The following is a 576,716-nucleotide window of genomic DNA, read 5'->3' as shown; positions in this document are numbered from 1 at the left end:
CTTCAGATCCAATATAGCAACTAGAAACGAAAGTTTGTGAAAGCATTATAGAGCAACTGAAAAAGTTGAAAGAGTCAGTTGAAGGAATAATTCCTATTAACCAAATGAAAGGAGTTTGAATATGAAACCCCTTTCATATTGATTAGAAAAAATCAGTGACATAAACCTAGTGAAGGATGAGCTAACTGGTTTCTGCGATAACCAGAAACTCTGAATTGATTTCCAATCGATGTTACAAAATTTTTGGTGTACCCTTTGCGAAGCATATTCAATTCTTACTAAACTTCTTACAAGGCTTTAATTCTGTTAATAACATTTCTGTGAACCAGGATTCTTAAACAAATCCAAAGTATGAAATAAACTGGAGGCTGAACATGTGTGGTTATCTCTTTCAAAAAATGTAGCAAGAAGAAAATTGTTGGTTGACAAGAAAAAGAATCAAGGGTCACACTAATTTATTTGACTGTGTTCTTCTAAACATTTAACAACTTTATATTACTAAAAAAATGTTATGTACCAAAAGTTACCTTTATGAAAAATTAATCTGTTTATTTATTTTCTTGTATGCATATGCATGGCAACCTCTAGAATTTACTTCCTTTCATATTGAGTGTGGGAAGGTTTACTAAAAGTAAAGGAGGTACGGAGAGGGAAAAAAATGGTTGTGAACCCCTGCAATTTTTGATAGAAGTGCCAGATTGCTTTCTTAATATTTACATTTTGTAAAGTGCCTGATTTTACAGAGATTATGGTATTTTGTTACAGTTCAATCATCATATACAATATGTAGCTTGAGTGCTGTTATGCACTGGGAGAAGTAACGTCAGCATTGGATACAAATGCTACTTTTCCAGTCTGGAGAGGAGGGAAGTCCACAAAGGAGAGAACAGATGGGCTAGAATACTTCCTTCATGCTCAGTCATTGTCAGTGAGACGGGCGATCTTAAAAAATATTCCATGATACAGTTAAAAATTGTAAAGCCCAAGATGTGGCTACAAGTCAACACTACTGTGCAAACATTGCCATTTAACCAGAGATCTCTCAAACAGAGATTTCTGATTAAATTGGCAGGCAGAGCATGATCTAGCTTAAAAGTAGGAATGATTAGCAGTCAAGGATATTTGAGACTCTTTATAGCTCGAAAAAAGTAAAAGTCAACAAATAATATTAAGTAAAGCTTTAAAAAAGTCCAACGAAGAAAGTGATCATACCAAAAGACAGTGCAACATCAGATTTCTATAGGAAGGAAATCTGGACATCACACACTAGGAGAGAATTATGAGCACACAAAGTAGGTTTTGTTTGTTATGTTATTTGGTTTTTAGGAGCATTAGCAACTAAGGCCATATTGCTCTGGGATATGCGGTGGTCATTCCCTGAGCGTTCCGCATCCTCCGTATTTGGTAGTGACGGGGTCGAACCCCGGTCTAATCAAGAAGCATGCGCTACACACACACACACTGCTGCTCCTTCCCATCTGGCTATGGAGGCACCCACATGGTAGGACTGTAGAAGTAGTAGTGTATTACAAGGGGCAATACTGTAACTTAAACAAGAAGGATAGCTACCTTATTACGGAGAACAAAAATTCAGAGAAAAAATGCAAGTTAACAACTGAAGTGACCCTTGAAATACTAAAAAATTATAACAAACAACATAAAGCCAGACAAGGTAAACTTTTCAGAAACTGACTGAGATTGTGTAAACTAAAGAATGGGCTAAAACCATTAATGATAAAGTGAAGTGATCTATTTCCAAAATGAATGATGCAAATGATGTCCACATTGGTATCAGAAATGAGAATCAGTTATAAAGATCAAGTAAAAGAGTTATCTTCCTTCAAGTGGGGCTTGTAAAGGCAGTTTCCCTGGTTAACTCAGTGAGGGCTGCACATCCAAAACAAGGTAAGGTGGCCATTAGCATTAGCATTAGTAGAGGCATATGATGCAAGAAAGCAAGCTTATTCAGCATCAGCCAAAAAAAAAAAAAAAACAAAAAAAAAAAAACCAACCACTACTCCCATTTCACCCCTCCGTTCATTCGAAATACCTGTCCAGCTGAGCCTTAAATTTATTTAGGCTATCAACTTCAACAACAAGTGATGGGAGTCTATTCCACAAACCAACTGCCCGCTGGCTAAAGGCAAATTTCCGCACATCTATCCGACATCCGTCCTTCCTCAATTTGAATTTATGCCCTCTCAGGTGATTATTCTGAGCAAGAGGAAGAATCCCATCGGCATTGAGCATGCTCAAGCCATTCAAAGCCTTATACACCTCTATCAGATCACCTCGCCGATGCCTAGTCTCCAGGCTCTGTAATTTGCAAAACTTAAGCCTTTCTTCGTAAGAGCAACCCTTTGTTCCATTCACTAATCTTGTTGCCCTTCTCTGTACTCGTTCGAGCAGCTCTACATCCTTCTTGAAATGAGGCCTCCAGACCTGTATACAGTACTCAAGGTGTGGCCTGACCAATGCCTTATACAAGGGAATAATCACATCCTTATCCCTGCTAGAAAAATTCCTGTATATCATTGACAAGACACCATGAGCTACTCTTGCAGCTCGTCTGCACTGCTCAGAGAACTTCATATCTGCCTGCACGATTACCCCCAGGTCCTTTTCATTCTCTACCACTGTCAGCGTAGTACCACAGAGTTGATACATTGATCTGGGGTTACTGTTTCCCATATGTAGTACTTTACATTTGTCAATGTTAAACTTCATTTGCCACCTCTCAGCCCATCTGCTCAACCTTTCAGATCCTGTTGCAGCAGCATAGTATCAGTAGTGTCCTTAACAACCCTGCCAACCTTGGTATCGTCTGCAAACTTGGACATTAAGCCTGATACACCATCATCAATATCATTTATAAATACAGAAAACAACAATGGACCCAACACTGAACCCTGAGGAACTCCACTAATAACATTAGTCCACGTTGAGCAGTGTCCATTGATTACCACTCTCATTAAATGTAAAGATAGAGTGACATCAATACAAAAATTCTAAATGATGTATTTAGACTAAGATGCATTTAGGGCTAAAGCCTCAAGCAAATTTAGACTTCATACACCATCATGCATCTCTCATATTGTGGAGTTATACTTCATAACTGTTTTGCCATCATTGCATCACTTGGGTACCTACCCACCCACTCACCGAAGAAGGGCCAAATAGCCTGAAACGGTGCCGTCTGGGTGGTGGTACCTATCTGAGAATAAGTAACATTAGTTTTCTCCTTAGGTGAAGTGTTACTTATTCGAAGTAGTTCAGTATCATGGCAACTCGTTGTGAAGGTATTCACAATATGAGATATAACTTAAAACAATGCCGCCTTACAAATATTCTGTTTATTCAGAAATGGCTGTGTATTAATAATGCTATTGTACTTAATATATACAGTCTAAATTTGCTCGCAGCTTGAGGCTTTAGCCATAAATGCATCTTAGTTAATTATGTGTTTATTAAACTTGTGTTATTTATTAAAATTTAATAATCGAAACACTTATGTACAATGATAGTCAACAACAAAAAAAAAAAAAAAAGTGAGAAGGCAGCCAGTTACAGCAGATTTAATTTTGCCAAATTATTAAAACTTCCCAAATGGACCTCAGCAAACAGGATACTGACCTAATGGTGTCCACTTTATCAAAGGTTTTTGCTTGTCTCGTGATGACCCCCCCCCCAGCAGATCTTGTAATCTCCAACACTTCACTTTTCAGGCTGCTGCACATACCAATTGAAACAATACAAGGATCCCTTACACTTCTAACTGTAGCTGTTGTTAAGTTTTTACTGTCCACCCAAGCAAGCAGTCCTCCAACCCACCTAACACTATCTCCTATTTTGCGATATTTTCTCAACATTGCCCTGTATTTATTAAGTAACCTGCAGATTCCTATTCTTAATATATGCGTACAACATCAACTTTCATGCCCTTAAAAGATGATAGCCTCTACATCATCAACTTTTGCCCCAGGCAGACATATCCTGGTCACATTCCACCTATCCCATTTTACAAACACATTTCCTGCTTCCCTAAAACAATATAGCCACCAACACCAGCCACCTCCTGTGGCATCAGTGCACTCTACTGTGGAGGATCTCACTGTGTTCTGTGTTGCACGAGTTTAGAGAATCATCAATGGTCTGGGCAGTTGCGTGCTAGAAGGGGTCCCTCTTTTTAATTTCTTCGAGGATATCAATCCTGTTCACCAAGCCCTCGTATAAGACCCATCAAAATGCTGACTTAGTGCCTAAGATCCTTACACACTACACTACACAACAAAACATAGAAAGACATCTCGCTTCAAAGTATTATGTCCACTATATATGACTCAGCAAAAGAGGCCACAATTAGCCCAACAAATATTGCTATGATTAACATGAGAACCACCATTGACTGTTCTCTTCTGAGCCAAAGCATTCCCTCTAATTTGAGTTTTTTTTTGCTTTGCTGATTTTATTTGAGGCACGATTCTAGTTGGAATTTAATTTCAAATTATCAAACAAACCAAGAGAGGTAAGAGTATGTTAAGTAACATGTTATTTCCAGATGTTGTTACTTAGTGCATGCAATACTATTACATTTCTCAATAATGCTGAATTTCTTATTTCTTAGCTTAAAAAAAATTGCCAATCTACATGAGTAGAACCTTCTAGCTATAATATGGTAAGTTTTGTGCTAATAGGAAAGTGTGCTTTTGTGCAATTAGCGTTTAATGTGTTTTTATATGTGTCTTGTGATTTTTTTAGCTCAGTAAGATGATGTACATTAAAGAACAGCAAAGTTGCGTCAAATTTTGTCATAAACTTGGAGAAAACAGTTTTGGAGACCTACAAAATGCTGAAATAAGTGATGATGCTATTTTTAACACAGAAATTTTTCAAATGGTATGGAATTCACATTTCCAAGTGGACAAATTTCATTTGAGGATTTTGACCATTCAAGTCAGACAGATGAAAATGTTGAAAACATGCATGAAGTCATCCATGAGGATAAACAGCATATAATAAATGATATTTGTGACATTCATTGCCTATTGTATGGTATATGCTAATGTATTTTAACTGAAAATTTAAACACGAGGTGGGCTGCTAATATGTGTGCCCCATTTGCTGTGACAAGCAGAAACCTAGAAGTATAGGCTGGAAAGGGCAGAAACTTCCTATCCAAGGTCATCATAACAGGAAATGAAAGCTGTGCTAATGAGTATGACTCAGAAACAAAGCAAGAGTCCTTCAAGTGAAAAAGTTCATCATTTACATGTTAATAAAAAGGCAAGCCAGATTGGCTTTAGCATCACAAGAATTCAACAGTTCATGTCTTTGTCATTTCAACATTTTTTTTAGCCATGAACAAAATAGCAATCCCACACCTCCCTATTCTTCCAACATGGACCCTGTGACTTGTTTCTGTTCCCAAAAATGAAAATCTAATAAAAGGAATGAAGATTCGAAGGCACTGCAGAGATTCAAGCTTAATTGCAGAAAGTGTTAAAGAGCATTACAAAATAGGTGTTCCAAAGATGTTTCAAACAGTGGGAGAAGTACTGGGATTAATGTATGAACTCTGGAAGGGAGTACTGAAGGGAACAATGCCAACATGTAACTACATAAGTCTAAATTTTTTTTATTGTCCCAGTCTAGAAACTTTTGGGTCAGACCTTATATAGCTAACATGAAATGGATAAGAATTGGGTATGCAGGATAATTAAATGTTAAATATTCTTACCTGATAAAATCCCAATTTAAAGCCTAGTACCTGACTAAGAGTTGAAGAATTACATAGAAAAGATTTAAGTAGAGGAACATAAAATTCTGCTAGTTCCAACCGGCATTCGAAAGACTCAAGTATAACATCAAGTACCCTATTTGGATCTAGGTTAAAGCACCCTAGAAATAAAGAAATAAATTAATCAAAGGATGGTTATCATCTCTGATAAGATAATAAAATAGTTACGAACCAATCATATTACAGAACTTACATTCATTTAAAATATAACCTTAGTTAATACATCCTTCCACTATGTAAATAAGAGAAGGCATTAATCTACATGAAATGAAAAATTTAATTTTTGTTACAATTTGTAAATGGTAAAACCTCCCCTATCAATAATAACACTAAAATATAAATTTCTTGATCCTTCATCTACCATCAGGATAAAATATCAGGAATTCTTAAAACACATTAAATAATCAGAGTTTACAGGGGTTTTTCTTTGCCAGAAAAGAGACTTAAGATGTTCAGTCTGACAGTAATGACAAGCAAACCTACTTGTGAGTTGTGCCCTCCTCACTCACCAGTGCAATGACACATTCATCTTATTCTGGGATTTTTGATGCATTTAAGTGTATTATGGGTCGGATGTATAAAATCATTTGCCAATCTGCACATTATGTGAGCTGAAAAGCTCAGAATAACTTATGGGGAGAGGCAACTTTCTCCCTAAGGTCAGTTAACTGCAGCCCCAAATTAACAAACTTTTAAAAATTCTTCCTCTGGTCTGATTAAAATTTTAACCTCTCAAACACAAATGACAAATCCATTAAACTTTCATGGAGGGGTGGGAGGGGGACAAAAAAAACTGCTTTTGTACTGCCTGGCGATACAGTAGTCCAATTTTCTCATCGAATGAATCCTTCGTTTGAGGAAAAACAGGCCTTTTGCATCAACTGCTACTAATATACTAAAATATTGTGATAGTATTTGATCAAACTGCCATCTTTCAAAAATATAGTAAAAATGCCATTAGCAGTAAGAGGTTTCTTTTGATAATCAGGATTTCAACCCCTTCAGAAAAAACACAGACTTAATCAAAAGACACATCCATTACTAGATATTTTGAACAAAATGGTAATGAAATGAATAACAAAATCACTGCAGTGTAGTATGTCAAAAATAATCCATTCAGTAAATCAGATAGGAACTCCCAAAGATTGTTTAAGAAGAATCTTAAGAAATCAACCAAGAAATTAACAAAATATTCTAAATAGTAAGTTAGGAATCACTATAACAGTTTGTAAACTAAGTAATTTGTATATGTATATTTCTCCATGGTTCTCTTTGAGGGTATGCTATGCTGTAAAAAGATAACCAAATACACATTAAAATAAGCTTTGGCCCCTGGTGAGATTATATATGTAAAATGGCAAAATTACACTAAACCCTGTGAAGTGACTCCCTTTCTAGGAGTTTTTATACACAGAAATCAAACAAAAGTAAAAATCCAATATTACACAACCTCATTAAAATGAGGACATTGCAACCTGTGACACCATTGTTCGAGATCTCCTAAAACAGAACAAATTTCGGAAAATTAAGTGCTAATGCCCCCCCCCCCATTAATGAGAGGAATGGAAGGGAATATTAACAATATTTAAACAAAAAAGGAAACAACTGAAGGCCAGAGTCTCATCTGCAGCCACAGTGCAAATAGATTAGCCGCATAAAATAACAGTGACCAACAAGCCATGTTTCAGACAAAAAAAAAAAAAAAAGAACTACTTAAATATCTAGAAAAATGAGATGAAATGAAAATGGAGGTAAATCATTGAACTGAAATACGACTACTAACTATATTAATTATAAAAAAGGAAACTTAACTGCTGGTTTGAGAAATGATGCAAAGTGAGATGTTTTAAAGGCTACTGATGGTGAAACTAATGGAGAAGATGCAAGACATCATGGTTGTTCTACTAAAAAATTACTTAATTTCAAATAGTCATATTTAAAATAGAGTATCACATGTGTGAGATAAGATTCCTGTCCATAAAGTCTAATACAAATATATACCAAGATATTTATTGGTATATATTTATGTGATCACAAGAAAATTCCCTAAGCACTGGGAAAACTGATGTTTGAACAGTGTTTCAAAATTAACATATTTTAACACAATCATTATTGTGATTTTGTTATAAAATAAATGCAAATGGCATAGAAACATACTTGCAATCTGACAACAGCAAATCACACTGCATTTATGACTGACTGCAGCAATGTGCAATGAAATCAACACATTAAAAAAAAAAAAAAAAAAAAAACCATTTCACTCATCCATTCTTTCCAAGTTTGTTCACTTCTTCCTTGAATTTGTTTAAGCTCTCAACTTCCACAATGACAGATGGAAATTTGTTCCAGCAAGCAACTACCAGTTGTCTACAGGCAAATTCCTGCATGTCTATTCAACAACTGTCTTTTTCTCAATTTCAGTTTATGGCCCCTCAGGTTTGTAATCTGAGCAAGAGGAAGAATCCCATCAGCATTGAGCTTGCTCAATTTTCAAGGCCTTACACACCTCAATCAGATTACTTCTCAGGTGCCTAGTCTCCAAGCGCTGTGATTTGCAGGACTTAAGCCTGTATTCATAAGAGCACCCCTTTGTTCCCTTCACCAGTGTTGTTGCCCTTCTCTGTACTCATTCTAGCAACTCTACATCCTTCTTAAAATGAGGCTTCCAGACCTGTATGCAATACTCAAGGTGTGACTTGACCATTGCCTTATACAAGAGGATAATCACCTCCTTATCCCTGCTCGCAGAATTCCTGTATATCATTGATAAGACCCCCATGACCTGCTCTGGCAGCCTGTCTGCACTCTCAGAAAACTTCATATCTGACTGCACAATTACCCTCAGGTCTCTCCATTTCATTCTCCACTTCCATGAGTGTAACACCACACAGTTGGTATATTTCTGTGGTACATTTCAAAGGGGTGTCACCCTTTGATCCACCTTAGTGAATTGGAGATGTATTTGCATGTATGCCATGTGACCTTGTCAATCACTGTATTGGCCATGTGGCTTTGTACACATTTTTATGGTGTCTTTTTTCTATATATAGTTTTTTCCATGTGTAGTAACTTGACTCTCAGTGGATGGATTTTCGTGAAGTTTTATATTTTGCTGTTTTAATTTTGCATTTTTTGAGCTTTCCACAATTAAATCTGACCAATTGAAATCTGACAATTATTTTTTTATTTTATTATTTATTATTTATTTTTTTCATACATATCATCACACAGGTTATCCATATACTGTTGTAGCTGAAGCACTGAATATTAAGTTTGTTACTGCACAAGACTTGGATGAATGAATGAATGGGCAGTGGTGGATGTGCATGACGAAGTATTCTTGGTTTATACATAAAATTCTTTTAAAATAAATTATGAAATATTACAATTTGACACTGCGTATATGAACATTTCATTTTCTTTCATGTATATATCTTTTATGATGCTTTCATATTTTTCAGATTACATTGGAAAAATTTCCCGAATAGTCTGTTTTTATTTTTTAAATAACACAGTTGCTTCTGAATTTAAAATGCATTTTATTAAAATTGATTTTATTTTTCATTTGTAGAACAAAGTGCAAAATAAAAACAAACAAAAATAACAAAAATTAGTGCAGGGTGGAATTTATAATTTGCAAAAGAACTAAATGAAAAACTAAAAACATGACTGAAAAATTAAAATTAAAAATAGGAAAACGCCAGTCACATCAAAATGAGTATCTGAATTCATCATAATCTATTTGAAAAATGGCAAAATGGTTGGTCCCTTTACCAGTGGTTTCCAAACTTTGTTACTACACCCCCTTTTACAAAAAATCTAATCTTGGTGCCCCCCCCACCTTCATTTCATAAAATAATGGACACATTTTTAAATGGTAAAAAATGTATTAATACAAAAAATGAAAAACACATAACTGACAGAATAATAACAAGGTTTTACTATATATATTCATTTTTAAATTAATTTGTTTTTAATGCGATGGATGTGCTTGTTTATTAGCACAAAGTTTATCAAATTTAAGTGTCATAGAGTTGTGCTACTCGTAGCTCTTTTTCTACTACTAAACGGGCTTGATAATTGGATTTCATTGCAGCTAATGCAGAAAATCCCATTTTGCATAAATATGATGTTACGAATGGCAGCAGTACCTGAATTGCTTTGCTTGACAAAGTATTATATTCTTAACTTCGATTCAACCAAAATTAAACTAGGGTTTCACTGAATTTTTGTTTCAATGAAGTATCGCATGATAATTCTATCAATTTTTTCTTTTCAATAGTTGTCAATCCAAATTCATCATCTTGTTCATCGACAAATGGATTTTGTATCCACGCGAACTTTGTAAAATCAAGATCTTTGAAATAATGTGAAAAGTGCATTAGCAAACCATCCAAGTGTTCAGTAAATAGATTTTTGTTTGCTTCAATATTAACTCTGGCGCAGAAATCATTTAAAGGTGGAAACATGTCAAACTTATTTTCTTGTAAATTTGATTTCCATAAGCTCCAATTTTTTATGAATGCTTTCACTTTGTCTTTTTGAATCAGTGAATGCACTTTTGGTCCTTGCACTGATTTATTCAAAACACTCAATTTTCCAAAAATTTCAACCAAATAGGCAAGTTTAACAATAAAGTTATCATTCCTAAATAAATTTGCCTCTTCATTATGATTTTCATCAAGAAAAATTGCAATCTCTTCTTGAGTTCAAACACTCTTTGAATCACTTTTGCATAAGGCAGCCAGCACACTTCACAATAGTATAGAAGTAAGGTATAATTAGCTTCCATATCTCCACACAGCTTTGCAAACAACCTAACTTTTAAAGGACTGTTTTTTTATATAGTTTATAACTTTCTTAACTTTTGTAAAAATGTTGTTAAGTTACTTGCTCATATTTTTTGACACAAGAGCTGCTCTGTGAAGCATGCAGTGTGTCCAAATAACTTCGGGTGCTTTCTTCTTAACTAATGCTTGAAGACCTGCCTTGTGTCCTGACATTGACTGTGCTCCTTCAGTACAGAGTCCAATGCAGTTATTCCATTTTATGACGTTCTCATCAAAAAAGCATCAATTATATTAAAAATTTCATTGGAAGTGGCCTTTCCAGGAATGGGGTTGCAAAAAAATATATCTACTATTATATTAGTTTCTGCAATATATCGAACATATACAATTAAATGAGCATCTTTAGCTACATCAGTTGCCTCATCTACTTGTATGGCGAATTTCGAAGTACGCAGTCGGGAAACTAATTGATCACAAAGATCTTCAGATATATCATCGATTCTTCTGCCAACTGTATTATCAGCAAGTGGTATTTGTCGCAACTGCTTCGCATATGATTCGCTGAACATTATTTTAACTATATCAATAGCTGCTGGCAAAACTAGAGTTTCTCCTATTGTGTGTGGTTTTTACATTTAGCGATTCTGTAAGAAACTTGGTATGACGCTAGCAATGCATTTGATGGAACGGACATTTTTAGTTTGAACGTTTGCTTTTGTTTATTAAACTTGTCTAATTTTCTTTGAAAAAATTCTATGGGCTTACCAGCGTATTCAGAATGCATACGTTTTATGGTGCCGTTTTAATCTGCCTGATCTCATACTATCTGAAGCCAAAACTTTCGTACAAAACAAACACATTGGTTTTTCACAGCCATCTATAATAATACTTGTTAATCCTAATGATAAATAGGATGAATCGTATTTTCTTGTCTTGGGGGGAGTTCTACCTCCTTGTTCCCTGTTGCTTGTATTCCCACTCCCTTTACTTGTATCAGCATCTTCATTTATTAGTGGATTTTCTCTTGTAACCAGTTAAAAAATTTATCCATTCATCTAAAAATATTAGAATTAAATTTATATTCTCAAAAAATACAACTTCTAAATTACTAATGATTATTATCAGTAAGTAATCATGCCAAAAAACAATAAAAAATACAATCGCACACTGCTGAAACACTTCTATTGACACTTTAGCTACGAGTGACATTTGAATTTGAGGTTATTGTTTTGATCATTACTGCGACTAGCAGTTCTAGCGGCTGTTTTATAAACTATGCACTTGCAAATTGCAAAAAAGTGGTGTCATCCAATTTCCGAAACAATGGGTTTCCAATAAAAAAAATTTTAAAAAAATCAATCTTTACTGTAGTTACAAAAACCATATTTTCAACCATGCAGTTAATGCTATACTATGCAATCTACCTATATATGTCATACATAGTACGCACTAAATTATACAGGGTGTTTCAGTTAAACGTTTCAGAACTTCTAAGAGGGGTAGGGTACATCCTGACAACTCGAAATCATATAGCAATGTGGGGTCGGAAATGCTTTCCTGAAGCGGTGTTGTACACAGAAGCACCATAAAGAAAAGAGACCGTAAGTGAGAAATCGTTTTAATAATACATGAAAAGAAGCAAAAAGGTACATGGATTAAAGTAAGTGTTCGAAGTTTCTTCCACGGGCTACAATGCACGCCTCACATCTCCAACGCATGGACATCCGAACATTCTGGAATACTCCAGGCGAATTTCGAATTTCTTCGGCAGCTACTGCGATTCTTGCAACCAGCTCCTCAGCATTGTCAACAGGGGTGTCATAAACTAGCGATTTCATATGACCCCAGAAATAAAAATCAAGACATGATAGGTCGGGTGACCGAGCAGGCCAACGCACGGGACCACCACGTCCCGTGCGTTGGCCTGGGAGATCACCTCATCGGACCTTACCTGTTACCGTGTCGTCTAACCGGACCTATCTACTTTATCTTTCTGCAGCAAGTATTGCCACAACTTTTGAGAGATGAACAGATTTCTGCATCGACGCAACAGACAATGTGGTTCCAACACGATGGAGCCCCTGCCCATTATAGCGGAGATGTCCGTAACTACCTGGATGTCACATTTGGTCAACAGTGGATCGGACGTGGTGGTCCTGTGCGTTGGCCTGCTCGGTCACCCGACCTATCATGTCTTGATTTTTATTTCTGGGATCATATGAAATCGCTAGTTTATGACACCCCTGTTGACAATGCTGAGGAGCTGGTTGCAAGAATCGCAGTAGCTGCCGAAGAAATTCGAAATTCGCCTGGAGTATTCCAGAATGTTCGGATGTCCATGCGTCGGAGATGTGAGGCGTGCATTGTAGCCCGTGGAAGAAACTTCAAACACTTACTTTAATCCATGTACCTTTTGCTTCTTTTCATGTATTATTAAAACGATTTCTCACTTACGGTCTCTTTTCTTTATGGTGCTTCTGTGTACAACACCGCTTCAGGAAAGCATTTCCGACCCCACATTGCTATATGATTTCGAGTTGTCAGGATGTACCCTACCCCTCTTAGAAGTTCTGAAACGTTTAACTGAAACACCCTGTATATATATTACATTACATCATATCAATCATAATTCATCAATCCATTTCAGCAAAATATATACAGTAAACCCCCGCTATTTGCGGTATCTGTATTCGCGGTTTCGCAATCGCCGATTTAATACAAAATGAAACCTTAAAAAAATGTGAATTTTAAAGCGCCGTGAATATTTTCTGCCATAAAAAAACATGGGCGTGGCTAAAATTATCTTTCCCAGTCAAAACAGCGCTCAGTGGGTGGAGGGAGAGGGGTGACAAAATCGCGAGCGTGGATGTTTCTCGCTAATCCTTGTTCAGTGTGTGTTATGCGCTTGTCATGGAAGGTTTCGTCGTTTGCTTTTAATTTATATGCTTATAAATTGAATAAATTTATAAATTGATATGCTTACAAAAATGATAAATCTACCACTTTGTAGTGTAAAACAGACTTTTTCGAGTGTGTTAACGGAACAAAGTGACTTTATTGTGGACAAGTTCTTTCTAACCCCTACAAAAATATGGCTACGAATAACAAGAGAAATGTGAATCAAAGAAGGTGATGACATTAGCGAATAAAATTGAGTTATTAGATAAAATTTCTAATGGTGAAAGTGTCTCCTCAGTGGCAAAACATTATAAAATCAATGAGTCAACGGTACGATCAATCAAGAAATTGGAAGAAAAAAATCGCCGTAGTGCCCGTGAAAACGCGCTAATTGCTTCAAAAATTTGCTCTGTAACTCATGATGTTAAATTAGAAAAAATGGAAAAGGCTTTAAATCTGTGGATAGAAGACCGAACTCAAAATAAAATTCCATTAAGTTCACTCATCATTCGTGAAAAGGCAAAACTCCTTTATCAACACTTTAGCGAAACTGGTGATAGCACTGGCAGGATAAGTTTTTTTAGCTAGCAAAGACGCTGGTTTGAAAGATTTGTTTGAAATTTCTAATAAATATTTCATTTAATATTAAACTGTTTCTTATTTTCATTTCGATGCCATATGCTTGCATTTCAATATGTACATAGTCATATTATGAAGGTACATATAATACATACATAGACAAAATTTTAGACTAGTTTTTCTTATATATTTCATACTTTGAAACGGAACCCCTTTATTACTATGGGAGCCATAACTCAGTATTCGCGTTTTTGGTATTCGCGACATTTCTCAGGAACGTAACCCCCGCGAATAGCAGGGGTTTACTGTATATGTTTTTTTTCCAAATACATGTTTATATCGAAGTTAGAGTGAGATAGGTGGCGGTAAATGCTTTAAAAAATAGGTTGTAAAATTTTAATGTTATGTTATGAAAGTTTATTTATATGTATATATTTTTTTATTTAAAAATGTTATGTTATGAAAATATGTTAAGCTTTTCGCACCTCCTTTTGCACTCGTCCACGCCTCCCTGGGAAGGCATGGCTCCCAGTTTAGAAATCACTGCCCAATTCTCTGTGTAACATATCACTTGCTGTCCATCAGTTTTTGTCCAACAAAAACATTCAGGTCATGCTACAACCACCTTTTGCATCCATTGTGACTTTTGCTATTCCCACAATTAAAGCAGGACAAAAAATGATGTTGAGCCAGTTCAAGAGATCCAATTAAAGACAAGAGATCGCCTCAAAGAAGACTCCCTTTAATGTGTTGATTGGTGGCAGACATGATGAACAACACAGGAGTATGACGGTGTAATTGCAGAAGGAAATTATATCGAATAATATTTAATAATGTAAATATTTATCAATAAATAAAATTCTTTTTTTTTTTTTTTTTCCCCAGTATTCATCAAGTCTTGCAGTGTAATGTGTAATGTTTCACAAACATCTGTGGTAATGCCACAGATGTTTGTGAAAATGCCTCTAAATGTTATGAGAACACATTAATTATTTTATGGGAATCTGTTGAAAATTTATAACTTGCATTTATGGATTTTTTCAGTTTAAATTAAAACTGTAACAGTGAAATGATAGGCATCGTGGGAGATATCATTGTTCTATTTAATCATTTACCACATTTGCAGCATCTGGTGATTAGGCACCTGTGAGGTGATCTGGTTGAGGTGTCTAAGACTTTGTGAATAGTTTGAGCAGGCTCGATTCTGATGAGATTTCCTCCTTTCGGAAATTTGCTTTTAGCCAGCAGGTGGTTGTTTGTTGGAAAAGACTTTCATCTGACATTGCGGAAGTTGAAAGGTTAAATAGATTCAAGAAAGAACTGGACAAACTTTTTCCGCAAATGGATAGTTGAAATGGAAGAATTAGAAGGGTTTTTTTTTGGCTGATGCTGTATAAGCTTGCTTTCTTGCATCATGTGCCTCTACTAATGCTAATGATATGAGTGAATTGGGAAATGAATACTATATGTTGTTGCTGCAACAGCAGACTACAGACTTTATCACAGAATAGTTTATATATATATATATATACAGTAAACCCCCGCTATTCGCGGGGATTATGTTCCTGAGAAATGTCGCGAATACTGAGTTATGGCTCCCATAATAATAAAGGGGTTCCGTTCCAAAGTATGAAATATATAAGAAAAACTAGTCTAAAATTTTGTCTAGGTATGTATTATATGTACCTTCATAATATGACTACGTAGTTGTTTGTTTGTTTGTTAGTTATTTGGATTTTAGGAGCATTAGCAACTAAGGCCATATTGCTCCGGGATATGCGGTGATCATTCTCTGACCTTTCCACATCCTCCGTATTTGGTGGTGACGGGCTCAAACTCCGGTCTAATCAAGAAGTGTGTGCTACGCTCTGCTGCTCCTTCCCACCTGGCTACGGAGGCGCCTATGACTACGTGCATAGACAGTACATAGTGAAATGCAAGCATAAGGTATCGAAATGAAAAGAAACAATTTAATATTAAATGTAATATTTATTAGAAATTTCAAACAAATCTTTCAAACCAGCACCTTTGCTAGCAAAAAAACTTATCCTACCAGTGCTATCACCAGTTTTGCTAAAGTGTTGATAAAGGAGTTTTGCCTTTTCACGAATGATGATTGAACTTAATGGAATTTTATTTTGAGTTCGGTCTTCTATCCACAGATTTAAAGCTTTTTCCATTTTTTTCTAATTTAACATCACGAGTTACAGAGAAAATTTTTTAAGCAATTAGCGCATTTTCACGGACGCTACGGCAGATTTTTTCTTCTGATTTTTTGATTGATCGTACCATTGCCACTGAAGAGACACTTTCACCATTAGAAATTTTGTCTAATAACTCAATTTTATTCGCTAATGTCATCACCTTCTTTGATATTTTCACATTTCCCTTGTTATTCGTAGCCATATTTTTGTACGGGTAAAAAAGAACTTGTCCCCAATAAAGGCACTTTCTTCCGTTAACACACTCGAAAAAGTCTGTTTCACACTGCAAAACGGTAGATTTATCACTTTTGTAAGCATATCAATTAATAAATTGATAAATTTATTCAATTTATAAGCATATAAATTAAAAGCAAACGACCAAACCTTCCATGACAAGCACATAACACATACTGAACAAGGATTAGCGAGAAACATCCACGCTTCCAATTTTGTCACCACCCCCCCACCCACTGAATGCTGTTTTGACCGGGAAAGATAATTTTAGCCACGCCCATGTTTTTTTATGGTGGAAAATATTCACGGCGCTTTAAAATTCACATTTTTTAGAAAGTTTCATTTTATATTAAATCAGCGATCGCGAATACAGATACCATGAATAGCAGGGGTTTACTGTGTGTGTGTGTATGTGTATGTGTATGTGTATATATATATATAACAAAAAGAAGTGCTAATTTTAGAGAAAATCAAGAACTTTATTTAATTTTGTCAAAAATAATTTTTCTTGTTATTGTACAGCAGAGAGAAAAACCACTGTATTAATTGAGTAGTAGGTTAAGCAACCATAATATAAAAAGTTTTAATAACAATAGTCTTATTGCTCACTACTTTCAGGCTACCAGTGTTTATAAACATTGGTTTATTTGGTTACATTTGGTTTACCACATATTTTAAATACAAAATTATGACTGAGGTGTAAATTAACAGAATGAATAACCTACCAATTAATGACTTGATAACTTCCAGCATGTAAACACTATTTACTTTGCCACCAACTTCCTGATTTAGTTCTGCTATTAATTTAGCATATCCTTCGCTCTCTTCACGGAAGAGATTAAACTTGTGCTGTTTGTAGCTAGAAATAAAATTTGAAATAAACAATGTACTATAATCCAAAGGATATTACAATCTGTTAAAATTAAGATACACTGAAAGCTTATGATAATCAAATAGCACAATTACCTTGAAGTAATTCAATAACAGTTAATACAATGGAACCTTAATGCTAATGAAAAGGTGGGGATACCAGTTAATCAAAAAATTTATCCCCAAGAAATTCATTATTTGTATACAGTGTAGTGCAAATATATACATAATCAATATATATGCAGAATAAATTAATTTATTCATAAGAAATTCACAATTTATATGAACAGATATATATATATTAACAACTAACTAAAGAGACCAATGCATATAACCTAATGTTTTTTTAAAAACAAGAACAGAAGATAAAATTAACTTACAATAAATAATCTGATATTGACTCCCCCCCCCCTGTTGAAATTGCTTTTAGATCTAATTTTAATACAGAAAAATCTTGTTAATGAGAACTCAGTTTATATGAAATTCTTGTTTGTACAACGCACGTATAATTCCCTTGTGAAAGGATGGGCTTTCTTATGTAAATATATTCATTTGTTACCAAATTCATTTAATATATATTACAAAGTCCAGTTTTACCATAAATAAGGTAATTTTGTATGGTTAATACAAAGCTTGGCACAGATGTCCTACTACTACTTGTCTTTAAATAATTTCAAAGTCTATTTATATTAAACCTCAAACTGTTATGGTGACAAATTGTAAACAGAGAATAACAACTGGAATTTAAACTGAAAATTATACAAAAGTTGACAAGCTAGAACAAAACAAACTAAAACAGTATGTATGAGAATACATTTCTTTATCTAATCTATCTACAACATTGAACAAACAGAAAAACCTGAAGTGAATGACACTGTGCAAGCAATAAAAAATAGGAAACAAATTCATCATACAAAACACTAGAAGTTTGAAACAAATGCTGGTGGCATCCTTCCTCTTGCCCAATCTACACAAGAGGACAAATTCAAATTGAGGAAGGACTGTTGCAGGATAAAGTTTTCCTTTCAGAAAACTTTTGCTGTTTAAGCAAAAGTCTGCTTTTAGCCAGCAGGCAATTGATTATTTGAACAGACTTCCATATGGTTTTGTGAAATATGTATTCTAATAATTTTAAGAAAGAACTAGAGAAACTATTACAGGGAATGAACAGGTGGTGTGGGAGGTGTCTTTTTTTTTCTTTGCTGATCCTTATAAGCACGCTTCATTGTTGATATTCAACAAGTATCAAGTCCAATTTTGTTAGAAAAGGCTAAATTTCCAGGTCAAGTAACATGAAATTTGAGACAATCTACAGATTTAAGGACAGTTATTCCTCTCCTTAAATCTGTTGCATTTGAAGTTCTAATCCCATTCTCTAATTTCAAGTTCTTAAAGCCAAAGATGTAAAACTGAAAATAAATCAGTTTTGCAAAATTTCTGTGGCAAGTCTGGATCAGTTGACAAAGAAAAGGGAACAAACTTGTTGTGATCTGTACAGTCCATTCTTTAAAAATACAAAGCAAAAGATATTTTTAATTTTGATGAGAGGGATATATTTTACAATTTGCTACCAAGCAAAATACACTGCACACTGTGTTCATATTTTTTTCATCAAGCCAAGATTTTTTAAAGGAGTTACCCATCTTCAATGCCATTATGAAGCCAACCAAACTGTTAACTTGCAGTTAAATTTTTCAGTCTTGTTTATTGAGAGTGGACAGGTCTTAATGGGGGGAGGGGGGGGGGGCATTTTGATGATTCTAATTCACAACACAGCCCATCCTATTGAGGCACTTAAGTCAACAAATATATGGCTCTTGTTTTTACCTCCCAATACCAACAATTCTATGCGGCCACTGGATCAAGGAATTATTTATAATTCCAAGGGATAAGAGCACATATAAAGCTACTTGCCCAATTGATAAGGTATTTAAGCCACAACACAAGAGGGAAGATAAAAACAATGAAGTTTTTGTTACCAGGGATGAAAGTGAAGAAGCACACACTCTGTATTCTAAAAAAGCCCAAAATGTATTGGACATAATAGAAGATATTGGCCTGCAGTAACACTGATAAAGAAACTACTGCATTTAATTTTATTAACACTGTAGTCCTCCTTTTACTTTGTAGTGCTAATTACATACATATTCTATTTTTATTTAAATTATGCTGTTTCTGGTCTCTTAGTTTTTATTTTCTTATAAATAAAATCTAAACTAAATATGTATTATTCTAATTATTTTTAGACAAAGTTTTTTTTTTATTTTTACTATTTTATTATTTATTTTAATTGGATACATAAAAAAAAAAAAAGCATGGATCTAACATTCTTGGTTTACCTCATTACTACAAAACATGAAAAGTTAGGTCCTTTGAATTTTGCATTAATGATACTCTTCCATATAATAGAATTAATTTTCAGCAAATAAACAGTAAATGTTAATATGACACCCAGCATTTCTAAAAATGAGAGCATGGTGTCCATCTTCAAAAGAACCATAATCACAATATTTCCTCTCCACCCAGAACAACACTCTGCATTACTATTATCACTTTCCACAGAATTTTCAACTTCAGCCAAAGTAGAACATTTCTTTATAATTTACTTGTCATAATCCCATCATCTTTTGATAGTTACAATTTCTGTTTGCACTACACATCAAACAACTGATTCAGATTTGATTCATCCACATTTTGGAAATCAGAAACATCTTTCACTATTTGAAGGCAGCTTTTAACATGGCTTCCCTTTCCACTTCCATATCTTCATGTTGTGTCATGTTTTTGTTTATATTTTTTCCCATGGCCACTCATTAGCATTAGTAGAAGGATATGATGCAAGAAAGCAAGCTTATTTAGCATCAGCCAAAAAAAGTAACACTTCCTGTTTCACCCATCCATTCACTCCAAAAGTTTGTCTAGTTCACCTTGAATTTATTTAAGCTGTTAACTTCAAAAAACAGATGGAAGATTATTCCAGCAATCAACCACCCGCTGGCTAAAGGCAAATTTCTATACATCTATTCCAGAACCGTCTTTCCTCAATTTGAATTATGCTGATTCAGGTGCAGAATCTGAGCAAGAGGAAGAATCAAATCAGCATTGAGCTTGCTCAAATCTTACAAGGCCTTATACACCTCAGATCACCTTGCAAATGCCTAGTCTCCAGAAGCTGCAATTTGCAGAACTTAAGCACACCTTCGTAACAGCAACCCTTTGTTCCACTCGTTAATCTCGCTGCTTTTCTCTGTGCTCGTTCTAGTAGTTCAACATCTTTCCTAAAATGAGGCCTCCAGACCTGTATGCAGTACTCAAGGTGTGACATGACCATTGCCTTATTCATGGGGATAATCAAATCCTTATCTCTGCTAGAAAAATTCCTATATATCATTACAAGACCCCATGAGCTACCGTTGCAGCCTGTCTGCACTACTGAGAAAACTTCATATCTGACTGCACAATTACCCCTAGGTCTGTTTCATTCTCCACTACCCTGAGTAAGTACCGCACAGTTGGTTTGTTACTCTGGGATTACTGATACGCATATGCAGTACTTTCATTTGTCAATGTAAAACTTCAGTTGCCATCTCTCAACCCATCCGCTCAACTGTTCTAGATTCTGTTGCAGTAGCGTACCGTCTTTGCTGTCATTAACAATCCTACCAACCTTCCTGTCAACTGCAAACTTGAACTCAAGTCTAAACCTTGAACAGTATTTCTTAGTTGATATGAAAAGCCAAGTAGCTTCCAAGGTTAAAATTCCTTGAATGCTTCCAATTTAGAATTTGCTGTTCGTAACATCATCAGTTGGTTCCATTATACAGAATTTAAAAACTGTCCGAGACCACTGTAGTCATCTTTTCGGAAGCAAAAATCCTTCCCTTTACCCCGATAGCAATTATATCTTTAAGTAAATCCCACATCAGTACACTGTGATCACTTCCACCTAGCAGTTCCATTATCTGCAAATTCTTTATACACAAATGATCACTGCTTATAATCAGATCAAGAGTATTGCTCCCTCTCAAACATGCTGCTGTAGAAAACAATCATCCAATAAATCCACAAAAGTCTTGCTAGTGTGTGAGTGACTAAACCACAAGTTCTGGGAAGTTAAAATCTCCATTTATAAGACCATCTGATTTACTGGCCCGCTCTATTTCTCTGTATACAGCCAGGGCTTGCATAATGCGAGTTCGATTAACATGTTTTTCAGTTACCGCTATTTGAAAAAATTATACCACTTTTAACAATAGAAATTTCCAGTTAATGCGATCTTTTTTTATGTGATAGTTGAAAAGGATTTGAATGGCATGCTAAGCTTACCGTACACAAGACGGGCGATAAACAAGTGTTTGCCCACTGCCTGACTCAGTGTGTTCCATCAGCCATCGGAAGAAGTGTTACTTGTTTGTCTCCCACTAATAAAGTCACTTGCAGACTTGCATTTATAAATTTTAATTTTTAAATGTGAAAAAAAAAAAAAATAAATAAATAATAATAATAATTTTTTAAATGAGCCAGATGGAAATGTTCCTGCAAAGGAGATAAAACGGTAAAAGAACTAGATGAAATATTTGAGGTTCTCTGCAATATTTATTTTGCCAGAGCCTAGAGAAGATTGTTGTCGGCTATCGGAAATTGATTGATGGAAAAAAGAAAGCAAACACTGTTCAAACAACTCTGTTCAAATATTTCCGTAACAAATAGTTTCTTCACTGTGTATTTTATGCCAGAGCTTTCCAAACTTTCTTGGTTCACGGCACCCTTAGAGTCTCAGTATTTTTTTCACGCCACCCCTTGGCCAAAAGAAATACCTAACAGTTCCATTTATTTAGTAGTTATGTCCAAACAACTTAATAAGTAATGTTGAAACTGTGAACAACCTCGAGCTAGTAGTTTGCACGGTGTCCAAGAGTATCGTTGGACACTGCTATGTCAGGTATCGCTGTTTCCCTCGAAAATTTAAAATATTCCATGGTGCACAGTTCGAGAACCGCTGTTTTATGCAATAAATATTTAATTCTATAATTATTTTCATTACATTTTACATGTAATTATATTTAAAAGATATTTTTAAAATTCTTCATGGACATTCTTGACGGTCAGATACCAATTATAATTTTTCCTATTGATTATTACATTCGATTAACACATTTCCATTTTGCATGATGTGCTCGCAGGACGAATTAATTGCGGTCAGCCAGTAGCTGTTCGTTGTACTCATCAGAGTCATTAGGCCTATAACACACTCCTACTCTCAACTTTGGTTTGTTTGTTTGTTTGTTATTTGGTTTTTAGGAGCATTAGCAACTAAGGCCATATTGCTCCGGGGATATGCGGTGGTCATTCCCTGACTTTTCCGCATCCTCTGTATTTGGTGGTCACGGGCTCGAACCCCGGTCTAATCAAGAAGCGGGTGCTACACACTGCTGCTCCTGCCCAACTGGTTACGGAGGTGCCCTCAACTTTGGTTTCCCAGTGCTTATGTCACACCAAACTGACTCAACTGCCCTGTCCACCCATGTCAAATGGATGCACTTAGATTTTGTGTTTCTTAACTAGCAGCATGCCCCCTCCTCCTTTTCTATCCTGTCTATCCTTTCTGTACACATTGTACTTTCCAAATTGCAATTCTGCATTCCTAATCACTGTGTGACACCACATCTCTAATATCCCAACAATATCTGTCCTTTGATGTCTTCACCAGCACCTCAAATTCATCAAATTTATTTACTATACTCCTTGCATTGGTGTACATGCAACTGTTCTTATTCTTGGTTACTCTATTTTATCCAGTTTATTTACTTGTTTCATGATGATTCCCAGTAGTTCCTGAATTCCTCTGCACTTACTTTCTTGGCTGCTGCTCATTCCAAAAGAAGTAGTGCAAGCATCACTTTCACTTCTGCCGCGTCTACTGTTAATCTATTAGTCTGTGATTCCTCCCCTAAGATAACAGTTTTCCGATCCACCTAACACCTGAGAAAAATTCTACCCCATGAGCCTTTGCACAATTTCTCCAAGGCCGAATTGATTGACAAGGCTCTCATCATATGCTCCCTCTTATTGTGTTTGGGCAGAACTGCACACACTTTCAAATTTAACCCTAACTCGCAACTTTTTTTTTTTTTTTTTCAAAGTTGACCTTTACTTGTTAAGTAAGTCTGTAGATCTTCTACTCTTAATGTCATTAGTGCCAATGTCTACAACAATTTCACCCTTTGTGCCCTAAAATATATCTGCTCTACAACTTCATCAACATTTGCCCCTGGTAGACGTACCCTGGTCCTATTCCCACCTATCCTTGCACAACATATTACCCATTTCCCTGACAATAGTCACTGACAATGACTAGCTATTGTGGGTCTACTGCATTCTGCCTTGAAAAATGTTGCTTTGTTGTCTGATGCACAAGAGTGCTTTGGCATTTCAGTTGGACAACTGAGACCTTGATGAGTCCCCCATTTTAATTCCTTCGAAGGCATCTACCCTTGTCTTCAAAGTCTCATAAGTCTTCAACGTCAATCAGAATGCTGAATTGGCACTACTTTCTTGACACTCTCTGCAGTAGTAGTAGTGGTAGTAATGGCAAATGATGCAAGAAATCAAGCTTATCCATCATAGGCAAAAAAAAAAAAAAAAAACACCCTACACAGTTCATCCATCCATGCCATCCAAGAATTTGTCTAGTTCTTCCTTGAATTTATTCAACCCATCCACTTCCACAACAATAGATGGCAGCCTCTTCCAACAATCAACCACCTGCTGGCAAAAACCAAACTTCCACACATCTATCCTGCAACTTAATTTATGCCCCATTATGTGAAAGAATGCCATTAGAATTCAGCTTACTCCATCCATTCAAGGCTTTAAACACCTCAACCAGATCTACGTGCAGGTGCCTAGTGTCAAGACTCTTCAATTTGCAGAACTGAAGCCTTTCTATGTTTATAATACTTAAAACGCCACCTTTCACTCATCAAGGCACACCGAAAGGCAATCATGTCAACTTGTATGAAGTAATGCTCACTTACGATGCTGCAGTGAATGTATCTTTCTCTTCCTTGATTGTCAACGTTGGATGAGATATAGGTTCTACTCTTCAATCCAAAAGAAAAAGTCAGCCCAATGGAAGCAAACTGATTCACCCTTCAAAAAAGTTCCATGTTTCTGCAAGTGCAGAGAACATGATGGTTGCTGTTTTCTCAGATATAGATGAAATATTCCTTGCATATTGTGTACTGTTCCCAAAGGCACTACAGTGAGAGGAAACTCATACGAAGAAAATGTTCCTCTGAGCACTTCAGAAAAAATATCCACAGACTGAATCACATTCATTTCTATCAGGATGATGCTTCATTCACACCATCATTCTGGAAATGTGCAAAAAATCTTTAAAGAATACAACATTTACGTTATCAGACATCCCCATACTTGTGAGAACTTGCACATAGTGACGTTTGGTTGTTACTAACAATGAAGGATGCTCTCTTTGGCAGATTTTCTATATGGCAAGCAGCTGCTTCTGCCATTTACTACTGGGCCTAATGCACCTCCAAATAAAGCTTTGCCACGGCCTTGCCGCTTCACAGCTTAAAAGAACAGGTGTGAAAAATGTGTGTGCCACTTCTAGGAGAATATGCTGTAAAGTGAGGCAAGTGTCACCTCTGTATCTTGTGCATGTTATGAGAAATAATGTAGACCTTATAGCTTTAACGTATTTGCCTATGCCATTATGATTACCTTTTTTTTTTTCACTCAATGTATGACCTTGGATTAACAACCAATGAAATCGACTTCATCCTCACTAACAGAAGATATATAGTGAATGACTGAACAATGTAAATGTTGGAAGTGATCACAGAATAGTAAGGTGCACACTTAATATACATGTAAGAAAAGAAAGGAAAAAAATAATACAAATTTACTCGAGTAAATAATACAAAGGTCTTTGAGATAACAGATGAGGAGAAAAAGCAGTATGTACTGTAACTTAAGAACAAGTTTGAGCTTCTGCAGACTGCTCAGGACCAAGATATTGACGAGGAATATTACAATTTTCTGAAAGTGATAAAGCTCAAGAAACCTATAGGGAAAGAGAAATCCAAAGAAGAAAAAATTAGTCAAGAAACACTTGTCATGATGAACCAAAGACAACAAATAAAGAGCAAGATAAACACTGACAAGGAGAAAATGAAAAAAGCCAAATGACACTTATCTGGGACAAGTTATTAGCTGTAATAATGATAAATGGCTGAAAGTCAAGAGAAGAATAAATTTTGGATGGATAGCATTCAGGAAATATAGTCACATACTGAAGAGCAATATCCCAGTTTGTCTGAAACGTAAAATAATGAACCAATGTATACTCCCCACCATGACTTATGGAAGTGAAACTTGGGCACTCACCAAAAGAATGGAAGAGAAGCTGAGAACTACACGGCGAAGAATGGAACGAATCATATTGGGAATCAGACTGTTAGATAAGAAGAGAAACACATGGATTAGGCAACAAACTCAAGTAAAGGACATTCTTATCAAAACTAAAGAACTAAAATGGTCTTCGGCAGGGCACATAGCTTGAAGACATGATGACAGATGGACTAAGAAAATAACAGAACGGTATCCAAGAGGAGCTAGAAGAAAACCTGGAAGACAAAGGCGGAGATGGATAGATGAAATTCATGAGTTTGTGGGTAGTAAATTGATGGCCAGTGCCCAGAACAGAAGGAAGTGGAAAGTTGCTGGAGAGGCCTTCATCCCACAGTGGATTGAAAATGGCTGATGATGAAGGAGAAAATTGAGTATACTGAGTTATGCAAAGCCAATAGAAAGAGACTCAGAGAGGACATAAGAAGATTTAACACAAGAAAAGTAGAACCAGCATTAAGTGAAAACAAAGGACTTAAATCAGCAGCAATGAGCAGTAATATAGAAAGACAAATGATACTGAAACTGAAGAATGAGGTGTACTTAAAAATAGCAAAGAAGGCATGATTCAAATAGCAGAAGACTACTATAGAGAATTATACAAGGAGCAAGGGAATAATGCCAGCAGTGGGGAAGATGGATCACAAATTAGTAGCACATACGACATACCTGATATTCTTCCTGATGAGGTAGAATATGCGCTGAAGAGAAAATGAAGAATCAGAAAGCCCCAGAGGAAGAAGAAGTTACTGTAGAGTTGCTGAAATTAGGAGGAAGAGACATGACACAAAAAGTGGCAAGGCTCTTCACAAAGTGCATTAGAAAAGATGTGATGCCTAAGCAGTGGAATAATGCAATCATAGTTTTGCTGCATAAGAAAGGAGATAAATAAGAAATTGGAAATTATAGACCAATTAGCCTGTTATCCCACATCTACAAGTTGTTCACAAGGGTCATTACTAACAGATTAGAAAGAATACTTGATGAGAATCAACCGAAAGAGCAAGCTGTGCTTTCCAGTGCCCAAAACACCATTATGCCTGGCATTTGACTCCATGCAGCATAAGGCAATGTTTCGGGCATTGGAAAGACAAAGCATAGATACCCCATGTATTATGATTTTGAAGAAAATATATGAGAACACTACCTCCTTTATTAGACTAGACAAAGACAGTAGGAAATTTAAAACTGAGAAAGGAGTTCAACAAGGAGACACAATAACTCCGAAGTTGTTTACTGCTGCCCTTGAGGAAGCTTTCAGAAGATTAGACTGGTTGCAAAGAGGAGTCAATGTGAATGGAGAGTACCTAAACCATTTACGATTTGCAGATGGCACTGTGGTCATAAGTCACGATCCCAAAGAATTAGAGGAAAATCTTAATCAGTTATGCACAGTTAGTTAGTAAAGATGGATATGGCTAAAACAAAAGTAATGATGAACCAGTATGCCACAGAAAGGGATATAATGATTGAAGGAGCAGTAATTGAAAAGGTGAAGTCATATACTTATCTGGTACAGGTCATCAGCTGTAATAATTATAAATGGCTGGAAGTCAAGAGAAGAATAAATTTTGGATGGATAGCATTCAGGAAATATAGTCACATTATGAGGAGCAATATCCCAATTTGTCTGAAATGTAAAATAATGAACCAATGTATAATACCCACCATGACTTGTGGAAGTGAAACTTGGGCACTCACTAAAAGAATGGGAGAGAAGCTGAGAACTACACAGCGAAGAATGGAACAAATTATATTGGAAATCAGACTGTTAGGTAAGAGAAACACATGGATTAGGCAGCAAACTCAAGTAAAGGACATCCTTATCAAAACAAACTAAAATGGTCTTGGGCAGGACACATAGCTCGAAGACATGATGACAGATTGACTAAGAAAATAACAGAATGGTACCCAAGAGGAGCTAGAAGAAAACCTGGAAGACAACGACGAAGGTGGATAGATGAAATTCACGAGTTTGTAGGTAGTAAATGGATGGCCATTGCACAAAACAGAAGGAACTGGAAAATTGCTGGAGAGGCCATCACATCCTGCAGTGGATTGAAAATGGTTGATGATGATGACCTGGAACTGTTTATTAATGTTGTGCAACAAGTGTTTTTGTAGGAAGCGCTTTACAAAACAAGCACAATTTGTCAGCATTATAAAATTGTTCATGGGTGAAATAATGGCTTCCTATTGTGTGCTGAAAATCTGCAGTAATTAAGTTTGCTGCTGAATAGTCTCCATTTAATTTTTCCATGGTTCCAATTGTATGCCAAATTTTGAAATTCATTAATCAGCCTTGTGAAAGATAAACTGTTCAGTAATTTTTAGTTGTTTGGTATTCTTTAAAAGCAGGAGACCTGAAACTGGACTACCTTCTGCATGTTTCTGCTGAAGCACTGATAAACTGAAGAATCCAGGTGAAGAAACAACTATTTCAAGGATTTCCCTTTCAGAAATTTTATGAAATGTATCCCACAATTAACTAGGTTTTTTTCTTACAAATATCCAGAAATCTCAACAAATAAATTAGAGCTCAGTCGTCTATACTTTACAAACCAAGTTCGTTCAATATATCTGTGAAGAATATTCATTATGCATGTGAAAGTTTTGTATATAAATGCTCGTAAACACAACATGGGGATGGCATTACCCACTTTGCATTCGTCCAGCAATTTCAATGTGGTGTCAAATGTTAAAACAACATGTTTCCAAGCTGGCAATTTATAACAAAGCAATCAATTCAGAAAATGACTAACACTTTACTTCTGTTTCAACAAACAATTACACGAGTTGCAGGGAGAAGTTAACATTGTGGAGCTATGGTATAATTTATAAATACGAATACATGCTGTAATCGCTATTTTGTAAAGAAGTGGGACACTATTTCAACACAGTCCAACTTGGTTATAACAAATACTATAAGACAAATACTATAAGCTGTTATTCATAATACCTGTGAACATAAAAACATGTATGTATTATATATCAGCGTAATAAGTAAAACTGAATAAACGTAAATTATGTACTGTTGAAAAATATCAGAGATAATCCTTATTTAGCTGCATATTCAACAGAATGCTTCCATATTTTTGAAACATTATGGTTTCTATGATATTACAATTAGTATGTTTTTTCTTTCACTTTCAAATTTAAAAGTTGCATCAGATATGTCATGAAACTACCCCAGGGGCTCACATCTGGTATGGGCTTGGCACACCCAGGGTTCTGAGCTGGATATCATCATTCTTCTCTTTCTTGGTGATTCCCTTCTACTTTTGACTCTCTCTCTCTCTCTCTCTCTCTCTCTCTCTCTCTCTCTCTCTCAGGGTAACTAGGAATTTTTTTTTGGCTTGTGCAGCATAAGCCTCAGGCTTCCTTGCACCATAATATAGCTAATAATAATAACACTAGTTTTGTCTGCATTGTAGATGTCTTCTTCCTTATAACCTTCTTTCATTCTATGCAAACATTTTTCATCTATTCACTTGGGCAGGACACAAACAATGTTATGTCAATTTTTTTAAGATGATCAAGCCATTCATTCTCGTGCATTGTTTTGCAATTATTTCTACCTGTACCTTTAAAGTGGAACCACTAATTGGGAAACCAGCATTTCACTATGCTTTCAATCACTGTAGATGCTTGATTAACGTCATCTAAGTCACATTTCCTTGTTTGTAGTGAGGTTGTTTTCAAGGGAAGATAAAATCATTTTTGTTTTTCCATAAGGCTGAAACTGTAGATGATGAAAAATGAAATTTTTTTTCACATTAACCATTTTTTTTTTTTTTTTTTTTTTACCATTTTCTAACTCTCAAATGATTTCACCTCTTTTCATGAATAGACAGACATGTTAATCACTAACAGGCAAAATCTCTACTATTTCTGTCACCAACACCATTAAATGTTATATGGTATGCCTGATTCCCGCTAAATGGTTATTGAACCCAGTGGTTTTCACTGTTCCTCATACTGCTGAAAAGGATGTCATGTGCTGTTGTTTACAAATATTTGACTGAACTGCAACTCAAAATTATGGTAGCTGGTTCCATTCTCAGGAACAAATTTTTACTTCTGAAAATTTCCTGCATGCAATTAATATTTTGTTGATGTACTTTATTTCAACTCTAAATGAGGAGGTTAGGGAGAAACTGAACCTACAGTAATTATGCTAAGATAAGTCCTATTTATTAAATTTAATAGTCTAAATTGAGAAAATACACAGCAGAAAGAGGACACAACAGCTCAGTCGTCTATACTTTACAAACCAAGTTCGTTCAATATATCTGTGAAGAATATTCATTATGCATGTGAAAGTTTTGTATATAAATGCTCGTAAACACAACATGGGGATGGCATTTTTTCACTACAGCTGTGAGCTCATTATGTCCATACTCGTTATAACCAAACATGACCGCAGTTTGTGAAATAATACTACTCTATATTATGTTTATCTGTCTTTACTGTCTGGGAACATTTTTGTCCCTCCAGAAAAACAGAAATCTTCATCTTACACTCTTTAAACAATTATCCACCAGTTTATTTAAAGTTACTAATATCATTTTTAATCAAATAACATCACTAAGAAGGTTAATCCATTATTCATTAAAAACTCAAAGGCACTGTTGTGACTGTTTTGGAAAAATTTGGTTCCATTTCAGACAAGAGGTAGCCTTAACTGGTAACCTTGTATCGAGCATGAATAAAAGTCTCAATTTGAAAATTAACAGAACAAACTTATCTACAAAAATATCCAAACGTCTCAAATGTTTCTTTGTTCATTTCACAAATATATGTGACCTCAATTCCAATCTCAATTATATCCATTTCCACTTAGTCTGCAAAACCCCATGTACTCTTTCTGAGAGAATCCCAATTATCAGTTGATTCAACCACTACCCATCTCAGTTGTCCAAATTATTCGCTGTATGATTCTTTTCACTTCAAAGGAGGTACTTGTGCATATGTCTACTCTGATATTCCTCTTTTCCTTTGTCAGATTACTGTTTCAAATCTTCTGACTTCAAACATTTACTCACATCGTACAGTGAAATTATTCTTATGAGGATGAAATCCTTTATTCCACACTCCACCTTAAAATCTCATTTTAAACCTTGGTTTTCCAATAAATGTATTAAGGCTGTTCAAGAGAAAAATGTTGCTTATCAAAATCATATTGTATCCAAATTTTCAGGTTCATTTTCTGCCTACAACAAAGCTCATAACAATTGTAAAGCACTTATGAATCAGTCCAAACTAGATTTCAAAGCAGAAAACTTTGCTGCTTGCCTAAATAGTAGTCGAGCAGTCTGGTCTCTTGCCAAAGCTATTGGCCACAACTTTCGCCCATCTCTATTCTCACCTCTGTCAAAACCAGATGGTTCTATTGCCACTTCAACAAAAGATAAGGTGACCTGCAAGCACCTACTTTTCATCTTACTCAGTGGTTTTGAACCTTTTTTTGATAACAGTGCCCCTTAAGTAATTTATTTTATTCTGTGGCACCCCTACTCAAATTTCTGCCTGTTTGATCTGATTCTGTGTGAATATGTACACACACACACACACACACACACACACACACACACACACACACACACACACACACACACACACACACACACACACACACACACACTTTATATGTGTATATATATTTGGTATAATATAAAACATTATACCAAAGAGTTAAAACCAAATGAATAGCGGAAAGATAAAAATAAACTGTGTGTGTGTGTGTGTGTGTGTGTGTGTGTGTGTGTGTGTGTGTGTACAAATACACACAGAAATAATATTAAATATAATATGAAAAAATATATATGTTATATGATAGTTATTATAATAATAATTATAAACAAAATTACAATTCATAATACAAATTATATATACTTATATAATAATTTTATTCTTTATATAGGAGTACTAAATACACATCTAATCTTTTTGCTCATCTATAATTGATTTATAGATGAGCAAAAAATTAAAAACATACTGTACAATGGAAGATATTTAAACACTTGGTTTATAACTTTGCAATGAGATATTTGTGCCTGGTGTGATTCACAGATCTTTTTAATATTAGGCAGAATATTGCAGAGACATACTCTCATTTCTTCCTCAATCATTTGTAGTCTTAAACCCTTGTGAGTTTTTATAATGGTAAGCACAGAAAACTGAACTCACATAAGTAAGATGTAGAAAATTGCAACAGAATTACCACAGCTTTTTTTGCAATATGAGGATATTCATTCTTCATCTCTATCCAGAATTCGATAGATACTTCTTTATGTTTTAATTTCAAATTGCCATCATTGTGTATTTCAATTAACTCCTCCTGATCTACGACACTGAGCTCAGAATGGCTTGAAACTGATGCAATGAATGGGTTCCTCAACCAGTCATAGTCTTCGGGATGTAAGTTTGGAAAATAGTAGTGAATGTTTTTTTCCCAGTGCTACAAGATGCACAGAAATCAATGGTATTATTTCTTTATTCTTAGTTGTAGCAACATGTGGAAACATATCTACATTGCTTCCCTTCACCATGGTGATCCACAATCTTAACTTATCGCTCAGAGCTTGGATTCTCTCAGTTGAAGATAAGATATTTTCAACTTTGCCATGAATACTGGAATTAACTTTGTTTAAAGTTTCATAGATATCAAGTAAATAAGAATTTGGTATACCAATTATCATCTGCAAGTAACATGCAAAATTCTTCTTGCTTCCTTGCACACTATGGCTAATAATAATAATAATCTAGCATTAGTCAAGAACGATTTACCTCCTTAGCCATTTTATCTATCGAATCCGAAATAGCCAAACAACTAAATTATGATGATATTATCAACAAATTTGCTATAAAACATGTAAGAAAATGAAACAAAAATCACATATTGTGACCTTATTCGATTAAGTCGCACACCAAATTGTATTTTATAAGTCATCAATATCATTTATTGATTTATTAAAGATTTTTTTGTGATTGAAATGTTAAGTTTATTAAAAGAATTTAATTATTTATCATTTTCATGTAATCCTTACTAAACCAATTTGTGCAATGTAATAAATATCAAAATGCAATAAATTATTTTGTTGAACGAATTTGTATCAAGGCCCCGCAAATCAACTTTGCACCAGGCCTCGCTTTTGTTCGGGCCGGCCCTGCCCTACTAGAAAAATTGCTGTATATCATTGACAACACACCATGAGCTACTCTTGCAGACCATCTGCACTGCTCAAAAAACTTCATATCTGCCTGCACAATTATCCCCATGTCCTTTTCATTCTCTACCACTGTCAGTGTAGTAACCACAGAGGTGATACATTACTCTGGGGTTACTGCTTTCCATAAGTAGAACTTTACATTTGTCAAGGTTAAACTTCATTTGCCACCTCTCAGCCCATCTTCTCAACTTTTCTAGATCCTGTTGTAACAGGATACTGTAATTAGTGTCCTTAACAACCCTGCCAAACTTCGTATTGTCTGAAAACGAAAGTTTGAAGACAATACGAAGGACATGAAGCCTGATATACCAATTGGACATTAAGCCTGATATACCATCATCAATATCATTTATAAATACAGAAAACAATGGACCCAACACTGAACCCTGAGGAACTCCACTAATAACATTACTCCACGTAGAGCAGTGTCCGTTGATTACAACTCTCTGTCTTCTCCCACTCAACCATCCCTTTATCCATAGCGGCAATTTGCCTCCAATGCCACACTGCTCCAATTTGTGCAGCAGTCTTCCATGCGCAACAGTATCAAAAGCCTTTCTAAGATCCAAATATATGATATCAAAGTTATTCCCTGCAACCAGTTCCTTTGTGACCACATCACAGTATTCAATCAAATTGGTCAGGCAAGACTTTCCCTTAACAAAACTGTGTCCGAGCTATAACTGTAGTCTTGTCTAGATGATCCTGCAGTGCTTCTTTAACCAGTGACCCCCTTAATTTTCCGGGAACAGAAGTTAAACTCACAGGTCTATAATTACTTGTTGCCCTTTGATCCCCCTTTGTGAATTAGGATCACATTTGCAAATTCCCAGTCCATGGGTACCTCCCCCTGAGTACAAGGAAGCTCTCATAATTATGGCTAACGGTTTGCTTACATCCTTTGGTGCCTCCTTTAGTATAACTAGATAGACCCCATCCACCCTGGGTGGCTTGTTTATGTTTATTTTCAACAATTTCTCCTTCACTTTCTTCTCAGTTATTACAAAATTATCTAACTCTCTGCCAGAGATAAATTCACCTCTGGCATTCCACTCCCTGAATAACTCTTCATGTGTGAATGTTGATGCAAAATATTCATTTAGATTGTTAGCTACCTGAGCAGGATCATCAACAGCTGAACCATCAATATCCAGTGGACCAATCTGATTCATCCCTTTCCTTCTAGAGTTTACATAGGTAAAGAACTCTTTGCTGTTTTTCTTTGCATCCTTTGCCAAATATTTCTCATAATCTGTCTTTGCCTGCCTAAACTCCTTTGTGACTTGGTTACAGACCAGCTTATATCTATCATAGGCTTCCATGTCACCCAATAATTTATGTATCCCATGCATTTTTCTTCTCAGCCACATGTCTCATTAGTTCATTTGACATCCATTTAGGCCTAAACCTTGAACAATATTTCTTAGTTGGTATGCAAGATTAATTCTTTGAATGCCTCCCATTTTGAATTTGTTGTTAGTATATCCTTCACCCCCACCATATAGAATTTAAATTCTGTCTCAGACCACCACAGTCGCCTTACGAAAGCAAAAGCCCTTCCCTTTACCCCTGATAGTAGTTACCTCTGAGTAAATCCCACTTCAGGATACAATGATCACTGCCACCTAGTGGTTCCTTTATCTGCAGATTCTTAATACATGAAGAATCACTACTGATAATCAGATCGAGAATATTATTCCCTCCAGTTGTCTTTCGAACATGCTGATGTAGAAAACAATCATCCAATTAATCCACAAAAGCCTTGCTAGTGTGTGAGTGACCAACCACAAATTCCAGTCAATATCCGGGAAATTAAAATCCCCCATTATAAGACTCTCTGATTTACTGGCCCACTATTTCCCTGGAGAGTTTTTTATTATACTCATCAGTCATTAGGCCCTACTTTCAATTTTGATCTCCCAGTGCTTATGTCACACCAAACTGACTCAACACTGCTATCCAGCGATGTCGACTGGCTGCACTGCCTTGGAATTTATGTGTTTCTTAACTAATAGCATAACCTCTCCTCCCTTCCCATCCTTCCTGTACACATTGTACTCCCCAAATTTCAGTTCTGCATTCCTTATATCTGTGTGACACCATGTCTCTAATATTCCAACAATATCTGCTTTTGATGTTTCGACCAACACCTCAAATTCATCAAATTTATTTACCAAACTCCTAGCATTGGTGTATACACGCAAGTATACACCAATGCACCTGTTCCAATTCTTAGCTACCCTAACACAACCCATGTGTTTACTTGTACTGTAACGACTCCCAGCAGTCTCTGAAATACGCTGCATCTTGTTGTTTTCCAGGCTGCTGCTCATTCCAATAGAAGCAGTGCACAATCACTTTCACCTCTGCCAGTGGCTACTGTTAATCTATTAGTCCTTGTATCCCCCAAGCAAGCTGTTTTCTGACCCGGCTAACACTGCCTCAATAGCATCAGCAAATATTCTTGCACCCTTTCTATTTAAGTGTATCCCGTTCCTGTAGCAGCAGTCTCTCCTGTTAACAAGTACAGACCAGGCTGAAAAAAATTCTACCCCTTGAGCCTTGCACAATCTTTCCAGGGCCGAATTGGTCGACAAGACTCTCGTCATATACTCCCTTCTATCATGTCTGGGCATAATTGCAGAGACTTTCAAATTCAATCCTAATTCACGGCTTTTTTTTCAACTGTACTTGTTAAGTAATTCCACCAGTCTCCTACTCTTAATATTATTATAGCAAAGAATAATTTTGATATCATATATTTGGATCTTAGAAAGGCTTTTGATACTGTTTCATATGGAAGACTGTTGCACAAATTGGAGCAGTGTGGCATTGGAGGCAAATTACTGCTATGGATAAAGGGATGGTCGAGTGGGAGAAGACAGAGTGGTAACCAATGGACACTGCTCTTCGTGGAGTCCCCCAGGGTTCAGTGTTGGATCCAATGTTGTTTTCTGTATTTATTAATGATATTGATGAAAGTATATCAGGCTTAATGTCTAAGTTTTCAGATGATACAAGGCTGGCAGGGTTGTTAATGACACTAATGACAGTACACTACTCTAACAGAACTAGAAAAGTTGAGCAGAAGGGCTGAGAGGTGGCAACTGAAGTTTAATTAACATTGACAAATATAAAGTACTGCATATGGGTAGCAGTAACCCCAAAGTAATGTATAAACTGTGTGGTACTTCACTCAGGGTGGTAGAGAATGAAACAGACCTGGGGGTAACTGTGCAGGCAGATATGAAGTTTTCTGAGCAGTGCAGATGGTCTGCAAGTGTAGCTCATGGTGTCTTGTCAATGATATACAGGAAATTTTCTAGTTGGGAAAAGGAGGTGATTATTCCCTTGTATAAGACAATGGTCAGGCCACACTTTGAATACTACAGGTCTGTAGTCCTCATTTTAGGAAGGATATGAACGATTACTGGGAAGGGCAACAAGATTAGTGAATGGAACAAAGGGTTGCCCGTACGAAGAAATGCTTCAAGTTCTGCAAATTGCAGTGTCTGGAGATTAGGCACCAACAAGGTGATCTGATGGAGGTGTATAAGGCTTTGAATGGTTCGAACATGCTCAGTGGTGATGGGATTCTTCTTCTAGTCCAGTTTAATCACCTAAGGGGACATAACAAAATTCAAATTGTGAGGAAAGACAGTTGTACAATAGATGTGCAAAAATTTGCCTTCAGCCAGCAGGTGGTTGATTTCTGGAACAAACTTCCACCTGTTGTTGTTGTAGAAGTGGACACATTAAATAAATGCATGGTAGAAGTGATTAGATACATGAAATGGGAAGGAGTTTTTTTTTTTTGGCTGATGCTGTATAAGCTTGCTTTCTTGCATCACATGCCTCTACTAATGCTGTTCTTCATATGTCTATTGATTTGCACTCCACTAAAGCGGTTACTGTTTCTACACAAGTTTAATGTATTTTTTTTAGGTTCGGTCTCTAGATCTGAATGCAGTATTCCAAATGTGGTCTAAATGATTATCCTTTATAGAGGGATAAAGTACAGGGAAGGGCAACAAGATTACTGAATGGAACAAAGGGGTGCTCTTATGAAAAAATGCCTAGGTTCTGCAAATTAGTGTCTGGAGACTAGGAACCTGCAAGGTGATCTGATTGAGGTGTAAAAAGCCTTGAATCGTTTGAGCATGCTCAATGCTAATAGGATTCTTCCTCTTGCTCCGAATAATCACCTGACAGGGCATAAATTCAAATTGAGGAGAGACAGTTTTAGGACAGATGTGCGGAAGTTTGCCTTTAGCCAGCAGGTGGTTGATTGCTGGAACAAACTTCCATCTGTCGTTGTAGAAGTTGATAGCTTAAATAGATTCAAGGCAGAACTGGACAAACATTTGGAGCAAGTGAATGGGTGAAATGAGAAGGGTGTGTGTGTGTGTGTGTTTTTTTTTTTTTTTTGGCTGATGCTACATAAGCTTGCTTTCCTGCATCATGTGCCCTTGCTAATGCTAAATGTTGACTTGTTTGTGCTTAAATTGCTTTGTTTGAAGAATTAACTTTGATGTAATCTTTACATTTCATTAAACTAATCAGTTAAGCATAATTTACATAAATTTGTGTTTCTTTCCTATTTCAGAACTTAATTTTTTCTTCTATATATTGTTCATAAATGATAAATAAAAAAAATTTCTGTATATATTCCAGGATGACCACATAAGATCAGAGAGAGAGAGAGAGAGAGAGAGAGAGAGAGAGAGAGAGAGAGAGAGAGAGAGAGAGAGTATTTAGTAAGTAGTCACGTGGGCTCAAACCACAGTCACCCAAACATATGTACTTTTATACCCTTACACTTCACCACATGGCTGGCAGCATATTGGATCATTTTGTGATTTTTTGATTTGTAATTGTTTGGGACTATATCTTCTTCTTTAATGCTGCTGAATGGCGTTTGCGACTTCGTTTTGATATTGTTCTCTGTCTAGCGCTGCGTGTAGAATTTGTGCTGTTGTCATGTGAAGCCAGGTGTTGATGTTATCCAGCCATGCCATTTTCGGTCTGCCTGGGCGTTTCTTGCCTTCGATCTTTCCCTCCAGGATGAGTGGTAGTAGTGATATTTTTGTTGGTTATTTTCATCAGCCCAATGAATATAGGTGGTTTTATTTTCTATATTACTGACTTAATACGTGATCACCCCTGCTTTACAGTGAGCTGTTTAAGTGCAGAAGTTTTCTAGTGCAGAAGCAGTGGTGCCAAATCACTTTAAAAAATTAAATTAAAAATTAAAATATTAAATGTAGTTTTAATTAGAAAAGTAAAATCAAGGAAAAAAAATTTTGTAATGGCATTTTATGGAAAACAGACCAGGGAAAACAGACCAATTTCACTAGCTTCAATTACCTTAGCTTTTAATGAAAGAACAGACTTTTACTTATTTGAAACCGCACTTACATCAACGGTTCCCACCGGTGGTTCGCCAAAGTGTTCCAGGATTCCACACCAAAAATTCTGTAACGGCATTTGCTTAAATTTACATAGGTCTATTTTTGTAAACTACAAAATAGTTTAATATTAATTTATGCAGTTTGGTTCAAAATTTATATTTAGTTGTGGTTTGGATCACATGCTCTTACATAGAGAGCATGTGTGAAAGGAGGTTAGTGGGGAGGGGGAAGGATTGATTGAGTTCGAATGTGCCTATATGTATCGAATGGTTCAGCTGTGGTAAAAGGGGCATAAACTTTTATAACTAATAATAAACAAATATAGAATAAAGTAAAATAAAATTAAATATAAAGTAAAGACCTGCCAACAAAAGAAATCGCATCTCCCACTATTCCTAATATATATATATATATATATATATATATATATACTATCATTGAATTATATTAATTAAAGTTAAATTATAATGAAATAAAGAAATAAATAATTAAGCATTCATTAGAGGCAGCAACATGCAATTCCTCCATATGAATCTGAAATACATCCAATATGTTAAATTAAATAAGCCAGTAGTATGGCAAAAACTGTAGAGCGAAAATTAACATAAAAATAACCCAAATAAACAATCGAACGAAAAGAAAGAATAGATATAAATAGTAGCCCGTAAACCCTTGTATAATTTCGAACTTTTAATCCAATTAAAACTATACAAAATTTAGACCAATGCCAATTATTTATTAATTTAGCGGTACCCCCCAGAGGTACCAGTTCCGAAAGACGTGAAATATCACCAAAAGAGGGTTAAAGGAACTACCAGACAATAACAAAATCAAAATAAATTAAAATAAAATAGACTGACCATCATGCCCCATATCGACAGAAGACCACGAGGCCAATAATGGTCATGGAATCGCTGCATTTCAATCGCTATACAAATCGTCGCCAAGGTGAAAAGATCGAAGTACCAATTCACCCTCCCTCTCCGATCGATCCACCAATGCAGAGGATTTGTACGGCGGTGGTCCTTATGCAGCGAAAAATAAAATATAAAACAGACAGCACTCTAGAGCAGAGCCACACCACTGACGTACTGTAAGCTGAATCAGCTTATATAGAAGAAAAAAGGAAAATAGATGGCGGCACAGGCGTTGCTAAATTAGCATATCGATCCATTACTGTTGAATTATATTAAATTTGACAAAAATTAAATTATGATAAAATAAATAAATAAGCATTCATTAGAGGCAGCATCTTGCAATTCCTCCATATGAAGCCGAAATACATACTATCATTGAATTATATTAATTAAAGTTAAATTATAATGAAATAAATAAATAAATAATTAAGCATTCATTAGAGGCAGCGACATGCAATTCCTCCATTTGAAGCTGAAATACATCCAATATGTTAAATTAAATAAGCCAGTAGTATGGCAAAAACTGTAGAGGCAAAAACATACTACTGGCTTATTTCGAACTTTTATAACAAATCCTCTGCATTGGTGGATCGATCGGAGGAGGGAGGGAGGGTGAATTGGTACTTCGATCTTTTCACCATGGCAGAGGATTTAAAAGAGAGAGGAAGCCCAGGATAGGGAGGGATGGAGGAAAAGAATTAAGGATGGAAATGCTGACCCCACATAAACGTGAGAAGAAGGCGAAGATAAAGAGGATTTAATTTTTAATTAGTAAAGTAATAAAAGGTAAATTTCTGTTTAATATATCTTTACTTTTATAGCCTGTGGATAATATTCCTCCTATTTTCGCTAATTAGAATCGCTGTTTAATAGAATTAAAATTCAATTCACAAACGTTATCACAATGACCGGCGTTTACTGCACATCGTATAGTGAACAGTACTTTACTATGTTGAGTTCGTCGTAACGTGATTTGATTGTTGTTGTTTTTATTTGGTTTTTAGGAGCATTAGCAACTAAGGCCATATTGCTCCCGGGATATATGGTGGTCATTCCCCGACCTTTCTGTATCCTCCGTATTTGGTGGTCAAGGGCTCGAACCCCGGTCTAATCAAGAAGATTGTGCTACGCACTACTGCTCCTGCCCACCTGGCTACGGAGGCGCCTGATATGATTGTAAAGTGAACCAATTGTAAAGGTACATTGTATTTTTAACTATTTACGTGAAACTTCAGATAATTGGGGCAGCCAATTAATCAGGCCAAAATGCACTATGTGTACCAAATAACCAGATGTGTACCAAATAACCAGAATGGACTGTATTTAATTGGATGGAGGGGGACCTGAATTGAGATTTCAGATCTTTTTTTTTTCTGGTGCAGTTTACTGGAAATACTCTTGACAGCCAAATCTGCACAGTATTCTCACTGTTATGAACAAAACTAGGACTCATTAATTCTAACAAGGTGGAAGAACTACAAGGTCAAGATAAAAGTGTTTTTGTTTAAATTGTGGTTTCCAGGGTCTCCCCCCCCCCCATATGCTACTGTAGCATCTGAAAAGGCATAATGTCAAGTCAGCAAGTGTATGTAGGTAGGTATGTAAGTATGTGCATTGCTATGTTGATTGCCGACACCTGACAACTTTGCAACCAGGGGGCAGGGTCACCTGGTCCCCTGCCTCCCAAACCTAGCCACAAGGAGGCACACCAGGGACTGCTTTTAAATGAAACTCTTACTGGAGCTATATCAGGCAAGTCCGGGAGCCACAAGGTGTTTAGGGAAAGGAAGCGGGAAGTTCCCTGAAACAGAAGAGAAAGTAAAAAGGGATGAAAAATAATAATAATAATGAAAAGTAAATACAAAGTATTTTATGAAAAGGAAATGGGTAATAGAATGATAACTATGGGAGCAGGCGGGAGGGAAGGGTGTTGTTGTTGTTGTTTTTTGTTATTCGGTTTTTAGGAGCATTAACAACTAAGGCCATATTGCTCTGGGGATATGCGGTGGTCATTCCCTGACCTTTCCGCATCCTCCATATTTGGTGGCTCAAGGGCTCAAATCCCGGTCTAACCAAGAAGCGTGTGCTACGCACTGCTGCTCCTGCCCACCTGGCTAGGGAGGCGCCGGGGTGAACAGAGATAGAAAGTAGAGGAAGAAAGAAAAAGGTAACCCCTAGAAGAATGAGTAAGAGTCATATTTTGTCATACCTCTTAATGAATGACAACATAATAGCTTCATACACCACACAACTGCAATGAAATTTCTGCATATTAAAGACGACAATGATATTGCACATTTCAACTTTGCAATGTAGCCTAGCACACCTGATTACCAATTTATTAATGAAAAAAAAAAATAATAATATATATATATATATATATATATATATATAGGGTGTCTCAAAAATATTGGTACAAGGTTTAGGGGAGGTAGTTAACATCCAAAGGAATGTGTATCGCATAGGAACCCATAACCAGAAACGTCACCATAAGTCGGTAGACGGCGCGGTAGTTAGCGCACGAAGAGCATGCATCGATATACGAATTGTGAGCTGGCAGACAAGCACCTACTGTATGGATTAGCGGAGGGCAATGGACGAGCCGCTCAATGAATTTATGGAGAACACTTCCCAGACAGACATATACCGGACTACCGTTTGTTTGTGCGTGTGCTTCAAAATTTGTGCGATTATGGGTCAATTAGAGGTAACAGGAGTAGTGCGGGCAGACCACAATCAACGCGAACTCCCGCCATGGAACAAAGTGTGTTGAACGCCGCCCAGAATAATCCTACTACCAGCACACGTGCTGTTGCCTCTGCCTTAGGAGTGTCTTGTTTCAATGTACAGCGTGTCTAGCATGATGATTCCTTACACCCCTTTCATCTTCAAAGGCTAGTTACTGCTACCCCAAGATCATCCTGCACGTGTGGCTTTTGTGCAGTGGTTTCTCCAAGAAAGTGTTCAAGACTTGAATTTTCGGGCCTATGTTTTGTTCACGGATGAGGCTTATTTCACTCGGGAAGGCTTATTCAATCAGCACAATGCTCATGTGTGGGCTCACAACAACCCTAACAGTGTGCACACCCCCATGCAGCACAACATTGCTTCACAATAAATGTGTGGGCAAGTATGGTCGGTGACTGCTTAGTCGACCCATACCTGTTACCATCCCGCATGAACTCCGCTAAATATCGGATCTTTCTTGATCATGTTCTACCAGGGTTACTTGACGATGTTCCAGCAAATGTGAGACGCAACGTTTGGTTTCAACATGAAGGGGCGCCTGCCAATTATGGAAGGTGTGTTTGTGACCATTTGAACAGGCGTTTTGGGCGTCGATGGATATTCCGGGGTGGACCCATTGCCTGGTCCCCACGCTCACCTGATTTATTGAGCCTTGATTTCTTCCTGTGGAGGCCCTCAAATCTATTGTGTATGAATTGCCTGTGGAGATGGAAATGGATCTCGGGCGAGACCCATCTGTGCTGCTGCTACTGTCAAAGAAACTGCAGGTGTGTTCGACCGTGTCTGCCAATCCATGCTGTGTCGGTGTCGCGCATGCATCACGTCTCATGGTGGAACCTTCGAGCATCTGTTGTAACATCATGAAATGCATCCATCTCGTACTCTATTGTTAATATCATGTCAAATAAATGTTTAGCACTAATTACTGTCTTGTGCCATTTCTTCTTCTTGTGCCTCTGCTACTACTTTTCCCGTGACGTTTCCGGTTATGGGCTCCTATGCGATTCACATTCCTTTAGATGTTATCAACCTCCCCCAAATGTTTGTACCAATATTTTTGAGACACCCTGTATATACAGCAGGCCCCCGTTATAATGCGGTTCGCTTTATGCTGATTCGCTATAACGTTGTTCTTATATTATAACCCATATCTGACTATAACGCTCTTTTGCAAATTGCATCTTTGGCATATTTAACGAAATCGTTTCAAATGATGGAGTCGATAGCTTGAAAATGAATACCAAAACAGCATTAAAACGTTTCCCTTGCCAACTTGAGAAATTTTCCCACGCTCAGTGAAATTTTCTCGCATGCTAAATTAATTGCAGTACAGTGACTTGTTACGTAGTTCCAAGATCAACGTTTTAAAAAATGATCAAGTATGTTGCTTGTAATATTTGCGTTATATGCATTTATCCAAAGTCTAGTCATCACTCAGTACAGTAGTAGTGGCATGCGATGCAAGAAAGCAAGTGTATGAGCTCATGCAGCATCAGCCAAAAAAAAAAAAAAAAAAAATCCACACCATTCCCTCCAAATGCCTATCCAGTTCCTCCTTAAATTTATTTAAGGAGGAACTGGATAGGCATCTGGAGGGAATGAAGCTAACAGGTCTGTAATTACTCATATCATCCTTTGATCCCCTTTGTGAATTGGGGATACATTTGCACATCTCCAGTCCGTGGGGACCTCCCCTGAATCCAAGGATGCTCTCATAATTATAGCTAAGGGTTTGCTTAGTTGCTTTGCCACTTCCTTTAATATAACTGGATAGATCCCATCCACCCCAGGTGCTTTTCATATGTTTAACTTCAACAATTTCTCCTCCACTTTGCTTTCAGTTATTACAAAATCATTAAGTATCCTGCTACAATTTGATAACCTTCTGCCATTTTCAAACCTTAATAATTCCTCATGTGTGAATGCAGATGCAAAATACTCATTCAGTTTGTTTTCTATCTGAGCAGGATCATCAACAGTCGAACCATCAATGTCAAGTGGACCAATCAGATTCATCCCCTTCCTTTTAGAGTTTATATAAGTAAAGAAATCCTTGTGTTTTTTTAGCATCTTTTGCCAAGGATTTCTCATAATCTGCCTTCGCCTGCCTAACCTCCTTTGTGACCTGATTACAGACTAGCTTATATCTGCCATAGGCTTCTGAGTCGCTTGATAATTTATATGCATCCCATGCATTTTTCTTCTCTGTTACGAGTCTCATTAGTTCATTTGATAACCATTTGGGCCTAAACCTTAAATAATATTTCTTAATAGGTATGAAACTTTTAGTAGCATCGACAATTAATTCCTTGAATGCTTCACACTTAGAATTTACTGTTGGTAACATCGTCAGTTGATCCCACTGTACAGAATTTAAAAACTGTCAGAGTCCACTGTACTCACCTTTACGGAAGCAAAATTCCTTTCCTTTACCCCTGATGGTAATTAAATCTTTAAGTAAATCCCACATCAGTACACTGTGATCACTGCCACCCAGTGGTTCCTTTATATGCAAATTCTTAATACACGAATGATCACTGCTGTTAACCAGATCAAGAGTATTACTTTCTCTGGTTGCCTCTCGAACACTGCTGCAGAAAACAATCGTACAATAAATCCACAAAAGTCTGACTAGTGTGTGAGTGACCAACCCACAAGTTCCAGTCAATATCTTGGAAGTTAAAATCCCCTATCATAAGACATTCCGATTTACTAGCCCACTCTATTTCTCTGTACAATTGTTCATTGTACTCATTCGAGTCATTAGGCCTATAACACACTCCTACTCTTATTTTGCTTTCAAAATGCTTATGTCACACCAAACTGACTCAACAGTGCACTATATCAACTGAATGCACTTCTTTTGATTTTATGTTTTTCTTAATTAACAGCATAACACCTCCTCCCTTTCTATCCTGTCTATCCTTTCTGTACACATTGTACTCCCCAAATTCCAGTTCAGTATTCCTTATATCTGTGTGACACCACATCTCTGCTATCCTAACAATATCCGCCTTTGATGTCTTGACCAACACTTCAAATTCAGTATTAGACATCATGCGTAAAGGACAGTTTACTTGAACATTGTATCGTAATTAATGCAACCAATGCAGTTACATTTTCGAAGAGCTAATAATGGCCGATAACAGTGAAAAAGCAACAACATCTAGGCTCAGTATGAAGACTATAAATGTAAGAAAAAGACTGAATTTAAAAATTAAATTAGACGTTTTGAAGCGAATCGATTCGGTGACAAGCGGATGTATGCCATAATTTAGGACTTGCAAGTTTAACTGTAAAAAAAATTATAAAAAAAATAAATAATTAATTTTAGCAGCAGGAAAGATAGCTGTTCCACTGCAAGCAGGGAAGGATCGGTTGATTTTAACTTTCCCCACTTTAACAACCGATCCTTCCCTGCTTTGACTTTCAAAGCGGGGAAGGATCGGTTGACTTTATTGTTGAGTGGTAATGGGTTGCGGGGGATTTAAAATTAATACCCCTTTCAGTTTATTTGGAAGAGGGTCAAAGTTCAACCCAAAATCGACACATTTTTCATGATTAAATTCATCAATTAAATTAAATCAATTTAGATCAATTAAATTCATGATTTTAACTGGAATTTTTAAGTTCAATTTTGATATGTAAGTACTTATCACTTAATTATAGACGTATGTAATGCAGAATATTTTATATGTACAAATATTTGAATATTAAATATTTTGACCGCTATTTGTGATCTTTTCACTACCATTTATTATTGATTAGGAAATATCCTATGGCACCAACCGCAACTTATAAATACATATGTTACCTTATGGGAATGCGGCGCTCGCTTAGTGCGGATTCACTTAGCACTCTGATTTTCTGGAACGAATTATCAGTGTTAAACGGGGGTTACCTGTGTGTGTGTATATATATATACACACAGGTAATCCCCATTAATTATGGGCCGATATATTGAGAGGGTTACCTCTCAATAAAGTCCCTTTCAATATATCCACTAACCCATAATTAACACAATTTATAATTTTGCCCTATAATATTTCAATTTATGTTTTTTAGTTCATTACATTTTATGTTACTACCATTACTACTTTTATCTCATTTTGCTTTACTTTCACCTTATATTGCACATATAATGTACTTCTAGGTCTTGCCACAGCGCCGGCATTGGCCTTTGCACATTACTTGGGCTATTTTGATGCACAAGTCATTCTCAGACTGCACCTTAACTCACTCAACTTGTTACCTCATTGCTAATCCGATATTTTTACACTACCATAGTCTACTCTATCAACCTTTTAACATATCTAGAAAATATCAAATTAATACAGACCGATGTAATGCACAATCTTTCACATAGATAGCATGCGTTCTGATTTTATTAATAACCTTAAGTTATCTATGATTTTAAAATTTACAAATAATTCTTAGCCTAATATATATATATATATATATATATATTTATATATATTGATATATACATACACACAGGGTGTCTCAAAAATATTGGTACAAACGTTTAGGGGAGGTAGGTAACACCTAAAGGAATGTGAATTGCTTAGGAACCCATAACCGGAAACGCCACTGTAAGTCGGTACACGGCGCTGTTCATCAGTTCGCGAGAGGGAAAATTTCTGGTTTACTCATTCAAGCAGTAGTCGCCGTATGAATAGTATGCTTTGATATACGAACTGTGAGCTGGCAGACATGCACCTCGTGTATGGATTAGCAGAGGGCAATGGACGAGCAGCTCAACAAAGCCTCAAGATCATCCTGCATGTGTGGCTTTTGCACAGTGATTATCTCCAAGAAAGTGTTTTCAAGAATTAATTTTCCAGGCTATGTTTTAGTCACGGATGAGGCTTATTTCACTCGGGAAGGCATTATTCAATCAGCACAATGCTCGTGTGTGGGCTCACGACAACCCACATGGTGTGCACCCCTATGCGGCACAACATCGCTTCGCAATAAATGTGTGGGCAGGTATGGTCGGTGACTGCTTAGTCGGCCCATACCTGTTACCATCCCGCATGAACTCCGCTAAATATTGGATCTTTCTTGAACAAGTTCTACCAGGGTTACTTGACAATGTTCCCACAAATGTGAGATGCAACATTTGGTTTCAACATGACGGGGCACCTGTCCATTATGGAAGGTGTGTTCGTGACCATTTGAACAGGCGTTTTGGGCGTTGATGGATTGGCCATGGTGGACTCGTTGCCTGGCCACCTGATTTAACGCTCACCTGATTTATCGAGCCTTGATATTTTTTTTCTGTGGGGGCCCTCAAATCTATCGTGTGTGAATCGCCTGTGGAGACGAAAATGGATCTCGTGGTGATCCATTCATCTGCGCTGCTGCTACTGTCAAAGGAACTCCAGGTGTTTTCGACCTTGTCTGCTAATCCATGCTGCATCGGTGTCACGCATGCATCGCGTCTCATGGTGGAACCTTCAAGCATCTGTTGTAACATCATGAAATGCATCCATCTCGTACTCCATTGTTAATATTATGTCAAATAAATGTTTGCCACTAATTACTGTCTTGTGTCATTTCTGCTTCTTGTGCCTCCGCTACTACTTTCCCGTGACGTTTCCGGTTATGGGTTCTTATACGATTCACATTCCTTTAGAACTTTTGTACCAATATTTTTGAGACACCCTGTATATGCAATTTAAAAAAAAAAAATCAAATTTTCATCTAGTGAAAAAAAAAAAAAAAAAGACGGAGAAACTGTGACCAACTATATTATGATAGCAAGATTAAAGAATAAAATCAAGTAAAAAGACATTCTCCAAAATAAATCCAGAGAGGTGGTAGAAATGCATGTGAATAGACATGAACATAATAATAGGCACTTTATGCATATACTGTATATGCAAATACACTGAAAAACAATAAAATACAATCTGCATTTTTCAAGAAAACTAATCCTTTATTAACAGCGATACACTGCCAATTTCACTGCTGCAGTGTATAAAATGTATAAACAAATAATAACAACCATATGTTCTCACTATGGTGCTACAAGACATACTGTAGTAATAATACCATATTACAGTGTTAATGATGAGAATGTGAAGTATCAAATATTATTATGACTGGGAAAAATTCCAAGGAAATCACAGATACATGTAAAATAAACTTTATGATGTTCTCTGTTAAGCTGGCTGGATAGCTCCCATATAAAAGAATTCACAAAATCGCATGAAAGATTTTATAAAAGATTTTATAAAAATTAACATGCTCGCTATACTGATGCATGTAAGCATCAAATGGCACTAGAAGTGATGTGTCATTATGCATAAGAGAGGTGTCACTCTTTAGCTGTTGTTGTTGTTATTTGGTTTTTAGGAGCATTAGCAACTAAGGCCATATTGCTCCGGGGATATGCGGCGGTCATTTTTTGACCTTCCGCATCCTCCGTATTTGATGGTCACGGGCTCGAACCCCAGTCTAATCAAAAAGCGTGTGCTACGCACTGCTGCTCCTGTCCACCTGGCTACAGAGGCGCCTCATTCTTTAGCAGTCAATAAGGATACTGTAAAAGTAAAAGCAAATTAACAAACAATCGATAACTGCACATTGACTGAATTCTTTGCTATTTGCAGAAATTCCTGGCTTTTGTTTATAGACCTGGCACAGAGTTTTATTTGTTCTTTGCTTGTGTTGAGGTTACTTTATGTACATAAAATAAATGCTTGATAAAATTTTGTTAAATAAAAAGCTTGTTAGGATAAATATTTGCTTTTTAGCAATGAATTCCAGACTTCTACTTTTAAATTATTTAAGAATTTTCAGAACAATGAAGATTTTGGAACGTCATTGTTCCTCAGCATTCTGAAAGTTATAGCACAATGATAAACTCTCTCAAATATACAGCGGTGAATGTGTTAAACCAACTAACTGATATACTTTAAATACAATTATCCACTTACAACAATCTAGTCTTAATTTTGATAAACTTCGTCTGGGTGTTCTTTCGGCTTTTAATTATTCCAGCATCTCCAGTAGTTTCAAAATCTAATCGCTCTTTTATAATATATTCAGGGACAAGTTTCTGAAAGTAGATATCAGAAATGCAGATTTTCAAACATAAAGAGGGACCAACACTGAAAGTTTAATTGAGAAAATTAAATCACAAATATCAATTTTAAAGAAAAATTGAAATATTTAAAAAATGATAAAAAATAATGAAAGGATAAAGTCAATCTATAACTTCTAATTTCTAAGTACATCTTGGCTTACCAGTTTATTAAAGACAAAAAAATACTTTGAAGGAACAAAGAAGCAAGAGTTTTCAATACAGGATATTACTCAGTTCTTGGTCAATAAAATAAAGACAGGTTTTTTTTTTTTTTCTTTTTTTACTATCAGTAATAAGAGACTTCCAACACTGTATGTAACTGCAACTTCTGAGTCACGGCCCCGGGAAAACACAAACAAATAAAACAATTACACATGAACACAGTACATAAACTACAATTCAATGATGCAAAGAGGATAGCAAAAGTGAACCAGCAGCATCAAATCCAACTACTAACCTCTCTCTCTCTCTCTCTCTCTCTGCAATGCAAGGAATCGGCAATTAGTGCAAATATAAAAAATACAGCCAATGAAAATGACGTAATTTTCAAACTGTCTTTAAACCTAGAACATTTTACCTTCTATCATAATGAAAATTGTCAGAACAGTGGTGCTGAAACTGTCTTTGGTTGAGAGAGAGCAGGAAAACTTTCCCTTGTTAAGAATGTGCAGCCAGCAGCATATGAGAGTTATAGTTAACTCCAGACTTCCCAATATTCTCTATTAACAAAAGTATAAACAAACACTGATTCCAAGTTGTCTTATTTAGTACAAAAATAAAGCCTAGTATTCTATGCTATAATTAAAAAAATTTCAAAACTTTAAAAAAAATAACTTCTAATTTAAAGAATTTAAAGAATTATTTTATTTATTTTTTATTTTTTTTTTCTGAAATATCCTGGGAAAAATTCATTTAAACTAGAAGCTGATTATGATTAGTGAAAGTAAAGTTTACTGTAGATTTGGATTGCTAAGATAGCAATACAGTTGAAAAACTTTTAAAAATTTACTTTTTTATTTCTTCTTTGTATTGAATGATCCTCAGAAAACCATATTCTATGGTACACTTTCTTTGCTACATTTATTACTTTTCTTAAAATGTTTTCCCCAACAAAAACCCCCAAACACAAGAGGTATTATAACCTATAGTACTCAGTACCGTGCTTGGGTTGGAGGTTGAGAAGATGAAAGAAGATATTTGTTAGCATTAGACTTGAACTTCTGTAGCCTGTAATTTTCAGGAAATACGTATGAAGGAAGGTTGTTCCAGAAAACGGCAGTTGAATGAATAAACGAGGAAGATGAAAAGTTGGTTCTGTGAGTTTCAAGTTGGGCAGTAAGTGGATGTTGGCTGGTAGTGTCGTGTGTTCAGACTGTTTTGAAAGAGAGAAAGCAGGGGAATTACAGAAGTCAATTCAGAAGAACACTGCCCGTGGAAGTATCTGTAGAAAAGGCATGCAGCACAAACAGTACGTCTATGAGACAGCAAGTGGAGAGACGCTGTTAGAGAGGAGTCATTAATTAACCTAACTGCTGTCATTTTCTGAATGGAATCTAGAAGCCTGAGAGAGGTTTTGGGGCCACGCCCCAGATGTGGGAACAATATTCCATGATAGGGCAGATATGCAATCTGTACAGAGTGAACAGCTGTTTGGAGGAAAAGTAACGCCGAGAGCGAAAGAGAAAACCAAGTTTTTTAGATGCAGAGGAAGCAATATTTGTAATGTGCTTGTGTCAAGAGAGATTAGAAGTCGGAGTAATCCTCAAAAGAGATATATCATTTTGCCTAGAAATCGGAGTGTCACTAAAGATAAGCATAGGAGCAGAATTGTTTTTGCGAGATATAAGACAAGACTGAATTTCAGAAGGATTGAAATCTACTAAGTTGTCTTTGCCAAACTGGAGATCAGCATTTAAAGAATTGGTAGCGGATATTCGAGAAGTTGAAGCTAATTGGGCAGGGAAGTTTCTCAAAATGGAAAGTGGAATGCAATGTGCTATCATCAGCAAAACTATGGATAGGATATCCAGTCAATGGAAGAAGGTCATTAATATATAAGAGGAAAAGAGTGGGAGAAAGAACTGAACCTTGGGGGACACCAGCTTTAGTGGAGAAGTTAGAAGACAGAGAGACATCTACCATCAACCTCAGTGAGCGATCAGAGAGAAAACTGGATAACCAATTACAAAAAACAGTTGGAAAACCATAAGATGGAAGCTTATTTAGAAGACCTTTATGCCAAACATGATCGAAAGCCTTTGAGATGTCAAGAGCCACTGCTTGTATTTCACCAAACTTTTCCATTGAATTTGTCCATAAATGAGAAACATAAGCCAGAATACACCAGTGGACCAACACTGACGGAATCCATACTGATGACCTTTGATCAGATGGAAGGTTTCTAGGTAGTTGGTGGTTAATTGATTTCTCCGTTATTTTAGAAAGAGTAGAAGTAATTGCAATAGGATGATAATTGGATGGGAGGGATTTGTCACCCTTTTTACGAACTGGCTGGATATGAGCAAATTTCCAAGCAGATGGAAAAACACCTTTGGAATAAAAACGTGAAAAGAGACCGCAACGAACAGGAGTAAGTTCAGGAGCACAGGTTTTGAGAACAAGCAGAGAAATATATCATTTATCAGTTGATCTGGAGCTTCCTTTGCATCAAATTCTTCAAAATTTTTCTGACATCCTTTTGAAAGGAGCACGCTAGCTATGGTGGAAGGTGTTTTACCAAGATCATTAATACATGAGTTGGAAGAAAAATGCGATGCTAGCAGGTCAGCTTTATCCTTGGCTGAAGTGACAACAGAACCATCTGGTTTTAACAGATTTGGGAGCAGAGACGGGCAAAAGTTGCAGCCAATAGCTTTGGCAAGAGACCAGAATGCTCAGCTACCATTAGGGAAAGAAGCAAGTTTTCTACTCCTATCTGTTTAAAATCTAGTTTGGACTTATTAATAACTGCTTTACAATTGTTGCAAGCTTTGGTGTAGGCAGAAAATGAAACTGAAGAATTTGAAACAAGTCAATTACAATATGCCACATTCTTCTCTTGAATAGCCTTAGCACATTTATTGGAAAACCAAGGTTTAGATAAAGGACCAGATTTTAAAGTGGAGTGTGGAATAAACAATTCCATTCCTACAAGAATAATTTCACTAACACAATCTGAACAAACATTGACGTCAAAAAATTTTGAAACAGTAATCAGACCAAGGAAAAGAAAAAAAAGAAATCTTGCAGGTCATCCCATTTTGCATTCTTGGAATTCCAAACAATATGAGGTTGGGAATAGCCATGAGACAGAGGCTCCATTGGAGAAGAGACAATCACCAAGTTGTGATCTGAGGTGCCTAAAGGACCACTCACTTCAACCATGTACTTAGGTTGTTTGTGAGAAAAAGATCAAGCATGTTGGCTGTATGGTTAAGAATGTCCAGTATCCTTGTAGACAATCTGTGCAAGGTCATTATTAATTGCAAAAGCCTCAGCATCTCGACCAGCTGGGTTGGTGTGATTTTAATTTTTAATTTTAATTCTAGTTGGTGTGACTAGAAAATGGAAGCCAGCTGGAGTTGTGAACATTAAAATCACCAAGGAAAATTACATCACTGTTAGGAAAGTTGAACTGGAGAAAGTCAAGTTGCAAAGAGAGGAAGTCAAAGAGCTCCAAGTGATTAGTGGAGTTGTGAGAACGGTAGAGACAACAGATGAATTTGACACAATGAGGCAGAGAGACTAAACCAGAGAAGATTCCAAATTACCAAGTCTCTGACAGGTAATATCGTAACAGACATATGCACAAGTACCACCTTTGAGGTGAAAGGAATCGTACAGCAAATGATTTGGGCAACTGAGATGAGCAGTAGTTGAATCAACCGATAAGTAAAATTCTGTCAGAAAAGGAACATGGGATTTGGCAGACTGCAAGTGGAAATGGACGTCGTTGAGATTAGAATTGAGACCACGTACATTTGTGAAATGAAATAGGAAGTGTTTGGGAGGTTTAGATCTTTTTGCAGATGAGCTTACTCTATTAGTTTAACAATTCATGGTGTATTCAATAGTAAGAAAAAGTGCCATATGAAGTAATGAAAATTTTGGATATGTTGTACACATGGTAAGAATATACCCAGATCCTTGACATAACGTGGCCTCTGCAATGCCCCAGCGAACACACTACTCAGACTCCCTCCAGTCACTAACTGGCAGAGCAGAAATAGCAAGATTATACACTGGCTGATCTGGAAGCCTCCTAAAGAGTTACCAATAGGTTCGGTCCGGTGTACTAACTAGCAACCAGCCTGCAAACACCATTTTAGAGCTGTACCCTTGAAATTTAACGAAGACAGGATTTCGCTATGATGTTCATCATAACCTCCAAGTCATCAGTCATAACGCATGACATGGGGAAGCATTGACGGGAACTTAGCTCTGGAGACTAAACATGGGTTCCACCACTTCAAGCTTTCAATAAACAAATTGGTGGTATTGCACCGGTTGACAAGTCGTCTACTCTCTAGTATTGCCTGGTAGCACAGATGGGCAGCATTCCTCCATATGGTGTAGGTGCCACACCTAGACCCCTGCTTATGTTGGTTCACACCTGGGTGGTCACCCACAGTGTGTTTGTGCATGGAGGTTATACCCAGGATTACTAACAGTCCCACCGTCATGAAGGTGCAAGCAGAGGATCTGGCCATCACAGACCATCTGCACTTCACCGAAATTGGGTCCACTTGACTTGAATGTCACCCGAATATCAGTTCCATCAGCGTTTTAGACTCCCGGGTAGCAAGTACAGCTTGTCAGGCATGTCTGAGAGAATGTCTGTGACAACCTCTAGGACCAACTTGGACTTCAAAAGGTAATGACTTCATGTATACTAAGAGATTTGAAAATTGCCTCAGTGATGCATGGTTTTGAAATCCAGCAAGGAAATGCTAAGAATCAAAACTAAAAAGTTTTCCCATTTGATTTTCAACCCTCTAAATTTCTAAAACATAATAAAATTTTGAGGAATTTTTTTAATTACCGTATTTGACAGCATATGAGATGCATGGGCATATATAAGATAGACCCCCATTTTAGAAAGGAAAATTAAGGAAAAAAGTTTCAGTGTATTTAGGCATTTAATATTTATTGTAATGTGTATAGAAGAAAAAAGTGCATCCTAAACATGTGATCAGAACAGCAAGAAAAATACTAATACTGTATAATAATACATTTAACTATTATTCTTAATTTACCAATACAGCAATTTAAAAGAGAAATAAAAGTATCTTGGCTACATTAGAAAATATTTTATATGATGCAAGCTACCACTAGAATTGAAAATGAAAAAAAAACAGCAAGGAAATGGTAAAAAACATCAGTGTTCTGCAAAAGGAAAGTTCAGGCATTTTGAAAACCAAAAAAATCATTGCCTTCAAATCCCAAAAACTCTTCCTCGCTAATGTTGGTATCACTATCTTCAAATAACGCAGTGATTTCAGTGCCATCAAGGGCACTACTAATTCCAGTCTTCTTTACTTTATAATTATTTTATCACTTATATTTCTCCAAGATTCCTTAACCCATTCACAAACCTATGCAATGGTGGACCTCTTCATTCTTCCTGTGGGTGTGAGGTTATGATCGGGTTGTCCCATTCATTTGTTCCACTGATCTCTCATATTTTGCCTAAATCACTTGTTTATGGAGACAACCATAAAATTACAACACAACATCCAAAGGTTGCAACTGGCTTGTCAAGTCCACCAGAAATGATACTAGCTCTGTATTCAATTCCCTCACGCTCTTTTTAATGACTTCAGTTCCATGGGCTTTGAACTGGTCCCAAATGAGAAGAGATGGTTTCCTTAAGAGATCAGCAGGATGCCTTGTCCATATTTTTGGGACCATAAATTCATTCCAGATTCATCCATCCATCCTTCTGGATGAACATGAACAAATACACCTTCTGGAATTTTTTTCTTAGGTGGAGTTTTTCTTTTAAATATTAAAAATGGTAGTAGTTTTGTGCCATCAGCACACCAGGCCAAAACTACTGTATAATGTGTTTTCTCATGCTCGGTGGTTTTTATTGACACCATTTTAGACACTTTGATATTCACAGTTTTGTTGAATGGTGCATCAAAAGTTAGTGGGACCTCGTCAATATTTCCTGTTTGGCCAAGTTCGTTTTTGTGCCTTTATTATAAATTTATGGAATTCCAGTATTTTTTCTTCATAATCTGCTAGTAACAACCTGTCTGCTCACCCTGATGCTGATGAGAAAGGGCTGACTTCCACATATAGGATGCAGGGTGATTTTTCAAGGCATTTTTTCAGAAAAAAAGTACATCTTATATGCCATCAAATACAGTAATTTCTTTTTTTCAAGATAAGCTGGCAATCTTCAGGGGGATTGCAATAAGTGGCAAAAATTAGCTCTATCTGTTGTAAATTACAGTCATTTTTTGAAAAGGCAATGAACTGGGCATTCTATGCTTCTTAACTGAAAAGGTAACCATGAAGCACAATTCCTGTTTACTTATTCAACTTTCATTGTTATATAACAGAAAAGAAGGAGCTGGGTTGCTCCTCCTGTTTCTCAACTATGTTTCCAATGGAGGAAGAAATGAAATTTTGTACATCATGAACACATGAAAAAAAAGTGGAGGAATGGCATCCTCCTATTTTAATTTTCATCTAGACCACTGACAACTTTGATTCTTAATTTTTTTCCAGTTTAATGAAGCATCTGGGATGCCGAGCAATTTGCAATAAAAGCAGTATGCTATAAAAGATTTGCAAAGTTTTCTGCCTTCTAGAAATGTAATCTCCGTTGCTTAATTATATGCTGAAGTGGTGTCTGTTAAAATTCTTTTTGATTCATCTTTAAAAATTTTTAAATTAATTCAGTTCCTATTCATGTGATCCACTTCTATTACTTATGATTTCCTTATTGAATTCCAATCAGAATTGGCTGGAACTGGCTTTTCCAAATCTCATTTTGTTGTCTCACATACATGTACATCTTTATGCAAATCTGTTGAACACATTTCTTGGTTAAACTTTTTCTAAATCAGTAGGTGGGCTGCATTTCTTAACTGTTTTCAGAGTATCAATATTAACATCCAATACTCTGAAATATTAATATTAGTATTACATGAATTAGTATTGTTTTACTATCATAGTCATTGTTTTGTAAGTATGATGATGGTGCAAATATAAATGAGAATTTTATCATTAATGATTTATTAATAGACAGAGACAAAAAGGATGCAAAGCAACCATGGTGACATCACTGGGCAGAGGAGTAACTATCAGCTATAGCAAGTGGTAAGACTAGTTAAATCAGTATTCAATGTCACATTAGAAAGAGGACTTGTGTTCCAATGCACAGCACATTGTTACAAAGATTTCGTTGAATGAAAATGTGAAAGCAGGCAAAGTTTTTATGATACTTAAAGCTTAAATATGGTAATTGGAATTTATCACAATCAAAAGTGTATAAGTAGTAAAAAGAATCAAGAAAGATCACGAAAATATGGCAACTCAAGTGCATATTAGACAACCAAGAACTTCTATGATTTCTGAATGAAAAATGTGCCATCTTCATTGAGTTTTCTGTAGAGCAGAAAACTATTAATTAATGAAAATTGCAACTGCAAGTTATTGTAGGAAAATGTATACATGCAAAACTGCCAAAACTATTGAGGTCAGCAGTATAAAGGCATCTGCCAAGACAATGACAGGCCTCACTCTCAATGAATAGGAATACATATAGGATCCTCACAGTATTCAATGAAAATGAATACTGTGAGGATCCTACATGTTTGAATTCTGAAATTGTTGAGCTCAAATCTGAGATTTTAACAATGTATTGTTTTATTGATATTTAATGAAATGTCGACCATTTATTAGCAAACCTATTCTTCTCTTCAAACATGTTTGTTTTCTCTGTGACCATGTTATTCCACATATGGTTAATCTCATTGTGAATATACTTATGGGGCAGAACAGTGGCGTCCAACCTAAAGCCACAAATAATTTTTATGTGGCCTGCGAAGAAAGTAAACTAACACAGCATTTTAGAGAGTTGAGCCACTGTGTTTACAGGCATGTAAGTGTTGAGCTTGACTATACTTCTATCAAACGTGTACATGTAGTCCAGTGCAGTCATATACAGTAAGTGCTCGACTTATGGATTTGTAGATATGTGGTTGCATTCCTTATGACTAGCCACGGCATCCATTAAGCGCTACTTTAAATATAATAGATTGCATTAGTGTCTACTAAAGTGAATTGATAGCATTGGCACTTTGTTTTCACCTTAACCACTTAAGTGTAAGTAAGTTGTATCTTGCGAGCTTATACTTATTGTAAACAAAATAAATATAAACCCTAAATATATCTATGAAAAGAAAAAATGGCAAGAAAAGTAATCATAGTGATAAGAGGCACATTATAACTATGGAGACTAAAGTCGAAATCATTAAACAACGTGAAAACGGCAAGAAATTTGTGGACATTACATGTGTTTTTGAAATGAATGAATTGACTGTTAGAACCATTATAAAAGATAAAGTTCGGATTACACAGGATGTAAAAAGTTCTGTGCCAATGCAATAAATGATCATATCCAAAAGAAGAGGCTTATTAATAGAAGAAAGGGAAAAATTGTTGATGATCTGGATAGAAGACATGAAACAACAACGAATGCCAATGTCTTATGCTCATACAAGAAAAAAACTTCAGTCTTTTTTAAGAATTAAAGTATAAACGTGGTGAGAACGTTGCTAGAGGAACATTCATTGCAAGCCATGGATGGTTTCAAAGATTTAAAGGCCATGCTAAACTACACAACATCAAAGTTACAGGTGAGGCTGCTAGTGCAGACATAGTAGCAACTACAGAGTTCCCCAAGACTGGCAGAAATCATCAAAAAAGAGGATTACCTACCATAACAGATCTTCAATGTAGACAAGACTGGTTTATATTGGAAAAAAATACTAGATCATTCTTACATATTACAAGAAGAAAAAACTATGCCAGGATTTAAAATATCAAGGACAGATTAAACCTTCTTTTTGGTGGAAATGCTGCGGAGGTTGTAAAATAAAACCACTGTTAGTTTACCATAGCAAAATCCAAGAGCCTTCAAAAATATTTCGAAGGCATCGCTACCTCTTGTGTGGAAGTCCAATCACAAAGCATGGATGACACAAGAAATTTTTTTAGGACTGGTTTCTCCATCATTTTATGCAAGGAGTTAAAAAATATTGCCAGCGAAACAACCTACCATTTAAGATATTACTGCTGGTTGATAATGCACCTGGTCACCACAACAACTATGTGTGACTATAATGAAAACATAAAAGTTATATTTTTGCCTGCAAATACAACTTCCCTCATTCAACCCATGGATCAGGGTCAAATATAGACATTCAAAACGTATTAACTACAAACAACATTTAGATGGGCAGTAAGGGCCACTGAAGGACAGAATGCCAGCTCACTGAAGCAGTTCTGGAAAGAATGACATTTACAAAGCTGTTAAAAACATCAATGCTGCCTGGAGTGAAATTACAGTATCAGCCATGAATGCCATCTGGAAGAAATTCACCCTCCCCACGACCCAGTTTGTTCAATATGCTTCGGGAAGTGAAGAAAATGAAGATGTAATTAGAGAGTTTGTGAAAATGACCAGAACATTGGAATTAAATTTAGAGAGAAATTACTTTATTGAATTGTTGAAAAGTCATAGAAAGGAATTAGGCAATGAAGACTTATTGAAAATAAGTCTTCACTGCTTAATGAAGACAAAAATGATGACAAGGAAGACATAAGAAGTTGAACCATCAAAACAATTTACTAAGGAAATGGCAAAATGCTTTAAAATGATCGACAAAGCTAGCTTTGTCGATCATTTTAAGCTAGCTGGCTTAAAAGCTCAGGATCCAGACACTGAACAGTTTGAAACACTGATTGCGGCAGTGCATGATACAACTGCATGTACAAACTGATTTACAACGAGGTAAAAAAAGAGCTACAGTGCAGACATCATTGGACAAGTATTTCAAGACCCCATCAATATCTCCAGAGTTTGAGAACGTATTAAATGATTAGTATAGAATGGGTATCTTCGGCTAAATTATATATGTTTTATATTTATGTACTCGATAGGATATCGAATAAAATTTTATTTTCAGAAAGTTTCCATAAATAGAAGTTGATTTGCTTGAATTTTCCTTTCAAATGAATATACAATTAAAAACAGATCGTATTTAAGCACTATTCAACTTGCACAGTTTTTCAACTTGTGTGGAAATCGCTGGAATGAATTAAAAGCGTACGTCGAGGACTTACTGTATATGCTAATACAGTTATGTACTTATCAGTCCTTTCATATAAAACCTACTATTTTGATATAATTTGTTCATTGTATTGAATTATTATTAATTTGTATTGAATTAAAAAATCATGAGCGCCTCCGTAGCCAGGTGGGCAGGAGCAGCAGTGCGTAGCACATGCTTCTCGATTAGAGCGGGGTTCGAGCCCGTGCCCACCAAATACGGAGGATGCGGAAAGGTCAGGAAATGACCACCGCATATCCCCGGAGCAATATGGCCTTAGTTGCTAATGCTCCTAAAAACCAAATAACAAACAACAAACATTAAAAAATCATCTTCAAAAATGTTCTGAAAAATCAATTTGGAATGTTGTGGTTTAATCAAAGGTAGACTGAAGACTATTTCTTCATTGAGTACTATAAAAAAGCAGTATTTGGTGTGTCAGGAGACAGTCTCAGTTTCTAAAAAATATAATTTAAAACGACACTATGATTTCAATCATAAATCTTATGATTAATATAAAGAAGTGTTGCAAAAAGAAGTGTTCAAACTTACAAAACATATTAGGAAAACAACAAAACATACTGAAAACATATCAGTCAAGAAATTTATCTGCTTTAAAGTACCAAGTTATCAAGTTTCACATCATTTAAAGGTGATCAAACCTTTAAAATAAACCGTTCAGTGATGGTGAATCAGTTAAGCATTGTTTGTTAAAAGTTGTGGAAGACTTTTTTCCAGAGAAACAAACAATGATACAAGGCATTAGTTTGTCTCGACAAACAATTATGTGAAGAGTAGATATTGGAAAGAATTTGTTCAAACAAAACAAAACAATTGAAATATTTTAGTGTGGAACTGGATGACAGTGCTGATGAAAATGACACAGCACAACTCCTTATCTCCATACATGGAATTAATGATAATTTTGTACCAGTTGAAGCTCTAGCTGATCTACAAGAGTATCCACAGAACAACTACAGGTGAAAATCTTTTTGAAAAATTTTGTCAGTCTATTGAAAAGTTGGGAATTAAATTTCACTATCAGTTGTGACCCTGGCAGGAGTCACAACTGACAATGAAAAAAATATGACTAGTAAAAACAGCAGGATTATGGGTAGGATAATCATGAAAATGATAGATATCAGAGCTGAACCTCCAACTCAAATACACTGCATTGTGCAGTAAGAAGATTTCTGTGGTAAAGTATTAAATCTCCAACACGTTATGAATGTGGTTATTTCAAATGCAAATTTTATAAGATCACATGGTCTTATTCACCACATGTTTCAACAGTTTCTTTCAGAAATTGAAGCTGAATACAAAGATGTAATTTTACATAGTGCAGTGACATGGTTTAGTTGTAGCAAAGTGTTATATTGTTTCTTTAAACTGTATCATGAAATTGATATTTTTAAACAGAAAAGGGGAAACCAATAAAACGATCTACAGAGTATGCACGGAACAACTACAAGTGAAAAATCTTTTTGAAAATTTTTGTCAATCTATTGAAAAGTTAGGATTAAATATTAAAACCCTGGCAGGAGTCACAACTGACAATGAAAAAAATATTACTAGTAAAAACAGCGGGCTTATGGGTAGAATAACCATGAAAATTTTAGATATCGGAGCTGAACCTCCGACTGAATACACTGCCATTGTGCATCAAAAAGATCTCTGTGGCAAAGTATTGAATCTCCAACACATTATGAATGTGGTTCTTTCAAATGCAAATTTTATAAGGTCACATGGCCTTATTCACCACGTTTCAAAAGTTTCTTTCAGAAATTGAAGATGAATACGAAGATGTAATTTTACATAGTGCAGCGACATGGCTTAGTTGTAGCAAAGTGTTATATCATTTCTTTAAACTTTAAACTGTGTCAAGAAATTGATATTTTTATGACAGAAAAAGGAAAACCAATAAAACAACTATCAAATATGGAGTGGCTGTTTGATCTTGCAATTCTTATATACATTTCTAGTCATTTAAATGCTCATAATTTAAAACTAAAAGGGAAAGAAAAATTGGTTTGTGATTTGTATGGTGAGAAATCATTTCAGAATAAATTCTTATTGTTTTAAATCCCAAACTGAGCAAGACAATTTAGTTCACTTTGAATGTTGTACTGAACTAAAAGAAACACATATTTACAAAGAATCATTGTCTCTCGTTATTACAATTACTTTTTGACGAGTTTGAAAGTCGATTTGCTGATATAAGATCCCATGAAAAAGGGCTGTTTGAGAATCCATTTACTTCTATGGCTGAAAACTACAATCCAGCTTGTAACTTGAAATTATTGATCTTCAAGCCAAAACTTTGTTCAAAAATAAGTATATGGACTGCTAAAATAAACTACTTTAATTCTATAGGGCTCTCCCTTCTGAAGATATTCTGCTAATAAAAGAAAATGCCACAAAAATGGCTACTTTGTTAGGATCAATGTGTTTGCAAGCAAATTTTTTTATGCATGAAATCAAATAAATATTTAAAAAGAAACAATAACAGATGAGCATCTTCAAACCATATTGAGAATTGGCGTCACAAATTTTCAACCAAATTTGAAAATTATCTAACAATTTTTTTACCAAACAATTATCTAAAAATATCCAACTTCAATCAACTCACTAAATGTAAAGTTTTGTTTTGTAAATGTCATTGTATGTATTGTATTTAATAAAATTGTCAAATATTTTTAATTTAAGGTATATCATTATATTTATTTATTCACACTGATATTGAAAAGCAGTGATCCTTTTCAGGTTGTAAATTTTCTAAAGTGAGCAGTTACAAGCAAAAGTAAGGTTTTAAAAAAAAAAAAAGTAAAGTAATTTTTTTAAAAAACAAGTCATGTCTTTATATAATTTTAATAAAATCTAAAAAATAAATCATTGACAGATATTTTGCACATAAAAGGTATTGGGAAATTGCATTTTTTTATATACAGGATCTCCTCAACTTACGTAATACTCGACTTACGAAACTTCGACTTTCCGTAAGTTTTTGTTGGGCGGTGCAAACTTTAAAAAATCGCAGAAACGTATTTTGCATCATGTAGGAATAAATGGAGGTATCGTGAAAATATCGTAATGTGAACCAATAACACATTATTTTTATTATTATTATTTTATTTTATTTTTTTTTTTTTTGTAATTCCAAGAAATTTTCAATTTCCAAGTCCTTGGAAATTGAAAATTTCGCTATATAACTAAGTTATTTATCTCTCTAAAAGGTAATTTTTATAATGGAAATTGCATTCCCTTTCATTGTTATCATATGTTCTGTTATAAGACTCAATTTTAAACGCCTTTGTGATATTTTTCTAAAGGACGTTTTGGGAGGTCATGACCAAAACACAATATGCACTTTCTGGTTTATTGGACTTTTCTGTTAGTGCATCTGATTATAAATGGGTAGTAAACGCAATCATGCTGCATTTGCGATAATACCGATAACTGCAATTGTGTGGGTAATTACACTATTATGGTGAAATGTGTTCCCTTCACTAAAATCTTCAATCATATAAAAAACAAATTTTCAGAATCTTCTTTTCATTCCTATTTACTTACTACAATGGTCACGGGAAAGCGTCCAACAGAAAGTGCAAGTGGTGGTAGTGCCAGGAAACAAAACAAAATTGATTTAGAAATGAAAATGATTAAGAAGTACGAAGCAGGACAAAGTTTGTCATCGACTGAAAGGGAATTAGGTCTCACTGCTTCAACAGTGAATACTATTTTAAAGGACAGTGCGCATGTAAAAGAACTGGTCAAAGGATCAAAGCACTTAAGATCACCAATGATCACAAAATGGTGTTCAGGTGCTATATCGAAGATGGAACAGCTGTTAATAATATGGATGGAAAATCAGATTCAGAAGAGAGTGTCCCTGAGTCTAATGACCATTCAAGCAAAAGCAACAAGTATTTATGAAGATATTAAGGATAAGTAAGGCGAACTCCAACCCAGGTTCGTGGTGAGCAATGGGTGGTTTAATAGGTTCAAGCATTGCGCTGGTTTCCACAATGTTAAAGTATTTTGTTTCATTTTAGTTTTGAATATTAGGTGGCTTGGTACACAGGGTACCTTCTAAAGACAATGTGAAACTATAATTGTGATGCTATTTTAAAGTTTAAGACCGTAGTTTTACACTTGGAGGATACATAAGAGCAGCCTATATGGCTACAAAATGTGAAGGAATGAGCTGCATGAAGGACAACTGCAGGTTGGACAACCCTGCAAATAACAAAAATTCAAAAACACCAGACATTTTAAAGCAGATATCTCCATTTGAGTAATCTTGTAGTTATGGTTCTAAAACAGCTTCTGGAAGAATGGTCTGAATAGCAATACAAATACCTTAAAGAAGTTCTAGGAAATCTAAACTAAACTAAAAGATAATCCAGTGACTATAAAAGAAATCTGCAAAACACATACTTACTTTGTTGCAAGCATTCAATAGCCAAATGAAACGTTCTCTAAGATCCCGATTTTCAGAACACTGTGTTTCTATATCTGCAAAGGTAGTAAAGGCTGTTAATATTTCAACTTAAATATAGTTGATCTTTTCACCACTACTGTCATTAACAAGTATAATTATATTCTACCAGAATCAAATTACGTTAATAATATATTGTTGATCACACACCAAAACCACGCATCTGCAAAAAGACAGTTTTGAGAAAAAAGCATTTAAAGATTCTTTGACCTTGGAAAAAGTTTTTAAGTTATTTAAGTAAAAGTTTTATAAGTACCTTCCAAAGACACTGTTTTTAATCCATATTGGTAATTTAAAATTGGCATTATGTAGGGGCTTATAAAAGCACTTTCGCAGTTTTGGCATTGTGAAGTTTGAAAGTTTGTCAGATCCATAAAAATTGAAAATATGGGGGGGGGCGCAGATTTTTAACACATTTTTGTTGGTCAGAAATGAATAATTTATTAATAAAACAAGATTAGAATAACGTATACATATAAATAAATGAAAAATATATTAATAACAGGTTTAATTACAATACCATACAAATAAAAAATTAAATTAATTTTCAATATCTTCACATTCAGATTCTTCACTTAAATCCGGTGCTGGTAATATCCCTTATTTCTACTGATGCTTTTAATTTTAAATAGAATTTGTGATACATCTTTAGGCTTTGCTTGAGATATACAAAGTTTCTCATTATAGACTTTGGGAAGATTAGGTTGCTCATTGCTGGATCTTCCTTAAGGTCTTTTTAGGTTTACTGTTATAAATTCACCTTTGTAGTTTGTTTTGTAAAACAATGTGACATGCCTGCCCTGCCCTGTCCTTTTTGGAATTCAAGGCAGCAGACTTTTCTTCAAGGAACAGTGCCTTTATATTGTTTGGCGAGAAAAGTAAAATCGCAGAAGTTATTGCATTGCATGATATTTACACAGAATGGTGTAGGTTTTAATCTTGTGCCTCTAATTATTTGGGCACATCCCTCAGGGAAATATATGGGTACATACTTGGCTTTTCTCTCAAGTTTAGAGTGCACTGAGTCACATTCCATTTCTGAATGGCCTGGCCCAAAAAAAGGGTCTAACAGTTTTTAAACTGGGGATAATTTTTAAAAAGCACATGGACTTTGAAGCCATAAGTGATGAGTCTCTATCATCATCAGAGGGTACATGATTTTTATCGTCGTCTGAAACTTCAAAGTCATTCAAGGGATCGGAATCTTCCTTTTCCAAATCAGATTCTATTTGAAGTGAGGAACGCATTGCAAGAATTATTCGCATTCTTGTACTCATTATTCTAAATTTTATTTTTAGCCGCAAAAATGAAACATTACAAAGGACAACTAAAAAGTAATACCGATTGGAAAACTGAGACAAATGAAGCCATACATGTAACAGCATGCACGAGCTGGCCTCCCTCCACCCTACTGTACATGCCAAAAATACTAAAGTGATACTTTCGAGAATTGCTATGTCAGTATTTACCATGCCAAACTAACAAAAGTGCCACATTCATGAATCTGCATGGTGAGAAGTTTTTTTTTCACAGATATGTGAAAATGCATGTAAAATTTTCAACCACATGGTCTTGGAATACACATATGCATCTTTGGCAGGATGTAGTTGACAAAGAAACAACCTCAAGAATGCATTTAGGTAAAAAGTACAAAATTTGCACATTTGTGGTTTTGGCATGGTGCAGACGGTATATGAAATAGTTCTAGGACAAAGAATTATGTGAAAATACCACTAAATAAAGGTCAATATAAAGTTCAGTAATAATTAATCATTAAACATTATTGGACAACTTCCTTGGGAATCATTATTTACATTTTATGCATAAACACTATTAAACAATATCTTTGGGTATCAATATTAAGCACAAATTGGAGCAGAATGGTATTAAGGGTAAGTTGCTACAATGGATAAAAGGATGGTTAAGTGGGAAAAGACAGAGGGTGGTAATCAATGGGTGCTTCTCTTCGTGGATTAATGTTATTAGTGGAGTCCCACAGGGTTCAGTGTTGGGTCCATTGTTGTTTTGTATATTTATCAATGATATTGATGAAGGTATAGCAGGCTTAATGTCGAAGTTTGCAGATGATACAAAGGTTGGCAGGGTTGTTAATGACAGTAATGGCAGTGTGCTACTGCAACAGGATCTAGATAATTTGGGCAGATGGGCTAAGAAGTGGCAACTGAAGTTTAACCTTGACAAATGCAAAGTACTGCACATGGGTAGAAGTAACCCCAGAGAAACGTACCAACTGTGTGGTACTACACTTAAGGTGGTAGAAAATGAAAAAGACCTGGGAGTAATTGTGCAGTCAGATATGAAGTTTTCTGAGCAATGCAGACAGGCTGCCAGGGCAGGTCATGGGGTATTGTCAATGATATACAGGAATTTTTCTAGCAGGGAAAAGGAGGTGATTGTTCCTCTGTATAAGGCAATGGTCAGGCCACGCCTTGAGTACTGCGTACAGGTCAGGAGGCCTCATTTTAGGAAGAATGTAGATTTGCTTGAGCATGTACAGAGAAGGGCAACTTTGTGAGGGGAATGAAGGGATCCTCTTACCAAGAGAGGCTTAAGTTCTGCAAATTGCAGTGGCTGAAGACTAGGCACCTGTGCGGTGATCTGATTGAGGTGTAAAAGGCCTTGAATGGGTTGAGCCTGCAGAATTCTGATGGGATCCTTCCACTTGTTCAGATTACGAACCTAAGGGGGCATAAATTCAAATTAAGAAAGGACAGATGTAGAATAGATGTGCGGAAATTTGCCATTTCCAGCGGGTGGTTAATTGCTGAAACAAACTTCCATCTGTCGTTGTGGAAATTGATAGGTTGAATAAATTTAAGGAGGAACTGGACAGGCATTTGGAGGGAATGGTGTGATTTTTTTTTTTTTTTGGCTGATGCTGCATAAGCTCATACACTTGCTTTCTTGCATCATATGCCACTACTACTACTACTACTACTACAACACTGCACTGTACATGCAGATTTATAATACAAGGCTCTTGAATACAGATGAATGATAAACATTCAAGCTGTGATATGGTTTGCTAGGGAGTGAGCCACAACAGAACTTGTCATATGCTTATGACAATGACAGATGAGATCAAAAAGCTACTGCTGGGAAGGCAGACCAGGCTGTGGCTCTTCACTGGCTGCTGGGACTAATGCATTCTCCTTCTCAGCAAAGATGCATCCACAACTGCATATTTGCATACCTGATATAAACAAAAACAGTGACTAACAGAAAACTGAAATGTGTTTGGTGTGCTGATAAGTCCACACAACATAAACATAGTAATCATTTATGCTAAAAATTTTCAAATTGCACCATAAATCCAATGCCCAGTACTATTCTTGAGTTAATATTTTTCACCAGAGCATTACTTAAGTATTATGCTAACCAGTATTATTAGCATAATAATACAGGGTTGCAGATATTTATACATTGGCATCTCGTATAACACTAACAGTATTCTTTTACCCAGTATTATTAATATAATACAGATGATATAATAAAAATACCATAATAAAAGATTCCACTGTATAAATATTTGTTATTTTAGAGGTTCTGAAAACCAAACTAGGAGTAGATAGCATATAATACAGAGAAGTTATTACTTCTCAAAAATGTTTAAGATTTAAATTATATTTAATTAAAATGATTTATTAATAACGATGCAGAATTCCACCCCCCCCTCCAAATTCAGAAGACTGAATTGGGGGAAAAAAGTTCTTGCGACAATGAAGCATGCTGATATAACACCACAAAGAAAATAGCATTTACACACACACACCTAACCATCTAATGTCAGGTTACACTACATATGAACTTAACTGCAGTACACTAACACACAGTGAGCTATTATGTTTCCACTGTAAGCTTTTCTCCATTAATTTTTACATTTCATAATTACATTTTATCCCCTTGAGGGTGCTACTAGCTCTATGGTTCCAATTTTGCCTCTCTCTCTCTCTCTCTAGTATTGCATGTGGTTGATTATTGATTTATTTTGGTAATTATGGCACATGGGCGCTAAAGCCATGATGTGGAAACATGCAGCTAGTTTCTTTTGGAAACAAGTTCTTATTTTCTTACAAGCTATTTGATTTTCTTTTAATTTCAATTTATTTTTATTTTACTTTTAGTATTCTTTTATTCTGCTTCCCTGTTGGATCAACAGTAGTGTATATATATATATATATATATATATATATATATGCTAGCAATAATGGCCTACTTATTTGTCATCAACTTGGCCATATTTAAAACCATAATTCAAAACCTTATTCTCCATTGTTTATCATTAGCCCTTGCATATAATTCATTACAGTACCAGAGGGGCCTGCATACTGCTGTCTTCCCTCTCAATTTCAGTGGTTGGCCCTTGAAAATGTCATTAAAATTCAGGCAGAACATGATGTAGCCAAGTGGTCAGGAACAAAAATGCAATAAAACAAACTCTTTGAGTGGACCGTAGTTCTAGCCCATGACTGCTAAATACAATTAATGATCGAATTTGTGATTTATTGTATACTCCGTGGCGTGCTACAGAATAAACAAGAAAACAAACATATGCCTTGTACACAGTTAGCTCTCGTCATCATTCAGTCTTTCAACTTATATACATACCAACAGCATATTTACTTCGCTTATGGAGCTTAATTTTTTTTATGAAAACCCCAAACGAGAGGTATTAGAACCTATAATACTTAGTACTGTGCTTGGGTTGTAATTACCTATTGAAACATCATTATATTCAACTAACAAAATACTTAACATGTGTATGTGTTGCTAAATGGGGGGAGGGGGGAAGCATCATTATAACATCATTATATTCAACTAACAAAATACTTAACATGTGTATGTGTTGCTAAATGGGGGGAAGGGGAAGAATAGCCCAGAGAGAGAATTTTTCTGGGGGATTTACAATAAAATAAGCTAACTGGTTGTCAGTTATGAAATATAACATTAGCTCCAATTAAAAAATATTGCATTATTTGCTTAATTAACTTTTGATTAATTACAATGATGTTAAGACCAACTTAAAAATAAGAGATAAACATCACTGGCACCAAACTCAGGATACTAATAAATAAATAAGCCAAAAGATCGCTTCCTTATGAAAGCCAATGACAAATGAAATTAACACTGATTACTGAAAGAGAATACCAAGTTATGAAATAACTTGGTATTCTCTTTGTGCAGTTATGAAATACAACATTAGCTCCAATTAAAAAATATTGCATTATTTGCTTAATTAACTTTTGATTAATTACAATGATGTTAAGACCAACTTAAAAATAAGAGATAAACATCACTGGCACCAAACTCAGGATACTAATAAATAAATAAGCCAAAAGATCGCTTCCTTATGAAAGCCAATGACAAATGAAATTAACACTGATTACTGAAAGAATACCTGACCTCTACTAGATAAAACAGTAATAAAATAACTAATGAACTTCGCTGTTTAACCTTAATTCCATTACCATTTCCTCATACATGCAATAAATTCACTGCTTAACCTTAAATAAAGACAAAACAGTTAACAGCTGCCATCCATCAAGGCTTACTGAAAACAGAATGCCACTTACTGTAACATTAGTGATAAACATAAATCATCTGGATATCCAAAAATAGATCTGAATCAAAAGAATTTGCAAACATGCAGACCATGGAAATGACATAAAAAATAATAAAAAAATTAGCTAATTTGCTATTAATGAACCCGAGATAAGAAAAAATAATGTTGAACAAGAAAAGTCGGAAATAAAATGACTATGCTATCAAAATATAAATATAAAATTACTATGCTATGGAAAGGACCTGGGAGTAATTGTGCAGTCAGATATGAAGTTTTTTTGAGCAGTGCAGACAGGCTGCCAGAACAGGTCATGGGATCTTTTCAATGACATACAGGAATTTTGCTAGCAGAGATAAGGAGGTGATTATCCCCTTGTATAAGGCAATGGTCAGGCCACACCTTGAGTACAGCATACAGGTCTGGAAGCCTCATTTTAGGAAGGATGTACAGTTGCCGGAACGAGTACAGAGAAGAGCAATGAAATTGGTGAATGGAACAAGGGGTTGCTCTTACGAAGAAAGGCTTAAGTTCTGCAAATTGCAACATCTGAAGTCTAGGAACCTACGAGGTGATCTGATTGGGTTGTATAAGGCTTTGAATGGTTTGAGCAGGCTCAATGCTGATGGGATTCTTCCTCTTGCTCAGATTACTCACCTGAGAGGATATAAATTCAAATTGAGGAAAGATAATTGTAGAATAGATGTGCGGAAATTTGCCTTTAGCCAGCGGGTGGTTGATAGCTGGAACAAACTTCAACTACCATCTGTCGTAGCGGAGGTCAAAAACTTAAATGCAAGTCAAAGGAAGGTTTAAATTCAAAGGTCAAAGCAGAACTAGACAAGCATTAGGAGTGAATGGATAGGTGAAAATAGGAAGGGTTTTGTTTTTTTTTTTTTTTTTGGCTGATGCTATGTAAGCTTGCTTTATTGCATCATATGCCTCTACTAATGCTGATGCTAAAAGCAGACATAATGCCTAAAAAGAGAAAATGAATATTTTTTCTTATCTTGCCATGCAGAACATACTAATTTATAAAAACATGTTTCCGTGGACTTGTTTGGAAGACCATGATGTACAGAAAAAACAGACGTGACAACTGGAATTTACCCATTTTCACTGTATGAGGTTCAATACCTACAACCTCCAACAGAAAGAAAGACAAAAAACCAATGAACCAGCTCATTACATCATACATTCCGGAAATCAGCAGTACTATAGCAAAAACCTATAACAAACCTCAGTCTATACAGGAAACCAATGCCTAAACCAGAAGCTTTCCAAGAATCAACATCAACCATCCACCCCCAAAGCCCAATATACTATATCTAGTGCTCCTGAAACTCAATCTACATCAGAAAATCACACAGAAGACTATAGAAAAGAATATAGGAACACAAAAAAGACAACGATCATGGCAGAATCCACAAATCCAAAACGGCTGCCCACACCCTTTCCTGTTGAGGCACTTGGAACTTCACACGAACATCTTAATACTTTCAAAAGATTCAAACTACTCCAGAAGAACACTTAAGCAAGCCTACTTCATAATTTGTTTCAGAATCTCTGCAATAAACAGAAACAAAGAGCAACCTTTCACAGTGTTTATTACAATCTATTCCAAGCAGAAATTCTGGGAAGGTCACAAGAAAAAGATTCCAACAACTAAATCCATAGATGTAGTCTCTTTAACCTCATCACCAGCATACCTAGAAGTAAATATTCCGTAGTAATCTTAATTTGATCATATCCCTCTATCCAGAACACTCACTGAACTTGAATAACTCAAAGACTACATAAGCCTTTGACCCGATTGCTTTTACAATAGGTTTTATTTAGCAGTAAAATTGAGGGGGGAAAAACAATTTACGGTAAAATTTTACAAAATATTTAACTGATTTTCGAAATCTGTTATTTTTTATTCCATTACGAAACTGTTGTGCAACAGTTAGTTGTAGTTTTGTTATAGTTTTGGCAAAATATTATAAAAACATGTTTCCGTTGTAATTTTTTTAAAGGACAATATAGTCATATGTGTAAAAGATTTTTTATTTATTTTTATTTATTTATTTATTTATTTATTGTACAATGCAGTTCCAGCTAGCTTTCCTAGCAACCCTGCAATCTATTTACAATGCTGAACCACTAATAATGTTAAGGTACAATTATCTCAGGTTCCCTCGTAGAGGGTCAATTGATTTTCAATGTGATGTTCATATCACAATGCAATACCATGAAGGTATCTGACACTATAAAGTCCCAACGTAAGGTTGCGATGATCTCTGAGGATCCAAGTGACACTTGTAGGTCTACTATGGAGATTAAAAATGAGAAGTCCAATCCAAGAAGTATGTCTAAACCAGAAATTATGATCATAATGAACAAGTCAACTCATCCCAACATTACAGCAGTTAACAATAAACCACAATCAGTGTCCACATACAGTCCTTGGAATCACAGGGCATCCATCGAAGAAGTAACCACAATGTAATCCAACAGGTTCATCATAGTGGTCTAACTCAACACTGGAGCCCCAATTTCTCCAATACAAGACTGTCTGAAAAGCATCAGCAGTCTCCTCAACAACTATTCTCAATCACCTGTTAGTGGAAGAGGCATCTGGAGGATGTATCATGAGGTTCAATAGAAGCCATGGTGTTCATAGGGTAGACTTCCATCTATAATCAGGAGAGTACGACTCATCCTGTGCCCACCCTGTGTACTATAATAATATTCTGTTCTAAGGTAGCACATCATGACCTTTTCAAGCCCTTTTTAACTGCCATTCAGTATCTGGCTTATGCTCCTCCAACTGCAACAAGATCCTCTTTCTTCTGGACTTCAAAATGTTGAAGTGTGTAAAAATCTTCTTTTGTACTAACTAACAGTTCTTCACATTCAGGAGTAAGAGAGTGGAGATTAGGGGCTTCTTCAATTAATTGACCCCTCAAGTCACAATACTCAACCAATTCATAAAAAAGATGGTTCCAATCTTCTCTGAATCCACAAGTACATAGATTATGCTCAGTGATTCCAACTTCTCTTAACTTTGCAAAAACAGAACTACAAAGTCCTGATGCCCAGTCAAAATATAAGTTGTATGGAGATTGGGATTAAACCAAGACCTTTGCCCACTGAGTTGTATTATGCTAACAGTCTCGTAATTCTTTGTCACTGTTTTGTGCCATAGACTGCTGCGTACCAATATGTTGCATGTTTCTAAGTCCGCTCTTACGTTTATTCCACTGATACATTATTACATAAGAGGTAATCTGTCCGTTAAATTGTATAAGTTTTCACACCTTTTCATATCCCAGACACTTTTTTATCTCTAACCAAATGGTTCGATCTATTCCCTATTGATATAGAATTCGCACATGAGGACAGTTTGTGGATATTAGGACAGATATGGCATATGAATGTCCATTCTTAGTGCAATTCAAGCAGACTGGTTCACAACGTCAACATGTTTTTGAAGTGTGCCCAAATGACTGACAATTGTAACAGATGGTTATGAGATGAAATAGATTTACTCTGTAGGACATCATTCCTATGTATATCTGTCCTTGATGCAATAAATAGTTATAGACGTGCCCTGCATTACCAATTTCTACCTATTTTAACTTTATTAATGATGTTGAAGCAGATTAAAATTTTGCTTTCGATTTCCATCTTTGTCATCTTTGTGTAGCTTAAATTGCATGTGTAGAGATCACTCATGAAATCATCCTTACTTATGTCCTCTTCCACATTATAGACTATTAATTTTGGGCCTGGTCTTCTTGGTTTTGAAAAGAGAACTCCCAGTGCTTAATTCTCATTCTGTTTTATACAATCAATGGTGTCTTCATTTTCTAATTCTAAAATGATAGATACCTCTTTCTCCACCGTTTTCCTCACCTTGTGCATTCTTACGACTTCAGCATACCTGTCAAAGCTCTGCTGACAGCTTTCTGAACATCATTACCTGTTTTAAGGTGAGAATCATCCTTAGCCTTAATAACAAGAGCATAGCAAATTACCCTCTGTTCCTCAACAGATCATTATTTTCCACAGTATTGTCTTTTGAACTTGTCACAGGATTCTTTTTAATAGTATTGCTCCCAAGCCAAGACCCTTGACTGCATTACCATAAAGGATGTTATTCCTTCGTAAACCTGCAGTTTCACCTTGTTCCACTGATCACACTCTCTGTAATTCTCTTATATGAGTTTAATATTCCTCAATCATTTGCTCCAAACATGATATTTTTTCCTTTAGGCACTCATTATGTACTCCCGATTCAATTGTCATGTTTTCAAGTTCACCCCACCTTGAAAGGATTTCTGTTATAGCCATACAATTTATTCCATTTCCTTTATCAAATAGAAATTGTTGTATGCTATTGCGGGGCATTCCAGGACTTCGGCCACAAAGCATAAACAAATTTGGCCATGTTTAACAGCAGGAACCTTCAATTTTTTTCTGCTTCACCTCTATGCGATCACAAGGTTCCCAGTTTGTGTGTTCACCTGTTACTCCTTCCATAATATCGTTTGACCCTAAAATATTTTCATCTGGTTCAAATTCAGATACAAAGACATGTTCAGTACCAACAATGCAAGTAGAACCTAAAAGTGGGAATATTATGCCTTCTAGTGAGAGTTGTTCCCCAACAACAAGGTGTTTCCAATTTACTATCTCATGATATGCAACTCTACACCTTGCATGTTTCATATCCATTTTGGCATTCCATTGTACTCACTCTAATGCCAACAACTCACTTGTATGAAACAGTTTCAGTCTTACCATACTTCTAGTGTTCATTTTTTCACAGTGCAGGTCATTTGCCTTGGAATGAGTATTTTCTAAAATATTCCATTTAGTTATTTCTCTATTTGTGCCCTGCCTAAAAGTTAACCACTTGTGATCACAAGCACAATCTGCAGCAGAAAGGGGACATCCCCAGACGCAACATCCTCATCCTACCCACCATTGTCAATCTTTTCAATTTCAGGAGCAGCTGTTACTTGATTCTTCAAGTCACCCTTCTGCCAGCCATCCTTTTTCCTCAAACTCTTTTTCTTGGTCACCTGTACTTTTTTTTGAAGCACCAGTTTAATAATTTCTACAAGTAGAGCTGATGTTCCAAATTCTTTTTCCACGCTACTATCTGGATGCATGGACAAAATTTCCGAGTGAATCCAAGCAACCCCTGTATTCCCTCCATGCGTTTCGTTTGGCATCATATCATCACAACCATCGTCATTATCATCTTTGTTGAGCACAGCATCTACAATGTCACTCCCTGTAAGAAGACCACTAGTTAATAAGTTGTCAACGACTCGTACAAATTCATTGACATTATCTGTATTAAAATGTACAACGTTGTTACTTAGCAACCATTCGGATAATGGCAAGTTGTCTTCTTTATTTCCATCTTCTTCATCTACAACTGAAATGTCATTTGCATTTAATTTTGATTTCTTGAAGCAATTCAATATGGTTGTCGAAGTAACGTTGTTCCACACATTATTCAATAAATTTATAGCATCCAATATTGATCCAGACTCGGTAAGTTTCTGTTCTCTTTGGCTGATCAGAGGTAGAACTAGAAATCTTTTATAAAATCCTTTCAAACTCTTGATTACACCTATGTTCATTGGTTGTAAAATTGAGTCATATAGGGAGACAGAAACACTAGCTTAATGTTGGACAAATTTTGAATCTGCAGTTGTGCAGGACAGTTATCAATTTACAATAAAATATTTTTCTTCTTTTTGAATAGCTCTTTATTTCAATCATTTACGTATTCCTGAAAAATATCTGAAGTCACCCAAGCTTTCTTGTTTGCAGTATAATCCACAGGAAGTTTCCTTGCGTTTTTGAAACACTGAGGTTTTAATGATTTTCCGATAACAAACAGTTTTTTTTTTTTATCAGTTCTGTCATATTTGCACATACGAGCACCATCAAGTGAGCCTTGGATTTTTTTTCAACAATACATTTTTCCCATTTGAATTTAAATGTATTCTCAAGTGTCAAATTAAAAAAAATTCTGTTTTGTTGGCATTGTAGTACTAGTAGTAATAATAGTAACATGTAATATAAAATAGTAGTAGTAGCATGATGTGAGAAAGCAAGCATATGAACTTATGTAGCATCAGACAAAAAAAAAAACAAAAAACCCCAATTTCACACATCCATTTCCTCTAAAAGTTTGTCCAATTCCTCCTTGAATTTATTTAAGCTATCAACTTCCACAACGACAGACGGAAGTTTGTTCCAGCAATTAACAACCCGCTGGCTAAAAGCAAATTTCCACACAACTATTCTACAACTGCCATTCCTCAATTTGAATTTATGCTCCTTCAGGTTCATAAACTGAGCAAGCAGAAAAATCCCATCAGAATTCAGCATGCTCAACCCATTCAAGGCCTTATACACCTCGCAGGTGCAAGGCGATCTGCAAGGTGTATATCAGATCACCTCGCAGGTTCCTAGTCTCCAGCCGCTAAAATTTGCAGAACTTAAGCCTTTCTTGGTAAGAGAACCCCTTTGTTCCTCGCACCAATCTCGTTGCCCTTCTCTGTACACGCTCAAGCAACTCAACATCCTTTCTAAAATGAGGCCTCCAGACCTGTATGCAGCACTCAAGGAGTTCCTGACCATTGCCTTATACAAAGGAATAATCACCTCCTTTTCCCTGCTAAAAAAATTCCTGTATATCATTGACAATACCCCATGACCTGCTCTGGCAGCCTATCTGCATCAGAAAACTTCATATCCGACTGCACAATCACTAACAGGTCTTTTTTATTTTCTACCACCCTAAGTACATTCCTCTGCAGTTACTTTTATCCAAATGCAGTACTTAGCATTTGTCAATGTTAAACTTCAGTTGCCACTTCTCGGCCCATCTGTTCAAATTCTCTAAGTCCTGTTGCAGTAGCACAACTGTTGTAGATGTCTTCATCATTGAAATCTTTCTTTATTTCTACCCAAAGATGGTCAATTCATTCATTTGCCATTATTGGATCTGCAGATCCGAGATTCTCCACTAATTTTTGCATAAATGATGTTATGTCAGATTTTAAATAGATTCAGCCAACCGTTGTTACATACAAAATTGTCGCATCCAAATTGTTTAGCAAATTTTTCTGTCTGAGCCTTCAAGATTGGACTGTCTATTAAAAATCCAGCGCTTCTTTGTGTGGTGAACCACTGAAGCAATGCTCCTTCAACGTTTGTAACCTCGCACTTTCAAAATTTTTTTTTTCGGTTATGTTCTTTTTCAGTGCCGATATGTAAACATCTTTATTCTTTCACAATGTCGATACACTTGAAGGGGACAAAGAAAACTTTTACACACTTCAAAATGTTTTGCACCATGTTCTATCTCACGAAAAATTTTGGCTTTTTCATGAATCGAGAGACACTTTCTTTGGTTAGTAGACATGTTTCTGAAGGAAAGGGTTGGTTTCTAACTGATTTTACTTTAAAATGAAAAAATGATCTTCATACAAAGTTCTTAGGAGCCCGAAATGCATACAACATTCTTAGAACGTCCCGTTTCCAAAATTCTTTGAAGTCTCAAAATAAATTTATGGTTCAGTTAATACAAGACAATCCATAAAAAAGGTAATGTGACAAGCGGAACGCCAATGCACTATTGTATAGCCCTGTCCTCGGAAGGACAAGGTCATAAACTGCCCACTAATCTGATGCAGGTGGTCATAACACTAAGTTGCCCTTTTCATTTTTGTCTATTTCAGGAATTGGGTTTTTTTGACCACCCGAGCAATTAAGAATGTTTGCATAGTTACCAAAATTTGTTCGGTGTATCCATGTAGTAAGTTCATTATAACAGTGAGCAAATATGCGTAAATTAAAATCATTATGGCTTTTTGCTCGTTACAGCCATGATCTCATTATTTCCGTGTTCGCTACATCGAAGTTCAACTGTATATTGTAAAATATTGTAATTAAGACTCATAACAATTTTGAATGTGATCAAAATTACTGATAAAGGAATTATTTTGTAACCCAACACTGAAATCAAGCAACTGTAAACTCATCAGTAACTTTTACAACTTTAATTCATTAATTATGTAACATAATTAGATTATTAATTCAATTTTGCAAAACTTTCTAGAAACTGTACCTCAAACCAATGTTCTAACCCCACAGGCTTGAAGAATATAATAAGTTTCTGAAACATAGCCAATACTGTTTGGCATTGAGTGTTTTAATCATTCAAATTGTAGCATTTTAATAAATTACTTAAATCTACCAAGTGATATAATCATGTAGTCTCAATTAATTATTTCAATGATGTACAGTCACATAGATCCTCGCTTCCAATTAATTAGCCAATCTTAGATGAAATGTTTTGTAGTTCTGAAGTAGTGTAATGACTGTTTGCAGTACATATGAAAAATTTCCATAAAATAAAGCATTACAATAAATTATAATAAAACTGGAAATTACATTAGTTCTCGCCAAGTAAATGCAAAACTTATTTACTAAAACTTTCAAAAACTACAATGGCTATAACAACTCACCTAAAAGAAGAAGAATATCAGCAAAAATAGAAGGAATTTCTTCGTGGAGATGCTGAAAAAAAAGTGATAAAATTTGTTACTAAAAGTTAAAATATGCCATGATAAATTTACTGTACAAACTAGCAATTCTTTGATCTATGTGAAATAATTTTTGTATACAGGTTGGTTTTTAAAAATAAATATCAGTTTATACTCTGGACAGTCAAAGCTAGAAGAGCTTGCAAGTTCATTGTAACTGTTTTTGAAGCTGACATAACAGCACAACAGCTAACAATAGGCTGTGCACTTTGTGGCAGTACAGGCTCGATCTTGCAACATGTGAATTTGCATGTGGACATGCTACCCCGATTTCCTTATTCGATGCAAAATTATTTTTTGTAATTAGATTATTTTAATTTTAAAAACTACTCACTTTGGTCACCTGTGGTTAGAATATCGCATATTGTCATAGGTGAAATCTGGAACAGACAGCATCTAAACCAGTTGTACAAACCTTTTTCGGCCCCAGACTCCTTTTTCATTCCGAGCTTTATCCATGGACCCCCTTTAGATTCTATTAGTAAATAGCTTAGTTTCCACTGATGCCAAAATTTTGGCTCCTAGCATTATCAGCAACCCCTCCCCCCCAAATGAAATATTTTGTTTTGTTCAACAGAGTAATAAAAACATTATGATCATATAAACAAAAACCTTCCTTACCTATCATCAGAATTTGCCTTTGTATACTTCAAAATATGCAAATTTAAAAAATAAAAATTAAAAATCTATCCACCTGTCTATATGCAGTTCGTTAAATACACAACTGCTTATATATTTTCAGAAATGTAAGATCGGGGGAAATTCTAACAATTTGTCTGTAAAATCAGTGTAATGGAAAGTTTCTATCTTTTTTGCTACATAACTAACATATGGTCCATATAAGCATATAGCTGCAACTTTTGATTTTGTAAAGCTAGAGATCAGGCATTTGTAAGCATGAGAAAAAATGGGAGGCTTTTGGGACCAAAACAGGTAAAAAACAGAGTTTATTTCAAATAACCATTCATTCCAAAAAAAAAAATAGATTTCTTGGGAAAAGTAGGAGAGTTATCAGAGTCCACACTGCATTAGAAATAAAATTTTTCACTGGCAAAATATGTATTTTACATTAAATACAGCCATAGGATTACTTACCTACAGTATGCTTATAAGCATTATCATATCTAAAATTTTTCTGTCTGCAGATTTCTGTTTGGATATTCTGTTAGACATCAACAGATTGTGATTGGTTCAAGTAAGATACTGCTGCAGGATTAGTTCTCTTCAGAAATGTGAATCAAAGTTTCGTTCAGCAGTATCTGCAAGCTTCACCACAATGAGAAGATCTGAGTAGTTTTTGTAACCTGGCTGAATATTTTCTCTTACTCATAAGCTCTACTCATACTGAAACTCCTGCTATTAGGAACTGTTAGAATGCCCAGCATGACTTGGGATAATTTGTTATATTTTTATATTTCAAGTATTTTGTGTACTTTCTTAGTTCCCCAATGAAAGACTCCTCTTTCATCACATCCTCTGGTAGTTTCTCACTGGAACTGACAGAACTGATACTGCAAAACATCTCCAGTTTTATCTATTTTTTTATATTTAACAACACCAATAAACAAAATACCACAAAAAAGTCAAATTTGAAAATAACAGTGCAAATTGGTGAAATTTATACTATCCAGTGTTTATATTAAACATCATTTTCAAATGGGAAAATGTGCACGATGTAGTCATATATAACCATAAAGTGCTTCCTTGCTGAACAAAAGAACAATCTTCTCTTCTTGTTTTACTCTCCATAACCTTGACAAAATAAATGCCTGTAACTAAATTGGAATCAACTTTCTGGTTTAGTCTGCTATAATAATCAACTTCCAAAATGAAAGCGGAAGATTTGAAAACCATTGGTAAAATACATTTACACAAAATATTCTTCAGCATATCTAGGAGCAATGAACTCAGCACATGTACGTGAGGTATGTTGGAGTGAAACACTATTTCTGGATTTTCAAACATTAGCATAAAATTTAAAAGAAACAAGAAAACCACTTTATTCAAACCACAACGAGGGAACATAAAGAAACTTGCTGCACGAGTGAGGATAACTTGCCTAGAATTATCAGCTTGCTTTTCCTGTTTAGGACTGCTTTCATCAGAAGTTTGCAATTCAGAAATTCATTTTCTTGGAGCAGTCACTAATTTGTCTTCTTTTGAATTATGAACTGGATTTAGACATGTGAGTGACACTCACTAGCGATTGCTTGTTGTAATTTTCAATTTGGTAACTCCGAAAGGTGTTCATGTGGCTTTTCTTGCCACTTCTTTAAACAGGTATGTCAAAAGTCACTACTGTTCAACGAGTCTAGTTGCATTTAACCTAGAACAGCCAACCGGCAGCCCCCAAGGCAGAATGCGCTGGTCTCAAAGGAACTAGTAGTTGTTGGTGACTCTATTGTCAGGGAAACTGGAAACATGCTTTGTAAAAAGGATAGGTGGAACAGGACCAGGGTATGTCTGCCAGGGGCAAAGGTTGATGACGTTGTAGAGCAGATATCATCTTTTAAGGGCACAAAAGGTGATATAGTTATACACGTTAGCACTAATGATATTAAGAGTAGGAGACCGGTGGAATTACTTAACAAGTACAGGTCACTGTTGAAAAAAAGCCGTGAATTAGGGTTGAATTTGAAAGTGTCTGCAATTCTGCCCAGACACAATAAAAGGGAATATATGATGAGAGCCCTGTCGATCAATTCGGCCCTGGAAAGATTGTGCAAGGCTCAAGGGGTAGAATTTTTTTCAGCCTAGTCTGTACTTGTTAACAGGAGAGACTGCTTCTACAGGGATGGGATACACTTAAATAGAAAGGGTGCAAGAATGTTTGCTGATACTATCGAGGCAGTGTTAAGTGGGTCGGAAAACTGCTAGATTGGGGGTTTACAAGGACTAATAGATTAACAGTAGCCACTGGCAGAGGTGAAAGTGATTCTTGCACTGCTTCTATTGGAATGAGCCGCAGCCTGGAAAATAGGATGCAGGATATTTCAGAGACTGCTGGGAATCATTGGGGTACAAATAAACACATGGGTTGTGTTAGGGTAGCTAAGAAAAAGAACAGGTGCATATATACTTGCGTGTACACCAATGCTAGGAGTTTAGTAAATAAATTTGATGAATTTGAGGTATTGCTCAAAACATCAAAGGCAGATATTGTGGGGATTTCAGAGACGTGGTGTCACACAGATATAAGGAATGCAGAACTGGAATTTGGAGAGTACAATGTCTACAGAAAGGATAGACAGGATAGGAAGGGAGGAGGGGTTATACTATTAGTTAAGAAATACATAAAATCCAAGGAAGTGAAGCCAGTCGACATTGCTGGACAGTGCAGTGTTGAGTCAGTTTGGTGTGACATAAGCATTGGGAGATCAAAATTGAGAGTAGGGGTGTGTTATAGGCCTAATGAATCTGATGCATATAATAAGAAACTGTACAGGGAAATAGAGTGGGCCAGTAAATCAGAGAGTCTTATAATGGGGGATTTTAATTTCCCAGATATTGACTGGAATTTGGAGTCTGGTCACTCACACACTAGCAAGGCTTTTGTGGATTTATTGGATGATTGTTTTCTACATCAGCATGTTCGGGAGGCAACTAGAGGGAGTAATACTCTTAATTTGATTATCAGTAGTGATTCTTCATGCATTAAGAATCTGCAGGTAAATGAACCACTAGGTGGCAGTGATCACAGTGTGCTGAAGTGGGATTTACTCAAAGAGGTATCTACCATTAGGGGTAAAGGGAAGGGTTTTTGCTTTCGTAAAGGCGACTACGATGGACTGAGACAGTATTTAAATTCTATACAGTGGGACCAACTGATGATGTTACCAACAGCAAATTCAAAATGGGAAGCATTCAAAGAACTTATCTTGGAAGCTACTAGGCTTTACATACCAACTAAGAAATATTGTTCAAGGTTTAGGCCTAAGTGGATGTCAGATGAACTAATGAGACATATAGCAGAGAAGAAAAATGCATGGGATAAATACAAATTAACACGTAACACAGAAGCATATGATAGATACAAGTTGATCTGTAACCAAGTTACAAAGCAGGTTAGGCAGGCAAAGGCAGATTACGAGAAATCTTTGGCAAGGGATGCAAAGAAAAACAGCAAAGAGTTCTTTACTTATGTAAACTCTAGAAGGAAGGGGATGAATCAGATTGGTCCACTTGATATCGATGGGTCAACTGTTGATGATCCTGCTCAGGTAGCTAACAAACTAAATGAATATTTTGCATCGATATTCACACATGAGGAGTTATTTAGCGAGGGGAATGCCAGAGGTGTATTCAACTCTGGCAGTAAGCTAGAGAATCTTGTAATAATTGAGAGTAAAGTGGAGGAGAAATTGTTGAAGATAAATACAAGAAAGGCACCTGGGGTGGATGGGATCTATCCAATTATATTAAAGGAGGCAGCAAAGGAAGTAAGCAAACCCTTAGCCATAATTATGAGAGCTTTCTTGGACTCAGGGGAAGTACCCATGGACTGGAGATGTGCAAATGTGACCCCAAAGGAGGATCAAAGGGTGACACACGTAATTATAGACCTGTTAGTTTAAATTCTGTTCCAGGAAAATTAATGGGGACACTGGTTAAAGAAGCACTGCAGGATCATCTAGACAAGACTTCAGTTATAGCTCAGACACAGCATGGTTTTGTTAAGAGGAAGTCTTGCCTGACAAATTTGATTGGATACTATGATGAAGTCACAAAAGAACTGGATGCAGGGAATAACTTTGATATTATATATTTGGATCTCAGAAAGGCTTTTGATACTGTTGCACAAATTGGAGCAGTGTGGCATTGGAGGCAAATTGCTGCTATGGATAAAGGGGTGGTTGAGGGGGAGAAGACAGAGAGTGGTAATCAATGGACACTGCTCATCGTGGACTAATGTTATTAGTGGAGTCCCTCAGGGCTCAGTGTTGGGTCCATTATTGTTTTCTGTATTTATAAATGATATTGATGATGGTATATCAAGCTTAATGTCCAAGTTTGCAGACGATACAAAGGTTGGCAGGGTTGTCAAGGACACTACTGACACTATGCTGCTGCAACAGGATCTGGACAGGTTGAGCAGATGGGCTGAGAGATGGTAAATGAAGACAGTGGTAGAGAATGAAAGGGACCTGGGGGGTGGTTGTGCAGGCAGATATGAAGTTTTCTGAGCAGTGCAGACGGGCTGCAAGAGTAGCTCATGGTGTATTGTCGATGATATATAGGAATTTTTCTAGCAGGGATAAGGAGGTGATTATTCCCTTGTATAAGGCAATGGTCAGGCTACACCTAGAGTACTGTATACAGGTCTGGAGGCCTCATTTCAAGAAGGATGTAGAGATGCTCGAACGAGTACAGAGAAGGGCAACAAGATTGGTGAATGGAACAAAGGGGTGCTCTTACGAAGAAAGGCTTAAGTTTTGCAAATTACAGTGTCTGGGGACTAGGCACCAGCAAGGTTCTTTTTTTTTTTTGCACCTCCCAAGGTTTTTGCATTTTGTACTCTAATCGAAGCCCGAGGCGGGATCCGAACCCGCAACCTTTGGGTTGCCAGGCAGGCACTTTACCCACCTGGCTAGCCTAGTCGGCACCAGCGAGGTGATCGGATAGAGGTGTATAAAGCCTTGAATGGTTTGAGCATGCTCAATGCTGATGGGATTCTTCCTCTTACTCAGAATAATCACCTGAGAGGGCATAAATTCAAATTGAGGAAAGACAGATGTAGGATAGACGTGAGGAAATTTGCCTTTAGCCAGCAGGTGATTGGTTTGTGGAATAGTCTTCCATCCCTTGTCGTGGAAGTTGATAGCGTAAATAAGTTTAAGGCTCAGCTGGACAGGTATTTCGAACGAACAGAGGGGTGAAGTGGAAGTGGTTATTTTGTATTTATTTATTATTTTTTTTTTTGGCTGATGCTGCATAAGCTTGCTTTCTTGCATCAAATGCCTCTACTAATGCTAAAAAACACACATATTTCAAAATATTTTAATTCATTGACAAGCATCAGTTGAAATTTAAACAATTTCAACTGATGTTTACACCTGAAGTGGCATCGATATTTTCTTTCCATTTCATTTTCTCTCCAGATAGTAAGAAATCTAATAATTATTTATACACTGGAATATGTACTTAGCCAAAGCTTAATAAAAAGTTGGCACTCACCTCAATAATCCGTAATTTTTATTGATGAATTATGAAACGGTGGTGTGGGAAATCTTTGATTGAAACTAAAATCGGAAGTTAAGAATCGCAATAAAGAAAGTGCAATTTTAAAAAAAAATTAGCCCTGAGGAGGGGGAGATACACCACATCATCTTCTAGTTGTCAATTACAATACTGTATAAATAAAATATCTTAAAATTAAAAAAACGGAATAAGGCCAATAGTTGTGAACGATGGACTTTCGATAGATTCATCTTCAGTTGGCATTAAAATGAAGAGCAGAAGGTTGCTGTAGATCTTAAGTACCCGAAATGTTTTGCTGGATGCATGGTAATTTATTTCGCGTGAGATTCCAAATGGAAGACAAAGGAAACCGGAAGTTTTGTCTTTAAGACATCAAGATCGGTGTTGAGACGGTACCATTCTATTATGAGGGTTTCATATAGGAGTTTATAGTTTGAAGTTAATTTGATAATGGTTATTGTGGCATCAACTAAGGGGTTATGGTTATGAGTGTGTACGTGCTGAGACAGTTCAGCATTTCCTTCTTGTGGTGCACCTCGTCTAGCAATTTGGCAATGGTAAGGAAGGACAAAGTGAATGTTGGACGAATTGGATTTTTTTAAAACTGAGTTATTAGAAACATTGAAATTACTAATCTTACCTTTAACAGTTGAAATAATTTGTTGGATTAGTTTGATGGGATATTTTTCAGCTGTGAATTTTTCGGTAAGATATTTTAGCTCAAAAACTAAATCATCCTGTGATTGACAGTATTTAAAAGCATTAAAAACTGTTATAGAGAATCGATTTTTACACTAAGGAGTTAGCGTGAAAGAAAATGTAGATATTGGCCTGTATTTGTTTTTTCCCTATAGATTTTCGTCTTTAGCCTGTTATTTTGTTTATATATGGTTAAGTCAATAAAATTAATTGTGTTATTAGTTTCTAGTTCTAAGGTGTGTTTTAATCTGGGGTATACTGAATTAAATCTGGTAAAAAGATTGTTGTGGTGTTTTGGCCTCCGATTATTAGCACATCATCTGCATAATAGATGTAAAGTTTAATATTTGCCGGAAATGGTTAAAAAGTTTGATTTTCGACCATGGCAAGGTATATTTCAGATATTTCACACACGCCTACTACCACGTCAGTAGTTTCCAAACACAACAAGGAAATACTGAACTGTCTCAGCACGTACACACTCATAACCACAACCCCTCAGTTGATGCTGCAATAACAATTATCAAATTAAATTCAAACTATAAACTCCTTCTATACGAAATCCTCATAATAGAATGGTACCGTCTGAACACCGAACTTTTGGCTTTTTGTGAGAACTTTCACACTATTATCTAACAGTCTTAACAGCTAACCACGGCACCATTGCCAGACAATTAGAGAGAACAGCAACAAGGACACTTGCTGTTTGCGAACAATTCTTGCTGTTTGACTAGGCTGGGAAATCCCCCCCCCCCCCATTAATTTCCTAGCACTGCCACCACTTGCAATTTCCTTTGATTGTTTTCCTTTCATCATTGTAAGAGTAAAGAGAAGATTCTGAAAATTTGTGTTTTATATGATTGAAGATTTCAATGAAGGGGAAACACATTTCACCATAATAACGTAAAACCCTCGGAATTCCAGCTATCGATATTATCACAAATGCAATAAGATCGAGTTTATTACCTGTTTATAGTAGTTTGCACTGACAGAAAAGCCCAATAAATCAGAAAGTGCAAATTGTTTTTGTTTTATGGTAGTGATCTCCAGAAAGGTGCTTTAGAAAAATATCACCAAGGCATTCAAAAGTGATTCTTATAATGGAAAATATGATAATGATGAAAGCATAGTGCACTCTCCATCCAGACAACATTGCCCTTCTTCTATTTAGTGTTTGCAAACATGTCAGCCATGTGTTTTCTTTTTGCATCCTTTAGTTAAAAGTGATTTTTGTGTTACGCTTATTTGATATAAATTTATATAAAACTAATACAATTTACATTATAAAAATGATCTTTTAGAGAGATAAATAGCTTTGATATACAGCTAGGCCTAGCATAATGTGAGTTCGATTAACGCGATATTCAGTTAACGCTATTTGAAAAATGATACCACTTTTCACTTTACACGATGCAAATTTCCAGTTAACGCGATCTTTTGTTTTTTATGCGATAGTTGAAAAAGATTTGAATCACGCGTTAAGCTTACCGCGAGTCATACGGTCAATAACGTTTGCTTGCTGCCCGCCTCATCAACCATCGGAAGAAGACGTGTTTGTCTCCTGCTAATAAAGTCAATGCAGACTTGCATTTAAAAATTCAAATTTTTATCGCATAGAACCTCAAACAAAAGGTTTGATGTTCTCTGCGATATTTATTTCGCCAGGGCCCAAAGAAGATTGTTGTCGGCTACCGGAAATTGATTGATGAAAAGAGAAATTCAACACTGTTCAAATATTTCTGCAACAGTAATTTCTTCATTGTGCATTTTATGTCAAAGGTTCCCAAAGTTTCTCAGTTCACGGTGCCTTTAATGTCTCAGTAATTTTTTCAAGGCACACCCAGACCAAAAGAAATACCTAACAGTTTTGTTCAGTAGTTAGGTCCAAACAACTTAATAAGAAATGCTGAAACTGTGAACTACCTCGAGCTAGTAGTTTGCACGGTGTCCAACAGATGTCGAGTATCACTGTGTTTCCCTCGAAAATTTAAAATATTTCGCAGCGCACAGTTTAAGCTACGCTGTTTTATGCAATAAACATTTAATTCCATAATTATTTTCATTATCTTTTACATTACATACAGTTAAAAAGTTATTTAAAAGGTATTTTTAAAATTCTTTATGGACATTCCAGAAGGTCAAGGACCAATTATAATTTTTCCTATTGGTTATGATATTCGATTAACGCGTTTCCGTTTTGCGTGATGCGCCCGCAGGATGAATTAATCGCGTTAATCAAGGCCCACCTGTATAGCGAAATTTTCAACTTTTGCCTTGGAACGAATTACCAAAAAAATAAATAAATAATAAATAATAATTTATTATTGGTTTCACATTACAATATTTTCATAACATCTCCATTTATTCCTATGGGATGCAAGATATGTTTCCATATTTTTTTCAGTTTGCAAAACTTATGTAAAGTCAAGGAGTGCCTGTACTGAAATTACAGTGACAAACATTCCACAACTCGGCACAACATTGGCAGTCTGTGCCCATATTATCAGTTCCGTTGGCACATTTTATGCCATTTACCTATATTGTAGACTAACAGTCGATATAGATTTTGCAACAGAGTACCTACACATGGTCCAAAACACCCTCGCAGGACAAAGAATCATCGCGAGCTCTGACATTAACTGCCATTCACCTGTCTGGCACAGCATAACACCTGACCAGCAAGCAAGGCTATAGTGGAGGGTATATGCAGGTATACACCATACCCTCTGGATTTTTTTAGGTGAATAGCATATACCTTCTGGACACACACACACACACACACACACACACACACACACACACACACACACACACACACACACACACACATGTGTACATGCCGTATACTCTCTGGAATTAGATTAATAAGCACAGTATATTCTCTGCATACGAAATAATCACAGAACTTTTACGACTACAGCACTGCCTGCAAGGCAGCAGGAATGGACAAAAACTTGAAGAGTTCCTTGCAAATTCTATCTACGCAGTTAAAAACCATCCATTCAACCTCTCTACTTACTGCAACACCCTCTGGGAGTCAACCATAGATGTAACCTTAACAAGAAACATTGAGGCACATGTCACCGACTGGGAAGTACAAAATGCAAGAACAATAACCTATCAAATAACCAGATCCATGACAAGAAACAATAACCCAAAACATAGGCTAAACAGGTCTGCTATAGACAAAACAGAATGGGAACCGTATAAGGAGCAGCTGACTAATAATACGGAACAACTACATATTGATCTTGCCAGAGAGGAAGGGTGAAGTGGCAGCCTGGACCCGGACCAACTCCAGCAAAGAATCACAAAAATTATCACCAACGCTGCAGAGGCGGCAATGAAAAGGAAAACCCCTGCTACTGGGGCAATGCCATGGTGGACACAGGAGCTGGAGAGAATAAGGAGGGAAGTACACAGGAGAAGGAAAGAATATCAGAGGGCCCGTAGAACCTGGCCAGTGGCGGAAATAAATGCACTGCAACGGAGGTACATAGAAATCAAAAAGGAATATACTGATAAGATCAGGAAAAATAAGGAGTGCCTCACTGACATTACAGGAAACAGTGAGCCCTGGGGAGTAGTGTATAAAATCGCCACAAATAAACTCACCAGGGTAGAGGTCACAACTGCAACCAGGACACCATAAGGAGACCTAACAACAACGTGGAAAGATTCAATTGAAAAAATATTAAATAAAATCTTTTTGGAACCAACAATAGACTTAACAACAGACCAGTTAGCTATATGCCAGGCCAACAATGACTACACAGCGCAACAAAATGAGCCACCATTCACCACTGATGAGCTACATGCTGTGGCAGCACAAATGAGAAATAAAAAATGTCCTGGTCCCAATCTAATTGAACTGGAACTTATAAAGAAAGCAGTTGACTACATCCTGGGACCAATACTGGAATTATACAACACTTGTCTGCAAGCTGGACATTTCCCTGAGGCCTGGAAGACAGCTAATCTCAAATTAATACCGAAAAATCCAACCAAGCAAAACCAGAACACCCCAACTCATACTAACCAATATCACTACTATCAACCCTAAGCAAACTGCATGAAAGATTACCACATCAAGGGATTGTAAACCATTAACAATGCAGCAAACCTCAGTTGCAGTACAGTTTGGATTTAAGCCTGGCTTATCAACTATCAACACTATCCGGAACCTACTGGAAAATGCAGGACAAAGCAACAAAAAATACTTCCTTGTTATTATTGTGCTTTTTGCTGGGGCATTCACCTCCATATGGTGGCCAAGCATCCTCGGCAGACTCTGTAAAGCAACAATTATGATGAATCTTTAATCTTTATAATGCCATCAAATTGTATCGCTCAGACAGAAAGGTGGAAATTGTGACTCCTTTCCAGAAGTTAATCAGACATGTCCACAGGGGCTGTCCACGGGATCTGTCTTCGGGCCACTCCTGTGGAACATGGTACAGTGGACCCCTGCTTTACGATGGGTTCACTATACGATCAAATCACTTTAAAATGGATTCTCCATAATAAAATATCTTTCACTATATGATAATTAGTAAGCACGGGTTAATGTCATCACATTTGCGAATTGGATGTTAATTATATTTTAATTAATTCTATTAAAAAATAGGAATGAAGAGAACATTCTGAAAATTTATTTTTGTTTTTCATACGATTTCAGTGAAGGGAAAACACATTTCACCATAATACTGTAAGGTAAAAACCCACAGAATTCCAGTTATCGGTATTATTGTAAATGCAATAAGATAGAGTTTACTACCCGTTTATAATAGCTTGCACTAACAGAAAAGCTCAATAAACTGGAAAGTGCAAATTGTTTTTATTGTTTTATGGTTTTGACCTCCAGAAACGAGCTTTAGAAAAATATCACAAATGCGTTCAAAATTCATTCTTATAACAAAATATAGCAATAAACGTTGAAAGTGTAGTGCATTTTAATGATTTGAGCGGCTGATTCTATTAACCAGTGATCACTGGTGTCTACTTATTTCGCTCTACAATGGCTTACGATTGTCTCCGACTATACCATGTGGTCCTTTGTCTCAGCCAATAGCAGCATTTGTAAATGTGTTGGGCACGCGTTTTGTTTTCGTATCCTTTAGTTCAAGTGTTTTTTTTTTTGTGCTTACTTTCCATAAATTTACTGTATTGAATTCTTGAACATACAACATTGCATAATATGGTCCCTAAAGAGTGCAGTAAGAAGAAATTTTCAATTAAAATTGAACAAGAAATAGTGAAAAAATATGATGGTGCTAAAATTAGTTCATTGGTGTGCGAATAGGGTTTTTCACAATCAACCATTTCTACCATAGTGAAACAAAAAGAAAACCTTAAAAAAAGTTATGAATCTAACACAGTCCAAAAAAGCAGAGCACTGATTGTAGAAATGGAAAGGCTTTTGTTGCTGTGGATAAAAGAAACACAAATGAAGGGTGATACAGTTCATGGACATTTGTCAACGTGTAAAGCAGATTTTTGAGGACTTAAAAGACTAAAACACCTTCGGCTAGTGATATGCAATATGGGGACTTTAAAGTCAGCAAAGGGTCCGATATTAAAAGTGTCATAAGGCATGGAGAGACTTGCAGTGCTGATCAGGAAGTAGCTGAAAACTTTAAGATGGAGTTTCAAGAACTCAATGAGTTCTTGGAGTTTCAAGAACTCATTGAGTGGTGATTTTAAACTTAAGCCAATGTTGGTTTACCACTCAGAAACTCACAGAGTGTTTAAACAGCAAAAGGTCATCAAAAGCAAGTTGGGTATCTTTTGGCGGTGTAACAAGAAGGCCTGGGTGACAAGACACCTCTTCAATGAATGGGCATTTGAGTGTTTTGTCCTTCAGCCAAAGGTTACTTAGGAAAAAAAACAAACTTCCTTTAAAGGCACTGTTAATTTTGGATAATGCTCCAAGTCATGATCCTCAACCTGCCTGATCTCTGGAGGAGCAATTTAACTTCGTTACTATCAAATTTCTCCCACCAAATACCACCCCTCTGCTTCAGCCAATGGATCAGCAAGTGATTGCCAACTTTAAAAAAATTTACACAAAAAAGATGCTTGCGAAGTACTTTGAAGAGACTTCAGGAGACAGAGCCATCACCTTAAAGGAATTCTGGAAGACCGGGTTTAACATCTTAGACTGTGTACAAATGATTGTCAGTTCTTGGAATGAAGTTTCAGCTCGGTGCCTCAGTGCAGAGAAGAACTTATGGCCTTTAGTCATCCATGATTTTGAAGGATTTGAAGCTGAAGGTATTCTAGAGCAGGAAATTATCACTCTTGGTAGGTACTTGGCTCTAGAGATTGATCCAGCAGATGTGGAGGAGTTAATTGCAGACCAATGTGGCAGATGTGGAGGAGTTAATTGCAGACCTGGAGCTCCTCTTAACTCTCTTCCGGAAGGGAGTTAAGGGAGTTAAAAGAGGAGCTCCAGGAATTAGAGCAGATGGGCGAGCATGACAGTGGAGATGAGGAACATGAGGAGGTTGACTGTGTAGCAATGACTCAAGAAATTAAGGACATGTTTGCTGCGTGAAATATTGTGAAGAGGACAGTAAGAAAAAACCCAGATTTTGAAACCACTGAATTGGTGACCTGCAAATTTGAAGATCAGGTGTTAAGTTATTTCAAGAACCTTCAGAGAAAGCGGCAAAACAAACCTTTGGACAGTTTTTATACCATAAAAGTTGGCAAGAGGCAGCGATCGGAAAGAACACCAGATCCTGAAGGTTGTCCTGATATCTTGATGGTAAAAGATTCTCTTCCAGCTCCATCACCACACCACCATTGACACAGCTTTTCCAATGGAAGTTAAATGAAAATTACGATTTTTGTTTTTTTCATGTTAATAATTATCAATTATCATTTGAAACAACATTTTTTTAGTGGGGGGAAGGGAATAAGTAAAAATGTGTGGTGCCATCAGCATTTTTTATCTTTTTTTTCTTTCTTTTTAATTTGTATCATGCTCTACTGTTTATTCTGGTGTATAAGATGCACAATTTTAGGGAGAATTATTTTTAGATAAAAGATGCATGGTATATACTGGAAAATATGGTGTTCAGTATTCTATATAAAACTAACACAATTTCTGTTATAAAAATCACCTTTTACAGAGATAAATAGCTTAGTTATATAGCGAAAATTTCAACTTCCGAGGATTTGGAACAAATTATCAAAAAACAGTGTGTCGTTGGGTTCACATTATGACATTTTCACAATATGATGGTGTCTCTGGAACAAATTAATATTGTAAAGCGGGGGTCCACTGTATTTAACGAATCCCTTGCCATGGACCTGATGGATGTCTGCTCACAGGCATTTGCAGACTCAAGAGTGTGCCTTGAGGAGCTGGCTAACCACACCATACAGCTGCTCCAAAACTGGACAAAGCTCCACTCACTCAGGATATCACCAAGCAAAACCTGACCAGTTCTCCTTAACATCAGAAGAACCCCCCCCCCCCCCGTGTGTCGTTGGGTTCACATTATGATATTTTCACAATATGATGGTGTCTCTGGAACGAATTAATATTGTAAAGCGAGGGTCCACTGTATTTGACGAATCCCTTGCCATGGACCTCATGGATGTCTGCTCACAGGCATTTGCAGACTCAAGAGTGTCTTGAGGAGCTGGCTAACCACGCCATACAGCTGTTCCAAAACTAGACAAAGCTCCACTCACTCAGGATATCACCAAGCAAAACCTGACCAGTTTCCTTAACATCAGAAGAGCCCCCCCTTTACCCATCCATGCAATGAGGATGCAAGTCACAACTATGCATGTACCGACCATAGGAAGGCACCATTTATTAAAACACAGAGGAAGAATACAAGGCACTGAGCTGCTTTGCCCACGACCTATTCACTAGAAGGTGAGATGATGTGCATAGGCCTCAACTTTAAATGTACTGTCTAGTACATAAGATACAGCATCCGCTGGAAGTAGTGAAATGCCAGGCCAGTGCAATCCAATGACATCAAGACAAAAACAATGTCACAAGAAAAATATCTCACTCACTAAAAGTTAGCAGGCCAGCAGAAAATCACACCCTGATGGAGCCAGAAAAAAAAAATAATAATAATTTTAAAATAATGATAAATAAAAAAATAATAAAAAAACAGCAGGATATATGAAAATAAGTAGAAGACTATATAAAGTGAAAGATGAAGACAGTGTTGCATTGTAGATAAGGTACCAGCATAGACTATAACAGGAAAAAGTTCTTCAAAGCTAGAAGCTAATTGATAATAACCATTTGTCCATTAGCAGAAAAGCTAGTCAAGTTGATGAATTAAACAAATGTCTGATGACAAGTAGTTAAAGAAGAAATCAGTAAAGTAACGGAAAAATTCAAGTAGCACTAAAGAAATAGTAATTTTTAAGATACGTTTTGGTTGAAAGTAATTTTGGTTGAATTTCTGATCAAAAACATTCTGCAGAGAAAAACAGTAATACAAAAGGACTGAAAGGAAATAAAATTAAGAAAATGAAACAAAAAATAAATAACATAAGAAGAAGAATGGCAGAATAGGTGGATATTTTGCCTTTTTCAATAGACATTCATCTATCCTAACACCTTGCAAGTTACATGTTCCAACATCTGTTTTATCTCAGTGCTAAGATATATTTGTGGGTCAGCTGTTAACTTGAAATTCAACAGAGAAACTTTTATGTATGTATGTAATAACAAAAATCCTGGAAAGCAAAGTGTAAATCTAGTAGTAAGGTTCTTGCAAGGCTGGGGTTAGAGCTATGCAATAAACATGGAATAAAGCTAAGAGAAAAGAATGCTGTACTGAGTATAACTACGGTTGTAGCATGATAAGTGAGGATATCTTGCAGAACAAGTTGCGGCAGGAATGTTAATTGCTTTGTAAAGTACATGGAAAGTTTCTCGTTAATCCATGGTCTTCCTTTGCTATTCTTAACAAAGAAGCAAAATTTTTAACTCTCTAACTGAAAGATTTGATTATGTTATGAAAAAGAGGACTCATCATTAATTACTTTTAAGTACTTGGTAGTTCTGACAAGAGGAAGAGTTCAATTATTCAGTTTGATTACACTGTTCAACAAAAAAATTCTTTGAATTTGTTTCCTTTCTTAAAATAAGCAAACTTTACTAATTTTAAGTCAAGGAAAACGAATATGACTTTAAATAAATATTAATTTAATTTTTTTTTAAATTTAAATTTAATAATTTTTTATTAGCTCTAGATTTTGAGATACAGTACTTTCACTATTGTCTAAGAATATAGTAATTTCAGTAGTAAGTAGAGTACTTACACCAAAAGTACTCCTGGTAATCTTAATAATTTTATAGGTCATAGCTTTTATTTTCTGAAGTACATATTTTGCATGGTAATTAATATTAAGATGGTCATCAAAATAAATTCCTAAGTATTTATGCTGCCGAGTACTCCTAATAATTTCTCCATTCAACTTAATAACAGGTGGTCTATTCACATTAAGAGAGCCTTTAGCAACATTTGTTTTGTTTTATTAGTCGAGATTGAAGTTTGTGTTTGACACCAGATATCCAAGTCTTCTAGAACTTCATATGCTCTGCACTCTAGCTCCCAGCGGGAATTACCAAAAATCAGAATAGCAAGGTCGTCTGCGTAAGCTATCTGAAGGATGTTGTCTCGATCAACCGAGAGCCACCCATCAAGGACCATGTTCCAGCACACAGGGCCAAGAACAGAGCCCTGAGGGCAGCCCCTAGAAACAGATCTGGAGACAGCAGAATCCTGAGGAAAGTGTGATGCTGCGAGAATTGAAGTAATTCAAAAGGAGACGGTAAATAGGAACAGAAACCGCTGCCTCTCTGGACCTCGCCAGGATACTTGGCCACCAAACAGTGCTGAATGCCCCTTGGAAATCAACAAAGAGACCGAGGACATATTTAGAATTGGAATTTTGAACAGAACTCAAAACCTGACAAATAGCATCAGCAGAAGACCTTCCACATGTAAAGCCAAATTGAAGTGGGGAACTTAGGTTTCTGTCTAAATAGTAATTTAGAAGACGAGAAACAATTAATTTTTCCAAGACTTTGCCAAGGATGGGCAGCAGTGCAATGGGCCTGTAAGAGGTCGGATCATTGGAGGGTTTGTCAAAGGACTTAAGCAGAAGTTTAAGTTTAGCCTGTTTCCAAGCCAGTGGGAATAATCCTGAAGATAGACAAGCATTCAAAAGATTTAATATAATTAATGGGCAATTTTTCCACAATCTTTTAAGTACAGAAACCTCAAGGAGATCCTGTCCAGAACATTTACCATCCCTTAAGGTTGAGATAGCAGATTCCAACTCAGTATCCATAAAAGGAGCTTCGGTTCGGGGCCCTTGGTAAGATAAATGATCTAATCTCATTGTAGTTTGGATGGTGTTTTCACAGGAGGCAGTGTCCTCATGGAGCAAGCCGTCCAGAATAGCATTTATGGACAAACTCCAGTCCAGGGTTTCATTACCATTTACAATAATAGAAGAAAGAACATCGCCGGGATGAACCTTGTCAGTAACAAGCTTGTAGGGTAATCCCCACGGATCTTCATTTATGTTATGCTGAACAAACCTTGCCCAGGCAAGTTTCTTCTCTTGGAAAATGGTATTGAAATAACTCCTTCTATTGGATTTATACAACTCACCAAGTCTGTCAATCTCATCTCTGGGCCTGTTAGCTCTCTTTGCTCTCTGAAAATTACTACGAGCATTTTGTAAGTTTCTTCTGAGAATTGTGAGATTTGGGGTCCACCATGAAACACTATTGATTTTTCATTTTTTCTTTTTTAGAGTGGACTCACAGACAGTGATTAGAATCTCTTTAACCATAGAAACCTGCATATCAGCAGGAAGCGAGCCAAATTGGATGATTATTTCTTCTGAAGTAAGCTCATATACCTTTACATCTTTGATGTAAAGGTACATGAGCTTACTTCAGAAGAAATAATCCAATCAATGTGTTTTGTCTTAAACCGCAGGAAGTCAAAACAGCACCTAATAACACTACGATTGTTGCTTAAACTGATCATAAAAGTGATGACATTGTGGTCGCTCGAGCACCACGAAGTATAGCTAAGCCAGTTGGAAATGTCATAACCAAGAGCAGAGTTTGAAAGGGTAATGTCAATATAAGATTGACCCAGAGAAGAAACAAAAGTAGGCGGATGGCCTGGGGTATTCCACAGAGTGAGGTTATTGGACTGAATAAGCTCCTCCAAAAGCTCACCTTTAGAGTCTGTAGTAGGGCTATTCCAAAGCTGGGAGTGAGCATTAGCATCCATCATAAAAATGACGAGATAACCAGATAAACGAATCAAAATGTCTGCCATGTAATTTAGAAATGGCTCTATGGCCTGCCAAGCCTGACTACATTGAGCGTATAGAGAAACCACAAATTTTTCCAAAACAACCTTCCAAGCATGCACATGCGGCATGTGTGGTGCAAAGACTAGAAATTTTTGTTACAGTAATGAGGGGAGTCAGCATGTGGACATCATCATAATTACACTCATTGGAGCGTTTCCCAAGCAAAGGCTCAACAACGCAATTTAACTATTTACATCGACCTATTTGGCCTTCCAAGCCGCAAGGACTCGCCCTACTGCTCGGAAGTTCACCATCCCTAGCCCCGTGGAGGCAGGTCGCTACTACCCTTATAATTTGCACCATATTTCAATCTCTCTAAGTGTATAGAATTCAGATTGCTTTGATCTAAACCACAATCTAGAAAACTATGTCACTTTAGAAGTAAAAAGAAAATTTTTATACATCAATTTAGAGGTCAAAAGTACCATGTACAAAATATACAAAATAAGCAACGACAAGCAGTTGCAATATAAAACTAACATCCGCAAGCATGCGGGAATAAAATGAACCCATCGGTTCAAGTAGTGCCCTGAGCACTACGAATAGTATTTACATTTTTAAGATACACTATGAAAACTTTATATATACTTTCATTCTCAAAGAGCTTCTGCATCTCATGGGGAGAGGATACCCCTAACTGGCTAAGTAGCCTTTGCCTTGGTATGTCAATACAGTTGACATTGAAAAATTACATGCTGGCTATCCTCAATCTGCCCGCAATGATAGCGATCACTGTCTGCTAGGCCCAGTTGATTTAGCTGCAACCGAAGTCCGTGTCCAGTGACAACCATAGCCTGAAAAACTCCAAGCTTAGGCCACCTGTGTATCTGTTCTAACCTCGAAATGTCAGGCATCATCTCGTACATCACTCTGCCCTTTGAGGACGTGGTTCAACGCTCTTGCCAAAGTCGATGGACTTCCAGCGAAATTCACTTGCTCTCAACCTTCAAGTCGGGTCTGCCATAAGTTCTTCCCACATCAGGGCAACAACAGACATCCATCAATTCCATAGGTAAGTTATTCTTGGTTCGGTATCTTAGGAGTCTCTCCAGGATCAACAGATCGACTGGCTCTGCACTTGCTATAATCTGTAGGGCTTCTGTGGAGACAGTGCGGCAAGCTCTGGTCACACCTAACAATGCAAACCATTGAGCAGCCATCAAGTGGCGCCTCACTAAGCATCTGTCTATTGCCTGACCCCAGGCTCCATAGGCATAAGTAATAATAGGAACAAAGAGGCACTTGTAAAGTATATCCAAGTTCCTTCCTTTTATACCCCAGTCTGCTCGGGTGATTCTCCTGAGCTTCCCATACAGCTTCTTGATTTTGTCCCTCATGTACTTCGCATGAGGAATAAAGCTCAGTCTCTGATCCAGATCAACTCCCAGATACTTTATCACTGGTGCAAAACCCAAGGAAAGCCCACCAAGGCCTACTGTGGGATGTCTATTTGGACTAAAAAGTCCCTTTAGCATCATGCACTGCGACTTCGTCGGTGATATCATTAACTTATGAACCGAAACCCAGGTCTGGATCTTGTTCAGTGCCCCAGTTCTAATCAGGCGTCACCGCACACAAGTACGGCAACATAGTCTGCGTAAGCTACAATCTCCACACCATTCCAGTCTTGGTTTAATAACTCTTCCAAGACGAAGTTCCACATAAAAGGGCCTATAATGGAGCCCTGCGGATCCCCTCTGGAGACCGCGTGATATACTTTCTCGAAGCGGTTATAGACCACCACTCTTCGGTCCTGAAAGTAGCTACGCAACACACGGTAGATATCACTTGGACAGTCCACAAGTCTCAATCGGCATAAGATGCTTTCCCACCAGAGGTGGTCAAAAGCTCCCTTAAAATCAAGGAAAATGCCCAGGACATATTTGCTCTCAGAGCTACGAACCAGCGAGAGCAGTTTCACCACGGCGTCCTCAGCTGAACGGCCCAATCTGAAATCGAACTGCCGATCTGACTCCTGGTGTTTGTCTCTGTACACTGCGTTCAAGCGACTCATAATGAGTCTCTCAAACGTCTTTCCCAGAACAGATAGCAAAGCAATTGGCCTATAAGAAGACAGGTCCGTCCTTTCACGATCGTCTCCCTTCAGGAGTACGACGAGTCTGGCTTCTTTCCAACTCTGTGGAAACGTGCACTCTTCAAGGCACTTCAACAACAACGTCAGGATATTGTCTGAAAAATTCCTTCAGGATCTCGGCTGAAATATTGTCAGTGCCAGGAACCCTACGATTTCGCATACTTCTCACGGCCTGCTCAAGTTCAGACATAGTAAACACCCCAATGGATGTAGCAGAACTACAGTAGTTCTGGTTAGCTAAACACAGAGCAATCTGGTCTGCAGTCTCCCCATCGACGTTGTCAACGGGAAAAAGCATACGAAGAACCGTAAGCATCGTCTCGTTCCAGATCTGAGTCTCGCTCAGTCCCCCCGAGAACAGTGTGCTGGGCCTGTTCAAGTCGAACCTTCTCCATCACTAACCGGTACGGCAGTCCCCAAGGGTTCAAGTTGCCTTTCTCAGAGACAAAATCCTGCCAAGCCTTGCGCTTGCAGTCTCGAATCGCCTTGATATAGTTCCTTTTTGCCATTGCATAACACTCCCGGTAGCTGGCTAGGTTTAAGTAGACCGAACGTCTGGCTCTCTGAAATTCTGCGAGTCTGATTGACAAGGCGCCTAAGTCTGCTCAACTCCCCACACCACCAGGGGTCAGCATGTGAACAGCATGGCCCCTAGAAGAATGGAAGGAAAAGCATTGCCATTGTGGAGCAAAACAGCTTTTAAACTTAGCTTTGATGAGTCTATGAATAGGCTCCAGTCCTGTGGGTTGTGCTCCACATTCAAAGCTGTCATCAAACTATTGACATCACAGCAGGCAACAAGGTTATTTTCACTTTTAAAATATGGAGTCAAAGCATTCTGCCTGCTCCTGTACACTGACATTTGGTTGCAGAAGATTCCACTGTTGCAGCCTTGATCCCAGAAGCTCTGCTTTATATTTCAATAGATCTAGGTCTCAAATTAAATCACCTTGTTAACTAAGTGATCTAATTTGAGTCACAGACACAGAATCACCTTGAGTGATTCTGCGTCTGTGTTCACACGGCGACTCAGGTTCTGGCACAAAATCAAGATCCTGTGAAGCTGAAGGCCCAGGTTGACCATCATTCCTCACACTGTTCCCCCATCTTCATCAGACTCCAAAGTGTACTCTTTTGGAGGGTGAGGTACAGGCAGATCATCCCCATGCACCACTGGTTGGATAGCTGACAGGATGTTGGGGTATTCCACAGTCCACTTCCTCTTTTTCAATATGCCATGCAGAAATAACAGTCATTTACACGATTTGAAGGCTCCCTCCAAATCATTGGGATGGCAAAAGCCATCCACAGAGATTTACAGCACATGTGTTGCAACAAATATGAGGTGCTCAGGGCTTGTCTTCATCTCCTACCTTACAGCCAACATAATGGTAGTAGGCTATCTTCACAGTGTTTGTTCCTAAGTGGAAAATGTCACATCCTCACACACACAACAAAAATTGTTAACACATTTACATGGCATCCTGGCATTTTACATAATTTGTCCATAAACCTGAAAAAAAAAAAAAAAAAAAAAGAAATGAACATCACTTGCAAGGTAAATGATACACAGAAATAAAAAACAAAAAAAAAAAAAAAAAAACATGGTGTATCGGTTCCTGTTTCAGTGTTACCAACCTGTCTATTCTCTAGACTCAAAAATTCCCTACTATTCATCAATATTCCCCTAAATCATAAGAGGGGCTATATATCGTACAGTGGCCTCCGTAGCCGAGTAATCAGATCGGGAGTGCAGTAACACACGCTCTTTGAGTAGACAGGGGTTCAAGCCCCTGACTGCTAAATACGGTCAATCGGCCAACCCACACAGGACCAGCATGGCAGATTATGGTCCATTTCCCTCAACATGAATTGTTGAGGAGGCTTTCATCCTGCAGTGGGATGAAATCCCATTGCAGGATGAAATTGATAATGGCTGCAGTTTACCTTTTTTTTTTTTTTTTTTTTTTTTTATTGTGGAACTGAGAACTAAATAAGAGTTTTAAATGTTATATTTGTTTTTCTCATGCTGAAATTAAGAAGAATTGACTATTTTCAAGCCAGAAACATTTTTGGCATTGACCAGTGCTCTGGTTGTCTGTTGTAACTAAGTCTGTTTGAATATAATAATTTTAGTCTTGCTCAAAAAAATCTTTAATCTATGTTGACTAGTGAAGGACTGTAATTACACAAGCAACAGACTGTACTTGTTAACAGGAGAGATTGCTTCTACAGGGATGGGATACACTTAAATAGAAAGGGTGCAAGAATTTTTGCTGATGCTGTCGAGGCAGAGTTAGGTGGGTCGGAAAACTGCTAGTCAGGGGGGATACAAGGACTAATAGATTAACAGTAGCCACTGGCAGAGGTGGAAGTGATTCTTGCACTGCTTCTATTGAAATGAGCAGAAGCCTGAAAAACAAGATGCAGGATATTTCAGAGACTGCTGGGAGTCATTGCGGTACAAGTAAACACATGGGTTGTGTTAGGGTAGCCAAGAATAGAAACAGGTGCATGTATACCTGCGTGTACACCAATGCTAGGAGTTTGGTAAATAAATTTGATGAATTTGAGGTATTGCTCAAAACATCAAAGGCAGATATTGTTGGGATATCAGAGACGTGGTGTCACACAGATATAAAGAATGCGGAACTGGAATTTGGGGAATACAATGTGTATAGAAAGGATAGACAGGACAGGAGGGGAGGAGGGGTTATGCTATTAGTTAAGAAACACATAAAGTCCAAGGAAGTGAAGCCAGTCGACATCGATGGACAGGGCAGTGCCGAGTCAGTTTGGTGTGACATAAGCATAGGGAAATCAAAACTGAGAGTAGGAGTGTGCTTAATGACTCTGATGAGTATAATAAGATATTGTACAGGGAAATAGAGTGGGCCAGTAAATCAGAGAGTCTTATAATGGGGGATTTTAATTTCCCAGATATTGACTGGAATTTGTGGATTGGTCACTCGCACACTAGCAAGGCTTTTGTGGATTTATTGGATGATTGTTTTCTACATCAGCATGTTCGTGAGGCAAAAAGAGGGAGCAATACTCTTGATCTGATTATCAGTAGTGATTCTTCATGCATTAAGAATCTGCAGATAAATGAACCACTAGGTGGCAGTGATCACAGTGTGTTGAAGTGGGATTTACTCAAGGAGGTAACTACCATCAGAGGTAAAGGGAAGGGTTTTTGTTTTCGTAAAGGCGACTATGATGGTCTGAGACAGTATTTAAATTCTATACAGTGGGACCAACTGATGATATTACCAATAGCAAACTCAAAATGGGAAGCATTCAAGGAACTAATCTTGGAGGCTACCAGGCTTTACATACCAACAAAGAAATATTGTTCAAGGTTTAGGCCTAAATGGTTGTCAGATGAACTAATGAGACATGTGGCAGAGAAGAAAAATGCATGGGATACATACAAATTAATGGGTGACATGGAAGCCTATGATAGATATAAGTTGGTCTGTAACCAAGTCACAAAGGAGATTAGGCAGGCAAAGGCAGACTACGAAAAATCCTTGGCAAAGGATGCAGAGAAAAACAAAAAAGAGTTCTTTACCTATTTAAACTCAAGAAGGAAAGGGATGAATCAGATTGGTCCACTGTATATTGATGGTTCAACAGTTGAGGATCCTGCTCAGGTGGCTAACAATCTAAACGAGTATTTTGCATCTACATTCACGCATGAGGAGTTATTCAGGAAGGAGAATGATGTAGGTAAAGTAAACATTGGCAGTGAGCTGGATGATTTTGTAATAACTGAGAGGAAAGTGGAGGAGAGATTGTTGAGGATAAACATAAAAAAGGCACCTGGGGTGGATGTGATCTATCCAGTTATATTAAAGGGGCAGCAAAGGAAGTAAGCAAACCCCTAGCCATAATTATGAGAACTTCTTTGGACTCAGGGAAGGTACCCATAGACTGGAGATGTGCAAATGTAACCCCAATTCACAAAGGAGGATCAAAGGCTGACACAAGTAATTATAGACCTGTTAGTTTAACTTCTGTTCCAGGTAAATTAATGGAGGCACTGGTTAAAGAAGCACTGCAGGATCATCTAGACAAGAATTCAGTTATAGCTCAGACGCAGCATGGTTTTGTTAAGGGCAGGTCTTGCCTGACCAATTTGATTGGATACTATGATGTAGTCACAAAAGAACTGGATGCAGGGAATAACTTTGATATTATATATTTGGATCTTAGAAAGGATTTTGATACTGTTGCACATGGAAGACTGCTGCACAAATTGGAGCAGTGTGGCATTGGAGGCAAATTGCTGCTATGGATAAGGGGATGGTTGAGTGGCAGAAGACAGAGTGGTAATCAATGGACACTGCTCAACGTGGACTAATGTGATTAGTGGTCTGATTCAATGGTTCAGTGTTGGGTCCGTTGTTGTTTTCGGTGTTTATGAATGATATTGATGATGGGATATCAAGTTTAATGTCCAAGTTTGCTGGGTTGTTAAGGACACCACTGACGCTATGCTGCTGCAACCGGATCTGGAATGGTTGAACAGATGGGCTGAGAGGTGGCAAATGAAGTTTAACATTGACAAATGTAAAGTACTACATATGGGAAACAGTAACCCCAGAGCAACATATCAACTCTGCGGTACTACACTGACAGTGGTGGAGAATGAAGAGGACCTGGGGGTAATTGTGTAGGCAGATATGAAGTTCTCTGAGCAGTGCAGACGAGCTGCAAGAGTAGCTCATGGTGTCTTGTCAATGATATATAGGAATTTTTCTAGCAGGGATAAGGAGGTGATTATTCCCTTGTATAAGGCAATGGTTAGGCCACATCTTGAGTACTGTATACAGGTCTGGAGGCCTCATTTCAAGAAGGATGTAGAGCTGCTGGAACGGGTACAGAGAAGGGCAACAAGATTAGTGAATGGAACAAAGGGTTGCTCTTACGAAGAAAGGCTTAAGTTTTGCAAATTACAGAGTCTGGAGACTAGGCACCGGCGAGGTGATCTGATAGAGGTGTATAAGGCTTTGAATGGTTTGAGCATGCTCAATGCCAATGGGATTCTTCATCTTGCTCGGGATAATCAGCTCAGAGGGCATAAATTCAAATTGAGGAAGGACAGATGTCGGATAGATGTGCGGAAATTTGCCTTTGGCCAGCGGGCGGTTGGTTGGTGGAACCGACTTCCATCTCTTGTTGTTGAAGTGAATAGCCGAAACAAATTTAAGGCTCAACTGGACAGGTATTTCGAGCGAACGGAGGGGTGAAATGGGAGTGGTTTGTTTTTTTTTTTTTTTTGGCTGATGCTGAATAAGCTTTTTTTCTTGCATCATATGCCTCTACTAATGCTAATGCTAACAGTAAGTAGCAGTGGTGCCAAAAAAATAAAAAACACTACACACTTCTTCAATCCATACCCTCCAAGAATTTGTCTAGTTCTTCCTTGAATTTATTCAAACCATTCACTTCCACAACAGATGGATGCCTGTTCCAACAATAAATCATCCACTGGCTGAAGGCAAACTTCCACATCTATCCTGAAAATATCCATCTTCTTCCTGAAACTACACCCAGTCGTGTGTAGTTTCAGGAAGAGGAAGAATGCCATTAACATTTAGCTTATGCAATCCAAGGCCTTAAAGACCTCAATCAGATCTCCTCGCAGGTGCCTAGTCTAGACCTGTAATTCGCTGAGGCTTTTCTAGGTAAGAGCATCCATTTGTTCCCTTTAACAATCTAGTTGCCCTTCTCTGCACCCATTCCAGATCTACATCTTTCCTAAAGTGAGGCCTGAAGACCTGTATAGTACTCAAGATGCGGCCTAACCATGGCCTTGTACATCTCTGCTAGCAAATTTTCTATATAACATCAATGACAAATCCCCATGAGCTGTCCTGGCAGCATAATTCTTTGAATACCAATGGGAATTCAAAGAATTATGTCCATAAACCTGGAAAAAAAAAAGAAAAAAAAAAAAAAAGAAGAAATGAACATCATTTGCAAGGTAAATGATACACAGAAATAAAAAAAAAAACAAAAAAAACATGGTGTATCGGTTCCTGTTTCAGTGTTACCAACCTGTCTATTCTCTAGACTCATAATGGGTATTTAGCATTAGCAAAGGGCACATGTTGCAAAAAAGCAAGCTTATATAGCAGGAGTTGCCAACTTAATTTGTGATGCAATCTAGTTTTTTCCTTCAAAATGTGCCGCGATCTACAATCTAAAAAATTTCATTGCACAAGATGCACAAATCGAGGGATAACTAGATTTGAAATTCGTTGTGATCGACCAAAATTAAATCTGTGATCGACTTGTTAGCCACCCCTGTTATATAGTATCAGCCCAAAAAAAAAAAAAAAAAAAAAAAAAACACCCCCCTTCACATTTCACCCATTTACTTGCTGCATGTTTGCACTGCTCAGAGAATTTCATATCTGACTGCACAATTACCACCAGGACTTTTTCATTTTCCACTACCACGAGTGTAGTACCACACAGTTGATAAGTTACTCTTAGAGGAAACTTGATTGAGGTGTTTAAGGCTCTGAGAGGCATAAGTAAAATGAATGAGGATGAAATTTTCAGTTATAAATGATTCTAGAACTAAGAGTCATGACTTGAAGTTACAGGGGGGGAGATTTTAGACTGGATTGTAGGAAGTTTTATTTTAGCCAACAAGTTAAAAATTACTGGAATAAGTTACCTACATGGGTGGTAGAGGCTGACAGTTGGGGGAAATGCAAAGGTCAGCTGGATAATTACCTATGGGAGGAGAGAAATGCATAGGTTGTCTATTTCCTTTTCTCTTTTCAATTTTTTTTTTATTATTATTATTATTTAATTTTATTTATTTTTTATTTTATTTTATTTTTTTGGCTGGTGCATAGGCCATAGGCTTACTTGCACCATGTGGCCATTACTAATGCTATTACTCTGGGGTTACTGCTACCCATATGCAGTACCTTGCATTTGTCAATGTTGAACTTCAACTGCCATTTCTCAGCCCATCGATCCAATTTTCCTAGATCTTGTTGCGGTAACTCACCCTGATGACTGTCATTAACCACCCTGCCAACCTTTGTATCATATGCTAACTTAAACATTAAGCCTGATATATCCTTCATGAATATCATTAATATCATTAAATTGAAAACAACAATGGGGACAGCATTGAACCCTGGGGAACTAATAGTATTAGTTCAGGAAGAAGAGTATCCATTGTTAACCACTCTGTCTTCTTCCACTTAACCATTCCTTTATTCATACCAGCAACTTGCCCTTAATGCCACATTGCTGCAGATCTGTATGGAAGTATTTTATGTGCAACAGTATCAAATCCTTCCTGAAATCCAACTATATCAAAATTATTTTTTGCATCCAGCTCCTTGGTCACAATATCATAGTAACCTATCAGATTGGTTAGACAAGACTGCCCCTTAACAAATCCATGTTGTGACTGCATTCTAAATTTTTTTTTTTTTTTTTTTGGCTGGTGCAGCATAAGCCTCAGGCTTCCTTGCACCACAGGGCTAATAATAATAATAATAATAATAATAAATCAGACCTTGAATTATCAATTAAGAGGATAAGCTCATCTGCATAAGCAACTGCATAAGATTACCGCTAGGTGGCGGAGATGACAGCAGTGTAATATTTGTGCTCCGTCTATTTGTTTATTTTTACTTAACAATTAGTCATTTACTAGATATGATTTATACCGATAGAAAGCATATGACTCCCTCCATCTGAATATTCCAACAGAAGAAGAAATTAATGCTCAGGTAAAGTTTTATTAATGATTTTCTGCATGTTTATCACTTGCTATTTCATCCTCGTTCACCTGCAAGTGTCCCTCAAGGTCACACACCCTGCTGCGCTAAAGAATTAGGCACTACCGCCTAGAGCTAAAGTCAGAAAGAGCTTTCCTACAACAGCCAACCCTCCCTGGAGGATTAAAGAATTCAGTTCACTATTACAATTTACCCTTCAGCATGGAAAAACAACCAACGGATTCAACGGAACTGACGTGCAGCGTTTGTATGACAGCAAATAAATACACGATCAAATGTTCACGGTGCAGCATCATAATTGGAAGTTGCTGTTCGCAAGTGGAGTGCGTTTAAATCAGAAACGACGCAAGAAGTTTCTATGCACAAGTTGTAAGTCCACAAATGAAAATGATAGAACGGAACAACTGAATAAAACAAGTGAAGCGCCACAAGGTATCATAGACACTAGTGACTCAGAAAATGAAGACCCCTCCTCACAGTCCGCTAGGAAGCTAAATCACTCCTTAGCTCAAATCTTAGGCTGTGACACATGCCCAGAAGAATGTGAACACAAGAAAACAAGTGACGACCCCCAGGATATTTGTAACATTTCAGACCACACTATAGAAGCGAGCTGTATTGCATTTCAGACAGAAGATAAAAACGAAGCGAAGCACAACCAATTAGCCAACGACATACGGAGGCAGGGAGACTTACTAGAAGAACTCCTTCTCCCCATTTTCAAAACTCTCCAGGACATCCAAAAGGAAAATCACGAACTAAGAGAGCAAAACATTAAACTAATTGCCAGTCAGAAAGTAATGGATAAGAAACTAGACACCGTCCTAACACAGCTACAACGTATTAACAGACGACATAATCAGACAGCTGAAAACTTACGAGCTGGCCCTGCTACCCATCCTAAAGAATCAAATAAAGAGCATGATACTCGTCTCAGGACTACCCTCCCAGGCGAAATAAAAACAGTATTGCACAAAGCTGTTCCTCGCAGAGAACAGATACGCTCTGAAATTGTAGAAAGTACTGAAAACTACTTCCCGAACAAAAGAAATCCAGACTGCAGAACGGAAAACAGAGCAGTGACAACAGTCGCTAGCACTGCGTTACCCACAAGCCAACCCTGCATAGATACGAATCGCTGTTCCAACTTAGAGCCATATGCACCGAAACAACCTACCTACGCACAGATGGTTACTCTCCCATCAAAATCGGCTGACCAAAGTTCTACTAAAAGAGAAAGCCACCTGCTACCTACCAATCAGCAACATGATGCAACGCGACCAAACGGAGATCCTAGGCATAAAATCCCTGTTTCCTCGCCGAGGTTACCCACAGGATATCGTCCTTGTCTTGCCGAAAAGTACATCACTTCGGTTCAAACGAGAGGGAAAATATTTGTGTCGCGAATCAACCCCAATATTACTCCTGGTGTCATCAGAGAAATGTGTGTTGAGGGAATTGGTATCGATGTTGAGGTACGTCAAGTACGAACCAGACACCCTGCCTACTCCTCCTTCATCTCTTGCCCCATTAATTGTGAAGCCCAACTACTGAACAGAAACATATGGCCCAGTGGCACCCTTGTTAAAAGATACAGAGAGCAATCGACAAGGCCCACAACTAGTGCAGTGAACACCCTGGCAAAACAATAGCAATTAATGAACACCTCGCCAGTCTTCAAAGAAGATACAAAAGTCTCCATTTTCCTACAAAATGTTCGCAGCATATCCAATAAACTCCACACCTTGCAGAGCCTTCTAATCAATTCAGAACACTCATTTATCTGTCTGACAGAAACATGGCTCCAAAATAATAAGCAGCTGAACGCTCTGGCAGACAATTTAGGCTACAAGTGCATCGGTAGAGGGAGAGAAATCAAAAGGGGCGGAGGAGTAATGATGCTATATAAAACCGACTTCCAGATTGGGAAAGAACAAAGCTCTAATTCAGATAACTTCGAAGCTGTTATCGCCACATTCTCTGGTGAGAACAGCAAGGTACAGCTTTGTCTTATCTACATGCCACCAGAACATATGAGAGAGATCAGAAATGAGTTCTTTACCTGGCTGGTATCAAACTTAGACGTAAATATTGAGACAATCATCTTAGGAGATCTGAATATGCCGTTACCGAGGAATAAAGATGCAAAAGCAGAGCTAGACGCCACAGTAGAAGCACTCGGAATGAAACAATTAACAACACCTGCGACAAGAGGATTACAGTGCTTGGATTTAATTTATTACAACGCGCAAGATGTTAACTTAATAGACAACTCCTTACAGTTTTCCTCCGACCACTCTGCGCTTTCAATGGAAGTTGCTCTTCGAAGACAGATTGCCGATCAGAACTGCGACACACATCAGAGTAATGAATCAAATTTGATATTTTCCACAAAATATATCAAATGCGAGGTCATATTGCAATGCTTAGCGCAATATAACTTTCAAAGTCTACATAAGATGTCCACTGAAGAAGCTAGATGAGATTTCGAGGTTACTCTTGCAGATCGCCCGTCTAGGAGCAGCAAAAGTATTAAAGATCTCCGACAGAGCGAACTCTTGGTTCACTCCACAAGTAAAAGTTATGTTTAAAAAGAAGCAAAAGCTCTACCGAAAGTGGAAAAGAACTGGGCACCCGACTGATCGGACTATGTACAAACGCGAAAGGGCACAGTTCATTCGACTGAAAAAACAAGCATACTTTGAGGTTATGAAGGAAAAATTAAAAAAGGGAAAGAGAATAGTTAGCGAGAAAAACAACAAAAAAGAAATGACGGACCAGCTGTTTAAAGAGTGGACAGAAGTCACATTCGGAAAACCTTTGAATGAAAAGCAGAAAAATTGTGAGGAAAACATCCGCGAGATGCAGAAAATGATTGAAAAACTGACGGATCCCACTGGCACTAACCAAACTAGAGCTAGAAACATATTACGTGAAATTAATATCAGCAGGGAAAACTTAAAGGAGGCTATTAACTCGCTCCCCAGTAAAGCAATGATCGGGCCGGACCAGTTCCCGCTATTCATGATAAAAATATGTAGCGCTTACATAATCGAACCGCTCCACCACCTCTTCCAGCGAATACTAAGTGAGGGGGTTATCCCAGAAAAATGGAAGAGATATTACATAAAACCAATTCCAAAAATAAGCAATCCTAAAACCAGTAAAGATTTCAGGCCCATCGCAATCGGATGCTCTCTGCAAAAAATATTTGAAAAAGCAATCCTGAGCACCATCAATCAGCACTGCTTTGGGGACAGGCCAGAATACTTACATTCTGTGCTTCCTCGAAGGTCGACTATTACTAATTTAATGGAGACTCTACTCCGAATACAGCTAGCTTTAAACAATAAACAACAGTTGGACATCGTTTTTCTGGATGTTGCAGCAGCCTTCAACAACGTCTCAATCCCAGCTATAACAGTAATCCTCAAGGAGTATTTCCTCATTTCAGGAAGCACTTTAAGCATTCTCACTAACACCCTTCAAGAAAGACAAATTATCGCAATAAATGGGAAACAAACAGCATCTTACTGTATCTCCAGGGGAGTACCTCAAGGGGGCGTATTGTCCGCCACCTTCTTTGCAATAGCACTAGCCCCATTTTTAGCTCAAAACTGTGAACAATTTATTACATATGCTGACGATTTGAAATTTTTTGTAACATCTAAAGAACAAGAAACTGCACCCCATCTATCAGAGGAAGCAAACAAGGCAATCAAGAAGCTTGAAGAATATCTGCACTACATTGGCCTGAAACTTAATGAAAAGAAAACTGCCCAAATGACCTTCACCAACAAAAAGAAGAAAAATGAAATTACAATTTTTGTGAACAATACCAGAATCCAAAATTCCCCCGCACATGTTGACCTCGGCCTTAAGTGGGATGAAGGATTAAACTTCATACCTCACTTCGAACACATTAGGAAAAAGACATACGCAGCACTGTGGAGCACTATACAAGAACTCACCGGTCTCCGAAGCCTTCATCTTATAATTCAATACATCCTTAAATGCGTTACACCGATTCCGTTGTACGCATCGACTATCTGGTCATCAGCCCCTGAGTGCAACATCAAGGCCTTCTTAGGAGTAGAATACTGGCTCCTGAGATGGCTAAACAAGATTGCCGGGAAACCGTTTACCATCTCAAGAGCGGTCTTGTCTGCCAATCTGGACATCACACCCTGGAAGTATATCATCACAACCAGAAACATCTTAACTCTGGCAAAGCTACTAACGGAGAGAATAGATTCGCCGAAAGTGGGAAACGTGATCACTCGCCCCCGGATGATACGACCGAGAATAAAGAGGGAAGAACCAAGTCTCAAGTGCCAACTGACTCAATTGGACTCTCTGGGGAGATTTTTCCCAGCAAATACTGTTAATTATTTTAATAATTTAAATATAGATCCAGAGCAACTATGTACAGACAAAATGTATAGGACAGAAATCTTTGGTAATGTGTATCGGCAAGTATAAATATAATAAGAAGACTAATTTAATAATTTATATAATAATATTTAGCATTTAACAACCATTTGCAATTAATTAAATCAACTTAACAATTAATTCATTAACCACATATTCTGTGTTTTTGCATCTCCAAATTTTGTAAATAAGTTCATGTAAACATGCTTGTAAATACTATAATGTAACCACACCCTCTAGCCACGTGCTGTCTATGGGTGTCTCGAAAGAGAAATAAACAGATAATAATAATAACTGACCATACATTTTGTAGTTGGTTCATCTTGAGCAGTCATTCATCCAATATGAGGTTACACAGAAGGGGGAGATCCAAAACTGACACCTGGGAGCGACCTCAAGAATAGATATATGCATTGTCTGACTTTTGATGGAAACTGTAATAGAATTATAGGCAAAATAATTTCTAACTAGCTGATAAAGATCAACAGTGCTGTCATAGTCGCCTGAGGACACTTTTCCACCATGTCAAATGCAGCCTCAAATTCTCTGGGGTTACTGCTACCCATATGCAGTACCTTGCATTTGTCAATGTTGAACTTCAACTGCCATTTCTCAGCCCATCGATCCAATTTTCCTAGATCTTGTTGCAGTAACTCACCCTGATGACTGTCATTAACCACCATGCCAACCTTTGTATCATATGCTAACTTAGACATATTTGAAGGTAGAGGGCATCTTCTATAAGATGCATCTTCGCAACAAAGTCAATGCCAAAAACCAAACTGAAGGTATAGTCTCAAAAGAAAGATTTAGATTATCAGGAAGTATGAGTGGTTCTCCCCCCTTGTTTCAGTGCCTAGGCTACCCCACCAACCATAGAACCCAAACAGACATGCAATACATGGCAACAGTAATTGTGCTCAGGAGTGGAAAGCAAGATCTACCCAAACACCACAGATACACCACCAGCCTGAATCCTGTCATTTAGGACATGAGAAGAGGATATCGCATTGTCATGGTTGACCCATACAAGCAAACCCACTAGCCAATTAATCCTTGGAGAGCCATCCCACGATCTCCTGTCTTATCAAATCAAGGGCCAAAGAGATGCATTTAAGCTGTGTCCCCCCCAACTCCCTTTCCATATTTCCAGAGGTCACAACAAAAGGAAAACAGCCTTAGCATTCTTATGGCATCATAGGAATGTAGCATGTTTGCCTAGCCTGGAACCCTGACTGTGGGCAATGGATCCCAGCTATGTTAATTTGGAGAACCTCCAGCATCACTGAGTGATCCCGCCTCACCACATACAGGTGCCCATGTCGAAGCTCTGTGAAGAAGGCTCAAAGAGTTAACTGGAATACAAGGATTGTAAAGTTAAATTTAAATTAGTAATTATTAAACTTAAATTCAAAGCCAGCTACCTGTCTTCATTTCAATATTACAAGCATATCTATCAGCCTTAGTATTCTTTAGTATTTCATGACAGTTATCATGAAATACTGCAAGAAAGCAAAATAATGAATGAGCTTAAACTTTGGAAGACAGGCAATTCCACTGACTGGAAATTCCATTTTTACACAGGAAACTGATGTTAACCAGAACTAAACTAGAGTCTCATGCACTTGCTTCCAGCTTAATATATAATATATTATTAATAAATTTAATTGTAATAAAAAGTTCATGATTAATATGATTCACTGGCAACAATTTATATAAGTATGTACAATCATATATATTATACAATTTACAGTGCAGTTGTGATTTACCCAGTCTTATTTTGTATGATTTTGAAATAATGCACCCTTATAATAAGTAATAATAATTACTGTGTTGAGGTTGACAAGTTGAAATTAAAAACACCGTCTACTTTCAACACAGTAATTTCTATAATTTTGTGTAAGTAATTTCGTGGGAGAATAGAAACATTAGATTGGATAGACACCATCAATCGCATTTTAGATGCTCTCTTTTTTGATGATAAGCCTGTGGAAGATCTCCGCAGTCACAAACTTACAAGACAACTAAATGTGAAATATTACAATAATACAACCTCACTACCATTTTCACCTTCTGAAGTCAACTCAGCAGTTGAAAAAATAAGCCCCAACAAATGTCCAGGGGAAGGCTTTACTGAAGGTACATGCATAATTAAACTGCATCAAAAATTCCCACATATTTTGGTTAAACTATTATCAATTACGCTTAAGATCTTTCCCTACAGTCTGAAAATCTGTCATTATAAAAATTCTCCTCAAACCTGACAAACCGAATGAAAACCCCCATTCTTTTAGATCTATTTCACCTCTAAATCTCTTAGGAAAAGTTTTTGAGGCACTTTAGTCTTACCATATGTATTAGTTTACTGACTGAAATAATTTCTACTCTGAAAATCAATTTGACTTTTGTCCTGGAGTTGGTACTAGAGATGCTTTGTTTCACTTTATGAAACTCATTTACACACAACACAAATACTCCGTAGCCATACTTTCAACTCCCTTTCGTGGGAGAATGCCCTCGAATGTCTTAGATCTTTAAACTGCCTTCTTGACTTATATAGCACTTTGAGAAGTTATTTTTCAAACAGACACATTTCTGTTGCTTCCAAACTTCCAGGCTGCTTACAGACAAATTAACTGTGGTTGCCCACAAGGTTCTATACTTGGTCCACTAATCTGGAATCTGGCTTTAAATCAGTGGCTGCTTAAACAACACAATTATTATCAATCAATGGCATATGCAGATGATCTCGTCCTTTTTTGCTATGCGAACTTCAGGACTCAGAGAGAAACTCAAGCTAATGACATCTTACAGGACTAATCAGAATGCGATAGAGCTAAAAAACTAAAACTTTCAACACACAAAAAACTTCTATGACAGCATTTAAAGGTTCTTTATCCACAAACAGACCTCCCTTAATTAAACTTAATGGTTCCAGTATGCTTTATGTCACTAAAACCAAATATATATATATATTAAATAAATTGTATTAATTATAGATAGCCATCTGACATTCTATCCTCATTTATCCCTTTTACGAAATAAATTGAAAAAATTTGCTGGTATAATAACCAGAAATCACTCACCATGTCTGGGACCTCACAAAACAACCACTCTCTACAAGGCTGTCATTCTGTCTATTGACACATGCAACTGCAGCCTGGTTTACTCAGATGGCTTTCCACTTTCAAGAATAAACTTCCACATAACAATGCAGTTTTCTTTTACTTTTATCAAAAACTTATAGAACTGTCTTGACTCCTGCCTTACAAGTATTGTCTGGTTCCGTGCTCCTTGACTTATCCTTAGTTTTTCGAGGATTTTGATATTTCATTAAAAAAGAATATCCCTCAATCCCTCTTGACTTTGACTATTCAAATTGATCAATCTAAAGATCTTAAAACAAAAAAAATCAGGGTCTTCAATATCCTTATGTCGAAGTAGCAACAATGTTGGACTGACACCCCTAAGAGTCAGGTCACTAAATCTTTTATCAGTGATATAAAATTTGTAATTAAAAGTACATTGAAATAGTTTTCGTCAAAACTATATTTTGGTTTCTTTCTTACAGGGCATGGCTCTATAAATGTGAAATTGGCTCAATTTAATCTTTCTGGTTCTGATCTTTGTTTTTGTGATGAGATCAAGACTTCTGAGTACATTTTATTTTCATCTCTATTTAAGATGATTTTCATCAAACCCTTTTTTCTATCACCTGCATAATTTTACGAAATCAGGAATCTGTGTTTTTTTAAAACAAGACTAATTTTATTGCCTTTCAAAATTTTTGCTTCTTCCACTTACAGGATTTCCAATAGTGGTTCTGACATCCAATAAAGAAACAGTCTTATCCTTTATTTTATTTTTATTCCTTTTTTTATATTTTATTCTTTTTTCATTTTATTTATTTTGTATTATTATTTTGTTTCGCTGATGCCCTGGCTTTGGGTCTCTGGGTACAGGATTTATTGATGGTACCCACTGGCATAGTACTACCTCCAGTGGGTACCTTTAGGGTGGACAATGGTTTTAGTGCCAGAGGTCCACCACATTTCACACTTAGTTGTGGCCCAACTCTCCGTGGTGAAGACAGACATTGGACAGGCTTTCAAGATGATCACCTTCCTGGTGGCTAAGTGACCATAAACAAATAAACAACACACACACACACACACACACACACACACACACACACACACACACACACACACACACACACACACACACACACACCGGGGCTTTTACAGAGTTCTGTACTCATCACAGTGTACCAAGGTGGAGTTAAATTGACGTTCAGGTGGGCCCTACACAAGATACTATACGTGTCAATATGTCTACATGGCACTGACCCCTGACAAATAGGTAATCATGCACAGCAGTGCATTTTTATTATTTTTCTTACAAATTATAGTTAAACAGGCACAATAATTAATTCTGCATAATTAGATAAATTTTCATATTAACCTACCACAATATCCACAAAAGTCATGACTGCTGATTCTGGACGAACTGTTCCTTGCACAACATTGCAACAAACATCATAAAGAATGTTTTTCAGATCTTAAAAAAAAAATATATATATATATATACACACACACACACACATTATCTTTTAATATATATATTCTACATTAAACAAAAGAATAAAAAATATAAAAAACTACAATATCATTTCCACTGATATTTTAATATTGTAATACACAAAATTAAACTTAACACAGTATTGCTAGGATTGCATCATGGCAATTAGTTATTAAAATAAATTTTAATCTTAGTTATAAATACAGCAAACTGTAAATTAAGGATATTTAAAAAAAAAAACTCTTCAAATTAAGGAAAATTAAAAAAATTACAATCCAGAAATATTGAGAAAGCCAGCATTTGAAACAACAATCACATTTGTCTTTAAGACATGCAAAAAAGAGTGCCATTTCTTTCTTTATAAAATGCTTGCAGGACTGCCTTATCCTTTAATGTGTTTTTGTAGCCAGCAGGATTTTAAACTGCATTGATAATGTAATGGTCTTCTTAATTCCCACAGAAAAACTAACCTGCCTTTTCAACAAGTTGCCCAAGTACTGTAATACTTTCGAATAGATGGCCTCTCCAAAATGTTATCAGCCATTTATTTATTTGTTGTTATTATGGGGGTTTGACGGCACAAAAGCTGCTTTGGCTATAATGTGCCTCGCTGATTTATAAGGTGCTATGACAGCCTGTTTCGGGGCTTACTGGCTACTTCAGATGCAGATGGCCTCAAGTGACACCAACACAAAACAGTTGTCATTATTATTAGTGCTGGCAAGTAATACAAGGAAGCAAGTTTATATTGAATAAACAAAAAAAAAAAAAAAGAAGCGTGTGCTACGCTGTTTGTTTGTTAGTTTGTTATTTGGTTTTTAGGAGCATTAGCAACTAAGGCCATATTGCTCCGGGATATGCGGTGGTCATTTCCTGACCTTGCCACATCCTCCGTATTTGGTGGTGACGGGCTCAAACCCCGGTCTAATCAAGAAGCGTGTGATACACACTGCTGCTCCTTCCCACCTGGCTACGGAGGCACCTGTGTACTTAATAGTATTTCAATTTTATGATTTTAGCCTTTTTTTTTTTTTTTTTTTTTGCAAGAACATGTGCAATTTATAGTAAACAAACACCTATATATTTAACTTCGATCAGCACGGTTTCGCATAGCACGTATTTTTTTGGCACGAATTAACCGCACTATGTGAGGTATTCCTGTATAAGTATATACCAACATATTATTTGTATTAATATGCTTGTATAAACTACAATACACTTAATATTAAACACAATTTATTTGTCTGTAATTTTAAAACCATAGATTTAATACTGAACAAAATTTATTTCTCCATAATTAAAAAAAAAATTTAATAATAAATATAATTTCAATTACTGTATTTCCCCATGTATAAGACGCACCTTAATTTTGGGGCCCGAAATTTGAAAAAAAATGTATTACATAAAGTTATTGAACTCAAGTTTTATTCATCATAAAATTCATACAACTCATCACTGTCAAAACTCCCATCCATTAGCTTGTCCTCATCTGTGTCTGATGACAAATCACTGTCTTCATATATTGCCTCGTCCTCAGTTCCATCTATGGCATTTGAAATGCCACACTTCCTAAATGACTTGACAACGATCTCAATCTTGATATTATCCCAGGATCTTTTCACCCTGGTACAAACTTTTCCTATAGTTGGTTTCTTCACTCTTCCTGCTGATGTCAAATTGACCCCAGAAGACTTCATCCATTGGTTCCATTCGTCTCTCATGGCAGCTTTGAAGGGTTTGTTAATGTTGATATCAAGTGGTTGGAGCTGGGATGTCAAGCCTCCAGCGGCAAGTTTTGTTTTTTTTGCTCTGCAGCAATCTTCTTTGTATTTTTTGTTGTGTGCCCTGAACTGATCAAGCACCAATAGGGCAGGTTTGCGTAAGAGCCCACCTGGTCTCCTGCTCCAAACTTTCTCAAACCAGATCTTCATCCTGTCCTGATCCATCCAACCCTTGTCATGAATGTGGACAATCACTCCTCAAGGAATGTCTTCTTTTGGCATTGTTTTGCATTTGAAAATCAGCATAGGAGGCAGCTTGGTTCCTCGGCACAACAAGCTAGAACAACTGTATAATGGCTCTTTTCATGTCCACTTGTCTTAATAGTTACAGTTTTCACCCCTTCTTATCAATAGTTCTGTTACATCAAATTGAAGGGGGACTTTGTCCATATTTGCAATCTGTCCCAACTCAAACTGATGTATCTTCCGACATTGAATGACAAAACGATGAAATTCAAGGATCTTCTGCTCATAGCTTTCAGGCATCTTTTGGGCAAGTCTGGTGCGTGTACGCATGCTTAGTCCATTCCGTTTCGTGAACCCGAAGCACTAATCGTGTCCTCCTTTGAAATCAGTAACTTCTTTTTCATCAGCAATTCTTCTTGCCTTATGCTGAACCATCTTTGTGGACACAGAAATTCCAATTGCCCTTTGCTCCTCAATCCATATCTTCAATTCCCTCTCTAAATCAGGCCATTTTGCTGACTTGCCTCTAATGGCCTTCTTCTGCTGTGGCGTTTTCAGTAGGGTTTCTTCTTCCCATAGCCAGTCTCGGATTGTTTTCTCAGTTGGAGGAGGACCAAACTTACGTTCAGCAGCACGATTTCCATTCACTTTTGCAAACTGGATCACTTTTAATTTGAATTCAGCACTGTACAAAAATCTTTTCTAAGCCATTTCTGGGCAGAACGTGGCAAAATGTAACCTAATATACCAATAACAAGCGCGAAAAATCGGGAAACGCAAGTAAAAAAAATCTACAACCACTGTATAAGACAAACCCAGTTTTCAGACCCCAAATTTTTCGAAAAAAGGTACGTCTTATACATGGGGAAATACGGTAGTCTTCATTTATAAATCTTAAAATTGATGACAGATTTAAAGATTTCACTTTGATATTTCTTAAATTTCCCCTTAAAACACTCAACACGTTAAAAGTCTCATTACTTGCCTCAGTTCCTTCAAAAAAAAAAAAAAATTGACTAATGTGTCCATTGCACATTGAGCTTGTCAGATTGTCAGCACTGATTTTGATTCACTTTCAATTGTCGTCATATCATCATCACAATCATTGTCTTTACCATCGTTGTTATCGTCTTTGTTGAGCACAGCATCTACAATGCCACTCTCTGTAGGAAGACCACTAGTTAATAAGTTGTCATCAACACATACAAATTCATCGATGTTATCTGTATTAAGACCTACAACGTTGTTAGACAGAAACCATTCAGATAATGGTAAGTTGTTTTCTTCGTTTCCATCTTCTTCATCTACAATTGAAATTTCATTTGAATTTAATTTCAATTTGGAATGCACATGAATAACAACACCACATCAAATGATATCAAAATTTCTTCTTCTTCAATGTTCTGATCCTGGGCAAACTGTATAAATTCCTCACTATTTTTCACTATCCAGCTAGTCTGGCTCCCAAAACAGGAGAAACTAAACCCGCCAAAAATCTAGAAAGGGCATGAGTCGAGCTGCCCACCCGATGATTTAATGAGCAGGGCTTGGTCGCACTGCTTTACCTCAGGGGATAGGGAGGAAGAAATTAAACAGGTCATGGCCAACCTTGTGAGATGTGGATACCCCCGGAACGTTATTGAAGGTTGTTGTTGTTGTGGGTGTGGTACTCAGAGGGAGGAGGGGTTACTTGGCTCCATTGCATACATTCCCTACTATCCAGGCATTCGCAACCAATAGCCCACATCTTACGGTCGTACCAAATGCGTTATGTGCAGCTTCCAGGTCAGAAGCTTCACACGGTGATGGCGGCAGTTAAAGTCCCTGTTGTGGGAGCTGACAACAGTGGGGTTGTCTACAAAATTCAGTGTCCGGATTGTGGGCAGAGATGCCAGACGTCCCGCAATGCGCGGGACAGTCGCCTACAAAAGTGATTTGTCCTGTGCCCCGCATAAACATTTAAATGTCCCGCAGGTAAAAAATTAACAGATGACTGTAAAATAATAAAATAATGCCATTGAAAGTGATGGACGCTGTTATGAAATGTATTTCTTTCCTAATATGTATGAATTTCGGACATTGGTGGGTGAGTTGCACGCTAATGCTCACAGGATGCGTTAGATGTCTGGGAATCCCTTGAGCCGCTCGGGGATTTTTAGACATAAGCGTCTGCGTAAATAGTGCAATCAACGATGTCAGTGCTGTCTGGTAGTCTAAGCTAGGTGTATCTCGAGTGTGTGTTTATCTTTCATTATAAAAAGAATAAAAATTATTTTAACATCTGTCTAATCAGTTCAGCTGCTGTAGGAATTGTTACCTATATAAGGTAAATTTCATTTAATTTTTGTTTGAATTTGTCTTATTAAATTAAAATTAACGGGTTGTATATTTAAAATATCAATTTATTCTAGCCTTCAAAATGTCAGATGGTGAGAGTAGTTTGAAAATTCCGGAAAAGAAAAGAAGACTGTTGGTTCACTATAATGCAGATTGGCAAAAAAAGTATAGTTGGATTAGTCGTGGTAGAGACGATCACAGTGCAAAATGCTCTACATGCAACAATTTCATTTTCACAATTAGTCACGGTAGTGAAAACAAAGTAAGTAGACATTTGCAATCTAAAAACCACATTGCAAATGTTCAAGCAATAGCAACTACATCAAAAATTTCTAAGTTTTTTATACCAAAGCAAAGCCAGGCTCATGAAGAAGCATCGTTTTGTTACCATTCTGTTATGCATTCTCAGAGTTATGTCTCAGCTGGTTGTGCTAGCTCAATTTTTAAAAAAATGTTTCCTGACTCTGGAATTGCAGCAAAATATTCTTGTGGGAAACAAAAGTTTCTGCCATTATTACAAAAATTCTTGGAAAGCACTCAAAAAATTACATATTGAAACAACTGTAGAATAATAAGCACGGACGCTTCTAATAAAGGAAACATAAAAACTTTTCCTTTGGTTGTGAGATATTTTGACCAAAACCATGGTGTAAAAACTGGTTTGATATCATTCATTTGGTTAGAAGCACAAGATACTGAAACTAGTGCTTTTTTTGTAAAAAAAATAGGTGCCAGTACTCATTCTTTGCTATCAAGAAAAATTCTGTGCTGGCACGGGTGACATGGCTCGCACGCAGTGGGTGTCAGCCATGCCAGCTGCTTCCATCTATTAAGGATCACGTGACACTGGGCGGAGTCAGCACCCGTCAATCACGGCCGTATCGCTAGCAGTTGGTACGCTATATCCGATACTGAATCTCGACCATTAATTTTATTAACACACATTTTATTAAGCATAAATTTATTATACAAGTATATTAAAAATAAGTCAAAGGTGAGTCTTATTTAATAAATAAAAAATAATAAGTAAAATGTAAAAATACGGTAAGTACCAAGTAAAAAAATAAGTAAAAATAATTTCATAATGAAGTTTTGGTTGAGATTCAGAAACGGGTACCCCTTCCAGACTGCTAACGATACGGCCGTGATTGACGGGTGCTGACTCCGCCCATTGTCACGTGATCTCCTCAATAGATGGAAGCAGTTGGCATGGCTGTAAAAAAGGTGCCGGTACGACATACCGTTGCGTACCGTCACAAAAAAAGCCCTGACTGAAACTATTTCAAATGCTCTCATCCAACAGCTTACATTTAATGAATATCAGAACCGCCAATATTAATTCTGGCAAGAAAAATAGCACTTTCGTAGCATTAAAAAAATTTAATGAAAATATATTACCTGCTGGTTGCAATTTGCACATTCTGCATAACACTGCTAAGGGAGCTTGCAATTGTTTGAGTACTGATATAGAATCTATTGTTATTAAAATATTTAATGAATTTAGCTCTTCAACAAAAAAGACAACTGAACTAAAAGACTTGACTTTCTGTCGAATGGACAGAAACAGAATGGAATGAAATGTTACGGCATATAACAACAAGGTGGCTGACTACTTTACCGGCTATTGAGCGACTATTGACCAATTTTGCACCTATTAAATCGTATTTTATGAGCAAGAATAACATAGCACCTATATTGAGACATTTTTTTGAACATGAGCTTCATGAGGCATATGTAAAATTTGTAAAGAATGTATGTTTAATATTTCAACCAGCGCTAAAAAAACTCCAAGGTAGTAATGTTACGATTGTTGAAGTATATTCAATTATGAATAATGTAAGGCAGTCCTTGATTGCGCATAAGAATGAATGTTATTATGGAGCAAATGTTCATGAAATTATCCAAAATTGTGATAGCCTAGATGCTTCAAAACGGTTTAAAATGGAAGCAAATAATTTATTTGATATGGCTATAAAATATATAGAGAAATGGTTTAATTTCAATGACCACAAACATAAAATTCTCTCTAACTTATCTTTGCATAGCATACCAGCATTTCATGAAAACGTAGAAATCACTAATGCATTTAAAATAGAATTAGATCAAGATTTGCTGTTTGAAGAATATATCTTCTTAAAAAGATTTATGGCAAATATAACGGATACTGAAAGGCAATTACCGTGTGATCAAAGATGGGTTTGTTTTTTTAAAAAAAATTCTTCTCCACAATTTTTAAAAATTATCAAATACATTTTCTCTATTCCGCATGCAAATGCAACATCTGAAAGGATTTTCAGTCTAATGACGAGTGCTTGATGTAAAGATAGAAATAGGTTGATTCTAAAAAATTTGGAGGCCGAGTTGATGATAAAACAGAATTTCGGAATGAATTGTTCGGAATTCCAATTTTTTTTAAAAAATCAAGTTTAGTCATTCTTAATGAAGTGAAATCAAGTGATAAATATTGAATAATTTTTAGGATTACAGTGGTACCTTGGATTACGAGTAACTTGGTATGCGAGTGTTTTGCAAGACGAGCAAAAATTTTTAATAAATTTTAACTTGATAAACGAGCGAGGTCTTGCAATACGAGTACAGTCAGACCTCGTATAACACGTGTTTACACTACACGAATTCGATCATACACGATTTATAAATAGGGGAACGATATCTTATATAACACGAACCGAATTCGCTTATGCACAATTAGCCTTTGTGTTTACAAGAAATGGCAGTCGAACGCAGAATCACCCCCAACCGAACGCAACCCGATAGGAATGAAGAGAAGATTTTGAAAATGTATTTATGGTTTTTTATATCAGTGAAGGGGAAACACATTTCACCATAATAACGTAAAAACCAACACAATTCCAGCTATCGGTATAATCGCAAAAGCAATTAGATCGAGTTTACTACCAGTTTATAACAGATTCACTCGCAGAAACGCAACAGGAAATTGTTTTTATTGTTTTATGGTAGTAACCCCTAGAAATGTGCTTTAGTAAAATGTGAGGTGTTAATAGAGTTGTCTCTGCCTTTACGGTGTTGTTTATTCAGTTGCTACACGCGCAGCTTTGTTTATGTGTATCAAGCGTGCCTCCTCGTTTTGTAATTGTGCTTTATTCCCTAAAAATTAGTAAAATAATTAAAAGGTGTGAAAAGGAAGCATCCTGGCGAAGACACTGCAGATTCAGAGAGAAAAAAAAAAGCAATATCGATAAACAGAGGCAGACTGGGTCAAAAATTCTTACCCGGGAAAATTTATAGTGGCCTCATACTATGGTTTATGGCCAAAATCACACCGGCCTCCGGCCCACCGGGCTACACGCGTGCAGCTTTGTTTATGTGTATCAAGCGTGCCTCCTCGTTTTGTAATAGTGCGAGCGATGAATCTGATTTCCGTGAAATCCTCAAAAGGAGGCAAAAGCAAGTGTCATTGGAAAGATTCCTTGTTAAAGTCGCACAAAAAGATAGCAGTGATTCCGTTAGAGACAGTGAAAGTCGTCCTACCCAATAATTAATAAATTCGATTGCTTTATGTATATTAAATTTAAATATTAAAAATATAAAAAGGTATGTATTTTGTATTAATCATTTTTACAGTATATGAATATTTTTGAGTTTTGGAACAAATCATCTAGGTTTCCATTATTTCTTATGGGGAAATTCGCTTTGATATACGAGTGCTTTGGATTACGAGCACGTTTCTGGAACGAATTATGCTCGCAAACCAAGGTACCACTGTATAGTATAAATAAAAATTTAACTCTATTTTTGTTGTTTTTTTTATTAGATACATTTTTAAATGGCCAAAATGAAGTTTAGAAATTAAAAATGATATGTCAAAATTGTTAATTGTGAAAAAATTTTCTTGAGAAAAATTGCCGCAATTTTTTTCATTTTTGTCCCGCGAGATCTAATTTGAAATCTGGCAGCCTGATTCTGGAGGATGTTATGTAGGTGAGACTAAGCGCAGATTACACGACAGATTGGGGGGAACATAGCAGGGCACTTAGATTGGCTAATTCTCGGGGTTTTCCATGGCAGAACATGCCTGGGAAACTGGGCATGGGATAACAGCTGAAGGAGCTGTAATTACAGATAAGGTATTCCAGAAACCGCTGGAGAGCGGTTTCTGGAACCGGAAGTGGCTGGAGAGCCTAAGGATTTGTTCCTTGGGTGATCATAGCCTGAATAGGGATAAGGGTTGTAGGATTAATGTAATGTATGAGACCATTATCCTGGATAGGGATGAGCGTTTTAAGATCATACAGCCCCAAGCCACTTCCGGTGCTGATATACAGGAAACAGAGCATGCGCAGATACCATAGTATGCCCTGGTCTGTTGGGAAGGCTTAGTACTTTACAATGAATTGTTGATGCAGCACTACTTTTGTTTAGAAAGGTAGCAGATGCTGCTGAAAGCTTCAGTTTTAGAATAGTGAGGGTTTAACGCTTTTAATGTATAATATTTTTATTATTTTAATATATTCATATGATTTATTGTATTTTAAATTATATTATATTTTACAGTTGATTTTATGTATTTTATTTATTTATTTTATTTGTAATGTTTATAAAGTTATAATTGGTCAGAGTTGGCGGCATCAAATATGGATAGATTTCCTGACCACAGAGGCCTTTTTAGTGAAGTGTATTATTAAATATACCCAACAGAAATAACTTACAGTTTGTGAATATATATATATATATATATATTATTTATAATTTTTATTTATATAACATATATAATATTATAAATGTAGTGTGCCGCAAAATTTTACTGTCTTTAAAAGTGTGCCACAACAACGAAAAGGTTGAGAAACACTAGATTAGTGTATCTAGTTTTGGGACAAAATATCACCTTATCAGCAAAGATATAGATTTTTTAAGACTGAGTTTTAATTAGTAAAAGCCTATATAGCCATATAATAGCGCCATCATTACAGAAAGACTTGGTGACCAACTCCAGTATTTTTCACCAGAAAACTTTATGAACAAGCTAAAGAATAAATCGATAATGCTAGGAAAGGTTAGTGGAACAAGGAGAAGAGATCGGCAAAGAACACGCTGGCTTAACACCATCAAGAGTGACACTGGCATGAACATGAAGGACTTGGAAGAAGCTATTGAAGACTGAACAGCATGGAGGAAGCTCGCCCATAAAGTCTTTGAAAGTCGACTGAATAGATGAAAGCAACTGAACTGGTCAAATTACTGGAAAGAGTGGGTAAAGAGAGACTCTGTGTGTGTGTGTGTGTGTGTGTGTGTGTGTGTGTGTGTGTGTGTGTGTGTGTGTGTGTGTGTGTGTGTGTGTGTGTGTGTGTGTGTGTGTGTGTGTGTGTGTGTGTGTGTGTGTGTTTTAATGGCTGTTGCTGTATAAAAATAAAGTGCAGTCATTATCAACCCACTGCAGGATGGAAGCCTCCTCAACAATTCATGCTGAGGGAAATAGACCATAATCTGCCATACTGGTCCAGGGCTGTTGCTGTATAAGTTTACTTAATTTGTATAATTTTGCAAATACTAATATATAAATTACTTCATTCGAAGAAAACAAGAAAACTGAAAATGAAATGGCTGTCACCAAAAAAATTAAGTTATTGTAAAACTCCCTCTCGCTCATATCTCTGGAACAGAGTGCAAGTCTAAGAAAAGGGTTTGCATTTAAAATATGACTCGGTAAAATGACTTTTTTTTTTTTCCAAATTTTTAGCTTTATCTTAGGAACCACTGGGCTAATTACTAAATATTTCATGTTTTACTATTACTTCAACAACACTTACAATAAATATTAACTGAGTTACATTAATGTATTATAACTGCTCTTTGCTGAATCATGGTCCTTTCTCTTTTGTAGAGGCAATTATTATACAGGTTTATTCCCTCCAACAATAAATGATTATGGGTATAAATTTACTCTTGAGAGACAGAGAGAGAAAGTAGGTGGCCACATACACTAAGGATTTTTATTTCTTCAATATTTTTAGCACCAGTAAGTCAAAAGTTATGCTGGTTGGTTATTTAACTTGATGGCAAACTGGAATCTAAGACCAAGTCCATGGTAAAATTAAATTAAAAAACATTGAACTCAGACAAAATGATTATGAAAGATGTAATGTAAAATAGAACATGTTATCAGCAATTAACATAAAACTGTTTAAATCTAGTGATAGTGATTTAACTTTTTTTTTTTTTTTTAGGCATTCATTAACAAAAAATGGGCAGTCTATTAGCATGCATCATAATTTTAAAGGGGATATCACAAGTGCATAATGGGGGATTATCAACGTTTTGCAAAAAGGAATGAGTAAGAAACTGTCCTGCATTCAAGCCTACTCAGAAACACTTCTTCCCTTTGTAATTTCCATAAAGTAGGGTACCATACTTTTATTATAAGCTTGATATGATGTGGCTTATTCCTCTACTACCTGTGCCACATTGGCAAGTGGATCAGATTAATTGCTGTAATCAAGATATGGTACCTTTGGGCTGATGTCTCCTATGAGTTTTACATGTTTGGCAACCTCAACCAAGTCCTTTCCACTTAAAACCATAGTAGTTTAGTTAACTAACTTGGCTAACCTCCAACATTAATTTCTGAGAGAGAGAAACCTTTAATGAATCTGACACAAGACTAGAGTAAATAATAATGACTTATTTATTCCTGTTAGTGCTTGCAAAGAACTTTGGGTCTAACATACAGTCAAAAGTCATGATGAGTGAAATTTTCTATTATTATTGCTCCAACTGATCCTATGTGACTTACTGTCCAAAAACCAGAAAAATTCAAAAAACAAGTCAACTCCAAATACCAAGGCTATGGTTTGTAACTGTGCACCTACACCATTATATTAAAGTGATCATATGTACTGGATTAACCATTACATTAAAGTGATCATATGTACTGGTTTCAGAACATATCTGGTGCAAATGTGAAGTTTTACTTGGACCCAAAAGACTAAGTAAAACAACATAATAGTGCCAGTTCTGCCATACGAAAATGCAAAAACTCAATAAATAGCCATCTATAATGACAGGCAACAATGCAGAATAACAAATCAGATGGTAATTGTAATTCTGCAATATTTATTCAGATTTATAAAATCTTTATCTATAAATATATATAAAACGTTCTACAATGAATAATTTAAAAAGAAGGAAAGTACATATAACAATGAATTTTGTCAGCTATTCTGTGCCATAGTGCAGATCCCTTTGCTCACACTCAGCAGCCAATAGCCAATTGGCTAAGTTGCTTAACTTAAGAATGAGTGAAGTTAAGTAATTTAAAGAGGCCTAAAAATATGAAATGCCATTTGATATTTATAGAACGAAATGTTCTACAGGTTCATTATGGCAGTTGGTCTAATTAACTGCTAAAGTTAATATAATCGTTAATATAATCAAGCCTACTTGATATAATCAAGGTTGCTTGCAAATGCAACTTCAGATATGTTAGTTTTTTTCATTTAAAATGTTTTCAGAATCAATAAACAAAGTTTCAAGGTTTCTTTTTTGCTTACACTTTTTCCGTGGGGTTTGATTTTTCACTTTCAAAATCAGATACTTCATTATAATGCAGTCAGGTTAAAGCAAAGTATCCCAGTTTTGGAGTTACAAAAATTCTGGTCACTTTACATGAAATGTTCTAGAAAAGTAATTCTTACCCTTGGTAGGACTCCAATAAGCAGTACTACTATTCTGCGCACTTTGAACTAAACTGCGACATATTTTAACACTACAAAGTCAGGAGGGAAAAAAAGAAAGAAAAAATATTAGTTGTTTATTAAAGAAACAGAAAATAACACTTTCTTAAATTAATATATATATATTAATGACTTCATCATTCATATATGACAAAAAAAGGTGTTTTGTGGCTGATATACATAATGAAAATAAATTCTAATAAGCAAAAAAATGTAGCAGGTAGGAAGGGGTAGGATTTTAAATCAGAGGAATCAAACCCAGAGTGGCTTGCCGGATGTACCCTCTTAACAGGACAACCCTAATACAGCACTGCTGAGAGGAAATATACTAAATATTTTAGTATTAGTCACTGACTGTTGCAATATAATCAAGCTTGCATAAGAGTTATCCACTCAATTACAAATGAAGCATGCAATTTTCTCTCTCTCTCTCTCTCTCTCTTTCTCTCTCTCTCTCTCATTCTACTAAAAATTTCATATTTTCCCCACTTTTCCTCTTCATTTCTGGCATTAGCATGAAGAGCCCTTCAATTCTGATAAAATAAAATAAAATCCCACGATAGGAGGGAGTATATGATGAGAGCCTTGTCGATCAATTTGGCCCTGGAAAGATTGTGCAAGGCTCAAGGGGTAGAATTTTTTTCAGCCTGGACTGTACTTGTTAACAGGAGAGATTGCTTCTACAGGGATGGGATACACTTAAATAGAAAGGGTGCAAGAATATTTGCTGATGCTATCGAAGCAGTGTTAGGTGGGTCGGAAAACTGCTAGCTTGGGGGGAGACATAGACCAATACATTGACAGTAGCCATTGGCAGAGGTGAAAGAGATTCTCACACTACTTCTATTAGAATGAGCAGAAGCCTGAAAAACAAGATGCATGATATTTCAGAGACTGCTGAGAGCCATTGCGGTACAAGTAAACACATGGGTTGTGTTAGAGTAGCTAAGAATAGAAACAGGTGCAGGTATACTTGCGTGTACACCAATGCTAGGAGTTTAGTAAACAAATTTGATGAATATGAGGTATTGCTCAAAACATCAAAGGCAGATGTTGTTGGGATATCAGAGATGTGGTGTCACACAGATATAAGGGATGCAGAACTGGAATTTGGGGAGTAAAACATCTACAGAAAGGATAGACAGGATAGGAAGGGGGGAGGGGTTATGATATTAGTTAAGAAACACATAAAAACCAAGGAAGTGAAGCCAGTCGACATCGCTGGACAGTGCAGTGTTGAGTCAGGTTGGTGTGACATAAGCATTGGGAGATCAAAATTGAGAGTAGGAGTGTGCTATAGGCCTAATGACTCTGATGAGTATAATAAGAAACTGTACAGGGAAATAGAGTGGGTCAGTAAATCAGAGAGTCTTATAATGGGAGATTTTAATTTCCCAGATATTGACTGGAATTTGGGGGCTGGTTACTCACACACTAGCAGGGCTTTTGTGGATTTATTGGATGATTGTTTTCTACATCAGCATGTTCGGGAGGCAACTAGAGGGAGTAATACTCTTGATTTGATTATCAGCAGTGATTCTTCATGCATTAAGAATCTGCAGATAAATGAACCACTAGGTGGCAGTGATCACAGTGTGCTGAAGTGGGATTTACTCAAAGAGGTAACTACCATTAGGGGTAAAGGGAAGGGTTATTGCTTCCGTAAAGGCGACTACAATGGACTGAGACAGTATTTAAATTCTATACAGTGGGACCAACTGATGATGTTACCAACAGCAAATTTAAAATGGGAAGCATTCAAAGACCTTATCTTGGAAGCTACTAGGCTTTACATACCAACTAAGAAATATTGTTCAAGGTTTAGGCCAAAATGGATGTCAGATGAACTAATGAGGCATATGGCAGAGAAGAAAAATGCTTTGTTTGTTTGTTTTTGGTTTTTTATTGGCGCATTGGGAAGAAGAAAAATGAATGGGATACTTACAAATTAACACATGACACAGAAGCCTATGATAGATACAAGTTGATATGCAACCAAGTTACCAAGGAGGTTAGGCAGGCGAAGGCAGATTACGAGAAATCCTTGGCAAGGGATGCAAAGAAAAACAGCAAAGAGTTCTTTACTTATGTAAACTCTAGAAGGAAGGGGATGAATCAGATTGGTCCACTTGATATTGATGGGTCAACTGTTGATGATCCTGCTCAGGTAGCTAACAAACTAAATGAATATTTTGCATCGACATTCACACATGAGGAGTTATTCAGCGAGGGGAATGCCAGAGGTGTATTCAACTCTAGCAGTAAGCTACAGAATCTTGAAATAACTGGGAGTAAAGTGGAGGAGAAATTGTTGAAGATAAACACAAGAAAGGCACCCGGGGTGGATGGGATCTATCCAGTTATATTAAAGGAGGCAGCAAAGGAAGTAAGCAAACCCTTAGCCATAATTATGAGAGCTTCCTTGGACTCAGGGGAGGTACCCATAGACTGGAAATGTGCAAATGTGACCCCAATTCACAAAGGAGGATCAAAGGCTGACACTAGTAATTATAGACCTGTGAGCTTAACTTCTGTTCCAGGAAAATTAATGGAGGCACTGTTAAAGAAGCACTGCAGGATCATTTAGACAAGACTTCAGTTATAGCTCGGACACATCATGGTTTTGTTAAGGGGAAGTCTTGCCTGACCAATTTGATTGGATACTATGATGCAGTCACAAAAGAACTGGATGCAGGGAATAACTTTGATATTATATACTTGGATCTTAGAAAGGCTTTTGATACTGTTGCACATGGAAGACTGCTACACAAATTGGAGCAGTGTGACATTGGAGGCAAATTGCTGCTATGGATAAAGGGGTGGTTGAGGGGGAGAAGACAGAGAGTGGTAATCAATGGACACTGCTCATCGTGGACTAATGTTATTAGTGGAGTCCCTCAGGGCTCAGTGTTGGGTCCATTATTGTTTTCTGTATTTATAAATGATATTGATGATGGTATATCAAGCTTAATGTCCAAGTTTGCAGACGATACAAAGGTTGGCAGGGTTGTCAAGGACACTACTGACACTATGTTGTTGCAACAGGATCTGGACAGGTTGAGCAGATGGGCTGAGAGGTGGCAAATGAAGTTTAACATTGACAAATGTAAAGTACTACACATGGGAAACAGCAACCCCAGAGCAACGTATCAACTCTGTGGTACTACACTGACAGTGGTAGAGAATGAAAGGGACTTGGGGGTGGTTGTGCAGGCAGATATGAAGTTCTCTGAGCAGTGCAGACGGGCTGCAAGAGTAGCTCATGGAGTATTGTCAATGATATACAGGAATTTTTCCAGCAGGGATAAGGAGGTGATTATTCCCTTGTATAAGGCAATGGTCAGGCCACACCTAGAGTACTGTATACAGATCTGGAGGCCTCATTTCAAGAAGGATGTAGAGCTGCTGGAACGAGTACAGAGAAGGGCAACAAGATTAGTGAATGGAACAAAGGGGTGCTCTTACGAAGAAAGGCTTAAGTTTTGCAAATTACAGTGTCTGGAGACTAGACACCAGCGAGGTGATCTGATAGAGGTGTATAAAGCCTTGAATGGTTTGAGTAATCACCTGAGAGGGCATAAATTCAAATTGAGGAAAGACAGATGTAGGATAGACGTGCAGATGAATAATCACCTGAGAGGGCATAAATTCAAATTGAGGAAAGACAGATGTAGGATAGATGTGCAGAAATTTGCCTTTAGCCAGCGGGTGGTTGGTTGATGGAACAGACTTCCATCTCTTGTCGTGGAGGTTGATAGCCTAAATAAGTTTAAGGCTCAGCTGGACAGGTATTTTGAATGAACAGAGGGGTGAAGTGGAAGTGGGTTTTTTTTTTTTTTTTTGGCTGATGCTGCATAAGCTTGCTTTCTTGCATCAAATGCCTCTACTAATGCTAATGCAAGGTTTGACAATTAAGTTCCAGAACGGAGTAAATTTAACGGAGTCAATTGCAAGTAGAGATAGGGACGTGATAATCCCATTATATAAGGCTTATGTTAGACCACACTTGGAATACTGTGTTCAAGTATGGAGACCGCACCTAAAGAAAGACATCGAGCTTCTTGAAAGGGTGCAAAGACGGGTAACTCGCCTGGTGAGATCGGCAAAAGGGCATCCTTATGAAGAAAGACTTCGAATATGTGGGTTGCAGAGTTTGGAAACTAGACACCTTAGAGGAGATTTGATTGAGGTGTTTAAGGCTCTGAGAGGCATCAGTAAAATGAATGAGGACAAAATTTTCAAGATTATAAATGATGTTAGAACTAGGGGACATAAATTCAAGTTACGGGGGGAAATGTTTAGATTGGACTGCAGGAAGTTTTATTTTAGCCAGAGAGTTATAAATTACTGGAATAAGTTGCCTTCATGGGTGGTAGAGGCCGACAGTTTGGGGAAATTCAAAGGTCATCTGGATAGTACTTTCGGGTAAGGGAAGCGCATAGGATGATAGGTTTAATTTCCTTTTTTTTTTTTTTTTTTTTACTAATTATTATTATTTAGTTATTTATTTTATTTTTTATTTTTTTTTTTGTTTTTATCATTGTTTTGTTTGGATTTTTTTTTTTGGCTGGTGCAGCATAAGCCATAGGCTTTCTTGCACCATGCGGCCGTTACTAATACTAACCTGCTAATAAGAAAGTTCCTCCCCAAACATTGTGAACTCCCTATAGTGAGTTTGCAATAGGGGCAGGCTCTCCAGAATAAGTTTTTCTACATTTTAAAATTTTGTATAACTTTGTACATGCTGTTTAACTATTAATTTTTTTTTTATTTTTACTTGACCATCAACTAAGTAAAATTATTGTTTGAACAATTTTACTTTACGCATGAGAAATTTTCATTTCTGATTAAATTCTGGTTCCATATTTGAATAAAACCAAGTTTAAAAAAAAAAAAAGGGGGGGCAGAATGGAAAAAAATAAATTAATTATATATGAAAAAATCAAAAAAATCTAATGGTTACTTTTTTTTAAGCATATCCTTTACATCTATTTATATTTATGTATCACTTAATTTTCTAGTATGTTAATTTTCACAAAAAATGGCATAAAATGATTTTCATAATATTATTGCCCCTTTTTGAAATAATTTCCAAAAATATTGCTTAACCTACACACTCCCCAGAACCACACATGAAATACAAATTACTTTACTTTGTAGAGTAATTACCTTATGCAGTTATATACTTATAAGATGAGAGCTTAGAGAAGAACAGCAGTTATCAGACACTCTGTCTAAAACACTGATGGATCCAATATCCTTCTATTTTAGAAGATTTAGAAGTACAGTTGGCCTGCCTCCCTAAAATCCACTCATGCACACCTTGTTGGTAAGCCGTTATGTCACTTTGGTGGCAACAAACATGTAGTGGCTCTCTACAAGAGTGGAAGCATAGGGGGCAAAGAATCTCTGGATACGACCAGGCTGCCAGGCACGGAAACTGAACTTGGCCTGTTACAATGTAAGATTGCTCATTGGTGAAGATAAGATATTAGAGCTGCAAAAGGAATTAGAAAATGTGAATTGGAATATCATCAGCTTAACTGAAACAAAAAGAAATGAATCAAGTTTATTAAGTGGACATCTGCCGTACACCAATGGAAATTTCTATCCAATACAGATATTAAAAACAACATTTTGGAATTCAAAAGTACATTACCAAGGGTGTCAAGACTACTACTCAGGATTTTTAAGATGTACAAACTAAAGGATATAATGATATATGCATCAGCGTCAAGCAATGATGATGAAGAGGTTGAAGAAATGTACAATGAAACTGATAAGACTTCTAGATGAACAGAAAACTTACTACGCGTTCATTATGTGAAACTTCAATGCTAAGGTTGAAAAGAGACAAAACAGCACAGAAATGGGAACTATAAGAAATTTTGGAACAGGTGAAGAAATTAATGACTTTTGGAATTTGCAGAACCTTGAGGAATGTCAGTAATGAACACTTTTTCAAGAAGAGGGTAAACAGAAAGTGGACATTGAAGAGCCCAAATGGATTTAACAACCAATGAAATTGACTTCATTCTCACTAACAGAAGATATATTGTTAATGATGTTACTGTTCTGCACAAGGTAAATGTTGGAAGTGATCAAAGAATAGTAAGATGATGCACACTTGTTACAGATGTAAGAAAAGAAAGGAAAAAACCGACTCAAATAAATAATATGAAGGTCTTTGAGATAACAGAAGAGGAGAAAAAGTGGTATGTACTGTAACTTAGGAACAAGTTTGGGCTTCTGCAGACCTTTCAGAACCATGATATCAATAAGAAATAAAACAACTTTCTGAAGTGTAATAAAGCCCAAGAAAACTATAGTTACAAAAAAAAAAAAAAAAAAAATTAAAAGAAAAAAAAAATAGTCAAGAAACACTTTAGCATTAGCATTAGTAGAGGCATTTGATGCAAGAAAGCAAGCTTATGCAGCATCAGCCAAAAAAAAAAATAAAATAAATAAATAAATAAATAAAAAATAACCACTTCCACTTCACCCCTCTATTCGAAAAACCTGTTCAGCTGAGCCTTAAACTTATTCAGGATATCAACCACCACGACAAGGGATGTAAGTCTGTTCCACCAACCAACTACCCGCTGGCTAAAGGCAAATTTCGGCACGTCTATCCTACATCTGTCATTCCTCAATTTGAATTTATGCCCTCTCAGGTGATTATTCTGAGCAAGAGGAAGAATCCCATCAGCATTGAGCATGCTCAAACCATTCAAGGCTTTATACACCTCTATCAGATCACCTCGCTGGTGCCTAGTCTCCAGACACTGTAATTTGCAAAACTTAAGCCTTTCTTCATAAGAGCACCCCTTTGTTCCATTCACCAATCTTGTTGCCCTTCTCTGTACTTGTTCCAGCATCTCTACACCCTTCTTAAAATGAGGCCTCCAGACCTGTATACAGTACTCTAGGTGTCGTCTGACCATTGTCTTATACAAGGGAATAATCACCTCCTTATCCCTGCTAGAAAAATTCCTATATATCATCGACAATACACCATGAGCTACTCTTGCATCCCGTCTGCACTGCTCAGAAAACTTCATTTCTGCCTGCACAACCACCCCTAGGTCCCTTTCATTCTCTACCACTGGCAGTGTAGTACCACAGAGTTGATACGTTGCTCTGGGGTTGCTGTTTCCCATATGTAGTACTTTACATTTGTCAATGTTAAACTTCATTTGCCACCTCTCAGCCCATCCGCTCAACCTTTCCAGATCCTCTTGCAGTAGCATAGTGTCAGTAGTGTCCTTGACAACCCTGCCAACCTTCGTATCGTCTGCAAACTTGGACATTAAGCTTGATATACCATCATCAATATCATTTATAAATACAGAAAACAATAATGGACCCAATACTGAACCCTGAGGGACTCCACTAATAACATTAGTCCACGATGAGCAGTGTCCATTGATTACCACTCTCTGTCTTCTCCCCCTCAACCACCCCTTTATCCATAGCAGCAATTTGCCTCCAATGCCACACTGCTCCAATTTGTGCAGCAGTCTTCCATGTGCAACAGTATCAAAAGCCTTTCTAAAATCCAAGTATATAATATCAAAGTTATTCCCTGCATCCAGTTCTTTCGTGACTGCATCATAGTATCCAATCAAATTGGTCAGGCAAGACTTCCCCTTAACAAAAAGCCATGCTGTGTCTGAGGACTTTTTTGTATTTATCTTCAACAATTTCTCCTCCACTTTACTCTCAGTTATTACAAGATTCTCTAGCTTACTGCCAGAGTTGAATACACCTGTGGCATTCCCCTCGCTGAATAACTCCTCATGTGTGAATGTCGATGCAAAATATTCATTTAGTTTGTTAGCTACCTGAGCAGGATCATCAACAGTTGACCCATCGATATCAAGTGGACCAATCTGATTCATCACCTTCCTTCTAGAGTTTACATAAGTAAAGAACTCTTTGTTGTTTTTCTTTGCATCCCTTGCCAAAGATTTCTCGTAATCCGCCTTCGCCTGCCTAACCTCCTTTGTAACTTGGTTACAGATCAACTTGTATCTATCATAGGCTTCTGTGTCACGTGTTAATTTGTATGTATCCCATGTATTTTTCTTCTCTGCCATATGTCTCATTAGTTCATCTGACATCCACTTAGGCCTAAACCTTGAACAATATTTCTTAGTTGGTATGTAAAGCCTAGTAGCTTCCAAGATAAGTTCTTTGAATGCTTCACATTTTGAATTTGCTGTTGGTAACATCATCAGTTGGTCCCACTGTATAGAATTTAAATACTGTCTCAGTCCATCGTAGTCGCCTTTACGAAAGCAATAACCCTTCCCTTTACCCCTAATGGTAGTTACCTCTTTGAGTAAATCCCACTTCAGCACACTGTGATCACTGCCACCTTGTGGTTCCTGTATCTGCAGATTCTTAATGCATGAAGAATCACTACTGATAATCAAATCAAGAGTATTACTCCCTCTAGTTGCCTCCCGAACATGCTGATGTAGAAAACAATCATCCAACAAATCCACAAAAGCCTTGCTAGTGTGTGAGTGACCAGCCCCCAAATTCCAGTCAATATCTGGAAAATTAAAATCCCCCATTATAAGACTCTCTGATTTACTGGCCCACTCTATTTCCCTGTACAATTTCTTATTATACTCATCAGAGTCATTAGGCCTATAGCACACTCCTACTCTCAATTTTGATCTCCCAATGCTTATGTCACACCAAACTGACTCGACACTGCTCTGTCCAATGTTGACTGGCTTCACTTCCTTGGATTTTATGTATTTCTTATCTAATAGCATAACCCCTCCTCCCTTCCTATCCTGTCTATCCCTTCTGTAGACATTGTACTCCCCAAATTCCAGTTCTGCATTCCTTATATCTGTGTGACACCACGTCTCTGAAATCCCCACAATATCTGCCTTTGATGTTTTGAGATACCTCAAATTCATCAAATTTATTTACTAAACTCCTAGCATTGGTGTACACGCAAGTATACATGCACCTGTTCTTTTTCTTAGCTACCCTAACAAAACCCATGTGTTTACTTGTACCCCAATGATTCCCAGCAGTCTCTGAAATATCTTATTTTCAGGCTGCGGCTCATTCCAAGAGAAGCAGTGCAAGAATCACTTTCACCTCTGCCAATGCCTACTGTTAATCTATTAGTCCTTATATCCCCCCCCAATCTAGCAGTTTTCCGACCCACCTAACACTACCTCGATAGCATCAGCAAACATCCTTGCACCCTTTCTATTTAAGTGTATCCCATCTCTGTAGAAGCAGTCTCTCCTGTTAACAAGGGAATTTGGGGAGTACAATGTGTACAGAAATGATAGACAGGATAGGAAGGGAGGAGTTATGCTATTAGTTAAGAAACACAAAATCTAAGGAAGTGCATCCAATTGACATGGGTGGATAGTGCAGTGTTGGGTCAGTTTGGTGTGAGATAAGCACTGGGAAAGCAACAGTACTGTTAGCAATGGTTGCACTGTGAAAGCAATAGTATTTTTAGCAAAGTTAGCAATAGCACTGATCGTTCGAAAAATTAATTTATCTGCTTTTACCATAGTGATTCTATAGAGCTTCTGAAAGGTAACAGAGCTTCTGCAGGACGTCGATCATTAGTGTTAAATGGTTAAGAAATTCCAGATTTAATAATCCGGAATATTTAACTTCTGATTCAAAATGATTGCACAAAGCGGGATAATTCCTCCAACTCGCAATTGCCATCCGCAAACTACAAGCTGCTCTTTGTGGCCCGAACACACAACCCATCTTTATAGTTTCCACATAAAGTTCTTTAGTAATCATTCCTAATTTGAGCTGGTTTTTTGGAGATTGGTAGGTGGTAGATGACTTTCATCAACCAGTGAAACCCCACCACTTTGCTTATTGGAGGCTTGAAGTGGTGAAACCCATGTTTAGTCTCTAGAGCAAAGTTTCCGGCATCCCCCTCCCCCCATACTTCTCCTTCAACCCATACTTTTTTAACCCAAGCACAGTACTAAGTACTATAGGTTCTAATACCTCTCGTGTTTGGGGTTCACATAAAAAAAAAAAAAACTTTTTTTTTTTTTTTTTTTTAAATTATTGCCTGCATGCCATTTAGAACATTTTCTACAAAGTGAAAGCCTCAACGAAGTTTCAAAATCTGCCAACATTTCATCTTTGTCAAGTTTATATATCATAGATGCCTCAATCCCCCACCCACCTTTACGTTGCTACCGTCACCAGTTCTTTGAATATTGTGCAAAATGTCGGAATCACTCGGATATTCAGCTACTATGACCAAGTAAACAGAGACGGGAGAAATTTGAAGGCATGGATCACACACTTCTCTGAAAAACATATGCCCGTTTGTCAGAGTAAAGGGGAACCACAACACAGGTTGACCAGAGGCTATAATCCGTGTCGAGAATCTTAATCCACTGACTGGCTATGGAAAGCATATTGACTAGCGCGACTTCTTGGTATGTGACTGCTTAGAATTCATAGACACCACTAACATTGTTTGTTTGTTTGTTTGGTTTGGTGTTATTGGCGCATTAGCATCTAAGGCTATAATGCGCCCCACTAACATTGTGAAATGGTAATCCCTTTCACCCTTAATTTGCACTTTCTAATTACCTAAATTGCCTGCAAGAGAGAATAATGCATACACAGTTCTCTCCTCTAATCTGTTCGTTACATGGAAATTTTCTTCGTTCGACGGAAACCATTTTAAATGTATTTACCAAGGGGAAATTAAAAAAAAATTCTCTATAAAGAAGTTGGTTAAACAGAAGTGCAATTGTAATTAAATCAAAAATGAAGCAATGAAGCAAAAATGAAGCGATGAAGCGATTACGCCATTAAAATACTGGGGATGGGGCCCCGCTCTTCCCACCATAGCTTCGGCTCTGGATACTCAATAATTGAATAGGTACATTTCTCTGGGGTTACTGCTACCCATATGCAGTGCTTTGCTTTTGTCAATGTTAAACTTCAGTTGCCACTTCTCAGCCCATCTACACAACTTTACCAGATCCTGTTGCAGCAGCATACTGTCATTACTGTTATTAACAACCCTGCCAACCTTTGTATCATCTGCAAACTTTAACATTAAGCTTGATATACCTCCATCAATATCATTGATAAATATACAAAACAATAATGGGCCCAACACAGAACCCCGAGGGACATCACTAATAACATTAGTCCACATAGAGCAATGTTTGTGGACCTTTCTGGAACATGACATGACACAGCCAAGGGAGCTGTGTCATGTCCTGTTCCAAAAGCCAAAGGTCTTTGTGTGTGTTTGATGCAATGGGTGTGTGAAGAAATTAGGTGCCAACAATTCAGATGGGCCTTTATAAGAGTTTGAAGAGTTGGGTAGATGTCCTCAAAGGAATTAAAATGAGAGCAAATAAAGCCCTCAGCTGCCCAACTTAATGCAAGAGCTCATAACTTGCATCAGGCAACAGCAGCAATCTCCAAGGTGGAATCAACTAGTCCTAGAAAAGGTAGTTATTGTTGGTGACTCTGTTGTCAGGGAAATGAGAATGTTGTGCAAGGATAGGCAGAACAGGACCAGGGTATGTCTGCCAGGGGCAAAAGTAGATGATGTTATAGAGCAGATATCATCTTTTAAGGGCATAAAAGGTGATACTGTTGTACAACTTGGCACTAATGGTATTAAGAGTAGATCTGAGGTCTTGACAAGCACAAGGCAATGTTGGGAAAAAGTATCAAGTTAGGACTGAATTTGAAAATGTTTGCAATTCTGCCCAGAGACAATTGGAGGGAGTATATGTTGAAACCCTTGTCAATCAATCCAGCCAGCCCTGGAGAGAATGTGAGGCTCATGGAGTAAAATTTTTCTTAGTGTGATCTGTGCTTGTTAACAATAGACTGTTTTACAGGGATGGGATACACTTAAAAGAATGGGTGCAAGAATATTTGCTGATGCTATCGAGGAAGTGATAGGTGGGTCGGAAAACTACTAGCTTGGGAGACTACACAGAATAATAAACTAAGCAGCAAGCAGAGATGAAAGTGGTTCTTGCACTGCTATTACAGGAACATGCAGCAGCCTATAAAGCAAAGTGTGGGTGATTTCAGGCCCTGCTGTGGTTCATCATGAAACAAATAAATACATGGACTCTTTAAGGTAACTAAGAGTAAGAACATGTGTAAGAACATGAACTTGGAGCATTGTAAATAAATTTTATGAATTTGAAGTACTGATTCAGTCATCAAATGCAGACAGTGTACAGATAGCAGAACCATGGTGTCACAAAGACCTAAGTGATACTGAATTTGAATATGGAGAATGCAATATATACAGGAAGAACAGGAGGAGGTGGAGGGTTATCCTTTTGATTAAGAAGCATATTAAATCTAGAGTAAGTGCATATGCTGGATGCAGTGAATGTGTGTGACAAGTGCAACATTCAGTCAGTCTGGTGTGATATAAGCACTGGGAAAACAAAACTGAGAGTAGGAGTCTATTATAGGCCTAATGACCGTGATGAATATACAGGTGACTCCCGCTTAATGCTGATAATTCGTTTCCGGAAAAACAGAGCGCTGAGTGAATCTGTGCTAAGATAGCACCCGCATTCCCATAAGATAATATGTATTTGTGAGTTGTGCTTGGTGCCATAGGATATTTCCTAATCAATAATAAACAGTAGTGAAAAGATGCACAAATGTCGGTCAAAATATTTAATATTCAAATATTTGTACATATAAAATATTCTGCATTACATACGTATACTGTATAATTATGTGGTAACTTCTTATATATCAAAATTAAACTTAAAATTCCAATTAAAATCATGAATTTAATTGATCTAATTGATTTAATTTAATTGATGAATTTAATCATGAAAATGTATCTATTTTGGGTTGTACTTTGGCCCTCTTCCTGGTAAACTAAAAGGGGTTTTAATTTTAAATCCCCCGCCGTGTTACCACCCAACAATAAATTCAACCGATCCTTTGACACTTTGAAACCTGGCATGTTTTTTCTTCTTTCAATATGAAACTTCTTTTAGGCATTTGTTTCCAAAAATGTCCTGGTTCATCTACGTTAAAAACTTGTTGAGAAGTATAACACATAATACCCCTCCTCAATAATTTTAACAAGTTCTTTTTTGAAAGTTTCGGCTCCTTGATCTGCACTTGTGGCTTCTCCTTGGGTTTTAAATCTATTCAACCCAGCCTTACTAGTTTTAAATGGTTTTCACATTTTTTTTTAGGCAAGTTTACTTCAGATCATCATATTGGCTAATCTCTCTCTCTCTCTCTCTCTCTCTCTCTCTCTCTCTCTCTCTCTCTCTCTCTCTCTCTCTCTCTCTCTCTCTTCTATTTATTATTTTTTTAATATTATTTAACTTAACTGAATTCTGCATTGGATATTATCTTCAATAAAATTAGTTAAAGTCTCTCCATTTCAATCCTAATAGCCGGCCTAGCCCTAGTTGCTTGCAGTGGAACAGCTGTCTTTCCCGCTGCTAAAATTAATTCTTTATTTTTTATAATTGTTCTTACAGTTAACCTTGCTAGTCCTAAATTACGGCACACATCCACTTGTCGTTGACTGGAATCGATTCACTTCAAAACATCTAATTTAATTTTTAAATTCAGTCTTTTTTTAACATTTATAGTCTTCATACTGCATCCAGACGTTGCTTTTTAATTCTTATCTGCCATTATTAACTCTTCGAAAATGTAACTGCATTGATTGCGACTCAACATTCGAGTAAACTGTCTGTTGTGCACTACGTCTAATACTGTACTGAGTGACGACAGACTTCGGATAAATGGCGCACTATAGCCATAGCTAACAATTCGCCTATTAAGTCCCTAAACCAACAACAACTTCGGATAAATGCATATAATGCAAGCAATATACTTGATCATTTTTTAAAATGTTGATCTGGGATCTACGTAATAAGTCACTGTACTGCAATTAAATTAGCGTGCGAGAAAATTTCTCAAGTCGGAGTGGGAAACGTTTTAATGCTGTTTTGCTATTCATTTTCAAGCTATCGACTCCATCAAATAAAAAGATTTCGTTAAATATGCCAAAAATGGAATCTGTAAAAGAGCGTTATAGTGATTTGTGACAGTGTTATAATGCGGTTCGCTTTACGCTGATTCGCTATAACGCTGTTCTTATAATATAAGAACAGCGTTATAGCGAATCAGCGTAAAGCGAACCGCATTATAATGAGGGCCTGCTGTACCAAACAGCTATACAGATTGGTTGGTTGGTTTTGATTTTATTGGCGCATTAGCTACTAAGGCTATAATGCACCAAGAAGCTATACAGAGAAATAGAGTAGGTCAGTAAATCAGAATATCTTATAATGGGGGATTTTAACTTTCCAGATGGTGAATGGAATTTGTGGGTTCATCACTCACACACTAGCAAGACTTTTGTAGTTTTCTTGGATGACTGTTTTCTACATCAGAATTAGAGAAGCAAAACTTTTCATCTGCTTATTAGCAGTGATTCGTCAAGCATTAAGAACCTGCAGGTAAAAGACCCACTGACTGGCAGTGATCACAGTGTACAACATGGAATTTAATTAAAGACAAAACTACCATCAAGGGAAAATGGAAAGGTTTTTGTAAGCGTGACTACAGTGGACTCAGTTTCTAAATTCTATGCAGTGAAACCAACTGATGATGTTACCAACAGCAAATTGCAAATGGTGGGCATTCAGGGAAGTAACATAAAAGCAACTAGACTTTTCATATCAACTAAAAAATACTATTCAAGGCTTAGACCTAAATGAATGCAAGATGAATCGATTAGACTTGTGGTAGAGAAGAAAAATGCATGAGGTGCATATAAATTATCAGGTAATACAGAAGTGTATGGTATATAAATTAATCTGTAATGACGTCACAAATGAGGTTAAGCAAGCTAAGGCAGATTATGAGAAGTCTTTTCTTTGCATTCTGGCACAGAATGCAAAGAAAAGCAAGAAAGACTTCCATGCTTATATTAACAGCAGAAGTAAGGGATTGAATCACATTGGGAGGCACCTTCAAGGCCTTATAATGGATTAGCTGTTGATGACCCTGCCCAGGTTGCTGACAAATTAAATAATATCAAAACTGAATGATATCATTCAGTCAAACCTGGTTATAACAAGCATGGAAATAATGAGATCACGGCTGTAATGAGCAAAAAGATATAATGATTTTAATTTACGTGTATTCCCATACAATCACTCACTGTTATGAACGTACTACACAGGATATACCAAACTATACAAACATTCTTAATTGCCTCTACTAATTAGCATTAGTAGAGGCATACGATGCAAGAAAGCAAGGTTATGCAACATCAGCCAAAAAAAACCCCTCCCACTTCACCCCTCCATTCATTCAAAATGCCTCTCCAGCTCAGCCTTAAATTTATTTAGGCTATTAACTTCCACAGCAAAAGACGGAAGTCTGTTCCACCAATCAATCACCCGCTGCCTAAATGCAAACTTCCACACATCCATTCTACATCTGTCTTTCCGCAATTTGAAACTGTGCCCCCTCAGGCTATTAGTCTGAGCAACAGAAAGAATTCCATCAGCATTCAGCTTGCTCAACCTATTCAAGGCCTTATTGTTTGTTATTTGGTTTTTAGGAGCATTAGCAACTAAGGCAATATTGCTCCGGGATATGCGGTGGTCACTGCCTGACCTTTCCGCATCCTCCATATTTGATAGTGACGGGCTCGAACCCAGGTCTAATCAAGAAGCATGTGCTATGCACTGTTGCTCCTTCCCACCTGGCTATGGAGGCACCTTCAAGGCCTTATACACATCAATCAAATCACCCCGCAGGTGCCTACTCTCCAGGTGCTGTAATTTGCAGAACATCAGCCTTTCTTGGTAAGAGCACCCCTTTGTTCTCCTCACTAATCTTGTTGCCCTTCTTTGTACTCGTTCTAGCAACTCTACATCCTTCCCAAAATGAGGCCTCCAGACCTGTACACAGTACTCTAGGTGCGGCCGGACCAATGCCCTGTATAACGGGATAATCACCTCCCTGTCCCTGCTAGCAAAATTCCTATATATCATTGACAAGACTCCATGACCTGCCCTGGCAGCCTGTCTGCACTGCCCAGCGACTTCATATTTGACTGCACAATTACCCCCAGGTCTTTTTCACTTTCTACTTCCCTGAATGGTTGCTACGTAACAACGCAGTACATTTTAATACAGATAACATCGATGAATTTGTACGAGTCGATTACAACTTATTAACTAGCGGTCTTCCTACAGAGAGTGACATTGTAGCTGCTGTGCTCAACAAAGACATAAAGATGATGATTGTGATGATGTTATGATGCCAAATGAAATTGAATCAAAATCAGTGCCAACAATTTCACATGCTCAAGGTGCAATGGACACAGTCAATTTTTTTGAAGGAACTGAGGCAAAGTTTCCCCTTAAAACACTCAATGTGTTAACATTGAGTGTTTTAAGGGGAAACTTAAGAAATATCAAAGCGAAATCTTGAAAACATCAGTTTTAAGATTCTTAATAAAGAGTAATTGAAACATGTTTATTATTAAATAGTTTTATTTTTAATTACAGAGAAATAAATTGTGTTTAGTATCAAGTGTATGGTTTTAAAATTACGGACAAATTGGAAAAGAATAATATACTTATATTATTCTTTTCTCTCTAATATTTCTTTTGTTTTTTGAATACAGAGAAACTTCCCTTTAACGGACAGCCATGGGGAACGAGAATGTGTCCATTAAAGAGAAGTGTCCGCTAACAAGAAGTCTGAGGGAGAAAAAAAAAGAAAGAAAGAAAAATCGTTAAACGTTTAATGTAAAATTAAATTAAAATATATACAGATTTTGAACAATATTTTTGTAAATAATATACAATTACATACACAAGAGATAAAGAAAAATTGTTAAACGTTTAATGTAAAATTAAATTATATACAGATTTTGCACAATATTTTTGTAAATAATATACATACAATAGTGCTATGCATATTATGACTTTATCTTAAGGAAAATACATACAGTAATCACTTATTTTCTTCTGCACCTTCTTCCGGCTGATAATTTTGTTTTCAACATTTGCTTGGAGTGAAGAAACCATCGAACGTCCTTAAGTATCTTCTTCAGCGGCGAAAAACATTTTTAAATGATTGATTTGTATGTGCGCTTCTTCTATTTTCAACTGTGGTTCTTCATTAATATGTTCTTCGACAGAATGACCTCCTTCCATTTCTTCATCCTCATGAGGAACTTCTTGAAAAATATCGATGATAATGTCGTTGATATCTAGAGCACCATCTTCTGTAGTTAGCTTCGAGTCTATATCTTTGTAGCCAGGGTCACTTGTAGCGGAAGAATCGTACATTATCAATAGATGTTGAAGTTCTTGTTCTTCTTGGTGCTCCACATTGCTGTTCACAACTTCAATTTTTGCGTTTGAGAAGCCAGACTTTACAAAATAGTTCACGACAGTTTGTTTTCTAATTGCGTTTACTGAAGAGGAAATCCACTGAATCGCATCTAGGATGCTGACTTGCTTTGCAAGGTCACTCGCACATGTTACATCGTTCATGTTTGCAATGAGATGTCTTAAAATACGTTTTCTGTAGTGAAGTTTAAAATTTTTTATTATCCCTTGATCCAAGGGCTGACAATCTGCAGATGTGTTTGGTGGCAGAAAAACAATTTGAATGTTGGACAATTCAATGTGCAGGTGAGATGCAGCATTATCCATGAAAAGAATAATTTTTCTCTTTTGACGAATCATGTTTTGGTTTAAATGACTTATCCATTCGCTCATGATATCTCGTGTCATCCACGCTTTTTTATTAGACTTCCAGTCAACATTCAAAAGATTCAACTTTATGCCCTTGAAACAACGAGGATTTTGTGGTTTTCCTATAACAAGAGGTTGTTCAAAGTCTCCCAGCATATATGCACACAATAGTACAGTCAAGCGTTCCTTAGAAATTTTTCCACCCTGGCACTTTTCGTTTTTTAGACCCATTGTTTTTTCAGGAAGAGCTTTAAAAAACAACCCTGTTTCGTCACAGTTGTAAATATCCTTAGCTTCGAAATCACGACATAAATCTCCCCATTTGACGGTCCACTCTGTTACAACCCCAGTATCAACAGATCCACCTTCACCACTTACGGTTTTGCAAGAAATTTTATGCAGAGTTTTAAACTTGTCTAGCCATCCCACAGAAGCTTTGAACTCATTTACTCCCATAGATTTCGCAATCTCCAAAGCCCTGATAATAGGCCCATTAATGGGAATTTTTTTAGCACATGCACGACAAAACCACTCATACGTAACATCGTCAATTTGAAGTCCAACAGTTTTCGGGAATGATTTTTGAACCTGATCATTTCCGTGTTGCCAAAATTGTTTGAGCAGTTCATTTTTTTTCGTTAGGATGTCGCTTACCTGCGTCTTCCCGGTTTTGAATTTTGCAGCGAAATTGCGAACGCTATTTTTTTGCCGATCATACGCATTAATGAGTTTGACTTTATCTTTTAAAATTAAATGTTTACGAGAAGACATTGTGCACTTCACATGACACTGAACAAAACTGAAAACTCAAACTCAAAAGACGAAAGGCCGACAAAATTTCCCCCCCTCCCTGCACACACCGAATTCATCAGAAGTTTTACGTGTGCCTTAAAATTCTTGAAAAAGGGTTTAGAACCGCGACATAAACCTTAATAAAATTCAGAGAATCGGAAATAGAAAATAAACACACGATTGAGGCAATATGTGGAAGAAACATTCCTAGAAAAAGGGCCGTGAGCTCGCCCGCTCTCCGTTATGGGGAGATCAAATTAAGTGCTAATCTAAACGAAACAGTGCAGATTGCCTGTCCGCGTCCGTTACAGAGAATGTCTGCTAGACAGAAGCTGAAAACACGTTAAAACCAATAGAGGAGAGTTGGGGAATTTGAAAATGTCCGTTGTAGAGAGATATGGGAAACAGCAACCCCAGAGCAACGTATCAACTCTGTGGTACTACACTGACAGTGGTAGAGAATGAAAGGGACCTGGGGGTGGTGGTGCAGGCAGATATGAAGTTCTCTGAGCAGTGCAGACGAGCTGCAAGAGTAGCTCATGGTGTATTGTCAATGATATATAGGAATTTTTCTAGCAGGGATAAGGAGGTGATTATTCCCTTGTATAAGGCAATGGTCAGGCCACACCTAGAGTACTGTATACAGGCCTGGAGGCCTCATTTCAGGAAGGATGTAGAGCTGCTGGAACGAGTACAGAGAAGGGCAACTAGATTGGTGAATGGGACAAAGGGGTTCTCTTACGAAGAAAGGCTTAAGTTTTGCAAATTACAGTGTCTGGAAACTAGGCACCAGCGGGGTGATCTGATAGAGGTGTACAAAGCCTTGAATGGTTTGAGCATGCTCAATGCTGATGGGATTCTTCCTCTAGCTCAGAAAAATCACCTGAGAGGGCATAAATTCAAATTGAGGAAAGACAGATGTAGGATAGATGTGCGGAAATTTGCCTTTAGCCAGCGGGTGGTTGGTGGGTGGAACAGACTTCCATCCCTTGTCGTGGAAGTTGATAGCCTAAATAAGTTTAAGGCTCAGCTGGACAGGTATTTCGAACGAACAGAGGGGTGAAGTGGAAGTGGTTATTTTTATTTATTTATGTTACTTTTTTTTTTTTTTCTTTTTTTTTTTTTGGCTGATGCTGCATAAGCTTGCTTTCTTGCATCAAATGCCTCTACTAATGCTAATGCTAATGCTAATGTCTGTTAAAGAGAGGTGTCCGTTAGGAGAAGTTTCACTGTATATCTTTTTATCAAGTTATTGAGAATTTAAAAAAATAGGAGGTAGATTTAATGCATCACTGATATAAAGTGTTCATTGTTTAATGGCCCCAGGGGTCTCCCTATCTCTGCTATCACTGATATAGCAAGTAATGGTTATAATGAGGAAATTTTGTCAGTCCCCTGATGCTCGCTATAACCAACTTCGACTGTACTTGGATTTCAGGAATGCTTTTGATACTGTTGCATACAAAGAACTACTGTACAAACTGGAGCAATGTGGAATTAATAGCAATTTACTGCTATGGATAAAGGAATGGTTAAGTGGAAGAAGCCAGTGAGTGGCTACCAATCGGCACTGCTCTTCACAGACTAATGTTATTAGTGGAGTCCCCCAGGGATCAGTGCTGGGGCAATTGTTGTTTTCAATATTTATTAATGATATTGATGAACAACATAGCCGAGGGGTCAGGAGTGTGAGTGCAGTGGCATGCACTCTTTGAGTGGACCGGGGTTCAAGCCTGTGACTAATATCTGTATGTGCGCTTGTGACTAATATCTGTTTGCATTGATGATGGGTGACCAAATAAAACCAAGAACGTCAGGCCTGGTCAGCCAGCTTGTAAAAACTTTCCATCCATGTCGCTGATCCCTAACAGGAACAAAAAGCATGGATAATTTATTTATATTTTTCTTTTATGAAGGTACGTCAGGCTTAATGTCTAAGTTCACAGATGATACAAAGGTTGGCAGGGAGGTTAATGACAGTAATGATGGTATTCTACTGCAACAAGACCTTGAAAAATTAGGTCAACAGGCTGAGAAATGAGAGTTGAACTTTAACATTGATGTAAGATACTGTACAGGGATAACAATCCCAGAGTAACTTATCAACTGTGTAGCACTACACTCAGGGTAGTAGAAAATGAAAGAAACCTAGAGGTAATTATGCAGTCAGATATAAATTCTCTGAGAAGTGCAGACAGGCTACCAGGCCAGCTAGTGAGGTTTTGTCAATGATATACAGAAACCTTGCTAACAGGGATAAGGAGGTGATTATCTACTTGTAGAAGGCCATGGTTAGACTACATCTTGAGTACGATATACAAGTCTGGAGGTCCCAGTTTAGGAATGATGTAGATGGGTGCAGAGAACAACCAGATTGGTGAAGGGAACAAAAGAGTGCTCTTACCTACAAAGGCTTCATTTATGCAATTTGCAATGTCGGAAGACTGAGAAATGGACTGAGAAATGGCACACCAGCAGGGAGATCTGATTGAGATGCTTAACGCTGAATGGATTGAGTAAGCTAAACATTAATTGCATTCTTCCTTTTCCTAAGACTACACATGTGATAGTACATACATTGTAGAAGTAGATGGTTTGAATAAATTCATGGAGGGTATGGATGGGAGGTGTGTGGTTTTTTTTTTTTTGGTTTTTTTTTTTTTTTATGATTGTGTATACGCATGCTTTCTTGCATCATTTCTCACTACTACTAAAAGTGACATAAGTAAATACAGACCAGTTGGCTTCACTTCTAATGAGAGAAAATGATGATATCACTGATTCAGGAAGTAATTCAGGACCACCTAGACAGCAATGCAATTATACTGAAGTCATAGCATGGATTTGTTAAGAAGCAATCTTGTCTGACCAATCTGATTGGATATTTTGTTTCAGAAACAAAGAAACTGGATGCAAAGTAATTTTGATATCATGAACTTGGATTTCATATATCTTTTTATACTGTTGCACGTAAAAGACTGCTGTATAAACTGCAGCAGTGTGGGCAAGTTGCTGCTATGGATAAAGGGATGGTTCAGTGGGAGAAAACAGAGACTGGTTATTAATGGACACTGCTCTTCTTGGACTAATGTTATGAGTGAAGTCCCATAGGTTTCAGTGCTGGGCACACTGTTGTTTTCTGTGTATATTAGTGATACAGATGACAGTATACCAGGCTTAATGTCTAAGTTTCCAGATGATACAAAGGTTGGCAGTATGGTTAATGAGTAATGAAGGTATGCATGCTGCTGTAAAAAGTCCTAGAAAAATTAGGCAGATAGAGTGAGAAATGGCAAATGAAGTTTAACATTGACAAATGCATGGTACTGCAGATTGTTAGCAGTTATCACAGATTAACATAATATCAACCTTGTGGAACTCTATATTTGAGGCAGTGGAATGAAAAAGCCCTGGGGGTAATTATGCAGTCATATGAAATTCTCTGAGCAGTGCAGACATACTGCTATGACAACTCATTGGTTTTTTTGTCAATAATATACAGAAACTTTGCCAGCAGGGATAAGGAGGTGATTAGCCCCCTTGTATAAGCTGCATCTTGAGTGCTATATACAGGTCTGGAAGCCTCACTTTAGGATAGATTTAGATCTGCTGGAATGGGTGCAGATGACAATTGGGTGAAAGGAACAAAAGAACGAACTGAAGCCTTACCTAGAAAGGCTTCAGTTCTGCAATCTGCAGCATCTGGAGACTAGGTTTATTGGTATAAAATCCTCCTAGGCCATATTGTGCTTGTTCATGATTAACTCATGACTAAAACTCTCCCTATCACGGTTATCAGAGAAATTATATAAATTTATGCTTTCAAATATTGACACATTTCTTCAAAATTTGCATCAATGCCATGAATGTGATGAAGTTAAAGGTTCCTGCAAGTTGGATAGAGAACCAAAACTGGATTTACTTGAGTGTTAAGAACGTTCTATGAGAATATACTTGATTATCATTGCTGGGATTGGCAGAAGGAAAACTGAAGACGGTTCTCTTCGACAAGCAAATATAGATAAGTTCGATGGGAATTAGTGATTCAGAGTTTTGCCAGAATCACTTCTTCTCACCTACTTCTGAAACTAGAAGCCCACAGGTGCAGTTCTTTGTTTGTATCTGCAGGTATTCGTTATTGATTTGAGTTTGACATAGGTGAGACCAATGATTCTTACATGCTGTTTTAACGAAGGATTTATAGTCAGTGTAGGCCACTTTTTCGTTGACAGGAAAATTATGTTTGCATGTTTAGTAGTATGATCGGCATTGTTCTTTGTCAATGTGACAAGAGATCCAGCAGAAGGCAACCAACTGGTTGGATGTCTCATACTGATATAATCAAAATTTGTTTCAGGATGGGATGGGAGGGATAAATACTAGACTGAATGGCAATGACTGCAATTAAGGAATCTGTACATATCAGGGCTTGCTTTGCATACTGGTTACTAATATTAGTATTAGTTACTAATACTAATATTAGTATTAGTTACTAATACTAATATTAGTATTAGTAACGGCCGCATGGTGCAAGAAAGCCTATGGCTTATGCTGCACCAGCCAAAAAAAAAAAAAAAAAAATCCGAACAAAATGATAAAAACAAAAAAAAAATAAAATAAAATAAATAACTAAATAATAATAATTAGTAAAAAAAAAAAAAAAAAAAAGGAAATTAAACCTATCATCCTATGCGCTTCCCTTACCCGAAAGTACTATCCAGATGACCTTTGAATTTCCCCAAACTGTCGGCCTCTACCACCCATGAAGGCAACTTATTCCAGTAATTTATAACTCGCTGGCTAAAATAAAACTTCCTGCAGTCCAATCTAAACATTTCCCCCCGTAACTTGAATTTATGTCCCCTAGTTCTAACATCATTTATAATCTTGAAAATTTTGTCCTCATTCATTTTACTGATGCCTCTCAGAGCCTTAAACACCTCAATCAAATCTCCTCTAAGGTGTCTAGTTTCCAAACTCTGCAAACCACATATTCGAACTCTTTCTTCATAAGGATGCCCTTTTGCCGATCTCACCAGGCGAGTTACCTGTCTTTGCACCCTTTCAAGAAGCTCGATGTCTTTCTTTAGGTGTGGTCTCCATACTTGAACACAGTATTCCAAGTGTGGTCTAACATAAGCCTTATATAATGGGATTATCACGTCTCTATCTCTACTCCAAAAGTTCGATAGATCATCGATAGGACACCATGGGCCTTCCTTGCAACCTGTTTACAATGCTCAGAGAATTTCATGTCTGACCGTATCGTAACACCCAAGTCCCTTTCCTCCAGTACTGGGTTTAGTTGAACTCCACCAAGTGAATAAGTTTTTTTGGGATTACTGTTTCCCAGGTGTAATACCTTACACTTTGTTGGATTAAAGCACAGCTGCCATTTTTCTGACCATTCCTAAAGTCAATCTAGTTCTCTCTGAAGAAGCTCAGCTTGACAGTGACCATTAACTACTCTACCAATTTTAACATTATCTGCAAATTTAGACATCACGCCCTCTATCCCTTCATCAATGTCGTTTATGAAAATTAAAAACAACAGTGGTCCTAATACTGATCCTTGGGGAACCCCATTTCTTACATCAACCCAATCTGAGGAACAGCCATTTATCACAACCCTCTGCCTCCTGCCCTGAAGCCATCCTTCTATCCATCTAAGGATTTTCCCAGTGATTCCAACCTGTTCCAGCTTATAAAGCAATCGCTCATGTGGGACTGAGTCAAAAGCTTTGCTGAAATCTAAATAAACAATGTCGAAATTATTCCCTAAATCCAGCTCGTGAGTGACCCTTTCGAAATAGCGAACCAGATTTGTTAAACATGATTTTCCCTTTACAAAACCATGCTGAGTATCCTTGAGAATTTCAGTTCTGTCCAAATGATCCTGAATTCCACCCTCAATCATTGGCTCCATGATTTTCGCAACTACTGAAGTCAGACTGGCAGGTCGATAATTTCCAACTTCACTTTTAGAGCCACCCTTATGTATGAGAGATACATTTGCACTTTTCCAATCCAAGGGAATCTCCCCAGAGTCTAGTGATGCTCGCATAATTAGCCTCAATATTATCGAAGACAAGTTTTATTGCATACAATTCTGTGGTACAGATATTTTATTTATTAGAATGAGATATAACTACTAGGAAGGTATAAAAAACTGCTGCAGCAACTCCAGCTGTATCTGTTTTGAAGCTATCAATATTGATTATGTCGTTTCTCGGAGTTTTTTTTTTTTTTTTTTTTTTTTGTCGTTTCTCAGAGTTTTCCAAAGTATGTGCTTCATGTAGTTGCTGAAAGTTGCTATTTGTTGGGAGCATTTTCCTCAACTCAGAAATAAATTGTCAAAAAGAGGTTAGAATTGAGTCCAGTAAGGTTCAGGAGTAGTAACATCTTGGATATATATATATATATATATATATATTTATTTTTTTTTTTTAATGAAAATTCCAAACACGAGAGGTATTAGAACCTATAGAACTTAGTACCGTGCATGGGTTGAAAGTTGAGAAGATGAAAGAAGATATTTGTTGACAATGGACTTGAACTTCTGAAGACTGTAATTTTCAGGAAATACGTATGAAGGAAGGTTGTTCCAGAAAACAGCAGTTGAATGAATAAACGAGGAAGATGAAAAGTTGGTTCTGTGAGTTTGAAGTTTTTTTTTTTTTTCATAAAAAAAAAAAAAATATATATACAGTAATACCCCGAAGTTACGCGATAGGTGGGTCCGACGAAAATCGCGTAAGTCGAATTCGCGTAAGTCGGGGTACAACTTTGCATATAAATACATATAAGTTTTGCTTAATTGGGACCAAGGACTAACAAAAACACTAGTTTAGAAGAAAAATATTAATAAAATTGCAGTTCTTTATACATATTAATACAAAATATGTATTAAAAAAACAAATGACTTACGTTAAAAAGTTATTTCGATGTCGATGGCTTCATAAAATCTAACAAATTCGTCTGACAACACAGCGCGTTCTTTTTTTCACGCAGAATTTCTTCGTAGCAAGCTAATAATTTTTTTATTCCTTGCTTTGTAGCTATAACGCGTTCTTCGTTGGAGTCTGTTTTCTAAAATTTTTAAGCCCTTTACAATTGAGCCCTTTTCAATTTTCAACCTGTCAAGTTTGCAATTGTCATGTGCTTTTCGCCGTTGCTTCATTTAGGCCTGTAGCACGTGCAATATCACAGTTCTTTCATTTCGCTCAAAGCGTTTCACAATTTCATATTTTTTTCTCTATCGACAGAGGCGGACTGGCAATAAGCCTTACCGGGGAAACCCCGGTGGGCCAGTGTGATTTTGGCCATAAACCATAGTATGAGGCCACTATAAATTTTCCCGGGTAAGAATTTTTGACCCAGTCCGCCTCTGTTTATCGATAATTGCTTTTCTTTTTCTCTCTGAATCTGCAGTGTCTTCACCAGGACGCTTCCTTTTCATTTTTAGGGAATAAAGCACAATTACAAAACGAGGAGGCACGCTTGATACGCATAAACAAAGCTGCACGCATGTAGCAACTGAATAAACAACACCATAAAGGCAGAGATACACTATTAACACCTCACATTTCTAGGGGTTACTACCATAAAACAATAAAAATCCAGTCGCGTTTCTGCTAGTGGAATCTGTTATAAACTGGTAGTAAACTCGATCTAATTGCATTTGCGATTATACCGATAGCTGGAATTGTGTTGGTTTTTACGTTATTATGGTGAAAGTGTGTTTCCCCTTCACTGATATAAAAAACATAAAAGCAGCAAAGTTGAATTTTGCTCATCTTTCGCTCTCATTCTCCGCCGTCGCACCGTATATCGATAACATATGAAAAACGACCTTGAAGATAGTGGGCGGCAGCGTTGCCAAACGAAAAAATCAGGAACCGCGTAACTCCGAGTTCGCGTAAGTCGGGGTAGCGTAAGTCGGGGTATTACTGTATATATATACAGGGTGATTCACTACCAGTGCGACAAACTTGCAGGAGGTGTAGGAGGCACAAAGACGAATTGGAATCACATAGCATTGCAGGGTCCGAAATGCCTTCATCATGCAGTAGAGGACGTTGAACGGGAGGTCGCGTGAACAGCGATCCCGCTAGAAGTCAGCATTTGCGAACCGTTTCTGTTGAAGAAACCAAGTAGCAAAAGTCCTCCAGAGTGGATAATCCACAGGCTCCAATGATTGGACGCGTTGCAGATGGTATGAACTCATTTGGTTTGTTGACAGTATCCTCCATTCAGTGGATTGGGAAATACCCAATCGTTGGCCTATCGCTCGCGTACTCTTACTCGGATTCATGGTACCTCCTCGTGAAACAACCAGTCTCACATAACCTTCTGTGCACACGTGCGAAAATCGTATGATGAGGAGCACGCCTTTGTGGGAAACGTTCCTGGTACAAGCGCAGAGCGGCGCGCCCGTTACAGTCTGTAGCTCCATACGCAAGGTGCATGTCGGACAGTTGAAAGTTTGAATTCTCGTCCATCCTACTGCCTCGGGAACCGGTTCGCAAATGCTGACTTCCAGCGGGATCGCTGTTCACGCGACCTCCCATTTAACGTCCTCTACCGCATGACGAAGGCATTTCAGACCCTGCAATGCTATGTGAATCCGATTCGTCTTTGTGCCCCCTACACCTCCTGCAAGTTTGTCGCACTGGTAGTGAATCACCCTGTATATATATCCAAGATGTTACTACTCCTGAACCTTACTGGACTCAATTCTAACCTCTTTTTGACAATTTATTTCTGAGTTGAGGAAAATGCTCCCAACAAATAGCAACTTTCAGCAACTACACGAAGCACATACTTTGGAAAACTCTGAGAAACGACAAAAAAAAACTCCAAGAAATGACATAATCAATATTGAGATTGATTATGCCGTTTCCACAAGAGATATATCATCTTGCCTAGAAATAGAGTCACAAAGATAAGCAGAGGGGCAGAAAAATCCTTTTTATGAGATAAGACTGAATTTTAGAAGGATTGAAATCTACTAAGTTATCTTTTCCCCACTGGAGAATTACATGGAGATTGGCAATTAAGGAATTGGTGGCAGATAATTGAGAAGTTGAAGCTGACTGAGCAGGGCTAGGTTTCTCAAACAGGAAAATGGAATGCAATGTGCTATCATCAGCAAAACTATGGATAGAATTTCCAATCAATGGAATAAGGTCATTAATATATAAGAGGAAAAGAGTGGGGGAAAGAACTGAACCTTGGGGACACTGGCATTAGTGGAGAAGTTAGAAGACAGAGTGTTTACTACCATCAGTGAGCAGTCAGAAAAAACTGGATAACCAATTATGAAAAACAGTTGGCAAACCATAAGATGGAAGCTTGTTTGGAAGATCTTTAGGCCAAACACGATCGAAAGCCTTTGAGATGTCAAGTGCAACTGCTTGTGTTTCACCGAACTTTTCCACTGAATTCCATAAATGGGTAACTAAACCCAGAACATCACCAGTGGACCGACACTAATAGAATCCATATTGGCGATTGTTGATCAGACGGAAGGTTTCTAGGTAGTTCAAGAGTTGGTGGTTAATTGATTTCTCCATTACTTTAGAAAGAGTCGAAGTAATTACAATGGGATGATAACTGGATGGGAGGGATATGTCACCCTTTTTAGGAACTGGCTGAATATAAGCAAATTTCCAAGCAGAAGGAAAAATACATTTGGAATAAGAAAATGAAAAAAGGCAGCAAAAACACAGGAGTACTTCATTAGGTTTTAACAACAAGTGAAGAAATACCATCAGGACTTGGAGCTTTGATAGAATCAAGGTTCGTCAAAATCCTTTTGACAGAGGACCAAAGGAAGCACTGAATGGAGTGTGTTGGGAATGGTGGGAGGTGTTTTACCAGATCATTAATGCATGAGTTGAAAGAAGAATGGGATGCTAGCAGATCAGCTTTTCAATAGCTGAATTGACAATAGAACCATTTGGTTTTGACAGAAGTGGGAGCTGAGATGGGCAAAAGTTGCAGCCAATAGCTTCAGCAAGAGACCAGAATGCACAACTACCATTAGGGCATAAAGCAAGTTTTAAACTCTTAGCCTGTTCAAAATCTAGGTTGGACTGATTAATAACTGCTTTGCAATTGTTGCAAGCTTTGGTGTAGGCAGAAAATTTTGGTTTTTGAGGTTGTCACAGACATTCTCTCAGATAGGCCAGACAAGCTGCACTTGCTACATGGGAGTCTAAAACGCTGATGGAACTGATATTCGGGTGACACTCAAGTCAAATGGACACAATTTTGGCAAAGTCCAAATGGTCTGTGACAGCCAAATCCTCTGCTTCAACCTTCACAATGGTGAGACTGTTAGTAATCCTGGGTATAACCTCCATGCACAAGTACATGGTGGGTGACCACCCAGGTGTGAACCAACATAAGCGGGGGTCGAGGTGTGGCGCCCACACCACACCACATGGAGAAATGCGGCCCCTCTATGTTACAAGGCAGTACTAGGTGGTAGATGACTCATCAACCAGTGCAATACCACTGCTTTGTTTATTGGAGGCTTGAAGTGGTGGAACCCATGTTTAGTCTCCAGAGCTAAGTTCCAGTCAACCCTTCCCTATCTCTTCCATCACGCAGTGTGATTGATGACTTTTGAGGTTATGATGAACATCATGGAGAGATCCAATATTCCTTACATTTCGAGGGCACAGCTCTAAAACGGTATTCGCAGGCCGGCCGCTAGTTAGTACACTGGACCGAACCGACAGGCAACTCTCTAGGAGGCTTCCGGATCAGCTAGTGTATAATCTTGCTACCTCTATTCTGCCAGATAGTGACTGGAGGGAGTCCGAGTAGTATTTATGCGGGGAGCATTGTCGAAGCCACGTTATGCCAAGAATTTGGGTATATTCTTACCATGTGTATGCTATATCCAAAAATTTCATTACTTCATACAGAATGTCCCACCCACTTTTTCTTACTATTGAATACACCATGAATTGTCAAACTAATAGGGCAAGCTTATCTGCGAAAAGATCTAAACCTCCCAAGGACTTCCTAATTCATTTCACACATATACTTGGTCTCAATTCTAATCTTAACGATGTCCATTTCCACTTGCAGTCTGCCAAACCCCATGTACTTTATCTGACAGAATCTCAGTTATCGGTTGATTCAACTACTGCTCATCTCAGATGCCCAAATTATTCGCTGCATGATTCCTTTCGGCTCAAAGGTGGTACTTGTGCATATGTCTGTTACGATATTCCCTGTAAGAGACTTGGCAATTTGGAATCTTCTCTCTTTCTGGCTTAAAATCTCTCTACCTCATTGTGTCAAATTCATCTATTGTCTCTACCTTTCTCCCAACTCCACAAATCACTTGGAGCTCTTTGACTTCCTCTCTTTGCAACTTGACTTTCTCCAGTCCAACTTTCCTAACAGTGACGTAATTTTCCTTGGTGATTTTAATGTTCACAACTCCAGCTGGCTTCCATTTTTTAGTCACACCGACCCAGCTGGTCGAGATGCTGAGGCTTTTCCAATTACTAATGACTTAGCACAGATTGTTCATTTACCTACAAGAATACTGGACAATCCTAATCATACAGCCAACACGCTTGATCTTTTTCTCACAAACAACCCTTCTAAGAACATGGTTGAAGTGAGAGGTCCTTTAGGCACTTCAGATCACAACTTGGTGATTGTCTCTTCTCCAATGGGGCCTTTATCTCATGGCTATTCCCAACCTTGTGTTGTTTGGCATTAGAAGAATGCAAAATGGGATGACCTGCGAGATTTCTTTTCTTCTTTTCCTTGGTCCGATTACTGTTTAAAAATGTCTGATGTCAACGTTTGCTCGGATCATTTCAGTGAAATTATTCTTGTAGGCATGAAATCCTTTATCCCACACTCTACTTTAAAATCTGGTCCTTTATCTAAACCTTGATTTTCCAGTGTTAAGGCTGTTAAAGAGAAGAATATTGCATATCGTAATTGGCTTGTCTCTAATTCTTCAGTTTCATTTTCTGCCTACACCAAAGCTCGCAACAATTGTAAAGGAGTTATTAATAAGTCCAAACTAGAGTTTGAACAGGGTAAGAGTAGAAAACTTGCTTCGTGCCCTAATGGTAGCCGAGCATTCTGCCAAAGCTATTGCCCACCTCTGCTCCCACCTCTGTCCAAACCAGATGGTTTTGTTCCCACTTCAGCCGAGAATAAAGCCGATCTGCTAGCATCCCATTTTCTTCAAACTCATATATTAATGATCTTGGTAAAACACCTCCTACCATTCCCAACACGCTCCATTCAATGCCTCCTATGGTCTTTCGTCAAAAGAATGTCAGAAGGATTTTGACAAATCTTCATGCAAAGAAAGCTCCAGGTCCCAATGGTATTTCTCCACTTGTTCTCAAAACCCTGTGCTCCTGAACCTACTCCTATTCTTTGCCACCTTTTTTCGCTTTCTTATTCCAAAGGTATTTTTCCTTCTGCTTGGAAATTTGTTCATATCCAGCCAGTTCCTACAAAGGGTGACAAATTCCTGACATTCAATAATTGTCCCATTGTAATTACTTCATTGTAATTCTTTCCCATTGTAATTAAATCAATTCACCGCCAACTCTTAAACTACCTAGAAACCTTCCGTCTGATCAACGATTGCCAGTATGGATTCCATCAGTGTCGATCCACTGATGATATTCTGGCTTATGTTACCCACTTATGTACTAATTCAATGGAAAGGTTCGGTGAAACACAAGTAGTTGCTCTTGACATCTCGAAGGCTTTCAATCATGTTTGGCCTAAAGGTCTTCTAAACAAGCTTCCATCTTATGGTTTGCCAACTGTTTTTAGTAATTGTTTATCCAGTTTTCCCTCTGATCGCTCATTGAGGGTGATGGTAGATGGTTCTCTGTCTTCTAACTTCTGCACTAATGCCGGAGTCCCCCAAGGTTCAGGTCTTTCACCCACTCTTTTCCTCTTGTATATTAATGACCTTCTTCCATTTACTGGAAATCCAATCCATAGTTTTGCGGATGATAGCACATTGCATTCCACTTTCCATTTTGAGAAACCTTGCCCTGTTCAATCAGTTTCAACTTCTCGAAAATCTGCTACCAATTCAGGTAATTCTCCAGTGGGGCAAAAACAACTTGGTTCATTTCAACCCTTCTAAAACTCAGTCTTGTCTTATATCTCACAAAAAGGATCCTTCTGCTCCTATGCTTATCTTTAATCACACTCTGATTGCTAGACAAAATGATATACCTCTTTTGTGGATTATCCTGACTTCTAATCTCTCTTGGCACAAGCACATTACAAATATTGCTTCCTCTGCATCTAAAAAACTTGGTTTTCTCTTTCGCTCTCGGCGTTACTTTTTTTCCAAACAGCTGCTCACTCTGTATAAATCGCAAATCTGCTCTGCCATGGAATATTGTTCCCACATCTGGGGTTGTGCCCCCAAAACCTGTCTCAGGCTTCTTGATTCCATTCAGACGAGGGCAGTTAGGTTAATTTATGATTCATCTCTAACAGTCTCTCCATTCGCTATCTCATAGACGTATTGTTTCTGCTGATACTTCCATGGGCACTATTCTTCTGAATTGGCTTCTATAATTCCCGCTCTCTCTTTCAAACCAGCCACCAGCCAACATCCATTTACTGTCCAACTTCAAACTCACAGAACCAACTTTTCATCTTTCTCGTTTATTCATTCAACTGCTGTTTTCTGGAACAACCTTCCTTCATACATATTTTCTGAAAATTACAGTGTACAGAAGTTCAAGTCCAGTGTCAACAAATATCTTCTTTCGTCTTCTCAACCTCGAACCCAAGCACAGTACTAAGTACTATAGGTTCTAATACCTCTCGTGTTTGGGGTTTACATAAAAAAAAAAAAAAAAAATCTCCTCTGAGACCAAAGGCAAGCTAATGAGAGACTTCATCTATGGTTATTGCTTTCACACCCAGAATATCCACATCCTTTTCCACTGGGGAGTTGAATTTTGTTTTGTTTTTCTGGATGATTTTCTTCGACGGCTCTATCAAAGAAGATGCTCCACCTCCATCCTCTTTGAACATCAAGATAACCCTGTCATAGCAGGTGGTAGATGACTTTCATCAACCGGTGAAATACCACCACTTTGTTTATTGGAGGCTTGAAGTGGTGAAACCCATGTTTAGTCTCTAGAGCAAAGTTTCCGGCATCCCCCACCCCCCATACTTCTCCTTCAATCCATGCACAGTACTAAGTACTATAGGTTTTGATACCTTTCGTGTTTGGGGTTTTCATAAAAAAAAAAAAAAAAAAAAGAAAGAAAATGAAACTGAAGAATTGGAAACAAGCCAATTACAATATGCAATATTCGTCTCTTGAACAGCCTTAGCACATTTATTGGAAAACCAAGGTTTAGATAAAGGACTAGATTTTAAAGTGGAGTGTGGAATAAAGGATTTCATTCCTACAAGGATAATTTCACTGACACGACCTGAGCAAACATTGACATCAGAAGTTTTGAAACAGTAATCTGAAGAAGGAAAAGAAATCTCGAAGCTTATTCCATTTTGCATTCTTGTAATGCCAAACAACAGGAGGTTGGGAAAAGGCATGAGATAAAGGCTCCATTGGAGAAGAGACAATCACCAAGTTGTGATCTGAGGTGCCTAAAGGACCATGCACTTTGACCGTGTACTTTTTGAGAAAAAGGTTAGAATTTTGGCTGTATGGTTAGGATTGTTTGGTATTTGAATTGGTATTTGGCACAGAAATGAACAATCTGTGCGAGGTTATTACTAATTGCAAAAGCCTCAGCTTCTCGTCCAGCTGGGTCTGTGTGACTAGAAAAAGGAAACCAGCTGGAGTTGCAAACATTAAAATCACCAAGGAAAATTACCTCACTGTTAGGAAAGTTGGACTGGAGAAAGTGAAGCTGCAAAGAGAGGAAGTCAGAGTTCCAAGTCATTAGTGGAGTTGGGAGAACGGTAGAGACAACAGATGAATTTGACAAAATGAGGTAGAGAGATTTTAAGCCAGAGGAGATTCCATATTGCCAAAAAGTCTCTGATGGGATATCGGAACAGACATAAGCACAAGTACCACCTTTGAGGTGAAAGGAATTATACAGCAAATAATTTGAGCAACTGAGATGAGCAGTGGTTGAATCAAATGATAACTGAGATTCTGTCAGAAAAAGTATATGAGGTTTAGAAGACTAAGTGGAAATGGACATCATTCAGATTAGAACTGAGACCAAGTATATTTGTGAAATGAACTAGGTAGTGTTTGGCAGGTTTAGATCTTTATGCAGATAAGTTTGCTCTTTAGTTTGGCAAATAAATGGTGTATACAATTGTAAGAAAAAAAGTGGGTGGGAAGACATGCTGTATGAAGTAATGAAATTTTTGGATATGCTGTACACATGGTAAGAATATACCCAGATCCTTGACATAATGTGGCCTCGACAATGCCCCCCACATACACACTATTCAGATGCCCTCCAGCCACTATCTGGCAGAGTAGAGGTAGCAAGATTATAAACTAGCTAATCCAGAAGCCTCCTAGAGAGTTACCAATAAGTTCGATCCAGTATACTAACTAGCGGCTGGCCTGCGAACACAGTTTTAGAGCTGTACCCTCGATATATAAGGAAGTTTGGATCTCGAGATGGTGTTCTTCATAATCTCAAAAGACATCAATGATACTGCATGGTGGAAGAGATGGGGAAGCGTTGACAGGAATTTAGCTCTGGAGGCTAAACATGGGTTCCACCACTTCAAATCTCCAATGAGCAAAGTGATTCATATTGCACTGGTTGACGAGAGTCATCTACCACCTAGTATTGCTTGGTAACACAGAGGGGGTGGAATTCCTCAGTGTAGTGGTGGGACCACACCTCGACCACTGCTTAAGCTGGTTCACACCCAGGTGGTCACACAGTGTGCTTGCACATTGGGGTTATACCCAGGATTACTAACAGTCCCACCATCGTGGAAGTGCAAGCAGAGGATTTGGTTGTCACAGGCTGTCTGGACTTCGCTGAAATTGGGCCCACTTGACTTGAGCGTCACCCAAATATCAGTTCCATCAGCGTTTTAGACTCCCAGGTAGCAAGCACAGCTTGTCCAGCATATCTGAGAGAATGTCTGCGACAGCCTCAAGGACCAATGGATATGCTGGAAGCTCACTGGTTAAAGCAGCATTGCAGACAAGAGTGCAGTTATAATTCAGACACAGCATAGGTTTGTTAAGAGGAAGTCTTGTCTGACCAATTTGATTCGATACTATGATGAGGTCACAAAGAAACTGGATGCAAATAATAATTTTGATATTATAAACTTGGATTTCAGAAAGCTTTTCATACTGTTGCACCTGGAAGACTACTGAACAAATTGGAGCAGTAAGGCATTAAGGGCAAGTTGCTGCTATGGATAAAGGGATGGTTGGGAGAAGGCAAATACTGGTAATCAATGGACACTGTTCTTTGAGGACTAATGTTATTAGTGGAGTCAGCCAAGGTTTGATGTGGGGCCCATTGTTATTTTCTATATTTATCAATCATATTGCTAAAGGTGTATGAGGCATAATATCGAAGCTTTCTAATGATACAAAGGTTGGCAGGATTGTTAATAACAGTAATGACAGTATGCTACTGCAACAGAATCTAAAAAGTTGGGCAGATGAACTGAGAAGTGACAACTGAAGTTTAACATTGGGAAATGAAAAGTACTGCATATGGGTAGCAGTAACCCCAGAAAAATGAATCAACTATGCAGTACTACATTCTGAGTAGTGGAGAAGGTATAAGAACTGCGACAATTGTGCAGTCGGATATGAAGTTTTCTGAACAGTGCAGACAGGCTGCCAGAGTAGGTCACAGGGTCTAGTCAATGATGTACAGGAATTTTGCTATAATTTTTTCAATGATACGTCATGTCATTTGTCAAAATTGGTCTATTGGCCCTCTAGGTTCTCACCCATATGCCAATAATTCTGTGCTGTAACAATATCATAACATTTAATGGTCAATTTTATTGCAGGAACACAGTCGACATTGACTCAACAAATAACAGTAAGGAGAGAAAAGCCTTTGACCTCACGGCGAGGAGGCGTCTCCACTCCACCACCAAATGTCAATGATATACAGGAATTATGATTATTAGCATTGGCATTGAGGCAAGAAAGTAAGCTTACGTAGCATTAGCCAAAAAAAAAAAATTTTCACACATCCATTCCCTCTAAATGTTTGTCCAGTTCCTTCTTGAATTTATTTAAGCTATCAACTTCCACAACAATAGATGGAAGTTTGTTCCAGCAATCAACTACCGCTAGCTAAAGGCAAATTTCCGCACATCTCTTCTATAACTGTCTTTCCTCAATTTGATTTTATGCCCTCTCGGGTTTGTAATTTGAGCAAGAAGAATCCCATCAGAATTGAGCCTGCTCAACCCATTCAAAGACTTATACACCTCAATCAGATCACATTGCAGGTGCCTAGTCTCCAAACACTGCAGTTTGCAGAACCTAAGCCTTTCTTAGTAAGACCACACCTCACGAATCTTGTTGCCCTTCTCTGTACTCGCTCAAGCAACTCTACATCCTTCCTAAAATGAGAACTCCAGACCTGCACACAGTACTCAAGGTGTGGCCTGACCATTGCCTTATACAAAGGGATAATCACCATCTTTTTCCTCCTAGAAAAATTCCCATATATCATTGACATTATCCCTTTGTATATGGCAATGATCAGGCCACACCTTGAGTACTTGGTACAGGCAGTGGTGAGCTATAGTGGGCTTGCGAGAGCCCATTGTTATTTTTTTTTTTTTAAATTTGCAAGCCCATTGTTGAAAGATCATTTTACAAATGAAATCCTAAATGCAATTATTGAGTATCCAAAGCCGAAACTACGGTGGAGCGAGCGGGGACCCATTCCCAGCATTTTAATGGCACAATCAATTTTTGATTTAATTACAGTCAGACCTCTGTTTGGCGAACTTCTTTATAGTGAATTTTTTTGATTCCCCTTAGTAATTACATTTAAAATAGTTTCCGCTGAACGAAGAAAATCTCCAAGTAATGAACGGATTAGGAGAGACAAGTCTGTATGCATTGTTCTCGCCTCTGGCCTTCAGGCAATTAAGGTAATTAGAAAATGCGAATTAAGGGTGAAAGGGATTACCGTTTCGCAATGTTAGTGGTGTCTGTAAAACCTATGCAGTCACATACCGAGAAGTTGCACTATTCAATATGTTTTCCATAGCCAGTCAGAGGATTAAGAGGATTCCCGAAATTGATAATAGACTCTGGTCAAACTGTTTTGTGGTTCCCCTTTACTCCGACAAACGGGCATATGTTTTTCGGAGAAGTGAGTGATCCATGCCTTCCACTTAATTTCTCCATCTATGTTTACCGAGAAGTCGCGCTATTCAATATGCTTTCCATAGCCAGTCAGAGGATTAAGAGGTCACAGTAGCTGAATATCCGTGTGATTCCGACTTTTTGCATAGTATTCAAAGAAGTGACAGTAGCAACTAGAGAGGGGGGGGGCAGTTGAGCAACTAAGATATTATATAAACTTTGCGAAGATGAAATGCTGCCAGATTTTGAAACTTTGTCGAGCCTTTCACTGTGTAGAAAATGTTCTAAAATATAATGGCATACAGGCAATAATTAAAAAAAAAAAAAAAAAACTGTATTACCAATCTCCAAAAAACTAGTGCAAATTAAGGATGATTGCTAAAGAAATTGATGTGGAAACTATAAAGATCGGTCGTATGTTTTGGCCACGATGTAGCTCGCGGACGGCGATTGCGGGTTGGAGGAATTATCCGCTTTGTGCAAACATTTTGAATCAGAAGTTAAATATTCGGGATTATTAATCCGACTTTTAATCTGGAATTTCTTAACCCATTTAGCACTAATGATCGATATCCTGCAGGAGTTCTCTTACCTTTCAGAAGCTTTACAGAATCACTATGGTAAAAGCAAATAAATAAATTATTCGAACTGTCAATGCAATTGCTAATTTGAAAATTTCTGAAGGAAATTATGAAGCTAAAGTTGAGAGCATGTTGAAGTTGAAAGAATTTGAAGGAATCAAAATCGAAAGTAAAAAAAAAAATTACCTTGTGCCAAGTTATTAAATGCATTATTTTATCCTTAAAGGATAAGTTATTAATGCAACAGGGTGATTTTAAATGGAAAAAATAAATAAAATTATGATAACGTTGAAAGAAATTTTAAACATATGCTACCCGAAATCGTGGAATGTGAAAAAAACTTTCATCTCGGTTGCAAGACGGTGAAAACCGAATAAGAAATTTAAGTTTTCTGATAAAATATGAAATTAAAATTAATGATTTTAGAGATTTTGTTGAAGACAGTTTATCTTTAAAATCGAGTGAAGTTCCATTTTCAATTAAGAAAGCCAGAAATCCCTTTGAAACCATTGCGATTAGCAGTGCTAAAGCTGAGTGAGCTTTCAGCGTAATTAATAATACTGTGACAAATGAACGCATTGCAGATTATGATGACCACACATCTAAATGGAAAACCACTGCTGGATCGTTACGTCAAATCATTCCTCTATAATCATCCCTCAGCTATTGAACAAAGCAGAAGATCAACAACAAATATTAATAAAGAAGTAAATTGGCAATTTTTAAAATAAATGTTTCTTGAATATTTGTGAAATAATTTTTTTCATGAAATCTGTGATTTTTTTGTGTATTTTTTCTAGAAAGTATGTTTTTTATGTAATATTTGTTTTTATATTGTGCAATGTTTTGTGACAGTTTTCATGTATTTGTGATGTGGGAAATACTTAATGTTAATTTTTATTCACATTATTAAAATTTTAACAAGAAAAAAATGTATCCATTATATTTCCCTAGTTGTTAAAAAAAAAGACCAATAAAAAAATTGCACATGTGCAACTTTTTTATTAGATGGTTTATGCAAAACATCCTTCGCATTTCTTTTAGGAATTTTGATTTGTATATATTGATTACGAAATAAGAGCTTTTTTTTATTGCAATTATTTTATTGATCATTCACAGATTTTCATAATTTCTGGAAGACAAGATACAATGGATTTATGATAACTATAGTAAGAGATGTATACTTGCAACTACAATGTATATAAATATCTCTGTAAAACAGCAACGACTGATGTACCCGATCGTGTATTTGAAGCGATATACGTAGCTGTTAAGGGAACCTAATAATGGAATGTAATGAAAATGCGAGATGAAAAAAAAAAAAGAAAGTGATTACAAATATCTGTATTGTTGTAATCATACTTACTGCAGTAGTAACTTCAGGAAGCATGATTGTGACGTCATACTATTCAAAAATTCTAAAAGGTTAGAACTCCAGACACTGTTGTATTCAGTTATCATCGTAAGGTGAGGCATGACAACCAGGTTTTTAAGTTTTTTTTTGATAGACCTAGAAACGTTTTACACATTCACTTATACGCATGGTTAAGGGGGGTAATAAGCCGCATCTGTCCAACCCCCTAAATCAACCCCTGACTGAAGATATCATATTGGTCACAAAAAATGCGTCACGCGCTCTAATCACACTACTAGTATGCGAACGTGGGAAGCGCCTCTAGTGGAAGCTGCTGATGACGTCACTTCCGTGACCGATTAAATTTACTCGTTGTTAAACCCATTGTTAAAATAGTCACAGCTCACCACTGGGTACAGGTCTGGAGGCCTGTCTGTGTACAGGCCTCCAGACCTGTACACAGTAATGACTTGCATCACCTACCTATGGATGCAGGATTTAATCAACTCAGGACAGAAAGTGTTACTGTTATTTGGTTTTTAGGAGCATTATCAACTAAGGCCATATTGCTCATGGGATATGCGGTGGTCATTCTCTGACCTTTGCACATCCTCTGTATTTGGTGGTCACGGGCTTGAACCCCAGGTCTAATCAAGAAGTGTGTGTTACGCACTGCTGCTCCTGCCCACCTGGCTACATAGGCGCACAGAGAGTGTACAGCTGTGGCTTGCCTCCTAGTGGCATCGGGTACCAAAAAACAGCCTTCCCAGTGACTACTTCTTCCTAGTAGCTAAGTGGCCAGAACCAACTAACCAACACACACACTAACACAAATCATTATACTCATTTCTAGCCATTTTACATGTACAATCCTCCACTGAGGACTGTATGTGTAACTATACATGTACAGTTACAGCCTCCTCATGACACAAACAGATACCAGGAAGCAGCCTCTCTGGTAACCACTGATTCCAGGTAGCAAAGTGACCAGAAACAACTAAACAATATACTCACTTCTGGCCATTTTACAGAGTTCTGTTCCATCACACTTTACCAGGTAGAGTCGAACTAACATTCAAGAGTTGCCCTATGAAAAACAGCACATCAACATCTCAACCTAAAATCAGAAAACTGTAAAATGCGATCAACTGTCCTCATTTTCCCTTCTGCTAAAGAACCAGCTTTACCACCAAGATGCACAATAACATGTCAGAATAAGATTGTCTTTTTCTAATAACATAAGATAAAATTTTGATAACTCCAGGAATGCAAATACACTGTGATTATCTACTTCACAAAAGGGGGTTCGAAGAGTGACACGAGTAATTACAGACCGTTTAAACTTCTGTTCTGGGTAAAATAATGGAGTCACTAGTTAAAAATGCATTGCAGGATCATCTGCAGATGATCCTGCAATGCATCTTATTAACCCAAGACTGCAACAATAACTGCTGCAGTCTTGGGTTAATAAACCCATGACACAGCATGAGTTTATTAAGGGAAAGTCTTGTCTGACAAATTTGATTGGTTATTATGATGTGGTTACAAAGAAACTGGATGCAAAAAATAATTTTGATATCATATACTTGGATTTCAGGAAAGCTTTTGACACTGTTGCGCATGGAAGACTATTGTACAAATTGGAGCCAAATGGTATTAAGGGTAAGTTGCTACAATGGATAAAAGGATGGTTGAGTGGGAGAAAACAGAGGGTGGTAATCAATGGGTGCTGCTCTTCGTGGACTAATGTTATTAGTGGAGTCCCACAGGGTTCGGTGTTGGGTCCTCTGTTGTTTTGTATATTTATCAATGATATTGATAAAGGTATATCAGGCTTAGTGTCGAAGTTTGCAAATGATACAAAGGTTGGCAGGATTATTAATGACAGTATGTTACTGCTACAGGATCTAGAAAATTTGGGCAGATGGTATGAGTAGTTGCAACTGAAGTTTAACGAAAAATGCAAAGTACTGCATATGGGTAGAAGTAAACCCAGGGAAAAGTACCAACTCTGTGGTACTACACTTAAGGTGGTAGAAAATGAAAAAGACCTGGGAGTAATTGTGCAGTCAGATAAAGTTTTCTGAGAAATGTAGACAGGCTGCCAGGGCAGGTCTTGGGTGTTGTCAATGATATACAGGAATTTTGCTAGCAGGGAAAAGGAGGTGATTGTTCCTCTGTATAAGGCAATGGTCAGACCACGCCTTGAGTACTGTGTGCAGGTCTGGAGCCTTCATTTTAGGAAGGATGTAGATTTGCTTGAATGTGTACAGAGAAGGGCAACAAGATTGGTGAGGGGAAAAGGGATCCTCTTACCAGGAGAGGCTTAAGTTCTGCAAACTGCAGCAGTTGGAGATTAGGCACCTGCGAGGTGATTTGATTGAGGTGTATAAGGCCTTGAATGGGTTGAGCACGCTGAAATCTGATGAGATTCTTCCACTTGTTCAGATTACGAACTTAAGGGAACATAAATTGAAATTAGGCAGGACAGAGGTAGAATAGATGTGCAGAAATTTGCCTTTAACCAGCAGGTGGTTAATTGCTGGAACAAACTTTCATCTGTCATTGTGGAAGTTGATAGGTTAAATAAATTTAAGGAGGAACTGGACAAATATTTAAAGGGGATTGTTTTGTAATTTTTTTTTTTTTTTTTTTTTTTTTGGCTGATGCTACATAAGCTCATACACTTGCTTTCTTGCATCACATGCCACTACTACTACTTTACTGTTTGGGGCCACAAATTCTACCAAAATATTTCTTAATTTCTATTGATAATGCCCATAGCAAGGGGTGATCTTTGAGAAGTTTCTGGATAGTGAAAACATTGTATTGTGATGAAAATCAGTGTTTCATTCCAGGATGAATTGTACTTATATAAACAATAACAAATTAATATTTTTCTGCAGGTTATGTCAAGTTATCTGTATAATAAGTTAACTTAATACAGATAACTTAATAAGTTATATGTACTTAAGACATTCTAGCCATCGAGTAACTTTTAAATGCACAAAATATCTTGCAAATGAAAATCACTCAATTGTCATACACTATGTATAAATATAGTGCAAATGCATCAGGAATACATAGCTGTATCTGAATAAATCAGATTATTAATAAAACGGCATCGTTTTAAGTTATATCTCATATTGTCATACACTTAAAAAAAAAAAAAAAATGTCCTGCATATTTTTGTCAGAAAAACAAAGCATCCCCTGGGTGGAAGCGCTCTGAATACTAAAAAACTGCACTATGTACGAACAGTCACAGAATCACTGGGAGTCACTTCGATCACTAGAATAGTCTAAAAACCAGTCTTGAGTAAAACATATAGCACATATTAGCATTAGCAAAGGCACACGATGCAAGAAAGCAAGCTTATATAGCATCAGCCAAAAAAAAAAAAACCCTTACTTCGACATCCACTCTCTCCAAATGTTTGTCAAGTTCTGCCTTGAATCTATTAGTTAGCATTAGCACAGGCATATGATGCAAGAATACTAGCTTATACAGCATCATACAAAAAAAAAAAAAAAAAGCATTTCACCAACCCATTCACTCCAAAAGTTTGTCTAGCTCTGCCTTGAATTTATTTAAGCTGTCAACCTCCACAACAACAGATGGAAGTTTGTTCCAGCAATCACCCATCCGCTGGCTACAGGCAAATTTTTGCACATCTAGTCTACAAGTGTCTTTCCTCGATTTGAATTTATAACCCCTTCATGTGCATAATCTGAGAAAGAATCCCATCAGCATTCAGTTTGCTCAAACCAGTCATGGCCTTATATACCTCAATCATATTACCTCACAGGTGCCTATTCTCCGGGTGCTGCAATTTCCAGAACTAAAGTCTATCTTAGTAACAGCAACCCTTTGTTCCACTAATCTTGTTGCCCTTCTCTGTATTCATTCCAGCAGCTCTATATTTATCCTAAATAAGGCCTCCAGACCTTTACACAGTAAGCAAGGTGTGACCTGACCATTGCCCTATACAAGGAGATAATCATCCTCCCTATCCCTGCTAGCAAAATTCCTGTATATCACTTACAACACTCCATCAGCTACTCTTGCAGCCCATCTGCACTGCTCAGAAATCATCATAGTTGAGTGCACAATTACTGCAGGTCACATTTATTCTCCACAACCTGAACTGTAGCAGCACACATTTGGGATGTTACTCTGGGGTTACTGCCACCATATCCAATACTTTACATTTGTCAATGTTAAACTTCAGTTGCCACCTCACAGCCCATGTGCTCAACTTTTATAAATCCTCTTGCAATAGCATATTGTCATTAATAACCCTACGAACCTTTGTGTCATCTGCAAACTTGGCCATAAGGTTTTTTTTTTTAAGTATAAGTAAGATATACCTTTATCAACATCATTGATAAATACAGAAAACAACAATGGGCACAACACGAAACCCTGGGGCTTCCACTAATAACATTAGTCCATGAAGAGCAGTGTCCACTGATTACAACTCTGTTTTATCTCACTCAAAAATCTCTTCATCCCTAGCAGCAACTTGCCCTGCCATACTGTTCTAATTTGTACAATAGTCTTCCATGTGAAACAGCATCAAAAGCTTTCCCAGAATCCACATATATGACATCAAAGTTATTTTTTGCATCCAGTTCCTCTGTGAGTACATCATAGTATCCAATCAAATTTGTCAGACAAGGTTTTCCATAAACAAAAAAAAATACTGTCTGAATTATTACTGCAGTCTTGTCTAGATTATCCCGCAACTTTAACAAGTGACTCCATTATTTTCCCAGTACCAGATGTTAAACTAACAAGTCTGTAATTACTCGTGTCATCTCTGAACCCCCTTTGTGAATAGGGGATACATTAGCAGATCTCCAGTAGGTGGTGACCTCACCCGAGTCTAAGGATGCTCTCATAATCATTGCTAAGAGTTTGCTTACTTCCTTTGCTGCCGCCTTTAATATAAATGGGTAGATCCCGTCCACCCCCATGTTTAACTTCAACAATTTCTCCTCCACTTTGCTCTCAGCTATTACAAAATCACTTAGCTCCCTGTTAAAGTTTGATAAACTTCTGGCATTCCCCTCGTTGAATAATTCCTCGTGTGAATGTAGATGCAAAATACTCATTCAGTTTATCAGCTACCTCAGTAAAATCATTAACAATCAAACCATCGATATCAAGTGGACCAATCTAATTCGTCCTCTTCCTTCTAGAGTTTACATAGGTAAAGAAGTCTTTGCTGTTTTTCTTTTCATCCTTTCCCAAAGATTTAGCATTTTCTTGTAATATGCCTTCACTTGCCTAACCTCCTTTGTGACTTGATTACAGACTAGCTCATATCTCCCATGAGCTTCTGTGTCCCATATAATTTATGTGCATCGAGTCTCATTAGTTCATCTGACATCAATTTAGGCCTAAACCTTGAACAGTATTTCTTAGCTGGAACAAAAAGCCTAGTTGCTTCCAAGATTGCTTCCTTGAATGCTTCCCATTTAGAATTGGGCTGTTGGCAGTGCTGTTGTGGTGTGGTAGGCATAAGGCAAATGGCCAGGACACTGCTTGGGTGGGGACACTTCACCATCGTGTTGATTATTTAATTTTATGGCTAATCCATATGCCTAAGGCAACTTCTTGATTTGCATAAGGTGCAAAAATATCTCATGGCAGCACTGACTGTTGGTAACATCATCAGTTGGTCTCACTGTATAGAATTCAAAGTGCGATCACCTGTACAAAAGCAAAAACCCTTCCCTTTACCCCTGATGGCAGTACCCTTATTACTGCCACCTAGTGGTTCCTTTATCTGCAGATTCTTAATGCATGAATAATCACTACTGATAATCAGATCAAGAGTGTTACTCCCTCTAGTTGCCTTTCTAAGATACTGCTGTAGAAAGCACTCATCCAATAAATCCACAAAAATCCTGCGAGTGTGCAAATGACCAAACAACAAGTTCCAGTCTATATCTGGGAAGTTAAAATCCCCCATTAAAAGACAATCTGATTTACTGGTCCACTATTTTTCGTACAGTTCTTCACTGTACCATCAGAGTCATCCTACTCTCAATTTTGCTTTCTGTGTGTGTGTATCACACCAAACTGATTCAACATTGCACTGTCCAACCATGTCAACTGGATGCACTTCCTTAGATTTTGTTTCTTAATAAACAACATAATCCCTCCTCCTCCCTTTCTATCCTTTCTCTACACATTCTACTCCCAAAATTCCAATTCTCCATTCCTTCTATCTCTGTGACACCACATCTCTGATATCTCAATAATATCTGCCTTTGATGTCTTGCCCAGCACCTAAAATTCATCAAATTTATTTACTATAGTCCTAGCATTGATGTACAAGCACCTGCTCTTACCCTTAGTTACCCTAACACAGCCCATGTATTTACTTGTTCCTTGATGACTCCCAGCAGTCCTTGAAATCTCGAGCGCCTCACTTTTCAGGCTGCTGGTCATTCCAATAGAAGCAGTGCAAGAATCACTTCCACCTCTGTCTGCGGCTCCTGTTAATCTATTAGTCTATGAATCCCCCAAAGGTAGCAGTTTTCCGGCCCACCTCGCATTGCCTCATCAGCAAATATTCTTGCAAACTTCTATTTAAGTGTATCCAATCCCAGTAGAAAAGCACGTATTATCTGGTATTCGTAATGTTATACAACAGAAATCAGTATAGAAACGACACAATCACAGAATTACAAATAACAATTCAACTCGGATCCGTCCGACTAGGAATGGCATGTTCGTTACTGTAGCAGACAGGGTTACCAAATTATAAAGATTAACCTAAGACTTCAATGAACAGTGTTTAAATACCCATTTAAAGATAAAAACTTACATTTCGCTTTTTCCTCCTTTTTCCCAACCTTTATATATATCTGCATTCACACACAGGCCCGCCATACCACCATCTATAGCGAACAGCAAAAACGCCACCTATTAGCAAGAAAAAAGGCCATTTGAGCAGGTGTTACAAAAGATTCCAGAATTCCACCATATATACTAAGATGCGATATAAAAAGTAGTTTCCAATTTAGTGGTTCGCCATAAAATTCTTAAGGATTCACAAGAAAAATTTTATACTGACGTATAATGACGTGTCACTTTCCTGGTACTACAGTTATTATCACTCTCTGTTACAGTAAAGCAAATGAGAAACATATACTAGCAGCTAGAAAAAAAAAAAATAAAAAATATCAGGGCCTTAGTGAGGACCGAGCAAAAGGCCGCACAGGGCTTCCAAAATTAAGGGGCCGAATTATTTATTCCTTGATACGATTTATATTATAATAAATAAAATTATTATTATATTGCAAAATGTGGTTAATTTCTTTTTTTCCAAAATAATAATATTTGATTCTGTCCTTCTGGGGCTTCATACACTGTTTATTTTCTAAAATAGAAAAGTAAGTAGTTTTCAGTTAATAGTAAAAATATAATGCATAAGTTAATAGGAAGTTGGAATGGTGAACCAAAAAAACCCCCCGCACAGAGTGCTGATAGACCTGGGGCTAGTTCGGAAAAATATCAGAGTACCCACTTCAAAAAAGCGAGATGGAAACCTATTCCAAGGATCAACTACCTGTTGACTGAAGGCGAAAATACGCACATTTATACAGAAACAACCTTCCTCAATTTATCTACCCTTATGTGTGTAGTCAGAGCAAGAGGCGGGGTATTAAGGTTATCTTAAAAGAGTTCTTCTAATTAAGTGATTCAAATACGCTACGGGTTCTAAAACACTTCACTGCAAGTATTGAAATAACTAGAAAACAAATTAGCTAGTATACCAAAGATCTCATACTCGAATTATGGAAGCTACATGACCACTCGTTTACTGGTATTGAATTACTCTAAATAGAAGAATATCACAATTTCAAAACGGATATAAAAGATGCAGTATTTGTATGTGCGTGCACAAACCCACTATACTATTATTATGGGAGACTTCAATGCTAAGGTTGGAAAAAGACAAAACAGTGCAGAAAGGGGAACTATAGGAAATTTTGGAATTGGTGAAAGAAATGAAAGAGGTGAAAGACTTGTGGAATTTGCAGAATCTCAAGGACTGTCAGTAATGAACACTTTTTTCAAGGAAAGGGTAAACCGAAAGTGGACATGGAAGAGTCCAAATGGATTAACTACCAATGAAATCGACTTCATCCTCACTAACAGAAGATCTATTGTGAATGATGTTACCATCCTGAATAAGGTAAATGTTGAAAGTGATTACAGAATGGTAAGATGTACTCTTGATATAGATGTAGGAAAGGAAAGGAAAAAACTGACTCGAGTAAATAATACAAAGGTCTCTAAGATAACAGAAGAGGAGAAAAAGCAGTATGTACTGGAACTTAAGAACAAGTTCGAGCTTCTGCAGACTGCTCAGGACCAAGATATCGACGAGGAATATTACAACTTTTTGAAAGTGATAAAGCCCAAGAAACCTATAGGGAAAAAGAAATCCAAAAAAGAAAAAATTAGTCAAGAAACACTTGTCATGATGAACCGAAGACGACGAATCAAAAGCAAGAAAAACACTGACAGGGAGAAAATTGAGTATACTGAGTTATGCAAAGCCATTAGAAAGACACTCAGAGAGGACATAAGACGATTTAACACAAGAAAAGTAGAACAAGCATTAAGGGAAAACAAAGGATTTAAATCAGCAGCCATGAGCAGTAATACAGAAAGACAAATGATACTGAAACTGAAGAATAGCGATGGTGTACTTATAAACAGCAGAGAAGGCATAATTCAAATAGCCGACTACTATAGAGAATTATACAAGGAGCAGGGGAATGATGCCAGCAGTGGGGAAGATGAATTGCAAAGTAGCAACACATACGACATACCCGATATTCTTCCTGATGAGGTAGAACATGCATTGAAGAAAATGAAGAATCAGAAAGCCCCGGGGGAAGATGAAGTTACTGTAGGGTTGTTAAAATTGGTAGGAAGAGACATAACACAAACACTGGCAAAGCTCTTCACAAAGTGCATTAGAAAAGGTGTGACGCCTAAGCAGTGGAATAATGCAATCATAGTTTTGCTGCATAAGAAAGGAGATAAATCAGAAATTGGAAATTTCTGACCAATTAGCTTGTTATCCCACATCTACAAGTTGTTCACAAGGGTCAATTCAAACAGATTACAAAGAATACTTGATGAGAATCAACCGAAAGAGCAAGCTGGCTTTAGGACAGGATTCTCAACTATGGATCACTTTCACGTAATATCACAGCTAATGGAGAAAGCAAATGAATATAAAACACCACTATGCCTGGCATTTGTGGATTATGAAAAGGCATTTGACTCCATGCAGCATAAGGCAATGTTTCGGGAACTGGAAAGACAAGGCATTGATACCCCATATATTATAATTTTGAAGAAAATATATGAGAGTGCTACCTCCTTTATTAGACTAGACAAAGACAGTAGGAAATTTAAAATTGAGAAAGGAATTCGAAAAGGAGACACAATATCTCCGAAGCTGTTTACTGCTGCCATTGAGGAAGCTTTCAGAAGATAAGACTGGTCTCAGAAAGGAGTCAATGTGAACGGAGAGTACCTAAACCATTTACGCTTTGCCGGTGACATTGTGGTCATAAGCCACGATCCCAAAGAATTAGAGAAAAATCTTAATCAGTTATGCACAGTTAGTAAGGATTTTGGACTAAAGATGAATATGGCTAAAACAAAAATAATGATGAAAAAGTATGCCACAGAAAGGGAAATAATGATTGAAGGAGCAGTAATTGAAAATGGAGTCATATACTTATCTGGGACAAGTTATTAGCTGTAATAATGATAAATGGCTGGAAATCAAGAGAAGAATAAATTTTGGATGGATAGTATTCAGGAAATATAGTCACATACTGAAGAACAATATCCCAGTTTGTCTGAAACGTAAAATAATGAACCAATGTATACTCCCCACCATGACTTATGGAAGTGAAACTTCGGAACTCAACAAAAGAATGGAAGAGAAGCTGAGAACTACACAGCGAAGAATGGAATGAATCATATTGGGAATCAGACTGTTAGATAAGAAGAGAAACACATGGATTAGGCAGAAAACTCAAGTAAAGGATATTCTTATCAAAACTAAAGAACTAAAATGTTCTTGGGCAGGACACATAGCTCGAAGACATGATGACAGATGGACTAAGAAAATAACAGAATGGTATCCAAGAGGAGCTAGAAGAAAACCTGAAAGACTAAGGCGGAGATAGATAGATGAAATTCATGAGTTTGTGGGTAGTAAATGGATGGCCAGTGCTCAAAACAGAAGGAACTGGAAAGTTGCTGGAGAGGCCTTCATCCTGCAGTGGTTTGAAAATGGCTGATGCTGATGATGACGATGATGCACAATGTGTAGAGAAAAGACTGCATAACTTGTATCATGTCATTATCTTTCCAGCTCAGGCGGTTCCACTCGACTCTACAGTCTACTCCACGTATTTGTGCAACATTACTGGGGAGGCAGTGGTGCATCCAACGTTAGTGAGTCCAATGAAAGCAATAATATCTGGTGCTTCAGATAACAATGGGTGGGAAAGGAACAATTTTGAAAGTGGTTCGGTCACCCGAATAAGGACACTGCCTGTTTCTCTGCCAAAGTGTACCTGAATAAGTCAAGGGTGAGATTTATCAGGGACACCAGCGGATAGAGACCAAATCATCTCTCTAGAAAGAACTTTTTGTTCTTTCTAGAGAGAGAGATGATGATGTTCCGAAAGAGCTTTATGTTCCCTCAGATTCTGAATATAGCTCGGTTCATTGGCTTCTAGTTAATCTCCACCACTATGCCTGGTGTATGAGAATGGAGAATAGTCCAGGTTTTCATGTATAGTGAGTAGACTTTATGAATTTACAGCCAGTCCTCAGTCAGTCCACAGCAGAAATAAAGGTTGACCTACAGTAGTAGTGGCAAATAATGCAATAAAGCAATATTATGTAGTATCAACCAAAAAAAAAAAAAAAAAGACACAGACACACTTCACCCATCCTTACGTTCCAAGAACTTGACACTTCTTCCTAAAATTTATTGTAACCATCCCTTCTACAACAAGAGATAAAAGACATCACGAAAATCAACTACTCGCCGGCCGAAGGAAAATTTCTGCATATTTACAGCCCGACCGTCCAACCTCAACTTAAATTTAAGCCCAACCATTTGTGCGGTCGCAGAAAGAGAAGGAATGCCATCGGGATTCAACTAAAATATAATCCATTCAAGGTGCTTAAACTCCTCAGATAGAATTTTATACATGTGCTTAGTCTACAGAAGCTGCAATTTTCAATGCTTAGGGCCGTGCCTTGCTATGATACAGAGAGGTGGCCGCATCAGGCGGCACCGTAAGGGGACGGCATAAGCAGCGAAATCAAAATACGGGAAATCGGAATTTCGAAGACTTGCATCATACTGAGAAAATCTACCGCACAACCCTGGCAAAACTTATTACCAATGAAGCATAAGTTAGTAAGACCACTCATTTATTCTATTCACCTATCTGGTTGCTATTCTCTGAACTCGTTCCAGCAGATCTACACCTTTCCTAAAGTGAAGCTAAAAAATTGAAGTATATCATTCGCAAAACCAAATCAGTAGCCCTGCCAGAACATCTGTACTGACCGAAGAATTTTATATCTGATTTAACAAAACACCTTCGGGTTTTTTCATATTCTATTTCCCCTGGGTGCACTTTCACACAGCTGATAAGTTGCTCTGAGATTAGTGCTACGCAAATGCAGCACATTGCATTTTTGAATGTTAAACTTCAACTGCCCATCGAACAAATTTTTCTAAAACTTGTTGCAGAAATACATACATTCATTATTCACTTTAAAAATGGTCAAACTTTGTATCATCTGCAAATTTTGACAGTAGGCTTCATATACCTCCATCAATATCATTATTAAATATTGAAAACAAGAGAAGACCAAGCAAAGAACCCTTCGAACACCACGGATAAAATAGGTGCACGAAGACCAGTGATCATTAATAGCCACTCTCTTTCCTCTTCCATTTAACCATCCATTTATGCATAGCAATAAACTGTAGTGAACGCCACATTTCTCCAGTTTATATAGCAGGATTTTATACTGAAATATATGAAATGTCGTCTTGAAATCCAAGTATATCCTATCAAAAAATTTTTTCATTCAGTTCTTGGTCAATGCACAATAATAACATATAATATTTGTTAGACAACACTGCTCGGCACAAGCCTATGCTGTGACTGAAGTATAATTACATTCCTGACTAAAGGGTGATGCATTACGTCTTTACCCAGTGACTATTATTTTTGTATGAAAACGTGAAACAGGAGAGGTATAACAACCGATAATACTTAAAACCGTGAATAGGCTTAAGATTGAGAAGATGAAAGAAGTTACTCTTAGAAACTAGACTTGAATTTCTGCAAAATGCACTTTTCAGAAAATATGTATGAAGGAAGGTTATTCCAGAAAACTGAAGCTGGGCGAATAAATGAGGAAGAAGTAAAGTTGGTTCTGTGAGTATCAAGTGCGACTAGAAAAGGATGAAGACAGATTGTTGCATCCGTGCTGCTTTTAAAATGAAACAGTGGAAATCAGAGAGTACAAATCAGACGAACAGTGCCCATGAAGATATATGTAGGAGAGGCAACCAGCACAAAAAAACAACGTCCATGACTCAGAGGGGTCTTTGTTAGACATGAGTCATTAATTAAATAATTAAACTAACTGAATCAGCGAATCAGAATCAAAAAGCCTGAGAGTGGTTTTCGGAACTCTGCCCTAGATGAGAGTTCAATATTCCATGGTTTGGAATCAGCTGTGAAAAATATTTTCATTTTTTAGCCCTTTCGCTTACTTTCAAGAAGGATTTTTGCCTAATAGTGCCGGATATTTTTTTTTCACGGTCTGTACAACAAAGAAATAGCGTCATTTCGACGGAGCTTACAAACTTTTACTTTCGTTTTCAATCACCGGGGTACGGTCGCCATCATAGGACACCACAGTGACGTCACCTGTTCTCCTGTGAGTAGACAAGAGCGTCGATCACGTAAGATCCTAAGATCAGAGTAGATTGTTATACGAGTAGAAATTAGAGAACAAGACACAGCACGTCTTGAGTAATCAGAACTTTATAAACACATTAATATAACATATCATTTATAGGTGTTAAATTCCACGAGTTGGCAGTCACAAGTGTAGTACTTTTCCCCACATTGTTGACGCGTGAGATCAGTAAAAGGTCAGGAGAAATGTCAGTTGAGGGAATGCGGCGGTATATATATATTTGAGAAGGGGAAAATGGAGAGAGAGACACACACACAGTTAACTTGGTGTGAAACATCACAGGAAGAGAAGAGCAGTGGGTTCTTGGCCGATTTTTGTCATTGTGTAAGAAGAAGTAAATAATAAATACTAGGAAAATATGAGAAAAGAACCATATCGACGTCTGCTACAGATCTTCCCCCCCCCCCAACAAGGCGGTGCAGAATATTTTCGGGTAAGTCAACCCTTATAGTTTAATAACAAACTGTATTAAATTGCATAAAGCCGAACCTACCATCTACATACGTTTTAATTCATTTATAAGACATCTCTCCTCACATATATATATAAGTATACACCGACAATTGTATTATTTTCTTAGAACTCAGTTTAATAGATAATGCAACTTATTAAATTAATTGTCAAATATTAATTACACTATTAAGTTAATATAATTCCCTGTTCTAGTATTTGAACAAGGTTATGTTAAGACAAACACAAATTATTTTGTACTGGCTAGAGAATTAATATAAAGGCCACATGAAGAACATTACAAAATTATAATATTGCTAAAGCAAGACACTGCTTGTATCCAGTTAGTTTATCTAACAATTACATACCAATTAATCTAACTTATGTACCAGTTATATTGTACTCATTTGTATATATATATATATATGTATGTTAATAAACCTTGTTTGTTATTATTTTGCATCCTGATCATTCTTTCTAATTATATGCAAACTTGTAGAAGAACCATTAATGGTGGGCTGAAAGAGTTAATATACAAAAAAACTTTTGAGCTGAACACAACGCAATTCTGTTGCTGCGAGTACACTCACTGTGACATGTTGAGTGAGATTTGAGGGCACAGGATTTTGTCCTAATTTAAACTGCTAGAGAGATCATTTAAAACTCAGGTTTTTCTGGATTTACAGGATGTTGTGCGGTCTTGCTGAAGCGAGTGATTCACGACTACATTGATAGGCAAGCGCATAATATGACGGAAAAACCCTGTGAATACTGGTGCCGTGACCAAGATGAAATGTGCTTTTTGCGGATGAAAAACCTGTATTTTTTATATGAAAGCTTGTGAGTTATCAGGATTAGTGTAAACAGAAGAGCAAAGCACAACAGGAGAAGCTAGTGAATAGAAGACAAAATAAAGAGATTACTGTTGGAGACGGTCGTGTTCAAAGCCGCTAAGTGGATTTTTCTTATTTGTTGATTTGAAATTATTGTTTTTCTAAAACTTTTGTTTTTTGTTTTTCTAAATTTAGTAGTATAACATTATTTTGTGATTTTCTGATTAATTTCGTGTATTTATTCTTTACACAGCCTTGTAATTGCATAAAAGTATCGGTAAGGGTATCCACGTGTTTGCAACTGCGCTGAATGAGACGTTCTTTAGCCATATTTAGCCGCTTGATTGAATATTTTTTTACATCGAATTATTTCTGTAAGTAGCTTATAGACGTAGTAAGGATAGTTAGTTTATTCTGAATTGAGACAGCGAGATTTGAAAGTTAATGAATACTTAAGTGTCCGTAGATTACCGTTCGTAACTCTCCCGCCTTTGTGATACGATAGTTATATACCGAACATAACGAAACAGGCCTACGCGCTCTGGATTCATTGAGGAATTTATTGTAGCTTAAACACAGAGCGTACAGATAAAGCAGAAATATATGAGCTTTCGGCTATATGGTAGCCTTCGTCAGAATTAAAATACATGAATGGCAGTTGGCAGTTCATGTATTTTAATTCTGACGAAGGCTACCATATAGCCGAAAGCTCATATATTTCTGCTTTATCTGTACGCTCTGTGTTTAAGCTACAATAAATTCCTCAGTTATATACCGTACTAGATAGCGTTAGTTGAACTTCGTTAGCAGTTAAATTGTACTTTTAAATAAATACATATAATGACTTAGATTACAAACGTAATATAATTAATTATATTTAACATAATTAATAACATAACATAATTAATGAATTAATTAATAGAATCATGACTCAGACAAGAGCAGCAAAGCAAAAGGCTCAAGCTAATAGAAGTGCTGTGACTCAGAGTAGAACTGAGGGGGCGCAGTGGTCCTCTGACTCACAGCCTTATAAAATGCACTGTTTGCTTGATGTTTGCAGAGCAATCGGGTAAGGGACATGACACTGCCATGGGGGATGTCTTTGTGTGTGTGCGATGCAAGGAGTGTATCGATATCAGATAACAACAACGCGTTCTTGTGGGCCTATAGGAGAGCTTGAAGGACAGGGTGGATGCCCTCGAATAAACTAAATTGAGGGGCCCATCAAGCTCTCAGCTGCCCACATCAACGCCAGAGCTTGCACTTGGGCATCACGTGACACAGAGGCAACCCCCAAGGCAGAATGTGCTGGTCCTGAAGGAACTAGTAGTTGTTGGTGACTCTATTGTCAGGGAAACGGGGAACATGCTTTGTAAAAAGGATAGGTGGAACAGGACCAGGGTATGTCTGCCAGGGGCAAAGGTTGATGACGATGTAGAGCGAATATCATATTTTAAGGGCACAAAAGGTGATATAGTTGTACACGTTGGCACGAATAATATTAAGAGTAGGAGACCGGCAGAATTACTTAAAAAGTACAGGTCACTGTTGAACAAAAGCCGAAAATTAGGGTTGAATTTGAAAGTGTCTGCAATTCTGCCCAGACACGATAGGAGGGAGTATATGATGAGAGCCTTGTCGATCAATTCGGCCCTGGAAAGATTGTGCAAGGCTCAAGGGGTATAATTTTTACAGCCTGGACTGTACTTGTTAACAGGAGAGATTGCTTCTACAGGGATCGGATACACTTAAATAGAAAGGGTGCAAGAATATTTGCTGATGCTATCGAGGCAGTGTTCAGGAAAACTGCTAGCTTGGGTGGAGACAAAGACCAATAGATTGACAGTAGCCACTGGCAGAGGTGAAAGAGATTCTTGCACTGCTTCTATTAGAATGAGCAGAAGCCTGAAAAACAAGATACATGATATTTGAGAGACTGCTGGGAGCCATTGCGGTACAAGTAAACAAATGGGTTTTGTTAGGGTAGCTAAGAATAGAAACAGGTGCAGGTATACTTGCGTGTACACCAATGCTAGGAGTTTAGTAAATAAATTTGATGAATTTGAGGTATTGCTCAAAACATCAAAGGCAGATATTGTTAGGATATCAGAGACGGGGTGTCACACAGATATCAGGGATGCAGAACTGGAATTTGGGGAGTACAACGTCTACAGAAAGGATAGACAGGATAGGAAGGGGGAGGGGTTATGCTATTAGTTAAGAAACACACAAAAACCAAGGAAGTGAAGCCAGTCGACATCGCTGAACAGTGCAGTGTTCAGTCAGTTTGGTGTGACATAAGCATTGGGAGATAAAATTGAGAGTAGGAGTGTGCTATAGGCCTAATGAATCTGATTAGTATAATAAGAAACTGTATAGAGAAATAGATTGGGCCAGTAAATCAGAGAGTCTTATAATGGGAGATTTTAATTTCCCAGATATTGACTGGAATTTGGGGGCTGGTCACTCACACACCAGCAGGGCTTTTGTGGATTTATTCTATGATTGTTTTCTACATCAGCATGTTCGGGAGGCAACTACAGGGAGTAATACTCTTGATTTGATTATCAGCAGTTATTCTTCATGCATTAAGAATCTGCCGATAAATGAACCACTAGGTAGCAGTGATCACAGTGTGCTGAAGTGGGATTTACTCAAAGAGGTAACTACCAATAGGGGTAAAGGGAAGGGTTTTTTCTTCCGTAAAGGTACTACGATGGACTGAGACAGTATTTAAATTCTATACAGTGGGACCAACTGATGATGTTACCAACAGCAAATTCAAAATGGGAAGCATTCAAAGAATTAATCTTGGAAGCTACTAGGCTTTACATACCAACTAAGAAATATTGTTCAAGGTTTAGGCCAAAATGGATGTCAGATGAACTAATGAGGCATATGGCAGAGAAGAAAAATGCATGGGATACTTACAAATTAACACATGACACAGACGCCTATGATAGATACAAGTTGATATGCAACCAAGTTACCAAGGAGGTTAGGCAGGCCAAGGCAGATTATGAGAAATCCTTGGCAAGGGATGCAAAGAAAAACAGCAAAGTGTTCTTTACTTACGTAAACTCCAGAAGGAAGGGGATGAATCAGATTGGTCCACTTGATATTGATGGGTCAACTGTTGATGACCCTGCTCAGGTAGCTAACAAAATAAATGAATATTTTGCATCGACATTCACACATGAGGAGTTTTTCAGCGAGGGGAATGCCAGAGGTGTATTCAACTCCAGCAGTAAGCTACAGAATCTTGAATTAACTGGGTGTAAAGTGGAGGAGAAACTATTGAAAATAAACACAAGAAAGGCACTCGGGGTGGATGGGATCTATCCAGTTATATTAAAGGAGGCAGCAAAGGAAGTAAGCAAACCCTTAGCCATAATTATGAGAGCTTCCTTGGACTCAGGGGAGGTACCCATAGACTGGAAATGTGCAAATGTGACCCCAATTCACCAAGGAGGATCAAAGGCTAACACAAGTAATTATAGACCTGTGAGCTTAACTTCTGTTCCAGGAAAATTAATGGAGGCACTGGTTAAGAAGCACTACAGGATCATTTAGACAAGCCTTCAGTTACAGCTCGGACACAGCATGATTTTGTTAAGGGGAAGTCTTGTCTGACCAATTTGATTGGATATTATGATGCAGTCACAAAAGAACTGGATGCAGGGAATAACTTTGATATTATATACTTGGATCTTAGAAAGGTTTGTGATACTGTTGCACATGGAAGACTGCTGGACAAATTAGAGCAGTGTGGCACTGGATGCAAATTGCTGCTATGGATAAAGGGGTGGTTGAGAGGGAGAAGACAGAATGTGGTAATCAATGGACACTGCTCATCGTGGACTAATGTTATTAGTGGAGTCACTCAGGCTTCAGTATTGGATCCATTATTGTTTTCTGTATTTATCAATGAGATTGATGATGGTATATCAAGCTTAATGTCCAAATTTGCAGACGATACGAAGGTTGGAAGGGTTGTCAAGGACACTACTGACACTATGCTAGTGCAACAGGATCTGGAAAGGTTGAGCAGATGGGCTGAGAGGTGGCAAATGAAGTTTAACATTGACAAATGTAAAGTAGTACATATGGGAAACAACAACCCCAGTGCAACGTATCAACTCTGTGGTTCTACACTGTCAGTGGTAGAGAACGAAAGGGACCTGGTGGTGGTTGTGCAGGCAGATATGAAGTTTTCCGAGCAGTGCAGACGGGCTGCAAGATAGATAATGGTGTATTGTTATGATAAAAAAATTTTTCTAGCAGGGATAAGGAGGTGATTATTCCCTTGTATAAGGCAATGGTCAGGCCACACCTAGGTACTGTATACAGGTCTGGAGGCCTCATTTCAAGAAGGATGTAGAGCTGCTGGAACGAGTACAGAGAAGGGCAACAAGATTAGTGAATGGAACAAAGGGGTACTCTTACGAAGAAAGGCTTATGTTTTGCAAATGACAGTGTCTGGAGACTAGGCACCAGCGAGGTGATCTGATAGAGGTGTATAACGTCTTGAATGGTTTGAGCATGCTCAATGCTGATGGGATACTTCCTCTTGCTCAGAATAATCACCTGAGTGGGCATAAATTCAAATTGAGGAAAAACAGATGTAGGATAGACGTGAGGAAATTTGCCTTTAGCCAGCGGGTGGTTGGTTGGTGAAACCTGCTTCCATCCCTTGTCGTGGAAGTTGATAGCCTAAATAAGTTTAAGGCTCAGCTGGACAGGTATTTCGGACGAATCGAGGGGTGAAGTGGAAGTGGATATTTTTTATTTATTTTATTTTATTTATTTATTTATTATTATTATTTTTTTTTTTTTTCGGCTGATGCTGCATGAGCTTGCTTTCTTGCATCAAATGCCTCTACTAATGCTAACCTCAATTAAGTCATGTAACATTTCCTCCAGGGTACCCCAGCAGCCTTTAACTTTTTGGGCAACTGGTTTGTTTGGTTACTGTACTTCCTTCAAATCGTAGGCTGCATTCCATCATGGATCTGAGGAAAATAATTTTCTCCAGGTGAGAGCAATCCTTATCCAGTGAGGACTGACAGCATGGAGTTCAGTTCTTCTAGGTTTTCCCAGTGAGCAACTGAAGGAGAACAGATTTTAGTGGATTTCTTAACTTTTTTTGGGAGGTTTTAGCCATTTTTGCTCAGCTGGAGCGGTGAAGTTGTTCCTCTTGGTGTTCACATTCCCGATCTTGTCAGCAACAATAATATTACTATTGTTGGAGTCCTGTTGTGGGGTAACATCAGTGCCTTACTTAGCTGGTTTGTTGTTGAGCCGTTTAATCGGAGCAGAGTTTAGGTAGGTGTTTTCAAGTAATTCCTCCTTGCTCGAGGAGTGCCCTTCTCTGCATGAAGGGCGCAATAGCACAACTACGGAGGTACTGTTTCCCATTTGAGGTTCAAATTTTGACATATTTTATTTAATTTTATTATTGTTTATAAATTTATTATTAACGTTTTTTTTTTAATGATTAAAAACAGCTAAAATTTATAGCCAATTTATGGCCAATTACCAGGAAGCTTCTTAATGTTAAAAAAAAAAAAAAAAAAAGAAAACATTTTCATTGTTAGTTTTTTTCATGCCCTTAAAAGAGGTATTCAGTACCTCATGACGCCCTTTCCTTTTGCCACAGCCCTATATACTTAAGATAGCGTCACTTCGACCGAGCTTAAACTTTTTCTTTCGTTTTCAATCACTGCAGGGGTGGGGTCCCGTAATACTACACTAAAGTGACGTCACCTGTTCTCCAGTGTAACGGGATCGTCGAACACGTAATGTACCAAGAACATTAGGCAGGAAGGCGACGATGGTTATAAGAGTAGAAATTAGCAGAACAAGAAACAGCACGGCTTGCGTAACGAGACCTTTATAAACATATTAGCTGTCAGTTCGACACCCGTGCATGGTACAATATCCATTTATTTCTCCCCCCCCCCTACCGAGGCGATGTAAAGATATATATTTTGGAAAGGGGAAAGCATGAGGACACACATTAACTTTGGGTGAGACATGATAGGAAGATGAGAGCAGTGAGAGTCTTGGCCAATTTTTGTCATTGTGTGAAGCAGAAGTAAAATAATAATTACTAGGAAAAGATGAGAAAAGAACCATAATGACGTCTGATACAGAACTTCTTCCCCCCCCACCCAGGCGGTGCAGAATATTTTCGGGTTAGTCAACCCTTATTGTTTAATAACAAACAGTATTGAATTTCCCAAAGGCAAACCTACCATCTACACACGTTTTAATGCATTTATAAGACATCTTTCCTCACATATACAGTGAAACTTCCCTTTAACGGACAGCCATGGGGAACGAAAATGTGTCCGTTAGAGAGAGGTGTGCACTAACAAGAAGTCTGAGGGAGAAAATAAAAAAAAGAAAGAAAGAAAAATCGTTAAACGTTTACTGTAAAATTAAATTAAAATATATACAGATTTTGAACAATATTTTTGTAAATAATATACAATTACATACACAAGAGATAAAGAAAAATCGTTAAACTTTTAATGTAAAATTAAATTAAATTATATACAGATTTTGCACAATATTTTTGTAAATAATATACATACAATTGTGCTATGCATATTATGACTTTATCTTAAGAAAAATACATACAGTAATCATTTATTTTCTTCTGCACCTTCTTCCGGCTGATAATTTTGTTTTCAACATTTGTTTGGAGTGAAGAAACCATCGAAAGTTCTTCAGTATCTTCTGCAGTGGCGAAAAACATTTTTAAACGATTGATTTGTATGAGCGCTTCTTCTATTTTCATCGGTGGTTCGTCGTTAATATGTTCTTCGACAGAATGACCTCCTTCCATTTCTTCATCCTCATGAGGAACTTCTTGAAAAATATCGATGATAATGTCGTTGATATCTAGAGCACCATCTTCTGTAGTGAGGTTTGAGTCTACATCTTTGTAGCCAGGGTCACTTACAGTGGAAGTATCGTACATTATCAATAGATGTTGAAGTTCTTGTTCTTCTTGGTGCTCCACATTGCTGTTCACCACTTCAATTTTTGCGTTTGAGAAGCCAGACTTTACAAAACAGTTCATGACAGTTTGTTTTCTAATTGCGTTTACTGAAGAGGAAATCCATCGAATCGCATCTAGGATGCTGACTTGCTTTGCAAGGCCACTCGCACATGTTACATCGTTCATGTTTGCAATTAGATGTATTAAAACACGTTTTCTGTAGTGAAGTTTAAAATTTTTTATTATCCCTTGATCCAAGGGCTGACACTCTGCAGATGTGTTTTGTGGTAGAAAAATGATTTGAATGTTGAACAATTCAATGTGCGGGTGAGATGCAGCATTATCCATGAAAAGAATAATTTTTCTGTTTTGACGAATCATGTTTTGGTTAAAGTGACTTATCCATTCGCTCATGATATATTCTGTCATCCACGCTTTTTTATTAAACTTCCAGTAAACATTCAAAAGATTCAACTTTATGCCCCTGAAACAACGAGGATTTTGTGGTTTTCCTATAACAAGAGGTTGTTCAAAGTCTCCCAGCATATTTGTACACAATAGTACTGTCAAGCGTTCCTTAGAAATTTTTCAGCCCTGGCACTTTCGTTTTTTAGATTCATTCTTTTTTCAGGAAGAACTTTAAAAACAAACCTGTTTCGTCACAGTTGTAAATATCCTTAGCTTCAAAATTATGACATAAATCTTCCAATTTGATGGTCCACTCTGTTACAACCTCAGTATCAACCGATCTACCTTCACCACTTACGGTTTTCCAAGAAATTTTATGCCGAGTTTTGAACTTGTCTATCCATCCTACAGAAGCTTTGAACTCATTTGCTCCCATAGATTTCACAACCTCCAAAGCCTTTTCCCTAATAATAGGCCCATTAATGGGAATTTTTTAGCACGTACGCGACAAATTTGAAGTCCAACAATTTTTGGGAATGATTTTTGAACCTGATCATTTCCGTGTTGCCAAAATTGTTTGAGCAGTTCATTTTTTTTCATTAGTATGTCGCTTACCTGCGTCTTCTCGATTTTGAATTTTGTAGCGAGATTGCGAACGCTATTTTTTTGCCGATCATACGATCATACGCATTAATGAGTTCGACTTTATCTTTTAAAGTTAAATGTTTACGAGAAGACATTCTGCACTTCACACAACACTGAACAAAACTGACAACTGAAACTGAAAAGACGAAAGGCCGACAGTATTACCCCCCCCCCCTTCACACACCGATTTCATCAGAAGTTTTACACGTGCCTTAAAATTCTTGAAAAAGGGTTTAGAACCGCGACGTAAACCTTGATAAAATTCAGAGAATCGGAAATAGAAAATAAACACACGATTGAGGCAATACGTGGAAGAACCGTTCCTAGAAAAAGGGCCGTGAGCTCGCCCACTGTCCGTTATGAGAAGATCAAATTAAGTGCTAATCTAAACGAAACAGTTTAGATTGCCGGTGCGCATCCGTTACAGGGAATGTCTGCTAGAGAGAAGCTGCAAACACGTTAAAACCAGTAGAGGAGAGTTTGAAAATGTCTGCTGTAGAGAGATGTCCGTTAACGAGAGGTGTCCGTTAGGAGAAGTTTCACTATATATATATATATATATATATATATATATATACCCAGACAATTGACTATCATTTTCTTAGTACAGTACTTAGTTTTAATAGATAACTGATAATGCGACTTGTTAATCTAGTTGTCAAAAATACTAATTACACTATTAATTTAATATGGTTCCCAGTTCTTCTTTTGAAAAGTTATATGTGATGACAAACACCAATCATTTTGTACTTGCTAGAGAATTAGTGGAACAGCCACATGAAAAACAATTCAAAACTATAATATAGCTAACAGCAAGATAATGCTTGTATTCAGTTAATTTACCTAACAATCACATACCATTTAATTCAAACTATGTACCAGTTCTATTGTTCTCTTTTGTATACCTATATGTTTAATAAACCTTGTTTTGTTTGTTACTATTTTGCTTCCTGACCATTCCTTCTAGTTACATGCAATTCACTGAACAAACTTGTAGGGGAACCATTAATTGGGGTCACTCCGGCCCCCCCCCCTTATCTAAGAGGTTCCTCTGGGTGAAAATCACAGCGCGTCTAGATGTTGCAATTTGCTCTTTACTTCTCAGAGTAAATTTAGAACACTAGATTTTTGTCCTAATTTAAACTGCTAGATAGATCATTAGAAACCCAAGGTTTTCTGAATACACATGGTAAAGTGTAGTCTTGCTGAGGAATGAGTGATACATGAATACGTTGATAGGCAAGCGCACGTTACGACGGAAAATGCTGTGGAACATTAACACCAACTCGAAAAAGGTGTAGGTTCACTAAGTGAAACAATATGGTGGTGTTCCACAGGGTCTTTTCTGTTGTAATGTGCTTGCCAATCAACGTACTCTTCGATCACTCGGCTACCAGCAAGACCGCACGCTACCATGTCCAGAAAAACCTTGGTTTCAATATGATCATCTAGCAGTTAAATTAGGACAATAAATACTGTGCCCTCAAGTCTCACTCAGAATGTCACTGAGAGTAAGCTCGCAGCATCAAGGATGGCGTTGCGATTTTACTCAAACACCTTTCTTTAGCATTAGCATTAGCATTAGTAGAGGCATTTGATGCAAGAAAGCAAGCTTATGCAGCATCAGCCAAAAAAAAAAAGTCTGTTCCACCAACCAACCACCCACTGGCTAAAGGCAAATTTCCGCACGTCTATTGTACATCTGTCTTTCCTCAATTTGAATTTATGCCATCTCAGGTGATTATTCCGAGCTAGAGGAAGAATCCCATCAGCATTGAGCATGCTCAAACCATTCAAGGCTTTATATACCTCTATCAGATCACCTCGCTGGTGCCTAGTCTCCAGACACTGTAATTTGCAAAACTTAAGCTTTTCTTCGTAAGAGCACCCCTTTGTTCCATTCACTAATCTTGTTGCCCTTCTCTGTACTCGTTCCAGCAGCTCTACATCCTTCTTGAAATGAGGCCTCCAGACCTGTATACAGTACTCTAGGTGTGGCCTGACCATTGCCTTATACAAGTGAATAATCGCCTCCTTATCCCTGCTGGAACAATTCCTGTATATCATTGACAATACTCCATGAGCTACTCTTGCAGCCCGTCTGCACTGCACAGAGAACTTCATATTTGCCTGCACAACCACCCCCAGGTCCCTTTCATTCTCTACCACTGTCAGTGTAGTACCACAGAGTTGATACGTTGCTCTGGGGTTGCTGTTTCCCATGTGTAGTACTTTACATTTGTCAATGTTAAACTTCATTTGCCACCTCTCAGCCCATCTGCTCAACCTTTTCCGATCCTGTTGCAGCAGCATAGTGTCAGTAGTGTCCTTGACAACCCTGCCAACCTTTGTATCGTCTGCAAACTTGGACATTAAGCTTGATATACCATCATCAATATCATTGATAAATACAGAAAACAATAATGGACCCAACACTGAGCCCTGAGGGACTCCACTAATAACATTAGTCCACGATGAGCAGTGTCAATTGCTTACCACTCTCTGTCTTCTCCCCCTCAACCACCCCTTTATCCATAGCAGCAATTTGCCTCCAATGTCACACTGCTCCAATTTGTGTAGCAGTCTTCCATGTGCAACAGTATCAAAAGCCTTTCTAAGATCCAAGTATATAATATCAAAGCTATTCCCTGCATCCAGTTCTTTTGTGACTACATCATAATATCCAATCAAATTGGTCAGGCAAGACTTCCCCTTAACAAAACCATGCTGTGTCCGAGCTATAACTGAAGTCTTGTCTAAATGATCCTGCAGTGCTTCTTTAACCAGTGCCTCCATTAATTTTCCTGGAACAGAAGTTAAGCTCACAGGTCTATAATTACTTGTGTCAGCCTTTGATCCTCCTTTGTGAATTGGGGTCACATTTGCACATTTCCAGTCTATGGGTACCTCCCCTGAGTCCAAGGAAGCTCTCATAATTATGGCTATGGGTTTGCTTACTTCCTTTGCTGCCTCCTTTAATGTAACTGGACAGATCCCATCCATCTCGGGTGCCTTTATTGTGTTTATCTTCAACAGTTTCTCCTCCACTTTACAGCCAGTTATTTCAAGTTTCTGTAGCTTACTGCTAGAGTTGAATACACCTCTGGCATTCCCCTCGCTGAGTAACTCCTCTTGTGTGAATGTCGATGCAAAATATTCATTTAGTTTGTTAGCTACCTGAGCAGGGTCATCAACAGTTGACCCATCAATATCAAGTGGACCAATCTGATTCATCCCCTTCCTTCTAGAGTTTACATAAGTAAAGAACTCTTTGCTGTTTTTCTTTGCATCCCTTGCCAAGGATTTCTCGTAATCTGCCTTTGCCTGCCTAACCTCCTTGGTAACTTGGTTGCATATCAACTTGTATCTATCATAGGCTTTTGTGTCATGTGTTAATTTGTAAGTATCCCATGCATTTTTCTTCTCTGCCATATGCCTCATTAGTTCATCTGACATCCATTTTGGCCTAAACCTTGAACAATATTTCTTAGTTGGTATGTAAAGCCTAGTAGCTTCCAAGATTAATTCTTTGAATGCTTCCCATTTTGAATTTGCTGTTGGTAACATCATCAGTTGGTCCCACTGTATAGAATTTAAATACTGTCTCAGTCCATTGTAGTCGCCTTTACGGAAGCAATAACCCTTCCCTTTACCCCTAATGGTAGTTGCCTCTTTGAGTAAATCCCACTTCAGCACACTGTGATCACTGCCACCTAGTGGTTCCTTTATCTGCAGATTTTTAATGCATGAAGAATCACTACTGATAATAAAATCAAAAGTATTGCTCCCTGTAGTTGCCTCCCGAACATGCTGATGTAGAAAACAATCATCCAATAAATCCACAAAAGCCCTGCTAGTGTGTGAGTGACCAGCCCCCAATTCCAGTCAATATCTGGGAAATTAAAATCTCCCATTATAAGACTCTCTGATTTACTGGCCCACTCTATTTCTCTGTACAGTTTCTTATTATACTCATCAGAGTCATTAGGCCTATAGCACACTCCTACTCTCAATTTCGATCTCCCAATGCTTAAGTCATGTAACATTTTCTCCAGTTGAGAGTAATCCTTAATACTCCGGAATGAACAATTAAGAGCTATAAATGAAGAACTGAGGGAAACAAATTGTACTCTGACAAAGGCCTTCAACAGTCCAGCTCAGACCAGCCATGGCACTCAGAATTCTTTCCTTGCAGATCTGGCAGCACAATCAAACCGCCAGACTCGGCCAGCATGGCTCCCTATACCTATCTCAAAATCAACTTATGCTGCTATGGTACATTGGCCAAAAATTAATGCCCCTCCTCCCAATCATACTGCGTTGCCACTAGCCAGTAATGGCTGCAACCTTATGGACAGTGGACCGAATATTACGGTTGATGATTATTACCAGACCAAGAACCGGGAACTAAGTGAAATACCAATGCGCCTCCGGTCCTATTCAAATGTGCTGAGGATTCACCCAATGACAGGTAAGCCATTTCTCCTCCCAATATCAAACAGAATAGAGAACAAAACCACTCATCCTTCAAGCGACCCAGGAACGTTACTTCACATCAAGCGAGGCTGTCAAATAGGTTATTACTACCAACTTGAAACCTCAAATGAAAACCATAAAAATTAAAAGCCTCAGAAAAATCCGTAATTCTGGGATCATCATTGAGACTGCTTCTAAAAAAATATGCAGAAAACATTATCCAAATCCCAGAGATAAATGTACTTGGTCTTAGCGCTGAGATACCCAAACCAAAAGGCCCATTTATTCTAATCTTCGATGTCCAAAAACAAATTTCCAAAGATGACCTCCTTGAGGAAGTATATGATAGGAACCGTGCTGGTCATATAAACAGACATGAAATTCTAAGTGAATTTAAAGTCAACTACTCCACCAAAACCAGATTGGGTATTTGTTGCAACTGGGTAGTCGAACTCTCCCCGAGGATATGGAAAATATTATCCCAACAACAACGAATATTTGTTGGCTGAGGTTCTTGCTTGTTCAAGGAGCAAATACCTACCATCAAGTGTTTTAAATGCTCCGTATCGGACACACATTCCATGTCTGTGTCCGACAAGACTTCACCTGTTGCCACTGTGCCAAACGCGGACACTCCTACAACAATTGTCGAAACAAAAACCAAGCACATAACTGCACCAATTGCAAAGCAGCAAAAATGGATCCCAATCACACCGTCTGGGATGTCAAATGGCGAATCTATTTAAGGGTATTTTTCCATTTTTTTCCATTTATTTACACACACAATTTTATGTACATTCTCCATTCTATATAATGGTATGTATATATATATCCATTCTATATAATGGTAATCAAGGTACTGGGTGTGTTTGCAAGTGTGTTCTTATATCGGGGTGGCTCCTAGGCCTTACCCGATCTCCACCTTTGTACTCTGTTATGGTGCAGAAACTCTGCATAATGGGCCTGAAAAGTGTCAGTGTATGTGTGTTGTTTTGTTTGTGGCAGGCTATTATGCCACCATGGTGCAGCCAACATATGGGAAGCTGCTGCCTGGTGCCCATCCCTAGCACCGGGCCTAGGTCAACAATCCTCCTGTACCGGTGTTATTACCACCGAAAATATCGCAACTGCCAGAGGGAGTACAATACTGGCGAGTGCCTTATTTAAGGGTATTAAGAACCATCCAGAACAAAACCGACTATGGCTGTACAGTATAATCGCTATCCTACCAACGTACTCAAGATTCTCCAACAGAATGCCGAAAGAACCAGAAATGTGGTCGACCAAATTAGAATGAAAATGGATAAAGAAGAAATTGATATACTGTATATTGAATATATATCCAGTCAGTCATAACTCTCTTACCTACCAGCAAAATCCTCGTAACGATGGATGCTAATTGTAGATCTCGCTTGTGGCATAGCCAGGTGGATGGCCATGCAGTTTCCCAGAATGGACAGTGCTTAGAAGATTTCCACTCGCCTTCTCCATTTGAGGTCCTTAACCAACCACATCACCTTTCTACTTTCAGCAATACCCAGTGGGAAAGCATCATTGACGTTACCCTCGCCACACGGTCAATAGCACAAAAATTCTCATCATGGATGGTTCTTGAGGCGTGGACCACTTCAGACTACAGGGCAATTTCCTTCCATCTATCTAGACAACTTGATAATACTCCACTCGTATACCACGATATCATCAGATATTCCACTAAACTGATGATTGGAACGCCTTCAAGGATAACATAAAATCAAAGCTACAAATGGATACATCCCAACTAAACCATCTTGATTAACAGGAGCACCTCTTCCTTTTAACAACCACCGTCCAAGAAGCATGTGAGAGAACTATGAAAAAACGGAACTAGAAAACCTAAGGCGCCAAATCCACACAGCCTGAAAAGCCTTCCAGAGAGCCAGGCACTCCCCCCCCCCCCCGCTGAGGTTCAGGCTCTACAGCAAGTATATAGAAGATATCGTAACGACTACACAAACCTCATTCGGCAGAAAAAGAAAGTTTTGGCAGAACCTTTTGACAACTACTGGTAATGTAGATCCTTGGGGAGTTGTTTATCATATTGTTATGAAAATCTGCCCAGGGTATGAGCTGTTAAATGCAACCCTGACTCCCGACGACAATCCAACACATACACATGAGCTGAATCTATTAAAAATATTCTGAATGCCCTTCTTCAGACTAATGAGAGTCTCATCAATGATGAACAAAAGCAAATTGAACAAGACAATCAGGCCTTTTCCAACAATAAAATGGAACTTCCTTTCACCTCTGAGGAAATGAACAAAGCACTTTACAGAACAAAAACAAATAAATGCCCTCGTTACGATAATATTGAGGCTGAGGTCATCAAGAAAGCATCTATACATCTTCCAAACCACCTATTAGCACTGTTCAACAAATGCCTTGCAAAAGGAATTTTCCCTGATTCTTGGAAACAGGCGGTGCTTCGACTCATCCTAAAAGGTCCAAGACAAAGATCCTACTCTCCCCAAATCTTACCGCGCCATTGCTCTTCTCCCGGTCTTGTGCAAGGTAGTAGAGTGTGTTTAGTGTCAAACGGCAACACGTGTTTTCCCCATCTCCGCGTAGTATACATTGTGGGTGTGGAACAGAACACTATCAATGCCAGGGTTTAAAAGTGTATGGGTTTTGTATATGTGTAGTGTCGTGTCCCGGTGTTCTTCTGGTCATTTAGGCGCTGGGCCGTAATGGGTTCCAACGTTGTCCACACTCTTCTCCGTGGAGGCAGACCAGGTACACTAGTATTATAGTTATTTACTCTGGCAGGTCCTACCACCTAATTTCGTGAGATTTCAGTGGCTAGGACCGAAAAAAAAAAAAAAAAAAAAAAACGCTACAGAGGGGTGAGCCAAAAGAATTACTGATTATGCAGCTGATGTTATTACGTTTTTGGGTGGAGGGCTTAGGGAGTTTAGAGATGGTTCAGACGCTGGTTATAATTTATGAGAAGGGGGAGGGAGACTGAAGGCTGGGGGGAAAAAGCCAGAGATAACCCCAGGGGCTCAGATGAACTAATTAGACAAGTCACATCTGGTGAGTATGGGCTTGGCACAACAGGGGTACTTAGCTGGATATCATCATTCTTCTCTTTCTTGGTGATTTCTTTTTACTTATTCTCTCTCTCTCTCTCTCTCTCTCTCTCTCTCTCTCTTAGGGTAACTCGGGAATTTTTTTTGGCTGGTGCAGCATAAGCCACAGGCTTCCTTGCACCATATAGCTAATAATAATAATAATAATAATAATAATAATAATAATAATAATACAATACAATACAATTACAATACAATACAATTTTATTTATCAAGAGAATTCGTTTACAATAAATTAACTTGTTAAGAAAAGTAAATTTCTTGACAACAAGTTGTAGTTCTTCCTTTACAAGTTTTGTACAAATTTGTTATCTTACAGAAAAGTCTATGAAGTCACTACACATAGTATATTCCACACTGTAAACAGAGGTAGTTTATCTGCATATCAATTCTAATCTACTGTGTCATTGAGTATCAAGAATTTTCTTATTAGGAATTTTAATTTGGAGATGGGATAACTTCTCCTGAGTCTGAAATCAATGCTAGCCAACAAGTTGTTTATTACATTCATTGTGTGCCTATCTCCAAATCTATTTAGTATCCTAGGGTGAGGCAAAGTAATTGCTTTTGGGTTCCTTAAATTATGTGAGACATTTCTTTGCAGATTCGACTCTTCAAAAATAGTGTTAAGATTTTTTAAGAATAGATTTAACTTCAGTTTTTGAACTGGATACAATATTTTATGTTTCAACAAAAATTGCCTTCTCTTATTCAGGTCATTCCAAGAGTTTGTCCCCATTAAAAGTTTCAGAATCCTATTCATTAAGTTGTCTATTGCCCTTATTTCTGTTTTATTTGCTCGTGCCCATATATTTACAATAATAATAATAATAATAATACAATACAATACAATACAATACAATTTTATTTATCAATAATAATAATAATAATAATAATAAGGGGTCCATAGAGAAGATGACTACCAAATCAGTGGAGCAGGCCCATGCCCCACCAGAGGGAAAAAGAGGGATGGCGAGGGGGCAGGCGACCAGGGGTAACCTCCCCCCTGCCTGGGTGGTGGAGAAAAAAGAACAATGCAAGAGAGCGTGGCAAAGAAAGCTTAACGGCAGCAGCTGAGCTGTGCTTTGGAGTGTTACAGCTGGGACGATGGTCCCAGATAATGGAGCAGCTGCTACAATCCAGATTATCTACCTACTACCAGACAGCCAACTTAGACTCTCCAAGCCAGTATGGCTTTAGGCCAGGCTGCTCCATTGAACACGCTATTAACAATCTCCTCAACACAGCAGAGTCAACCACAGAAAAATATCTACTGGCTATCTCCTTTGACTTTGCTGGTGCCTTCGATCCCATCTGGTGGCTCAGCATTGTCAGGAGATTACGTCAACTCAATAATTTACTCAAACTCTACCGCTGTCTCCAGAACTACCCGTTCAATCGCTCAGTAGCTGTTCAAACAAATTTTCAGAATCCTTCCCAACCAGTTGGTTAGAGGTTGTCCACATAGCTCAGTTCTTCGCTCCTACTTTTGGAACTTTTATTATTATTATTATTATTATTATTATTATTATTAGCTATAGGGTGCAAGGAAGCCTGAGGCTTATGCTGCACAAGGCAAAAAAAAATTCCCTAGTTACCCTGAGAGAGAGAGAGAGAGAGAGAGAGAGAGAGAGAGAGAGAGAGAGAGAGAGAGAGAGAGAGAGAGAGAGAGAGAGGTAGAAGGGGAATCACCAGGAAAGAGAAGACTGATGATATCCAGCTCAGGACCCTGGGTGTGCCAAGCCCATACTCACCAGATGTGAGCCCCTGGGGGTAACTTAATACTAGATGAATTTTTTCTTATGGATCTAGGCCCTGTGGACTGCATGGCCTATGCAGGTGACCTCATCCTCCCAATCAAAGCTGATTCTAGAACTCAGCTTCAGCAAATTGTCTCCCCTGCCTTAATTATTCTCCAAAATTTGGCAAACAACCACAAGTTAGTTGTCTCTGGAGAAAAAAAGGAAGACTATCCTCCTCAAAGGATTCTTGGACATAAGAAGACCTCCCCAAATTTTAAAATCTCTGGACAGACATTGCAACTCAAAGCAAAACTCAAATATCTTGGAGTAACCTTTGACTCCCGGTTAACATTCTTACCTCATCTTAATTACCTCTCCAACAAAATACGTTGTTATACCGCTATGATCGTAAGAATTAGCATAGCAGACTGGAGTTTGAAGAGGAGGACTCTAATCCTACTATACAAAATCATCTTCTTACCAGCTGTGTGCTATGGTGCATGTATGCATGAGGTTCCCTCATGCTATTATTGCACGTAATAGAGCAAAGCTACATAAAATTCAATGCAATATCCTACTCACTGTGACCAGAGCTTGCCGCAGAGTCAGTAATCCTGCCCTACAGTCTTAGCAGGTACAATTCCTCTGGACCCGGAGGTTATTGTCGCTTCCTTGCATACCGCATAAAGAGAGGAATTCCCACCACCATTCTGGATATAACACTCGATCTAGCTAATGAACCAAAAAACGAAATGAAACTGATTTACTCTAAGCTCTTCCAGCATTGGTAGCGATCTTGGGAGCAAACAGCCAAGGTGAAACTACTAAAATATTTCTTCCACAAATTGCGACAACTGCACCAAAACCTCCTCTGTGGTACTCACTAGGCTTTCACGTCTCGTTCTTCCTCACTCGTCATGGATCGTTCCAGGCCTAGCTGCATGCCCTGGGTATCACCGATTCTCCTCTCTGCCCTTGTGGTGACAACGAAGACTGGATTCGCCTCATGTATTCCTTTCTTCTGCCTTCTTCATGATTTACCGAGAAGTCTCCTAATTACCAGAACTGGCAATAAACCCCATGGGCAGAAATATCTCTACTTAATTGAAGAAACCAACTACAAAGCCTTTTCGATTTTTGCCCAGCCTGTATTTGAAATGCGTCAAATCCGCCTACAGCAAACTGTCCAGCGCATCCCTATCTTACAATAGACCCGAAACTCCTGAATGGAATAAAAAAACACCAACAAGATACTGATCTTTATCCTGACATAACAGGAATCTCTCGACGTTCACAATAGACACAAGAACTCCTAACAGTCCTTGAGCTTCGTGAATCCCTGTCCCTCCTCTCATCCCCTAACTTGAGAAGATGGTCCAAATCCACTGCCCAGCATGCCACACTGCTCATTGCCTACTAGTTACCCTTGGCCGAAGAAGATTTAATTGCTGACTCTGGGCCCTTTCCCAGTGTGGGGTTCACTCAGTTACTGGCACCTCTTCTCTTTGAGGTGTAGGACAATATCTGATTTTGAAATACTCCTCCGGGAATGGGACTTCCATTCCCGGAGGAGTATTTATGCCTTTAGGCAACCTGACTTTGTGGGTCACTTGACCTTACAATCTTTTCTCCTTTTCCTGAGGTAGGGTGCGCTCCCCCATAGTGGGAGCCCGCCTTTCTTCTACTTACCTTCTTTCTTCTCCTCAGTCTTTCACCCCTTCTATTTCAAAAAAAAAAAAATTTTTGGGCCCTCCCTGGGAAGCTCAGGCTAACCCCAGGGTTGGCCGGCCAGAATTCTCTAAGCAAACATGAACATACACTAACATATGCTGTCTCTAAACCCACACTAAGCAAACATGAACATACACTAACATATGCTTTCTGGCCTTGACAATACTGTCTTATTTCATAAGAGATCCAAATGCGGAGTTGTGCAAAAGCACCGGTGCCACTTGTCAAAAAACACTATGTCACTTTGTGTTACAACACACAGTACATCAAACCATGCTGAAAAATGGGTCTGCGTATACTTAGAAAGTTTAAAATTTAGTTTAGACTGAATCATAATTTCTTTACAATTGATGGGAACTTGGTGTAGGCAGAAAATGAACCTGGAAATTTAGATACAAGCTAATTTGCGATATTCTTATCTTGAGGAGGTTTATCATGTTTATTAGAAAACCAAGGTTTAGGTAACAAAGAAGATGTTAAGGCGGAGTGTGAAATGAAAGATTTCATTTAGTCAAAGATGATTCAACTGAGAAGATCTGAGCAAACGTGGACATCATAATTTTTTAAACATTAATCCAGCCAAGGAATAGAAAAAAAATGGATTTCAAATTAACTGATCGCAAAACAGAATTCAAGTTCAGGTTAGTACTTCAAAGAAATGAAATTTTGCAGACCATCCCATTCTGCAATCATCTAATGCAAACAACAACAGGATCAAAACGGATACGAGAAAAAGGCTGCATTCGAGCAGAAACCGTCACCAAGTTTTGGTATGGGGTGGCCAGCGGATCAGTCAGCTCTACAGTGTACTTAGATGTGTTGTTGGAGAGAAAAGAGCTAGCTTGTTGAATGTGTGATTAAGATTACCTGGTATTCTGGCAGTAGTAATTGAAAAAGCCTCTGATTCCAGAAAATCTGGTCCCAGAGTCTAGAAAACCGAATCGAAATGGACTTGAGAACAATAAATTACCAAAAATATTAAGCAATTAACCAATAAATTAAGCAGTGAGGCAATAAAATTACATCATTCTTAGAAGAGTTGGGCTGCAGAAAGTCAATTTTAAAAGTACAGGAAAAAAATCAAAGAGTTCCAATCGATTTCTGGGGTTCGGAAAACGATAGAAGAAACAGAATAATTTGACAGAATGCAGTAGAGAGATTTTATTCCAGAGAACATCGAAAAGAGTAGATTCCAAATTACTGTCTCTGAAATGGAATATTTGAATGGACATATTCAAAAGAACGACTTTCGAAGGGAAAGATACCGTACAACAAAAATATTTGGAAAATTGAAATGAACAATAGTTGAATCAACCAATAACTGGGAATCTGTCAGAAATTTTACATGGGGTGTGGTTGACTGTATATTGAAACGAACATCATTTTAATCAGAACTGAGACCAAATATACCTGTGTAATGAAAGAGGAAGTGTTTGGAAGATGTAGAACTTTCGTAGATAATTGTGTTCTATAAATTTGAAAATTGATGATTTATTGAGTAGTAAGAAAAGTAAAAAAAATTTTGCAACAGCGTACACATGGCAATAATATATCAAGCTCCTTAGCATTAGCATTAGTAGAGGCACATGAAGCAAGAAAGCATGCTTATACAGCATCAGCCAAAAAAAAAAAAAAAAAAAACCCCTTCCCATTTCACTGATCCATTCTTTCCAAATGTTTGTCTAGTTCTGCATTGAAACTATTTACGCTATCAACTTCCACATTAAAATTAGTAGAGGCACATAATGGAAGAAAGCATGCTTATACAGCATCAGCCAAAAAAAAAAAAAAAAAAAAAAACCCCTTCTAGTTCTGCATTGAAGCTATTTACACTATCAACTTCCACAACATCAGATGGAAGTTTGTTCCAGCAATCAACTACTCGCTGGCTAAAGGCAAACTTCCACACATCTATTCTAAAACTGTCTTTCCTCAGTTTCAATCTTTGCCTCCTAAAGTTTGTAATCTGAGCAAGAGGAAGAATCCCATCAGCATTCATCTTGCTCAATCCATTCAATGCCTTGAATGGATTGAGCAGGAAATGGAGGGACCAAATTTAGAAAGGTCGAATTTAGGAGTATCTGCACCATTATTTTCCACCAAACTGAGGCAACACCCGGAAGGTTTATCCGGTTTTTTTGAATCTGATTCCAATGTACCACGGAAAATATGAAGAAGCCATGACGGTCTCTTCCTTTTTTGAGACATTAGAAGAGATTGCGACCATTGCTAATTGATCAGAAAGGGAAAAGACCGTGATTGTTAAGAGTCGACACAGAGATTTAGCTTCCGAGTTTTTGTCTCACTCAATTGAATTAAGGTCAGAAAAGGGAGATTTAAACAAGCGTTCGTCACGAGATGTCAACGTTCACAGCCTGTCATATCACAATTACAGCATTCAGCAGTGCTAGACAAGAGACGGGAGAATCCGTCATCCAGTTCTGCACTCGCCTTAGAATTTGTGTAGAGCTGCCTTTAAGACTGAAAGTGAGACACAAGAAGTGCTAAATCTAAGAGATCAAACCCTTTTGGCACAATTTTTTAGCGGATTGAATGCAAAATTGAAACGTTTGGTACTAAGCCAAAACCTGACCACGTTTCAACTAGCCTTAGACACTGCCATGCTAGAAGAACAAAATGATAAGCTCCTACAAGGAAAACACACAACCAGAAATGTAGTACAATCGACTGAACATCAGTTTAAACATATGTTGGATCCAGTACAAGAACAAATTCTTTCATTACAACATTCATTAGATAAGTTAACAACAAACAAAGTTGATTTAAATAGTTTAGAGAAACAATTACATTGTTTTAGTGATAAGTTCCAACAATACGCAATGGGGATTGTTAATCAGATAGCAGAAATCAGAAATAATTTGAATAATTCGTATTGCCTAACTAACGAATGGGCTGACGCGGCCCACCTGAAACCAACGGAGATTACTCCGAGTGGTGAGTTGTTTACAAACAAAGACACAGCGATCGTTTTGGTACTTTGTAAACAGTAATAGAGGCGAAACTTTTTAACGGGAGATCGCACAATTTCATGCCGAGCCAAAATCCTTTTTTTTTGGCAGCGAATGCTAGCTATAAATGACTATACTGGTACTCCAGAAGTTGGAAGTCCTTTGATAACAGGGTGAGAAACCGCTCTAAAAATTATTAAAATTCGAATGCTTTTCATGCAGAGGAGTTATATGGGAATAATGTGAGAGGAGTTATATGGGAATAATGTGGGATGTAGACAAACTAGGGTAATAAATCGGAGGCAGTTAAACCATTTGGGTGTTAATTCACACTGGAGGTTTAATGATAAATTAAGTTGACAACGAAAGTTTTCGCCTAAACATGGTGTTTTCACAGCTGAAAACGACATGGATTTACCTCTTCTATAGGAAGGAATGGAGGTTATACCGTTCATGGAGGTTATACCGAGGATTATGAATTAACCTCTTCGAGGTTAATTCATAATCCTCGGTATAACCGCCGACCGGGCCTAGCCAGGTGGATAAAGTGCCTCCCTGGCAACCCATAGGTCGCGGGTTCTAATCCCGCCTCGGGCATGGATCAAAGTACTGTAAAAACCTTTGGAGGTGCACTATGGCCACAGAAGCCGATGCGCCAACAACTACCAAAATTTAAAATTTAATTTTTCGGTATAACCTCCATGCACAAGTACATGGTGGGTGACCACCCAGGTGGGAACCAACGTAAGCAGGGGTCGAGGTGTGGCGCCCACACCACATGGAGAAATGCCGCCCCTCTATGTTACCAGGCAGTACTAGGTGGAAGATGATTCTCATCAACCGGTGCAATACCACCGCTTTGCTTATTGGAGGCTTGAAGTGGTGGAACCCATGTTTAGTCTCCAGAGCTAAGTTCCAGTCAACCTTCCCTATCTCTTCCATCATGCAGTATGATTGATGACTTTTGAGGTTATGATGAACGTCGTGGCGAGATCCAATATTACTTACATTTCGAGAGTACAGCTCTAAAACGGTGTTCTCAGGCCGGCCGCTAGTTAATACACCGGACCGAACCTATTGGTTAACTGTCTAGGAGGCTTCCGGATCAGCCAGTGTATAATCTTGCTTCCTCTACTCTGCCAGAAAGTGACTGGAGGGAGTCCGAGTAGTGGTTATGCAGGGAGCATTGTAGAGGCCACGTTATGTCAAGGATCTGGGTATATTCTTACCACATATACGCCATATCCAAAAATTTCATTACTTCATACAGCATATCCCGCCCACTTTTTCTTGATTGAATACACCATGAATTGTCAAACGAATAGAGCAAGCTTATCTGCAAAAAGATCTAAACCTCCCAAGCACTTCCTAATTCATTTCACAAATATACGTGGTCTCAATTCTAATCTTAACGATGTCCATTTCCACTTGCAGTCTACCAAACCCCATGTACTTTATCTGACAGAATCTCAGTTATCGGTTGATTCAACTACTGCTCATCTAAGATGCCCAAATTATTCGCTGCATGATTCCTTTCGACTCAAAGGTGGTACCTGTGCATATGTCTGTTACGACATTCCCTGCAGAAACTTGGCAATTTGGAATCTACTCTCTTTGATCTTCTGTGGCTTAAAATCTCTCTACCCCATTGTGTAAAATTCATCTGTTGTCTCTACTGTTCTCCCAACTCCACTAATCACTTGGAGCTCTTTGACTTCCTCTCTTTGCAACTTGACTTTCTCCAGTCCAACTTTCCTAACAGTGAGGTAATTTTCCTTGGTGATTTAAATGTTCACAACTCCAGTTGGCTTCCGTTTTCTAGTCACACCGACCCAGTAGGTCGAGATGCTGAGGTTTTTGCAATTACTAATGACCAAGCACAGATTGTTCATTTACCTACAAGAATAGTGGAGAATCGTAATCATACAGCCTTGATCTTTTTCTCACAAACAACCCTTCTAAGTACACGATCGAAGTGAGAGGTCCTTTAGGCACTTCAGATCACAACTTGGTGATTGTCTCTTCTCCAATGGAACCTTTATGTTATGGCTGTTCCCAACCTCCTGTTGTTTGGCATTACAAGAATGCAAAATGGGATGACCTGCGAGACTTCTTTTCTTCTTTTCCTTGGTCGGATTACTGTTTCAAAACTTCTGATGTCAACGTGTGCATAAGAGTGTGGTATGGCATTCAGTTGGGTATCAGAGAACTTGATGGGCCTTCCATTGTAATTCCTTCGATGGCATTCACCCGAGCCTTCAAGCTCTCATAGACGCCCATCAGAACGCTGAGTTGGCACCTAATTTCTTCACATTCTTTGTATCTACACACACAAAGACATCCCCCATGGCTAGATCATGTCCTGTTCGAGAGAGATCCGCAAATATGTCGCATTTTGCACATTTTTTTAGACTGTGACACGTTGGAGAATCGTCTCCTACGGTTCTCCTGCGAACCACAGCACTTTCGCTAAATTTCGCAAGTTGCTTGCTGCTCTAGTCTGGGGCATGATTTTCGTTTAAATACAATTTAATTAACATTAAAAATTAAAAAGATTTATAAATTTAATCGATTATTTACCAATACTATACTAAGCTAGCAGTTTCCTACTAGAGTGCTACGTATTATGCTATCCAGTTTTACGTTCTGCCTTACGCTGTCAAGTTCTAGAAATACGTAATGCTATTCCGTATCGATACTACACAATGGCGGCAAGTTTCAAACGGTACATCATAAACTCAAAAGACATTATTCATAAGGAGAAGACAGGAGAGAATGTGTCAGAACTTTGCTCTAGAGACAAAATATAGTCTGCGCATGTAGCACAGTGGTATCATCACCGTTCTCCCCACATCGGTGGAAAAGGCCCTGGTTCGAATCCTGTCGATGCCGCGAAGGACTTTAGTGGGCGTTTTTTCCTTCGTGGCTGAGTTAGTCTCAGTCGTAGAGAGTAAGGTTTTTTACCTCAGAAACTGCGTTTTTTTGTCCAGCAAACAGGCAAATCGACCAGAGAACACACACAATTTATAGACAAAATAAATATATGGGTAAATGTAATCATTTACAGGGAGTTCTAATTTCATAATTTGTTTTTTTTTTTTTTTTTTTTTTCGGAGACAAAATATGGGTATCGCCTCTTCAAGCCTCCAATAAGCAAAGTGGTAACAATGAACCATTTGATGAGAGTCAAATACGAGGGGTTTCCGAAAAGTAAGGTAACATATTTTTTCTCTCGAAGTTGTTTAATAATACGAATTTGAAATTACACACCAAGAAATAAATGAACATGAACTACTTCTCCACAAAGTCTCCAGTTTTATTGATGCACTTGTCCCAACGATGAATCTGTTTATCAATACCAGTACAAGAAGTCCATGCCCAAACGCAGTAATCAGTAATCAAATCGCACTGCCTGAAGAATTTCCTCATCCATGGTGAAATACTTCCTAAAAGGTGTTTTTTCAGAGGGCTGAAAGGGAAGTCTGAAGGCGCTAAGTCTGAGCGGTAGGGGGGGGGGGTATGACAGAGTTTCCCAACGATTAGGGTGCAACGACTCACGAGTGGGGTGGGCAATGGGTGGAGCTGCATTTCTTGCAAAAAATATCACGCCGCTTGTCAGGTATCCTGGTCGTTTGCGTCGAACGTTGGCTTTCAGTTTTTCCCAACGTTGCACAGTAAAGCTGTGCATAGATTTTTCCTCCCTTTGGAAAGAAATCCACCAACAGAACGCATTGGCGATCCCAGAACACTGCGGCCGTGATATCGATCTTCATGGTCAACACTGCCCACTTTAAATTCATTGCACCAAAAACACACCTGCTTCTTTGTCATCAGCTTTCCTCCATACGCGGCAACCAGTTTATGGTGAATGTCACTTGGTGAAGATCCTTTTGCTTGCAAAAAGGAAATAACTTCAAGAACACATGTCTTTGACCACATTCGCACGGTAGCCGCTATTTTGCAACTGGAATTTGCTGTGAGGTGACTGTAACACTGCACTGGCGGTCTTTTTGAACGTTATTAACGTCTATCTGTCCACGTCGTTTCATCTCATTCCTTTTCACCATTATTAAGAAAAAAAATGTGTTACCTTACTTTTCGGAAACCCCTCGTACCACCTAGTATTTCCTGGTAAACTGAGTAGTAGCATCTCTTCCTGCAGTGTGGATGCCCCAACTGGATCTCTGCTTACATTGGTTCATGGTCATCTCCAGTATACTAGGTGCCCTATTTCCACTCCTCAGTATCAAGCCCATACCTGAGAGAATGTCTATTACTGCCTCAAGGAGCATTATTTTCCCAGGAACATATATAAAACTGACAGGTCTGTATACTCATGAAATCTTTTGTCCCCATTTAAGAAATGGGCAAAAATTCACACACATCTCAAGTTCATAGGGAATATAAATATACTCTCATAATTAGGTAAAAATGTCTTCATTTTTACTTTTCGTTTGCCTTTGAGGGCTGTTGCTTCGCCAAGTCACCTAATACTTTTTGTCACTACTATACTTGTAGTGTGATATTCACTGCTTGTATAAGGCTGTTTCTTTTTTTAGCGTATACCCGTTGGCGCAGCTCTAGGGAAAACAGCAATTGAAACACTATACTATCTTTATGAGCCCAGCTGATTCACAGAAAGAGATCGTTACTTGATCGGATCGGACGAACATCGTGGATATAATATTTATAAAACGGTGAGAAAGTGTATGACTTTTGTCGGAGAAAAGAGAGTAAAGTCAATTAAGAAGACTTCAAGGTGAATTCTGAACCTTATAACTACGGGGTGATTGTTGTCTGGAAATTACTTGTGTAGGGGAACGGACTTTAGATTAGTGACTACCGCTAGGGCAGTCTGGAAATTTCACCCCGTGCAGATGTGAAGTTCCTTTTTCTCTTCATAAATTCCATTTTTCACTGTGTCAGGTCTTCAAAATAACAGTCCCTGGGATTTTCATTTCTCCACGAAACTCTAAAAGGGGGGGACATATATATATATATGTAGATCGGAGACAAAGCGAGAACAGTGAGGATGGACAGAACGAAAAGATCGGAGAAGAGAGGTCTAACGTACGGGAAACGAGAGGACACACACACACAGGAGGACAGAGAGAGAGAGAGAGAGAGAGAGAGAGAGAGAGAGAGAGAGAGAGAGAGAGAGAGAGAGAGAGAGAGAGAGAGAGAGACACGGAGAAACCCAGATTGAGACAAAGAGACAAAAAGAGTCTTGTCCCGACCGAAGCACTTCTTTTTCTTGAGGCTATCTCGTAAAAACGTCTTGAGAATCTTTTGCTGCTGGCTCCTGTTCCTAGACGTCTATTCCTGAATATTGGAGAGATTATTCTGGTAAGTCTCACTCTATATTTATGACATGATAGTTAATAGAATGAAAGTGTCGGAAGATCACTGAAGATCTTCATGTGATCTTCAGTTGGCACTGCTTCCCGTACTGTCTGAAGCTAACAATCACAACACTGTTCGCAAGTTCCATTTGTATTAATATGACACAAGTTATGACTGTTAAACCTGTATAGTACACTTACACATACACCCAGATACTCGAACGGGAGGTTGATTGTTGGATTCAGACAGTACGGGCAGCAGTGCCAACTGAAGATCACATGAAGAACACAGACAAATTTGCACACATGCATCATTAGTCTTATAGTATATATCTTTTTATCCTTTTTGACAAGAGATAGAGCTCTTATATAATATAAAAGTATGTAACCATATTATTTTATTTTACATTAGAGTTAATAAACCATGTGTCATTTAATCATCCATGCCTCTTAGCCATTCTCTTGCTACACGTTATCCACAGCACGAGTTTTATAGTAAAAGAGCCATAGTTTTGCGGCATTCTGAGGTCTAACTTATAGGAAGAGTTCAGTGTGAATAAACACAACGCCGATTTTGTTGTTGCGAATCTATTCTCCACGTTTCAGAATAGATCTTGAGAACACGAGATCGTTGTCGTAATATATAAACCACTAATCGATCATATAAAACACAGGCGTTTTCTGGAACATCAATATTAATGAATAAACTTGCCCAGAAACCTTATTGTACACATTGCATTTTGAATAATATTAAGAGTCGACAGCAGCTTTTCTTGAGGAGAAGACAACTAATTGCAGCAACATGATAACCCTCTACTAAATGAACCCAGGGACCCTGATGGAACTGGAACCAGGCAGCTAAACTTGACCAGCATTACCGTCATTGGTGTGAACTACTATCCATTCTCCAAAATGTCACCCACCAAAGATAACTACCAAATAACTACCTTTGAATAGAGACAACCCACAAATTAAGACAGTTTAAGAAAGACAAAAGGTTCTTATACTTCTGGACTTGTCTCTCATGGATGTGACCAATAAGACAATCTCCTAGATAAAGACTGACAACGCCACCGGCATGCCATTAGATGTTAACTTCTTTTCTTGGCCAACTAGCATTCCGAACCATGTACCCTGACTTGGTTCACTTTAATACCCCCTCCCTGGTAGGGAGAGGGAGGGGACGGGTTTCTGTCTCCTCCCCCTCCCTGCTACCCCCTTTTTTTCTCCTGGTGGGGCCAGTCCCCACTGACCTTTCTGGGGTTGCCTTCCCTATCATCCCCATATTTCTATCTGTCCCCCCCTTCCTCAGTCTTCACCCCTACTCTAACTGAATATGCATTTTATTCTATTTTATTTTTATTTTATTATAATTATTATTATTTTTATTTATTTATTTATTTTTTATTATTTTTTTTATTTATTTATTTTTTATTATTTTTTTTATTTATTTATTTTTTTTTTATTATTTTTTTAAATTTATTTATTTTTATTTTTTATTTTATTTTATTTATTTTTTTATTATTTTTTTTAATTTATTTTTTTTATTTATTTATTTTTTATTTATTTATTTTTATTTTATTTTTATTTTTTTTTTTAGGCCCTTGCCACTGAAATCTTAGGAAATTAGGTGGCAGGGCCTGCCAGAGTAATTACTTCTAATGTGATCCCTCTATGCCTGACCTGCCTCCTCGGGGTTAAGTGTGGGCAACGGGGGGTCCCACTAGGGGCCCAACGGCTAAAAGGTCAGAGGAACAGCACAACATGACACTACACAACATAAACATGTACCCTACACTTTTTAAAATCTCTGGCCTTCACAGTGTTCTGTGTTTCACAAACAGAGTACACAACACGGAGATGGGGGAAACCCCTTGGGCCGTTAGACAATGAACACTTTACACTTTGTCTTAATCTCCATTTGAAGAATGATGTCCAGACGAACCCCTGTGGAACGAATATGGCTATGGGTTTTCTTACCTCCATACTAGCTCCTTTAGTATGAAAGGATAGAGCGCTTCCATCCAGGTGCATTTTCTTATGTTCAATAAAAATTTATTTATTAGCGTCACTCAGAATGTTAATTCAACTTCCCATGTGTATTGTGTTTGTAAATTGCATGTGTTCCCTGGTCGATATTCCTGTTTTTCTTGAAGAAAATTCCCAGTTGCTGGGGGAAAAACCTTGCCATCTACGCCTGTGACTGGCTAACTCAGACAGGGAGTGAAAAAAGCCCATTAAAGTTCCTCGCATCATCGACGGGATTCGAACTCGGGCCTTTTCCACCCGGTGTGGGAAAGACGGTGATGATACCACTGTGCTACCCGCTCAGACCCATTTACCTATATTCAACTTAAAAACAATCTCTTCCACTTTCCTTTCAGTTCACAAAGAAAATTAGGCCCACGATGGATTTAGATGAATTTCTGACATCGCCTCCCACAAAGAATTCCTCATGGGTAAATGTAGAAGAAAGTATCTATTAAATTTTTCAATGACACTGTAGGGGCATCAACAGTTAATCTATTAACATCAAGTGGCCGAATGATATTCAACCCCTTCATTCTGCTGTTAATATATGCAACAAACCCTTTACTGCTTTTCTTGGCATTCTACGCCAGAGAATTCTCATAATCTCTTAATTCTCATAATCTCATAATCTGCTGACGATTGCCTAACTTCATTTTTGACTAAATTGCAGACTAATCTAATTTATATACAGGGTGTCTCAAAAATATTGATACAAACGTTTAGGGGGAGGTAGTTAACATCTAAAGCAATGTGAATCGCTTAGGAACCCATAACGCGAAACATCACCGTAAGTCGGTAGATGGCGCTGTTCATCAGTTTGAGAGGGAAAATTTCAATGTTTTGTTCACGGATGAAATTTATTTCACTCGGGAAAGCTTATTCAATCAGCACAATGCTAGTGTGTGGGTTATCGTGAGTTGTCATGTGTTGTCGCGAGCACATAGTGACATAGTGTTTTTTGACAGGCGGCACCGGTGCTTTCACACAACTCCGCATTTGAATCTCTTGTGAAGTAAGACAGTACTGTCAAGGCCAGATAGCATATGTTAGTGTATGTTCATGTTTGCTTAGTGTGGGTTATGTTGTTCATTTGGCCGCTTAGCCTAGGGTCTGTGGAACACCACAAACTGCTGGTTACCGTCATTGGCACTGGGAGCCGGACCAGGTAAGTGGGAAGAGAACTCTGGCTGGCTGACCCTGGGGTTAGCCAGAGCTTCCCAGGGAGGGCCAAAAAAAAAAAAAAAAAATAATAAAACAAAAAAATAAAATTAAATTAAAAAAAAAAAAAAATAAAAAAAAAATAAATAAAAAAAAAAATAAATAAAAAAAAAAAAATATATATATATATAAAATAATAATAAAATAATAATAATAAAAAAATAATAAATAAATAATTTTTTTAAATTTTTTTTATTGAAATATGGGAAGGGGTGAGAGATTGAGGAGAACAAAGAAGGTAAGCAGAAGAAAGAGGGCGAGGTAATGTAGGTTCCCCCATTGGGGGGAGCCCACCCTACCTCAGGAGGAAGAGAAAAGATTGTGAGGTCAAGTGACTCACAAAGTCAGGTTGCCTAATAGCATGACCCTGCATTTGAAAAGTCAAATGGCAGTCCCACTCCCAGAGGAGTATTTATGTGAGTTCCTACACAGGTAGGAAAATCAGTATTGTCCTACACATCGAAGAGAAGAGGTGCCAGCAAGTGAGTGGGTCCCACATTGGGCAAGAGCCCAGTGTCAGCAATTTAATCTTCTTCAGCCAAGGGTGACTTGTAGGCAATGAGCAGTGTCCCACACTGGGTAGAGGACTTGGATAATCTTCTCTTAGGGGATGAGAGGAGGCACATGGATTCATGTAGCTCAAGGATTGTTTGGAGTTCTTGTGTCTATTGTAGAAAAGTCCTTTTTTTGGGTTGGTGGGTTTGTCAGATAGCTTTTTTTTTGAACGTCGAGAGATTCCTGTTAGGTCAGGATAAAGATCAATATCCTGTTGGTGTTTTCTTTGATTCCATTCAGGATATGTTCTGTGAATTGAGTTTTGGGTTCATTATAAGATGGGGGTGCGCTGAACAGTTTGCGGTAGGTGAATTTGACCATTTCAAATACAGTCTGGGCAAAAGTAGCGAAGCCTTTGTAGTTGGTTTAATCAATTATGTAGAGATGTTCCTGCCCACTGGGTATATTTCCAGTTCTGGTAATTAGGAGACTTCTAGGTAAATTGTAAAGAGGGCAATTATACATGAGGTGAATCCAGTCTTCATTGTCACCGCATGTGCAGAGAGGAGAATCGGTGAGACCCAGGGATTGCAGCTTGGCCCGAAACGATCCATGACCAGTGAGGAAGAACGAGACGTGAAGGTCTGGTGAGTACCACGAGGGACGTTTTGGTGCAGTTATTATAACTTGTGGAAGAAATTTATGTTTCACCTTTGGCTGTTTGCTCCCAAGATCTTTGCCAATGCTGGAAGAGCTTAGAGTAAATCAGTTTCATTTCGTTTTTTGGTTCATTTGCTAGATTGAGTGTTATATCCAGAATGGTGGTGAGGATTCCTCACTTTTTGTGATATGCAAGGCTGCGACGAATAACCTCCACGTCCAGAGGAAGAGTACCTGCTAAGACCTGCAGGGCAGGATTACTGACTGTGCGGCAAGCTCTAGTCATGGTGAGTAGGATATTGCATTGTATTGTATGTAGTTTTGTTTTATTACGTGCAATGATGGCACGAGGGCACCATTTGGCTGCACCATAGCACACAGCTGGTAAGAAGATGGTTTTGTAAAGTAGCATGAGAGTCCTCCTCTTCAAACCCCAGTCTGCTCTGCAAATTCTTACGATCATGGCAGTATAACGACGTATTTTTTTGGAGAGGTAATTAAGATGAGGTAAGAATGTTAATCGGGAGTCGAAGGTTACTCCTAGATATTTTATTTCTGTTTTGAGTTGCAATATCTGCCCAGAGATTTTAATTTGGGGCAGTCTTCTTATGTTCAAGGATCCTTTGAGGAGGATAGTCTTCGTTTTTTCCCCAGAGATGACTAATTTGTGGTTGTTTGTCCAATTTTGGAGGATCGTTAAGGCAGGGGAGGCAATTTGCTCAAGCTGAGTTCTAGAATCAGTTTTGATAAGGAGGATGTGGTCATCTGCATAGGCCATGCAGTCCACAGGACCTAGATCCATAAGAAGAAATTCATCTAGTATTAAATTCCAGAAGTAGGGCCCAAGAATTGAGCCCTGTGGACACCTTTTTACAACTGGTCGGGAGGTTTTCTAAAAATTTGTTTGAATAGCTACTGAACGGTTGAAGAGGTAGTTCTGGATACATTGGTATAGGTTGAGTGGAATATTGAGTTGACGTAATCTCCTGACAATGCTGGGCCACCAGATGGAATCGAAGGCACCAGCAAAGTCGATGGAGATAGCCAGTAGATATTTTTCTGTGGTTGAGTTTACTGTGTTGAGGAGATTGTTCATTGCGTCTTCAGTGGAGCATCCTGGCTTAAAGCCATACTGCCTTGGAGAGTCTAAGTTGGCTGTCTGGTAGTAGTGGATAATCTGGATTGAAGGAGCCGCTCCATTACCTTTCCCAAGACCAGGAGAAGAGCAATGGGGGCGGCAAAATTTGGGTAGAGTAGGATCTTTATCTGGACCTTTTAGGATGATTCGTATACCGCTTTTTTCCAAGAATCAGGGAAAATTCGTTTCGCAAGTCATTTGTTGAACAGTGCTAATAAGTGGTTTGGGAGATGTGTTGCTGCTTTCTTTATGACCTCAGCCTCAATATTATCATGTCATGAGCACAATCTCGCTTTGCAAAAAATGTGTGGGCAATTATGGTTGGTGACTGCTTAGTCGGCCCATACCTGTTACATCCCGCATGACTCCGCTAAATATTAGATCTTTCTTGAACAAGTTCTACCCGGGTTACTTGACGATTTTCCAACAAAAGTGAGACGCAACATTTGGTTTCAACATGACGGGGTGCCTGTCCATTATGGAAGGTGTGTTAGTGACCATTTGAATAGGCGTTTTGGGCCTTGATGGATTGGCTGTTGTGGACCCGTTGGCTGGCCCCCACACTCACCTGATTTATCGAGCCTTGATTTCTTTCTGTGGGGGGCGGCCCTCAAATCTATCGTGTATGAATCGCCTGTGGAGACGAAAATGGATCTCGTGGCGAGACTCGTCTGCGCTGCTGCTACTGTCAAAGGATCTCCAGGTGTGTTCGACCTTGTCCGCTAATCCATGCTGCGTCGGTGTCACGCATGCATTGAGTCTCATGGTGGAAGCTTCGAGCATCTGTTGTAACATCATGAAATGCATCCATCTCGTACTCTATTGTTAATATCATGTCAAATAAATGTTTAGCACTAATTACTGTCTTTTGTCATTTCTGCATCTTGTGCCTCTGCTACTACTTTCCCGTGACGCTTCCGATTATGGGTTCCTATGCGATTCACATTTCTTTAGATGTTACCTACCTCCCCTAAACGTTTGTACCAATATTTTTGAAACTCCCTGTGTATACAATGTTATTTTGGTATTAGTATAGATAGCATTATTTGTATGGATATACTAATGAAGAACAGATGTTAATCCAGTGTTTGTTTATGCTTTTATGTAATATCGACAAACCCAGTGGAGGGGAAGCCAGAGCCGCTGAAGACTAACTCCGTACATCATTTTAGTTCAGTGGGAGACTATCTCTTCAGTACAATATAAAAGAAGTTTTGTGCCCGAGGGAGAGCTACAAGCAGTGTCTTTTACTTGCATCGGAGTAGCAATTTGGTGTGAAAACGGCATAAAACTGTGACAAACCATGAAAATTTTCACTTGTATCCATGAAAAGAAAAGAAAAACATTAAATAAATGAATCCTTTTATTTTTCGGACTCTACCCCTAAGAAGAATCGCATGAGATCGTAAGAGGAGTTATGTTTTAATTCTTTTACCCCCCCCCCCCACCAAACGATTCTATGCACAACTTTTTGAGCCTTTGCAAGCTCTTGAATTTTGGACATGTGAATTTTTTTACCTGCATAAAATTTGGCGTTGAAGGGAGGAGTGTAAAAATGTCTTCATTTTTCTTTTTATTAGCCTTTGAGAGCTGTTACCTCACTAAGTCACCCTATACTCTTCCCATTACTGTACTTGTAGGGTGTTGTTCACTTCGTGTAAAAGGCTGTTTCCTTTTTTTTTAGCGTACGCTCGTTGACGCCGCGCTTGGGAAAACAGCAGTTGAAACACTATGCCATCTTTATGAGTCCGGCTGATTTACAGCAGGAGATCATTACTCGGTCGGATCGGACGAACATCGTGGAGGTAGTGTTTATAAAACGGTGAGAAAGTAAATGACTTTTGTCAGAAAGAACTGAGTAATGAACTGAGTTTGTACTTTTGGATGAAATCTGAACCTGATAACTATGGGGTAATTGCTGTTTGGAAATTCCTTGTGTAGGAAAGCACAGACTTTAGACTTAGTGACTACCGCTGGGCAGTATGGAAATGCCACCCCATGCAGATGTGAGGTTCCTCTTTCTCCTCATAAATTCAATTTTTACCGGGTCAGGTCTCCGAAATAACAGTCCCTAGTATTTTCTTTTCAACACGAAACTAGCCTTCTGACCAATAGAAACATCGGAAACTCAAAAAGGGGGGGGGAGACATACATATATGCAGATGGGAGGCAAAGAAAGGGGAAGAAAAAAGAGCATGGACGCATAGAGACAGGAGAGAGAGAGAGAGAGAGAGAGAGAGAGAGAGAGAGAGAGAGAGAGAGAGAAGAAAAACTAGGAGAAAAATTTAGAGAGAGACGAAAGCTGAGGAAGCTTTTTTTCCGAGGCTATCTGACCATAAAAGCATCTTGTGAGTCTTGTGCCGCTGGCTCCTACTCTTAATTGCCAACCCTGAACATACCAAGGAGTATTCTGGTAAGTTTCACTCCATGTTTGTAATACGATGGCTAGCAGAATGAAAGTGTCGAATATTAAGACCTAACCCCTTATTAACTAGAGTTCAGTGACATACAGCCCTCCTCCTAGTTACACACTATGGTAGCATCTATTTCATCTCACTTAGAACCTAGAATTTAAATACTATCTGTTGTGATTGTCTAACCTATACGGCATCCTTACACTTGTACCCAGTTATTCGGATAGTGAGATGACTGTCGGCTCCAGAGAGTACGAGCAGCAGTGGCAACTAAAGGTTACGTGAAAGATGCAGACAAATTTATATATATATGTCATTATCATAGCAACTTTATCATTATCGTGTTTATCCATTAAAAAGAGATAAAGAGTTCTTTTTTAACTATGCGAAAGACGCAATAACTTGATTTTTATATCTATTTTTATGCTACAGTTAAAAAAATCATGTTTTGTTTAATCATCCTTGCCTCCTAGCCATTCTCTTGCGACATGTTATCCACAGCACGAGTTTTATATTAAAAGAACCATATTGTGTGGTATTTTTAGCAGTAACTAATAGAAAGATTTCAGAATGAATAAACGCCGATTTTGATATTGCGAGTCTATTCAGAATAGACTCGCAATATCGCAATATCTATTCTCCACGATTCAGAATAGATATTGAGAACACGAGATTGTTGTCCCAAGGTATAAATCACTAGTCGATCATATAAAACACAGGCGTTTTCTGGAACACCCGTATTAGTGATTGGAATTGCCCGGCACCTTATTGTACACATTGAATGGTGAATAATAGTAAGAGCTGATGGCTTTATTCTCCATTGGCATGATGTCCAGCAAGCAAGCACATAATAACCGAAAGCCCTGTGGAACAGTCTAATGCATAGAGCCCCCACCAGAATCCGGGTTTTTCCCAGAAAAAGAGACAAATCGACCATAGAACATATGCTATTAACAGCTTATGAGCACATAAGGTGATTCACAGCATGTCAGATGAATTTAATTATTGTGATGGCCTAAAAATAATAGTTTGGTTTCATGCGTAGAGAGCACGGTTTTTATCCCCCAGAAATTGGGGATTTTTTTGTCCTACAAAACAAGAAAATTGACCAGAGAACACACGCAATTTACTGACAGAAATTCAGGTTTATGCAAGAAATTACGGGTGACCTTAATATAATAATTTGAATTATTTTTTTTTTTGGTCTTAGGCGAGTGTTGCATGGTTTTTTGTCCCGGAAACGCGGGCTATTATTTCCGCAAACAGAAAATCGACCACAGAACACACAGAGTTTACAATCAATATATTTAGAACCATATGGCCTTAGTCGCTGATGCTCCTAAAATCCTATTAAAACAACAACAACGACATTTCTACCAATAAGAAGACATGTAGTCCAAGGCGAGCAATGGCCATTGATAATCACTCTCGATCTGCTCCTTCTCAACCCTCCGTTATCCATTGCAGTAATCTGTTCTTTTTTGGTGGCATCCTTGCTGTTTCTCGAACAGCTCCCACCTGAGCACATAAGGTGACATAATTTAATTTGAAAAAGAATGATTGTAGAATAAATGTGCGAAAATTTTCTCTCTGTCAGAGAGTAATTTATTATTGGAACAAACTTATACAAAGTTTGGAAGTGGGCAATATGAATAAATTTAAGAAAGAATTAGAGAGATTATGGACAGTGATATGGGAAGTTTTTTTAATTTTTTGGTTGATATCTATTTATGCTAATTGTGTTCCAGTATACCGGAAATAGCGGACGACACTCAAGTAGCACCACAGAGTGGTGCTCATCATCATTCTACATGCTCAAAGGCATGTTCGTTAGTCACATTACACTCATTATGTAAAGTAGCAATAAGGTATTAATTTACTAACTGGTTTTTTAATCTCATTTTCATGTGTGCATTATGATGCGCACATGAAATATATATGCATGAATATTTTGTTTTAATTATCACTTCAAAAGCATGTAGAATGATGAGCGGCTCTAGTTATGGAACGGTCAAGCAACTGCTATGGGTATAAATGGATTTAAAAGCAATGCATTTTTTCTGCTCTTTGTTGAAAAGCAACATCGTATTGTGTTTAAAAAATGAACTATAATAGTTTGGGTTTTTTTTTTTTTTTTTAGGCCAGTGAGGTGTTATTTCGCTTTTTAAAATCCTGAACTTATTTCTGGAAACGGCAATTTTTAGCCAGTAGCTCAGCAGCCATTTTAGTCTCGTTTTTGGCAAACGTGTATGTGCTGATCGAGTATGAAAGGCTTATGACATATTAAAAAAAAACAAAAAAAAACGAGGAATTTAATGACGAATTAGTGCTTATTCGTCAAGAGAATACTATCTAACCCAAGCACAGTACTAAGTACTATAAGTTCTAATACCTCTCGTGTTTGGGGTTCACATAAAAAAAAAAAAAAAAGTACACAGGTAAGGCAGAAATTAAATTAATTTTGAATAATAAGCAGAATTTTGTATAATGAAATGAAGTGGTCTGGGTTCGAGTACCGGCAAAGACGGGACAAATTTTCAAAGCCCTCTCCAGGCTGGACTGAGTTAGATCATTTTAGGCAAGAGAGTAGGACCCCCTGAACCCCACCCGTTATTCTGTGGTTTTATTTCATGGTATGCAATGGTGAGTGGATTACATTGGAACAGACAGAATAGAGACTTGCTCAGAACGCAAAAAATTACTATAATACCGTGACAGACAACGAGCATCCATTGCCATCAAGGAACTTGGCCTTCAGAATCAGTCAGCGAAGAACTCTTCTGAACTGATGGTGCTTCAGCTCCACCAGATGAGCAAAGGTGTTGTTGTTGTATGGTTTTAGGTGCATTAGCAACATGGGCAATGTTGTCCCAAGTTACCAATATCTTGGGTAATATGTCTGTAAATTGCTTGTGTGTTCTGTGGTCGGTTTGCTGGATGAAAAACCTGTGTTTCTTGGGGAAAAATCCATGTTACCCTTGCCTGACCAACTAACTAAGTCACATTGTGAAAAAGACCCATAAATATTCCATGTATCAATGACACGATTTGAACTTGTATATTTTCCAGTTTATGAGCAAAGTAGTTGTAAGAATCATAATCAGTACTGCCAAGTGATGCAAGGAAATGAACTTTTTTATGCATCAGTCAAATAGAATACAGTTAGAATGAAATTGAACAGAATATTCAAACAGTTTGCCTAACCACAAAGTAACCATCTAATTCGATTTTGAACTTAGCCAGACTCATTGTCCCCAACACATTGGGAACCAATTTATTTCATTGTTCAACAACCCACTGCCTCTATGTGTACTTTGTGAGATCTAGCCTAATGTTATTTTCCAAGAATTTGTTTTTTTATCCACACATTCCTGTTCCTGCCTGACCTATTTGGGAGATCGTTGGAGTAAAACCATCATATTGTATAGAGGGATAATGATGTCCTTCTCCCTGCTAGTAAATGCCCTATATATCTCTCAAGCAGAATGGAAGCAACACCATTCCAAACTATGGTATAATCCTGGCACTAGGGAATTGGAAGATGAATCTGTGGTTACCAAAGATGAAGAAAATATAACAATGGAAGAACTAGAGTTAAAATTACAAAAAATCGAAAAAGCCCAGGCATTGACAATTTCAGTGTAGAACTAATTAAATATGGTGGCATCTTATTAAAAAAATACACTACTAAAATTATTTAACATCATATGGCATAAGCAACATATACCCAAAGATTGGGAAACAGGAATAGTAATCAATTTATACAAAAAAGGCTCCAGAAATAATCCTAACAACTACAGAGGGATAACACTGCTATCAACTGTTTCAAAGCTATACTCTAATATACTAAAGAATAAACTTATAAATACAGTGAACAATTCTTAGAAGAAGAACAATGTGGGTTCAGAAAAGGGAGAAGCACAATAAATGCCATTTTCTCATTACAACAAATTTTGGATAGAAGAAGAGGATTCAACTTACCAACATTTCTGCTGTTTATTAATCATGAAAAATCATATGACAATGTAAACTGGGAAAAACTTTGGCAGATTCTACATGAAGAAAATATCCCAAAAAAACTCAGAAGTCTGCATAAAATATTCTAAAGGCCAATATCTGACCCAATTAACACCAATAAAGGAGCGAATCAAGGATGTGGACTATCACCAAATTTATTTAATATCTACATCAGTAAAATTATTAAATGGAAACAACCAATTAACAACAGAATACAGTTGAACAACATGAATTAAATCCAAACTATATTATATGCTGATGATCAAGTTATAATTGCAAAATCTGAAGATGAACTACAGATATCAGCAAATGAACTGAATAAAATAAGTAAAGAGTACAAGATGAAAATCTCCACCTCAAAAACAAAGTCAGTGGAATTATGGAGGAAAAACATACAAAGAGTATTGATGACAAAATAATAGAAGAAATATCTGATTTCACCTATTCGGGAAATTTAATATCAAATGAAGAGAAAGACATTCACACTAAACTATAAAAATATAATAAAATGAACAGAACGATTAAACGGCACTTCGGAAAACAAATGACAACTGAAACAAAATTATGATTGCACATCACTTCAAAATCAACCCTCTTCTACAGCTGTGAGACTTTGGTCGTTAGCATTATTCATTAGCATTAGTAGATGCATACGATATGGGGAGGTGCCTCCGTAGCCAGCTGCGCAGGAGCACCAGTGCGTAGCACACACTTCTTGATTAGACCGGGGTTCGAGCCCTTGACCACCAAATATGGAGATTGCGGAAAGGTCAGGGAATGACCACCAGAGCAATATGGCCTAAGTTGCTAATGGTCCTAAAAACCAAATAAATAACAACTACAATACAGGAAAGCAACCTTATGCAGCATCAGCCAAAAAAAAAAAAAAAAACCCTTCCATTTCACCCCTCCATTCATTCCAAATGCCTGTCCATCTCAGTCTTAAATTTATTTAGTCTATCAACTTCTACAACAAAACATGGAAGTCTGTTCCACCAATCAACTACCTGCTGGCTAAAGGCAAATTTCTGCACATCTATTCTACAACTGTCTTTCCTTAATTTGAATGTATGCCCCCTCAAGTTCTTAATCTGAGCAAGAGGAAGAATCCCATCAGCATTCAGCTTGCTCATCCCATTCAAGGCCTTATACACCTCAATCAGATCACCTCGCAGGTGCCTACTCTCCAGGCAGTGCAGTTTGCAGAACTTAAGCCTTTCTTGGTAAGAGCACCCCTTTGTTCCCCTCACCAATCTTGTTGCTCTTCTTTGTACTCATTCTAGCAAACCTACATCCTTCCTAAAATGAGGCCTCCAGACCTGTACACAGTACTCTAGGTGTATAATTGGATAATCATCTGCCTGTCCCTGCTAGCACAATTCCCATTTTTATATTGAACAATTAGACTTTACGCCAGCCGGTATTCAAATAAACAAATTTCAATCCTGCAACTAAAACACTTTATTTACAATAAAAAAAAATACAAGCGTATAAAATGAAATGAAATAGAATAAAATATATAGTAGTCTAAAACTGATGTGATTTAATTTACAATAAAATAAAAAAAAATATATAAAATAAAATATGATGATAAAAGCAATAAAAACGGTTAATAAAATATCGTAACAACTAGCTTTTGGAGTCAGTGGTTTGCTTTCTCAACAGCATATTTCTGCTGTGTGGCACATCCTTAAATAGCAGATCCACGGCACTCATCACATGGTTCCTCGGGAATATGGCTGGAATTTCCCATTTATGCACCGGAACCGGAAATGGCTCGGGAGCGCGCTAGCTGAAACCGTTCATCTCGCCCAAGAACAACGGCTTCAAAGAGGGTGTGCAAGCGTACACCCTTGTCTCTATTAGTGGAATTGCTAGCTGCCCCAATACGTAAACTCTCAAGCCATTTATGGTCCCAGAACCCCTGTGCATGATCCGTGATGACAGCATCCTTCGGGGAGATTTGATGTTGCTTCTCCCAGAAGTGTTCTACCACGGCAGACTTTCCATAGTTTGCGGACTTTATTGCATTCCTATGCTCCCCCAGACGGTCTTTCAGTCGTCGTCCCATCTCACCTACACAACCACACCCCACAATCTGGGCATTTAATTTCATATACCACCCCACTGTTGGCTTCTTTCGTTATGCGGGTCCCCAATACGTAAACTCTCAAGCCATATACGGTCCCAGAATCCCTGTGCATGATCCGTGATGACAGCACGGAGGTGGAAGCAGAGGGAACCCTACCATTCCTTGACGTGTTGGTTATTAGGGATGGTTGTAGGCTCAAGACCAAGGTGTTTAGAAAGCCCATGTGCCAAGGTCAATATACTCATTATACCATGGCACAAGCCAGACAACACAAGGGTAGTGTTGTCAAGGCTTTAGTAGATAGGGTGTGATCCCACTGTAACACCTCCGAGGACAGAGATAATGAAATTATTCGTGTCATGGCAGACCTCAAGAAATGCGCCTACCCTCAGAGGGTGTTGTACAGAATTATTAGAGGAGTGGAGTCCACCCGTACTGAGCCGTTTGCCCCTGTGAGCACTGCATACATTCCCTACTATCCGGGCCTTTCAGACCACATTGTACGAATAATTGGGGGTGCTAGATACGCTGTGTGCAACTCCCGGGACGGAGGTTGTACACAGTGATATCTTGTGTCATAGACCCCATAACGAAAGAAGCCAACAGTGGGGTGTGTTATGTAGGTGAGACGGGACGACGACTGAAAGACCGTCTGGGGAAGCATAGGAATGTAATAAAGTCCGCAAACTATGGGAAGTCTGCCATGGCAGAACACTTCTGGGAGAAGCGACATCAAATCTCCCCGGAGGATGCTGTCATCATGGATCATGCACAGGGGTTCTAGTACCGTAAATGGCTTGAGAATTTACGTACTGGGGCAGCTAGCAATTCCATTAATAGAGACAGGGTGTACGCTTACATCCCCTCTTTGAAGCCGTTGTCCTTGGGCGAGATGAATAGTTTCAGCGAGTGCGCTCCCGAGCCATTTCCAGTTCCGGTGCATAAATGGGAAATTCCAGCCATATTCCCGAGGAATCATGTGACGAGTGCCGTGGATCTGCTATTTAAGGATGTCCCACACAGCAGAAATATGCTGTTGAGAAAGTAGACTGCTGTCTCCAAAAGCTACAGTTGTTATGGTATTTTATTAACTGTTTTTATCGCTTTTATCATCATATTTTATTTTATATATATATTTTTATTTATTGTAAATTAAATCACATCAGTTTTAGACTACTGTATATTTTATTTTATTTCATTTCATTTCATTTTATACGCTTGTATGTTTTTTTTATTGTAAATAAAGTGTTTTAGTTGCAGGATTGAAATTTGTTTATATGAATACCGGCTGGCATAAAGTCTAATTGTTCAATATGAATTGTCCCAGCTTGTAGGCCTATTTGGAGAAAATTCCTATTTATCATTGACAAGACTCGATGACCTCCCCTGGCAGCCAGTCTGCACAGCTCAGTGAACTTCATATTTGACTGCACAATTGCCCCAGGTCTTTTTCACTTTCCACTTCCCTGAGTGTAGTACCACCTAGTTGGTACGTTTCTTATTGCTACTCATATGCAGTACAGTACTTTGCATTTGTGAATATTAAACTTCATTTGCCACTTCTCAGCCCATTTGCCCAACTTAACTAGATCCAGTTGGAGTAGCATACTGTCTTTAATGTCGTTAACAACCCTGCCAACCTTTGTATCATCTGCAAACTGGACATTAAACCTGATATACCTTCATCAGTATCATTGATAAATATACAAAACAACAATGGGCCCAAAACCAAACCCTGGGGAATTCCACTAATAACATTTATCCACAAAGAGCAGTGTCCTTTGATTACCACTCTCTGTCATCTCCACTCAACCATCCCTTTATCCATCGTAGCAGCCATACTTCTCATAAATAAGAAAGATGCACATAAACTAGAAGCAGCAAAAATGAGATTTTTAAGACCATTATTAGCTTTACAAGACTAGACCACCAAAGAAATTTAGATATCCGTGAGAAATTAAAAGTAGATAACATAGTAAATGACATAAAACAGTATCAGAGAAAATGGATCAGCCATGTAGAAAGAATGAACTCAGACCCAATCCCAAAATTAGCCTTTAACTACAAACCTAAAGGCAAGAGATATGTGGGTTGACCAAGACAGTGATGGTGAGATCAAGACTACCTCCAAGAGCTACAGCCGAACAGATCTTAAAAGACCTAAGCCGGACCAAGTTCATGATGATGATGATTATTAAATTTATTCTGACCACCCACTTCTACCCAGTGTAAGTGTTCCAAAATCAACTACCGCACTGGCTGAAAGCAAAATTTCTGCATGTCTGTTTTTCAACCATCCTTCCCCAACTAAAATATATTCTGCCTCATGAGTGTTGTTGGATCAAGGAGTAAGGATGCCATTCATATTTAGGATACTCATCCAATCAAAGCCTTAAACATCTCAATCAGGTCTCCACACGATGCTATTATTTGCAGAATTGAAGTTTTTCTTCATAATAGTAGCATTTTGTTGTCTTTTTCTATCTTATTGCTCTTTTCTCTACTACACTCGTTGAATTAATTGTCTGTCAGTGCAAATACACTAAACTCTTTTTCTTTCTCCCTTCTCTCAGTATAGTATCACACAGTTATACTGTTAGTAGTAATGGCAAATGATGCACGAAAGCAAGCATATGTAGCATCACCCAAAAAAAAAAAAAAATCTTACACAGTTCACCAATCTCTACCCTTCAAAAATTTGTCTATTTCTTTCATGAATTTTTCAACCCATCCATTTCCACATCAGCATATGAAAACTTGCTCCATCAATTAATCACCTGCTGGCTGAAGGCAGACTTCCCGCACATCTATCCTGCAACTATTTCTTCCCCAACTTGAATTTATGCCCCATTAGCATTAGTAGAGGCATATGATGCAAGAAAGCAAGCTTATGCAGCATCAGCCTTGAATGCCATTAGCATTCAGCTTACTCAATCCATTCAAGGCTTTAAAAACTTCGATCAGATTTCCCCCACAGTTGCCTTATCTTGAGATGCTGCAATTTTCAGAATTGAAATCTTTATAGGTAAGAGTGCCCTTTTTGTTTGCTTCACCAGTCTGGTTGCCCTTTCTGCACTCATCTCAGCAGAACTACAGCCTTCCTAAAGTGAGGCCTCCAGACCTGTATACAATACTCAAGATGCATCTTAACTGTGGTCTTATACAAAGGGATAATTACCTCCTTATCCCTGCTGGCAAAGTTTTTGTATATCATTGGTAAAACCCCATGACCTGCCCTGGCAGCTTGTCTGCACTGCTCAGAGCATTTCATGTCTGACTGCACAATTACCCCCCTTATCTGTTTCATTCTCCACTATCCTAAGTGTAGTACCACACAGTTGTTGAGTTACTCTGGGGTTACTGCTACCCATATGCAGTACGTTGCATTTGTTAAAGTTAAACTTCAACTGCCATTTCTCAGCCCATTGATCCAATTTTCCTAGATCTTGTTTCAGTAGTTCACCCTGATGACTGTCGTTGACCACCCTGCTAACCTTTGTATCATCAAACTTAGACATTAAGACTGATATACCTTCATCAGTATCACTAATAAATATTGAAAATAATAATGCACCCATCACTGAACCCTGGGGAATCCTACTATTAACATTAGTCCACGAAGAGCAGTGCCCTTTGATAACTATTCTCTTAGATGTTAAGCTAGCAGGTCTGTAATTACTCACATCCCCGGCTCCCACGCCTGGGTTTTTTGATTGTCATCTGGGTTGATAGGTTTTTTTCACAAAAATATCTCAACATCTGGGTTTTTTCGGTAATTTTTAATTTTTCAGTCAAAATTTATTTTTATTTCTTGTAAATACAATAAAATTTAATACATTTAATAACAGTTTACAATTTTCTTAATTGTATATTCTAACAATACTGATCATAATTTGTAATATCTCAAGTGCTTGTACAAAATACTACAAATGTAAAAGGATTTCAAAGTTTTCACAGGGTTCTACACCATGGTTTTCGTTCGTAGTACTAACATGTATGCACAGCCTATCGAGCAGGTGGAAGGCGGTATTTACTGCACAGTCTTTCGTGATCGTTCGTAGTATTATTGCATTATTTGGTGTGATTTTTACATTTATGCATGTACTACATACAGTGATATAATAAATTTAAATTGTAGTGACTATTTATATTTTATGTTAATGGATTAGTGATTTATTTTTTATTTTATAGAACATTTTAAATAAGATAACTGCTAACTAGCCATACCCACAAATTGCCCACAATGGCTGAAACTAGTTCCCCACAGAGAAAGATGAGTAAATGGTGGTATACACAAAATTTTAGAAATGAATGGTTAGAAGATCCCGAATTAAAGGATTGGTTGAAAGAAGACAGTAATGAAAAAGGTGCGTCTTACTGTATTTGTTGTGAAATGAAATTAAAGAATGCCAATAAATCAATGTTACTAGCGCATAAAAATACAGTTAAACATAAAAAAAGTGCAAATATTGCTAAGACAAGTTCAATGTTAGACACATTCTTCACAAAACGTAAACCTACGGAGAATGAAGAAGTAGCAAAGGCAGAGTTAACAATCGCTGCACTCATTTCTGAGCATAATATTCCATTTGCGCAATGTGATCACCTTACAGAAGCATGTAAGAAAGCATTTCATGATAGCAATATTGCAAAACAAGTTCAGATGAAGGCAACTAAAGTCTCTTATCTTATACAAGATGGGATAGCCTATCATGAAAAAATATACATTTCTAACATATGCAGAAACAACAAGTTTTCAATGATAATAGATGAAAGTACAGATTTATCTTTATCGCAAGTTCTAGCTGTTGTTGTTAGATATTTTGATATTCAAAAACTTGATGTTGTAGATGTGTTACTTGACACTGTTTGTGTCGAAAATGGTACTTCAGAATGGCTTTATCAAGCTGTAAAAGATCTTTTCATAGAAAAAAACATTCAAATAAGTAATCTCGTTGGCTTTGGAAGTGATAATTGTGCCACTATGATGGGTACTAAGAGTGGGTTCCAGTCATTGCTAAAAAAGGATGTACCATCAGTATTTATAATGGGATGTGTTTGCCATTCTTTTGCATTATGTGCTAGTCATTCAGTCAAGGTACTACCATCATATCTAGAAATATTTATAAAAGATATCTCTTGTTATTTTTCCCGTAGTAGTAAAAGATTAAACGAGTTCAAAATGATTCAAGATGTTGTAGATACTGCTAAGCATAAAATCCCCAAATTAGCACAAACACGTTGGTTATCCCGTGGCAATGCAATAAAAATTATTATTGAGCAGTGGGATGTGTTAGTTCTTTATTTTCAGTCTCAATCAAAAATTGACAAAATCGATGGTGCAGGAAATATTTACAATACTATGATCACCAAAGGAACTAAGCATATGTTGTTGTTTTTAGGATATGTACTGGAGAAAATAAACTGCCTGAATATTGAATTTCAATCTGAGCATTTCAGATTGCACTTACTTCATTCAATGGTTTCAATTGAATATAAAAATATTCTTAGTTTTTCATAAAAGAAGTCATTACTTCGTGCAAGCTGGTTGAAATTGATCCAAGCAATGCAATAAATCATAAGCCTCTGAATAAAATATATTTGGGAGGCCATTGTATGGCCTTATTAAATTCAACACCACTTGGTGACAGTGAAAGCAGGTTTAAAAATGATTGTTTAAAATTTCTTGTTGAACTTTGTATGGAAATCAGAAAAAGATTTCCTCTAAATGACGATGGAATTATCGCCAGTCTCAATGTTCTTGACCCAGCAGTGATACATGATCGTGCCAAATCACCATCCTCAATTTTCCATTTAGCAATGCAGTTCCCTCACCTTGTTTCTGAAGACAAACTAGATCTTCTAGATGATGAATGGAGATCATTTCGTTTAAATCAAGATTTAGATCTCTCTCTCTTACAAAACCATCCCTGAGTTTTGGTATCTGTTACGTAATGTAAAAGATGGCTTCAATAATTCTAAATATGAGATTTTATCTAACTTTATGACCAGTCTAACTATTTAACCTCACTCTTCGGCAAGCGTAGAAAGAATCTTCTCCCAAGTAAACCATATGAAAACAAAAGCCACAAACTCCCTTAAACCAGAAACTGTGAAAGATCAACTAATGACAAAACAGGCGATAAATAGATCTAATCAAAATTGCTATACATGGAAACCTAAATCAGAATTGGTAAAAGAAGTCATGCAAGGAACTTGTCATAAAAGATACGAAGAACATTTGAAAAAAATGAAAGAACTTCAAAAAATAAATGTGGAGGGAACTAAATGGGGTGAAAATTCTGATTACAATTAAATAAAAGATATTTTTGCGTGGTAAGTTTTATCTTATTTGTGTTGCTATACTATATGATGAAAACTAGGGTTTTTTTTGGGTTTATTTAAGTTGCAATCTAAGTTTTTTTAAAATTTGTGAGTGGGAGCCCTGCTCACATCACCTTTTTAATCCCCTTTATGATTTGGGGATACATTTGTTCATCTCCAGTCCACAGGAACCTCTCCTTGAATCCAACAACGCTCTCATAATTATGGCTGAGAGAAGGTTTGCTTACCTCATTTGCTGCCTTCCTTAATATAATTGGACAGATTCCATCCACCCCAGGTGCCTTTTTTTTTAATATCCATCTTTAGCAATTTATTCTTTTATTTGAAGATGATCAATGTATGAAGTGTAACTTTTGATAATCAGATGAAGACAATTGCTTTCTCTCATTGTCTTTCTAACATGACTGTGTAGAAAACATCCTTGCAGTAAATACAGAAAAGTTTTGCTAATGTGCATGTGATCAACTCACAAGTTCCAGTGAATATCTGGAAAGTTAAAATTCTCAATAAAAAGATATTCTGATTGGCCCATTTTATTTATCTTTTTACTTTTTCGTAATAGTGATCACAGTCATTTGGCCTATAACAAGCTCTTGCTCTAATTTTTGTTTTCTGAGCATGTGTCACACTAAACTAAGTTGACAATACATTGTCCACCCATATCATCTTGAGAAAGACAGAATATGAGAAGCGGTGAAGCTATCGGCACCAATGAAGGTCAACTATAATAACCAAGGCTGCGAAATACTTATCAGTTTTTACAGTACAGTAACATGTGTTTTTTCTTCCCTTTATGTTTTCTTTTCTTATGTGCCACTCCGGCTACTTCTGCTGTCCCCAGTAAAGTTTTTAATTGAACTAATTAAAAATATATAACTATTTTTCTTCATTCTTCTGAGGACATTATGTAGTTTTTGTAATTTTGGCATATTAGGGATATAACAGCAATATTTTATTAGTCATTCCAGAGTTACGTAAAATTCGACTTACGTAAGAAGTCCTGAAACGAATCTCTTACGTATGTTGGGGGCTTACTGTATTTTTGGATTAACCGGGAAATCGAGAGTCTACTGTATATATATGTATATATAACTGATATTAAATCAAAATTAATGCCAGTAGCATGGCATATCAGTTATACATTGAGTATCATGTGGAGGAATGTGCATTTTGCTGCCTCTAATGATAGCTTTATATTTATTTTCTTAATTTTCGTATTATACAGTATTTTGTTCCATTTTTTATTTTTTAACTACTTCATTATGCTTATATATGTGTGTGTTTGTGTGTAAATAAATAAATATATATACAGGGTGTCTACAAATGATTACCCTGATTACATTTTGTTACAAAAATTTTATTACTATTGGGAGTTTAACAAAATTTAACCAAATTATACCCTAATATTAAAAGTTTTTATCAATACATAATGACTTTAAAGAACTTCAACATTAGCACCTCTTGTGAAACAGAATATCAAGGCAATATTCAATCTCTCTTTCCATACATTTTCTAGAAACTGTGGGGCGATGCACTCGACTGCACTTGTAATCTGCTTTCATAATGTTTCAATATCTGGAACAGCTGTCGCATAAACCAAGTCTTTAACATATCCCCAAAGAAAGGAATCCAGTGGGGTTATGTCTGATGACCTTGGGGACCACAAAATTGGTCCATCCCTGCCCATTCAATGGTTTGGAAATGTCTTATCCAAAGTGTCACGAACAACTTGAGCCCAATGAAGTGGGTGCTCCATCCAGCTGAACGATAACAGTAGGCTGCCTCTGTTCCAGTTGGGGTATAGCATAATTAATGAGCATTTCTGAAAACATGTTTGGACTAATTGTGTTTTCGTGGAAGAAGAAAGATCCAATAATATAATCATGTAATCTGCCAATGCTTTTCCCTTTTCAACTGACCCAGTTGCCAAAAACTTTTCCATCCACGATTTAATAAGCTTTACGTCTGGAGGATTTTTACTGTACTTGGCTCTAAACATTCTCTGCAAAGTCACAGTAAATTTTGTTTCAGCTAACCAAACAACACACTGAGCTTTATCTTGTACAGACATCTTGAATGAATAGATGCCGCAATGCTATTAGTGGCAACAGCAGTAAGCTTAACTCACTGGGCTTAAAACTCTAATTGTACAAGATTATTTGTGATAAGAAAACTTAAACAGGATTCAACATTACCAAATTAGAGCATATTATAATCAGGGTAATCATTTGTGGACACACTGTATATATATATTAATTTAAAAAATATATTTACTTATTTAAAAACAGATAAAATTACTGGTCAGTTTGTAGGGTGCAGATATTCACCTTCATTTTATGCTATATCTATTGAATTAAATAAATATTTGTGTATATATATATACTGTATATAAAATATTGATAAAAATAATAGGATATAATCACATTACTGAATGACTAAGCAAGCAAGAAAAAGTATTAAATTATTAAACTGGGTTATGGAACCGAGGCACTACTAGTTATAGTAGTGATACCTTCAACCATAATGAAATATAGACAAATGTTTATTTTTAGTGTATTGGGTAGGGATGCTGACCTGTCAATTGTAATTACCATGGAAAAAATTGAGAATGCCGGCAAGGCAAAAAGGATAACTTGAAATTAAAATTAGATTACTATAAAAATAATAATGATGGTACCCAAAGTAGTGGGTCCTAGGGCTTTAACTACTTCTTCATAGGGTCGGCAACCAAAACTGTAGGAGCCACCACAATAAGCAGGGTCTGTTTCTGTTATGATGTATACCGTGCAAAATGTATATTTCCTAGCCAACCCGACAGAGACCAAAAGGAAGGAATAAAATTAAAACATAAATAAAAATAAGTATATAAATATAAAATAGAGTTAAAAAGCTAAAATAATGCCAATTAAATCTTGTTAAAGGAAAAATGAATTCAAAATGTATCACCTAATAATTTATATTCATCCAATTTTTTTTTTTTTTTTTTCTCTGCCATGAGCCCTGTCAGTTCAGCTAACATGCATATAGTTATAAGCCTTGAACAGTATCTCTTATTGGTATAAAAGCCTAGTAGCTTCTACAGTTACTTCCCGGAATGTGTTCTATTTGGAATTTGCAGTTGGTAACATCAATAGTTGTTTTCACCAAATAGATTTTAAAAACTGTCTGAGACCTTAAGAAAGCAAAATCTCTTCTCTTTACCCTTGACATTGCCTACATCTTTAAGTAAATCCTATATGAGTACATTGTGATCACTGCTACCTATTGGTTCTTTTATGTACAGATTCTTAATGAATGAATGATCACTGCTGATAATCAGATCAAGAGTTACCTACTCTCTTGTTGCTTTTCTAACATGTTGGGTATCAGTCATACAGTAAATCCAAAATAGTCTTGCTACTATGTGAGTGATCAACCCACAGGTTTCAGTCAATATCAGAAAAGTTAAAATCACCCATTATAAGACGTGATTTACTGGCTCACTCTATTTGTCTGTATAGTTGTTCATTATACTCATCACAGTCAATATGCCTATAACAGACCCCTACTCATGTTTTTTTTCCCAGCTTATGTAAACTGATTCAGCTTTGCACTGCCCACCCATGTCAACTTGATGCAGTTCCTTATATTATAATTACTTATTAACTAAGAACATAACTCCTTCTCTCCCCCTCTTTTCTCTATTTTTTGTATTTATTGTAATTCCCATATTTAAGTTCTGCATCTCTTATGTCTGAGTGACGCTATGTCTCTGATATCCCTACTATGTCCGCATTTGATGACTTAACCAGTACTTCAGATTCATCAAATTATTTTCTGTGCTCTTAGCATTAGTTTACTTGCAAGTTTAGATACAACTGTTTTTATTCTTAGTAACCCTGTCACACCACATGTATTTACTTGTGTGAGAATCTCCAGCAGATGTTGAATTCCGTGATATCTTATTTTCAATGCTGTTGCATGTTCCAGTAGAAGGCGGTGCAAGAATCACTTATGCCTCTGCTTGCAGATTCTGTGAAACTGTTACTGTGTCTACCCCACTGTCATGCTGGCAGTTTTCCACCTAATGCTACTTCGATAGCATTAGCAAATATTCTTATACCCCTTCTATTTAAATGTATCCCATCCCTCTAAAAACAGACTCCCTTTCTTATGGGCACAGTGGAATTCTCTGTATCTCTATACAAGTTTTCAGAAATTTCACATGACAAAAATATTTAAAATTTTGTTTTTTTCCTTAACATGAAAAAATTGACATATTCAACTGTATGAAACAAGACCATTACATGTTTATAATAAAATCATGGCTCCACTCACATAGAGCATTATGAATGAAGCAAAGAAGAGTAAATTTCAGCCATACTGATATAAAATCTTCACTATAAAAAAATAAAAGGTATAAATTTGCCATTACAAGGATTACTGCAAATAAAAAAATTATGTAGCTTGCAAATTTGTATGACTAAGCAATTGTGACTGAACGAAGATACAAATGATCTGGGTCTCACACTCTGACAGAAGATGAAAAATAGTTTCATTATTAAATACTAGTTCTGAAAATAAAGAGGGAGGCATTATGATGAATATACAGCCTTTGAAACTAACATCTAGTTAAGTATTAGTCACATTTCTGATCACCACTAGACAGGTTGAATATCAAAAGGTATTAAATAAGAATAAATTAATGTGTTTTGAAGAAAACCAAATTTTCAGCTGAAAAATGATTTGGAGACTTCAAGGAGAAAAAATTGACAATTATTTTAAAGCTGTGTATGAGTATGTACAATTATTTTATAGCTGTATATGCATGTACCATTATTTTGTAGCAGTAAAGCATGTACAGTGCATAATGTGTAAATAATATATGTAAATCACTGTAATTTTCTCTCATTTATTTTTTCGTACTCCTTACCTTTTATACTGTAGATCAGGAGTTCCTAAACTACGGCCTGCAGGCCGGATCTGGCACGCAAAAGAATTTTATCCAGCCTGTGAATATTTCAATTAGATCATAAAATTTGTTTATATTAGATCACAACAAAATTGATGTAAAACACATTTTACAGATTATTTTAACATTCATCAGTTGATTAATAGTGTTGACGCCTCTGTATGTTAGCTTAGTCTTGTTAGATATTAATTCTGTTATTTCCACTCAAAGCTATTCTTTGAACATCATTAAAATAATCCGTTAATCTTCACGCTGTTATTAAATAGCAATAGCCGTTAGAGACAGTAATGACAGGAGGGAGTATATGATAAGAACCCTGTCGATCAATTTGGCCCTGGAACGATTGTGCAAGGCTCAAGGGGTAGAATTTTTTTCAGCCTGGACTGTACTTGTTAACAGGATAGACTGCTTCTACAGGGATGGGATACACTTAAATAGAAAGGGTGCAAGAATATTTGCTGATGCTATCGAGGCAGTGTTAGGTGGGTCAGAAAACTACTAGCTTGGGGGGGATACAAAGACTAATAGATTAACAGTAGCCACTGGCAGAGGTGAAAGTGATTCTTGCACTGCTTCTATTGGAATGAGCAGAAGCCTGAAAAACAAGATGCAGGATATTTCAGAGACTGCTGGGAGTCATTGCAGTACAAGTAAACACATGGGTTGTGTTAGGGTAGCTAAGAATAGTAACAGGTGCATGTATACTTGCGTGTACACCAATGCTATGAGTTTGGTAAATAAATTTGATGAATTTGAGGTATTGTTCAAAGCATCAAAGGCGGATTGGGATATCAGAGACATGGTGTCACACAGATATAAGGCATGCAGAACTGGAATTTGCTGAGTACAACGTCTGCAGAAAGGATAGACAGGATAGGAAGGGAGGAGGGGTTATGCTATTAGTTAAGAAACACATAAAATCCAAGGAAGTGAAGCCAGTCGACATCGCTGGACAGTGCAGTGTCGAGTCAGTTTGGAGTGACATAAGCATTGGGAGATCAAAATTGAGAGTAGGAGTGTGCTATAGGCCTAATGACTCTGATGAGTATAATAAGAAACTGTACAGGGAAATAGAGTGGGCCAGTACATCAGAGAGTCTTATAATGGAGGGGATTTTAATTTCCCAGATGTTGACTGGAATTTGTGGGTTGGTAACTCACACACTAGCAAAGCTTTTGTGGATATATTGGATGATTGTTTTCTACATCAGCATGTTCAGGAGGCAACTAGAGGGAGTAATACTCTTGATTTGATTATCAGTAGTGATTCTTCATGCATTAAGAATCTGCAGATAAAGGAACCACTAGGTGGCAGCGATCAAAGTGTGCTGAAGTGAGATTTACTCAAAGAGGTAACTACCATCAGGGGTAAAGGGAAGGTTATTGCTTTCGTAAAGGCGACTACGATGGTCTGAAACAGTATTTAAATTCTATACAGTGGGACCAACTGAAGATGTTACCAACAGCAAATTCAAAATGGAAAGTATTGAAAGAACTTATCTTGGAAGATACTAGGCTTTACATACTAACTAAGAAATATTGTTCAAGATTTAGGCCTAATGAGACATATGACAAAGAAGAAAAATGCATGCAATACATACAAATTAACACGTAACACAGAAGCATATGATAGATACAAGTTGATCTGTAATCAAGTTACAAAGGAGGTTAGGCAGGCAAAGGCAGATTACGAGAAATCTTTGGCAAGGCAAAGAAAAACAGCAAAGAGTTCTTTACTTATGTGAACTCTAGAAGGAAGGGGTGAATCATATTGGTTCACTTGATATCGATGGGTCAAATGTCGATGATCCTGCTCAGGTAGCTAACAAACTAAATAAATATTTTTGCATTGACATTCACACATGAGGAGTTATTCAGTGAGGGGAATGCCAGAGGTGTATTCAACTCTGGCAGTAAGGTAGAGAATCTTGTAATAACTGAGAGTAAAGTGGAGAAGAAATTGCTGAAGATAAACAGAAGAAAGGCACCTGGGGTGGATGGGATCTATCCAGTTATATTAAAGGAGGCAGCAAAGGAAGTAAGCAAACCCTTAGCCATAATTATGAGAGCTTCCTTGGACTCAGGGGAGGTACCCACAGACTGGAGATGTGCAAATGTGACCCCAATTTACAAAGGAGGATCAAAGGCCGACACAAGTAATTATAGACCTGTGAGTTTAACTTCTGTTCCAGGAAAATTAATGGAGGCTCTGGTTAAAGAAGCACTGCAGGTTCATCTAGACAAGACTTCAGTTATATCTCGGACACAGCATGGTTTTGTTAAGGGGAAGTCTTGCCTGACCAATTTGATTGGATACTATGATACAGTCACAAAAGAACTGGATGCAGGGAATAATTTTGATATTATATACTTGGATCTTAGAAAGGCTTTTAATACTGTTTCACTTGGAAGACTGCTACACAAATTGGAGCAGTGTAGCATTGGAGGCAAATTGCTGCTATGGATAAAGGGGTGGTTGAGGGGAAGAAGACAGAGAGTGGTAATTAATGGACACTGCTCATCGTGGACTAATGTTATTAGTGGAGTCCCTCAGGGTTTAGTGTTGGGTCCATTATTGTTTTCTGTATTTATAAATGATATTGATGATGGTATATCAAGCTTAATGTCCTAGTTTGCAGATGATACAAAGGTTGGCAGGGTTCTCAAGGACACTACTGACACTATGCTGCTGCAACAGGATCTGGAAAGGTTGAGCAGATAGGCTGAGAGGTGGCAAATGAAGTTTAACATTGACAAATGTAAAGTGTACTACATATGGGAAACAGCAACTCCAGAGCAACATATCAACTCTGTGGTACTACACTGACAGTGGTAGAGAATGAAAAGGACCTGGGGGTAATTGTGCAAGCAGATATGAAGTTCTCTGAGCAGTGCAGATGGGCTGCAAGAGTAGCTCATGGTGTCTTGTCAATGATATAGAGGAATTTTTATAGCAGGGATAAGGAGGTGATTATTCCCTTGTATAAGGCAATGGTCAGGCCACACCTTGAGTACTGTATACAGGTCTGGAGGCCTCATTTCAAGAAGGATGTAGAGCTGCTGGAACGGGTACAGAGAAGGGCAACAAGATTAGTGAATGGAACAAAGGGGTACTCTTACGAAGAAAGGCTTAAGTTTTGCAAATTACAGTGTCTTGAGACTAGGCACCAGCGAGGTGATCTGATAGAGGTGTATAAAGCCTTGAATGGTTTGAGCATGCTCAATGCTGATGGGATTCTTCCTCTTGCTCAGAATAATCCCTTGAGAGGGCATAAATTCAAATTGAGGAATGACAGATGTAGGATAGACGTGCCGAAATTTGCCTTTAGCCAGCGGGTAGTTGGTTGGTGCAACAGACTTCCATCCCTTGTTGTGGAAGTTGATAGCCTAAATAAATTTAAGGCTTAGCTGGACAGGTATTTCGAACGAATGGAGGGGTGAAGTGGAAGTGGGTTTTTTTTTTTTTTTTTTTTTTTTGGCTGATGCTGCATAAGCTTGCTTTCTTGCATCATATGCCTCTACTAATGCTAATGCTAATTAGGGATTTCCTAATCCCTTTGCCAGCCTGCACACCTACCCTGCTGTTCTGTTTAGAGTATGGGAACAAATGTCAACCCTAGGCTTCCACTACACAAGGATTCCGGATCCAAGATAAAACCTGGTACCCGCAACATGGTCTGACAGATTGGTATCCTTAAGATCCTGAAGCAGCCCTCACATGAACCTTGATGTGCAGAGTATGGGAGCAAAGGTAACCCCTGGCTTCTACTATACAAGAACCCTGGATCCAGGATAAAAACATGGTTAATATATTAAAAAGTAAGAGATTTCCTAAATCGTTTTCGTTGAATGCTTCCAGTCAATTCTCTCTCATATGTGACGAATAAAATATGATGAAAAAAGTGAAAAAACAAATTAATGAATTCCCTCACTCATAGAGATACGACCAAATACGATGCGCAACAAAATCAAAAGCCGAGAGCCCCAACCCGACCCTGAAACACATCAAACTACCGCAGCAAGACCATGAGTGCGAGAAGACAAGGGCTACAAATTTGAATATTTTAGGATATTACAGTTACAATTACCAATATTACAATTTGCAAATTACAGTTCTAAAGTATTAAGTTCTGAATTGCTGTTACAATAGAAAACAGGAACCTCCTCTTACCGTGCTACCAGAAACTTTATTTTCTGGTAGCATCGAAGGGAGGGAAACATACACAGCTGTTTCCCTCCCTTCCAGGAAATGAAACAGCTGTGCATTTCGTTTAATTTGATTATTCATCCAAATAGTAACTTTTAATCTGTTTAATTTTAATAGTTTTTAATCTTTTTAATTGTGATTTTAATAGTGTTTTTAATTAGTGATTTTAATTATTTATTATCGGAACCAGTTTTAACTTTATTATGACACAGTGTCTTCTCATGGTCTTGCTGCGGTGGTTTGATGTGTTTTGGGGTCGGGTTGGTGCTCTCGGCTTTCGATTTGGAGCGTTGGATTTGATCGTATCTGTATGAGTGAGAGAATTCATTAATTCGTTTTTTCACTTTTTTCATCTTATTTTGTTCGTCACATATGAGAGAGAATTGATTGGAAACATTCCACGAAAAAGATTGAGGTAATCTCTTACTTTTTTAATATATTAAAAAATCGTGGAAGTTATTGAGCCCTGTAGCTCTGAATTTTTTAGTAATTCCTATTGGTTAATGGAGTTAATCCCTCTGCTAAAAATTAACTGCTGGCAGCCTGTATATGCACATAAAGTTTTTGGCAGCATCGGCAAGAGGAGGTTCCTGTTTCTATTATAACAGCAATTCAGAACTTAATACTTTAGAATTGTAATTTGCAAATTGTAATATTGGTAACTGTAACTGTAATATCCTAAAATATTCAAATTTGTAGCCCCTTCTGTTCTCTCCATAGCATGGTCTGATAGTGGGTATCGGTAAGATACCCGAAACGTCACTTTATTAAACTATATTATAATTAATAATATAGTTTTATATTATAATAATATAGTTTATTAAGCAAACAGCCTAATAAACTACATTATTAATTTCATGTGATATAAGAGTGATATGAATATAATAATGACCTTTATGTTAAAATATTTCATAAAATTTTAAGACATGTCACTGCTTACTTACTTCAATAATCATGCGTATTTTTTTATTCCAGTGACCCCATAAAAATCATGTTGAAGTTGATGTCGAAAAAAAGAAAAAAGAAATATCTATGTTGAGTGTCTTTTTTTTTAATGAGCAATGGCCAATTAATTACTTTTTTGCACTGCTCAATGATACTTGCACATGTCTTATTTGCAATGAAGCCTTGTCGGTGTTCAAGGAATATAATGTGAAACATCACTACACCACAAAACATGCCTCAAATTACGATAAATTTCAAGGAGCTTTGTGGCAGAAAAAACTCCAAGAACTAACCCAAACTTTTCAAAGTCAACAACAGAAGATTAGAACTTTTACTCATCAAAAGTTTATCTTTTTCAACTTTTTTTTTTTGCTTAAACTTTTTCAAAATCTGTTTGACGTACCTATCAACGATGCAAATGAGAATTTACAATTAGAGTTGGTAGATCTTCAATCTAATGATGCACTGAAGATAATATTTAAAAATGAAAATCTAATTCAGTTTTATTCAACATTATCTGAGTCAGATTATCCAAAAAATTAAAAATTTTGCAAGAAAAGTTACATCAGTTTTTGGAAGTACATGTATAGGTGTGCAGACCCTTTCAAAAATAAAATATGTAAAATCAAAAATACGATCATGTCTAACTGACCCACATTTACATGAATTTTTAAGAATTGGAACTAGTACTTTAAAACCCGATATTACGAAACTTAGTCGCACTCTACAACCACATTCATCGCATTAATTATAATTTTGTTGTATTACTAACTGTATTTTTGTGATTAGTACAATAAATAAGTAATAATTAATTTTGTTGTGTTACTGACTGTATTTTTGTGATTAGTACAATAAATGTAATAATTAAAATTTGATCTAAACAAACTGATATATTTTTAATTTCACATCCATTGATTTATTTTTGAATCTGTAGATATAGGTAGGTATAAAATTTGTTTCTGTGCATAACACTAAAGTTATGCAGAGAATGTAGTTTTCAGTAATTAGGAATTTTCTCTTGTCTGCCAAATATTCATATGTGATGTGCTTCTTTAAAAGTTTGGAGACCCCTGCTGTAGATAGATGGCATTTAAAATGTGTTATCTTGAAAATTTGAAAGACTGAAAAACCCTTAGTCCCATTTCTTTTGCATAACTGGGATTCTAATATATATACATTTTTCTTGATTAATGAAAACTGTTTCAGTTACTTCCTCTAACAGAGCAGTTAAAATATAAAATATGTACAGGAACTTTAGCTATAACTCCTGTAATTGTTATATATACCGTATATTCCACACAGATGTGAACTTCTATTTTTTTGTCTTTATAATTCCTTCTTGGCTGGATAATTTCTTCTATTTTTTTGTCATAATAATTTAATCATATGTTTGCCGTATAAGTTGACCCTCCCTTTTTTACATCTGCCTTTTTCACCATGCATAGTGGTGTTTTATTGTAAGATCTGAATTAAGAATCACTGTCTACTTTTATAATTCATTTATTTCTGCTCTTCCTTTTAAAAGTTTACATTGTGAATTTTTATTACAGTGCACAATAAACTGTAAAGAAAATGTTAAGTGTATAAAGTATCTTTTGATGCTGTCACAGACATATTCACAGATATGCCAAGCTGTTTATCTGGGAGTCTAAAATGCTGATGGAACTGATATTTGGGCAACACTCAAGTCTAGTGGACCTAATTTCAACAAAGTCCGATTGGTCTGTGATAGCCAAATCCTCTGCTTTCACTTTCACAATGGTGGGTCTGTTAGTAATGCAGGACATAACCCCTATGTGCAAGTCCTGAAATATGGCACCTAGCACACTGTAGGTGACCACCCTAGTGGGAACCAACGTAAGCAGGGTTGAGGTGTGGTGCCCACACCACACAGAGGAATGCTGCCCTTCTGTGTTACCAGGCAATACTAGTGGTAGATGACTCATCAACTGGTGCAGTAACACCACTTGGCTTGAAGTGGTGGAACCCATATTTATTCTTAAGAACAAAGCTCTGGCAAACCCTCTCCCATCTCTTCCTTTATGCTGTATGATTGATGTCTTTTGAGGGTATGATGGACATCATGGTAAGATCCAACCTTCCTTACACTTAGAGGGTACAGCTCTAAAACTGTGTTTGCAGACTGGCTGCTAGATAGTCCACCGAACCAAACCTGTTGGAAACTCTCTGGGAGACTTCTGGATCAGCTAGTGTATAATCTCACTGCTTCTACTCTGCCAGATAGTGACTGGAGGGAGTCCAAATTGTGTGTGCGGGCATTGTCAATGCCACATTATGTCAAGGAGTTTGGATATTCTTACCATGTGTACATCATATCAAATATTTTCACTACTTCATACAGCATGGCCCCCACCTTTTCTTACTACTGAACATGCCATTAATTGTCAAACTAATAGAGCAAACTTATCTGCGAAAAGATCTATACCTCCTGTACATTTCCTTGTTCAGTTCACAAATATAATTGGTCTCAGTTCTAAACTCGGTGATGTCAATTTCCACTGACAGTCTGCCAAACCCCATGTAGAATTTTAATTTTTTGCATTTGAAATCTCCTCTTTTCGATCTTCCATGTGTTAAAATCTCTCTACCACATTCTGTCAAATTCATCTGTTGCTTCTATCATTCTCCCAATTCCACTAATCACTTGGAACTCTCTTTTACTTCCTCTCTCTGAAACTTGATTTTCTCCAGTCCAACTGTGCCTCCTGTGATATTTTGTCAAAAAGGATATCAGAAGGATTTTGATCAATCTTGATGATGCTAAGAAAGCTCCAGGTCCTTAACAGGAGAGACTGCTTCTACAGGGATGGGATACACTTAAATAGAAAGGGTGCAAGAATGTTTGCTGATGTTATCGAGGCAGTGTTAGGTGGGTCGGAAAACTGCTAGATTGGGGGGATACAAGGACTAATAGATTAACAGTAGCCACTGGCAGAGGTGAAAGTGATTCTTGCACTGCTTCTATTGGAATGAGCAGCAGCTTGGAAAATAAGATGCAGGATATTTCAGAGACTGCTGGGAGTCATTGGGGTACAAGTAAACACATGGGTTGTGTTAGGGTAGCTAAGAAAAAGAACAGGTGCATGTATACTTGCGTGTACACCAATGCTAGGAGTTTGGTAAATAAATTTGATGAATTTGAGGTATTGCTCAAAGCATCAAAGGTGGATATTGTTGGGATATCAGAGATGTGGTGTCACACAGATATAAGTAATGCAGAACTGGAATTTGGGGAGTACAACGTCTACAGAAAGGATAGACAGGATAGGAAGGGAGGAGGGGTTATGCTATTAGTTAAGAAACACATAAAATCCAAGAAAGTGAAGCCAGTCGACATCGCTGGACAGTGCAGTGTCGAGTCAGTTTAATGTGACATAAGCATTGGGAGATCAAAATTGAGAGTAGGAGTGTGCTATAGGACTAATGACTCTGATGCGTTAATAAGAAACTGTACAGGGAAATAGAGTGGTCCAGTAAATCAGAGTCTTATAATGGGGGATTTTAATTTCCCAGATATTGACTGGAATTTGTGGGTTGGTCACTCACACACTAGCAAGGCTTTTGTGGATTTATTGGATGATTGTTTTCTAAATCAGCATGTTCGGGAGGCAATTAGAGGGAGCAGTACTCTTGATTTGATTATCAGTAGTGATTCTTCATGCATTAAGAATCTGCAGATACAGGAACCACAAGGTGGCAGTGATCGCAGTGTGCTGAAGTGGGATTTACTCAAGGAGGTAACTACCATCAGGGGTAAAGGGAAGGGTTATTGCTTTCGTAAAGGTGACTACGATGATCTGAGACAGTATTTAAATTCTATACAGTGGGACCAACTGATGATGTTACCAACAGCAAACTCAAAATGGGAAGCATTCAAAGAACTTATCTTGGAAGCTACTAGGCTTTACATACCAACTAAGAAATATTGTTCAAGGTTCAGGTCTAAATGGATGTCAGATGAACTAATGAGACATATGGCAGAGAAGAAAAATGCATGGGATACATATAAATTAAAATGTGACACAGAAGCCTATGATAGATATAAGTTGATCTGTAACCAAGTTACAAAGGAGGTTAGGCAGGCGAAGGCAGATTACGAGAAATCTTTGGCAAGGGATGCAAAGAAAAACAGCAAGGAGTTCTTTACTTATGTAAACTCTAGAAGGAAGGGGATGAATGAGATTGGTCCACTTGATATCGATGGTTTAACTGTTCATGATCCTGTTCACGTAGCTGACAAACTAAGTCAATATTTTGCATCTACATTCACACATGAGGAATTATTCAAGAAGGGGGATGCCATAGATGAAGTAAACACTGGCAGTGAGCTAGATGATCTTGTAATAATTGAGAGTAAAGTGGAGGAGAAATTGTTGAAGATAAATACAAGAAAGGCACCTGGGGTGGATGGGATCTATCCAGTTATATTAAAGGAGGCAGCAAAGGAAGTAAGCAATCCGTTAGCCATAATTATGAGAGCTTCCTTGGACTCGGGGGAGGTACCCACAGACTGGAGATGTGCAAATGTAACCCCAATTCACAAAGGAGGATCAAAGGCTGACACAAGTAATTATAGACCTGTGAGTTTAACTTCTGTTCCAGGAAAATTAATGGAAGCACTGGTTAAAGAAGCACTGCAGGATCATCTTGACAAGAATTCAGTTATAGCTCCGACACAGCATGGTTTTGTTAAGGGAAGGTCTTACCTGACCAATTTGATTGGATACTATGATGTAGTCACAAAAGAATTGGATGCAGGGAATAACTTTGATATTATATATTTGGATCTTAGAAAGGCTTTTGATACTGTTACAACTGGAAGACTGCTGCACAAATTGGAGCAGTGTGGCAGTGGTGGCAAATTGTTGCTATGGATAAAGGGATGGTTGAGTTGCAGAAGACAGAGAGTGGTAATTAATGGACACTGCTCATCGTGGACTAATGTTATTAGTGGAGTCCCTCAAGGTTCAGTGTTGGGTCCATTGTTGTTTTCTGTATTTATAAATGATATTGATGATGGTATATCAAGCTTAATGTCCTAGTTTGCAGGTGATACAAAGGTTGGCAGGGTTCTCAAGGACACTACTGACACTATGCTGCTGCAACAGGATCTGGAAAGGTTGAGCAGATGGGCTGAGAGGTGGCAAATGAAGTTTAACATTAACAAATGTAAAGTACTACATATGGTAAACAGCAACTGCAGAGCAACATATCAACTCTGTGGTACTACACTGACAGTGGTAGAGAATGAAAAGGATCTGGGGGTAATTGTGCAGGCAGATATGAAGTTCTCTGAACAGTGCAGACGGGCTGCAAGAGTAGCTCATGGTGTCTTGTCAATGATATACAGGAATTTTACTAGCAGGGATAGGGAGGTGATTATTCCCTTGTATAAGGCAATGCTCAGGCCGCACCTTGAGTACTGTATACAGGTCTGGAGGCCTCATTTCAAGAAGGATGTAGAGCTGCTGGAACGAGTACAGAGAAGGGCAACAAGGTTAGTGAACGGAACGAAGGGTTGCTCTTATGAAGAAAGGCTTAAATTTTGCAAATTACAATGTCTGGGGACTAGGCACCGGCGAGGTGATCTGATAGAGGTGTATAAAGCCTTGAATGGTTTGAGCATGCTCAATGCTGATGGGATTCTTCCTCTTGCTCAGAATAATCACCTGAGAGGGCATAAATTCAAATTGAGGAAAGACAGATGTAGGATAGATGTGCGGAAATTTGCCTTTAGCCAGCGGGGTAGTTGGTTGGTGGAACAGACTTCCATCTCTTGTTGTGGAATTTGATAGCCCAAATAAATTTAAGGCTCAGCTGGACAGGTATTTCGAATGAATGGAGGGGTGAAGTGGAAGAGGTTTTTTTTTTTTTTTTTGGCTGATGCTGCATAAGCTTGCTTTCTTGCATCATATGCCTCTGCTAATGCTATTACTTCAATTGTTCTCAAAATCGGTACTCCTGTTCTGTGTCTTCTTTTTAAACTTTGTTATTCGAAAGATGTTTTTCCTTGTGCTTGGAAATTTGCTTATATCCAGCCAGTTCCTAAAAAAGGGTGAAAAATCCCTCCCATCCAATTATCGTCCCATTGCAGTTACTTCTACTCTTTCTAAAGTAATGGAGAAACCAATTGACTGCCAGTTCTTAAACATATCTAGAAAACTTCCATCTGATCAATGATTGCCTGTATGGATTCAGTCAGTGCCAATCTACTTGTGATATTCTGCCTTATGTTCGGTGGAAAAGTTTGGCAAAACTCAAGCAGTTGTTCTTGACATTTCATAGGCATACAGGTCTTCTAAATAAGCTTTCATCTTATGGTTTGCCAACTGTTTTTTGTAATTTTGTATCTAGGTTTCTCTCTGACCACTCAATGCAGGTGATGGTAGATGGCTCTCTTGTCTTCTAACTTCCTCACTAATGCTGATGTTCCCCAAGGTTCAGTTCTTTTTCTCACCGTTTTCCTCTTGTATATTAATGACCTTCTTTCATTGACCGGAAATACTACCCATAGTATTGCTGATGTTATCACATTGCATTCCACCTTCCAGTTTGCAAAACCCTGCCCTGCTCAAACAGCTTAAACTTCTCGGATATCCTACCAATTCCTTAAATGCTGATCTGCAGGTAATTCTCCAGTTAGGCAAAGGTGTAACTTAGTTGATTTTAATTCTTATAAAACTCAGTCCTGACTTATACCGCGCAAAAAAGATTTTTCTGCTGCTCTGCTTATCTTCGATGGCAGTCCAATTTCTAAGCAACATCACATATCTCTATTTGAGATTACCATGTCTTCTAGTCTCTGTTGGCATAAGCACATTTTAAATATTGCTTCCTCTGCATCTAAAAAAACTGAAAACTGGGTTATCTCTTTTGCTCTCAATGTTACTTTTCTTCCAAACACCTGTTTATTCTGTTCAAATCACAAATCTGCCCTACCGCAGAATATTGTTCTCATCTGGGGTGGTGACTCCAAAACCTTTTTTCAGGCTTCTAGATTCCATTCAGAAGAGGTCAGTTAGGTTAATTAATGACTCATCTCTAACAGAGTCTCTCGTAGATGACAGAGTGTCTCATAGATGTTCTGTTTCAGCCTCTTCTGTTTCAATAACTTTCCTTCATACGTATTTCTGAAAATTACAGTCTACAGAAGTTCAAGTCTAATGTTAACAAATATCATCTTTCATCTTCCCAACCACACAGTACTAAGTACAGTACAGCCGACCGGGTAGGTAAAGTGCCTGCCTGGCAACCCAAAGGTCACGGGTTTGAATCTCGCCTCGGGCTTGGATCAAAGTACTGCAAAAAAAAACCTTGGGAGGCGCATTATGGCCACAGAAGCCAATACGCCAACAACTACCAAAAAAAAAAAAAAAAAAGTACTAAGTACAGTCGCTCCCTGACTTATGTAAGAGTTGCATTCCGCGGAACTCTACTTAAGTCTAATTTTACGTAAGTCAGAGTTGCAGCATTTGCAACTATGCACACGGAATTTGATTGAAGCAAAAAAGAAATGTTCACTGATCATGTAAATAGAATTATTTATTCAGTTTTTTCATCTCATGCGCAGGAAAAATTTCAAAAGTGTACAAAATTACAAAAGTGTTTAATTACAAAAAATTTTTACTTTAACATTGTGGAAACCTGCACAGTGCTTGAACCTATTAAACCACCCGTTGCTTGCTATGAACTTCACTTCGGTTCGCTGTACTTATCCATAATATCTTCATAAATACTTCTTGCTTTTGTTTGAATGGCCATAGACACAGATGCACTTGCTTCTGAATCTGATTTTCCATCCATATTATTAATAGCTTTTACATCTTCAGTATAGCACCTGAATGCTGTTTCTGATCCCTGTTGATCTTATATGCATTGATCCTTTAACATGTTCTTTTATATGCACACTGTCCCTTAAAATAGGGTTCACTGTTGGAGTAGTGAGACCTAATTCCTGTGCAATAGATAAAAAACTTTGTCCTGCTTCTTATTTCTTAATCATTTTCATCTTCGTTTCTAAATCAATTTTGTTAGGTTTCCTAGCACTGCCACCTCTTGCATTTTGCGTTGTTCGCTTTCCCTTCATCATTGTAATAAATAAATAGGAAGGAAGAGAAGATTCTGAAAATTTATTTTTGTTTTTTATGATTAAAGATTTCAGTGAAGGGAAACACATTTCACCATAATAACATAAAAACCCAACAATTCCAGTTATCAGTCGCAAATGCAATAAGATCGAGATTTTACCCATTTATAATAACCATTTATAATAGATTTCACTAACAGAAAAGCCCAATAAACAGAAAAGTGCAGATTGTTTTTGTTTTGTGGTTGCGACCTCCAGAAATGTGCTTTAGAAAAATATCAAAAAGTCATTCAAAATTGACTCTTATAACGGAACATAATGATGAAAGTGTAGTGCATTCTCCAGCCGGACCACGTAGCCCTTCCTCTCAGCCAATAGTAGCATTTATAAACATGTTGGCCGTGTGTTTTGTTTATGCATCCTTTAGTTAAAAGTGATTTTTGTATTGTGCTTATTTGATATAAATTTACATAAAACTAATAGAATTTTCATTATAAAAATGACCTTTTAGAGATTTAAATAGCTTAGTTATATAGTGAAAATTTCAACTTCTGACGTCCTGGAAAGAATTACCAAAAAAAAAAAAAAATGCCTTATTGAGTTCAATTACGATATTTTCACAATACTTCCATTTATTCCTATGGGATGCAAAATATGTTTCCATATTTTTTCAGTTTTCACCGACTGGCAAAAACTTACGTTAAGTCGAATTTACGTAAGTCGAGTGTTGCGTAATTTGAGGAGTGTCTGCATTATAGGTTCTGATACTTCTTGTGTTTGGGGTTTTCATTAAAAAAACTGTAGATGGTCACAATGTTATAACCTATGGGCATACGTGACATGATATTGCTTTCATTGTTGGCATATGTATAAATGGGTGGATTTAGGTAATTGAGTTATTCCGTATTGCCTGTTTAATACTGTACTGCAAATCAATTTTTCAGTAAGAAATGCTTCAATATTTAAGTTTTCCTTAACAGAAATTGGTAATTTTGCAAGTTTACTTTTGAAGAACCCAAAAAATTAATTTACGAAAGAACTCTCAGTGAATTTCATGAACTGTTTCATATAGTGAAGTAGGTGAACAAATTTTTGGGTTTTAATAGGTGACCAGTAATGTATTAGGGGGAGGTTTCACAACCTTCCATCAATTCTCTGATAGAAACCATGGTGGAAGGTTGTGAAAGCCCATTTATTTTTCAATTAAGTCAACACACTTTCTAGCATAATTTAGTAACCCACTCAAATAAAATTCAGATTTTGATTCAGACCAGACTGCATTCATCACAGCATTGTCACAGTTGAATTATAAATTGTAAATTGACAATTATAAATTGTTTTGATGTGAGATGACTTCTTTGGCCAATTTCCTGTGCCTCTTGAGCTTCATTTCCTCATGAAAACTTCTTAGTAGGTTATAATAATACTCGATATTGATCACTCGACAAGGGGTGATCATGGTTGATACCCTCACTCCGGATATCAACCATGATCACTCCTTTTGCATCCCAGAAGACACATGCTATGACATTCCCAGCCGACTTCTGCACTCAACTTTTTAGAAGGGAGAGAAGAGTAATTCTTCCATTGTTTCGATTGTTCTTTTGTTTCGGGATCCAAGTGGTGCACCCATGTTTTGCCCATAGTGGCATACCTTCCCCAAAACTGAGCATTAGCTTCATGAATGCTGCACAATCTTATGTAAACACCTCTCTTTTCTGTTTCTGATCTGCATTCAGTGCTTTAGGGGCTCACCTTGAAGAAACCTTCTTCATTCCTAAAACATTCACCACAACATTGTAAGGTCACTCATAAGAGAAGCTGAATGTTGTCTTAATGTGCTTCAGTGTTATTCAGCTGTCTTAATGATTTGTTCGTGAATGGTATTCATATTTGCAGGTGTTGACATGATAATAGGCCTACCACCTCAGGGTGCATCTTCAACACTGCTTCATCTGTGCTTAAATTCTGCAACTCAATTTTTGACCATGGCATATGAAGGACAAAATTCCCCTAATATTTGTTGCATGTCTTCATGAATTTCTTTTGGCGACATTCCCTTTAAATGAAGGTACTCAATGAGTGCATGGTGCTTGATTCTATCAATTGCCAACTTCATTCACTTTCCACATTTCAGTGCCCTCTGTAAAGGAGAAGAGTGTAGTTACAAAATTGAAATTTTCTGTGAACACAAGAAGAGTCACAGCACAGACTAGCAGTATTGTCTTTCATAGAAACCTTTGCAATCTACATTGGACTAAAAACCTTTCAACACCCCATATACATTATATTTGTACTAAATTATAAATATGTTGTTAGTTCACATCTCTCTAACCCTAAGTGCAGGGCCACTGCAAATGGATAGGCAAGGCAAGCGTTGCTTACGGGCGGCAGTTCAGGAGGGTGCCAAATTTTATTTTGACATATACAAGTCAGACCTCTGTTTAATGAAATTTTCTATTTGATTATATTTTTTGAATTCCCCTTGATAATTACATTTAAAATAGTTTCTGTAGAACAAAGAAAATTTCCATATAATGAACGGATTACGAGAGACTTAACTGGGAACGCATTGTTCGCACCTCTGGCCTTCAGGCAATTAGTTTGGCTCTTAATTCATGCTACTAAGCAAGAATTAGAAGAAATGAAGAAAAAGAAACGGGAAAACAGCATTTTTTTTTTTAAACAGCTAACAAAAATTAATACTGCATACAAACACTGTTTCTTCTCCTCCAGGCATTACTAGACAATTTAATGTGCATTAACGATGCTATTGCACTTAATATATACATAGTCTAAATTTGCTCGCAGCTTGAGGCTTTAGCTCTAAATGCATCTTAGTAATAATAATAACCTAACCTGATCAGCCCTCGCATGTTGGCTGGTACACTCATCAAACACCCACAATGAAAACATTTGTATTCCGAAGCTATCAGACTCACTCACCATTCAATTACACTCTTACAACCATCCTTTTGCAAACTGAATAACATGCAATAACCGAGGTAGCGGAGCAGCACTACGACAACTAAACAACAGCACGATAATTTTGCATTTCACGCTAAAATCAGAAGTGAATTTGCATCCAATCAAGCGATCAGAAATGCAAAATGAGGTAAATTATGCATTCCCAGTAATAAGCCAATAACAGAACTCAACTGAAAAATCAGCCCATTCTTCGGCCATGTTCTGTAATTCTTCCAGAATAACACAAAGTGTATATGATACTATTTTTATCAAGGCAATGTACAGCGTTCAGAGGATCTTCAAAAGAATTATATGAAAATGGCAATTGTAACTTTTTAAAACTTACTGAAACAATTGCTAAATTTGATTCAGCTGTGGCAGAACATATTCACCGTATTCAGAAATCTGAATGGAAAAATATCGTGCATTATTTGAGTGATCAAATACAAAATGAAATTATTGAAATAATTTCACAAAATATTACAGATAAAATACTAGAAATGACTAGAGAAGCTAAATATTTGTTATGCTTGTACTATAATCACTGAAGCGAATATAAAGATATGGATACAAGGAATCATTCGAAATCAGTAGCCTTAAAAATAACATCTTATAAGTTTCTTTGTTGAGTTATAATTTGGCATGATACTTTAAATAAAATTAATCCGGCAAGTAAAATGCTCAAAAAAAAAAAAAAAAGAAAAAAAAAAGAAAAGGATTCTGGTATATATGAAGCTCTTGAATGTATACAAATATAATGGAATATTTTAAAGGAAATAGAATAGAGGAAGCAGTCCAAACAATTCTTGATTCGGCTAATAATATGGCTACTATCATTGGCATTGAAGCTTCATTTCCAGAAGGAAGCACTGTAGGGAATGGATTGAAAAACGTCATTTCGATTATGAAAGTAGAGATGAAGCTATTCAGGATCCGCTATAAAATTTCAAAATTAATTTTTTTCTTTCAAATTATGGACACAATTTTCTCGTTTACAAATATGAAAGAACATGTAGAAACGTTTAAAATGCTTTGCAACATTTCTGAATTTAAAAAAAATGGTCAGATGACGATTTATTAAATCATTGCAAAGATTTACATATTAAGTTAAGTGACATTGTTCGTAATGAGTCCTATATTGATGGTTTAGCATTATCTGAAGAACTTAGAGTACTTCAGGTTTATATTCAAGTAAATATTACTGCATTTGAAGTTTTACAATGTATTTTTAAAAATGATTTTACAGATATTTTTCCAAATGTTAGCAGATGCATTAAGAATTTTTCTACCAGTTTCAGTTGCTTCAGGTGAATGGAGTTTTTCAAAATTAAAATTAATCAAAAATTATTTATGATCGACGATGTCTGAACAATGAATCTCTAATTTGGCAATAATTTCAATAGAAAATGATATTTTGGAACAAATAAACATAAATGAAATAATTAATAAATTGGCACATCTTGAAACAAGGAAACATAAATTTGTATAATTTTCCTTTTATTTGTTTGTTGTTTGATTATATTACATGTGAGATATGTTGTAATTCTTTTCTTTTTCAATAAATTAATAATAATTATTTATGCCTTTTTTAATTTTTAATCCAAATATTTTGGGGCGGCAAATCTGATTTCGCTTACTGGTGGCACATAGGGTCGCAGCAGCCCTGCCTAAGTGTGTACCATAAATCCAAGTTTAGGGTTTTATTTTTGGTGTGAGTCAACCATAAAATTTTATTCAATTTTGTAAATCTTCTGTGGTTGAATTATATCATATTATATAGCATTTTATTGCTCTCAAGGGAAGTATGCAATCATTTCTATAATATGAGCACTGTGTTTAATTTTGTTCTATTATATTATATTCATAGGATGTATTAAACTTGATTTAGTTAAAGCAAAAAGTGTGAATTTCATCACTAGTTATATATGCTGCTATTTTTACCACCTTATACATGCAGCTGTTTTAAATATTAACACTGATGTACACAGTCAATATTTAAAACAGCACCATATGCCAGTTCTACAGTTTAAATCTTGAAGTTAATTTCACATCCCTATTTATTACTTTATTAACATTAATTTTATATTTACACAATGTTATTTTAGGACATTTAATGAATTATTCAAATGTGTTTTTTTTGTAAATCGTTTCTCTTGATAAACTGACATCTGGCCCATTCTATATATTGCACTGAGTTTCATCAGGTGTTGGGTTTGAAAAATTATTTGATTATATTTTAAAAAAATGTTTTTCTAAAACTTTTTTAACTTATAGTTTTTAGATTTTAAAGATTATTTAGAAAATTTTAATGTAACTTTTTAAGTGATTGCAGTTAAGACAGTTAATAAGTTATGCAACTGCTTTCTTTGAAGATAGAATTCTGGTAACAGCATAATTTTGTTACGTTTCAGAATTATAAAAAGAATATGTTCTCCATTCAGAAGATTAGTCATATTTGTCTGTTCTCAATGTTGAAGAAACTGAACATTTTGTGTTGTTCATCGGACTTAAAATCATGGCTAAAACTGCATCATTATATGTTATCTACACATGTGGCTTCAAATCATAGTGAATGGACAACTGATAGAACTCTACAGTGGGAACAACCACAAGGTTATGACACTGGTATTTATGTATACAACACTGCAGTAGAGCAGAAAGTGCCATTAATTCTTCATAATAAACACTTCGCATCTTGGTAAGTTTGTTTTGAATTTTATATTACACATTTTTTTTTCATGTGGTCTTCTGTGTAATTATAAAAAAAAGTGATTCTCAAGAATGTTTACTGGAATTTTTTTTTTATATTCCTGGATCAGTTTTTTGTTAAGGGATACTTCAAACATAAAAGATATTAGAACATATAGTACTTAATACTATGTTTGGGTTGAAAGTTGAGAAGACAGAGAAGAAAAGTGCATGGGATGCATATAAATTATCAAGAGACACAAAGCCTATGGCAGATATAAGCTAGTCTGCAATCAAGTCACAAAGGATGTTAGGCAGGCCAAGGTTAATTAAAAGAAATCTTTGGCAAAAGATGCAAAGAGCAACAGCAAAGACTTCTTTACTTATGTAAACTCTAGAAGGAAGGGATTGAATCAGATTGGTCCACTTGATATCTTGATATTGATGGTTCGACTGTTGATAATTGTACTCAGGTAGCTGACAAGCTGAATGAATATTTTGCAACTAGATTCACACATGAGGAGTTATTAAGGGAGGAGAATGCCAGATGTTTATCAACAGGGAGCTAAATGATTTTGTAATAATTTAGAGCAAAGTAGAGGAGAAATTGTTATAGTTAAACATAAGAGAGACATCTGGGGTGGATGGGATCTATCCAGTTATATTAAAGGAGGCAGCAAAGAAAGTAAGCAAACCCTTAGCCATGGTTATGAGAGTATTGTTGGACTCATGGGAGATCCCCACAGATTGGAAATGTGAAAAAGTATCTTCAATTCAAAGGGTAACACAAGTAATTACAGACCTTTTAGCTTAACTTCTGCTCTGGGGAAATAATGAAGTCACTGGTTAAAGAAGCACTACAGGTCATCTAGACAAGACTACAGTTTTACTTCTGACATAGCATTTGTTAAGGGGAAGTCTTGTCTAACCGGTTTGTTCAGATACTGTGATGTGGTCACAAAGGAACTGGATGAAAAAAAAAAAAAAATTTGATATCATATACCTGGATTTTAGGAAAGCTTTTGATACTGTTGCACATGGAAGACTACTGTACAAATTGGAGCAGTATGGCATTAAGAGAAAAATACTGCTATGGATAAAGGGAGGGTTGAGTAGGAGAAGACAGAGAGTGGTAATCAGTGGTAATTATTCTTCATGGAATAATGTTATTAGTGGAGTCCCCCAGAGTTTGTGCTGGGCCCATTGTTGTTTGTGTATTTATCAATGATATCAATGAAGGTATATCAGGCTTAATGTTTAAGTTTGTAGATGATACAAAGGTTGGCAGGTTGTTAATGACACTTTAGTGGTCAGGCGCGCGGGTGCATAAGTACACGTGCCTTGAGTGACCGGGGTTCAAGCCCGTGACTGCTGAATACAGTGCTGTTTCTTGTATTCTGTATATCTTGTGAACTCTTCTGACCGTTTGGTCGTCCCAGAGTATAAACAGAAAATTTATTTATTTTTAATGACAATACACTACTACAAGAGTATCTAGAAACATTGAGCAGATGGGCTGAGAGGTGGCAACTGAAGTTTAACATTAACAAATGTAAAGTACTACATATGGGTAGCAGTAATCCCCAGAGTAATGTACCAATTGGTGCGGTACTACACTCAGGGTAGTGGAGAATGAAAAGGATCTGGGGGTAATTGTGTAGTCAGATATGTAGTTTTCTGAGCAGTGCAGAAAGGCTGCAAGAGTAGCTCATGAGGTATTGTCATATATATATATATAGGAATTTTGCTAGCAGGGATAAGAAGTTGATTATCCTCTTGTATAAGGCAATGGTCTGGACACAATTTGAGTACTGCATACAGGTCTGGAGACCTAATTTTAGGAAGGATCTAGAGGTGCTGGAACAAGTACAGAGGAGGGCAATAAGATTGGTGAGTGGAACAAAGGGTTTCTCTTACCAAGAAAGGCTTAAGTTCTGTAAATTGTAATGTCAGGTGACTAGGCACCTGTAAGGTGATCTGATTGAGATGTATAAACCCTTGAATGGTTTGAGCAAGCTCAGTGCTGATGGGATTCTTCCTCTTCCTCTGATTATGCACCTTAGGCACACATCTGTTCTGCAAGTGTCTTTCCTCGATTTGAATTTATGCCCCCTTACGGGGCATAAATTCAATTGACTAAAGACACTGAGTGGTTGCAAATATTTGGACTGGTTGAGAAGACAGTGATGAAATTACAGATCCCAAATCAGAAGATCAGAGCCCAATACAAAAAATCAGCACAAAATGCACGCAGCAGAAACTGAATGTCTTCAAGACAGTGATTGGAGAGAGGATGTAAGAGATGTAAGAGATGGTTCATTAGATTCTGTGACTGCCCTTTTTTGAGTAGAGTCTAGGAGCTTGAGGGAGGGAGGGAGGCAGAGAGAGAGAGAGAGAGAGAGAGAGAGAGAGAGAGAGAGAGAGAGAGAGAGAGAGAGAGAGAGAGATTTGGGAATACCACACTAGATATGGTAATAATATTCCATTTTAGGGCAGATTTAGAGGTTTGTCTTTTCTTCAAAACAGCTTTCAGAAAGTTTATAAGAAAAGTAATGCTTAGAGTAAAAAAAAAATAAATAAATACTGTTTTTCTGATACAGAGGAAGCAATATTTGTGATGTGTTTATTATTATTATTAGGAGTAGTAGTAGTAGTGGCATATACAGGCTCTTTATTAGTAGTAGTAGTAGTGGCGGCATATACAGGCTCTTTCCACAGCATTTTCCATGACCGTACGCAAGGTTTCAGGTCGTAAATGTCGAATTTCGGCCCGAATGTTCTCCTTAAGTTCTTCAATTGTTCGAGGTTTATTTACGTAAACCTGTTTTTTCAAGTAGCCCCACAAAAAGAAGTCTGGAGCCGTCAAATCAGGTGAACGCGGAGGCCAAACAAATACAGCATTTTTTTGAAATTATTCGTTCACCAAAAATTTCTCGCAGGAGGTCCATCGCCACCTTGGCAGTGTGCGCAGTAGCTCCATCCTGTTGGAACCATACCTCCTGATTATTTTTGACCACTGGGTGTAAAACTTTTTCAAAATTTTTCCTATACAGGGTCCCGTTGATTCTTTCTGGCTGACCTTCCTCATTTTCAAAGAAATAAAGTAAAGTGCAGCCATTATCAACCCACAGCAGGATGGAAGCCTCCTCAACAATTCATGCTGAGGGAAAATGGACCATAATCTGCCACGCTGGTCCAGTGCGGGTTGGCAGATCGACCGTATTCAGCAGTCAGGGGCTTGAACCCCAGTCTACTCAAAGAGCGTGTGCTACTGCACTCCCGCTCCTGCCCACTCGGCTACGGAGGCCGTCTTTCAAAGAAATAGGGGCCGATAACTCTTTCAGCTATAACACCGCACCAAACAGTGCATTTTTGGGTTGCAATTGATGCTGATGTAATTCCCTGGGATTCTCAATACCCCAAAATCTGCAATTTTGTTTGTTGATGTACCCGTTTGAATGAAAATAGGCCTCATCACTCATTATCAAGTTGTTCAAAAAGTTGTTGTTATCTCTGGCTAGGTGTTGAAATCGAATAGCGTACTGCAGGCACTGCTGAGTATCTTGGGGTAGTAAAGCTTTGACCATTTGGATCTTGTATGGAAACATTTTTAAATCCAGTTTCAGAATCTTCTGAAGTGATGTTCTGGCGATGCCTAGTTGAGCAGAGCGACGACGGGTAGAGGCAGATGGATCCTCAAGGACACTCTGCCGTACAGCTTCCACCGCTGCGTCAGTGGGCACAGTGCGTTTAGGACCTCTTCCCGGAAGATCGCCGACTGATCCAGTTCTTTCAAACCAGGCAATTAGGTTCCGAATCATGTTATCACTAGGAGATACTCTTACTTTAAAATGTTGCCGGTATTTTCTCTGAGTTTCAATAATTAGTCTTTCACTGGAATAGAAAAATCCAATGAGTTTTACTCGTTGCTGGACATCATATGTAGCCATTTTAATCTCCAAGGGATCCTCTATAACCTGTAAAAAGAGAGAATAAAAAAGATTGAAAATGAACAAGTTATGACTTTTTCAAACCCTTCAGTCTTTCAGTGACCACCCCGTATCTTTATGAATATATTGTGAATAATTTAACTGAAACTTATTATATTGTTTTGCACTGGGGGATGAACCCGAACTTCGATGTGGTCCCCGTCATCAAGGCCTTTGTCCACCAGCCAATGTGAAGCCCCTGGCATTCCTGCCATGAAGGGTGCATTGTATACATTTTTTTGTACATAATAAAGATTACATTTATTTCTTTATTTATTACACTATTATTGGGCAGGCGTTTGTTATATGTGAAAGTGCTGAATGAAATTGCTGCAACCTGTTGAAATTTTTCTCTATCTCATCTTTCTAGGGTGGGTCATGTTAAGACCCCATATATAATGGGGTCTTAACCCCTTAAGACCCCATATATAAATTTGAGGGCCCATCAAGCTCTCAGCTGCCCACATCAACGCCAGAGCTTGCACTTGGTCGTTGTGCAACACAGCGGCAACCCCCAAGGCAGAATGCGCTGGTCTCAAAGGAACTAGTAGTTGTTGGTGACTCTATTGTCAGGGAAACCGGGAACATGTTTTGTAAAAAGGATAGGTGGAACAGGACCAGGGTATGTCTGCCAGGGGCAAAGGTTGATGATGTTGTAGAGCAGATATCATCTTTTAAGGGCACAAAAGGTGATATAGTTGTACACGTTGGCACTAATGATATCAAGAGTAGGAGACTGGCAGAATTGCTTAACAAGTACAGGTCACTGTTGAAAAAAAAGCCGTGAAATAGGGTTGAATTTGAAAGTGTCTGCAATTCTGCCCAGACACGATAGGAGGGAGTATATGATACGAGCCTTGTCGATCAATTCGGCCCTGGAAAGATTGTGCAAGGCTCAAGGGGTAGAATTTTTTTCAGCCTGGACTGTACTTGTTAACAGGAGAGATTGCTTCTACAGGGATGGGATACACTTAAATAGAAAGGGTGCAAGAATATTTGCAGATGCTATCGAGGCAGTGTTAGGTGGGTCGGAAAACTGCTAGTTTGGGGGGGGAGACAAAGACGAATAGATTAACAGTAGCCACTGGCAGAGGTGAAAGAGTTTCTTGCACTGCTTCTATTGGAATGAGCAGAAGCCTGAAAAACAAGATGCAGGATATTTCAGAGACTGCTGGGAGTCATTGCGGTACAAGTAAACACATGGGTTGTGTTAGGGTAGCGAAGAATAGAAACAGGTGCAGGTATACTTGCGTGTACACCAATGCTAGGAGTTTAGTAAACAAATTTGATGAATTTGAGGTATTGCTCAAAACATCAAAGGCAGATGTTGGGATATCAGAGACGTGGTGTCACACAGATATAAGGAATGCAGAACTGGAATTTGGGGAGTACAACGTCTACAGAAAGGATAGACTGGATAGGAAGGGGGGAGGGGTTATGCTATTAGTTAAGAAATACATAAAATCCAAGTAAGTGAAGCCAGTGGACATCGCTGGACAGTGCAGTGTCGAGTCAGTTTGGTATGACATAAGCATTGGGAGAGCAAAATTGAGAGTAGGAGTGTGCTATAGGCCTAATGACTCTGATGAGGATAATATCTGAGATATTATCCTCATTCTCTCAGATATCTAGCATATCTGAGAGAATGCCTGTGACAACCTCAAGGACTATTCTGGGAATATATATTCCTTAAGGAATATTCTGGCACAACTACTAGGGAGCACTTTGCATTAATTATTTTGACAATGAATAAAATCATTAAATGTATTTAGTGTTCATGCGGGCTTGAACCACAGTCTCTTCAAAGCATGTGTGCTACTTGACCCTTATACCTGACCAGTTGGCTATGTTGGGCCTCAAATAATGATATTTGGAATAAGAAACCTCAGGATATACTTTTTATTAGCAATGCCAAATGAAAGGAATCAGACTTTTTTATGCCTTATCCAAAAAAAAAAAAAAAAAAAATATGGAGGAAAGAAAATAAAATAAAACAAATTATTCATACTCCATTATGAAAAAGTAACTGTCTAATTCCACTTTGAATTTATTTGGAGTAATTGCCTCTGTCACATTCAGATTCAATTTATTCCATCGTTCAAGAACTCTGCCTAAAGGTGAACTTCATGATATCCAATCTTCTGTTATTTCACGATATTTTATATTATTATTATTATAATTCATATGGTGCAAGGAAGCCTGAAGCTTATGCTGCACCGACCAAAAAAAAAATTGAGAGAGAGAAGTAGAAAGGAATCACCAAGAAAGAGAAGAATGATGATATCCAGCTTAGTACTGTGGGTGTGCCAAGCCCATACTCACCAGATGTGAGCCCCTGGGGCAGTTTGTGTCCTCTGGTTCTTGTCTCACCTATGAGTTAAAACAGACCTTCCTCATTCAATTTCTTCAACTCCTTTATTGTCTTATAAACCTCAGTCAGATCTCTTCCTTAGATTTTTAGTCAAACTTTGTGATCCATAACTCTTAAGGTATTATTAACAAGAGAGACTCCTTCTACAGAGATGATATACACTTAAAAAGAAAGGGTGCAAGAATATTTTCTGATGCTATCGAGGCAGTGTTAGGTATTAGACTTTTAGTCAAACTTTGTGATCCATAACTCTTAAGGTATTGTTATCAAGAGAGACTCCTTCTACAGGGATGATATACACTTAAATAGAAAGGATGCAAGAATATTTTCTGATGCTATCGAGGCAGTGTTAGGTGGATCGGAAAACTGCTAGCTTGGGGGGATACACAGACATGTATTAACAGTAGCCTTTGTTAGAAGTGAAAGTGATTCTTGCACTGCTTCTACTGTAATGAGCAGCAACCTGGAAAACAAGATGTGGTGGAATTTCAAAGAAGTTAGGTTAGCTAAGAAGAACAGGTGCATGTATACTTGTGTGTACACCAATGCTAGGAGTTTGGTAAATAAATTTGATGAATTTGAGGTGTTGGTCAAAACATCAAAGGCAGATATTGTTGGGATATCAGAGATATGGTTTCACACACCATGTCTCTGATATCATATCTGAATTCTGTATTCCAAGATATAAGGAATGCAGAATTGGAATTTTGGGAGTACAATGTGTACAGAAAAGATAGACAGGATAGGAAGGGAGGAGGGGTTTGCTATTAGTTAAGAAATACACAAAATCTATGAAGTGCAGCCAGTTGATATGGGTGGACAGTGCAGTGTTGAGTCAGTTTGGTGTGATATAAACACTGGCAAAGCAAAATTGAGAGTAGGAGTGTGTTATAGGCCTAATGACTCTGATGAGTATAATAAGAAACTGTACAGGGAAATAGAGCGGGCCATTAAATCAGAGAGTCTTATAATGGGGGATTTTAATTTCCCATATATTGACTGGAATTTGTGGGTTGGTCACTCACACACTAGCAAGGCTTGTGTGAATTTATTGGTGATTGTTTTCTACAGAACGTATTTGGGGGGCAACTAGAGTGAGTAATTCTCTTGGTCTTTCATGCATTAAGAATCTGCAGATAAAGGAACCACTAGGGGACAGTGTTCACAGTGTTCTGATGTGGGATTTACTCAAAGAGGTAACTACCATCAAGGGTGAAGGGAAGAGTTTTTGCTTTTGTAAAGGTGACTACAGTGGTCTGAGACAGATTTAAATTCTGAATCAGATTGGTCCACTTGATATCGATGGTTCAACTGTTGATGTTCCTGCTCAGCTAGCAAACTGAATGAGTATTTGGCATCTACATTTACACATGAGGAGTTATTCAAGGAGGGGAATGCCAGAGGTTGAATTAAACTCTGGCAGTGAGCTGTTATTTGGTTTTTTTTTTTTTTTTTTTTTTTTAGGAGCATTAGCAACTAAGGCCATATTGCTCCGGGATATGCGGTGGTCATTCCCTGAATGACCTTTCCGCATCCTCCGTATTTGGTGGTGACGGGCTCGAACCCCGGTCTAATCAAGAAGCGTGTGCTACGCACTGCTGCTCCTTCCCACCTGGCTGCAGTGAGCTAAATGATTTTGTAATAACAAAGCGCAAAGTGGAGCAGAAACTAATAAATAAATGAATAAATAAATAATGTTCTTGTTTGTACTCTGGCACGACCACCAGGTCAGTGAAGTTTACAATAAATCATCAGTACAAATATTAATCGTATTTAGAAGTCGCAGACTCAAACCCAGTCCACTCAAAGAGCACATACTACTGGACTTATGTTCCTGACCTCTCGGCCATGTCAGATGGGCGCCTCCATAGCCAGGTGGGAAGGAGCAGCAGTGCGTAGCACATGCTTCTTGATTAGACCGGGGTTCGAGTCCGTCACCACCAAATACGGAGGATGCGGAAAGGTCAAGGAATGACCACCGCATATCCCGGAGCAATATGGCCTTAGTTGCTAATGCTCCTAAAAACCAAATAACAACAACAACAACAACAACAACAATGTCAGATGTTGAAGATAAACATAAGAAAGGCACTTTGGGTAGATGGGATCTATCCAGTTATATTAAAGGAGGCAGCAAAGGAAGTAAGCAAATGTTTGTTAGTTGTTTGGTTTTTAGGAGCATTAGCAACTAAGACCACATTCCCTGACCTTTCATTCCCTGACCTTTCCGCATCCCGGAGGATGCGGAAAGGTGCTCCGCAAAATGGGACTTATTAAATGTATCAAAAGAGGAAATAGTCCAAGAACTTCGAGAACAAAAAGTAATCCAAGCAAGAAGAATCCTGACTCGGAAAGATGGTATCCTTGTTCCCACAAGGAGTATAATCCTCACTTTTAGCTCTCCTATCCTACCAACATCTGTTAAAGCTGTCTATCTTCATTGCCGTGTGCATCCTTATATCCCAAATCCAATCAGGTGCTATAAGTGCCAAAAATACGGACACTCCCAAACTGCATGTAGAGGTGAGGCAATATGTCCAAATTGTGGATCAAAGGATCATAATCAATCTGAATGCACTGCTACTTCTCAATGCCCAAACTGTAAAGGTAATCACCCTGCTTTTTCCAAAATATGCGAATTATGGAAACAAGGGAAAAAAATCCAAAAATATAAAGTCGAGAAATACTCAAAACAGAACCAAAGCATACATATGCCACTGCTGCTAAACAATTTCAGTCAGTTGGTATTCAAACAGATGTTACAGTTCCTCCAAATATATCCATCGCTGATTGGGCACGTTCCTTGCTCTCTGCTTCCAAACAGTGTCCTTCACAACAAAAAGCTGAACAAGCCAGTAACACCCCAACTATCATTCCAATCAACGTGCCTCAAACAGCAAAACCAAAAGTGGCAGAAACTAAAGTACTGAACCCACCAGTTTCAACGGGGTTGAAGAGTGGACTAAAGCAGTACTAAAATGGATGTTGACCAACGCAGTGAATTAGATGATAGTATATTAGAACTTCATGCAACTGATGAGATGGACGTCACACGTCCCTACTTTCCAAAGAAAGAGAAAGCGAAATCGGATCGATGCAAGCAAGTTTCAACTAAAAAGCAGTCAGAAACAAAAATAAACAACAAGACCACTTAAGGAAAGATTCTTCCAATGGAATTGTAGAAGCTTTCGAAATACAAAAGACGATTTAAATGATCTCATTGACCGGTATGATCTAGCAGGCATATCCCCACAGGAAATCTACTTAAATGCACGAGTATCCCACCATTAAAAATTACACTATCTTCAGACGAGATAGGAGAATAGAGTCATCAGCCTGTGGAGGAGTGGCAATTCTTGTTAGAAACAACGTTCCATCGAAACATATTGCTCTTCAGACCCCTTTTGAAGCAGTGGCAGTGCGTATTGTAATTGGCATCACTCTTACAATAGCGTCAATATATATCCCTCCTAATTTCTTATTCTCTTCAGATGACCTAGAAAATCTAATAGACCAGCTACCATCTCCGTTTTGCTTGCTTTGAGACTTCAATGCACATCATTCGCTGTGGGGATCTCCATCAATTGACAAGAGAGGTAAGCTAATAGAATCCTTTCTTGATGCTTATCAACTCACCATTTTAAATACTGGCGAGCCAACCTACATTCATTTTTCGACTGGATCCATGAGTTCAATAGATCTCTCGATTTGTTCTCCCTCCATATATACTATTATGGAGTGGTCCGTTCTTGAAAATCCACCGAACAGTGATCACCTGCCAATGCTCTACAAACTCCAAACACGAGCAAACTCCCCTTCACCACGTCGCTCCATTTGGAAATTCCGTAGGGCACACTGGAGTGAATATGCCTCTCATGTTCAGTTAGATGATAAAATAATACAATCTCAGACCATAGAAAATGTCACGGAACACATTACTACTCAAATATTACTAGCTGCTACCATTGCAATATCAAAATCTTTACCGGGGAAACAGAAACACAGTAACTATTGGTGAAACCAAGATTGTATGCATGCGAAACAGGAAAAAAACAGATCTTGGAATTTATTTCGTAAATTCCCCACAACTAGTAACCTAATTAACTTCAAAAGACTGAAAGCCAAGTTCCGTAAAATAAGAAGAAATGCAAAAAAAGAAGCCTGGATTAGCTTTTCCTCAAGTATAAATAAGGACACCGATAGTAGAATCATTTGGAGGAAAATTCAAATGCTCAATGGCAAATACGTTCAGTCACCAACTACAATACTAAATTTGGAAGGGAAAGAGTTGTCATCACCGGGAGAAATAGCAAATGCCTTAGCGGAATCATTTGCCAGCATATCAGCAATATCCACCTTTAACTCGACCTTTCAATGAATTAAAGAATCTGCAGAAAAGCATAAGATTAATTTCTCTACGGCAGTTTCACATCCATACAACCAGCCATTCACATTAACAGAATTTCTAGGGGCACTCAATAAAACACCCAGTAGTGCTGCTGGGCCAGATGGGGTCTATTATATAATGTTAAAACAGCTTGACAACAGAGCAAAAAGAATTTTTTTGTTAAAATATTACAACCGTATTTTCTTAGAAAATACCTACCCACTCTCCTGGCGTCACTCAATTGTTCTAGCCTTCCCGAAGCCAGGAAAGGATCGTACCTTTCTGCATAACTACAGGCCAATTTCATTGACTAGTTGTCTAGGAAAAGTCCTAGAAAAAATGGTTTATAGGCAAGGCAGTTAACGTGGTTCCTGGAAACAAACAACTTACTAAACAGCAGCCAGTATGGATTTCGAAAGAACCGATCCACGCTAGATGTGATGATAAAAGCAGAGGCAAACATCTGAAATGTCTTCATAAGGAGAGAACATCTAGTCATGATTAATCTCGATATTGAGAAAGCCTTCAATACCACCTGGCAATATGGTGTACTAAAGGATCACCATTTTTTGGGCTTGGGAGGTCAGTTACCACAATTTATACAAAACTTTCTATGCAACAGAACGTTTCAGGTAAGGTATCCAAATCATTTGAACAAGAGGAGGGTGTACCACAGGGTTCCATTCTAAGTCAAACATTATTTGCAGTAAGAATTACAAATATGACATGGGAAGTACCAAATACAGTAGAATCGTACACGTTTGCCGATGACCTCATTATCTCCTGTCAATCCCAAACTATGAACACTATTGAAAGACAACTTCAAATTTCCTTAGCTAAAATAGAATCATGGACACTGCGGAATGGTTATTCTTTAGCAGAAAAAAAATCCACTGCAATTCACTTTTGTAAAAAATGAAAACTCCACCCGGATCCAGAAATATTTTAAAAAAACAGCCTGATACCTGTCACTAACAATTTTTGTCTGTGGGGTTACATTTAGATGATAAACTTAATTTTGCTTCCCATATATCTTACCTTCGAACTACGTGTCTTAAAAATCTGAACATCCTAAGAGCCGTTTCCGCTATGTCCTGGGGTGCTGACAAAAGCTCTCTTCTTCATCTCTATAGAGCTTTAATAAGATCATGCTTAGATTATGGATCACCTGTCTATGACTCTGCTAGGAATAGTTCGCTATTACGTCTGAACACCATACAGCATAGTGCCCTTAGGATAGCTGTGGGAACCTTCAGAACATCTCCGATCCACAGCCTGTATATTGAGGCAAATGAACCTCCACTGCACCTAAGGAGAAAATCCTTATTATGTAACTATGCACTACAAATTAAGAGTATTCCATCACATCCTAGCTGGCAGCACTTGTTCGACCCTAAATACACCATGCTATATCATAAACCTAATAAGAATGGCCCCGCAGGGCTTCGACTGCAAGAGCTCATGATCAAGTTGGAATATTAATTTTCGGAATGTCTTCCAAGACCTTGGTACTCCTGAACCTCCCTGGACTGAATTCGTACCTCTCTGTGACAATTTCTTTTTAAGATGGGGAAAAGACATCCCTGGCTAATACAAATTTTCAACAGCTCCATAAATCGAATTCCTTGGAAAACTCAGGAAAAGTACATATCTATATTGATGGCTCCAAAACAGTTACAGCTGTAGGTGCTGCAGCAGTTTCTTCCACCTTCTCAGTAGCTGTGTCTCTTTCCACTGAATGCAGTATCTATACTGCAGAATTATTCACAATAAAACTGGCTCTAGATAATATAAACAAGTACCACATCAAGGAATTCTTGATATATACAGACTCCTTAAGTGCAATCACTGCCATTCAATCTACTTTTTCTCCCTCTCACCCCATTATTAAAGAGATCCGGTCTGAGTTATTTCACTATCAAACAGTCAATCAGAAGGTTTACCTTCTGCTGGATCCCTGGTCATGTTGGCATCTCAGGCAATGAACATGCGGATGCTGCTGAAAAACATCTCGACTGGATCTTCCAGACAACTAAAAGTTCCCTACACCGATCACAAATCTGCCATTAAAACCACATGCAGGACACAATGGTCTCTCCTTTGGAAAACTCAAACCAATAATAAACTGCTGCAGATAAAAAAAAAAGAGCCACAACCGTGGACATCTAGTTCCAGGAGAAGCAGGCGACAAGAAGTGATTCTAGCAAGGCTCCGCATCGGCCATTCGCATTCAACTCACCTGTTTTTGCTTATGGGAGAGAATCCTCCTCAGTGTTTCTTTTGTCAGTCGCAGCTAACAATAAAACACATCTTCATAGAATGTCCCCAACTTTCAACAGTGAGAAAATCAAACTTTAGCTTCCTGTCCAACTTACAGGAATCCTTAACCTTATTTCATATTCTTGGCAATGAAGCAAATTTCGAGGAACTGTTTAATTTTTTGAAGCACATAAATCTGTATAATAGACTGTGATCATAGTGACAAACAAATCATGAACAGGCACAATATGGCCCAAGAGGCCCTTGTGCCAAAAAAACCCAAATACAACAACAACTATCAAATGCCTTCTCGTAATCCACAGAACATGCATAGAGGTTTCTTCCCATGTTTTTCACCAAACATTCTCAACGTTCCAATAGCATCTCTCGTCTATCTGCCTCTGCGAAAACCACACTGTGAGTCATCTCTCCATACAAACTTTGATAACTTTCAAAGGATGCATGGGTAATAAGACATAGTTTTGATTGATGTGCAGAAATCCTCCGGCCAATGCTCATCCCTGTATATCATCTTTATCAGTTCAAATAAGGCTTCAGATTTTCTCTGTTGTATTTTAAAAGCTCTGCAGGTATGCTGTCAATTCCTGTTGCTTTGTTATTGCTAATGGACTTTAAGGCTGTGTTGAATTCATGCTTAGATATTTCCTCCTCCATGTTTTCTTGTTCTTCTAGTGCCGTATTCAGTGGTGGACTGGGTCTAAAAATATTGGTTGCCAGGAGACAAAGGGGGCCCACACACAACTATAAGGCTATCATTTAATTTTTATAAGAAATAAATAAAATTTTCAAAAAATACATAACTGGAAAAAAGGTACAATTAAAATTTTTGCAAAATAAATGTATATTTTTTAGTAATTTCAGTGTACATGTATTGTACATATATTGTACATATTACTGGCAGTATACAGTAGATATGTGAGCTGCCATAATGGGGTCATATTTTGCCATCAACTGCACTGTAGCAAAAAAATTGCCCTGATTCAAAACCTCATTATCCAGAGTGTAGGCCGATTCATTTCTTTGACCTCGAAATGGAAGTGCTTGCTTGCGTAACATCTTTATGATGTCTATAATCTTCATGACAATACTCCTCTGCTTCAACATTTCTTTCTTTTTTAATTAGTGAAGATGCAAAAAAATATCAAAGGTGCCATCATTAACCACACTGATAAATTGCTGAACATTTCTAACATGTGTTGTTGTCGATTCGTGTAAAGCCAAGCTCTGGCTAATACACCTGTAGTCACTAAAGCAATGTTCAAAGGGTGATGGATTACAAATGTTGGGAGACTTAAAGGCCAAGCAGCAGGAACAATATAAGCACCTATTTTCTTTGTTATATGTTAGCCATTTTCTTGGGACTGAGTCATTCATAATTTTCTTCTCGTACAAACGAGCATTGAATGGCAGATCAAGTAGCTGAAATGGATGTTCAGCAAAAAATTGTTTCAGATTTGCTCGTGATGGATATTGGAAGATTCCAGCAGTTGATCTTTCATTTTCTTGTGTAGGTTCATTTATAGGATGCGCTTCAGAAACCAAGTCATTTATGCCTGAAGGTATATCTGATTCCCTGTAACTAGTTGAAGCTACGTGTTCAGATGTTGCAACTACAGATAGTACAGATACTGGAACAATGAAGCCAGAAGAAGTACTGGGCCTAGGTTGGTGAGTAAAGGATGCTATTATATTTGTCTCTACATTCAAAGTAGCTCTTTCCTGTTCTTGTTGTGGAACTGTACATTGATGTGGATGGTGGTTGTGGTATTATAAAATCTGTTATAGACCTGCATCACTTGGCTGATTCCTGTCTTTCTGCTTCTTGTCGCTCTGTGTTTCAGTAATCCAGATTTATGCTTTTTCTTTTCCATGCTGGTAGGGGTAATATTCCTGAAATTAAAACTTAATTAAAAATACTCCACGTTGGGAAAAATGAACATCTGCAATTAAATGTTGAATCCAACATATGCATAAGTTGGCTATTTGTACGTTTTAATTTGATAATAATAAGTTGTTATTATTATTGTGTTGCTGTATTCTGCATTTTGTTTGTTAACTGTTGTAGTGTATTGTAGAATATTTCTACAGTACAGTAGCAAGGTCCATTATGTATTTCTGCTAGAAATACATAATGGACCTTGCCACAAGAACACATCAATGGAAATGTTCTTTTGTAGATGCAGCTATTATTAACAACAATTTTAACAATTACAGTAATTTTAACCGTAGAGTAAATAAAAGGTATCATTATTTATTAAACTTGCATTACTCGTATATATTATTATTTGAGACTGCAGCTTAAATATATTTGCTACTAGTATTTTTATACTAATTTCATACAATGAAAGAAAATACATTATATTTAAATTAAAGGGCATAGGGCCACAGTATATAAAAAAATATTAATTAAATACATACCTTTTATAAAACACATAAAACACAGCAAGCACGAGGTGAAGAGCTGACGAAGCACACTCAAACTGAGGCCGACGCAATGAAAAATATTTGTTGTCTTTGCATTGTATGCAATAGCTCGATACAAAGTTGACTCCGTTTGCACATCACGATCCCAGACTGGGATTCCCAGCTAAGCTTCATTGTGCAGTTTCAATAGTAAAGATTCGAGCTTATATAACGTATGCATCGGCCTCACATAACCCGAATCAGAATTATTTTTTCAGAGTTATTTATTATATTCTTAAATATAAAGTATCCTCGCAAAATGATTTTATTAAAATAGTAATACAACGTAAATTTTAGTTGCATACAGTAATAATATTGGAACTTCTATTATATTTTCAAGCTACTAAAAGATCATTAACATTTTTAACATATTGTCTAATGTTATTGCAAGGGGCCCCACTTGCTATTGGGCAAGCTGATACCCTGACCAGTCTGCCACTGGCCATATTCCTCCAGCCAACCGGGCTAGCCAGGTGGGTAAAGTTTGATCCTTGACTTGGCAACCCAAAGGTCAAGGGTTCGAATCCCGCCTCAGGCTTGGATCAGAGTAGTGCAAAAACCTTGGGGGGTGCATTATGGCCACAAAAGCCGATGTGCCAACAACTAACAAAAAAAAAAAAAAAAAAAAGTATTCCTCCATGTGTATGTGCTTGAATTGTCATAAAGTTCTTCAACATAACTCCTCCATCTTTCCTTTTTTTCTTCGAAGTTTAGTATTGTCATTCCCTTTTCATTGTGCATTGCTCGCGTTTGGATTCCCCTACTTTTTCTTGTTAATTCTCTGATTTTTCTATGCGCCAAGTCCACCCGACTTTGCTCGATTGTTTCAATCCCTTGACAGTTCTATGCCCATCACTGTTCTTTAGCCTTCCTACATTCCTTTACAGTTTCATTCTTCAATCTACTATGGTTCCTTTGATCATCATAATTTTTTTGGCCTTTCAGTCTCCTCCTCTTATCCATTTCCTGCAGTAAAATTTCTGTGATCCAATGCTTCCTCCTAATTTTTTCACTAATTTGGTGACTTTCAAATCATCTGCAGACTTTGGCAGCTTCCTTTGGATACCCTCATCAATTTCATTTATGAAAATTAGAAATAAGAGGGAACCAAAACTGAACCCTGAGGGACTCCACTTGTCTACTTTGAAGACTGACCATTTAGGATATGTCTGTTTCATGTCTCTTAACCAGCTTGCAATCCAGGGTAGGAAGGGTCTTACCGATAACTCCAACTTTTTTAAATTTATGTAGCAACCTCCCATGAGGGACAGTATCAAAAGCTTTACTGAAATCTAGATATATAAAATTAAAATTGTTACCTACATCCAACCATTTAACGAATACATCCAAATTTATTAAATTGGTCCGTCGTGACCTACCGTTACTGAACCCATGCTGAGTTCTATTCAAGATACCATATGACCAAATTTTCCTAATTTGGTCAGATCTTGAAACACATTTTTTGCTCTCTTCTGCCTAAATTTCTCAACGTTCCATCTCATGAATGATTTCCTTTTATTCAGGCACTTCAGTTTTAGTTCCACATTCATCTTCACAATTGAGTGATCTGCTCCGGATAGGACATTGCTTTCTTCACTTGGTTACGGTATCTCTGTTTAACTAAGATATAATCAATTTGGTAACTTCATGAGTTGCCAGGATTCTTCCCTGTATATCTTCTGCAGAGTGGTGCATTAAACCACGTATTTGCTACCATTAGACTCTCTTCTGTACAAAACTCCATTAAGCATTGACCTCTTGTATTTCTCACACCCAGACCAAATTTCCCCACAGTCTTTTTTTCCCTTCTCTCTCCAACCACCGCATTCCACTCCCCCATAATTATCACGTTGTCTCTTGACCTGGTTTTCCATCTTAATTCTTCCAACTGTTCATATGTCTCCTCAACTAATTTGCAAGCACTATTTGAGGTTGGCATATAAACTTGTATAATTACCATGTCAACCGGATTTGCTGCAAATCTGACCGTGATTATTGCCCTGTATACTCCTCTGCTCTGCTAATTTTCAGCAACCATTAGTCAATTGAAACGTTTCTTAACTTAAGAGTTAAGATTTTTTTCATTTTCAAAATTGATTATCTCATTTTAACATGGCCAAATTGTAGCAAAGTGTCCTAGTTTAGATTACAGAAAATTTGGTCATTTTAATCATAAGGATAAATAAAGTATGCTGTGTTTGCTGAAGCTTGATGTCTAAAGTACTCTTGTAGGAAATTATCTGTATCTCTAAATTTTTTTTATTTTTTTTATTTGTCAGTTAAATTTTCTTCAATTCTTTTTGTTAGGTATATGTGTGGACCTACTGTGTATGATGAAGCTCATATTGGACATGCCTGGTCAGTATATGTACATTAATTATTATTAATAGGTATAGGAAACTTTATTCAAATTAAGAATACATTCTGAATTATGCGTAGTGGAGTAAAAATTTTAGTTGTCTGCCAGGAGCTTGGGTGCAGTAGCATGTGTTCTTTGAGTAGACCAGAGTTCAAGCCCCTGACTGCTAAATATGATCGATCTGCCAACCTACACTGGACCAGCGTGGCAGATTATGGTCCATTTCCCTTAACACGAATTGTTGAGGAAGCTTCCATTCTTCAGTGGATTGATAATGGCTGCTGCTTAGTTTTTTTTATTATTATATTTTTTATATATTATAGTTGTCAGTTTTTCAAGAAACAATTTATACACTACAAAAAATAATTTTATTAATCTAACATCATGTTACAAACTCTTTTTCAGGTTCTTTGTTCACATGCAGAACAAGTCAGAATGAGGATTATGAACTAGCCTTTCTCTAACTGCTGACATCATGTTGTATGAGTCATCTTACTGAAAAATATTATTATTATTATTATTATTTTTTTTTTTAGTCTTTTCAGTTCCACTCCCCTATTCCTGCAGAGTTTCTATCACTATATGCCTGAATGCATTCGTGTGAATGTTTTGCCAATTCGAGTTGTTTTTGTGTGCACTTTAGCTACATGTTTGTTGTGTTCATCTATGAGCATTTGAAATTTTTTTTTTTGTTTTGCTTATGTATATTCTTTTTTCATTTTTGTATATTATATGATTCTTTTATGCTGTGTCAGATTTTAAAGCCAGCCCTCCATCTTCATAATTGGCTTAAATGTCACTTTGCCTGTACTTTTTAAATGCCTGTACTTTTTACAGATTGTTTTTTTTTTTTTTTTTTTCACTAATATTTTTTGTATAAAAATTACTACCACTCTTTTGTAATTCACATTGTGTGTTGTGTTATTAGTTAAGTCATTCACAATCCTTATTGTGTTATTGGTTATGTTCAGATATTTTTCTATGGTCTTCATTAAATTACTTGGGTACCTGTTATTCCTGTAATACTGATGATTAGCTCCATGTTTTTTTTTTTTTTTTTTTTTTGTCATTGCAAATTTTCAAACATCTGTTCATTAACAAATTGATAATATTTCTTTTCATTTTGTGTGTGTGATCAAATGCAAAGTTTATATATTGGCCAAATCAGTTGGCTTCATGTACATCTGAGAATCTAACCTGCCTTTCTTTCTTTCTTTTTGGTCATTAGGACAGCCAAGAAAGGCAATCAATAGGCCTCAATCTCAAGCTTTAACTTAATGGTCTGATGAATGCAGTTTAGATATTCTTTGAATTTATGTAATTTTTTTCTGACCATGTTTCCAAATTATGAACACACAATCCATGAATTGGGCCCATAGGGAAGACCTTAAAATGGCCCACCAGATGGTTGTGCCCTCCAAGTTCTTCATGAATATATTCACAGTGATTGGTTGGTCACAATGAGTTTCCCATGCTAAGGCTGTCTTTTGTATATATATTTTATCTCTAAACTTAAAATAAACTGTTCTAAAGTTAATTTGATGAGATGTGTAAGTATGGATACTGTTTGGTAATATCTTATTAGTTTGTAACACTCTTATTTCCCTACCTGAAATTTTTTTTTATATGATGTTAGTAAACATGTCATTGAAGAGAATATCTCATTTAAAGATTATTTGTGGTTAAGGTACCATTTTTTTTTTTTCACTTTATAATTTCAACTAATCTCTCATCTTTAGAATTGTTTTGTGTGTGTGTGTGTGTGTGTGTGTGTGTGTGTGTGTGTGTGTGTGTGTGTGTGTGTGTGTGTGTGTGTGTGTGTGTGTGTGTGTGTGTGTGTGTGTGTGTGTACAATTAAAGAGATTGATCCTGTATGCAAATGCCATTTTCAGTAATATAATTTTATTATTATTCATGCTACCAATTAACTGAATTTTAGGTTTTTCAAAGGTACACAAGCCTGGTGTCTTTCTCCTCCTCTTTTGCGTAAAAGAAAATAATAATTAAGTAATAAAATATTTAAAAAATGCTGTAAAATATTTTAAAATTTAATTAAAGAATACAGCAGTGGTAAATTAGCATTAGTAGAGGCATTTGATGCAAGAAAGCAAGCTTATGCAGCATCAGCCAAAAAAAAAAAAAAAACCCACTTCCACTTCACCCCTCTGTTCGTTCAAAATACCTGTCCAGCTGAGCCTTAAACTTATTTAGGCTATCAACCTCCACTACAAGGGATGGAAGTCTGTTCCACCAACCAACCACCCGCTGGCTAAAGGCAAATTTCCGCACGTCTATCCTACATCTGTCTTTCCTCAATTTGAATTTATGCCCTCTCAGGTGATTCTTCTGAGCTAGAGGAAGAATCCCATCAGCATTGAGAATGCTCAAACCATTCAAGGCTTTATACAACTCTATCAGATCACCTCGCTGGTGCCTAGTCTCCAGACACTGTAATTTGCAAAACTTAAGCCTTTCTTCGTAAGAGCACCCCTTTGTTCCATTCACAAATCTTGTTGCCCTTCTCTGTACTCGTTCCAGCAGCTCTACATCCTTCTTGAAATGAGGCCTCCAGACCTGTATACAGTACTCCAGGTGTGGCCTGACCATTGCCTTACACAAGGGAATAATCACCTCCTTATCCCTGCTGGAAAAATTCCTGTATATCATTGACAATACTCCATGAGCTACTCTTGCAGCCTGTCTGCACTGTCAGAGAACTCTTCATATCTGCCTGCACAACCACCCCCAAGTCCCTTTCATTCTCTACCACTGTCAGTGTAGTACCACAGAGTTGATACGTTGCTCTGGGGTTGCTGTTTCCCATGTGTAGCACTTTACATTTGTCAATGTTAAACTTCATTTGCCACCTCTCAGCCCATCTGCTCTACCTTTCCAGATCCTGTTGCAGTAGCATAGTGTCAGTAGTGTCCTTGACAACCCTGCCAACCTTTGTATCGTCTGCAAACTTGGACATTAAGTCTGATATACCATCATCAATATCATTTATAAATACAGAAAACAATAATGGACCCAACACTGAGCCCTGAGGGACTCCACTAATAACATTAGTCCACGATGAGCAGTGTCCATTGATTACCACTCTCTGTCTTCTCCCCCTCAACCATCCCTTTATCCATAGCAGCAATTTGCCTCCAGTGTCACACTGCTCCAATTTGTGTAGCACTCTTCCATGTGCAACAGTATCAAAAGCCTTTCTAAGGTCCAAGTATATAATATCAAAGCTATTCCCTGCATCCAGTTCTTTTGTGACTGCGTCATAGTATCCAATCAAATTGGTCAGGCAAGACTTCCCCTTAACAAAACCATGCTGTTTCCGAGCTATAACTGAAGTCTTGTCTAAATGATCCTGCAGTGCTTCTTTAACCAGTGCCTCCATTAATTTTCCTGGAACAGAAGTTAAGCTCACAGGTCTATAATTACTTGTGTCAGCCTTTGATCCTCCTTTGTGAATTGGGGTCACATTTGCACATTTCCAGTCTATGGGTACCTCCCCTGAGTCCAAGGAAGCTCTCATAATTATGGCTAAGGGTTTGCTTACTTCCTTTGCTGCCTCCTTTAATATAACTGGATAGATCCCATCCACCCCCGGGTGCCTTTCTTGTGTTTATCTTCAACAGTTTCTCCTCCACTTTACACCCAGTTATTTCAAGATTCTGTAGCTTACTACTAGAGTTGAATACACCTCTGGCATTCCCCTTGCTGAATAACTCCTCATGTGTGAATGTCGATGCAAAATATTCATTTAGTTTCTTAGCTACCTGAGCAGGATCATCAACAGTTGACCCATCAATATCAAGTGGACCAATTTGATTCATCCCCTTCCTTCTAGAGTTTACATAAGTAAAGAACTCTTTGCTGTTTTTCTTTGCATCCCTTGCCAAGGATTTCTCGTAATCTGCCTTCGCCTGCCTAACCTCCTTTGTAACTTGGTTGCATATCATCTTGTATCTATCATAGGCTTCTGTGTCATGTGTTAATTTGTAAGTATCCCATGCATTTTTCTTCTCTGCCATATGCCTCATTAGTTCATCTGACATCCATTTTGGCCTAAACCTTGAACAGTATTTCTTAGTTGGTATGTAAAGCCTAGTAGCTTCCAAGATAAGTTCTTTGAATGCTTCCCATTTTGAATTTGCTGTTGGTAACAGCAAATTCAAAATGGTAACATCATCAGTTGGTCCCACTGTATAGAATTTAAATACTGTCTCAGTCCATCGTAGTCGCCTTTACGGAAGCAATAACCCTTCCCTTTACCCATAATGGTAGTTACCTCTTTGAGTAAATCCCACTTCAGCACACTGTGATCAATGCCACCTAGTGGTTCATTTATCTGCAGATTCTTAATACATGAAGAATCACTGCTGATAATCAAATCCAGAGTATTACTCCCTCTAGTTGCCTTCCGAACATGCTGATGTAGAAAACAATCATCCAATAAATCCACAAAAGCCTTGCTAGTGTGTGAGTGACCAACCCACAAATTCCAGTCAATATCTGGGAAATTAAAATCCCCCATTATAAGACTCTCTGATTTACTGGCCCACTCTATTTCCCTGTATAGTTTCTTATTATACTCATCAGAGTCATTAGGCCTATAGCACACTCCTACTCTCAATTTTGATCTCCCAATGCTTATGTCACACCAAACTGACTCAACACTGCACTGTCCAGCAATGTCGACTGGCTTCACTTCCTTGGTTTTTATGTGTTTCTTAACTAATAGCATAACCCCTCCCCACTTCCTATCCTGTCTATCCTTTCTGTAGACGTTGTACTCCCCAAATTGCAGTTCTGCATCCCTTATATCTGTGTGACACCACGTCTCTGATATCCCAACAATATCTGCCTTTGATGTTTTGAGCAATACTTCAAATTCATCAAATTTATTTACTAAACTCCTAGCATTGGTGTACACGCAAGTATACCTGCACCTGTTTCTATTCTTAGCTACCCTAACACAACCCATGTGTTTACTTGTACCGCAATGGCTCCCAGCAGTCTCTAAAATATCATGCATCTTGTTTTTCAGGCTTCTGCTCATTCTAATAGAAGCAGTGCAAGAATCTCTTTCACCTCTGCCAGTGGCTACTGTCAATCTATTCGTCTTTGTCTCCCCCCCAAACTAGCAGTTTTCCGACCCACCTAACACTGCCTCGATAGCATCAGCAAATATTCTTGCACCCTTTCTATTTAAGTGTATCCCATCCCTGTAGAACAAATCTCTCCTGTTAACAAGTACAGTCCAGGCTGAAAAAAATTCTACCCCTTGAGCCTTGCACAATCTTTCCAGGGCCGAATTGATCGACAAGGCTCGTATCATATACTCCCTCCTATCGTGTGTAGGCAGAATTGCAGACACTTTCAAATTCAACCCTAATTCTTGGCTTTTGTTCAACAGTGACCTGTACTTGTTAAGTAATTCTGCCGGTCTCCTACTCTTAATATTATTAGTGCCAACGTGTACAACTATATCACCTTTTGTGCCCTTAAAAGATGATATTCGCTCTACAACGTCATCAACCTTTGCCCCTGGCAGACATACCCTGGTCCTGTTCCAAATACGGAACAATAATTTGCTCTAATTGTTCAGTTAGCCACATATATATATATATATGTGGCTAACTGAATATATATATATATGAGCGGTTGCTTTATAAGCTGGAACAGGTTGGAATCACTGGGAAAATCCTTAGATGGATGGCTTCAGGGCAGGAGGCAGAGGGTTGTGATAAATGGCTATTCCTCAGATTGGGTTGATGTAAGAAGTGGGGTTCTCAAGGATCAGTATTAGGACCACTGTTGTTTTTAATTTTCATAAACGACATTGATGAAGGGATAGAGGGCGTGATGTCTAAATTTGCAGATGATGTTAAAATTGGTAGAGTAGTTAATGATCACTGTCACGCTGAGCTTCTTCAGAGAGACCTAGATAGACTTCAAGGATGGTCAGAAAAATGGCAGCTGTGCTTTAATGCAACAAAGTGTAAGGTATTACACCTGGGAAACAGTAATCCCAAAAAAACTTATTCACTTGGTGGAATTCAACTAAACCCAGTACTGGAGGAAAGGGACTTGGGTGTTACGATACGGTCAGACATGAAATTCTCTGAGCATTGTAAACAGGTTGCAAGGAAGGCCCATGGTGTCCTATCGATGATCTATCGAACTTTTGCAAGTAGAGATAGGGACGTGATAATCCCATTATATAAGGCTTATGTTAGACCACACTTGGAATACCGTGTTCAAGTATGGAGACCGCACCTAAAGAAAGCCATCGAGCTTCTTGAAAGGGTGCAAAGAAGGGTAACTCGCCTGGTGAGATCGGCAAAAGGCCGTCCTTATGAAGAAAGACTTCGAATATGTGGGTTGCAGAGTTTGGAAACTAGACACCTTAGAGGAGATTTGATTGAGGTGTTTAAGGCTCTGAGAGGCATCAGTAAAATGAATGAGGACAAAATTTTCAAGATTATAAATGATGCTAGAACTAGGGGACATAAATTCAAGTTACTGGGGGAAATGTTTAGATTGGACCGCAGGAAGTTTTATTTTAGCCAGCGAGTTATAAATTACTGGAATAAGTTGCCTTCATGGGTAGTAAAGGCCGACAGTTTGGGGAAATTCAAAGGTCATCTGGATAGTACTTTCGGGTAAGGGAAGCACATAGGATGATAGGTTTAATTTCCTTTTTATTTATATTTTATTTTATTTATTATTATTTTTATTTATTTATTTATTATTATTATTTAGTTATTTATTTTATTTATTTATTTATTTTTTGTTTTTATCATTGTTTTGTTTGGATTTTTTTTTTTTTTTTGGCTGGTGCAGCATAAGCCATAGGCTTTCTTGCACCATGAGGCCATTACTAATACTAATACTAATACTATATATATATTGAAACTCTTTATAGCAACCCCCCAGGGGAACAAGGAAAATGATTGATAAATTGAAATATTGTTAACTGATAAATCAGTAAAAGAACAAAGAAGAGTTAACATTTAATGTAATCCTGTTACAGTAAACTGTTGAAATGACGGCATCCCAAATAACAAAACATTCCAGCTAACGGCACATTGAGATCTGATGTTTACATACAGCGAAAAAATAAAACGTCAAGTCACGTGGTTACTGTATTTGTTTATGTTTGCCATTTTGAAAGTGAATTCTTTACTGATATCATGGATTATACCACTGTTTTACATTTATTTTAAATTAAAAACCTCTCACTATGCCTCCTAAAGTTAATAAACCTCATACAAAGAAGAAAAGAAGAACAACATTAAAGCTTAGTGACTTGATAACTGAAACTTGATATAATAAAGAAAATAGAATGGGGCCTAAGTAGGAGTGTATTAATGGCAGAATATAACATTGGATCATCAACATTGTATGATATTAAACATTAAAAGCACAAACTTTTAGAATTTACTGCAAGTTCAGAACCTAACAATAAGAAAGCTGATAGAAAAAGTTTACACAAGCCAAAATTAGAAAACTTAGATAAAGTGCTGCGTGAGTGGTTTTTATTAAAACAATTGGAAGGTATGGCTGTATCAGAGTCAATGATTATTGCTAAAGCAAAAGATTTTAAAGATAAAATGGGCATTGATACAGCAATTACTTTTCCTGATGGATGGTTAACTAAATTTATCATGACATGGAATTTTAAATTTAGACATTGTGGGAGAAAAACAGTCTGCTGACAGAGAGGCAGCTAAAGAATACAGTGCGACATTTGAGAAGCTTGTTAATGACAATAATCTTACAGCTAACTAAATATACAATGCTAATGAAACCAGTCTCTACTGGAAATGCTTGCTACAAAAAACATTGTCAGGTTGCAAAGAAAAAAGTGAAAGTGGTCTTAAGCAAAATAAAGAAAGATTGACAGTTCTTACATGTGCAAATGCATTGGGCCAACACAGGATTAAACCTTTAGTAATTATTAAATGCCATCATCCATGAGCCTTGAAGGGAATTATGCATTTTCCAGTGACTTATAAGGCCCAAAAAAATACTTGGATGGATAAGGAAATTTTCAAGATTTGTTCACTCATGAATCTATTCCAGCAGTTTGAAAGAATATACGTAAAATGTGTTTTACTTCATGGTAACTGTAGGGCCCATCCTCATGAATCCAAATTAGTTTCTGATTGTGGAAATATTTTTTCCTGTTATTTACCATCCAGTGTCATTTCTTTCATTCCGCCCATGGATCAAGGAGTTATCCAAAATGTTAAATGCCATTAAAGAAGTTATTTTATGAAATAAATGATTAGCAAGGATATCTCCATTCTCAACTTTCAACAGGGTGTCACAATTAAAGATGCAATATATTCTATAGTAGGGGTTCCCAAACTTTTTTGTCAGAGTTCCCCCTAAGTAAAAATTCAGTAATAACAAAGATCTCCCCCCCCCCCACCTTCCAAGAGCAATAAGCTTCAAGTTAATATATTTTATAAACAATTTTTTTAGAAAATGTATCCAATTATGATTTGCAATGTATATTAAAAAAATTTAATGAACACTAACACTTATCGCATGTCTAATTTGAAGGATGTGATTGATGTGCTTTTAGAAGAGAGGAAATATTGGATTCATGATTTGTTAGTTTTAGCCTTAGATCTCCATTATTTTCGAGACCTAGTCGATTTCTCTGCTTAGTTAAAATACTGTTAGCATGACTAAATCCGGCTTCTACCCCGTACAAACTTGAAAAGGTCAATAATAAAGGCTCGACAGTTTTATACAGTTTGGGGTAGTTTTCAATAATATTTTTACTTGTCCAAAATTCCGTGAAGAAGTTCCATCTTCATTTGAATAATTTCCTCTTGCAAATCTAGATCCAAATTGTCCCTATCACCCTCTGCATGAAATGGAGACATAATCCATTCTGGAACTTTCATATCTTCGAGATTCTTGAATATGTTTTTAAAATCCTCTTTTAAGCGTTCGAGGTGAGCTACATAAATAAGTATGTCGACATCTGAAAAATTTCCTTTTGCTTCTTGTTCTAAAGATGACATATTTGGAAATAAGTTAAACTTTCTGTGACCCAGTGAAGTTTTGAAGAGCATTAACATTTCTTGAAATCCCAAAATAATTGTACGACTCTGTATAATTGTAATGTCTTTGCCTTGCAGTTTTTTTTTGTGCTTCATTGAATTTTGAAAATATATCAGCAAGGTAAGAGAGGTGGTTTTTACACTGACTAAAGTTATCAGCAAATGATTGATTGTGCTCAGACAAATTCCACCACTGAGTTATAAAGTTCTACAAGCCTTTGCAAACAGTTACCTTTTGACAACCATCTTACTTCTGTATGAAGGAGCAATTGGTTGAAATTTTCGTCATTTTTTTCACATAGCATAGCAAACATTCGGCTGTTAAGAGCATTTTCTTTTATTTTATTTATTAACTTAATACAAATTTGCAAAGCAGCATGCAATTCTTCACTTATGTTTTTTGCAAAAAAGTGTTGTCTATGTAAAACACAATGTACTATTTGTATTTTAGGATTTTCTTTTTTAGCTAAAGCAAAAAATCCTCTGTACTTACCAACCATAGGTGGAGCCCCATCCATCCCAGTTGCGGTTATATTACTAAAGGGAATGTCATACTTTTAAAAATACTCTTGCATGCATCTAAAAATTGTTTCACCTTTGGAATCAGTTTTTAAAGATTTGACAAAGAGGAGAATCCGTCAATTACTGCTTTTTTACTCGTACTGTAATACCGTACAAATGACATTAAAATATTTATACTTCCAAATGTTGACTCATCTAATTGCATAGCAAACATAACCTCTTTCAGCTCTGAATTTACCGTTGTTTGGACATCATTTGCCATCTCAGCAATCCTCCATTGCACTGTATTATTACTAAGTGAAATACTGCTTAAAACTGGACTAGCATCCTTTTTCATAAATGACTCTATTGCTATTTTTATAGAGGGTAGAATTATTTCTTCACCAAGAGTATGTGGCTTTCCTTTCTTTGCAATTAGGAGAGCAATATCATACGATACTTGTAGTCCACCACTGGCTGCCCATACTGCAGATGATTTTATAAAGGGCTTTAGCATTGTATGATTTAAAAATTTTTCCTTCATTGTCTTGAAATATTCAAGGTCTTTGTCGCTTTTATCATTATGCTGTTTTCTTTAAATGTTCTTTCATTTTTGAAGGTTTCATAGCATCATTACTAAATTTTTTCTCACATAAATGACGTTGGTTTCGTTTCATTACCAGGAGAAGGCACAAACCCGAAATTTAAATATTCTACCGAATATTTACGACACTCCTTTTTTGCGTCAGACATGATCATTAGGAGTTTTCTGTAAGAAATTATTTCAACACAACTCGAACTCTTACTAAAATAATTTTAATAAGAAACTCTTAAAACAAAATGAATAATCCACTCCCAAACACTGCAGAACGAAAATATCTAGAAATAGCACTGAAGTCTGACAACTGAAATGGTGGTGAAACGAAAATTGAGCACGACCACTAGAACAAAAATCGGCTTGCGTGTCTGGTCACTCGGAGAAAGGAACCCCCCCCCCTCCCAGTGCCATTTGACCGTAAATACACTGTTCAATGTAAACTGTGAAGTCGGTCGTAGGAGACACATTACTACCATGCTACATTATACAGGGTGTTTCGGTTAAACGTTTCAGAACTTCTAAGAGGGGTAGGGTACATCCTGACAACTCGAAATCATATAGCAATGTGGGGTCGGAAATGCTTTCCTGAAGCGGTGTTGTACACAGAAGCACCATGAAGAAAAGAGACTGTAAGTGAGAAATCGTTTTAATAATACATGAAAAGAAGCAAAAGGTACATGGATTAAAGTAAGTGTTCGAAGTTTCTTCCACGGGCTACAATGCACGCCTCACATCTCCGACGCATGGACATCCGAACATTCTGGAATACTCCAGGCGAATTTCGAATTTCTTCGGCAGCTACTGCGATTCTTGCAACCAGCTCCTCAGCATTGTCAACAGGGGTGTCATAAACTAGCGATTTCATATGACCCCAGAAATAAAAATCAAGACATGATAGGTCGGGTGACCGAGCAGGCCAACGCACGGGACCACCACGTCCGATCCACTGTTGACCAAATGTGACATCCAGGTAGTTACGAACATCTCCGCTATAATGGGCAGGGGCTCCATCGTGTTGGAACCACATTGTCTGTTGCGTCGATGCAGAAATCTGTTCATCTCTCAAAAGTTGTGGCAATACTTGCTGCAGAAAGATCAAGTAGATAGGTCCGGTTAGACGACACGGTAACAGGTAAGGTCCGATGAGGTGATCTCCCATAATACCGGCCCATACATTGACCGAAAATCGAATCTGTGCTGCACGACGACTTCTGTGTACAATACCGCTTCAGGAAAGCATTTCCGACCCCACATTGCTATATGATTTCGAGTTGTCAGGATGTACCCTACCCCTCTTAGAAGTTCTGAAACGTTTAACTGAAACACCCTGTATACGTGTTGTTCTCTTTGGGGAAAGCTGAAGCGAAATGAATTGCCACACTTCATCCTCTTCTTCAGATTTTGAAGATTTAGGAAATTATTTTCTTATAGCCAAGAACAGAGGTGGATTAAGAATGAAATAGTCCCCCAGCCATATTTAATTTTGGGGCCCTTTAATATATACCTTTAATTTTTTATCACTACTTCAGAAAATATTTAAACTGAAAATGAGACCCCCTCTTCGCGTGGGGCCCCCTGCCATGGCCAGTTTGGCTGTAGCGTTAATGCGGCCCTGACCGAGAAAACAAAAGGGAGTAAGCAATGGATACACGACATAAACTGGAAGAGAACAGAAAATAGTGAATTCCATCATTTACTGCAGGACTTAGAAGAAGATGAAAATCGTTTTAAGATGTACTTACGAATGAATAAAGTAGAATTTAATTTCCAATATAATCTAATTAAGGATGACATACAAGGGCAAAATACACAATTTTGAAATTCAGTCAGCAGTAAGGAAAAATTAGTTGTATGTTTAAGGAAAGTTGAAATGCTGTAAGTTTAATTTGGAATAAGGATTTATTCGGTCACAGTACAAAACAAAATTTTTTAAAATTACATTTAATAACAAAAACAACTTCACAATGCTAAAAATTAAACTTGTTAGAAATTGTTATGAGTGGCACAGACTGAAATGATTGACTTATTCCTCCTCTAAATTTGTAAATTGTAATACTGTTGGGCTATTTTCCTCCTTTGGCCATCTTTGAGCGTCTAAGTGACTGGACATGTTTTCTTCTGTCGGCGTGACAGAAAACTGCAAACCCGTGAGGATGTGAATCGGCCTTGAAGGCCACATGTTATCTTGCGACTACAGCCATTAACAACAGTTTGCCTCCGACCAATAAACAAAACTGGAAATATGGAAATATAGTGCTCTCTCTCTCTCTCTCTCTCTCTCTCTCTCTCCCCCTCCCTCCCCCCCATACTTTTGACTTCTTTACATGTAACCTCACACGAGGTTACATGTAAAGAAGATAACAGCTTGTTTCGTATACTAATACTAGATTTCTAGAATTATCGTTGTGAGGAAATAGTTTCTTTAAAGACTCCCTAAAATAATCTTACCGACCCCAGTGGCTTTATTAGGAACTAAAGACCCCTGGGGGTTGCTACTGACCACTTTGGGAATCCCTGCACTACACTATCATTATGAGGGACTTCAATGCTAAGGTTGGAAAGAGACAAAACAGTGCAGAAAGGGAACTATAGGAAATTTTGAAATTGGTGAAAGAGGTGAATGACTTGTGGAATTTGCAGAATCTTGAGGAATGTCAGTAATGAACACTTTTTTCAAGAAAAGGGTGAACAGAAAGTGGACATGGAAGAGCCCAAATGGATTAACAACTAATGAAATCAACTTTATCCTCACTAACAGAAGATATATCGTGAATGATGTTAACGTCCTGAACAAGGTAAAAGTGAAGTGATCAAAGAATGGTAAGATGCACACTTGATATAGATGTAAGAAAAGAAAGGAAAAAAAACTGACTCGAGTAAATAATACGAATGTCTTTGAAATAACAGAAGAGGAGAAAAAGCAGTATGTACTGGAACTTAAGAACAAGTTTGAGCTTCTGCAGACTGCACAGGACCAAGATATCGACGAGGAATATTACAACTTTCTGAAAGTGATAAAGCCCAAGAAACCTATAGGTAAAAAGAAATCCAAGGAAGAAAAAATTAGTCAAGAAACACTTGTCATGATAAACCAAAGACAACAAATGAAGAGCAAGATAAACGCTGAAAAGGAGAAAATTGAGTATACTGAATTATGCAAAGCCATTAGAAAGAGATTCAGAGAGGACATCAGAAGATTTAAACACAAGAAAAGTAGAACAAGCATTAAGGGAAAACAAAGGACTTAAATCAGCAGCCATGAGCAGTAATACAGAAAGACAAATGATACTGAAACTGAAGAATAGCGTGGTGTACTCATAAATAGCAGAGAAGGCATAATTCAAATAGCAGAAGACTACTACAGAGAATTATACAAGGAGTGAGGGAATGATGTCAGCAGTGGGGAAGATGGATCGCAAATTAGCAAAACATATGACATACCCGATGTTCTTCATGATGAAGTAGAACATGCGTTGAAGAAAATGAAGAATCAGAACGCCCTGGGGGAAAATGAGGTTACTGTAGAGTTGTTAAAATTGAGAGGAAGAGACATTACACAAAAACTGGCAAAACTTCACAAAATACATTAGAAAAGGTGTGACGTCTAAGGAGTGGAATAATGCAATCATAGTTTTGCTGCATAAGAAAGGAGATAAATCAGAAATTGGAAGTTATAGACCAATTAGCTTGTTATCCCGCATCTACAAGTTGTTCACAATGGTCATTACTAACAGATTAAAAAGAATATTTGATGAGAATCAGCCGAAAGAGCAAGCTTTAGGACAGGATTCTCAACTATGTATCACCTTCACGTAATATCACAGATAATGGAGAAAGCAAATGAAAATAAAACACCATTATGCCTGGCATTTGTGGATTATGAAAAGGCATTTGACTCCATACAGCATAAGGCAATGTTTTGGGCACTGAAAAGACAAGGCATAGATACCTCATATATTATGATTTTGAAGAAAATATATGAGAGCGCTACCTCCTTTATTAGACTAGACAAAGACAGTAGCAAATTCAAAATTGAGAAAGGAGTTCGACAAGGAGACAATATCTCCGAAGTTGTTTACTGCTGCCCTTGAGGAAGCTTTCAGAAGATTAGACTGGATGCAGGATGGAGAGTACCTAAACTATTTATGATTTGCAGATGACGTTGTGGTCATAAGCCACAATCCCAAAGAATTAGAGGAAAATCTTAATCAGTTATGCAGAGTTAGTAAGGATTTTGGACTAAAGATGAATATGGCTAAAAAAAAGTAATGATGAGCAAGTATGCCACAGAAAGGGATATAATGATTGAAGGAGCAGTAATTGAAAAGGTGGAGTCGTATACCTATCTGGTATAAGTCATTAGCTGTAATAACGATAAATGGCTGGAGTTAAGAGAAGAATAAATTTTGGATGGAAAGCATTCAGGAAATATAGTCATGTACTGAGGAGCAATATACCAATTTGTCTGAAACGTAAAAGAATGAACCAATGTATACTTCCCACCATGACTTATAGAAGTGAAACTAGGGCACTCACCAAAGGAATGGAATGGAAGAGAAGCTAAGAACTACACAGCGAAGAATGAAATTAATTATATTGGGAATCAGACTGTTAGATACGAAGAGAAACACATGGATTAGGCAGCAAACTCAAGTAAAGGACATTCTTATCAAAACTAAAGAACTAAAGTGGTCTTGGGCTGAACACATGGCTTGAAGACATGATGGCAGATGGACTAAGAATATAACAGAATGATACCCAAGAGGATGTCTTTGTGTGTGCTAGGTGCAGAGAATATGAAGAAATTAGGCACCAACTCAGCGTTCTGTTCTGTTCGGTGTCTATGAGAGTTCGAAGAGTCAGGTAGATGCCTTTGAAGGAGTTAAAATGGGGGACCATGAAGCTCTCAGCTGCCCAACTCAAAGCCAGAGCTTTGAGTTGGGCAGCTGAGAGCATACTATAGTGCACCAGGCACACAGCTGCAGTCTTCAGGATAGAATGTGCTGGTCCCACAGGAGCTAGTTATTGTTGGTGACTCAATTATCAGGGAAATGGGAAATATATTGTGCAGAAAAGATAGATGGAATATGACCAGGGTATGTCTACAATGTCAAAGTTGATGATGTTGTGCAGATGTCATCTTTAAAGGGTACAAAAGGTGATATCGTTGTACATGTTGGCACTAATGACATTAAGTGTAGGGGATCTTCAAGTGTACTTAACAGGTACAGGTCAATGATGAAAAAAAGTCGTGAGTTAGGGTTAATTTTGAAAGTGTCTGCAATCCTGCCCAGACATGATATGAGGGGGTATATGATGAGAGCCTTGTCAATCAGTTCGGCCCTCGAGAGATGGTGCATGGCTCATGGGATAGAATTTTTCTCAGTACAGTCTGTGCTTGTCAACAGGAGAGATTGCTTCTACAAGGATGGGGTACACTTAAATAGAAATGGTGCAAGAATATTTTTTGATGCTATCGAGGAGTGTTGGTGGGTCAGAACACTGCTAGCTTGTGGGGATTCACAGACTAATAGATTAAAAGTAGCTGCAGGCAGAGGTGGAAGTGATTCTCGCACTGTTTCTATTGGAATGAGCTGCAGCCCAGAAAGCAAGTTTCTGAGGATTTCAGGAACTGCTGGGAGTCATAAAACAAGTAAATACCTGGGCTGTGTTAGAGTAACTAAGAGTAAGAATAGATGCATGTATACTTTCATGTACACCAATGCTAGGAGTATAGTAAATAAATTTGATGAATGTGAAGTGCTGGTCAAGACATCAAAGGCAAATATTTTTGGGATATCAGAGACATGGTGTTACACAGATATAAGGAATACAGAATTGGAATTTGGGGAGTACAACGTGTATAGAGAGGATAGGAAGTAAGGCTTACAATACCAAAATTCCAGGATCCCGGTCATTTTTTTCCGGTATTGATGCAAAAATACCGGTTTTTTGGTACTAATTCAAAAAATAATTGTTTATGATTTATATAAAATCAACAACAATAAATCAATTATTAATATTGCTGAATTTGCAAATGAGGGAGTTATACACAGTACAAATGCAACGGAAACCTGAAAATGTCATGAAACTGTAAGATGGAAAATCTTATAAATATATTTCTCTTAGTAAGTAGAGTGCATGTGTGGAAGTAAAGCACTAAGGAATAATGAAAACATCATTAGGGAAATATTTCCATTAGTGGGAGTAGGCCTGCTAGGGCAATTAAAGAATATGTTGAACAATGGTATGGCCGGTACGGAAGAGTTAAAATTAAAAGCTTCTGAACAATAGTTTAATCCCTCTATTACACTGCTACTTGAGGATGCGACACTTAGTGCATTTTTTCGAAAAGATGTCCGTATGGAGCAGTTCAAAGATATTGTCATAAAGTGATCTAGAAGTAAAAGATGAAAGTCTTTCGTTGTGTGGGAAAAACATTGTTTTTCATTAGTTTAGTGTTTGCAGATGTAGAGAGAGTTCAGATTGTTAATTGAGAAAAATTTTATGGAAATGAGAGCATGTATTAAGAGATTAAATGAGAAAAATGAATAGATTACATGTTAATGAATACCAGTTATGTATATACTTGTAAGTAGTTTTGTATGATAAATGACTTTTGTTTTATATTTGTGTCATTGCTCTTGAGAAACTGACAGCTCACATATAATATATATATGATATATAACATATACTCGTGTGTGTGTGTTATATGGGAATATCCCTCATCTCCTGGAAATTCTCATTTTTTACTCCAGTCAGGTATATAATATGTATATACCTGTCCATTAGTGCTCGAGGGGAGCTGCTGTATGAAAATCATAACAATGGCCACTGACGGCAATAATAAGGTACAGGGAAATAAAAATTAATAAATATATAAATAACCCCCCCCCCCCACAACTTAGATTTGGTTTCCTTACCAAGCTTAAATGTCAGTCCCTTTGTTTCATTAATACGGATATAGTGCCATAAAAAGTCAAAAAGGAAATATTTTTTATTTTTGTTAAAAAAGAAATAAGATTTTTTGAAGATGTAAATTGCAGCTTGTCAGTACAAAGCACCAATCAGAATCCAAAAGGATGTTTTCTGCTGCTAATTAAATATGTACCAAATTAGATCCAGTTTAAATGATAACACTGTTGTGTTTCTTAAGAGCTCACTTTATTTGGACGGGTAATGTGGATGCTTAGACATAACCAAATTTGCAGTATCAATATGTATATTTTTTTGTTTTTAGAATAACTGTATGTTTAATAATTTTTTGTTAGAATATTTATTATTGTTATAAAAGTTTGATTTAAAACGTGAATTCAAGTAATTACTTGTTTTTTCCTTCCTTTATTGCACCTAATTGTCATCAATATTTATTTCGAAAAATTATTATTTTTTAATTTATGAAACCGGGATACCGGTATCCCGGTTTCATAAATTAAAAATACTGAAATACTGGTATTAAGATTTTGACTGGTATTGTGAGCTCTAATAGGAAGGGAGTAGTGGTTATGCTGTTAGTTAAGAAACACATAAAATCTAAGGAAGTGCATCCAGTTGACATAGATGGACATGCAATGTTGAGTCAGTTTGGTGTGACGTAAGCACTATGAAAGCAAAAATTGGGGGTAGGAGTTTGTTGTAGGCCTAATGACTCTGAAGAGTACAATGCACAATTGTACAGAAAAATAGTGGGCCAGTAAATTAGTGTGTCTTATAATGGGGGATTTTAACTTCCCAGATATTGACTAGAATTTGTGGGTTGGTCAATCGCACACTAGCAAAGTTTTTGTGGATTTATTGGATGATTGTTTTCTACAGCAGCATGTTAGAGAGGCAACCAGAGGGAGTAACACTCTTGATCTGATTATCAGCAGTGATTATTCATGCATTAAGAATTTATAGATAAAGGAACCACTAGGTGGCAGTGATCACAGCGTACTAATGTGGAAATTACTTAAAGATGTAACTACCATCAGGGGTAAAGGGAAGGGTTTTTAGCTTTTGTAAAAGTGGTTACAGTGGTCTCAGACAATTTTTAAATTCTGTACAGGAGGATGAACTGATGATGTTACCAACAGCAAATTCTAAGTGGGAAGCATTCAAGGAATTAATCTTGGAAGCGACTAGGCTTTTTATTCCAACTAAGAAATGTTCTAGGTTTAGGCCCAAATGGATGTGAGATGAACTAATGAGACTCTTGGCAGAGCAGAAAAATGCATGGGATGCATATAAATTATCAGGTGACACAGAAGCCTGTGGTAGATATAAGCTAGTCTGTAATCAACACACAAAGGAATTTAGGCAAGCAAAGACAGATTATGAGAAATCTTTGGCAAAGGATGCAAAGAAAAACCTCAAAGACTTCTTTACTTATATAAACTCTAAAAGGAAGGGAATGAATCAGATTGGTTCACTTGATATCAGTGGATTGACTGTAGATGATCATTCTCAGATAGTTGCCAAACTAAATGAGTATTTTGCATCTACATTCACACATGAGGAGTTATTCAAGGAGGAGAAGGCCAGATGTTTATGAAACTCTAACAGGGAGTTAAATGATTTTGTAATAACTGAAAGCAAAGTGGAGGAGAAATTGTTGAAGTTAAACATAAGAAAGGCACCTGGGGTAGATGGGATCTATCCAGTTGTATTAAAGGAGGCTGCGAGGGAAGTAAGCCAACCTTTAGCCATAATTATTAGAGTATCCTCGGACTTGGAGTAAGTCCCCACGTACTGGAGATGTGCAAATGTATCTCCAATTCAGAAAGGTGGGGTCAAAGGATCACACTGGTAAATACAGTCTTTTGCCATACCAAAACTAGGATTTTTTCCTGGTTTTGGTATGGAAAAAAAAAAAGAATGGCTCCAGGAAGAAGGGTAAGCATTCTCATAGAAAATCCGATTGTAGAAGATCAACAAAGTAAGCAAGTCCTTTTCAGGTAAATGCGTCAGCATAATGTAGTGAATACCATCTGGGCCTGTGGCACTATTGGATGATTCTTTGAGTTCTGTTAATGTAAAAGATTGGTCGTACAGAAAGGAGCGGCTTGTGAAGAAGTTGATTTTATGTCGCTCTGCAGCTGTTTTAATGTTTTGGAAGGTGGATCCATAGGAAGCAGAAGCAGAGATTTTGGCAAACGATTCTGATAGTGCATTAGCAACTTCTTCAGGAGTAGACACGTCTTTCCCCGTCCAATTAAGTATTCAAGAGGGCAGCCGAGCAAATTTGCCATTTAGGGCCTGTATCTTTTTCCAGATGAGCCGGGTATCGGTATCTTTGGTGATGGTTGAGGCAAAGGCAATCCACGAATCATGTTTTGCTTTCCATCTAATTTGCCTTGCTTTAGCTTTAAGTCTCTTATAAGTCATTAAGTTAGTTGTGGTAGTATACTTTCGGAAATATTCCACACAGTTTTTCTTCTGTATTCCAACAGTGATTCCGATGAATGCAGCAGTATGCCTTGGATTTTGGAATAGATCCATCGGATGTTGTCAGAATCTGATTGGTTATGTATGCAGTTACATCATTAATGGGTTGTTTTTGAACATGGTCTGTGTAGATATATTTGGGCAGAATAGCCATCCTAGTTCGCCTTTCTAAACTTCCAAGTGGATTTACAGTTACCCCTGTTTGTAATGTGCAGATAATCGGAAAATTATCGCTATTAAAGGGATCGATTAACACTGACCGTGTCATGATTGGAAAAATGGACGGTAAGCAAATTGACAGGTCAATTACAGAAGTGGATCCTGTAGGTAGGTTGATGTATGTGGGAGATCCAGAGTTTAGTAAATTTAGATCATTGTTATTCAAAGACTCTTCAATCAATTTGCCTCTTGCATTCATTGTAGTAGATCCTCACAATAAATGGTGGCCATTAAAATGACTGAAAAGACAAATTGGTGTTGGGAGTTGTGTAAGGAGATTGTCCAGTTCTGAATGAGGAAATGGCAGAGATGGTGGAATGTAAATAGAAACAAGGGTAACTGAATTACCAACTTCAGTACGAGCTGCCACAGCTTCTAGGGAGGATAATCCTCGAAGGAATATTTGAATTAATAAGAATAGCTACTCCTTCACATGCAGGAGATTCCGATCTTCTATCTTGTCTGTACATAACATAGTTTGAAAATTTTGGCGAGATCTGTGGTGACAGGAATGTTTCCTGTAGGCATATGCCTATGGGAATAAATTGGGTGAGTAAATCCTTCAAGTCATCTGAATGGCTTCTTAGTCCTCTGCAGTTCCATTGTATGATGTTTTGCATTATTTGGGTTTAGTTGAGGATGATTCATCTGACTGGTTTTTTTGTATGGAGCATTTCTTCCGGTCTTTTTTTGGGAACATGGGACGTCTAGTATCCATTGTTTCATTTGCACGAAGTTCCAAGACGGGTTCCTTATAACCTTGGTGTTCATTCACTTCCGTACTGTTAGTGACTGCTTTGGTTTTCTTAGTCTTTAGCAGTTTTCAGTTTTTCTATGTAACTCGAGACCGTTGGAGTATCAGTTGGAATACTGATTGGTGTGTTATTGGCTTCACTGGTTTTAGTTTTAGGAGTATCTTTTCCAGATGTTGATAGGGTTTCTTTAACTCAGTTAGCAAGAGAAGGGCTGGGCGGAATTGACACATCCGTTAGAACTGCAGTTGACGAATAGCTCTGGGTTTGAGACGTATATGATCGACTAGGCATGGTTAACATGTCTGTCTGCGTGCCTCGGGATATGTAACTTTATGTTCATTTTTGGATTTTTTTCTAGTTTTTTACATCTCACATGATTTCGAAAAAGCAGGGTGGCTTCCTTTGCAGTTGAGGCAAATGGGAGTTGAGGCTGAACAGTCTGTATTCTTTTGATCCACAGATTGGACAAACGGCACCTCATCTGCATGCCTGCTGAGAATGCCATTATTTCTGGCATTTAAAGCAACAAATCGGGTCTGGAGTGCTAAATGTTAAGATGATGGATCTAGTAGGAATAAGATTTTCATCTTTTTTTTGTCATTATTCATTTTGCTTTTGTGGCGCTGACCAAGTACTGAAAGGCAAAATGAGTGTAGTGCTCTGTGAAGTTTTGTGATTTTTATTAGTTCAAACTATTCAAATTGGATATATTTTATGTTCCTCAAGCTCTCCAGGTGACAGTGAGTCCACAGACACTTATTTTATGCTGAACCTCTAAGGTGTTCAATTGATATGGAAGTTTTCAAATCCCTGTATCATGACTTTCAATCTAGCGGTCTGCATTTTTGCAATGGCATATAGGTTCGGCCAATGTTAATTGAAATTTTTGTCATTGAACTATGTTGCTTGTAATTATTCCTACTAGTCTAAACATTGCCTAGAACATCAGTCCATTATTCCGATTCAAAATATTTATTTTAATGATGATTGCATTTTCCATTCCTGATTTATGGCTCATTGATAATTTGAGTAATTTAATTATGTCACATGGAGGCAGCCATTGCTTGCTCCTCGGGTGTTGATAACAAAGGCCTTGTTGTTGTTTTTTTTTTTTTTATGAAAACCCCAAACACGAGAGGTATTAGAACCTATAGTACTTAGGTTCTTGGGTTGGAGAACCTATAGTACTTTGTGGTTGTGAAGACGAAAGAAGATACAGTCCATTCCGGTTATTTGGGACACATCAGGAGTAGTGCATTTTGGCCCGATTAAGTGGCTGCCCTAATTATCTGAAGTTTCACGTAAATAGTTAAAAATACAATGTATCCCCCCCCCCTTTACAATTGGTTCACTGTACAATCAAATCACGTTACGACGAACTCATCATAGTAAAGTACCGTTCACTATACGATGTGCAATAAGTGCCGGTCATTGTGATCACGTTTGTGAATTTTAATTCTTTAAAATAATTCTTTTTAATTCTTTAATTTAATTAAAATTGAATTTTAATTCTACTAAACAGCGATTCTAATTAGCAAAAATAGGAGGAATATTATCCACAGGCTATAAAAGTAAAGATATATTAAACACAAATTTACCCTTTATTACCTTACCAATTAAAAATTAAATGATACGTGAAAATCGGAAGAATATACGTAATAATCGGAAGAATATACGTGAAAATCGGAATAATTAATATGTACTGTAATATGTACATACTAACTAGTTGACATTTCTGTTCACTGACATTTGTCTGTTCACCATAATAACCCACAGAATTCCAGCTGTCAGTATTATCGCAAATTCAGTAAGATCGAGTTTACTGTCCATTTTTGATAGATTTCACTAACAGAAAAGCCCAATAAACAGGTGACTTCTAATTGTTTTATGGTTGTTACCACCAGAATTTTGACCGAACCACGTGTTACCATCGAAGACAATCGTAGGGTAATCTCCAGTGCTGCGGTCTCCTGTCCCAATTAAGCGAAGTAAACCCTGGCAATTTTCTCGATTGGTTTCTGTTTTTTAAGATTTGCTCCGATTAACCGGTGGCCCAAATAACCGAAATCCACTGTATTTGTTGACATTAGACTCGAACTTCTGTAGACTGTAATTTTCAGGAAATACGTATGAAGGTAGGCTGTTGTAGAAAACCGCACTTTAATGAATAAATGAGGAAGATGAAAAGTTGGTTCTGTGAGTTTGAAGTTCGACAGTAAATGGATGTTGGCTGGTGTCAGCCTGTGTTCGGACTGTTTTGAAAGAGAGAGTGGGAATTATAGAAGCAAATTCAGAAGAACAGTGCCCATGGAAGTATCTGTAGAAAAGGCATGTAGTAGAAAGTACGTCTATGAGACAGAGAATGGATGGACTCTGATAGAGAGGAGTCATTAATTTACTTAACTGCCCTCTTCTGAATGGCATCTAGAAGCCTGAGAGAGGTTTTGAGGACACTGCACAGATGTGGGAACGATATTCCATGGTTGGGCGGATTTGGAATTTCTACAGAGTGAACAGCTGTTTGGAAGAAAAGTAACGCCTAGAGCAAAAGAGAAAACCAAGTTTTTTAGATGCAGAGGAAGCAATATTTGTAATGTGCTTGTACCAAGAGAGATTAGAAGTCAGGGTAATCCCCAAAAGAGATATATCATTTTGCCTAGAAATCGGAGTGTCACCAAAGATAAGCATAGGAGCAGAAGAATCCTTTTTGTGAGATATAAGACAAGACTGAGTTTTAGCAGGATTGAAATCACCTAAGTTGTCTTTACCCCACTGGAGAATTACCTGGAGATCGGCATTTAAGGAATTGGTAGCTGATATTCAAAAAGTTGAAGCTGATTGAGCAGGGTAATGTTTCTCCAAATGGAAAGTGGAATGCAATGTGCTACCATCAGCAAAATTATGGATAGGATCCAGTCAGTGGAAGAAGGTCATTAATATACAAGAAGAAATGAGTGGGGGAAATAACTGAACCTTGGGAGACACCAGGATTATTGTAGAAGTTAGAAGACAGAGAGCCATCTATCACTCTCAGTGAGCGATCAGAGAGAAAACTGGATAACCAATTACAAAAAACAGTTGGCAAACCATAAGATGGAAGCTTGTTTAGAAGACCTTTATGCCAAACACAATCGAAAGTCTTTGAGATGTCAAGAGCAACTGCTTGTGTTTCACCAAACTTTTCCATTGAATTTGTCCATAAATGGGTAACATAAGCCAGATTATCACCAGTGGATCGACACTAACAGAATCCATACTGGCAAATGGTTGATCAGACGGAAGGTTTCTAGGTAGTTTAAGAGTTGGCGATTAATTGATTTCTCTATTACTGTAGAAAGATTAGAAGTAATTGCAATGGGACGATAATTGGATGGGAGGGATTTGTCACTCTTTTTAGGAACTCGCTGGATATGAGCAAATTTCCAAGCAGAAGGAAAAACACCTTTGTTGTTAGGTCACATGACCATAAGATCCTGTTTTGATTGGCTGTAGCCGCAATATTGAAGAGAGCCAGCGTATTCCTGATGCAACTTGAGTACTCATATAATGATTATAATAGTTCACATTAAAATATTCTGTTGACTTTTTTAACCCCAGTGCTCCTTGTGTCTTTCTCAGGACTGAGCTAGTGCCCAACAACTTGTGTCGGAAAGTATTGCGTCCATAGAGAAATACCAAAGAATTTGCATATCCTCCCACATACACACACCTAGCATGGCTAAGGACCAACTTTTTTCCTGGACAGTCTACGTTGCTCTTACTGCTGGCATCATTCTTAGCGCATCCCCCCTCCTAGGGAAATTAGTTCCCAGTCTCTCGGGCAACTCTTTTACCTGGGCATTCCCCCCCCCCCACCACCACCACGTGACTGGTGGGAATAGCCCAAAACTTTGCATAGGGATTGCTTTGGAACTACTGGATCCACGGACTTGTGGTGTTTGTCAAACAGTGATATTTCCAACCTCTACAAAAACAGCAAAAATTAAATCTGATAATCCAAACTCTCTTCCAGTTAATTCGTAAATTGTGGACTCAACAGAAAAACAAGAAGAAGAGACAGAAATCTTACTAACTGAGACAAGAGCCTTACAGACTGCTGACCAGACTGAAGATATGGAATACCTTAAATTAACTCCCATGACAAAGAAAAAGAATAATAAACTGGTGGTCCCAAAAAGTGGTAGGAAAACCAGGAATAACTCCTCAGAGCAGAAGGAACAGGACAAAGTAACAAACACTCAGGCTGACGTGGTTCCCAAACAGCAGGACTCATCCCCTGCTGGACCCCACCCTGCCAGATGGCCCAGTTCTCACACAGATGCTAACATTAAGAATGCAACTGGAAGCGTTAATAGCAAAGTCCAAAAGCAGAATCAGGACAGGACTGAGAAGCAAGATAATCATTATATGGAATAAAATGGAAATTATTCTGGGCAATACGTAATGTAACCAAGAGAAAGCCACAGCTAAATTGGAGGCCTACTTGGACGAGCGGGGCAAACAAATGCATCAGTGCACCCTCTCATATGCAGATGCGCTGAGGAACCCACAAAACAAATATGCTAATGGAAAGGTGCCCCAGCAGAGGAAGCAACCCTTACATAGAGCCCCAACCTGGTGGCCCTCAGACTGGCGGTAGACACTAACAGTGCCCAGACAAGTAAGGAGTTGAAGACAACCATCATGACTCAACTAAAGGATGACCTGAAAACAACAAGAATAAAGAGCATAAGAAAAACAAGGAACGTAGGAGTCTTAATAGAGACCGAAACCAGGCAAGACATAGATAACATTATGACAAACACCAAAATTGCTACGATGGGACTCATGGCTGAGCCTCCGAAAAGGTGGGGGGCCCCTCAATATTAGTCTTCGACTTGGATAAAGACATCACAGCTAAACAACTGGAAGATGAGATCATCACAAGGAACCTGCAAATGCCTAACTCGGGAGAAGAACACGGGAGACTTGTGCAGCCAAAATATTACACAGAGTCAACCACAGGCTCGAAACACAATTGGGTTGTGGAGCTAGCCCTGGCCGCCTGGCAAGTGTTGAAGAGTCAGACAAAACGGTACGTTGACTGGAGCAGTCATAGATTTTGGGATCACGTATCTGTACCTAAGTGCTATAAATGCTGCAGGTTTGGTTACACCTCCCATACTTGCACCCAGGCTACACCAACCTGTGGACACTGCTCTGCCAAAGGGCATGGGTATAAAAACTGCCCCAACGATGAGCAACAACCTGTTTGTGTGAACTGCAAGTCCCTGAAGCTGGAGAACTCACATTCTATTAGAGATCCAAAATGCCCTACCTTTGTAAAAACAAAAAACTTTTACCAGTCTAGAACTGACTATGGCTATACGAGCTAAAAGATATAACACAACAAGGTTACTGATATTCCAACAGAATGCGCAGCGGGCCAGGGCAATGCCTGAACAACGCAGAAGAAAGGCTGACGAAGAAAATGCTGATATCTTAATCCTACAAGAGCCATACATAAAGTCACACAAGACAGGTGAAGGGATACCCCGGGATGTACAAAATAGTGCAAACTGAGGAGGAGAACCGATGGGCTGTAATATTAGTATGAAACCTCAATCTGACTGTCACAAAAATAACCCAACTATGTACAGCCTGGGCTGCTTGTGCGCACATCATTTGACTACTAGGCCCCTTTTACGTTATCTCCTTGTACTGCAAGCCAAGAGAGGAGATTACCCCTGCAATCAATTACCTGCAGACACTGCTGAATACACTTCCGAACCAGAAGATCATCATTGGGGCAGACGTCATCTGTCAATCTCCAGCCTGGCACAGTCAAACACCAGATAGGAGAGGGACACATAATGGGTGGCGACTCGAGGAGTTTCTGATAAATTCTCCAATGGTAGTATTAAATCAACCATGCCACTTACCGACCTTCCCTAACACTATGCGGTAGGCTACAGTAGATGTCTATTGTGGCCTCCACCAATGTGGCCAGACATGTTGGGGACTGGGCAGTTCAAGGCTCCTGGACGACATCAGATCACAGTGCTTACCTACCAAATCAACCGGACAGTTAGCAGAACTCCAGTAGTCAAACACATGATAAACCATTTTGCGGTTAACAAGACTGACTGGAAACTATTTGGGTGGCTGCTAGGCTGTGGGGCATTGGATGGAGGTTGACCAACGACTTGACCCAAATGAGATCCAGAGGAGGGTCACAAAAATTATCACAAACGCTAGCGAAACAGCAATGAAGAGGAAGATTCCAACCCCAGGCTTGGTCCCCTGGTGGACCTGAGAAATTGAAACATTAAGAAAGCAGGTCATAAAGGCAAGAAAAGAGTTTCAAAGGGCAAGACGTATCTGGCCGGAGCCAAAAATAAGACTGTTAAGGGAAAGATACAATATTTGTTGGAAACAGCTACACAGACCTGATATGCAAAAGCAAGAGGAAGGCCTGGGAGCATCTGGTCAACACAGCTGGAAACGCCGATCCCTGGGGAGTAGTCTACAAAGTTGTTACTAGCAAACTCCCCAGAGGAGAAATCACAAATGCGACTCAAACCCCGCAGGGCACACTAGCCACCATCTGTGAACAGTCTATCAATAACATGCTCAACCAGATCTATCATGAACCAGCTGTTCCAACCTTACCGAAACAGATACAGATATGTAGAGAAAATGCTGCTGCGGCCATCATAAGGAATAGAAAATATCCCGGCCCAGATCTTTTGGAGCTGGAAATTATCAAAAAAGGTAGTAGACACCACCCCAGAACTGCTCCTTAGATTATACAACGTATGCCTAAGAACAGGAACTTACCAAGCCGACTCGAAACTTGCAGCCGTGAAGCTCATACCCAAGAATCCTTCAAAGCCTCCAGCACAACCGGACTCTTATCGGCCAATTGCCTTGCTCCCAGTGGCAAGTAAGCTATCCGAAAGGCTGATAGGTAAAGGAATAACTAACCACTACGAAACAGCTGGACTAACCATGACAACACAATATGGATTCAAGCAAGGAACTTCGACCATCGAAGCCCTGAGTGGCCTTTTGAGGGAGGCAGCGAGGTGTGATAAAAATTTCCTCCTTGCCATCTGAGTCGATTTCGCTGGGGTGTTCGATACCATTTGGTGGCCGAGCATCCTAGCTAGACTAAGAAGGGCAAACACACCTATGAATTTGTACATAGTTATGGAATCCTACTTAACCAACAGAGAAATCCAGGTAAGAGCACCATATAGTAAGTTGACTAGATTGCTCTACAGGGGCTGCTCTCAGGGTTCAGTTCTAGGGCCGCTGCTCTGGAATATGATCCTAGACGAATTCCTGGCCTTGGAACTGGGCGAAGTAAACTCCCAGGCCTTCGCAGATGATCTAATACTGATAGTCGCTGCTGAAAGCCGAGTTTTGGCATGAAATTTTTACGGATGGATGCCCTTCCTGATGCCAACCCTCACTCTGTATCTGGGCTGGGGATATGTGGTGGTCATTCCCTGACCTTCTGCATCCTCCATATTTGGTGGTCACGGGCTTGAACCTCGGTCTAATCAAGAAGTGTGTGCTACACACTACTGCTCCTGCCCACCTGGCTACAGAGGCACCCCTTAAAAAATATCAACTACAAAAACTAAATCTGTACTGTTGAAAGGCAGCCTAAACTTAAGAACACCACCACAAATTAAAATCCATAGCCAGACAATCAAACAAATCACCGAACTGAAGCATCTAGGTATCATTCTAGACACCAACCTGTCCTTCCATCCTCATCTCAAATACTTGAGAGAAAAAATAAGAAGATATGCCAGATTAATAGCCAGAATAACAAGAAAGGAATGGGGAGTCAAAAAACTCACGCTAACACTGTACTATAAAGCCTTCTTCACTCCGGTGATTACATACGCCTCCCCTGTGTGGTTCCATAGAGCCACAGCGGTGGTTATCAAAAGGGTCTTGGACACCATACAATGCTCAATTCTGGTCATCACTTGTGCCTGCTGCACTGTTAGTATGCATACCCTCCAAGTCCTGGTGGGGGGTCCTGCCCCTCGACCTAGAAGTTATATGCTGTGGAATGCCGTACCACCTGTCCAAAGGATTACCCTACACTCTGGGGAATACACCATCAACCTATCAGGGAATAGAAAAGAAGAAAGGACCAGACTTGAGAATCATGTGCAGCAGGCATGGCAGGAAAGAGAAATTACCAGTAAGTTTCTGCCTACAGTTGGACCTGTGTATCCTAAAGCCCCTCTATTGGTTCCACCCAGGTCTGTTTACGTTTCTCCTGACGGGCCATGGTGCCTTTAACACCAAGTTAATTTATTTTCGAATAACGGAAGACCCCCTCTGCACATGTGGAGAGACAGAAACATGGTCCCACATTATGTACAGCTGCGACCATTATGAGGACCTTTGCTGTTGCCTTATGACAGAACCCACCTACCTACCATCAGGACTGGAACATCACCTTCTGGACTTCAGGGAGGAGTTCCTCGCCTTCACGAAGTTTGCGCAAGAGGTCTTTTCTAGGCAGAGGATACTTATTCTTATTCATCACAACTAAAGTCAGTAACTGAATGAAACAAATCAACCTAATTGAACAGAAACATTCAAACGGAAAGATTGAGCTAACCTAAGGACCTTTTGCACCAGAACCAGGACCGGACACGGAACTGATGCAGACCTGTCTGATCCACTGTTCACCTGTCTCGAGATCCCTCTGCGGCGGAAGACACCAGTGATCACCAAGTCAGACTTGACTCCACACATCTCCCGAACCTGACACCAGCGGCTGTCTCTGAGACAAACTCACCGGACATGACTATAGCTGCAGCCTGCTGCCAAGGCCATTGGCTGCCACATACCAGTGCACTCTTGCACAGTACTTTCTTCCTACTTCCTGGGTGGTGGGGGAGAAGTCTGTTGTCTCCTCACCACCCCATTTTCTTCCATCTGGTGGGGCATGGGTATGCCTCACTGACTATCTGGGGTCGCCTCCTCTATTGACCCCACCTCTGTCTTACCCACTCAGTCTTCAGTTTCCCTACCCTCTCTCTAACTTTGCGACCACATCTAATGAAACCAAAATTATTCCAAACCCACACTTAAAAACTTAAGTCAACCATGCAATAACCCTATTACCATTCGGCCTACCTCCTTTCAGCATAAAATATAATAACTTTTTCTTTGTTTTTTTTTAGGTCCTAGCCACAGAAATCTCAGGAAATTAGGTTGCAGAACCTGCCAGAGTAAATATAACTATAAGTAAATATACTACTGGGTGTACCTGGTCTGCCTCCACAGGGCCAAGGGTGGGCAGTGGTTGGTCCCATTAGGGGCCCAACGGCTAAAAGGCCAGATGAACAATGGTACAAAACATTACACATCACAATATCCATACACTTTTAAATCTCTGGCCTTTACAGTGTACTGTATCACACGACAATATATATACTATGCAGAGATGAGGGAAACTCCTGGTGCGTTTGACCTGAAAACACTTTACACTTTATTTGTTTGGCACTGATCACTTTTTGACTGCTAAGTTCTTGAACTAATTCTTCCTCAGAGACTGTAAATAGGCCCCACTCTGTGATAACACCTTTAGATGAATTTAAGGTGCTGGGGGGAGTAACAGATACTGGCAGCCCACCAAACATCTTTGTTTTTAGCAGCCATTAAGAATATTTAGAGGAAGCTGTTTCAATCAGGAGGTCTTCCGATTGCAGTTGTTTCACCATTTTTGGTAATCCAGCAGTGGATTCCAAATATCTTTGAATTAGAAATGGTGATAACTTCCCTACAGGCTGGGTGGATAGGGAGAGTATTACCAAAAAGTTTGGCAAGTCATGGCACTGTTCTTCCCTCTGAAGTCTTTTCAGTTGGTTCAAGTCATTATTGGTTGATGATCGGGCCTTAAGTTTAAAGCTTCTAGAGGTGGATACTCATTTATATCCCTGGGTGTTCCTTTTTGCCTGGAAGATAACTTTTCCCCCAGGTTACCGGCCCCTGCCACATGGAGGCAGGAGTGGTGCCACCTAGTGACCAAGTGGCTAGAGAAATTAGTTGGTTAGTGAGAAAGCTAATAAATATACAAAGAAAAGTAAGGTGGTTTTCTTTCTGGGTCCTCACTCAAAATCTGTTAAGTACAGAACCACTTACAGTGAACTGATAATAATAAAGGCATTAGAAATTAAACAGAACGAAATCACTCTATATATCGTTTGGGAAAAATCGCTTGGCACTCGTGACCGTGTGCTGCTACAACAGGATCTGGAAAAGTTGGGCAGATGGGCTGAGAAGTGACAAATGCAAAGTACTGCATATGGGTAACAGCTACCCCAGAGAAATGTACCAACTGGGTACATTTCTCTGGGGTAGCGGAGAATGTAAGGAACCTGGGGTAATTGTGCAGTCAGATATGAAGTTTTCTGACAGTGCAGACAAGCTACCAGAATAGGTCATGGGGTGTTGTCAATGATATACAGGAATTTTGTTAGCAGGGATAAGGAAGTTGATTATCCCCTTGTATAAGGCAATGGTAAGGCCATACCTTGAGTTCTGCATACAAGTCTGGAAGACCCGTTTTAGTAAAGATGTAGTGTTGCTAGAACAAGTACAGAAACGGGCAAAAAGACTGGTGAGGGGAACAAAAGGATGCGTTTCAGTTCTGCAAATTTCAGCCTCTTTAGACTAGGTACCTACAAGGTGATCTGATTGAAGTGTATGGATTGAGTTTGGCTTTAATGGATTGAGATTCATTCAATGGATTGAGATTCATTCTTGCTCAGATTTCAAACCTAAGGGGGCATAAACCGAAACTGAGGAAGGACAGTTGTCGAATAGATGTGCTGAAATTTGACTTTAGCCAGCGGGTAGTTGATTGGCAAGTTGATAGCTTAAATAAATTCAAGGAAGAAGACAAACATTTGGAGTGAAATGGATGGGTAAAATGGGAAGTTTTTTTTTTTTTTTTTTTGGTTGATGCTGTTATAAGCTGGCTTTCTTGCATCCTGTGCCTCTACTAATGCTAATATTCAGCTTACTCATTCCTTTCAAGTCCTTAAACACCTCAATCAAATCACCCTGCAGATGCCTAGTCTTTAGAGAACTCTGTAATTTGCAGAACTGAATCCTTTCTAGATAACAGCACCTTTTTGTTCCTTTCACCAATCTGGTTGCCCTTCTCTATACCCGTTCCAGCATATCACATCCTTCCTAAAGTGAGGCCTCCAGAACTGTATACAGTTCTGAAGATGTGGCCTAACCATGGCTTTATACAAAGTAATAATCATCTTATCTCTGCTAGCCAGTGTGTAGCATATGCTTCTTGATTAGACCGGGGTTCGAGCCCGTCACCACCAAATACGGAGGAAAGGTCAGGGAATGACGACCGCATATCCCAGCGCAATATGGCCTTAGTTGCTAATGCTCCTGAAAACCAAATAAAAAACATTATCTCTGCTAGCAAAGTTTCTGTATATCATTGACAAAAACCCGTGAGCTGCCCTGGCCATGTCTGCACTGCTCAGAGAATTTCATGTCTGATTGCATAGTTACCCCGTTTTTTTTTTTCTCATTCTCCATTATCCCCGAGTGTAGTACCACACGGTTGATAAGTTACTCTGGATTTATTACCACCCATGTATAGTACGTTGCATTTGTCAATGTTAAACTTGAATTGCCATTTCTCTCAGCCCATTGACCCAATTTTCCTAGATCGTTTTATTGTAGCTCATCCTGATGACCGTTGTTGACTGCCCTGCCTACCTTTGTATCATTTGCAAACTTAGACATTAAGCCTGATATACCTCCTTCATCAATATCATTGATAAATGTTGAAAACAACAATGGACCCCTCACTCTCTGGAACTCCACTAATAGCATTGAGTTTGTACAGCAGTCTTTTATGTGCAACAGTATCAAATTCCTTCCTGAAATCCAGGTATACGATGTCAAAATTATTTTTTGCATCCAGTTCCTTGGTCACTGCAATATAGTAACCTATCAGATTTTTTAGACAAGACTGCCCTTTGACATATCCATGCTGTGGTGACATGAGTAATTCAGGTCTGTAATTACTCATGCCACCTTTGATCCCCCTTTATGAACTGAGGATATATTTGCACTTCTCCAGTCCATAGAGATCTTCCCTGAATCCAAGGATACTTTTATAATTATGGTATGGGTTTGGTTACCTCCTTTGCCACCTCTCTTAATATATTTGGACAGATTACATCTTCTCCAGGTGCCTTTTTCATTTCTATCCCCAACAATTTCTCTTCACCTTTCCTTTCAGTTATCACAAAGTTATTTAGCTCCTCGTTAGATTTTGATAAACTTCTGTCATCCCCTTCTCTAAAGAATTCCTCATGTATAAATTTTGATGCAAAATGCTGTTCAATCAATTTGTCTGTAACCTGGGCAGGTTTATCAGCAGTTAATCCATGAACATCAATTTGCTCAATGTGATTTAACACCTTTCTTCTACTGCTAATATAGGCATAGAAGTCTTTCTGTTTTCCTTTTCATTCTTTGGCAGAGAGAAGGTAAAATTCAGGAACACATGTAGTATATGTGTATATTTTTTATTATTATTTAATATTTACAACATATGTATATGGTACAGACAAATCTGTATATTAATGAATGTTATAATAAGAGAATATGAGGAAACGAAAGGAAATATTTATTATTTAAAATCTAAATACTAATAGACAGTTCACAAAAACCACATTACTGACAATAATCACAGTTTAACAATATGAAAATCTCCGATTAAAATTCGCAAAAATATCATACAAATTATAATCAAACATGCAAGTATTATAATAATCTTATTCTTCTTTGCATATGTATTAATCACTTCATTTATTAATTTTTCTGATAACTCATTCTGGCCTTCTGAGCTTATCTTCAAGGAATCTTGCAATATTACAGTACAGATACATATATAATAAAAAGATTATAAAATGTATTGTTTACAGGCTGCAACTAAACCATCTTGTTTGCAGTATACAAATGAAGAATTAGCCACAAGTAAACACTTGCTGTGAAAAAAAAAAAATAAAATAAATAAAGGGAATGTGAAAACCATAAAGCAAAACTGCCAACAATTGAAATAGTGGCTACAGTAGACTCCTCTCTTTGCCTACACATCGTTTAGCCCTTCCCCTGAAAGCCAAGGGACACTCTCTAATTACAATAGGATCTGTCACTGAGGAACCAATTCAGGTAAACTCATTCACAGCCTGCGATCCAGTTTACAATGTAGAAACAAAGAATTAGTCACAAGTAGACTGTTTGTGTGAAACACTATCAAAGGATAGTTTGTGTGAAAATAAAGGGAACCTGAAAACCTTAAAACGAAAATGCCAACACTTGAAATAGTGGCTTTTAGTTACAATTTGTGCAACTAGAAATATTGCCCATTTATTTATTTTGAAAATTTAGTGTCTTTTGAATTTTAGTGATTTATTTTCGCTGTGTACCATCTAATGAGTACCACGCTTATTTGACATAAATTTATTGAATTGGTGTTTTATAATTACAACATTGTGTAAACTGATAATATGGCCCCTAAAGAGTGCAGCAATAAGAAAATTTCAATTAAAATTAAAAATAAAATTTCAGTGTCCGAGGTCTCTGAATGAATATTAAAATAAAAATTACTATTTTTTGCCGGGGAGGGAGGGAATTTTATTTCATCAGGGGTGAAACTCACTCCTGGTCGCTCCCCCCGCCCAGATTCAACACTGATAGGATTAGTCATATTAGTAGTTAATAAAATAAAGAAAAAAAAAAAAAAAAAGACTGCTTTTAAACACATGAGAATTTTTACAGAACTCAGCAAAGATAAAGAAAATCTTTTACTCACCTTAATTGTCCATTCTTTATTAATTTGTCAATCCTTCTTTAAATTTATTAAACCTGTCTAGTTCCAGCAACATCAGGTGGAAGTTTGTGGTTGAAGTCAAATTTCAACTTATATACATTTAAGACAACTTCACCAACCCCACTACCTAGGTCAAAGCCTAACCGTGGAAATGCCTATCCTCAACTTATACAGGGTGTCTCAAAATTATTGGTACAAACGTTTAGGGGAGGTAGGTAACATCTAAAGGAACCCATAACCGGAAACATCATGGGGAAAGTAGTAGCAGAGGCAAAAGAAGCAGAAATGACAGAAGACAGTTATTAGTGGCAAACATTTATTTGACTTAATATTAACAATGGAGTACGAGATGGATGCATTTCATGATGTTACAACAGATGCTCGAAGGTTCCACCGTGAGATGCGATGCATGCGTGACACCGATGCAACATGGATTGGTGGACTCGGTCGAACACACCAGGAGTTTCTTTGACAGTAGCAGCACCGCAGACGAGTCTCACCACGAGATCCATTTCCGCCTCCACAGGCGATTCATACACAATAGATTTGAGGGGCCTCCACAGAAAGAAATCAAGGCTCGATAAATCAGGTGAGTGTGGAGGCCAGGGAACGGGTCCACCACGGCCAGTCCATCGACGCCCAAAACGCCTGTTCAAATGGTCACAAACACACCTTCCATAATGGGCAGGCGCCCCGTCATGTTGAAACCAAATGTTGCATCTCACATTTGCTGGAACATTGTCAAGTAACCCTGGTAGAACTTGTTCAAGAAAGATCCGATATTTAGTGGAGTTCATGCGGGATGGTAGCAGGTATGGGCCGACTAAGCAGTCACTGACCATACCTGCCCACAAATTTATTGTGAAGTGATGTTGTGCCGCATGGGGGCATACACAGTGTTGGTTGTCGTGAGCCCGCACATGGGCATTGTGCTGATTGGATAAGCCTCGTCCGTGAACAAAACATAGGCTGGAAAATTCAAGTGTTGAACACTTTCTTGGAGAAACAACTGCGCAAAAGCCACACATGCAGGATGATCTTGGGGGAGCAGTAACTGAACCCTTTGGAGATGAAAGAGGTGTAAGGAATCGTCATGCCAGACACGCTGTACACTGCAACGAGACGCTCGTAAGGCAAAGGCAATGGCACGTCTGCTGGTAGTAGGATTATTCTGGATGGCATTCAACACACTTTCTTGCATGGCGGGAGTTCGCGTCGAACATGGTCTGCCGAGACTAAATGACTGATAATCGGACAAATTTTGATGCACACGCACAAACAAACAGTGGTCCCGTACATGTCTGTCTGGGAAGCGTTCTCCATAAATTCGTTGAGCGTCTTGTCCATTGCCCTCTGCTAATCCATACACTAGGTGCATGTCTACCAGCTCACAGTTCGTATATTGATGCATGCTATTCGTGCAGTGAGTACTGCTTGAATGAGTAAACCAGAAATTTTCCCTCTCGCGAACTGATGTACAGCACCGTCTACTGATTTACGGTGACGTTTCTGATTATGGGTTCCTATGTGATTCACTTTCCTTTAGATGTTACCTACCTCCCTGAAATGTTTGTACCAATATTTTTGAGACACCCTGTATATACAGTAAGTCCCCCACATATATAAAAGAATCGATCCAGGCCTTCTTATGTAAGTTGCGTTCTAGGTTACTTAGAGAATGAAAAGAAGGATTTTATTAGTCATTTTCATAACTCAGGAATGACTAATAAAATATTGCTGCTACTATTTGCCATATATGGGATATATCCTATATATGGCGAAATTACAAATTCCACATAATATCCTCAGTAAAAAGGAAGAAAATTAGTTATATATTTTTAATTGGTTCAATTAAAAACTTGATCGGGAACAGCAGTGAAGTAGCTGGAGTGGCACATAAGAAAAGAAAACATAAAAGGAAGAAAAAACGCATGTTATTGTACTGTAAAAACTGATATGTATTTTGTAGCCTCGGTTATTATGGTTGTCTTCATTGGTGCCGATCCCTTCACCGCTTCTCGTATTCTGTCTTCTTTTTCCTTTATTAATGTGTTCACTGTTGACACTGACAAATCAAAATTTCGCACGATACTTGTTAATGTGTGACCATTTTCGTACATTTTTTATTATTTTAATTTTCTGATCCAAATCGATTGCTTTCCTTTTCTTGGTAGATTTACTAGTACCGCTGTCATTTATTCTCTTAGTTGGCACCATGATAATGGTCAAAATGAAATTTTCTGTAAAGAACTTTAGAAGGTTAAGGCAGAAACACTATTACAGGTCAACCATCACTAATCCGGCAGTGTTGGTATCTGTGGGGTGCCGGATTAGTGAGTTTGCCAGATCACCGGTGGTTATTTTAGCAAATACAGTTTACCCAATGGCTAACCACCTCATCGTACCTTTAACACATTGACTGCCTAGCTAAAAAATTCCCCAAGGGCCAAAAAATATTTAGTAAATAATTTGATTAGTAATTCTTAAATAAATATTGTAATGTCAGTGTTGTTGTTTTTTTGCTTAAAATATCAAAAAAAAAAAAAAAAAAAAGAGATATATGTGGCCGACGTGGCCCAGTAGGTTACTTTATTTCTTGAGAAGCCCTGATGCGCCAATAAAAACTCAATCAATCAATCAATCAATCTTGAGAAGCCTGTTGACCACAAATGTATGAAGGTAGTTTGTGATTAGTTTATTGAACGCGAGGCGAGCGCTGCAATAAAACTAATTGCGATAAAATAAACTCTCAAATGTCGCAATAAGTTTGTCAGTATTGTTAGAGATTTTGTGAAAACAAGTTCATCAGTGCTTTGTATTATCCATCATATTGTGTTGTGTTTTTCTGCAAGTTTGTACAAGTGTGTTGTAAAAAAAAAAAAAAAAAAAAAATCTAAAAATGAATGGCTAAAAGAAAATTACTAAAATAAAAGGAACTGAGAGAAATTGCTGGAATTTACAATTATGCAGAGTTAAACTTTTCACAGACACACCGCTGTCGAGTTTTTCCAGAAGTTAAACTTTATCTGTTAAGGACAATGTACGGTGTTTGCACTTTACACCATGAGAGGTACTTCCTTTATGCATTGGAATCATGGCTGGGGCTAAATGTGAGCAGGTTATAATAATAAATGCAGAAAAACAAGTGGGAATGGCTTGCCAGTGTTTACGAGTTCTCGCCAACAGCTGATGCTGCAACCAATGCCACCAAAGCAGTAGCGGTAGATCAGTGTACCGACCCGGGAAATTTGAAATTATGTTTGCGGAAATTATGTCCGAATTAGCAGTGGAGCTGGATTACTGGTGGCCGGATTAATGATGGTCGACCTGTATTAGCATATGATGCAAGAAAGCAAGATTATATAGCATCAGCCAAAAAAAAAAAAAAAAAACCCTTTCCGTTTCACCCATCCATCCACCCACCCAATCCAAATGTTTGTCTAGTTCTGCCATCAACTTATTTAAGTTGCTGACCTCCACTACAACAGATGGAAGTTTATTCCAACTATCAACACACCCTCTGGTTAAAGGTGAATTTCTGCACATCTATTTTACAATTGTCTTTCCTCAATTTGAATTTATACCCCCTCAGGTGAGTAATCTGAGCAAGAGGAAGAGATTATCATCTCACACGAGTTCACATTTTACTAAAGCACATTTCTGGAGGTCATTACCATAAACAATAAAAACAAATTGCAGTGTCCAGTTTATTGAGCTTTTCTTTAGTGCAATCCATTATAAATGGGTATTAAACTCAATCTTACTGCATTTGCGATAATATCATTAGCTGAAATTCTGTGGGTTTTTACATTATTATGGTGAAATGAAATCTTCAATCTTATAAAAAAACATAAATAAATAAATTTTCGGAATCTTCTGTTCATTCCTATTTTTTAAGCTTTGTAAACTTTAATGCATTAGGACTTTATGCCTCAGGCTGCGAGAGAGTTAGACTATGTACAGGTTAGTGCAAATGCATTATCAGTACACAGCCAATTCTATATTAGTAAATTATTTGCAAAAGCGGCACCGTTTAAGTCATATCTCATATTGTGAATACCTTCATGATGAGTTGCCATGACATTGCACTACTTCAAATAAGTAATGCTTCACCTAAAGGAGAAAACTATTGTTACTTATTCTCAGTGGATACCACCACCCAGATGGCACAATTTCAGGGCTGTTTGGCCCTTCTTTGTAAACTTGTAACTCTGTATCTCACTTGTGCAATTTTGCATGTTGTATTCATTGTTATTTGCTTATTTATTTATGTTTTTACTGTTTTAAATTTTATAGTCCCAAAAAAAAAATTGAGTGAAAAAAAATTTACGTAAGTCTGAAGTTACATAATTTGGGGACTTCCTGTAGCAATAATAATAAGAGGACATGATGGCCTACTGGTTACAACATTGGACTGCCAGCCTGATGGATCCAGGTTTGAGTCCCACTTTGGCGAAAGCAAACATGTCTCCATCATTCAAGAACACCGACATGTTAATAATAGCAATAAATAATAATAAAAAAACCATCATGAAAGTCACATCAGTGGACCTACCTCCGGCAAGATCAAAGTTATGTCTGAGGCAGATAGTGATGCCATCTGGCGTTGCTCTCAAGAACTAACACTACCACTGGACATAAACCAAAGCTGAACAGGTCCACTTCCATAGATGGATGATGATATCAAAGAGAAGTAATAATCATACTGCATCGAGTGTGGCGCAGGATAAAGTCACTCGCATTCCATCTAAGGCAGAGGGATTGGTTCTAAAAATGTCTCTCTCAAGGAAGACAGTGGAGCAAGTGGTGCTGTCTCCCGTGTGGTTCTTGATAACTGACAACAAATAGTTTGTCAATATTTCTAAAGTTTCACCAGGAACTGACTGAAAATTCTGGTATAAAGTATCACGCAATGCACAGTACAAATTTAACATCTTTTCTATTGGAGAGAAGTAGAGTTTTATATCCATAACAACTGGAAGCAACAGTTGTTATGGATATAAAATTTGATTTACTTAAATCTTCATTAAGTTTATCAATGGCCATTAGTGCAATCACATTTAGAATAATAGCATCACACTTCTTTCTTGGAAGACCAAACTTTGGTTCAGAGAATTATGTATTTTGACAAATAGTCAGTTGTTTTGAAGCTTAAATTGTGATCAGCAGTATTGAATGTAAAAGGTGTTTCTTTAGCAGCTATATCAACTGGATCAGCTTTTTTTTTAAAAAGGATAGATAGGGTAGGAAGGGAGGAGAGAAGTAGTGTTAATTAAGAAAAACATAAAATCTAAGGACCTGCATCCAGTTGACATAGATGGACAGTGAAATGCTGAGTCAGTTAGGTGTGACCTAAGCACTGGGAAATGGAAAATGAGAATAAGAATGTGTTTTATAGGCCTAATGACTCTGATGAGGACAATGAACAGTTGTGCAGAGAAATAGAATGGGCCAGTAAATCAGATTATGTTGTACTGGGGGATTTTAACTTCCCAGATATTGACTGGAACTTGTGGTTTGGTCACTCGCACACTAGCAAGACTTTTGTGGATTTATTGGATGATTGTTTTCTGCAGCAGCATGTTTGAGAGTCAATCAGAGAGGGTAATACTCTTGATCTGGTTATCAGCAGTGATTATTTGTGTATAAAGAATTTGCAGATAATGGAACCACTAGATGGAAGTGATCACAGTGTACTGATAATTAAAGATATAATTATCATTGAGGTAAAGGGAAGGGTTTTTGCTTCCATAAAGGTGACTACAGTGGTCTCAGACAGTTTTTAAATTCTGTACAGTGGGACCAACTAATAATGTTACCAACAGCAAATTCTAAGTGGGAAGCATTCAAGGAACTAATCGTGGAAGCTACTAGGCTTTTCATACAGACTAAGAAATATTGTTCAGTGTTTAGGCCTAAATGGTTATTAAATGAACTAATGAGACTCGTGGAAGAGAAGAAAAATGCATGGGATGCATATAAATTATCAGGCGACACAGAAGCGTATAGCAGATATAAAGTCTGTAATCAAGTCACAGACGAGATTAGACAAGCAAAGGCAGATTACAAGAAATCTTTTGCAAAGGATGCTAAGAAAAACAGCAAGGACTTCTTTACTTATATAAACTCTAAAAGGAAGGGGACGAATCGGATTGGTCCCCTATGATGATATTGATGATCCTGCTCAGATAGCTGATAAACTGAATGAGTGTTTTGCATCTGCAATCACACATGAGGAGTTATTAAGGTGGGAAAATCCCAGAAGTTTATCAAACTGTAACAGGGTGCTTAATGATTTTGTTATAATGGAGAGCAAAGTGGAGGAGAAATTGTTGAAAATAAACATAAAAAAGGCACCTGGGGTCGATGGAATCTATCCAGTCATACAGTGGATTTCGGTTATTTGGGCCACCGGTTAATCGGGGTAGCCGTTTATTTCAGGCAAATCTTAAAAAAAACAGAAACCAATCCAGAAAATAGCTAGCAGTAACCTGTTTATTAGGTTTTTCTGTTAGTGAAATCTATCATAAACGGACAGTAAACTCGATCTTATTGAATTTGCGATAATACCGACAGCTGGAATTCTGTGGGTTATTATGGTGAAATGTGTTTACACTTCCATGAAATCTTCAATCATATAAAAAAATTAATTTTCAGATCTTTTCTTTATTCCTATTTTTAAAGCTTTGTAACTCATTACTCTATTCTCACTTGTGCATATCGTGTTACTTGCAATTTGTGTGTGCCGTGTTCTTTGTTTTGATTGCTTATCTTTTTACTGTTTTAAATTTTAATCCCCCCCCTCCCGCCCACAAATGTTAGTGAACAGAAATGTCAACCAGTTCATATGTACATATTACAGTACGTATTAATTATTCCGATTTTCACGTATCGTTTAATTTTTTTAATTGGTAAGGTAATAAAGGGTAAATTTGTGCTTAATATATCTTCGCTTTTATTCCTCCTATTTTCGCTAATTAGGATTGCTGTTTAATAGAATTAAAATTCAATTCACAAACGTGATCACAATGACCGGCGCTTACTACACATCATATAGTGAACGGTACTTTACTATGTTTACTATACTTCGCCGTTGACGTGATTTGATTGTACAGTGAACCAGTTGTGGGGGGGGGATACATTGTATTTTTAACTATTTACGTGAAACTTCGGATAATTTGGGCAGCCGCTTAATCAGGCCAAAATGCACTAGTTCTAATGTGTCCCAAATAACTGGAATCGACTGTATTAAAGGAGGCAGCAAAGGATATAAGCCAACCCTTAGCCATAATTATGATAGCATCCTTGGATCAGGGAAGTCCCACAAATTGGAGATGTGCAAATGTATTCCCAGTTCACAAAGGGGGATCTAAGGGTGACATGAGTAATTACAGACCAATTAGTTTAGCAATTTTAAGGGGGGGGGATGCAAAAAATAGTTTTGATATCATACACTGGTGTTTAAAGAAAGTGCATCACGCCTTAAAATTGTAATTTTCGTCTGAATAACGTAAGTATACAGCAGTATTTCTTACAGATTGCATCAGATAAGATTGATATGCGTAGGTGATGATGTAATATTGCATCAGGTGTTACTTTCAGCTATATAAGCACGCTCTGCAAGAGTTGCAGTCATTCCTTGTTTGTGTCAGGATGGCAAGTTACATGCAGTTGACGCCAGGAAGAAAGAGTGCTATTGTTGCTTTATGTGAGGAATGATGTTCTTCCCGTCATATTGCTTATGGAGTGTCTTGTAATCAGTCGACAGTGAGTAGATTTCTTTCCAAACCCAAGAATACTGGTTCTGTTGATATTAAAAAAGGAACCGGATGCAAACGAGTCTCTATGCCGAAACAGGACCATATTTTAAAGCACTTATGCCTTAAAAACCTTAAAAAGCTTCTTCATACAGGAGTGGTAGCAAGTGCATTAAGTCAGAAGACGCCTCTTCAAAAATGGACTTGTAGCCTGTCGTCCTAAGAAGAAGCCCCTCCTCACACAAAAAATGAAAAAGGCCTGATTAATTTGATGTAAGGAGCATGTCAAATGGACCCCCGAGCAGTGGAAGTCAGTTATTTTTTCGGATGAGAAGAAATTCAACCTGCATGGCTCTGATGGGAGACAAACGATTCACCGTAGACGTGAAGAATACCATCCAGACTGTATGGTGTCTACAGTGAAATTCCCTACCAGCCAAATGATATGGGGATGCATTTCGTATCGTGGTGTAGGTCACCTGCAGTTTTTAAAAGGTTCTGTAAATGCCAATGGATACCTGGCTATATTGGAAGGCAAATTGCTGCCAACCATTAGAGACCATTTCAATCTGCCAAGTAACTGCTGGCGCATTATGACCCGCATAGTCCATGCGCCATTAAACCTCAATACAAACAAACAAACAAGCCAAGTAACTGCATCTTTCAGGACGACTCTGCTGCTTATCATCGGGCAAAAAAGCATAAGTAGGCACTTCTATAGTTACTTTAGCTTCATTTCTGCTTTAGAGGTTCGACAGTAATGTGATTATATTTGTTACAGGTGAAAAAATGGTTGGAAGAACAGTCCATTACAATTGTTAGCTGGCCAGGAAACAGCCAGAACCTGAATCCTATAGGGAACTATTGGCATCATGTGGAATCTGCAGTTGCCAGAAAGAAACCAAAGACCCTTCGCGAACTTCAGGAAGCCATAATTCGTGTTTGGAACCACGAACTATCAGTTGATTATCTTCAGAAATTGATCTAGTCAATTCCTAGACGGTGTGCTGCTGTCATCAAGGCCAGAAGCAGTTCAACTAAATATTAGTTTGCACTTGGTGAACTTTTAATTTTGTTTTCCATTTAAAATGATAAATGGAAGCACATTGAGAGCTTCTGATAATTTTTCAGCCTTAATTGTTGTGTTTATGTTGTGTGTACCAAAACCATTGTGTAAAGGTTGCAAATGCTCATTTTGAGACAACAAGAGAACCTGTCAAATATTACTTAGTTTTGCCTTAACTATTAATAAATATCTTTTGCTTATATATCTATTAGTGATGCTATTCATTAATGTAGCATGCCATCGCAAAAAAGGGTTAGAAATTCATATTGTGATTTTTAAATGTTTCTCACCAATCACGTATTAAAATAAGACACGGAAACTGAAATTTTTAAAAACTATATATTTACAATTAAAATAACTTTACAAGTAAAAATATTTAAAATATATATATATACATCAAATAAAATACATTAAAATACCGGGTTAAGAGCAATAAAACAGATCATAGCTTTCGAAGGCTTCTGCCTTCTTCAGCTATAGCTTCCTTGTACAGCGGTGCATCCTAAGTACCAGCAGGTTCACGGTCTAAATCACATTTTTAATCACCACGTGTTCTATACTCCTGTGTACTGGGACCGGCAGCGGCTCGGGAGCGTGTCATATAAAATCGTTTATCCCTTCCGAGGATCGTAGCCTCGAGGAGGAGATGAATCCGCAAACACTCGAGCCACTTGCGGTCCCAGAACCTATGCCTCCGATCAGTGATGATAGCTTCGTCCGGGAAGATCTGGTGTTGCTTCTCCCAAAAATGCTCGGCCATGGCGGACGTACCGTAGTCTGCATTCCTTATTGCCTTAGTGTCTCCCCAAAATGTTCTTTGAGATGACGCTTTGTTTCCCCTACATAACATTCCCCACAATCCAGGCATTTAATACTTTAAACAACCCCACTAGCATTCTCTTTTTGAGTGGGGTCTTTTATTTGTGACAGGATTGTGTGCAGCTTCCGGCCTGGAATCTGCACACAACGCGTCTGATAATTTCTTAGTACCCTAGTTATATGCTCAGTTATGCCCGGATAGTAGGGAATGTATGCAGTAGTTATTGGCGTGAAGGGTTCACCTCTCCTCTGATTTTCTCCAATATACTTTTGTATAATCCTCTGGGGGTAGCCACACTTTGTAAGATATGCCGTGACACGTTCACATTCTTCTTTCCTATCCTTGGAGGTACTACAGTGCAATTTTGCCCTGTCTATTAACGCTCCGACCACACTGTTCCTATGATGATTGGTCTGAGCAGAATTATAGTGCGAGTACTGGCCTTTGCACATTGGTTTCCTATAGATTTTAGTTTTTAGTTGTTAGCCTTCTCTACAGACCAGTACATCTAGGAACGGAAAAATTCCTTCTTCCTCTGCCTCCGAGGTAAATTGTATGAATGGGGAGAAGCCATTTAAAACACTTCATTTTCACTCACCTTTTGAATGATTGAGAATGTATCATCAACAAATCTCTTCTATGGATGCATAGGGAGATCTCGACCATTAAATATTCTAGCCTCGAGCTCCTCCATAGCTAGATTAGCTATAATGGCACTAATGGGGGAGCCCATGGCTGTACCGTTAACCTGCCTATACATAATATTACCAAAAATCATCGTGGTGCTTGAGAGGCATAGTTCAATACCTTCACAAATATCTTCTAAGCTTAATTGCGTTCTACTACTCAAGGTGGTGTCCTTCTGCACAAAGTACTCCATGGTCGAAGGGAATACACGTAAAAAGCGATGTCAGATCAAAAGATATCATAGTTTCTTCTATGTGCTGACTTCTTATGAAGCACACAAAATCTTTACTATCTTTGACGCTGAATTCGGAAATTCCTACTAATGGAGACAGTATTTTGGCCAGGAAACCAGACAAGGCATACGTGGGACTGCCAATAAGTGACACTATAGGTCTAAGTGGTACACCCACTTTGTGTATTTTTGGTAAGCCATAAAATCTCGATATCTGGCTCCCTGTAGCATATAATCTCCAATACTACTCTTTGGAAATTTTGTTGGACTTTAACGAACCCTGACCCATTCTATTTACCTGACATTCCAGATTCATCAATGGGCTTTTTTGAATGACTTTATAAGTTGTTTAATCATTCAATAAATCTAATGCTTTACTTAGATATGCTTCTTTATCAAGGACCACCATTAATCTACGCTTATCCGCTGGTATGATCACAAGACTGTCATCTTATTTGAGGCTCCTAAGTGCTAATTTCTGTTTCATACTAAGATTATCGGGGGCTCTCTTGGCTTGACTCAGAATGGCTGCTGTTTAAACTTGAATTTCATTTGCCCTATCTTCGGGCAACTTATTTATCGATAAGTGAGAAGGTGACTTGAGTACATCTGTCACTGGTGATTAGTATGGTGTCAACAAAAACAAGACAAATTTCTGACACCTATAGACAGAGGCATATGGGGAAGTTCGATAGACTCAGAGAGCAAACCAGGTTCAGAAGTAACAGTGATAATACTGCTAATAATTTCATAGTGAACATGAGCAGCTAACAACTAACCGAAGAATGGATAGAGGTTTTAAATTTAGGACCAAAATTTGCTGTGATTCCGCCAAAAATACCCGTTGCAGAAATTGCGATGGGTGTGGAAAGAGCGATAAATAAGTTGCCCGAACATAGGGCAACCGAATATAGTGTCATTTATTGGCAGTCCCACATATGCCTTGTCTGGTTTCCTGGCCAAAATACTGTCTCCATTAGTAGGAATTTCTGAATTCAGCATCATAAGCTGAATATTTGCACGCTTCATAAGAAGTCAGCACATAGAAGAAAATGAAACTATGATATCTTTCGATGTGACATCGCTTTTTACATGTATTCCTATCACCCATGTAAAGGTATTGAACTATGCCTCTCAAGCACCACCATGATTTTTGGTAATATTATGTATAAGCAGGTTAACGGTACAGAATGGGCTCCCCCATTAGTGCGATTATAGCTAATCTAGCTATGGAGATGGTCGAAGTGTTGAATTTTTTAACTGGCTTCTCCCCATTCATACAATTTACCTCGGAGGCAGAGGAAGAAGGAATTTTTCCGTTCCTAGATGTATTAGTCTGTAGAGAAGGCCAACAACTAAAAACTAAAGTCTATAGGAAACCGATGTGCAAAGGCCAGTACTCGCACTATAATTGTGCTCAGACCAATCATCATTGGAACAGTGTGGTCAGAGCGTTAATAGACAGGACAAAATCGCACTGTAGTACCTCCGAGAATAGGAAAGAAGAATATGAACTTGTCATGGTGGATCTTACAAAGTGTGGCTACCCCCAGAGGATTATACAAAAGTATATTGGAGAAAATCAGAGGAGTGGTTGAACCCTTCACGCCAATAGCTACTGCATACATTCCCTACTATCCGGGCATAACTGAGCATATAACTAGGGTACTAAGAAATTATCAGACGCGTTGTGTGCAGATTCCAGGCCGGAAGCTGCACACAATCCTGTCACAAGTAAAAGACCCCATTCAAAAAGAGAATGCTAGTGGGGTTGCTTACAGTATTAAATGCCCGGATTGTGGGGAATGTTATGTAGGGGAAACAAAGCGTCATCTCAAAGAACGTCTTGGGGAGCACACTAAGGCAATAAGGAATGCAGACTACGATAAGTCCACCATGGCCGAGCATTTTTGGGAGAAGCAACACCAGATCTCCCCGGACGAAGCTATCATCACTGATCGGGCGCATAGGTTCTGGGATGGCAAGTGGCTCGAGAGTTTGTGGATTCATCCCCTCTTTGAGGCTACGATCCTCAGAAGGGATGAACGATTTTATATGACATGCTCCCAAGCCACTTCCTGTCCCAGTACACAGGAGAATAGAACACGTGGTGATGAAACACGTGATTTAGACCGTGAACCTGCTGGTACTTAGGATGCACCGCAATACAAGGAAGCTAGGCTGAAGAAGAAGAAGGCAGGAGTCTTCGAAAGCTACGGTTGATTTTATCGCTATTAACCCGGTATTTTAATGTATTTTATTTGATGTATATATATATTTTAAATATTTTTACTTGTAAAGTTATTTTAATTGTAAATATATAGTTTTTAAAAATTTCGGTTTCCGTGTCTTATTTTAATATGTCGTTGGTGAGAAACATTTAAAAATCACAATAAGGGTTAGAAATGTGAAATTTCTAGGTGTTGCACTTTCTTTGAACACCAGTGTATATTTCAATTTCAGGAAAGCTTTTGACACTGTTGCACATGGAAGAGTACTGTACAAATTGGAGTAGTATGGTATTAAGGGTAAGTTGCTACTATGGGTAAAAGGGTGGTTGAGTGGGAGTGGTAATCAATAGATGCTGCACTTTGTGGACTAATGTTATTAGTGGAGTCCCCCAGGTTTCGGTGTTGGGTCCTCTGTTGTTTTGTATATTTATCAATGTTATTGATGAAGGCATATCAGGCTTATTGTCAATTTTTGCAGATACAAAGTTTGTCATGGTTGTTAATGATGGTAATGGCAGTGTGCTACTGCAACAGAATCTAAAAATTTGGGAAGATGGACTGAGAAGTGGCAACTGAAGTTTAATATTGACAAATGCAAAGTACTGCTTATGGGTAGAAGTTATCCCAGAGAAACCTACTAACTGTGTGGTAATACACCTAAGTGGTAGAAAATGTTAAAAAATCTGGGAGTAATAGTGCAGTCAGATATGAAGTTTCTGTGCAATGCAGATAGGCTGCAAGAGCAGGCCATGGAGTATTGGCATTGATATACAGGAATCTTGCTAGTAGGGAAAAATATGTAATTATTTTTAGGTTGAGTGGGAGTGGTAATCAATAGATGCTGCACTTTGTGGACTAATGTTATTAGTGGAGTCCCCCAGGTTTCGGTGTTGGGTCCTCTGTTGTTTTGTATATTTATCAATGTTATTGATGAAGGCATATCAGGCTTATTGTCAATTTTTGCAGATACAAAGTTTGTCATGGTTGTTAATGATGGTAATGGCAGTGTGCTACTGCAACAGAATCTAAAAATTTGGGAAGATGGACTGAGAAGTGGCAACTGAAGTTTAATATTGACAAATGCAAAGTACTGCTTATGGGTAGAAGTTATCCCAGAGAAACCTACTAACTGTGTGGTAATACACCTAAGTGGTAGAAAATGTTAAAAAATCTGGGAGTAATAGTGCAGTCAGATATGAAGTTTCTGTGCAATGCAGATAGGCTGCAAGAGCAGGCCATGGAGTATTGGCATTGATATACAGGAATCTTGCTAGTAGGGAAAAATATGTAATTATCCCTTTGTGTAAGGCAATGGTCAGGCCACGCCTTGAGTACTGCATAAAGGTCTGGAGGCCTCATTTTAGGAAGGATGTGGAGTTGCTTGAGTGTGTACAGAGAAGGGCAACAAGATTGGTTAGGGGAACGAAGGGGTCCTCTTACCAAGAAAGGCTTAAGTTCTGCAAATTGCAGCTGCTGGAGACTAGGCACCTGCGAGGTGATCTGATTGGGTTGAGCATGCTGAATTCTGATGGGATTCTTCCGCTTGCTTAGATTACAAACCTGAGGGAGTATAAATTTAAATTGAGGAAAGAGAGTTGTAGAATAGATGTGCGGAAATTTGCCTTTAGCCAGTGGGTGGTTAATTGCTGGAACAAACTTCCTTCTGTTGTGGAAGTTGATAGCTTACATAAATTCAAGGCGGAACTGGACAAACTTTTATAGGGAATGGATGTGTGAAAATTTTTTATTTATTTATTTTTTTGACTGATCCTGCATAAACTTATATGTTTGCTTTCTTGCATCAAATGCCTCCATTACTATTACTATCAACATTTTAACAAATTAATAAATATACATTTTCTTTTTTTGAATTTTTAAAATATAAATTTAAAAAAGAGTTTATTTTTTTAAAATCACTTCAAAATTTAAAATATCATTCACAGATTTAACAAAATATCCTCTCTCAACTTTCCTATATACATTAATTCACAGAATGTCAGATAACTAAAAATCTTTCTCTTATAATATAGTTTTTAGTGCCAACTGTTAGCCACGCTAAATCTTAATATATTAAAATCAGAATAAATATTGAGTGGGAGAAAATGACAAATCACCCGGAAGAAGACCTAAAAATCCAGAAACATGGTAATTCTAAATATTATCAATTTTCCCATATCTTTTGTTTATATTAGTTAACAATGAGGTTACAGGTGTGTTTAAAACTATGCAACTGTAACCTCATTACTAACTTTAATTTCATTAATTGTTTAACATAATTAGATTATTATTAATAGAATTTGGACCTCAAACCAATGTTCTAACTCTACAGTGAAGAGGGGGAAAGAGCAAGTTCTCAAAACATAGCCAGAATTGTGTAATGCCAAGCTTTAATACAAAAATTGTTTAATATTAAACTCTGATAATACTACATTTAATAAAAATGAAATTGTAATGTTAGAAAATAATGGTTTTAGTATCTTTTCAAGGATGCAACTTAACATAAATAATAAATCTATACCTGATATCTCATGTTTATATAAAACTATTAGTTGAAAATTTAGTGAATTTCTCAGATGATTGTTCAAGATCTAGCGCTAATAATATGTTTTGCTACTTGAATATTTTAGGATTTGAATAGATTTAATGGTATTACGGATCCATTTGAAGACTTACCAGTTGCACAAATAGCCTCAAAATTAAAAAAATAATGAAAATTTCAATGAGGGATTCTTTTTGCAGAGATGTCAAAAATGTTTTCACAGGTGTTGAATTCATACTTCAATTAAATAGAAATTCAGATGAATATATATTAATTACTACAGAAAATGAAAATAAATATAAATTTCAGTTATAAAAGCTATGTTTATTGCTTCCACAAGTTTAACACTCATTAATCACAGAAAGTAAATTTTTACAAAATAATACATCAGGAGAAACTGTTAACTTGTTATGGGAGTGTGATAATATGTATTTATCTAATGTAATGAAAAATAATTGGTTAGTTTCTAATATAGAGAAATCACTGTCTCACATTTTCTTAATGTTTAAGAAATCAGATAATTTGAAAAACAAAACAATATGATTTTCAGTCATTTGAATTTAGAATCATATGTTGAGGTGTCAAGAAAAAGATATCTGCACGAAGAATATAGAATAAATTATGAAGAAAATGAGCATGTGAGAATATATACAAGATTTTCTGCTCCAGAAATAAAAGATATGTGTTGTGATGAGGGTGTGATTGGTTATTATTTTCAGTTCAAAAATATATATTCAATAACACATTTTTACTTGAGTAGACACTTCCAATTATGTAAACATCAAATCTATAGAAGTTGTATTTCAATATAAATTAAAAAACAGTGAAAATTATCAAATATACTGTTTAATTTTATCTGAAAAGGAAGGAAAATTACAATTGTTGGATAAAAAGACAGTCATTTATTTGAAAAAAATAGTTATTAATTAAATGAAAATTCCTGAAAATATCCTCTAAAATTAATGCTGTAAAATGGGATAAAGTGTCTAAAGATCCTACCCACTCTGAACAGTTAGCTAGTCAATTATCTCAATTGGAATATTATTTCTAGAGAATCAAACTCTCAGCAAGCTTTATAGAAGAATTTCATGAAAAGATTGACTGGAATCAAATTTCTAAACTTCAAGCTATCTCTGAAGAGTTTATTAAAGAACATGCAGATAAGTTAAATTGGCAATTTATTTCAGAGTTTCAAAGATTTTCTGAGGAATTTATTTCAGAGTTTCAAAGATTTTCTGAGGAATTTATTCAGGAATTCAAAGAAAAATTAAACATGAATAAAGTAACTCAAAATCAAATACTTAGTAGTACTTTTATTCTTGAATTCACTGATGAACTAGATATGCAAATTATAACTAAATATCAACAATAATCAGAAGATGTCATTGAGCAATTACTAGACAAATTAGACTGGAATCAGTTAGCTAAATACCAGTCTTTAAGTGAGAACTTTATAAGTTTTATTGGCGAAGGTAAAAGAAAGCCTGCATGAGAAGCAACCAACAGTTCGATGAAATTTACCGGTAAAAGCATTTTGCCGTAATGGCATTTGTATTGTTGCTCGCTCAGTAAACATACAGTGGGTGTTATCAGTCAGTAGTAATTGAAACCCTCCCGAAGTGGAGGTAACCTGACCTTTTTTCTTTAGAATCACTGGTGGACTAGTGGATAAATTGTTTATTAAGAGAAAAAAAAAAAAAGGCAAAGGAAGCCCACACAAGAAGCACGGCAAACTTCAGAAAAGTTCACCGGTGAAACTGTGTTACGATGCCAGAATTTCCAATATGACTCTGTTCGTAATTCAGTTAGTGGTTCTAAAGAAAAAAGGTCAGGTTAACCCCCCCCTCCTCTATTTTCAACTTCTGTTTACCGAGTGAGCAACAATACAAATGCTATTACGGCAAAGTACTTTTACCAGTAAATTTCATCGAACTTTTGCATTCTTCTCGTGCAGGCTTTCTTTACCTTAGCCATTTTATTTTCATTTTATACACATAAGATGAAAGTAAAATGGTATGATGTAGTTTTAAATCGTTCATTAAGTGATGTATTAATAAACAAATTATAAAATATTAGTTTTATATATGCTAGCAAAATTATGTATGAAATAAAATAGCTTTAAAACATTATAAGTAGAACCTTCCTATAAAAAAAAAAAGATTTAAGAATAGACTTTGAATACAATGTAAATCGATTCAAACCCATTAAAAAAGACACCGGCATTCATCTCATAGCAAAAGTTTATGATGAAGAAAGAAATTTATTTCAAATTCATAAGCCAGAAAAGCTTACTCAGACCTTATCTGATATCAGTATTAAAAATTTATGTTTAAAAAATGACTTAAAATTAATTTTCTGTGGGTTAAAAAATGATATTGAACATATATTTGATTTTGATTATAGAAAATAGTTTTAAAAAATAGTGTTTATTTATTAAAAAGTAAGCCATTTTAGTAATTTTTTCTTAAACCTAAGTAATTTCCTAAAAATACATAAATAATTTTAATTTTTTGATTTTTGTACATTATTTTAGGAAAATGAATGATTTTAAGGGAAAAAGCAATTGTTTTTAGGGAGAGGTGGTTTTTTTTTTTTTTGTGTTTGTAAAAGTGTATGTTGTCCTAGAACCTACATTTTCTATACTACTTATATTAGATCTTTCAGGCCGACCGGGCTAGCCGAGTGGGTAAAGTACCTACCCGGCAACCCCAAGGTCGCGGGTTCGATTCCCGCCTCGGGCTTGGATCAAAGTACTGCAAAAACCTTGGGAGGTGCAATATGGCCACAGAAGCCGATGCGCCAACAACTACCAAATCAAAAAAAAAAAAAAAAAAAAAAGATCTTTCAGTAATCGATGCTTGAATTATTTATAAAGAAGTGGGAAATGGGAACTGGGAAAATCCTTAGATGGATAGAAGGATGGCTTCAGGGCAGGAGGCAGAGGGTTGTGATAAATGGCTATTCCTCAGATTGGGTTGATGTAAGAAGTGGGGTTCCCCAAGGATCAGTATTAGGACCACTGTTGTTTTTAATTTTCATAAACGACATCGATGAAGGGATAGAGGGCGTGATGTCTAAATTTGCAGATGATGTTAAAATTGGGAGAGTAGTTAATGATCACTGTCAAGCTGAGCTTCTTCAGAGAGACCTAGATAGACTTCAGGAATGGTCAGAAAAATGGCAGCTGTGCTTTAATCCAACAAAGTGTAAGGTATTACACCTGGGAAACAGTAATCCCAAAAAAACTTATTCACTTGGTGGAGTTCAACTAAAGCCAGTACTGGAGGAAAGGGACTTGGGTGTTACGATACGGTCAGACATGAAATTCTCTGAGCATTGTAAACAGGTTGCAAGGAAGGCCCATGGTGTCCTATCAATGATCTATCGAACTTTTGCAAGTAGAGATAGGGACGTGATAATCCCATTATATAAGGCTTATGTTAGACCACACTTGGAATACTGTGTTCAAGTATGGAGACCGCACCTGAAGAAAGACATCGAGCTTCTTGAAAGGGTGCAAAGAAGGGTAACTCGCCTGGTGAGATCGGCAAAAGGGCGTCCTTATGAAGAAAGACTTCGAATATGTGGGTTGCAGAGTTTGGAAACTAGACACCTTAGAGGAGATTTGATTGAGGTGTTTAAGGCTCTGAGAGGCATCAGTAAAATGAATGAGGACAAAATTTTCAAGATTATAAATGATGCTAGAACTAGGGGACATAAATTCAAGTTACGGGGGGAAATGTTTAGATTGGATTGCAGGAAGTTCTATTTTAGCCAGCGAGTTATAAATTACTGGAATAAGTTGCCTTCATGGGTGGTAGAGGCCGAGAGTTTGGGGAAATTCAAAGGTCATCTGGATAGTACTTTCGGGTAAGGGAAGCACATAGGATGATAGGTTTAATTTCCTTTTTATTTATTTTTTATTTTATTAATTATTATTATTTAGTTATTTATTTTTATTTTTTTGTTTTTATCATTGTTTTGTTCGGATTTATTTTTTTTTTATTTATTTTTTATTTTTTTTTTTTTTTGGCTGGTGCAGCATAAGCCATAGGCTTTCTTGCACCATGCGGCCGTTACTAATACTAATACTAATACTAAGTGACAGGGAAAGTTATGAAGAAAAGAGGTTTCATATTAAATCTAGCTGAAGAACTCAGAAAATAATATATACATTCACAGAAAGCAGCAGCTCAAACCAGTAATAATAGTAGCCATGTCTAACCTGTCAGAAGGCATCAATGCCAAATTAGGTGATGCAAAGCAAAAAAAAAACCTACAGAAATATGCACTGTGTATAAAAAGTATGGTTGCGGAAACTTTACAGGAACTGTTGAAAAAATTGTCACTTGATTAAATTGTGCAAATTAATTTTTAAACTTCAGTTTACTTCCTAGACAATAAAGTTTTGTGTTCAAATTAACTTCCACAATAACAGATGGAAGTTTGTTCCAGCAAACAGTCACCCGCTGGCTAAAGGCACACTAACGCACATCTATTCTGCAACCTTCCTCCTTCAATTTGAATTTGTGCCCACTCATCTGTGGTGAGAGCAACAGGAAGAATCCCATAAGCATTGAGCTTGCTCAGTCAATTCAAAGCCTTATACACCTCAGTGAGATAACCTCACAGGTGCTTAGTCTCCAGACACTGCAATTTGCAGAACTTAAGCCATTCTTAGTAACAGCACCCCTTTGTTTGCTTCACCAGTTTTGTTGCTCTTCTATTTACTCCTCTCTGTTGCTCTTCTATGTACTTATGCCAGCAGCTGCAAATCCTTCCTAAAATGAGGCGCTCCATACCTGGATGCAGTGCACAAGATATGGCTTGAATACAGTGGGATAATCACCTTCTTATCCCTGCTAGCAAAATTTCTGTATATCATTGACACTTATATTGCATTAATAAAAAATAGATAGCCTATCACCAAAATCATGCCAGGTCCAAATGAAATATTAGCATTAGCAGAGGAATATATGATGCCAGAAAGCAAGCTTATACAGCATCAACCAAAAAAAAAAAAAAAACTTCCCATTTCACCCATCCATTCACGCCAAATGCTCATCTAGTTCTACCTTGAATTTATTTAAGCTAGTGACTTCCCCAACGACAGATGGAAGTTTCTTACAGGAATTATCCACCTGTGACACCATGTTTCATCCCAACAATATTTGCCTTTGATGTCTTGACCAGCACTTTAAATTCAACAATTTCATTTACTATACTTCTAGCATTGATGTCCATGCAAGTATACATGGCGCCTCCGTAGCCAGGTGGGCAAGAGCAGCAGTGCATAGCACACGCTTCTTGATTAGACCTGGGTTCGAGCCCATGACCACCAAATATGGAGGGTGCGGAAAGGTCAGGGAATGACCACCGCATATCCCCGGAGCAATATGGCCTTAGTTGCTAATGCTCCTAAACACCAAATAACAACAACAACAGCAAGTATACATGCACCTATTCTTATTCTTAGTTACCCTAACGCAGCCCATGTATTTATTTATTTGATGATGACTCCCACCAGTCCCCGAAACCCCCAGCACACTGCCCTCCAGGCAGCTGCTCATTCTAACAGAAGCAGGGTAAGAATCACTTCCACCTCTACCTGCTTTTAATCTATTTGTCTGTGAATTCCTGCAAGCTAGCAGTTTTCCGACCCACCTAACATTGCCTTGATAGCATCAGCAAATATATCCTTCACCATTTCTATTTAAGTGTATCCCATCACTGTAGAAGCAATCTCTCCTGTTAACAAGCACAGACTACGTTGAGAAAAATTCTACTTCATGAGCCTTTGCCGAATTGATTGACAAGGCTCTCGTCATGTGCTCCCTCCTCTGGCCTTTCACCATAAAAATCAAGATCAAATCAGATTCCCTCGTGTCTGTGCAGAATTGCAGACACTTTCAAATTTAACCCTAACTCATGACTTCTTTTTTCAACATTACAATGTGTACAGCAATATCACCGTTTTTGTACCTTAAAAGATGATATCTGCTCTATAACGTCATCATCTTTTGCCCCTTGCAGACATACCCTGGTCCTATTACATCTATCCTTTTTACACAATATATTACCCATCTCCCTGAAAATGGTATCACCTACAATAACCATCTTCTGCAGGACCAACACATGCTTTGGAGATTGTCACTGTGTTCCCTGATGGACAAGAGTGAGCTGAGCATTGAGTTGGGCAGCTGAGAGCTTGATGAGTCCCCCATTTTAATACCTTTAAGGGCATCTACCTGTCTCTTCAAATTCTCATAAGCGCCAATCAGAACGCTGAGTTGGCACCTAATTTCTTGACACTCTGCACCTAGCACACACAAAGACATCCTCCTTGGCTAGATCATGCCTGTTCCAGAAAGTTCTGCAAATATTTCACAAGTTGCACATTTTTTTAGGCTGTGATGTGTTGAAGAATCGCCCTCCTTGATTCTCCCAGAGTCACAGCACTCCTGCTACTTTGTGCCTGTTGCTTTGCTGCTCTTGTCTGGGGCATGATATTCAATACTATTGATTAACAATGAAAATTAATAAGATTAATAAATTTAATTAATTAATTATCAAGGTTAGTACTATTAGAGTGTGTAATTAATTAATTACACTATCTAATAGATTCCTAAATGCAGTGATATTTATTATGCTATCTAGTTTACATTAGAGTTACCTATTTACTCCAATTAAAAATTTGAATTCCCTTCTACTCTCTCTCTGTACTATAACAATGGCTGCAAGATTTGTAGTATTGCAAATATGATTGAATTAGATATGTTCCAAGGGTGAGATGTGGGACAACTCAGTAAAGCTGTGTTCAAATACCTTCATTTCCAGGACTCTTGAGTTATGTCACCTGATTATTTCCACCCCTCCCCCAGTTTTCACAATTTATACTTGTTTTTATTGTAAGTATACAATAATAAACAAGTATAAATTGTATAATACATCAGTAAATTTATTATATTTATTTAATTTTTTATTTCCTGTGGCTTTGCTGTTGTGTATGATGTTATCAATAAAATAAAATAATGTTCCATTAAAATGGGATTTTATATTATTTTATTTATGCCTAATCATATTTAATTGTATACATTTTATTTTATTTCATTTTATTTTATTAAGAATATTCAACCTAGTTGGAATATATAATTTGTGTTTTGATATAAATAACTTATTTTGTGTTGTAGCACCTATGTCAGATTTGATATAATTAGAAGGATACTTGAAAAGTTCTGTAATATAGAAGTTGCATTGCTAATGGGAATTACTGACATAGATGACAAGATTATCCAGAAGTCAAAAGAGGTAAGACTGCTTAGACTTAAAAAGAAAAAAAAAAATAAAGTATGTATATATAGACTCGGTGATCGCTGAATTGTGGCCACTCCATCTGTAATGGATTATGTCATATAGCTCACAGTAGAAAAAGCCCAAGGGGTTGTGCAATTCAAAGTGACAAAGTAGCATTTATTTATTTATTTTTTTTTTGTCCTCGCCTTTTCCCCATTATATGTATATGAGGTCAGCGTTTTTACTGTTTTGGCATGAAATTTTTACGGCCGGATACCCTTCCTGATGCCAACCCTCATCCTTTATCCGGGCTGGGGATATGCGGTGGTCATTCCCTGTCCTTCCACATCCTCCCTATTTGGTGGTCACGGGCTTGAACCCCAGTCTAATCATGAAGCGTGTGCTACGCACTGCTGCTCCTGCCCACCTGGCTATGGAGGCGCCTAAAGTAGCATTTTATAGAATGTAGTAAAGATATCACTGAGTTTCAAAAGGGCACAATTGGAGCTCATGTGGTGGCTGCTTCCATATCGGTAATGGCACATCTTGTTGGTTGCTCATGGCCCACTGTGGTTAAGGTGTATGAAGAATGGCGTTGAACAGTTCAAACCACCTCCTGCTGACAGAAATCTAAAGGATTATGCAAGGTTAAACAAGTATAAATTGAACTGAATTGTGGCCACCCCATCTGTAATGGATTTTGTCATATAGCTCACAGTAGAAAAAGCCCAAGGGGTTGTGCAATTCAAAGTGACAAAGTAGCATTTATTTATTTTTTTTTTTTTTGTCCTCGCCTTTTCCCCATTATATGTATATGAGGTCAGCGTTTTTACTGTTTTGGCATGAAATTTTTATGGCCTGATACCCTTCCTGATGCCAACCCTCACCCTTTATCCGGGCTGGGGATATGCGGTGGTCATTCCCTGTCCTTCCACATCCTCCCTATTTGGTGGTCACGGGCTTGAACCCCAGTCTAATCATGAAGCGTGTGCTACGCACTGCTGCTCCTGCCCACTTGACTATGGAGGCGCCTAAAGTAGCATTTTATAGAATGTAGTAAAGATATCACTGAGTTTCAAAAGGGCACGATTGGAGCTCATGTGGTGGCTGCTTCCATATCGGTAATGGCACATCTTGTTGGTTGCTCATGGCCCACTGTGGTTAAGGTGTATGAAGAATGGCGTTGAACAGTTCAAACCACCTCCTGCTGACAGAAATCTAAAGGATTATGCAAGGTTAAACAAGTATAAATTGAATTGAATTGTGGCCACCCCATCTGTAATGGATTATGTCATATAGCTCACAGTAGAAAAAGCCAAAGAGGTTGTGCAATTCACAAAAAGAGGTTCGTGGTGAGCATAGGATGCAGCACGTTGTATGGGCTAAATGGCAGGTTCCTGTGAAATAGTTGACATTGTAATACAATACCACAGCATATTCCACAGCAGACAACCCAAGAGACACCCTTTCCTCACAATTGATCATCATCAGTGGCAAATGCTGCTGTGTCAACAACATGTCAACAGATGCTTTCATTTATGGCACAAGCAACACGAGTTCGTGGACCCAAGTGAATGGTGCCCATTATTTAGGTAGATAGTGGTAGTTGCTTAATAAGGGGTATGTTTTCTTAGCAAGAACTGGAACCACTGGTATGTATGGACCAACGTTTCATTGGTGAGATCTGCTGGCAGCATTTTTTCCTTGACAGAAACGAGACCTTCCAAGACGATAATGTGCCGTGTCATTGGGCCGGTAGTGTGCCTGAGTGGAACACAGTGAAGTGTCACTCCAAAAATCACCTGAACTCAGTTCAGTTGAACATCTACGTGATGTTTTGGAACAGGAAGTGATGCGTATGTGCATACAACCATAATTTATTCCGTCACTAGATAAAGCCTTGCAGGCAATGTAGTAGCAAACCATATGGCCAACTTCAGGCAAATAGCAGCTGTTAGCCATTCAAATGATGGCCCAACACAGTATTAGGTAGGCGTTCATAATTCAGTGATTAATGAGAATACATACAGTGGCAGACAAAAAAACTGTATCACCTTAAAAAAAAAGTAACATTTGTAGTGGAATGTATAAGATATTGTTTGATTACAGTCATTTTGTTTGTCGCAAAGCAAAGGTATTGCATCAGATAATGCGTCTCTTGCAACACATGGCTCCATATGTTCAGTTGACACCAAGAAAAAAACGTGTATCTGTTGCTGTCCCAGGAAGGCCTTTCTACACATGCCATCGCTGATAAAATAGGCTGCCACTAGTCAACAGTATCTCAGTTGCTGAAATTAAAGCGTGAAACCGGTGACGTGCAGAGAAGACCTGGATCAGGCCATAAGAGAGTGACTGTGCCTTCCCAAGATTGATTTTTGAAATGGCTATGCCTTCATAATCACCATGCTAGTGCTTCTGATCTAAAATTGACCTCTAATGTTGAAACAAGTGCACGAACTATCCAAAGACAGCTTTCAGAATGTGGTCTGCATGCCTATCTGCCCAAGAAGCCTTTGTTGATCCAACAAATGAGGAAGAAGCGACTTGCATGGGCTAAAATGCATGTTTCATGGACAAAAGAGCAATGGGACCCCATCATCTTTTCTGACGAATCGAAATTCAACCTGCATGGCTCGGATGGGAAGCAATATGTCAGAAGACGAAAATCGGAGGCATAAAAATGAGGAAGACATACAAAATTAGGGTGTATACCATCCTGACTGCATAACACCGGCTGTAAAGTTTCCCATCGGTCAGATGGTCTGAGGATGCATAGCAAGCAAAGGGGTGGGGGAAATTAAGTTTATTAATGCATCGGTGAATGCAGAAACTTACACTGCTATTTTGGAGAAGTGCCTGAAACTGGTTAGCATTAGCATTAGTAGAGGCATATGATGCAAGAAAGCAAGCTTATGCTGCATCAGCCAAAATAAAAAAAAAAAAAAAAAACTTCCACTTCACCCCTCCGTTCGTTCGAAATACCTGGCCAGCTGATCCTTAAATTTATTTAGGCTATCAACTTCCACAACAAGGGATGGAAGTCTGTTCCACCATCCAACTACCCGCTTGCTAAAGGCAAATTTCCACACATCTATCCTATATCTGTCTTTCCTCAGTTTGAATTTATGCCCTCTCAGGTGATTATTCTGAGCAAGAGGCAGAATCCCATCAGCATTGGGCATGCTCAAACCATTCAAACCTTTATACACCTCTATCAGATGACCTCACCGGTGCCTAGTCTCCAGACACTGTAATTTGCAAAATTTAAGCCTTTCTTCGTAAGAACAACCCTTTGTTCCATTCACTAATCTTGTTGCCCTTCTCTGTACTCGTTCCAGCAGCTCTACATCCTTCTTGAAATGAGGCCTCCAGACCTGTATATAGTACTCAAGGTGTGGCCTGACCTGACCATTGCCTTATACAAGGGAATAATCACCTCCTTATCATTGATAAGACACCATGAGCTACTCTTGCAGCCGATCTGCACTGCTCAGAGAACTTCATATCTGCCTGCACAATTACTCCCAGGTCCTTTTCGTTCTCTACCACTCAGTGTTGTAATACCACAGAGTTGATACGTTGCTCTGGGGTTGCTGTTTCCCATATGTAGTACTTTACATTTGTCAATGTTAAACTTAATTTGCCATCTTTCAGCCCATCTGCTCAACATTTCCAGATCTTGTTGCAGCAGCATAGGGTCAGTAGTGTCCCTTAACAACCCTGCCAACCTTTGTTTTGTCTGCAAACTTGGACATTAAGCTTGATATACCATCATCAGTATTATTTATATATACAGAAAAAATAATGGACCCAACACTGAACCCTGAGGGACTCCACTAATAACATTAGTCCATGATGAGCAGTGTCCGTTGATTACCACTCTCTGTCTTCTCCCCCCCCAGCCACCCCTTTATCCATAGCAGCAATTTGTTTCCAATGCCTCACTGCTCCAATTTGTGCAGCAGTCTTCCATGTGCAACAGTGTCAAAAGCCTTTCTAAGATCCAAGTATATAATATCAAAGTTATTCCCTGCATCCAGTTCTTTTGTGACTGCATCATAGTATCCAATCAAATTGGATACTATAGCTGTGTCCGAGCTATAACTGAAGTCTTGTCTAGATGATCCTGCAGTGCTTCTTTAACCAGTGCCTCCATTAATTTTCCTGGAACAGAAAACTCACAGATCTATAATTACTTGTGTCAGCCTTTGATCCTCCTTTGTCAATTGGGGTCACATTTGCACATCTCCAGTCTATGGGTACCTTCCCTGAGTCCAAGGAAGCTCTCATAATTACGGCTAAAGGTTTGCTTACTTCCTTTGCTGCCTCCTTTAATATAACTGGATAGATCCCATTCACCCCAGGTGCCTTTCTTGTGTTTATCTTCAACAGTTTCTCCTCCACTTTACTCTCAGTCATTACAAGATTATTTAGCTTACTGCCAGAGTTGAATACACCTCTGGCATTCCCCTCGCTGAATAACTCCGTGTGTGAATTTCGATGCAAAATATTCATTTAGTTTGTTAGCTACCTGAGCAGGATAATCAACAGTTGACCCATCGATATCAAGTGGACCAATCTGATTCATCCCCTTCCTTCTAGAGTTTACATAATTAAAGAACTCTTTGCTGTTTTTCTTTCCATCCCTTGCCAAAGATTTCTTGTAATCTGCCTCTGATTTACTGGCCCACTCTATTTCCCTGTACAGTTTCTTATTATACTCAACAGAGTCATTAGGCCTATAGCACACTCCTACTCTCAATTTTGATCTCCCAATGCTTATGTCACACCAAACTGACTCGACACTGCACTGTCTAGCGATGTCAACTGGCTTCACTTCCTTGGATTTTATGTGTTTCTTAACTAATAGCATAACCCCTCCCCCCTTCATATCCTGTCTTTTCTTTCTGTAGATGTTGTACTCCCCAAATTCCAGTTCTGCCTTCCTTATATCTGTGTGACATCACGTCTCTGATATCCCAACAATATCCACCTTTGATGCTTTGAGCAATACCTCAAATTCATCAAATTTATTTACCAAACTCCTAGCCTTGGTGTACACACAAGTATACATGCACCTGTTCTTTTTCTTAGCTACCCTAACACAACCGATGTGTTTACTTGTACCGCAATGACTCCCAGCAGTCTCTGGAATATCCTGCCGCTTGTTTATCATGCTTCTGCTCATTCCAATAGAAGCAGTGCAAGAATCACTTTCACCTCTGTCAGTGGCTACTGTTAATCTGTTAGTCCTTGTATCCCCTCCCAAGCTTGCAGTTTTCCAACCCACCTAACACTGCCTCGATATGTTATTAGGGTTCACCACACAGACGTCCAAAACTGCATTTTTCAGTCGGACTCAGCACCTTGTCACACAGGAAAATTTGTAAGTTTTATGGTATTTAGATTTAATAATGAGTTTGTCTTGTCTCACCAGGCTTAAAACATATTTACACCAATGTTTTCTCTCGGTTTTCCTCCCTTAAGGTGCAGTCATAACTCAGAAATGCTGGCCTTACAGTTTTGGACTGGTCTGGTAACAGTGCATAATTAACCCTGTTGAACCTATTGCCGGTACATAATGTCATCTGAAGTTGCTCAGAAGAGCCCAAAAAGTAAGATTCAGCTGCACGAGAGCATTGTAAGAGTGTGGTACCATGAAATCGGACAAATGTATATCCAGAAGTTGATTAACTCTATGCCAGATCATTGCAAGGCTGTAATTGCAGCTCAAGGAGGAACAACAAAATATTGACGACTTATTTTACAGTACATAATACTTTATAGTATTTTACAGTACATAATACTTTATAGTATTTTACTGTACATAATACTTGATAGTATTTTACTGTACATAATACTATTACATTAACTTGTCTTTTCAGTTTGTACCCGTAAATGCAATAACATATATGTTTGGTTGTCATGATTGCCATTTGCATGATTTGTCATATTTATGGCAATTAGGTATATCAGGTGGAGTCTTTTTATTGAATTTCATTCACAAAGATATATATCCCATCTAACAAATGCATTTCGAACATTTCTGCAACCCACAATGCAGTGCAAAACATTATTTGCAAAATTCACAAGTGATGCAGTTTTTTTTTGTCTGCCACTATGATAATGATATGCTAATTAGGACTAATTAATGAGAGGGAGGCATCTGTGTGTCTTTCAGGTATTTCACTATGCTCTCCTAGTAAGGCTTCACTGTCATAATGAAGTCATCTCTTGTTATCCTGCAGTTGTGGCCAGTTTTCTTAGACAACTTCTCTCAGACAATGCAAAATCTCTGAGTGCAGTGTTTCACTTTTATGTTTAGGATGAATTTTTAATGCACAATTATTCCAGTGCTACTTATCCTTTGCCTGGTCATAAATCTTCAGATGAAGAGAGAGCTTGTTTATTTGTTTTTTGTTTGAAGGTTAGTTCCTTGTTGGCACACCATCGTGGAGCACACCCTAATTCTTGATGATAATTGCTTGGGAAAATGGGATTCATAGCTGCTTCTTCAATCAGATCTCTACTGACAGTGATTTTCTTTTTTTTTTTTTTTTAGTCATCAGTTATGATGCATGTCAGCCTGGCATGATGCATGAGCACACAGCTTTTTTCGGGCAATTTATAGTGTTTGGTATATTCACCAGTAACTAATACACTCAACTTCAACTGAATCACAACCTTCAGAAAACCTTTTGTATATCCCAAAAGAGTGTGTATGCACTTATGCAAATATTCCAATTGCCTTGTTAATTACAAATTAGTTATGGTTATTGAAACTGGCACATTTTAACTTCAGAAGTTCTTGTACCAAGAATCCTTTAATTAGCCAACCAACCAGCCAGCCACCAGCCTCTTCAATAAACAATGGGTTTTCCCTGTTTCATGCAAAAATTTGTTGGTTCATTGCTAAAATGCATTTTCACTCACTGACCAAAGTACCATCCAGTGTTTCCTCTTATGAAATGCACATCAACTACCTTGCATTTGAAAACCCCAATATTTCAACACACTTGAAAACTCCAATGATTGCTCCTGAAATTGTTGTCACATCATTTTCATATATATTAGCTTTAGTAGTGAAATATATGCAAGAAAACAAGCTTATACAGCATCAGCCAAAAATAAAAACCACTTCCCATTTGACCTCTCCATTGACACCAATAGTTTGTTCAGTTCTTCCTTGAGAATTTATTTAACCTGTCAACTTCCACAACGACAGATGGAAGTTTATTCCAGCAGTCATCTGCCTGCTGAATAAAGGCATTTTTCTGCACATCTATTCTGCATCTGTTTTTCCTCAGTTTGAATCTATGCCCCCTCGGGTTTGTAATCTGAGCAAGAGGAAGAATCCCATCAGCATTGAGTTTGTTCAAACCATTAAAAGGCTTATACACCTCAATCAAGTCATCTCACAGGTGCCTAGTCTCCACACACTATAATTTGCAGAACTTAAGGTAAGGGCATCCCCTTTATTCTTGGAGTGTTTTTGGTAACAGCACTCCTTTATTCCCCTCACCAATCTCATTGCATTTATCTGTACTCATTCCAGCAACTCTACAACCTTCCTAAAATGAGGCCTCCAGATCTGTATGCATTACTCAAGGTGTGCCCTGACCGTTGCCTTATACAAAGGAATGATCACCTCCTTATCCTTGTTTGCAAATTCCTGTATATCATTGACAAAACCCCATGAGCTGGTCTGGCAGCCTGTCTTCATTACTCAAAAAACTTTATATCTGACTACACAGTTACCCCCAGATTCTTTTCATTCTCCACTACCCTGAGTGTAGTACCACAGTTGGTAGGTTACACTATGGTTTCTGCTAACACCGTATGCAATACCTGTCATTTATCAACGTTAAACATCAGTTGCCACTTCTCAGCCCATTTGCTCAACTTTTATAGATCAATCGTGTTGCAGTAGCATACTCTCATTAATGTTAAACTTCAGTTGCCATCTCTCAGCCCATCTGCTCAATTTCTCTAGATCCTTTTGCAGTAGCATACTGTCATTAACAACCCTGCCAACCTTCGTAATGTTTGCAAACTTGGACATTAAAGCCTGTTATACCTTCATCAGTATCATTGATAAATATAGAAAACAACAATGGGCCCTACACCAAACTGTGGGGACCTCCACAAATAACATTATTCCACAAACTTCAATGTCCATTGATTACCACTGTCTTCCCACACTCAAACTGACTCGACACTGCACCATCCCTTTATCTCTAGCAGCAACTTGCCCTTAATGCCATAGTGCTCCAGTTTGTGCAGCAGTTTCAAAAGCTTTCCTGAAATCCAAGTACACCTAATTCTGTTTTTGCATGAACTTTTTTTACACAAATTTGATTTAACATGAATTCAAAATAAATATTTCATTCTCTTTTTACCCGAGTCATTTTGATTTAACACGATTTCTATGAATTTTTTTTTGCCTAAATTCTAAGAAATTTTTTTTTTATTTGTGGCATATTAGTATCATTTCTATATTACACGCACCACTAGATTGGATAGCAGCTAGTGTGTGCGTTTTGAAAGGCGTGCTTTTGTTTACCAATGTGTACGTCTAGGTATCTATGAATCATCAACATTTTTATTGAATTTGGTGCACATCTACGGTATTCGTGCATTGTATCTTCGGAAGACATTTAGTAGTAAGCTCTCGTTCAAAGTAAAAGAATCTTTAGTGAAATTTGTGCACATAAAAATTTATTAATTTTGCCGTTAGTCAATAAATTGTAAGTTTACAAATTTTTCATACCTTTTTTGATTAGTTAACTGAGATATTTTTCGGTAGCCCTTATATAATGTTGAATAATTCGCCTATTACCAAAATGAAAAGGAAAGCGATTTCTTTGGAACTTAAAATTCAAATTTTAGATCATCTTGCAACTGGACAAGGGGCTACGTCTGTAGGACAGTATTTTGGTGTACATGAAACTACCGTAAGAACTATTAAGAAAAATGTAGCTGCAGTTAGGAAGTCGGTATGTTCTGGAACAAAAGTAAGTGTTAATTCATTATCATATACAAGAGATATTGTCAAGGAAAAAATGGAAAAGGCTCTGGTAATATGGATAAAGGATCAGTCACAAAAAAGAGTACCAGTAGATGGAAATGCCATTAAGCAAACAGCACTAAGTATTTACAGACAGATTAAAGAAAAGGTGCCAAGCACTTCATCTCAGTTAAACAATAAGTATGAATTTTCTGCGAGTACAGGTTGGATGACAGGGTTTCTTAAAAGGAATGCTCTTCATAATATAAAAATTAAAGGTGAAACTGCATCTGCAGATGAATCCGCTGCTAAAGTATTCCCGCAGGAACTTGCAAAAATTATTGAAGATGGAGGATACACTCCTGATCAAGTGTGGAATGCAGATGAAACTGGTTTCTTCTGGAAACGAATGCCGAACAGAATGTATGTAGCCAAATCGCAGAAAACTGTTGGTGGTTTTAAGGTAGCTAAGGATCGTGTGACCTTATTATTTTCCTCCAACCCTTCAGGAGATCGTATGTTGAAACCACTGCTGGTAAATCGAGCCCTAAACCCACGTTCAATGAAAGGTGTAGATATTAATAAACTGCCTGTTCACGGGATGGCAAACAAGAAGGCCTTGGGTGACCACTGCTATCTTTACAGAATGGTTCAACAAATGTTTCGTCCCAGAAGTCAGACGTTATATGAATTTGAAAGGTCTGAAATTTAAAGTTCTTCTGATTCTTGACAATGCACCCGGCCATCCTGTCTTGGAACAACCAAACATACAAATTTTATTTCTGCCACCTAATACTACATCTTTGATACAACTGCTAGACCAAGGTATAATTGTGACAATTAAAACATACTACGTAAAACGAACATTCCAACACGTTTTGGACAAACTCAATGATGAAACACTAACAGTCATTGATGTGTGGAAGAAATTCTCAATTATAGATTGTATCAATCAAGTTGGATTAGCGTTAACTGAATTAAAACCAGCAACTTTAAATGTGTGTTGGAAAGCGGTTTGGCCACAATGTGTAAAAAGCAAAGATCCATCATCCCTAATACGACTGAATTTCCTAACATCATTACAATGGCACAAAAATTGGTGGAGAAGGATTCGATGATCTATCGTTTGAAGATATCAATGAATTGTTAACCGACAAAGCCCTAAGCGAAGATGAAATATTAGAGGTTGGCCTTGGGACTCCTTATCCCACAGAAGGTAGTGATAATGAAGAAAATTATCCTGTTCTAAATGCAGATTTAATAAAAGAAGGTCTGGAACAGGCCCGAAAATTAGGTAATCATTTTGTCAAACATGATCCTAATGAGGAACGCGCTGGCAAGTTTCAACGTGAACTGAAGTTGTTGACAGCCTCTTACAGAGAATTATATAACGGCCTAACCAAAACATGAACACAACGATTAATAACTGAATTCATTCGTAAAACCAATGAAACATCGGCACCAGAGGAGACTCGTGCTGATTTTGCTCAAGAGATCACAGAAAGAATTTCAATAATAGAGGAAGAAGACGATGTCCACAACATTTCTAGTGATAGCAGTGATATATTTCAGTTGTATGCAAACGTATGCACTGTTTATTATTAGAAAGTGAAAATGAATAAAATCTTATGTGTAAAACAGATTTTTTTTTTTTTTTTGTTCATGAAGAATTTTTTTCATTTCATATGCATACAAATTTACTTTAATACATTTTCATTACATATTATTATGTGTATTTTGTTGAAATAAAATAATAAGCTTAAAACGAAAGTTTTATGTGTTTTTTTTTTAAATTATTTTTACTGATTTTTAGATCCGGAACCAATTTTCTTTTCTTCCAGGAATACAATGTCTTTTTTTTACACGTATTTTTCAGGAACGTATCTATCGTGTAAAAACAGAATTAGGTGTATATGATATCAAAATTATTTTTTGCATCCAGTTGCTTTGTGACAATATTGTAATATCCAGTGAAATTGGTTAGGCAAGATTTCCTATTAATAGACCCATTTTGTGTCTGAACTATAACTGCAGTCTCATCTAGATGATCCTGTAACACTTCTTTAACCAGTGTATCTATTATTTTTTTTCGGAACAGAAGTTAAAACTAATAGGTCTGTAATTACTCGTGTCACCCTTTGATCCCTCTTTGTGAATTGGGGATACATTTGTACATCAAAGATTTATTTAAAGATGGTAGTTACATCTTTAAATAAATCTCCAGTCTGTGGGAACTTCCCCTGAATCGAAGAATGCTCTTATAATTATGACTAAGGGTTTTCTTACTTCCTTTGCAGCCTCCCTTAATATAACTGGATATATTCCATCCACACCAGGTGTGCCTTTTTTATGTTTACCTTCGACAATTTTTCCTCCACTTTGCTATCGTTATTATAGAATCATTTAGTTCCCTGTTAAAGCTTGATAAACTTTTGGCTTCCACTAACCTACAGAATTCATACAGAGTGTATGAATGTAGATGCAATACTCATTCACTTTGTCAGCTATCTGTGCAGGATCATCAACAGTTGAACCATCAATATCAAGTGGATCAATCTGATTTATCCACTTCCTTCTAGAGTTTACTTAAGTAAAAAAGTCTTTACTGTTTTCGTTGCATCCTTTGCCAAAGATTTCATGTAATCTGCCTTTGCTTGCCTCACCTCCTTTGTCATTTGATTACAGGCTATGTTATATCTACCATAGGCATCTGTCTCTCCTGATAATTTATATGCATCCAATGCATTTTTCTTCTCTGCCGCGATCCTCATTAGGTCATCTGACATTCATATTTCTTAGTTGATATAAAAAGCCTAGTAGTTTCTGAGTTTTGAATGCTTCCCATTTAGAATTTACTGTTGGTAACATCATCAGTTGGTCCCACTGTATAGAATTTAAAAATTGTCTGAGACCAATGTAGTCACCTGTATGAAAGCACAAATCCTTCCCTTTACCTCTGATGGTAGTTAAATCTTTAAATAAATCCCACATCAGTACACTGTCATCCAGTGGTTCCTTTATCTGCAGATTCTTAATGCATTAATAATCACTGCTGATAATCAGATTGAGACTTTTACTCCTCTGATTATTTCTTGAACATGCTGCTGTAGAAAGCAAATAATCTAATAAATCTACAAAATATTGCTAGAGTGCAAGTGACCAACCCGCTATTGCAGTCAATATCTGGAAAGTTAAAATTCCCAATTATAAGACATTCTGCTTTACCGGTTTACATTCTGATTTCCACTATTTCTCTGTACAACGTTTGTTGTGCACATCAGAGTCATTAGGCATATTATATACTCCTCTCAGTTTTGCTCTACCAGTGTTTTATGTCACACCAAACTGACTCAACATTGCACTGGCTAACTATGTCAGCTGGATGCACTGCCTTAGATTTTTTGTTTCTTAACAGCATAACCCCTCCTTCCCTATCCTGTTGTCCTTTCTGCACACTTTGTTCTCCTCAAATTCAGATTCTGCATTCCTTATATCTGTTTGACGCCACTTCTCTGATATCCCAATAATATCTCCCTCTGATGTCTTGACCAGCACTTCAAAATCATTGAATTTATTTACTGTGATCCTGGCATTGGTGTGATGCAAGCATACATGCACCTGTTCTTACAATTAGTTACCGTAATACATCAATGTGTTTACTTGTTCTATGATAACTCACAGCAGTTCTTGAAAACCCCAGCACCTTGCTTTCCTGGCTGGTGCTCATTCCAATAGAAGCAGGCATAATCTCTTTCACCTCTGCCTGAGGCTACTGTTAATTCACCCCTAGCAGTTTTCCAGCCCACTTACTGGTGCCTTGATAGCATCAACAAATATTCTTATACCTATTCTGTTAAGTGTATCCCATCCCTGTAGAAGCAGTCTCTCCTGTTAACAAGCACAGACCACACTGAGAAAAATTCCAGCCCATGAACAGTGCACAATCTCTTCAGGGCAGAATTGATTAACAAGGCTTTTATCATATAATCCCTCTGATTATCCAAGCTAATGTGGACCAAGAACAGCTCGGATATTGTCAAACTCAGTTAACACGGAAAATTTTCGTATACTGACCTTGCGGCAATGTTCCTCTCCCCTCTAGGATCTCCCTCATTCCTGCCATTAAGGAAGTACATATACATACATATGTACTGGAAGAAAAAGAATATATGTAATTACATACTGTAATTATCTTTATGGTGAAGGTAAAGAAACACCACATGACAAGCACGGCAAATTTCAGAGTGATTTACTGGTGGAACTAGTTTCCCGTGACTGCATTTGTATTGTTGCTTGCTTGGTAACCAGACGATGGGTGTTATTGGTCAGGAGTAGAAATTGAATCCCATGGGAGCTTGAACCCCTCCCGAAGTGGAGGAGGTAACCTGATCTTTTTTCTATAGAATTTGTGTGGGTGGACTAGAGGATAATTTGTTTATTATTACTGTATTTTTATTTTGTAAATTTTTTTTTATTTTTAAAGACACTCATGCACAGAACATATTTTACAATGCCAGATATCCTACAGTCACTTCATCTACACCTAGCTCTCTAGCCAGCTTTTTAATTGTTTCGCCCTTGTCTACTAAAAAACATCAAACTTACTCTAATGAAACCACGACACGTTTCCATTTTACACTCATCGTACATAAAATAAAAATAAAGAAGCCATGCGGAACCAGTAAACTAATGGTAGGCCTGATGTAGCCGAGTGGTCAGGAGCTAGAGTGCATAGCACATGTTCCTTCAGTGGACCGGTGTTCAAGCCCGTGACTACTAAATACAATAAATATTTGTATTGATGATTTATTGTAAACTCTACTGACCTGGTTGTCATGCCAGAATATAAACAGAAAATTAATTTTTTTTTTTTTTAGTCACAAGCGAAATCACCTGAATGAGATGTCAAACTGAACCCGACAGATAAAACTGTTGAAGTTTTGTGGCAAGTGGATGGAGGGGGTGTGGAAGAAGATGAATCATCGAAATTGTGTGAATTAGCATAGCACAGTCTTACTCATCATACATACGAACACAAAGAACTCTTTAAGGCATCATTTAGCCTTTATGTAAAAATTGAAGAGCTAGCTTGGATAACACGGAAAATCGGGTCTCGGATAATCAGGATTCTACTGTACTTTCAATTTAATTTGTGTTCCCCCCCCCTCCATTTCATGACTTTTTTTCCAACATTGACTAGTTAAGTAGATTAGCTTGTGCTGACCGGGCTAGCCAGGTGGGTAAAGTGCCTGCCTGGCAACCCAAAGGTCGCGGGTTCGAATCCCGCCTCGGGCTTGGATCAAAGTACTGCAGAAACCTTGGGAGGTGCACTATGGCCACAGAAGCCGATGCGCCAACAACTACGAAAAAAAAAAAAAAAAAAAAAATAGCTTGTTAAGTAAGTCCGCAGATCTCTTACTCTTAATGTCATTTTTTTTTTTCCTAACTCATTACTTTTTTTCAACATTAACTAGTGCTTGTTAAGTAAGTCTGCAGATCTCCTACTCTTAATGTCACTAGTGCCAGTGATGTGTACAATAATATCACATTTAGTGCCCTTAAACGATGATATGTGCTCCATGTCATCAAATGTTGTTCTGTAGTAGTGATTATTATCCCCCCCCCCATATGGTGATGTCTTTATGTGAACATGTTGATTTATGTGAACATGATATTATTTTGCTTTTCAGAGTTTTTTGATGTTCCTTATGGTACACTTATGGTCAAAAGTTAAGTTAGAGAAAATTTTTTATTTAAATTTTTTCAAAACAATTTCCTAAATTAAAAAAAAAATTTATGCCTGATATAATTTAGAACTGTAAATATGAATGTGATGTGACAGTAATAGTATTTGCCATGTAGCGCAAGGAAGCCACAGGCTTTTTCTACTACAAAAAAAAAAAAAAAAAAAAAAAAATCCCAAGTAGATAAGAAAATATAAATTATGTTTCCCTAGTCACACAGGTAACTATTCAGTTGACCTTTGAATTTATTCAAACTGTCAGCCTCAACTAACTGCGAGGGCAACTTGTTCCAGAAGTCAACAACTTGCTGACTAAAAGAAAACTTTCTACAATCTAATCTAAACCTGAACCCCTGTAATTTGAATTTATGACCCTTAGTTCTTGAATTCTTTATAATATTGACAATTCCGCCTTCATTTTACTAACCACTCTCAGAGCCTTATGAACCTCAATCAGGTCACTTCTGAGGTTCCTGGTTGCCAAGCTCTGTCCCACAATCAGAATCTTTCCTCATACTGTTGCCCTGCTGATCTCACCATTTGAGTTGCTGTCTTTGAACCCTTCAAAAGCTCAGTGCGTTTTTTCAGGTGATATTATGATTTTAAAGTAACATCAGCACCACTCATTTCTAATGTGAAGTAGATTTTCTCTCTAAGTAGAGTGCAGTATAGATAAGTGATAAATGCTTTTTATTGAGGTTGGGAATAAGATACATGTAAAATTCAGATGGATGCCATACAGGGAATGAAATCTTGAAAAAAAGTTAACTGAGACAGTTGTCAGCTTAAAGTTTGACTATGATTATGTAATTTTAAGGACATAAAATAAATTCCACTTATATATAAAGTATATAGAATGCTGGGAGAAATTTTTAATTTTCTGAAAAAGTTGTTAGAAGTGAAAAAAGATTTCAAGCTAGTAAGAGGACAGTATGTCTCCTTACCAGTTTCAAGTTATCATAAAGTGAAGTACATAGAATTACTGGAAAAAATTTCATTTTTCAGTGAATTGAAAAAATCCAAAATACCAGTAGATGGCATGTCTCCTTTACTAGCTTAAAGTTATCACAATCTGATAAGATTAATTTAGAGGAAGAATAAAATAGTCTACCTAATGAAGTGAAGAAGAAAGTGTGCATTGCATATAACACAGATACATCATCATCATCCATTTTCAATCCACTGCAGGATGAAGGCCTCTCAAGAAACTTTCCAGTTCCTTCTGTTTTGTGCAATGGCTATCCATTTACTACCCACAAACTCATGAATTTCATCTGTCTATCTCCGTCGTTGTCTTCCAGGTTTTCTTCTAGCTCTTCTTGGGTACCATTCTGTTATTTTCTTAGTCCATCTGTCATCATGTCTTCGAGCTATGTGTCCTGCCCAAGACCACTTTAGTTTTGATAAGAATGTCCTTTACTTGAGTTTGCTGCCTATTCCATGTGTTTTTCTTCTTAGCTAACAGTCTGATTCCCAATATAATTCATTCCATTTTTCGCTGTGTAGTTCTCAGCTTCTCTTCCATTCCTTTGGTGAGTGCCCAAGTTTCACTTCCATAAGTCATGGTTGGAAGTATACATTGGTTCATTATTATACCTTTCAGACAAACTGGGATATTGCTCTTCAGTATATGACTATATTTCCTGAATGCTATCCATCCAAAATTTATTCTTCTCTTGACTTCCAGCCATTTATCATTATTACAGCTCATGACTTGTCCCAGATAAGTATATGACTCCACCTTTTCAATTACTGCTTCTTCAATCATTATATCCCTTTCTGTGGCTTACTTGTTCATCATTACTTTTGTTTTAGCCATATTCATCTTTAGTCCAAAGTCCTTACTAACTGGGCATAACTGATTAAGATTTTCCTCTAATTCTTTGGGATCATGGCTTATGACCACGATGTCATCTGCAAATCGTAAATGGTTTAGCTACTCGCCATTCACGTTGACTCCTTTCTGCAACCAGTAAACAACTTCGGAGTTATTGTGTCTCCTTGTTGAACTCCTTTCCCAATTTTAAATTTACTACTGTCTTTGTATAGTCTAATAAAGGAGGTAGCATTCTCATATATTTTCTTAAAAATCATAATATATGGGGTATCTATGCCTTGTCTTTCCAGTGCCCGAAACATTGCCTTATGCTGTATGGAGTCAAATGACTTTTCATAGTCCACAAATGCCAGGCATAATGGCGTTTTATATTCATTTGCTTTCTCCATTAGCTGTGACATTACGTGAAGTGATCCATAGTTGAGAATCCTGTCCTAAAGCCGGCTTGCTCTTTCGGTTGATTCTCATCAAGTATTATTTCTAATCTGTTACTAATGACCTTTGTGAACAACTTGTAGATGTGGGATAACAAGCTAATTGGTCTGTAATTTCCAATTTCTGATTTATCTCAGATACAATAGAACCCTGTTAAGAAGTTTTCCAAGGGAGTGGAGATTTAGTCCTTATGAGGGGGAAAATGATCTAAGGGTATGAAATATTAACCACACAAATAAAAATGAAAAGATACACATACATAAGTTAAAGATGATTTTTAAGTACTATTTTAGAATTTGTAAATATTTTACTCTGCCAATGGGAAACATTTTTAAACTGAGGATTTCTATTGCTTCACATTCGGTTCATTAAACTCATTACCAGTTTGAAAGATGAACTCCTTTGAAGTTCATCCTTCCAACTTTAACCCTTCAAATAAGAAAAATATAATTAATAATTATTATACTTATATAATCAGTATAATTGATAATTAATATTTGTGGCATTAAAAGAAAATTGGCAAGAGGGATGAATAATTAAGGCTGATACAGTAGATAGACAAAAATACGGTAATTCTTTAAAGAATTACCAAAAATACTAATGCTAATCTATAGAAATAAATAAAATAGTATAAATTCAGCTTTCAACATACCTTAAAAGGTCACAATTACAATAAGTCACAGCAACAATCCACTAAGTAATTTAGAACTGTTCAGACCCATCAGAACTTAACAGAAAGTGCTTCACTGTGCTTCACGTGGTTGATGATATCCATTTATGGATGTCAATGAAAACAATTGCAATATGTCATTTCCATTATATCAAAATGCTTATACTAAAAAGGTTTTAGGGCTGAAAGCTTCTGACTATTGAAAATTCACTAATCGAACAATTTAGTGCATAGCACCATTTTAGTTCATAGTAAATCACCGAAGTAGGCAAAATGGCATCGTTTTTGTTACTCCTCATATTGTGAATGCCTTCACGAGCTGCCCTGATATCGCACTACATTGAATAAGCAACACTTCTCCAGTGGAGAAGACTGATGTTACTTATTCTCTGCAGATACCACCACTGATATCTGCCAAGAATAAATTATATTAGTCTTCTCCACTGGCGAAGCATTGCTTATTTGAGGCAGTGCAATGTTAGTGCAACATTAGTGCAACTTGTTGTGAAGGCATTCGCAATATGAGATGTAATAAAAACGATGCCATTTTGCCTACTTCAGTGATTTTCTATGAACTGGGTTGGGTGTTGGTATCTGCCAAGAATAAGTAACATTAGTCTTATCTACTGATGAAGTGTTGCTTATTTGAGGTAGTGCAATATCAGGGCAACTCGTGAAGGCATTCAAAATATGAGGTGTAATAAAAATGATGCGATTTCACCTACTTCGATGATTTACTACAAGCTAAAATGATGCTATGCACTAAATTTTTCGATTACCAAAACGTTTATATTGTTTAATTTTTTTTTTAATATAAAAATAAAGGATTTCTATATTTATAAAATGTATTAAGTGGGAACACATGTATTAAGTGGGAAAACAAGAATGCACACTTTGTGTTCTTTTTCATGTACTTTTTATGTGGAAAGCTTTTTACCCAGGAAAATAATATATTACTATGATATAGAGTTGATAAACCTAGTACAGGGGGAAACTTCTTATACGGGAATTTCTTATCCATGTTCTGCTGTATTTTGAAAGAAGTGAAATGAGAAATTTGGCTGCTGATGCTCTATCTCTTCAGGCAGATGCTGGAAGGCACAACAGTGGGTGAAGGAAGAACACAGTTTTGATAATCCCTTAACTTAGCAAGGTCTGACTTCAGCAGGTGTAAGCAGACGTATTCCTGACCATTAAGCACCTGAAACTTTGGGGAAAAAAAACCAAAAATGCACAAGCACAAATATAAATACTCACAAACAGTTTCTTTAGCAAGGAGAAATGAAAAGCATACAAAGTAAACATAAAAATGCTTAAACTTAATAAAATATTACAATGATATAGAGTTGATAAACCTAGTACATCCGGGGTGGATGGGTCTATCCAGTTATATTAAAGGAGGCAGCAAAGGAAGTAAGCAGACCCTTAGCCATAATTATGAGAGCTTCTTTGGACTCAGGGAAGGTACCCATGGACTGGACATGGGCAAATGTGACCTCAATTCACAAAGGAGGATCAAAAGGCTACACAAGTAATTATAGACCTGTTAGTTTAACTTCTGTTCCAGGAAAATTAATGGAGGTACTGGTTAAAGAAGCACTGCGGGATCATCTAGACAAGACTTCCTTTATAGCTCAGACACAGCATGGTTTTGTTAAGGGAAAGTCTTGCCTGACCAATTTGATTGGATACTATGATGCAGTCACAAAAGAACTGGATTCAGGGAATAACTTTGATATTATATATTTGGATCTTAGAAAGGCTTTTGATACTTTGCGCATGGAAGACTTCTGCACAAATTGGAGCAGTGTGGCATTGTAGGCAAATTGCTGCTATGGATAAAGGGATGGTTGAGTGGGAGAAGACAGAGAGTGGTAATCAATGGACACTGCTCATCGTGGACTAATGTTATTAATGGAGTCCCTCAGGGTTCAGTGGTGGATCCATTATTGTTTTCTGTATATATAAATGATATTGATGATGGTATATCAAGCTTAATGTCCAAGTTTGCAGACGATACTAAGCTTGGCACGGTTATTAAGGACACTACTGACACTATGCTGCTGCAACAGGATCTGGAAAGGTTGAGCAGATGGGCTGAGAGGTGGCAAATGAAGTTTAACATTGACAAATGTAAAGTACTACATATTGGAAACAGTAACACCAGAGCAACGTATCAACTCTGTGGTACTACAATACTGACAGAGCCAGAGAATGAAAAGCACCTGGGGGTAATTGTGCAGGCAGATATGAAGTTCTCTGAGCAGTGCAGATGGGCTGCAAGATTAGCTCATGGTGTCTTGTTAATGATATACAGGAATTTTTCTAGCAGGGATAAGGAGGTGATTATTCCCTTGTATGAGGCAATGGTCAGGCCACACCTTGAGTACTGTATACAGGTCTGGAGGCCTCGTTTCAAGAAGGATGTAGAGCTGCTGGAATGAGTACAGAGAAGGGCAACAAGATTAGTGAATGGAACAAAGGGTTGCTCTTACAAAGAAAGGCTTAAGTTTTGCAAATTACAGTGTCTGGAGACTAGGCACCGGCGAGTGATCTGATAGAGGTGTATAAAGCCTTGAATGGTTTGAACATGCTCAATGCCGATGGGATTCTTCCTCTTGCTCAGAATAATCACCTGAGAGGGCATAAATTCAAATTGAGGAAAGATAGATGTGCGGAAATTTGCCTCTAGCCAGCGGGTAGTTGGTTGGTGGAACAGACTTCCATCCCTTGTTGTGGAAGTTGATAGCCTAAATAAGTTTAAGGTTCAGCTGGACAGGTATTTCCAACGAATGGAAGGGTGAAATGTGGGAGTGGTTCTTTTTTTTGGCTGATGCTGCAGAAGCTTGCTTTCTTGCATCATATGCCTCTGCTAATACTATATGGTTTGAAATTATATTATATACTGTATTCTGACCAAAGGTGTTGTATGTGGAATTTATGTGTCCCTGCATTTTTGGTTAAGTTTTCATGGTCTTGGCTTCTTTGCTGGTCTGTAATCTGTTTGCTTACTAGTTGTTGTGATACTTAGCTCAGGCCTTGCTGGATTGAAGGTTTGTTGAAACACTGTGTCTTTCCTTTTCCCACTCTTATGCCTTAATCATCCTCCTGAAGAGATGAGGCATTGACAGCAAAATCTATCATATCGTTCTTCCTCCTGGGTGTCTCTATTTCTTCTTTAAATATAATGCACACTTCTTTCCTTACTGCATTAGGTGGAATTTGTTATTTTTTCTCTAAATTTACATATTCAGCTTGTCGTAAGTTTAAGCTAGTAAAGGAGACATATTCCCTCATTCGCAGTTTTGAGTTTTCATGTATATAATTTCTACCAGTCATTCTACATACTTTATAGATAGGCAGACTTTATTATATTTCCTTAAATTTAGCATTATCATTGTCGAACTTTAAAGTGACATAGAAAGAGACTATCCATCAGTTGACTTTTTCATGATTAATTTTATGTTAACAGAATTCATATGAGATTAGTTAGAGTTGGCAAAATTTTGAATGCAGTATAGATGTTGGGGAGATTTGGGTATCCTGATGTAATTTAACGCAATAAATAAAAATGTTACGGATATGATTTTATCACTGCAATATGCAAATCAGACAAGCTGTAAACATGCACGCTATAATAGCATGATGCATTTTTAGTCCACTGCAGCACAGAATGTATCTGATTAGTTTTCCTCTTTGTGTTGAATGCAGCATAGACACTTGAAAGAGTTGGAGCTCCAGATTCCTGGCGCACTATGGCCATAGACGCCCATGCACCTAAAAAATTCTCAAACAAGCAAACAAACTCCAGATTCCTATTGAGAGGATGGTTGCAAAGCTGAGAAGCCATTATTTATTTATTTAATCGTGTGTGTGTGTGTGTGTGTGTGTGTGTGTGTGTGTGTGTGTGTGTGTGTGTGTGTGTGTGTAGTTCCTGCCAAATTATGGTATTTCCACTGTGTATTGTGTGAAGATATTGTACCCAGCAAAGCTGATTGTTGAAGTAGTGTGTGTGTGTTTGCATAGTGTGGTGTAGGGTTATGCTGAGTGATTAGCCACTTGGTGCAGAAAGATAACCTTGCTTGTTATCATCCCTGCTCTCTGGAGCCAGGCCATCTGTTATCAGCATATTGAGTATAAAACTACAGTTAAGAAAATCTCACCCCATCTGACACAACGACAGGGTTAAAAAAAAAAAAAAAATCTCTGACATCCTTAGTTATTCTATCTCAAAGAATTATTATCCAGCTCATCCTTTTTACCACTTTCTCGGTTTGTTGTCTAGCCAGTTGCAGCAGCGCTCTCTAATAGCACATCGGACACATTTCTGATAACACAGAATGAGAAGGATAACAGTTATTACTTAGGCAGCTGACACAAACCAGATTACTGTTTACATTATTGTAAGCTTCATGAGAGTGTATCCTTTTTGCACAGTATCCCTAAACAATAATCTGTACTTCAGCAGTGATCTGCAGTGTGCCATAGCAAAGACATTTATAACAAAGAGTCATTAAATAGAAGCATTTGAATAAAAAGCTGACCAATGAACAAAAATCCTTTGGCACATATGTTTGTCAGACTCCTTATTTTCAATGAAGTTTCTTTTCCAGTTTCGATCACTCCCATCTTTGTTAAGTGTCAAAAATCTAATCCTTGAATCCCATTCAGGCTCAACCTGTGTAATATTGAAATCCATAAAATTACCATCTGATGTGTTACAGATAGTAATTTCATGGTTATGCAATAGCATGAAGAGACTGATGTTTTGAGCAAGTTCTGGGACAGTCATCAACAGTTGCACCATTCAAGGATGACATCCAGGTTCTTCCCTCCACTTTCTACTTCCCTGCATCCACAAGAGTGACAGTTTCAAAAGCAAACTGTATTCAGATGGCTTCAGTAAAGAGGATTCTGGAGACAAGACAAATTTTATCATCTGTAAAGTTCTTTTCTTTATAGAAAATTTATGATTGAGCCCGGAAACAATTTGCAGCATGTTCCCATCTGGAGAAGAACAGGGAATACATGTCCATCCATATAGCATCAAGGAAAGGGATCACTATATACTGAAGAGAATAGGGAGCATGCTTCCATTATTCTAACATCAAGGAATAGTATTATTCTCAATTAAAGTGAACAGTACATGCTCTCATCCATCTAACATCAAGGAAAGAGACCACTATTGCTCTTCAAATAGCTTCTAGTGTTGGGAATGTTCAAGTTCATAATAACTGCAGTGATACCACACCAACTTTTATAAACTTTTATTAAAATAAAATAGTATAATTAGAACTGGATAAAATTAAACTAGTAATAAAATAAGATATACTGTCTGTACAATAAAATAAAATAAGAAATGTACAATGAAACAAAACACAATGTAGATCACGGAATAAAAGTGTTAAAAACACAACCATAGCTTTCAGAGGTGTCCGCCTTCTTTATCAGCAGTCCCTGTTGATAAAGGAGGTGACGTCTCTGAAAGCTATGGTTTTTAATGCTTTTATCGCTTTTATTCTGTGATCTACATTGCGCTTTATTTCATATTTTGTTTTATTGTACAGACAATGTATCTTATTTTATTACAAGTTTAATTTTATCCTGTTCTCATTATACTATTTTATTTTAATAAAAGTTTATAATGGTTGGGGTAGTATCATTGCAGTTATTATTATGAACTAGACCACTATTGTGGTCTAGTTCATAATATCTTGGTCTTGAGAGGCATCACGATAAATGACTGCATCAGTCTCTGTGAGAGCACCTCGCCTAAACAAAGATGATTCTTCCCCCCTCCAAAAAAAGAGATGTGGGTGTGCACCCTCCCACCTTAATCGTTGAGTCCTTGAGACTTTTCAGATGTGCCATAATTCTTTATTCAGCTCCAAAATTCATTTACTTGGATGACAATGCTTTTCCACATATGGCTCAGTTGATCAGAAAATTAGTTCATAGTAAGGATACCTACAGTGTTTTTTTTTTTTTTTTTTTTTATAATCATACTATTTCTTTCTTTTGCAGTTTTTCAAGCTTCAGTTTTTTTTTTACTGACAACATCATTACTCTGTATAAAGATTTGGAGATATGGTCGGTAGCAGTGATTATTCTCTAGCTGATGTGAAGAATACAGCATTAAGCAAAAAATGTTTACAGTCTGTCCTCGTATAGCACGATAGTTGTGTTCCTAGAAACCCTCGTGCAATGCAAAATCGTGCAATATAAACAACAGGCCCTATGGGAAAAGTGGGGTTAGGTGCCGACCACCCAAGATTGAACACACATTTGGAACCAAAACATTACCAAACACAATAAATAATTGGGTAATTTTAATCGTTATAAAATACTTATGTATTTTATAACGATTAAAATACGTAATAAAAATATAATATATTTTTTTATTATAATATAATAAATAATAAATATTTTTTATTATTTATTATATTTTAATAAAGTATTTTTAGTATTTTTAATACTAAAAAAAGTATTATTTTCTCTGCATTCTTTCTAATTCTCGGCGTTGCCTCATTTAGGTCTGTAGCACGTGCAATATCACATGGTCTTTCATTTCGCTCAAAGCGTTTCACAATTTCATATTTTTTCTCTATCGACAGAGGGGGGACTGGCCATAAGCCTTACCAGGGAAACCCCGGTGGGCCAGAGGCCGGTGTGATTTTGGCCATAAACCATAGTATGAGGCCACTATAAATTTTCCCGGGTAAGAATTTTTGATCCAGTCCGCCTCTGTTTATCGATATTGCTTTTTTTTTTTTCTCTCTCTGAATCTGCAGTGTCTTCACCAGGACGCTTCCTTTTCACACCTTTTAAGTATTTTACTAATTTTTAGGGAATAAAGTGCAATTACAAAACGAGGAGGCACGCTTAAACATAAACAAAGCTGCGCGTGTATAGCAACTGAATAAACAACACCGTAAAGGCCGAGATACACTATTAACACCCCACATTTTACTAAAGCACATTTCTGGGGGTTACTACCATAAAACAATAAAAACAATTTCCAGTTTCGTTTCTGCTAGTGGAATCTGTTATAAACTGGTAGTAAACTCCATCTAATTGCATTTGCGATTATATCGATAGCTGGAATTGTGTTGGTTTTTACGGTATTATGGTGAAATGTGTTTCCCCTTCACTAATATAAAAAACCATAAATACATTTTCTGAATCTTCTCTTCATTCCTATTGTGTTGCGTTCGGTTGGGGGTGATTCTGCATTCGACTGCCATTTCTTGTAAACACAAAGGCGAATCGCATAAGTGAATTCGGTTTGTGTTATATAAGATAATGTTCCCCTATTTATAAATCGTGTATGATCGAATTCGTGTAATGTAAACACGTGTTATACGAGGACCGACTGTATTGTTATCAGGGCCACTATACTCCATATTAAGCACTTGGATTATGATGAGCCTGGATGCAATCTCAAAGAAGAGGATCTCCAAAGCAGAAGTATCGACACATAAAAGATCTGCCGACCGGGCTAGCCGAGTGGGTAAAGTACCTGCCCGGCAACCCAAAGGTCGCGGATTCGATTCCCGCCTCGGGCTTGGATCAAAGTACTGCAAAAACCTTGGGAGGTGCAGTATGGCCACAGAAGCCGATGCGCCAACAACTACGAAATCAAAAAAAAATAAAAATAAAATAAAATAAAAAATAATAAATAAAATAAAATAAATAAATAATTTATTTTTTTTTTACTTGTGTAAAAAAAAAATAAAAGATCTGAATACAAATGCCTCATTTATTAATGCTTATGCAGCTGTGGCAAATTTGATTGAAGCAAAAAAGAAATGTTTGACAAACATGTAAATAGAATTATTTATTCAATTTTTTTATCTCATGCGCAGGAAAAATGACAGAAGTGTACAAAATTACAAAAATTTCCAAATTATAAAATTACACAAAGAGAGAGAGGAGACGGGCATAATGTCAGCAAGTTTTACTTTTCAAGCATCGTTGCCAGAATCAACGTCTCCAGGTAAGGGCTGTGGAAATTTAGAAGGGTTTGTTCCCAACGCATCACAAAATTTCTCTGAAGCTGCAGAATCGGCACTGGCAACTTAACCGCATACTTTAATGTTTTGGAAACTAGTGTGATGCTGGAACCTATTAAACCACTTGTTGCTTTTGCTTGAATGGCGTTGAATTTTGCTTTAATTCAGTGGCACTTGCTTCTGAATCTGATTTCGCTGTTTTGTGATCACTGCTGATCTTAAATGCGTTGATCCTTTAGCATGTTCTTTTATATGTGCACTGTCCCTTAAAATAGTATTCTTTGTTGAAGCAGTGATACCTAATTCCATGCAATAGATGACAAACTTTGTCCTGCTTTGTAATTCTTAATTAATCATCATCATCATTTCTAAATCAGTTTTGTCTCGTTTTGTAGCACTGCCAGCACTTGCACTTTCTGTTGGCCCCTTTCCCTTCAACATTGTAATATGTAAATAAGAATAAAGAGAAGATTCTGAAAATTTATTTATGTTTTTTATATGATTGAAGATTTCAGTGAAGGGGAACTCATTTCACCATAATACCGAAACGTAAAAACCCACAGAATTACAGTTATCGGTATTATTGCAAATGCAGTAAGATCGAGTTTACTGCCCTATAATAGATTGAGCTAACAGAAAAGCCCAATAAACTGGAAAGTGCAAATTGATTTTATTGTTTTATTGTAGTGACCTGCAGAAATGTGTTTTAGAAAAATATCACAAAGGCGTTCAAAATTAATTCTTATAATGGAACATATTATAACAAATAAAGTGTAATGCAATTTCCATTATAAAAATGACCTTTTAGTGAGATAAATAGCTTAGTTATATAGTGAAATTTTCAACTTCTGAGGTCTTGAAACGAATTACCAAAAAAAAAAAAAAAAACAATGTGTTATTGGGTTCACAATACTGTATTTTCACGATACCACCATTTATTCCTACGGGATGTAAAATATGTTTCCACGATTTTTTAAGTTTGCACTGGCTGGCAGAAACTTACGTAAAGTCGAATTTCCGTAAGTTGAGTATTGCGTAAGCTGGGAAGTGGCTGTAGTTTGAAATTTTTTTTTTTTTTTTTTACGTTTTTAAAATGTCCAAAACAAAATATGAACAACTTATCACTTAAAACTCTTGTTTCCTTGCTTTGTGATTTGCAAATCAGTATGTGATAACTTCCCTTATGAATATGCATAACTCTTATTCCTTCAATTGTGATATTGATATTCTTACGGGCATCAGGAAATATAGAGGATACTCTAAATTTTCAATCATTTGCAGCGTGCTTAGGTCACGTGTTCAAATTTGAATTTCAGCTTTCGTGTAAACTGTTAAAGAAAACAGCTGGCCATGTACAGAATGAAATCACATCAGGATAGATATTTTCCATTGCTTTTCTTGCTTAAAATGTTGATTATTACTTATGTAAAAGTTCTTGAAGAACAAGGAGCTTAAAAAGCTAGGCTATGGTTTTAAGTCCTTCAAAGTTCTATTTCAATTGAGTATGTCTGTAGATGGTTAGCATACAGTTATTTTAAAATTTTTTCTGGATCAAGGAGTCTGATTAGCACAGAGGTCTCAAAATTCCTCTTCCACTGTTGCTATGCACTTAGTGGAAAATGATACTGCTATTTACTGTTTGCCAATTTAGAGGCTTATTTTTTTTATTGTGTCAAAATCTTGTTTAAAATGTTATTAAAAAACCTTGCATTCTTAAAGGCAATGGTTAGTAATGAAATATAAGTTTGGATGTTTTGTAGCAAGCATGCAAAAGCTTCTTTTTATATTAAATTTCTTATTCTTGGGGTGAGATCTGTTAACAACTTTTTGTGTAAAAGTTAGACAAGGAAGATCAGGTTTAAGCCTCTACAACTTCATAAGAGGTATGATTGCTACGTTTGTCTTAGGATCTCTATAAAAGAAGTTCATGTTGGGTAATGAAATTAAATTTATTTTTGCATTTTAATTAATAAATATAAATCATTCCAGCTACTTTTTCTTATAAAATGAAATTCTGTAACTAATTTTTTATGACAAGAATGCAAAAAAAGAGTTGTTTGAATTTCAACATGTTAAATAGTTGGCTAAAAAGTTAGAGGTCCTGTTTTGAGAGAGTAACAGAAATAATCATTGCAGCAACCAGAAATGGAGTTCATGTAAGAGGTGAGGCTGGAAGTGGAAATAGTTTGTCTTGGTAGTCTCATTATTAAAAAGTTTAAAAAACATAATGAACTTCTGCAGTGAAATGCAGGTTCAGCTGATATCATTAAACCCACGTATTAATAATAACTAATAGAACGTCTAACTAAAAGTAACAGGTTAATGCATTAGCATCATGTTTGTACTTAGTAAATTACCAAATTGATAAAATGGCATTATTTTTATCGTATCTCATATTGTGAATACCTTCATGAGTTGTATGATATTTCACTTCCTTGAATAAGCAATGCTTTACCAGTGGATAAGACTATTGTTACTTATTCTCAGTGCATACCATCACCCAGACGGCCTTTTCAAGGCTGTTTGGCCTCTCATCAGTGGGTGGGTATGTACCCTGACGTTGCAATAAGTAACAGCCTAGTTATAAAGTATAACTTCACAATATGAGAGATGCCGGATGGTGTACAACAATATATACTGAAAAGATTTAGGGTTAAATCATCAACTTATGGAAAATTTACTGAATGTAACAGGTTAGTGCATTAGCATCATGTTTGTATATAGTGAATTACTGAAATTGGTAAAATGGCATTATTTTTATCATATTTTATATTGTGAATACCTTCACAATGAGTTGCCTGATATTGCACTACCTTGAATTAGTAATGCTTCACCATTGTAGAAGACTGTTGTACAAACATGATGCTAATACACTAACCTGTTAACATTTAGTGGAGTTTCCTTAAGTTGAGGTCTTAGCCCTAAATCTTTTCAGTCTGTTGTACACCATCTGGCATCTTTCATATTGTGAAATTATACTTAAACTGGGTTGTCACTTACTGTAACACCAAGATACCTACCCACTCACTGATGAGAGGCCAAACAGCCTTAAACGCCTCCATAGCCAGGTGGGCAGGAGCGGCAGTGCGTAGCACACACTTCTTGATTAGACTGGGGTTCGAGCCCATCACCACCAAATACGGAGGATGTGGAAAAGGTCAGGGAATGACCACCGCATATCCCGGAGCAATATGGCCGTAGTTGCTAATGCTCCTAAAAACCAAATAACAAACTAACAAACAAACAGCGTAGCACACGCTTCTTGATTAGACCGGGGTTCGAGCCTGTGACCACCAAATACGGGGAATGACCACCGCATATTCCTGGAGCAATATGGCCTTAGTTGCTAATGCCCCTAAAAAAAAAAAAAAAAAAAAACCCAAACCAACCAACAGCCTTAAAAAGACCATCTGGGTGATGTTATGCACTGAGAATAAGTAATATTAGTCCTCTACTAAGTATTAAGTAATACCCTACTGGTGAAGCATTACTTATTTAAGGTATTTCAATATCAGGAAGGTATTCACAGTATGAGATATGATAAAAACGATGCTATTTTACCAATTTCAGTAATTCACTACTTACACACATGAAATGCACTAACCTGTTACGTTTAGTGAATTTTTTCAGTCCTAAATCTTTTCAATCCAGAACATGTAACTTAAAAGGGCGGTGAAAACGTGACTTCATGCTCATATTTGCTTTTGATTTCTCTGAGAAGAGAGTAAAGAATTGCCATTATAGGTCACATACTAGGTAATTTTCCTTTACCAAGTAGTTTTTGCATAGGTTAATACAACATCAATGTATATAAAGTAATTAATTAATATTTAATTATAATAATCATGTGAAATATTTTTATTAAACAGTTTTGACCAATCACATACATTTTTTTGTTCCATTAGTTGCAAGTGAGTATAGATGAAGTGACTCGACATTATGAGCAAGAATTCTTTGAGGATATGAGCAAACTGAATGTTCTTCCACCAGCTATGATTACTCGTGTTTCTGATAGTATCCCTGAAATTATAGCTTTTATTGAGAAAATAAAAGCAAAAGGATTTGCATATGCTACTGAGAAAGGTAAGATTCATAGTGAGAATTCAGAAGGATGTATCTTCAAATCAGTACCACACATTTTTTGAAGTGCTTCTGAGTGAATCAGAGAAAGTATATACTGAGTGGTCACTTTATTAAGTAAATACCCTTTTCATGAAATGGAGCTACTTCAGTAACAGCATCGTATTTGTACCATGTGATGTAAACCAGGTGGGCAGATACATAGGGATGCTATATATGTGCTATTCAGTGTGAGAATGGGCAAGACAAAAATTGACTTTGAACGGGGCATTGTGTTAGTAGTTAGTGCTGGTATGAGTATTTTGCAAACTGCAGCTTGATTTTGGATTTTCACATGCAGCTGTGTCTTGGGTATGTCAAGATTAACCAAATAACATCCAGCCAACACTGTTCTTGTTACTGTTAACAGCTCGTCTGATGCAAGAGGCCAGCAGAGCTAAAAAGACTTGTGCAGGGTAACAAAAAGGCTACTGCCAGTTAAATAACAACTCAGTACAGCCAGTGGACGACTAATGAGTTATTTCAGAAAGCATATTTCTTTATACTTTGTCACAAATTGCGTATTGTATATGATGACCAAACTGGGTTCCACTCTTGTCTGCAAAAAAGAAGGTACAGTTGCAGTGGGCTCGGGAATGCAGAATAGTGGAGGACTGGTGGAAAAAAAGTTGCTTGGTCTGACAAATCCTGATTCCTGCTGTTTCATGCTGATGGGAGTACCAGAAATTTGCAAACAGTGTGAGTCCATGGACCAACCCCAGGTGTCACCAGTGCAGATGGCAGTGGGGAGTGCTTCATGGTGTATGCACATTGGGCTCTTTGGTACCAGTGGAGCAAAATTTGGATGCCACAGGCCAGGAAATTGTTTCTGATCAGGTGCATCCTTCATAGCTGTATTTTATCCATCAGCAAATGGACTCTTCCAAAAGAATGATGCACCATGTCACAAGCCTAGAATTGTACAGAAATGGCTCCAGAAATATGAAAGTGAATTCAGCCTTCTCCAATGGCTTCCCCATTCACCAGATCTCACTCTAGATGAGCACCTGTGGGATGGTGTGAAACAAGCTCTTTGGAATGATGATGTGGAACCATTCAGTTTTCACGACCATGGGAAGCAGTTGAGTGAGCATTGACCTAAATCTGTATAGCACACTGATCTCTCTTTGAGTCCACCATGACAAATCCAGGCTGTTCTGAGGGTGGGGGAACTCACTAGCTATTAGGTATTTGCACCTTTAAAATCAGGGTAACTATTTTTATGGCACCTTTTACAGTTAATATTTTTGGTCTTGCAATATTTCCTATCTTATAGTGATAATAGTTTGTGATAATATTTTTTATCACAAACCACTAAGCCTATATTCTCTGATATTGTATAATATCAGAGAATATAGGCTTATATTTAGCAAAGCAAAAGGCTCAAGCTAATGGGAGTGCTGTGGTTCAGGGGAGAACTGGGGGGGGGGGGCAGTTGCCCTCTGAATCACAGTCTATTAAAATGCACTGTTTGCTTGATGTTTGCGGAGCAGTCGGGTACGGGACATGATACTGCCAAGGGGGATGTCTTTGTGTGTGCACGATGTAAGGAGTGCAAGGAAATCAGGCGACAACTCAGCGTTGTTATGGGCCTTTATGAGACCTTGAAGGACAGGGTGGATGCCCTCGAAGGAAATAAATTGAGGGGCCCATCAAGCTCTCAGCTGCCCACATCAACGCCAGAGCTTGCACTTGGCCATCAGGCAACACAGGGGCAGCCCCCTAGGCAGAATGCGCTGGTCCCACAGGAACTAGTAGTTGTTGGTGACTCTATTGTCAGGGAAACGGGGAACATGCTTTGTAAAAAGGATAGGTGGAATAGGACCAGGGTATGTCTGCCAGGGGCAAAGGTTGATGACGTTGTAGAGCGGATATCATCTTTTAAGGGCACAAAAGGTGATATAGTTGTACATGTTGGCACTAATGATATTAAGAGTAGGAGACCGGCGGAATTACTTAGCAAGTACAGGTCACTGTTGAAAAAAAGCCGTGAATTAGGGTTGAACTTGAAAGTGTCTGCAATTCTGCCCAGGCACGATAGGAGGGAGTATATGATGAGAGCCTTGTCAATCAATTCGGCCCTGGAGGGATTGTGCAAGGCTCAAGGGGTAGAATTTTTTTCAGCCTGGACTGTACTTGTTAACAGGAGAGATTGCTTCTACAGGGATGGGATACACTTAAATAGAAAGGGTGCAAGAATTTTTGCTGATGCTGTCGAGGCAGTGTTAGGTGGGTCGGAAAACTGCTAGTTGGGGGGGATACAAGGACTAATAGATTAACAGTAGCCACTGGCAGAGGTGGAAGTGATTCTTGCACTGCTTCTATTCAAATGAGCAGAAGTCTGAAAAACAAGATGCAGGATATTTCAGAGACTGCTGGTAGTCATTGCGGTACAAGTAAACACATGGGTTGTGTTAGGGTAGCTAAGAATAGAAACAGGTGCATGTATACTTGCGTGTACACCAATGCTAGGAGTTTGGTAAATAAATTTGATGAATTTGAGGTATTGCTCAAAACATCAAAGGCAGATATTGTTGGGATATCAGAGACGTGGTATCACACAGATATAAGTAATGCGGAACTGGAATTTGGGGAATACAATGTATATAGAAAGGATAGACAGGATAGGAGGGGAGGAGGGGTTATGCTATTAATTAAGAAACACATAAAGTCAAAGGAAGTGAAGCCAGTTGACATCGATGGACAGGGCAGTGTCGAGTCAGTTTGGTGTGACATAAGCATAGGGAAATCAAAATTGAGAGTAGGAGTGTGCTATAGGCCTAATGACTCTGATGAGTATAATAATATATTGTACAGGGAAATAGAGTGGGCCAGTAAATCAGAGAGTCTTATAATGGGGGATTTTAATTTCCCAGATATTGACTGGAATTTGTGGGTTGGTCACTCGCACACTAGCAAGGCTTTTGTGGATTTATTGGATGATTGTTTTCTACATCAGCATATTCGTGAGGCAACAAGAGGGAGCAATACTCTTGATCTGATTATCAGTAGTGATTCTTCATGCATTAAGAACCTGTAGATAAATGAACCACTAGGTGGCAGTGATCACAGTGTGTTGAAGTGGGATTTACTCAAGGAGGTAACTACCATCAGAGGTAAAGGGAAGGGTTTTTGTTTTCGTAAAGGCGACTATGATGGTCTGAGACAGTATTTAAATTCTATACAGTGGGACCAACTGATGATGTTACCAACAGCAAACTCAAAATGGGAAGCATTCAAGGAACTAATCTTGGTGGCTACCAGGCTTTACATACCAACTAAGAAATATTGTTCAAGGTTTAGGCCTAAATGGTTGTCAGATGGACTAATGAGACATGTGGCAGAGAAGAAAAATGCATGGGATACATACAAATTAATGGGTGACATGGAAGCCTATGATAGATATAAGTTGGTCTGTAACCAAGTCACAAAGGAGATTAGGCAGGCAAAGGCAGACTACGAAAAATCCTTGGCAAAGGATGCAAAGAAAAACAGAAAGGAGTTCTTTACATACTTGAACTCGAGAAGGAAAGGGATGAATCAGATTGGTCCACTGGATATTGATGGTTCAACAGTTGAGGATCCTGCTCAGGTGGCTAACAATCTAAACGAGTATTTTGCATCTACATTCACACATGAGGAGTTATTCAGGAAGGAGAATGATGTAGGTAAAGTAAACATTGGCAGTGAGCTGGATGATTTTGTAATAACTGAGAGGAAAGTGGAGGAGAGATTGTTGAGGATGAACATAAAAAAGGCACCTGGGGTGGATGGGATCTATCCAGTTATATTAAAGGAGGCAGCAAAGGAAGTATGCAAACCCCTAGCCATAATTATGAGAGCTTCTTTGGACTCAGGGGAGGTACCCATAGACTGGAGATGTGCAAATGTAACCCCAATTCACAAAGGAGGATCAAAGGCTGACACAAGTAATTATAGACCTGTTAGTTTAACTTCTGTTCCAGGGAAATTAATGGAGGCACTGGTTAAAGAAGCACTGCAGGATCATCTAGACAAGAATTCAGTTATAGCTCAGACGCAGCATGGTTTTGTTAAGGGCAGGTCTTGCCTGACCAATTTGATTGGATACTATGATGTAGTCACAAAAGAACTGGATGCAGGGAATAACTTTGATATTATATATTTGGATCTTAGAAAGGCTTTTGATACTGTTGCACATGGAAGACTGCTGCACAAATTGGAGCAGTGTGGCATTGGAGGCAAATTGCTGCTATGGATAAGGGGATGGTTGAGTGGCAGAAGACAGAGAGTGGTAATCAATGGACACTGCTCAACGTGGACTAATGTTATTAGTGGAGTTCCTCAAGGTTCAGTGTTGGGTCCATTGTTGTTTTCGGTGTTTATGAATGATATTGATGATGGGATATCAAGTTTAATGTCTAAGTTTGCAGATGATACAAAGGTTGGCAGGGTCGTTAAGGACACTACTGACGCTATGCTGCTGCAACAGGATCTGGAAAGGTTGAACAGATGGGCTTGAGAGGTGGCAAATGAAGTTTAACATTGACAAATGTAAAGTACTACATATGGGTAACAGTAACCCCAGAGCAATGTATCAACTCTGCGGTACTACACTGACAGTGGTGGAGAATGAAAAGGACCTGGGGGTAATTGTGCAGGCAGATATGAAGTTCTCTGAGCAGTGCAGACGAGCTGCAAGAGTAGCTCATGGTGTCTTGTCAATGATATACAGGAATTTTTCTAGCAGGGATAAGGAGGTGATTATTCCCTTGTATAAGACAATGGTTAGGCCACATCTTTAGTACTGTATACAGGTCTGGAGGCCTCATTTCAAGAAGGATGTAGAGCTGCTGGAACGGGTACAGAGAAGGGCAACAAGATTAGTAAATGGAACAAAGGGTTGCTCTTACGAAGAAAGGCTTAAGTTTTGCAAATTACAGAGTCTGGAGACTAGGCACCGGCGAGGTGATCTGATAGAGGTGTATAAGGCTTTGAATGGTTTGAGCATGCTCAATGCCAATGGGATTCTTCATCTTTCCCAGAATAATCACCTCAGAGGGCATAAATTCAAATTGAGGAAGGACGGATGTCGGATAGATGTGCGGAAATTTGCCTTTGGCCAGCGGGTGGTTGGTTGGTGGAACCGACTTCCATCACTTGTTGTTGAAGTTGATAGCCTAAACAAATTTAAAGCTCAACTGGACAGGTATTTCAAACGAACGGAGGGGTGAAATGGGAGAGGGTTTTTTTTTTTTTTTTTTTTTGGCTGATGCTGAATAAGCTTGCTTTCTTGCATCATATGCCTCTACTAATGCTAATGCTAATGCTAATGCTAATATTTCTGAATTTTTAATATAAAATATTTTCAGTTTTTATAAGTGACATTGCATAATAATAAAGATTATTATTAAGTATTATTTATACTTTGTAAAGCAGCTATTAATCAGTCCAAACTAGATTTCAAACAGGCTAACAGTAGAAAAATGTTTCTTTTCCAAATGGTAGGCCGAGCATTCTGGTCTCTTGCCAAAGCTATTGGCCACAATTTTTGCCCATCTCTATTCCTACCTCTGACAAAACCAGATGGTTCTGTTGCCACATCAGCCAAAGATAAAGCTGACCTGCTAGCATCCTATTTTTCTTCAACTCATCTATTGATGATCTTGGTAAATCACCTCAAACCATTCCCAGTACACTCCATTCAGTGCCTCCTGTGGTTTTCTGTCAAAACGACGTCAGAAGGATTTTGATGAATCTGATGCTAAGAAAGATCCATGTCCTGATGGTATTTCTCCATTTGTTCTCAAAACCTGTGCCCCTAAACTTACTCCTGTTTTGTGTCGTCTTTTTTCACTTTCTTATTGGCACCTCTGTAGCCAGGTGGGCAGGAGTGGCAGTTCATAGCACACGCTTCTTGATTAGACCGGGTTTGAGCCCGTGACCACCAAATACAGAGGATGCGGAAAGGTCAGCGAATGACTATCGCATATCATCGGAGCAATATGGCCTTAGTTGCTAATGCTCCTAAAAACCAAATAACAACAACAATAACTTTCTTATTCCAAAGGTGTTTTTCTTTCTGCTTGGAAATTTGCTCATATCCAGCCAGTTCCTAAAAAGGTAGATAAATCCCTTCCATCCAGTTATCGTCTCATTGTGATTACTTCTTCTATTGTCGGTGCCTCCGTAGCCAGGTGGACAGGAGCAGCAGTGCTCAGCACACGCTTCTTGATTAGACCGGGGTTCGAGCCCGTGACCACCAAATACGGAGGATGCGGAAAGGTCAGAGAAAGACCACCGCATATGGCCTTAATTGCTAATGCTCCTAAAAAAAAAACAAAAAACCCAAAACTTCTTCTCTTTCCAAAGTATTGGAGAAATCAATTAATCATCAACTATCTGGAAATCTTTCATCTGATCAAGAATCGCCAATATGTATTCCATCAGTGTTGTTCCACTGGTGATATTCTGGCTTATGTTACCCATCTATGGACAAATTCAATGGAATGGTGAAACTCAAGCCATTGCTCTTGTCATTTCAAAGGCTTTTGATCGTGTCTGGTTTATAGAAGTCTTCTAAATAAGCTTCCATCCTATGATTTGCCAGCTGTTCTTTGTAGCTGGGTATCCAATTTTCTTTCTGATGGTAGACGGCTCTCTGTCTTCTAACTTCTCCACTAATGTTGGTGTTCCCCAAAGTTCAGTTCTTTCTCTCACTCTTTTCCTCTTGTATATTAATGACCTTCTTCCATTGACTGGAAACCCTATCCATAGTTTTGCTGATGATAGCACATTGCATTCCACTTACCAGTTTCTGAAACTTTGCCCTGCTCATACAGCTTCAACTTGTTGAGTATCCACTGCCAAATCTTTAAATTCTGATCTCCAGGTAATTCTCCAGTGGGGCAAAGATAACTTCATTTCAATCCTTCTAAAACTCAGTCCTGTTTTTTATCTCACAAAAAGGATTCTTGCTCCTATGCTTATTTTGATGATGCTCCAATTTCTAGGCAAGATCTTGGGGATTACCCTGACTTCTAATCTCTCTTGGTATAAAGCACATTACAAATATTGCTTCCTCTGCATCTAATAAACTGGGTTTCCTCTTTTGCTCTCTGCATTACTTTTCTTCCAAACAGTTGTTGACAGTTTGTAGTAATCGCAAATCCGGTCTACCGTGGAATATTGTTCCCACATCTTGAGAAGTGCCCCAAAAACCTCTCTCAGGCTTCTAGATTCCATTCAAAAGAGGGCAGTTAGGGTTAATTAATGTCTCATCTCTAACAGTCTCTCTCTCCACTCTCTGTCTCACAGACTTTCTGTCGCATGCCTTTTCTATAGATAATTGCATGGGTACTGTTCTTCTGATTGGCTTCTATAATTCCCGCTCTCTCTTTCAAAGCAGTCTGAACATGTGCCAAAATCAGTCAACATCCTTTTACTGTCCAAGTTCAAACTCACAGAACCAACTTTTCTTCTTCCTCGTTTATTCATTCAACTTCTTTTTTCTGAAACAACCTTCTTTCATAAGTATTTCCTGAAAATTACAATCTACGGAACTTCAAGTATAATGTCAGCAAGTATATTTTTTCAACCTTCAACCCGTGCACGATACTAAGTACTATAGGTTCTAAAAAAAAAGTACCTATACATAACAATGATCCTTGAGAATGAAAAAAAAATTTAGTATGGAAAACATATTTATTTAACATGATATACTGTAAGATAGTAACCTAATTATAAAGAATTGTGAAAGATGTGGTTTCTTTCTTTGGCAATTCTTTACTTTTTATTTTACTTTGTTTATTATTACTTATATTTTGTAGTTTACAATAATATACCTATGTAAATCTAAGCAGATGCCATTACAGAATTTTTAGTGCGAACCCACTGGAACAGTTTCACTAACCACTGGTTGGGAACTGCTGGTGTGGTATATGTGTCTGATGAATGGCGGCACCTGGAATATCAGTTCAACTCTGCCGTATTTTGCTGTGGTGATAGAGGACATGCCTGTAGGTATAAAAACAAAAGTAAACATGAAAGAAACCATTTCAGTTTAAATTAGGAATTCAATCTGAAGGAAATTTTGTTTAGAGTTAGATTTTCTTTAAAAATAGGGGAACTATTTAGATATAGATAACTTGAAATAGTTAACCACTCAACTGTTTGCAAGAAAAGGAATTATACAGAAAATTATACAACCTTAAACAAATAGATATACAAACTGTTTGCAACAAAAGAAATTGTACAAAACATTTGCAAAATTATACAATTACAAAATATACAAAAATGTACAGAATCGTACAAATAGTTATACCAAAGAAATTATTACATATTCAAAGGGGGGGGGGATGGAATTAACCATTAATGTTAATAAATTTCCAGTCCTACAGTTAATGTTCAATCAGTTCAAGACATGAACAGGTGTTCAACACAATAAATTTTACTAAATAATGATATAAATTATGATATTGTCTGTGAGATTTCATAACATTCAAGTTTTGATTAGAAACAACTAAACACTGATTGTGGTAAACTGCTTACTACCACAAGATCAAAAGAAAACAAAGGTGTTATTTAAATATAAACTTAATCACTATTTACAAAATATGAACATATTTACAAAATGTCAAGTTTTACTATAGAAGAATGTGGAGCAAACAGTTGAGATGAATGTTGCAGTTTATACAATTTGTGATACCAGGCTCCAAAACAAGTAAGTTTTTGGATACATTCCTTAAAATTAAGAATTTAGCAAAATTGGGTTTGCAGCTTGGTGAAGTTCTGCAAGAATTTGGGAATTTTGAATGAATTTGTATTGATCAATATTGATGTATTCATGTATATTACATGAATACATCAATATTGATTAATTGATAGGTATTGATTAATAAATACAGAATAGGTTTATAATTCAGACAATAACTGTTATCTTTTAAGAAAGAGTGAGAAATTCTGAAAACAAGGAAAGTAGGAGAAGAAATGAAGACAGATTCCTGACCAGGAGTAGCAGGACTGGTGACAGATAGTAACTGTGAACGAAGTTCATTGTAAATAGGGCAAAAGGAAAGAACGTGGGTAGAATCCTCAACAGAACTGCTAAGACAGAGTTCGCAGTTGGAAAGATGGAAATAATCAAGTTTAAAATTTAATGAACCTTGTCCTGTTAAATGAAAGCTAGACTGGAAGAAAACCATTTATGAGTGTTTTTATTAACAAATGCAACTTCTGGAATAAATAATTTTGTAATTAAACCTTTTTGGGAATCAGAACAGTGAAGTTGTCAAGGGTCATGAAGAATTTTTAAAATTCGTTGTTTCTCTTGTTTAGAACTGGAAGACATATCAATTTTAATTCCATTGAATTCTGCAGGAAGACCTTTATGAATGAAGTAAGGAAGTCCATTGTAAATTAAATATGTCTGAAGATAGTGAACCAGATAGAACTTGTAGGGCAGAGGTAGAGACAGTTCTGCATGCCCTAACTAGTACTAGGAGAAAATTGCACTGGTTCAAACCAAGCTTGGATTGAACTGTAAACTTTAGTGTGTCTAAACTAGGCTACAGCAGCATAAGTAAAACAATAGTTTTGTATAGTGTCAGAGATGATTCACTTTGTCAGAGATGATTCAGATGGGGAAGAAAGGTAAGGCAATTATCAGGCAGTAATCCAAGGAATTTTGTGGTAGTTACAAAAGGGAGAGATTTGCCATTAATTTTTATGAGAGGAGGACGAGTTGGCAAAAGGGTGCTTTTGAAAACCATCACAAAAATTTTACCATGAGAGATAGTAAGTTTGTTAGCCATTACGTTGACTAATCAGAAAGTTGTTGAAGAACAGAATTCACATTTTGTTCTTATTAATGATGAGAAATTTCAACTGATGACTAATTTGGGAAAACTTTTAGCAGCCATAGGTTGATAACAAGATTCCAAAACAAGGGTCCAACAGTAGACCCTTGCGGACATCCACATAAGATTTTCCGAGAAACTGTGTGAAAATTTGATGTAACCTTTACAGCTCTATCTGAAAAATAATTCTTAATAAGATTGTATAGGTTACAGGGTAGTTCAGAGTTCTATGTTCGAGGGTGCTCTCCCACCAAAGAGAGTCAGATGTGCCCTTGAAGTCGATAAAAATTACCAAGATGTGTTTAGAAGACAATTCATTAATGAAATTCAGAAGAGTAACAAGAGCATCTTCAGCACTAACTCCAGAACAAAAACTGTACCGACTACTAGAATAGTTGTCTGTGTCCTGAAGCAAAGCCAGGATTCTATATAAGATCCGTTCTAAGATCTTACCAAAATTTGACAACAAAGCAATAGCTCTGTAAGACCAGGGAAGATTAGGAGACTTTCTAGGTTTCAATAGAATTCTTAAAATGGCAGATTTCCATGAATTTGGGAAAACTGAGCATTGTTGACATTTATTATATAAATATATAAGAAAATTTGGACAGCAGGAGTGAAGTTTTATCACGAAGTCCCCTTTGATAAGATCTTTTCCAGGACACCGATTAGGTTTAATCCTGGTGATGGCAGAAGATAATTCCAAAGGGGTAAATGGAACAGTAGCTGAGCAAGTAAAGTAATTAAGATTAAGTGATCGAATATCTTTATGACAGGGCAAATCTAAAAGGAGATCATCAGGTAAGAAGAGAGCATCCTGAATTGAAGTTACAGTATCTGTCCAAGAAAAGGATTTAGTGTTATTACTTATAACAGTATTATTATAGATGATAGGAGCATGTAGCTTGTTTTTAGCAATTTTGTAAACAATGTTCCAGGGAATTTGACTACTGACATGATGAACAGATTTCTTCCAGGTGTCAAAGGCGCCTCCGTAGCCAGTTGGGCAGGAGCAGCAGTGCGTAGCACATGCTTCTTGATTAGACCGGGGTTTGAGCCCGTGACCACCGAATACAGAGGATGCGGAAAGGTTGGGGAATGACCACCGCATATCTACGGAGCAATATGGCCTTAGTTGCTAATGCTCCTAAAAACCAAATAACAACAACAACAAATCCAGGTGTGAAATTTGGATCTAGCATTTTTCTAAGATAGATTGCATGAAGTTGGCTAACGTCATCAGCTGGCCAGGAACGTGTTTGCCGTTGATAATTTTTTTTTGCACGAAAAACTTCACGATGCATGATTGTCAATTCTTTGTTACACCAATGAGTGGTAACATGTATTTTTCATTTCCTATTAGTAGAGCGAGTAGTAGCTTTGAGGAGGTATTGTAAACAAGAGTAGCACAGTCAGCTGGAGGCATATTTTCAGAAACTTCAGAAACACAAGTAAATTCAGAAATCAAAATATTAGAGAATTTTTTCTGATTAGCATTTTGCAAGGAAAAATGAGAGGATATGGAAGCATACCAGGAAGAAATTGCATAATGATCAGAAGAAGTCCAATCAACATAAACTGTCCAAGAACAGATTTTGTTTTAAAATAGAGCAGTGGTTCTTAAATTCTGTGATGCAATCCTTTTCAAATATGCCCCGAGATTAGGAAAAATTCCATTGAGTTCGATGGAATTCACTTTTTCAGTGTGCCCTTAATATTCATCTTTCAACTTAAAGTGCGACATGAGTGACAAAAGATTGGCAACCACTGAAATAGAGGAAGAACAAAGCATTAAACCAGTATTGGACTGATTAATAGAAGGAGAAAAGTAAAAGGTACATCAGGTTTGTTAAAAATATTAAGTTGGTGCTGTGGGATAAAATCTTCAAGATGACCATGAGGGTTGGAAGGACAGTCAAGATTTTATTTAATCACTAGCTACAATAAAATTTGCAGGGCACAAGATTTTGAAAGCATGGTCGAGAAAAGAAAGAATTCCTTTGGAAATAGAGCATATATCTTTGTTTCCGAAAGGAACAGAGATATATATGCTCAAGTTACAATTTGTGAACTTAGACAGCCAATCAAAATAACCTCCAAAACATTATTCAAAAGCACAATAGCAGAACGAGGATCTTGATTTGGAACCTATAAGACTTGGTTGTAGGAAAGCCAGTAATCGTTCCACAAGATAATAGAAGTACCTGCCCGGCAACCCAAAGGTCGCGGGTTCGATTCCCGCCTCGGGCTTGGAACAAAGTACTGCAAAAACCTTGGGAGGTGCAATATGGCCACAGAAGCCGATGCGCCAACAACTACCAAATCAAAAAAAAAAAAAAAAACAAGATAATAGAGGTTAATAGGTAATAACAGGTAATAGAGCTTCTGAATTTTCTATTACATATTTCAAATATTTTATATTAGAGTGAAACTTCTCCTAACGGACATCTCTCTACGACAGACATTTTCAAATTCCCCAACTCTGCTCTATTGGTTTTAACGTGTTTTCAGCTTCTGTCTAGCGGACATTCTCTGTAACGGATGCGGACAGGCAATCTGCACTGTTTAGTTTAGATTAGCACGTAATTTGATGTCCCCATAACGGACAGCGGGCGAGCTCACGGCCCTTTTTCTAGGAACATTTCTTCCACGTATTGCCTCAATCGTGTGTTTATTTTCTATTTCCGATTCTCTGAATTTTATCAAGGTTTACATCGCGGTTCTAAACCCCTTTTCAAGAATTTTAAGGCACATGTAAAACTTCTGATGAATTCGGTGTGTGTGCAGTGGGGGGGGAATTTGGTCGGTCTTTTGAGTTTGAGTTTTCAGTTTTGTTCAGTGTCGTGTGAAGTGCACAATGTCTTCTCGTAAACACTTAACTTTAAAAGATAAAGTCAAACTCATTAATGGGTATGATCGGCAAAAAAATAGTGTCCGCAATCTCGCTGCAAAATTCAAAATCCGGAAGATGCAGGTAAGCGACATCCTAAAGAGAAAAAAAATGAGCTGCTCAAACAATTTTGGCAACACGGAAATGATCAGGTTCAAAAGTCATTCCTGAAAACTGTTGGACTTCAAATTTACAATGTTACGTATGAGTGCTTTTGTCGTGCACGTGCTAAAAAAATTCCCATTAATGGGCCTATTATTAGGGAAAAGGCTTTGGAGGTTGCGAAATCTATGGGAATAAATGAGTTCAAAGCTTCTGTGTGATGGCTAGACAAGTTCAAAACTCGACATAAAATTTCTTGGAAAACCGTAACTGGTGAAGGTGGATCTGTTGATACTGGGGTTGTAACAGAGTGGATCGTCAAATTGGAAGATTTATGTCGTGATTTTGTAGCTAAGGATATTTACAACTGTGACAAAACAGGGTTGTTTTTTAAAGCTCTTCCTGAAAAAACAATGAGTCTAAAAAACGAAAAGTGCCAGTGCGGAAAACTTTCTAAGGAACGCTTGACTGTACTATTGTGTACAAATATGCTGGGAGACTTTGAAGAACTTCTTGTTATAGGAAAACCACAAAATCCTCGTTGTTTCAAGGGCATAAAGTTGAATCTTTTGAATGTTGACTGGAAGTCTAATAAAAAAGTGTGGATGGTACGAGATATCATGAGCGAATGGATAAGTCACTTTAACCAAAACATGATTCGTCAAAACAGAAAAATTATTCTTTTCATGGATAATGCTGTATCTCACCCGCACATTGAAGACATCTCATTGCAAACATGAACGATGTAACATGTGCGAGTGACCTTGCAAAGCAACTCAGCATCCTAGATGCGATTCAATGGATTTCCTCTTCAGTAAACGCAATTAGAAAACAAAACAAACTGTCGTGAATTGTTTTGTAAAGTCTGGCTTCTCAAACGCAAAAATTGAAGTTGTGAACAGCAATGTGGAGCACCAAGAAGAACAAGAACTTCAACATCTATTGATAATGTACGATACTTTCGCTACAAGTGACCCTGGCTACAAAGATATAGACTCGAACCTCACTACAGAAGATGGTGCTCTAGATATCAATGACATTATCATCGATATTTTTGAAGAAGTTCCTCATGAGGATGAAGAAATGGAAGGAGGTCATTCTGTCGAAGAACATATTAACGACGAACCACCGATGAAAATAGAAGAAGCGCTCATACAAATCAATCGTTTAAAAATATTTTTCGCCGCTGATGAAGATACTGAAGGACTTTCGATGGTTTCTTCACTCCAAACAAATGTCGAAAACAAAATTATCAGCCGGAAGAAGGTGCAGAAGAAAATAAGTGATTACTGTATGTATTTTTCTTAAGATAAAGTCATAATATGCATAGCACAATTGTATGTATATTATTTACAAAAATATTGTTCAAAATCTGTATATATTTTAATTTAATTTTACATTAAATGTTTAACGATTTTTCTTTCTTTCTTTTTTTTTTCTCCCTCAGACTTCTTGTTAGCGGACAGTTCTTTCTAATGGACAAATTTTCGTTCCCCATGGCTGTCCGTTAAAGGGAAGTTTCACTGTATATTATTTTCTATTATATACAGTCAGACCTCTCTTTAAGAAACTTTCATATAGTGAATTTTTCTATTTAACGAGTTATCTTGATTTTCCCATTATATGGAATTTATATGGAAATATCACTTTGTTATATGGAAACTTCATTATATCACACTTCTGGTCTTTAGGCAATGGAGCTGATACTGTTGCATAAATTAAGAGCTAAAAGGTTTGAGAATTAATCACTTTAGTTTTTAAGAGCTAAAATATTCCACAAATTAGTGGTGCCCATAAAACCTATACAACCACCTGAACTGTACCGAGAAGTCATACTGGTCAACTGATATCTATGTGTCCACAGCCATTGGCAAAAATTGAAGTATATTCCTGATGCGGACATTAGCTCTGGTCGACCTGTTTATTGCTGTAACTCTCTATTAGAGAATTAGGTTAGAGTGATTTTCCTTTATCCTGGAAATTCATTCTGTTGTTTCGTAGAAATGAAGCATCCACACTTTCACTAAATTTCACCTGTCTCTGTTTACATGGTACGTACAAGTGGTCCCTAAATCACTTTTGTTTTAGCTAACTGATTTAACAAAATCAGTTTTTGTTTTACCATATCTAAGAGGAAATCATTGAATGTAATGGAAAAAGTAAGTGCTTAATGGTGTAGATTGGGGCATTAAAAAACAAAGAAATCACTTTAAAATTTGGTATTCCTGCCAGCAGCGTGTCAACCATTCTGAAAAACCCTGTTTCACGTCTCAAACTGTTTGAGGAAACTTGACCCACTCAGAAGCGTGGGAAATTATGCCTGTATGAAGATGTAGATTAAGCCGTTTTTAAGTGAGTTAAGTTGATTCAAAACTAAAACATGCTGATATCAGGGCCATTAACAAAAGAAATGGCATTTTTATGCATCTTTTCTAGGGCATAAAACATTCCAAGCCAGTTCTGGTTAGCTGGAGAAATTTAAAAAAACTCCATGGCTTACTCGAAAAATTTATTCCTGGTGAAAGTGGGGTTGTAATTGAAGGAGACTGTACCCATTGGAAAGAAGCAGTTTTGAAAAAAAAAAAATTATGGAGGTCTACGAGCCCAAAGATATTCAACGTTGATAAAACAGGTCTATTTTTTTAATGTTTTCCAAACAAGACACTAACTTTTAACCAAATCATAAAAATAGTAAGGAGAGAATTACAGTCCTGGTTGGTGCAAATATGGCTCTAAATGGAAAACTGAAGCTTTTGGTAATAGGCAAAATTAAACAACCCAATGTTTCAAAGGAGTAAAGTCGTTAGAGTTGGACTAAAAATACAACAAAAAAATTTGGATGACAAGTGAAATTTTTGAACAGTGGAGTTTAAATTTCGATAGAAAGATGACGAAAGAAAACAGAAAAATTGCATTGATTGTGGACCCTTGCCCTGCCCACCTTCACTTGGTAATTTAAAAACTTACAAGTGTGAAGCTGTTTTCTTCCCCCTCGAATACCTCTTCTAAACTGCAGCCAATGAACCAAGACATTATCAAGAATTTGAAAATGCACGACCAAAGGGGCATCCTGAAAAAAATTATACTGAGAATGAAAACCAACCAACCTACAGATTTGTGGATGTGCATATCAGAGTTGGCGAAAGTGTGGAGTTAAGATGCGATGGAAACAACAATTAAGAATTGTTTCACAAAAACAAGTTTTGCTAAAATGGCAATTAACATCAATGAGAGAGATGAACTACTACAAGGCATTGAGCAATTTTGAGAAGAACTCCAAGCGAGGGGTCTGAATTTTGGAGAAATTGTTCTTGATGAATGTTTAGGAGTTGATAATGTTGTCATAGTAGCTGAATATCCGAGTGACTCCAACATTTTGGAGAGTATTCATAGAACTAGAGATTATATCAACGATGAATTGGATGATAACGAGGGCAATATTTAACTTTCCAAAAACAAAATGTTGACAGCGTTCGAAACTTTACGTTTAGGTCTTCAATGTGAAGAAAATGTGCCAGAAAATATATTTGAGTGTTTAAACAAATGCAAACATTTTTATGAATGATGTAGAGTAAAATCCAGTGTATAATAAAAAATAACCAAATATTTTACGAAATAATTTTTAAAAGTTTACTAATATATTTTGCCCATCATGTTAGTTGTGATTTCTTAATATGTATCTATTAATAAATTACCGTATTTCTTCCATTCTAAGACGCACTTTTTTCCCCCTGTAAACATCTATAAAAACAGGTGATGTCTTAGAATCGATGGCATCTACAATTGCAGTTTTTTTTTTTTTTTTTCCGAATTTTCCTTTGCTTTGCACACAGCACCACATGTTTTGTTTTTATATGGAAACCCTGCCTCCAAGTTTTGACTGTTATCGCCTTCTACAATTCCATTGGAGAATAAAGTGGTGTGGGTGATTTCACACACTTTCAAAATGTGAAGCCATCGTTTATAGTGGAGCTCACTCAGCGAAAACTAGGAAGTTTTGTTTGTCTCTTCGAAAGTATGTAAGAAGTGGAGTTACTGTATTTCGTTTGTTTTGAATCTTTATTACATATTAAAATTGTCAAAAAGATTGCACTACGAAGCTGCATTGAAAGAAAAGTTATTGTGCATGCAAAAGAACATGGAAATAGAGTTGTGGGTCAACATTTTGACATTAGTGAAGTAAATGTTCGTCGTTGGAGAAATGATCGCAATTCCATATTTTCGTGCAAAGCAACAACCAAGTGCTTTACAGGGCCTAAGAAAGGAAGATTTCCACAAGTCGATGAAGCTGTGAGATGTTTTGTAACAGAGACACACGCAAAAGGATTACCCATCACTCGATAAGCCATGCAATTGAAAGCCGGAGAAATTGCCAATTCTCTCGGAATAGAGAAAATAATTTTTAAAGGCAGCTGCAGCTGGTGCGACAGACTCGTGCATCGTAGCGGATTATTGTTAAGGTGCCGAACATCTATCTGTCAAAAAATTCCTGCAGACTTTTAACAGAAGCTGATTAACTTTCAACAACAGGTGATGAAATTAAGGAAAAAAGAAACTGTGGGTTTAGTCAAGTTGGAAATGCTGATGAAACCTCGGTCTTCTTCGATATGCCTCGAAATTACACCGTCAATGCTAAAGATGCTAAAGAAACAAAGACTATAAACACGGGCTATGAAACGCAGTGTATCACTGTGATGCTATGCATCACCGCCGATGGTCGAAAGTTGCCACCATATTTAATTTTAAATCGAAAAACCATACTGAAGAATGAAATTTTCCGCAAAGCTGTTATTGTGTGTGCACAAAAAAATGGATGGATGTCGGCAGAGCTTACGGAAGACTAGCTAAATATTGTGTGGAATTGATGTCCTGGAAGTCTTCATAACCCACCCAGCATGCTAGTACTTGATGCATTTTGTGGACATTTGTCCGAACGGGTAAAAAATAAAATTGTGCAAAAATGTGGTGACTTGGTTGTGATTCCTGGTGGCATGACTATCCAACTGAAGCCACTCAATGTTTTCAGTCAACAAACCATTTAACGATTACTTAAGAAAGGAATATGAATCCTGGCTGTTGACCGACAACCTTCTGCTGACAGTTTCTGGAAAAATTAAGAAAGTGCCGGCATCAAAATCGGCAGAATGGGTATCAGCAGCTTGGAAGCTGATCCCAGAAAGAATAGTCAAGCACTCATTTAAAAAATGTTGCATCACCAGCGCTCTCAATGGCTCAGAAGACGATATATTATGGGATAATGAAGATAACGACCGCTCAGAAGAATCTGACCCTGAATGTGAAGTAGACTGATATTGATTCAGATGCAGATATCGACAGCTCAGAAGATTCAGAAGGAAGTGATGAATAACATACCTACTGATAAATACTATTGTTCTTAGTAAATTGAATTCTATTATAATAAAAATATTTGTTAGATTTTTTTTAACATTTTATTTTATTTATTTTTTTTTTCTTAGAATCAAAGCTTTTTTTTCTGTTGGTGGTACTGAAATTAATGCGTCTTACAATCAATGGCATCTTAGAATCAAAGAAATACAGTAATTGTTTTAAAATATTAGAAAATTTATTCATTCCCACTTATTTCTGATTTATTTTATATCTTTTACTATACAGTATTTCAGAAGGTTGAATTACGGTATTTTTCATTGTTGAAAGGTCATATTTCTTTATAACAAAATTTCTGTTTAATGAATATTTTTGAATGATCAATTTCGTTATATAGAGGTCCAACTGTATTTCCAATTACACTAATGCCTAGAATAGTAAGCATGTAAATCTGATGTAGTTCACAAACTTAGGAATAAAGGAAGTAACAGAATTCCTTAATAATATTTATGAAACAGGAAACATACCAGAAGAAATGAATACTTCTGTCACAGTTCTAATACCAAAATAAAACCAAACGCACTAAAGTGTACTGAATATGAAACCCTCTGTCTTTTGAATTATATAAATAAAATTCTTTTAGAAATCATACACAATAGAATTTATTAGAAAGCTGAAATGATTGGCAATACACAATTTGGATTCAGATCTGGAATAGGAACAAGAGAAGTTATTTTCTCTTTAACTCAAATAACAGAAAAAGCTAAAAGCTATAGAAATGAAAATCTATTCATTTGTTTTGTAGATTATGAAAAAGCATTTGACAGAATTAAACACAACAAGTTAATGGAAATCCTCAAAAGAACAGGCCTTGACTGGGAAGACATCAAACTTAAAAAAAATATTTATTGGAATCAAAGAACAAAAATTAAAGTTGGAAATGAAGAAACAGAGTGGATAGAAATTAAAAGAGGTGTGAGAGGATGTGTCCTCTCTCCCCTATTGTACAACATTTACTTAGAAGTGATAGACAAGAAGCCCTCGAAAATAGGAAAGAAGGAATTATTATAAATGGAACAACAATCAACAATTTAAGATATGCTGATTAGCATTACTAGTAGTAGTGGCATATGATGCAAGAAAGCAAGCTTATACTGCATCAGCCAAACACTTCCCATTTCACCTATCCATTTCCTCCGAAAGTTTATCTAGTTCTTCCTTAATTTATTTCTTTAGATGTTGATGATGATTAATAGCAACCACAACCAGTGACCTCCAAAATTTGTTAGAAGCATTAGAAAACAAAGTGAAACCCTTGGCCTTTCAATAAATACCAAAAAAAATAAAAAATTATGTGTGTAAATAGAGATAAAATTGAAAAATAACATCTGAGAGTAAGTAAAGAATTACTGCTGTCTTGGGAAACACTTAAGCCTCAGACAATGATAAGACCAAAGAAATCAAAATTAGGGTTGGACTAGCCAAGGCAAGCTTCAGAAAAATGAAGAACTTAATGTTGCATTTGGCTCATTTTAATAACAATAATAATTTGCAATGGATGTGAAATGTGGATCCTCAAAAAAAAATTTGAAATGTGGGCATTGAGAAGGATGATGAAAATCAAATGGGCAGACAAAATACCCAATAAACAGTTCTTCAGATGAGTGGCTTGAAAAGAGAACTATTAAACAAATCTGCAGACTCAAAAATAGGCTACTGTGGCCACATCATGAGGTTCAAAATTTGAAATGCCTAAATTGATCTTAGAAGGGAAAATTCCCAGCAAAAGATCCAGGGAAGGAAAATAGGATACTGGATGGAAGATATAAAAGACTGCATGGGCATCTACACAGAAGAAATCATTCATAGGAGTAGAGAAAGAGATTACTGGTATTTGATGGCCTCCAAGATGGAGATGGCACATGAAGAGGATGAAGAAGCATGAATTGTGGACTTGGGTGTCTTTTGGTCCTCGAGGCTTGTCACAGTCATTATCTCAGGCATGACAAGCTAGGGCTTGTTAGGAGCCAAACCGCTGATGAAACTGATATTCAGGTGACACTTGCGAATCAAGTGGATTAAATTTCATTGCAGCCTGGTTGTTCTGTGACAACCAAATCCTTGCTTATTAAAGTGGCTTGAAGTAGCCGAACGCATGTTTAGTATCCAGAGCAAAGCTCTCGCAGCTCCCAACTCATCCGTCATGCAGTATGATGGGAATCATGACGAGAGTTCTGAAATGGTGTCCACAGTCCGACCACTAGATAGTCCACCAGACCAAACTTATTAGTATCTTTCTAGGAGGCATTCAAATCACTAGTGTATAATCTCACTGCCTCTACTCTACTCTGCTGGATATTGACTGGAAGGAGTCCGAGTAGCGTGTATGTGCGGAGGCATTGCTGAGACCACATTATGTCAAGGAGCTGGGTATATCCTTGTTGTATGTATACCATATCCAAAAATTTTAATACTCCATGCAATATTTCCCAACCATCCCTCTACTTTTACTTTGCTACTGAATAGATCGTGAATAGTCAAACTAATGGAACAAATTTAATTGCAAAAAGAACTAAACCTTCCAAAAACTTGCTAATTCATTTCACAAATATACGTGGTCTCAGTGATGTCCATTTCCACCTGCAGTCTGGCAAGCCCCAATTAGCTTTTCTCACAGAATCCCAATCTCAACCACTGCTCATCTCAGTTGCCGTAATTATTTGCCACATGATTCCTTTTGCTTCAAAGGTGGTACTTTTGTATATTTACACTGTGATGTTTCCTGTCAAAGACAGTAATTGGGAATCTCCTCTTTTTAATCTTCTCTATCTTAAAATCTCTCTTCCCCCTTTCTATCAAATTCACCTTCTTCCTCTATCATTATCCCAATAATTTTGATATCATATACTTGGATTTCAGGAAAGCTTTTGATACTGTTGCACATGGAAGACTGCTATACAAATTGGAGCAGTATGGCATTAAGGGTAAGTTGCAACAATGGATAAAAGAGTGGTTGAGTGGGAGACGACTGAGAGTGGTAATCAATGGACAATGCACTTCATGGATTAAAGTTATTAGTGGAGTTCCTCAGAGTTCATTGTTGGGCTCATTGTACTTTTGTATATTTATCAATGATATTGATGAAGTTATATCAAGCTTAATGTTGAAGTTTGCAGATGATACAAAGGTTGATTATATGCTACTGCACAGGATCTAGAAAAGCTGGACAGGCAACTGAAGTTTAACATTGACAAATGCAAAGCACTTCATATGGGTAGAAGTAACCCAAGAGAAAAGTACCAACTATGTGGTACTATACTCAGTGTGGTAGAAAATAAAAAAGACCTGGGGCTAATTGTGCAGTCAGATATTAAGTTTTCTGAGCAGTACAGACAGGCAGCCAGAGCAGGTCATGGGGCCTTGTCAATGATATACAGGAACGTTGCTAGTAGGGATGAGGAGGTGATTATCCCTTTGTATAAGTCAGTGGTCAGGCCGCACCTTGAGTACTGCATACAGGTCTTCATCCTTCCTCAATTTAAGAAGGATGAAGAGTTGCTAGAACGAATACAGAGAAGGGCAACAATATTGGTGAGAAGAATAAAGGAGATCCTCTTACCAAGAAAGGCTCAAGTCCTGCAAATTCCAGCATCTGGAGATAAAGGCACCTGCGAGGTGATCTGATTGAGGTGTATAAGGCCTTGAATGGTTTGAGCAGGCTTAGTGCTGATAGGATTCTTTCTTTTACTCAGATTACAAACCTGACTGATGAAAATTTCAAATTGAGGAAAGACAGTTGTAGAATATATGTGCAGAAATTTGTCTTTAGCCAGCAGGTAGTTGATTTATGGAACAAACTTCCATCTGTCATTGTGGAAATTGATAGCGTAAATAAATTCAAGGAAGAACTGGACAAACTTATAGAGCAAATGGATGTGTGAAATTGGTTTTTTTTTTTTTTTTTTTGGCTGTTGCTGTATAAGCTTGCTTCTTGCATTATATGCCTCTGCTAATGCTAACTCCATTAATCACTTGGAACTCTTTCACTTCCTTTCTCTGAAACTCTACTTTCTTCGGTTCACTTTCCTAATAGATAATTTTTTTTTTTGACGATTGTAATGTTCACAACTTTAGCTGGCTTCCGTTTTTAGTCATGTGGATCCAACTAGTTGAGATGCTGAAGCTTTTGCAATTGCTAAAGTCTTCACACAGATTGTTTATTTTCCTGATCCTAATCACACACCATTTTCAATGGTGTGTGATTAGGAATCACACACCATTCCTAATCTTTTTCTCATGCCTAACCTTTCAGAGAATGTGGGCGAGGTGAGTGATCCTCTAGGCATCTTAGATCACATCTGGACGATGGTCTCTTCTCCAGTGGAGCTTCTCTTTTAACCATCCTGAGCCTTGTTTTGTTTGGCATTACAAGAATGCAAAATGGGATGATCTGCAAGATTTCTATTCTTTTCATTGGTTGGATTACTTTTTAGTCTTGTGATGTAAATGTTTGCTCAGATTGTGTCAGCAAAATTATTCTTGTAGAGATGAAATCCTTTATTCCACACTCCACCTTAAAATCTTGTCATTTATCTAAACTTTGCCTTTCTAATAAGCTTGTGCTAATGCTGTTAAAGAAAAGAATGTTGCATATTGCAGTTTGCTCACATGAAAATCTCCAGGTTCATTTTATGTCTACACTAAAGCTTACCACAGTTGTAAGGCAGTTATTAATCAGTCCAAACTAGATTTTGAACAGGCTAAAAGTAGGAAACTTCCTTCTTGTTCAAATAGTAGTCTACCATTCTGGTCTCTTGCCAGAGATATTGGCTACAACTTTTGCCCATCTATACCCTTACCTCTTTTAAAACCTGATGGTTCTTTTGTTCAAATCACTAGTGTATAATCTCACTGCCTCTACTCTACTCTGCTGGATATTGACTGGAAGGAGTCCGAGTAGCGTGTATGTGCGGAGGCATTGCTGAGACCACATTATGTCAAGGAGCTGGGTATATCCTTGTTGTATGTATACCATATCCAAAAATTTTAATACTCCATGCAATATTTCCCAACCATCCCTCTACTTTTACTTTGCTACTGAATAGATCGTGAATAGTCAAACTAATGGAACAAATTTAATTGCAAAAAGAACTAAACCTTCCAAAAACTTGCTAATTCATTTCACAAATATACGTGGTCTCAGTGATGTCCATTTCCACCTGCAGTCTGGCAAGCCCCAATTAGCTTTTCTCACAGAATCCCAATCTCAACCACTGCTCATCTCAGTTGCCGTAATTATTTGCCACATGATTCCTTTTGCTTCAAAGGTGGTACTTTTGTATATTTACACTGTGATGTTTCCTGTCAAAGACAGTAATTGGGAATCTCCTCTTTTTAATCTTCTCTATCTTAAAATCTCTCTTCCCCCTTTCTATCAAATTCACCTTCTTCCTCTATCATTATCCCAATAATTTTGATATCATATACTTGGATTTCAGGAAAGCTTTTGATACTGTTGCACATGGAAGACTGCTATACAAATTGGAGCAGTATGGCATTAAGGGTAAGTTGCAACAATGGATAAAAGAGTGGTTGAGTGGGAGACGACTGAGAGTGGTAATCAATGGACAATGCACTTCATGGATTAAAGTTATTAGTGGAGTTCCTCAGAGTTCATTGTTGGGCTCATTGTACTTTTGTATATTTATCAATGATATTGATGAAGTTATATCAAGCTTAATGTTGAAGTTTGCAGATGATACAAAGGTTGATTATATGCTACTGCACAGGATCTAGAAAAGCTGGACAGGCAACTGAAGTTTAACATTGACAAATGCAAAGCACTTCATATGGGTAGAAGTAACCCAAGAGAAAAGTACCAACTATGTGGTACTATACTCAGTGTGGTAGAAAATAAAAAAGACCTGGGGCTAATTGTGCAGTCAGATATTAAGTTTTCTGAGCAGTACAGACAGGCAGCCAGAGCAGGTCATGGGGCCTTGTCAATGATATACAGGAACGTTGCTAGTAGGGATGAGGAGGTGATTATCCCTTTGTATAAGTCAGTGGTCAGGCCGCACCTTGAGTACTGCATACAGGTCTTCATCCTTCCTCAATTTAAGAAGGATGAAGAGTTGCTAGAACGAATACAGAGAAGGGCAACAATATTGGTGAGAAGAATAAAGGAGATCCTCTTACCAAGAAAGGCTCAAGTCCTGCAAATTCCAGCATCTGGAGATAAAGGCACCTGCGAGGTGATCTGATTGAGGTGTATAAGGCCTTGAATGGTTTGAGCAGGCTTAGTGCTGATAGGATTCTTTCTTTTACTCAGATTACAAACCTGACTGATGAAAATTTCAAATTGAGGAAAGACAGTTGTAGAATATATGTGCAGAAATTTGTCTTTAGCCAGCAGGTAGTTGATTTATGGAACAAACTTCCATCTGTCATTGTGGAAATTGATAGCGTAAATAAATTCAAGGAAGAACTGGACAAACTTATAGAGCAAATGGATGTGTGAAATTGGTTTTTTTTTTTTTTTTTTTTGGCTGTTGCTGTATAAGCTTGCTTCTTGCATTATATGCCTCTGCTAATGCTAACTCCATTAATCACTTGGAACTCTTTCACTTCCTTTCTCTGAAACTCTACTTTCTTCGGTTCACTTTCCTAATAGATAATTTTTTTTTTTGACGATTGTAATGTTCACAACTTTAGCTGGCTTCCGTTTTTAGTCATGTGGATCCAACTAGTTGAGATGCTGAAGCTTTTGCAATTGCTAAAGTCTTCACACAGATTGTTTATTTTCCTGCTAGAATACCTGACACACACACACACCATTCCTAATCTTTTTCTCATGCCTAACCTTTCAGAGAATGTGGGCGAGGTGAGTGATCCTCTAGGCATCTTAGATCACATCTGGACGATGGTCTCTTCTCCAGTGGAGCTTCTCTTTTAACCATCCTGAGCCTTGTTTTGTTTGGCATTACAAGAATGCAAAATGGGATGATCTGCAAGATTTCTATTCTTTTCATTGGTTGGATTACTTTTTAGTCTTGTGATGTAAATGTTTGCTCAGATTGTGTCAGCAAAATTATTCTTGTAGAGATGAAATCCTTTATTCCACACTCCACCTTAAAATCTTGTCATTTATCTAAACTTTGCCTTTCTAATAAGCTTGTGCTAATGCTGTTAAAGAAAAGAATGTTGCATATTGCAGTTTGCTCACATGAAAATCTCCAGGTTCATTTTATGTCTACACTAAAGCTTACCACAGTTGTAAGGCAGTTATTAATCAGTCCAAACTAGATTTTGAACAGGCTAAAAGTAGGAAACTTCCTTCTTGTTCAAATAGTAGTCTACCATTCTGGTCTCTTGCCAGAGATATTGGCTACAACTTTTGCCCATCTATACCCTTACCTCTTTTAAAACCTGATGGTTCTTTTGTCTCTTCGGCTAAAGATATAGCCGACTTACTAGCATCCTACTTTTCTTCTAATTCTTGGATTGACAATATGTGTAAACCACTTCCTTCCCTTTCCAGTACACTTTAATTAGTGCCTGCTATGGTCTTTCATCAAACAGATGCCAGAAGAATTTTTCACAATCTTGTTGCGAAGAAAGCTCCAGGTTCTGATGGTATTTTGCCAATTTAAAACCTGCACCTGAGATTACTCCTGTTTTCTGTTGCCTTTTTACCCTTTCGTATTCCATTTTTTTTTTTTCCTTCTCTTAACATGGGTGACAAATCACTCCCATCCAATTATTGTCTCACTGCACTTACCTCTACTCTTTCCAAAGTAATGGAAAAATCCATTTACTTCCAACTCCTAAACTATTTTGAAACCTTCCATCTAATCATTGATCGCCAGTATGGATTCTGTAAGTGTTTATCCACTGGTGATATTTTGGTTTAATTTACTCTTGACATTTCTAAGGCTTTTGTTCGGGTTTGGCGTAAAGGGCTTCTATACAAGACTTTACCTTTTGGATTGACTACTGCTTTTTGCAGTTCGGCATCTAGTTTCTCTCTGATCACTTATGGTGGGTGATGGTAGATGGCTCTGTATCTTCTAATTTTTCCACTAATGCTGGTATTCCCCATGGTTCTGTCCTCTCTCCCACTCTTTGCTTTTTGTATATTTATGTTCTTCTTCCACTGAAATCAAAGTTATGAAGTAGCAGTTGTGGGAAGTAATGAAAGATATCATGCAGTTTCAAAAGGGTATGATTGTGATAGCTTGTGTATTGGTTTCCCACTGGTTAAGGTGTACAAAAAATGTTTTCAAACAACCTTCTCCTGTAGAACTGTTAAGGATTACACAAGATGGATGTTCATGGTGGGCAAAGGGTGCAGTGCATTGTATGGGTTAAATGGTAGACAACTGTTTTTGCATTCCCATATTGTAATACAATATGGGAATGCAAAAACAATATCCCAAATGACAATGTGCCATCTTGATTGGCCTTCAAATTTGCCTAACCTCAATCCAACTGAACAACTTAGGGATGTTTTGGAATGGGAAGTGAGGTGTACGTTCACACAGCCATCATCTGTTCTGACCTTGCAAGCCTTGCAGATTGAACACATCTAGTGGAATTAATTTCTAGGCAAACAGCAGCTGTTATATGTGTAAACGGTGGTCCAGTGTGGTATTGGGTAAAAAAAAAAAAAAGTAAAGTGCAGCCATTATCAACCCACTGCAGGGTGGAAGCCTCCTCAACAATTCATGCTGAGGGAAATGGACCATAATCTGCCACGCTGGTCCAGTGCGGGTTGGCAGATCGACTGTATTCAGCAGTCAGGGGCTTGAACCCCGGTCTACTCAAAGAGCGTGTGCTACTGCACTCCCGCTCCTGCCCACTCGGCTACGGAGGCCATAATTCAGTAATCACTGTGTGTGTGTATGTGTATATATATAGATAGATTTTCCGGGGTAGATGGTAAAAAAAATTCCCGGATAATCCAAAAATACAGTAAGACCTCGACATATGTCTAATATCTTGTAAAATATGTCATAAATATCTTGTAAAACCACTCACTAAAAGATCATATAACAAATCCAGAGATAAAAATAAGAATAAATCTAAATTAAATAATTTTTCTTTAAGGAATGGGACAACAGTCTTATTAATGTGCATCCTATCCATAATATACTTTTTAGTATTAAACTTACCATACTAAAAGCCATACCTCAAGGCCTCCGTAGCCAAGTGGTCAGGAGCGGGAGTGCAGTAGCACACGCTCTTAGAGTAGACCAGGGTTCAAGCCCCTGACTGCTGAATATGGTCGATCTGTCAACCCGCACTGGACCAGCGTGGCAGATTATGGTCTATTTCCCTCAGCATGAATTGTTGAGGAGACTTCCATCCTGCAGTGGGTTGATAATGGCCGCACTTTACTTTACTTTATACTAAAAGCCATGTATAACTTTCACTTCAAATCTGGACATCTTTTTCTGCTCATAAATGACATTTGTAAATTTAGACTCAAACCTCAACTCAGTAATCCTCAACAAGAACTTTTTATTCTTTTCTTAACATTTCAATATAAATTCATGGATCAGCTTAATATAAACAAATGTATTTACTCATGTAATAGTCTTCTTCCCACTGATTGCAAGAATACCCATATAAAAGTTAAATACAAATATTCCAAACTCTTTGGCTTAATTGCTTAATTTCAAAACATTAACAACTAATTTATATGCTAATTCCATTAATTTAAGCAGCTGTATATGTTAAATGACTGAATTTTAAATCTTTCATCGATCCTACTTTGGTCACATTATTTCTGGAGATTTGGGTATTCTGACCCATCCTGAACTTAAGGAAATCCTTTCCTTTGGATTTAAGTTCAAATTAACTCCTAAAGTAAATTTCACTTCTTTTAAACAACATCTATATCAGGACCTTTTAGGATATTATATTTCCCTGGCTTTTAAAAACAAGACTGATGTGGAAGCTTTCCAAATGAGGGTCAGTATTGTTTTCACTAATCTTACTGATAAATGTTTGAAAGCTTACACTTAAATCTCTCCATCATAAATCTGTTAAACATGATAATCTTGCAAAATTAAAATTTAATTATGAAATCTGTAGGAACATTTCATTATTACCTTGGTTGAAAAATCTGCCATTAATTTTGCTTTAATATGTAAGACTTTTTATGCAGATATTTGAGAAAAAAAAAGTTTCAATCCAGTGATACTTCCAAACCTGTTTTTTACTTGCTCAACATCATTACCAAAAAACTACCTGCTATGAATAAGAAATTGAAGCTGAATATAAATAATTTTCCTTTTGTATATTTTATTCCTAAATTTCATAAAACACCTGATGCTCAACATCATTACCAAAAAACTACCTGCTATGAATAAGAAATTGAAGCTGAATATAAATAATTTTCCTTTTGTATATTTTATTCCTAAATTTCATAAAACACCTGTCGGTGTCTTATGAAATTTAGGATTCAGATTATTACCTGCCGACCGGGCTAGCCGGGTGGGTAAAGTGCCTGCCTGGCAACCCAAAGGTCCCGGGTTCGATTCCCGCCTCAGGCTTGGATCAGAGTACTGCAAAAACCTTGGGAGGTGCATTATGGCCACAGAAGCCTATGCGCCAACAACTACCAAAAAAAAAAAAAAAAAAAAAAAAAAAAGATTATTACCTCTTGTAAAAACAGTTCTACCCACATACAACCATTTAAACCTGTCATGTGCAATTTGTAATAATATAAGTTCTAATAATAGAATTATTAGAATTATTAAACAATGTAAGTTCTAATAATAGAATTATACTCAATAATTTAGACATTTTGGATACTTACATTCCAATAACATTGAAGATATCCAAACCTTTGACTTTCATAGCCTTTCACTAGTATTATCTGATGATCTTAAACAGTTCTTCAGGAAATATATCAGAAATATAAACACAAAATCAAATGTAATGCTACATATTAGAAATATATTGTTAATCTTTGTACAGTCAGTCCATGTATAGTACGATAATTTTGTTCCTAGAAACCCTCCTGCAATTCAAAATTGTGCGTAAACATGATTAATATTAATAGGTAGTGTACATACATTACATTATAAACAATGTAAGTAGTACAATATGTAAAAATAAGTATACTAGAATAAATAAATAATGTAGCAAAAGCAAAAATCAAAAACTATTTTCTCTTACATTGTTGGAGGTAGTAGTAATAGAGGCATGTGATGCAAGAAAGCAAGTGTAGGAGCTTATGTAGCATCAGACAAAAAAAAAACGAATTTTACACATCCATTCCCTCTGAAAGTTTGTCCAGTTCCTCCTTTTATGTAAGCTATCAACTTCCACGACAGATGGAAATTTGTTTCAGCAATTAACCACCCGCTGGCTAAAGGTAAATTTTCGCTCATCTATTCTACAACTGTCTTTCCTCAATTTGAATTTATGCCCCCTCCGTTTCGTAATCTGAGCAAGCAGAAGAATCCCATAAGAATTCAGCAGGCTCAACCCATTCAAGGCCTTATAAACCTCAACCAAATCATCTTACAGGTACCTGGTCTCCAGCTGCTGCAATTTGCAAAACTTAAGCCTTTCTTGATAAGAGGACCCCTTTGTTACCCTCACCAATCTTGTTACCCTTCTCTGTACTCGTTCCAGCAGCACTACATCCTTCCTAAAATGAGGGCTACAGACCTATATACAGTACTCAAGGTGTGGCCTGACCATTGCCTTATACAAAGGGATAATCACCTCCTTTTTCCTACTAGCAAAATTCCTATATATCATTGACAATACCCCATGACCAGCTCTGGCAGCCTGTTTGTATTGCTCAGAAAACTTCATATCTGACTGCGCAATTACTCCCTCAACTTTTTCGTTTTCTACCATCTTAAGTGTAGTACCACACAGTTGGTACATTTCTCTGGAGTTACTTCTAGCCATATGCAGTACAGGGTTGTTAAAATTAAAGTAGCCCTATGGAGAGGATTCTGGAGTGAGTTCTAATGCTCATAATGAAGAGAAATTTGGACAACAGGTACAATAAAGAATGCGCTTGCCATTTATTTGAAAAAAAAAAAGTTACAAAATTTGTCACTGTATGGCGTGTAACTATCTTAGTTACGATTATGCAAATAACGTAAGTTGTTTGCATAATCGTAACTAAGCAGTATCATAACTAAGATTATGCAAATAACATAAGTTATTTGCATAATCGTAACTAAGATAGTTACGATTATGTAAGTTATTACATAATCGTAACTAAGATAGTTACGCTTATGTAAGTTATTACATAATCGTAAGTTATTGCCACAATGCCACCACTCAGCTCTACTGTACTGTATAAAAACAAAGCAGTCTCTTCAAAATCATACAGTAGATGTTTGCCTGTATGATTACAGGCAAACATCTGCAAAATCATACAGCAGCAATGCCAACAACGTTGCAGGAAACGGCACTATTAGTGAACTGTACTACCAGAACAGCAACAGTGCACTGTGGCTATCAGAGAATTCTAGTTTCAGAAGGCCCACGTGGGCCTGTGACTGTTTGTGCTGTCCGCAAAATGATTGTGAAATTTGAAGCGACAGGACATCTTGATGTTCAACCAGGTAGAGGTCGAAAACAAGTGGACTCCTCTCGTGTTGAAGATGTGGCTATGTCTGTTGTGGATTTATCAAGTCAATCTCCATGTAGTAGTGCAAGTGTGCCAGCTGTTTCTCATGACGTGGACATGCCGTATTCCACTGTAAGGCTAGTAATGCATCCGCTGATGCGGTACTATCCTTACAAGATGCACATGCTACAGCACTAAAGCATGGTGATTTAGATATTCATTTCACATATGTGCACTTCAGTTTGTGGCGTGAATGACAGTGGAATCACTTGGCCATGGAACATCCTTTGGAGTGATGAAGCCCACTTCTGCTTAAATGGACACGTGAATACACACAACTGTCGCATTTGGGCAACAGAAAACCCTCGAGTTATCCAAGAGGTCCCATTGCATTCTTCAAAAGTGACAGTGTGGTGTGGATTTACGTCCACATTCATGATTGGGCCATATTTTTTTGAACAGGTAACACCGACTGGACCCCGCACCTATTCCTTCACTTGACAGCGATATTATGAAATGTTGGCAAATTTCGCAAAACCAGAGCTGCAACAATGTGGGTGCCTTCAGATTACCATATTCATGCAAGATGGTGCACCACCCCACATCCGCCGTTGTGTCCAAAGATTGCTAAGGCAACACTTTAAAGACGAACGGGTCATCAGCCGTTGTTTCCAGACATCTTGGCCACCCCGATCACCAGACCTCACCCCATGCGACTTCTGGTTGTGGGGGGATTTTTCGAAGAACCAGGTGTATTGGGAGGGATGTCAAACTCTGGCAGATCTGAAGGACAGTATTAGACATCATGGGGCCCAACAGCGAACCCTGGGGGAATCCACTAATAACATAAGTCCACAAAGAGCAGTGTCCATTGATTACCACTGTCTATCCCACTCAACCTCCCTTTTATCCATTGTAGCAACTTACTCTTAATACCATACTGCTTCAGTTTGTACAGTAGTCTTCCATGCGCAACAGTATCAAAAGCTTTCCTGAAATCCAAGTTTATAATATCAAAATTATTTTTTGCATCCAGTTCCTTTGGTACTACATCATAGTATCCAATCACATTTGTGAGACAAGACTTTCTCTTAACAAACCCCATGCTGTGTTTGAATTATTACTGAACTCTTGTTTAGATGATCCTGCGATGCATCTTTAACCAGTGACTCCATTATTTTCCCTGGAACAGAAGTTAAACTAACTGGTCTGTACTTACTCTTGTCATCCTTAGATCCCCCTTTCTGAATTGGGGATACATTTGCACATCTCCAGTCCGTGGGGACTTCCCCTTGCATCCAAGGATGCTCTCATAATTATGGCTAAGAGTTTGCTTACCTCCTTTGCCCTCTCCTTTAATATAACTGGATAGATCCCATCCACCCCAGGTGCTTTCCTGTCTTTAACTTTAATAATTTCTCCTCTACTTTGCTCTCGGTTATTACAAAATCTTTAAGCTTTCTGTTAGAGTTTAATAAGCTTCTGTCATTCACTCCCCTAATGAATTCCTCATGTGTGAATGTAGATGCAAAATACTCATTCAGTTTGTCAGCTATCTGTGCAGGATCATCAACAGTCAAACCATCGATATCAAGTGGACCAATGTGATTCATCCCCTCCCTTCTAGAATTTATATAAGTAAAGAAGTCCTTGCTGTTTTTCTTAGCATCCTTTGCCAAAGATTTCTCATAATCTGCCTTCACTTACCTAATCTCCTTTGTGACTTTATTACAAACTAGCTTATATCTGTCATAGGTTTCTGTGTTACCTGATAATTTATATAGAACTGAGTTTGTTGTGCCGTGGTCGTATAGCGGGACTCAGAATAATTTATTCTGTCAGTGGAGCTTCCTAGTTCCACTGAAGTGGCCTGCTGTGATGATGAGTCAGGCTGGGAGGAAGATGGGACAGGGGCATCAACAGGCTCAAAAAATGTGTCCAGCTTCATCTGTTTATCTCCCTTATGACAGCCTCTCTTAATGGTGGTAGATGGCGGTAGTGCAGCTGGATTTCATTGTTGTCTGAGAGGCTGACATACTGAATGACAAGATCAAGTGCCTCTCATAATGCTGTCCTTTTTTGGTTTGTTAATAATTTCTTCCTCTTCATCACTGGATACTCCCCCCCCCCCTCAATGTCACCCGTGGCTTCATTAGCAATCTTCTCTGTTATCAAAATATGGTCCTGATCTACGTCACTTTCCTCTAGCCAGCCAGTTAAGTACTTCACTGTAACATCTCTCCTTCTTGCATGGTGTAGCATTTTGCAGAAGTCGGCAGGCTCAAACCCTTTAAAATCAATGTCAGGGTCATTGTTAAAAGCAACTTCTTCCAGCTATGAGCCAATAAAATAGTGTGTTCAGTGTCTAACGGCACCAGGGGGTTTCCCTCATCTCCATGTTGCTTTCATTGTTGGTGTACCATCTCACTGGGAAGGCCAGGGATTTAAAAGTGTGTGGATCATGTGAGTATGTAATGTTATGTACCATTGTTCTTATGGCAATTTGCCACTGGACCTCTGCTGAGGCCAAGCTTTGCATGCACTTCAACCCGTGGAGGCAGACCAGGTTACCAGTAGTTTAAAATTGTACTCTGGCAGGTCCTGTCACCTAGTTTCCTGAGAATTCAGTGGCTCAGACTTAAAAAAAAAAAAAAAAAAAAAAATATTGCATGGGGATGTTATGCTAGGTTGGAAAAGCCAAAATGGTGGGCGAACAGTGTAATTTAGATACGGTTATTTTTGACGTGTAGGGGCACTTGCTTGTGTACAGATGGAGTGGGGTGGAGAGAATGAAGATTGGGGGAATAAAGAAGGAACAATGAGGTCAATAGGCAAGATGACTCCCAGGTGCCAGTGTGTGGTCAGTGTGGGTATACCCATACCCCAACAGAGGGAAGAATGGGGTCGGTGAGGAGGCGAGTAGAGAGCACGGCGTCTCTCTGGTGAGGGAGAAGAAAGGGCCAGACAAGGGAGTCGGCTCAGATCACCAATATGGCATGTATGCAGTAAAGCTGCGGCTTTGTCAGGTCCATGACAGCATTCCGTTCAAAGTGTCTAGTGGTCCTGTCCAATATTTGGTCAGTCTTGGGATAGAATCCCATCCACTGCTGGTCCAATCATCAGGATGTCAGTGTGGGATGGTGTCACTCACGGGACTTAGGTCCCATCCAGTAAAGTCATAGTTGTGGTTGTTTGTCCATTTCGGTTGTCAAGTCCAGTTGTCAGAGTTCCAGTGTCAAGTCTAGGGAAATTGTGGTAGTGCTCATAGTCTGTTGAATAGTTTGCGCAAATTGTGAGAAGGGCTCTATAGTGCTCCTCCTCCCACAGCACAAGGTGTTCCCGATTCTTCGGGTTGAAACATATTTTATATCCATCTTATATCCTCAAAGAGGGGCACGTTCATGCATCTGATGTGTCTGTGTCTGGTTTTCACCACAGTGGGATAGTGGCGATTCTTTTATTCCGAAGGTCGAAAGTTTAGCGTTAAAGGAGCTGTGCTCTGTTAGAAGGAAGGTGGTGTAGAGCCCTGATGAGAACCAGGCTGGCTGATGGGGGTAGACTTGGTTAACATCCGGGATATTTCTGGGTTATTATTATTATTAGCCATATGGTGATAAGAAGCCCGAGGCTTATGCTGCACCAGCCAAAAAAAAATTCCCGAGTTACCCTGAGAGAGAGAGAGAGAAAAAGGAATTACCAAGAAAGAGAAGGATGATATCAAGCTCAGGACCCAGGGTTTGCCAAGGGTCCTGAGCTTGATATCATCCTCACCAGATGTGAGCCACTGGGGGTTATGGCACCTTTAGTTTCTTCCCATCAGGACTGCTAGGTTTGCCAGAGATGGTTGATAAGATGTTTTTTCTCTATGTTGCTGTTGTTGTTGTTTGCATCAATAATGAAGTTGATGCAGGTCATGCTTTTCTCTCTTGATAGTTGAAAGAGTATTTCCACAGCAGACAATTTTTAAGTCACTGAGGGAGTGATCCCGCCACAGCCTGCAGCACGCTCTTGTGATGGTGAGCAAAATGCTACACTGTATCGATTCTAATTTCCTTTTGTTGACAGCCATGGTTGCTTTGTTGTACCAATTCCCTGCAGCATATGAGGCAGCCGGGATGAAAAAAAAACTTGAAAAAGAGGGACAAGGTCCTTTTCCTTAGACCCCAATCTTTATGTGTGACTCTTGTCATGAGGACTGAATAGGTCCTGATCTTTTTTCTGGAGTTAGACGAGGTGTGGGATAAAGGATAAATGCTTATCCTTTACCTCACACCTCGAAAACCTTGATACAGTGATACAGGTTGTTGGGGATATTTGCATCCCGGAGTCTGCTGAGGTCACTCATCCACCAAAGTGAGTTAAATGCCCCGGCAAAGTTGACAGAGATGATCAGGAAGTATTTGCAGTTACAGTTGGTAGCTGCAGTTATTATTCCTTCCAAGGCATATACAGTGGAGCAGCTTCTACAAAGCCAAATTGTTTGTGGATGATAGGCCCACTTTTAGGTAGTGGTTTTCTATCCTGTTATGGAATAAATGTTCAAATAGTTTGCTCAGTACCAGTAATAGTGCTATAGGTCTATATGACTCCAGAAGTTTCTGAGCCAGTGTTGGTGGTTTTTACATCATTCCAAGAGTCAGCAAAGTTGTAAATTGCTGACTTAATGTTATAATTTTTTATGTTTTGCAGAGTACACTGGTTTCTTGCATCTTCATTTAAGTCTTCTTCCTCCTCAACGATGACCAAAACTTCATTCAGGTACCGTTGCTGGTAGAACCTCATGCATGAAACTATGACTCCTTGATCCATGGGTTATATCAGAGAGGTTGTATTAGGAGGGAGAAAGATGGTACCGATCTTGCCATTAGTATTGATTAATTTCTCAGACTGGGTGAGCAGGAGCATAATCTAATAAAAGAAGAGCCTTTAAATTATTGGGAGCCACTTTTAAGATCTTTTGCTGATATCGACGTACTTCAGTGACAAAATGCTTGAAAAAACCAGTCAGAAAATATGCTGGCATGAACCATGCCATTCTTTCAATGGTAGTAGATAACAGGCAACTGCATCATGTAATCTTTCAAAACACGTGTGCATGCTGATTTGCCCACGACAGCCAGCTTCAGGTGACATCAACACTTGTACAGTATAAAGCTGAAAAATACTCTTTTCTCATTTTCTTTCCAGGAGTTTTTTCTTCGTTTCTGAAGGCTTGAGCATTTTTTGGTAGGGACCTCCATAATAACCCAGTCTCATCTTCATTATACACCTAGGATAAAAGCAGGCCCTCCTTCTTTATCAGTTTATTGAGGTGGAGTCTGAAAGGTTCAACTAAATGTGTTGCAGCAGACCCAGCTTCACCGTGCTCTTTCCTGTTACACATGCCATGGTGATTTCTAAAATGCCATAGCCACCCATCACTAGCTTTGAAATTGTTAATGCCCTTATGTTTAGCCGGTTTCTCACCTGCAGTGCATAAGGTAACATCAGTAAAATTCACTCCACATGACATGAACCCTCCTCCATGTACCATTTGTAAACAGAATCTTATAGATCTTTATCTTTGCTTACTTTCATGTGCTTTCTGTCACTCACAGAACCCATACCTTCAATATTATACTTTAATGTAAAGCTGTGGAACTTTCCTTTTGCCTTGCAAATATCAGAAACAGTTTGCTTTTTAACTCAAAAAGGAAAGAGAAAGGAAGGCAGGAATTCTTTAATTTCATTGTTTTATCATGTTTTATTCATATTCCAAATTCGCGTTTATGACAAAATGTCTTCCTTCACTAGCGGTTGCATGGGGGGTTTAATATTTCTGGGATTGGGTTGGGATTCTCCTCTGTGATCCTGGGGTGTTGGACTGTCCGTGTGTCAGTAGTGAGGAACACAATGAGTTTTAAATTATGTAATGTTGATTCAACGTATCATTTCATAATTTATTTGCATAAGGAAATTTGGTAAAGAAGAAATCCTACTGACTGAATAAAAGGTAACTCAATTATGCATGCTTAACAATTTGATCAGCTTTAATATGGAAGAGCCTAATAATTCATGTTTATTACGTTTATGGAGTGTTTTTTTTTTCCCCAGCAGAATTAATAAAAGTTTCTGCATATATAGCCATTTCCTGCTTAGCACTTTTAACGGAGCCTTAAAAACAAGTACAAAATGAATCAAGTAAATACAAGTACAAGTACAAATTTATCCGTAAGAAGTAATGTAAATAATTTTGACTGGCTGGTTACAATTTAACATTATTTAACTGGTCACACCAACGAGATAAAATTTCTGGCCAATTTTAAGGCATTTTCACTGTATAACAATATTAAATGTAATAGAATCATTTAAACCTTTAAATATAAATTTTAAATACTTAAATTTCTTTAGTAACACATATATGTTATTCAAACTCTCAGCTGCCCATTGAATGCCAGAGCGTACTTTTGTGCCTCAGGCAACACGGCAGCAATCTTCAGGCAGAATGGTCCCACAGAAGCTAGTTATTGTCGGTAACACAATTGTCAGAGAAACGGGAAATGTATTGTGCAAAAGGGATAGGTGGAATAGGACCAGGGTATATTTGCCAGGGGCAAAAGTTGATGATGTTTAGTGCAGATATCATCATTTAATCTTGCCCAGATTAATCACCCAAGGAGACATAAATTCAAATTGAGGAAAGACATTTGTGGAAAGATGTGCGGAAATTTGCCTTTAGCCAGTAAGTGGTTGATAGTTGGAACAAACTTCCATCTGTTGTAGTGGAGGTCAACAACTTAAATAAGTTCAAGGCAGAACTAGACAAACATTTGGAGTGAATGAATGGGTGAAATGGGGAGGGTTTTTTTTTTTTTTTTTTTTTTGGCTGCTGTTATATAAGCTTGCTTTCATGCATCATATACCTCTACTAATGCTAATGCTCAAGAAAATTCAAGAAATTTATCTTATTATGAAACTTTATGCAATAACAGCTTGTGATATGTTAGTTTTTAAATTGGCCAAAACCAATAAATGTAGTATGCATCTAGTGCTCTCACAAATCCTGTCTTTTTTTTTTCTTTTTTGAGTTGCTAGTGACAAGTTTTCCCAAAAGTTTTTCACCTTCTTTGCATTATTATCATCTGTTGACTCACTTTATCTCTATGTGGCCATTGTGAAAAAAGAAATTTCTTTCAAGTACAATATAGTCAGTTACATGGGCAATTACACGGACATAAACATTATGTAAACCAGAACTGACTGGAAAACAAAACTAAATTATAAACAGCATGCTGAGCAGCGCAGTTGTGCACTGGCAGTTCCTAATAAGAGTTTTATAAATAACATTTTAAAAAACTTCAGTTAATTGAAATGTTGTTAGACCCCCTGAGTTGGTGTGCCATTTTCCATAACACCACTGGGTGAGAGGATGTATAAAATGCATAATTTTGTAATATGCAAGAAATGGTGCATGTGACCATAACATTTTACAGCCACAGATACAAGGAACTTATGCCAGTACAAAAAACTGCAGAAAATTAACAGAGATGTAAATTACTGATGGATACAAAAAATAACTTTCAGAGCAATAAACAGACAATTTCAAAGTTTCTCCTTTTCATAAATTGGAAATTCTTTTTACCAATTCCAATTGGCCGGCAATTGAGACATTTTCTCAATAATTACAATGTCAGTTAAAATCAGTGAATATCCTTGAAGGTATGCACCGTGAATTACAGTTGATTGGAGTGCAATCAAATTTTTTTCGACAGGCGCTCTCAGGCACCTTGACACCTGATAATGGGTATCTCCTCCCAAGGCACTTGGAGTAAATTGTGCTATGGAGAATAGAGTGCAACTCTAGCAGAGGCTATACAGATTGCAATCAAGCACTGAATAAACAGTTTTATTTTGAGCAGAATTAATTGTTTCACTGAAAGTGATATTCTAAAAAATGCAATATTTTAAATTTAAAAGCTTTTAATTAAAAAACATAAAGTTTTTAATGCCAATGATTAACGCAATATATTCACAAAAGGTCAAATATTGGTATACTGCAAACAGAATTTTAACAAACCAAAAAGTTTTTCCAGAAATAAAAACAAAGTTGGGGATCTGTTGTGTCCAGCACACACTCTTTTTTGTTTTTATTTATTTTATTAATTTGCTTTTAGGTGCTTAATAATTCATTGATTTGGTCATAGTTATTTAATGCATTCGTACTTCATTAAGTGGGCCTATATGAGAGCTTGAAGGACAGGGTGGATGCCGTCGAAGAAATTAAATTGAGGGGCCCATCAAGCTCTCAGCTGCCCACATCAAAGCCAGAGCTTGCACTTGGGCATCATGTGACACAGAGACAATCCCCAAGGCAGAATGCACTGGTCTCGAAGGAACTAGTAGTTGTTGGTGACTCTATTGTCAGGGAAACGGGGAACATGCTTTGTAAAAAGGATAGGTGGAACAGGACCAGGGTATGTCTGCCAGGGGCAAAGGTTGATGACGTTGTAGAGCGAATATCATCTTTTAAGGGCACAAAAGGTGATATAGTTGTACACGTTGGCACTAATGATATTAAGAGTAGGAGACCGGCAGAATTACTTAACAAGTACAGGTCACTGTTGAACAAAAGCCGAGAATTAGGGTTGAATTTGAAAGTGTCTGCAATTCTGCCCAGACACGATAGGAGGGAGTATATGATGAGAGCCTTGTCGATCATTTCGGCCCAGGAAAGATTGTGCAAGGCTCAAGGGGTAGAATTTTTTTCAGCCTGGACTGTACTTGTTAACAGGAGAGATTGCTTCTACAGGGATGGGATACACTTAAATAGAAAGGGTGCAAGAATATTTGCTGATGCTATCGAGGCAGTGTTAGGTGGGTCGGAAAACTGCTAGCTTGGGGGGAGACAAAGACCAATAGATTGACAGTAGCCACTGGCAGAGGTGAAAGAGATTCTTGCACTGCTTCTATTAGAATGAGCAGAAGCCTGAAAAACAAGATGCATGGTATTTCTGGGAACCATTGCGGTACAAGTAAACACATGGGTTGTGTTAGGGTAGCTAAGAATAGAAACAGGTGCAGGTATACTTGCGTGTACACCAATGCTAGGAGTTTAGTAAACAAATTTGATGAATTTGAGGTATTGCTCAAAACATTAAAGGCAGATATTGTTGGGATATCAGAGACGTAGTGTCACACAGATATAAGGGATGCAGAACTGCAATTTGGGGAGTACAACGTCTACAGAAAGGATAGACAGGATAGGAAGGGGGCAGGGGTTATGCTATTAGTTAAGAAACACATAAAAACCAAGGAAGTGAAGCCAGTCGACATCGCTGGACAGTGCAGTGTTGAGTCAGTTTGGTGTGACATAAGCATTGGGAGATCAAAATTGAGAGTAGGAGTGTGCTATAGGCCTAATGACTCTGATGAGTATAATAAGAAACTGTACAGAGAAATAGAGTGGGCCAGTAAATCAGAGAGTCTTATAATGGAGGATTTTAATTTCCCAGATATTGACTGGAATTTGGGGGCTGGTCACTCACACACTAGCAGGGCTTTTGTGGATTTATTGGTTGATTGTTTTCTACATCAGCATGTTCGGGAGGCAACTAGAGGGAGTAATACTCTTGATTTGATTATCAGCAGTGATTCTTCATGCATTAAGAATCTGCAGATAAATGAACCACTAGGTGGCAGTGATCACAGTGTGCTGAAGTGGGATTTACTCAAAGAGGTAACTACTATTAGAGGTAAAGGGAAGGGTTATTGCTTTCGTAAAGGCGACTACGATGGACTGAGACAGTATTTAAATTCTATACAGTGGGACCAACTGATGATGTTACCAACAGCAAATTCAAAATGGGAAGCATTCAAAGAACTTATCTTGGAAGCTACTAGGCTTTACATACCAACTAAGAAATATTGTTCAAGGTTTAGGCCAAAATGGATGTCAGATGAACTAATGAGGCATATGGCAGAGAAGAAAAATGCATGGGATACTTAGAAATTAACACATGACACAGAAGCCTATGATAGATACAAGTTGATATGCAACCAAGTTACAAAGGAGGTTAGGCAGGCGAAGGCAGATTACGAGAAATCCTTGGCAAGCGATGCAAAGAAAAACAGCAAAGAGTTCTTTACTTATGTAAACTCTAGAAGGAAGGGGATGAATCAGATTGGTCCACTTGATATTGATGGGTCAACTGTTGATGATCCTGCTCAGGTAGCTAAGAAACTAAATGAATATTTTGCATCGACATTCACACATGAGGAGTTATTCAGCGAGGGGAATGCCAGAGGTGTATTCAACTCTAGCAGTAAGCTACAGAATCTTGAAATAACTGGGAGTAAAGTGGAGGAGAAACTGTTGAAGATAAACACAAGAAAGGCACCCAGGGTGGATGGGATCTATCCAGTTATATTAAAGGAGGCAGCAAAAGAAGTAAGCAAACCCTTAGCCATAATTATAGCATTAGCATTAGTAGAGGCATATGATGCAAGAAAGCAAGCTTATTCAGCATCAGCCAAAAAAAAAAAAAAAAAACACACCACTCCCATTTCACCCCTCCGTTCGTTCGAAATACCTGTCCAGTTGAGCTTTAAATTTGTTTAGGCTATCAACTTCAACAACAAGTGATTATGAGAGCTTCCTTGGACTCAGGGTAGGTACCCATAGACTGGAAATGTTCAAATGTGACCCCAATTCACAAAGGAGGATCAAAGGCTGACACAAGTAGTTATAGCCTGTGAGCTTAACTTCTGTTCCAGGAAAATTAATGGAGGCACTGGTTAAAGAAGCACTGCAGGATCATTTAGACAAGACTTCAGTTATAGCTCGGACACAGCATGGTTTTGTTAAGGGGAAGTCTTGCCTGACCAATTTGATTGGATACTATGATGCAGTCACAAAAGAACTGGATGCAGGGAATAGCTTTGATATTATATACTTGGATCTTAAAAAGGCTTTTGATACTGTTGCACATGGAAGACTGCTACACAAATTGGAGTAGTGTGACATTGGAGGCAAATTGCTGCTATGGATAAAGGGGTGGTTGAGGGGGAGAAGACAGAGAGTGGTAATCAATGGGCACTGCTCATCGTGGACTAATGTTATTAGTGGAGTCCCTCAGGGCTCAGTCCATTATTGTTTTCTGTATTTATAAATGATATTGATGTTGGTATATCAAGCTTAATGTCCAAGTTTGTAGACGATACAAAGGTTGGCAGGGTTGTCAAGGACACTACTGACACTATGCTGCTGCAACAGGATTTGGAAAGGTTGAGCAGATGGGCTGAGAGGTGGCAAATAAAGTTTAACATTGACAAATTTAAAGTACTACACATGGGAAACAGCAACCCCAGAGCAACGTATCAACTCTGTGGTACTACACTGACAGTGGTAGAGAATGAAAGGGACTTGGTGGTGGTTGTGCGGGCAGATATGAAGTTCTCTGAGCAGTGCAGACGGGCTGCAAGAGTAGCTCATGGAGTATTGTCAATGATATACAGGAATTTTTCCAGCAGGGATGAGGAGGTGATTATTCCCTTGTATAAGGCAATGGTCAGGCCACACCTGGAGTACTGTATACAGGTCTGGAGGCCTCATTTCAAGAAGGATGTAGAGCTGCTGGAACGAGTACAGAGAAGGGCAACAAGATTTGTGAATGGAACAAAGGGGTGCTCTTACGAAGAAAGGCTTAAGTTTTGCAAATTACAGTGTCTGGAGACTAGGCACCAGCGAGGTGATCTGATAGAGGTGTATAAAGCCTTGAATGGTTTAAGCATGTTCAATGCTGATGGGATTCTTCCTCTAGCTCAGAAAAATCACCTGAGAGGGCATAAATTCAAATTGAGGAAAGACAGATGTAGGATAGACGTGCGGAAATTTGCCTTTAGCCAGCAGGTGGTTGGTTGGTGGAACAGACTTCCATCCCTTGTCGTGGAGGTTGATAGCCTAAATAAGTTTAAGGCTCAGCTGGACAGGTATTTTGAATGAACAGAGGGGTGAAGTGGAAGTGGGTTTTTTTTTTTGGCTGATGCTGCATAAGCTTGCTTTCTTGCATCAAATGCCTCTACTAATGCTAATGCTAAGTGCAGAAGAACCACTGTGATTTAACCCTTTGTGATTAGATGTCATGTCATTGCACCTTTCTCTTTTGCAAATTATATTGCTTGTTTTCCCACTCTTCTGGCGCAATTATCAAACTGCCTTCTATTTATTCTTCTTATAAACAATTTGACTAATTGAATGTGTATATTCAATTGTTAAAGTCCAACAACTTAGATGACAACCTGCACAGACTTTGCTTGCACACATTGTCTAGTTCATTGCCCAATTTTAGAGGTGCTGAGTCAATTGTATTAGGTATAATTTGCCATCTTACTGGAAGTATTTGTGTGTATGTAAACTGTAAAGTGAAATCTTGAAAATGCCAAAATTTAGATGGAAATTGCATACATTATTGCTGACTATGTATGTTCAAGAAAGTCAGCTTTTGATATAAAGAATTATATCATAGCTACAAGTGAAGCAACATGAGTTTGTGAAGCCACATACTTAAAAAGCATTAAAAGAAGGTAAACCAGCTATGGACTGTGGAAGGAAAGTAAAGTTTTCTGTTCCTGGTGATAAAAAGGATAGCCCCATTAAGTGAATAGAAACAGATGATTTTACAAAATGTGCTATTCGTTCCAAAATCCACGATTCATATGCTGAAAACTTTCCTTTTTCTTTAAAAAAATTTTTCCTGTAGTAAAGGAGAACATAAATTTGGATTGCAGCAAGGAACTTCTTCAAAAAACAATTAAAGAGATGGTATAAGTTGCAAAAATGCTAGTCTCGTCTCTAGAAGGAAAATATTTATTAAGAAATTGAAAATAGCATCCTTGTAGTATTAATACATGTGAAGGATAAGAAATGCTGGATCTGATGGGAAACAAATGATTTATCTCAACAAAGCATATTTGCATTCCATGCGAGTAGGAAGTTGTTGGCAATTGGAGAGTGAAAAAGGTATGCTTACAACAATTGGGAAGGGCTGATGATTGTTTATTATTCACGCTGGTGGAGTAAAGGCTTTGTAAACGATGCCTAACTAATTTTTAAGTTGAAGCAGAAGACTGGTGACTATCATAATTGATATGAACTTTGAAAACTTTAGCAAATGGATTTAAAATAAGCTATTGCCAAATCTACCTTCCAATTATATTATAGTAATGGACAATGCCATGCCAGCTACCATTCTGTACAATATAATAAAAAATCAAATTTGGCTCGTTTAAAAAGAGATGTACAGCATTGGTTACAGAAAAATGGTATAGTGTTCAATGATGATTTAAGGAAAACTGAGCTCCTACAATTAAATAATGTGAGAAATGTCACAATCATATTATTAGTATTGAAAACCAATATTCAGAAAATGAAGTCAAATTGATGATTAATACAGCAGATGATTATCTTCAAATACTGAAAACTGCAATTTGTATTCAATTGATAAGGATTTGTAGTTCATCACTTAATGATGTTACAAGTAAGTTGACTTTAATTTTCAATAAAATATTTTATCATATCCAATAAAGATTATTGCAAAATACTGTGTTAGTTTGCCCTGTTTATTATTAGTATTAGTAGAGGCGTATGATGCAAGAAAGCAAACTTATACAGCATTAGCCAAAAAAAAAAAAACTTCCCATTTCACCCATCCATCTGCTTCAACCATTTGTCCACTTCTTTCTTGAATTTATTTAACTTCCACAATGACAGATGGAAGTTTGTTCCAGCAACCAACTACTTGTTGGCTAAAAGCAAATTTTCGCACATCTATTCAACAACTGTCTTTCCTCAATTTCAGGTTATGCCCCCTCAGGTTTGTAATCTGAGCAAGAGGAAGAATCCCATCAGCACTGAACCTGCTCAATCATATCAACTAACAGGTGCCTAATCTCCAGATGCTGCAATTTGCAGAACTTAAGCCTTTCTTTGTAAGAGTACCCCTTTATAACCCCTCGTCAGTCTTGTTGCCCTTCTCTGTACTCATTCTAGCATGAGTACTAAAATGAGGCTTCCAGACTTGTATGCAGCTCAGGTCAATGTGTGGCCTGACCATTGCCTTATACAAGAAGATAATCACCTCTTTATCCCTGCTAGAAAAATTCTTGTATATCAATAAAAATACCCCATGACCTGCTCTGGCAGCCTGTCTGTACTGCTCAGAAAACTTCATATCTGACTGCACAATTACCGCTAGGTCTCTTTCATTCTTCACTTCCCTGAGAGTAACACCACACTATTGGCACATTTCTCTGGGGTTACTGCTACCCATATGCAGTACTTTGCATTTGTGAATGTTAAACTTGTAGTTGCCACTTCTCAGCCCATCTGCCCAACTTTTCTGTATCCTGTTACAATAGCATACTGACATTACTGTCGTTTACCACCCTGACAATCTTTGTATCATCTGCAAACTTTGACATTAAGCTTGATATATCTTCATAAATATCATTGATAAATACACAAAACAACAACAGGCCAATGTTGAACTCTGAGGACACCACTAATAACATGTGTCCATGAAGAGCAGTGTCCATTGATTACCACTGTGTCTTCTACCAGTCAACCATCCTTTTATCCATTGTAGCAACTTGCCCTTAATGCCATACTGAACCAATTTGTATAGTAGTCTTCTATGTGCAACAGTATCAAAAGCTTTCCTGAAATCCAAGTACAGTTGAACTTGGTTATAACAATCATGGAAATAAAGAGATCATGGCTGTATCGAGCAAAAAGCCATAATGATTTTAATTTACACGTATTCCCATACAATCACTCACTGTTGTAACGAGTGTACTACTTGGGTATATTGTATAAATTTTGGTAACTATGCAAACATTCTTAATTAATTGGGTAGTCGAAGAAACCCAACTCTTGGAATAGACAAAAATGAAAAGGGCGACTTAGCTTTTATGATCACCTGCATTGCATTGGATTAGTGGCCGGTTTATGACCTTGTCCTTTCGGGGGCTGAAACAGTGCATTGGCATTCCGCTTGTCACATTATTGTATTTACAGATTGTCTTGTATTCACTGAACCATAAATTTATTTCGGGACTGCTAAAAATTTTGTCAACATGACATCTAAGGACTTTGTATCCATTTTAGGACTTCTAAGAACTTTCTATGCAGATCAGTTTACTGTCATTTAAAATAAAATCAGAAACGAACCCTTCCTTCAGAAACATGTCTACTAACAAAAGAAAGTGTCTCGTGAGTTAGAACGTGGTGCAAAACATGATCACAGAATGGTAAGATGTACACTTGATATAGATGTAGGAAAGGAAAGGAAAAAACTGACTTGAGTAAATAATACAAAGGTCTTTAAGATAACAGAAGAGGAGAAAAAGCAGTATGTGCTGGAACATAAGAACAAGTTTGAGCTTCTGCAGACTGCTCAGGACCAAGATACCGACGAGGAATATTACAACTTTCTGAAAGTGATAAAGCCCAAGAAACCTGTAGGGAAAAATATATCCAAAGAAGAAAAAATTAGTCAGGAAACACTTGTTATGATGAACTGAAGGCGAAAAATGAAGAGCAAGATAAACACTGACAAGGGGAAAATTGAGTATACTGAGTTATGCAAAGCCATTAGAAAGAGACTCAGAGGACATAAGAAGATTTAACACAAGAAAAGTAGAACAAGCATTAAGGGAAAACAAAGGATTTAAATCAGCAGCCATGTGCAGTAATACAGAAAGACAAATGATACTGAAACTGAAGAATAGCGATGGTGTACTTATAAACAGCAGAAAAGGCATAATTCAAATAGCAGAAGACTACTATAGAGAATTATACGAGGAGCAAGGGAATGATGCCAGCAGTGGGGAAGATGGATTGCAAATTAGCAACACATACGACATACCTGATATTCTTCATGATGAGGTAGAACATGCATTGAAGAAAATGAAGAATCAGAAAGCCCTGGGGGAAGAGGAAGAGACATAACAAAAACTGGCAAGGCTCTTCACAAAGTGCATTAGAATAGGTGTGACGCCTGACCAGTGGAATAATGCAATCATAGTTTTGCTGCATAAGAAAGGAGATAAATCAGAAATTGGAAATTATAGACCAATTAGCTTGTTATCCCACATCAACAAGTTGTTCACAATGGTTCTTTCTTTATTCTTCCACACATTGTGGAAGAATAAAGATGTTTACATATCGGCACTGGAAAAGAACATAACCAAAAAAAAATAAATAAAATTATAGAAAGTGTGAGGTTAAAAACACTAATGAAGCATTGCTCAATGGTTCACTACACAAAGAAGTACAGCACTTCCACGACACAGTTTTGCTCTAACATGATTGATAAATTGGAGCAATCTTTGCACAACACAGTACTTATATAACACGTTTCACTCTAATACAGTTAAAAAAAAAATTGAGGCAAACCTCGCATAAAATGGTATTTTTGAGCTTTTGTGTGACGAAAACCCTGCTGTTATGTTGGATGCAAGTTTTCAACATTTCCATTCTTTTTTGTGAATCCCCACTGTTGACTCCCTAGTCGTTATGCAAAAAAAAAAATTGGGAAATCCCCGTGTTAGGTTCTGTGCTATTGAACCTTGTGCTTGTTTGAGACTAAAAAATTGTGACTCAAAGCTTGCAGTTCATGACTTTTAAGGTTATTTTGGTTTTTATTTGATCGTTTATACATTTTTCTAGGTATGTATTACTAAACTTTGTACTTATAAATATAGTCAAACTCGCAGAAAACAGAGTCGGTGCAGTAGTAGAACCTGCTAAGTCGGTAGGAAGGTAAGGTGTAATGATATAACTTCTGAAGATATTTGAAAATTACTAGTAGAAAAAGAGGCTGGAGAAGAGGATTTGGTGGAAATGGCATCTGAAGTAAACCAAATCAATTCAGATGACGATAGTACAGATGATAATTCTAAAGATGTCAGGCCACCCCTAGAGTACTGTATACAGGCCTGGAGGCCTCATTTCAAGAAGGATGTAGAGCTGCTGGAACGAGTACAGAGAAGGGCAACTAGATTGGTGAATGGGACAAAGGGGTGCTCTTACGAAGAAAGGCTTAAGTTTTGCGAATTACAGTGTCTGGAAACTAGGCACCAGCGAGGTGATCTGATAGAGGTGTACAAAGCCTTGAATGGTTTGAGCATGCTCAATGCTGATGGGATTCTTCCTCTTGCTCAGAATAATCACCTGAGAGGGCATAAATTCAAATTGAGGAAAGACAGATGTAGGATAGATGTGCGGAAATTTGCCTTTAGCCAGCGGGTGGTTGGTAGGTGGAACAGACTTCCATCCCTTGTCGTGGAAGTTGATAGCCTAAATAAGTTTAAGGCTCAGCTGGACAGGTATTTCGAACGAACAGAGGGGTGAAGTGGAAGTGGTTATTTTTATTTATTTATGTTACTTTTTTTTTTTTTTTTTTTTGGCTGATGCTGCATAAGCTTGCTTTCTTGCATCAAATGCCTCTAGTAATGCTAATGCTAAAGTTCCAAATTTTACACTAAAAAGGCATACTGGAAGGCATAAACTTAGCTGATTCAATTAGAATTGATTCTCATCAATTAGAATCTTATTCTCTGAATGCAGATCCTTTGACTGAAAGGAGCACAAAGTTCAAAAGAGAGCTTCAAACATGCTTATCTCCATACCTTGAAATTTTCAAAGATCTATCAAGCAAAACCCAGATTACTGATTTTTTGAAGAGAGCAGAAGGTACACGAATGCTACAGAAGAAAGTGAAGGTGAAGATATTTTTCAACAGCGAAAACTTTCTCGTTTCATTGTGATGAAACGAGAAAGCAATGAACAGGAAGAAAATTTAATGAACGTACATTATCTGACGTATATATATCGCACTTTGTAAGACTGAACGCACTTTCTAACTGAACGTCCTTCGTTCGGTTATTACTATTTTTAATAAAAATTAAGTTTCTGATAGTTATAAAAAAAAGGTGTATTTTTGTTAGCAGCTGGAACGTACCCCCCTTCCCCTTTTAGTACTGGTTCTTAGTCCTTTATAACATGGTTTTGCACTACACAAGGTTTTATAGGAACCTAACTACCGTATTATATGAGGGTTATCTGTACTTTTGTCTGATAGTGATAATAATGTTATCTTCAATCCTGACAATATATCTGTAGCACTTAGGTGCCTCCGTAGCCAGGTGGACAGGAGCAGCAGTGTGTAGCACATGCTTCTTGATTAGACCGGGATTCGAGCCCGTGACCACCAAATACAGAGGATGCGGAAAGTTCAGGGAATGACCACCACATATCCCCGGAGCAAAATGGCCTTAGTTGCTAATGCTCCTAAAAACCAAATAACAACAACTGTAGCACTTATGAAGAAATTGATGTTGAATAGTTAACTAATGCTGTGGAAAATTGGGTTTCATTGCTCCCCTTGAATAGTTTCAGCTTTTTTTTACTGATTCTTTTTTTGAAGAAATTTTGAATGAAGCAAATAATTATTCCAATGAAATTCTTTCAAATAAGCTACTACCTAATTATTCTGTGTGTTGTGACTGGTTTCAGCTTTAATAAACAAATTAAAGGCTTTTTTTTTTTTTTTTGGTGTGATTGTTAACATGGGACTAAATGGAAAAAAAAAAAAAAAACTGATGTAAAGGAATACTTGGCTGAAAAATGGGCAGTAAAATCCCATTTTTCAGAATATTTTTACCAGGAAGAGATTTCTGCCAATATCTTTGCCTACTGACAAAAGAATTCAAAGTTTCGGATCGAAAGTGAAGCATGTTGTTGATTCCCCTTTTAGTACTGGTTCTTAGTTCCTTATAACATGATTCTGCACTACATGAAGTTTTATAGGAACCTAACTACCGTATTATATGAGGGTTAACTGTACTTTCGTGATGAAATTACTGTTGGTTTTAAGGGTAGAATTTCATTAAAATGTTATAACCCTCAAAAACCACCAAGTTTGGTCTTCGTATATTTGTTTAACTGACTCAGAAACAATTTACATCTCTGATGAAGGTATATCAGGGAATTAAGCCTGATATACCTTCATCAATATCATCGTTAAATATAGAAAACAACAGCGGTCCAATACCGAAACCTATGAAACTCCACTAATAACATTAGTCTACTAAGAGCAGTGTCCATTAGCATTTAGCATTAGCAGAGGCATACGATGCAAGAAAGCAAGCTTATGTAGCATTAGCCAAAAAAAAAAAAAAAAAAAAAAAAAAAAAAACCCTCATTTCACGCCTCCATTCATTCCAATTGCCTGTCCAGCTCAGCCTTAAATTTATTTAGGCTATCATCTTTCACCAATCAACTACCCGGTGGCAAAATGCAAATTTCCACACATCTATTCTACAACTGGAGAGACAAGAGAAACTACTTCTACAGGGATGGGACACACTTAATAGAAAGGGTGCAAGAATATTTGCTGATGCTGTCAAGGGAGTGTTAGGTGGGTCGGAAAACTGCTAGATTTGGGGGATACAAGGACTAATAGATTAACAGTAGCCGCTGACATAGGTGAAAGTGATTCTTGCACTGCTTCTATTGGAATGAGCAGCAGCCTGGAAAACAAGATGTAGGGTATTTCAGAGACTGTTGGGAATCATTGTGGTACAAGTAAACATATGGGTTGTGTTTGTGTAACTAGGAATAGGAACAGGTGCATGTATACTTTCATATACACTAATGCTAGAAGTTTGGTAAATAACTTTGATGAATTTGAGGTGTTGGTCAAAACATCAAAGGCAGATATTGTTGGGATATCAGAGACGTGGTGTCACATATATATAAGGAATGGAACTGGAATTTGGGGAGTACAATGTGTACAGGAAAGATAGGAAGGGAGGAGGGGTTATGCTATTAGTTTAAAAACAGATAAAATACAAGGAAGTACAGCCAGTCTGTACCGCTGTACAGTGCAGTGTAGAGTCATTTTGTGTGACAAAAGCACTGGGAGATCAAAATTTGGAGTAGGAGTGTGTTATAGGCCTAATGACTCTGATGAGTATAATAAGAAACTGTACAGGGAAATAGAGTGGGCCAGTAAATCAGAGAGTCTTATAATGGAGGATTTTAATTTCCCGGATATTAACTGGAATTTGTTGGTTGGTCACTCACACACACTAGCAAGGCTTTTATGGATTTGTTGAATTATGATTTTCTAAATTTGTACGTTAGGGAGGCAACTGGAGGAGTAATACCCTTGATCTGATTATCAGTAGTGATTCTTCCTGCATTAAGAATCTGCAGATAAAGGAACCACTAGGTGGCAGTGATCACAGTGTGCTGAAGTGGGATTTACTCAAAGATGTAATTACCATCAGGGATAAAGGGAAGGGTTTTTGCTTTTGTAAAGATGATTACATTGGTCTCAGACAGTATTTAAATTCTATACGGTGGGTCCAACAGCAAATTCAAAATGGGAGGTATTCAAAGAATTAATCTTGGAAGCTACTAGCTTTGCATACCAACAAAGAAATATTGTTCAAGGTTTAGGCCTAAATGGTTATCAGATGAACTAATGAGACATGTGGCAGAAAAGAAAAATGCAAGGAATACATATAATTTAATGGATGACATGAAGCCTATGATGGATATAAGCTGGTCTGTAACAAAGTCACAAAGGAAATTAGTCAGGCAAATGCAGATTATGAGAAATCTTTGGCAAAGGATGCAAAGAAAAACAGCAAAGAGTTCTTTACCTATTTAAACTCTAGAAGGAAAGGGATGAATCTGATTGGTCCACTGGATATTGATTGTTCAACTGTTGATGATCCTGCTCAGGTGGGTAACAAACTAAATGAGTATTTTGCATCTGCATTCACACGTGAGGAGTTATTCAGCTAGAGGAATGCCAGAGGTGTATTAAACTCTGGCAGTGAGCTAGATGATTTTGTAATAAAAATTTTGTAATTTTTCCAAGAAGAAAGTGGAGGAGAAATTGTTGAAGATAAACATAAAAAACGGCTCCAGGGGTGGATGGGATCTGTTATATTAAAGGAGAGAACGAAGAAAGTAAGCAAACCCTTAGCCATAATTATGAGAGCTTCCTTGGACTCAGGGGAGGTACCCATGGACTGGAGATTAGCATTAGTAGATGCATATGATGCAAGAAAGCAAGCTTATGCAGCATCAAAAAACCCTTCCACTTCACCCCTCCATTCGTTCTAAATACCTGTCCAGCTGAGCCTTAAATTTATTTAGGCTATCAACTTCCACAACAAGGGGTGGAAGTCTGTTCCACCAACCAACTACCCCCTGGCTAAAGGCAAATTTCTGCACTTCTATCCCACATCTGTCTTTCCTCAATTTGAATTTATGCCCTCTCAGGTGATTATTCTGAGCAAGAGGCAGTATCCCATCAGCATTGAGCATGCCCAAACCATTCAAGGCTTTGTACACCTCTATCAGATCACCTCGCCGGAGCCTAATCTCCAGACACTGTCATTAGCAAAACTTAAGCCTTTCTTTGTAAGAGCAACCCTTTTCCATTCACTAATCTTGTTGCCCTTCTCTGTACTCGTTCCAGCAGCTCTACATCCTTCTTGAAATGAGGCCTCCAGACCTGTATACAGTACTCAAGGTGTGGCCTAATCATTGCATTATACAAGGGAATAATCACCTCCCTATCCCTGCTAGAAAAATTCCTGTATATCATTGATAAGACACCATGAGCTACTCATGCAGCTCATCTGCACTGCTCAGAGAACTTCATATCTGCCTGCGCAATAACCCCCAGGTTCTTTTCATTCTCTACCACTGTCAGTGTAGTACCACAGAGTTGATACGTTGCTCAGGGATTGCTGTTTCCCATATGTAGTACTTTACATTTGTCAATGTTAAACTTCATTTGCCACCTCTCAGCCCATCTGCTCAACCTTTCCAGATCCTATTGTAGCAGCATAGCGTCAGTAGTGTCCTTAAGAACCCTGCCAACCTTTGTATCATCTGCAAACTGGATATTAAGCTTGATATACCATCATCAATATTATTTATAAATACAGAAAACAACAATGGACCCCAACACTGAACTCTGAGGGACTCCACTAATAACATTAGTCCGCGATGAGCAGTGTCCATTAATTACCACTCTCTGTCTTCTGCCATTCAACCATCCCTTTATCCATAGCAACAATTTTCCACCAATGCCACACTACTCCAATTTGTGCTGAAGTCTTCCATGTGCAACAGTATCCAAAGCCTTTCTAAGATCCAAATATATAATATCAAAGTTATTCCCTGTATCCAATTCTTTTGTGACTACATCATAGTATCCAATCAAATTGGTCAGGCAAGACTTCCCCTTAACAAAACCATGCTGTGTCCGAGATATAACTGAGGTCTTGTACCTGCAGTGCTTCTTTAACCAGGGCCTCCATTAATTTTCCTGGAACAGAAGTTAAACTCACAGGTCTATAATTACTTGTGTTGGCCTTTGATCCTCCTTTGTGAATTGGGGTAACATTTGTACATCTCCAGTCTGTGGGTACCTCCCCTGAGTCCAAGGAAGCTCTCATAATTATGGCTAATGGATTGCTTACTTCCTTTGCTGCCTTCTTTAATATAACTGGATAAATCCCATCCACACCAGGTGTCTTTCTAGTATTTATCTTCAACAATTTCTCCTCCACTTTACTCTAAATTATTACAAGATCATCTAGCTCACTGCCAGTGTTTATTTCATCTATGGCATTCCCCTTCCTGAATAACTCCTCATGTGTGAATGTAGATACAAAATATTGATTTAGTTTGTTAGCTATCTGAGCAGGATCATGAACAGTTGAACCATCGATATCAAGTGGACCAATCTGATTCATCCCCTTTCTTCTAGAGTTTACATAAGTAAAGAACTCCTTGCTGTTTTTCTTTGCATCCCTTGCCAAAGATTTCTCGTAATCTGCCTTCGCCTGCACTTGGTTACAGATCAACTTATATCTATCATAGGCTTCTGTGTCACATGTTAATTTATATGTATCCCATGCATTTTTCTTCTCTGCCATATGTCTCATTAGTTCATCTGACATTCATTTAGGCCCGAACTTTGAGCAATATTTATTAGTTGGTATGCAAAGCCTAGTAGCTTCCAAGATAAGTTCTTTGAATGCTTCCCATTTTGAATTTGCTGTTGATAACATCATGAGTTGGTCCCACTATATAGAATTTAAATACTGTCTCAGATCATCGTAGTCGCCTTTACGAAAGCAATAACCCTTCCCTTTACCCTTGATGGTAGTTACCTCCTTGAGTAAATCCCACTTCAGCACACTGTGATCACTGCCACCTAGTGGTTCCTGTATCTGCAGATTCTTAATGCATGAAGAATCACTATTGATAATCAAATCAAGAGTATTGCTCCCTCTAGTTGCCTCCCGAACATGCTGATGTAGAAAACAATCATCTAATAAATCAACAAAAGCCTTGCTAGTGTGATAGTGACCAACCCACAAATTCCAGTCAATATCTGGGAAATTAAAATCCCCCATTATAAGACTCTCTGATTTACTGGCCCACTCTATTTCTCTGTACAGTTTCTTATTATACTCATCAGAGTCATTGGGCCTATAGCACACTCCTACTCTCAATTTTGATCTCCCAATGCTTATGTCACACCAAACTGACTCGACACTGCACTGTCCAGCGATGTCGACTGGCTTCACTTCCTTGGATTTTATGTGTTTCTTAACTAATAGCATAACCCCTCCTCTCTTCCTATCCTGTCTATCCTTTCTGTAGACGTTGTACTTCCCAAATTCCAGTTCTGCATTACTTATATCTGTGTGACTCCACGTCTCTGATATCCCAACAATATCTGCCTTTGATGTTTTGAGCAATACCTCAAATTCTTCAAATTTATTTACTAAACTCCTAGCATTGGTGTACACGCAAGTATACCTGCACCTGTTTCTATTCTTAGCTACCCTAACACAACCCGTGTGTTTACTTGTACCGCAATGGCTCCCAGCAGTCTCTGAAATATCATGCATCTTGTTTTTCAGGCTTCTGCTCATTCTAATAGAAGCAGTGCAAGAATCTCTTTCACCTCTGCCAGTGGCTACTGTTAATCTATTAGTCCTTGTATCCCCCGGATAAGCAATTATGATCCCAGTTCAGAAAGTAGTATCAAAGGGTGACACAAGTGATTATAGAACTGTTAGTTTAACTTCTGTTCCAGGTAAATTAATGGAGGCACTTAAAAAAGCACTGCAGGATCATCTAGACAAGACTTCAGTTATAGCTCGGACACAGCATGGTTTTGTTAATGGGAAGTCTTGTCTGACGAATTTGATTGGATACTGTGATGTGGTCACAAAGGAACTGGATGTAGGTAATAACTTTAATATCATATACAGTCGAACTTCCCTATAACGAATTCGATAAATCCAGCGAAAAAATTCGTTATAGAGAAATTTCGTTATACAGAGAATATCTTTTTTATTAGAAATTGTTATTTAATTAGAAAATAAAAAAAAAAGAAAAGAATCTACATTTATTTTATTTGAAAAACACTTATTTAAATTACGTGTACATAATTTTCGCTGGCAAGTATCACAATTTAAAAAAATGTGTAATTTTCATTTGCACAGTATAAGGAAAAAATGTCTGATTCTCAAAGAAAACCTCACATTTGTTTAGAGCATTAAAAACATTATCAGGAACATTTTCACAAAACTGTAGACCCATTCAAACCGTTTTAAAAACTAATAATTTCTTCACGAGTTGGCTTTTCTGCTGGTTGTTCTGATGTGTCTTCAGTGTCATCATTAATTTCTTCATGATCATGGTCGCGTCTAACACTGTTCAGCAGTATTTCATCTTTATTTGGATGTTCTACTGTCGTCAGATCTTGATCTACATAAACATAACTATCCAATGTAATTTCATTTTCAATGTTTCCTGATGATTCTAATAATGTCTAAAAGTTTTTCAGTTGTGAAAGGGGCAGTTCATCTTGTGTGTTCAGTTGTTCGACTTCTGTATTCAATGGAAATCCCACTTTCGAAAAACAATTTTGAATAGTGTATTCAGTGACATCGTTTGTCCAAACTTTTTCCAGTTCAGAGATGCAATCTCTAAGGTTAATTGTAACCTCCAAGTTTCTATTTTGTGATATCACTTTGACAATCTTCATTATTATTCTCTTTTGATAATGAGATTAAAAATTTTTAATAATGCCTTGGTCCATTGGCTGGAGTTTTGACGTCATGTTTGGTGGTAAAAACAACAACTTTACACTTTTAAGTTTGGCAGAAATACTGGCAGGATGTGCTGGCAGTTGTCAGTTACCAACACGATTTTCCTTTTTTCTTTTGTTATACGCTTGTCTAGTTTTAATATCCATTTTTCAAAAATATCACTTGTCACCCATGCTTTTTTATTAAAGGTATAGTCAACTTCTAAAGATTTTGTGCCTCTAAAACATCTTGGGTTTTTTGATATTCCGATGACTAAAAGTCTTAATTTTTCACTTCCTGTCATATTTGCTGCAACTAGCACAGTGATTATTTCTTTGCTTTGTTTTCCTGCCAAAACATTTATCATCCTTAAAAGCAAGTGTTCTATTTGGTAAACATTTAAAGAATAAACCCATTTCGTCAGTATTAAAAACATCCTTAGGTTCATATTTTTCCAAAATCTTGTTTAAGGTATTGTTCCTCCAACTGTTGCAATCTTCTTCGCTTACATTAACACTTTCTCCACAAATAACCTTTTCCACAATTCTGTGGCACTTCTTAAATTTATCTCACCACTCAGTGCTCGCATTAAATTCTGTATGTCCCAGGGACTGTGCAAATTTCAGAGCTTGTTGCTTAATTATTGGACCCAATATTGGTATATTCTTTTCATGTAGGCACCTCCGTAGCCAGGTGGGAAGGAGCAGCAGTGCATAGCAGACGCTTCTTGATTAGACCGGGGTTCGAGCCCATCACCACCAAATACGGAGGATGCGGAAAGGTCAGGGAATGACCACCGCATATCCCGGAGCATTATGGCCTTAGTTGCTAATGCTCCTAAAAACCAAATAACAAACAATCTTTTCACGTATCATTTGCACCCATTTTCGAACAGCTTTATCAACATCTTTGTATGTACACAACTAATTCGCTTCTTGTCTCCTCCGCCTTCAATTGCATTTAAAATTGATTCTCGATTTTTTAAAATCGTAGATAAGCTGCTTGCAGGTATGCCATATTTCTCCGCAATATCGTTTTTCTTAAAACCCTGATCAGTATCATGAAGAATCTTTACTTTATCATTAATACTTAAACACTTTCTCTTCGACATTGTTTCTGCAAATATAAAAATTACTGGATTTCAGCTCTTGCTGATATATACACCTTAAACTTCGATGCGCTGGCCATATAGTGAATTGTTAGTACCGCCTACTCAGTGACGTTTGCTTGCCAATTCAACAGTATCACATGACTTTTCCTATCAATCACTTTGAAGAAATACACGACTTCCATACATATATACACGAAAAAAAATTTACGGTTAATGTATGCTTTATGTTACTTTTCAGAAAAAAAAATAAAAAATACAAGAGCATATAGCCTGTGTGATTCATGACAAATTGTTCTAAAAGAACGAAATAAAAAAAAAAAAAAAATTCATGAAAACCATCTACTGGGAGTCCAGTTAGATTAGAACATACATATCATATAATGATTGACAGGAAGGTCACATGGTAAAGTTGAGGGGAGAAGCGAATGTCACCCAGTAGGCGTTACTAAAAACCAACTATGGTAGCATTCTATGTATAGCCGCTGCAACACACTAAAGGCTTACCGCAGCAAATTTCGTTTTCCCCTGAGCCAACATCAATTTACAAATCTATCCTATTTATTGTAAAGTTTATGACCACTTTTAAGAAAACCCATTTGGTTTTATAACTGTAACAAAAATGAAACAACGACCCTCCTATGGGCGTCAATGGCCACAAGTATTCACTAAAAGGAGATTAATTGATGTTGTGTCACTGTTTACATCAATCCCTGTCCAAGAGGCTGTAAACTGCACCAAGAGGCTCCTTGAGAATGACTCAAACCTTCCAAACAGAAGTCTATTGATGACATCTGTACCACCCTCAACCTATGTTTGTCAGGCAGCGTCTTTACCTTTGAAGATTCCGTACACCAGCAGGTACATGGCACTGCCTTGTGTGCCCCTGTTAGTTCCGTTGTGGCCAACATCGCCATGGAAGATTTGGAAGAACAGATATTCCTGAACCCACCAGTACTTATTACAACATGGGTGGACGAAAAGTGTTCCGCGATTGTGGACTGGTCGGTCTGAGCAAGGTGAATCGCTCTGTCGTGTACTGCAAGGTGGTATTGAAGAGGTCTCGAAGTCTCTCCTATGTAGCAGCTGTCACAGTCTTTGCAGGCTATGCGGTATATTACACTGCTGCATAAGAGAGAGGTGACCAGGGTCTTTACATTGGAAACTAGAGAATGTAAGTTTCTACCAGGCAACTGCACACATTTTATGCAGTTTTCTCGGAGGATTTTTGAGATCTGGCCCGACATGCCTGGATAGTAGGGAATGTAGGCAATAGGTACATTGTCCTGAGTTGGTGGCAGTCTTGGGTGGACTGTGAGCTCCTGTGCTTGTAATAAACACTTGTCTAATATGTGTGTTGGGTAGCCACAATTGATCAAATCTGTCCTCACCCTAGAAATCTCGTTGCGCCTAGCTTCATCTGTGCTGGAATGGCTCCAAGCCCTGGAGAATAGAGTGCAGGCAGTGCTGTTGACATGACTAGGAGTATGGCCGGATCTGTAGTTTGCAAACTGTCCGCACCACATTGGCTTACTGTATACTGAGGTTTCTAGATGTGGGCTCATGCGTTTTACTAGGACATCCAGGAATGGAAGAGATCCGTCTGCTTCTAACTCTAGAGTGAACTGAATGAACACAGACAGGGAATTGAGATATTCTAGCAATGTTGTTTCAGAGCCACGTGTGGCGACGGTGAAGATGTCATCAACGTATCTGCACCATGTTGTAATAGGTACTGGTGGGTTCAGGAATATCTGCCCTTCCCATTCTTCCATGGCGGTGTTGGCCACAACTTAACTAACAGGAGCACCCATGGCAGTGCCATGTACCTGCTGGTGTACAGAATCTTCAAAGGTAAAGACGCTGCCTGACAAGCACAGGTTGAGGGCAGTACAGATATCATCAATAGACAGTGATGTTTTGTTTGGAAGGTTTGAGTCATTCTCAAGGAGCCTCTTGGTGCAATTTATGGCCTTGTTGGACAGGGATTGATGTAAATAGCGACACAACATCAAATGATGCCATAACAGCATTGTCAGAAGTTAAGAGCTTTAATAAGGCAAATGAACTCGGCGCTGTTAGTGACAGTGTGGGTGGTATTTCCTACAAGAGGTGTGAGGAGTCGTGCAATGTATTTGAATAGTTCATATGTAGGTGCATTGCAGCAGGACACAATGGGCCATAGAGGAACACCTGGCTTATGGATTTTTGGTAACCCCTAAAACTGTGGTAGTTGGCAGCCTGTGGCACTTCTGGTCCACCCACCACGACCTCAATCCCAAGCGGACTATGAAGTAATTGACTACTCCCGACACTTTCGCCACTGCCTCTGGTTAGAGTCACTCAATATATTGTGTAATTCGAGAGCCATGAACCGCTGCAAAGGCATGAGACTACAACCCCATCTTAGAGGCAACCGTTTTAAGTCTAGGCAACTGCTGGAGAAAAACTACAGATGTCCATGCAGCAACAATGAACACCCGTTTAATGATTGAATGACCTACCTCGTGCCTTCGCACACCTCACTGCAGGCATAGCTGTGTCCGTTAGAATAATTTTATCTCTAAACTTTCCATTTTCTGTTGACAAAGAGGCACGTTTAGTCTTGAAAGCTACAGGTATCTCTTTGTGATTAAAGATATTTTATTTTACTGGTTATACGCCTAATTATTTATTATCCTATGGATTCCAGTACAACAGGCCCATTTATCCTCAGTGATTCCATTATTTTCTCTGGAACACAAGTAAGAAAGGCTTAAGTTTTGCAAATTACAGTGTCTGGAGACTAGGCACCAGCGAGGTGATCTGATAGAGGTGTATAGAGCCTTGAATGGTTTGAGCATGCTCAATGGGATTCTTTTTCTCGCTCAGAATAATCACCTGAGAGGGCATAAATTCAAATTGAGGAAAGACAGCTGTAGGATAGACGTGTGGAAATTTTCCTTTAGCCAGCGGGTGGTTGGTTGGTTGGTGGAACAGACTTCCATCCCTTGTCGTGGAAGTTGATAGGCTAAATAAGTTTAAGGCTCAGCTGGACAGGTATTTCGAACGAACAGAGGGGTGAAGTGGAAGTGTTTTTTTTTTGGCTGATGCTGCATAAGCTTGCCTTAATGCCAAGACGTACCTACTCTAATTTTTCCTTTCCTAGTGCTTGTCATACCAAACAGATTAAACATTGCATTGTTCAGCAACATCAAGTGGATGCACTTGCTTAGATTTTGTGTGTTTCTTAACTAACAGCATAAACCCCTCCTCCCTTCCTGTCTTGTCTATCCTTTCTGCACTGTTTTTATCTGTGTGACACCACTTCTCTGATATCCTAACAGTATCTGCCCTTGATGTCTTGACTTGCACTTCAAGTTCATCAAATTTAACTATACTCCTAGCATTGGTGTACATGCAAGTATACCTGCACCTGTTGCTACTCTTATTTACCCTAACACACCTCCCATGTATTTACTTGTTCCACTATGACTCCCAGCAGTCCTGGAAATCTCCATTACCTTGCTCTCCAGGCTGCTGCTCAGTCTAATAGAAGCCACTCTCATTGATTGCCACTCTCTGTCTTCAACTCAACCACTCTGTTATCCCTTGTAGCAAATTGCCCTTAATACCATATTGCACCAATCTGTACAGTAATCTTCCATGAGCAACAGTATCAAAAACTTTCCTCAAATCCAAATATATGATGTCAAATTTATTTTTTGCATCCATTTCCTTTGTAACCACATCATAATATCCAATCAAATTTGTCAGACAAGACTTGCACTTAAAAAACCAATGCTGTTTCTGAATTATCACTGCAGTCTTGTCTAGATAATCCTGCAATGCTTCTTTAACGAGTGTCTCCATTATTTTCCCCGGAACAGAAGTTAAACTAACAGGTCTGTAATTACTCATGTCACCATTTGATCGCCCTTTGTGAATTGGGGATACATTTCCACATGTCCAGTCTGTGGGGACTTCCACTGTGTCCAAGGATACTCTCATAATTGTGACTGAGGGATTGTATCCTTTGTCGCCTCTTTTATATAATTGGGAAGATTCCATCCACCCCAGATGCCTTTTTTATGTTTAACTTCAACAATTTTTCTTCCACTTTTCTTTCAGTTATTACAAAATTCTTAATTTCCCGGTTAGAGTTTAATAGGCTTCTGTCCTCCACTTCCCAACAGAATTTATTGAGTTTTAAGAAAAGATGTGGAGGACGTGCAGTACAAAGTAACGAAATTAGCATTATAATTTTTTTAGCATTAGAGATGCATCTGATGCAAGAAAGGAAACTTATATAGCATGAATAAAAAAAAAAAAAACATTTTTGGATATGCATACAGATGGCAAGAATATACCCAGCTCCTTGACATAACATGGTCTCAACATTGCTATCTGTATGGACTACTCGGACTTGCTTCAATCATTATTTAGCATTATTTAGTAGAGGCAGTGAGATGATACAGATCCGGAATCCTGCTAGAGAATTACTCATAGGTTCAGGCCTGTGGACTATCTAGCAGCTGGCCTGTGACTTTTAAAAATATAAAATATTAGCTATTTGAATAACATATTTTTGGTAGAGTGTAAATTTTCCCTAGTTCAGTGTTTTGTAATATATAATGAAACACAATGTTCAAAAATAGATTATTGATAAATTAATTTGATTTAAGGGGGGAAAAATCACTTTGGGTATTAGTTATATCATTTTGACATTTACAGGTAATTTGTACTTTGACACAAAGAAGTATGGGAGAATTGGAAAATTAAGTTCTATTGATTTAAACGAAAAAGTCTTTGGATCTCCAAATCCTGAAAAAAAGAATCAAAGAGATTTTGTTTTGTGGAAAACTGCAAAACCAGAGGAACCATCGTGGGATTCTCCTTGGGGTTCTGGACGGCCTGGATGGCATATTGAGTGCTCAACCATGGCTAGGTAAGAGTTTTTGCATTCTTCAGAACAAAATTATAAATGATTTATGGTTGGCAGACTGATGAGTGAAATAAAATCATCCTGGCTTCTTTCATACTTTTTCTCATATCGTATGAATTTTGCACATTACTTCAAACTTTAATTAATTCCATGTTTGTTTACCATTTTGATGTTTAAAATATGTTCTGGTTCAATTTAAACAAAAATAAAATTATCTAATAAACTTGAGTTATATGAAAATTGTTTTGATGTGTGTAAAGAAAAGAAATGCGTAGTACTTCTTGGATGAACAAAACATCTGCAAGAGTGGGATAAAACCTAGTAAAATAAATCTGTATAGCACTTAATATAAACATAAAAGTAATTTAAAATTCTAATAATGGTTGTTAAGTTTTATGTAGCAACATCTAGACAATAGAATTAGTGAAAAATGCAGATTTCATTAAATAACTAAGCTTATTTAAACACTAGGTAAATGTGTAAAAAAAAAAAAAAATACCGAATGTTACAAATTTCTAAATGTTCTGTATCCATACTTTTACAGTCACTGTTGAGAAAGGTGTGGGTGCTGGTACACTGCACCATTGTGTACTGTCACAAAAAACACTGCCTTTAAGACAGTGTTACTGTCATGAATGATGAACACTCAGTTTACTCTGAGTTATGAAGAAAGGGTAACATATGTATGTACCCTTTCTTCATAACTCAGATGAATGTATGTATGTTACTATTAAGTTTACTGAAATGATATGGAAGATTATGTAACCACCACAATAAATGTATGAATGTGAACCTGAATCCCATCTTCAAGCCTATATGGGAGGTAATAAAGTTTAAAGTTAATAAAGTTGTGGCTTTATTAACTTTCCTCAGAAAGTTAATAAAGCCACAACTCAGCGATCATAATATTGTTTTTTTTTTTGTAAGATGCTGTTTTTTATATTACATTTCTACATATATGTTTCAAAATCGTTGCTTCAAACTAGTTAGAACATGGAGGAATTGGCAAGAATTCACATAGACTGGGGGTGGGGAATGAGAAATAAAGATATGTCTGACCATTCTATGCTACAAGCCAAGCCAAGCCGAGCCGAGAACCTCATGTAGTAGAACTAAGTTTTGTTGAACAAAGTAGAGATAATCTGCTAAATCCTAAAACCAACAGAATAACTAAATGAAATAATTTTTTTTTTTTTTTTTTATGTGAACCCCAAACACGAGAGGTATTAGAACCTGTAGTACTTAGTACCGTGCTTGGGTTGGAGGTTGAGAAGACGAAACAAGATATTTGTTGACATTGGACTTGAACTTCTGTAGATTGTAATTTTCAGGAAATACGTATGAAGGAAGGTTATTCCAGAAAACGGCAGTTGAATGAATAAATGAGGAAGATGAAAAGTTGGTTCTGTGGGTTTGAAGTTGGACAGTAAATGGATGTTGACTGGTGGCAGCACGTGTTCGGACTGTTTTGAAAGAGAGAGCGGGAATTATAGAAGCCAATTCAGAAGAACAGTGCCCATGGAAGTATCTTTAGAAGAGGCGTGCAGCAGAAACAGTACGTCTATGAGAAAGAGAGTGGAGAGACTCTGTTAGAGATGAATCATTAATTAACCTAACTACCGTCTTCTGAATGGAGTCAAGAAGCCTGAGAGAGGTTTTGGGGGCACCACCCCAGTTGTGGGAACAATATTCCATGGCAGAGCGGATTTGTGATTTATACAGAGTGAGCAGCTGTTTGGAAGAAAAGTAACGCCGAGAGCGAAAGAGAAAACCAAGTTTTTTAGATGCAGAGGAAGCAATATTTGTAATGTGCTTGTGCATAGTGAGATTAGAAGTCAGAGTAATCCTCAAAAGAGATATATCATTTTGCCTAGAAATCGGAGTTTCACTAAAGATAAGCATAGGAGCAGAAGAATCCTTTTTGCGAGATATAAGACAAGACTGAGTTTTAGAAGGGTTGAAATCAACTGTCAAGTTGATTTCAACCCTTCTAAATCAAGTTGTTGAAATCAAGTTGTCTTTGCCCCACTGGAGAGTTACCTGAAGATCGGCATTTAAGGAATTGGTAGCAGATTTTCGAGAAGTTGAAGCTAATTGAGCAGGACAAGGTTTCTCAAAATGGAAAGTGGAATGCAATGTGCTATCATCGGCAAAACTATGGATAGGATTTCCAGTCAATGGAAGAAGTCGTTAATATACCAGAGGAAAAGAGTGGGGGAAAGAACTGATCCTTGCAGGACACCGGCATTAGTGGAGAAGTTAGAAGACAGAGAGCCATCTACCATCACCCTCAGTGAACGATCAGAGAGAAAACTGGATAACCAATTACTAAAAACAGTTGGCAAACCATAAGATGGAAGCTTGTTTAGAAGACCTTTATGCCAAACACGATCGAAAGCCTTTGAGATGTCAAGAGCACCTACTTGTGTTTCACCAAACCTTTCCATTGGATTAGTCCATAAATGGGTAACATAAGCCACAACGTTGATCAGACGGAAGGTTTCTAGGTAGTTTAAAGTTTGGCGGTTAATTGATTTCTCCATTACTTTAGAAAGAGTAGAAGTAATTGCAATGGGATGATAATTGGATGGGAGGGATTTGTCACCCTTTTTAGGTACTGGCTGGATATGGGTAAATTTCCAAGCAGAAGGAAAAACACCTTTGGAATAAGAAGTGAAAACAGGCGGCAAAGAATAGGAGTAAGTTCAGGAGCACAGGTTTTGAGAACAAGTGGAGAAATACCATCAGGACCTGGAGCTTTCTTAGCATCAAGATTCATCAAAATCCTTCTGATATCCTTTTGACGGAAGGCCACAGGAGGCTTTGTTTGTTATTTGGTTTTTAGGAGCATTAGCAACTAAGGCCATATTGCTCCGGGAATATGCGGTGGTCATTCCCTTGACCTTTCCGCATCCTCCGTATTTGGTGGTGACGGGCTCGGACCCCGGTCAAATCAAGAAGCGTGTGCTACCCACTGCTGCTCCTTCCCACCTGGCTACGGAGACGCCTCCGCCACAGGAGGCATTGAATGGAGTGTGTTGGGAATGGTGGGAGGTGTTTTACCAAGATCATTAATACATGAACTGGAAGAAAAATGGGATGCTAGCAGGTCAACTTTATCCTTGGCTGAAGTGACAACAGAACCATCTGGTTTGGACAGAGGTAGGAGCAGAGATGGGCAAAAGTTGCAGCCAATAGCTAAGGCAAGAGACCAGAATGCTCGGCTACCATTAGGGCAAGAAGCAAGAAGCAAGTTTTCTACTCTTAGCCTGCTCAAACTCTAGTTTGGACTGATTAATAACTGCTTTACAATTGTTGCAAGCTTTGGTGTAGGCAGAAAATGACACTGAAGAATTAGAAACAAGCCAATTACGATATGCAACATTCTTCTCTTGAAGAGCCTTAGCACATTTATTGGAAAACCAAGGTTTAGATAAAGGAAGTGATTTTAAAGTGGAGTGTGGGATAAAGGATTCCATTCCTGCAAGAATAATTTCACTGACACGATCTGAGCAAACGTTGACATCAGAAGTTTTGAAACAGTAATCCGACCAAAGAAAAGAAGTCTCGCAGGTCATCCCATTTTGCATTCTTGTAATGCCAAACAACACGAGGTTGGGAATTTCCATGAGATAAAGGTTCCATTGGAGAAAAGACAATCACTAAGTTGTGATATGAAGTGCCTAAAGGAGCTCTCACTTTGACCGTGCACTTAGAGGGGTTGTTTGTGAGAAAAAGATCAAGCGTATTGGCTGTATGATTAGGATTGTCTGGTATTCTTGTAGGTAAATGAACAATTTGTGCTAGGTCATTAGTAATTGCAAAAGCCTCAGCATCTCGACCTGCTGGGTCAGTGTGACTAGAAAACGGAAGCCAGCTGGAGTTGTGAACTTTAAAGTCAGCAAGGAAAATTACCTCATTGTTAGGAAAGTTGGACTGGAGAAAGTCAAGTTGCAAAGAAAGGAAGTCAAACAGCTCCAAGTGATTTGTGGAGTTGGGAGAAAGTTAGAGACAACAAATGAATTTGACACAATGAGGTAGAGAGATTTTAAGCCAGAGAAGATCAAAGAGAGAAGATTCCAAATTGCCAAGTCTCTGACAGGGTATATCAGAACGGACATATGCACAAGTACCACCTTTGAGGCAAAAGGAATCATATAGCGAATAATTTGGGCATCTGAGATGAGCAGTAGTTGAATCAACCGATAACTGAGATTTGTCAGAAAAAGTACATGGGGTTTGGCAGACTGCAAGTGGAAATGGACATCGTTGAGATTAGAATTGAGACCACGTATATTTGTGAAATGAATTAGGAAGTCCTTGGAAGGTTTAGATCTTTTCGCAGATAAGCTTGTTCTATTAGTTTGAGAATTCATGGTGTATTCAATAGTAAGAAAAAGTGGGTGGGACATGCTGTATGAAGTAATGAAATTTTTGGATATGCCATACACGTGGTAAGAATGTACCCAGATTCTTGACATAACGTGGCCTCGACAATGCTTCCCGCATACACACTACTCGGACTCCCTGCAGTCACTATCTGGCAGAGTAGAGGTAGCAAGATTATACACTAGCTGATCCAGAAGCCTCCTAGAGAGTTACCAATAGGTTCGGTCCGGTGTACTAACTAGCGGCCGGCCTCCGAACACCATTTTAGAGCTGTACCCTCGAAATGTAAGGAACGTTGGATCTCGCCACAACATTCATCATAACCTCAAACCTCATCAATCATACTACATGATGGAAGAGATGGGGAAGGGTTGACCGGAACTTAGCTGTAGAGACTAAACATGGGTTCCACCACTTCAAGCCTCCAATAAGCAAAGTAGTGGTATTTTACCGGTTGATGAGAGTCATCTACCACCTAATACTGCCTGGTAACATAGAGGGGCGGCGTTCCTCCATGTGGTGTGGGCGCCACACCTCGACCCCTGCTTATGTTGGTTCACACCTGGGTGGTCACCCACCATGTACTTGTGCATGAAGGTTATACCCACGATTACTAACAGTCCCACCATCGTGAAGGTGCAAACAGAGGATTTGGCTGTCACGGACCGTCCGGACTTTGCCGAAATTGGGTCCACTTGACTTGAGTGCCACCCGAATATCAGTTCCATCAGCGTTTTAGACTCCCAGGTAGCAAGTACAGCTTGTCTGGCATATCTGAGAGAATGTCTGTGACAACCTCAAGGACCAATTAGATTTATGATGCTGGGGAATAATCAGGAAATGAAAAAATTTACTTAGTAATAGCTAAGCTATGGAATAAACAAAAGACAGCTATAAAAATCAGAAAATATTGTTAGACCTGCTAACTAAATAGAGAACTATATGGATGTGACTAGTTTAAAAAATATAGTAATGCAACTAGTATACGGATAATATGAAACAAATGACTTGTAAGGAGAAGTAGTCTGGGATCAAGGTTTAATAAGGCTGGAGGGGTATTCATTGAGATGATAATGATTATTAAAAGGAACCAATATATCTCCCAGGTTGGCTGCTTAATTAGTGTCTAACTTCATTTTGGTAGCTTAGTTTTTTTTCTGTGTTAAAAATCAGCTGTTTTTCTGTTAACCCACCTTTCCTAATTATTCCCCCATCATCATATATCTTTTAAGAATTGAGTGAAAGGCTTGTGTGTTTATTATCTCTTAAATAGTCAAGCAAATTTAAAATGAAGTTAATGACTTTGATATATTTTACAAATTTTTGAAATTAAATTATTTAAGCCATAAGATCTCCTTATTTCTTGACACTGCCTACATGAAAAAGAAGGGAAATCCTTTTTTATTCTTTTGTTTGAGACAGTGTGTTTATAGCCTTCCAAACTCGATTCCCAGAGAGGGATCAAAACATCATTAGAGCAGAGCAGAGCAGAGCAGTTTTGTTGAGTAGTTGGGTGTCTTATTATTAGCTTATGTAATTTAATTTTATTTTATTTACCTGTATCTCATTAAAGTTCACTCTCCTGTCATGTGGTTTCTTAGCATTAGTAAGTCCTGGTCTGATGGAACCTCCCCCCCCCCACACCAGTGGAATATTTATTGTGTGCATTAATTGCTGTTTCAGGGTTAGTGGCTGTTACTCTCTTACCTTTCTGAATATACAAACACTTAAATAGTTTTGTAAATCACAAGTTATTGTTTTTGCAGAGTAATGACATTAAATATAGTGATGGATAAAATGCCAACATGTAGTAACACTGTTTGTGTTACTACGTGTTGTCTAATGCTTTGTTTTGCTATTTTTGGTCTCAGTATAATGTAAACACATGCATTTCTTGCTGGACAGTTGCCATTACTGCTATGAATCTTGTTTGCCTTGCTTTATATTTAATAAATTATTATATAAAATTGTTTCTAATCAAAACAAGAAACTATTTTATATAAAATAGTTTCTGGTTTTGATTATTATTATTATTTATATAGTGAGACCTTCCTTACTGGTCACCTCTAAAAAGGGACACCTCTTTTTGTGGACACTCAGGCATAGGTCCTGGCCAGAAGTGTAACATGTTAATTACATGTTAAATGAGCTCTGTAGAATGTAAACTTTGTAGTGTGCATGTGAATACTTTAATAGTGTTCTTTTTGTATTTTCAATCTTGCTACACCAGACACTTTCAAGGGTAAATGATACATTTGCATGTTTTCATAGGCCACTAGGATTTGTTATGAAGGCAAGTGAAAGTCATTATGGCGAGCTGTAAACTATTAGACTTGTGATCGCTGTGGATTACTCATAGAGTTAATAATTTTAGCTCTATGAGTAATCATAAAGCTAAAATGAGCTAGTTTGCATATTAGAGACATTATGCTAATGGCAATGTCTCTAATATGCTCACCACTGCTGGTAGGGAATGGTTGCACACTTATTCAGTTCCACTGGCATGCATCACTTAGCAAGGCAATAAAATTGCCATACTGAGAGGTGTCATTGCTAGAGTTAAAAAAAATAAAAAAGTACTGCAGCAAATCTGTATACAGTCTGAAATACAACAAAAGTGTGAGAATATTGTTCTTTAAAAAAAAAAAAATCAATAAATAATAATAACACTTTACCAATGAACTGTATAGGTAATTTTTGGCCCTCAGCTCATGGGGATTTTCTGCATCAATGAATGTACAGTCCTATAAAAATTCTGTGTGATACTTCACATTATTTTCATAACTGCTTTAGCAAAGCAGTGTCCAATTTTTTGACTGAGGGATTACGTCAGTTTTCCCATACTGACATATCCCTCTTTCACTTAGCAGTGAGAAAAGGTGGCCATTTAAGTAGTTATATATAGAGGTTTTTATTGAAGTTTGTTCATGCATGCCTGCCGCCCCCCCCCTCCTACCTGAAATACTGGTTGAAATTTTTTATACATTACATAGATCGTGTATTAATATTTTGAGAAAGGAAAATTCTTGCTGTTTTCATCAGAACTGTGTGCAGAAATTAAAAAGAGAATTACAGTGAATTTAACTTGTCCAAACTATTGAAACTGCTTACATTGAACTCTACACAGCTGACACCTCTGTATAGTGGTCACTCTCTTCTGACCCCCAGTGGTGTCACTTTAGAGAGGTTTCAGGCTATTTATTATTAGTGGTAGTAGTTATACTGACAAGTGATGCAAGGAAACAAGTACACAGATCAGCAATAAAAAAAATAAAAAAATAATAAAAAAGCACTACCTACCTACCTCATCTGTCTATTTCTTCTAATAGTGTCTAATTCTTAAGTTTATTCAAGCTACCCACCTTCAGATAGTAGTTTGTTCCAACAATCAGTTACACTCTGGCTGAAAGTTACTTTTCACACGTGTTCTGCTGTCATCCGTTTTCAATTCAGGTTTGTCGCATTGGGTGCATTGTCTGAGAAAGAGTTAGAATAAGTTTACTGAGTCATTTATTGTGTCATTAAGTTTACTCAATCTAATCTATTTAAAGCCTTCAACACTTTAATCAAGTCTTGAAATTACGTAGTTTCCAAATGCTATATGTCATATAACATTGATTATCCCCATTGTATAAGACAATCTTGAGTACAGCATATAAGTTTGGAAGCCTCATTTTAAGAAAGATATGTGAATCTCTTGGAATGGGATGCAGAGAAGAGCAACCAGATTAGAGAATATACAAATTTCGAAATTTACAGAATTCGAAAATACAAATTATACTCTTACCTTTGTAAGAGTAGCCTTTGTGTTTTGTATACACAAAAGACTTCAGCTCTGCATATTGGAAACTTGGAATACAATATGCAGAACTGAAAGCTTTTGTGGTTAGAGTACCCCTCTGTGTTCTTAACTACTCTGGTTGCTCCTCTTTTTGCCCATTTTAAGAATCCACATCTTTCTTAAAATGAGATTTCCAGCCTTGTTTATTATAGTCAAGATTGTGTTATACAATGGAATAATCACCTCCTTTTCCCTGCTGACAAAATTCTTGTATATCAGTGGCAGAACCCCATGAGTTGTTCTAGCAGCCTCTCTGCACCAATCAAAGAACTTCATGAGCAGTGTAGCCTGTCTGCACTGCTCAAGAAGTTTGAGTGCGGTACCACTTAATTGGCATGTTATTTTGTGATTGCTGCTGCTGGCCCATTTGCAGTTCCTAATTTTTTTACACCTTTCTGTAGTAGTATGCCTTGTTAACTGTATGATCTGCAAACTTAGATAATAAGCACGATGTGCCATCATCAATATAAATGACTGAATCCTGGGAGGCACTCCAATAATAACATCAATCCAAGAAGTGCAGTGCTTGTCGATAGCCATTCTCTCTCAACTGTTCCTTTATCCATAGCAGTAACTTGTCCCATAATGCTGCACTGTTCAGATTTGTAAAGTGAAGCAGTGTCAACCTTTCTTGTGAAGCCGTGTCAAAAAATCTTTTTTTTTTTTTTTGGAATATAAGAACAAGTAGGCCCACTTTACGATGCTTCAGTTAACACCGTTTCACATTAACACCCTTTTAAAATAATAATGAAATAATAAAAAAAAACAAAAAAACAAAACGGGTTAAAAACAAATCCCGGATAATCGATTTCCTGGTTCATCCAAAAATATAGAAGTCCCCAACATATGTAAGAGATATGTTCCAGGACTTCTTACTTCATCGAGTTTTATGTGACTCTGGAATAACAAGTAACATATTGCTACTATATTATTATTGATAAATCTGAATTCAGCACGATACTTGCTAATGTTTGACCATTTTTATACATTCTTATTAGTTTAATTTTCTAATCCAAATCGATCGCTTTCTCTTTCTTGGTAGATTTATTAGTACCACTGTCACTTATTCTCTTAGTCGGCACCATAACGGTCAAAATGAAATTTTCTGTAAAGAATTCACAGGGTTAAGGTGAAAACTCATTGTTATCACCCCACGCGAGCTCACATTTTACTAAAGCACGTTTCTGGAGGAAAAACAATTTGCGCTTTCCATTTTATTGAGCATTTCTGTTAGCACAATCTATCATAAATGGGTAGTAAACTCAATCTTATTGCATTCGCAATAATACCAATAGCTGGAATTAGCATTAGTAGAGGCATTTGATGCAAGAAAGCCAAGAGAGCCAAAAAAAAAAAAAAAAACCACTTCCACTTCATCCCTCTGTTCGTTCGAAATACCTGTCCAGCTGAGCCTTAAACTTATTTAGGCTATCAACTTCCACAATAAGGGATGGAAGTCTGTTCCACCAACCAACCACCCGCTGTCTAATTCTGTGGATTTTTACGTTATTATGGGGAAGTGCTTGTTCCTTTACTGAAATCTTCAGTTATATAAAAAAAACCCATAAATAATTGGAAGAATCTTCTCTTTTTTTGATTGTTACTCCGATCTCACTTGTCCAATTTGTGTGTGCGCCATGATCGTCATTATTGATTGCTTATTATTATTATTTTTTTTGTTGTTTTAAATTTTACAATCCTAAAAATAAAAAAAATAATAAAAAATTGAGTGAAAACAAATTTGCGTATCGAAAAATGTTCAGCAACATATGTAAAAAATATTGTGGTAGATAAAAAACTTACCATGTACTACTCGTGTGTCCAATATGATGCTTCCCTTTATTTTTTATGTCGTGCATGGTTTGGTCACCAACATTATAATGGTTCGTTTGAGATTTAACAGAAGCACCGTTTTCAAACTTTTGAATAATTTCAAGTCTTTGTTTAACTGAAAGTGCAACTCGTCTGTGTTTACCCATCATTTTTACGATTTCTAAACAAAAAAAAAATAAATATATATTTACTATAAAAAAAATTTCGACATCCCTGACATAAATAACGAAACAAAATTTGTCTTTTTGCGGTGCGACGGAACACAACAATCAGTGCAACGTACTAAAACAAACTAAACATTTGTCCCCCCCCCCTTTTTTTTGAACAACGGTGTGAAAGACAGCAGGGGTTGCAAAATGAATCTCTTGGAATGGGATGCACATTAATCTCCCAATGACGACTTATAATGCCACTTCATGTCACTTATTTACGACTTGCAAAATATCTGTTATATTTTGCAAGTCGTAAACCTATTCTAGTTATTACTTGAATTTTATGATTTCTGGTTGTTTTTTTTTTTTTTTTTTTTTTTAATCTGGAATCTTGAAGTGGCCTGGTAAATCCAGAGTCTGCTGTATAAAAAGAATTTTAAATCACAAGCGTAAACGGTAAACGCAGCACAGGAAGTGGGTACCTAGTGTCAACATCAGTTGTTTTCTCCTTGTCTGCCTGTGTGCACATATTGTGAGCTGTGCCTTAAAGTTCAATAATTTCCTGTGTTCATTAGTGCCTTATTATTTTAAATAAATTATGCAACAATGTCTTCTCAGCATTGTGGTGAATCTGTGCCTGCACAAGTTAAAAAGAAAAGCCCCAAATCTCTATCGATTGAAGTGAAAATGGATGTTATTCGTTGTATGGAATCTGGTAAGTTGTGTTCAGAAGTGTGCAAGACCCTAAAGTTAGCACCTTCTATTGTTACGACCATTATGAATAATGATGAGAAGATAAAACAGTCACATACAGGAATTGTTAATGTGTTTCTAGAACAACTTATTCAAAGAGTGAGGCAGTGGAGAAGATGGAGAAGTTATTAGTGCTATGGATAGACAATATGAACCAAAATAACATTCCTGTAACACACAGGCAGTGGTTATGGAGAAGGCTAGGAGCTTGTTCAATGAAATTAATGAGGAACTGAGAGGGACTGAATCATTTTCACTAGTAGGAGCTGGTTTTCCCCTGTTAAAAAACTGGACCAGAATTCACAATGTAAAAATTACTGGTGAGGTGGCTAGAACTGACATTGCAGGTGCTGAAGAATATTCTCCCATATTCCAAAAGTTAATTGATGAAGGCTGCTACACCCCAGACTTAGTCTTTAATGTTGATAAAATGGAGCTGTATTGGAAGAAGGTGCCTGGTACATAGCCTGTGAAGAGAGGTCTGCCCCTGGTTATAAGGATGGAAAAGATCAGCTTACATTACTTCTCGGTGGTAATGCATCAGGCACTTTTTTAAGTTAAAGCTGATGTTGGTGTACCATTCAGAGTATCCATGTGTTATGAAGGGCATTGTGAAGACTTAACTTCCTGTATTCTGGCACTCTAATAAAAAGGTGTGTGTGACCCAGACCCTTTTTAGTGAATGGTACACTCTATACTTTTGTCCAGAGGTGGCTTAGTTTTGTGCAGTAAACAACTTGTCCAAAAACATTTCAATCCTTGACAGTGCTCCAGGACATTCAGCCAACCTTGAAGATATCCCTAACGATTTTCTGGATGTGAAGGTCATTTATTTGCCACAAAACACCACCTCACCGTTGCAGCCAATGGATCAGGGCGTTATTGCGACCTTCAAGGTGTACTAGTTACGTACAACCTCAAAGGGATTGTCGAGGCAGTGCAGGTATCTAACTCAATGACTGTGAGGGACTACTAGAGGTCCTACAACATCCTTAATGACATAAGTAATATTGCTGCAGCCTGGAAAGAAGTGTCACAATCATGCATGAATGGTGCTTGGAGGAAATTGTGGCCTGATGCAGTCTTACTTTCTTGAGTTTGAGCTAGTTTCAGCAGTGGCTGAAGATGTTACTCGGATGGGTGAGGATGTTGGCCTTGACAAAGTTGACATTGATGATGTCACTGAGTTGCTGGGTGCCTCCGTAGCCAGGTGGGAAGAAGCAGCAGTGTGTAGCACACGCTTCTTGATTAGACCGGGGTTCGAGCCCGTCACCACCAAATACGGAGGATGCGGAAAGGTCAGGGAATGACCACTGCATATTCCCGGAGCAATATGGCCTTAGTTGCTAATGCTCCTAAAAAAAAAAAAAACCAAATAACCAAATAACTGAGTTGCTGTAAAGCCATGATGAGCCTCTTTCACCGGAGGACTTAAGAGGAGCTGGCCTCACAACTTACTAAACAGGAATCTGAGGAGGAAAAGGAAGAGTAGGAGATTGTGCCAGTTAGGGCCCTCACCACAAAGACACTTCAATCAGTTTTGGCACAAATACAAACAGGCTGTGAAACTCTTATGTGATAATGACCCAGACTGGAAATGCAGCTCTTCCATCCAAAGACCTGTTACTAACATATTGAAGCCCCACTACAATATGTTAGAAAAGAGAAAGACTCAACAGATGTCATTGCCGCAGGTTATTTTCTAAAGTCAAAGAACCTGCAGAACCAGTCAGCTCTCCATCAGACTCAACTCATTACACCAATGTCAAGGAACATCAATGGGGAGGCAGATAGTGGCATTACTACATACTCCAAAGATGGCTCTACAGGAACAAAGTAGTAAGTTAAATTTTTATTTTATTACTCATATTTTATCTATAAATATTATTTATATTTCATAATTATAAAATAAACACAAATATTTAATATAAAAAATACTTATATTAATTCTTATGGTTCAATTTTCATAATGAAGGAACCTATCTCATTTAAATACATTATAATTCTTCCTTGATTTATACTGCTTCAGCTAGCAACCCTGAGGAGGTGGAATGTAACCCCGGTGTAAATCAGGACCTACTTGTATATGATATCAAAAGTATTTTTTGCTTCTAGTTTCTTTGTCACTGCATCATAGTATCCAATGAAATTGGTCAGACATGATCTCCCTTTAACAAAACCCATGCTATTACTCCACTCCTGTCTAGATGATCCTGTTATTATTTTTATGAACAATTATTTTTTTTTTTTTTTTTTTTTTAATGAAACTCCCATACATAAGAAGTATTAGAATCTATAGTACCTAGTATGGTGCATGGGTTTGAGGTTCACAAAATAAGAGAAAATATTTGTTAACATTGGACATGAACTTCTGCAGATTGTGATATTCAGAAAATACATGTAGTTCCTGCTTTACAAGTTCCCAGATTCATGAGGGTTCCCCCCCCCCCCGAGTAAAAGTATCAACAAAATCGAAAATATGAACATTAATTGCAATAAAATAAATGCTAAACATTCATAAATGCCATGCTATACAATACAGTACTACTGTGCGTATGTTTGTTCAGCAGACGAGAGCGTTTCACTGAATCATGTAACATACAATAGTTACCATGCTGACATTACAGTGTGGTTGTGTTGCTCTTCATTTTCACTGTCTTGACTTATTTCAGATTTATCCCCCTTATTAATACTGTATAATATGCCGAAACGAAGTAATAACACCAGGGACTCACATCTGGTGAGTATGGGCTCATCACACTCAGGGTCCTGAGCTGGATATCATCATTCTACTCTTTCTTGGTGATTTCTCTCTCTCTCTCTCTCTCTCTCTCTCTCTCTCTCTCTCTCTCTCTCTCTCTCTCTCTCTCCCCTCCCCTCCCCTCCCTCCCAGGATAACTCAGAAATTTTTTGGTTTTGGCTGGTGCAGCAAAGGTCTTAGGCTTTCTTGCCCCATATGGCTAATAATAATAATACTACAGAGAGTGATGTTAATAAAAAGAAACAGCATAGAGGAATAACATTGGAAACAAAATATGATATGATAAGAAAACATGTGGCCAGAATGACTGTTAAAGAACCGATTCATCAAAGAGTGTGCATTTAGTCAATGATGAAGATTATATATTCTTTAACATTTGTCTGACATAAATAATTTCTTGATTTTTATAATCTGCTTGATTTTAAAGGCCATGTTTTCATTTCTTTGGATAAACAAATCATTGCTTAAGCAAAAACTATTGTTTTTTTTTTTTTTTTTTTTTTTACCTTTATTTAATATTACTATGCACTACTATGATGGTGGGCACTACTAAAGCATGTGCTATGCACTACTGCTCCTGCCCAGGTGGGCAGGAGCAGTAGTGCATAGCACATGCTTCTTGATTAGACTGGGGTTCGAGCCGTTGACCACCAAATACGGAGGATGCGGAAGGTCAGGGAATGACCACCGCATATCCTCAGCCCGAATAAAGGGTGAAGGTTTGGCGTCAGCAAGGGCATCCGGCCATAAAAATTGCATGCCAAAACAATAAAAACGTTGGCCCCATATAATAATGGGAAAAGGCAAGGACAAAAAAAAAAAAAAAAAATTTTAATATTACTATGGTCAATATCATTGTTGAGAATGAACCCCTGTTTTTAAAATTACACTTTATGTACTAGTTTTCACTACACGTGCATGCTAGGAATGAATTAAATCGTGAGTTGGGAACTACCTATATGTATGAAGGAAGGTTCTTCCAGAAAACGGGAAGTTGAATGAATAAATAAGGAAGAAGAGAATTTGAACAGTAAAAGGATGTATGTTGCTGCACCTGTTCAGACTGCTTTGAAAGAGAGAGTAGGAATTATAGAAGCCAATTCAGAATGACCATGGAAATATCTGTAGAAAAGGCATGCAGCAGAAACAGAATGTCGTAGAGAGAGTGGAGAGAGACTATTTTAAAGATGAGTCATTAATTGAACTTACTGCCCTCTTTTCAGTGGAATCTAGAAGGTTGAGAGAGGTTTTGCACCACTGCCCCAGATGCGAGAATCGGAGTGTCATCAAAGGTAATCATAAAATCAGAAGAATACTCTTTGCAAGATATAAGACAAGATGAACTTTAGAAGGATTGAAATAAACTAAGTTATCTTTATGCCACTGCAGAATTACTTGGAGATCAGCATTTAAGAAATTGGTAGTGGATATTCAAGAAGTTGAAGCTGTTTGAGCAGGGCAAGAATGGAGGGTAGAATGTGGAAGGTGGAATGCAATGTGCTCTCATCAGCAAAACTATGGATAGTATTTCTGGTCAATGGAAAATCATTAATATACAAGAGGAAAAGAGTGGGAGAAAGTACTTAAGCTTGGGGAACACCAGCATTAATTGAGAGTTAGAAGACAGAGTATTTTATTTTATTTCAATAAAAGTTTATAATGGTTGGCAGCAACCGATATGAGCAAATTTCCAAGCAGAAGGAAAAAAGGAAACACAGAACCGGAGTAAGTTCAGGAGCACAGAAGAAATTGAGAACAAGTGGAGAAATACCATCAGGATTCCTTCTGACACCCTTTTGATGGAAGACTACAGGAGACATTGAATGGAGCTTACTGGGAATTGATGGGAAGTGGATTACCAAGATCATTATTACACGAGTTGGAAGAAGAATAGGATGCCAGCAGGTCAACTTTATTCTTGGCTGAACCATCTGGTTTTGGCAGAGATGGGCAAAAGTTGCAGCCAATAGTTTTGGCAAGAGATCAGAATGCTCAGCTACCATTTGAAAGCTTTATACTCTTATCCTGTTCAAAATCTAGTTTGGACTGATTAATAACTGCTTTACAATTGTTGTGAGCTTTAGTGTAAGCAGAAAATGAAATTGAAGATTTGGAAACAAGCCAATTAAGATATGCAATATTTTTCACCTGAACAGTCTAGGCACATTTATTGGAAAACCAAGGTTTAAATAAAGGACGAGATTTTAAGGTGGACTGTGGAATAAAGGTTTCCATTTCCACAAGAATAAATTCACTGACACGATCTGAGTAAACATTGACATCAGAAGTTTTGAAACAGTAGTAGTAGTAGTGGCATGTGATGCAAGAAAGCAAGTGTATGAGCTTATGAAGCATCAGCCAAAAAAAAAAAAAAAATTTACAAAACAATTCCCTCTAAATGTTTGTTCAGTTCCTCCTTAAATTTATTTAACCTATCTACTTCCACAACAACAGATGGAAGTTTGTTCCAGCAATTAACCACCTGCTGGCTAAAGGCAAATTTCAGCACATCTATTCTACATCTGTCTTTCCTCAATTTGAATTTATGCCCCCTTAGGTTCGTAATCTGAAAAAGTGGAAGAATCCCATTTTCTTATTGACAAAAATAACCTTAACCAGATTATATAGGCAACACATGAACTATGGATGGCAGCACAGGCGCAGCATTAGCAAATCAGCCCACTACTGTTATGTGATATACTTATATCACATAACAGTAGTGATATACTTATATTTGAATTGAAAACTGAATCTTACAAAAATAATTTTATCCTCTTCCCTACCTGTTTGTTTGATCGTTACGTATAATTTCACAATTTTCGCTCGTCTGTCTTGCCATGCTGCTGGCATTTTTTTTTTTTTAAATTATTCTCACTTAAGTTTATATATACATATATATATATATATATTATATTATATTATATTATATTATATTATATTATATTATATTAAGTCTTATTTCTGTGCAACATACCTTTTAAATAAAATATAAAATTTTGTTTTTTTTTTTTCAATTAGAATATGGATTAATAGATTCTTTAACGATATTTGCTTAGCCAAAGTTGTTTTTAAAGCTTGTATTATGCTAAAGGAGCATAAAAATGAAATTTTATGCTGTAATTTGTAATTTAATTGAATACATATCAATGTCCACTCGGTGGCTGGTTTGGACTTAAGGCTTTAGAAGGTGAGCATTGTACAGCTGACAGCATTTATATGTGGGCACAAAACATGTGCCAAATTAGAATAATGAACACTTTCCTCAAATTGAATATTAATAAGCATTGAAGTTGATTTTCTAATCCATTACAGCAGAGAGAGAGAGACCAAGTGAAAATTGATATTCCTGTTCAAGAACTTAGATGACATCCCTTTGTAAAACCCTCTCCTCATGTGGTGGTATTTTAACTATAGAACCAGTGAGCAAAGTCTGAGCTTGTTTGATTGGATATGCTATTAAAGAGAAAGTGTAGTGTCTTCATTTTGTTGCTTCTGATGTCACACACTTTATTTTGTAAATTTTACCTAAGCTTAATGAGAACAAAGAATTATGCAACTAATTGCCTTAGGGGTAACCTTCACAAGACCTTCCCCATCCCTGAAAAGTTGCTTAATTTTAATTGTTTGTTCATCATTAAAATTTTTTCTGAACAGTAATTAAAGGTACTTGATGAAAATCATTTCCCAGATAACTATTGGTGGATTAATAAATTTTATTTAACCTCATCTAAAAAATTTTAAATTTTATTTTATTTACTTGGAATAGCTTTTAGCATTAGTAGAGCATATGATGCAAGAAAAAAAAAAAGACCCTTCCCATTTCACCCATCCATTCACTCCAAATGTTTGTCTATTTCTGCCTTGAACTTATTTAAGATGCCGACCTCCACTAAAAGAGATGGAAATTTGTTCCAGCTATCAACCACCTGCTGGCTAAAGGCAAATTTCTGCACATCTATTCTTCAATTGTCTTTCCTCAGTTTGAATTTATGCCCCTCGTGTGAGCAATCTGAGCAAGAGCAAAAATCCCATTAGCATTGAGCTTGCTCAATCCATTCAAGGCCTTATACACCTCAATCAGGATACCTCACAAGTGCCTAGTCTCCAGAAGCTGAATTTGGAGAACTTAAGCTTATCGAGGTAACACCAAACCTTTGTTCCCCTCACCAATCTCATTTTCCTTCTCTGTACTTGTTCCAGCAGCTCTACATCTTTCCTAAAATGAGGCCTCCAGACCTGTATATAGTACTTAAGGTGTGGCCAGACCATTGCCTTATACAAGGGAACAATCACCCTCTTATCCCTGCTAGTAAAATTCCTGTATATTATTGACAAAACACCACGAGCTACTTTTGCAGCCTTTTTGCACTGCTCAGAAAACTTCATATCTGACTGCTCAATTACCCCTGGTCCTTTTAATTCTCCACTACCCTGAGTGTAGTACCACCCAGTTGATACGTTACTCCGGGGTTACTGCTACCCATATGCAGTATTTTACATTTGTCAATGTTAAACTTCAGTTGCCACCTCTCAGTCCGTTTTCTCAACTTTTCCAGATCCTGTTGCAGTATCATACTATCATTACTGTCATTAATAACTCTGCCCACTGAAAACAACAATGGGCCCAACACAGAGCCCAAACTTTTTTTGTGAAGGTTACCCCTAATTGCCGTAGTGGTAACCTTCACAAGACCTTCCCCCTCCCTGTAAATTTGCGTAATTTTAAATAGTTTGTACATCCTTAAAAATTTTTCTGAATGGTAATTAAAGTTACTTGATGAAAATCTTTTCCCAGATGACTATTGGTGGGTTAATAAATTCTATTTAGACTCATTTAAGAAATTTAAAATTTTATTTTATTTACTTGGAATAGCTTTTGATAAATAATGTTGATGTAATCATAGTAATATGTTTCTAGTCACTGTTTTGGACATTCAGTGGACATCCATAGTGGAGGAATTGATTTAGTTTACCCTCATCATGAAAATGAAATAGCTCAGTCTGAAGTCTATCATGATAAACCTCAGTGGGTTAATTACTGGCTTCACACAGGTAAGTAATTTGATATGGAAAATATAACATATTTTTATTGTACTTGTTTTGTTGAAATTGGAAGTAGTTGAATTTGGTTTTAACTCTTATAATGTGAATGAATAGTTAATCCATCTAAATATTCTAAATAATTATACTGTAAAATAAAATTAAGTTAAAATGTATGTGAATGTATATATTGTATTATTAGAGTAAAAAATTTTATAAATATCAAATATTTTCTATGTGAAAAGTCCAAGCCTAATTAAAAAGGTTTTCTTAATTTATTTTTTATAATGGTATGAAGCATATTACTTATTCATTTTGTTTATCAAATTGTCCTATAATGATTTTTCTTCACCCAAAAAAATGAGTATTGTAGAACCTTCTTGCCCCTAAAGCAAATTGTAGAATTGGAAATGTAGCCAACACACATTTAAATAAAATTTCATCCATGTTACAATTTCACCGTGCTTTCAATCCATATAATTGAGGCAGGTATGTTAAGTTCAATCAGCAAAGCAGATTTTGCAATACTGAATTGCTTCATAATGTCAACTTTGTTTTTACCAAATTCCATTGCACTCGGGATAAAGTTTGTCATTTGAAGAGAAGCTGTTTACTTTTTTCTTTACCTGATCGTGCAGCTTTCTTCTTTGCTCAGCAGTTAATGGAAATTTCTCAAATTTTCAACAGAGAAATAAAAAAAAAAAAAAAAAAACCGCTTTTCTTCAAAGTATATTGAGTGGCACAAAAGGCCTAAAAGTCACTGGATTCCACACACCCAATTCAGGATAATAAAGATTGAACCTACTTTTCAGTCCTATGCATCCTAATGTAAAACTGATTTTAACTTTTTTTTTTTTTTTTTTTTAAATAAATCAGTAAAGATAACACAAATGCTACTCTCGTGCAGCTTATATATTTTCATTAAGGTTTTTTTTTTTTTCCATTCTTATATACTTTTATGTAATTCTTCATAATTTTATAATGTCAAAATCAAGAATAACATTACAAAGCACTCAATTTTAAATTATTTCTTGCCTTTATTCCAGGCATAATTGAATGGTAGAGAAAGTGTACCAGACACTAATTTGTTGCTGTACTGTTTTTCACACATATTCTAAAGGTTAAATTTTTAACAAGATTTCAGATATTTCTGAGGAAAAATATTCCCTCAAAACCCTTCTGTTTCACTTAGGAAATACAAATACATAATAGCTATAGTAGTTGTTCCTTTGAAATCCAGTAGTAGGTGTTTATGAACGTTACATTTCTTTTCTGGGCAATAATAATATGAGTGTTTTAAAACTAAATTATATCCTAATTCAAACATGTCATGGCTGCAAATAGTTATTTAAATTACTGAAACCAAGGAGGAGGGGGATTGTTTTGGATTTCAAATCCTTGTTATTTCTCACAAAAAAGAGTCTGTTTTCCAATGTTCATCTTTAATGACTCTCAGATTTCATATATCTCTGTTAGGGATTACCCTGAGTTGTAATCCCTCCTGGCATAAGAGATCCAATAATTCTATACAAATTTCAAACCACCAGAGAATATTGTTCCTGCATCTGGAATAGTGTGTGTACCTAAAACCTCTCTCAAGCTTAGCTTCCTAGCTCCATTAAAAAGAGGGCAATCCTTAATTAATGACCTATCTCTTACAAAGTCTTTCTGCACTCTGGCTTGTAGATGTTTTGGCTGCATACCTTTTCTGTAGATACTTTCATTAGCACTGTTCTTCTAACTTCGCACTTTTCTTCTACTCTCTTCCAAACTTACAAAACCAACTTTTTCTCTTCCTCTATTATCCATCTACTTATTGTTTTCAGGAACAACCTTTCTTCACACTGATTGCCTGTTTTCATAAAAAAAACATAATAAAATAAAAAATAAATAATCTGTTTGTCATTGAAATTTCTCACAAAAAAGTCTTATTGTGGGTGATTTTAATTTTCCTCTAACTAATTGGAGCAAATGGGAAGGAAACTCCACATAGGGCACAAAATTTTCAACTAGATGATTGTTATTTGTATCAACATGTCAGAGAAAGTACTAGGGAAAAGAATATTCTAGACCTCATCATCACCCATGAACCAGATGACATAATAGGACTGACAGTCAGGAACCAATCACGGAGTTCTATGGTGGACGATGAAGAGAGAGAGAGAGGTAGCAGTAGTTAAAGGCAAAGGAATGGGTTATAATTTCAGGAAAGGAAATTGATGGCTTAAGGTGCAACATCCCTCTATTAACTGGATAGATATCGCCCAGAGAGTGAATACAATTGAATTATGATATACCTTTAAAACATTAATCACAGAAGCTTTGAATGCTTATCTCTCTATACATTAAAAAGTTTTCCTCCTGGTGATATTTATTTGAGCCAATGGAAGAAGAGGGATGTGGTACAAGTGGGCAGGGCAATTACATCATTACAGATGTGCAGGTAAATAATTACATAAGTGATTTCCTGATTATATTTTGATCAGTGCATTATAATGTTAGTTTATTAGTATAATTACCAGAGGGTGCAGAAAATTTGACTTACTCTGTCATACCTCTACATTTTACGGGGGAACAAAACGGAAAATAAATGGAGTCAGTGTAAAAATGTGTGTACAGTGGTCACACAGTTGAATAGCATCTCACCGCAAGATGTATAGAAGGGGAGTAGAAGATTTGACTTACTCCATCATACCTCTACATTTTACTTGGGACAAGATAGGAAATAAATGGCTTTTTTTTTTTATGTGAACCCCAAACAGGAGAGGTATTAGAACCTATATTACTTTGTACTGTGCTTGTGTTGGAGGTTGAGAAGACGAAAGAAGATATTTGTTGACATTGGACTTGAACTTCTGTAGATTGTAATTTTCAGGAAATACGTATGAAGGAAGGTTGTTCCAGAAAACGGCAGTTGAATGAATAAATGAGGAAGATGAAAAATTGGTTCTGTGGGTTTGAAGTTGGACAGTAAATGGATGTTGGCTGGTGGCGGCACGTGTTTGGACTGTTTTGAAAGAGAGAGCAGGAATTATAGAAGCCAATTCAGAAGAACAGTGCCCATGGAAGTATCTGTAGAAGAGGCATGCAGCAGAAACAGTACATCTATGAGAAAGCGAGTGGAGAGACTCTGTTAGAGATGAATCATTGATTAACCTAACTGCCCTCTTCTGAATGGAATCAAGAAGCCTGAGAGAAGTTTTGGGGGCACCACCCCAGATGTGGGAACAATATTCCATGGCAGGGCGGATTTGCGATTTATACAGAGTGAGCAGCTGTTTGGAAGAAAAGTAACGCCGAGAGTGAAAGAGAAAACCAAGTTTTTTAGATGCAGAGGAAGCAATATTTGTAATGTGCTTGTGCCAAGAGAGATTAGAAGTCAGGGTAATCCTCAAAAGTGATATATCATTTTGACTAGAAATCGGAGTGTCACTAAAGATAAGCATAGGAGAAGAAGAATTCTTTTTGCTAGATATAAGACAAGACTGAGTTTTAGAAGGGTTGATATCAACTAAGTTGTCTTTGCTCCACTGGAGAATTACCTGAAGATTGGCATTTAAGGAAATGGTAGCAGATTTTCGAGAAGTTGAAGCTAATTGAGCAGGACAAGGTTTCTCAAAATGGAAAGTGGAATGCAATGTGCTATCATTGGCAAAACTATGGATAGGATTTCCAGTCAATGGAAGAAGGTCATTAATATACAAGAGGAAAAGAGTGGGGGAAAGAACTGAACCTTGGGGGACACTGGCATTAGTGGAGAAGTTAGAAGACAGAGAGCCATCTACCATCACCCTCAGTGAGCGATCAGAGAGAAAACTAGATAACCAATTACTAAAAACAGTTGGCAAACCATAAGATGGAAGCTTGTTTAGAAGACCTTTATGCCAAACACGATCAAAATCCTTTGAGATGTCAAGAGCAACTACTTGTGTTTCACCAAACCTTTCCATTGAATTAGTCCATAAATGGGTAACATAAACCAGAATATCACCAGTGGATCGACACTGACGGAATCCATACTGGCGATCGTTGATCAGACAGAAGGTTTCTAGGTAGTTTAAGAGTTGACGGTTAATTGATTTCTCCATTACTTTAGAAAGAGTAGAAGTAATTGCAATGGGACCATAATTGGATGGGAGAGATTTGTCACCCTTTTTAGGAACTGGCTGGATATGAGCAAATTTCCAAGCAGGAGGAAAAACACCTTTGGAATAAGAAAGTAAACAAAGCGGCAAAGAATAGGAGTAAGTTCAGGAGCACAGGTTTTGAGTACAAGTGAAGAAATACCATCAGGACCTGGAGCTCTCTTAGCATCAAGATTCATCAAAATCCTTGTGATATCCTTTTGATGGAAGACCACAGGAGGCATTGAATGGAGCGTGTTGGGAATGGTGGGAGGTGTTTTACCAAGATCAATAATACATGAGCTGGAAGAAAAATAGGATGCTAGCAGGTCAGCTTTATCCTTGGCTGAAGTGGCAACAGAACCATCTGGTTTGGACAGAGGTCGGAGAAGAGATGGGCAAAAGTTGCGGCCAATAGCTTTGGCAAGAGACCAGAATGCTTGGCTACCATTAGGGCAAGAAGCAAGTTTTCTACTCTTAGCCTGTTCAAACTCTAGTTTGGACTGATTAATAACTGCTTTACAATTGTTGCGAGATTTGTTCTAGGCAGAAAATGAAACTGAAGAATTAGAAACAAGCCAATTACAATATGCAACATTCTTCTCTTGAACAGCCTTAGCACATTTATTGGAAAACCAAGGTTTAGATAAAGGACGAGATTTTAAAGTGGAGTGTGGGATTAAGGATTCCATTCCTGCAAGAATAATTTCACAGACACGATCTGAGCAAACGTTGACATCAGAAGTTTTGAAACAGTAATCCGACCAAGGAAAAGAAGAAAAGAAGTCTCGCAAGTCATTCCATTTTGCATTCTTGTAATGCCAAGAAACACGAGGTTGGGAATAACCATGAGATGAAGGTTCCATTGGAGAAGAGACAATCACCAAGTTGTGATCTGAAGTGCCTAAAGGACCTCAGACTTCGACCGTGTACTTCGAAGGGTTGTTTGTGAGAAAAAGATCAAGCGTATTGGCTGTATGATTAGGATTGTCCGGTATTCTTGTAGATAAATGAACAATCTGTGCTAGGTCATTAGTAATTGCAAAAGCCTCCGCATCTCGACCTGCTGGGTTGGTGTAACTAGAAAACGGAAGTCAGCTGGATTTGTGAACATTTAAATCACCAAGGAAAATTACCTCACTGTTAGGAAAGTTGGACTGGAGAAAGTCAAGTTCCAAAGAGAGGAAGTCAAAGAGCTCCAAGTGATTAGTGGAGTTGGGAGAACGGTAGAGACAACAGATGAATTTGACACAATGAGGTAGAGAGATTTTAAGCCAGAGAAGATCAAAGAGAGTAGATTCCAAATTGCCAAGTCTCTGACAGGGAATATCAGAACGGACATATGCAGAAGTGCCACCTTTGAAGCAAAAGGAATCATACACCGAATAATTTGGACATCTGAGATGAGCAGTAGTTGAATCAACCGATAACTGAGATTCTCTTAGAAAAAGTACATGGGGTTTGGCAGACCGCAGGTGGAAATGGACATTGTTGAGATTAGAATTGAGACCACGTATATTTGGGAAATGAATTAGGAAGCGTTTGGGAGGTTTAGGGTTTAGATCTTTTCGCAGATAAGCTTGCTCTATTAGTTTGACGATTCATGGTGTATTCAATAGTAAGAAAAAGTGGGTGGGCATGCTGTATGAAGTAATGAAATTTTTTGATATGGCGTACACGTAGTGAGAATATACCCAGATCCTTGACATAATGTGGCCTCGACAATGCTCCCCGCATACACATTACTCGAACTCCCTCCAATCACTATTTGGCAGCCAACCAAATACGGAGGATGCGGAAAGGTCAGAGAATGACCATCGCATATCCCCGGAGCAATATGGCCTTAGTTGCTAATGCTCCTAAAAACCAGATAACTATGTAGAACAATTTTATTATTTCGAATAGATGTTTTAACCATTATTTTCAAGTAGGGTTACCGTTCGTCCGGAATTTCAAACGTTGTTCACGATTTTAATTATTAGGGCAGGCTTGTAATTATTACAATCTTTAGCATTAGCATTAGTAGAGGCATTTGATGCAATAAAGCAAGCTTATGCAGCATCAGCCAAAAAAAAAAAAAAAACCCACTTCCACTTCACCCCTCTGTTCGTTCAAAATACCTGTCCAGCTGAGCCTTAAACTTATTTAGGCTATCAACCTCCACCACAAGGGATGGAAGTCTGTTCCATCACCCGCTGGCTAAACGCAAATTTCCGCACGTCTATCCTACATCTGTCTTTCCTCAATTTGAATTTATGCCCTCTCAGGTGATTTTTCTGACCTAGAGGAAGAATCCCATCAGCATTGAGCATGCTTAAACCATTCAAGGCTTTATACACCTCTATCAGATCACCTCGCTGGTGTCTAGTCTCCAGACACTGTAATTTGCAAAACTTAAGCCTTTCTTCGTTAGAGCACCCCTTTGTTCCATTCACTAATCTTGTTGCCCTTCTCTGTACTCGTTCCAGCAGCTCTACATCCTTCTTGAAATGAGGCAACTTAAGCCTTTCTTCGTTAGAGCACCCTTTGTTCCATTCACTAATCTTGTTGCCCTTCTCTGTACTTGTTCCAGCAGCTCTACATCCTTCTTGAAATGAGGCCTCCAGACCTGTATACAGTACTCTAGGTGTGGCCTGACCATCGCCTTATACAATGGAATAATCACCTCCTTATCCCTGCTGGAAAAATTCCTGTATATCATTGACAATACTCCATGAGCTACTCTTGCAGCCCATCTGCACTGCTCAGAGAACTTCATATCTGCCTGCACAACCACCCCCAAGTCCCTTTCATTCTCTACCACTGTCAGTGTAGTACCACAGAGTTGATACGTTGCTCTGGGGTTGCTGTTTCCCATGTGTAGTACTTTACATTTGTCAATGTTAAACTTCATTTGCCACCTCTCAGCCCATCTGCTCAACCTTTCCAGATCCTGGAAAGGTTGAGTTATCTGGAAAGGTGATCCTTTCCAGATAACAAACAAACAAACAAACTATCTGGCAGAGTAGAGGTAGCAAGATTATACACTAGCTGATCCGGAAGCCTCCTAGAGAGTTACCAATAGGTTCGGTCCGGTGTACTAGCTAGCATAAGGGCACAAAAGGTGATATAGCATAAGGGCACAAAAGGTGATTTTAAGGGCACAAAAGGTGATATAGTTGTACACGTTGGCACTAATGACATTAAGAGTAGGAGACCGGCGGAATTACTTGACAAGTACAGGTCACTGATGAAAAAAAGCCGTGAATTAGGGTTGAAATTGAAAGTGTCTGCAATTCTGCCCAGACACGATAGGAGGGAGTATATGATGAGAGCCCTGTCAATCAATTCGGCCCTGGAAAGATTGTGCAGGGCTCAAGGGGTAGAATTTTTTTCAGCCTGGTCTGTACTTGTTAACAGGAGAGACTGCTTCTACAGGGATGGGATACACTTAAATAGAAAGGGTGCAAGAATGTTTGCTGATGCTATCGAGGCAATGTTAGGTGGGTCGGAAAACTGCTAGATTGGGGGGGATACAAGGACTAATAGATTAACAGTAGCCACTGGCAGGGGTGAAAGTGATTCTTGCACTGCTTCTATTGGAATGAGCCGCAGCCTGGAAAATAAGATGCAGGATATTTCAGAGACTGCTGGGAATCATTGGGGTACAAGTAAACACATGGGTTGTGTTAGGGTAGCTAAGAAAAAGAACAGGTGCATGTATACTTGTGTGTACACCAATGCTAGGAGTTTAGTAAATAAATTTTATGAATTTGAGGTATTGCTCAAAACATCAAAGGCAGATATTGTGGGGATTTCAGAGACGTGGTGTCACACAGATATAAGAAATGCAGAACTGGAATTTGGGGAGTACAATGTCTACAGAAAGGATAGACAGGATAGGAAGGGAGGAGGGGTTATGCTATTAATTAAGAAACACATAAAATCCAAGGAAGTGAAGCCAGTCGACATCGCTGGACAGTGCAGTGTCGAGTCAGTTTGGTGTGACATAAGCATTGGGAGATCAAAATTGAGAGTAGGAGTGTGCTATAGGCCTAATGATTCTGATGAGCATAATAAGAAACTGTTCGGAGAAATAGAGTGGGCCAGTAAATCAGAGAGTCTTATAATGGGGGATTTTAATTTCCCAGATATTGACTGGAATTTGGGGGCTGGTCACTCACACAGTAGCAAGGCTTTTGTGGATTTATTGGATGATTGTTTTCTACATCAGCATGTTCGGGAGGCAACTAGAGGGAGTAATACTCTTGATTTGATTATCAGTAGTGATTCTTCATGCATTAAGAATCTGCAGATAAATGAACCACTTGGTGGCAGTGATCACAGTGTGCTGAAGTGGGAGTTACTCAAAGAGGTAACTACCATTAGGGGTAAAGGGAAGGGGTATTGCTTTCGTAAAGGCGACTACAATGGACTGAGACAGTATTTAAATTCTATACAGTGGGATCAACTGATGATATTGCCAACAGCAAATTCAAAATGGGAAGCATTCAAAGAACTTATCGTGGAAGCTACTAGGCTTTACATACCAACTAAGAAATATTGTTCAAGGTTTAGGCCTAAATGGTTGTCAGATGAACTAATGAGGCATATGGCAGAGAAGAAAAATGCATGGGATACATACAAATTAACACGTGACACGGATGCCTATGATAGATACAAGTTGATCTGTAACCAAGTTACAAAGGAGGTTAGGCAGGCGAAGGCAGATTACGAGAGATCCTTGGCAAGGGATGCGAAGAAAAACAGCAAAGAGTTCTTTACTTATGTAAACTCTAGAAGGAAGGGGATGAATCAGATTGGTCCACTTGAGATCGATGGGTCAACTGTTGATGACCCTGCTCGGGTAGCTAACAAACTAAATGAATATTTTGCATCGACATTCACACATGAGGAGTTATTCAGCGAGGGGAATGCCAGAGGTGTATTCAACTCTAGCAGTAAGCTAGAGAATCTTGTAATAACTGAGAGCAAAGTGGAGGAGAAATTGTTGAAGATAAACACAAGAAAGGCACCTGGGGTGGATGGGATCTATCCAGTTATATTAAAGGAGGCAGCAAAGGAGGTAAGCAAACCCTTAGCCATAATTATGAGAGCTTCCTTGGACTCAGGGGAGGTACCCATTGACTGGAGATGTGCAAATGTGACCCCAATTCACAAAGGGGGATCAAAGGCTGACACAAGTAATTATAGACCTGTGAGTTTAACTTCTGTTCCCGGAAAATTAATGGAGGCACTGGTGAAAGAAGCACTGCAGGATCATCTAGACAAGACTTCAGTTATAGCTAGGACACAGCATGGTTTTGTTAAGGGGAAGTCTTGCCTGACCAATTTGATTGGATACTATGATGCAGTCACAAAAGAACTGGATGCAGGGAATAACTTTGATATTATATACTTGGATCTTAGAAAGGCTTTTGATACTGTTGCACATGGAAGACTGCTGCACAAATTGGAGCAGTGTGGCATTGGAGGCAAGTTGCTGCTATGGATAAAGGGGTGGTTGAGGGGGAGAAGACAGAGAGTGGTAATCAATGGACACTGCTCATCGTGGACTAATGTTATTAGTGGAGTCCCTCAGGGTTCAGTATTGGGGCCTTTATTGTTTTCTGTATTTATAAATGATATTGATGATGGTATATCAGGCTTAATGTCCAAGTTTGCAGACGATACGAAGGTTGGCAGGGTTGTCAAGGACACTACTGACACTATGCTGCTGCAACAGGATTTGGAAAGGTTGAGCAGATGGGCTTCGAGGTGGCAAATGAAGTTTAACATTGACAAATGTAAAGTACTACATATGGGAAACAGCAACCCCAGAGCAACGTATCAACTCTGTGGTACTACACTGACAGTGGTAGAGAATGAAAGGGACCTGGGGGTGGTGGTGCAGGCAGATATGAAGTTCTCTGAGCAGTGCAGACGAGCTGCAAGAGTAGCTCATGGTGTATTGTCAATGATATATAGGAATTTTTCTAGCAGGGATAAGGAGGTGATTATTCCCTTGTATAAGGCAATGGTCAGGCCACACCTAGAGTACTGTATACAGGCCTGGAGGCCTCATTTCAGGAAGGATGTAGAGCTGCTGGAACGAGTACAGAGAAGGGCAACTAGATTGGTGAATGGGACAAAGGGGTTCTCTTACGAAGAAAGGCTTAAGTTTTGCAAATTACAGTGTCTGGAAACTAGGCACCAGCGGGGTGATCTGATAGAGGTGTACAAAGCCTTGAATGGTTTGAGCATGCTCAATGCTGATGGGATTCTTCCTCTAGCTCAGAAAAATCACCTGAGAGGGCATAAATTCAAATTGAGGAAAGACAGATGTAGGATAGATGTGCGGAAATTTGCCCTTAGCCAGCGGGTGGTTGGTGGGTGGAACAGACTTCCATCCCTTGTCGTGGAAGTTGATAGCCTAAATAAGTTTAAGGCTCAGCTGGACAGGTATTTCGAACGAACAGAGGGGTGAAGTGGAAGTGGTTATTTTTATTTATTTATGTTACTTTTTTTTTTTTTTTTTTGGCTGATGCTGCATAAGCTTGCTTTCTTGCATCAAATGCCTCTACTAATGCTAATGCTAATGCTAATAAGTATTCACGTAAGCATACATGCATGTATACTTGCGTGTACACCAATGCTAGGAGTTTCGTAAATAAATTTGATGAATTTGAGGTATTGCTCAAAACATCAAAGGCAGATATTGTGGGGATATCAGAGACATGGTGTCACACAGATATAAAGAATGCAGAACTGGAATTTGGGGAGTACAATGTCTACAGAAGGGATAGACAGGATAGGAAGGGAGGAGGGGTTATGCTATTAGTTAAGAAACACATAAAATCCAAGGAAGTGAAGCCAGTCGACATCGCTGGACAGTGCAGTGTCGAGTCAGTTTGGTGTGACATAAACATTGGGAGATCAAAATTGAGAGTAGGAGTGTGCTATAGGCCTAATGACTTTGATGAGTATAATAAGAAATTGTACAGGGAAATTGGGCCAGTAAATCAGAGAGTCTTATAATGGAGGATTTTAATTTCCCAGATATTGACTGGAATTTGGGGGCTGGTCACTCACACACTAGGAAGGCTTTTGTGGATTTATTGGATGATTGTTTTCTACATCAGCATGTTCGGGAGACAACTAGAGGGAATAATACTCTTGATTTGATTATCAATAGTGATTCTTCATGCATTAAGAATCTGCAGGTAAATGAACCACTAGGTGGCAGTGATCACAGTGTGCTGAAGTGGGATTTACTCAAAGAGGTAACTACCAATAGGGGTAAAGGGAAGGGTTATTGCTTTCGTAAAGGTGACTACGATGGACTGAGACAGTATTTAAATTCTCTACAGTGGGACCAACTCATGATGTTACCAACAGCAAATTCAAAATGGAAGCATTCAAAGAACTTATCTTGGAAGCTACTAGGCTTTACATACCAACTAAGAAATATTGTTCAAGGTTTAGGCTTAAGTGGATGTCAGATGAACTGATGAGGCATATGGCAGAGAAGAAACATGCATGGGATACATACAAATTAACACATGACACAAAAGCCTATGATAGATACAAGTTGATCTGTAACCAAGTTATAAAGGAGGTTAGGCAGGCGAAGGCAGATTAGGAGAAATCTTTGGCAAGGGATGCAAAGAAAAACAGCAAAGAGTTCTTTACTTATGTAAACTCTAGAAGAAAGGGGATGAATCAGATTGGTCCACTTGATATCGATGGGTCAATTGTTGATGATCCTGCTCAGGTAGCTAACAAACTAAATGAATATTTTGCATCGACATTCACACATGAGGAGTTATTCAGTGAGGGGAATGTCAGAGGTGTATTCAACTCTGGCAGTAAGCTAGAGGATCTTGTAATAACTGAGAGTAAAGCGGAGGAGAAATTGTTGAAGATAAATACAAGAAAGGCACCTGGGGTGGATGGGATCTATCCAGTTAGCATTAGTAGAGGCATTTGATGCAAGAAAGCAAGCTTATGCAGCATCAGCCAAAAAAAAAAAAAAAAAAAAAAAAAACCCACTTCCACTTCCACTTCACCCCTCTGTTCGTTCAAAATACCTCTCCAGCTGAACCTTAAACTTATTTAGGCTATCAACTTCCACGACAAGGGATGGAAGTCTGTTCCACCAACCAACCACTCGCTGGCTAAAGTTATATTAAAGGAGGCAGCAAAGGAAGTAAGCAAACCCTTAGCCATAATTATGAGAGCTTCCATGGACTCAGGGGAAGTACTCATGGAGTGGAGATGTGCAAATGTGACCCTAATTCACAAAGGAGGATCAAAGGGCGACACAAGTAATTATAGACCTGTTAGTTTATCTTCTGTTCCCGGAAAATGAATGGAGGCACTGGTGAAAGAAGCACTGCAGGATCATCTAGACAAGACTTCAGTTATAGCTCAGACACAGCATGTGTTTGTTAAGGGGAAGTCTTGCCTGACCAATTTGATTGGATACTATGATGCAGACTTGGATCTTAGAAAGGCTTTTGATACTGTTGCACATGGAAGACTGCTGCACAAATTGGAGCAGTGTGCCATTGGAGGCAAATTGCTGCTATGGATAAAGGGGTAGTTGAAGGGGAGAAGACAGAGAGTGGTAATCAATGGACACTGCTCATCGTGGACTAATGTTATTAGTGGAGTCCCTCAGGGTTCAGTATTGGGTCCATTATTGTTTTCTGTATTTATAAATGATATTGTTGATGGTATATCAAGCTTAATGTCCAAGTTTTCAGACGATACGAAGATTGGCAGGGTTGTCAAGGACACTGCTGACACCATGCTACTGCAACAGGATCTGGAAAGGTTGAGCAGATGTGCTGAGAGGTGGCAAATGAAGTTTAACCTTGACAAATGTAAAGTAGTACATATGGGAAACAGCAACCCCAGAGCAACGTATCAACTCTGTGGTACTACACTGACAGTGGTAGAGAATGAAATGGACCTGGGGGTAATTGTGCAGGCAGATATGAAGTTTTCTGAGCAGTGCAGACGGGTTGCAAGAGTAGCTCATGGTGTATTGTTGATGATATATAGGAATTTTTCTAGTAGGGTAAGGAGGTGATTATTCCCTTGTATAAGGCAATGGTCAGGCCACACCTAGAGTACTGTATACAGGTCTGGAGGCCTCATTTCAAGAAGGATGTAGAGATGCTGGAACGAGTACAGAGAAGGGCAACAAGATTGGTGAATGGAACAAAGTGGTGCTCTTACGAAGAAAGGCTTAAGCTTTGCAAATTACAGTGTCTGGAGACTAGGCACCAGTGAGGTGATCTGATAGAGGTGTATAAAGCCTTGAATTGTTTGAGCATGCTCAATGCTGATGAGATTCTTCCTCTTGCTCAGAATAATCACCTGAGAGGGCATAAATTCAAATTGAGGAAAGGCAGATGTAGGATAGACATGAGGAAATTTGCCTTTAGCCAGCGGGTGGTTGGTTGGTGGAACAGACTTCCATCCCTTGTCGTGGAAGTTGATAGCCTAAATAAATTTAAGGCTCAGCTGGACAGGTATTTCGAATGAACAGAGGGGAGTGAAGTGGAAGTGGTTATTTTTTATTTATTTATTAATTTTTTTTTTTGGCTGATGCTGCATAAGCTTGCTTTCTTGCATCAAATGCCTCTACTAATGCTAATGCTAATGCATACACACTACTCGGACTCCCTCCAGTCACTATTTGGCAGCCCACCAAATACGGAGGATGCAGAAAGGCCAGAGAAGCTTTCCCTTGTATATGAACAAATTTGACCAACGCATATCCCCGGAGCAATATGGCCTTAGTTGCAAATGCTCCTAAAAACCAGATAACAAACAAACAAACAAACTATCTGGCAGAGTAGAAGTAGCAAGATTGTACACTAGCTGATCCAGAAGCCTCCTAGAGAGTTACCAATAGGTTCGGTCCAGTGTACTAACTAGCGGCCGGCCTGTGAACACCGTTTTAGAGCTGTACCCTCGAAATGTAAGGAATGTTGGATCTTGCTACGACGTTCATCATAACCTTAAAAGTCATCAATCGTACTGCATGATGGAAGAGATAGGGATGGTTGACCGGAACTTAGCTGTAGAGACTAAACATGGGTTCCCCTACTTCAAGCCTCCAATAAGCAAAGTGGTGGTATTTCACCGGTTGATGAGAGTCATCTACCACCTAGTACTGCCTGGTAATATAGAAGGGGGGTGGTGTGGGTGGTCACCTACTATGTACTTGTGCATGGAGGTTATACCCAGAATTACTAACAGTCCCACCATCGTGAAGGTGCAAGTCTATGACGTAAAAATGTGTAAGGTGTTCACTCTGTTGAATAGTATCTCACTGCGAGATGTTGAGATGTTTCATTTGAAATTATTGTTATGCGAGGTGAAATGTCTAAGGTGTTTCAGAGACATGAGAACTGTGAAAGGAGAAGTGTACAAGACTTTTCAAGAAGCTGCTTGAGCAGCAGGTCTAAGCAAATCAGTCGATCATGTGAAGGAAACTTTCCGAAACAGCTTCAGTAATGATGTCGAGCAGGTTAAGGCTTTTTTTTTTTTTTTTTTTGATATTGGCTGGGGATTTGCAAACAAAGCGAACAGGGAGCAGAGCTTCCTAGTATACCATTAAAAAAATACTCCACGAGGAAGATTCCAAGCTGGATGAATAAGGAAGTTGCCGATTACTTGAGCAGAAAAAAGACAGCATGGTATGGTTACAGAGCAATAAAAAGTACTGAAGCCTATAACAGCTACAAATTGATCTATAATAGTGCCACAGAAAAAGTTTGGCTGGCAAAAGCAGATTATGAGAAATTTCTGGCAAAGAGAGCAAAGAGTGGATTTGGTTAAGGAATAAGAGAAGAACAAATTAGATCGGACCCTTACGTAATGGACGTGGGATAGTATTAGATACCCCAGCTGAAGGTTGCAGATGAACTCAACAGTTACTTTGCATCAATATTTACAGAAGAAAATCTCCTTGTGTCAATGAGAAATTACGGGAGTGAAGTTGGAAAAAAATTGTAATTAATGATGTCGAAGTTTCACATGTCTATTTAATGAAAAAACTTTTGAGCCAGTAAGGCTCCTGGGGTTGATGGCATATACTCTATAACCTAAAGGGAGGCAGCAATTGAGTGCATTGAACCGTTGAGGCTAACTATGAGAGCGTCACTGGACTCGGGAGTGATTCCGTTGGATTGGAAAAGTGACAAGGTTTCTCCAATACATAAGAGCAGTTCTAAGAGTGAAGTGGGAAATTATCAGCCGATCAGTCTAATTTCAGTAGTAGGGAAAATCGTGGTCAAGGGTGGAATTCAGGATCATTTAGATAGAAATGGAATTCTGAAGGATACTCAGCATGGTTTTGTAAAGGGAAAATTATGTTTAACTAATCTGGTTAGCTATTTTGACCAAGAGAATTTAGGGTATAATTTCGACATTGTTTATTTGGATTGCAGTAAAGCATTTCACTCAGTCCTATTTGAGCAGTTACTTTATCAGCTGGAACAGGTTTGGATCGCAGAGAAAATCCTTAGATGGATAGCTGAATGGCTTCAGGGGGAGGAGCCAGAGGGTTGTGATAAATGGTTATTCCTCATATTGGGTTGATGTAAGAAGTGGGATCAGTATTAGGACCACTGTTGTTTTTGATTTTTATAAATGACATCGATGAAGGGATAGAGGACGTGATATCTAAATTTGTAGATGTTGTAAAGATTGGTAGAGTAGTTAATGATCACTGCCAAGCAGGGTGACCTTCATCAGAATGACCTAGATAGACTTCAGGGATCGGCAGAAAAATGGTAGCTTTGCTTTAATCAAGCAAAGTGTAAGGTATTACACCTGGAGAACATAATCCCAAAATAACTTATACACTTGGAGTTGAACTAAAGGCAGTAGTGGAGGAAAGAGACTTGGGTGTTATGGTATAGTCAGATATGAAATTCTCTGAGCATTGTAGACAAGTTGCAAGGAAAGGCCCATGGTGTCCTATTGATGATTTATTGAACAATTGCTAGTAGAGATAAGGACATCATAATCCCATTATATAAGGCTGTTGTTAGACCACATTTGGAAGGCTGTTCAATATGGAGACCGCACCTAAAGAAAGACATTTTGCTTGTTGAAAGGCTCCAAAGATGGGTAATTCGCCTGGTGAGATCGGCAGAAGGGTGTCCATATGAGGAAAGCCTTCGAATATGTGGGTTGCAGAGCTTGGAAACTAGGTACCTTAGAGGAGACTTGATTGAGGTGTTTAAGCCTCTGAGAGGCATAAGTAAAATGAACAAGGATGATAAGCATAATATTTATTTAACATAATATTTAGCATAAGCATAATATTTATTTGCACAAAGCATTAGACATGAACAATCATGCAGTAAGAACACAATACTGATTAAAACCTTATGGCAATTTGTCATACTGACCATCCAGATTATGAAAAGCCAATGGTCTGACCTCTTTCAAAATCTATTGGTTGGGTACAATGTCACCTTATGCATGTTAAGGGCGTGTGTGTGTGTACACGTGTGTGTGTGTGTGTGTGTATGCAAACTACACACACATCCTTTGCACCTTCTCATATAATTTCTAGATCAAAAAGTGTCATGTGGGTTATTGGTTCTTTTTTATGAATTCTTTAGGATAAATTTCTGTTATAGATGTTACTAATATCATAATTAAACACAGAAACATATCAACAATGGCACAAAATTTTGTTAAAATATTGTAATTTTTATTGTGTTTTGGGGGATAAATTCTCTCTCTCTCTCTCTCTCTCTCTCTCTCTCTCTCTCTCTCTCTCTCTCTCTCTCTCTCTCTCTCTCTCTCATTCAAGTTATATGACTAGAAAATAATATTTTCTAGTCATATAACTTGAACATTTCTTAGTCTTATCAGCTACATATTATTGCATTAAACTAATCACCCAGCATAGTATTATAGCATACTATATTTGAAATATGTAATCAGTTTTCTCATAATTCAATCATCTTTTAAAATATTTCTTTGCAGGTCATCTCCATAGTGAAATAAGTGATGTAAAAATGTCGCGTTCATTACAAAATACAATTTCTATAAAGGAATTATTAAAAGAGAATTCTGTAAATGACTTCCGAATCTTTTGTCTTTTACCTTCTTATCGGGATAGTAAGTATAATTTTGTAAAAAAAAATTACATTCTTTTCTTATATTTCAATAAAAAAACATTAAAAGGATATTCCTAAAGCATGTCTTCATAATTCCACTTAAGAATAATTATCTGTAATTTATACCAGTTAGGATAACTGCAGCTGACTCATAATAAAAGCATTTTTGGAAACAAACACCAAATGCTAGGCAAACAGGAATGCAAGGTTTCTGTAATTGCACTCAATGACATTATATTCAGAAACTTTATTTATAAATTGGACCAGAATAAAATTGTGTGCAGAAGTTAAATATACTTAGTCTCATTAAAAAGAAATTGATTTTGATTTGTCACTCACTTTATATGCACTATTTCTTGTAACTGGGTTGTTACTCTAGCCTGTAATAGTTATTTATCTTGGCTTTCCAAAGCCTTAGTCTATCCTGCACTATAATGATTTTATATATCATATCCAGTGTATTAAATCATACCAATTAGGACCATAATGCCTCTTATAAAGGTCTTCCAAAGAAGTCTCTTTGAAGCATTAGCAATTTTTAGATGTAATTACCATAATGGGTAAGGGGAAGGGTTTTCGCTTTCTTAAAGGTGACTGCATTGGTCCAGTGCCGGACCAAGGTATTTTTGCACCCTGGGCAGAAAGGTTTTTCGGCGCCCCCTTTAGTAAGGATAAATATATATATATATTTTTTCATGATTTGTAAAAATTTTGTGCCCCAGACAAGAGCCCTTCTATCCTGTGCCCTAATCCAGTACTGCACTGGTCCCAAACAGTTTATAAATTCTATGCAGTTGGACCATCTAATGATGTTACAAACAGCAAATTCTAAATGGGAAGCAGTTACTGAAGTAATTATAGAAGCTACAAGGCTTTTCATAATACTGTTCAAGACTTAAGGCCTAAATGGATGTCAGATAAACTGATGGGACTCCTGGAAAAATACATGAAAAGTACTGTGTATAAATTATTTGGCAATACCGAGGCCTACAATATATGAATAATTCTTGACTGCTCCAACCAACTTTCAACAATAATTATTTATTGTTAGAAATATAAAATTAAAATACAATAACTTTGATTCAAATGTACTCTAAAATATTGCTATAACTTTTTTTTTTATGTAATAAAATATAAAACACAGCCAGTAAGTATAAATGCATGGGGGGGGGAGAACAATTCTGACTGGCCTAAAATTAGTCACTATAGTCACTTGTGAACCATTCAAAAGAAGATGAAGAGGTGGTGGGAAGGACTGGGAAACTGAAGACTGGGGGCAATGCTCTTCCAACTTATGTAGCACCTATAGCAGGAGTGGCCATAGCATGGCTCACAAGCTGCATACGGCTTGCTCAGGCTTGTGGTGTGGCTCTCATGCGGATATATTTTGATTTTTATTTATATCAAAATTTTATATATAACACTGATTAAAGTTTAAAAATAATAACTTTATTTTTTAAGTAAGCATATTTCTTGTTACAAAGTTTTTTTTTCAAAAACATAAAAAAAATAAACAAATTTCTCAAAATACTAATTCTGATAGACAGTGCTTCACAGAAGATATTTACATATTAGGTTTGCTTGTCAATGCTTTACAGGTGTTGTCCATCTTAGTAGTTAGCTGCTGAAAGTTTGGTTGATAACTTGTTAGGGCAGTACTTACAAGCTCATTTAAATGCTCATCAGTCAAAACAGACTAATACTTATTTTTAATAAATTTGTGTTGAATACAAAGGCTCACAAGAATATGTCGTACTGAAAATAGAGATTAATCTCTGCACACACTCTTTGTTTTAGAATATTTTGTTCCAGAACCTGCTTCCAAAATTCAATAGTCGAGCAGCCACTTCCTTTTAGTTGTTTCGATCCTTCATCCTCTTGGAGCTCCATTTGCTTCAACTCTAGAGCTGCAGTATCCCCAGAAATTGGCAGCGAGATGTGACATCCATTCTTCATAATATCAAGAAGACAAGGATTTTCCAAAAATGCAGAATGATGGTTTAAGTGCTCTTAAATCACGAAATCTATCAATAATTTCTTCTGCCAGTCCATGTAACTTGTATGCATAATCTCTAGTTATTTATTTGAAATCCAGGTTGAGTTTGCAAAGTTTTACTCAAACACTTGAAATGAGTGAAGGTTTTAGAAACGAGGTCCTTGAAGAGTTTCAGTTTGTTGTGGAAGATGAACCCACTCTGTGCTAGATCAGAAATAAGTTTTCCTTGTCCTTGCAGAGATACATTTAATGACAATGATACATTTAATTGTAAATGCTTAACAACATCTGTGAAAAATGCCATGTCTATTAACCACTGGACATCCTCAAATTGACAGATTTCCCCTTTTCTTTGACAAGTTGTTTGATTGGTTCCAGCAAGTGAAAGAACATTGTTAGGACATTGCTTACCGATAGCCACCTTACCAAACAGAACCACGATACATCATCTGGAAGCTGATCGTTGTCTGTTTTTTCCGTGAAGGCTTTGAACTGTTTGAGCATATGTAGTTAACAATTTTCAGAACTACCTCCATAACATTTTCATATTTAAAATATTTAGCTGCTTGGTGTTCCTATGAATAATGCAATGAACAGGGATAAAATCAAGAAAAAATGCATTAGCAGTTAAAAGTCTCACAAATCCTTTATTGACACCTCATAGCTGGGGCACTGTCAGTTGCAATACTGACTATCTTCTTAATTGGCACAGAAGCTGCCAACGCAAGATCAAGAGCTCCTTTTATGTCTGGAACTCGAGTCATATTCTTTAACCCCTTCCCGGAACATTTTTTTCCCCTGAAAATGTGCCATGACAGATCGACTTTTTTTTATTTTGCAGATTAAAAGTATGCATCATGCGAATACGCATTGTATAGTTTTTTGTGTTTTTTAGTATAAAATACATGGGGGTAATTAACCTATTTGGGCTGTCCTCAGTTATCTCATGTATGCCAAAAAAGTGTGCGAATTATACAGATTTTTTAGTAAATTAGTGCTTGAGCTAAAAGAAAGGAACAGAAAAACATTCTTCACTACTCATATAAATAAATTTAAAAAATCAAGTGGAATGCACAAGCAGTAACTTCCCGCCACAAGCGATAATCATGAACTAACTACATTCTGATACATGGCCGCTGCAAGTGGATAGGCGAGGTAAGCGTCGCATGTGGGCTGCAGTTCAAGAGGGTGCCGAAATATTTTGCAATATTGTTTTCTAATAGGTTAACGCTTATCAGTATTCAGCATTTAGGATGGCAAATTTTATTTTGCTTACTGGTGGCACATAGAAATGCATGCTACTGTTCTGACATTGCTGTATAATAAGTAAATATAAGTAAAATGAAAGCCAGTCGTCTGCTGTCAGTCTTAAGAAAATCCCGAGAAATCTCGGGATTTATCTGGCAAATACAAAATTAGCCAGATAAATGCATTTAAATTGTAAATTTGTGAAGGTATTATTGTATCCCAAGATATTTAGTGTAGTTCCAAATAACTCTTAAAACTAAAAACAAGATATCTCGGGATAATCCATGAAGAAGGGGTTAAAGCAATCAGTTTAATAGTTCTTTTTCACACCATGATTATTTGTTACAAAATGAACAAATATGGCTAGTTGTGGTATATCTTCAATGTCTGTTGATTCGTCCGAGGCCAGGCTCAGTGCTGAGCAATTCTTTAAATCGTGTTGCAAGTTATTTATGCTATCAGCACTGATTACAGAAATTCGCCTTTCCATTGCGTGTGTGGACGCAGGGATTTGTTCAATTATTTTGTGCAGTTTTCTATTTTCTGGGTCTAAAACTGAAATTACTTTAGCAATATTTTTCTTAATGAACTCTCCTATGTAGGAGCACTTTGCCCAAGCAATGTTGAAGGCCAAAATAAATCCAGCCTCTGTTGTTACATCGGCCTCTTTAATAAACATTTACATAACCTTGGTTGACTATTAAATTTTTCTTTTAAAGACAATATTTTAGTTCACATTCACATGGAACCAGCAGGAAATTGTTGGGTGAAAGAACTGTGATTCGTTTCATAATGGTGCTTAAGATTACTGGCCTTGAACTATGAAAATGTTACTTGGCACAAAAGACATTGGTTTACCGTTTCTCTACACAGAAACAAACTCCTATTCCCACTCTGCCTTAAATTCCCTATTCTCGTCTTCATATTTATCTTTTACAGACAGCATAATAACTTTTAAAGGTTCTCACTCAAAAAGAAACTAATAACATTCACACAAATTAATTCTTACACTGTAAAAACTAATCAAACCATACGTACATCTAAAGCATTTTATCATAGAGATGCTACGTACGACAGATAAAGCCTTCGGCTCATGGAGATGTACATATGCGTTTTATTGTATAGCTTTTTCCAACATGCCTTCCACTATTGCATCTCCCAAAGGTCGTCTAGCTGGCCACCCCTGACCTATAGGTTCATAGATAGGATGTACAGTCTGTCCTCGTATAACACGTGTTTGCATTACACGAATTCGATCATACACGATTTATAAATAAGGGAACAATGTCGCATATAACACGAACGTAATTCGCTTATGCACGATTCGCCTTTGTGTTTACAATAAATGACAGTCGAACGCGGCGAAATCACCACAACTGAACACAACACAATAGGAATGAAGAGAGGATTCTGAAAATTTGTTTTTATGATTTCGTGGAAGGGGAAACACATTTAAAATAATAACGTAAAAATCAACAGAATTTCAGCTACTGTATCGGTATTATTGCAAATGTAATTAGATCGACTTTTACTACCCGTTTATAACGACTCCACTAGCAGGAACCACCAATAAAAGGAAACTGCAAATTGTTTTTATTGTTTTATGGTAGTGACTTCCAGAAATGTGCTTTAGTAAAACATAAGCATGTTATATGTGAGAATAGTGTGTTTACGCCTTTACTGCATTTATTCAGTTTGTACACGGACGTTGCATCGTTTATTCAGTTGCTACTTGTTTGCTGTGCGTTTATGTATATGAAGCTTGCCTCCTCATTTTTGTTCATTTTATAATTGTGCTCTATTCTCAAAAAAATGAGTAAAATACTTGAAAAAAGTGTGAAAAGGAAGCATTCTGGTGAAAATACTTCAGAGAGAAAAAGAAAAGCAATATCAATAAAGAAAAATATGAAATTGTGAAACGCTTTGACTGGAATGAAAGAACATGCGATATTGTGCTTGCTACAGGCCTAAATGAGGGAACGCTGAGAACAATTAGAAAGAATGCAGAAAAAATAAAAGCAACTTTCATAGCAGGAACAACACAAAGTGTAACAAAATCAGTTAGATCAAGACACAAAGAACTGGAAGAGATGGAACGTCTTTTATCTGTTTGGATAGAAGATCAAACAAAGAACAGATCAGGAACAAGTTTGCTTACGATAAAAGCAAAGGCATTGGCAATATTTGAAGACCTCAGAAATAAAGCTGAAAACCCTCAAGAAGTACCTCCCTTTACTGCCAGTAGTGGCTGGTTCAACAATTTCAGGAAACGTCACGCTTTCCATAATGTGAAATTATCAGGTGAAGCTGCGAGTGCAGATGAAGCAGCAGCAAAGGCATTTCCGCCGATACTGAAAAAACTAATTGAGGAAGAGGGCTATACACTGGACCAAATTTTCAACTTTGATGAAACTGGACTGTATTGGAAAAAAATGCCATCACGAACATATATCTCAAGAGAGGAAGCACGAGCTCCAGGCTTCAAGGCTGCTAAGGATAGGTTTACCGTTATGTTAGGAGCAAATGCTAGTGGCGACTTGAAACTGAAGCCCGTTATTGTTTATCATGCAGCTAATCCATGAGCGTTAAAAGGGATCACAAGGACTACCCTGGGTGTTTACTTTAGCAACAGCAGAAGAGGATGGATGACAGGGCAGATCTTCACTGAACTTCTACTACATGTGTTTGAGGATGTGTTTCGAAGCTACTGCAAAAAGAAAAATTTGAATTTTAAGATTTTAATTATTTTGGACAATGCACCAAGTCACCCTCTAACCCTTGCTGAACTGTCACCAAACATCAAAATCCTGTTTTTACCATCTAACACAACATCTCTTATCCAGCCACTTGACCAAGGAGTAATTGCTGTTTTTAAGCACTATTACACAAGACGGACATTTAAGATGCTGATAGCAGAAACAGAGGGCGAAAATGCACCAACAGTTAAAGACTTCTGGAAGCGATTCAACATTAAGAATGCAATTTACATAATTGTGGAGGCTTGGAACGAAGTGACAAAAGAATGCTTACATGGTGTTTGGCGGCCACTTTTACCAGATTTTATTCGTGATTTTAAAGGCTTTGATCCTGTAAATGAGCTTCCTAAATTAAAAGCACATTGTGTTGCTCTCACAAAGCAGGTTGGCTTTGAGGAATTGGAGGAAGATGATTTAGAAGAGTTGCTTCAGTCTCATGAAGAAGAACTTTCAACTGAAGAACTGCAACAACTTGTTGTTGGAGGGCAGGTGGAAGATGAGAAAGACGACGAAGTTGAATGCCTGAACACCACCATAAAACCGCTTTGTACTTCAGAGTTATCTTCAGTTTTAAATTCATTTGAGAAAAGTATGCAATGGCTAGAAGATAACGATTATAATGCAGAAAGAAGCAGAAGAGCACTTTATTCAATTCGGTCTGCTTTGGAGCCATATAAGCAGCTGCTTTGTGAAAGGAGGAAGACTGCGAAACAACAGAAACTAGATGTCTTTTTTATGAAAACACCCAAGAAAGAGACAGAAAATGAGCCGCAGCCCTCTAGTTCTGGTGTGACCACATTTCGTCCAAAGTCTTCATCGGCATCTCCTCCACCTCCCAATTCCGATAATGATGACAACCTGCCGCCACTTTCCACATAATTACGCTGCTTCAACCCTTTCTCAAGCCCTTTCCCTCAAGCTGTCTTCATTTACTTTTAAGGTAAGGATCTAAATTCAAATGATTAAATTATTAATTTTACATTTTTCAACTGTAACTGTTTTATTACGATTATTTATTGTGTTTGGTAATGTTTTGGTTAAAAATGTGTGTCCAATCTTTGGTGGTCGGCACCTAACCCTATATTTTCCATAGGGCCTGTTGTTTATATTGCACGATTTTGCATTGCACGAGGATTTCTAGGAACGCAACTATCGTGTTATACGAGGACCGACTGTATTTGTATACCATCATTTCGGTTCAAAGTGGGGCCATGCCCTATTCTAGTACTGCCTATATGGGCTGATTCCAAGCAGTGGTGGATCTTGAAATTTTGTGCACTCTCAATAATTTGATATCATTTGGCAGAAAATCAGATCCCTCCTGTCAGTAGTGCATGGATATTGCTGATTAGTTAAAATCAGCATTGCCATTGGATGTAACTTAGTGTTTCAAGCAGTTCTCCAGATGACAGACAGCTTCACCCATATAGCTCTCATTACAGTCATCACAAAATTATGTATTGTAAACCAGCCTACTTCTTTGCGTAGCTGGTATAGGGGTTTTTTCATGTTGTAAGAAACTACAAAATATGATTTAAACATTTTGTAGTTTCTTTCTAGGAACTTGCACAATGTTAATATTATAACTGAGCAAAATCTTAGTAATACTTTGAGATACTCCTGGGTGGAAAGGAATGTGAGCCATACCAGAAGTATGGTCAAGTCAGACATAGGATTGTGTGATGGAGAAAAAGTGACATTTACACGTTTCTTGATTAAAAGCAACTTCCAGTCCTAATTTAGCTTGTCTTCAGGAAAGCCACATTTCTTGAGGGCCGTTCTGACTTTTTTTTTTCTGTCTTTCTATTTTTGATTGACAATGTCACCATGCTCTTTTCGTGAGTGTACGTATAGTACTCTCATTTTCATTATCTCTGTTCACACCAACCTGACTCAACATTGCACTAATCACTCATATCAATTGGATGCATTGCCTTTGATTTAATATGCTTCATAACTATGCTTCATAACTAACTTCCTCTTCTGTCCTGTCTTTCTTTTCTCTACATATCGTACTTCCCATATTCAAATTTTGAATATCAGATATCTGAGTGACAACATGTCTTCGATATCCCTTCAATATCTGCTTTAATAATCACTGCTTAATGAGTCCTTGAAATTTATGAAATTTATTTACTGTGCTCATAGCATTAGAGTACTTGTAAGTGTGCACGCAACCCGTTCTTACCCTTAGTTACCTTAACCCAGCACATGTATTAACTTGTTTCATGATGAGTGACAAAAAAAAAAAAAAAAAAAACAGGAGGGCTAAATATTCCTGACACCTTGCTTTCCATACTGCTGCATGTTCCAATAGAAGCAGTGAAAGAATCAATAAAACCTCTAGTTAATGCCTGCACCTCTAGTTAATGTTTTTGTCTGTATGAATCAGAGCTGTACTACTCAATATGTTCTGTGTTGATAATAATATTAGTAAAAATAATAAGAGGAGTTTACCTCAATATAGTGCGTAGAACACTTCCGTATGATTTTTTTCGTTTTTTTCCGTTTTAATTTCTGGAGGGTATCATACGGAAGTGTTCTACGCACTATATTGAGGTAAACTCCTCTTATTATTTTTATTAATGTTTTTGTCTGTGTATCTCCCATCCCCTCCAGCTGTCAGTTTTCTGACCCACCTAACACCGTCTTGAAGACATCAGCAAATATTCTTTCACCCCTTCTATTTAAGTGTATCGTTCTTCTTCTTAGTCCTTGTGGCCTGTTACAGTCTCTCACCATCTTTGCTTCTGTCTCTTCTTCTTCCCTGGGGTTTGCAGTTTAGAATTTCTTTCAGATAACATCAATCCTCCATTATCTGTTTCTGTATGAGTCGTTAAAATTCAGTACTGAAGTTTTTTTTTTTTTTTTTTTTTTTTGTCTCCATTTCTGACAGGATGTCTTGATTTCCTTTCATGTCAAGTCTGGTATAGCCTGCGGTTCTATGCATGAAGTGCATTTCTATGCAACCTCCTCCTATTCCCTTTGCTTATTCTCCATGCCTCAGAGCCATAGGTTAGGATAGGTCAGGCAAGGGTGTGACAAAAAAAAAAACAGCAGGGCTAAATATTCCCGACACCTTGCTTTCCATGCTGCTGCATGTTCCAATAGAAGCCGTGAAAGAATCAATAAAACCTCTAGTTAATGTTTTTGTTTGTGTATCTCCCATCTTGATGCCTGTCTTGATGGTATCCTAGGTATTTGACAGTATTAACTTGTTCAATAATATTATTGTCAATGCATGATCTTCCTTCTTATTGGATCTCTCCCTTTAAATGCCATCACCTTTGTCTTCGAAGTTGAAATTTCCATATCAAATCATTTTGATATTTTGTTTAATTAGAAGATGGCTTTCTATAATGAGTTCTCATTTTCTTCTATTAGAACTGCTTTTTACTGATGACCAGTTCTGTTAAAACTGGTCATCAGTAAAAAGAAGTGTGTCCATTCATGCTTTGTGGCTAATTTCAATGCCTGTTTCGGAGGTTTTCCTCCATTCTCTTATAATATTAGTATTAGCAGAGGCATATGATGCAAGAATTATCTCAGGTGATGCTTTGAGCTTTAATAATTAATGAAGTGTGAAAAGATATTCAGCCAGGTAAAAAAACAAAACAGAAACTTGGTTCACATTTTCTCTTTCTGGGGTAACAGAGGAAAAGCTTTTGACCACAAAGTCTAGATATCAGGACCATAGTTTTTAACTAAACTTTTGCTCAACATTTCCAAAAAAAAAGGCGAAGTCTGTAACAGTATCTCCCTCGAACCAGTAATAATCACTGGTGCGTAATAGACAACCTAAGACAAAATTCGAGAGGAGGGAAAAGTGTAGGACAAATTTGCTAATGTTTAGAAGCATAGTTTACTGCTGAACAATTCTGGGCTGTTCTATAACATGTTTGCTGCATATATGCATGAAATGGCACTAGGTGTCAAGTGCCATAAATGTAAAGGCATATGAAATTAACAACTATGTAGTATTGGCAAACAATTTGTTTTTTTTTTTTTTTTTGCTTGTGTTGATGCAAGTTTTATGTACATGAATAAACTTTTCTATAATTTTTTTTTTTTTTTCCCTTTTTCCTAATTTATGGCTCAGCACAAAAGCATTTGCTTTTAGCAGTGAATTCCAAACTTTTAATTTTCAATTATTATGTATGAATTTTCAGAAGAAAAAAAAAAATCAATATTCTGACATTCTGTCAGAATATTGATTTTTTTTTTTTTTTTTTTTTTCAACATTCCAAAAAGTATGGAACAATGAACAAATTCTCACATTTAGGTGGCAGAGAATGTGTATGTTTCCAAAATTTTTTTTTATTTCGACTCTGAGGCTAGAAGCCTTTTTTCTTCTTCTTCTCTCTTCTGATAAAAAATGAAATTTCCTGCTTTCTGAAAGTCAAGAGGTTGGCAACTGTGCTGCTGCTTTCCATATTTTCTGTGATTTCATTATATTCATGTGTTCATTATATTCATGATTTCATTATATTCATGTATAATGAATATAATGAAATCATGCATTCATGCCTTCCACTATTGCATCTCCCAAAGGTCGTCTAGCTGGCCACCCCTGACCTATAGGTTCATAGATAGGATGTATTTGTATACCATCATTTCTGTTCAAAGTGTGGCCATGCCCTATTCTAGTACTGCCTATGTGGGCTGATTCCAAGCAGTGGTGGATCTTGAAATTTTGTGCACTCTCAATAATTTGATATCATTTGGCAGAAAATCAGATCCCTAGTCAGTAGTGCATGGATATTGCTGATTAGTTAAAATCAGCATTGCCATTGGATGTAACGTAGTGTTTCAAGCGGTTCTCCAGATGACAGACAGCTTCACCCATATAGCTCTCATTACAGTCATCACAAAATTATATATTGTAAACCAGCCTACTTCTTTGCGTAGCTGGTATAGGGGTTTTTCATGTTGTAAGAAACTACAAAATATGATTTAAACATTTTGTAGTTTCTTACTAGGAACTTGCACAATGTTAATATTATAACTGAGCAAAATCTTAGTAATACTTTGAGATACTCCTGAGTGGAAAGGAATGTGAGCCATACCAGAAGTATGGTCAAGTCAGACATAGGATTGTGTGATGGAGAAAAAGTGACATTTACACGTTTCTTGATTAAAAGCTTGGTCCTGAGCAGTCTGCAGAAGCTCAAACTTGTTCTTGCTGGTATATCTGATGGAGAAATCGAAAATATCTAGCATCTAATAAAAAGGTTGTAAGTTCTAGAATACTATTAATTGAAAGGGAAGTGCGATTGGGTAAGGTATTATCATCTGTTAAGAAATTACGTAGAGTTTGTAATGTTGAAGGTAAATGTACATTAGTGTACAATGAGACTACATCGAACAATGCTATTATGTCATTGTTGGATATTGTAATATGTTTGGGAGGTATTATTTACTTTGAATTTCGAGAATCTGGTGAGGGGAGAGATGATTTTAACTAGGAAAGAAGATAAATTAGTGAAGGCTGATTTACTGAAAGGTATTATAGGTCGTAGTGGGTGGTTGGGTTTATGAATTTTGGTAATTCCAAACATATGTGGTAAAATGTTGTTCAGGATGCCAATTTGTTGTAAGATGTGTAAGTTGATTTCATTGTTTGACCTTAATTTTCTTAGAATGATGTCTAGTTTGTTTTTATGTTTAGAAATATTATATGTATTGTTTAGTTTATATGTTTCTGAGTCGGACAGTATCAATTCCATTTTTTCTATGTATTTATTTTTATTAATTATTGCTATGGTGTCGCCTTTGTCGGCTTTTTGAACTATAATATTTGGGTTATTACGTATTTTTTGTAAGTTACTTAACTGTTGTTTATTTATGTTGGGTTGGAATTTAAGTTTAGAAGTAAGAATTGAATTGCTTTGGTGTATTAATCTCCATTTATCCAGGTGGTTATTTAATTTAGTTTGTAATTCTATTATACATTCTTTATATGGATATCGGTAATCTTTGATGGCAAAATTAAAACAGTAATCGAGGCTAGCGAGTTCGGTAGGGGAAAAGGGGTATGATGAAATGTTTACTGTGGAAGATTTTTGAGGTGTGTGAGGGTTCTCCAATTCCTGTTATGTCTAAGTTCAATGTCTTTTATAGCAGCTGTTATACGTATTTCATTATATGTCGTAAAACCTACCCAAGATTGTGGTGTCATATTTCTTTTTTAGGCAAAATCTTAATCGGTGTATTTGAGATAGTAAGTGGTATTTTTTATTATATCTCTTCTGTAACAATAGTTTTAAGACAGTAGTTAAAACAGTTTGGCCTGTCTTAAAACAATAGTTTTAAGACAGGCCCAAACCAACACAGAACTAGCATCACATGTTCAATCTTACAATCACACCCCCTTAGTAGACTCAGCCATTCCCATTATCAAATTAAAATCCAGTTTTAAAATTTTCCAATACGAGGTTCCACCGCCATTCCACTCTCCAAGTATTAAATACCAAACTACCTTACAACATAGCACCGGTTTGGAATCTCATGCACCTGAGATTTCCACATGTAACCAGGAGCATCAAGGGAACTTAGCTTTCTTAAATACATGCATACACTCTAAACCCATCATTGCCAACTGAAGATGTGGATAACAAGAGCCACTTGTTATGACTATTGGCCTCCAGTATTAACCATTTATTTTCAACTTTAATATTGACAACCAAGGACGAAGATGTGCACTTCTACTTCCTTGCACATATTTTAACTTCTGTTTTAAACCTCAGCTTACTTACTCCTAATTTAAATTATCATCCACCCTATTCAAACATCAATTGCAGATTATAAAAAAAGGTGAGTACCATAATAAATTAAGCTATGCTATCATATTAAGTTTTCTTATAAAGTAAATTTTAATCAATTTGTTAAACATTAATAGCTATAAATTTAATCACATAGAGACAGTCTCTCTTAAATTTTATTGCCCTTTTGAAGAAAGTGTTGAGTAACAGTTCCTAACATCATTTTTTATTTTTCTTAAGAGCATAAAAAGAATTTTTCAAATTCCTTTCCAGAACTATTAAATTCGCCTCTTCGCCTACAGATCTTTTCTCCTTGAACTAGCAGTTGATGTTTCTTCTTCTGTTATGATATGATATTCAGACTCATCTTCATTTGCTAGCCTGTTTTTGCATCCCCCCCCCAATTTAATATTCCTTTCTCCACTGCTGTGTATCATTTTGACATTCTTCATCTGTGATTCCATATAAACAAATGAGAATATCGTCATCATTTAATAGCTTTTTCATGCACTTACAAATGTACTCAACCTTACTATATGTTGTTTCAAATTGCAGCACATGTGCAAATAGTACTTTTCTCTTATACTTTTTTAATACTGGCCACTGTGGTTTTCCTTTTTTGTCTTGCTTGCCAAAAAAAAAAAAAAAAGAAAGAAAAAAGTAAAATGCACCTTAAGCTGTTTCCTTTGATTTACAGCTGAAGGATGTGCAGGTTTGTTATCCAACAGTAACAATGTCTTGATTTTCATTTTATTTTTCCTATGAGTGGTTTTATTTTCTTTTACACTTGTTGTGACACCATTCTGAAAAAAGTATGGAATTTTCATTTAAATTCTCATTTAGGAAAAATATGTGCTCTGTATAAATGAAATACCATATATGTGTATATATATATATATTTTTTTTTTTTTTTGTATAGTGTTTAAGTGCAATTAGTAAAATAGGTAAGATATATTTCATATAGGATAAGCTGGTAGCTACTTAACCCTATAATAGCCATAACTGGTCCACGAGGCCAAACCTAGTAAAGGATGATCATTAGTCAAAGTAAAAGTAAAAATAAAACAATTAATAAACCTAATAATAATATATATCAAGCCAATTATAGGAAATAGGACACATTGAAAGGGACTTTATCGAGGGCTAACCCTTTCAATATGTCCCCCTACAATTAACTCGGCTATCAGTTTCTGATATCATCTGCCTGTTTAACACAGTCAAAAGGTAATTTATGCGATAAATGGATAAGTATAATTAAAGTTAGAAAATAATTTAGTTGTTAACAGGCTGGATGACTTTAGCCAGACCGATAGCTAAGACAGCCAAAGCATATATTAAGGAAGAAGAGTAATAAAAGAGAACCAATATCCTTCAATTAATATCATATTAATAAGTACAAAAGGAGCAAACACTAAAAAAGGAGAATGGATTCAAGTTTTAAGAATAACAATAGTACCTCAATCCCCCCTCGAATTACTCTAATAGTTCATGAGGTAAGAAAAATAGAATATGATAGTAAAAAGTTAAAAGTAAAGGGAAAGCTATAATGCAATTTTACGGCAGATTTTACCAGGAGCGTAACTTCCCGTCCCTTATAGAAAGAGATCCTGGTGTATATCATAAGTATAATGAAGCAAAATAGGATAATATAATGTATATTATGGAAAAGAAGCGGACGGTGGAAAGGCTAATTCCTACATGCTTAAATTGTGGTATAACGTTACGTTAAGAATAACAAACTAGTTGGGGCAAAATCAAACTTACCACGAAAATGAAATATAAGAAAGACCACGCTGTAGAGCACGTATTATTTTATATCCAATGTTAGCAGATGCCAGCGCCCTCGCAGTTCTGACATGTAATTAGTTGAGAAATAATTAAATAAAGTAAGCCTAATAGCAAAAAAGGGGCCCAATAGCATAATTAGGCATATGGCACTAAAATTCCGTATTATATTGAGGCAAAAAAAAAAAAAAAAAAAAAAAGTAGTTAGATATAAGGTTCTCAGTTTTTCCTATAATTGACTTGATATATATTCATATTATGTTTATTAATTGTTTTATTTTTACTTTTACTTTGGCTAATGATCATCCTTTACTAGGTTTGGCCTCGTGGACCAGTTATGGCTATTATAGGGTTAAGTAGCTACCAGCTTATCCTATATGAAATATATCTTACCTATTTTACTAATTAGCATTAGCATTAGCATTAGTAGAGGCATATGATGCAAGAAAGCAAGCTTATTCAGCATCAGCCAAAAAAAAAAAAAAAAAAAAAACCTCTCCCATTTCACCCCTCCGTTCGTTCGAAATACCTGTCCAGTTGAGCTTTAAATTTGTTTAGGCTATCAACTTCAACAACAAGTGATGGAAGTCGGTTCCACCAACCAACCACCCGCTGGCCAAAGGCAAATTTCCGCACATCTATCCGACATCCGTCCTTCCTCAATTTGAATTTATGCCCTCTGAGGTGATTATTCTGAGAAAGATGAAGAATCCCATTGGCATTGAGCATGCTCAAACCATTCAAAGCCTTAAACACCTTTATCAGATCACCTCGCCGGTGCCTAGTCTCCAGACTCTGTAATTTGCAAAACTTAGCCTTTCTTCGTAAGAGCAACCCTTTGTTCCATTTACTAATCTTGTTGCCCTTCTCTGTACCCGTTCCAGCAGCTCTACATCCTTCTTGAAATGAGGCCTCCAGACCTGTATACAGTACTCAAGATGTGGCCTAACCATTGCCTTATACAAGGGAATAATCACCTCCTTATCCCTGCTAGAAAAATTCCTGTATATCATTGACAAGACACCATGAGCTACTCTTGCAGCTCGTCTGCACTGCTCAGAGAACTTCATATCTGCCTGCACAATTACCCCCAGGTCCTTTTCATTCTCCACCACTGTCAGTGTAGTACCGCAGAGTTGATACATTACTCTGGGGTTACTGTTACCCATATGTAGTACTTTACATTTGTCAATGTTAAACTTCATTTGCCACCTCTCAGCCCATCTGTTCAACCTTTCCAGATCCTGTTGCAGCAGCATAGCATCAGTAGTGTCCTTAACGACCCTGCCAACCTTTGTATCATCTGCAAACTTAGACATTAAACTTGATATCCCATCATCAATATCATTCATAAACACCGAAAACAACAATGGACCCAACACTGAACCTTGAGGAACTCCACTAATAACATTAGTCCACGTTGAGCAGTGTCCATTGATTACCACTCTCTGTCTTCTGCCACTGTATAGAATTTAAATCTGCCACTGTATAGAATTCTATACAGTGGTCCCACTGTATAGAATTTAAATACTGTCTCAGTCCATCGTAGTCGCCTTTACGAAAACAAAAACCCTTCCCTTTACCTCTGATGGTAGTTACCTCCTTGAGTAAATCCCACTTCAACACACTGTGATCACTGCCACCTAGTGGTTCATTTATCTGCAGGTTCTTAATGCATGAAGAATCACTACTGATAATCAGATCAAGAGTATTGCTCCTCTTGTTGCCTCACGAACATGCTGATGTAGAAAACAATCATCCAATAAATCCACAAAAGCCTTGCTAGTGTGCGAGTGACCAACCCACAAATTCCAGTCAATATCTGGGAAATTAAAATCCCCCATTATAAGACTCTCTGATTTACTGGCCCACTCTATTTCCCTGTACAATATATTATTATACTCATCAGAGTCATTAGGCCTATAGCACACTCCTACTCTCAATTTTGATTTCCCTATGCTTATGTCACACCAAACTGACTCGACACTGCCCTGTCCATCGATGTCAACTGGCTTCACTTCCTTTGACTTTATGTGTTTCTTAATTAATAGCATAACCCCTCCTCCCCTCCTGTCCTGTCTATCCTTTCTATATACATTGTATTCCCCAAATTCCAGTTCCGCATTACTTATATCTGTGTGACACCACGTCTCTGATATCCCAACAATATCTGCCTTTGATGTTTTGAGCAATACCTCAAATTCATCAAATTTATTTACCAAACTCCTAGCATTGGTGTACACGCAGGTATACATGCACCTGTTTCTATTCTTAGCTACCCTAACACAACCCATGTGTTTACTTGTAACGCAATGACTACCAGCAGTCTCTGAAATATCCTGCATCTTGTTTTTCAGACTTCTGCTCATTTGAATAGAAGCAGTGCAAGAATCACTTCCACCTCTGCCAGTGGCTACTGTTAATCTATTAGTCCTTGTATCTCCCCCAACTAGCAGTTTTCCGACCCACCTAACACTGCCTCGACAGCATCAGCAAAAATTCTTGCACCCTTTCTATTTAAGTGTATCCCATCCCTGTAGAAGCAATCTCTCCTGTTAACAAGTACAGTCTCCAGGCTGAAAAAAATTCTACCCCTTGAGCCTTGCACAATCCCTCCAGGGCCGAATTGATCGACAAGGCTCTCATCATATACTCCCTCCGTGTCTGGAGGGAGTATATCGTGTCTGGGCAGAATTGCAGACACTTTCAAGTTCAACCCTAATTCACGGCTTTTTTTCAACAGTGACCTGTACTTGCTAAGTAATTCCGCCGGTCTCCTACTCTTAATATCATTAGTGCCAACGTGTACAACTATATCACCCTTTGTGCCCTTAAAAGATGATATCCGCTCTACAACGTCATCAACCTTTGCCCCTGGCAGACATACCCTGGTCCTATTCCACCTATCCTTTTTACAAAGTATGTTCCCCGTTTTCCTGACAATAGAGTCACCAATAACTACTAGTTCCTGTGGGACCAGCGCATTCTGCCTAGGGGGCTGCCCCTGTGTTGCCTGATGACCAAGTGCAAGCTCTGGCGTTGATGTGGGCAGCTGAGAGCTTGATGGGCCCCTCAATTTATTTCCTTCGATGGCATCCACCCTGTCCTTCAAGGTCTCATAAAGGCCCATAACAACGCTGAGTTGTCGCCTGATTTCCTTGCACTCCTTACATCGTGCACACACAAAGACATCCCCCTTGGCAGTATCATGTCCCGTACCCGACTGCTCCGCAAACATCAAGCAAACAGTGCATTTTAAGAGACTGTGATTCAGAGGGCAACTGCCCCCCCTCAGTTCTCCCCTGAACCACAGCACTCCCATTAGCTTGAGCCTTTTGCTTTGCTGCTCTGGTCAGTCATGATTCCAATTTAATTCAATAAAATTTAAAACAAAAATTAAATCCTTAAGTTATATCCCAAAACAGTTATGTTATATATATATATATATATATATATATATATATATATATTTTTTTTTTTTTTCGGTATCTAGTGTTCCCTTTATACAACTTCCGTATCACGTGTACCACTATAGTTATGTATTAATTATTTGTTACGATTAAGTCGTTATATATATTTATAGAGTTAAAAATACAATTTAATTGACAATAAAGTTTATCAAGATTAATAGATTTACTGATTAATTGACAATATTATATTATGCAGTATACTACACTAAGCTTATGCTATCGTGTAAAAATGGCGGGAATTCACGAACGGTATTTCTACGGACTCGTAAGTATTGATTAGCTTCGAAATCTCGCTATCTCAATTTAGACTAAACTAAGGATCCTGCCTAGGTCTATAATCTACTTATAGAAGATAATTTGATATAACAATTGGTTAATAAATCGACTAAATTTGGTTAAAAGACCTCTCGTTCAATTTGTGACACGTAGATTTGATACCGTTACCGATACTAAGTAATATCTACGAAATCTCTGTCTAAGTTAAACTTTAAACTAAGTATCGTAACTAGGAATATAAAGCTACTCTAGAAAATAAGTTAATATGACAATTTAAACTAATAAAGCAGAAAATAAATCAGGAAAAACTTCTCTGTTTGAAGAGCTTTAAGGAGCAATGTCTGCACAGGCTAACCTCGCATCCAACAACTTAAATTGTACAAAAAATATATAATAAGACTGATGTAATGTTCTATCTAGATATGTATAGATGGCATTAATTAGTTCTTGTTTAGTTTTACTTTACATAAGATATTTATTAATTTTCTATATTTTATATATATATATATAAATCAAAAAGGCAGTCAGAATTTTAGGGGATCCAAATTAGTGAGCCTTTTACTGGGGTTCCATAATTTCTTAAATTTCAGTCCTTTTTCACCTTTGGTGATATCTTAAATTCTTAAATATCCTTCTCTTTTGCAGCATTGTTGTTTTCTCCCCATTCTAAGATTTTAAATTGAACAGCAAAACATTCCTTCTCCCACCTTCTTGATACTTGTTTTGCAATTTCCACATCTTTTGGGGCGGGGGGTAGATTTTTTTTTTTTTTTTTTTTTTTGTGAGTGTCTTTCTCACATACAAGGTGTGAGCAAAACGTTCAGACCAGACTTCTTTGTATCCTGAAATTGTGATGGTGTAACAAATTGTGACTTCTCACAACATTTTTGAGATAGTAAGTGGTATTTTTTATTATATCTCTTCTGTAACAATAGTTTTAAGACAGTAGTTAAAACAGTTTCTAAATTATCTAAACATTATCTAAATATATAATGTATGACTCCCCATTTCTCTGCAGTTATTCTGAATTTGAATTTGAAGATGTTTTATGTATCACTGCATTTTAATATGAGTGATTTCACTAAGCACTGAATTTGCACCAATTTTTCTTTCACATTAGGGAAATTTTCTAACAGAAACCTAAAAAAAATATTATGAAGAACTTTCAGAGATGATGCTGTGTGTCATATCACAACTATTCAGTGGTTCATTAAGTTTAAAGAGGACTGCTTTACTGTTGAAGATGATCCATGCACGGGCCACCTTTTTACCTTCTCTGAGTCAGAGGTTAATTGCGAGGACATCGTTGGACTTGGTAGAGATTCCTCTGAATTGGAGAAGTGCCAGTGTATCACTAATGTATAAAGGTGGCTCTCCAAGTGGATTAGAATAATATACATGCACAGTTATGTCATAGTATTTGAGCAGAGTAATGCTTGCACACATCTTGCAACATCAGCAAAAAAAATAAAAAAAAAAACATCCCATATCTCCTGTCCATCCCTTCTAATATCTAGTTCCTTGAATTTATTCAAACTACCTACTGGCAGAAAGCAAATTTCTGCACATTTTCCCTACAACCCTCCTTCCTCAATTTAAATTTTCACCCTCTCATCTCTGTTGTCTGAGCAAGAAGGATACCATAAGTATTTAGCTACTCAATTCATTCAAAACTTAACCATTTCAATGAGATCTCTTAGCAGGTTCCTTTCCTCAGTGAGGGCACATGTATGTGGTCTTGTTGCTGGCCTTCCAAATTGGAATCACCGGGATTGACTGCCTATAACTTGGTTCCAGGGTTACATTATTGTAATTACATCATTCACAAAGGGGGATCTAAGGGAGACACAAGTAATCACAGACCAGTTAGTTTAACTTCTGTTCTGGGTAAAATAATGGAGTCACTGGTTAAAAATGCATTGCAAGATCATATAGACAAGACTGCAGCAATAATTCAGACACAGCATGGTTTTGTTAAGGGAAAGTCTTGTCTGACAAATTTGATTGTATACTATGATGTGCTTACAAAGGAATTAGATACAAAAAATTATTTTGATATCATATTCTTGGATTTCAGGAAAGCTTTTGACACTGTTGTGCCTGGAAGATTATCGTATAAATTGGAGCAGTATGGTACTAAGGGTAAGTTGCTACAATGGATAAAAGGATGGTTGAATGGGAGAAGACAGAGAGTGGTAATCAGTGGATGCTGGGTGCCTCCGTAGCCAGGTGGGAAGGAGCAGCGGTGCATAGCACACGCTTCTTGATTAGACCGGGGTTCGAGCCCGTCACCACCAAATATGGAGGATGCGGAAAGGTCAGGGAATGACCACCGCATATCCCGGAGCAATATGGCTTTAGTTGCTAATGCTCCTAAAAAAACAAATAACTAACTAACTAACTCAGTGGATGCTTCTGTTCTTGATGGACTAATGTTATTAGTTGGGCCCACTGTTATTTTGTATATTTATCAGTGATATTAATGAAAGTATATCAGCCTTAGTGTTGAAGTTTGCAGATGATACAAAGGTTGGCAGGGTTGTTAATGGCAGTAATGGCAATGTGCTACTGCAAGGTTCTAGAAAAATTTAGGTATATGGGCTGAGAAGTGGCAGTTGAAGTTTAACATTGACAAATGCAAAGTACTGCATATGGGTAGAAGTAACCCCAGAGGAACGTACCAACTGTGTGGTGCTACACTTAGGAAAATGAAAAAAAGACCTGGGAGTGACTGTGCAGTCAGATACGAAATTTTCTGAGCAATGTAGACAGGCTGCCAGAGCAGGTCGTGGGGTATTGTCAATGATATACAGGAATTTTGCTAGTAGGGAAAAGGAGGTGATTATCCCTTTGTATAAGGCAGTGGTCGGGCCACACCTTGAGTACTGCATACAGGCAGTTGCGCTGCATTCCTATGTGCCGCCAGTAACCTAAATAAAGATTTGCCGCCCTAAATGTGTAATACTGATAACTGTTAACCAATCAGAAAACAATATCAAAAAATTTTCGCCGCCCTTCAGCACTGCCTCCCGTAAGCAACGCTTAACTAGCGTACCCTCTTGTGGTGACCTTATTTTAGGAAGATTGCAGAGTTGCTTCAGTGTGTACAGAGATGGGCAATAAGATTGGTGAGGGGAATGAAGGGGTCCTCTTACCAAGAAAGGCTTAATTTCTGCAAATTGCAGTGGCTGGGGACTAGGCACCTGCGAGGTGATCTGATTGAGGTCATAAGGCCTTGAATGGGTTGAGCAGTCTTAATTGTATTGGGATTCTTCCGCTTGCTCAGATTACGAACCTGAGGGGGCATAAATTCACATTGAGGAAAGGCAGTTGTAGAATAGATGTGCAGAAATTTGCCTTTAGCCAGCAGGTGGTTAATTGTGAACAAACTTTCATCTGTCGCTGTGGAAGTTGATAGCTTAAATAAATTCAAGGAGGAACTGGACAAATTTTTAGAGGGAATGATTGTGTGAAATAAGTTTTTTTTTTTTTTTTTTTTTTTTTTTTTGGCTGCATACATAAGCTCATACGCTTGCTTTCTTCCATCACATGCCTCTATTACTACTACTACTAATCTAGTATGGAGCTGTGACCTGTGGAAACTCAGAAAGGGGGATTTTGGTGGGTGATTTCTTTGGCCCCTGCTTCAACAAGACAGGGGTCCTGACCCAACTGGGATTAATTAGTGGGTGATTCTTACTGCTAGGGTCAGCTGCATTCCTGTAAATCTTCTTTCCTTTCATCCTGGGAGAGGGTCCAGACTGACTGGAAATGTGGATATGACGCTCTAACTTAAATTGGCTTACCATTCGTGTATGCAGTACCTCTTAGTTTGTGAATGTACATCCCATCGTAGTGCTCCATGCTAGTATGTGAGGTACTTAAGGTATCAGAAATTTTTATTTTACTGCTGTTATTAATATAAATATCTCTATTTCTTTTGGTCATCCAAGGAAAACCATACTTAACCCATTGACAACAACAATATCACCAAACAATACAAAGGCAGAGCCTACGATATACTACCTGTATGACACCAATTTTCTTCATTCTCCATTCCATGAGAGAGGAGACAATTGGTAATGTCATCCTTTTATTTTTCCTTTTATCTATCATAGGCTTCCATGTCACCCATTAATTTGTATGTATCCCATGCATTTTTCTTCTCTGCCACATGTCTCATTAGTTCATCTGACCACCAGTTAGGCCTAAACCTTGAACAATATTTCTTAGTTGGTATGTAAAGCCTGGTAGCCTCCAAGATTAGTTCCTTGAATGCTTCCCATTTTGAGTTTGCTGTTGGTAACATCATCAGTTGGTCCCACTGTATAGAATTTAAATACTGTCTCAGACCATCGTAGTCGCCTTTACGAAAACAAAAACCCTTCCCCTTACCTCTGATGGTAGTTACCTCCTTGAGTAAATCCCACTTCAACACACTGTGATCACTGCCACCTAGTGGTTCATTTATCTGCAGATTCTTAACGCATGAATAATCACTACTGATAATCAGATCAAGAGTATTGCTCCCTCTTGTTGCCTCAGGAACATGCTGATGTAGAAAACAACCATCCAATAAATCCACAAAAGCCTTGCTAGTGTGCGAATGACCAACCCACAAATTCCAGTTAATATCTGGGAAATTAAAATCCCCCATTATAAGACTCTCTGATTTACTGGCCCACTCTATTTCCCTGTACAATATCTTATTATACTCATCAGAGTCATTAGGCCTATAGCACACTCCTACTCTCAATTTTGATTTCCCTATGCTTATGTCACACCAAACTGACTCGACACCAAACTGACTCGATGTCGACTGGCTTCACTTCCTTGGACTTTATGTGTTTCTTAACTAATAGCATAACCCCTCCTCCCCTCCTGTCCTGTCTATCCTTTCTATACACATTGTATTCCCCAACTTCCAGTTCCGCATTCCTTATATCTGTTTGACACCACGTCTCTGATATCCCAACAATATCTGCCTTTGATGTTTTGAGCAATACCTCAAATTCATCAAATTTATTTACCAAACTCCTTGCATTGGTGTACACGCAGGTATACATGCACCTGTTTCTATTCTTGGCTACCCTAACACAACCCATGTGTTTACTTGTACCGCAATGACTCCCAGCAGTCTTTGAAATATCCTGCATCTTGTTTTTCAGTCAGGCTTCTGCTCATTTCAATAGAAGCAGTGCAAGAATCACTTCCACCTCTGCCAGTGACTACTGTTAATCTATTAGTCCTTGTATCCCCCCCCAACTAGCAGTTTTCCGACCCACCTAACTCTGCCTCGACAGCATCAGCAAAAATTCTTGCACCCTTTCTATTTAAGTGTATCCCATCCCTGTAGAAGCAATCTCTCCTGTTAACGAGTACAGACCAGGCTGAAAAAAATTCTACCCCTTGAGCCTTGCACAATCCCTCCAGGGACGAATTGATCGACAAGGCTCTCATCATATACTCCCTCCTATCGTGTCTGGGCAGAATTGCAGACACTTTCAATTTCAACCCTAATTCACGGCTTTTTTTCAACAGTGACCTGTACTTGCTAAGTAATTCCGCCGGTCTCCTGCTCTTAATATCATTAGTGCCAACGTGTACAACTATATCACCTTTTGTGCCCTTAAAAGATGATATCCGCTCTACAACGTCATCAACCTTTGCCCCTGGCAGACATACCCTGGTCCTTTTCCACCTATCCTTTTTGCAAAGCATGTTCCCCACTTCCCTGACAGTAGAGTCACCAACAACTACTAGTTCCTGTGGGACCAGCGCATTCTGCCTAGGGGGCTGCCTCTGTGTTGCCTGATGACCAAGTGCAAGCTCTGGCGTTGATGTGGCCGGCTGAGAGCTTGATGGGCCCTCAATTTATTTCCTTCGAGGGCATCCACCCTGTCCTTCAAGCTCTCATCAAGGCCCATAACAACGCTGAGTTGTCTCCTGGTTTCCTTGCACTCCTTACATCGTGCACACACAAAGACATCCCCCTTGGCAGTATCATGTCCCGTACCCGACTGCTCCGCAAACATCAAGCAAACAGTGCATTTTAAAAGACTGTGATTCAGAGGGCAACTGCCCCCCTCAGTTCTCCCCTGAACCACAGCACTCCCATTAGCTTGAGCCTTTTGCTTTGCTGCTCTGGTCTGAGTCATGATTCCGATTTAATTCAATAAAATTTCAAAACAAAATTAAATCCTTAAGTTATATCCCAAAGCAGTTATAATGCTATATTTATTTTTTTTGGTATCTAGTGTTTTCTAAGAGTTCCCTTTATATAACTTCCGTACGTGTACCACTATAGTTATGTATTAATTATTTGTTACGATTAAGTCGTTATATATATATATAGTTATTCTTTTTGTATTATCATTCTATTGTGGTTTATTCCGTCTTTGTTCATTTTCTTAATTACAGGTATTTTCTACACATAGGTATTATAGTTAATACATTACTGGTCTTTAAGCTAGCCTAATCTCGGTTATCTTAATTTCCCATGGCCTATACATTCAGGATTTTTCAACTTGTTACGTAATGCTAAAAAAAGTCATATCAATTATTGATGAAAAACTGTAGCAATACTATTTTAAAACAATATGATATATATTGTTTTAAATATACTATTATACTATTTTACTATTTACTATTTATAGTATATACACTATTTTATATATATATACTATTTTAATACTATTAATACTATTATATATATATACTACTATATTAAAACAATATGAATTATATCATATTGTTTTAAAATAGTATTGCTACAGTTTTTCAACAATAATTGATATGACTTTTTTTAGCAATACGTAACAAGTTGAAAAATCCTGAATGTATAGGCCATGGGAAATTAAGATAACCGAGATTAGGCTAGCTTAAAGACCAGTAATGTATTAACTATAATACCTATGTGTAGAAAATATCTGTAATTAAGAAAATGAACAAAGATGGAATAAACCACAATAGAATGATAATACAAAAAGAATAACAATATGTACTCTGTTCGTACCCATGCATTGCTAAAACAGCTACTGGGACAACAGAAAAGCTAGAGATAGAAATAAATTAAGTAAAACTACTATAAAAGCATATTAAAAATAAAATACAACATGAATTATCATATTACAAAAGAATAATATATATATATATATATATATATATATATATATATATATAGAATTAAAAGTACAATTTAATTGACAATAAAGTTTATCAAGATTAATAGATTTACTGATTAATTGACAATATTATATTATGCACTATACTACACTAAGGTTATGCTATCGTCCATTTTCATCCAGAAAGGATTAGAAGGGTATGCAGGATCCTCAAAATCTGTGAAAAGGCTATAATCTGGAGGTCTTCCAGTCAAAGTGTTGTGTGCCAAACATGCCCAACAAATTCTGATAGCAACATCCATAGGGGGATGTCGCTATCAGAAATTCAATAAAGTAATAAATATAATGTAAACATGATATTGTAATATACATTTAAAAACATGAATTTGATAGTGTGATATGTGTTATTGCTGCATGACTGCTGCATAGTGTTATAATTGCATCTAAGTATATTACTTTCCAGTGTGAAAATATCTATTTAATTTCAAAGAATATATATATCCATTAAATTCCAAAAGAAGAGGCACATTTTATGTATGTTGGTGTCAATGCTATGCAATTATCTGGTGGAAATTATCACTTTGATTTTTGCCGCTAATGTCCGGTTGTGTGTGCTGAACCCATATGCTCCCTCGGATGGGGAACAGTTTTATGTAATTTCGAATTTAACCTGTCAAAATGAATAGAAGAAAAAATGTCATCGTAAATTCAAAATAAGCCCACACTCGCTTTTGGTTCTTCCCATGAGAATTACAAGAGCAAAACAAATGGTGTTTGATGTTTTTAGATTTTCAAAAAAAAAATAGCTACAGACAATGGGAAAAAATATATATATTTCATTCCGAAGAAGAGAAATAAATATCATGTTATATTTTCAACCAATTAGAAATCGGTAGGTTTTTGAAAAAAACAAATCTCAAAGGTACAGAGAATTTGCTAGTTTGAGAAACTTCCAGAAATGTCCGTGACGTCAAAACGTTCACAGGATATGACTCATAGCTGAAAAGGACAGGTCCGAACTTGTTTACATTGAACCCTAATAAGGAAAGAGATAACATTGGTCAAGATTACTGCGCCTTTCAGGTGTTTAACAACTGCTTAATTTTAAATTTTACTTTGTATAGATTTTACACATTAAGTATGTACTGAGGTTTGAGAAGAAAAAAAAAACATAATTGCTGATAAACTTGATAAGGCTTCAAGGAGATGCACAGGTTTAATTTTCAGCTTTTCAAGAACAGGTAATAACCTTTTTAACAACTGCTTAATCTTTAATTTTACATTGGAAAAATACTTTACACATTAAGTATATACAGAGGTTTGAGAGAATGACATAATGATTGCAGATAAACTTGATAAGACTTCAAGGAAACAGTTTTAATTTTTCAGCTTTTCGAGAACAGCTGGAACTTTGGTCAAAAAAAGAACTTTAAGAATACAGATAATTTTATTTTCAGCTCTCAGCAAGAGATGGAAACAGCAAGGAATTTTCTATCTTTCAGGAAAGAAAAGAAGTTTTTCATCCTGCAAACAAACGAGGTGCCATGTCTGTGACGCTGGAGCGGCGGCGGGCACTCACACCATAACCACTCCAAAATAAATTTCCCAGACTACAACTCCCCAATTAAGACCTACAATGCATCGCCACATAATTAATGTTCAAATTAGTGCCTAGTCTCCAGACACTGTAATTTGCAAAACTTAAGCCTTTGTTCATAAGAGCAACTCTTTGTTCCATTCACTACTCTTGTTACCCTTCTATGTACTCGTACTAGCAACTCTACATCCTTTTTGAAATGAGGCCTCCAGACCTGTATACAGTACTCAAGGTGTGGCCTGACCATTGCCTTATACAAGGGAATAATCACCTCCTTATCCCTGCTAGAAAAATTCCTGTATATCATTGACAAGACACCATGAGCTACTCTTGCACCCGTCTCCACTGCTCAGAGAATTTCATAGCTGCCTGCATAATTACCCCCAGGTTCTCTACCACTGTCAGTGTAATACCACAGAGTTGATACGTTGCTCTGGGGTTGCTGTTTCCCATATGTAGTACTTTACATTTGTCAATGTTAAACTTCATTTGCCACCTCTCAGCCCATCTGCTCAACCTTTTCCGATCCTGTTGCAGCAGCATAGTGTCAGTAGTGTCCTTGACAATCCTGCCAACCTTCGTATTGTCTGCAAACTTGGACATTAAGCTTGACATACGATCATCAATATCATTTATAATATACAGAAAACAATAATGGACCCAACACTGAACCCTGAGGGACTCCACTAATAACATTACTCAGCAGTGTCCATTGATTACCACTCTCTGTCTTCTCCCACTCAACCATACTTTTATCCATAGCAGCAATTTGCCTCCAATGCCACACTGCTCCAATTTGTACAGCAGTCTTCCATGTGCAACAGTATCAAAAGCCTTTCTAATATCCAGATATATAATATCAAAGTTATTCCCTGCATCCAGTTCCTTTGTGACTGGATCATAGTATCCAATCAAATTAGTCAGGCAAGACTTCCCCTTAACAAAACCATGCTGTGTCTGAGTCTTGTCTAGATGATCTGAAGTCTTGAACTGAAGTCTTGTCTAGATGATCCTGCAGTGCTTCTTTAACCAGTGCCCCCCTTAATTTTCCTGGAACAGAAGTTAAACTCACAGGTCTATAATTACTTGTGTCAGCCTTTGATCCTCCTTTGTGAATTGGGGTCACATTTGCACATCTCCAGTCTATGGGTACCTCCTCTGAGTCCAAAGAAGCTCTCATAATTTTGGCTAAGGGTTTGCTTACTTCCTTGCTGCCTCCTTTAATATAACAGGATAGATCCCATCCACCCTGGGTGCCTTTTTATGTTTATCCTCAACAATTTTCCTCCACTTTCCTCTCAGTTATTACAAAATCATCTAGCTCACTGCCAGAGTTTACTTCACCTCCGGCATTCCCTTCCTTAATAACTCCTCATGTTTGAATGTATATGCAAAATACTCGTTTAGTTTGTTAGCCACCTTAGCAGATCATCAACAGTTGAACCATCTATATCCAGTGGATCAATCTGATTCATCCCTTTCCTTTTAGAGTTTACATAGGTAAATAACTCTTTTCTGTTTTCCTTTGCATCCTTTGCCAAGGATTTCTCATAATCTGCCTTTGCTGCCTATTCTCCTTTGTGACTTGGTTACAGACCAGCTTATATCTCTCATAGGCTTCCATGTCACCCATTAATTTATATGTATTCCATGCATTCGTAGTCACCTTTACGAAAGCAAAAACCCTTCCCTTTACCCCTGATGGTAGTTACCTCTTTGAGTAAATCCCACTTCAGCACACTGCGATCACTGCCACCTAGTGGTTCCTTTATCTGCAGATTCTTAATGCACGAAGAATCACTACTGATAATCAGATCAAGAGTATTACTCCCTCTAGTTGCCTCCCGAACATGCTGATGTAGAAAACAATCATGCAATAAATCCACAAAAGCCTTGCTAGTGTGTGTGTGTGTGTGTGTGTGTGTGTGTGTGTGCGTGTGTGTGTGTGTGTGTGTGTGTGTGTGTGAGATCAATCCACAAATTCTAGTCAATATCTGGGAAATTAAAATCCACCATTATAAGACTCTCTGGTTTACTTGCCCACTCCATTTCCCAGTACAGTTTCTTATTATACTCAGCAGAGTCATTAGGCCTAAAGCACACTCCTACTCTCAATTTTGATCTCCCAATGCTTATGTCACACTAAACTGACTCGCCGCTGCACTGTCCAGCGATGTCAACTGGCTTCTCTTCCTTGGATTTTATCTGTATCTTAGCTAATAGCGTAACCCCTCCTCCCTTCCTATCCTGTCTATCCTTTCTGTACACATTATACGCTGCATATTCCAGATCTGCATTCCTTATATCTGTGTGGTACCACGTCTCTGATATCTCAACAATATCTGCCTTTGATGTTTTTAACAATACCTCAAATTCATCAAATTTATTTACCAAACTCCTAGCATTCGTATACACGCAAGTATACATGCACCTCGTCCTATTCTTAACTACCCTAACACAGGGTATGTCTGCCAGGGGCAAAGGTTGATGACGTTGTAGAGCGAATATCATCTTTTAAGGGCACAAAAGGTGATATAGTTGTACACGTTGGCACTAATAATATTAAGAGTAGGAGACCGGCAGAATTACTTAACAAGTGCAGGTCACTGTTGATCAAAAGCCGAGAATTAGGGTTGAATTTGAAAGTGTCTGCAATTCTGCCCAGACACGATAGGAGGGAGTATATGATGAGAGCCTTGTCGATCAATTCGGCCCTGGAAAGATTGTGCAAGGCTCAAGGGGTAGAATTTTTTTCAGCCTGGACTGTACTTGTTAACAGGAGAGATTGCTTCTACAGGGATGGGATACACTTAAATAGAAAGGGTGCAAGAATATTTGCTGATGCTATCGAGGCAGTGTTAGGTGGGTCGGAAAACTGCTAGCTTGGGGGGAGACAAAGACCAATAGATTGACAATAGCCACTGGCAGAGGTGAAAGAGATTCTTGCACTGCTTCTATCGGAATGAGCAGAAGCCTGAAAAACAAGATGCATGGTATTTCAGAGACTGCTGGGAGCCATTGCGGTACAAGTAAACACATGGGTTGTGTTAGGGTAGCTAAGAATAGAAACAGGTGCAGGTATACTTGCGTGTACACCAATGCTAGGAGTTTAGTAAATAAATTTGATGAATTTCAGGTATTGCTCAAAACATCGAAGGCAAATATTGTTGGGATATCAGAGACGTGGTGTCACACAGATATAAGGGATGCAGAACTGCAATTTGGGGAGTACAACGTCTACAGAAAGGATAGACAGGATAGGAAGGGGGGAGGTGTTATGCTATTAGTTAAGAAACACATAAAAACCAAGGAAGTGAAGCCAGTCGACATCGCTGGACAGTGCAGTGTGGAGTCGGTTTGGTGTGACATAAACATTGGGAGATCAAAATTGAGAGTAGGAGTGTGCTATAGACCTAATGACTCTGATGAGTATAATAAGGAACTGTACAGGGAAATAGAGTGGGCCAGTAAATCAGAGTGTCTTATAATGGGAGATTTTAATTTCCCAGATATTGACTATAATTTGGGGGCTGGTTACTCACGCACTAGCAGGGCTTTTGTGGATTTATTGGATGATTGTTTTCTACATCAGCATGTTCGGGAGGCAACTAGAGGGAGTAATACTCTTGATTTGATTATCAGCAGTGATTCTTCATGCATTAAGAATCTGCAGATAAATGAACCACTAGGTGGCAGTGATCACAGTGTGCTGAAGTGGGATTTACTCAAAGAGGTAACCACCATTAGGGGGTTAAGGGAAGGGTTATTGCTTCCGTAAAGGCGACTACGATGGACTGAGACAATATTTAAATTCTATACAGTGGGACCAACTGATGATGTTACCAACAGCAAATTCAAAATGGGAAGCATTCAAAGAACTTATCTTGGTAGCTACTAGGCTTTACATACCAACTAAGAAATATTGTTCAAGGTTTAGGCCAAAATGGATGTCAGATGAACTAATGAGGCATATGGCAGAGAAGAAAAATGCATGGGATACATACAAATTAACACATGACACAGAAGCCTATGATAGATACAAGTTGATATGCAACCAAGTTACAAAGGAGGTTAGGCAGGCGAAGGCAGATTACGAGAAATCCTTGGCAAAGGATGCAAAGAAAAACAGCAAAGAGCTCTTTACTTATGTAAATTCTAGAAGGAAGGGGATGAATCAGATTGGTCCACTTGATATTGATGGGTCAAGTGTTGATGATCCTGCTCAGGTAGCTAACAAATTAAATGAATATTTTGCATCGACATTCACACATAAGGAGTTATTCAGCGAGGGGAATGCCAGAGGTGTATTCAACTCTAGCAGTAAACTACAGAATCTTGAAATAACTGGGAGTAAAGTGGAGGAGAAACTGTTGAAGATAAACACAAGAAAGGCACCCGGGGTGGATGGGATTTATCCAGTTATATTAAAGGAAACCCTTAGCCATAATTATGAGAGCTTCCTTGGACTCAGGGGAGGTACCCATAGACTGGAAATGTGCAAATGTGACCCCAATTGACAAAGGAGGATCAAAGGCTGACACAAGTAATTATAGACCTGTGAGCTTAACTTCTGTTCCAGGAAAATTAATGGAGGCACTGATTAAAGAAGCACTGCAGGATCATTTAGACAAGACTTCAGTTATAGCTCACACACAGCATGGTTTTGTTAAGGGGAAGTCTTGCCTGACCAACTTGATTGGATACTATGATGCAGTCACAAAAGAACTGGATGCAGGGAATAACTTTGATATTATATACTTGGATCTTAGAAAGGCTTTTGATACTGTTGCACATGGAAGACTGCTACACAAATTGGAGCAGTGTGACATTGGAGGCAAATTGCTGCTATGGATAAAGGGGTGGTTGAGGAGGAGAAGACAGAGGGTGGTAATCAATGGACACTGCTCATCGTGGACTGATGTTATTAGTGGAGTCCCTCAGGGCTCAGTGTTGGGTCCATTATTGTTTTCTGTATTTATAAATGATATTGATGATGGTATATCGGGCTTAATGTCCAAGTTTGCAGACGATACAAAGGTTGGCAGGGTTGTCAAGGACACTACTGACACTATGCTGCTGCAACAGGATCTGGAAAGGTTGAGCAGATGGGCTGAGAGGTGGCAAATGAAGTTTAACATTGACAAATGTAAAGTACTACACATGGGAAACAGCAACCCCAGAGCAACGTATCAACTCTGTGGTACTACACTGACAGTGGTAGAGAATGAAAGGGACTTGGGAGTGGTTGTGCAGGCAGATATGAAGTTCTCTGAGCAGTGCAGACGGGCTGCAAGAGTAGCTCATGGAGTATTGTCAATGATATACAGGAATTTTTCCAGCAGGGATAAGGAGGTGATTATTCCATTGTATAAGGCGATGGTCAGGCCACACCTAGAGTACTGTATACAGGTCTGGAGGCCTCATTTCAAGAAGGATGTAGAGCTGCTGGAACGAGTACAGAGAAGGGCAACAAGATTAGTGAATGGAACAAAGGGGTGCTCTAACGAAGAAAGGCTTAAGTTTTGCAAATTACAGTGTCTGGAGACTAGACACCAGCGAGGTGATCTGATAGAGGTGTATAAAGTCTTGAATGGTTTAAGCATGCTCAATGCTGATGGGATTCTTCCTCTAGCTCAGAAAAATCACCTGAGAGGGCATAAATTCAAATTGAGGAAAGACAGATGTAGGATAGACGTGCGGAAATTTGCCTTTAGCCAGCGGGTGGTTGGTTGGTGGAACAGACTTCCATCCCTTGTGGTGGAGGTTGATAGCCTAAATAAGTTTAAGGCTCAGCTGGACAGGTATTTTGAATGAACAGAGGGGTGAAGTGGAAGTGGGGTTTTTTTTTTTTTTTTTGGCTGATGCTGCATAAGCTTGCTTTCTTGCATCAAATGCCTCTACTAATGCTAATGCTAATGCTAACCCGTGTGTTTACTTGTACCACAGTGACTCCCAGCAGTCTCTGAAATACTCTGCATCTTATTTTCCAAGCTGCTGCTCATTCCAATAAAAGCAGTGCAAGAATCACTTTCACCTCTGCCAGTGGCTACTGTTAATCTATTAGTCCTTGTATCCCCCCCCCAAGCTAGCAGTTTTCCGACCCACCTAACTCTGCCTCGATTGCATCAGCAAATATTTTTGCTGATGCAATATAAAAGCAGTCTCTCCTGTTAACAAGTACAGATCAGGCTGAAAAAAAATTCTACCCCTTGAGCCTTGCACAATCTTCCCAGAGCCGAATTGATCGAGAAGGCTCTCATCATATACTCCCTCCTATCGTGCAGACACTTTCAAATTCAACTCTGGCTTTTTTCAACAGTGACCTGTACTTGTTAAGTAAATCCGCCAGTCTCCTACTCCTAATATCATTAGTGCCAACGTGTACTATAATATCACCTTTTGTGCCCTTAAAATATGATATCTGCTGTACAACGTCATAAACCTTTGCCCCTGGCAGACATACCCTCGTCCTGTTCCACAACTCCTTTTTTACGATATGTTCCCCGTTTCCCTGACAATAGAGTCATCTACAACTACTAGTTCCTGTGGGGCCAGCGCAGTCTGCCTTGGGGGTTGCCGTTGTGTTGTATGATGATCAAGTGCAAGATCTGGTGTTGATGTGGCCAGCTGAGAGCTTGATCGGCTCCTCAATTTAGATCCTTCGGGGGCATCCACCCTGTCCTTCAACCTCTCATATACGCTTATAACAATGCTGAGTTGTCTCCTGATTTCCTTACCCTCCTTACATCGTGCAAGGAGGGTAAGGAAATCAGGAGAACATATTACAGAACATATTTCCATGAATTGTATAACAATGGCGGCAAGTTACGAACGGTAAATCTACGGACACTTAAAAATATTAATTAACTTACAAAATCTTGCTGTCTCGATTCAGAATAAACCAGGGATCTTGATTAGGTCTATAAGCTACTTATAGAAAATAATTTAATATAACAATTGGTCAATAAAGTGGCTAAATATGGCTAAAAAACTTTTCGTTCAGCGGAGCTGCAAAACTTGTAACACGTGGATTGGATACCCTCACCGATACTAAGTAATAACTTACAAAATCTCTATCTAAGTTAAACTTTAAACTAAGTATCGTAACTAGGAATATAAAGCTAATCTAGTTAATTTGCCAAATTAAGCTAATAAAACAGAAAAAACTTCTTCCGGGAGTAGTAAAAACTTCGCTTGCACAAGGCTCACGCTCATTCTCAATTTCGACAGGCAAAGGCAGGTTATGAGAAATCTTTGGCAAAAGATGCAAAGAAAAACAGCAAAGAGTTCTTTACTTGTGTAAACTCTAAAAGGAAGGGGGTGAATCAGGTTGGTCCACTTAACGTAGATGGTTCAACTATTGATGATGCTCTTCAAGTAGCTGATAAACTGAATGAGTATTTTGCATATACATTCACAGATGAGAAGTTATTCATGAGGCAAATGCCAGAAATCTAACAGGGAGTTAAGTGATTTTGTAATAACTGGGAGCAAACTGGAGGATAAATTGTTGAAGTTAAACCTAAAAAAATGCACGTGAGGCAGATGGAATCTATCCAGTTATATCGAAAGAAGCAGCAAGGCAAGTAAGCAAACCTTTAGCCATAAGTATGAGAGCATCCTTTAGAGTCTGGTGAGGTCCCAGTAGACTAGAGATATGCAAATGTATCCCCAATTCACAAATTGTGAATTTCACAAACTGTAATTTGTGAAATTCACAAATTATAGACCTGTTAGTTTAAGTTTTGTTCCCGGGAAAATAATGGAGTCAGTGTTGAAAAAGATGATGCAAGATCACCTAGACAATACTGCAATAATAGGTCAGACACAGCATGGGTTTGTTAAGGGGAAGTGTTGTGTGACCAATTCGATTGGATACTACAATGTGGTGACAAAGGAACTGGATGCAAAAAAATAATTTTGATATCATATACTTGTATTTCAGGAATGCTTTTGATACTGTTGCACAGGGAAGACTGCTGTACAAATTGTAGCGGTATGGTATTAAGGGCAGGTTGCTGCAATGGATAAAAGGACGGTTGAGTGGGAGGTGGCAGAGAGTGGTAATAAATGGACACTGCTCTACATGGACTAATGTTATTAGTGGAGTCCCCTAGGGTTTGTGTTGGGCCCATTGTTGTTTTGTGTATTTATCAATGATATCGAAGATGGTATATCAGGCTTAATATCCAAGTTTGCAGATGATACAAAGGTTTGCAGCATTGTTAATGACATTAAAGACAGTATGCTGCTACCACAGGATCTAGAAAAGTTAGGCATATGGGCTGTGAAGTGATAACTGAAGTTTAACATTCACAAATGCAAAGTACTGCATATGGGTAGCAGTAACCGAAGAGAAATGTACTAACTGTGTGGTATTACACTGAGGGAGGTGGAGAATGAAAAAAGACCTGGGGGTAATTGTGCAGTCAGATATGAAGTTCTCTGACAGTGCAGACGAGCTGCCAGAGCAGGTCATGGTGTTTTGTCAATGATATATAGGAATTTTGCTAGCAGAAACAAGGCAGTGATTATCCCTTTGTATAACACAATTGTCAAGCTAAACCTTGAGTACTGTGTAGAGATCTGGGGACCTAATTTTAGGAAGGATGTAGAGTTGCTAGAATGAGTACAGAGATGGACAACAAGATTGGTGAGAGGAACAAAGGGTGCACTTACGAAGAAAGGCTTAGGTTCTGCAAGTTGCAGCATCTGGAAACTAGGCACCTGGGTGGTGATCAGATCGAGGTGTATAAGTCCTTGAATGGTTTGAGCAGGCTCAGTGCTGAAGGGATACTTCCACTTGCTCAGATTAAGGACCTGAGGGGCCATAAATTCAAATTGAGGAGAAACAGTTGGAGAATAGAGTGCGGAAGTTTGCCTTTAGCCAGCAGGTAGTTGATCTGTTTTTGTGGAAGTTGATGGCTTAAATAAATTTATGGCTGAACTAGACAAACATTTGTAGTGAGAGGATGGGTGAGATGGGAAGGTTCTTCCCTCTTTTCTTTGGCCAATGCTGTATAAGCTTCATTTCTTGTATCATATATTCCTCAACTAATGCTAATACATCATGGAGATGGGGGAAACCCCTGATGCCATGATACCACTAATGCACTGTATAAGGTAATGGTCAGGCAACATCTTGATGAGGCCTCTACACCTTAGGTCTTAGGTCTGAGACCACCAGACCTGGTCTGATGGTCTCAGACCTAAGGTGTAGGTCTGGTCTGAGACCACCAGACCTACACCTTAGGTCTGGTGGTCTCAATTTAGCAAGGATGTAGAATTTCTAGAACAATAATGGAGAAGGGCAGCAAGATTAGTGAGGGGAAAACAAATGTGTGCTTCTACCAATAAACACTCAAATTCTGTAAGTTTCAACATCTGGAGACTAGGAATCTGCAAGGTGATCTGAGTATGAGCCTGAAGGGGCATAAACTCAAATTGAGGAAAGATGGTTGTAGAACAGATTTTTGGAAATTTGCCTTTAGCCAGTAGGTAGTTGATTGCTGGAACAAACTTTCATTTATCGTTGTGGAAGTCGATCGCTTAAATAAATTCAAGGAAGGAATGGGTAAGTGAAATGGGCAGGTTTTTTTGTTTTTTTTTATTGGCTTATGCTGTATAAGCTTTCTTGCATTGTATGCTTCTACTAATGCTAAAACCTCTTTCAGCTGTCCTAGCTTCCTGTCTGCACTCCAGAGAGAATTTCATGTTGGACTGTACAGTTACGATTAGGTCTTTTTTGTGTGGTAACTTGATTGTGGTGTCACTCATTTGGTATAACTTTTTCTGGGATTATAGCTTCCCATTTATAGGATCTGGCATTTACCCAAAGTTAAACTTCAGTTGCTACTTCTCAGCCCATCTTCCTAATTTTTCCAAACCTTTTTTCAGTAGCATACCCTGATTGCCATTGTTAAACACTCTGCCAACCTTCAAGTCATTTGAAAACTTACACATTAAATCTTATATAGCTCATTCGTTAGCATTCATAAATATTAAAAACAAGCTGAACTGAACTCTGGGGAACTCCCACTAATAACAATACAGGTAGGTCCCATTTGATGATGATCCATTTATGACTTTTCATGTTAACAACTGTTTCAAAATAATGCGCCATGTTGGTTTTGTTGTGAATTTTCCCTCAATTGTTAATGGGTTACACAGTGTTATTATAGTGCTATTTCTCATTTATAATAATAATAATGATAATAATTTTTGTGTAAAAATGAGCTCTAAGCTGTGCTTGGGGGGTAGGGGCAAAAAAGAGCGTAAAACACTAACAATTAAGGAGAAAATGGATGTGATTCGTTGCATGGAGTCGGTGAGCGTCGGTCGGATGTGTGTGTAAGACGTTGAGTTTAGCTCCTTCTGTATCACAGATTATGAATAACATTGATAAAATAAAGCGCATGCACATGCACACACACAGGGATAACAATTATGTCATCCTCCAGAACAACTTATTCACGCAGTGAGACAATGGAAAAAATGGAGAAATTGTTAGCGTTGTGGGTTGACAATATGAACCAAAATAATGTTCCTGTTACACAGGTGGTAATTCTGGACAAGGCAAAGTCTTTATTTGATGAAATATGGGAAGTCTGGTAGCACTGAAACATTTACGGCCAGCAGAGGGTGGTTTCATAGGTTTAAAAACTGTTCTAAAATTCACAATCTGAAAGTGTCTGGTGAGGCTGCTAGTGCTGACGTTCCAGTGGCAGAAGAGAATCCTTCTGAATTTAAACACTTAATAGAAGGCAGCTACCACCCTGATTTAGTTTTTAATGTGGGCGAAACGGGGCTTTATTGGAAAAAATTGCCAAGTAGGAAGTACATCTCCTGTGAGGAGAGGTCATTGATTCCCTTGGTTTCAAGGTTACAAAAGATCGGTTGACATTGCTTCTGGGTTACAATGCATCGGCAACATTTAAACTCAAACCGATGTTGGTGTACCATTCAGAGATGCCTTGTGTAATGAAGGGCATGGTGAAGACACTACTTCCTTTTTTTTTTGCACTCTAACAAAAAGGTGTGGGTGACTCAGACAATTTTTTGCAAATGATACACCTCATCCTTTTTTCCGGAGGTTGCTCAGTTTTGTACAGCAAATGGCTTGCTTCCCAAAGTTACGTTGGTGCTGGACAATGCTCCAGGACACCCAACCAACCTCCAAGAAATCCACAATGACCGTTTAGAAGTTGAGGTTAGGTTATACATTTGCCTCCCAACACACAACTTCACTTTTGCAACTGATGGACCATGGTGTAATTGCGACCTTTAAGGCGTATTATTTGCATATGACTTTCAAAGAGATTATTGAGGCTGTGCAGTCTGATATAACTGTGATGGACTACTGGAAGTCGTAAAGCATCCTGAATGCCATCACAAACATTGATTCTGCCTGGGAGCAATCATCACAGTCCTGCATGAATATCATCTGGTGTAAATTGTGGCCCGAAGCAGTGATTGATTTTGTAAGGATTGAGCCAGTTTCGGAAGTGTTAAAGATGTTTCTCGTATGGCTAAGGATGTTGGCATTGACAACGATGATCCAGATGATGTTGACCAGTTGCTGGAGAGTCATGGTGAGCCACTTTCGAGGGAGGAATTGGAGGAACTGACTGTGCAACTTCACCAACATGAAGCTGACATGTCAGATGTAGTGGAAGAGTTGGAACCAATCAGAACATTAAAAACAACATATTCAGAATGCTCTTGCCAAAATTTGTAGTGCATTTGATGAACTTTTAGATAATGATCCTGGTTGGGAACATAGCCATGGCATCCAAAGAGGTGTCAAAATGATGTTGAAGCCCTACTATAACATCTTGGAAGAAAGAAGTAGGAAGTCATTCTTGATGTCAATACTTCAGTTCTTGACAAAGAAGGGGAAGGAACCCTCAGAACCTGATGACCCTCAACCAGGAACCTCCCATTAATGTAGCCCCATTACTCCATTGCCACATAAAATATCAGTGAAGTAAATACGTACTCAAGCGGCAACTCCACAGGACCAAAGTAAGTTAATATTTTATTTTATTAATTGTTTTATGTATAAGTATAATTAAAACATGTGTATTAAATGTTTAAAATATTTAATTATTTATAAATAACAGAAATATTAGTACATACTTGGGAAACTTTTGGGAATTTTGGAACCTGTCTCATTCAATTACATTATAATTTGGTCTGTTTTTACAACTTTTCATTTTACAACCCTGTTTTGCTGGAACCTAACCCCATCGTAAAATGGATCCTACCTGTAGTTCAAGAACAGTGCCCATTCATAATAACCGTCTTCTTTCACTGCTGAACTGCTTCAATTGGAAAATGCAACAGCTTGGAAAGCTGCAGCATTTTCCTGTCAAGGATTTCAGGCACTACTACAGGTCATTATGGAACAAGTAAATACATTGACTCTATAAGTAAGAACATGTATACTTGCATGTACATTAATTCCAGGGGTATTGTAAATAAACTTGATGAATTTTAAGTACTAATTAAGTCATTAAATGTAGACATTGTATGGATAAGCAGAAACATGGCATCTCACCGACATAAGTAATGCTGAATTTGAATATGGGGAGTACAATGTATACAGGAAGGACAGACAGAACAGAAGGGTGGAGGGATTTTGCTCTTAATTGGGAAACTTATTAAATATTAGGCAGTGCATCCAGTTTACATGGGGGACCCAGTGCAATGTTGAATCAGTTTGGTGTGATAAGCACTGGGAAAACAAATTGAGAGTAGGAGCGTGTTATAGGCCTAATGACTATGATGAGTATACCAAAGCTATACAGAGAAAGAGAGTGGGCCAGAAACTCGAAATATCTCATAATGGGGGATTTTAACTTTCCAGATGTTGACTGGAATTTGTGGTTTGGTCACCTACACACTAGCAAAACTTTTGTGGATTTCTTTGATGACAGTTTACTACAGCAGCAGCATATCAGAAAGACACTAAGAGGTAGCAGTACTCTGGATCTGTTTAGCAGCAGTGATTCTTCATTCATTAAGATTCTGCAGGGACCTGCTGGTTGGCAGCAATCAGTAGTGTACTAATGTGGAATTTAGTTAAAAACATAGCTACTGTCAAGGGTAAAGGAAAGGCTTTTGCTTTCGTAAGTGCGACTACAGTGATCTCAGATAAATTTTAATTTCTGTGCTGTGGGACCAACTGATGTTACCAACAGCAAATTCTAAATGGGAAGCTACTTCGCTTTTCATACCAATGAAGAAGTACTGTTCAAGGTTTAGACCCAACTGAATGTCAAATGAACAGTTGGCAGAGAAGAAAAGTACAGGTATGCATATAAATTATCAGAATTCAATGTCTGTTGTGGATATGAATTAGTCTATAATCGAGTCACAAAAGATCTGAAAAGTCTGTTGGAATCTTTGGGATCTCCAGGTGCTGCTAAAAGTAACTTGGGACATGGGAGGAAAGATTGAGCAAGCTAAGGCATATTATGAGAAGTCTCTGTCAGAGTATGCAAAGAAAAACATCAAGGACTTCTTTGCTTATATAAACAAAGTAGAAGAAAGGGATTGAATCACATTGGGCCACTTAATGTTAACTGTGTTAACTGTTGAACCCTGCTCAGATTGCTGACAAATTGAATAAGTATTTTGCATCTACATTTACACAGGAGGAATTTTTTAGGGGAAGGAATTCCAGGAGTTTATCAGATCCAGTGGGGAGCTAAATGACTGATAAATGAAAGAAAAGTGGGAGTAGTATTGTTGAAGCTGAACATAAAAAAGGCATCTGGTGTGGATGGGAACTATCCAATCATATTAAGAGAGACGGGAGGAGGAGGTATCCAAGCCTTTGGCCATAATTATGAGGGCATCTTTGGATTCAGTGGAGTTCACTATGGACTGGAGAAGTGCAAATGTATCCACAATTCATAAAGGAGGATCAAAAGGCAACATGGTAATTACAGACTTGTTAGCTTAATGTCTGTTCCAGGAAAAATAGTGGAATCAGTGATTAAAGAAGTAATGCAGGACCATTTGCAAGGCATGCAATTATTGCAATTGCAGCTTGGATTTGTCAAGTAGGATGTACTTATCTAACCAATCTGATAGGTTACTGTGATACAGTGGCCAAGGAACTGGAGGCAAAAAATAATATTGGCATCACATACTTGGATTTCAGGAAGTCTTTTTATATTGTTCAAATAGAATACTGCTGTACAAACTGGAGCACTGTGGCTTTAAAGGCAGGTTACTGTTAGGGATAAAGGGGTGGTTAAGTGGAAGAAGACACAGAGTGCTTATCAGTGGACACTTCTCTTTGTGGACTAATGTTATTAGTGGCATTCTCCAGGGTTCAGTACTGTGCCCATTGTCTTTTTCAATATTTATTAATGATGTTAATGAATGTATATCAGGCTTGATGTCTTAGTTTACAGATAAAACAAGGTTAGGCATTTAGCATTAGTTCAGGTATATGATGCAAGAAAGCAAGCTTATAAAGCATCAGCTAATTAAAAAAAAAAAAAAACCTCATTTCACCCATCAATTCGCTCCAAATGTTTGTCTAGTTTTCTGCCTTGAATTTATTTAAGCTATTAACTTCCACAACGACAGATGGAAGTGTGTTCCAGCAATCAACTACCCGCTGGCTAAAGGACAACTCTCTTTCCTCAATTTCAGTTTATGCCCCCTCAGGTTTGTAATCTGAGCAAGAGGATGAATCCCATCAGCATTGAGCCGCTCAATCCATTCAAGGCCTTATACACCTCAATCAGATCACCTCGCAGGTGCTTAGTCTCCAGGCACTGTAATTTGCAAAACTTAAGCCTTTCTTGATAAGAGCACCCCTTTGTTCTCTTCACCAGTCTTGTTGCCCTTCTATGTACTCGTACTACCAACTCTACATCCTTTCTAAATTGAGACTTCCTGACCTGTACTCAGTATTCAAGGTGTGACCTGACCATTGCCTTATACCAGGGGATAATCACCTCCTTATCCCTGCCCGCAAAATTCCTGTATATCATTGACAAGACCCCATGACCTACTCTGGCAGCCTGTCTGCACTGTTCAGAAAACTTCATATCCGACTGAGTGTGACACCACCCAGTTGGTACATTTCTCTGGGGTTACTGCTACCCATATATAGTACCTTGCATTTGTCAATGTTAAACCTCAGTTAGCACTTCCAGTGGCTTATCTAGGTATTATCATAAGGGGGGGCATGGCAACGAGGTCCATGTAACGTCATAGGGGGCATGCCAACCAGGCTTTTTAAGATTTTTTTAGAATGCTTCCTGTGTTCCAGGAAGCATTCTAAAAAAATTCTTTAATTTCAAATTTTTGGTTAAGGGGAGGGCATATTCCCCCTCTGCCCACCCCTGAATATGCCCCTGAGCACTTCTCAGCCCATCTGCCCAGCTTTTTTGGATCCTGTTGTAGCAGCATACTGTCATTACTGTTATTATCAATCCTGCCAACATTTTGTATTATCTGCAAACTTTTAACATTATGCTTGATATACTGGCTAACGTAAAGAAAGCCTGCACAAGAAGCACGCAAAAGTTCGATGAAATTTACCAGTAAAAGTACTTTGCCATAACAGCATTTGTATTGTTGCTCGCTCAGTAAACAGACAGTGGGTGTTATCGGTCTGGAGTAGAAGTTGAATCCCACGGGGTGCTTGAAACCCTCCAGAAACGGGAAGAGGGTAACCTGACCATTTTCCTTTAGAATCACTAATTTAATTAACTAACTGAATCACGAACAGAGTCATATTGGAAGTTCTGGCATCGTCGTAAAAAATGTTCGTAACGTAGTTTTGCCAGTAAACTTTTTCGAAAATTGCTGTGCTTCTCGTGTGGGCTTCTTTTGCCTTTTGTTTTTTCTTAATAAACAGTTTAACCACTAGTCCACCAGTGATTCTAAAGAAAAAAGGTCAGGTTATCCCCTCCACTTCGGGAGGGTTTCAGTCTCCCATGGGATTAAATTTCTACTCCTGACCGATAATACCCACCGTCTGTTTACCGAGCGAGCAACAATACAGATGCTGTTACAGCAAAGTACTTTTACCGGTAAATTTCGTTGTACTTTTGCATGCTTCTCGTGCAGGCTTTCTTTACCTTTGCCGATATACCTTCATCAATATCATTGATATATATACAAAACAACAGTGGGCCCGACACCGTACCTTGGGGGACACTACAGATTACCACTCTGTATTCTCCCACTCAACCATCCCTTTATCCAAAGCAGCAACTTGCCCTTAATGCCATAATGTTCCAGTTTGTCCAGTAGTCTTCCATGTGCAACAGTATCAAAGCTTTCCTGAAACCTAAGTATATGACATCAGTTATTTTTTGCATACAGTTCCTTTGTGACTGCGTCATAGTATCCAATCAATTTGGTCAGACAAGACTTCCCCTTAACAAACCTATGCTGTGCTAAATTATTACTGCAGTGTTGTCTAGATGATCCTGCAATGCTTTTTTAACCAGTGACTCCATTATCATTATTTTCCCTGGAACAAAAAATCAAACTAACAAGTCTGTAATCACTCTTTGATCCCCCTTTGTGAATTGCAGATACATTTGCACATCTCCAATCCTTGGGGATTTCCCCTGAGTCCAAGGATGCTCTCATAATTATGGTTAAGGGTTTGCTTACTTCCTTTGCCACTTCCTTTAATATAACTGGATAGTTCCCATTCACTTCAGGTGCCTTTCTCGTGTTTAACTTCAACAATTTCTCCTCCACTTTGCTTTCAGTTATTACTTTTCAGTTATTTCAGTTATCCCACTTTTTCAGTAATTAGGGCAAGCTACTGCAACAAGATCTAGGAAAAAAGGGTCAATGGACTGAGAAATGGCAGTTGAAGTTGAACATTGACAAATTCAAGGTACTATATATGGGTAGCAGTAATCCCAGAGTAACTTATCAATTGTATGTTACTACACTCAGGGTATTTTAAAATAAAAAAGACCTTCTGGTAATTGTGCAGTCAGATATAAAATATTCTCTGAGCAGTGCCGACGTGCTGCCAGAATGCTCATGGGGTTTTGTCAATGATATACAGAAACATTGCTAGCAATGTTAAGGATGTGATTATCCCTTTGTACAGAACCATGGTTAGGCTGTAACTTTAGTATTTTATACAGGTCTGGAAGCATCACTTTAGGAAGGATATAAATCTAGTGGAATATGTTCACAGAAGGCAACTAGATTAGTGAAGGGAACAAAAGGGTGCTCTTACCTAGAAAGGCTTCAGTTCTGCAAATTGCAGCTTTTCAAGAATAGCAACCTGTGGGGAGACAGAGAGAGAGAGAGATCTAATTGAAGGGTTTAAAGCCTCGAATGGATCGAGTTCGCTGAATGTTGATGGTATTCTTCCACTTGCTGAAACTGCATACACATGAGGGGGCATAAATTGAATTTGACAAGGCATGGTTGCAGGATAGATATGAGGAAGTTTGCCTTCAGTCAGCAGGTGGTTGATGCGGGAACAGGCTACCAGGTGTCGTGGAAGAGAATGGGTTGAATATAATTGAAGAGAGAACTAGACTGCTGCTATAACCATCACTTCATTCATAACAGTAACTTGCCCCTAATGCCAGAATACTCCAATTTGTACAGTATTCTTTTATGTGGAATTGTGTCAAAAGCTTTTGTGATAACTAAGTATATGATGTTAATACAGTCGATTCCGGTTAGTTGGGACACATCCAGTTGACATTTCTGTTCACTGATATTTGTGGATGGAGTTGAAATTTAAAACAATAAAAAGATAAGCAATCAATAACAAAGAACACGGCACACACAAATTGCAAGTAGCACGATATGTGCAAGTGAGAATAGAGTAACAAATTATGAAGCTTTAAAAATAGGAATGAAGAGAAGATTCTGATAAATTAATTTTTTTTTTATATGATTGAAGATTTAATGGAAGTGTAAACACATTTCATCATAATAACCCACAGAATTCCAGCTGCCGATATTATCGCAAATTCAATAAGATCGAGTTTACTATTAGATTGCACTAACAGAAAAGCCCAATAAACAGATGATTGCTAATTGTTTTATGGTTGTGACCTCCAGAAATCCAACCGAACCACGTGGTACGGTCAGAGACAATCGTAGGGTAATTTCCAGTGCTGCAGTCTCCTGACCCAATTAAACGTCATGTTGTACCAATTAAGCGAAGTAAACCCTGGCTATTTTCTCGATTGGGTTCTGTTTTTTAAGATTTGCCCCAAATAAATGGCTGCCCCGATTAACCAGTGGCCCAAATAACTGGAATCCACTGTATTACTTTTTTGCATATACCGTATTTCCCCATGTATAAGACGCACCTTTTTTTTTTTCGAAAAATTTGGGGTCTGAAAACTGGGTGCATCTTATACAGTGGTTGTAGATTTTTTTTACTTGCATTTCCCGCTTTTTCGTACTTGTTGTCTTTGCACTCATTGTTTCGCACTTGTTACCGGTATATTAGGTTACATTTTGCCACGTTCTGCCCAGAAATGGCTCAGAAAAGCTTTTCGTACAGTGCTGAATTCAAGTTAAAAGTGATCCAGTTTGCAAAAGTGAATGGAAATCGTGCTGCTGAATGTAAGTTTGGTCCTCACCAACTGAGAAAACAATCCAAGACTGGCTACGGGAAGAAGAATCCCTACTGAAAATGCCACAGCAGAAGAAGGCCATTAGAGGCAAGTCAGCAAAATGGCCTAATTTAGAGAGGGAATTGAAGATATAGATTGAGGAGCAAATGGCAATTGGAATTCCTGTGTCCACAAAGATGGTTCAGCATGAGGCAAGAAGAATTGCTGATGAAAAAGAATTTACTGATTTCAAAGGAGGACACAATTGGTGCTTCTGGTTCATGAAACGGAATGGACTAAGCATGTGTACACGCACCAGACTTGCCCAAAAGATGCCTGAAAGCTATGAGCAGAAGGTCCTTGAATTTCATCGTTTTGTCATTCAATGTCGGAAGACACATCAGTTTGAGTTGGGACAGATTGCAAATATGGACAAAGTCCCCCTTCAATTTGATGTCCCAAGTAACAGAACTGTTGATAAGAAGGGGATGAAAACTGTAACTGTCAAGACAAGTGGACATGAAAAGAGCCATTATACAGTTGTTCTAGCTTGTTGTGCCGACGGAACTAAGCTGCCTCCTATGCTGATTTTCAATCGCAAAACAATGCCAAAAGAAGACATTTCTCGAGGAGTGATTGTCCACGTTCATGACAAGGGTTGAATGGATCAGGATGGGACGAAGATATGGTGTGAGAAAGTTTGGTGCAGGAGACCAGGTGAGCTCTTACACAAACCTGCCCTATTGGTGCTTGATCAGTTCAGGGCACACATAACAAAAAATACAAAGAAGATTGCTGCAGAGCAAAAAACAAAACTTGCCATCATACCTTGACATCCCAGCTCCAACCACTTGATGTCAGCATTAACAAACCCTTCAAAGCTGACATGAGAGACATGGAACCAATGGATGAAGTCTTGTGGGGACAATTTGACACCAGCAGGAAGAGTGAACAAACCAACAATAGGAGAAGTTTGTACCTGGGTGAAAAGATCCTGGGATAATATCAAGATTGAGATCATTGTCAAGTCATTTAAGAAGTATTTATTTTTCAAATGCCATAGATGTAACTGAGGATGAGGCAATATATGAAGACAGTGATTCGTCATCAGACACAGATGAGGACAAGCTAATGGATGGGAGTTTTGACAGTGATGAGTTGTATGAATTTTATGATGAATAAAACTTGAGTTCAATAACTTTATGTAATACATTTTTTTTTCAAATTTCAGGCCACAAAATTAAGGTGCGTCTTACACATGGGGAAATACAGTACCTCCATTCCTGTCAAGGTGATCCTGTAATATTTCTTTCACCACTGACTTCATTATCTTTCCTGGAACAGAGTTCAAGCCTATGGTTTGTAATTACTCACTTCACTCTTTAATCTCCCTTTGTGAAACAGGGATACATTTCCCCATCTCCAGTACACAGGGAACTCCCCTGAATCCAACAGTGCTATAATTATATCTAAGGGTTTGCTGCCTTTTTTTTAAAAAATATAATTGGATAGATCTTAATTGCCAATTGGCATATTTATTTTAGCTTTAACCATTTCTCTTCCATTTTGGTATCAATTTTCATGAAATCATTTATCTCTGAACTAGATCTGAACATAGATCTCTGAACATTTATCTCTGAACCTAGCTATCAGTGTTTGAATCATCAATTATTATGCAATTTATATTTAGTGGAGCCAATGTGGTTCATTCTTTTTCTTCCAGTGTTAACATAAGGAAAGAATTCTTTATCTGCTTAGCTTGCCTAACCTCCCTAGTGTCTTGATTGCTGACTAGTTTGAATTAACTAGGTTTCTATGTCCCCTGCTAATTTATCATCATATCATGCATTTTTTTTTTCCCTTTGACTGTTCTCGTCAGTTCATTTGACATCCATTTATGTCTAAACTTGGAGCAGTATCTCTTTGATGGTATAAAATACTTAGTTTCTGTGTGATTACTTCTTGGAATGCTTATCATTTAGAATGCTTTCCATTTTAGCAGTCTCTCCTTTCTCTCTTTTTTAGACATTCTATTTCTGCTGCTTGACTTTTCTGCTGAATTGGCATCCAAAAAATTTCCCCCTCCTCAAAGCCATTCCAAACAAGTGCCGCTAACAATCAACATCCATTTACTGTCAAACTTTAAACTCACAGAACCAGCTTTTCTTCTTTCTCATTTATCCCTTCAACTTTTGTTTTCTTGAACAACGTTTTTTCACATATATATATATTCTGAAAATTGCAATCTACAGAAATTGAAGACTAATGTTATCAAGTATCTTCATCCCAAACACAATACTAAGTACTGTAGGTTTTAATATCTTTCATATTTGGGATATTCATAAAACCAAAAAAAAAAAAAAAAATTTCAATTGGTAACATCATCAGTCTCACTAATGGGAATTTAAAAACTGTTTGAGAGTCAACTGTGGCTATCTTTATGAAAGCAAAAGCCCTTCCCTTTGCCCTTAACAGTAGTTGCTTTTAAGTAAATCCCACAATTATACACTGTGTTCACTGCTCCTTTGTGGTTTCTTTTACCTGGATATTCTTAATGCATGAAGAGTCACTGTTGACAACCAAATCTAGAATATTGCTTTATTTTATTGCCTTTGTAACATTCTGGTGTAGAAAGCTGTCATCCAATAAATTCAGAAACTTGCTATTGTGTGAGCAACTGATCCCCAAGTTTCAGTCAAGTCTAAAATATCAGCCACGTGGTATCATTGTAACGAGCAGTTAGCTCCTTACTTTAGATTTCAAAATGACTTCCACAAGATTTTCAGAACGTCGTCAAAATTGGCCTCTGAATGGTTGAGCTACTGGATTGCTTTCTGTAAATTCTTTCAAGTTGTGTTTTTTTTTTTTTTTTTTTCCAGCTTGTTTCAATAAACTTGTTCATTTTTTGGGTATAAAATTTACATGGAGTGCAGTGGTATTCAGTCTCCTATTATAATTAATTATTTGATCAGTTTCTGTGTTATTAGCATTAGCATTAGCATTAGTAGAGGCATTTGATGCAAGAAAGCAAGCTTATGCAGCATCAGCCAAAAAAAAAAAAAAAAAAAAAACCCACTTCCACTTCACCCCTCTGTTCGTTCAAAATACCTGTCCAGCTGAGCCTTAAACTTATTTAGGCTATCAACCTCCACTACAAGGGATGGAAGTCTGTTCCACCAACCAACCACCCGCTGGCTAAAGGCAAATTTCCGCACGTCTGTCCTACCTCTGTCTTTCCTCAATTTGAATTTATGCCCTCTCAGGTGATTTTTCTGAGCTAGAGGAAGAATCCCATCAGCATTGAGCATGCTTAAACCATTCAAGGCTTTATACACCTCTATCAGATCACCTCGCTGGTGCCTAGTCTCCAGACACTGTAATTTGCAAAACTTAAGCCTTTCTTTGTAAGAGCACCCCTTTGTTCCATTCACTAATCTTGTTGCCCTTCTCTGTACTCGTTCCAGCAGCTCTACATCCTTCTTGAAATGAGGCCTCCAGACCTGTATACAGTACTCCAGGTGTGGCCTGACCATTGCCTTATACAAGGGAATAATCACCTCCTTATTCCTGCTGGAAAAATTCATGTATATCATTGACAATACTCCATGAGCTACTCTTGCAGCCCGTCTGCACTGCTCAGAGAACTTCATATCTGCCTGCACAACCACCCCCAAGTCCCTTTCATTCTCTACCGCTGTCAGTGTAGTACCACAGAGTTGATACGTTGCTCTGGGGTTGCTGTTTCCCATGTGTAGTACTTTACATTTGTCAATGGTAAACTTCATTTGCCACCTCTCAGCCCCTCTGCTCAACCTTTCCAGATCCTGTTGCAGCAGCATAGTGTCAGTAGTGTCCTTGACAACCCTGCCAACCTTTGTATCATCTGCAAACTTGGATATTAAGCCTGATATACCATCATCAATATCATTTATAAATACAGAAAACAATAATGGACCCAACACTGAGCCCTGAGGGACTCCACTAATAACATTAGTCCACGATGAGCAGTGTCCATTGATTACCACTCTCTGTCTTCTCCCCCTCAACCACCCCTTTATCCATAGCAGCAATTTGCCTCCAATGTCACACTGCTCCAATTTGTGTAGCAGTTTTCCATGTGCAACAGTATCAAAAGCCTTTCTAAGATCCAAGTATATAATATCAAAGCTATTCCCTGCATCCAGTTCTTTTGTGACTGCATCATAGTGATATATAATATTTGCAAAAGTAAAATAGTTTAAATATTTTTCTGAATAATCTTTTGTTTAGTTGGTCATTCTTACTTATTTCTGTTCAAGTTTCTTTGCTAATTTATCATTAAAAAAAAAAATGAGATAAAAATTCAGAGTTTTATATTTGATTCTCTCTCTCTCTCTCTCTCTCTCTCTCTCTCTCTCCCCCCCTACCCACTATCCAGGGGTCAGATATGATGAAAAGCATCTAAATAATGCTAAAGATCTTCACAAAAAATTGCAGTTCTTTCTAAGTAATTGCGAAGATTATGCTAATGGAAGATATCTTTTTGGGCCTGTGAGTGAAGCTGATATAATAAAATGGTATGTTATAATATATTATTATATTAGTTAGCTAAATTTCTGCTTAAGCAATTTTCAGAAATAATTTTATTTTATTTATTTTTTTTTTATCATTACATGAAAAAAGGTAATATTCTAATCTTTAGCTAACGCATACAAACCAAATTTTATTAACAGAATACTTAGAACACTGCTTACATACATAGTTGAAAAACAGGCTTTTAATTCAAAAACCTAATACTTAGTAGAGCCATCTTTAGACTGCATGACAGCCTCATCTCTCTCTCTCTCTCTCTCTCTCTCTCTCTCTCTCTCTCTCTCTCTCTCTCTCTCTCGGAAGCATACTTCCAAAATTCTGTAAGGTGTTGGCTGGAATTAAAGTTTCACTCTATTTCTCCTGTAGAATGGTTGCCCGGGGCCAGTTGGAAAGATGATTGTTTAGACTACAGCTAATCTGGTACCAGTTGATTCCACGTTTAGCTCTGAATTGGCCTACATTTTCAACATCATTTTTCACTAATGACATCATCCATAGGATAGACGGATTGTTGTTAAAATTTGCAGATGATGTAAAGATGAAGCCTGTTATTGATTTATCAAATATTATCCCATAGAGATATGGAAGTTATAGTCGCACAGTATAAGGCAATTGTAAGACCACATTTCAAATACTGTGTACAGTGGAGACCTCATCTGAAAATAGACATTGAGCTTCTTGAATGGGTCCAAAGACCAGCAACTCACATGGTGAGAGTGGAAAATGGCGACCATACGAGGAAAGATTCCAATTATGTGGGCTACAGAGCTTGGTAACCAGGCACCTCAGAGGTAACATGATTTGAGGTTTATAAGACTCTAAACGTGGTTAGTAAAATGAACGTAGGTGGAATTTTCACTGTTATAGAGAATTCCAGATCTCAGGGGCATAAATTCAAATTATAGGAGAAGAGGCTTAGACTAGATTGTAGGAAGTTTTCTTTTAGCCAGTGAGTCATTGATTGCTGGAACAGATGTGCCTTCACAGGTAGTTGAGGCCAACAGTTTGAATAAATTCAAGGATCAGCTGAAAAGGTTAAATATGTGAGGAGGGAATCATATAATTTGTATTTTCTCATCTACTTTTTTGTTATACTGATACAGCAAAAGCCTGTGGCTTCCTTGCACAATGGGCCTAATACTAATACTAAATAACAGTTTGTTCGAGCTGTCATAAGCTTGAGAAGTTTTTTCGGGAGAGTATTGCCACAACATCATCAAAATCTGACAGGTAACTAAATGTTTTTGTGAAAACTGAGAAAAGTGGCAGAGAAATAGTTGACGCTTAACATAAGTTACTGCTCTGGATAAAGAGATGGTTGAATGGGAGAAGGTAGAAAATGGTTTTAATGGACACTACCCTTTGCAGACTAATGTTATTATTGGATACCGACAAGTTCAATGCTGGGCCTATTGTTGTTTTCTGTATTTATTAATGATATTGATGAAGGTCTATCAGGCTTAATGGTAGAAATTTTCAGATGATACAAAGGGTGGCAGGGTGGTTAATGACAGTAACCTGGATAAGCTACTTCAGCAAGATCTAGAAAAATTAGGTAGATGGGCTGAGAATGGCAGTTGAAGTTTAACATTGACAAATGCAAGGTACTGCATATGGGTAGCAGTAAACCCAGATTAAAATACCAACTTTGTGATATGCGCAAGGTAGTTCAAGGTAGTGGAAAATGAAAAAGACCCCTGAGTAATTGTGCAGTCAGATATATAAAGTTCTCTGAGCAGTTCAGGCACTGCCAGAATGGCTTATGAGGTTCTGTCAGTGATGATATACAAGAACATTGTTAGCAGGGATAAGGAGGTGATTGCACAATTGAGCAACCATTGTACAAGGCAGTGGTTAGGCTGCTTCTTGAGTACTGCATACATGTTTGAAGGCTTCACTTTAGGAGGATACAGATATTCTGGAATGTGACGGAACAAAATGGTGGTCTTATCAAGAAAGGTTTCAGTTTTACAAAGCTTACTGCAGATGGCAGCTGGAGACTATGCTCCTGCAAGGTGATCTGATTTAGGTATTTAAGGCTTTGAATGGATCATCATCACTGAGCAAGCTCAGTGATGATGATCTACTTCCTCTGACTCAGTCTATATATGTGAGAGGTCATAAATTTAAATTGAGGAAGGGTATTTGCAGGATAGATATTCAGCAGTTTGTTTTCGGCTGGTGGGTGGTTGATTGTTGGAATGAACTTCTATCTGTTGTTGTTGTTCATTGAAAAGGCCTCTGGAGTCAGGAATTCTGTAATTCATCTATAATGCTACTAAATAACACTGACTCGAATCTGTAAAATGTCTTTATTATGATAAAATAAAACAAAATAAAATAAATGTTGTATGACAAGAATAAAATTCAATAAAATATATATAATTAAAAGCGATAAAAGTTGTTTAAAACCACTAATACAGGAGTTTTCGGCAGCAGCGGCCGCCTTTATCAGCTATAGTGGTAAATATATAGGGAGGATGTAAAAAAAAAAAATCACACAACCATTCCCTCGAAATGTTTGTCCAGTTCCTCCTTAAATTCATTTAACCTATCAACTTCTACAACAACAGATGGAAGTTTGTTCCAGAAATTAACCAACTGCTGGCTAAAGGCAAATTTCGGCACATCTATTTTACATCTGTCCTTCCTCAATTTCAATTTATGCCCCCTTAGGTTCGTAATCTGAACAAGTGGAAGAATCTCATCAGAATTCAGCGTGCTCAACCCATTCAAGGCCTTATACACCTCAATCAGATCACCTCCAGCTGCTGCTGCAATTTGCACAACTTAAGCCTCTCCTGGTAAGAGGATCCCTCCATTCCCCTCACAAATCTTGTTGCCCTTCTCTGTACCCGCTCAAACAAATCTACATCCTTCCTAAAATGAGGCCTCCAGACCTGCACACAGTACTCAAGGCATGGCCTGACCATTGCCTTATACAGAGGGATAATCACCTCCTTTTCCCTGCTAGCAAAATTCCTGTATATCATTGACAACACCCCATGATCTGCCCTGGCAGCCTGTCTGCATTGCTCAGAAAACTTCATAACTGACTGCACAATTACTCCCAGGTCTTTTTCATTTTCTACCACCTTAAGTGTAGTACCATACAGTTGGTACGTTTCTCTGGGTTTACTTCTACCCATATGCAGTACTTTGCATTTTTCAATGTTAAACTTCAGTTTCCACTTCTCAGCCCATCTGCCCAAATTTTCTTGATCCTGTTGCAGTAACACACTGCCATTACTGTCATTAACAACCCTGCCAACCTTTGTATCATCTGCAAACTACGATACTAAGCCTGATATACCTTCATCAATATCATTGATAAATATACAAAACTACAGTGGACCAAACACCAAACCCTGTGGGACTCCACTAATAACATTAGTCTGTTAATGCAAAAACCCCTTCCTTTACCCCTACACCCATTGATTACCGCCCTCTGTCTTCTCCCACTCAACCATCCTTTTATCCATTGTAGCAACTTACCCTTAATACTGCTCCAATTTGTACAGTAGTCTTCCATGTGCAACAGTGTCAAAAGCTTTCCTGAAATCCAAGTATATGATATCAAAATTATTTTTTACATCCAGATCCTTTGTGACCATATCATAATAACCAATCAAATTTGTCAGACAAGACTTTCTGTTAACAAACTAATGCTGTGTAGGAATTATTGCTGCAGTCTTGTCTAGATGATCCTGCAATGCATCTTTAACCAGTGCCTCCATTAATTTATCCTGAACAGAAGTTAAACTAACTGGTCTATAATTACTTGTGTCACCCTTCGATCCCCCTTTGTGAATTGTGGACACATTTGCACATCTCCAGTCAGTTGGGACCTCCCCTGAGTCCAAGGATGCTGTCATAATTATGGCTAAGGTTTTGCTTACTTCCTTTGCTGCCTCCTTTAATATAACTCGATAGATCCCATCCGCCCCATGTAGCCTTTCTTATGTTTAACTTCAACAATTTCTCCTTCACTTTGTTCTCAGTTATTACAAAATCATTAAGCACCCTGTTACAATTTGATAACCTTGTGGCATTTTCAAACCTTAATAACATCCAGGCAGATTTCTCGTAATCTGTCTTCGCCTCCCTAACCTCCTTTGTGACTTGATTTTATATATATATATCATAGACTTCTGTGTTGCCTGATAATTTATATGCATCCCGTGCATTTTTATTCTCTGCCACGAGTCTCATTGGTTCGTTTGACAACCATTTAGGCCTAAAGCCAGTATTTCTTAATAGGTATGAAACGTTTATTAGCTTCCGCTATTAATTCCTTGAATGCTTCCCACTTAGAATTTGCTGTTGGTAACATCATCAGTTGGTCCCACTATACAGAATTTAAAAACCGTCTGAGACCATTGTAGTCATCTTTACGGAAGCAAAAACCCCTTACTTTACCACTGATAATAATTATATCTTTAAGTAAATCCCACATCAGTACATTGTGCCACCTAATGGTTCCTTTATCTGCAAATTCTTAATACACGATACCAGATCAAGAGTATTACCCTCTCTGGTTGCCTCTCGAACATGCTGCTGCTGCAGAAAACAATCATCCAATAAATCCACAAAAGTCTTACTAGCGTGCGAGTGACCAATCCATAAGTTCCAGTCTATATCTGGGAAGTTGAAATCCCTCATTATAAGATATTTTGATTTACTAGCCCACTCTATTTCTCTGTACAATTGTTCATTGTACTCATTCGAGTCATTAGGCCTATAACGCACTCCTACTCTTTACTTTTGCTTTCGCAGTGCTTATGTCACACCAAACTGACTCAACAGTGCAAACAGTGCACTGTTCATCTATATCATCTGGATGCACTTCTTTTTATTTTATGTTTTTCTTAATTAACATCATAACACCACTTCCTTTCCTGTCCTGTCTATCGTTTCTGTACACATTGTATTCCCCAAATTCCAGTTTTGCATTCCTTATATTTGTGTAACACCACATATCTGCTATCCCCACAATATCTGCCTTTGATGTCTTGACCAACACTTCAAATTCATCAAATTTATTTATTATACTTTTAGCATTGGTATACATGCAAGTATACATCCACCTATTCTTATGCACAGTTAGTAAGGATTTTGGACTAAAGATGAATATGGCTAAAACAAAAGTAATGATGAACAAGTATGCCACAGAAAGGGAAATAATGATTGAAGGAGCAGTAATTGAAAAGGTGGAGTCATATACTTATCTAGGACAAGTTATTAGCTGTAATAATGATAAATGGCTGGAAGTCAAGAGAAGAATAAATTTTGGATGGATAGCATTCAGGAAATATAGTCACATACTGAAGAGCAATATCCCAGTTTGTCTGAAACGTAAAATAATGAACCAATGTATACTCCCCACCATGACTTATGGAAGTGAAACTTGGGCACTCACCAAAAGAATGGAAGAGAAGCTGAGAACTACACAGCAAAGAATGGAATGAATTATACTGGGAATCAGACTGTTAGATAAGAAGAGAAACACATGGATTAGGCAGCAAACTCAAGTAAAGGACATTCTTATCAAAACTAAAGAACTAAAATGGTCTTGGGCAGGACACATAGCTCGAAGATATGATGACAGATGGACTAAGAAAATAACAGAATGGTACCCAAGAGGAGCTAGAAGAAAACCTGGAAGACAAAGGCGGAGTTGGATAAATGAAATTCATGAGTTTTTGGGTAGTAAATGGATGGCCAGTGCTCAAAATAGAAGGAACTGGAAAGTTGCTGGAGAGGCCTTCATCCTGCAGTGGATTGAAAATGGCTGATGATGATGATGATGATGATGGTGATGATGATTATGATTCTAATTATTAGTTACCCTAACACATCTCATATACCCACCTGTTTCACGGTGACTGCCATTAGTCCCTGAAACCCCCAACACCCCTCGCTCCATTCCCCTGCTTATTCTAATAGACTAAAAGGTTTCTTGCACTAATAGTGCAAGAATCACCTACATCTCTGCCTGCGGATACTTTTAACCCTTTAGTCTGTGAATCCTCCCCCCCAAGCTAGCAGTTTTCTGACCCACCTAACACTGCCTTGATAGCATCAGCAAATATTTTTGCACCCTTTCTATTTAAGTGTATCCCATCCCTGTAGAAGCAGTCTCTCCTGTTAACAATATACATTGTACTATCCATATTCAGAATCACTTATGTCTGAGAGACTCCATGTCTCTGCTATTTATACAACGTCTACATTTGATGACTTGATCAGTAATTCAAATTCATCAACTTTATTTACAATGTTCCTGGCATCAATGTACATGCACATATTCTTACTCTTAGTTGCCTTATACAGGCCATGTATTTACTTGTTTCTTGATGAACGACAGCAGGGCTTAAAATAGTAACAGTAATAGAGGCATGTGATTCAAAAAAGCCAGTGTATGAGCTTATGTAGCATCAGCCAAAAAAAAATAAATAATAAATAAAGTCACATAACCATTCTCTCTAAAAGTTTGTCAGGTTAATCCTTGAATTTTATTTAAGCTATCAACTTCCACAACAACTGATGGAAGTTTTTTCCAGCAATTAACCACCTGGATAAATTCAAATCTCTGCACATATATTCTACAGCTGTCTTTCCTCAATTTGAATTTATGCCTCCTTAGGTTCATAACCTGAGCAAGCAGAAGAATCCCATCAGAATTTAACGTGCTCAACCCATTCAAGGCCTTATATACCTCAATCAGATCACCTCGCCAGTGCCTAGTCTCCAGCCACTGCAATTTGCAGAACTTAAGCCTCTTTTGGTAAGAGGACCCCCCCCCCCCTTCGTTCTCCTCAACAGTCTTGTTGCCCTTCTCTTTACATGCTCGAGCAAATCTACATCCTTTCTAAAATGAGGCCTCCAGACTTATATGCAGTACTCAAGGCGTGGCCTGACTATTGCCTTATACAAAGGGATAATTACCTCATTTTCCCTGCTAGTAAAATTCTTTTATATCATTGACAAAACCCCGTGACCTGCTCCAGAAGCCTGTCTGCATTGTTCAGAAAACTTCATATCTGACTGCACAATTACGCCCAGGTCTTTTTCATTTTCTACCAACCCAAGTGTAGTACCACACAGTTGGTACGTTCTTCTGCAGTTACTTTTACCCATAGGCAGTGCAGTCAGTCCTCGTATAGCACGGCAGTTGTGTTCCTAGAAATCCTCGTACAATGCAAAATTGTGCAATATAAATAACAGGCCCTATGGGAAAAATAGGGTTAGGTGCCGACCACCCGAGATTGAACACACATTTGTAACCAAAACGTTACCAAACACAATAAATAATTGAAATAAAATACTTACGTATTTTATTATGACTATTATGTAATAAAATATTGCTAATTCTTTTGCTTCTGTCGTAAGCAAACTTTTTCTTTGATCTTTTATCCAAACAGATGACAGCCGTTCTATCTCTTCCAGTTCTTTGTTTTTAATTTCTCTCAAATCGTTTCACAATTTGAATTTTTTCTCTATCGACAGAGATGGACTGGTCATAAGGCTTACCTGGAAACCCCGGTGGGCTGGAGGCCAGAAGACGATGGAGGCCAGTGTGATTTTGGCCATAAATGCTAGTACAAGGCTGCTGCAAATTTTCCTGGGTAAGAATTTTTGACCCAGTCTGCCTCTGTCTATCGATATTGCTTTTGTTTTTCTCTCTAAATCTGTAGTGTCTTCCCCAGGACGCTTCCTTTTTACACCTTTTAAGTATTTTACTCATTTTAGGGAATAAAGCACGGTTACAAAATGAGGAGGAACGCTTGATACACATAAACAAAGCTGCGTGCGGGTAGCAACTGAATAAACAACACCGTAAAGGCAGAGACACACTATTAACACCTCACATTTTACTAAAGCACATTTCTGGAGGTCACTACCATAAAACTAAAAAAATTTCCAATTGCGTTTCTGCTAGTGGAATCTGTTATATACTGGTAGGAAGCTCGATCCAATTGCATTTGTGATAATACCAATAGCTGGATTTGTGTGGGTTTTTATGTTAAAAAGCATATGGTGAAATGTGTTTCCTGTTCACTGATATAAAAAACATAAATACCTTTTCAGAATCTTCTCTTCATTCCTATCGTGTTGCGTTCAGTTGGAGTGATTCTGCATTCGCCTGCTATTTCGTGTAAACACAAAGGCAAGTCATGCATAATCAAATTCGGTTCACATTATATACGATGTCGTTCCCTTATTTATAAATTGTGTATGATTGAATTCGTATAGTGTAAACACGTGTTGTACGAGAACTGACTGTACTTTGCATTTATCAATGTTAAACTTCACTTGCCACTTCTCAGCCCATCTTCCCAAATTTTCTAGATCCTGTTGCAGTAGCATACTGCCATTACTGTCATTAACAACCCTGCCAACCATTGTATCATCTGCAGACTTCAACACTAAGCCTGATATACCTTCTTCAATATCATTGATAAATATACAAAACAACAGTGGGAGTCCACTACTAACATTAGTCCACGAAATGCAGCATCCATTGATTACCACTCTCTGTCTTCTCCCACTCAACCACCCTTTTATGCATTGTAACAACTTACTCTTAATACCATTCTGCTCCAATTTGTACAGTAGTCTTCCATGCGCAACATTGTAAAAAGCTTTCCTGAAATCCAACTACAGTAAAATCTTGTTAATACAAACTCAGTTTATACAAAGTACTCATTTATATGAAGCACATACCATTCCCCTGTGAAAGGATTGGCTTTTCTATGTAAATATATTCATTTATTTCAGAATTCGGTTAATATATATTACAAAGTTCTTTTTCACCCCATGAGAAATAAATATTGTCATTTTGTATGTTTAATAGAAATCTTGGCAGAGTGCACCGACTTGTTAGAAATTAGTTTTGTGTAAACAAAAGCAGTTTATGGTAGCTGCAATGTCAAGTGCACTCTGAAAAACATCTTTCTGAAGGATGAGTTCTTAAATTAACAAAAGAATAAAAAGTTTTTCTAAGTTGTTTACATGCACTCCCTCGCTCTCCACGAGAATAAGGTCAGTTGTAATTGTTACCCCAGTTCAAAGAGTCTTTTGCTATTGTGTACAGCAGTCTATTTTTTGTGCCTGTCTTTTTCGGAACATGTGCCTTTAAATTTTTGAACTTGTTTCGGAACTTGTGTCTTTAAATCTCTAAATGCAGCAATATTATTGTACAATGCCTTAGTAGATTTCATAGACAGTATTCGGAACGATTTTGAAACTTTGGAAAAAGAAGCAGGAAAAATTAAAGAAATCACTTATACAAATGATTAGAAACGGCAAAGGTCACGGAAACAATTTTACGATGAAAGTCCAGAAAATGATGTAAATAACAATCTGAGCAGAGGAGAAAGTTTGATAATTAATGTTATTTGTAATTTGTGATTCATAAATTAGTAATATTAAAAGGAGATCCGAAGTTTACACAAGTATTAACAATAAATTTAAAACAATTTTAAAATGTGATATGAATATTACCAACACATCATTTGAAGAATTAAAAATTTATGAAACCGACTTAAATATAATGGAACTAAAATATGAACTGGTACAATTTAGGGCCTGTATTAAACAACAAAATATTAAATCCCCAGAATCCATATATTCTTTTATTCAAGATAATAATATTGTTGCAACGTTTCCAAATTTTAAATAAATTTTAAGAATTTATTTGACACTGCCCATTAGCAATGCTGGAGGTGAAAGCTTTTGGTACTTGCCAAAGTGAAAAATTTTTTAAGAAGCACTTTAGTTCAAGAAAAATTAAATTATTTTTCTTAATGTACATTGAAAAGGAGCTATTGAATAATTCCATTGATTATGAAAAACTAATTAATGAATTTTCATAATTGAAAGTTCGAAAAATGAATGTGTAACTTTATTTATTATTGTGTATAATGGTTGAGGTTAACTTTTTGGGGGGGTTACTTTTTTAGACTCCTTTAATTTGTATAGAGCAAAATTTTAAAAAATTTCAAAGAGGTGTCTAATTAATATTAGCACCCTCTTATTTATATGGAAAATAAACAAAATTTTAAATTTAACGTTATTTGAATCAAATTAGACATATATCATTCACGAGCACTTAAAAAGAAGGATGCTGACATAAATAAATATGATTTAAATCCATCATCAATGAATTACCATTTTGCATCTCCCTCAATTTGTGAGGGAGATGTAAAAATATGTTCATTGATGACATAATACAAATAAAATAAATCTAAATTTACAATAGATTTGTTTTAAATTACTGACAATAGAACAACATTTAACTTTTTACATCAACTGTATAACATTTAAAGTAATTTATTAACATATACCACCTCGGTTAATATTTTCTTATACAATTAAAGGGGTCTAAAAAAAAAGTAACCCCCCCCACAAAGTTTACCTCAACCTGTATAATTGGGCGCCTCCGTAGCCAGGTGGGAAGGAGCAGCAGTGCATAGCACACGCTTCTTGATTAGACCGGGGTTCGAGCCCGTCACCACCAAATACGGAGAATGCGGAAAGGTCAGGGAATGACCACCACATATCCCGGAGCAATATGGCCTTAGTTGCTAATGCTCCTAAAAACCAAATAACAAACAAACAAACAACCTGTATAATTGTTATTTGTAATAGCTAACTGTTAATTTATATTGATTTATATAGTTTTAATTTATTTAATTACATAGGAATTGTAATAAAAATTAAATATTTTTGAATGAATGTTTTGTTGTACTGGTAGGGCTAGGGTTGCCAGGTGACCTCCTTTGTGCATGACATTTCTCGATTAGCCTAATGATGTCCTCCATCCTCCATTGCAGTGAAAATGTCCTTCATTTTTAGATTTTGACTTAGTTTAAATTTTTATAGGCAGAGGACTCTTTTTAGCTTTCAACATAATACAAGGTGGGAACCCTAGGTGGCGCCCGAAATGAGAAACTTGTCTTGGGCCCGATTCCCTGATACAGTCAAAATTAAGTTTACACTATGGATTAATTCTTAAGCACTTCTTAATGTGTTGTATCTAATTTTGGCCTTTGTGTGATCTGCTGGAGTGCTGTTTATTATTTTAAGCTGTTCTTTACTTTTAATTTTAAATTAATTGGATATTTTTGGACAACATGCAAAGTGGGAGCTGAACTTCACATTGTTTATTCCTAATCTGCCCATAATTGCTACAAGAATTTGGGGCATCATCTTGTGTGGTGTGCACTTTTGCTGAAAATGCCCAAGTAAACCATTGTGTTTAGCAAAGCTATTTTCCCCCAGCTGTAGTAACAGTTCCGAGAATTAATCCAGTCCAGTAATTCACCTTGTGACTGATAATTAAATGGCTCTGAATTAAATATAGTAATATTCTCATATTTAAAAATAAGAATATTATTTTATTTAATTCAGTAAGACAGTAAAACATCTAGAATTTAATTCAGTGAGATAATCATTACACTTGTAAAATCCTTATACATGCGTAAGAATTATCTGTAATTCTGTAATCTGTAATAATAAGAATTATCTCTTAAAAGTAATTCTAATGGTTATCCTTGCTGGACCATTATTCCCAGTAGCATATAATGTTGATATTTCATTGGATAAATATTCTGTTTAATCTCTAGATGGCAAAGGCCAGAAGGTTGAAGTATATGTAATTAATATTTATATGTAATTGTCTGTGTAAATTTTCTGTAAAAATATATATTTTTTAAACTCTCTCTCGTCTCTGATTCAAAAGTAAAATAGCATCTGTAATTTTGTTAGCTTAGAAGAAACTCGGACCACTGTACATGAAGCTCTGGTTGATGACTTTAATACAGGCAAAGCATTGAGTGCGTTATTTGATTTGGTCCACTTGGTCAACAAGCAGTTACGCTCACCCTCCAAAGGTTACGTATCCCGAAGCGTAGGAACAATAACTGCTTGTGCTTCTTATGTTGAAAAGACTTTTAATTTATTAGGTATTGAATTTAAAACCAGAAGGGTAAGAAAATTGAAATAAATTCAGACAATATTTCATTTATATTAAGAATAGTTATGGATATTTATTTAACTTGATAAAATTAATAGCAAAGCTTAACTGATGGTACTCAGCTCAAATAATCCACTTAGTTGTATGGTGTTTAAGGCAAAAGTTGTTGAAATATAAATAGAGTAGCGACTATTAAAACTGTAATTAAAAATTTTGCAAAAAAGTAGGAAGACGTGCGCTGCTCCATCCCCTGGTTGTCTTATATAATATTGTTAAAACTGCAAAAAACTAATAAATAAAGCCATAATAGATGACTTTCATGATAACATCTTCAGTTGGCAATAATGAAGAAAAAAAGAGGTTGTATACTTAGAGATCCTATACTTAGAGATGCATTTCAGGACATGTGGGAACTTGACATTTGTAAGTTTCAAAATGGGGAAAAGGCAGGGCTTTTTTTGTGACGGTATGCAATGGTACGGCGTACCGGCAGCTTTTTTAACAGCGTATGACATTTGCACGCAGAACATTTCGAAATTTGAATTATTCAGTAATTTTTTTTCCACGTTGAACCATTATTCAATTCATATGCTTAAAGTTATTTAACTAAATTTGCATTTTTCACTGTCTATTGTTAAGATATTATCTATATAAAACTTTATAACCATTTTTGGAATTTTAGATTACTCAGTTGGACCTCTATTTAACGAACTTAAAATAGTTTCGGTTGAGCAAAAAAAATTTCATATAACGAATAGATTAGGGAGACTCGGTACACACTTCTGGCCTTCAGGCAATTTAGACAATTAGTGTTGTTGCACGAATTAAGAGAGCAAAAGGGATTATTCCACTTAGTGATACAGTCAGTCCTCGTATAACACGTGTTTACACTACACGAATTCGATCATACACGATTTATAAATAGGGGAAACGATATCTTATATAACACGAACCGAATTCACTTATGCACGATTCGCCTTTGTGTTTACAAGAAATGGCAGTCGAATGCAGAATCACCCCAACTGAACGCAACACGATAGGAATGAAGAGAAGATTCTGAAAATGTATTTGTGTTTTTAATATCAGTGAAGCGGAAACACATTTCACCATAATAACGTAAGAACCAACACAATTCCAGCTATTGCTATAATCGCAAATGCAATTAGATCGAGTTTACTACCAGTTTATAACAGATTCCACTAGCATAAATGCAACTGGAAATTGTTTTTATTGTTTTATGGTAGTAACCCCTAGAAATGTGCTTTAGGTAAATGTGAGGTGTTAATAGTGTATCTCTCCCTTTACGGTGTTGTTTATTCAGTTACTACATGCGCGCAGCTTTGTTTATGTGTATCAAGCATGCCTCCTCGTTTTGTAATTTTGCTTTATTCCCTAAAAATGAGTAAAATACTTAAAAGGTGTGAAAAGGAAGCGTCCTGGTGAAGACACTGCAGATTCAGAGAGAAAAAGAAAAGCAATATTGATAAGCAGAGGCGGACTGGGACAAAAATTCTTACCCGGGAAAATTTATATTGGCCTCATGCTATGGTTTATGGCCAAAATCACAGCGGCGTCCGGCCCACCGGGGTTTCCCTGGTAAGGCTTATGGCCAATCTGCCTCTGTCGATAGAGAAAAAATATGAAATTGTGAAACGCTTTGAGCGAAATGAAAGACCATGTGATATTGCACGTGCCACAGACCTAAATGAGGCAACGCCGAGAATTACAAAGAATGCAGAGAAAATAAAAACAACTTCCATAGCAGGAACAACTCAAAGTGTAATTAAAATCCATTAGATTAAGACACGAAGAATTGGAAGAGATGGAACGGCTGTCATCTGTTTGGATAGAAAATCAAACAAAAAACAAGTTTGCTTACGATAGAAGCAAAAGCATCAGCAATATTTTATTACGTAATAGTCGTAATAAAATACGTAAATATTTTATTAGGATTATTTATTGTGTTTGGTAATGTTTTGGTTACAAATGTGTGTTCAATCTTGGGTGGTTGGCACGTAACCCTATTTTTCCCATAGGGCCTGTTGTTTATATTGCACGATTTTGCATTGCACAAGGGTTTATAAGAACACAACTATCGTGCTATACGAGGACTAACTGTACTCGTAAATCCTATCCGACCACCTGTCCCACATACCAAGAACTTGCGCTGGTCAAGGGGTATTCCCGATGTGAACAATGGGCTCTGGTCAACCTTCTACTGTAACCGCCCTCTTCGGGAATTAGGAGTGATTTTATTTACAAATAATGAAGTTGTTTCGCAGAATTGTGTTTTTTTCCGTAAATGTTTCTGTAAATTTTTCATATCTCTTTTTACATGGTTACAGTACCTCAATGACTTCCACATTTTGGACAGTTTCATTATAAAAAAAAAAAAATTAAAATTAAAAAAAAAAAAATTTTTTTTAAATTTGGACAGTTTCATTAAAAAAAAAAAAAAAAAAAATTCGAATGTTTCTGTGGCTTTTGTTATAATGTAAAAGTTTGTTCAGCATAACTTTGTAGTTGTGCATTTTCAATTCAGACGCAACAGTTTTATTTATTTGCCTGTATACGGTAACAAGATTTTAAGTGAATTGGTATTAAAAAAAAGCTTCTTCAAACAGGCCTCTGAGGTTGGGTATGTTCATATTGTAGTTTTAAATGTTTTTCACCAACCTTATGTAGAAATAAAACACAAAGAAAACAAAAACTGGAATCTTGATAACTGTATTTATAATAAGTTATATTTGTCTGTATTTACAATAAATTATATTTAACTTTACAACTAAAATATATACATATAAAATATACATTAAAATATACTGGGTTAAGAACAATAAAATACATTAAAATATACTAAATTAAAATCGATAAAACCAAAGCTTTCGAAGGCTCCTGCCTTCTTCTTCAGCGGTATTTTCTTTGTTCTGCAGTGCGTCTTTAAATACCAGCAGGTTCACGGTACTCATCACGTGTTTCTTTCCCACGTGTTCCGTTCTCTTGTGTTACGGAATCGGAAGTGGCTCGAGAGTGGGTCATGTGGAACCGTTCATCCCTTCTGAGGATAGTAGCCTCAAAGAGGGGATGGATCCGCATTCCTCTATCTCTATTAATGTTCACTGTGGAACAATTCCGCAAACTCTCAAGCCACTTCCGGTCCCAGAACTTATTCGCCCGATCGGTGATGATAGCCTCGTCCGGGGAGATGTGGTGCTGCTTCTCCCAAAAATGCTCGGCCACGGCGGACTTACCATAGTCCGCACTTATTGCCCCCAGACGGTCTTTGAGACGGCGTTTTGTTTCCCCTACATAACACTCCCCACAATCCGGGCATCTAATACTGTATACGACCCCACTTGCATTCTCTTTTTGAATGGGGTCCTTTACTCGTGACACGATTAAAGTGACACGATTGATAATACTATGTATAATCAATCGTGTCACTACAGGGAGCCAAATACCAAGATTTTATGGCTTGCCCAAAATTCATAAAATGGGTGTACCACTTAGACCCATAGTTTCATTTATAGGCAGTCCCACATATGCACTATCTGGTTTCTTAGCCAAATTATTATCTCCATTAGTAGGACTTTCTGAATTTAGTATTAAGGACTGCAAAGACTTTGTGCATTTTATTAGAAGCCAACACATAGAAGAGAATGAAATTATGATATCTTTCGACGTGAAATCTCTATTTACGTGTATTCCGATTGACCATGGAGTGTGTTGTGCACACATGGCCTTACGGAGAGATACTACTCTAAATACTAGAACACAATTAAATTTAGAGGATATTGAGAAAGGTATAGAATTATGCCTCTCAAGTACCACCATGGTGTTTGATAATACTATGTATAAGCAGGTTAACGGTACAGCCATGGGCTCCCCCATTAGCGCAATTATAGCTAATTTAGCTATGGAGGAGCTCGAGGCTAGAATATCTAATGTTAGTGTTCTCCCTATGCGCCCCTTTAAAAGATACGTAGATGATACGTTTTCAATTATTCGAAAGGGGAGTGAAGATCAGGTGTTGAATATTTTAAATTGCTTCTCCCCATTCATACAATTTACCTCGGAGGCAGAAGAAGGAGGAGTTTTGCCGTTCCTAGATGTGTTGGTCTGTAGGGAAGACCAACAACTAAAGACTAAGGTCTATAGGAAATCGATGTGTAAAGGTCAATATTCGCACTACAATTCAGCTCTGGCCAACCATCATAGGAACAGTGTGGTTAGAACATTAGTTGACAGGGCACAAAATCACACTGTAGTACCTCCGAGGATAGGAAGATAGAGTATGAACATGTCACGACGGATCTTACAAAATGTGGCTACCCCCAGAGGATTATAGAAAAATATATTAAAGGAAATCAGAGGAGAGGCAAATCTTTTACGCCAGTATCCACTGCATATATTCCCTACTATCCGGGTCTAACCGATCACATAACTAGAATACTAAGAAATTATCAGACACGTTGTGTGCAGCTTCCGGGGCGGAGGCTGCACACAATCGTGTCACGAGTAAAGGACCCATTCAAAAAGAGAATGCAAATGGGGTCGTATACAGTATTAGATGCCCGGATTGTGGGGAGTGTTATGTAGGGGAAACAAAACGCCGTCTCAAAGACCGTCTGGGGGAGCACACTAAGGCAATAAGAAGTGCGGACTATGGTAAGTCCGCCGTGGCCGAGCATTTTTGGGAGAAGCAGCACCACATCTCCCCGGACGAGGCTATCATCACCGATCGGGCGAATAAGTTCTGGGACCGGAAGTGGCTTGAGAGTTTGCGGATCTGTTCCACAGTGAACATTAATAAAGATAGAGGAATGCGGATCCATCCCCTCTTTGAGACTACTATCCTCAGAAGGGATGAACGGTTCCACATGACCCACTCTCGAGCCACTTCCGATTCCGTAACACAAGAGAACGGAACACGTGGGAAAGAAACACGTGATGAGTACCGTGAACCTGCTGGTATTTAAAGATGCACCGCAGAACAAAGAAAATACCGCTGAAGAAGAAGGCAGGAGCCTTCGAAAGCTTTGGTTTTATCGATTTTAATTTAGTATATTTTAATGTATTTTATTGTTCTTAACCCAGTATATTTTAATGTATATTTTATATGTATATATTTTAGTTGTAAAGTTAAATATAATTTATTGTAAATACAGACAAATATAACTTATTATAAATAAAGTTAACAAGATTCCAGTTTTTGTTTTCTTTGTGTTTTATTTCTACATAAGGTTGGTGAAAAACATTTAAAACTACAATATTTAAAAAAAAGCTGTCTTGAACCGTAAAGTACAAAATGAAAAGAATTACTAGTTTCTTCTCACCCTCCATAGTTAAGAAATTAAAAACAAGTAAAAATGTGAGTGAAGACCTAATTACAGAAATTGTGTCAAACACTGCTTTTGTTCCTGATGGTATCTGCGTCCAACAGCAAGGAATGACTGACATAAATGACTGGCCAAGTTGCTGGACTGTTGATCGAAAAAATGATTTCTGTGCAAAATATAATTGGCTAAATTATCAAAATAAGAGACTTGGCTGTGCATTATGTAAACAAATTGGAACTCTTGGAGTGGAAAAGAAGATGGGCATGAAGATTTCTAAGGAATGGGCAAATAATGGCGAAAGCAGACAGCAACAGCTATTGTCTTTAAGAAAGACAATTTTCGATCACAAGGAAACAGCGGGACATAAAGGTGCTACAAAACTGCTTGTGGAAGCTGAGAAAGGGCCCCTTGAAAATCTGTGTTTAATAGTGTGGCATTGCGCTAATCACTGATTAGAACTATCAGTTGGTGATATTGTGAAATCCGTTGCAGATATCGATAGATTTAAAGCATTTATTGATAAACTTTATGTCATGTATGACATAAAGTTTATCAATATCACCAAAAAATGCCAGAGACTTGGTGTGTGCCAAATCGCTGGATATTGAACTATTAAAAATTGGCAGAATTTTAAGCACACGATGGGTGGCATCAAGCTTCCGGTCTGTTTCAGCTGTTTGGAATAACTATGAAGCGTTAGTTAATCATTTTCAGGAACAAAGAATGACTCAATGCGGGACCAAAAAGAAAGATGTACATATGAATGATTGCAGAAAAAAATTACGACTACAAACTTGGGTATGGATTCGGTATTGGGTACAGCGTTCCAACTGCTAGTGATACGGCCGTGATTGATGGGTGCTGGCTCCGCCCAGTGTCACGTGATCTCCTTAACAGCTGGCACCCATTGCATGCCAGCCGTGTCACCTGTGCCGGCACGTAAGTTTTCCTGATAGCAAAGAATGAGTACCGGCACCTATTTTTTTTACAAAAAACAAAAGCACCGGGAAAAGGTTTGTTGGAAGTTTCGTGTTTAAAACGTCTAATGTGGTGTTACGGCAACACCATTCTATAACAAGTGCTTCCTGTTGGAAAAGTTTATAACTCGATTTTAATTTTATAATTATAATGGCTGAAACAATTAGAGGGGAATGTACATGCTGCGTAAGTTTCGTGCTGGCTTGATTAGTCTTGAAGCTATTGTAGTGAAAATGTGCATGTGTTTTAGAAGTTTTAGTTGTGCCATATTTAGTAGTAATACTCCTAATGTAGCATGCTTTACAATCAGATTGGCTTTAATCAAGTAGACAATGTTGTTGATGTTGCATAGTGAATATTCATGTGTTTCTTTGTATATGTTAAATGTAGTCCCTAGTTTGTTATATGATGAAAATGCTAATGTTATGTCTGTGTTGGCAAACACTTTACAAAGTTGTCTGGTGAGTTGACCGTGATAGGGGAGGACGATCCATGTGTTTTGTTTTCTTATTCTGGTTGGTATTGTGATTGTAGGGGTTATTTATCTTATTTTCTACAATGGCGGTTGTATGTCGAATCAGTTGTAAAGGGTATTTCCTAGCTGAGAACTTTTTTGTGAGATACTGTAATTCTGTGACTAAATCATCCTGTAAAGAAGCGTATTTAATAGCGTTGTAAATCTGGTTATAAAGAACAGACTTTTTTGTGCTAAGTGGGTGATGTGATTGAAAGTGTAAATACTTCCCTGTGTGTGCATCTTTTCTATAAATTTTAGTTCCTAATTTAATGCCTGTCTTGTATATTGTAAGATTGAGAAAATTAACCTTGTTGTCAGCTTCTACTTCAACTGTGTATTTAAGACTTTCATGTATTGCATTAAATTTAATAAAAAGACTATCAATAATTGACTTGTCTCCTATTCATAACACATCATCAGCGTAATGCATATAAAGCTTCATACCTGAAGGTAAATGTTGGAGTATTTGGTGTTTAATAGTAGCTAGGTAAATTTCTGACAGGGTGGGGGTGCTGAGATACCTAATCCCATAGGAAGTCCAAATGTTCATTTGATCTTGAAACTGAAAGTGTCTGGCATCAAGTAAAACCGAAATGAGCTCTAGAATACTGCTAACGTTAAGGGAAGTGTGCTTAGCTAAGGTGTTAAAATTTCTCGTAAGGCTTGAAGCGTGAACTCCAGGTGTCATCATCATCATCAGCCATTTTCAATCCACTGCAGGATGAAGGCCTCTCCAGCAACTTTCCAGTTCCTTCTGTTTTGAGCACTGGCCATCCATTTAATACTCAAAAACTCATGAATTTCATCTATCCATCTCCGCCTTTGTCTTCCAGGTTTTCTTCTAGCTCCTCTTGGGTACCATACTGTTATTTTCTTAGTCCATCTGTCGTCATGTCTTCTAGCTATGTGTCCTGCCCAAGACCATTTTAGTTCTTTAGTTTTGATAAGAATGTCCTTTACTTGAGTTTGCTGCCTAATCCATGTGTTTCTCTTCTTATCTAACAGTCTGATTCCCAATATAATTCGTTCCATTCTTCGCTGTATAGTTCTTAGCTTCTCTTCCATTCTTTTGGTGAGTGCCCAAGTTTCACTTCCATAAGTCATGGTGGGGAGTATACATTGATTCATTATTTTATGTTTCAGACAAACTGGGATATTGCTCTTCAGTATGTGACTATATTTCCTGAATGCTATCCATCCAAAATTTATTCTTCTCTTGACTTCCAGCCATTTATCATTATTACAGCTAATAACTTGTCCCAGATAAGTATATGACTCCACCTTTTCAATTACTGCTCCTTCAATCATTATTTCCCTTTCTGTGCCATACTTGTTCATCATTACTTTTGTTTTAGCCATATTCATCTTTAGTCCAAAATCCTTACTAACTGTGCATAACTGATTAAGATTTTCCTCTAATTCTTTGGGATCGTGGCTTATGACCACAATGTCATCTGCAAATCGTAAATGGTTTAGGTACTCTCCGTTCACATTGACTCCTTTCTGCGACCAGTCTAATCTTCTGAAAGCTTCCTCAAGGGCAGCAGTAAACAGCTTCGGAGATATTGTGTCTCCTTGTCGAACTCCTTTCTCGATTTTAAATTTCCTACTGTCTTTGTCTAGTCTAATAAAGGATGTAGCACTCTCATATATTTTCTTCAAAATCATAATATATGGAGTATCTATGCCTTGTCTTTCCAGTGCCCCAAACATTGCCTTATGCTGTATGGAGTCAAATGCCTTTTCATAATCCACAAATGCTAGGCATAATGGTGTTTTATATTCATTTGCTTTCTCCATTAGCTGTGATATTACGTGAAGGTGATCCATAGTTGAGAATCCTGTCCTAAAGCCAGCTTGCTCTTTCGGTTGATTCTCATCAAGTATTCTTTCTAATCTGTTAGTAATGACCCTTGTGAACAACTTGTAGATATGGGATAACAAGCTAATTGGTCTATAATTTCCAATTTCTGATTTATCTCCTTTCTTATGCAGCAAAACTATGATTGCATTATTCCACTGCTTAGGCATCACACCTTTTCTAATGCACTTTGTGAAGAGCCTTGCCAGTTTTTGTGTTATGTCTCTTCCTCCCAATTTTAACAACTCTACAGTAACTTCATCTTCACCCGGGGCTTTCTGATTCTTCATTTTCTTCAATGCATGTTCTACCTCATCAGGAAGAATATCGGGTATGTCGTATGTGTTGCTACTTTGCAATCCATCTTCGCCATGCTGGTATCATTCCCTCGCTCCTTGTATAATTCTCTATAGTAGTCTTCTGCTATTTGAATTATGCCTTCTCTGCTGTTTATAAGTACACCATCGCTATTCTTCAGTTTCAGTATCATTTGTCTTTCTGTATTACTGCTCATGTCTGCTGATTTCAACCCTTTGTTTTCCCTTAATGCTTGTTCTACTTTTCTTGTGTTAAATCTTCTTATGTCCTCTCTGAGTCTCTTTCTAATGGCTTTGCATAACTCAGTATACTCAATTTTCTCCGTGTCAGTGTTTTTCTTGCTCTTCATTTGTCGTCGTTGGTTCATCATGACAAGTGTTTCTTGACTAATTTTTTCTTCTTTGGATTTCTGTTTCCCTATAGGTTTCTTGGCTTTATCACTTTCAGAAAGTTCTAATATTCCTCGTCGATATCTTGGTCCTGAGCAGTCTGCAGAAGCTCAAACTTGTTCTTAAGTTCCAGTACATACTGCTTTTTCTCCTCCTCTGTTATCTCAAAGACCTTTGTATTATTTACTCGAGTCAGTTTTTTCCTTTCCTACATCTATATCAAGTGTACATCTTACCATTCTGTGATCACTTCCAACATTTACCTTATTCAGGACGGTAACGTCATTCACAATATATCTTCTGTTAGTGAGGATGAAGTCGATTTCATTAGTTGTTAATCCATTTGGACTCTTCCATGTCCACTTTCTGTTCACCCTTTTCTTGAAAAAAGTGTTCATTACTGACATTCCTTGAGATTCTGCAAATTCCACAAGTCTTTCACCTCTTTTATTTCTTTCACCAATTCCAAAATTTCCTATAGTTCCTCTTTCTGCACTGTTTTGCCTTTTTCCAACCTTAGCATTGAAGTCCCCCATAATAATAGTGTAGTGGGTTTTCTGCTCATCTAGAAGACTCGCAATTTCAGTGTACATTTCTTCAACCTCTTCATCATCATGGCTCGATGTTGATGCATAAATCATTATAATCTTTAGCTTGTACCTCTTAGAAATCTTGAGTATTAGTCTTGACGCCCTTGGTGATGTACTTTTGAATTCCAAAATGTTGTTTTTAAAATCTTTATGGACCAGAAACCCAACTCCACCTTCACTCCTTTCACTGTGTCCATTGGTGTACAGCAGATTTCCACTTGATAAACTTATAAGTGATTCATTTCTTCTTCTTGTTTCAGCCAAACCGATGATATTCCAATTCACATTTTCTAATTCCTTTTCCAGCTCTAATATCCTGTCTTCACCGATGAGTGATCATACGTTATAACAGGCCAAGTTCAATTTCCGTGCATGGCAGCCTGGTCCTACCCAGAGATTCTTAGCACCCTCTGCTTCCACTCTGATCCTCTCGCTGCCATAAGAGGGAGAGTGAAAGCTGCTGGGGACTGAGGGCCATTTGTATTGTTGTGCTCTCATTGCTGGAGGGTTTGGTCTTTTCCTCTTCATGCTGACCAGACGTCTTGAAGAGAACCACTCTACACGTTCGTTGCCACCTAAGTGACGTAACAGGGCTTACCATCGAGAAGGTGTGCATGAGTGGATTTTAGGGAGGCAGGCCAACCGGACTTCTCCTAAATCTTCTGTAATAGAGAGATATTGGATCCATCAGTGTTTTAGGCTGAGTGTCTGATAACACACAGAATACCTGTTCCCCTCTAAGCCCCTATGTAAATCCAGGTGTACATTGGTATATCAATTTGATGTCACTTCTTTATATACTAATACAGGATGTCTATAAATGGTGGGAACACTTTGAAAAATTTATTGCACATGGAGTAAGTGAGATACCATTTACTTATTTATACCATGTGAATGAGAAAACATGAAAGTTTCTCAGTTGTTACTGCCAAGGCATGTAGTTCCATCAGTCACCACTAATTGGCGTTATCTGTCATACCTCTACTACATGCATAGCAATGGGAAGGTCACCAACACAATTGTCAAATCCTGGGCACCCGGAAACCTGAAGAGATGATTGAATATGAGCATGATTTGCCAAAGATGAATGTTTTCTGCACCTTGTCACGTTGAAAACTGTACGAATCTTTCTTCTTTGCCAAGGGCACTATAACTGGGCAATCCTCCCTCGATATGCTGCAGCAGTGGTTGATTCCTCAAGTTCAGGAAGATAGTGACGACTGTTTACCAGCAAGATGGGACCACTCCCCACTTCCATAACAACATTCGGGCCTACCTTAACACCAAGCTACAGAAGCACTGGATCGGACATGCTGGAGAAAGGGACGGATGTTTCTTGAAATGGCCGCTGAGATCACCGGACTTAAGTCTGTGTGATTTCTTCTTGTGGGGCTACATAAACAATCGTGTTTATATACCACCTTTGTCAAGCAACGTTCAGGAACTAAAGCAGAGAATTGAAGAAGCTACCATCATGGTCACAAAGGATATGCTGGACAGGGTATGTTAAGAATTCAATTACCGTGTGGACGTTTGTTGTGTCACACGTAGTTCCCACATTGAATCGCCGTGAAGGGAAGTGATGTGATATAAAAAAAAAAAACTTTGACATTTTCTCTTTTGCAAGGTATGTGTATTACACTGATATCTTGCCTAGTCTTTGTGCAATAAATCACTGAAAGTGTTCTCACCATTTATAAACACCCTATATTTTATATGCTTTTGGTGTCACTTCTTTATATACTAATATACACCTGGATTTCATACTACAAGCCTTACAAGAACTTTTAACGATAGCAACACTTTAGCTAAGCACACTTCCCTTAACATTAACAATATTCTAGAGCTGAATCATTTCGGTTTTACTTGATGCCAGACACTTTCGGTTTCAGGACCATATATATGAACAAGCATTTGAACTCCCTATGGGATTAGGTATCTCAGCCCCCGCCCACAAATCCAGAAATTTACCTAGTTACTATTGAACATCAATTACTCCAACCTTTTCCTTCGGGTATCAAGCTTTATATGCATTATGCTGATGATGCGTTATTAATAGGAGATAAGTCCACTATTGATAGTCTTTTTATTAAATTTAATGCAATACATGAAAGACTTAAATACACCCTTGAAGTAGAATCTGACAACCAGATTAATTTTCTCAGTCTTACACTATACAAGACAGGCACTAAATTAGGAACTAAAATTTATAGAAAAGATACACACACACAGGGAAGTATTTACACTTTCAATCACATCGCCCACTTAGCACAAAAAAGTCCATTCTTTATAACCAGATTTACAACACTATTAAATACACTTCTTTACAGGATGATTTAGCCACAGCATTACAGTATATCACAAAAAGTTCATAGCTAGGAAATACCCTTTACAATTGATTCAACATGCAACCTCCATTGTAACCCATGCAACCACAATACCACCCTGAATAATAAACGAAACACATGGATCATCCTCCCCTATCTATCACAATCAACTCGTTAGACAACTTCGTCAAGTGTTTGCTAACACAGACATAACATTAGCATTTTCATCATATAACAAACTAGGGAGTATATTTAACACATACAAAGAAACACATGAATATTCGATATACGACATCGACAACATCGTCTACTTGATTAAATGCCAATCTGATTATAACGCATGCTACGTTTGGAGTACTACCACGGCACAACTAAAATTTCTAACATGTCCATATTATCACCACAATAGCTTTAAGACTAATCAAGCCAGCACGGAACTTACACAGCACGTATATTCCCATGATCACAACCCTCTAATCGATTCAGCCATTACAATTATAAAATTAAAATCAAGTTATAAACTTTTCCAAAAGGAAGCACTTGTTATAGAATGGTGTCACTTTAACACCACATTAGATGTTTTAAACATGAAACTTCCAACAAACCTTTCCCCCATTTGGAAACTTGCACATTTCATGTTCCCACATGTCCTGAAATGCATCATGGGAACTTAGGATCTCTTTAAGCATACAACCTCTTTTTTCCTTCATTATTGCCAACTGAAGACGTTATCACGAAAGTCATCTGTTACGACTATTGGCTTTATTTATTAGTTATTCACAGTTTTAACAATTTTATATAGGACAACCAGGGGATGGAGTAGTGCATGACTTCCTCCTTTGGGCAAAATTTTAATTACAATTTTAATAGTCTCTACCCTATTTATATTTCAACAATTTTATTTTTATGCAACTTAATTGAATTTCCACAACTTTCACCTTAAACACCATACAACTAAGTTAGTTATTTGAGGTGAGTACCATCAGTTAAGCTTTGCTATTAATTTTATCAAGTTGAATTTCAAAATAATGGTACATTAAGAAGTTCTATCAATTAACTAAGGATATTTATTTATTATTATTTTCTTTTCACTTAACGTTCAAAAAAACATCGTGGCTCTTGTCATATCCATGTATGCTAACACACCTCAAGCAGTGATCACCAATCTGTTTTTTTTTTTTTTTTATATAAATGAAAGGAAATAGTTGAAAAAATTGGGAACTTAAAAATTTTATTCTTAATTCTGATCTCCTATATAATAAGATTAATAATATATATATATATATCATTATAAACAGTATTATTATAAAAAATAATAAATAATAATATAATATATATATATATATTTCCCTGACTGCCTTAAGAATGAATTGTTAAGGTGAAGTCGGCAGAACCTGAAGGCATCCAAACTCTAGGAAAATTCACACAGAAGTGGTAGGGTACCACCTTATATATATTCCAACTTGAGGCCTTGAAAAAGATTTTACAGTACACTTGTTCAATTAAAAAATAATTAATGATTCGGATTAGGAGCAAATACTATGCTCAGGGAATGCTAAAATTCATACAGTTTGTTTTTTTAGCCAGTACACTAATATGCCCACTTGAAGGGTGATATTAGCGAAAACTGGTACATCAGTTTCTCTGCAAATTGAAGCCTTTTATAACTTGAGGTTGAGGTTTATTACTTGGTCCTTGAGGTTGTCACAGACATTCACTCAGATATGCCAGACAAGCTGTACTTGCTACCTGGGAGTCTAAAACGCTCATGGAACTGAAATTCGGGTGGTGCTCAAGTCAAGTGGACCCAATTTCGGCGAAGTCCGGACGGTCTGCGACAGCCAAATCCTCTGCTTGCACCTTCATGATGGTGGGACTGTTGGTTATCCTGAGTATAACCCCCATGCACAAGCACACTGTGGGTTACCACCCAGGTGTGAATCTGGGTGGTAACCCACAGTGTGCTTGGGTAACCCACATAAGCAGAAGTCGAGGTGTGGCACCCACACTGCATGGAGGAATGCCGCCCCTCTTTGTTACCAGGTACTAGGTGGTAGATGACTCTCATCAACCGGTGCAATACCACCACTTTGCTTATTGGAGACTTGAAGTGGTGGAACCCATGTTTAGTCTCTAGAGGTAAGTTCCAGTCATCCCTTCCCCATCTCTTCCATCATGCGGTATGACTGATGACTTTTGAGGTTATGATGGACATCATGACGAGATCCAAGCTTCCTTACATTTCGAGGATACAGCTCTAAAATGGTGTTCGCAGGCCGGCTGCTAGTTAGTACACTGGACCGAACCTATTGGTAACTCTTTAGGAGGCTCCCATATCAGCTAGTGTATAATCTTGCTACCTCTACTCTGCATCAATTTTGAAAGATTAAATATTTTTAATCTTTCAAATAGTGACTGGAGGGAGTCCGAGTAGTGTGTATAGTGTGTATGTGGGGGGGCGCATTGTCAAATCCACGTTATGTCAAAAATCTGGGTATATTCTTACCATGTACGCCATATCATTACTTCATACAGCACGTCCCCACACACTTTTTCTTACTATTGAATACACCGTGAATGGTCAAACTAACAGAGTAAGCTTATCTTCGAAAAGATCTAAACCCTAAACCTACCAAACGCTTCCTAATTCATTTCCCAAATATACGTGGTCTCAATTCTAATCTCAACAATGTCCATTTCCACTTGCAGTCTGCCAAACCACATGTACTTTTTCTGACAGAATCTCAGTTATCGTTTGATTCAACTACTGCTCATCTCAGTTTCCCAAATTATTCGCTGTATGATTCCTTTTGCCTCAAAGGTGGTACTTCTGCATATGTCCATTCTGATATTCCCTGTCAGAGACTTCGCAATTTGGAATCTCCTCTCTTCGATCTTCTCTGGCTTAAAATCTGTCTACCACATTCTGTCAAATTCATCTGTTGTCTCTACCGTTCTCCCAATTCCACTAATCACTTGGAGATCTTTGACTTCCTCTCTTTGCAACTTTACTTTCTCCAGTCCAACTTTCCTAACAGTAAAGTAATTTTCCTTGGTCATTTTAATGTTCACAACTCCAGCTGGCTTCCGTTTTCTAGTCACACCGGTCCAGGCGGTCGAGATGCTGAGGCTTCTGCAATTACTAATGACCTTGCACAGATTGTTCATTTACCTACAAGAATACCGGACAATCCTAACCATACAGCCAACATGCTTGATCTTTTTCTCACAAACAACCCTTCTAAATACATGGTCAAAGTAAGTGGCCCTTTAGGCACCTCAGATCACAACTTGGTGATTGTCTCTTCTGCAATGGAGCCTTTATCTCATGGCTATTCCCAACCTCATGTTGTTTGGCATTACAGGAATGCAAAATGGGATGACCTGCGAGATTTCTTTTCCTTGGTCGGACTACTGTTTCAAAACTTCTGATGTTAACATTTTCTCTGATCGTGTCAGTGAAATTATTCTTGTAGAAATGGAATCCTTTATCCCACACTCTACTTTAAAATCACGTCCTTTTTCTAAACCTTGGTTTTCCAATAAATGTGCTAAGGCCATTCAGGAGAAGAACATATATCCTAATTGGCTTGTTTCGAATTCTTCAGTTTCATTTTCTGCCTACAACAAAGCTCGCAACAATTGTAAAGCAGTTATTAATTAGTTCAAACTAGATTTTGTCAGGCTAAGAGTAGAAAACTTGCTTCTTGCCCTAATGGTAGCCAAGCATTCTAGTCTAAGGTCAAAGCCATTGACTGCAACCTTTGCCCATTTCTGCTCCCTTCTCTGTCAAAACCAGATGTTTCTGTTGTCGCTTCGGCCAAGGATAAAGCTGACCTGCCAGCATCACGTTTTTCTTCCAACTCATGTATTAATGATCTTGGTAAAACACCTCCCACCATTCCCAACATGCTCCGTTCAATGCTTCCTGTGGTGTTTATTGCCCTTCTCTGTACTCATTTTAGGAACTGTGTATCCTTCCTAAAATGAGGCTTCCAGACCTGTATGCAGTAATCAAGGTATGTAATGGCCTGACCATTGCCTTATACAAGGGCATAATCACCTCCTTATTCCTGCTCGCAAACCTGTACATCATTGACAAGACCCCATAACCTACGTTGGCTGCTTGTCTGCACTGCTCAGAAAACTTTATATCTGACTGCACAATTACCTCCAGGTCTCTTTCATTCTCTACTACCTTGAGAGTAACATGACCCAGTTGGTACATATCTCTGGGGTTACTGCTACCCATATGCAGTATTTTGCATTTGTCAATGTTAAACTTCAGTTGCCACTTCTCAGCCCATATACCCAAGTTTTCCAGATCCTGTTGCAGCAGCATATTATCATTACTGTTATTAACAATCCTGCCAACATTTGTATCATCTGCAAACTTTAACATTAAACTTGATTACCTTCATCAATATCATTGATAAATATACAAAACAACAATGGGCCCAACACCGAACCCTCAGGGACACCACTAATAACATTAGTCCACGTAGAGCAGTACTCGTTGATTACCATTCTCTGCCTTCTTCCACTCAACCATCCTTTTATCCATTGTAGCAACTTGCCTTTGGTACCATACTGCTCCAATTTGTATAGTAGTCTTCCATGTGTAATAGTATCAAAAGCTTTTCTGAAATCCAAGTATATGATATCAGAATTATCTTTTGCTTCCAGTTCCTTTGTTACCACATCATAGTATCCAATCAAATTATTCAGACAACACTTCCCCTTGACAAACCCATACTGTGTCTGAATTATTACTGCTGTCTTGTCTAGATGATCCTACAATTTCTTTAACTAGTGACTCCATTATTTTCACTGGAACAGAAGTCAAATTAACAGGTCTGTAATTACTCATGTCACCCTTTGATCCCCCTTTGTGAATTGGAGATACATTTGCACGTCTCCAGTCCATGGGGTCTTCCCCCGAGTCCAAGGATGATCTCATAATTATAACTAAGGGTTTCCTTACTTCCTTTGCCACCTCCTTTAATATAACTGGATAGATCCCAACTACCCCAGGCGCTTTTCTTAAGTTTAACTTAAAGAAAAGCACTGGGGTTAATGGGAACTCTGTCTTGGTGATCATGTATACCTCTTTAACCAGTGACTCCATTATTTTCCCCCAGAACAGAAGTTAAACTAACAGGTCTATAGTTATTTGTGTCACACCCATTGGGACCCCCTTTGTGAATTTGGGATACATTTGCACATCTCCAGTCCATGGGGATGTTCCCTGAATCTGAGGATGCTCTTATAATAATGGCTAAGGGTTTGCTAACATCCCTTGCTGCCTCCTTCAGTATAACTGGATACATTCCATCCACCCAGGTGCCTTTTTTTATGTTTAACTTTAACAGTTTATCCTCCACTTTGCCCTCTGTTATTACAAAATCGTTTAGCTCCCTGTTAGAGGTTAGTATACTTCTGTCCTCCCCTTCCTTACTGGCGCCTCCGTAGCCAGTTGGGAAAGAGCGGATATCATCTTTTAAGGGCACAAAAGGTGATATAGTTGTACACGTTGGCACTAATGATATTAAGAGCAGGAGACTGGCGGAATTACTTGACAAGTACAGGTCATTGATGAAAAAAAGCCGTGAATTAGGGTTGAAATTGAAAGTGTCTGCAATTCTGCCCAGACACGATAGGAGGGAGTATATGATGAGAGCCCTGTCAATCATTTCGGCCCTGGAAAGATTGTGCAGGGCTCAAGGGGTAGAATTTTTTTCAGCCTGGTCTGTACTTGTTAACAGGAGAGACTGCTTCTACAGGGATGGGATACACTTAAATAGAAAGGGTGCAAGAATGTTTGCTGATGCTATCGAGGCAGTGTTAGGTGGGTTGGAAAACTGCTAGATTTGGGGGATACAAGGACTAATAGATTAACAGTAGCCACTGGCAGAGGTGAAAGTGATTCTTGCACTGCTTCTATTGGAATGAGCCACAGCCTGGAAAATAAGATGCAGGATATTTCAGAGACTGCTGGGAATCATTGGGGTACAAGTAAACACATGGGTTGTGTTAGGGTAGCTAAGATAAAGAACAGGTGCATGTATACTTGTGTGTACACCAATGCTAGGAGTTTAGTAAATAAATTTGATGAATTTGAGGTATTGCTCAAAACATCAAAGGCAGATATTGTGGGGATTTCAGAGACGTGGTGTCACACAGATATAAGGAATGCAGAACTGGAATTTGGGGAGTAGAATGTCTACAGAAAGGATAGACAGGATAGGAAGGGAGGAGGGGTTATGCTATTAGTTAAAAAACACATAAAATCCAAGGAAGTGAAGCCAGTCGACATCGCTGGACAGTGCAGTGTCGAGTCAGTTTGGTGTGACATAAGCATTGGGAGATCAAAATTGAGAGTAGGAGTGTGCTATAGGCCTAATGACTCTGATGAGTATAATAAGAAATTGTACAGGGAAATAGAGTGGGCCAGTAAATCAGAGAGCCTTATAATGGGAGATTTTAATTTCCCAGATATTGACTGGAATTTGGGGGCTGGTCACTCACACAGTAGCAAGGCTTTTGTGGATTTATTGGATGATTGTTTTCTACATCAGCATGTTCGGGAGGCAACTAGAGGGAGTAATACTCTTGATTTGATTATCAGTAGTGATTCTTCATGCATTAAGAATCTGCAGATAAATGAACCACTAGGTGGCAGTGATCACAGTGTGCTGAAGTGGGAGTTACTCAAAGAGGTAACTACCATTAGGGGTAAAGGGAAGGGTTATTGCTTTCGTAAAGGCGACTACAATGGACTGAGACAGTATTTAAATTCTATACAGTGGGATCAACTGATGATATTGCCAACAGCAAATTCAAAATGGGAAGCATTCAAAGAATTTATCTTGGAAGCTACTAGGCTTTACATACCAACTAAGAAATATTGTTCAAGGTTTAGGCCAAAATGGATGTCAGATGAACTAATGAGGCATATGGCAGAGAAGAAAAATGCATGGGATACATACAAATTAACACGTGACACAGACGCCTATGATAGATACAAGTTGATCTGTAACCCAGTTACAAAGGAGGTTAGGCAGGCGAAGGCAGATTACGAGAGATCCTTGGCAAGGGATGCGAAGAAAAACAGCAAAGAGTTCTTTACTTAAGTAAACTCTAGAAGGAAGGGGATGAATCAGATTGGTCCACTTGAGATCGATGGGTCAACTGTTGATGACCCTGCTCAGGTAGCTAACAAACTAAATGAATATTTTGCATCGACATTCACACATGAGGAGTTATTCAGCGAGGGGAATGCCAGAGGTGTATTCAACTCTAGCAGTAAGCTAGAGAATCTTGTAATAACTGAGAGCAAAGTGGAGGAGAAATTGTTGAAGATAAACACAAGAAAGGCACCTGGGGTGGATGGGATCTATCCAGTTATATTAAAGGAGGCAGCAAAGGAAGTAAGCAAACCCTTAGCCATAATTATGAGAGCTTCCTTGGACTCAGGGGAGGTACCCATGGACTGGAGATGTGCAAATGTGACCCCAATTCACAAAGGGGGGGGATCAAAGGCTGACACAAGTAATTATAGACCTGTGAGTTTAACTTCTGTTCCCGGAAAATTAATGGAGGCACTGGTTAAAGAAGCACTGCAGGACATCTAGACAAAACTTCAGTTATAGCTAGGACACAGCATGGTTTTGTTAAGGGTAAGTCTTGCCTGACCAATTTGATTGGATACTATGATGTAGTCACAAAAGAACTGGATGCAGGGAATAACTTTGATATTATATACTTGGATCTTAGAAAGGCTTTTGATACTGTTGCACATGGAAGACTGCTGCACAAATTGGAGAGTGGTAATCAATGGGCACTGCTCATCGTGGACTAATGTTATTAGTGGAGTCCCTCAGGGTTCAGTGTTGGGTCCTTTATTGTTTTCTGTATTTATAAATGATATTGATGATGGTATATCAGGCTTAATGTCCAAGTTTGCAGACGATACGAAGGTTGGCAGGGTTGTCAAGGACACTACTGACACTATGCTGCTGCAACAGGATTTGGAAAGGTTGAGCAGATGGGCTTCGAGGTGGCAAATGAAGTTTAACATTGACAAATGTAAAGTACTACATATGGGAAACAGCAACCCCAGAGCAACGTATCAACTGTGTGGTACTACACTGACAGTGGTAGAGAGTGAAAGGGACCTGGGGGGGTCGTTGTGCAGGCAGATATGAAGTTCTCTGAGCAGTGCAGACGGGCTGCAAGAGTAGCTCATGGTGTATTGTCAATGATATATAGGAATTTTTCTAGCAGGGATAAGGAGGTGATTATTCCCTTGTATAAGACAATGGTCAGGCCACACCTAGAGTACTGTATACAGGCCTGGAGGCCTCATTTCAAGAAGGATGTAGAGCTGGTGGAACGAGTACAGAGAAGGGCAACTAGATTGGTGAATGGGAAAAAGGGGTGCTCTTACGAAGAAAGGCTTAAGTTTTGCGAATTACAGTGTCTGGAAACTAGGCACCAGCGAGGTGATCTGATAGAGGTGTACAAAGCCTTGAATGGTTTGAGCATGCTCAATGCTGATGGGATTCTTCCTCTTGCTCAGAATAATCACCTGAGAGGGCATAAATTCAAATTGAGGAAAGACAGATTTAGGATAGATGTGCGGAAATTTGCCTTTAGCCAGCGGGTGGTTGGTAGGTGGAACAGACTTCCATCCCTTGTCGTGGAAGTTGATAGCCTAAATAAGTTTAAGGCTCAGCTGGCCTGGTATTTCGAACGAACCGAGGGGTGAAGTGGAAGTGGTTATTTTTATTTATTTATGTTACTTTTTTTTTTTTTTTTGGCTGATGCTGCATAAGCTTGCTTTCTTGCATCAAATGCCTCTACTAATGCTAATGCTAATGCTAAAGAGCAGCAGTGCATAGTACACGTTTCTTGATTAGACCGGGGTTTGAGCCCGTTACCACCCAATACAGAGGATGCGAAAAGGTCAAGGGAATGACCACCGCATATTCCCGGAGCAACATGGCCTTAGTTGCTAATGCTCATAAAAACCAAAATAACAACAAACCCTTCCTTACAGAATTCCTCACGTGTGAATGTAGATTTAAAATACTCATTCAATTTGTCAACTATCTGAGCAGGATCATCAACAGTCAAACCACCAACATCAAGTGGACCAATTTGATTCATCCCCCTTCCTTCTAGAGTTTACATAAGTAAAGAAGTCTGTTGCTTTTCTTTGCATCCTTTGCCAAGGATTTCTCATAAACAGCCTTTGCTTGCTTAACCTCCTTTGTAACTTGATTACAGACTAGCTTATATCTGCCATAGACTTCCGTGTCACCTGCTAATTTATATGCATTCTATAATTTTATGGTGGCATTGTAGCAAAACACCATCACGGATGTCTGCACTTGACTACTGCAAACAAATTTTGAATTATACAGTCCCAAACTTATGTGCATTATTTCTACTTTTTGCCAAGAATTTAACCAATATTTAATCATTGTAACGTCTTCCCTACACCTACCAAATGAAAGGACTAAGCGAGAGAGTGCACACAGTAGCGAAGCCAGAATCTCTGCAGCGAAGCCACAATTGCAGCTAAGATTCTAAGATCCCCCTTGGTTCTAATGATAATGTGCTAGGTAGTCAAATCCTAAACAGAATTATTAAAATGTCACCAACATCTAACTGCAGAAAATCAAATGCACACAAACTACCAAGTTGGTAATAATGCATAAGGAACTTGCATTGATGAAAGAATTCAACGAAGTAACCTTTTTAAAAGTCTGATCTTTCTTGAGTTTTAACCTTTTCATGGTGTACTATGACGCCATAAAAATCAATATCAAATCAAATTGATGAAAGAACATGTGCTAAAGTAGGAAAAGGAATTTGCAACTGAGATTCAGAAGATGCAGGAGGTCGACAAGAAAAGAAACGCAATATCACTAGAGTAAGTGACCAGAGAGCTGTGTGAAATCCTTGGGACCATTGCTAACACCCTACAGGGAATTCATACAGAACACTGTGCCAAATCTCATGGCTATCTTAATTGAAAAGCAAAATGCACTATTCATTTGACACTGTCTAGAAGGAGTCAATTGACCATTCACACATGGAAGCGCCCTGGAAATACTCCTAAAGGAAACAATCTATTGCCAGTTCATAAAATGTATAGAGAATTGAGACCAGATTGAAAGAGATAAAATGATCAAAAGGGACTGATAAACAGCTGCATGAAGCAATCTAACCTGACTGCATTCCCAATAACAGTATACTCTGTTGCATTTCAATAGAGGATACTGTAATGTTCATGAAAACAGGATATCCAGTAGCTGGTTTCATTTTTATAGGAGTGCAGTCAGCTATGGTAATTCCGGGTCAAATCTTATTCCAGATAATCGTGGTCCTGTTTTCCCATCACCTGAGTATGTGGACAACTGTTTGACCACTGGGATGGAGACTGAGAAAACTGTCTCTACATGTTTATCTTGTCCTCTAAATTCTGTTCCTGAATTTGGACGCTTTGCATGAGTGACTGCTGATTCTAACACTAACAGCAGTGGATCGATTATGAGATCTAGCAGATCTCACAATCATCCTTGCACTGAAGAGTTGCACTGAAATGCACTAACCCTCCAAGCCAAATTTCCTTAGGCATGAAGCACTTCACAACTTGACAGTTGAGGTAAATGAAAATTTGGCACCTCCCTCTCAGTTTAGGCCCCCATTAGGCTCAGGGAAGATACTACAGGATTCCTCTGCTGCTGACAGGTTTTTCCGTGGAGTCAATGACCAGTTTCAAATTAAACTAGCTCCTGGATTGTCACATGTTTTCATTATCTGGATCAACCCAAACACCCCCACTGTTGAGATTTTAAATATGTTCCTTTGTTCCCCTCACTAATCTAGTTGCTCTTCTCTGTACTGAATCCAGCAGCTCTACATCCTTCCTAAAATGAGGCCTCCAGATCTGTATGCAGTACTCAAGATATGGTGTGATCATTGCCGTACACCAGTGTTCCCAAACTACTGAGATCTATGGACCCTTTCAAAAATCAGAAAAAGTTCATGGACCCCTTCAATTATCAAAAAAAGTTTGCGGTCCCCTATATATAACATATGCATATGTTATGTGCGTGCGTGCGTGTGTGTGTGTGTGTGTACATAGTCGACCACTATTTTGTGGACCTCCTAGAACTGGTATACGGACCTAGTTTGAGAAATGCTGCTTTACACAATGGGTTAATCACCTCCTTATCCCTGCTAACACAATTCCTGTATATCATTGTAAAATCCGATAAGCTCTGCTGGCAACCTGTCTGCACTGCTCAGAGAACTTCATATCTGACTGCACATTTATCCTCAGGTCTTTTTTCATTTTCCACTACACTGAGCACAGTACCACACAGGTGGTACATTACTCTGAGATTACTGCTATTTCTCAGCCCATCTGCCTAAGCTATAGACATTAAGCTTGAAATACCCTCATCAATATCATTAATAAATAGAGAAAACAACAGTTAACCCAGCACCAAACCCTGTGGGACTCCACTAATAACATTAATCCATGAAGAGCACTGCCCATGATGATAACCACTTTCTGTCTTCTCCCACTCAACCATCCCTTAATGCCACACTGTTCAATTTTGTACAGTAGTGTTTTATGTGCAACAGTATCAAAGGCTTCCCTGAAATCCAAGTATCTGATATCAAAATTATTTTTTGCTTCCAGTTCCCTTGTAACCACAACATAGTATCCAATTAAATTGGTCAGATGAGATCATCCCTTAACAAACCCATGCTATGGCTGAAGTATAACTGTGTTCCTGTCTAGATGGTCCTGCATTGCTTCTTTAACCAGTGATTCCATTATTTTCCATGGAACAGAAGTTAAGCTAAAAGGTATTGAATTACTCATGTAACTATTGTGATCCCGTTTTGTGATCGCACATCTTCAGTCCACAGGGACCTCCCCTGAATCCAAAGATGCTCTCATAATTATGGCTAAGAGTTTTCTTCCCTTCTTTGCTGCCTCCCCTAATATAATTTAATAGATCCCATCGAATGCATTTGCCTTTTTTATGTTTAATTCCAACAATTTCTCTTCCATTTTCTTCTCAGTTATCACAAAGTTGTTTAGCTACCTGTAAGAGTGTGATAAACTTCTGGCATCCCCCCTCCCCCACAAAGAATTCCTCATTTGTGAATACAAATGCAAAATGAGCTATTTTAATTATGGGAGAGGTTCAGAGTACCTTTTAAGAGAATTGTTTTAGTTTTTTTCAACAGAGGTTTTGAGCTTGTGGTTCCTGGTCCATTCAGTTAACCTTTGCAAGTTGGTGTTTGCCTGTTATTCATGCACCTTGTGGGTGTTACTCTTGATTACAAGGATCAGATCATCCGGTTTTCACACCCTTCAAAGGAATAGCCAGCATCATCACAGTGCCTACACGTGCTATCCTTTTAGGCACACGTGTGTAATGTGTACCCAAAGTGCTGGCAATGGAAACATTTTACTGTGGCCACGTACTCCCTGAAGTGATATGTGGTGCAGATTCTTTCTCATTGGTGAAGGATTTTTCAGACTGTTGGAGAAACTTTGAAAATAATATTAATATTTTCCAGTGATCAACTCTTCATTACAAATTTCCTGACCATGTTGTTAATAGAGAGAATTTCACTAAAATTCTTGTTGTATATGTCTTCCGTAAGGTGCTTTTGGGTTTACTTGTTATCTATGTCATAAATGATGGTTTATGACATCCCTTAATTTTAAGGGCCTCAGCTTTCAAACCTAACTTTGGATGTTTCTTGATAATTCTGGCATCTTCTTCTATTGCAACTTCGATGATAACACCTCCATTGCTGAGCTACCATATATTGTGTACCTTCCCTGGAAGCAAGCTTATAAGCCATCAGCCAAAAAAAAAAAAAGGTCTCCCATGTCACTTGTCCCATCCAATCCAACTGCCCACTTCCACAATACCAAATGGAAGTGTGTTTCAACAGTCAGCTACCCACTTGATGAAATTGTCAAGAGACAAGTCCATTATTTCAGTTCCGTGAGAAACGAAGGAATATGCAAACGCATATAAGAAGACACTCACCTGTTTAACCATCTGGAAGTATCTTCTTTTACTTACCTATATCCATATTGATCATTGAAGAATCCAAAAGCATAATACTGAGGTACAAAGAAGATCAGCGCTACTCATTGTAGGAAGGGTCAAACCTCAGTGCAGCCAGTGTGCGTTTCCACGAGTTCTGTAATGACCGAGTGCTTCTCCAGACACATCAGTTCTCCTCAATGTTCAAAAACCAAATCATACAATCACAGACATTAGAAAAAAGATAAAATCTCTTAGATAACATGTCTGTCATCAATGACAAAACCAGACCTACAATGCCAAAACAATGCTAGAATTGACAGGGGGGGGGGATGTAAACAGAGAAGAACTCTTTCATTTCATTTAATACATATATATATAAATAAATGAAAAGAGCAGAAGCAACATCAAAGAATACTGCATATAAATAAACTTGCTGGTTACAAGCTACATGAGATACCCTATTAATTGTTATAGATGAATATAGTGTGACCTCCATATAATGTGGTCACACTGTACTCTTTGTACTGCGCTTTTGGATATATCATAGGTATGACCATGTTCGCCAAAACGAATTATGAAAAAAAGTAGCGTATTCAAAGAACTAACAATTTCATATTGATAACTGGAAAAAGTGAATACTGTTTATACTCGTATCTACAGTACATTCTACTACTATATTTAAAAGAGGGGAAATTTACTAAAAACTGGCTGTATATTCACTTAAATATATTCAGTATTCATTTACAGATTAATTTTTGTAAAGAACAGGACTCATCAGAGACTAGTTACTGTAGACATCCAGTTTCTTCCGTCAGCTAGAGAAATAATAAAAAAAAGAAAAAAAAAAAGAGTATATCAGTGGAACACTAATTACAAACAGCTGCCTTTGTAAATGAATATAGCTACTGTTTGTCAAGTACATTACATTAGTTACAAAGTAAATTTTTGTAATCAACAGTATATGGCATCCTTTCTTCAACTGGAAGTTACGCTTAGAATAGCAAAAACTGCTTAGAGCTAAACTAGACAAAAATATATGAACTAAGTGATTTTTGGAGAAATCATGAAATCTTAAAAAAATTGTGAATTCTAGGACTGAAGTAATGGCCACCAAAAAAAAAATTATACAGTTTAAACTGTATAATTAACTCTTTCAATAATCTTAAGATTATTGAAAGAGTTAATAGTGGCAAAACAAATACAGTGGATTCTGGATATTTGGGCCACTGGTTAATCGGGATAGGCATTTATTTGGGGCAAACCTTAAAAAACAGAACCCAATCGAGAAAATAGCCAGGGTTTACTTCGCTTAATTGGGACAACATGCTGTTAATCGGAGCAGGAGACTGCAGCACTGGACATTACCCTACGATTGTCTCTGACCATACCACGTGGTTAGTGCAATCTATCATAAACAGATAGTAAACTCGATCTTATTGAATTTGTGATAATACCGACAGCTGGAATTATGTGGGTTATGGTGAAATGTGTTTACACTTCCATGGAATCGTATAAAAAAAAATTAATTTTCAGAATCTTCTCTTCATTCCTATTTTTAAAACTTCGTAACTTGTTACTCTGTTCTTCACTTGCGTGTATCGTGCATCGTGTTACTTGCAATTTGTATGTTCCGAGTTCTTTGTTATTCATTGTGTAGCTTTTTTACTGTTTTAAATTTTAACCCCCACCCACAAATGTCAGTGAACAGAAATGTCACCTAGTTAGTATGTACATATTACAGTACGTATTAATTGTTCCGATTATCATGTATATTCTCCCGATTTTCACATATCATTTAATTTTTTAATTGGTAAGGTAATAAAGGGTAAATTTGCACTTAATATACCTTTACTTTTATAGCCTGTGGATAATATTCCTCCTATTTTGGCTAATTGGAATTGCTGTTTAATAGAATGAAAATTCAATTCACAAACGTGATCACAATGACCGGCACTTACTGCACATCGTATAGTGAACGGTACTTTACTATATTGAGTTCGTTGTAACGTGATTTGATTGTACAGTGAACCAATTGTAAAGCAGGGGTCCATTATATTTTTAACTATTTACGTGAAACTTCGGATTATTGGGGCTGCTTAATTAGTCCAAAATGCACTAGTCCCGATGTGTCCCAAATAACCAGAATCGACTGTACTGTACAGTGTATTTTGCAAGTGTGATATTCCTAAAGGAATGATCTGTGGTTGGATCAAAGACAAAGTAAAATTGTGTTCACTGTAGACTCCATGGAAGATGAAGTAGACCTCCAAAGAAAGAAAACTAAACTTTGTGAAAGCAAAGTCAGTTTTTGATAAAGGTATGGATGATAATGAATTTTTTTTTTTTTTTAGGTTCCTTGCATCATTTAGCCATTATAATATTAGTACATGTGTCTTAATTTAGTAAACCATTTGTTACTGCATGCAGTCAAGTGTTTTTTTCCACACATCTCCTGTACAATACATAATAACTTGGGATTGTATTATAATTTAATCACATCTGTATATCCCATTTCATACCTGGAGCATGTGCCCAAACTGGTTGCAGTGCTCAAAGTGATCACCTTCTGTGAATGACATCACATTCCAAATAAAAAACGGTAAAGGTTAAACACATAATTTACCAAGGTAAATTATGTGTTTTTCTATTACTCTCTGTCTTTATTACTGATTAACAGTTATAATATTTAAATTATTTAACAACTTATGATATATACATCACAGCTTTTAATTGTGCCTGTATCATGAAAATAAATAAATAGGAAAGCTCTCTCAAGCAAGAAGGATAGGTGGAATAGGATTAGGTGTTTGTCTAGAAAAAGTAGACAAAGTTGAGCAGGTATCATCTTTTAAGGGAACAAAAGGTGATATTGTTGTACACATTGGCACTAATGATATTAAGAGTAGGAGATCTGTGAACTTACTTAAGTAAAGGGCAACGTTTACACGTTGAGAGCCTTATCAATCAAATCGACCCCAGGGGGAATGTGCAAGGCTCATGGGATGGAATTTTTCTCAGCATGGTCTGTACTTGTTGTTCACAGAAGAGACCACTTCAACAGGGATGGGATTTACTTAAATAGAAGGGAGTAAGATTATTTGCTAATGCTATCAAGGAGGAAATTTAGTGAAATAAATATACAGCTGCTACCTGGGCAGGGGGGGGGGGATAATGGATTCACTAGAACCACAGGCAGAGGTGAAAGTGGTTCTTGCACTGCTTCTAAGTACAGTCAGGCCTCGTATAGCACGATAGTTGTGTTCCTAGAACCCCTTGTGCAATATGAACAACAGGCCCTATAGGAAAAGTAGGGTTAGGTGCCAACCACCCAAGATTGAACACACATTTGTAACTAAAACATTACCAAACACAATAAATAATCCTAATAAAATACGTAAGTATTTTATTACGACTATTGCGTAATAAAATATTGCTAATGCTTTTTCTTCTGTCGTAAGCAAACTTGTTTTTTGTTTGATTTTCTATCCAAACAGCTGACAGCCATTCCAACCCTTTGTGTCTTGATCTAATTGATTTTAATTATACTTTGAGTTGTTCCTGCTATGAAAGTTTTTATTTTCTCTGCATTCTTTGTAATTCTCGGCGTTGCCTCATTTAGGCCTGTAGCACATGCAATATTACATGGTCTTTCATTTTGCTCAAAGCATTTCACAATATCTTATTTTTTTCTCTATTGACAGTGGCGGACTGGCCATAAGCCTTACCGGGGAAACCCCGGTGGGCTGGAGGCTTGTGTGATTTCGGCCATAAACCATAGTATGAGGCCACTACAAATTTTCCCGGGTAAGAATTTTTGACCCAGTCCACCTCTGTTTATCGATATTGCTTTTCTTTTTCTCTCTGAATCTGCAGTGTCTTCACCAGGATGCTTCCTTTCACACCTTTTAAGCATTTCACTCATTTTTAGGGAATAAAGCACAATTACAAAATGAGGAGGCACGCTTGATACACATAAACAAAGCTGCGCACGTGTAGCAACTGAATAAACAACACCGTAAAGGCAGAGATACACAATTAATACCTCACATTTTACTAAAGCACATTTCTGGGGGTTACTACCATAAAACAATAAAAACAATTTCCAGTTGTATTTCTGCTAGTGGAATCTGTTATGAACTGGTAGTAAACTCGATCTAATGGCATTTGCGATAATATCGATAGCTGGAATTGTGTGGGTTTTTACTTTATTATGGTGAAATGTGTTTCCCCTTCACTGATATAAAAAAACATAAATACATTTTCAAAATCTTCTCTTCATTCCTATCGTGTTGTGTTCAGTTGGAGTGATTCCGCGTTCGACTCCCATTTCTTGACAACACAAAGGCGAATCATGCATAAGCAAATTTGGTTCGTGTTATATACGATATCGTTCCCCTATTTATAAATCGTGTATGATCGAATTCGTGTAGTGTAAACACATGTTATACAAGGACCGACTGTGCTAATTAAGTCATCAAATGCAGACGTATGGATAGCAGAGATGGTGTCTCGCAGACATAAGTAATTTTGAATTTGAATATGGGGAGTACAATGTATACAGGAAGCACAGACAGAACAGGAGGGTAGAGGGGTTATGCTCTCAATTAAGAAACATATTAAATGTAAGGCAGTGCATCCAGTTGACATGTGTGACCAGTGCAATGTTGAGTCAGTTTGGTGTGATGTAAGTACTGGGAATATAAAATTGAGATTATGAGTGTGTTATAGTCCTAATGACTTTGATGAGTATACCAAACAGCTGTAGAGAGAAATAGAGTGGGCCAGTAAATCAGAATGCCTTATAATGGTGGATTTTAACTTTCCAGATGTTGACTGGGTTGGTCACTCGCACACTAGAAAGACTTTTGTAGATTTCTTGGATGGCTGTTTTCTGCAGTAGCATATTAGCGAGGCAACAAGAGCAAGCAATATTCTTGATTTGGTTATTAGCGGTGATTCTTCATGTAGTAAAAAGATCCACTGGGTGGCAGTGATCACAGTGTACTGATGTAGAATTTAACTAAAAACATAACTACTGTTAAGGGTAAATGGAAAGGCTTTTGTACTGCTACTACAGTTTGACCTACTAATGATATTACCAACAGGAAGCACCTCCGTAGCCAGGTGGGAAGGAGCAGCAGTGCGTAGCACACGCTTCTTGATTGGACCGGGGTTCGAGCCCGTCACCACCAAATACGGAGCATGCGGAAAGGTCAGGGAATGACCACTGCACCAGAGCAATATGGCCTTAGTTGCTAATACTCTTAAAAACCAAACAACAACAACAACAACCAACAGGAAATTCTAAATGGGAAGCATTCAGGGAAATAATCATAGAAGCTACTAGGCTTTCCATTCCATCTTGGACATATTGTTCAAGGCTTTGACCTAAATGGATGTCAGATGAACTGTTGAGATACGTGGCAGAGAAGAAAAGTGTGTATAAATTATCAGGTGATACAGAAGCCTATGGTATGTATACATTAGGCTGTAATCAAGTCATAAAGGAAATTAGGCAAGCTAAGGCAGATTATGAGAAGTCTCTGGCAAAGAATGCAAGGAAATATAAATATGGATGCATTTGGTTGGGGAGGGGGAGTTTCAAGAGTTGGAAAAAAAAAAAAATTGTCTCTTTTAGAAGTTAACAGACCTTTTACTACATTTTCCATCCCTTTGAATGATTTCTATGTTGTTTTTTTTTAACTGGTATTTTAACTTTGGTGCAATAAAAACTAATAAGCAAAGTGGTGGTAGAAGAAAAGTTGCAAAGGGAGGATGTCAAAGAGTTCCAAGTAATTAGTGGAATTGGGAGAACAGTAGAGACAACAAGAAACCTTGGTTTTCCAATAAATGTGCTAAAGCTGTTCAAGAGAAGAATGTTGCATATTGCAATTGCCTTGTTTCCAATTCTTCAGTTTCATTTTCTGCCTACACCAGAATGAGGTAGAGAGATTTTAAGCAAGAGAAGATCAAAAAGAGGAGATTCCAAATTACCAAGTCTCTGACAGGGACTGTCGGAATGGACATATACACAAATACCACCTCTGAGGCAAAAAGAATCATACAGCGAATAATTTGGGCAATTGAGATGGGCAGTGTTTAAATCAACCGATAACTGAGTTTCTGTTAGAAAAAGTACATGGGGGTTTAGCAGACTGTAACTGGAAATTGGCATCATTGTGATTAGAACTACAACCATGTATATTTGTGAAATGAATTAGGAAGTGTTTGGGAGGTAGGTTTAGGTCTTTTCACAGGTAAGTTTGCTCCATTAGTTTGACAATACATGGTGCATTCAGTGTAAGAAAAAGTGAGGGGGGGGAACGTGCTTTATGAATTAATGAAATTTTTGGATATGGCGTACATGGTAAGAATATACCCAGATCTTTGACATAACGTGGCCTTTACAATGCCCCTTGCATACACCCTACTCGGACTCCCTCCAGTAACTACTTTCCCGCCATTGTGATACCGTACTAGATATACCGTAGGTTATATACCGTACTAGATAGCGTTAGTTGAACTTCGTTAGCAGTTAAATTGTACGTTTAAATAAATACATATAACGACTTAGATTACAAACGTAATATAATTAATAACATAACATAATTAATTAATAAATTAATAGAATCATGACTCAGACCAGAGCAGCAAAGCAAAAGGCTCAAGCTAATGGAAGTGCTGTGGCTCAGAGCAGAACTGAGGGGGGCAGTTGTCCTCTGACTGACAGCCTTATAAAATGCACTGTTTGCTTGATGTTTGCAGAGCAATCGGGTACGGGACATGATACTGCCAAGGGGGATGCCTTTGTGTGTGCGCGATGCAAGGAGTGTATCGATATCAGGCAACAACTCGGCATTCTTGTGGGCCTATATGACGGCTTGAAGGACAGGGTGGATGCCCTCGAAGAAACTAAATTGAGGGGCCCATCAAGCTCTCAGCTGCCCACATCAACGCCAGAGCTTGCACTTGGGCATCGCGTGACACAGAGACAACCCCTAAGGCAGAATGCGCTGGTCCCGAAGGAACTAGTAGTTGTTGGTGACTCTATTGTCAGGGAAACGGGGAACATGCTTTGTAAAAAAGATAGGTGGAACAGGACCAGGGTATGTCTGCCAGGGGCAAAGGTTGATGACGTTGTAGAGCGAATATCATCTTTTAAGGGCACAAAAGGTGATATAGTTGTACACGTTGGCACTAATAATATTAAGAGTAGGAGACCGGCAGAATTACTTAACAAGTACAGGTCACTGTTGAACAAAAGCCGAGAATTAGGGTTGAATTTGAAAGTGTCTGCAATTCTGCCCAGACACGATAGGAGGGAGTATATGATGAGAGCCTTGTCGATCAATTCGGCCCTGGAAAGATTGTGCAAGGCTCAAGGGGTAGAATTTTTTTCAGCCTGGACTGTACTTGTTAACAGGAGAGATTGCTTCTACAGGGATGGGATACACTTAAATAGAAAGGGTGCAAGAATATTTGCTGATGCTATCGAGGCAGTGTTAGGTGGGTCGGAAAACTGCTAGATTGGGGGGAGACAAAGACCAATAGATTGACAGTAGTCACTGGCAGAGGTGAAAGAGATTCTTGCACTGCTTCTATAAGAATGAGCAGAAGCCTGAAAAACAAGATGCATGGTATTTCAGAGACTGCTGGGAGCCATTGCGGTACAAGTAAACACATGGGTTGTGTTAGGGTAGCTAAGAATAGAAACAGGTGCGGGTATACTTGCGTGTACACCAATGCTAGGAGTTTAGTAAATAAATTTGATGAATTTGAGGTATTGCTCAAAACATCGAAGGCAGATATTGTTGGGATATCAGAGACGTGGTGTCACACAGAAATAAGGGATGCAGAACTGCAATTTGGGGAGTACAACGTCTACAGAAAGGATAGACAGGATAGGAAGAGGGAGGGGTTTTGCTATTAGTTAAGAAACACATAAAAACCAAGGAAGTGAAGCCAGTCGACATCGCTGGACAGTGCAGTGTGGAGTCAGTTTGGTGTGACATAAACATTGGGAGATCAAAATTGAGAGTAGGAGTATGCTATAGGCCTAATGACTCTGATGAGTATAATAAGGAACTGTACAGGGAAATAGAGTGGGCCAGTAAATCAGAGTATCTTATAATGGGAGATTTTAATTTCCCAGATATTGACTGGAATTTGGGGGCTGGTTACTCACACACTAGCAGGGCTTTTGTGGATTTATTGGATGATTGTTTTCTACATCAGCATGTTCGGGAGGCAACTAGAGGGAGTAATACTCTTGATTTGATTATCAGCAGTGATTCTTCATGCATTAAGAATCTGCAGATAAATGAACCACTAGGTGGCAGTGAACACAGTGTGCTGAAGTGGGATTTACTCAAAGAGGTAACTACCATTAGGGGTAAAGGGAAGGGTTATTGCTTCCGTAAAGGTGACTACGATGGACTGAGACAGCATTTAAATTCTATACAGTGGGACCAACTGATGATGTTACCAACAGCAAATTCAAAATGGGAAGCATTCAAAGAACTTATCTTGGAAGCTACTAGGCTTTACATACCAACTAAGAAATATTGTTCAAGGTTTAGGCCAAAATGGATGTCAGATGAACTAATGAGGCATATGGCAGTGAAGAAAAATGCATGGGATACATACAAATTAACACATGACACAGAAGCCTATGATAGATACAAGTTGATATGCAACCAAGTTACAAAGGAGGTTAGGCAGGCGAAGGCAGATTATGAGAAATCCTTGGCAAGGGATGCAAAGAAAAACAGCAAAGAGTTCTTTACTTATGTAAACTCTAGAAGGAAGGGGATGAATCAGATTGGTCCACTTGATATTGATGGGTCAAGTGTTGATGATCCTGCTCAGGTAGCTAACAAACTAAATGAATATTTTGCATCGACATTCACACATGAGGAGTTATTCAGCGAGGGGAATGCCAGAGGTGTATTCAACTCTAGCAGTAAGCTACAGAATCTTGAAATAACTGGGAGTAAAGTGGAGGAGAAACTGTTGAAGATAAACACAAGAAAGGCACCCGGGGTGGATGGGATCTATCCAGTTATATTAAAGGAGGCAGCAAAGGAAGTAAGCAAACCCTTAGCCATAATTATGAGAGCTTCCTTGGACTCAGGGGAGGTACCCATAGACTGGAAATGTGCAAATGTGACCCCAATTCACAAAGGAGGATCAAAGGCTGACACAAGTAATTATAGACCTGTGAGCTTAACTTCTGTTCCAGGAAAATTAATGGAGGCACTGGTTAAAGAAGCACTGCAGGATCATTTAGACAAGACTTCAGTTATAGCTCAGACACAGCATGGTTTTGTTAAGGGGAAGTCTTGCCTGACCAACTTGATTGGATACTATGATGCAGTCACAAAAGAAATGGATGCAGGGAATAACTTTGATATTATATACTTGGATCTTAGAGAGGCTTTTGATACTGTTGCACATGGAAGACTGCTACACAAATTGGAGCAGTGTGACATTGGAGGCAAATTGCTGCTATGGATAAAGGGGTGGTTGAGGGGGAGAAGACAGAGAGTGGTAATCAACGGACACTGCTCATCGTGGACTGATGTTATTAGTGGAGTCCCTCAGGGCTCAGTGTTGGGTCCATTATTGTTTTCTGTATTTATAAATGATATTGATGATGGTATATCGGGCTTAATGTCCAAGTTTGCAGACGATACAAAGGTTGGCAGGGTTGTCAAGGACACTACTGACACTATGCTGCTGCAACAGGATCTGGAAAGGTTGAGCAGATGGGCTGAGAGGTGGCAAATGAAGTTTAACATTGACAAATGTAAAGTACTACACATGGGAAACAGCAAACCCAGAGCAACGTATCAACTCTGTGGTACTACACTGACAGTGGTAGAGAATGAAAGGGACTTGGGGGTGGATGTGCAGGCAGATATGAAGTTCTCTAAGCAGTGCAGACGGGCTGCAAGAGTAGCTCATGGAGTATTGTCAATGATATACAGGAATTTTTCCAGCAGGGATAAGGAGGTGATTATTCCATTGTATAAGGCGATGGTCAGGCCACACCTAGAGTACTGTATACAGGTCTGGAGGCCTCATTTCAAGAAGGATGTAGAGCTGCTGGAACGAGTACAGAGAAGGGCAACAAGATTAGTGAATGGAACAAAGGGGTGCTCTTGCGAAGAAAGGCTTAAGTTTTGCAAATTACAGTGTCTGGAGACTAGGCACCAGCGAGGTGATCTGATAGAGGTGTATAAAGCCTTGAATGGTTTAAGCATGCTCAATGCTGATGGGATTCTTCCTCTAGCTCAGAAAAATCACCTGAGAGGGCATAAATTCAAATTGAGGAAAGACAGATGTAGGATAGACGTGCGGAAATTTGCCTTTAGCCAGCGGGTGGTTGGTTGGTGGAACAGACTTCCATCCCTTGTGGTGGAGGTTGATAGCCTAAATAAGTTTAAGGCTTAGCTGGACAGGTATTTTGAACGAACAGAGGGGTGAAATGGAAGTGTGTTTTTTTTTTTTTTTTGGCTGATGCTGCATAAGCTTGCTTTCTTGCATCAAATGCCTCTACTAATGCTAATGCTAAATATCTGGCAGAATAGCAGCAAAATTATACACTAGCTGATCCGGAAGTCTCCTTGAGAGTTACCAATAGGTTCAGTCTGGTATACTAACTAGTGGCCGGCCTGCGAATACCGTTTTAGAGCTGTACCTTCGAAATGTAAGGAAGTTTGGATCTCGCCATGGTATTCATCATAATCTCAGAAGACATCAATCATACTACAGGATGGAAGAGATGGGTGGAGTGTTGACCGGAACTTAGCTCTGGAAACTAAACATGGGTTCCACCACTTCAAGCCTCCAATAAGCAAAGTGGTGGTATTTGATGAGAGTCATCTACCACCTAGTATTGCCTGGTAACACAAATGGCGGCATTCCTCCATGTGGGACCCCAAGTGCCAAGCGATTCTGTGATCAAGTGACTTTCTGCTCTGAATTAGTGCTCTTTCTTGAAGTAGAAATCGTTTCCTTATTTAAAGCATTTATTAACACACAATTAAATAATCCATAGTAAAGAAAGCAACTTTACTAGATTAAGAAGGAAAGCAACCTTCTCTTTCCCTTTTATTTTTGGTTATATCTTAATTACTAACCTAGTGCTTGGTCACAGGGCGGCACTGCTCCTGCCTCCACGTGGCGGGGCCGGTAACCTGGAAGGGAAAAGCTCTCCTTTCAGGGCGAAATGGAGCGAACTGACTCCAATACCCAGGAATCCACTGGGTCAACGGACCCGAAGAGAACTGATCCAAGATATGAGAAATCTAGTTCTTTCAGAGACACCTCTAAGGCAATCAGAAAAGGCGATAGAAATGACTCTGTCTCCACAAAGAGATTAAAAACTGACTCTCAAGTTTTAATTTCTCCAACATATATTATTGTACACTCAAATACTGAGAAAGCGGTAGGACAATTGTCACCCTTTCTCATACAAAAGACTCTTGAGAGTTATGTCGGCACACCAAAACAAGTTAAAAGACTAAAATCAGGCGACATTTTGGTAGAAATAGCCAATGCTAAACACTCAGAAAAATTATTACAAATGACAACCTTTGCAGGAATACCAGTAATAGTATCTCCGCACAATACATTAAATACTTCAAAAGGTGTCATTACGGAATGGGACCTTCTAAATGTGTCCGAAGAGGAAATTCAAATGGAACTTCAGGAACAAGGAGTCATCAGTGTTAAAAGAATTACAATTAAAAAAGAAGGGATAATCACCCCCACCAGGAATCTGATACTCACTTTCAACACGCCTAAATCACCCAGATCAGTAAAAGCTGGATATCTACACTGCAATATAAGACCGTATATCCCGAATCCTCTCCGTTGTTTCAACTGTCAGAAGTTTGGTCACTCACAGACAGTATGTAGAGGAAAATTAACATGTGGAAACTGTGGTTCGCAAGAACATGCCACTTCTACTTGCACAGCTGGAAACCATAAATGTGTAAATTGTAAAGGAGATCATACTGCATATTCAAGGGAGTGTGAAATTTGGAAGAAGGAAAAAATGATACAAAAATACAAAGCAGAAAATGGAGTTTCATATCAGGAAGCCAAAAAGGTAATTACAATAAATATAGCAAACAAACCTTCATATGCGCAGATTACCACAATCAAAAAGGCTCCGGAAATTAAACTACCCAATTCAAAATGTTGTGGCACACAAACGGATGTTACAATCCCCCCAGGAGAATCCATCTCAGAATGGGTTCGTGAGTTTTACAAACCATCTCCATCACAAAAACATGAAAAGATTATCAATACTCCTTTATCTTTCACACCAGATAATTCAGAAAATGTAAGAAGAAAAGCAAACAAAGAAAAGATAGGTAGTACAGGAAAAAAGATTGCAGAACAAATGGACACGGATGCAAGAAACGAAGGAGAGGAACCAGTTCTCGAAATCTTTACTGAAGAAGAAATGGATACGAGTAGACCCTATTTTCCAAAAAAAGACAAAACCAAGGTAGACAAAAATAAATCAGCCCCAAGGAAGCAATCCGAGGGAACATCTAACCCCAAATGACAGATACGATTATCCAGTGGAACTGTCGAGGTTTTCGCTCAAACGCTAATGATGTTATAGATCTCATCACCCAGTACCACCCACTAAGTATCTGCCTACAAGAAACCTATTTAAAACCACAGGACAATAGTATAATCAAAAATTATATCACATATAGAAAGGACCGCATAACGAATGGAACAGCGAGAGGAGGAGTTGCAATACTAGTTAACAGACATGTCCCTTCCCAAACAATACCATTGAACACACCATTAGAAGCAGTTGCAGCCCGTCTAGCAATATCTAGCAAAGCTTCAATATTACCATAGCCTCAGTATATCTACCCCCTAACCAAGAATTCCGTTTTAAGGATTTCGAAGAGCTGATCACTCAACTACCACCTCCATTCTGCATCTTAGGTGACCTAAATGGACATCACCCACTATGGGGCGATCACAAAATAGACCAGAGGGGTAAGCAAATAGAAAAATTAATTGTCGAGAACAACCTAATGATTTTAAATGATGGCACACACACATATTTCCACCTTCCATCAAAAAGCAGTTCTGCAATAGACTTATCAATCTGTTCCCCAACACTGTTCCCTATGACTAAATGGAGCGTGCACGAGACTCCAGTGACCACTACCCCATTATTTTGAAAATCATGGAAAAAACGCCATGCCAAGCCAATAGGCACCCCAGATGGAAAATATATGATGCAGATTGGGAAACATTCAGGATACTAGCCAAGCTAGACCGCAACATTATTAAAAGAGAATCAGTACAAACATCAGTAGCCTATGTTACTGATAGTATGCTTCAAGCTGCGGAAAAGACAATACCTAAAACATCTTCTAACATCAGAATATATCCAAAACCATGGTGGAACAAAGAGTGCCGGGAAGCTAAAAAAGAGAGAAATAGAGCCTGGAACCTTTTTTGCAAAAATCCAACAACAGAAAATCTGATACAATTCAAGAGAGCCAGAGCCAAGGTCAGGAAAGTGCAAAAAATAAGCAAAAAAGCTGCTTGGATGAAATTTGCATCGACTATAACTATTTCCACACCAGCTACACTTATCTGGAAAAAGATCAGAAGGATGACCAACAATTCTCAATTAAACCACTCTCCATTGCTAAATTGGAAGGGACAGTTGGTTACAAACACCTTAGATATAGTCAACGTGCTTGCTGAAAATTTTTCGAATACATCTGCTAATTGTGCATACCCCACAGCTTTCAAAACGTACAAGAAAGAGGCCAAAAAAATAAAATTAAACTTTTCTACCAATCAGTGTGAACAATACAACTTGCCACTCACGGCAGTAGAACTAAAACAAACTCTGCTACAGGTGAAACACAGCGCAGTCGGTCCTGATGAAATCCATTATGCAATGGTACAACAATTAGATGAACAGTCCCAATTAGCCCTATTAGATCTATACAACAAAATATACCTTGAAAATTCTTTCCCAAACAAATGGCACCACTCAATAATACTAGCTTTCCCAAAACAGGGAAAAGATCTCTCAGACCCACAGAACTACCGTCCCATAGCTTTAACTAGCTGCATAGGCAAGATCTTAGAGAAAATGGTCAACAATAGACTGACATGGTATCTAGAAAATAATGATATTCTCAACCCAGAACAATTTGGCTTTAGAAAAAAATCGCTGTACCTTGGATGTACTTATACAGCTGGAAAATCAAGTAAGAAATGCTTTTCTCAGGAAACAACACCAAGTCATGGTTAATTTTGATATCCAAAAGGCATATGATACCACGTGGCGATACGGTATACTTAAAAGGTTACATCAACTTGGCCTTAAGGACATCTACCCCTCTACATATACAATTTCCTTAAGAATCGGACCTTCCAAGTTTGAATGAACAATACACTTTCCAATATATTTTATCAAGAAGAAGGGGTCCCTCAAGGATCTGTACTTAGTGCCACACTTTTTGCAGTCAACTTCAGCACAATAATAGAACAAATCCCAAACAATATCTTTACAACAGTTTGTGCTGATGATTTCAGCATTTCTTATCAAGCGCAACATATGAGGACAATAGAACGGCAATTGCAAGTAGCCATTAACAGAGTCATAAAATGGACAGAAAGAAATGGATATAGAATATCGGTACAAAAGACTGCATGTATATGTTTCTGCAGAAAAAGGAATCTCCATCCTGACCCAGAACTCAGGCTGAAAGAACAGATCATCCCAGTTAAAAATAGTGTCCGTTTCTTAGGATTAGTTTTTGACAAAAAACTGACTTTCCTAGAGCATATCAGTCACATAAGAGTCCACTGTTTGAAGAAAATGAACATCTTGAAGGTCCTATCCACTATATCCTGGGGGGAGCAGACAGGACAATCCTACTACGTTTATATCGCCTTCTCATTCGGTCCAAGCTAGACTATGGTGCCCCAGTCTATGACTCGGCAAGACCTAGTGCCCTGAGATGGCTCGACCCGGTACATCACTGCGCATTACGTTTAGCCCTTGGAGCTTTCCGTACCTCACCTGTGCAGAGCCTGTACGCCGAAGCTCAAGAACCTCCTCTGCAAATCAGAAGACAAAATCAATTACTCTCTTATGCAGCTAAAATAAAATCCTTACCAGATCACCCTCTACAGAAAACTCTTTTTGCTTCTGAATGGGAACAACATTATCAGCAACAACAAAGAATCAATAAACCTGTGAATGTGAGATTAAAAAAACCTTCTTCTCAGTAGAGAGCTTAACCTAGATAACATAAATCCACTGACGAAGCAGTCTACTCCACCATGGATAATCAGACAACCTTTATGTGACTCCTCCTTCCACATTTCGAGCAAACAAATCCTTTCTCATATAAACCATCAACAGCTGCATGCTGCTTATAAGGCACAATTTTCAGATCATTGCTTTCTATATACAGATGGATCCAAAACTGATTCTCATGTGGGAGCGGCAGTTTACTTTTCTGACATCACATTGGCCCAAAAACTACCAAAAGACTGTAGCATTTATACCGCAGAACTGCAAGCCATTATGCTAGCACTAGACGAAATCGACCATTCAAGTTTTCAAAACAGCATAATTTTTACTGACTCCCGTAGTTCCATGATGGCAATACAAAATATCAGTTCTAACAAACATCCTCTACAACAGCAGATTCAATACAAAATATCAAAACTCCTTGAACAAAGTCGTAACATTAGATTTTGCTGGATCCCAAGCCATGTCGGAATACATGGTAACGAGCAAGCAGACAGAGCTGCCAAAGAAGCTAACAACAATATTTCTGCATCAGAATATATCCCTTTCTCAGACTATAAACACGTTATTAATCACAGTGGGATACAACACTGGCAGCAGCAATGGCAAGTACTTACCACTAACAAATTGCACCAGAATAAAAGATTACTCCAACCATGGAAATCCAGCATTCAGAAAAATAGACGCGATGAAGTGATACTTGCCAGGTTAAGGATAGGACACACGTATTTCAGTCACTCTTATCTTTTGCAAGGAGAGGATCCCCCTCAATGCCCTATCTGTCACATACAACAAACAGTAGAACATGTACTGATTACTTGTCCAGCTTTTGCAGATGAGCGCCGAAACTCCTTCAAAGAGCTAAACAAACATCACTCCCTCACTCTCAAAACCATACTGGAAGATAGAAAAAATATAGCGGATGTTTTTCAGTTCCTCAAGAAAATAAATTACTACAATCAAATATAAAACTAAATATTATCTCTAAAGCAAGCTATAGTCATTCTCTGTTACTCTTGGAAATCATTAGCAGCAATATACGAATTAAAACAAAACCATTATATAAAATATAAAACTTTACAGGCGCATTTTAGCCGCAGTAGCTCTTGCGCCAAGAATTCTTAAATCAAATCAAAATCAAACCTCCATGTGGTGTGGACACGACACCTTGACCCCTGCTTACATTGGTTCACCTGGGTGGTCACCCACAGTGCACTGCCACATGGGGATTATACCCAGAATTACCTACATTCCCACCATCATGAAGGTGCAAGCAGAGGATTTGGCTGTCACAGACCGTCAAGACTTTGCCAAAATTGGGTCCACTTGACTTGAGTGTCACCTGAATATCAGTTCCATCAGCATTTTAGACTCCCAGGTTGCAAGCGCAGCTTGTCTGGCATATTGAGAGAATGTCTGTAACAGCCTCAAGGACCAAATTTATTCAGTTGCTTATTTATTCATTACTTATTCAGTTGCTTAGGATACAGCCGAAATATAAAAAATATATACCAGGTGCATACTAAAAATGGATTCTTTAGAAAGCCACCATTATAATGATCTGTTAGATGTGTGATCCTGTGCATTTAGCACTTCTATCAAAAGTGCCATGAGCATCTAGCTAAGTGTTATCCTAAATGGGAGCAAAGATTAACAAAAGTTACATTTTACATCAGAGATATACAAAACTCACCATGTTTTTTAATACATGTCAGTTAATGTGAACTTAAACATTTTGTATTAAAAAATAAAAATAAATTTAATGACATATACGTTATCGCTGTGCTTATCACTGAGTAGGCTGTAGTTGAACCTTTGCGTGTTTAAAGCATAGCTCCAGTTTTTTTATAACCTAAAATACATATTTCTGCATTGCTTATTCAGCTGTAAGTACATAAAACTACATCACAAAGAAACTTTAAACAATAGATTCATTTAATGTAGGTGCCTCCGTAGGCAGGTGAAAAGGAGCAGCAGTGCGTAACACACGCTTCTTGATTAGACCGGGGTTCGAGCCCGTCACCACCAAATACGGAGGATGCAGAAAGGTCAGGGAATGACCACCACATATTCCCAGAGCAATATGGCCTTAGTTGCTAATGCTCCTAAAAACCAATTAACAAACAAACAAACATTTAATGTGCAAATTATCATAATTTTTATAGTTTATACTGTAACTAATTTTGACAGTTTACAACAGATGGCTCAGAGGAGTAGTAGGTGGTAGATGACTTTCATCAACCGGTGAAATACCACCACTTTGCTTATTGGAGGCTTGAAGTGGTGAAACCCATGTTTAGTCTCTAGAGCAAAGTTTCCGACATTCCCCTCCTCCCATACTTCTTCAACCCACGCACGGTACTAAGTACTATAGGTTTTGATACCTTTCGTGTTTGGAGTTTTCATAAAAAAAAAAAAAAAAGATTGTATATGGCTTAAAAAAGCGAACTTGAAGAATTTCTGTGGAATTCAGATTAATAAAATTTTATATAGATGTATGGGATATTGTTGTATCAGAAACACAATAATTGGTTTTGTATTATATGCACTGTAGTCAGTGGGCCAGTTAGTTACATGAAAAATTCTCCAATACTATGACACCTCTTCCTCCCGACTTCACAGTTCACACATCAGCTCTTCTCTGAAAATTCATGGCCTCTCTATGCATTGTGAAAACACTTTGCACCAGCACCAACTTTGAACTCATTTTCCAAGGTCTAATGATGAGATCAGGTGACCAGCTGTTTCAAAGCAAATCAACTTCTCTCATTCAGTTAATGCCTGAGTGGTCATTTTTTTGGTCTCATTGTCACCTCTGGACCTTACATTTCATTAACAGATAGCCAGCTATTGACTTTGGAATGCTTAATTCCTGAGCAGTGGCATGCATAGACATTTACCCACATTCATTCTTTCTGAAATTCTTTTAGCTTATTCCATTTGCATATGCATTCAAAATTAATTTTTTAAGTAATAGTAATGGAGGCATGTAATGAAAACAAGCAAGTATTATGAGCTTATGTAGCATTGGCCAAAAAAAACACCAATTTCACACATCCTTTTCTCTCTAAACGTTTGTCCAGTTCCTCCTTGAATTTATTTATTTATTTAGTTCCTCCTTGAATTTATGAATTTATTTATCTATCAACTTTCACAACAACAGATGGAAGGGTTTTCCAGCAATTAACCACTTAAAGTCAAATTTCTGCACATCTATTCTACAACTGTCTTTCCTCAATTTTAATTTATGCCCTCTCAGATTTGTAATCTTAGTAAGCAGAAATATCCCATCAGAATTCAGCATGCTCAACCCATTCAAGGCCTTGTACACCTCAATCAGATCACCTTGCAGATACATAGTCTCCAGTCGCTGTAATTTGCAGAACTTAAGCAGAACTTTCTTGGTAAGAGAACCCCTTCATTCCCTTCGCCAATCTTGTTGCGCTTCTCAGTACACGCTCAACAACTCTACTTTCTTCCTAAAATGAGGCCTCCAGAACTGTACACAGTACTCAAAGCATGGCCTGACCATTTCCTTATACAAATGGATAATGACCTCCTTTTCTCTACTAGCAAAATTCCTGTATATCATTGACAAAACCCTTTGACAAAACCTGCTCTGGCATCCTGTCTGCATTGCTCAGGAAACTTCATATCTGACTGCACAATTACTACCAGATCTTTTTCATTTCCTACAACCCTAAGTGTAGTACCACACAGTTAGTTTGTTTTTCTGGGGTTATTTCTACCCATATGCTATACTTTGTTTGCATTTGTCAATGTTAAACTTTAGTTGCCACTTCTCAGCCCATCTGCTCAAATTTTCTAGATCCTGTTGCAGTAACACACTACCATTACTGTCATTAACAACCCTACCAAACTTTGTATAATCTGCAAACTTCAACGTTAAGCCTGATATACCTTCATCAATCCACTAATAACATTAGTCCATGAAGAGCAGTCTCCATTGATTACCACTCTGTCTTCTCTCACTCAAACACACTTTTATCCATTGTAGCAACTTACACTTAATATCATACTGCTCCAATTTGTACAGTAGTCTTCCTTGCACATCAGTGTCAAAAGCTTTACTGAAATTCAATTATATGATATCAAAATTATTTTTTGCATCTGGTTCCTTTGTAACCACATCATAGTATCCAATCAAATTTTTCAGACAAGACTTTCTCTTAGCAAACCCATGCAGTGTCTGAATTATTACTGCAGTTTTGTCTAGATCATCCTGCAATGCATCTTTAACCGGTGACTCCGTTATTTTCCCCAGAACAGAAGTTAAACAAATTGGCCTGCAATTACTCGTGTCACCCTTAGATCCTCCTTCGTGAATTGGGGTCATATTTGCACATCTCCAGTCCATGGGGACCTCCCGGAGTCCAAGGATGCTCTCATAATTATGACTAAGGGTTTGTTTATTTCCTTTGCTGCCTCCTTTAATATAACTCCATAGATCCCATCCACGCCAGGTACCTTTCTTATATTTAACTTCAACAATTTCTCCTCCACTTTGCTCTCAGTTATTAGAAAATCATTAAGAACCACATTACAGTTTGATAAACATCTGGCATTTTCCCCGCTTAATAACTACTCATGTGAAGGTAGATGTAAAATAGTCATTCAGATTATCAGTTATCTGAGCAGGATCATCAACATTCGAACCATCGATATCAAGTGGACCGATCTGATTCAACACCTTCCTTCTTGCATATACATTTGAAATTAAATCTAGGGTACTGCAAATTACCTTTATTGGCCAGTATATTTTTGAATTTCATAGTCATGCACAATTTCCTGCTATTATAAAGTTGAAATGATTTGTGAAATATTGAAAGTATTTTAAAAGGTCAGTGAAATACTTGTGTAGATAACTCTGAATTCAAAATAATATATTTTTTGTACCTGCAGAATCTACTTGCATCTAATGATCATTCTTCAAGAAGGCTGATACAAGTTATGGACACACTAATAAAATTTCGTGAATGTGTGAGATCCTATTTTCTGAAAATAAGGCAGCCAGGTTGGGATACAAAAGGTAAGAAATATTTTAAAGGTATTCATATTATATCTCATCAGAATTGAACTAAACTTTAACATTTTTATCTTTTCTCTTATACATTCCCCACTGCTATACATTTTTTTTTTTAAATTGTTCTACTTTTTTTAATGCAAATAATTGAACTCGTACAGTTTTAAGGTGCCCTGTTTCTAGATCTTCATTGTGATCAGTTACCTAAGTTACCTAGGTACTACTTTTAATAAGAAACTTTTAATAAGAGTATAATAAAAAACTGTACAGGGAAATAGAGTGGGCCATTAAGTAAATCAGTCTTATAATGGGGGATTTTAATTTCCCAGATATTGACTGAAATTTGTTGGTTTGGTCACCCACACACTAGCAAGGCTTTAGTGGATTTATTGGATGATTGTTTTCTACATCAGCATGTCCGGGAGACAATTAGAGGGAGTAATACTCTTGATCTGATCATCAGTAGTGATTCTTCAAGCATTAAGAATCTGCAGATAAAGGAACCACTAGGTGGCAGTGATCACACTGTGCTAAAGTGGGATTTACTCAGAGGTAACTACCATCAGGGGTAAAGGGAAGGGTTTTTGCTTTCGTAAAGGTGACTACGGTGGTCTTAGACAGTATTTAAATTCTATACGGTGGGACCAGCTGATGATGTTAACAACAGCAAATTCAAAATGGGAAGCATTCAAAGAATTTATCTTGGAAGCTACTAGGCTTTACATACCAACTAAGAAATATTGTTCAAGGTTTAGGCCTAAATGGATGTCAGATGAGCTAATGAACTAACTTTGCTTCTCTGGCAGAGAAGAAAAATGCATGGGATATGTATAAATAAATGGGTGACATGGAAGCCTATGATAGATATAAGCTGGTCTGTAACCAAGTCACAATGGTGATTAGGCAGGCAAAGGCAGATTATGAGAAATCCTTGGCAAAGGATGCAAAGGAAAACAGAAAAGAGTTCTTTACCTTTGTAAACTCTAGAAGGAAAGGGATGAATCAGATTGATCCACTGGATATAGATGGTTCAACTGTTGATGATCCTGCTCAGGTGGCTAACAAACTAAATGAGTCTTTTGCATCTACATTCACACATGAGGAGTTATTCAGGGAGGGGAATGCCAGAGGTGAATTTAACTCTGGCAGTGAGCTAGATGATTTTGTAATAACTGAGAGAAAAGTGGAGGAGAAATGAGAAATAAGGAAAAATTGTTGAAGATAAACATAAAAAAGGCACCTGGGATAGATGAGATCTATCCAGTTATATTAAAGGAGGCAGCAAAGGAAGTAAGCAAATCCTTAGCCATAATTATGAGAGCTTCCTTGGACACAGGGGAGGTACCCATAGACTGGAGATATGCAAATGTGACCCCAATTCACAAAGGAGGATCAAAGTCTGACACAAGTAATTATAGATCTGTTAGTTTAACTTTTGTTCCAGGAAAATTAATGGAGGCACTGGTTAAAGAAGTACTGCAAGGTCATCTAGACAAGACTTCAGTTATAGCTCTGACACAGAATGGTTTTGTTAAGGGAAAGTCTTGCCTGACCAATTTGATTGGATACTATGATATGGTCACAAAGGAACTGGATGCAAAGAATAACTTTGATATCATATACAGTCCATTCCGGTTATTTGGAACACATCGGGACTAGTGCATTTTAGCCTAATTGAGCGCCTGCCCCAATCATCCGAAGTTTCACGTACATAGTTAAAAATAGAATGTCCCCCCCCTTTACAATTGGTTCACTGTACAATCAAATCACGTTACAACGAACTCAACATAGTAAAGTACCATTCACTATACGATGTGCAGTAAGTGCCGGTCATTGTGATCACGTTTGTGAATTGAATTTTAATTCTATTAAACAGCAATTCTAATTAGCCAAAATAGGAGAAATATTATCCAGGCTAAAAAATCAAAGATATATTAAGCACAAATTTATCCTTTGTTACCTTACCAATTAAAAAATTAAATGATACGTGAAAATCAGAAGAATATACATGATAATCGGAATAATTAATACGTACTGTAATATGTACATACGAACTAGTTGACATTTCTGTTCACTGACATTTGTGTGTGGGGATTAAAATTTAAAACTGTAAAAAGATAAGCAATCAATAACAAAGAACACGGCACACACACGAATTGCAAGTAATACGATACATGCAAGTGAGAACGGAGTAACGAGTTACAAAGCTTTTAAAATAGGGATGAAGAGAAGATATGAAAATTAATTTTTTTATCTGATTGAAGATTTCATTGAAGTGTAAACACATTTCATCATAATAACCCACAGAATTCCAGCTGACGGTGTTATCACAAATTCAGTAAGATCGAGTTTACTGTCCGTTTATGATAGATTTCACTAACAGAAAAGCCCAATAAACAGGTGACTGCTAATTGTTTTTATTGTTTTATGGTTGTGACCTCCAGAATTTCGACCGAACCACATGGTACCATCGGAAACAATCGTTGGGTAATCTCCAGTGCTGTGGTCTCCTGCCCCGATTAAACAGCATGCTATCCCAATTAAGCGAAGTAAACCCTGGCTATTTTCTTGATTGGTTTCTGTTTTTTAAGATTTTCCCCAAATAAATGGCTTCCCCGATTAACCGGTGGCCCGAATAACCGGAATCCACTGTATTTGGATCTTAGAAAGGCTTTTGATACTGTTGCATATGGAAGACTGCTGAACAAATTGGAGCAGTGTGGCATTGGAGGCAAATTGCTGCTATGGATAAAGGGATGATTGAGTGGGAGAAGGCAGGGAGTGGTAATCAATGGACACTGCTCTTCGTGGACTAATGTTATTAGTGGAGTCCCTCAGAGTTCAATGTTTGGTCCATTATTGTTTTCTGTATTTATAAATGATATTGATGATGGTATATCAAGCTTAATGTCCAAGTTTGCAGACAATACGAAGGTTGTCAGGGTTGTTACTGAATGACAGTACGCTGCTACAACAGCATCTAGAAAAGTTGAGCAGATGAGCTGAGAGGAGGCAACTGAAGTTTAACATTGAGAAATGTAAAGTATGGGAAGCAGTAACCCCAGAGTAACATATCAACTGTGTGGTACTAGACTGTGAGTGGTAGAGAGTGAAAAGGACCTGGGGGTAATTGTGCAAGATATGAAGTTTTCTGAGCAGTGCAAACGGTCTGCAAGAGTAGCTCATGGTGTCTTGTCTGTGATATACAGGAATTTTTCTAGTAGGGATCAGGAGGTGATTATCCCCTTGTATAAGGCAATGGTCAGGCCACACCTTGAGTACTGTATACAGGTCTGGAGGCCTCTACATCCTTTTAAGAAGGATGTAGAGCTGTTGGAACGAGTACAGAGAAAGGCAACAAGATTAGTGAATGGGACAAAGGATCCATCTCTTATGAAGAATGGCTTAAGTTTTGCAAATTACAGTGTCTGGAGACTTAGGCACCTGTGAGGTGATCTGAAGGAGGTGTATAAAGCCTTGAATGGTTTGAGCATGCTCAATGCTAATGGAATTCTTCCTCTTTCTCAGAATAATCACCCGAGAAGGCATAAATTCAAATTGAGGAAAGACAGTTGTAGGATAGATGTGCGCCAACCAACTACCCGCTGCCTTTAGCCAGCGGGTAGTTGGTTGGTGGAACAGACTTCCATCCTTTTTTGTGGAAGTTGATAGCCTAAATAAATTTAAAGCTGAGCTGGTCAAGTATTTGGATCGAATGGAGGGGTGAAATGGGAGCAGTTTTTTTTTTTTTTTTTTTATGATGCTGCATAAGCTTGCTTTCTTGCATCTTATGCCCCTACTAATGCCAATGTTCTGTTTGTCCTAGAGAACTCAATAGAGCTGATCTTTGTGCAATTAACTGCCTTCTGATTGAAACTTTATTAACTCTCTGCCCCCCATGCCTCTGCTGAGTAACATATCAGCAGAGGCATGGGGGGCAGAGTATTATGGGAACAAATAAACATTCATATAGCATATATAAATGCTTTCCTTTTATTCCCCAACAACTTGCTTGTAGCACTTTTCATAAATTCATATTAGTATTCTTTACTGTATCTCACAGGGAACTCACATGATCGAAGGACAGCCTATCATCAATAATGACTCTTAGGTATTTTGCCATCCTAGAATATGCTAGTGTGATCCCCTGTTCCTTAATCATGGGGTGTCTTCTTTCATTCAGCCTGTCTTTGAGTAACATAAATTTGACTTAGGTATTGAGAATTCTAATTATTTTTTCATGTGCACTCCTGAACAACACTGAGGATACTTTTTGAATTTGTTTCCAGCTGATGCCTGGTGGAAAAAAAGCTTTTGCCAATAATTTATTGATTTTGGTGGACACAGACTCCACTGATGTAATGGTATGACTGTGCCTGCAACATTTTACAAAATGCTGTTATTGTTGTTATTTGGTTTTTAGGAGCATTAGCAACTAAGGCCATATTGCTCCGGGGATATGTGGTGGTCATTCCCTGACCTTTCCGCATTCTCCGTATTTGGTGGTCATGGGCTCGAACCCCGGTCTAATCAAGAAGCGTGTCCTACGCACTGCCGCTCCTGCCCACCTGGCTATGGAGGCACCTTACCAAATGCAACAAAACTTTTATGTAGAGAGTAAATCTTCTTGTTTCGGCATGGAAAAATGGCAGCTGTCCTGGAGAGAACCTCTGGTTCTTTTACTTTCTGTTTACAGAACTCGCATCTCATCTCAATTAAAAATTCAATGAAGAAACTATTCCTTTTCTTATTTGCATAGAAAAAGATGTTGAAGATTTTTGAACCTTGGACTTTTTTTTTTTTTTTTTTTTACTGATAATCTGCACCTGACCCTTGTTACTAGATATTTAAATTTCAATTGTTTCTCCACTCTAGCATTGTTCACTCAGTGTTTGTTTTTTGATATCCTCCCCCATAGTTGTGCTCTATTCTGCAGAATAGTGATTTACTCCAAATGCCTTGGGAAGAGTTTCCCATTAGCAATGGTTTAGGTGCCCAAAAGGTCCGGTCAACAAAAAATAAAAAACTTCAGTGCTCTTCAATCTGATTTTTCCGTCAATTGTAATTCATAGTGCATACCTTCAAAGATGTGTTCTTTGATTTCACTATTGAAAATTGACTTTTAACCAGTATTGTAATTAACAAGAAAATGGCTGAATTGCTGGTAAAACTGAAAATGCTGCAAAGAAGCATTTCCAATTTATGACAAGGAGAAGCTATGAAAGTGTCTTTTTATTTCCCCAAAACTTATTTTTCTTGTCAATGAGTAATTTTTTAATTGGCACAAGTTAATTTTTTGTATTGGCACAAGTTTCCTGTGTCCAGTCTTGTTTGATAAGTTCCATTGTAATGTGCATAACATTGCTAACCAGGAAAGTGGCCAGTGCTGGTTGGGGGGGGGGTGCAAAAATTTAAGAAGCCACTTTTGGACATTATTGAGAAAGGAGGTTCCATTCCTCAACAGGTGTTTAACATTGAATTCAGTCTGTTTTGGAAGAGAATGTCAAAGAGAACTTTTATTTAAGAGAAGAAAAATCAATGCCTGGATTTAGTGTCTAAGGTTGGATTAAAAGTAATGCTTATTGGGGATGCCACTGTCAACTTCAAGATGAAGCCTCCTTGTTTGCCTATCTCAGAAAACTGCAGGGCTTCTAAAACATTTATAAAAGTCAAGGTTGCCAGTCGCATGGAAATCTAATGAATAAGGCTGTGATCATTAGAAGTTTTTCAAAACATGATTTTCAAAATTTTTTGTCCTGCAGTTATTATTATGCAGCTATTAACACTTAGCCTTAGCATTGGTTGAGACCTATTATGCAAAAAGCAAGCTTATACAGCATCAGCCAAAAAAAAAATAAATAAATAAATAAATAAAAATTTTAAAAATAATAATGGGAAAAAAAAAAAAAAAACTCCCATTTCACCCATTCAGTCACTTCAAATGTTTGTCTAGTTCAGCCTTAAATTTATTTAAGCTATCAACTTCCACAACAGCAGATGGAAGTCTGTTCCAGGAATCAACTACCCGCTGGCTAAAGGCAAACTTCCACACATCTATTTTACAACTCTCTTTCCTCAGTTTGAATCTATGCCCCTCAGGTTCTTAATCTGAGCAAGCTGAAGTATCCCATCAGCATTGAGCCTGCTGAAACCATTCAAGGCCTTGTACACTTCAATCAGATCGCCTCGCAAGTGCCTAGATGCTCGAACTTAGAATTTAAGTCTTTCCTTGTAAGAGAACCCCCTTGTTCCTCTCACCAATCTTTTTGCCCTTCTCTGTATTCATTCTAGCAACTTTACATCCTTTCTAAAATGAGCCTCCAGACCTGTACTCAAGGTGTGACCTGACCATTGTTTGTTTGTTTGTTATTTGGTTTTTAGGATCATTAGCAACTAAGGCCATATTGCTCCAGGGATATGCGGTGGTCATTCCCTGACCTTTCTCGGGCGCCTCCGTAGCCAGGTGGGAAGGAGCAGTAGTGCGTAGCACATGCTTCTTGATTAGACCGGGGTTCGAGCCCATCACCACCAAATACCGAGGATGCGGAAAGGTCAGTGAATGACCACCGCATATTCCCGGAGCAATATGGCCTTAGTTGCTAATGCTCCTAAAAACCAAATTACAATTACAATTCCCTGACCTTTCTGCATCGTCCGTATTTGGTGGTCACAGGCTCGAACTCTGGTCTAATCAAGAAGCGTGTGCTACGCACTGCTGCTCCTGCCCGCCTGGCTACGGAGGCGCCTGACCTGACCATTGCCTTATACAAAGGTATAATTCAGTAAAGCTACTTTGATATTGGATAATGCACCAGGACTCCCCACTTCTCTTAATGAATTTTTTACTACTGTAAAAGACATTTTATGTCCCTGATACTACTTCTCTTGGCCAACCAAGACCAGGGTATAATAGCAGCTTTCAAGCTATTTACATCAGTAGGACTTTCTTTCAGGCTATTAAACCATGAATAGACAAAAAATCACCAAGCCTTAAGGAATTCTGTAAAGCATATATTAGTTTAGAAATGGAAGAATTACCTCTATGATGTCCTGTAGAACACTTTGGTGCTGATACTCTCTGTAGTTGAATAACTATATATATAGATTACATGTATTCCACTCCCTCATAGACAAAATCAATGATCCAATGCACCACAGAATCAGAGACCCGTGAACCCCCAAGCCCGACCCCAAAATACATTGAATCACCAAACCTAATCTTTGAGTTAGAGAATACAATATGTCCGTATTTTTAAAAACAATTTAAATGTTTTGAAACCAAATAAATAGTGAATCCACACTTTTAATACTTTAAAAACTAATGTTAAAACATAAAAAAAAAAAACATTAAGACTCCTCTGAAACATTAAGAGACTAAAGGATTTTGTTACTTCCTTGAAGAGAATGGGGCTTTTCGACCAGGGTCATTATCACAGGAAAGTGAAACCGTGGGTGTTGCGGCGGTATCTTATAGCATGGAGATTAGTTGCGATTCTGGCGCATGCACATGATGGACTATGAATCTGAGATGGGATAGGGGCAACGTACATTGACTGAATTTTGATGTAGTTTAATTTCAAGCATCTCCAAAATTGATAGTTTGGTGTAATCATGTTGGATGCTGAGAATTTATGTTTTGTTGAATAGAAAGATGTGCCTTCACTCGCATGGAATGCAAATTCCAAAGTCAAGGAGCAGGATGAAAGGACATGTTGAATGTTGTCTCATTCTCGTATTGAGTGTACGAGTGGATCCCTGGTATAAGGATTAGCAATCCTTGAAAGATACATTGTAGACTAAGTCATTTAATGAAGCAATCCAGTGTTGGTGGCATATACAGAAAGGCCACCAACGCTGGAATGCTTCTTCATTACAACAGCTACCATCCCTTAACTTGCAAAAGATCCATTATCCTTAATCAGTTTCTTAATGCCTACAAATACTCAACATCTGAATCAGTCCTAAACACAGAAATACAAACACTAAGAAACAGATTTCAAAATAAAGGTAACCCCCCCCTACCTATTATAAATGAAATAAGGGTACAAGAAAAATACAGATTACGTAATACCTCTCCTGTTATCAATAATAAAAACATAAAAAAAAATATTTTATTGCTTTACCGTATATTGAACAATGTTTTTAATAACTAAACAGTATTTTCAAAGACACACAATTCAAAATCATAGCTTACAATGAAACTACATACTGTCCTAAAAAACCACAAAGTCCAATCCTCTTGCAAGGATTTCAACTCCTCATGTCAGGGGTGCACTCATTGTACACTCAACATGAGAATGAGACAATATCAACATCTGTCCTTTCATCTCGCTTCTCAGCTTCGGAACTCGCATTCCATGCAATGAGTGAAGGCCACACCTTTCTATCCAACGAAGAAAAAATTCTCAGCATCCAACGTGATTACACCAAACTATTAATTTCAGAGGCACTTGAAATTAAACTACATCAAAATTCAGTCATTGTACGTTGTCCCTACCCCATCTCAGATTCACAGTCCTTCATGCGCATGCACCAGGATTGCAACTAATCTCCATGCTATAAGATTCCACCGCAACATCCTCGGTTTCACTTTCCTGTGATCATGACTCTGGTCGAAAAGGCCCATCTGCTTCAGGGAAGTAACAAAATTCTTTAGTCTTTTAATGTTTCAGAGGAGTCTTAATGTTTTTTTTGTTTAATGTTTTAATGTTAGTTTTTAAAGTATTAAAAGTATGGATTCACTATTTATTTGGTTTCAAAGCATTTAAATTGTTTTTTAAAAATATGGACGTATTGTATTCTCTCGCTCAAAGATTAGGGTTGGTGATTCAATGTGTTTTGGGGTCAATGTGTTTGTGGTTCGCGGGTCTCCGATTCCGTGATGCATTTGGATCATTGATTTTGTCTATGAGGGAGTGGAATAAATGTAATCTATATGTATAGTTATTCAATTACGGAGAGTATCCGCACCGAAGTGCTCTACAAGACATCATAGAGGTAATTCTTCCATTTCTAAACTAATTTATTCATAACGTAGAACATATTGAGCCTTTGCTGCTCTATTATCTATTAAGTAAAGCAATAAATATTAAACATGCTGCTTATAATATTGTAAGTGCCTGGCAGGAAGTGCAACAAAATTCAGTGGAGTGGGTAGAAGGTTTTCATAGATTGAGGACTTCCATGAATTTGATATCAGTATGGTTAAAAACAACATGGTAGAACTTAGTATCGAATCTGAAGACATACAAGAAATTATTGAAAACCAGAAAGATTGCTTCAGCAATGGTTGAACTCATGGAAAATATCTAAAAGAAAACAGAAAAGGAAAAACTTGAGTCCTTTAGGATGATGATTGCTAAAGGAATGGATGAGGCTTTCAAAAAGCTTGATGATTGTTCTGAGTTGGTTATCATCATTCTTCTCTTTCTTGGCGATTTCCTTCTACTTCTCTCTCTCTCTCACATGGTAATTCAGAATTTTTTTTTTTTTTTTTGGCTGGTGCAGCATAAGCCTCTGGCTTCCTTGCATCATATGGCTAATAATAATTGACATTCTTACCTTCAGGATACAGAGCGATCTCTCAGTGTATATAGAATAGTTGAAAAGGCTTTGAGCTGTTACAGAGTGATCTATAACAAGAAGAAGAAGACAAGATTACAACTTTCTATTTTCCTTCTTCAGTCTGGGGGAGATTAGCCTTTAACATCTGCTACTGCAAGAACAAGTGATAAAATATTCCCATCTTCAAGCTATCACACCACATTTAGCAGTTTTGAGCAATCTGAAAATTAATAGTATCACAAGCTGTTATTACAAGAAATATAAATATATTTCATAACTGTAAAGATTCATAACTGTAAAGCATTTTCTTGATATATATTTGTTTTTATTGCATAATTTTTGTATGTTTATATTTAAAGGTTTAAATATTTCTGATACATTTAATATTGTTACATAAAGAAATGCTGCCTTATAATCAGCCAGAAACCTTAGCCATGGCAGCCATTTAAAACTATTTACATTATTTCCTCTGGATAGATCTCTCCCATTTTGAGCAGGTTATCTTAAAGCTGTTTTTATGTTCCCAGTTAAGATTGCTTAGTGTGGGATGCATATGTTTTAAATAAATTTTTGGTTCGAATTTGATTGGGGTAAACAGCATACCAATAAATCCTACTGTATTTTTACAGTTTTGTTTATACAGTATACAGGGTGATTCACTACCAGTGCGACACACTTGCAGGAGGTGTAGGGGGCACAAAGACGAATCGGAATCACATAGCATTGCAGGGTCCAAAATGCCTTCGTCATGTGGTAGAGGACGTTGAACGAGAGGTCGCGTGAACAGCGATCCCGCTGGAAGTCAGCATTTGCGAACCGTTTCTGTTGAAGAAACCAAGTAGCAAAAGTCCTCCGGAGTGGATAATCCGCAGGCTCCAATGATTGGACGCATTGCAGATGATATGAACTCATTTGGTTTGTTGACAGTATTCTCCATACAGTGGATTGGGAAATACCCAATCCTTGCCCTATTGCTCGAGTACTCGTACTTGGATTGCCTTCTGCAAGACGTAGGACATTCTCTTCATTGTCTGGCGTCCTCGTCGTTCGCTCTCGATTCATGGTACCTCTCGTGAAACAACCAGTCTCACGTAACCTTCTGTGCAAAAATCGTATGATAAGGAGCATGCCTGTGCGGGAAATGTTCCTGGTACAAGTGCAGAGCGGCGCGCCCATTACAGTCCGCAGCTCCATACAGGAGGTGCATGTCGGCCAGTTCAACGTTTGAATACTCGTCCATCCTACTGCCTTGGGAACTGGTTCGCAAATGCTGACTTCCAGTGGGATCGCTGTTCACACGACCTCCCGTTCAACGTCTTCTACTGCATGACGAAGGCATTTCGGACCCTGCGATGCTGTGTGATTCTGATTTGTCTTTGTGCCCACTACACCTCCTGCAAGTCTGTCGCACTGGTAGCGAATCACCCTGTATAACTATACTATATAAACAGTATTTACTGCTCTTCTATTTAATTATTTTATAAGTTTGTTTGGTTGGTTTTTTAGGAGCATTAGCAACTAAGGCCATATTGCTCCGGGATATGCGGTGGTCATTCCTTGACCTTTCCGCATCCTCCATATTTGGTGGTGACCGGCTCGAACCCCGGTCTAATCAAGAAGCGTGTGCTGCGCACTGCTGCTCCTTCCCACCTGGCTACCGAGGCGCCAATTATTTTATAAAGAAAAGCAGTAAAATTCAATAAGTTGAATGTTTGATAACTGTTTTTTGTCTCCTTTCAGCTTAAAAGTTATTGAGAATCTCTCTCTCTCTCTCTCTCTCTCTCTCTCTCTCTCTCTCTCTCTCTCTCTCTCTCTCTGGCATTGATTTTCGTGACACCTTATATTTAGCCTATTTTTGACAATACCTCTCTATGTTGTGAGGAAAAACAACTGAACAGATTCCTCCTTTCTTTCCAGATTCAAAAGAGATCGAAGTATTACAAGTGGCATGTGACAGTGTTAGAGAAGAATTATCTATGGCTGGTGTGACAGTCTTGGTTAGTTGAATTAAGACATTTTAAGGTCATAAGATCATTTTGAGAGAGAGAGAGAGAGAGAGAGAGTTTGAATAAATCAGAAAAGATATATGTTATACAGTGGATTCCGGTTATTTGGGCCACCGGTTAATCGGGGCAGCCGTTTATTTGGGGCAAATCTTAAAAAACAGAAACCAATCGAGAAAATAGCCACGGTTTACTTCACTTAATTGGGACAGCATGCCATTTAATCGGGGCAGGAGACCGCAGCACTGGAGAATACCCTACTATTGTCTCCAACGGTACCACGTGGTTCGGTCAAAATTCTAGAGGTCACAACCGTAAAACAATTAGCGGTCACCTGTTTATTGGGCTTTTCTGTTAGCGAAATCTATCATAAACGGACAGGAAACTCGATCTTACTGAATTTGCGATAACAGCGACAGCTGGAATTCTGTGGGTTATTATGGTAAAATGTGTTTACACTTCCATGAAATCTTCAATCATATAAAAAAAATATTTTTCAGATCTTCTCTTCATTCCTATTTTTAAAGCTTTGTAACTCGTTACTCCGTTCTCACTTGAGCATATTGGGTTGCTTGCAATTTGTGTGTGCCATGTTCTTTGTTATCTTTCTACTGTTTTAAATTTTAACCCCCACCCACAAATGTCAGTGAACAAAATCTATTAATTATTCCGATTATCACGTATATTCTTCCGATTTTCACGTATCATTTAATTTTTTAATTGGTAAGGTAATAAAGGGTAAATTTGTGCTTAATATATCTTTGCTTTTATAGCCTGTGGATAATATTCCTCCTATTTTCGCTAATTAGAATCGCTGTTTAATAGAATTAAAATTCAATTCAAACATGATCACAATGACCGGCGCTTACTGCACATCGTATAGGGAACGGTACTTTACTATGGTGAGTTCGTCATAACGTGATTTGATTGTACAGTGAACCAATTGTAAAGGGGGAGGGGGGGTACATTGTATTTTTAACTATTTACGTGAAACTTCGGATAATTGGGGCAGTCGCTTAATCGGGCCAAAATGCACTAGTCCCGATGTGTCCCAAATAACCGGAATGGACTGTATTTATTAATTCTGTAAAAATCTAAAGTCAATTTGATTTAAATTTTATCTGTAAAACATGAAATAACAGTAACATTTAACAAGGCAAACAAACAAACTAGAGTAAACATACATTATGAACATACTGTTAATTAATTATAATGTTCAAACTGTATTCCCATCATGTTGGTTGCACATTTAAAGTCTTTTGGATATTCTTCAACAGAACCATTTGACACATTTTGTGTCAAATGGCCAGTCAAAGCATATCATCCATGGTGAATTGATGCTCAGTGATTTCTTACAGCGTTGTGGGCTTCAAACCATAGATTAATACTTCAGTATACCCATAATTACTAGGTATCAGTTTTCATGGTAACTGTCCAGAACCAATGAACTTTCCTAGTATGGGGACGTTCTGGATATAAATTCTTCATGTCTCACTCACCTTTGCGCAAAACTGGGTATGCAATGTTTATAGGTACTTATCCTGTAATGCCACCATCAAAAAAGAGAGTGCTCATGACCCAGCCAATGATATGAGAGCCCGAATAGTGACGCCTCCTCTTCTTCAGTTGCTCATTGGTTATCAGCTTACCAGCATGTACAGTTATACTGATTAATATGAACCATCCAAGAAACATTTCAGTATTTCTTGGATGGTTCATATTAATCAAATCCAGAAGGACATATGTAAATTGCATTCATCTGCCAGGAATCATCATCATTCAATTGTTGAATTCTGTAGTAGTAGTAGTGGCATGTGATGCAGCTTCAGCCAAAAAAAAAAAAAAAAAATCACACCATTCCCTCCAAATGCCTGTCCAGTTCCTCCTTAAATTTATTTAACCTATCAACTACAACGACAGATGGAAGTTTGTTCCAGCAATTAACCACCCACTGGCTAAAGGCAAATTTCCGCACATCTATTCTACATCTGTCTTTCGGCGCCTCCGTAGCCAGGTGGGAAGGAGCAGCAG

At 37.7% G+C, this 576,716-nt stretch overlaps 2 protein-coding genes across 5 annotated transcripts in view; one reads left to right on the top strand and one right to left on the bottom strand.

The window, feature by feature from the left end:
- Nucleotides 1–173,204, bottom strand: part of tho2 (THO complex subunit 2-like protein) — a 1,047,711-nt gene extending 874,507 nt beyond the window's left edge. For all 4 annotated transcript variants that reach the window (XM_090374101.1, XM_090374103.1, XM_090374104.1 and 1 more), the window contains exons 1-8: nucleotides 173,136–173,204; nucleotides 127,403–127,473; nucleotides 115,316–115,407; nucleotides 78,178–78,229; nucleotides 63,997–64,070; nucleotides 49,058–49,179; nucleotides 17,228–17,361; nucleotides 5,738–5,898 (exon numbers count right to left, since the gene is read on the bottom strand). In XM_090374101.1, coding sequence (XP_090230227.1) covers nucleotides 5,738–5,898; nucleotides 17,228–17,361; nucleotides 49,058–49,179; nucleotides 63,997–64,070; nucleotides 78,178–78,229; nucleotides 115,316–115,407; nucleotides 127,403–127,473; nucleotides 173,136–173,200 — 771 coding nt within the window. In that variant the 5' untranslated portion in view covers nucleotides 173,201–173,204. The remainder of the gene's footprint in view (nucleotides 1–5,737; nucleotides 5,899–17,227; nucleotides 17,362–49,057; nucleotides 49,180–63,996; nucleotides 64,071–78,177; nucleotides 78,230–115,315; nucleotides 115,408–127,402; nucleotides 127,474–173,135) is intronic.
- A 78,927-nt stretch (nucleotides 173,205–252,131) lies between these two features.
- On the top strand, nucleotides 252,132–574,710 carry LOC150085546 (putative cysteine--tRNA ligase, mitochondrial). The gene is made up of 11 exons (XM_090373333.1): nucleotides 252,132–252,388; nucleotides 270,176–270,226; nucleotides 327,229–327,346; nucleotides 356,944–357,121; nucleotides 418,939–419,152; nucleotides 437,797–437,930; nucleotides 455,045–455,179; nucleotides 505,193–505,331; nucleotides 517,120–517,339; nucleotides 562,998–563,124; nucleotides 574,600–574,710. The coding sequence occupies exons 1-11, from the start codon at nucleotides 252,159–252,161 to the stop codon at nucleotides 574,686–574,688; spliced, it is 1,635 nt and encodes a 544-aa protein (XP_090229459.1). The 5' UTR covers nucleotides 252,132–252,158; the 3' UTR covers nucleotides 574,689–574,710.
- Nucleotides 574,711–576,716: the final 2,006 nt, after the last annotated feature.

Source organism: Mastigoproctus giganteus, chromosome 5 (genome assembly GCF_048544385.1).
Source record: "Mastigoproctus giganteus isolate SK-2022 chromosome 5, ASM4854438v1, whole genome shotgun sequence".
Classification (NCBI taxonomy): Eukaryota; Metazoa; Arthropoda; class Arachnida; order Uropygi; family Thelyphonidae; genus Mastigoproctus; species Mastigoproctus giganteus.
This window is presented reverse-complemented; position numbering and strand designations above follow the sequence as displayed.

Excerpts from the sequence above, each read along its gene's own strand:
- LOC150085546 (XM_090373333.1), top strand. The coding sequence starts at position 252,159 with ATGTTGAAGAAACTGAACATTTTGTGTTGTTCATCGGACTTAAAATCA. Across the intron at positions 419,153-437,796 it reads GAGTGCTCAACCATGGCTAG|TCACTGTTTTGGACATTCAG; the intron begins GTAAGAGTTTTT and ends ATATGTTTCTAG. Across the intron at positions 563,125-574,599 it reads GCCAGGTTGGGATACAAAAG|ATTCAAAAGAGATCGAAGTA; the intron begins GTAAGAAATATT and ends CTTTCTTTCCAG.